The following is a 576,716-nucleotide window of genomic DNA, read 5'->3' as shown; positions in this document are numbered from 1 at the left end:
CACTTAGGTCTGTTTGTTGCAAATATCTTTGACTTGTTTTTATGTCTTGTAATGTTTATGTGTGTATTTATGTCTTGTATTGCTGGTAAGTAACTTTCTTGCACTGAGGTCTGTTTGTTGCAAATATCTTTGACTTGTTTTTATGTCTTGTAATGTTTATGTGTGTATTCATGTCTTGTATTGCTGGTAAGTAACTTTCTTGCACTTAGGTCAGTTTATTGCAAATATCTTTGACTTGTTTTTATGTCTTATAATGTTTATATGTGTATTTATGTCTTGTATTGCTGTTAAATAACTTTCTTGCACTGAGGTCTGTTTATTGCAAATATCTTCGACTTGTTTTTATGTCTTGTAATGTTTATGTGTGTATTTATGTCTTGTATTGCTGGTAAGTAACGTTCTTGCACTGAGGTCTGTTTGTTGCAAATATCTTTCACTTGTTTTTATGTCTTATAATGTTTATACGTGTATTTATGTCTTGTATTGCTGTTAAATAACTTTCTTGCACTGAGGTCTGTTTATTGCAAATATGTTTGACTTGTTTTTATGTGTTGTAATGTTTATGTGTGTATTTATGTCTTGTATTGCTGGTAAGTAACGTTCTTGCACTGAGGTCTGTTTGTTGCAAATATCTTTGACTTGTTTTTATGTCTTATAATGTTTATATGTGTATTTATGTCTTGTATTGCTGTTAAATAACTTTCTTGCACTTAGGTCCGTTTATTGCAAATATCTTTGACTTGTTTTTATGTCTTGTAATGTTTATGTGTGTATTTATGTCTTGTAGTGCTGGTAAGTAACTTTCTTGCACTTAGGTCTGCTTATTGCAAATATCTTTGACTTGTTTTTATGTCTTATAATGTTTATATGTGTATTTATGTCTTGTATTGCTGTCAAATAACTTTCTTGCACTTAGGTCCGTTTATTGCAAATATCTTTGACTTGTTTTTATGTCTTATAATGTTTATGTGTGTATTTATGTCTTGTATTGCTGGTAAGTAACTTTCTTGCACTGAGGTCTGTTTGTTGCAAATATCTTTGACTTGTTTTTATGTCTTGTAATGTTTATATGTGTATTTATGTCTTGTATTGCTGTTAAATAACTTTCTTGCACTTAGGTCTGTTTGTTGCAAATATCTTTGACTTGTTTTTATGTCTTGTAATGTTTATGTGTGTATTTATGTCTTGTATTGCTGTTAAATAACTTTCTTGCACTGAGGTCTGTTTATTGCAAATATCTTCGACTTGTTTTTATGTCTTGTAATGTTTATGTGTGTATTTATGTCTTGTATTGCTGGTAAGTAACGTTCTTGCACTGAGGTCTGTTTGTTGCAAATATCTTTCACTTGTTTTTATGTCTTATAATGTTTATACGTGTATTTATGTCTTGTATTGCTGTTAAATAACTTTCTTGCACTGAGGTCTGTTTATTGCAAATATGTTTGACTTGTTTTTATGTGTTGTAATGTTTATGTGTGTATTTATGTCTTGTATTGCTGGTAAGTAACGTTCTTGCACTGAGGTCTGTTTGTTGCAAATATCTTTGACTTGTTTTTATGTCTTATAATGTTTATATGTGTATTTATGTCTTGTATTGCTGTTAAATAACTTTCTTGCACTTAGGTCCGTTTATTGCAAATATCTTTGACTTGTTTTTATGTCTTGTAATGTTTATGTGTGTATTTATGTCTTGTAGTGCTGGTAAGTAACTTTCTTGCACTTAGGTCTGCTTATTGCAAATATCTTTGACTTGTTTTTATGTCTTATAATGTTTATATGTGTATTTATGTCTTGTATTGCTGTCAAATAACTTTCTTGCACTTAGGTCCGTTTATTGCAAATATCTTTGACTTGTTTTTATGTCTTATAATGTTTATGTGTGTATTTATGTCTTGTATTGCTGGTAAGTAACTTTCTTGCACTGAGGTCTGTTTATTGCAAATATCTTTGACTTGTTTTTATGTGTTGTAATGTTTATGTGTGTATTTATGTCTTATATTGCTGTTAAATAACTTTCTTGCACTTAGGTCTGTTTATTGCAAATATCTTTGACTTGTTTTTATGTCTTGTAATGTTTATGTGTGTATTTATGTCTTGTATTGCTGTTAAATAACTTTCTTGCACTTAGGTCCGTTTATTGCAAATATCTTTGACTTGTTTTTATGTCTTGTAATGTTTATTTGTGTATTTATGTCTTGTAGTGCTGGTAAGTAACTTTCTTGCACTTTATTTTTTTTTTTTGGAAAATTTAACAATAACCTGCAAGACACCCAGTGAGCTTGATTTGAAGTGAGTTTTATAAACACATTGAAATGTGGAGAGAGCATCCCAGTGAAACACCAGGACCGTCTCTGAATTGTGGCCACCGCCCTTACATCTCATATACAGACACACAGACAAAGAACATTCCACAAACTCACATGTTGGCCCCTCTCACAGAGGGGCTATACCTTCTCCCTCACAGAGAGAATTATGACCTTGTTTTCTGCTTGGCCGTCACGTAAGGATTTACATCCCTGATAAGCAGAAAGAGTCCCACTATCTGTTTAACATCTCCCATTACAATGGCCTCACTGTGTTAACATTCCACATGCATGTAAACTAGTGACAGGAGTGCTCTTACTATAGTAAAGTGAGAAAGTGATATTACTATAACTAATGTGATATGATTAAATATGTGATTAATACATGAGAAAAGAAATCTGCCACCACAATTTCAAATATTTGTTCAATCTGTAAAGGTGGTCTCTTGTTTTTACATAAGGTATAGCCTGTGGCTAAGGGATCAGAGGTAAGGTAAAAACACATAACAGATGAAAAGTAAATTGAACAACTCTGTGATCTGTGAATTCATGCTTTTTTCTTTGTCTTTTTGTCTTCAGGTGCTTTACACTTGTCCTCTCCCAGCATTCAGCACTTCAGACACTCAACGTCCAAGACGGAGCTAACGCAGAGAGATACTCCACCCAGAAGACAGCCTTACCCCAACCCGATGAGAAGGATGGATGGATCACACTCACACGGATGAAGACTGCCACTGGAAGATGTCTCCATTGCATCAGCAGGAAGCATTTGTATAATATTACAGTTTGTGATGTTTTATACATGTTTTATTGCTTCACTTCAAACTATGAGATATAAAATAAACCAGTTTTCATAATATTTTCTGTGTATTTAGTTGTTTTCTTAATAAGTTATTTGGAACATCAATGCAACCTGTCAGCTTTTTATTGAGGATTTAGAAAGTTGCTGGTGGCCCGAGTGTGTACAGTGGGGTGTTGTTTTTGTCACATGGTGAATGTGACCTCATGGGGAGCAAAAACAACAACTGAACAATTTGGGGATTCACAGACTTTGGTAATCATTAAAAGATGAAGAAAAATTGTTTTGTGTGATCAGTTTTAAGTACTGTAGAAAGTGAGCAGCAATTTAATCAAATCCTGGGATGAAATGGGACAAAAAGGTAATGTGACAGCCACATTAGTTCCCTTCCCTTGTTTAACAATGTGTAAGCAGACTGCTTTAACCTGCAATTTACTGCATGTTATTAGGCTGCATGGTACAACCACAGTCTGTGGTGGTCTGCAAGTGAATAAAATATTGAAAAAAAAAACAACATCTAGACACTAAATACAGTCACTGTCCACTTCATTAGTTACACCTGCCAGTACTGTTTCACCTTCAGAACTGCCTTAATTCTTTGTGGCACAGATTCAACAAAGACCTGGAAACATTCCTCACATATTTAGTTTCATATTGACATGATAGCATAATCTGCTGGACTGACATCCGTTATAAGATGAGTATACTGTGGTCATAAAACGATGGACATGGGTCATGGGCCTTTGAAATCCTCAACCTCATCAACATGCCTCAAAGCAGAGGCTATAAGGGCTGCGCTTTGTACAATGGCGGCTGCTCTTAAGGCTCAGGAGGAGCAAATTAGGCAAAAAAGGAAACTGAATCAAATTGCTGCCCAAACTGCAAGAGTGACTGTGCTCAAGTACAAACATTTATGTACAGAGTTTATGAGTTCATTCATCATGAAATGCAAAACTCTTCCTAGCTTCAATACCACTGAGTTTGTTCCATAAACCTCAAGGCAACAGTTTAATTGTCCACCTATAAGAGGAAACAACGCTGCTGTTCCAGGGGAAACACATCACAAAGAAATTGGCTTAAAAGAAGTTGGACCAAAAACTCATGATCATTAAGTATTCTTCTGTCACGGCTGCTGAGGCGAGCCGTGTGGTGTTGGAGGGAGGAAGGACCCAAAATGCAAGCAGTGGATGAGAATGCTAGTGAAGTTTATTTACAAAGAGGGGTGGTGGCAAAACAGGCAAAGAGGGAGGACAATAAACTAAAGAAACCTAAACTGGGAAAACTAAATGACAAACCTGGGATGATACCAAAAGAGATGAGCGGCAGAGAGCCGCAGACGAGGACCAGGACACCGTGGAACACAGACGAACCGGCAACAGGCAGGAGAACACACAGGGCTTAAATACACACAGCAGTAATCAGGGGACGAGAGACAGGAGGGCAACACACCTGGGAGAAATCAGAGCTGACGGGACAGGGGAAACGTAACCTGAACACACTCACATGAGACGGGGACCTTCAGAATAAAACAGGAAACTCAGACACAGAGAACCAGACAAGACACTGAACTAAACAGACAGATTCACAAGCAGACAGTGTGACACCATAGACAGACAGAACACAGACGTGGGACCAGGGCGAGCACAGAACAGAAACCTAACAAATGGCAAATCATAACGGAATACATACTCAGAATAAACAAAAGCATAAAGAAACACGAAACACTGAGTTGGCAGACTCAGGACCATGACACTTTTAAGGATTTCAGCAAATCTTTCATACCAAAACCATGAGCAGGAGTCCACTAGGCATTTAATGCAGGATAGTGTGGATTGATTGTATTTCTTGGAGCAATATACCAGAAGAACCTAAGGAACTGATCAACACATGCCATCCGATAGATGAGATCAATGTGCAAAGGTGCTTTTTAATAATACTTTGGAAATGAACAGAAAATAGCCACTACACGTATGGAGAACGCACTTGGGTGGCTGACAGTGAAGTCCGAGGATATTAAAGCCTTGCAGGCTTTTCCTTGTGTTCTGTTGGTTTTCTGTCAGAAATGAATAAGCCATTCAAAATGTGTTCTATAATCTTGAAGTTATCATATAAGATAAGGGAGAAATGGAGAAACAGTGCGTATGATCCACAGGTAAAATATCATTGTCAAGCAGGTATCAATGATATTTTATTTATAAGTCAAGACAAGTGTGTATTCTTTGCAAATATTCACTATCTTTCTGTTTTACTACAAAAGCATAGAAGTGGAAATAAAACTTCTCAGAGTCGTGTTAAGTGAGACGAAAGCAGCTTTGCTACTTAATTGGCTACAGTTAATGTTGCAACTTAATAAAAATAAGTCTGCCTGAGTGCCCCTTGAGTCCTTCATCCTGCCTGCTGCACAGAACTTGCTTTGACACTGAGTAACAGCTTATAGGTGCTGTGCTGGCACTACGAGTTACGCTTAAGCTGCAAAGGTTAACCTTTTGGACGGACAGTACAACTGGATATCCAACACACACACACACACACACACACACACACACACACATATATATATATATATATATATGGTATTTCTTTGGTATTGGTATTTCTCCAGCTTCTCGTGTTCCTTCTTTCTGATGTTGCTGTCATTCGGAACCGCTACATCGATCACTACGGCCGTCTTCTTCTGTTTGTCTACCACCACTATGTCCGGTTGGTTAGCCACCACCATTTTGTCCGTCTGTATCTGGAAGTCCCACAGGATCTTAGCTCGGTCATTCTCCATCACCCTTGGGGGCGTCTCCCATTTTGACCTCGGAACTTCCAGGCCATATTCGGCACAGATGTTTCTGTATACTATGGCGGCCACTTGGTTATGGCGTTCCATGTATGCCCTGCCTGCTAGCATCTTGCACCCTGCTGTTATGTGCTGGATTGTCTCAGGGGCATCTTTACACAGCCTGCACCTGGGGTCTTGCCTGGTGTGATAGACCCCAGACTCAATGGATCTTGTACTCAGAGCTTGTTCTTGTGCTGCCATGATTAGTGCCTCTGTGCTGTCTTTCAGTCCAGCTTTGTCCAGCCACTGGTAGGATTTCTGGATGTCAGCCACCTCCTCTATCTGCCGGTGGTACATACCGTGCAGGGGCCTGTCCTTCCATGATGGTTCCTCGTCTCCCTCCTCTTTCTTGGGTTTCTGCTGCCTGAGGCATTCACTGAGCACTCGGTCAGTTGGGGCCATCTTCCCAATGTGTTCTTGGATGTTCGTTGTCTCATCCTGGACTGTGGTGCTGACACTCACCAGTCCCCGGCCCCCTTCCTTCCGCTTACCGTACAGCCTCAGGGTGCTGGACTTGGGGTGAAACCCTCCATGCATGGTAAGGAGCTTTCTTGTCTTTATGTCAGTGGCTTCTATCTCCTCCTTTGGCCAACTTATTATACCAGCTGGATACCTGATCACGGTCAGGGCGTAGGTGTTGATAGCCCGGATCTTGTTCTTACCGTTCAGCTGACTCCTCAGGACTTGCCTGAGCCTCTGCAGGTACTTGGTGGTTGCAGCTTTCCTAGCGGCCTCTTCATGGTTCCCATTCGCCTGCGGGATCCCCAGGTATTTGTAACTGTCCTCTATGTCTGCAATGTTGCCTTCTGGTAGTTTGATCCCCTCCGTTCTGACTACCTTCCCTCTCTTCGTTACCATTCGACTACACTTCTCCAGCCCGAACAACATTCCGATGTCATTGCTGTATATCCTGGTAGTGTGGATCGGTGAATCGATGTCTTGTTCACTCTTGGCATACAGCTTGATGTCATCCATGTACAGGAGGTGGCTGACAGCTGCTCTGTTCCGTAAAATGGTAAATGGCCTGCATTTGTATAGCGCTTTACTCAGTCCCTAAGGACCCCAAAGCGCTTTACACTACATTCAGTCATTCACCCATTCACACACACATTCACACACTGGCAATGGCAAGCTACATAGTCGTAGTCGGTATCCGTAGCCAGTCTTGTTAATGATATCACTGAGGGGTTCAGGCCTATGCAGAACAGCAGTGGGGACAGAGCATCTCCTTGGTAGATCCCGCACTTGATGGTGACTTGTGCTATGGGCTTGGAGTTGGCCTCTAGTGTTGTACGCCACATCCCCATTGAGTTCCTGATGAAGGCTCTCAGGGTCCTGTTGATCTTATATAGTTCTAGGCATTCCAGTATCCAGCTGTGGGGCATTGAGTCATTGGCCTTCTTGTAATCAATCCAGGCAGTGCACAGGTTGGTCAGCCTGGTCTTGCAGTCTCGGCTGACTGTTCTGTCTACCAGTAGCTGGTGTTTTGCGCCTCTGGTATTCTTGCCAATGCCTTTCTGTGCCCCGCTCATATATATATATATATATATATATATATATATATATATATATATATGTGTGTGTGTGTGTATATATATATACACACACACACACCCACACACACACACACACACACACACATATATCTATATATATATATATATAGATATATGTGTGTGTATATATATATCCAAAGTGAGGCAAAGTGCTTTCACACTTTTGTGGCTAATAGAATTTCTTTTATAAGAGGAGCCACTGCCGTTTCACAGTGGAGGTATATTGATATAAGACCCTGCTGATGAGGCATCACCTGGTGTGGATGTTGAACATCTTCTCTCGTGTAGCAAAAGGATTCATGGGCCAGACTTTCCCTTTTGTTTAAACCAGGAGGAACCCAAGCCTGATTTTCGGCTAAGCAAGGAGTCTCTGGCATTGTTGCTAAATCTCCTGAACCAGGATCAGCGGCATGGTTGGGGTGCCACAATTGAGACCCTGGTGTGTGGTTTGGTAAGTGGAGCATCCTACAGGGTGGTCTCAAGAGTGTTTGGGAAGCCTCGTTCTACAGCCCACTGTACAGACACTCAGTCTACCCTCCTCCAGGGCATTTGATTCTCGCAGATGGATGGTACCCATGCCTCCAGCGTCCACTCCCCAGGGCTTTAACAGCCATCATTCTAGAGCACGCTCCATTATAGCGCGTGCCCTAGAATGTGTCCGATTCCAGCGTCTCATTCCAAAAGAGCCTGATGATGTTGAAGGGCCACAGAACATGTCTGTGACCATGCTGGAGATCAGCACTGGGGTCGAGGCTGAGGAAGTCAATTGAACTGAATTCCGCGGGGCATGTTTCTCCACAGAATCTCTCTTGCAAAACACTGACCGGCTCACTACTTTCCACAGAAATATGCACTGGTGAAGACAAAGTTTTCTCAAAGGAACAGGCAGAGCAATCACACGAGTGAAGGAGCTGGGGCTTCACTAACTGTCAGTTGTTCAACACTCCAGCAAAGACTGAAGATTACTGACAACTGCTCGTAGACCAAGGGCAGGAATCTGGCATGAGTCCTGGCCATGCGCTAAAAAACAAAACAAAACAAAACAAAAACCCCACACACAAACACACAGAGTAAAGATAGAGTGCTTAAGGAAGAGAGAGAAAGAGAAAAAGTGGTAAGCCATCCCAGAGAGGACTCATGGACCATGGCCCTAGCCCTCCCTTAATAAGTGTTTCCTACGACCCACTAACCTTTTTAGGATTCCTCCAGTGGAATTCTGTGATCATTACCTTGTCCACAATGTTGAACCGGAGCAGGAGCATTCATCCAGGCCATAACCTTCTCAGTCTACTAATACTGGAAGATCGTCCCGCAATAGCTGGCATGCATAAGTCGTATTATGGAGTAGGCCGGCTGGTAGTCAGTGACATGGGCAGGTGGAAGTAGCCTAGAAGGTGGGACTTGATGGATTAAACTGGATCGGTTTCAACTGGGAGGCATGGGAAACATTATCAATCCTCATAATTCAACGTTTCACATTTCAAGACAATTTAGGTGAGCAGGGTTGATTGTGGATTTAATTCGAAACGCACTAATGTAGTTGAAAGAAAGTTTCTTTGTCTCTGAATTTAATGGGACATTTTTAGCTAATAACCAGACCTTCTGATACGGATGATATGCGAGTGCTGAAATCTGATAGTGTTTGTAATGTTCCTTTGTTCTCAGGAATGTGGCTTGGGTGGACTTGCATACACACTGAAAATGGTTTCAAGTTTTATTGTCATGTACAGATAAACAGTGTAGCCACATTTACCCATAATGAAATTCTTTGGCTCGTGCTCCTCTGCTTTACGTGAGCATATAGAAAGTGTTAAATTAAGAAGAAATTAACAGGAAATATCAGTAATAATAATGATAAAGAGAAAAAAGAGAGAAAACTAGTATAAAATATTTAGAGAATTTCAGACAAGTTGGTATTTACAGTTTGTGCAGATCTTGTGCAACGAGCATTTAAGTGGCATTAGTTGAAGTGACAGTGTGTAGAGTCCTGTAATTGTAGTGAGTGTGTAATGGTGTGTATAGAATGTCAGCAGTTCAAAAGCCTGATGGCTTGTGGGTAAAAGCTGTCTCTATGTCTGGTAGTGCGGGTCTGAATGCTCCTGAACTTCCTGCCGGACAGCAGGAATGTGAAAAGTCTGTGGCTGGGGTGGCTAGGATCAGAGAGGAGCCGCTGTGTCTTCTTCATGCAGCGCTGTCTGTAGAGATCCTGCATGGCTGGCAGTTCAGTCCTGGTGATGCGCTGTGCTGATCTCACCACCCTCTGCAGAGCTTTGCGGTCCAGAGCATTACAGCTGCCGTACCAGGTGGTGATGCAGCCAGTCAGAATACTCTAAGGTGCTATTGAAGGTGAAGGTGGTATTGTACAGAGGGAAGAAGGAGCTCTCCTGAAAGTGCACAGATTATTGGCAGTAAGAAGGAGTAACTATAAATTACCATAAATTAACTTTGCACTTCATTCGTATAGTTCTATCACATGCACTTAACCAAGGAGCAACCGAGGGTATATAAAGGCTGCAGAATGTTCAATTTGTCTCTTTATACTTGACCTGTTTCTTCTCACTGACTACGAACTTTCTTGAAGATCAAATCCATCCGTTGGTATGAATCATCATCCTGTGCCAGCAGCACTGTAGATTTAAGTTTATTTGTAGTTATCATGTGAATATGTTGGGTTTAAAAGGGCATTTTAACAACATACTACAGCTACCAATAATGGAAATGCTGTTTTTGTGTTAAAATGGCAACTTTCTTGTGTTATTGTTTTGCAGGGCAGCTGAGAGTGGACAGAGCTGCACAGAGGACCAAAGATCCACTCTCAGCACTTGATATCTGACCAGCCCCTGCACCACCCTGCTTCAGCCAACTTCTCATCTTTTTAAGATTAGGCTTAAAACTTTCCTTTTTGCTAAAGCATATAGTTAGGGCTGGACCAGGTGACCCTGAATCCTCCCTTAGTTATGCTGCAATAGACGTAGGCTGCCTGGGGATTCCCATGATGCATTGAGTTTTTCCTTTCCAGTCACCAGTTTCCAGTTTCTCACTCACTATGTGTTAATAGACCTCTCTGCATTGAATCATATCTGTTATTAACCTCTGTCTCTCTTCCACAGCATGTCTTTATCCTGTCTTCCTTCTCTCACCCCAACCGGTCACAGCAGATGGCCGCCCCTCCCTGAGCCTGGTTCTGCTGGAGGTTTCTTCCTGTTCAAAGGGAGTTTTTCCTTCCCACTGTCGCCAAAGTGCTTGCTCATAGGGGGTCATATGATTGTTGAGTCTTTCTCTGTATCTATTATTGTATGATTTACTGTACAATATAAAGCGCATTGAGGCGACTGTTGTTGTGATTTGGCGCTATATAAATAAAATTGAATTGAATTGAATTCTCAATATGTGAAAATTTGGTTTCAAGTAAAGGTCAAGCCATTTTATTAGGGAAGAAAATATAGAGTTTATTGCACAACAACAAGGAAAAAAAAATACAAGAAACATCTGAAATAAATCATTTTAACAAGTACTAACAATCCTTTCACTGTTAAGAAAAACTCACTGCAAGTTTAGACCCTGATGGATCAGTTTTTTTGTAAGCTGAGTGAAAGGAATAAACTCATATTTGGTAAGACAACATATATAATATAAGTAACATAAACAATAACAGTAACAGATGCACAGCGGGTAGACAAACATACATAAGGATGCTCATTTTACAGACTTCATGATACAGGCCTACAGCTTGTGGAATAGTGCACTCCATGTTAAAAAAATGCAAATATTGTCTAATAGCTCTGTGAATGATATATATACACATTTATTTACCTGTACCTGTGAGGTTGTGTTGCATTCTGAGGTTTGGTTTGAAGGCCCTACACAGTGTCTGGTCAGGTGATCATAATCCTCTGCAAAAGTGCCTTTTAAAAAGAAAACAACCCTCTAAGTCAGGGGTGGGGAACTCCAGGCCTCAAGGGCCGGTGTCCTGCAGGTTTTAGATTAGTTCATTAACAGGCCTCTGGAGAACTTCAAGACATGTTGAGGACATAATTTAGCCATTTAAATCAGCTGTGTTGGATCAAGGACACATCTAAAAGCTGCAGGACACCAGCCATTGAAGCCTGGAGTTCCCCCACCCCTGCCAAGTCAAGAAAGGCAGTGGTTACAGTATGGTGTCCATTCAGATGGAAGACATGGTCTTTTTTATGTCACCCCACAGTTTTAAAATCACAGAAAGTATTTTTTTCACTGAATGGCTCTCTTCCACAGTTTTTTCTTTTTGTTCCGTCATCCTCCCCTCACCCCGAACCAACTCAAGGGTTTGCATGATGGATATTTCTTCCTGTTAAAAGGGAGTTTTTCCTTCTCACTGTCACCATTTGATTGTTGGGTTTTCTCTGTATTAACGTGGGGGTGTTAACTTACAGTACAAAGTACCTTGAGCCGAATGTTGTTGTGATTTGGCGCTACATCAATAAAAATGAATGAGATCGGTATGTATGTGATTTGATAGAATCTGAGTTGCTTAGATAAAAGTTATAATCATAGACTTAGAAGCAATCAAAGTGCTGCAATGATAGCAAGTGTCGTTCTGTGCAAATGTTTGAGGCACTTGGATCTTTTGATTGTTTTCCATCGCACAGTACCACAAGGAAAGGCTCATGATTAGTCCCAGTTTTCCTCTGGAGCACATCACTGACCCTAAATATTTGACAAAAGTCATAAAGAGCTGTCTCCAGCAGCAAGATAAACAGCCAGTATGGTTTCCACAGAGTCTTAATGTCAACATAACAGAATAATTCAAGGATGATAAGACAGAACTCAGGCTAAACAAACAAGAAGTGGGACAGCCTGCCCGTTGAGTACCTTAAGAAATTGTACATCCATATTTATCGTGCTACAACTTTTCCCAACAGAATTCTGTAAGCATTTTTTTTTAACATATTAAACTATTCCTTCATTTAATTTAAGATTAATGCAATGCAACATGTATAGACTCTTGCATGAAAAAACATGAAAAACATTATCCAAAGAAAATGACTTGCTAACCTACAAAACAACGTTTAATTTATCTGAAGCTGAGGTCACTTCTGCAGGTTTAATTTAAAAAATGCCCAGAGGTTTTCCATGTCACATTAGTATAACTGATAATGGAAAAAAATAACCTTTGACTCCTATAAATGTACAACCCTATGAAAATAACATCAAACACAAAGGGAGGAGAAACCAATGAATATTTCTCCGTTGCTGATTTAGAATCTGTGAGAAACACTGTCGCACATGTTTCCAGTCAAATGATTTCTACAAACACGCTGAAGTGTATGGTTCTTCTTTTTATACTCCATTGCTCAGTAAATCTGTGAATATGGCTTTTTCCCAGTAAACATCTGTCACAGAGGCAAAAACACAAAAAATGTTCAAAAATATTACAAAATATGAGCATATTTATAATTGTATGTTAACTCATAGTAACTCATCCATGTCTTACTGGAACACAAATACCACCCGATATTACAAGGTCAGCACACTGTAAAAGTTATTTTAACCCCATATTTAAATTAAATTTAAAACAAAGTAAACATTCCTGTTAAAACTAATAATTTTTTGTAATTAAAAGTAAAAAGAAAATGTAAAAAAAAAAATAGTCCTTTTAAATTTGATGCCAGCAACACAAAGTCAAGACTGAGGAATATTTATCATGGTTTTCCAGACCTGTTGCTCTATAATCAAATATTCTCATTTTTTGGGACACATCATATAACCTGTTCAACAGTACTCATGTGGTCTGGCAGTGTCTTACTTAAAGGTAGAGTGTGTAAAATCTCACCACCAGATGTCAGTAAATTGCAGTCAACTGAGCTCTGATTACTTACTCATCTCAATTCAAGTGTAATAATTCCAGCTACGGTGCCTGCTGGTGGACAAACACTTTTCACTTAGCAATAAATCGGGAATTAAACAATGAATATGTGTTTTGCAGTTTTGCAGTACTTTTTTTTGACACACGAATCACCTCTGACCACAGCCGTTCGACGTTTAGCTATCAAAATGCTGTTTACTCTGGTAGATGCTGTAAAATTTTGTGAAAGGACTACGATTCGAGCCGATAAGTCAGTGAAGCTAACCTCTGTGAGCTGCTGATAAGCACCGCTGTTTTACCGTTGTTAGCTGCTGTTAGCTAGCATTGTGTTGGACTTGGACACCTAGCAAGTAAACTCTGATACAATGGGATACTCTGAAACAAAGTGTTTATCACAGGGAAAGTGATAAACACTTTCCTAACATTAGCTGGCCTAATGTTAACTTGTAAATAGCAGTTGTTGTTTAGCTGGCTTGTTGGTAACAATAAATAATTGTGACAATGTCGTAAATTAGCATGATTATGCACATTAGAAGTTCTAATTTAGAACCCTAACTTCAGTTCAGGAGATGAGGTTAAGGTAAGAAGGAACAGGATAAGCTAGAAATGAGTGAGGAGAGGTAAAGAAAGAAAAAGACAAAATGATAAAAATGTACATGTTCAAATGTTAAATAGTCAGATATAGTTTGAAGGAACTGTAAAATACAAAGTTGTAAGGTGTATTATGTATTTGGCCGGTCTATAGTCATGTACATGAAACACAATTAGGTGGAACGGTGATGTCCAACTCAGCTACTGTACTGTAGATAGTGGGCAACACGGTGCCTTCCACAAACCGACGCATGCTCCTATGTATTTTTAATGGATTCACTTAAAGTTTATAAGAATGCATCAATTTGTTGGGTGGCATAATTACTGACTGGTCTATGTATATTTTTGAGTACACTATTTTTCTAATAAATAACATTAAAAACCCACTTACTGTACCTTTAAATAAGCACAGACTTCCCTGAAAATACTGGCTTTGAAAGCATGTGTTGCCCCCAAACTTGCATGTATCAGCAAACAATAATGGTGCTTTCACAGATGTGGAAATCACCCATGATAATGGCTTATTATGGACCATAAATTCTTTCCCATTTCTGAGAAACTGTTTTCTTGTTTAAATATTTGCTCAAACAGTCTTTCACAATGTGATGAACCCCTGGTCTATGGCCTGTTACCAGTTAGCTAATTAGCTGTGGGAACCAAGTGATTTTCAGCACTACACAACTTTTGCAGTCTTTTAAAGCTTGCATAAAATCCAACTTGAGGGTATATTTTCAATTTGCTGAAAGCATCAGTTTATATATATATGTATATGTGTATATTTATTAACCTGTGTGTATCTGGTTTAAATGATGACACATGGGCTTTAATGTAATAAAGTACACTGTAAAAAACATGCATGCTGTTAAAAAAATTCTGCAATTCTGCTGCTCAACCTGGCAGTTATCAAAGAGAATATTACAGTCAAAGAGAATTACACAGAAAAGTGCCATTTCCCCACCATTCACTCATTATATCGATTGGCAGAGCGAACAGCCCTTTCCTCCAGAAGATAAATGACACGTCCTGGAAAAACATGGGGGCATAGTTAGCTTCCCTCATGAGGGCAGATGACAAGAGTTGAGTCCAGATCCAAACGGAAGGCGGGGTATAGCGGCTGAGAGAACGAACAATGGAAAGTGTGCAGGAGCACCATGGAGTCCGAGATGCTGTAAAAGGACAAAGCTCCTTTCTGGCGCTCCAGAAACACGCCGATCCTGGGGGAGGGCGGTGCAGCGACCGTGGTCTTGCGGTTATCGTGCCATGCAGCATATCCAGCATGACTACACCTCAGCCGCCAAGAGTGCTCGTTGCGCCCAAGCAGGCAGGGCTTCCCGCCACCTTTGCGCCCGATCCCACGGTAGGTGACGCCTATGTCAATCCACCCACCTCCTCTCCACTCCACCTCCCAGTAGCTGGCACCGCCAAACTGGCCCTCCCTGCACAGGACTTGCGCCACTGAGTCAAAGCGCTGTGGATGAGGCTGGTAGGGCTGTGGCTCCTCGCCACAATGAGCACCCTGGGGCCCCTCCAGGAGAACCAAGGTAGGATGAGCTGTCTCGGGGTCAAAGGTCAGATGGCACGAAACTAGAGCAAGGAAACAGAAAGAAAAAAACTAACAGTTAAACACCAAAAAGGCTCTGAATGAAACAGTTGGATTGCAAATGTAGCTCACTAATGAAATGTTACAACTCATCAGGTGGCCATAACACTACAGAACACTTTTCTGTAAAGCAGAGGAGTGGGTGTTTGAGGGTAACTGATGCATAAAACTTTAAATTCTGAAACGTGAAGCCAACTTAAACGTTCTACAGAAGTCTGAAAGTAACGGTGTCTCAGGTCTGACCTTTGTAAACAACTTCCTGATGAGCAATTCATTTCAGTTTCATCTTAAAAATTTTGGGTATTCTGTTTATTAGAAAGGGAGATATTTTCATTAGCTAACAACCTGTGATTGACAATGAGAACAGTTTCACAGTAAGATCCATCGCTTGCTGATCAAATCTGTTTTCAAAACTCCAAGATGGTCATGATGCCATACCAACCAGCTGCATTCTAATTCTCCCTACTCTCCATTTGATTTTCCTCCTCTTATAAAGTCAGAATAAAGTTGGCATCAGGAGAAAACTTGCTATTATCTTCCTAATTTAGCAGAGAACTGAACCAGCTGTTGTCTACTCTGTCAGGTTGTAGAGGTTTTCCCACTGACGTTTAAGCCTTGCAGTATTTCAGTTGACTTTTTGGCACAGTGGACACAAACGACACACAGACACTGACCAAATGAATTATTAAACCCTGACAAGGTGCTGGTAATGCTGTCATTGTGTCAGCAGGCTCAGTCGTGTTGGAACATGGTGCTGATCTTAATGATAGACCAGGAAGTCATAAATACAGTATGATGTCCATCCATCATTAATGAGCATCTAGACTGAGGTTTCACATTTCCCAGCAGGATTCTTATTATCTGGTCAAGTAGGAGGACGCAGAACAAGCAAAGACTGAGGGAAAAGAGGTGACAAAGCAGAGAAAGATGGGTAATGACAATTAGGGTGCTTGCTCTCAATGGGTGTACCAGGGACTAAAAAAGGCACTAAAAAAGGAAAAAAAGCATGCTTCTGAGTCATACTTAAGGGAAAAAAGATGATATACTTACACCTGAGGAAAGCTGCCCTCATCCTCTGATCAGGCGCCTGCAGAGACAGAGAGGACAGAGAGGACAGCGGGAACGACACTGGTGCTGCTTGAACGAGACAAAAAAACAGAAAAGTGCCTGCTGAACAAAACTGTATCAATAAAACATTTTTTATCTTCTTTTGCTTAAGCGGTAGAGGGAAGATGAGCAAAATGTTGAATGATTTTTGAATAGCACGTTGGGAACACCACAAAAGTTTTCAAGTTAACAAATGGAAACATTTCTTTGTATTGTAAATAGGAAACATGTTTACATGCAGTTTAGTAACTTAGAGGCAGCGTTTTCATGCTGTTGGCCCTTTATCATGATGGCTGACCGTCGCTGTCCAAGGTTCAGCAGTACCAAGAGTGGGTGGCTTTGTTGGAAGGTAGTTACTGAACACATAACTTAACCTTTACTGGCATTTGTTAAATTTGTAACATGTTAATAATGAACACACCATGATTAGGTTGACTCTGGGACTCGCATTTTTGATTTCTGAACAAACAGAATCAGACTATTACCATGTTGCTGAGCGTTTGTGGAGAAAGACTCGTTTACAGGTTCATCTCTTTCATTTAAAAGACCTTTTAGTTTCCTTTAACGCTTCAATTCGTGATGCAAGGGCTGCTTATTTTTCAAACCTAGTCTCTAGGAGCAGAGGTAACCCTAAGGTTTTATTTGACACTATTAGGGATATTGTTGCTCTGGCTTCTTCTGCTGTCCCAATTTCTTCGAATGAAGACTGTGAAAATTTTCTTTCCTTCTTTGTTGAAAAGGTTAGCAATGTAAGGAGCAACATCTCTCCCTCCATGTACCATTTGCCTGTTCCGATTTTACTTAAGCCTGTCATATTTGAAAGATTTTCACCGGTGTCTTTACCTGAGTTGTTGAAGCTGGTTACTTCAATTAGATATTTTATCTGGGTCTTTGTTTAAAAATGTTTTTGAGTCTATTGGTCCTAGTGTTCTTAAAATTATTAATGCATCTCTACTCTCTGGTCAGGTCCCTGTTTACTGTAAAAGTGCTGTCATTCACCCACTTTTAAAAAAACCTAAACTTGATCCTTCTTTGCTTTCCAGTTACAGACCTATCTCAAAATTGCCTTTTATTGCCAAGATTTTAGAAAAGGTTGTGGCCAAGCAACTCACAGTTGTTCTAGATGAACATAACATTCTTGATAAATTTCAATCTGGCTTTCGTAAGGCTCACGCTACCGAAACTGCACTTCTTAGAGTGTCTAATGATATTTTGATGAATTATGATGCTGGAGAGTGCACTGTTTTGATGTTGCTGGATCTGACCCCTGCTTTTGACACTGTTGATCATCTTATTTTGTTAGATAGATTAAACCACTGGGTGGGTGTATCGGGTACCGCATTGGAATGGTTTAAATCCTATTTGTCAAATCGATCTTTCTCTGTGGCTACCTCTAAGTTCAGATCCTCCGTCAGCTCTTTTGCCTATGGGGTGCCTCAGGGCTCTGTCTTGGGACCGTTATTGTTTTTGTTGTATTTACTTCCTCTTCTGCAACTTCTTAGCTCTTTCTCTGATATTTCATATCATTGTTATGCAGATGATATTCAGCTATATATCTCTTTTAGGCCACCTGATGTTTCTAAGCTCCAAATCCTGGGGCCAGGTGCTGCTAATCAAATCACTTGATTTGCTGATCATCAGCAAATGTGAGCAGATTTTAAAGGCCTTAGTTAGCATGTTAAATGTTAAAGTTTATGACAGCACAATTAGAAAGAATAGTGAACAAGACTTTTTATTTGAAAAAGTTTTTGAGAGAAAACCTCTTTTCTCAGAAAAACATGGCAGCACAGTAAAGCTGCATTTGAACAAACTACAAGACTTGTGGATAGATGAGACCACACGGTTTGGCCAAAATGCACAGCACCACATTTGGAGGAAAACAGCCAGAGCATATGAGTACAAACACCCCACACTAACTGTCAGGCATGGGGGTGGAGGTGTGATGATTTGGGCTCATTTTGCAGCCACTGGACCCGGGCACCTCGCAGTCTCCACTTTATACCAAAGTAAACTGAAGTGAGATGTCAGGTCATGTTCAGCAGCTTCAAAATAAAAGAATCAGGATGTTTTGATGGCCAAGTCGACCTGACTGAAATGCTGTGTAATGAACTGAAGCAACATTGTAAAGAAGAGTGAGCCAAACTTCCTCCAGAAAAATGTGAGAGACTGTTTTTGTACACAAAGTAAGTATTACTACATTACATTATATAACATTATCTTTTTGCCACTTACCCCTGGTTGCATGTTGCGCTGTAGACAGTTGCATTTGCTGAGGTTTGGAGTTCACCGCACTGTGAATTCGACCACCTCCCCAATACAACAGATATGAATGGTATGAATGATATTTGGTTTGAAATAATGTCACAACAAACAACATGCCACTCAGTCAAATTCACAAATTTGGAGAGTTTCCATTAAAAGAAAGAAAGAAAGAAAGAAACATCCCCTCTGAGCACATAAAACCCCCACAAAAACCCAATTTAACCTCCTAGGACCTGGCGTCCACATATGTTGACTACACATTTTGGGTTGTCTAGACCAAAATACCAAATTTTGCTCTACAAGGGCCTGATATCCACTTACGAGGACGTTATACTGCCACTGTTCTATCGAATGTGAATGTCCTCATATGTGGATCTCATTTTTCTCAAAAACAAAAATCAGGTAAAACATTCACAAACATTTACATTCATCAGGTCCCAATCAGCCCAAATAGCAAAGACAAATTAAAAATGCTGCCATGGAAGAGTTTGGATCTTAGGAGGTTAAAAAAGCTCTTAGGAAAAAAATATAAAAAATAAATTAATAACAAATCTGCAGTTATGCCGGCAACTTTTTGAGGCTGCAGTTACAGCAGTGCTTTGAGAAAAATGCTATCAGCAACATGGGAACATGCAGTGTCCACTATCTCAGCGTGCTAACATGCTTATAAAAAAGTAAAAGGATGGGACGATAAAATGTCCGAAGTTTGTCCATAAACAGCTGCAACGTATTTAACACACTGAATTTTAATGTAATGGTTTTGCTGCAAGAAACCTGTTTCACACTTTTTATAGCAATGAAATATTTTCTATAATATGTAGACTACTGCAGAAAGTGCTCACACTGATGGATCCACACTACAATCCCTTAATCACATCATGTCTTAATTAGCTCCACTATCTTTGTGCTAACCCCCTAATATAATGTGGACGGTGCTGCTTCAAATGACACCAAAATGAACAGATTAGAATAGAGAGGAGCTCATCCTGGTCCTCTTCAGCATCAATGATTAACAATTCCACTCGGTGTTAAAGGTCATGGAAAACCTGGTAAAAACGGGTCACCCTGAGCTTTGACTGTGCATGTTTGTGTGTCGTGTTTGTTGTGCTTACTTTTTACATGCTCTCCACCAGATTTGTAGTTATCATTAACTGGAAGAGAAATAATAACAAAAATAATAATAATAATACAGTGCACATACAGCTCATATATGTATTTTGAATCCATAAATAGACTTGTGATATGATCCGAATATAGACCATGAGTAGGGATGGGAATCGAGAACCGGTTCTCTACAAAAACCGGTTCCCAGTAGGCCAGTTCCTTGGAATCTTCCTGCCTATCGATCCCTCTTGCACTCTCACTACGACCAGCTGATTTCAGTTCGTGTGTCGGAGGAGAAAAATAGTGGCGCAGTCTTTGGCGTGGATATGGACATTACATTACAACTTTGGCTCTTAGCAAGCACCTGCAAAGACAGAATGCTAACGCTAAGCTAACCAAGAGCCCAGATTGACATTAAAGCTGAGTAAATGCTGACCAAGCCCAGCACTGTGATAAAATGAGCCATCATTTGCTGTGAAGTCAGCCGCTGCTGAACTTCAACAGGTAACAAACTGATGAGCAGTCAGGCTGCAGCCCCTGTTTCTACCTGTTCATATTTCTAAAGTAGAACTCCTGTGTCGACCGCTTTAAAGTCTCTTTGTGCTGGTTTTCATCTTTGATTTGTGCTGTCAGCTCTGTGTTGACACCAAAATACTAAGAATCACGTGTGTGCTCATCAGGACAGGGATCTGTGTTGGTGTGTGGGCCTGTAGGTTTATATTGTTGACAGTGTTTCAGGTCATTTTACAAAGTAACATGAAAGGAACGTAACGAGTAGTATAACAAATGTCTTTCTCCTGGGTGTAATTAAGTAACGTACGTTGTTACTTTTTAGAAAATTGCTCTGTGTAATATCTGCAATAACTTTTTTTATTTACTTTTTCTGAGTAATGACGCCAACACTGATCACAACAAAGAGGAGAAATACCTCCAACATGCACAAACATTTGACCACTCGGCATGTTATTAATTCCCATCAATGTAACATCTTTGATATTCTCATTGAGAGCCATTGAGAATTGATAAGTCATATTGATAATGAATTGCTAAATTCTTATCAATTCCCATCCCTAACTGTGAGTCGGTGTTAGCATCTTTGAAGCTCATCCTGAGTCCAGGTGGTGCTACCTACCTGCGGGGGTGATCTTGTCGACCTCCTCCCTGCAGACCTCCTCTATGTGGCTACGGAGGTGGCCCAGTGCTCTCCTGGCACCACTGAAGGCCTCCATGGGCAGGCTGAGGGTGCCGGAGTGCCGACCAGTGGCGAAAGGCATGCAGAGCAGCTGGGTGGCCTGAGCCAATGAGAAAAGAGTGGAAACTATACTCCAGGCGCTGCAGATTTGGCCCGCCTTCCCCCCACCCTCCACCCTCAATTCCTCGTACAATTAAATTTGAAAATAACACTTAGGCAGTTGCCGTCTTTTTCCACTTGCCACTGCTGACTCATTCTCTCCTTTCATCCGTTCTTCCTGCTCATAACTCACTAATGACTGGATCTTTCTAAGTACCCACTCAGGTGAGTTCTTATGTCCTCCAGGATGCATTAACAGTAATGGGTGAGTATCCAATACAAGAGCTGCTAACGATTCGATTTTTCTGAGTGAGAACAATCGAGAGTAAAAGTGGCCGATGTGCAGGCGTCCTTTAAAGCACAGCAGCAACCAATTCTGTTTTAATTGATGAGCCAATAACAGATAATCAATCAGCAGCCGTTTGGATAATTGATGATTTTCTGGAAAGAATTGAGAACATCTGATAGCCCCAGTGTCTCAAATGTGAGAATGAAGTCTTTTCTTTCTTTTACTCTGAAGTTAGTTCAATATTTTATCAGTTTGTTCTCACCTGTCATGGAATTACAAAGTTCTACAACTTCACCAATAAACCGAACACTTGCACCTGCACGTTCATGATGCGCATGGGATTGTGTCCAGTGACCTACAACGTCTGTTTCAGTTTGCTGTGAAGGACAGGTGGTAAGCAAGGACTGTATTGGAGTTGCCAAAAACATGCATGCAAACTGTGAGGGCCTAACAAACTACTGAGTACTACTTCGAGTTGCTGCAATTAAATTTTATCAAAATGGACTAACCTACCTCATTATTTGTTCATTTTGATTTTTGATGTGTCTTTTCATTTCCTTTAAATGATGTGGCATCTTCTAATTCCTAACACATTATCGAATCCATATCAGGAAGAATATCCATCGTGAGTTGCTTGCTTCACTGAGATCTGATTTTTTTTTTTTTTAATTTTGGGAGCAGTGTTTCTTATATTAGGCCTTGGTGCAGCTACCCAAATTCGTTTCTGTCTTGTCTGTTTAAGCTCCTTTCCCTGTGTGGCCACCTTCTTTTTAAGCTTTCTTCTTTTTGATTGGTTGAGACTCAGAAACAGAAGGTTTGGTAGGTAATGGGAGGGGCTTCTGTGCTCATAACCAGAGCTGTGTGCCTTAGATCAGCGGTCCCCAACCCCTGGGCCTCGGACCGGTACCGGTCCGTGAGTCGTTTGGTACCGGGCCGCGAGAGTTGAGGCTCAGGTGTGAAATGTATGGTTTTCAGGGTTTTTATCGGTTTTCAGCGTTATTTTGTTATCGTTTTGATCGTTAACTTGGTTTTTCGTGTCTCTTTTTACGTGTGTTATGAATAAATCTTCTTTTTTTCGGTACCGGTACTAGTTTTATTTTGTTGTATTTATCCGCGACACATTAAAGGCCGGTCCGTGGCGCAAAAAAGGTTGGAGACCGCTGCCTTAGATGACTATATTTGATCTCAGTGACATCATAGAGGACCACAAGTAAAGAAAAATATTTCGGGAACTGAACGTTTAGAGCAGTCTGAAATCTTTTTGCCTCACAAAGATCACATGTATGTATGTGTCCCTCATGATTATTAAGTTTAGCCATGTTTAATGTCAGCATATGGCAGAAAATAAGGAAACATATAACAGGTCTCCTTTAAGTAAGTATATAAGTAAGTGATATTAAAGAATGACTTTTAAGCCGACCTAGTGTCTTTCCAAGAACAAACTTATATAATAATGTAACAAACTTCCTTCCCTTTGTAACCAGCAAACTGCATTCATCCTCACCTGTAAGAAATGAGCATTATCCTCAGACTGCAGCAGCTGGCTGATCTCCTCGTCTCGCCTCCTCAGCTCCTCCAGGTCCTTCTCCATCAGCTCTATGTCACTTTCAGCTCTCGCCACGATTGCGCGCTCTTTCGCCTCCAGCCTCGCTCGGGCCTACAGCACACAAGCAGAAGATTTAATTCCCTTACAAAACTGTGAACGTTTCACATTATTCTCCTCAGAGCTGCTACTGTTGCAAATACTGGCAATATTAGAATGCATGCTTCTAGCTCCTGCTACTCACCTCCGCCTTGGTTTTCTCCAGGCATAGTGCCATATCAGCAAACAGAGCCTCACCATCCTCCAGAACAGCAGACGCCGACACCTAAAAGACGCACATTAGAGTAGAACAGAGCATGTATTTAAAGACGGCATAAAGCAGAGAATGCAATCTTCTGGAAAACTCTTTGATGGCATCCTCAACAGCCTTATGATATATTAACAGACATATCTTCATGACATACTTCAAAAAGAAACCCATGTCATTTCGAATGGCCTCACTCTCTACATTAGGAGTGAGAAAAATTCTTATTTCACAGTGTTTAAGACATGCTTATTGTAGTTTCATCCAGGCATACAAACTTTCTTACAATGAACACAATTATATGGGTAATTAACAAGTGGAAAACTTTGGTGATGAAAAATTACGCCACAAAAACATAAATGAGGCTTCCTCCAAGAGTGAACCCACTGAGACTCCCATATTAAAATATCCAACTTTAGCAGTGACACTGACAGGTCTATGGCCTAGTGCACACACTTTATTTAACATCTATATCGATTTCACCTTTACTATAACTGTATGGTAAGTGAATTTTTGTGTTACTCACTTGTTTGGAATTTTTTAGGGCGTAATAAGGCGAGGTAGCTTTGACTGATGGCACGCCCAGAAGGAGCTAGCAGCCATCAGTTAGGCGTCACCTTTGGTAATTTGAAAATAGACCTCGTCTATTTGAGTGTTGGTGTCTCCCTGAGTGCTTGGGCATGGTGAGTAAAATTACAGTGTTTTATTAGTCTGTTATTTGGCATCAATTAGCATTTATTTGTGACTGTGCATGAAATATGCACGATTTACGGATGCAGTTTGCTAGCATTACTTAGTTCACCCATTATAGTAACTTTTATATCTAATGTTGAGGCTTCATAATGTGGAAATCACAAACCAACAGGTTTGTTATGGACATAAAGGTGGCCATCATTGCCCAGCTGTGGTTAGGTCCATCTTTTATACACAGTCTGTAGTATGTAGCCACATATTAGGGCTAAAAACTACAGGTAATGACAACTTGAACACTCGCAGAGCATTGTGGCACTGCACATCAACCCATAAACCACCAACAGTGAAGCCTGGTGGTAGGAACATCATGGTGAGGGGCTGTTTTTCAACATATGACACTGGCAGACTTCATATAACTGAAGGAAGGATAAATGGAGCAATGTACAGAGACAAGAATCTGCTGCCATCAACCAGGATGCTGAAGATGAAATGATGGTGGACGTTTAAGATCAGAAGACAGCTTGTGTGGAAGAATGGACCAAAATCACATCGGAGCAATGCGGTTTTTCTGTACCGGAGGTATCTTGAAGGTGTCATTAGCTATAAAGACTTTTTTAGCAAGTATAAAATACATTTCAGTTAGCATGTTCAATTCTTATTCCCTGTGTCATATCACTTTATTACACAGTACTCAATTTATGGACTCTTTTTTTCTTTATATATGGTGAAAATGTTATCCCAATATATTCACTGCAAAAATGTTGACCAATTCAGCACTTTAAAGAGAATATTACACTTTATATTTGTTCAATTACAAAACTACATTGTGGATATGTGGGAAGTTTAGATTTCAACCTTTTCGGACAGAACGGAAAATTTTCCCATTTAGTTCTTTGTAGGTTTTATGAGTAAAAATACACTAAATATAAACATTTAACATCCTGCACGTTTAAGTAGATCCATTACCATTTTAATTATTATTTTTAAAAATTTAAATTAAAATTTAAAATATTTTTTAATTTGCTAATATAACAGGCAAACTAACCAGAATCACATGATTACAATTTCAACCTCCAGAGCAACAAGCCAAGATGACAGGGTATCTGTCTGAGGTTACTGTGAGCGGATAGAGTGACTTCCCAAGAGTGGATGGAAGGAGACGATGCTCGGGGGAGGGAGGAGAAACAGCTTTCCTGGAAGTCTGAAAGGGTGTCAGAGAAACTAGAATACAAATTGGCACTGTACTTGGAACTAACACGATCCCCGGAGGGCAGGATGTTTGTGTGCAGGGGAAAAATTTGCGTGAGTCTTGCCTACATTGCATAATAACAATAACAACATGCAACTTAACTATGATAACCTGAGAGAAAATCAAAAACAGTTAAAATAACATTTGACTAATTTAAAAGCGAGCGCATGCGTGTATTTTCTTTTACAGCTGTAAATAAGTTAACGTTAAAACAAAAGAGTTGGTCAGTCACAGTGAACTCAAAATATACAACTGATACTTGAATTAGAGGTAATTTTTTTTAAAAACAGGATACATTAAAAATACTGAATGTCAAACAAGTAGCTGGAATTGAAAAAAAGACAAATATTAAATTATTATTAGTAATTTCAAAACCCACATAATTCTCAGTTAAAGCAGACTCAGTGTCATTATAGAGCATATGAATCATTAGTTTACAGGATTTTGTTAAAAACAAACAAAAAAATTGTGGATTTTTATACAAAAGTCTGAACAGAAAGAAGTAAAGGAGAGCACAGAGTTATTTCACAGTGTCTGTTTCAGCATCTTTCCAGTGGTTTCCTGTCTCCCTTTGAATTGATTGACTCTTAATGGCTTTCCAACTTTCTCTCTCTACACTCATTTCAATGTCAGTGTCATGAAATATTACAGTGTTAAAAACACAAAGAGGACTGAGCAGGTTTCCATCTCACACTATGCTCTGCAACACGGTGGTGTGAAAAAATGAGTAGAGCCAATGAAAACTGCAGCATTTTTGGGATGATTCACATCACGGATGTGCAGCCAACAGAGCAGCACCTTTTCAAAACTATGCCATGGAGAACTAGAGCAGTTCTGAAGGTAAAAGTGGGTCCAGCCTGTTACAAGCAAGGTGTCCTTAATAAAGTGTCCAGTGAGTGTAAGTTGCATATTCGACTGGTTGCTCCAGCAAGTTCAGCCCAAGAGCTGATGTGCCAGTGGAAGTCACACCTGCTGTGAAGCATGGTGGTGGAAATGTCATGCTTTGGGGTTCATTGCCATGTCAACGGATGGAGAGCTAGAAAACTATCGGCATCATATCAAACTGCTTGAAGAAAGCTTGAAGGCATGTCTGAAATTTGAAATTGAGACTATAGTGGAACTTTCAACAATGGTAATGGTCCTAGGCATGTTAGATCATCCACAGGTGGGAACAGGAGAGCCGAAGCCCACTAAATGAAGACATTTATCACAGAAGAGTGGTCAAAAGTTTCAGCAAGCCAGTGTTAGAGGCTGATGGATTAGTTTGTTTCTGTTAATTAGTGCGATACACCACAAGTACTAGACATCTATGGACATTAGGTTACATCTGGTCGGCCAGTCATTAACTTTAAAAAGACGTCCTGTTACAATTACATTTACTACTTGAAAAGTCATCTTTTAAGGATATTAATAGCCCAATTACCATGATACATACATTTACCTATACCCAATGAGCAGTTTTCTACTGATCTGTGACACAGGTGTGTCTATGGGTTTGTCCTTTCTATAAGAGAAGCTGAGGTACAAGTGTTGGGTGACAACAGCTAACATTTTCCAGGTAAGTTCCTGGTGTGCCAGTTAATTTCCCAGTACCAAGAACTACCCACAGGCCACAGAATCATCAGGACATACTGGGTGTGTTTGTGTTTTTGTCACCTTGAGAGACTCCAAGTTTTGTTGAAACTCCTGCAGCTCTCTCTCTCCGGTCCGTATCCTCCCCTGGACCATCCTCTGAGACTCCTGGAGCTGGAGCTGACAGACAAACAGAGAAACAGATGGAGAGGTGGACAGACAAACAATTAGAGAATAAGACATCCATGCAGATATTTGACATGAGCATTTTTACTGCATTCGGGGGAATTACTGTCCATGTGGTGAAAGCTCGTAAAATATCTCATATAACACAGCTGTTATACAAGTGCCTTATCTTTTAAAAGACTGATAACTGTTCATAAGCAACATCATTAATAAATGCTAAACTGAGAGGTAATTACTAAGTAATTATTAGTTGGCTTGCAAACCACCACTGAAAATTATCTGGATGGTTACTGTAAATTGCAGCTTTGGAAATTGCTAATAAAATACTCCACAGCACACCCACAAACATCATGTGGATGGCTATGATAAAGCTGAAACTGATATTAATAATGGTTGTTCTCAGTGCGGTTGGGTTGGGTTTAGGAACCGACAAACTATACTGTTAGGATTTTCCTAAACCTAACAAATCTAATTATTTGCAAACATAATGAAAGGACATGTATGCTCATTATGCTCAGGTTTAACTATAAAGTATGGATGCATTGATGCAGCTTATTTAAAAATGTAAAAAAAGAAGAAGAAGATTTTATTGTAGTTGCTATCCACAAAGTTGGAAAGCATTAAGAGAAGCTGTGAGCACCTTCTGCAAGCAAAGGTCTAACTTAATGATTGTAGATTAAATCTGAAGCCAGGACAAATAGTGCAGCTATTATTTCTGATGGTGTTTGGCACAGAACAGAGTGTGTTTTATCTCCTCTGTCCAGGTACTGAGACATAATTTTGCATGATTTAACTTCTGTGGCATCACCTCAGCCAACTGCTGCTGTAAGGCGTCCTTACAGTGTAATAGTTATAAATCTAAATCTATTTAGTTAATCGATTTCACTCTTGTTTGGACTCTTCCTACATACTAAAGTCGTACTTAGCAGCTTATTAGCTGCAGTATTTTGTGGGGATTCTGTAAGTTCAGTTCAACACTACTAAGTTTATTTGTAAGAAAAGAGAAGAAGCAAGTATTTCGTGTTTGTTTGATCGAACAATGTTTTTCTTTTTAGAAGTGAACAGACATTTTATATGTGGATCTTCCCCACTGAGGGTCACCCCCCCGCCCCCCCCACACACTTTTCGGGGTATCCTGACTTAATGTGAGAGTCTTAACTCTGTGCTGTATTATACAATACTCAAGAGTTTCTCTCAGCACTACCTGTCTCCTAGCTCTCTGCGCTTCCACACTGGGCACTTCCTCCTGGTCGGCCTGGCACAGCAGGCAGTACCCGCTCCACTCCACCGCAGCCCCTGCCTCGGAGCCGCTCCCCTCGGGCTCCAGCCCCAGGCGGTGCTGAGCGCACAGCTTCTCCGCCACACATTCTACCGCTGGCACCAACTTGTGGCGTCGCAAAGTACCGACCTCACGGTGCGGCAGGACGTGAAGCTTGCAGAAAGACGCCAGGCACACCAGGCACGACTTGTCCGCCCTCAGTTTACTCTCCGCCGTGCAGAAGTCGCAGGGAACTTCCCCGACTCCCCCCAGGTAGACCTCCGGCGCTGTGTCAATCTCATTCAGCTTGAGTTTGCCGAGAACCTCGGCGAGCACAGTGTTCCTCCGCAGCACCGGCCGAGGGCTGAACGTGTCCCGGCACTGAGGGCAGCTGAACTGACCCGAGTCCACCCGGTCCCAGTAGCTGTTGATGCATGCCATGCAGTAGGTGTGTCCGCAGGGGATAGACACCGGGTCCTTCAAGATGTCCAGGCAGATGGGACACCTGAACTGGCTCTCCGTCACCGAGATATTCGCCTGAGCCATCTCAGCGGTCGGCTCCGTCCACTTCCCCGGATCGGCTCTGAGCTGCCCGATCACTCCGTTCCTGATATTAACACAAGCATTTCCTGACTTCCACGTTATTGTGAAGAGGCGTGGTAAGCAGACAGGAATAGCCTTACGCAATGTCATACCTCCCATTAGTTTAAGCGCCACCCTCGTGCCCTGAATATTGTCTTACAGGCATGCATGCATTAAGGTAGACAGGAAACTCTCCAGCTAACTTACACCATGGAGCCCTACTCTAAAAAACTATCACAGATTTAACACCGTCTGTGAAGCTGTTTTAAGAAATAAGTGTTTAAAGTGTTCAAAGTATATTTAGCGCCATCTTGCTCCAGTACAGAACATGACTTCACTGTGCCGGTTGGTTGGTTGCTGCTGAAAGACTTGGTTTATGTTAACTCAGTGGAAAATACTCAGGATCTACTTTTGCTATTTGTTTCTTTAGCAGTAGGCCTATACTGGCTGCACTGAAATGGGAAAAATGCACCTGTTAGCCGTAATACTTAAGTTTGTCAACATTTTATAAATGAGGACAGTGTGGAGGAGAACCCGTTTGAGTCAGGGGAAGCTATGGTTCAAGAAAGTCCTCTACAAACCCTAACATTAGGGCTAACAGCTGGATTTTCCTATTGCAGTGCAGCTATCCAGCACTTAAAACAACAACAACATAAAACTAAAACAAAATGTACATGCTTAGACTTCCTTTTTGTTTTAGTTTCCTTCTTTTACACCGAGTTATCATTTGTTTCAGTAGTTTGCTAACATAAACTTATACAGCAGCAACCATGATGTTCTGTTCTGTGCTGGCACTGCTGACATGCTCTAAAACCCTTAAACACTTATTTTTGAAACCCAACTTCACAGTTAAATCTATGACAGTTTTTTGGAGTAGGGCTGTATGGTGTAAATTAGTATTAATACATGGAGTTTTTTTATGTCACTCAAAATCACACAGATGCAGAATAGCAAACTTTTACTGGGTAAAGTGCCATTTATCAAAGGATGCCAGAAACCTTTGAAATAAAATCAATGTCTTTACGTCACTTCCACAGTAGCAATAGACATTCGCTTTAAATATGGCCCCTATCAATACTGTTCTTGGGCTGTAATTAACCTAAACTGATGATTGTGATTCAGGATGACCTTCTTTTATGTTAAGGTCCAGTTTTTGTGTTGACCAAAGTACTGGTCATCCTTTCTTTTTTGTTTCTTGTTCTTTCAAATTGTACCAACGTCGGCTTTTCCTGGAAGAACTGGGCAAAAGTCTTGTCACTTCCAAGATCCAGAGGCGAGTCAGACTAGCTCGATCCCCAGTAGCTGCAGCTGTCATTGAAAAAGTCAAGTCTGCACCATCTAACCAATCTGCAATGGATCCAGTGTGGTGGTAAGACTACACACCTTTGGTGCTGGGTTCACAAGTTCAATTCCCACCCGGTCCTGGTTAGACCCCCATGCTTAATACCAACTCCTGGAATGGCAAGGCTATGTCTGCAGCTCGGACGCAAGAGTTTTGCTACATGTTGTACTCTGTATAATTGTGTATGTGACAAATAAAGGATGTTTGTTGTTAGATACAGGTGTGGGCCACTTCTGATTTATGTAAGATTTGCCAGTGGTGTATTAATCAAGCCGTGTAAAGCCAAAATTATCACAGACTAAGCAAAATGTGTTTGCCAACTTGGTCTGGGTTTTTCAGGTTACCTTTGTAAACTCTAAAGATAAATAAATGTTACTCATTTCTAATTTTTCTGAAATATTATATATAAACAGCATAAACCTCTAAAATTTTAACATCTGTTAAAATATTTTTTAACTTGTAAAAAAGGTTATTTATCTGTGAGGCCTTTTAAAAAGAGAAGCTTTAACTAAAATATAGATCAACAGCCATCAGTGAATTTCAGTTGTTCAGTCGGTCAGATTGTGCAGTCGTTGAATGTGGCGGCAGTGACATCTAGTGGCAACACTCTGCACATCCACGAGGCTTATGCAAAGACAGAACAGTTTTATTAACACTACAGCTTGTGGCGGACATGGAGTAGAAATGGACAACCTAACACGTGAGGTTAGGAAGGGGTCTCCATAGACTATCATGTTCACACCGGATACTGCGGTCTACAGTGAAAGCAGGAAGCAGGTGAAAGAAAACCTGGGGATGTGGAGGTATGCTCTGGAGAAAAGAGAAATGAAATTCAATCGAAGCAACAGAGAATAAGTGTGTGAATGAGAGAGAGGGAGGTGTGACAGTGAAGGTATATGAGGTTAAATACCTGGAGACAACCATCCAAAGCAACAGATAGTGCAGAGGAGAGGTGAGGAAGAGACTGCAGGCAGGGTGGAGGTGGTGGAGATGAGTGTCAGGGGTGATTTGTGACAGAAGCATAGCAGCACAAGGGAAGGTTTACAAACTGATAGTTGGGTCTGATGTGATGTATTGTTTGGAGATAGTGGCACTGACTAAAGGACAGGAAGCTGAGCGGGAGATGGGCAGAACTGGAATGACACCACTGGATTGCCTGCTCCTCTTTGACAACCCTCAGTATACAGAAGTGCGCACAGCCCTGAAATGGTTATTAGAAGGTGTAGTAGCGCCCTCTGCTGACATGGTGCTATATCACAGACTCACTGCTTATTTTTCACAGAAATTCAGTAAATCTTCTCTTTTTAAAAATATTTCTTAATACCTAAATATGGTAATGCAAATTACAAATGTTAATAGATGTGTGGCACTGATCTTACACATCTGTCAGGCACCATGTATTGAAGTCAGTGCCAGATAATAAAATGAACATATTTACTATCTGAGAGCATATTTATATCTGAGTGTGCATTTGAATAGAATAGAATAGAATTCAACTTTATTGTCATTGCACATGTCACAAGTAGAAGGCAACGAAATGCAGTTTGCATCCATCCAGAAGTGCTTTAGCCATAATATAGATATATTACAAAATATATATTAGCAATAATATAGATGTATTACAGAAATGGGTCTATTATGGGTATGTTTCGATGTACACGGTAGGTATGTTATGAATATGCTATAACTATAAGTTATAACATAATTATTTGTTTCCATAAGTTACACAATAGATGGATAATACCTGAGTTATAGTGAAAGTGCACATGACTTTTACATGCTTCGTTATTGTAATGTATCATGATTAAATTAACCAGAAACAGTGTGGCTTTATTGTGTCATTATAAAAAAAGAAGACGGTGGGTAGTTAGTTGAATGTTGTCTGCAATGTGACTGTTTTTTAATTTTGAACTGAATGTCAGCAGCAGTTCAGCAGCAGACTGAAGGTTAAGAGAGAGGGCTTTTCAGGTACTTAAGCTGCGCACACACACACACACACACACACACACACACAAAGAGGTCAGGTCATTTTACCTGCCTCTAGTGTTAAGTGGTTCCCTTTTCAGGGTTTTGTTTGTCAGTGGGACCTTAGATTAGCGCTGTAAGCTAGTTAAAAGCACTGATATGTGGGGAACTTCTGGCTATCCACATTAGGATAGAAATAGCTGCCTCAGTAAAGCTTCCTCTTCAGTGATGTGCTGTCATTTTCCAATTTTTATTTATCCTTCATTTGTTTCAGTAGCTGTTAAACAACCATTAAAATCTTCGTATTTAAAAACCTGAATTTCTAATCTGATGTCCAGATTAATTAAAATGTAAAATTAATGCCTGGCCTCTAAAGACTCTTTCTTAGTTCTTTAAACTTTCTCATCTGCATGTTTGTGATTTTTTTTTCTCCAATCTGAATTCTTGAGTTCAGTCCAAGTCAGTGTCTGACTCTGAGCTCAGAGCAGGCAGAGAGACAAAGCCCTGAAAGAGGGTCTGGTCCCTTGACTCCCCTGGCTCTTTGTTCAAAGTGGGGCCGCGATGTACTTACTTAGAAAGAGCACTTTTCAGCTAGGCCGTAAGGCGATCCTGGGTCTTTCCTGGCCAGGGTGTGCCTTGGGCGTCTCTGGTTTACCTGCGGGACCAGGAGGAGTGGGTTGGGGGGGTGGGCTGGTCCTCTCTGCGTCAGGTAGCAGTGGGGGAAAAGGAAAACAGGTGGTCAGTAGAAGAGGGGAGAGAGAGAGAGAGAGAGAGAGAGGCTGAGAGAAGGGAGGGGGGTTGGAGGGATGGATGTAAGGTGAGAACGCTGAGAAAGGACAAATAAACAAAGGTGGCGATGAGGGTCTGAGGTGAATTAATTGTATCAACCTTTCTCTCTTTGGCGACAGTCTCCAGAGAGAGCAGCCCAGGAAACAGCACACTATCAACTTAGACCCAGAGACTGATGGTTCCTCTCCAAAAACAAAAGTGAACATCTTGTTTTGTTTTGTTTCGATTCTGCTTCAGAAAAATATAGGACATGGCCCAAAAAAGATCAGGTGAAGAAGATTCACAACAGATAAAAAATTATTTGAAATAAAGTTTTATCCTCCAAATTTATCAAATGTTTGAATTAGATTAGTTGCAGCAAAAGTTTAGAGATACATGGACAGTAAATGAGATTCTTTGCAAATCTGCTTCTAGTTTCTGAAAATGTGTTCGTTTTTCATACAGCTAAAACACAACCAAGCCCTAACCCTAAATAATAGTTGGAAATGAGGAATGCTAAGAGCTTTTTTTGGTGTAATACTATTCCTGCCTTTTGAATCACACAGTTACGTTAATATACACTCTGATTTTAGACACATCTCAGTGACAACTAAGGCAAACAAAATGGTCAAAAATGGCATCTTCATCCCTTTAAAAGGAAATCTACGACACAGTTAACTCTACAACCGGTGAGGAAAACTGATTACATCATGCGTCAGCTGTATACAGAGTGATATGACAAGTAAACATTTATTGTCAGCAGTGAACTGTCTTCACAGTTGGGATTGCCATAAAAACTGCTTCAGAAGTCCATAACACCCTCAGCATGATCTGGGTTAATTCTTAAACCAGGTAACTTAAATTCATTTTACATTGTGGGGCCACATACAGCCTGTTTGGATGTTTAGTGTGCTGGAGCAGTGAAACTGCTCTGTCTGCCAGTGGGAAAGGAACTTCAACTACACATTTAGTTGAGATGCTTTAATATGAGAAAAAGATGTGATGGTATAACAGTATTTTGTTTTTTCACACACTAAATAAATGTAGTAATTGAAAGAAATGTGTCAACATAAGTCTTTGGGTGTAAACTGTAAAATATAAATGTGGAAAATTACAGAAAACATAGCTCTGTAGCTCATGGTCATAGTGTGCTTAAAGCAGAAAGTTTGAGTTAATTCACAGAAAATGTCCTTTTTTAAAAATAAAATCTTTTTTTTTTTTTTATTTTGTTTTACCATGGACCAATCGTAAAAAACAAAAACATTTTGTGGTGGAGATGGGGGAGATATAGGAGAGGTGGAGGAAGAACTCAGCCTGGGTGTTTATTGTTTTGCGTAGTCTGAAGGATGAGTGGATGACGGGGTGGGTGCAGTTTTCTTTGTGGTGGGGTCGGGTGGGCTGTCCCGGGCTCTGTGGGGCCGGGCGGCGCTGCTGAACTGGGCCCCGGATGGGCCTGGGCCCCCTTTCCCTGGTGGGTTGCAGAGTATGGGGGTGTCTACTGGGGTCAGCGGGGGAGCTGGCACAGCTTCTCTCCACCCCAGGGAAAAGGGTAACACTACCTGGGCCTGGGTGCAGTTTCCCCCTCCAGGAGCAAGGGTACCTAGACCTGGGGCTTAGAGTACACTTGGGGAGTGTGATTGTGTGTACAATGTCTATTTATGTCTGTCTCCACGTTGGGTGACAGCTGAATAATTGCATATGAGTGCATGAGGGTGGGAATGGATGTTTGTATCTGTGTGTGCCTGTTTGTCTGTGTCTATATGTCAGGTCGGGTATCAGACGGCACCTTTCAGGCCCTCCATGGTATGGAGGCCTATCTCCCCCCACCACTCTCCCTGCTAGTGGCAGACACCCTCAGACATGGGTGGTTCTTTGTGTCCGGGAATGGGCATCCAGGTACGCACCGGCTCACTCCTGGTTGCTGCTTGTCAGGGCCTGGAGCCTGGGGCTCGCTCGGGCCACTTCGGGGGTGGGGTACCCTCGGCCTGGGGCTGGGTCACTCAGGCACAGCTGGCTGCTGGCGGAGCTCACGGGCACGTCACTGCAACCCCCCCTGGCTTCTGCTCCGCGGCTGCTGAGTGACCCCTCATCTGGGGCTCCTCAGCTCTTTCTGGGACAGTGGCACAGCTGCCCCTCTGTTGGTCTTCCTTGGTCTCTTTTGCTCTGAGGGCCTCTGGATGTCTGGAGTCTTGATCTCCTCCATACCTGCTTCATGCCCTGGAGGACGGGGCTGTGGCTCCCCACACCCTCTAGCAGATCATTACATGAAGGAACCTTTTAAAAACAAGCGTGCTCATGCTCACAGGTGTACACACGGGTGCTCACACACACAAACTACACCCTTTTTGGCTCCTACCTCAAAGCACACTGTGCACTGTTGATCTTATGTGCTGCACAATAATGTTTAATATTTAGTATTTACTGTTATATTCACATAGATCAGCGTGATGTTGTTTATTATGTTGCTCTATTTTTTCTTTGCTTGTTTTCTCTTTTTTCTTTGTCAACAGGTGATCCAGGTGATTGATATATGTATTTTTTGTCTGTTTGTTTTGTTTGTTGTTTGTTTTTTTTGCCCTTTATCACTTTCCTCTTCCCCACTGTTTTTCTTTCCTTCTTTCTTTCTCCCTTTTCTTTTCCCCAGTCAAGTCTGTCCCGTATTTAGCAAGTGAAAATAAAATAAAATAAACAATAAAAGGTGAATCAAATAGACCAATACGGCAAGGCTGGGATGGTCCATTTGGTAAAGTAAATCCGTTGGGCATCTTTCTTTGCCTTTAGACAATAATTCTGATGACAAAAGAACCAAACGGGACAGGCGAACTCCCCCCCCAAAACCCCCCAGATATTTATAGCCAATTAAAAAGAAGAAAAGGGCACATGTCTGTTATTTGTTTGTTTTCTCTGTTGCTTCATTTCTTTGGTGTACTACGAATGGATGGAAAAGCTGTAAAAATGATTCTTATATACATATATATATATATATATATATATATATGTTTATGTATTTTAATTTTTACTTATTACTTGCAGTTACTGAAATTACAAAAAAAAAAAAACCTGCTTACTATTTACCATTTAAAATAAAAACAAACAAGTATAAAATAGACAACAGAAATATCTGTCAGCATATGCAGGTCCAGTTTAGAACAGAGCATCTTCAAAGCTGCGCTGTTTTAAAGTGGACCTGTGATTTTAATAAAGCAGGATATTGTATACAGTGGATAAGAGATGGTGAAATAACGGCATTGTTAGCAGAAGAAAGAGTCCCATCTCCTCTGTGTTTGTTGTAATCCAGTCTTCTCTGTTTGGTGTTGTGGTTGCTTCTCAAACTATGTTTCCTTCCTTTCAAACTGTTGGTCCTTCCTGCTTTTATGAAAACGTGGCAGTAAATATGATTGAGTTGTGATTCCTCTGAAGGCTCCTTTTGGCCATGTATTGCCAGTTATTGTAGCGCACATCAGAGCTGTTTACTGCACGTTACAAAGCCATACTGATGTTTTGAGTTAGGAGGACTCAGTTAACACAATGTGGACATAGCTCTTTCAAAGTGGGTCTCCTCAATGTCAGGGTAGTAGACCGGAATGGCTTGGTTGACCAGGAGTGGTTGTGGTTCAGGAAGTTAAGCAGGCCATCTGATCAGCAGGTTGCTGGTTTGAGTCCTGGCTGCTTCAGTCTGCATGCTAAAATGATTTGTTGGAGAAGTTCCTTGGACTGGCAACGTTAGTTAGAAAGCACTTAGACGAAACATAACTTTTTCAAATTAGATATATTGTATAAAGTACTTTGAGTCCTCAAGGGGAGTAGAAAAGTGCTCTGTATTTTATTTTGAAAGACTCATCCCTGTTCTTGAAGCACAGCTTCCTGCTGTGTTCTATAATAGATGCAGATCATTGTTCTTTTGTGAATGTCAGTCCTGACAGACAGTCTTGCCTACTGTTTGCTGACAGGAAGCTCATTTTCATACACATATAGAGACTTTCTGAAGAGTCTGAATGTTTGTAAATGACAAAAAGCTATGTTGTCATTTTAAGGAATTAAAAAAAATCTTTAAACTTTCTTTTCCACTTTGCTGTTAGTTGCGTTGCCTCAAAATATAAACTTTTTTTTTTTGCATTTTGAAGTACACCTACAAGAGAAACAGGGGTTCAAAAAGCAAAGTAAATGTCAAGTATATATGTCGTGATATCCTGCTGTGTCTTGTACCCCTGATATGACGCATGTTTAAGCTGCTATGCAGATCCTCACCGGATGTGCTTTATTTTGACAGCGGCGGGAGGAAATATTATTACCTGGTTCCTTGTAGCTTGACAGTGGCGACAGCGCAGAACTGCAAGTGGAAAGTCAAATACATCTTTGCGCTTCTGGCTTTTTGCACAAAATGAGAGGAAATGCGAGTTTTTGCCTATGTGATCACAGCAGACACGAGTTTAGACCCTGATCGTGTGCGTGACTGACACAACTCTGAAACTGAAGCTGCACTTGTGAGAATTATCAGTTAATTGGGCCATTCAGGAACTGTAAAAAAGGAGGAAGACGAAGAAGTGATGGAGGACCCGCTACGAAATTAACACAGAACTTAAAAAAATGACGTTGATTTTAAATAAGGGCGCTAAGAGCACGTTTTAAATGACCTACAACATTTAACTGAGATTTTTTTTTATTTATTTTGCTTTACCATGCGTAACAGATGGATACGCCGGAGGTTGCTTGTCTTAATTTTCACCTTCTTCATCATTCTCTACGTGGATTTTCAGCTTCGAACCAGCAGCCTTCCCAAAGTTATAGTGGTTCACCATCCATCACCCGGTGCGATCCACCACCGGACCATCCAGCAGGCTACCTTCCTGGTCAAGGACGCGCAGAACCCGGCGAAAAGTACCAGGAGCAGCGGCGAAACAGCATTGGCCGATGGAGGTCGCTCGGTGCCCGAGGACGCACATGTCAGCCAGCCCGAACTGAAGGTGGAGGACGTCTACATAGCTGTGAAAACCACCGGGAGGTTCCACAAGACGCGCCTCGCGCTTCTTTTGGAGACCTGGATCTCCAGAACCAAAGCGCACGTGAGTGTGATGTCTGTTTCCTGAAACATCTTACTCACAGCAGCGCCTGATTCAAGCAAACCACCAGATTTTTAAAAAAGATTTAAACTCTCTCCTATATTTAGTAGAACATTCGTTTAAAAATATTTACGCAATCACAGGAAGCTGTTGATTTAACCGAACCCGTGAACAAAACAGATAAAAGAGGAACTCCAATGCATTTATTAATCCTATAATGGTATGACAGAATGAAACTGATATAACACGTAAAGCTCAAGAGTTTAATTTCTTAGAAATATTTCAGGCAAAACAAAGAAGAAAAAAGTAAACATGTGATCTGTCAAACCATGTGCCATGACTCTAAAGATGAAGTGAAAACACTCACTTCCTTTCTGCTCTGGTGCTGCAGGTCTGATGGCTCATTAAAGTTAAATTTAGTTTCTTTTGTTTATCACTTCATGCTAGTGGGACAAGTGTGAAAAACACCCCAAACAAACAGAGAGTAACATAAAAAAATCAGTTCTGTTTTGGTTTTACAGTCTGCACGTCTCTATTCACGACTATGTAAGGGTCTGTTTTTAAATATTGGCATAGAGTGTCAAACCTGTTGGAAAGCCTGATCTGTGAGGTATTGGGTATTCAGCTTAAAAGTCTTTTGCTACAGCTCATCCAACATTTTGAACATACAACAGTGGTGGTACTTGTGGTGCAGAATTTCAAAGGGGTTTGGGACATTTTTTTTCACCCTTTTCCTTCTGGGTAATTTCTGTTACTATACTTAGAAAACTAGTTACTGGCATGTATACAATACAATATATTTATTTTTTCAGGAACATATCTATCTTATACTTCAGTGCCATCAGCCTAAAGATGTTTGAGTTGTCTTAACCTGACCTTTAAAATCAGACTTCCTTTAGGTTCTGGAAACAACCCAAGTTACTCTGAGTCGCTTGTATCGGCTTAGAGGTTTTCATTGACCACTGTGCCTGTTTGTGTGTCAGTGCTGTCAAATATGCAAGTCAGTGAGCAATTTCACTATTTAGAATTCCAGGATTCTTCTATTTAAATACACACATACAGTGTACAGAGTGTACATACAGAGTTCATTTCCTTTTTGACACCAGATGAAAGAGCTGAGGAAGCACATTTCTGTTAGCTTCTTTTCTTTTCACATCTCAGAGCGCTGAAAGACTTTTTTAAAGACGCCTTGGTTTATACTCTTCCTCTTTCTCTTTGCAAACACAAAACAAAATGTTGCTTTAGCGTTTGTCGATGGTAGTGCCTGCACACAGTCACACACACACACACACACACACACACACACACACACACACACACACACACACACACACACACAGGCCCTATATTTATTTATCTATCTCTCTCTATATGTATATCTATAGCTACACAATGGCACAAAGATGCAACTACACACCCAGTGGTAGCTGAAAACATACAGACGCATACACAGGAAGCTGCGCAGGCAGGCTGTCTCAGCCGAGGGGAAGCAGCCGCCGTGTAGTGACTCTGTTAACAATACTAAAACGGAAGCTGGTCATAGAAAAGGAAGTGTAGGGCTGATTGCAGAACAGAATGAACCCCATACCCACATATGCTTACACACACACACACACACACACACACACACACACACACCTGGGGTGAAAAGTGAACCAGCTTGGCAGCAGCTTCCACAAAATATTGAAGCTAATCTGCTTAGACCTGGAAGCAGACAGAAACTGTCTCCGCGACAGCAGCTGACAACAGCTTGTTGGAAGCCCTAAAACAGGAAATACATTGTGATAATCCCTAATATGATCTTGGCCTCAGTCTAGCTTTGGATCTTCAAAAAATTCTATCACATCCTGCAGCACCAACAACAGAAATGATCTCAGAGGTGGAAACAGATATAAGTGGATGGAGAAATGGCTAACATCTTTAATGACCAATTTAGACATTTGGAGTAAAGGAAACAGAGAAACAACAAGCTACAGTGATACTAGTAGCTTTCTGAGGTATGCATTGATGGTAAAGTCCTTTAAGAAGCAGGTAATGCTTCATGGCAGCCATGTTGAAATGCGCCAAGCTTTAATTTTAGTGGTTTCTGGGACATAAAAACTAAACAGCTCATTAATTTGGTGACTTTACTCTCCAGGAAGTTATACTACTGTCACTATCCCTTTAAGTGTGCAATGTCTCTTACATCTCTGGTAGCGCTTTAAGCTAAAGGCTAGCATCATCATGGTAGCATGCTTTCAGTTGCAGTAATAACAAGATATCATTGTTTACAATGCTATAATACTAACATTTGCTGATTAGCACAAAACAGCTAATCAGCAACAGCTGAGGCTGAAGGGAATGTTTTATGCTAAAAGTTAGAATTTTGGCCTCATGGTGGCGCAACAGGACAAGTGAGGAGGATTTCAATCATTAAAATGTTTTGTTCCTGTGTACTCTATGGCTATGTATCCAGTAGAAGCTGAGATATTTCACATTCAGAGTGGAAAGTTTGATCTGGAGTGATGCACAGAGAAGAGTTATCTCATTAAAAATTTAAAGCAAACCGTCAAAAAAGTTTTTGAATAGTTGTTACACTGTAAAATGAGCAATCTAGAAAGGTGGAGTTTTTCAGGAGTATAAATGTTGAAGAAAATATATAATCAAAGCACAAGTGTTATGGTACTAAATTTCCTGCTTTTAAGATATATCTTAGTATATGAAGGATTATGAAACAAGAATGCCCCTAACTACTGAGCAGCATACATTGTAGTATAAACCAAAAACAGGAGAGCATCTCATTTTAAAAGCTACAACAAATCATCATCTCAGGTCCCAAACTTGCAGATTGTCAAAAGAAGAAGTGATGCAACACAGTGGTAAACATGCTCCTGTCTCTTTATTTTATAAATGTTTAAATCACATTTTAAACCATTTTAATCCAACAGAAATGAGGATTTTTAACATTTGATATGTTTTGACTTCTGTTATTTCTATTAAATAAAGAGCTTGTTGTCTAATTGCCACCTGCATTCCAAAAATCCTCTGTCAGTCTTTTTTGGCTGTCGGTATTTTGGAGTTCAGCCTCTGCTGTCTGTACCACTGATGGTCTGATGTGTTTGGCCTCAGAGGAGCAGGCAGTTATTTGTTGAATGTGAAAGGTCATTAGGAGTAGTAATGCATTCATCAATACTTGTCAGTTCGACACTTAAAGCGCGTAAGGCTCCAAGTTGTGAGTCCGTTTAACTGCATTTTATTTGATTAAAAAGCACAAATAAATTGCACAAATTAATTAAAAGTTTATCAGATTTTTTGTTATAATTTGTAATGAATAAACATATGAAACGAGTGAAAATTGTTACAGGGGAAGAAAAAAAAAAACACATTTTAGAACAATGCAGATCAAGCCAAAATGGAAATGTAATATTGGATCACAAACACATTTCCACATTGAGTGCCTTTTTTGTAGCGCATTATTCAGACACACGGTCATAAAAAATAATTAACTATGCTGTAATAGATACAAAGTGCTACACTGTGTGTTGTTCCTTGACATAGTTGCCATCTTATAGACTAGTTTTAGTAAATCATTGGTATTTCACTTTACAACTCTAAATTGCTAATGGAGATTCAATGTTTTATACCTGAAACTAAGTTCACTGATAAAGCTATCAGATCTGTGGTTTCAGATTATATATTGTGCACTTTTTAACTGCAATTTATTCTTGGTTTTGTTATTTCGGTTAGTTAGCATGCGAGAATGTTACCAGTCTCACGTCAAGTGTAAAGCTGCATCCACACAGGAAGTGAGTAGCAACAATGTTACAACCAAAGAAAGGTGTTAAACTTTGTAGTAGTGTAGTAATTTTTGTAGTAACGTCCACTGGTGTCCAACTGTCAACTTCAAAGTTTGGATGGGGCAAAAGGATTGAAGAATTAAGCTAGTAGCCTTGCATAGCATAATTACTAGAATCAGTACACCACTAATAACAGCACCTCGACATACTGTATCTCATATGTTATTACTGGATTCAGAGGAATTTACATTGTTGTTACTTGTTGAATAACAACATATCCATCCACTTGTGGCTAAAGTGGTTTGTGTCCACATTATGTCTCCTGGCTGTGTTTCTGCTATGTTAAATAGTAATTGGATTGATTCTTATTTTGTGCTTTTTTACTGTACCAGAGCACTCAAAACGCTTCACACAACTTGTCTCATTCACCCATTCACCATTGTTAATAAATAGTTATTGCACGTGGCATAAATCTTAATTTAATTTAACAATTTAATTTAGATTTTGAAGGCTAGCTGTGTGACCCTGTGCCTGGTTTCACAATTTCAGATTACTCCCCAAAAACTGCCATTGGTATCAGCGTCAGTTTGGCCATAACAATTATAGAATGATTTTGCCCCCTTCTACTCTCAACAAAGTTCCCATTCAAGCTTCTCAGAGTGCCACAGTCGAACAGACTGAGCATCCAAATGTCAGATTCAGAAGCCAGATTATCCTCATCATACTACAAAGGAATCACTGAAATATTGATCAGAGCCCTTGTTAAGATATATTGCAGTCATTTTGTGTTATGGGGTAGTACAAATCTTACTTAATAGCCCTTTAAGAGTGTGAAAAACAAGTTGAAATTTATGCATTCCCGCCTGACCTCAGTGAAACGTCCCTGCAAACTCTGTTTACGAGCCGCTCCAACTCCACGCTCTGTCGTTTTCGTTCCTCGTCCCAGGCTGACTGATTTCAGTGCAGGTGCTTTAGTTTGAGTTATGGCCAGAGGTGGGGAAACTAATTGTAATGGCAAAATTTTCTCTGGAGGATTTAGTGGCGTAGGTGGTGGTGGTTGTCGTGATGATAGCGGGGGGGAGGATTGATCCTGGTATCTCATTACTCCTCCTTCTCCTGCTTCAGTGATGGAGAGATGACAGGAAGGGATGAAAAAAGGTTAAAAAAGGCCTTTGGGAGAACTAGTGAGGGGGGGATAGAGCTCCAGCTGTATTAAAATGACCAAAGTAATGATTTAGAGGCTGTTTGATGTCACTTCAAGGGAGAACGGGAGAGAGAGCGAGAGGAATAGAGAATATTATAATTTGATTGATGGACTGGGATGCTATAATAAAACAGTGTACTTAAGAATAGATGAAGCTTTTCTCTTTGAATGCAGCAGAGAGGATATTATGGAGACTCACTTTAATGTAAACACAGAGAAAAATACACATAATCACAGCTAGTAAAACTGTCAGACAGTGAGCCTGCCATTTTTAAACACATGAGTTTGCACAGTTACCTCAAATTAACACTAGTAGGGCATTTCCCTGGAAGCTTACACAATTTTATAGACTGAAAGTTAACTTACTTACAATATTATTCCGATTTTGTAACATTTTTGCTAATTAATTACATTATAACAAGCAATTATTATTATTACAATGGTGTATGTTCATATTAACTGCTTCATACTGCTTGGTTTCAGTGTTTTCTGCTATTGGCCATATACTGTGTGTACATGTATTAGTGCAACTGCAATCTACATACTGCTACACCTCCACGAGAGAGCGTGGTAGAGGAATGATGGAAGCAGTAACAGTGTTGAACAAGAGAAGCCTGCACACCCTAAGCAAAAGAATAAATACTGAAGAGTGCAGTGTTTTCAGTGTCTGACGTCTTTCTGTAGGAGTGACAATGGTTAAAAGACAAAAAGGAAACAAAAAGGCAAATGAGGCTCCTGGTGAAATAATGGAGGTGCTGAATATCGTTTCCCCAGAGACACTCACTGTGGCTCAACCAAAAGCAAAGCAAAAGAAAAGTTGCAACATTGCTTATATCTGAGCATTTCTGCATTGTGGTGTTTTGTAAAACTGTAAATAATGAGGAAAAGAAGGAAAAAAAAAAACAGGTTGCATATTGGTGCAGTGGGTGGCACCATCACTTACAATGAGAATGTCAGGCCCTTTCCAGCTGGGGCCTTTCTGGGTGGAGTTTTGCATGTTCTCCCTGTGCCTGTGTGGGTTCTCTGTAAGTACTCCAGCTTCCTCTCACAGTCCAAAGACATGCATGCTAGGCTAATAGCTGATTTTACATTGACTGTTAGTGTAACTGGTCAGTCTGTATGTGACAGCCCTGAGACAGCCGACCTGTGACAATAGAGCTGACATTTTCACACCACTAGATGTCAGTATTGCTCTTCTATCTATCTATCTATCTATCTATCTATCTATCTATCTATCTATCTATCTATCTATCTATCTATCTATCTATCTATCTATCTATCTATCTATCTAGTGATATGGGGGTCTGCCAAAGAACAAACTGACTCAGCCATATCGTGCTGCTCTGACCACTCTGGATGATGATGCTGTGTGTGTATGTGTGTGTACAATGACTCATTGTTTTAGCTCACAGCAGGGAACCTTGTTTTTGTCACGTCGCATTGCTCCATCACATTGATCCCATTGATCCTTGTGAGTATATGATGTGTTTGTGTTCTTGCTCTCTAATGAGAGTAATTTCAGGATGATGTGTTACAGATGTTGAGAAGAAGACAGATAACCAATCGAAGCTCCCGTTTTTAATTCCTTATCTTCTTTTATATTTCCTTTTTTCTTTTGCATAGACGTTCATTTTCACAGACACAGAGGATGTGGACCTAACTTCAGAAGGTAAGCAGCAATCTTGAATCACATTCACACAAAAATTTAGATTTAAATCAGAATATTTATATATGTGGGCGCATGCAAATGTGTCTTCCATTCCTTATATGGGATGTTTCTCAGATAATGCTGGCGCACACAACCTTAAATATGTAAGCTCATTCTCTGTTTCAAGATGACAATGCCACAGTGCACAAATGCAACACCACAGACATCAGGAAGACTTCTAATACTGGCGTGCACACAGGAATGAGATGAAGTGACCCATAACTCTTACCCAAGGCTATAGGATAACTAGGCAGCTGCCTTAGGCATCCCCTGTTGAAATATTTTGTTATTGCTCCTGAGCTGCTCTTTAAAGTCTGCCACTAACACCCGCTGTCAACACCACTGCTCATACTGCAGCAATAAACATGTGACACAAAGGGGAGACTGCAGGCAGGCAGTTAAAGGACTCTCGACCAACAATCTGCAACGAGAATTTACATTAAAATCAGACATTTTGATATTAATCGAGCAGCAATAAATCCAGATGTGCCCAGATGTTGTGAGAGTCACCAAAAATGAATGCAACATAACCTCACAGGAGCTGAAGTTGTGTTTTTGGAAGTCTTTTTTTCCCCTAAGAGTATTAGGAAGGATGAATATGAGCGTGCCCATACATGCATTTACTCATGTGGCACGACAGCAGTAACTTCATCAATTATTTAGTCACAAACACTAAAACCCCCAAACCATAGCCACAGCCCTGGCTTAACCAACTCTGTAAATGCTTGTTGTGACTGCAACAGTGCTTCGATTTCCAGCTGGCCTCTCATTTCTAGTCTGTTTTGCCGAGTAAAAATGACAACTGGGCAGACTGCAAGCCAGACCTCATCACCCTACATCAGTGACTGTTTTTTACAAATGCTCCTGTGGGTAAACTGAAGGGAATCCTTTCAATCTGGGTCCTAAATATCGTGGAGTGTCTTAAATAGATAAGTTAAGTGGAGGCTGTCCTAGCTGTCTACTCATGCTGTTAGCTTGCTAGTTTTTTCCTTCTTCTGTTCACCCCTGTTATATTGTTTCCTCACTCTCTATCACACACATCTCTATCTTTATATTTTTTCTCCATTTCTAATATCACTTGTCAATCACAAACAGGGTTGATCATGGCTGATGGTAAAATAATGTACCATGCAGAATGGTATAATCATCAATACACCCAACCATGTGCAACTGCTTTGAAACAGATGGCATCCAGTAGTATCTCTTTCTCATCTCTCTCTGTCTGTCTCTGTCACCAGGTTATAACATGGTGGTAACAGACTGCCAGTCTGATCACAGTCAGCAGGCTCTGTCCTGCAAGATGTCTGCAGAGTACGACGGTTTCATGGCCTCAAACAAGAGGTGAGCCCGATTACGGTCTGTCTAACACTCTGCCTGCACTGGCTTTAAAGATCAGATTAAGATTGCAAACTTTAATGATCACTGTGGGGAAATCAGACTGTTACAGCAGCACTTAGTGCGGCAAGAAATCAAAGAAGTAAATTATGTTCCAGGGTTACAGAGGCATAAACAGAGGTGAGGATTATTACAGTCACACTTATTACAACGGTAATCTTTGAGGAGTTTTTTTAAAAAAGGAATTTATTGACATTAAGCATAACCTGTGCATTAATAGATCATCTTAAATACCTTTTCTGTGCGGTGCTGTCCAACTTGTAAAGGTATGAAAACAGCCTTTTATGTTTTTATTTTTTATGCATTTGTAATAAAATGAATATAATTAAAAATATTATTAATATTAGGTTAGGGCAGACTTGTTTAGAAATTCTTGGAATTCTTTGAAAGAGGAGGAATTTCTTTGCCATTGATTTTTTTCTGGTTCCTTCATTTCCTCTTCCATCTGCTGTTTTAAATAAATGAGTCTGTCCATCCATTCATCTCTGGCTTTTTCCTCTGCACCAAAATTCTCCTTCAGGGTTCTAATTGATTGTAGGAGCCTGGAAGTTTCTCCTGCGCTCCTGGCTGCTTTCATTTTCCATGTCCTTTTGTGCCTGAAGTACTGATGTGGTCTCTCTGTGCTCAGCCAGGAGACGGCGCTGGTCCTCTCAAATATCATCTTTGGTCCTGTAGCTTTCTGTGAATGTGGGCCAGTACAGCCTTACACCTGCTGTGATAAGTCTGTCTGAGCCTTCCTCCTCTTAGTGTTTTTAACACTAAGATTGTCTTTGAGTTGTTTAATTTATTTGTGACAAATCTGCATCTGTGGGAGTTCTGTGCAAACGATAGTAGTCTCCTGTTTTGCCTCATCATTTTGTGTTGCAAGAAGCTCTTTAAACAGTTCTGTCTCCTTAAATAAGGCAGACTTTTCATTCCCTATGCAGATACTCTTATGTCCTTGATATTATTATATGCTCCTGTTCCACATTCTTCATAAGTCACTGATTCAGTTCAATTCCGCTAATTTTTGTTTACATAGTGTCAAGTCACAACAATCACCCCAGGTGCTTTATATTGTAAGCTAAAGACCCTACAATAATACAGCCCCAACATTCAGACAATCCCATATGGAGCTAGAACTTGGTGACAGTGGGAAGAAAAAAAGTCCCTTTTAACAAGAAGAAACCTCCAGCAGGACCAGGCTCAGGGATGGGCGTGAGTTGAGGAGGACAGGACAAAGGACACGCTTTGGAAATGCAGAGTGACACATAAACACATAGACAGTGAAAGGAGTTAAGTGAAGAAGAAATACACAGTGAGAAGCCCCCAGCAGCCCAGGCCTATTGTAGCATAACTAAGGGAGGGTTCAGGGTCACCTGATCCAACCCTAACTATATGCTTTATCAAAAAGGAAAGTTTAAAGCCTAATCTTAAGAGCACAGAGGGTTTCTGCCTCACAGAAGGTATCAAGCCAGATTCTCTAATCCAGGGGTAGGCAACTCCAGGCCTCGAGTGCCAGTGTCCTGCAGGTTTTAGATCTCACCCTGGGTCAACACACCTGAATCAAATGATTAGTTTGTTACCTCTGGAGAACTTCAAGGCATGTTGGGGAGGTAATTTAACCACATAAATCAGCTGTGTTGGATCAAGGACATATCTAAAACCTGAAGAACACCTGCATTCGAGGCCTGGAGTTGTTTCATCTCCTCTGTTAAATACTCTACCAAGACATCAGGTGACATAGATTAGACAAACATAATAACTTTTTTTCTTCTTCACCATATTGGTGAGAGAGGACAGCCGGTGCACTCTTGTAGTGTGTTATTTCACATTGATTTTCTCACAGTTTTGAAGTAGTTACTTTTAACTAGCACCCTGTTTGCCCAAATGGCATCTAGGTAATTGGGACTAAGTAGGTCTTGACATATCCTGACATACAGCAATTTATGTCTTGTGGTTTGATAATTGGAGGCTCTGGCTTGGGTACTGTAACAGGCAAATTACGCACAGTTGTTTGGCAGTATTCTAGCAACTGCAGTAGGTGGGAAGCCCAAACAGCATGCTGATGTTTGATGACGTGAAGACTCCAGCGACACTTAAAGTATTAGGAAACAGCTTTATTAAGTGACCAATGCGTTTCAGCCTTCAGCCTTCATCAGGGTCATTGCAAAATGTCAAACAGTTTGCGTTTAAATAAAAAACAGGAAACAGAAAAAAATCCAAGTGGACCAATCACACCTTCATAAATAAACAAGCTGACCAGTTAACATTTAACAAGGTGGTATTGGCTAATTTGTTAATTGGTTAAGCCACAGCCCAAATAGGTTCTGGGCTGAACCACTACAGATTAAAACGGGGAGAAAATAAATAAATAAATGAAAACATTCCCATCATGTCTTAATGTAAGACATACTCAAAATTACACAGAAAAATGCAAATAATCTGGTGACAGTTGCAGAGAAGAGGACATTAAAGAAACTGTTGGACATTATGAACAATGCTGGGCATCCTCTGCACACGGCCATAAACAACCAGAGGAGTCTGTTCAGTGACAGGTTGCTTCTCCCAAAGTCAAGGACCAACAGACTTACAAACTCCTTTGTCCCACACGCCATCAGACTGTTTAACTCCTCGCTGAAGGGGAGAGGGAGGGGAAACCGGGGGACAAAGGAGGGGGGAACAACTAAGCTGTAGTGCCCTTTTCACTGTGCAATATTTTTCTATATTCAACAGTGCAATAGACTCACAACAGTTGAAATGTGCAATTCCCTGGTATTCCTATTCCTATTTATCGCTATTATATACTCTGTATTTATATATTTCTCCATATTTATATATGTGTATATGTGTATATATGGTAAATTTCTATTTCTGCTTACATACTTTTGCAACTTCTCTCGGCGCTGTGCTACTGGAAACAGAATTTCCCAGAGGAACCCACCCGAGGGATTAAAGTTTTATCTAATCTATCTAATCTTTAATCTAAATAAGGTAATATAAAAATAAAGTAAGTACAGGAACATTAAAAGAGGGAGAAACAATGCGAAAACTTAAGGTGTTTGAACAGCTGTCCAGGTATTGCTGCAATTTTCAGCGTGTGCCAGTCAGATTCTACGTTTTTCTGACTCGTGTCCTTAGCAGTACACATGGCACAAGTTTGAAGGGGATGTTGAGATCGATGGAAAACCGGCAAACAGATATACAGAAATTGCTTAATTAGTTAGATAAATGTATGAATGCATTCTGTAATAGCTAACATCATTAGATGGATGTGCAGTCAATAGCTGCCAAACTAATTATTCACCCACTATCACTTCTCAGATAAATTAACCGTGCCCTGGTTGCTTCAGTTTGAGGCTTCAGTGTGACAGCGTTGGGCCTCCTCTGTGTACGCTGAGCTTATTTGAACCACACCTTTCAGTCACTGTCAGCTATCCATAACACCTTTCAACTGGGGCAAAACTAAAATAATGCAATCTGCTCTTAATGGGCCCAGAATGAAGATGATGTATCCCTACACTCTTGTCTGCATCTTTTCCAATTTCATGCCTTGTCTCGAACACTGCATTAGCACACAGTGCAGGCTACCCTTGTGTCACTCTTGTATTTATTAGCTCTTTGTGCGTTATGTAATCACAGAAGAAGAAGAAGAAGCAGGAAAAAAACAGGATTAAAATATTTCCAAGAAACTGAAAAGTTTGTTTATTAGGGACTTGAATATGCACGAGACAACGCTGCTTGATGCTGCTGTACAATATAAAGTATTGGCAATCTGTTGATACTGATCTATGGAAAAATGAATGAAACTTAACAGCTTGTGTTTGGGGTGGGAGTGAATGGGGGGGCGTTCATTATTAGAATGGCAGTGAAAATGTTTTCAAATTGGTTCCAAGGCACACTTACAAACCTCCCCAGTTTCACTCAAGTCCCACTCAAGAGGGAAGTGAGGATGTTTGGTTTGGAAGTAAGCCTTTTCTGTTGTTGGGCAGCAATTAGGATGGCAGAGGAAACAAGGCAGCACTTCAGTTTGGTACCAGCAGCTTTGTAATTTGGACTCTGATGTTGCAGTGCAAGCCTGTTTGGTTTGGAATGAGGCTCTGACATCATGTCCAGTCATTAAGATGGCAGAGAAAAAATCAAACAGCTCGATTACTCACAGAGCAATTCAAGCTGTGAGGACAAAAACAAATGTAGATGAAAAAAGCTTCCCATAAAAATGCCTAAATTCAACATTTCTTTGCTAGCTTTTCCAGAGCTCTTGTGACAGTATCACATGGAATGATCTGCCAAGATAACCAAGAGTTATCATTACACATACAACCTTATCTCTTATCATGTGACCTTAACAACTACCATTAACTGAAGAAGTTAACTAGAAGTTGAAGTAAGTTATTACAGATGTACCTCATCATGTTCTTCTTCCACAAAAAGATTAAGTTCCCTCTGAAAGGAACATGATATCTTGCTTCACAGGCGTTCTTGAGCCACAATGACATCCTTCTCAAGAAGAACACTATCTGAATGATTGGGGATAGAGCCATAACTTTAATTCTAATACTAATTAGGACACAAAAATATTTCAAGTAAATCTGATGAAAAACATTCCTTAAATAAGTTTGTGACTCTGCCTAAAAGTAGGGATTGAAAAGCCTCCCCCCCTATAAGTCCTACTTTATTAATGCCTCAGTTAAGACTGCAGACACAATCAGTGTCTCTGGTTTTCTACCAGAGCCCTGAACAAACTCCATGCTAAGCCATGTTATGGATATAATAAGCCAAGAAATGTGATAAGTACCCCTACCTACATCTTTGCTTCATTAAGAATGTGCCTGCGAGTGCATAGCCGTGAATGTCAACGACATGCAGGCATCAGCAAAGCAACGTGATCGGCTCTGAAAGATTGGATGCTGATTTGCTCTTTGGGGTCAATTTCTGTTTTTCCATGTCTGTCTCATATAATGTCTCTGTTTATGTACAGCATTTCAGTCAGGTTAAGGTCTGGACCTTGATTCTTTTCGTTTTCAGCCACTCTGCTGTGTATTTACTAGTGTGCTAGAGATCATTGTCCTGTTCTATGAACCAATTTTGTGTGTCTGTTGGATATAAGAACACATATGGGTCTAGAATACATTGGTGTAGAGAGGAATTCATGGTCGACTCCAAGGTCCTAGGTAATGTGGCTGCAAAACAAGCCTAAATCATCACCCCTCCACCATCGTGCTTGGCAACCCCTTGCAACCCTTCCAAACAAGCCATCGGTTGTTTGTGCTGTCGTGATCTTTAACACTGAACGTGGTACCTGAGGCCTGTGGCATCTGAGCTGTAGTGCTTGTTTTTTTTTTTTGCTATATTTCTGAGAATTGCATTTTTTGACCTTGGGATAAATTTACTGAAACATTGACTCCAGGGAAGACTGGCTGCATGTTTTCTGTTTGTGAATTATTTTTCTCACTGCACAAATGATGGACTTCAAATTGTTTGGATTGTCTGCTCCACACCAGCGAACTGCCAAACCTTCTGCTTCTATAGAGGTGCTCGTACTCGCTGAGGATCAATTAATCAAGTGCACTTGATCAGCAGCACCTGACTGCTGCTTACTGCTTTAATTCCTAAGTACTTACTACTTAGTTTCTCATTGCACAGCACAGAGTCCCATAAAAACTCTTTTTCACATGCTGTACCTTGTAAACTGTGATATGAGTAGTTTACAGACTGCTGTGACTCCAGGTGTCTTTTCTCTCTGTTCTCTCACCTGATCTCATGAATTTAACAGTCACATTTACAAGTTGGTGAGACTGTTAAAAGACTACACGCTGAGTCAAGCTCTGGGTCTGTGTTTGTTGGTTACTCGAGGTAAAGCCTATCAGTGATGTCTATAAACACAAACAGCAGGATACAAGCACATACAAATGCTTTTCTGTCTCTGTTGTAAATCTTGTGGTTAAGTGGCTGTCAGTTCTCTATTTAGATGAAGTATCTGGCACTATGTGCCAACATAACCTTTATAGGGTTCAACCTTTTTCTTTTCAATGTCTGTAATGAAGATAGCCTTGCAAGGGCTTCAGGATATTTATATGCCCAAAGGTCAACTATTTTTCACATGGAGTCCTAAAATATATGTCAACATCAAACTTAAAAGAAAATCTCATATTTTTGCTATGGCATCCAACCACAAGTAAATATATACATATGGGGTAACTAGATAACTTGGGGTTACAGCATTGATCACACTTATTCTTCCACATGGTTTGAGGAATTTCATCCCCCTTCCGTTTCTCCTCTTCCAGTCAGTGTAAGGTATCGTCATTTCAAGTACAGATGCACGATGCATTACTTAGGTAAGCCTTTTTTCATTTCTCTGTTGCAAGAGTGGAAGCAACAAAGAAGAAAATTAGTCTTCAGATTTTTTTTCCGCCTGATTGCAAATGTCAACAGGAGAAATGGAGCGAAGCTGAGAAAACTATTATTATAAACCCAGCACCACGGTTACATTTTAACTGAATATTTTTCCTTTTCTTTCACCGATCGCTCCTCAGGTGGTTTTGTCATGTGGACGATGATAACTATGTCAACCCAGAAGCTCTCCTCTCGCTGCTGTCAGCCTTCCCCCAGGAAGGTGACATCTACGTGGGCAAGCCGAGCCTGGACAAGCCCATCACTGCTCATGAACTGCTGGAGGGCAACGCAACGGTACGATACCACTCATGAGTATTTTAGGTTTCTTGGCAGAGTCAACCTTAGCACTAGGACTTGGCTGAGCTCTGCAAAGTACATGCTGAAGTCGTGATCTAGTGAGGAGCATATAACTGCACCCTGAAGAAAAAAAAAAAATCTCTTAAATATACAAAAAGGGACGAAAACATGAAGGTTTTGGTTACAGTTCCACGTTCAGTACATCTCATTTTAAAGACGGAAACTGACAACCACTCAAAAAATACTCTTTGTAGCACAGCATAATGCAACTCTAAACTCAATTTTATTACTGTGGAATGATCATTGATTAGAGCAGGATGGCTGTCCGCAGATTTCATGTTTCCTGTGAGCCTCCTGAGATTCTTTATCTTTCTCCATCTTGGTTTCCTTCTCTGCTCCTTTGTTTTCACTGTTTTCTTGTTTGCTGTTATGTCACTTGCTTGCTTGTTGTTATTAAATCAACCCTACTGTTTCTCCGGTTTGTGCTCTCTCATTCCATGGATTCTTTTTTTGTTCCTTCTCTCCTTGTTTCACGGTGTCCCTTTTTCACTCTGTTTTGCGGTGATAGTGAACAGCTTCTTTCTGGAAAGGTTAATTGCTTCGACTAATGCCCACAGAGTGCTCGACTCTTTAATGTGTTCTCCACCAGAAATATTTTCACAGTTTTGATCCTTACTGGAAACGGTTACAGGACCAATTTCAAGAAATCACATGTTAACATGTTTAATTGGGTCAGGCTTATTGCTATTTGGATGTAACAAAGGGTTTCTGCTAGTGTGTAAAAGCCCAAACTGAGCCCCCTGCTAGTAATACCAGCAGCTTTCTCTTCATATTTATTTGTTGTACTTAAAAAAATCATTTTAGACACGAGCTATAACCATTAGTATAATTAATGATACCATCCTACTGTTTCCATTAACTGGCTTTACTCATACGAAAGAGTCTCACAAAAACTAAAGGAAAGTTAAAAAAGGGAGTAAAGAACCAGGCAAATGTTTTGACCTTTTAGGGTTTTAGCTGTTCAGCTGGAATCTGTCCACTCATGAACACGAATGAAACAAAACAAAATCATTCATAGCTGTATGTGAACAAGGTCAGCTGTGATTCAGTGCTTTTCTGCTTGTGTTCACGTCTTACATCTGACGCTGTGTGCATATTGTCCACCATGCTGGAAGTTACATATCTGCAAACACTCACAAACTAGTAGTGAGTGTGATGAACCCAGAAATAGAGAATGTTTGTATTCAGAGTAAAAGTGCACAGCACTGAGGCTTTCAGACAAGCCGGCATCTTCCAGGCAATCTACTAGCAATCAAATCAATGACATGGATGTTTTTATTGGGGGTAGCTCAGGAGGAGCTAACCCCAAGTTGCTCTCCGATGCATCCATCGGAGTGTGAATGTACTGAGATAGCACTGAGTATAGATAAAGTGCTTGTAAGAATGGGTGTGATTGGGTGAATGTGGCATGTTGTGTAGAGCGCTTTGAGTACTCCGGGAGAGCAGAAAAGCGCTGTATAAGAATCAGTCCATTTACCATTCATTGCAGCACCTCATACCTCTGAAACCATTTTACCTTGCGGCTGCCAGCAACTGCCAGCGCACTTACTAACCAGTTTGGGAATAGACATTTTTCCCAGTCTCTAAGCCTGTGTTACTGGAGCCTTATGGTGTTTTTGAATTTGAATTTATTTATTTAAAAGGGACAGTGCAGTTTAACATAGTCCAAGTACAAAAATATGAAACTGATGTAACGCACATAAGTTTATAGCTATTGCTAATTTTCAACAATTGTCCCTTGTTGGGCTTACAATTAAAATTGATACATTTTACAATAAAACATACATTTTCATAAAACCAAATTACATCATAAATACAATTACAATTAATAGACAATAAATTAAAAATAAAATTAAAATCATCATCAATCAAATGACTACATCTCGGCTTTCCCTTTAACCAGATTTGAACCTTTAATGTAAAGGATCTGATGTCTGTAATCAATTTGATTTGGGCTGGAAGTGTGTTCCACAGATGGCAAGCCTTTATGGAAAAAGCTGACTGACCAAATGTAGATCTGCAATATGATATCTTGCAGTTGCTTGCCACGTCCCTGGAGCTGGACAGAAGAGACAAGTGTACGACTGTGTCTTCTGTGTGGTGACACCTATTGTTCAGGAGAGTGCTGCCGCGGCTTCCTGCGCCTTAACGGCGGGCTTAGATAGATGCGACTGCCTGCTGATGTTACAGCGGTGCATGAAATGACTGCTGTAACTGGTGCTCCACTCACTTGGCCTTACAGTAATGTCACATTAATTTTCACGTGGTTAGTGAAAACATGAGTGTAAAACCTGAATATATATACACATATATGTTTCTCTTCATGCTGGTGTCTTCGCTCTCTATTCCTCCACATAAGCTGTCCCACTGTTCCCTTAGAGCCAACACACAATTAGCAATTAATGATATAGCAGGTAGTTAGCACTACAGGAACCAAGTACGACATTCAATCCTCAAATTTCAGCTGAATTAATGACTAATTCAGTTCAGTTATTAGGCTCAATGTCAAAAGGTGAGAGAGTTCAGATCACTGTGATGCATCAGCACATTAAACATAAGTTTGTTCTGTGTGCTCAGTGAGGGGAACTTAGAGAAGACATCTAGAAAGGTCATCATGACATATCTCTTACCATGATCATTACCATGGCAACATTTTATTTTTATGGTACATAAAGTAAGTTGTCAGCATTATGCATGTCAGTGGTGTTGATTATAGAATGAGTAACAAATCCTAGAGATGAGATGAAAAAATATTGCTGCTGTAAAGGTAAGAGGATGGGTCACCACAGAGTGAAGATTTCCAATATCAAGAGGGAAAACTAAAAATGAGATGAATGAAAGCAGCCAGGGTTTTCCCTCCTGCTCACACAGCAGAGAGAGCAGCTGATGTCAGAGGACACCGTCCCTGTCAAGAACTGCTGGAGTCTGTAGATCACATGTAATTTACACAAGGAGCTTATGAAAAAAACCCTCTTTTCCAATGGTCATTTTCCTTTTTCCCTCCTTTCCTTCGTTTGTCTATCCATCATGCTTCTCTTCTTTCTCTTCTTTTTGATCTTTGGCTTTGCTGGTCTTCTGCAGGCACCATTAAACAGTAAAACAAAGCTGAAGCTGCTCCTATCGGTTTTATGTCAAATTTCACCCAAGTCAGGTTAACCGCTGCCATTCAAAATCCATACCATCCATTCTGTTTTCTTCATTTTCACTCTCCACTGCTCCCCCTGAGGTCAGCAGCATCTTCTTCTGAATACACATGTCCTCGTGTGTGCATGAGTGTGTGCGGTGCACGTGCGCCTAAATTGGTATGCATGTGTGTTATTGAGTTTACAGAATTAATGCTGCTATTGAGTTAAAGAGCATCCTGACTCCAGCATGCTCTCTGAATAGGGTGTCGTGCTCTGTCTCTCTCTGCTTCCCTCTTGCACTTTACAGTCTCTCTCATTCGTTTCTTGAAATGACTCTCTCCGTCTCCCTCGTGTCACATTCTCTGCTCTGATTGCAGCCATTTGCAGGGAAGAATAGATCTTTATTAATCTTTGCTTTGCTTTTTCTCTCTCTTCCCCTCTTCCTTCCTTCTTTCTGTTCCCTTTAGTGAAAACAAAAAAAAAAAAGCGATGTCAGGCTCCTCTCTGTCTCCTCATCTCATTTTCTTACATCTTGCTGCCTAGTTTTTTTCCGATTTCCTGTCACTATAGTGAAACGGGAAGGATAATGATCAGAGGAAGGAGGAAAAGAAAGGAATGGAGTGGGAAGGAATGGGAAGTAAAAAGGAAGGGGAAGAGATAAAAAAACAGGAATAGTAAAAAGGAAGAGAAGTTTATTTGAAGAGATGTACAGGAAAGAGGAAATTAAAGTAAAGTAAAGGAAGGAAGGAAGGACAAGTACATTTTTCACAGGTTAAATTTTACAAGAAAATTAGTGAACAGGAAGTAAAAAGAGAAGAATGAAGAACAGAAAGGGAAAGAAATCTTGCAAGCTCCCGATTAGTTGTGCAATTACAGCTCGCTCTATGAGTTAAATTCTTTATCTGCCTGCTGTGACAAACAGGAAAACAAGGCAGCACATTTACCCCGGCAAAATATCAACTGAGCAATTTAAGCAACAGGAGAAGGAAAAACACAATAGTTGCTTGAGAAATGGCTCAAAGTTAGAAGATAAAGATGTACTATTCATAACAGACTGGAAACCAGAGCAGTTAATACACGCCTGAAAGAGAAACCGAGAACACTTAGGTTAAGTCATAGAGGCCCTTTTCCTCTTCTGATTTCCTCTGATATAGCAGAGGTATTGTGTGTCTGTGAAATGGTGGCAAATATTTATAACATTCACTGTGAGCTTGTGTTGTATTTTCTGTGTTTTTTCTGCTTCAGGATTTGTTCTGTATTCCCAGATGAGTATATGTGTGTATGTCTGTTGGTGTGAGTTTCTATATGTGTGTAACAAAAGTAAACACAATTTAAAAGAGTTAATACAACCAAAGCTTTTAAAGGCTTTAGCTCTTTATTGGGCCATGAATAATATTTGGTACCTTAAATGGACATCAACCCCCCCCCCCCCATAAATCACTGAGAGGTGGTACAACTACTGTACATGGATTTCTTCCAGCCAATCAGCAAATATCAGGTGTGTGACAGATAGTGGCAACAGTGTGTCTAATCAATCAGTGATGATCTGGAGAATTGTAATTTTCAGTGTTCTTCCAGAATTCATGAAATCAGGTCCTTCGCACTTACCTGCTCCTACAGTTGGGCTCATAATGCCCAAACTGATAAGTCGATAAGAGCGAAGCATTATATAGTTCAAAAGTTCCTTTAGATGTTGAGTTAGATGTTGTTTGTGTTGGATTTCTAGAAAGTATAGATTAGTGAAATTTGTGGCATAATAATGATGGCACCATATTTACTTTTCACAACGTTCACCTAAAAAACGTTCACTACAAACTGATGGTCACTTTGTAGTTTTTAGCACCAGGTGAGCCATATTGTGTTCTAAAACACACCCTATTATAAACATAGGACAGTAGTATTCATAGTAAACTGGATTTTGTCAAAGCTTCATACAGACAGTTATCCAATGATAAAAAATTAACCCACTTTTACACATTTCACCTTTTTTTTCTGGCTAGAAACTGTGAAATATTCGATTTTGTTTGCTTTATGACATCATAGCAGGTTTATAATAAATAAATGGCATATATTGGGGTTTATTGTCAGTCTTACTACTGCTAAAATTAATATAGTAATTCAGTATTGTAATTTATTTAGTTTTGATTGAATTACCTACATGCAATTATAAGGGGCACCCACACCAGGTGCAATGCTATTTTTTATATATTTTTTATTTCTATGTCAATATATGTTTTTTCAGTAGATCTACACTTCACTGTTTTCCTTCAGCAGCTTTACCAAGTACAGTGAAGCAGGTTCCCCTATTTGTGAAAACTGACAATCAAGTAAAACATATTCCTTTGTTCGTATGTGTTTTTTCCCTATAGTCTATGTATACACACTGTTTAGAAAAATGTGAACCCCAAGCAATGAGTGTTGATCTTAAAAAAAATTGAAAAAAGTCACACAAGTAAAAAGTTCTGCAACATGCTCAAATAACACTCGGTAACAACAACTGCCATATAAATATAACAGCATCTACTGTGAGTCTGAAGTGGCTAAAAGGAGTTTTTCCTTGGAAACATTTGAGTGACATTTCACAGCCAGAGTTGCACCCTCTGCAAAGCACTAATATTTCACATAGTACTTTACAATGGTTAATAAGCACATTTTACCACAGCAGGAATAGTGCAGCGCTTCAGTGACTGTTCTGTCTACTGTACTGTCACAACATGTTGCAGCAAAAGTTGAGCTGGAGTTTTTGTTTCCTTTATGGTTTGAAACTGTGGTATATCTCCACTGGAACCGCATTTTTTCTCATACGACACCCAGTCCAGTCATTATTAGTTTGTGATTATTTTTATACGGTATCTCTTAATAATTTCTGTGTGTTGTCTATCAGAGGGAGGTGCAGTTCTGGTTTGCAACAGGTGGAGCAGGCTTCTGCCTGAGTCGAAGACTGGCAGAGAAGATGGCTCCGTGGGCCAGGTATTTACAATTTGTGCGTGTGCGTGTGTGATTTATAGGGACGATGATGATAAGACAGTGAGGAAAAAAAACACAAGCACACAGACAATTACATCTATGTAATGCTAATATGAATTCAAACCAAACATGTTTGGGGCTTTTACTCATTATAGCATTTTTTTCACTGGTTTTAAATATTTGTTTGTAAAAATGGCTTCTTGTTTAATAAGTGTGCAGATTTTCTAGTTTTAGAAGACCTCCTGTTCTTTACATTGTTGTAGGGAACTTGCATTAATGCTCAATGATATAAACTTGTTTTAACATATCTCATCAGTTTTAATGGAAAAAGCACCGAATGTTAAACTAATTAAATCATAAATGCTAACACAAGTAAACCTCTGGTTTGAAAAAGCAAAGCCAATTCTAAAATGCCTTAAATGTGCACTCTTTTTAACGGTCAGCAGGGGGCGACTTCTCTGGTTGCGCGTCCCTTTATAGACAAATATAGAAAAATGACCCCACCTGCCAAGAGACAATCTATTTAGAGCAGGGTCGCACATTAACAGATGATGTTCAGTAACTGACATACTCCGATGTAAGACTGTAAACATCGTGATCTGTAGCATTCTTGCATTAAAATAAACTACATCCCTTCAAGAGACAGAACAACTGGCAATGACAAAGGTTTATTTCTATACTCTCAGACTGGTGGTGTCAACAGGTCAACAGTACCAGCACAATTTTACTCTGATTTGTTTGGAAAAAAAAAAAGGATTTGCAGATCTCATGTGGGAATCTTATATGTATGTATCTGCGATCTATATCTCACATATTGTGATGCACCTGTGGTTATGTTTTAGAGCACAGCTCAGACGAGCTCATGAAAAATAAAATGGATGCGCTGTCCATGGTCCTGAATTTGTAACTGTTTCATTGGAGTATAATGAAAATTTATTGGAGAAAACATTGTTTTTTAATGGAAATGCATTGATCAGAATAAAAGCAATCAGCACCGTGATCAAAAAACAAACAAACATCAAAATACACTTCCTTTGCCTGATGTCCATCTAAGGCCTGATTATTTTTTTAGCATTAGCTCCAAAGCCAACTTCATCGCTCCGTTTGCTCTGTTCTTGTGTCATTTTGCTTTGTACACTACGGGGTCGACTGAAATTCCTACACATGCTCTTAAATCTCTGCATTGCCTCATCAGTTCACTTAATGCTGTCAAATCAAACACAAAGCACAAGAGATACTTTTTCAGTGCTACATCAGCAGAGTTAGAGTAAATTGCACATTGCGAATGTTAATAAATCAGTTTGCGATCTTAATAAATCTCCTCTTACTTTTTACTGCGCCAAATACCAACAGGACTGATTTTCCACCAAAATTATTTATTGCTGTGTTTATGGTCTCAGTGGCTAATTTGATTACAACAACTACAACATGATATTCATTCTGTAAATGATCTTGTAGCAATTTGTTAATCTTTTGACTGACAAAATTGGTGCTGTATCTGTTTTGACTTTTTGGTTTCTCCGTCTGTCTCTGAAACATTGTATTTATACTTCTCTCAAAGAGCTGGAACTAATAGCTGCCCAGGGCTACAGGTAGAGCTAGAGAACCAATCAAAAATAGTTCTTTGGAAAAGGTCAGCAGTAAAATATGCACAGTAAACAGTCAATGGGCCCAACCACATGTTTTCAGATAAAAGTTGGACAGTTTATGGTGCTAAATTTCTCCCACAGTAAATGTGGATGTATTGCACACTCTGTTATGTGAGAATATATTGAGAAAGGCTCTTTTTCCCTGTGTATGCCAGTGGCTCCCAGTTCATGAGAACTTCAGCTAAGATCCGTCTTCCTGATGACTGCACTGTGGGCTTTATTGTGGAAAAGCGACTGGGAATCTCCATGGTCCACTGTCCTTTATTCCACTCGCACCTGGAAAACCTGCTGCTCATCAGCCAGAGAAGCATACCACAGCAGGTAGTAGCAGGCGGTTTTATACACAGGTGTCCAAGCAAATGCACTTCTTCCTACTCTCGTGTGCTTTCTAATCTGCAGGTGACACTGAGCTATGGGATATTCGAGAATAAGATGAACAGCATCGAGGTAAAAGGGAGCTTCTCGAAGGAGGACGATCCCTCCAGGTTTGTTTCTCGCAATATTCATTCGTAAATGAGGGGTACTAAGAAATGTGTCCTTGCTGACATTATTGTGTTTAGTGTTCCACTGGCTCCCTTTGTACATAAATGACATAACATTAAAAAACATATGTCACTTTTAAAGACTAATGGATCAAACTCTAATTATTGTAGGGTTTTTATGCTAATTGCGGCTTGGTTTTAAAGGCTTATTGGATGCCAAAACCACTACACGACAGGTTATAATACTCACATAGTCTAAAATTATCATGAGTGCAACTGCGATACTAGATTATGACCAAAAACTGAGCTTAAAAATCCAGGTCCAGGCACTAGAGATAGAGTGGATCATGTAAGAAGAGCTCTGTATCTCTGTGTGCTTGTGCTTTTTTCTCAGCGTGAATACAGTGTCTCTAGGCATTTTGTTGCTTTTTCAAAGTACCTGAGTTCTCTTCTTTCATTTTTTGGTTGCATTTTCTTCCCCCATATTTAGTAGAAGTAATTTTTAACTACACAAAGCAATTTTGAATATGTGTTTGGCCAATTTAGCAGGGTTGTGTCACAGTAATGTTAAGGTTTGTTTTGCAGGACAATGCCTCACTCCTTGAGCAGAGCATTACATTTTAACCTCTGTCCTATGAATGCCAAGTACGTGTTTTACAAACAGCGCTCCCCTCAGAGTCTGCAAAAGTTACTGCACCCCACAATATGACCCTACTGATGTGTGAAAACAGCATAAAACATGAGCGTTACTAAGACCATTCAACAGATGAATGCTGTATGATTATGCAGTGTAGTGCTGCATAATGACTAGCAGCTTCTCCCCGTGCATTCTTTTTGCTCTTGGACTCACTAAAAGTCCACACCCCGTTGATCTAAGGCAGGGATGTCAAACTGATTTGACATCAGAGACAGCCTACTATGATCTTTCTGTCAGTGTAAAGAAGTTTAACTGCACATTTAATCCCTGAGATATCTTAATACAAGAAGAAGTGAAATTTCAGCAGTATGTCTCAGTGTTTCCTAAACGATAAAGAAATGCAGCTGTAGTAAATGAAAGAAAACGTTTGCCCGCCTTCACATTTTCCAAAGCTGTCCAGTGGGCTGGATTAGAGTCTTTGCAGGGCTGATTCTGTCCTCCCTGGTCTTATGTTTGACACCCCTGATCTAAGGTATCTGAGATATCAGGGTTCTAGTAGTCTTGCATGTCTTGCCACCTCCATTTGAAGATTTATAAATGGGGGTGGGGGGGCAGGGTTCAATATCTTGCCCGAGGAGGCAACCAGGGATCAACGTGCCGGCCTTCTGCTTAGTAAATGACCCGTTCTATGTCCTGAGCCACTGGATGCGTCACTTATTCAGACACATGGGAAAACGACTTTCTCCACCGCAAAAAAACCCTAAACAATTAATAAAATAAGATAAATATATAAAAAATACTGTAAGTGTTTTATAATTATTATAATTTTAGGCTTATGCATTTATTGTGCGTCTTCAGTGATAAAGCTCTTGTTTATTAAAGGCATTTGCTGTAGAAATCTCCAGCTCTCAGTTTTCCGAGTTTTCAGTTTTGTCTCTCATGATCTTACGTTAAGGCATGACAGCCCTCTGGCTCCAGTTGATCTTGTTCTATCTTCACTCCCAGATAAAAGCAATTTGATGTAACACAATGGAACAACAGATGTGTTTGTCTTTTCCGGTTTCCTTCATCCTCAGCTGTAAGAACATATCACCACAAATGCTTCACAGTGGCATTTCCATTTGCTCCCATCCTCTGGTTTAGTGCACGGTTGTGTTTGCCCTCCCTTCGGCCTGAGAGGAGTAGGTCACAGGTTCATCTGTCTGCACAAAGGCTTGAACTGTATATAATCGAAAAATGGTGTTTTTCCTGCCAACTATTAACAGACAAACTAATGGCTCATTCACACAAGTTTGAACTTGTATGTTAGGTAATTTAGATATTATATGTATGTATATAATATCAATATATTCTGGCAATGTTTCCTTGCAACTAAGAAACATTTGTGTTGTTTTGCTTTGGCAACCTTTGGCAATTAGTTGCACTGACCAACCGGTCCATGAGAAGTTGAGGGTGTTCCAACTTCTTGTTGCCCAAAAGGTCCACAACCTCTTAGCCACCCTCATTTTAAACTGCATGGTGATTGCACAGGTTACCTGTCTTCAAACAATCGTGGTCAAACTCTGATCGAGTGCACTCACTCTCAGACAGGTGTGCAATGAACTGCTATCTAATGGATAAACGCAGTCTGCAACGTGGCTCTTTGCAATGGGCCTCAATTCTGCTGGTTACCATCTGGCTTTATTTTGGTTATTGGTTATTTATTTAGCTTATATTCCAATATAAAAGCAGGGTTGCTGACCTCCTAAGTCATTTTGCAGTTAACTCACTTCTCTCTGTGTTGGAATTTCTTTTGTTTCAAATCTTTGAGGTTCAGGCTGCACTCTGAATATAAGCAGCTAATGCAATTTTCTGTTTAATATGAATTTCTTTGTATGCACATGGCAACAGATCTGCAGGTCTTGCTGATTCGTTGCCGTTAATTGCCATATTATCACAAACAGACTGCATGTAATTTCCAGCTTAACAATATTCAGTTGCAGACTGATAAATAAACTGACTCCATCTTACTTCTGTTTTATCGCCGTCCTGACACACCAGAATTGTTCTGCAGACTTGGTCCCTGCTTCAGAGCAACCATTTCAAAGACATGCAGGGTCATTGCAAACAGTCACAATAATTTTGGTCCTGCTGTCCAGCTGTGGTCTCCAAACCCTGTTCTCCCTTGTGCGACTCTAGCTCAAAGGGGCCAGAACATAATCTCTTTTCTGGAAGTAAAAATGTATAAATAATAGGAAAATATGAAATTATTAATGGATAATTGCACGAGATATTCATCAGATGCCCTCTAGTTGACATTCTGCAGTTGCTGTTAGATGAAAGTACAGAGCCACAGATAAGTGTTTACACATGCAAATCAACAGATGACCCAGCGCACCGTGCATACTATAAATACCCAGTTTTCACCTTTATAACATTAATGAGCAGCACTGTAGATTTAACTCTGTCAAGTGGGGCTGACTTTCATGAGGCTGATTTTTCTTAAAAATGTTTATATACATCTTAGCCAGAATACAGTTTTGACTTTCAATAAGGAATTAACTATGTTAGTGTAATATTTATTTATTAATTTTATTTATTAATCTCAGCACTTTAGGACCCACTGCTATATCACACTGTGAATGGGGAGCATAACATTTAAGAAACACAGATGCTCTGCTGTAATCTTTGTTGCTGTAGATATTTGTGCAGGCAATTTTTGGTATTTAATAGATAGATTTCAGAAGTTCCCATTCCCAGAAAAGAATGATAAAAGTAAGGATAATAATTCACACACATTCTTTTCCAGGTGATTTGTTTATTGTCACCAGTGATGAGTTGATACCTATTAAATCATTCAGCTTTGTGCACACACAGGGAAATGTGTGGAAGGAGCCAATAAGATTCAGTGCCTTACTAAAAATAATAATTCCAATTGGTGTCACCCAGTCCTTTAGAGAAAAAGCCTCCCCCCCCCCACCATCATTAACAATAGCTGTTAACCACCTCTGAGTAATTATTCGTGACTTATGTGTTCTGCAGGTTTAAGACCGTCCACTGCATCCTGTATCCCCTCACCAGCTGGTGTCCATGAGTACCCCCTAAAGACGACAACATCCAAACACCTGAGACAAAGCTGGTATCCAGCTGGATGTAGTATTTTACCTTTACCTGCAGAAAAATGGACCGATTCATTTTGGTGGAGCAATTCTGGATGCAATAACGGTGACTCAGACTTATCTGTGTTCCACAACGCCTCACCTACCACTGATCAACACAGACTGTAAAAGAGGGATCTAGACATCTGTTTTTGATTGATTTGATCTTTGGCCATTGTTGTGTTTGTCTTTTAGAGCCACAAGAGAAGAGGGTGAAATTCAGAAATTAGGCACTAATGTAGCAAGCTTAGTTAGCAAGGCTGGTCCACTGAGTCTATAGGAATTTCTTTTACTTATGTATTAATCACATTATTTTATTGTATGATGCCTTGGTGCCACTGGATTTTTAAACATGTTTCAGACTCATACTATAAGACAAATGGTGGGGGTCTAGTAAGGAAGTTGAGGGAAGCAGACAACTCCACAGGAAGAATCTTTTGTAAACATTGGGAGGGAGCAAGGGAGTGTGAACCTTAAGGTGTGAAACAGCTGTGTACTGCCTTTTGTTCCTGAAGAAGGTATTTAACTGAGAGCCATGTTAGGCTCAGGAGACTCTGCTGACCGTCTGCCCCGCGATCATGCAGGCTCGCCACAAGCTTGGGTTTTTATGTTCTTTGAGTTTTTGATTAAAGAATGTTAGCTACCGCTCACCACTCGTCTGCAGGCTTTATTTAATGGAAAACTTCCACAACAGAGTCTATAGCTGAGCTGCATAGACACAGATACTGGTTATCTAGTGTTAAGTAACATACAGATGAAATACTAAATTTTCCCTCAGCAAAAATGTCTTGGATTTATTGAACCACAAAGCATCTTACATGTAAGATAACTGCAATTAAAATACTACAAGAGGCACTATTGCCACAAATACAGGTGAAGGGTCTAGGTCATCGAATCAGCTAGCTGCATAGCTGTCAGTTATTAATGAGTGGATGCTCCTGATAGGACAAATGTTAAGCCTTAAAAATTTTTAAATGATGAGCTAGATAAAAATTCCACTGCAAAGCAGTTGTTATAAATGGGAAAAGAAGCTCTAGGCCTTGTTCAAGGCTGTAAACCTATTTATGTGTGGTATTTTAACACGGGAGTCTGCACGATTTTTTCAGCTTCTTTTTGCACAGCGCAGTGGTTTCATTTTCAGATGTCATCTGGTGACAGCACCAGCTGTTATGCACTCAAAACTTTGGCTTTAGAAAAATGTATGAAATACAAAATTTATTTTTCTACTTTAAATCTGTGTTATGTTCAAATGAAATTATTACATGAAATGAAATTAATTTTATGTGACAAATGAGCACTTAAGATTATTGTGGATTTTGGTTGTTGTGTGTGCTGAGATCTTTTGTCATTTTGCTGGCAAGTGGGAAAAATTAAAATGTTAAAGACTCACTGTGCAAAGTTGAAATTGTGTTTACCTGTTTTTCTAATTTCTTTGTTATCACTGGAGGTTAACGATGATTAAAATGACAAACTTTACCTGGAAGACCTAAACTAACCTCAGGTGCTGCTGATGCTCTGTGCCTTCATGAAGGAGACTCTGTGCCTTCATGAAGGAGACTCTGTCCTTGTTCCTGTGAAGTCTGCACAGAATGAACCATCTTGACCCACATCTTCCTACTCTTACTTCTCCCATTCCCCCCCCCCCTCCATCTGTCCCTTCCCTCTATGTGTTTGCTCAGTCTTCTCCACAGTTGTTTTTCTCCTTGAAAACTGTAAGAAAAATGAGTAAAATAACTTCCTACCCAATCGGTCTGGGTCACTTTTCTCTGCTTCAGATTTACAAAACAACAAGAAACTGCTTAAAGTATGAAGAAGATCACAACTGACACGGCTGCCGAGAAAGAGAAGCTCACATTTGCAAGCAAATCTCTTCAAGCTGGACAGATCAGGGGTTGAATGCAAATGTCACTATGATATACACACAACCAAATGTTGTTGGAATAAAAGCCAGAGGCCATACATGCAGTACCTGCAGAGAGATGACACCGCGCCGCTGGCTGCCCGCGGGTTGCTTGTTTGCTGTGAATGGAGATGTGATGAATACAGATATGCTGTTGAAAGTGTCTGGGACTGACCTTCTGTGAAGTGGATGGAAAAGTGTGACTGTGTGACTTTAACACATCTCCAGGAGAACGCTGAGACCAATCTGTTTCAAGTAAACAACCTGAGCATTTCAATGCAGACTGAAAGTTCTCTCCGAATGTAAAATCAATTTCCCGCAGTGGCTACAGAATGAGGGATTTTTCTTTTTATGCTCTTCAGAGCGGTTGTGGTTTATTAAATGAGAACAAAGACGAGGAATAGTTTTTAGAATATGTGTGACCAGTAACCCTTGACTGAGTTAGTGGTATAGTCATGCGGTGAAGGTGATCTGAATGGTTGGTTGGGGAGACATAGGTCACAACCCGATGAGTCAGCTGGTTCTCTCTGTATTTGAAAAACTTGCAGCATCATGAGAGAGTCCATCCTGCAAAGATTAAAGCAGTGCACTTGTGGCCAAACCACAGTGGCTTCGCTATTAGGTGTGAAAGCTACATTTAACTTAAAATGCTGGTATGAATGTGTTATGACACAATACAAATATACGCTCATTACATATACTGTTTGATTGTTAGCAAAGGTTGCAGCTGTTCCATTCTATAGCTCACTGACCAGAATGACTGAATTTAGTCAGTGATTGATGGTGAGAGGACCAATGCTACAGGAGTACGTCTGCATGTCTGTGGCTTTTATGACACAGCATTGTTATCACTATGGTATAATACATAAAATCATATATAATCATATTTGATTCACAAAGTATTTTTATTGTAATAAAAAATGAATCAGAAAGTTTATTTGAAAATAATGAAGTTTAGAATCGGTCATTTCATATTATACCATAGCATGCATACCATAGCATAGCATACCATAGCATAGCATATCATAGAATAGCATGCTATACCATAGCATAGCATATCATAAAATAGCATACTATACCATAGCATAGCATATCATAGAATAGCATACTGTAGCATAGCATAACATATCATAGAATAGTATACCATTGCATTGCATATCATAGAATAGTATACCATAATATAGCATAGCATAGCATAGAATAGTACGGAGCCCCGGAGGGGACATGGGAGAAAAAAAAAATTAAGACGGACTTTTGCGAGATCTCGCAAAACTTTTGCGAGATCTCGCAAAACAAACTCGGGATCTCGCAAAACTTTTGCGAGCTCTCGCAAAACAAACTCGGGATCTCGCAAAACTTTTGCGAGATCTCGCAAAACAAACTCGGGATCTCGCAAAACTTTTGCGAGATCTCGCAAAAGTTTTAGCCGCATTCTTCCCGTTAGCTCGAAGCTAACGGGAGGTCTCGACCTCCCGTTAGCTTCGAGCTAATGGGAGGTCGAGACCTACTACAGCCAGGAGGAACACCGCTTTCCCGGCACATCGTGCCTCGACCTCCCGAGATCTCGCAAAAGTTTTAGCCGCATTCTTCGGACGCCGGCTCGAAGCCGACCGGGAGGTCGAGGCACGATGTGCCGGGAAAGCGGTGTTCCTCCCGGCTGTAGTAGGTCTCGACCTCCCATTAGCTCGAAGCTAACGGGAGGTCGAGACCTCCCGTTAGCTCGAGATCTCGCAAAAGTTTTAGCCGCATTCTTCCCGTTAGCTCGAAGCTAACGGGAAGAATGCGGCTAAAACTTTTGCGAGATCTCGCAAAAGTTTTGCGAGATCCCGAGTTTGTTTTGCGAGATCCCGAGTTTGTTTTGCGAGAGCTCGCAAAAGTTTTGCGAGATCCCGAGTTTGTTTTGCGAGATCTCGCAAAAGTCCGTCTTAATTTTTTTTTCTCCCATGTCCCCTCCGGGGCTCCGTAGAATACTATACTACAGCATAGCACAGCATATCATTTAAAATATGCTTCTACGGTGAATCCACAGTAATCTCTTATAAGATCAGTACAGTAACTCAGCAAAAATAAAAGCATGAATCACAGTCTGAATTCATTCAGTATAATAGCAACATCAGGGAAACTTTACATTTTTTTTTAAAACATTTTTTTATTAACAGTAAATCAGTAAATAAACTCTGGTTTTTATGAAGTGTAAACATGAGCTACTGCAGTATAGTATATGGACATTACTGCCAATAATTCATGTCTTTCCTAACAAAGGGAACACGATCTCTTCATCATCCTGTTTGTTTCTTAGGATTTGAAGCATGTATTTACATTAAATGTCATCTGAGGCCAGAAGACTCCACAAAGTACAAATCTGAGTGTTACGTCATGAAATGAGCCCTTCAAAAATAACTTTGTGAAAGGATGTCACCTTTCTTTGCATAAACCCTCTTTAGATGAGCTCCCACTTTTAATTGATGTGATTATAATTACATCAATTGATACACTTGAAAGGTAATTACATTTGTTTATGCTTCACAATACGGTTAGCTTAGACTTAACACAGTTACAACCCCCAGTAATGAGTGGTACAGCCATATGTGCACCAATATGTTTTAAGGCTCCACTTTTAATACACTGACTAAACAGCCTGATTCTCTATTCAATACAGAGACTATAGAGTCAAATACACCAGCTGATGCACAAAGGACTAAAAGAATAAAATAGTTAACAATCGAGCAATTTACTGTAGTATTTGTAGCAGTCTTAGATCAGGCCAAGAGTATTATCTTCCTTATTTTAATGTATAGGGACTATCAGAGGTGACAAAGTCAGGAAGTGGGATTTGGAAACCTGAGTTTAGCCTTCATGCTCCTTCTCTTTGACTGTGCTCTGACTCTGTCCACTTGTACCATAGATTTATGGCTTCCACTGTCCATAAACGGGACTAACTGTGGTAGTATGGGGACCAGGTCAATTGGAGGCAGAGTGCTGGAGCTGTCACAAGAACACTGTGTTTCATCCACTCTGTCCATAACATTAAAACAGAGGGGCCTTGTAAAAGACACCGAGGCAGACAGGATTCATGGGAATAATGAAATGATGGAGGCGGCGGAGGGTCAATAAGAGGAGTGACAGGCGGGCAGATTTCAGCTGAAAATACAGGCACTAATATAGAGAATGCAGAAATGATTAATTAAATGAACAAGACTGAATATTTTATTGTTTCACTGCATTAATTGTTTCCAGACAAATATCCCACTTGCGGGCTAATAGAGCTGTGCAGAATTTGTCTGACAGGTTACAACTTAAAAAGTTCATGAAAAGTATGTCCTACAGGACAAATGGTCCAGCTTCTGACTACTAAAAACTAAATCATTCTCCAACAATTATTAAAGGCTGAAGTTCTTGCTGGGGACGTGTGCATGTGTGCACAAAAGGAGATTTTGTGACTACAGAAGTAAATCATATTATATAGGCCAGCGGTCCCCAACCTTTTTTGCGCCACGGACCGGTTTATGCCCGACAATATTTTCACGGACCGGCCTTTAAGGTGTCGCGGATAAATACAACAAAATAAAACTAGTACCGGTACCGAAAAAAAGAAGATTTATTCACAACACACGTGAAAAGACCCAGGAAAACCGAGTTAACGATAAAAACGATAATAAAATAACGCTGAAAACCAATAAAAACCCTGAAAACCATGCATTTCATACCTGAGCCTCAACTCTCGCGGCCCGGTACCAAACGACTCACGGACCGGTACCGGTCCGAGGCCCGGGGGTTGGGGACCGCTGATATAGGCTATATAAACAACAGAGAGAATGAACTGTCTCTTCACTCAGTTCCTTGGATGGGCTCACTCACTGATACTCAGTTCCATTGTCTTTTACTGTAGTTTACAGTGGTAGTCCTTGTTCTGCCCTGCAGCCTGAGTGAATTCACTGTAGTGACACAGGAACCAGCTCACAGGGGAAAAGCTGCAAACCAAGACAGTGAAGTTATGGCTTTGTCCCACCACAGCATGACAACACTGACAGGATCAGACAAAACAGGTTGGCGGTTGAACCTCGGCTTTGGCGGCTGCAAGCTTGTTAAAATAAGGGTGTGAGGACTGTCTGCCAGTAAATCAATCAGGTCCTTGTCTTAGGGCTGCTGGCAATATACCCAGGTAGCCTCCCTAAGCTAATTGTGTGTGGGGGGGAAAACACTGCATACACTGCTCACAATGACAATGACACTTTTAATCATATAGCAGAATTCATTATATGTAAACTCAATGTGCTCAACACAGAAATTAAAAACATAAAAACCTATGTAAGTTTACAGTATATGTGAAATATATGCACAGATGTAACTGATCTCAGGTCAGCAGGCAGCTTGTTCATAAGAACAGGACCAGAGTAAGTGAAAGAATCCTGAGCAATACTCAGATCTGATTCTAGGAACATTTAAAAGATCTCCACCTGATGACCTGAGAGACCAGGAAACAGGAAATATTAGTTATTTAAATTACACGTACAAGAACACGGGTCACAACAGAGCAGAACATTATTTGCATTATTCCACATTTATGCTCATTATTTTTATCTTTGAACGTTTACATTTTATTTATCAGTTTATTTATGCATGTATAACAAATATAACAAATATCAAGCATATAAATTGTACACCATATTGGTGTATGATGATGCTATCATGGTTGTACGTGTGGTGGAAAGCTTTCTGGAAAGATCCAGTCAGATAATTCTGACACTTTTGGGCATCCAATATCAACATCAATATTAACACTTACTATATACACAAACAGTCTAGACTTATCTGTCTGGTAAATTTCCTAAAAATTCTCTGTTGAAAATGATCATGACATATTTTAAAATATAGAAAAACATTGTGGGGCAGCACTGTTGTGGCACAGTGGTTAGCACTGTTGCCGCACAGCAAGAAGGTCCTGAGTTCAATTCCACCATCAGGCCGGGGTCTTTCTGTGTGGAGTTTGCATGTTCTCCCCGTGTTTGCTTGGGTTCTCTCCAGGTACTCCGGCTTCCTCCCACCGTCCAAAGACATGCAGCTTGTGGGGATAGGTTAATTGGATAATCCAAATTGCCACTAGGTGCGAGTGAATGTGAGCGCGAATGGTTGTCTGTCTCTGTGTGTTATCCCTGCGACAGACTGGCGACCTGTCCAGGGTGTACCCTGCCTTTTGCCCCATGACAGCTGGGATAGGCTCCAGCGACCCTGAAAAAGGATAAGCGGAAGCGAATGGATGGAGAAAAACATTGTCTTAACACCTGAATGCAAATGTGTAACGATAAAGATGCTGCCATGTTTAAGAGTTTAGTGGAAAATTAGATGAAGTGAATTTAAATTCTAAGTGAATTCTTGCCTCTTCCAAAAAAAACAACAAAAAAAAAAACAAACTTAAAATAGAGAGTCAGCTCTGCTTTTATTGATGGCAATATCAGATATTGGTAATTTTGCAAATTTGCCGTCTGTCTGTGCGCTGCCTCTGCCTTTCAACTGCCTAAATTTCTTGCTCCGTCTGTCATTTATTTATTCGTGTTTGTCTTGCGTCCCCAGCCTCCCCTCTCTAGTGATTTCTTGACATTACTCTTTTTATTTCTCCATTTTGTCGCTTCAATTTTTGTTTCATCTATTTCCATCTCTGCTTTTCAGCATCAGCTGTTTTGTCACTCACCATTTTGCTGCCTCAATCTTTTCATATTTCTGCTTTAGTGTTTCTCCTATCCTGCATGAGTGGAATTTAATGGAAAGACATCAGGCATAGCGGGTATGACTGCCACCGCTTCTGTTTGTTTTGTGCGACGGAGGACAGACGCACCGAAGTGGACAAAGTTGACGGACTTGACGGACTGACAAGGGCTGTGACAGTTTTCACTATAGTATGGTGCAAAAGTCTAGAGTCACCCCTCATTTGTTTTTGTTGTTGGGAAATACAATATAGAAAGCAAAAACAGAGTTTATAGATCTAACGAGCATCTTTATTCGTCAACACAGCCTGAGCATTTCCTTAAGTAGCTTTAGGAATAGTTCTCAAGGGATGTTGGCTGCTTTTACTTTGTTCCCTGTCAAAATGATCCCACATTACTTCGATAATGTTGAGGCTCTGCGGAGGCCAATCCATGACTGATAGTGTTAAACCTTTCTATCCAGGTATGCTTTGACTGCACTGGCATTTGATCCACGTATTTCATGGTGAATAAAAATCTCAGGGTGCTTTACTGCATTCATAAACTTCTTCGACACCACTGGTTGAAAAATGAAACCTCAAACCACGACAAAGCCTCCACTGGGTTTTACAGATGTTTTTGTACCTCTCTCGTGACCTACATACATAATGGCAATAATTCAAACAAAAAACTCAAATATGGATTCATCACTGCATCAGACCTAAATGGCAAACCTGAGCCTTTTCTCCCCGTTTCCCTTCTTTAGCAAATATTTCTTAACAGGTCGATCGACTGGATGTATCAGATGCATTTCTACTAGTGGTGTCAGCGTTAATCTTGTTAAAATGACTGTTAATGCGGTTATGGCTTTAGGTCATTTTAACGAGATTACCGCTGACAGCACTAATTTCTACATATCCTATGTCAGTTCTTTGTTGGATTTCTTTTGGTTTCTTAGGGCAGGACTTACATTTACTGTTGCAGTAGATGTTTGATTTAGCTAGCTTTTTTTTCGTTCTCCAATTGTCCACTTGTTTTTTAGGGACACCCTGCACACAACGCCAAGAAAAGTTTTTTGGTGATGGGTCTGTGGGAATCAACGTGCTCTAAAATGTTTATTTTCATAGCTACTAAAGTGTGTTATTTTTGGAATGTTTCACAGATTCAACCAAAGAAATGTAAAAAAATGAGAATGTAATATGGCAGCTCAGAAACCCCCCCAAAGCAAAACAAAGTAAGAAATAAAGAATAAATGAGACAAAAGAACCCCCCAATCTAAATTGCTAACGTAAATGCTAATGCTGCACCCTCAAAGAGACATGACTGCATTCTTGTTTTGACAACTTTATTACCCTCACTTCAGTTTTAGAGTTTACATGAAGCACAGCTAACATATGTTCTCTCTTCTTACTCGTGAGTTTCTACTAATCACGTTCTCGCACGTGCTCGCTGATGACATCATGAGCCAGTCTTAACTCTAACTTTTTGGCAATAGTAAAACTAGAGTAAGTCACAGCAAATGCCCCAAATAAAAATACAATTAAATTAGTATAATCCTTGCTAAAACCTTAGATCTTTTCCAGAGATGAATGAAATGAACACTTTTAGATCGCTACACTAACTTGACGTTCACTAAGCTAATCAGTCCAGTGCTGCATACATAATACTAAATACTACCCAGCTCCATAACTTGAACTTGTTTAAGCTGTCCAGCATTCCCATATAAGTGGAATGATTATTGTAATTTAATTTACTGATTCTTCAGAATATGCATTATAGTACCAGATCAACAGCAAATCAAGTTCCCACATGTTCCCACTTTGTTCCCACACATCCACTGTCAAAGTAATTCTTAAACAAATTACATTACTTCCAGTTTTTCAAATTAAATGAGCAGATTTTACCCATGAAAATAATCTTCTATAGTCATTAATGTTGATAATGTGTTTTCTAAATGTGAAATATTGCTATTGCATCAGTAGCTTGTAAGACAGATGTTCAAACTAGATATGGAAAACATCTTGTGTGTGTAATGATGTCATTTGAAATGTTGCATCTGAAACCTCCCCTCATCTCCAACCCTGAGCCATGTTCTTTCAGGGTGTTCTTCCTGTTAAAGGGGGGTTTTCCTTCCCACTGTTGCCAAGTGCCTGCTTGTGTGACTGTTGAGTTTTCTCTGTATTACTGTAGGGTCTTTGCCTTACAAAATAAAGCACCTTGAAGCTACTGCTGCTTTGATTTGGTGCTATATAAATAAAATTGAGTTGAACCGAACTGAAAATACTTGCAAAATGTAATTCTGGTTACACTCTCTCTACATATGCTCAGCACTAAGCCTCAGTACAGCAGCTTTATTGACATGTGCATGCATTAACATAACAGTCTTGTGAAAGAAAAGGGATGTGTGTTCAACTTTGAAGTGCAGCTTCACGTCACTTTCTGATGAGTGAATATCTCCATGGCCTCAGCAAAAAGGAAACAAAGGGTGCAGCATGTGAAATCTTGACTTTATTATGTATGAACCTCCCAATTAATCAATGGTGGCAGATATTCCAGGCCGCTGATCCCTGGTCATGTGACTTCACGGTAAAGATTTGAATTATTTCTTTAGTGTCAGCAACAAACAGTTCACTTTTATTGAGCTACAACGCAGATAAATCTTAAAAGAAGAAAAAGATATGATTCAACTGACCAGTAAACTAGGGAAACAGTTCCACATTACTTTTACACACTTTGAATTACAGGTCTATAATTCTCACAGCACATTTGGTTTTGAAAAATGGTCACGGCAGGAAGCTGAAGGGGCAACTTACAGTAAACCACTTTCCAAAGCAGGGACATTTCAAGCATCTGCAGTACAACAGGCATCAAAATAAAAACTCCATGTTCTTTTTATGTGATCAACACAAAAGGACACTTCTTTGACAGGAACATAAAAGGGATTATGGGAATATGTAGGAGGACACAGTGAGAGATTAAAAGGCAGATAGCTGCTGTGACCCACTTCCAAACCAGACAAACAGGGATAAAGATGAACCCTTTTGCACACTCTCTAGTGTTGTAATCAAGAAAAAGTGACACAAATAGTATCTAAAATTGACATATGGAATTTCTGTACTGGATTGCCAATTTTAGGAAGTTACTAGATTTGTTGGACACAGAACTCCTGATGCTGACAATGGAAAGGAGCTGAGGGAGGGAGTTTCAGACACTGCTGCCTGAAATACTTTTAAGCCATACTGACAAATTTCTGAGGTCAGACTGACCCATTTTGGGGTAGGCCTGCTTTCAGATCCTCTGAGAGGATCTTTGTGGGTCACGTTCTTTGGCAGTTCCTACCTTTGAATTGGGGCACAACTTCTGCACAACTTACTAACGGTGAGTTTAACAGTAATCGTCCTCCATTTGGACAAAACTCTCATGTTAATGTAGCAAAAGTTTTTAACATTGCTGCTTTGCCTTGGCTTACAGATAGAGAAGACTTTGGAGGCCTTTTACAAAGCACTGATTAGAGATAAGAAGGAACACCTGCACGGAAGTTGAAAAGACAGAAGATGAAGGTAAAGGTGGAGGCAGGGACGGTGGTGGGTTGTCTCTGAGACAGATGGTGAGGGGTGCCAGGAGAATTCTTCTCCCATTATGAAAACCCCACGAAGCAACAAAACTCCAGCTGTGAACGGCACCAAGCCTACCTCCAGCAGCCACCAAGAGGCAGCAGCCTGCCAACAAACCTCCTCTAATGAATAAAGAAAAAGAGGGCTTGATTCAGAGGCACAGGGAATGTAAATGGTAGCACACGTGGCCTCTTTCTGGTACCTGAAAGAGGCTCATACGTGCTTGTCAGCATTACCAAATGGTCACGGTGAGTTCCTGTGTGATCGGTGGATTGGATAGATTTAGAGCCTGATTGCCAGTGACAGGTGGGAAATAGAGGGAGTAGATTTCTAGAGATTTCTCAGGCTGCTCTGAATGAAATGAGGGAGGGGAGGGGTGGCGAGGTGGAGAGTGGCAGACAGAGCCATGCAGAAACATGGAAAATGGATACAAAGGCAGCAATCATAAGTCACAGCAATGTAAACAGAAAAGCAGGAAAAAGAGAAACATGATAAAATGAGATTTCAGAGAATAAAGATAAATGTCTACAAAGAAAGACACATCCTGGGTTTTCAAAGTACTTTGGAATCTGACAGTAGAATTACTCTTTACCCCACAAGATGTCACGCTGCCTAGTCCATTTGGTAAAACCTGAACTGTCATGCTGTATTTTTAATTGTGTGTATTTATACTGTATGTGTCCTCTTCCCAACCCATTTGCCACTGAGAGACAGGCAAGTATTCAGCGAGTCAATTTCAGATTTCATTTCAGCTCAAATTAATCCGGGAACAGGAGAGTCGAATACAAAACACTCAGATTCTGCTGGATTTTCAAGGATTAGCCTCTCTGCTTGTGTTTTGCTCCAGCAGGTGCTACCTGAGTGGTGCAGTAAATTGGAACTGAAGTTCTTTTGTACTGCGGGCAGCTCAAAATTAGACTGACAAAAACTTCCTGAAAAATCATTTAGCTTGAGCACTTACAGTCAGTTCTTTCTGTGTTTAAGAATATATGGATGTAGATGTTCCAAAGAGTCTGAAAATACTAAATGTGTTACTGTTTGCTAAGTTTGTAGAATAACAAAGAAAGTAGACACTCTTTATTCTAACCTTTTTTGACATTTGAACTTTTCTGATCTTTTTTTTTTTTTTAAATGTTTATTTTTAAGATTTTAAGTTCAATGTTACATAACATCACACCAGACAAAGGACATAAGATTCAAAAATAATAACATTTAAGCACAGAAAAAAAGAAAACAAAAACCAAAAACCAAACACACAAAAAAAGACCCAAACAGGAAAACAGGAAAGAAAAGAAAAAATACACCAGTTAGCCAGTACAAATCAAAAGTTCAAAAGAAACACCAGTGTCCAAAGAAGATGATCTTTTGTGTGAGGTTAGACAGGGCAACAGAGAGTTCCCCAAGTCCAAATGTGGGGAACAAGACCAGGAAGGAATCAGGGTCCGGCAGAAGTGCAGACACAAACACAAACTGCAGTCAAATGGGTTAAATTTTATGTTGAATCCCCGTTAATATTATTGAGAAAAGGGCCCCAGATTTCGACAAACTTAAAATGAGTGTCAGCCAGACGATAATGAACCTCTTCAATATACAAACATGCAATCATCTCACGTAGCCAAACCCTAAACAACGGAGGAGATGGTGATTTCCAGGCTCTAAGAATAAGTCTTTTAGCTACAATCATGCCAAACATTAAGGCTTTCTGAAGAGGACGTCTGAGTGCCAATGAGGTTAGGGAGCAGCCTAGCACTGCAAGTACACCATCCAGCTTTAATTTTAAGTCATAAATCCGGTTATATATATTAAATATCTCTGCCCGGAAACTCCAGAGTGTGGGGCAAGACCAGAAAAGGTGACCAAGGGTTCCATCCATTGCTTTGCATCTGTCACACAAAGACGAAATAGACGGAAAAATGCTGCCTAGCTTTGTTTTAGAAAAATGCAAATGATGAAGGACCTTGAACTGTATAAGTTGTAGTCTGGCATTAACAGAGCATTCTTTAATCTTCTTCAACCCATTGGCCCACAAAGCATCCGATATGTCTACTTCCAAGTCCTTAACCCAAGCATCCTTGATGTGGTTAGTAGGTGCTGTAAGTGTAAAAAGTGTAGTAAACTGGCTGATTAGGTGTTTGGAAGTGGGATTTTTAATCAAATAATCATAAAAGTCACTATGAGCAGGGGGCTTATCCAGATGGGCAAAAGAGTGTTTAAATAAGGCTCTATTATCTAAATAAATGAGCAGAGGGGAGTATAAATTTTGATTGCAGCTGAGCAAATGAAGCAAAACTATTGTCGATGTAGAGGTCCTTAATAGTGTGAAGACCTAATGCTGACCAAAGCTTAAACACAGGGTCCATCAAGCCAGGTGAAAAAGAAAGGTTTTCAGTTATGGGAGCAAAAATGGATAGGTCTGGAAGGCACAAAGCACCCCTAACTTGCTTTAAGATCCTAAGAGAATGACCTAGGACAAAATCATTACTTAAAAGTTTGGTAGGTATGTTTGGCTTAGAAAACAGAATACCATCAAGTGACGAACCAAAAGTTGATTTAGCATTGTGCGCCTCTATAAAAGGCCAAGAAGGAACACATCCCTTCTGAATAGGGATGGGTATTGTTTAGGTTTTATCCGATACCAGTACCAAACCGGTACTTTTGAAACGGTGCCGGTGCTTAAACGGTGCTCGAACTGGTGCTTAAAGAATGGAGAACACACACTTTGTCCAAAAACCTCTCATGTTCAGCTGTTTTTTTGTAAAAAGATAACAATGTTAGCCTTTTCTGCAGCTATAGGGGATTTATGGTATCACTCTTGGCTGGAAGCAGTGCTTAATCATTGGAAAAAACACCAATTTTGTCCAAAAACCTCTTATGTTTAACTGTTTTCCACTTTTTCTTTGGTCATTTTAGCCTTTTTGGCCAGGGCTAGTTCACCTTACGTGCATTAATGTAATAACGTGGTTAGCCTACTCAACGTAAATTACACACGAACAACATTAAGCTACTCACGCAGAGAAGAACGGCTGCTGCTGCCATCATCATCCGTCATCATTTCTGCTACACTGGCAGGGCTAGGGGCCAGGACTCTCCTCTTTGGGTTTTTGGGGGATGTTGCTAACTCCGGGTCCGATAACAGGCAACCCACCCGCAGTAGATGTGCTCGGTGTGAGGTCTCACAGCAAGCTATCAAATACGGTGCATTTCTCGGCTTTTAACAAAATGCTATACGTTGCTAGGTGTTTCATCAGTTTCGAGGAGTTACCTCCTTTGCACAGTATCACCTTAAAGCACTTGTTGCAGGCTGCTGAGTTTGCATCTTTTGCTGTGAAGTACAGCCAGACTTTGACCGCTTTGCCTTGGGCATTTTTAATCTGTAGCTCTGCTCTAAAAGAACCTACGGACCTGGGCCCGCCTACTATCCTCGGAAAGGTAAAATGATTGGCTAGAATCCAAAGTGTATGACATCTCAGGAAAAAAAAAGCACAGAAATAAAGCACCGAAATGTGCGCTGCTTTTCGGTCTGGTTACTACCGTTTATGTCAGAACCGGTGCCATTATGGCACCGGATACCGGTACCCATCCCTACTTCTGAACAGCAGGAACAGCTGAAACACTGTTCCAAAAAACCCACGTTCTGGCATTGCAAGCCCAATAGCAGTACCTGAAAACTGGGAGGCCTAATCCGCCCTCAGAGGAGGGTTTCTGCAAGTGTGCATTCTATGGGGTTTATTTGCCCAGATGAAAGACAAAATGATAGAGTTGATAGTTTTAAAAAAGGATGAAGTGAGAAAGATGGGTATGTTTTGGAAAAGATGAATAATTTAGGAAGTACTACCATTTTAATTATATTGACACATCCAATTAAAGAAAGTGGGAAAAGAGTCCATTTATCTATCTTAGCTTTAATACTATCAATGAGGACCTGAAAGTTCAATTTAAATAGTAGCTTACGGCTTCTGGGAATGTTAATACCTAGGTATTTAAAGTGACTGCTGGTGGTTTTAAAAGGTAAGCTAGAGATGAAGCTAAAGTCGAGCCCATCTGCCAGTGGCATAAAAATGGACTTGTCCCAATTAATTGTGAAACCAGAGAGTTGTCCAAATTTGTTAATGAGATGAAGGCAAAGAGAGCCTGGCATCAGACAGTGTTAGAGCCACATCATCTGCATATAGAGTTATAGTAGATTTGACAGAACCACAGGATATACCCACAATATCAGAGCTGCTTCTAACTGCAATAGCCAGAGGCTCCATAGCTAAAGCAAAGAGCAGTGGAGATAAACAGCAACCCTGCCTAGTCCCCTGGTGAAGTAGAAATGGATGTGATCTATTAAAATTTGTCAGTACCGATGATCTTGGCCGTGCATAAAGCATACGTACCAAATTTGTAAAATTACTACCAAAGCCAAATTTCTCAAGCGTAGCAAACAGGTATTTCCACTCAATTTGATCAAAAACTTGTTGTGCATCTAATGAAATAACAGCTGAATTTGGAGAGTTTGTTCCATACAGTACATTCAACAGATGACGGGTATTAGAGAAAGCAAATCTGTCTGGGATAAACCCAGTTTGAGCTTGTTGAATTAAAGTGCCCAAAAATTTATTAAGACGTGAAGACAAACTTTTGCAATGATTTTTTTTCAAGCGCTTGGGTGGCAGATTCTGTAAGGGTTGGAATACTCAGAGAATTAAGAAAGCTAAAAAGCTCAGAGTCAGTGGCGTTCGATTTAGAAGAGTACAGTTGGCTGAAAAATTCAACGAATCTGTCATTAATCAGCTTAGGATCAGTAATTAATTCACCGGTAGAGGAGGCAATTTTATGTATGGTGCGATGGGCTTGCACATCTTTTAATTGTCTGGCAAGTCATTTATGGGGTTTATCTCCAAACTCAAAGTGTCTTTGTTTCAATTTAATAATATCGCTTCCGACTTGGGTTCCCAAAATATGATTGTACTCAAGTTTTAGTTTTAGAATAGCATTAGATATGTCCTCTGTGTTAGATTGGCGAAGTGCCTCCTCTAATGTTGATCATTCAGACTCAATTTGGGACAGACGATTTAATCTAGTTTTTTTTCCAAAAATGTTTGAAAGGAGATGATCTTGCCACGCAATACTGCCTTAAATGATTCCCAAAGAGTGGAATCAGAGACATCACTGTTGTCGTTGTGTTTTAAGAAATCTGAAATCTCAATGGAAACATAAGTGGAAAAAGCTTTGTCTGACAGAAGGGTAGAATTGAATTTCCAATTGAAACTTTGAGGCTGTAAATTAAAATCTATTTTCATGGTAAGTGGGGCATGCTCAGAAATCAAGATTTGATGATAAGCAGAGCTGATAATAGTAGGTAATAGTCTAGAATCTGTAACAAAGTAATCTATTCTGGTAAAGCTACAATGTACAGGTGAAAAAAAGGAATATTGCCTATCATTTGGATGCTGAATCCTCCAAACGTCTACCATGTTGTGTGATTTTACCAAGTTGTTCAAAACTGCCATGGATCTAGACTTAGAGACTTAGAGCTTTTTATTGTCATTGTGCAGTTTCTTGCACAGCGAAATTGGGTAGCTGAACCACAAAGGTGCTAAAGTAAGAAGAAGAGAAACCAATATACAACGAAGGTGGAAAATAAATAAATAATTAAATAAATAGAATAAAATAAAAAACAGTGTATATGTATACATATGTTGACACGTCTAGTAGCGGGGGCTATTTTTGTAGATGATCTATCCAAAACAGGATCAAAATGTCAGTTAAAATCGCCACCAATTATTATATTAGACATATTATATTCAGAAGTTAGGTCAAATATTTTGGAAAAGAAGTCAGGACAGTCAAAATTAGTGCCATAGATATTTAGCAAAACCAGTGGAAAAGAGTTAATGGACCAGAGACCAAAACAAATCTCCCACCCGGATCAGTAACGACGGATCCAAATATAGATGGAGTGGTATAAGTATAGCAACACCTCTGGCCTTAGATGTGAAAGTGGACTAGTAGACCTGCGACACCCAATTTGCTCTTAAACGTCTCTGTTTATTGGAGTGAATATGAGTTTCCTGAAGAAAAATTATATCAGAAGATAAATGCTTCAGATGTGACATAACCTTCCCACGTTTCAAAGTGCTGCCTAAGCCCTTGCAATTCCAGGATGTAAAAGTCAAAGGACATGTTCCTAAACCAGCAGCACTGTTACCCCGCATCAAAATGAGAGGTGGTATGACAAATGGACTGGTGAAAAATTATACAAAGGACTGGCATAAAAACAGTTAAAACAAAATTAACAACAAGAACACTGAACCCCACCCCCAAAAAGAAAAAGGCCACAAAAAAGAGCAAGAAGAACAAAAAAAAGAACAAAAAGAACAAAAGAACAAAAAGAACAAGAACCACTGCGGCGGCTTAATAAAGTTGTCTTTCCCCAACACATCCAGCAGCAAAGATGAAACAAAGTCCGCTGGCTTACCGTCCTCAGCACCTTCCTTCACTCCAACAATCCTGATGTTGGCCCGACGCGAGTGCGCCTCCATCTGGCCTAGCTGGTATAACGCAGGTTATCGGTGGCTGCCATTAGTTCCTTGCATGTAGCTTCAAGCATACAAACACGGCCGTCCATTGTAGTAAGCGACTCATCGATAACATCTAGACGCTGTTCGGATGACCGGATATCTGCCTGGAGCTTAGACAGAGTTGACTCAATTGTGTCAAGGCGGCTCTCCATAGAGTTTTTAGGCTAGCGATAGCTGCTCGCAGAGATTTCAGCTACTGCTTTCTGGCAGTGTGTTGCGTCTTTTTTAGGCGGCATGTCGTCCAGTCTTTATCGTAGTCGATGCAGAGCAGTAGTGCTGTTGACCAGTTAAGTAAAGAAGCAGGGTGTCGCGTTAATTGTTGGAAAATAAGTAGAAACGTGTGGAGCTGAGAAGAGTGCGTCCTACTCCATCAGTGTACACGAGCGCCCCCCTAAACTTGAAGTTTTTCCAGTTGCATTGAAGGTGTTTTAGTCTGGCACTTGATAGGCTCCTTTTCCTTAGTTCTGCTGTCATGCTCATCTCAAAGCAGCTACAGTGGGCTTAGGACACAAGATAACAGAAGGTGCAGAACTCTGTCACTCTCGCACTGATTCAAAGAGCCCTCACAGGGCCTGGAGGTTTGTTCTGTCTTGTTGTCAAGAAAATATTTTTCCGACTTCACCATATGCTATGGTGTAGTTACCTTTGTCTCAAACTCCATACATGGCCCACAGCAAAGCTCCCTAACATCACACCCCCATCTTTATGTCTCGCAGATGGAAAACACACATGCAAATAAAATCTGTTCTCTTCTCAGTATTTCACACACATCAAGACATTTAGATAAGAACCAGTAGTGGTTTTTGTTCTGTTACTTCTAACGTGAAAGCTTAATTTGTGGTCTCCTTCAAACAGCTGATGCTGAGATGTGCATTCAGTCTATTTTCATTCAGAGGGTGTCAAATATTGCTGTTGTGTCAAAGCCTCTGGCGTCACATACACACCAGGTGTTCTTTGATGTTGTTGCCATGACTCAGTCGTTGCTGCAATAACGAGACCGGCCAGACTCCCACCTTGTCATATATGGATGGCTATTCTGGACCCAAAGGTAGTCTGCAAAGCACAGAGCTTTCAACAGGAACATGAACAGCAATTTTTTGGTTGACAGGGATGTGGTTTAAGCCACGTCCCCAACTCCTAGGCCATTGTTTTAACCATTTCAAAGATCTGAACATTGGATTGCTAGACAACTTCTCCGGAGTAGTAGAAAGAAATCTTTTTCTTCCTTTTCAGGGATGGGATGGTGTTCATACTTTGAGTTAAAAATACATACATCTTATGACCTATTTCTGTATAAAGACTTCATAGATCTTCTGACCATGTTTGGACATCAGCAACACTGATAAGCTTGCCGCGCACCTGGTCTAACATCATTTAGCAATTTTAGTGGGAAACAGTGTTTCAGCCATATGTTGAACAAAAAATATGGATATAGCTACACCTTCAATTTAATGGGTTTTCTTTATTTTCATAACTATTTACACTGTAGATTCTCACTGAAGGCATCAAAACTATCAATGAACTCATATGGAATTATGTAGTGTGAAATATCTCACAACACGTTTTACACAGATTCTTCAAAATAGCCACCCTTTGCTTTGATTGCTGCTTTGCACACTCTTGGCATTCTCTCAATGAGCTTCACGAGGCAGTAAATGGACTGATTCTTATATAGCACTTTTCTACTCTCCCAGAGTACTCAAAGCGCTGTATACAACATGCATCATTCACACCAACTCATACAAGCACTTTAAACTCGAGAACAAACTAACCAACATTCACACTCCGATGAATGCATCGGAGGGCAACTTGGGTTAGAATCTTTATATATACTATTATGCAGCCAAGGATCGAACCACCAACCTTCCAATCAGTAGCTGATCTGCTCTACCTCCTGCCACAGCCACCCCAGCAGTGGCAGTCACATGAAATGGTTTTCCAACAGTCTTGAAAGAGTTCTTAGAGATGCTGAGCACTTGTTGGCCTTTTTGCCTTCACTCTGCAGTCCATCTCATCCCAAACCATCTCCACTGGGTTTGGTTCAGGAGACTGTGGAGGCCAGGCTATCTGGCGCAGCACTCCATCACTCTCCTTGTTAGTCAAATAGTCCTTACACAGCCTGGAGGTGTGTTTGGGGTCATTGTCCTGTTGAAAAATAAATGATGGTCCAACTAAATGCAAACTGGATGGGATGGATATCGCTGCAGGATGCTGTGGTAGCCATGCTGGTTCAGTGTGCCTTCAATTTTGAATAACTGCCCAACAGTGTCACCAGCAAAGCACCCCCACACCATCACACCTCCTCTGCCATGCTTCACGGTGACAACCATGCATGTAGAGACCATCCATTCACCTTTTCTGCATCGCACAAAGACACAGGTGGAACCAAAGATTTAAAATTTGGACTCATCAGACCAAAGCACAGATTTCCACTGGTCTAATGTCCACTCCTTGTGTTTCTTGGCCCAAACAAATCTCTTCTGCTTGTTGCTTTTCCTTAGATTTCTCAGCAGCTATTTGACCATAAAGGTCTGATTTGCACAGTCTCCTCTGAACAGCTGATGTAGAGATGTGTCTGCTACTGGAACATTTATCTGGGCTCTAATCTGACGTGCTGTTAACTTGCGATTTCAAAAGCTGGTGACTCGGATGACTTTATCCTCAGCAGCAGAGGTGACTCTTGGTCTTCCTTTCCTGGGGCGGTACTCATGTGATCCAGTTTCGTTGTACTGCTTGATGGTTTTTGTGACTGCAGTTGGGGATCCATTTAAAGTTTTAGCAATTTTCCAGACTGACTGACCTTCAATTCTTAAAGTAATGATGGATTGTTGTTTCTGCTACTTGCTGTAGTAGCCTATTAGTAGACAAGAGGCTAAATTATCATTTAATGTTAGTAAGCTTGGTCAGTAAGCTCACATTCACAAACTGTATGGGTGCAAGACACTTCAATGTTCTAAATAGAGCTAAGATTATTTACTGTTACAGCAGCCAAAACATAAAAAACAACTTAGCTTAATAAATCAAATCTAATATCATGTAGTAAACATGCTTAGAAAGGTAATAATTACATTAAAGAAGGAGCTCAGTTAAAAAGAAAATACAAATAAAGTGAAGGGCACAATAGAACTAAATCTAAATATGACACAATGAAGAATGCATGCTTATTGTATCAGTGTACTGTATCCCTGTGGCTGTGGGCCTGAAACAGATGTTAGAGAAAGTGTACAGCTGCATGTCCATTAAGTGGTGCAGAGGGCAGTGAGGATCTGTTATTAATCCACAGCCATTCACCATAGTGACCAGGATGACTGCTGCATCAGCTGATGGAGGAATCCAAACGGATCCAAATAGGAATGATGAATCTTCTTGGAAAGTAATATGGAAACTGTTAGTGCTTCAGTATTCAGCCCTGAGAAATGTTTTTTCACAGTAACATGTCTGGGATTACAACACTCAATCCCTACACCTTTCTTCTTACCACTCAGATTAAGTCTCTGTCAGTCCAAAAAATCCTGAAGTCAGGTAGAGTCAAACTGTAGTTCAGCAAAGTGTGAGTGTGTTAAAGTCCCACTGCAACACTCCATGAAGCACATCAGCCTACACTCACCGTGTTCCCGCTGGTGTTAATGAGCTCACTGAATTCAATTCAATTCAATTCAATTTTATTTATATAGCGCCAAATCACAACAAAAGTCGCCTCAAGGCGCTTCATAGATACAGAGAAAAACCCAACAATCATATGACCCCCTATGAGCAAGCACTTTGGCGACAGTGGGAAGGAAAAACTCCCTTTTAACAGGAAGAAACCTCCGGCAGAACCAGGCTCAGGGAGGGGCGGCCATCTGCTGCGACCGGTTGGGGTGAGAGAAGGAAGACAGGATAAAAGACATGCTGTGGAAGAGAGACAGAGGTTAATAACAGATATGATTCAATGCAGAGAGGTCTATTAATACATAGTGAGTGAGAAAGGTGACTGGAAAGGAAAAACTCAATGCATCATGGGAATCCCCCGGCAGCCTACGTCTATTGCAGCATAACTAAGGGAGGATTCAGGGTCACCTGGTCCAGCCCTAACTATATGCTTTAGCAAAAAGGAAAGTTTTAAGCCTAATCTTAAAAGTAGAGATAGTTTCTGTCTCCCGAATCCAAACTGGAAGCTGGTTCCACAGAAGAGGGGCCTGAAAACTGAAGGCTCTGCCTCCCATTCTACTTTTAAATACTCTAGGAACAACAAGTAGGCCTGCAGAGCGAGAGCGAAGTGCTCTAATAGGGTGATATGGTACTACAAGGTCATTAAGATAAGATGGGGCCTGATTATTTAAGACCTTGTATGTGAGGAGCAGGATTTTGAATTCAATTCTGGATTTAACAGGAAGCCAATGAAGGGAAGCCAAAACAGGAGAAATATGCTCTCTCCTTCTAGTCCCTGTCAGGACTCTTGCTGCAGCATTTTGGATTAGCTGAAGGCTTTTCAGTGAGTATTTTGGACATCCTGATAATAATGAATTACAGTAGTCCAGCCTGGAAGTAATAAATGCATGAACTAGTTTTTCAGCGTCACTCTGAGACAGGATATTTCTAATTTTAGAGATGTTGCGCAAATGGAAGAAAGCAGTCTTACATATTTGTTTAATATGTGCGTTGAAGGACATGTCCTGGTCAAAAATGACTCCAAGGTTCCTCACAGCGTTACTGGAGGCCAAGGTAATGCCATCCAGAGTATGAATCTGGTTAGATACCATATTTCTAAGATTTTCAGGGCCGAGTACAATAACCTCAGTTTTATCTGAATTAAGAAGCAGAAAGTTAGCGGCCATCCAGGTCTTTATGTCTTTAAGACATTCCTGCAGTTTAACTAATTGGTGTGTGTTATCTGGCTTCATGGACAGATAGAGCTGGGTGTCATCTGCATAGCAGTGAAAATGTATGCTATATCTTCTAATGATGCTGCCTAAGGGAAGCATGTATAATGTAAACAGAATTGGTCCTAGCACTGAACCCTGTGGAACTCCATAATTAACCTCAGTGTGTGAAGAGGACTCTCCATTTACATGCACAAATTGGAGTCTATTAGATAGATATGATACAAACCACTGCAGTGCAGTACCTGTAATACCTACAGCATGTTCTAATCGCTCTAATAGGATATTATGGTCGACAGTATCGAACGCTGCACTGAGGTCTAGCAGGACAAGCACAGAGATGAGTCCACTGTCAGAGGCCATAAGAAGATCATTTGTAACCTTCACTAAAGCTGTTTCTGTGCTGTGATGAGCTCTGAAACCTGACTGAAACTCTTCAAATAAACCATTCCTCTGCAGATGATCTGTTAGCTGTTTGACAACTACTCTTTCAAGGATTTTTGATATGAAAGGAAGGTTTCATATCTCATCTACATCACTGTAGAAACACCTCAGATTTCTGTGATGATCGCTGGAACAGCTCCTTTGCTGAAACCCCATCACCTGGCTCTACATAGCAGAGCGGACAGCAGAATCAGCTGGTAAAGATTCTCTGTTACCAACATGTCACGTAAAGTAAAAACACTAGTAGACTCGTAAAACCAAAAGAAGGTATTGCACCTTCAATTAAATTACACTGATCAACAGAAACATATTTTACTGGATGATTAAGTAAGGTCAATACGAGCAAAAAAACACTGGAGTTATTGCAACAGGCTGCCATTGAGCATGACCCGGGGAGGGGAATTACATGTAATTTACATGTAAAAAAGAATACATGTAACTCATGGCTCTAACAGAGGATTTTTTCTATATGACTCAATAGTATCAAAAATAATGCTTACTGTAACGTAACATATATCACATAGTAAACCCTATTATTAGACCCCAGCAGCCTAACCATGGTGGAAAAGTCCAGTTCAAGTTAAAGGAAGTGAGACCCTGTTTATGTGTTGGCAGCTGTTTTGATATCTTTTAATCTTACCAGACTTTAAAAAAACAAGGGGGAAATAGGGTCATTAAAAAAATGTTGCCATTTAATTCAGCTTCGACAATTTTTCATTGACCACTGAGGTTTGAAATCTACGTTATTTTTTTAAGGTCGAAATTTGCTTAGACATTTCCCAGATGTGAAGACCTGAGAGTCGCTGGTTGTCTCAGCAGTAGTAGTAATTTACTGCTGGCTGTTATGTCCATATTTGACATGAGAGAAATCCAATTAAAACACACAATTTGTTTTTGGAGTTATCTGAGAGTTGTGTCTGTGGATCTGTGTGGTCCTATACTGTTATCACTGCACAAAAGAAATCACAAATAAACAGACGCTGTTTTGTCCATATTAAATAGATGTTAAAAAGGTGCATTCACTCTGAATTATGTATTGAATTACATGTATATCTTTGTCTGAGAGTAGATATCATATAGACCGCTGTGCCTATAATACTGAAATACTACCTAAAGAGAACTATTGGGCTGCTTTAGTTCCTCTCACTGGCTTTCATGCAAGGCTTGCAAACTATAAAGACCAGTGTAGTGACATTATTTAATGATTGCTGAGCTCATAGAATATTTATTATCCTGAAATTATAGCATGCTGGGGGAGTGCAGAGTTAGTGCTGGGGAAGTTCATTAACACCTGTAGTGTTAATTTAGAAATGAAACTCAATAGCTTCCTAAATACTGGTCTGATAATACTGTTTTTCTTATCTGTGCCCTTTGTTGTTAATTTGCAGCTGCTATAAAACATAACAGTTATTATTAGTGCACTGGCTTTAAATTTGTAGGACCTGGTAAAGGTTCTGTACTCATTTGTATTAGTTTTCTTTTCTTATGTACAATTACATTGTGGGAATTAAATAAAAAGCAGAAATTGCATTGTTGTTAAGTGAAGGTACCTTTTAAAAAAGGGCGACTTAAAATTAGGATGCTCGCTGTGATACTATTTATTCTAGCTGATCTTCTTGAAATATCCTATTAATGTTTATACACTGGTTATGTAGGTGTTTTTTATTGATAGTGGCACTCTTTTCAATTGATTTTATTTCTTTAGCGCCCAATCACAAGTAGGGATGGGTATCGTTTAGGTTTTATCCGATACCAGTACCAAACCGGTACTTTTGAAATGGTGCCGGTGCTTAAACGGTGCTCAAACCGGTGCTTAAAGAATGGAGAACACAAAATTGGTCCAAAAACCTCTCATGTTCAGCTGTTTTTTTGTAAAAAGATAACAATGTTAGCCTTTTCTGCAGCTATAGGGGATATATGGTATCACTCTTGGCTGGAAGCAGTGCTTAAACAATGGAAAAAAAACACCAACTTTGTCCAAAAACCTCTCATGTTTAACTGTTTTCCACTTTTTCTTTGGTCATTTTAGCCTTTTTGGCCAGGTTGAAGGGAGTATCTGCCATCAAACAAGAAGACAGCCGCATGTAACTACGACGGTGTTTGCTAGTTCACCTTGCATGCATTAATTTAATAATGTGGTTAGCCTGCTTAATGTAAATTACACACGATCAACATTAAGCTACTCACGCAGAGAAGAACAGCTGCTGCTGCCATCATCATCATCCGTCATCATTTCTGCTACACTGGCAGGGCTACGGGCCAGGACTCTCCTCTTTGGGTTTTTGGGGGATGTTGCTAACTCCGGGTCCGATAATGGGCAACCCACCCGCAGTAGATGTGCTCGGTGTGAGGTCTCACAGCAAGCTATCAAATACGGTGCATTTCTCGGCTTTTAACAAAATGCTATACGTTGCTAGGTGTTTCATCAGTTTCGAGGAGTTACCTCCTTTGCACAGTATCACAGTACCACCTTAAAGCACTTGTTGCAGGCTGCTGAGTTTGCATATTTTGCTGTGAAGTACAGCCAGACTTTGACCGCTTCGCCTTGGGCATTTTTAATCTGTAGCTCTGCTCTAAAAGAACCTACGGACCTGGGCCCGCCTACTATCCTCGGAAAGGTAAAATGATTGGCTAGAATCCAAAGTGTATGACATCTCAGGGAAAATAAAGCACAGAAATAAAGCACCGAAATGTGCGCTGCTTTTCGGTCTGGTTACTACCGTTTATGTCAGAACCGATACCGGTACCCATCCCTAATCACAAGAGCAGTCTCAATGCACTCTATATTATAAGATAAAGACTCTATAAAGACAGAGAAAACCTTAACGATTAATCATGAGCAAGCACTCGGCAATAGTGGAATGGAAAAACTCCCTTTTAACAGGAAGAATCCTCCAGCAGAACAAGGCTGAGTGAAGGGCAGCCATGACACAGAATCCAAGCTGCCTTCATAAGTATAGGGGATCATTCACTCTCTACAAAAACAAACAAACAAAAAATACTGGGAGCAGTCAGTGGCACCCCTAGGTGTCTTGGCAGATTCACCTATGGTATGAATTTCACAATGCTAAATTACCTTGTTCTCAAGAAAACTTGACCTCTTAACTCTAACAGTGCGGTCATGGTCACTGAGATTCAATCCTGCCTCTGAGTTTTTGTAGACACACCCATGGTATGAATTTCAAAGTCGGTTACTTCCTTCTCAAGTTATCACATTCACAAAATCTTAAGAAAACTTGGCCTCTGAGATTTAAACTCATCTGAGATTTTCAGTAACTACACCTGTGGTATCAATTTAAAACTCCTTCGTTCTAGTTACTGCACTCACAAACTTAGGTGACAACATTTCCCAGCCACCTGGCAAGATGATGACAATACTGTATCAAGGATTAAAATGAGCATACCAACCCTAATGTTACTTACTGATTTGGGAAGACATGTTTTGAAAACCTAACCTTAGTATTTATGAGCAATGTTGAGTTTTTGGGCCTTGATTTGACAATATTTGGCAAGAGGGTGTCACACAGACTTTGATAGCTGCTAATTAGTTCTAAACAATGGAGTTATAAAATATGGCAGCTTTACTTACTACTACTGTACTACTGACACACAGTATTGTGTGCACTGGATAACTGCAACAAAAATACTTCAGTAGTATAATAGTAAAATAGTAAAACAGTCACTTATCAGCTATAAATCTCTTCTTGCACCATTGTTATGAAGGTGTCAATTTACCACATACCACCATTTGTTTTTATACTACAAGAGGAACTTCAATACACAGCAGTATATTCGCAGTTGAAACCAGATATTTACATACACTTTATGGAAAACACAAGAACATCTTTTTGCTGTACAACATCAATTTAGAGTAAACTTGTTTTGTTTTGGATAAATAAATATTGAAATAGCTTTCGAATTAGTTAAATGTCAGAATAAAGAGAGACAGAGCTGTCTTTTTTTTATCACTTTCATCAAATTTAGGAGTACATATACACTAAGTTTATTGTTTATTAATAAGAAAACTCCAGACGATTCCATTCTGAGCTGAAGAAGCTTCTGATAGGTTGGTAGAGTCCATGTGAGTAAATTGGTGGCACAGCTGTGGATGCATATAAGGCAAAACACGGAGCCTGTTTCTCTGACATGGGAAAATCAAGAGATGTCAACCAAAACACCAGGAAAAGAATTGTGGAGCTCCATAAGTGTGGCTCAGTTTTGAATACAATTTGGTGCCATTTACAATTAAGAAATACAGATAGTTTCTCTCTTTACTCTTAAAGTTAACAAATATGTTTTTTATATTTATCAACCTAAAAAAATAAACATTTAGTCTGATTTGATGTTACAATTAAAAAAGTGTTTTTATCTGAAGAGTTTGTAAATATCTGGTTTCCACTGTATATTTGATGATGTTGGTGTTTGGCTTGATTGTCAGCACAGAGAGAGAGAGAGGAACAGAGAGGGAGCGAGAGGGAGAGAGAGGAACAGAAAGGGAGAGAGAGGAACAGAGAGGGAGAGAGAGGGAGAGAGAGGAACAGAGAGGGAGAGAGAGGGAGAGAGAGAGAGGAATAGAGAGGAACAGAGAGGGAGAGAGAGGAACAGAGAGGGAGAGAGAGGGAGAGAGAGAGGAACAGAGAGGGAGAGAGAGGACCAGAGAGGGGGAGAGAGGAACAGAGAGGGAGAGAGGGGGAGAGAGAGGGAGAGAGAGAGGAACAGAGAGAGGGAGAGAGAGGGAGAGAGAGAGGAACAGAGAGGGAGAGAGGGGGAGAGAGAGGGAGAGAGAGAGGAACAGAGAGAGGGAGAGAGAGGGAGAGAGAGAGGAACAGAGAGGGAGAGAGAGGAACAGAGAGGGAGAGAGAGAGGAACAGAGAGGGAGAGAGAGGAACAGAGAGGGAGAGAGAGGGAGAGAGAGGGGGACAGAGAGGGAGAGAGAGAGGAACAGAGAGGGAGAGAGAGGAACAGAGAGGAACAGAGAGGGAGAGAGAGGAACAGAGAGGGAGAGAGAGGGGGACAGAGAGGGAGAGAGAGAGGAACAGAGAGGAACAGAGAGGGAGAGAGAGGAACAGAGAGGAACAGAGAGGAACAGAGAGTGAGAGAGGGGGAGAGAGAGGGAGAGAGAGAGGAACAGAGAGGGAGAGAGAGGGAGAGGAACAGAGAGAGGGAGAGAGAGGGAGAGAGAGAGGAACAGAGAGGGAGAGAGAGAGGAACAGAGAGGGAGAGAGAGGAACAGAGAGGGAGAGAGAGGGAGAGAGAGGGAGAGAGAGAGGAACAGAGAGGGAGAGAGAGGAACAGAGAGGGAGAGAGAGGGAGAGAGAGGGAGAGAGAGGGAGAGAGAGGGAGAGAGAGAGAAGAACAGAGAGGGAGAGAGAGGGAGAGAGAGGGAGAGAGAGGGAGAAAGAGAGAGGAACAGAGAGGGAGAGAGAGAGAGAGAGGAATAGAGAGGAACAGAGAGGGAGAGAGAGGAACAGAGAGGGAGAGAGAGGGAGAGAGAGAGAGGAACAGAGAGGGAGAGAGAGGGAGAGAGAGGAAAAGAGAGGGAGAGAGAGGGAGAGAGAGGGAGAGAGAGAGAAGAACAGAGACGGAGAGAGAGGGAGAGAGGGAGAGAGAGAGAGGAATAGAGAGGAACAGAGAGGGAGAGAGAGGGAGAGAGGGAGAGAGAGAGAGGAATAGAGAGGAACAGAGAGGGAGAGAGAGGGAGAGAGAGAGGAACAGAGAGGGAGAGAGAGGAACAGAGAGGGGGAGAGAGGAACAGAGAGGGAGAGAGGGGGAGAGAGAGGGAGAGAGAGAGGAACAGAGAGAGGGAGAGAGAGGGAGAGAGAGAGGAACAGAGAGGGAGAGAGGGGGAGAGAGAGGGAGAGAGAGAGGAATGGAGAGAGGGAGAGAGAGGGAGAGAGAGAGGAACAGAGAGGGAGAGAGAGAGGAACAGAGAGGGAGAGAGAGGAACAAAGAGGGAGAGAGAGAGGAACAGAGAGGGAGAGAGAGGAACAGAGAGGGAGAGAGAGGGGGACAGAGAGGGAGAGAGAGAGGAACAGAGAGGGAGAGAGAGGAACAGAGAGGAACAGAGAGGGAGAGAGAGGGAGAGAGAGGAACAGAGAGGGAGAGAGGGGGAGAGAGAGGGAGAGAGAGAGAGGAACAGAGAGGGAGAGAGAGGGAGAGAGAGGAGAGAGAGAGGAACAGAGAGGGAGAGAGAGAGGAACAGAGAGGGAGAGAGAGGAACAGAGAGGGAGAGAGAGGGAGAGAGAGGGAGAGAGAGAGGAACAGAGAGGGAGAGAGAGGAACAGAGAGGGAGAGAGAGGGAGAGAGAGAGAGAGAGAGGGAGAGAGAGAGAGGAACAGAGAGGGAGAGAGAGAGAGAGGAACAGAGAGGGAGAGAGAGGGAGAGAGAGGGAGAGAGAGAGAGGAACAGAGAGGGAGAGAGAGAGAGAGAGGAATAGAGAGGAACAGAGAGGGAGAGAGAGGAACAGAGAGGGAGAGAGAGGGAGAGAGAGAGAGGAACAGAGAGGGAGAGAGAGGGAGAGAGAGGAACAGAGAGGGAGAGAGAGGGAGAGAGAGAGAAGAACAGAGAGGGAGAGAGAGGAACAGAGAGGGAGAGAGGGGGAGAGAGAGGGAGAGAGAGAGAGGAACAGAGAGGGAGAGAGAGGGAGAGAGAGGGAGAGAGAGAGGAACAGAGAGGGAGAGAGAGGGAGAGAGAGAGGAACAGAGAGGGAGAGAGAGGAACAGAGAGTGAGAGAGGGGGAGAGAGAGGGAGAGAAGGAGAGAGAGGGAGAGAGAGGGAGAGAGAGAGGAACAGAGAGGGAGAGAGAGGGAGAGAGAGAGGAACAGAGAGGAACAGAGAGGGAGAGAAGGAGAGAGAGGGAGAGAGAGGGGGAGAGAGAGGGAGAGAGAGAGGAACAGAGAGGGAGAGAGAGGAACAGAGAGGGAGAGAGAGGGAGAGAGAGAGGAACAGAGAGGGAGAGAGAAGGAGAGAGAGAGAGGAACAGAGAGGGAGAGAGAGGAACAGAGAGGGAGAGAGAGGGAGAGAGAGAGAGGAATAGAGAGGGAGAGAGAGGAACAGAGAGGGAGAGAGAGGAACAGAGAGGGAGAGAGAGGGAGAGAGAGAGGAACAGAGAGGGAGAGAGAAGGAGAGAGAGAGAGGAACAGAGAGGGAAGAGAGGAACAGAGAGAGACAAGAGCAGGTGAGACAGACATGTTAGTCAAATGGTTGTTTACCAAAAGTATCACCGTATCATAGGTCCTCATGTTTCTCGTACCTAGTGTTTCTTTTTAGGTTTGTTATTTTTCTAATTCTATATTTATTAAGTTATGCAGACTAGTTTGCACAACAAGGCAAGTGATATAAACCTTTCTCAATCTAAATAGTGGACTTTGGTAGAATTAAAAAATAAGTGTAGTGCAGGTCTATGATGATTTTTAGTGCTACTATCATCTAGTTCTGATTCTGGTTCTGTCTTGGTTAAGTCCTAAGTAGTCCTGATTTTGAACTGTTGTAGTCCTGTTTTAATTCCGGATCAGTTCTGGGTCTGGTTGAATTGGGGTTTAGTCCGCGTGTCTTGATACAGCCCCGACTTTGTTCTGCCTTGCTGCTTAATTAAAAAACTAGTTTAACGTGTCCTGCATATGTGATATATATTTTTCCCTATATGAAGTCATTTTTTTTTAAACAAAACTCAAAACAGAGCCTATTAATCTTTCAGTCATTTTTGACCCCCCCCAACCAATCCCACATGCATACTACGCTTTAGGGCTAAGCCCCGGGTGTATCAAATGTCTGCCTCCGCCTCTGGTGTGCTGACTTGACTGGTAGGCCGCGTGACCAAAGCAGATATTAAATATGGAATCCATGTTATAGAACAATAAGAGCAAAAACAGCAAGGCTCAGCTCAAAGGCCTAATTATCTGGATGAAACAGATTAGCATGGAGATACAATCTGCATACAATAGCAGAGATCAGCGATAAGAGACACGTGAGACAACATTTCATTATATCCTGGCTAGTTAATCAGCACTAACATTAGAACATCATTATATAGCAGACAGAAAGAAATATGCAAGAAAATCCAAACAGCCATTTTTCCTGATGCAAGATGTTCTGTCAGTGAGTCAAGAAGCAAAGAAGGCTTCCCAGATGCTCAGATCAGATCTGAGACCGCTCCAATTATAAAGGACACTTTAGGGTGCAGGCAGCCTGCCTGCTGGATTACTCTTACAGCAGAAGCATACAATTTGATGATGAAGTGTTCTTTTTTTTACTTGCACACTGCTCCTTTTGAACACATATTGTGCTACAGTTTGATTGCATAAATTTAAGAATAAGCATACAGCTTATGCAACACAGTTTCTAAACATCCATCTACCACCGACTTTATTGGCTGCTAATGGTGATCAGATATGCACAGAGAAAGACTGCACCTGTTTTAATAACACGATGTACAGTGTCTGATGACATTCTACTAACTTAAAGCTTTAAAAAAAACTGAATCCTTTCTAAAGTCCATGGATAATATGTCACACACAGTTTTGGGCTTGTTTAACAATCCAAGCAAATTTGCGGTTTCTTTAGTGTTATGTGTGGGACTGTGAACTTCCTGAAGTCTTCTCATCATTGTGAGGTTGCTAGGCAACCAGCAGAATCTCATTGAGCAATGGAAATGCACAACTTTTGTAGAGATTGAATCAATAAGATACATACAGTAGTTAAAACACAGCACCTGTTTCAGTTTTTATCAAATATCTGCAAAGAATTTCCATGCAGGATTTCAAGTTTTTTTTTAACGAGTTCTTTTGTGTAGATGCATATAAGAAAAGGGGAAGGAAGCTGCACTCAAAACCAAAGGATATTTGCACTGAAACACCAGCATTGCAATGGTGAAATGAAATGGTTGGATTTGTAAGTTCAAGAAAGAAGTACAAAAAAATAATACATCTAAACTACGTTATCTGTACCCTTGAGATGCTGGTGGTGTTGGAAAGGTTTGAACCAAATATTGTACCAAATATAAAAAACAGCACAGGCAAAGCTGCAGTTCAGAGAGACATGAAAACATACACACTCCTATTCCCTTACACACTAATGCACACAAAGCTTTCCACATTCAATACTCACCGTATCTCCAACTGCCCTGCCCCCCTAAAACCACCAGCACCACACACAGACACACTAATCTCTCTTGACATTTTTCATTTTCCCATGGGCACACGCTCTGTTGCTGCCCCACAGATGCCAGCCTCATCCTTGGGTATCCCAGCCATCCGGCTGTCATGTTATGCAGTTTGCTCACGTTCCTGTTGCTACGGTGATGATGCATCTGGACCGGCCAGTCGTGTGTCTGTGCAAAATGGTTCAGAGGACCGGCCTGGGATAAATAATGAAGTTTAGGGTCATGCGAGGCCATGGCCACCCTGCCTCCTGCCTGTCCTGCTGGGAGATACTAGTTGCCCTGTTTTCACAGAAGAAACAATCTTATTCCAGAGGTTGCCTGCCAAAAAAAAAAAAAAGGATTATGTTACAAAAACAATATTCTGCTGTCTGTGAGAGGCAATAAGCTTTATTGCCCCATAGTTCGCAATAATATACTTTATCTGAGAGGTATATATGGTTGTTTATCAATACCAATATCACAAAGTGATTAAGCTTACTGTAGCCTCAACTTTATTTTGGACTTCAGTATCAGACTTTTCAGTGACTTCACTAATAGTTTTACATGTCCACTTATTAACAATGACATATATGTCACACTGTAACTTACCATCTGGAAGCAGTGTTATTGTCTTTTACTTATTCTTACCTGAAGAAGTGAAGGAAAGTGTGTATCTTGTCTACATCTTTGACAAATCTTGCCTTTTTCGAAATAATGGATAATCTGACGCATACAGTTGTGCTAAAAAGGTTCATATGAACATCATTGTACTTTTTTGGGCTTTTCATGATTTATCTTCAGTGAGTGGAGTTATTGAAAAGCTTAAATCTTTGATGACTTTAAAAAAAACAATCACAAGGGTTCACAAGTGCAATTAGCACATGGTCGTAAGTATACATACACCCCCACCAATATTTGATTAAATGTCCCTTTGCAAGTTGGACCTCATCCAGATGCTTTTGGTATCCATCAGCAAGCTTCTGGCATAATTCTGGTTGGATAGCTTAACCACTCTCCTTGGCAGAATTGGTGGAGTTCATTTAAATGAGATGGTTTCCTGATATAAATCTAGCTTTTGAGCATAGCCCACAGATTCTCCATAGGTTTGAGGAAGGCATTTCTAGAAGCTTAATGCTTAATGCCGGAGTTATCCAGTCCAAAACCAGCTTAATGGGTAAGATAGATATATGTGTATATCTGTATATGTTAGACTGAAGAGGTGTCTTAAAATCAACACGATCATAAAATATGCTGTTCCTAATAATCTGTGGTGTAATACAATGGTCTGTCCCTGTATAACACAGGAGATCTCACTGTTCTTTAATCATGAGCTCAGCCACACTAGAGTAAAAATGGGGGGGGGGGGGGGGGGGGATGGTGGTATTAGTATTCCTTTGTGCTGCAAGCAGAAATCTCACTTCTTCAATGTTTTTCTTTTTTTTTCTTGTGTTCTGCATCAATTGATTAAGTTGCATGAAATAACCTCTACCCTGATCATTGTTTGAGTCATGAACAAGCTATTAGGCCAACAGATAGATACTGGGTAGGTAAAGTGAAGTAAACATCCATTTATTTTATGCAACAAAAACAGAAACATTTGGACTTTTCTTTAAAGTAGATCCATGAATCTGGAGATATTTTCCCAAAAGATACATGTTGGGAATGCAAGAAATTGAAAACCTGATTTTTAAGCACAGGAGTAATATTAGGAACTGAGATGAAAGGCTTTCCACAGCTGGATGCCCAGTGCCATGGGGCTGGTCTGCAGGCTGCATTTTCTGGATACTGAGAAAGTTTCAACCAAGGGTATAAGATAAAAAAGAAGCAGTACAATCTAAATAGAAGCTAAATTTCTCTTTTAACTGTGTATATGATCATTTAAATGGTCTTCTTCTTATTTAACCATTGATATACTTTCCAGTCACATCATTAGTTATACATTATTGGTACTGGTCTGGACCACTTTTGCCTTCTCAGTCTCATTAATTCTCAGTGGCGTAGATTCAGCAAGGTGAACATTTCTTTTGTTACATAAATACTTTCTATCTAGCATTCACACAGATTCATATTCCAATGGACACATCGGCGAGCAACTTGGGGTATTGCATCTTGCCCAACGACACTGCATGCAGACTGGAGCATCGAGTGATCAAACCACCTCAAACGACCTGCTCTAACTCCTGAGCTACAACAAATCCGTATCAAATGTCATTGTTCTTTGAGATGGGTTGTGGTTAGACGTTAGAGATACTCATGATTTCAAAGTTCAATTAAACTGAACTCCAGATGAAGCAATAATGTGGATAGAAACATACCGCACTTACAGTAAGATGAGAAGAAAGGATAAAGCCAGCCTGCATTAATAATAAGCCAACAATAAATGTCTAGTTTAATTCAGTTTAATCCAGTTCTATTTTTATTTACATGGTGCCAAATCACAACAACAGTTGCTTTAAGGCGCTTTGTATTGTAAGGTAAAGACTCTACAATAATACAGAGGAAACAGAGAAAATTACAGCAATCGATAGAAGTTAACTATACTTCAGAAAACAGGAATCCTTGTTGTTCCTTATTGTTTAACCAGGATAAGGAAAACACCTGTGTATGTTTGCAAGAATTAGCACAACAGCATGATGGCAGGGGCATCGGTGTGTAGCACTGCCTAATTACAATCCAAGAAGGGCTTGTAAAGACAAATCACACTGTAATCATTATAGACTTTTTTTTGGCAGGAAAAGGCAGTATTAAATACAAAGAGGCAGTTTTGTTGGTCCTTGATCCAGGTAACACTCCACAAATAAGTCCAAATAACTGCAAGTGAACCAAACAATTTAGGCGACTTGACAAGAGAAGAGGAAGGAGTAGAAAAAACACTGGTTCTATGTTGAGCAGCTAACTTAAGGATACAGCTGGTTGGGTGGTAGTGCAACATGGATCTGCCTGTTGGGGCTAAGTTACAACATGACTTTACCACATTGAAGAATTTTGTCAGTGACCCTGGAAAACAATAAATAAATGAAGGTAAACATTTATGATGTACAGCAGACACAAAAAGCAGATGCCTTTCAACAATATTATTGTTTCACTTCTTTCCATTGAGTCAGACTAATCCTTACTCTTAAAATTACTTAAATATTTTCTGTGGTATATTTCTTTTGGTTCATTTTCATTTTGCTGCTTTAAATATTTATGGTGTGTGATAAAGTAATTGCCCCACCTCCAAACTGGTTGTACTATACTGTACCTGACTACAGTGGTCCCTCGTTCGCGGTAGTTACGTTCTAAAATTAACCCACGATAGGTGAAATCTGCGAAGTAGCCAACTTTATTTTTTATAATTATTGTAGATGTTTTATGGCTGTAAAACCCCTCACTACAAACTTTATACACTTTTCTCAGACAGGCATGAACATTTTCAGACTTTTCTCTCCAACCAAAGTTACCCGTGGTTGCCTTTGGCGGTGCAAAATGTTTCATCGACATTTTGTGTTTGTTGGAGAAAACTTACAAACATACAGTACAGCACTTCAGAGTCACACTGCAGGCGATTGAAGATTTAGATAAATTTGACAAGATGAACGCATTCTGTACTGTACAGGAGACACGGCACGAGATTGACAATTGACAGTGGTCTACAGCCAATCACAACGCAGAACACAATGCACTGTAAAAAAAACCATGCAAAATTGCACAAAAAAATCCACAAAACAGGCCTCGAAAGGTGAACCGCGTTATAGCGAGGGACCACTGTATTTAAGGAATGGTGGGGCGCTTTGTGTTTGGAAGTTACATTTTATTCCTCCAAAAGTTACACAGATCACAGTTTCACTGTAATAGTAATGAGCTGTATAGACAATTCATTGTTCATAACAATTGCCACTAATTTGATTTCTTCTCTGGGCCTTTAATTTCAGGCATCGCCTGAAATTTTATTGTCAAAAATGAACAAACGCTATTTGAAGTCACAGTTGGCATTTTAAAACTGAATACAGACTTAAATATTTTCAGCAGTTCACTGAGCCAACGTCGTGTTCCATCCTATTTTAAACACGCCGAGGTAACAGAATGTAGATCCGAGCTCTACTAGTAATTATCGGCCTATTTCAAAATTGCTATTTATAAGCAAATTACCAGAAAATCAGTTCAGATCGTTACTATGGAGAGTACAGATTTTGACCCGTTTCAGTCTGGCTTTCAAAAGCAGCACTTCACTGAGACTGCTCTCTTAAGGGACTATAATGATCTATTAATGGCTTCTGATGCTGGGAATTGTTCTGTGATCATTTTGCTTGATCTCACCAATACCTTCGATACCATTTACCACAAAATCCTACTTAACAGGCTGAAGGTTTTGGCGTGTATATCTGGCTCTGCCTTCTTCCTACTTATCAGATAGGACCTTTTCTGTTAGGACAGACAAGTTCTCCTCTAACATTGCCGCTCTAACCTGCGGGGTTCCTCAGGGTTCAGTTTTGGGCCCATTATTATTTTCTTTCTACATGCTTCCTTTAGCAGGCATCGTTCAATCTTTTAGTGACATTTCTTATCATTTCTATGCCGCTGACATTCAGCTGCATATGTCCTTTAAGCCTCATCAGCTGGATAGGTTGTCCACTCTACTCCAGTGCTTAACTCAGGTTTCTGACTGGCTTTCTAGCAATCACCTTGTTTTAAACATGAACAAGACTGAGACCATGATCATAGCTCCTCCTGAATAACATTCTAAAATCAGTCAGGTTCTTGCCTCTTTCTGTCCTTCTGCTAAGCCAAACATTCAAAATCTTGGAGTAATATTTGATTCTTCTCTGGGCCTTGACTCACATGTAAAATCTTTGCCTCATTCCTGTTTTCTTCATTTAAGGAACATTTCTAAACTGGGACATATGGTTTCCTTGCTGAAGTGGAAAAAATTGTTCATGCACTTGCGTCATCGCATTAAGATTATTGCAATGCCCCGTTTACCAGCATGGACAAATCATCTCTTTCTCACCTCCAAGCAACAAAATGCAGCAGCCAGACTACTACCTTGTTCTAGCAAGCGAGCTCACATTACTCCCATTTTATATTCTTTACATTGGCTCCCAATAGATTTTAGAATTTCTTTTAAAATTCTTGTTTTAACATACAGAGCACTAAATGGCCAAGCCCCAGAAAGAAACAAAAAAATACAAGCTAGAACAAAACAAAATCAACAAACAACAGAAAAAATATTTATATAAATATATATAATTTGTTCCAAGACAAATATACTAAAACATACAATTGCATGCTTTATAGTTGCCTCATTTTCTTGACTGAAAGTGCCCGAGTAAAGAAATGTCAGGATTATTAATCTAAACTGGTACTGAAAAATTTAACGAGAGCAAGGCACAGTCATGCAGAATGTCCCTGTCAGCAGGTTACTCCCATATATAATGCATACACATTCATGCACTAGTGTATATGCTGTAGTAATGCATATGTACACACACTGTAAAAAAAAATTGTAATATAAAAGTATATTACTGTGTATTTTACAGTTTTGTACTGTTCTTCTAGAATATCATTAAATTCACATAAATAGACTGTGATTTTACATTTCAAATGTAAATTAACGTAAAATCACTGTAAATGTAATAAAACATAATTTTCTTGTTTTTTAAATGTATCTGTCTGTACATATGCATATTTAGATTGTTAAAATACATTCACAAATGTATCATAATTTCACAAATATTTGTCCGTTATTTGAAAGATTGAACTGTTAAATTCAAATGTAATGCTAATAATTATTATTATTGCTATTTCGGGCGATCGTGGCTCAAGCGTTGGCAGTTCGCCTTGTAATCAGAACGTTGCCGGTTCGAGCCCCGGCTCAGACACTCTCGGTCGTTGTGTCTTTAGGCAAGACACTTCACCTACCACCTACTGGTGATGGCCAGAGGGGAATTATAAAGTGGAATTGTAAAGCGCTTTGAGGGTCTCAAAAAGCGCTATATGAATGCAACCAACTGTATATTTAAGTATTATTATTCATATTGCCGCATTCATTGACCTTGTTTATAGGTAATTTCATTGTTTGATCACATTAAAATGTTCCTAATTTAATGTTTAAAAGCACTTGGAAAAGGCACAATCCCATGTAAAATTAGGGCAACAAACTGTATTGTCATTACTGAAAATAACCGTATTTAGTTATTTTCTGGTATTATTTTGGTGCCCCAGCTGCTGGAATATTACTGTTTTTTTTAGGATTTTTTTTTTACGGTGCAATATGGACAAAAGCACTGGGCCACCAATATATATTGCACCTACAGGAGCTCCTACCATGCTCCATGGCATGAGTTGCACACAAACTCATGCCATGAAGCTCCCAGCATGCAGTTTTTGTGCTGATGTTAGTGCCAGAGGAGGCTTGGAGCTCCGCAGTTCTAGAGTCAACAAAGTGTTTTATGCAGTATACACCTCAGCCCACGTCGATCCTGCTCTGTAACCTTTTCTGGTCCGTAAAAAACTTTAGAACAACCCATCCATTCATCCATCTATAGGGTGCTCAGTTTATTATTCCATTATATTTTTTATTTTTGCCATGATAGAACTGAAAACACTGGAATTCAAAGATTAAACGCTGCAGCCCAGTATATTTCTCCATATGATGTATTAATGCCACAGATGTTTAAAATGTAGCTTTAAAAATACTGTGTTTACTGCTGCACAGTTTAATCTGCAGCTGTTGTGTCCTCTGATGCCAAACTGCAATCTATTGTTTTCTCTCTCCTGCTTTCTCTTCTTCACTCTTGCTCTCTCGTGCGTCTATGGGGGGCGTGGCATTCTGATGGTTCCTGCTCTGTCCTCATCTGGTGCACCTAATAATCATCTCCACTTACCTACAGTATAACGCTCTTGTTCAGGCTTCCCCTCACCGCCAGATCACTCTCTGCACACTGAGGTAGTATTGCTCGAGCACCTCTGGAAACTCATAACATCTGGGTGTTTTTTGTTTAAATTTTAATTTTTTACCCTATTGCTTATTCCTTGACGTCAATTTTTGTCCATCATTTACTGCAGAAATTGCCTCTAATGCATCAGCTGTGTCAGTGCATCAAATTCTGGAAGAACCTCTGTCCTGTGAGCAGAAAAAAAAACTAAATTGAAAAGGCTTGACTAATATGTTTAACTTTATAATAGTTATGAAAGATCGATCTCGTTTGATTAGCAAAACAATTAGCTCACCGTCAACTAAGCTATTTCATAATCTGAAGATACCTGTATGAGCCTGCACATGTTGGATGTGCCTGTTTTATCAAATAGATGATGATTGGCCCCATGATATGAATTGTTAAGGTTCCTTGATAAAGGAGTTATTAAAGCCTACTTCACACTACATCCTTGGCATTGTGCACCTTGATCATGGTGATTTGCAAAAGGCAGCTTATCTGTTAAGGTTATAAATCACAGTCATTTTCATGTTTACTTTCTACTGACGTCTCTTAATGTTCACATAGTTGTGCATGTGTGTTATAAAGCAGCTATCCCCAACCCCTGGGCGTCGTTTGATACCGGGCCACGAGAGTTGAAGCTCGGGTGTGAAACTTATGGTTTTCAGGGTTTTTAGTGTAATTTAAAACAACAACAACATTTTTATCATTAACTTGGTTTCCCTGGGTCTTTTCCACTGTGTTACAAATAAATCTTCTTTTTTTAGGTACCGGTACTGGTTTTATTTTGTTGTATTTATCTATGACACCTTAAAGGCCGGTCCGTGAAAATATAGTCGGACATAAACCGGTCCGTGGCGGAAAAAAGGTTGGGGACTGCTGTTATAATGCACATAATGATAATAATCATAATATCTGAGAGAAAGAGAAGCAAACCCCATTGGCATACACTTTGCACACGTTACACTGGTGTGCAGTTTGCCTCCCTTCCGACTCACATCAAGGATCACTGACAGCTCACATGTGTACAGCCAAAAAACTTCTCAGCTCTCCTCTTGGATACACAGAGCCTTTGTGAATGGGACTTCGACCTATACTAATAGAAATGCACATACAATAACCAGCTGTTGCCGCACGATATCAGTAAATTACAGGATTTTTATTTTTTAGGAACACGATGATGCTCTGGAGGCATGTTTGGAGACAGATTGTGTTCATTCTTGTGTCATTTTAATTGATGTCTCTTTTTGGATTTAACTGGTCAAGCGTTGCTTGCCTGCCGGTTCTGACCACATGCCCGGGCGGGAAAGATAATACAAACCAGTGTCAATGAATCAATTGTTTCATTCATCTCATCCTCCTCCTTCACATGGATTAGTACCAACCCACTAAGCATGACAATACATGGCCTTGCTGGAGAGTTTTACTATTGTAGCAGATTCTGTGCTTGCTGTGTAATTTGTTACTGTGTTGGGAGCATGTTTACGTCACTCACATTCATCATCGCTGAGCTGCTTTCAGCTTACGCTCACGTGCACATCAGGCTGCACGTGACACAGTTCTGTTAGGAACCAAAACATACAAGGTTTTTTATTTATTATTATTGTACTAACCACTTATCCGTTTTGATTCATAAACGATTATGTGCTGGGCTTTACTTATTTTCAGGGCTAGAACAGAGTTACTGGTGCAGGTTATTTTCTGAGTCAAAGCTATAGTGCCCTAACATAAATACTTTATGTGTTTGATTGAACACAAACACACACTCACATACCATTATTTTCCCTCCATCATCCAGCCATCCATCTATGAGACACAATGTCATCTGTCCAGTATCTCCTGGGTCTTGCTTGGGATCTTTGTCCAGTAGGACCTGCGCAAAACACCTCAACTAGGAGGTGGCCAAGAGACTTCCTAGTCAAATCCCATACCCAACCCAGCAGGTTCGTTTTGGTGTTATACTTCAACAAGAAAAGCTACCATTTCTGTGCCCTAGTTACTGCTGTGTTGTTACACACATAAATGTATATGCAGCACGCTTGCTTAAGAGGTGCTGTATTGACGATGAATGTGCACATATAAACTTAGGAGAAAAGGCTCAGGTTGTGGCGTAGGTCATTGGTGAAGTATCTTCCAGCAGTCAACTTCTGTAGTCTTTTCAATATCAGCTGTGTCACTACCTAGCATACACGTGCAATATGTGTAAAGTCAAGATTAATAAGGCAGCAACTCAGTCGGAGACCAAAATTTACAGGCTGAGATTCTACCAGAATGGCCTAACCATAAAAGTGACAAACTACGCCCTCTTCTCACAGTGGCAGACTGAAATTTGGACTGTGCGCCTAATTCGACAGTAAGATTCCTTCTTAATCGCAAGATCCCCAAAACAAAGCCTTTGGATATTTCATCATGTGCAGGAACGAGCAGTTCATTTACATGAATACGACTCCTGTTGTTTACGTAGTACACACACACACACACACACACACATACACACACACACACACACACACACAGACACACACACACACACACACACACACACACACTTAATTAACCACTAATGCTGCTTTGCTAAGCGGGGTAATGATTTGTCACTGGCTGTAGTGGAGCAGCAGTGAGGGTGACGTACATTTCTGGCCTGCTGAGCTTCTGCTTGCCCCAGTGAAAATGTTATTGTGCATAGTCAAAATATAGTTTGCCAAAGCAAAGAACAAGTTTAAAAGTCCAGAGAATGTAGAGGAATGGATAAAACCCCCAAACACTGCTGTAGGTGTCCATGTGTGATGTGGCCAGCGGTCTCTTTGCCATCAATCTAGTTTTCATCAGGAGGAGGAAGAAGAGAGACTCAGACAGAGACCGGATCAGCTGTCCGCTAATCTCTGGGTGAGACACATAAAGAGAGGCTGAGACCAAGAAAGAGCGAATCCGCTTGTCTGCTGTTCGTCTTGCCTCGCTGCTGTTACCATGACGACGGGCTGAACCCAGGAGTGCGGTGCTCGAGATTTCCTCTTGTATTCCTTTCTTCTCTTTCTTCCCTCTCTTCTTCAGCCTGCCTCTCCCCTTGACCCGCCCTCCCTTTACCTCTCTCCATATCCTGCTAAGCTCGGTCTAACCCCCTACTTGATTTTCCCATTTAATCTTAATGGTCCTGTTCTCTCTCCTTCTCACTTTATTTCTTTTTCAATAAATAATGTCACCAGCTCTCTTTCATTTCCTTTCCTTCTTCTCATTTTATTGAAACTCATTTTAACAACCTCCAAAAACACATTTGAAACCTCCCCATTTTTTTAGATTAAATGTTGAATGTTATTTAATTGGTATTAAATGGCAAAGCAGGGTAAACAAGATGTAGTTTATCCTCAAAAATACAGTGGTTATAGCACTAGCTGATTAAATGTTTGTCATGTAAAACTGTGATAATCTCATACTTGCTAACACGTTTGTTCAAATAGAATCAGCCTCAGAGGAAGAAGAGTTGCAAGCTAATTTGAATGTGTGATGAGGTTTAGCTTGAAGCAGTGCTGACCGATACGTTTTCCCACTGAGGCTGAATGTAGCTGCATGCACTTGTTGCTAAAACTCTACATGATATACTGCTTGGCTTGCCTTGCCTCCAGCAGGTCTTGTACAGCAATGCCATCCCTTGTCAGGCTGCAACCCGTATGCCAAAAAATATTGAAGACAGAGCTCATGGAGGTTTTTGGGCTGGCCAGTTTGTGTTTGTGGCGAGGCACCACAGAGAGTGAATTATACCTGCTCCTCTCACATTTGGTGAGACTTTATGTCGCAGTTTGGATAGCAGAACAACTTTAATTTAAATACCTTTAGGTGAGATCTATCCATCCGTGTTCTTAACTGTTTATCCAGCTATGGTTGTGGAGGGGAGCTGGAGCCTATCCAGGGGCCTGGTACAGCCAGGACAGGTTGTTGCTCTATTGCAATCTTTAGCCTCATGTAGCTTGGAGCTTAAAACATTTTAGTGAGGAAATATGCTGCTTTGTTGTCCATCTAAATCATGCACTTGTTACAGCTGAGGTCCTGATCCAGGGCATACTATGGGAAAATAGCAATTCAACATCTAAAAACTCGGGTGTATCCCTTCCCAGACGCCTTAACGCCCACTCACATCCTGGGCCATCTGACCTCAGGAATTCGCATGATAAGGTGGGGCCAGGTTTCACAATGAACACACCCGAAACTCTGGCTGATTGGGACCCACACCCAGTTTCACACCTTGGCTCAGGCGATTAGAAGATCATCAGGGGGTCCTTTTGTCCCTCTGTGGGGGGATACTCCCACTAGGTTTATATCTGGGACTCTCCACCATTTGACCTTAGAACTGAAGAAGCTTCTCGGATGAGAGGTGAAACGTCTTCAAGTAAACTTAAAGAAGTCCAGACGCTTTTCTTTGCAAGCTCCTTTGACTAAAGGTAAATGTTAACACAAAATATCAAAACAACATATTAAAAACACAAATATAGTACAGTGACCCGATATCATGACAAAACATGTAACAGACACGTGTGACTGTGGTCATTGCACACTTTGCATCTGAAAACGTGAAATGTACGGATGCAGAAGCTGCAGTAAGTTGCAATAATCTGCAGTAACAGCAAAGGGAGAGATTTTATTTCAAGCCAACATGAAAATAATGTATACAGACATTATTAACACATTTACAGGCAAACACATATTAGCCGCCTAGCTTAATTCGTCCTGACGACAGGCGACCCTGGAATGTACATTTTATCACTACAGACTTTGTGGCTTTAAAGATATTATCTCCCCTTGCTGGTGGTGTAACTTCTGTGTGCATGCCCATTTTTCGTTTTGGAAAGGCAAAGCGTGAAATGGACAAGGTGGACCAGCGTGTCTGTTACATATTTTTGCTGTGATACTGGGTTGTATAGGGCTTTACTTCAGTTGAGCAATTTAACGTGAATATATGGTGAGAGGTTAAAAGTTTCTTCTTCTCATCCTCCCTTCATATGTTGTCCCTTCATGCAAAACAGAAAAATAACCCATGTGAAGATTTTTGAATGTAACACGTCTTTCCTTGGTTCCCATCTTCCTTCTTCTTCATCCACTTTTCCCTCCTCTTCCTCATTCAGCCTATTTCCCTCTTTGTAGAGGAATATTTGTTTTTAACCCCCCCAAAAAACACAATTGCTATTAACCCTCCCTCCAGCACTCCTCAAATTAAAGCATATTTCATTCGCCAAGGAATCTACAATGACCCAGTAAACTGCTGGATTTTCCCAGTTCTTATTCTTGTTCTTACCCCGAGTGTGCTTATATGTGGCTGTGTGTGAGTGTGGGTGGCTGCGTGTAAAATTATATTACAGCAGCAAGCCTCTAGGTTATACAAGTTATCATTCCAACACGTAATAAGGCAATTTGAAAACAAGAAACATTTTTTCCCCCATCGGTTCCCTACTTTCCTTTCTTTTGTTTGCTCACTTCCTCTCATTTCCCACTCTTTTTCTCTGTTTGCAGTGGGAGGCTCATGCAGCATCTCCCCACAGGGCTCACCCTGACTGCTTCTCTGACACATTCACCTCCTCCCTGTATTTTAATCCGCCTTCCTTTTTGTTGCAGCTTTGTTCATTTTTCTTTGTCCCATATTTTAGCTTAATTAGACAGAATTTTGCTTTTGTCCTCCTTTTTTCTATATTTCCTTGACTTCTGATGTTTCTTTTGCATGAAAACATACATCGCACGTTTGAACACTCCTTAATCTTTGAAGTTCCTTGTAGCCAAAGGCAAGACAAAGGCACTGCAAAACTAAATCTGTGTGGATATAAATGAACCATTGTTAAATCATATTTACAGCTCTAAACTTTGCATTTTTTCCCCTTTAACAAGGAAAAGGAACCGTACATAGATATATAGACCTAGACTCAACAAACAACATGTTATTCTGACATTTTCTGGGATCACAGCAGTAAAACAAATGAAAGCTAAAATGTCCTATGTTCTACCATGTTTACTGTTCACTCACAAAGGTTGCACTTTAAATTCCTGCACTTAAAATTAGCGACATTATGAACATTACCCTGTTTATAGTGTTTTGGTTATTTCTGATTACTAACCTGAAAGAAAAGCTCCCCATCTTTGTGCCAACACAGGCAGCTATAAATCCTAGCAAGCCGATAAGAGACTGAACTGGACAGACTGTGCTTGGGTATCAGCATCTTTTGGAACATTTTATGGCTTTATCTGGCAAATAACATGAATGCTATGTTAGCTATGTGCTAGTTTTAGCAGATTGTCCAAAACCTACGTTTTTTTTATTTTTATTTTAAGTTAGTATTAATCTAGTATCAGGGTGGACTTGGGGCAATTGTAACATGCTCAGTTTCGCAAAACTAGAGTGATTACTTACTCTGCACAGACTCATTAGGCTTCTCTCTCTATCTGTGGAAGAAGTGCTGAGTTACTTCACTAATGCAGAAATTCTCAAGGACAAAACTGATTTTGTTTGGGTGTAGTGTACTTTTCATCTGTCTTTTAAAGGTAAGATTACTGTGAATTTAAACTTACATCAATATTCTCCCCACGTTTTCTGTTAAAAATTTACTTGAACAACCCGTGCTATTATAGGCGCTGCTAGCTGATTTACAAGATGGTAACTTAGGGTGAGTGTAACAGAACTGCAGTCACCTTGTTTGTCTGTACTGATGACATATTTTACTATTAAAAAATGTTTTGCTAGTCAAATGAAAACTATAATAATAAATTGTGTTTTTATATATCATACATTATATCATTGCAAATATTTATATCTTGTATTTTACTTGGTTTTAAATAAATATATAAATACATGTTTTACATTATTTTATTGTGTTATCTTAACATCTATTCACACCTGTTGTCTATTTGGACATAGGTTAGAACCATTCCTGTCTCATCAGATCATCAATGTATTTGAGTATTGCATTAGATTAAATTATAATATATTACTACATACTTATATTTGTACTTTTTCTCTCTGTCACTGCCTGCCTCTCTCTGTGTGGATTCTCTCAAAGTTTCAAAATGACAAACCAATGGTTGACATTAAAAAGAAGAAAAAAAACGTGCCTGTATATTTAGTCCACAAAGGTATTTTTTATGTTTTATTATTAGCTGCTCTTCATGTTTTCTGTGCATATAGTGTTCCTCCATTTGAGGGTTTAGCACAAAGGTGGATGAGTGTTATTAATTTGGGCTGAGTTCAGCCTTGCTTCGCCTATTTTGGGAGCTATGACTTAATTTGTTTTTTTTTTACACTATGTACACTATGAATCTACACGACTGCACTTTGCCTTCACTCAGAATGAATGCATGACTGGAATGATGGATAATATAGTATCACCCAACAGAATCAAACTGTATATACTGATAAGCCAGTTTAAAGACATGCTGTCAAATCTGTGCTCATTTGGTGTGCTGAAAATGCTGCTTGCATAAAGGTTTCAAGTTTGCAATTACTTTTCTCTAAACTGCCTTCTGTGGTACTGGCTTGTAGCTGACTCAGCAATAATATCCACTCGATAAGATTCAGTCACTGTTTGAAAAATGTCATAAAGTTACAAAATGGTAAAAAAAAAAGATCCTGTATATTACACCGGTGCATTGTAAAGGAAACTGAATCATTATTACACACCCTGAAGAGGTCAGTATGAAAAAAATAAGAGCATGGACTAATCCATCCATTTTCTTCTGCTTATCCAATTCACAGTTTCAGGGGATTGAAGGCTATTCTAGCTGTCATGGCGTGAGAGTCAAGGTCCGTCTTGAACAGGTCAGCAACCTGTCACAGTGCTAACACTCACCCACAATTTAGGCGTTACCAGGTAACCAAACTCCACGCATATCTTTGCACTGTGGAAAGAAGGAGAGAATGTATACAGTATCCAAGCAAGCTGGTGGAAGTGAACCTTGCTGTGAGACGACAGTGTTTACCACCACAGCAGCATGAAAATTCAGGCTGGATGATGTCACATGTAATAACAGACACTATTAAAGTATTGGTATAAACGTCTAGCACCTCAAAGACGCTAATTAGGCTTTTTCACTCTATTTTTCTCATCCACGGTCAGATACACACCTATGTGTGCACAGACACGATCCAAACATGTGGAAAGTCATTACCGGAGCCGTCTAGCACCTCTAACATGTCTAATTACATGACTGCCGCGGCATAATAAATACATATCAATAAGCACTCTGCATGTGCCACTGAGCATGAGCGAAGGGCAGGGGAGGCCCTGACCACAGATAAGGTATCATGTTAAATAAAGAAACCTTCAGAGTGGAGTGTAGCAGCTCGGCATCATTCCCTGCTAGGCTGAGAGCCTGTAAGACTCTTGACTTTATAAAGCACCTCTGAGGGCTGCCTGAGTGAATTCCACTGGTACGACACCATGTCAGCATTAATGGGCCCTGAGAGTACTTTGTGCTACAGCTCCAGTGAAAGCTTATAAATTTCACTGCACTTACAGCAGAATGAGAAGGGGTCCAACATCAACGTGCTGTTCGAAAAGATACAGTGGTTTCACTAGATGGACGCTAGAGTTGCTTTTTATTAGACTTTATGAATGCATAGTTTAACTTTTTGACATCAATCTCATGAAAGGTCATTTTTATTTATTGAGGAAAATGATCGATTAAATATCTCTGAGTGGCAAAAGGCAGGTGAATCTTTGCTCTCAGTATGAGATGTGACCAACTTTGTGCAGCAATCACTGCAGGTAAAGAAAGTGTGGATCAGTCCTGCACATCAGCCTGCAGGAAATTTCAGCCAATTTCTCTGTACAGAACAGCTTCAGCTCCGAGATGCTGGTCGGTTTCCTCACATGAAATGCTCACTTCAGGCTTATGAACAACATGGCTGTTTGATTCCGTTCAGGAGTTTCACTTGGACATTTCAAAACTTTATTATCTTCTTGGCAATTATTTGACAGATGATATATGCTGGAGATTGTCATCTTGTGGCAGAACCCACTTTTTCTTGAGGTTAAGCTGATGGATAGATGTAGCAACTGTTTCAGAATTTAAATCTACATTAACAATGGCAAAACATTCTGGCCCAGATGCAGGGAAACAGGATCAAACCGAGACTTTAACAGGTGGCTGTAGCTCAGGAGGTAGAGCAGGTCATCGACACGTACTAATTAAAATAGTTGGTGGTTTGATCCTTGGCTGCTCCAGTCTCCAGTCTGCATGCCTAAGTATTCTTGGGCAAGATACTGAACTCCAAGTTGGCCTCTGATGCGTTCATTGGAGTGGGAACGTAGGATGAAAGCACTTAAGTGTAAAAAAAAGTGTTGGGGGAATGACGTATGAGGTATAAATCTCTTTGAGTGCTCAAGTAGAGTAGAAAAGCTCTATATAAGAACCAGTCCATGTTTCACAAATGGAATAAAGATCGCATCTGGAACGCAGCATTTGAATGAAACATCTGCCATTGTTTTAAGTTTCATATTTCCACAGAAACTGAAATATTTCATGCTTGCTAAAGCTCCAGAGAACACAAAGTTTACTGACTTAAACTTTTTTTATTTTTCTTACTGCTTATTTTCTGTCAGCAAGTGCAGAGCAATATTTGGACAGCCCCCGGCCTGTGCTGATTGGTTGATTCATGGTTTTGTGAGCTGGTAATTGGATGATGACGGTGCGGTAGACCACTAGAGAGTGAAGATTGATCGCTTGTGCTGCTTCAACTTGCTGTAGCTGAGATGCATGCTGCGATTTTGTGTGTGTGTGTGTGTGTGTGTGTGTGTGTGTGTGTGTGTGTGTGTGTGTGTGCGCTTGTGTGTGGTGTGACAATATCTTTGGCCTTGCTGCCCACCAGAAGCTGTTTCTTGGAAAACACTTGAGGTATTGAATGATGCAAGCGTTTCTTCACACCCGACTGTACGTGTGCCTGCATCCATACATGCTCATAGCTCGACTTGAGTGATTGTGTGTCTAAATCTGCAAGAACCCAACATGAAAGGAACTCCCACCTCTGTTTATGCCGCACAAGCTTTGATTTGGCAGGTGATGTCATCTGTACGCCAAGCATTGTCTCAGGTAGAAGGAAGGAAAGTGAGCTGCAAGTGGAAGAAGAAATACTCAAAACTATTTCTAATGAACTGTAAGAAATTTGGTAAAAAGAAGAGGACAAAAATACTGCCCCTCTGCATACTGATATTCACCTTTAATGGACAAAAATGTGAGTGTAATCTTCTCTAAAACACGTGTGTTAAGCATGTTGAGTTTTATCACAAGCTCGGTAAAGCAGCTCACTAACCCATTAATCTTGCTTTGTAGTACAAACCTCTGGGCACACTCAGGACTCACTGACGGCATTAAATATTCCGGCTGGACAGAAATCCTCAGGGATCCTGTTGGAAGAGCAAGAGGAAAATGCTTAAAAGGGTTTTGTGGGCTGCAAAGATGGCCCTGCTTCTGTTACTCTGAGCCTGATAAGTAGTCAGGATATGAATGGATGAAATAATGGGTGGATTGATGTCTACTTTGCAAGTAAACAAACAACTCTGTTACCTTTTTTTTCTTTTTTTAAAAGCCATGCCAGTGAATTGACAGACTGCATTAGAACTATTGGAGACTCGTTGTCCCCAGAGGATTAACGTCACACCATTAGAAAAAGCACTCTGACCTTTATTGATCCATCTCCTGAAAGTTCAAAGTTTTCTGGTATTAAACGTTAAGCCTCAGAAACTTTTATGCATCTCATTCATGGTTCCTCTGTGTTTTTCTACAGTAACCTGGGCTTGCAATTTGTAGTGTTTGATTATGTCATCTTTGACAGAATGCAGTAGAACCTTCAAAGTCCTAATGATGATAAGTTTGCCAAACGTATTTGATTCTTTGATTTCAACCTGACACCATCAGCGAGGTAATCCTGTATTCCTAACCCTCTACTGGTGCAAAAACACTAAGCTGTTGTGTTTGAGTTTGTGTGCATTTGCAGGAAGTGTGTGACCAGCTCGGCAAAGAGCTGAGTGATAAGCAATGCCCAAGGTCATCCATCACACATGACGCCTATAACAGACAAGCAGCCAGAGCAGTAACAGCCACAATGAAGCTGAGGCCAAACAGATGCAAACAGAGGCTGAGGAGAAATGGAAGATCAGTTTCCTCTCTAAAAAGCTGCAGTCACTGGACCGTGTACTCTTAAACCTACAGTTTAAGGGCAACAAATTAATTATTTACATTTTGATCTCGTCTCAGAAACCAACAACATTATTCTAAAACCTTTTAAATAGTTTTCGATTGTCAGCATTTGCAGGCAAAAGCAACAATTTCTGTGAAAAGTCTACAAAGTGGCTTTATTTCATCCTTTTCCGTTGCTGCCCGAAGGAAGAAACACAAAATGACCAGTGGTAACAATACCACCAGGTGGCTCTGAACCAGGCAGTTACAGGGGGGACAAATTAATGAGAAAAGAGACTACACAAAGACTACACATAAGAAGGGTAAAGTTATTACTCACCCCTGCTGAGAGGCCTCGGTCTTCACTTGATTAGCCTTGTTTTCTTTGAGGAGAACTGGGTGTGTTTGCTGGGGGTAAGGCAGTGAGGAATGAAATCCCTAAAGGTGTAGGTGTTTGGAAAAAAAGTGTGTGAGTATCTTAAGTGAACCAGGGGTTATTCCTCAATTCCGTCCGTGGCTTCTTGTCCACATGTCTGTAGGCAATAATCTTAAAACCCCCCAAATTTACAATTTTGCCTCAAAGAGAATATTTTGGAATTAAGCATTCAAATCCATTTGCTACGTTTGCCTTAATAGCAACAAAGTGTTTAGCAGAAGTGAGCATTCACTGATTCTTAGTGAAAAGTATGTCAATAATGTAAACTTTCACAAATCAGTCTGCCTTTGTCACATCAGAATCTCATTCAGACTGGAGAAGTGTAGTCAGAGGGTAGTAAAGAGACAGAAGGTAGCCTAACTGAGGAGATTTCACAATCAGAAGGCAACATTGCAGACACTGAGGACAGCTACAAGTACTTTGGAATCCCCCAGGCAAATACGAACTATGAAGAAGCTACTAGGAACCATCATGGAAGACTAGGCCCCTGCACAGCATGTACCACCATGAATAAGTAGAGATCATTAGAAGAAAGTGAACATGATTTATTGATATACAGAATTCAATTGATGTATTTGGCAGTTAGACTCTGATGGGCGATCACAGCAGAACGGAATCCCAAAGGTGATTGGGATGGCAGGACCCCCCGAGCGTAGACGGCTGCGTTAGAGATGAAGATGGAGGCTAACAAGGGAGAGGCAATGATGAGGAGGAGGTGGGTTGAACAATGGCGTCTGCAAAGGGAGAATGACAGATGATCAGTGAGATTTAAAATACTTGGAGTAAAGGATGACTGACTTGAAGAAAGCTGGCAGAACGTTCATTAGACTAGACCAGTGATGTCACAATGAGTTTGACAGCGTGGGAAAGTGAATGATTTAAAGCTTAGGTTGGTCACGAAACACCTGGGAAGCAGACAGACCACACCAGGCGAGACCTCAGGTGCAGGCTGCACATAACAGCAGGGTGCAAAATGCTAGCAGGCAGGGAATCCATAACTGGACATAGTAGTAGTGAGCAACCAGAGCAAGAAGGCTGTAGTGGCAGAAAATGGATGGATGTTCCATATGTAGCCTTATATGTGTAGCCTAGCATATCCTAGTATCCTAACTTAAAATATAGGCTTTATATATTTAATTGCATTTTCAATAATTTTTTATTTATATATCACTAAACCACAACAATACTTGCCGAAAGGCACTTGAGAATTCTTACTAACCTGAGTAAGTGAGGTATATGCTAGTCTATAACTTGATAAATCACACTTGGAAGGGTTTATGAACTTAGTCACACTAGTTTTCATGAAAGCATTTTTTAATTGCATATTTTTTGCATGTCTTTTGTGGAAACAAGTGCAATTGTATGGCTGGGTTAAAATTGGAACAAGACTGTTTGACATGACACCATCCAAAACACAAGTGACTTAATATCATTTTGTGTGGCTGGACTTATTTGCTACTCAGAATCATGATCTGCAGTTATTATGTCAAAATCGTAATTAGTCTTGCAGTCATTTGTGTTTTCTGAAGTGTTTAATTATGGGGGGAACACAGTGAGTCCTTGAGCTGGAGTGTGAAAGGTTTTAAAGACTAATCGGAAAGGACTAAGATTTCTCTGAATTAAAAAAACAAGAGATACAGGAATGATACGTGTTTTTAGTTTTAATACAGCTCATGAAACTGATGTTTCTGACGTCACCACATCACTTAAGAACTATGTTGGAAATATAGTGACCAGTGCTGGTCAAGTTACTTGAAAATAATAATTAGTTACTAATTACTGATTGTTTCCCCATGAAAGTAATCTTGTTACTTTACTGATTATTTATTTTCAAAAGTAATTAGTTACTTTATTACTTAGTTACTTTTAAAAAACATGATACACAACCAGAACATGTTATAAAGCAATAGACCTTTCAGCCCAGTTCTATTTTTTTCTGCATAATCCATCATATAAAATGTAATCAAATGAAAAACTCTCTTTTAAAAATTGTTTTATAAGTTTTAATCTTTTAATGCAAATTTATGCAAACTGCATTAAGCAGAAATTAAATTATATGCAACTGTCTTTGACTTGAAGAATATTATTTAACATTTAAACCTATGTTCCGCATATTCCAGCATATAAAATAAAATAATGTTTTGTGTTTACTCACTCTTTCAAATAGATGCAAGTAAAACACAGCAGAAAATAAATAAAATCAAAGTTTCAGCAGCACTGTCCTGCCGCTTATTGTGGAAGTTTTCCATTTAAATAAAGCCTGCAGACAAGTGGTGAGCGGTAGCTAACATTCTTTAATCAAAACACAAAGAACACTCTTAAATCTATTTTCACTTGTTTAGCAGGAGTGGGGCTGGTGGAGGTTTGCCCGGTGCCGCAGTGGTCATGTCAGTGGGAGAATCCAGGGGTTTCTCTGTGGGTTTCTTCCCATATATATATATATATGTATGGGATTAGTATACACTGAAAGTCTTTGCAGTAGGTGAAAGCTGAGTCACAAGTTTTCTTGTTAGTAAAAACTCAGCCTGTTAGGATGGCTAATGTTCTTTACTTTCACAAACATAAAAACATATAGAATGATAGCCATGAAATAATTGCATTATCAAAGTGTACGAAATAGGAAAATGGGTCGTTTTGGAAAGGATTTTTTTTCTTCAGTTTTTGAACATCTGTTTCATCGGGTTCTTGTTGATCAGCGTTTCTCTTAATGGTCTCAGAAGACAAATTGAGCCCTCTGGTACACAATATTGAGCCACAATGGTAGCACACCTGTGTGGTTTCAATTTCCCCAGGCTCTCTGCTCCAGTAGCTCAGCGCAGGAAAGGCAGAGACAAATAACATTGGAAAGCTGCCACAGATGTGACACTGGTGAAATGATGGTGCTGACCAGAGCATGATAATTGGGTGCTGTTATCTGTGACTGGGTGGCTATTGACTACATTAGCAGATGGATCACCGATAGGACTGCTGAAGTAATGAGAGTTCGTATGTGCCGGTTTAGAGCACTGCATAAACAAAAGCGAGATCCGTTATGATTCTTAGTATGCACAGTAATACAAACACATATAAAAAATGTGTTTATTTTCAGAACTCTTAAATAGCACCTGTGCATTTTGTTTTACGGATTTAATGAAATGTGTCTATGTGCAGCCCAGTGAAGGGTGTACACTGGGCTGGGAGGAAATCCTAGAAGGGTGCGTGAAACAAGCTTGCAGTAGCTTCCTTGGAAAAATATAAAACTCCAGTGTCTGGAATGTTGTCTGTAGATTAATCAATTTTCCAATGTGGGCTCTATTAGTTGCAATTCCGAAAGTGTAAAACAGGCTTTTCAGCAAATTACTGCATTACAAATTGAATCCATGTAAATTCCTGTGGCAGTGCAATAAAATTTGTGTTGCTGTGACTTCATTCTCTCATCTGAATGTGTTATTAAGGATTACAGACATAAAATGTGTTCCCTCCACTAAGAATCTATAGCACTCCAAAAATGAAACTGGAAAAAATGCTGCCCGGTCTGTAGATTATAAGACAGAAAACTCAAATTTGATCTATGATGAAACATGCATGTGGTCAGTATATGTTACTATGGTAATCTAGCCACATGAAATAAGTCAGACTTCACGAGGTATGTTGAGTTTCAGGCTCAATATTCCTCGGTAAAGCAGCTCACTAACCCATTATCTTGCTTCACAGTACATGTGTTTGGGCACACCCAGGACTCACTGGCAGTATAAAATATTTCTCCTGGACAGAAATCCTCAGGGATCATGTTGGAAGAGCAAGCGGAAAATGCTTGAAAGGGTTTTGTGGGCTATGGAGATGGCCCTGCTTCTGTTACTCTGAGCCTGATAAGTAGTCAGGATATGAATTATTATTTTTTATTATTAGTCCTTTATTTATCCAGGTAAAAAAAAATCTCATTGAGATTAAAAATCTCATTTTCAAGAGAGACCTGGCATCATGGCAACAAAAGTCAAAATACACATACCACATAAGTATATAACATTTAAAACAAATACAATATCCCATACAAACATGTGTAAAAATATACAATAACAGATCAAATTAAGAATACATTAAAAACAATCACACTGAGTAAAAGAGTTATTCTCTCGTTCCTTTAAGACAGACTTAAACGCTCCCAAGGTAACCAATTCTGATAATTTCAGTTCCTTCTGCAGATTATTCCAGGAAGCAGGGGCAGCGTATTTAAAAGCCTTTTTCCCCAATTCTGTTCTGATTTTTGGGACAATCAATTGTATGATATTGTGAGAACGAAGGCTGTATTGGTTGTGGTTTTTACACATATAAACACATAAATAAGATGGAACCAGCCCAAGGAGCGATTTATAGATAAAGATCAACCAATGGGAGAGTCTGCGAATATGCAAAGATGGACATTTAGCAGCAGCATACAAAGAACAATGATGTACACGATTTCCATAGCCAGTAATAAAACGTAAAGCACAATGGTACACAGTATCCAACCTCTTTAGGTAGTGGGCAGGTGCATTCATAAAAAGCAGGTCACCATAATCCAATAAAGGTAAAAAAGTTGCATGAATCAAGTGTTTTCTCACTTGGAGGGAGAAACAGGATTGATTTCTAAAAAAGTAACTTAGTTTTAGTTTTAACTTCAACACAAGCCTTTGAATGTGAGTTTTAAATGACAAATTCTGATCTATAATGATCCCTAGATACTTGTAAGATGTGACCATTTCAATTTCAGTTCCTTGAATTGTTTTAATCTTAGGAGACGTAGCTAACAACTCTTTGCCATTTGAGAATAACATGAACTTGGATTTCTCTGGATTTAACACCAACTTAAGTTGAGTTAAATGAGACTGAACTACATCAAAGGCAGACTGCAGAAATTGCAGGGTTTGTGCTACTGAAGGGGATGAACAATAAATAATTGTATCATCTGCATAAAGATGAAATGCTGCATTTGACAAATTATCACAAAGGTTGTTTATGTAAAGAGAAAATAGCAATGGCCCTAATATGGAGCCCTGCAGAACTCCTTTGGATACTGGGAGAAAAGAGGAAGAAGACCCAGCAGCATGGACACACTGTTTTCTTGCTGACAAGTAATTTGAAAACCAACTTACAGCATTTACAGATAAACCAATATCGTTTAGTCTATTTAATAAAATAGCATGGTCAACTGTATCAAAAGCCTTTGACAAGTCATGAAAAAGAGCAGCACAGTATTTTTTGCAGTCCATTGAATCAACGATGTCATTAACCACTTTAATAGCAGCAGTTATTGTGCTGTGTTGTTTTCAGAATCCTGACTGATGCTGGGAAAGAATTGAATTTTTGTCCAAGAAGTCTTTCAGTTGTTCACTAATGAACTTTTCTAGAACTTTTGCTAGAACACACAATTTAGATATGGGCCTGTAGTTATTAACATCTGAAGGATCACCTCCTTTCAGCAAAGGGAGAACATAGGCAGATTTCCATATTACAGGGATCTCACTGTTCGAGAGGCTAAGATTAAAAATGTAAGTTATCGGTTCTGCTATAAAATCTGCAGCCAACTTAAGAAAATAGGGATCAAGTTGATCTGGTCCTGCAGATTTATTTAGATCCAACAGATTTAAAGCCCCGTGGACCTCAAAAACATTTAGCGGAGAAAAACTGAAGGGTTGGACCACAGATTCAGTTTGAGCGGTTGCAGAGAGAGCCTCTTGTTGATTAAGCTGTTTTAAATCTGGATATAAAGATTCAAATAGAGATCCTGAAGAAACAAAATGCTCATTAAAGCAGATTAGAATGTCACATTTCTCTGTTAGAGTGTAAAAGAGTCTTTTACAACAAAAGTCGGCATCTCATTTGTAGTTATGTCCCCATAAGAAGATTTTATTATTTTCCAGAATTTTTTAGGATCGTTCAAATGTTTAGTAGTTTTTGAAAGATAGAATTCTGATTTGGCCTTTTTAATTAAGGAATTTGAACGGTTTCTGAGCTGTCTAAAAATCAGCCAATCCGCTTCGGATTTAGTTTTTCTGGCCTTAGCCCAGGCAGCATCCCTTTTTTTGAGTAGACTGGAGAGCTGAGGAGAAAACCAAGGGTTGTTTCTGCATTTTACTCTAAATTTGCGCATGGGGGCATGTTTATTTATAATTTTGATAAAAGTGTCATAAAAATAATTCCATGCCAGCTCAAGATCAGTTATCAGGTAGATTCTATTCCAGTTATAGTCCCATAAATCATGAAAGAAAGCTTGCTCACAGAAATGCTTAAAATCTCGTTTAAAAACTATTTGTGGCCTTGATTTTGTGAGCTTCGATTGTCTGACTACAGCTACCACACAGTGGTCACTGATATTATTTGCGAAAACCCCAGTGTGAGAATATTTATACGGCATATTAGTTAAAAATAAATCAATAAGTGACGACTTTTCTGGGCATTTAAATTTGGACGAGATGTGATGTAAATTAGTTGTGTGAGATTATATGAATCACACATGGACAACCAGTCCCAGTTGAAATCTCCGGCCAGCACAATTACATTAAAATCTAAAGTAGATATTTTTTCACTACTAGCTGAGGGGGGTCTATAACAGCCCACGATGGTAATAAAATAGCCCTTGAAAAGTTGGAGCTTGAGTGCAAGAAGTTCAAACTGTTTACAAACAGAAACCGATGAATCGACAGTAACATGGAATTTGCTTTTTACATAAATTGCAACACCGCCACCCTTTCTGGGGCGGTCGCAACGGAAAAGATTATAGCCCGTTATTGCAATGTCTTTGTCAGTAATCGATTTTGTAAGCCAGGTTTCTGATAATATAAGAATATCGGTATCTAACATCCAAATTTTCACAAAATCAAGTTTGGGAAGAAGACTTCTGACATTTAAATGAGTGATACCAAGACCTGTTCGAGTTTTAAAATCACAAGGAGTACTTAAGCATTTGCAATCTGGACCGGGATTAGGTTGCACATTTCCAGATAAAAGAAGCAGAAGAACAATAAAACATTTTCTTTTCACAGATTTTTTTTTGTAGGATTACAGACTGATTTCTCTTAGTGCCCAATCTCTTTGGTTTCCCTTGCTCCACAGACTGTTCCTGCACCTCATGTAGACAAAAATCTGTCAATAAGAGCAATAAAGGAAAAAAGACTACTGAGGATAACATACTGACTGACAGATAGACCTGGTAGACCTGTGGTAGAGCCTGGTTGTGGCCTGTTGGCTGATGGTAGAGCCTGGCTGTGTGGCCTGCTGGCTGGACCTGCAAGCTGATGGTGGAGCCTGGTTGAATGAATTAATGGATGAAATTAGGGGTGATTGATGTCTACTTTGCCAGTAAAAAACAGCTGTGTTCATTTTTTTTAAGCCATGCTAGTTAACTGACAGATAGACTCTGAGAATGTAGAGTCATGGTCCCCAGAGGATTAACTCCACACCATTTTAAAGAGCTGTATTCACTGATCCATCTGATAGAAGTTCAAAGCTTTCTGTAAGAAACATTTATGCCTCTTTTTCATGGTTAGATCAATCATGATTAATCTTTCCTGTAATATCATTATCATTTTTAGTGTTTGATTACAATATATCATCTTGAATGGAATAGCAAAAACTTTCAAGTTTAGACTTAACCTGTTACCATCAAAAAGTTGTTTTTTTATTTGGTAAGATGTATTTTTAATGGTTATTTAATTAAAGGTCAATTCTGCAAACTTAGATGAGCAAATATGGAAAAAAAAATTCTGAAACAGAATCAATTTATTTTTCCCATTAAAGGAATTTTATTCTTCTCCGTAGATTTTATTTAGTTTTAAACACAAACATGGTACATTTCATTGCATGGCTGCCATAGCTTCCTCTACCAGGACACCAGACCAGCTTGTTCTGGCACTGCCTGTGTGCTCTGTGTTCATTTGCCCCTCTTACTGTTTGCTGTGATTTTGACTGTTGAATCAAATGAGACACTCCTTTTAAAAAATTACAAAACGGGTTATACCTGATTAACACATCTCAATAGGGGATGGTCTGTTTGTTCAAAAATAATTATGCTTTTCAAAAAATGTCCTCACATGGATTTATCATGAGGGAAATGACAGCTCCAGGGAGAGTGGCAGCCAAGTGGAAACCACAAAAGCCAATTTTCATCAATCGCCAGGGCTGTTTTTAGCCTTCAGTCAAAGATAAACAGGGTGAACTGCTTGCCAGCATTAGTCTTTATAAATAAGCAAATATCAGTTTAACATGTAAACCTCTCCTATTATATCAGAGTAGGAAAAATGATCTTTTAACCACTTTTTGAAAAAGGTAATAGTACCACAAAATACTTTATGTGAAACTGAAAGGTTTCTGACAAAGTTTTAGGTTTGAAGCTGCTATAAATAAAATATACAGAATGATGATTACATTCAATAACAATGTTCAAAGACACAAACATATCTTATACATAGTCCTCAATGTAAGCTCAACACAAAACCTGGTGCAGTGATTATAAAAATGTCTAAATATTAGCTCTAAGGAAACTAAAGAGGTCAAAATTACAGCAACACTTGTATGTTAAAGTATATAAAACAACATCATTTACAGGCGAATGCCTCTCAAGGATTCGCCTAAATAACAGGTATGATTTGGATTAAAGTGGGAGAAATAATTATTTGATCCTGCTGAATTTTTAAGTTTGCTCCCTTACAAAGAAATGAACAGTGTCTAATTTTACTGCTAGTTTTCTTGTTTATATGAGAGAAACCGAATGCCAACCATAAATCCAGAAAGAACACATTATATTAAAGTTATATATTGATTTGCATGTTATTGAGTGAAATAAGTATTTGATCCACGAGCAAAACATGACTTAGTATTTGGTGGAGAAACTCTTTTTGGCAAGCACGGCAGTGGGATGTTTCTTGTAGTTTGTTACCAGGTTTGCACGCACCTCAGGAGGGATTTTAGCCCGTTCCTCTTTACTCTCTAAATCCTTTAGGTTTTTTGGTTGCTGTTTGGCAACTCAAACCTTTAGCTCCCTCCACAGATTTTCTATAGGACTGATGTCTGGACACTGGCTGGCCAGACATGTGGTTCTTCTTTAGCCACTCATTTGTTAGCGATGCAGGTGGATGCTTCTCTGGTGTCCTGGATTGTTGATTACCTGACAGGAAGACCACAATATGTACGTCTCCCACAGTGTGTGTCTGACAAGGTGATCAGCAACACAGGGGCACCACAGGGGACTGTCCTCTCCCCCTTCCTCTTCACCCTCTACACCACAGACTTCAGCCACTGCACAGAGACCTGCCATCTTCAGAAGTTTTCTGATGACTCTGCGGTGGTTGGATGCATCAGCAGGGATGATGAGACAGAGTACCGGGCTGTGGTCGACTCCTTTGTCACGTGGTGTGAGCAGAATCATCTGCAGCTCAACGTGGCAAAGACCAAGGAACTGATCGTGGACTTCAGGAAGACCAGGAAACACTTGACCCCTGTTTCAATCCAGGGGGTCAGTGTTGACATTGTGGAGGACTATAAATACCTTGGAGTACACATTGACAATAAACTGGACTGGGCTAAAAACACCACAGCACTTTACAGGAAGGGCCAGAGTCGTCTCTATTTTTTGAGGCAACTGAGGTCCTTCAACATCTGCCAGAAAATGCTCAGGATTTTCTATGAGTCTGTTGTGGCCAGTGCGATCCTCTATGCTGTTGCATGCTGGGGGAGCAGGCTGAGGGTCGCAGATGCCAACAGACTTAATAAACTAATCCGTAAGGCCAGTAATGTTGTGGGGATGGAGCTGGACTCCCTCAAGGTGGTGTCGGAGAGGCGGATGCTGTCCAAGATAAAGACAATGTTGGATAACACCTCCCACCCACTCCATGACATGCTGGTCAGTCACAGGAGCACGTTCAGTGAGAGACTGAGATTACCGAAAAGCACCACTGAACGACACAGGAAATCTTTCCTGCCTGTGGCCATCTCCCTGTACAACGCATCCACTTAACACACTGGTTACAGCTACAACTACACATGTTTCTTTTCCAGCTATTTATTTATGAGTGACTTATGTATGTATATATATGTATATATTGTACTATTCTTAGTTAGCGTATTGTCTGTCTTGTCTTAATGTTGGTTTATAATGGAGCACTGTAACAAAAAATAATTTCCCCCAGGGATTAATAAAGTATTCTGATTCTGATTCTGATTCTGATTATTTGGCTGGTATGTTTTGGGTCACTGTCATGCTGGAAGATCCATCCTTCTTTACGATGAAAAGGAGGTTCTCATCCAAGATTTTGTAGTACATGGCTCCATCCATCGGCCCCTCATAGTAGTGAAGTCATCCCGTACCCTTTGTCTGCCAGATTTCTGGCTGGCTTAACGGGGATTAAATACTTATATTACTCAATGACATGCAAATCAATATATAGTGTTTATGTATTTATTTTACGGATTTCTGGTTTATATAATTTGTTTTTCTTCATTAAAATTAAATCACCATTGAAATTAGAGACTGTTGATTTCTTTGTAAGTGAGCCAACTTACAAATTCAGGAAGGAATCAAATAATTATTTCCCTCACTGTATACTATCAGTGCTGCTGGAGACGATATCATCACCTGCTCTTTGGGAAGTAGGTGAAATTGTGCCAAAAACCTCTGCATATCCCAAATAACTTCCAGATCCTCCCACTAAAGTCAAGCCAGTACTGTGTGCTGAAAAATCAAACCTTTCAGTGTATTTCAGTTGTCATTGTAGACCCTGTTTTCCCACTGCTGCAGCTAGTGGATAGTAGCACAACTTTTAGTGCCTAGTTTGTATTTTTCATGATACGGGATATATTGCATGAGAATTTTGTTAATTTTACTGTAAAAATCTAAAACAAAATTGGCATCAACACTCAAAAAAGTGAAAAACTCTGCTTGATTTCATAAAATGCACTTAAAATCAACTCCTAGTTGTGACGTTAACATGGGTCTTGGTAAGTGAAACCACAATATTCACATGCAGATTACCAAAAGCACATTTTGTTCCATCTTATTTGTTTTATTTTTTGTTCATTACTGAGACTGGAAAAATAGTAATAGGTAAAAAGTGAAAAAAATGACTGTCACACCGAGGATGGGTTTTCACCTTGCTGTTCACTCACATTTTCTCCTCCTGCCAAAGAGATGATTGAATTTAACCCTGACTTTATTAGGAGAATATTTTCATCATCATTAACTAATATTATGGATAATCCTGGATATGAAGCTACAGACAAAATGAGAGCATTACTAATACAAATTGAAATATGCTGCAGTTTATAATCTTTATTGAGTTCTTTTCTAAACCCAAGTTCAGACTGTCACATGCTTTCAAAATCATAACATACTTTACTCTAGCTTTGGAACATTTATAGTTTGCATGCAAATGTAAGTTATTATGAGGAGCTCAAATCATTTATGATTATTAGGATGTTTTTGACATATGCCTTGTAAGAATTTAAACCTATGCAGATTGCTTGTTTTCTTTAACAGTCCAGCAGTGCCTTGCTTTAATCTGATGAATAGCATAATTACCTTTTGTAAAGGATGATACAGTATATTCTGAGAAAAAGGAGGCAAGAAAGGAAGCAAGGAAGCAGCATAGCCTAACATTTAAAGAATTCAGCTAGCATGTCTCATAGACAATCATTTCCCTCAGCAATTAGCATATAAGCAATAAATGAACTCCAGGGTTGCTATACAGCCATCTTACACCTAAATGAGCTACTTGGCAATGGAAACCCAGGCCATAAAGCTCCCAGCATACAGTTATTGTGATGATGTTAGTACCAGTGGACAGATGGAGCGCTACATTTACTGAGTCTTATTCACTGAGCTTTGGGCACTCTTACGTACTATGGGCCTCAGGTCTTGGTGATCAAGCTCTGTAGCTGTACAATCCAATATCACAACAAAATGTGTAATAGATACTCCGGTCCACCATGCACTGACTCTCCAAAATGGGAAATGGATACACATGCAGAAGTTGCAGTAACAGCAGAGGGAAATATTTAATTTCAAAACAATTTGAAAATAATCATGAGAAAATGTTTAAACAGACATTTTTAACACATTTACATGTAAATACATATTAGCTGCCTAGTATATGTCGATTAATGACCCTGGAATGCACTTCATATGTTTTTTGCTCACTTGTGAATTCACTTGTGAATTTAATATATTATTTCCCCTGGCTGGTAATGCAACTTCTGCATGCAGTAATGCAACTTCTGCATGCATGTACATTTTTGGATTTTTGCAGATGCAGAGCGTGAAGTGGACACGGTGGACTGGCTTGTCTATTTCATGGTTTGGTCTGGTCGGACACTGTCCACTTTGCAATGTTATCATTTATGGATGATTGTGGAACATCTAGAAGGAAGGGCATTTCATGACTGGCACCAGTGGCGTTCTATTACACTACTACACTTGAATGTAGTGAGTAGTTTACAACAGCCTATTCTTTGACAAATGTTTATAAAGACAGGCTGCATGGCTCGGTGTTTGATTTTATATACCTGTGGGAATGGGACTGAAACACCTAAATTCAGTAACGAAGAGACATAGCTGCTTTTGTCCCTGTAGTACAGGACTAGTACACAATACTCCATCCGATTCTAAATGAATACCCAGTAGAGCACTAGATGACAACTTTGTTAGGGTTCCTCTCTGGAGATCATGAATGTCAGCACTGACAATTATTAGACTGACAAAGTCATTCATGGAGTCCCTGTATGAGCATGTAGTAGAATTTTCTCTTCTCCCAACAACTGTCTGCACATTAGACAATGTGTTTATTTGTTATGGTACCTCAGCACAGTTAATTATGGTGGTTTCTCTTTATCCAGTTCAATTCAATTCAATTCAATTCAATTCAATTCAATTTTATTTATATAGCGCCAAATCACAATAACAGTCACCTCAAGGTGTATTTCTGAACCTCAGCTTGTTCCAGGAGTGGGACTTTCTGTGCTGCTGTTAGTGGATTTAGTAACTGTGGGTCCTGGGTATATTAAAGTAAATTTAAAATGGGTGCTAAATTTATGATACGATGTGATTGTAGTGGTTGGAGAAAAATGACAGCATTAAGTGCATCGTATTCATCACGTGCATCCTGTTCTTGGGTCTTCAACCCCTGGCTTCGGAGTTTGGCATTTTAGTTCTTTGCATTACATTATATTTCATGGTCAAAGGAGCTTGCAAAGAAAAGCGTCTGGACTTCTTTAAGTTGCTTGAAGACGTTTCACCTGTACAGTGCAGCGAGGAATGCCCAGACCTCTACATTGGAGAGACCAAACAGCCACTTCACAAGCGCATGGCACAACATAGAAGAGCCACCTCCACAGGACAAGACTCAGCAGTCCATCTGCATCTTAAGGATAAAGGACACTCTTTCGAGGATGCCAATGTTCACATTTTGGACAGAGAGGACAGATGGTTTGAAAGAGGAGTGAAAGAAGCCATCTATGTCCACTGTGAGCGACCATCTTTGAACAGAGGCGGTGGTTTACGACACCAACTCTCTGCCATCTATAATCCAGTTTTGAGTTCCCTCCCCAGACGCCATAATGCCCACTCACATCCTGGGCCATCTGAACTCAGGAATTCGCATGATAAGGTGGGGCCAGGTTTCACAATGAACTCACCCGAAACTCTGGCTGATTGGGACCCACACCCAGTTTCACACCTTGGCTCAGGCAATTAGAGGATCATCAGGGGGTCCTTTTGTCCCTCTGTGGGGGGATACTCCCACTAGGTTTATATCTGGGACTCTCCACCATTTGACCTTAGAACTGAAGAAGCGTCTCGGATGAGAGGTGAAACGTCTTCAAGTAAACTTAAAGAAGTCCAGACGCTTTTCTTTGCAAGCTCCTTTGACTACAATGACCTGGATGACTGAGAACCTTCACAGACATTATATTTCATGCTTAGTTTGTTTTTTGGTTTTCCACTTGTATTAGCTTAGTAGCTTATATTTTGCGATATGTTTTCCATCTCTTTATTCTCACTTTTAGTGTTTGTTTTGTTTTCTATTGTAATTGTAAATGGTAAATGGCCTGTATTTGTATAGCGCTTTACTTTAATTATAATAATTGTTCATAGTTAAATCCCTGAGTTTCAGTTTTCCGGTCCTCTGCTCTGTTAGGTTTGCATCTTTGTGTTAAAAGTTTCCATGTTTAGTTACTTCCTGTTTTATTTTGTTAGGTTCTCCTGTGCTAGGCGTACTTCCCTGGTCTTCTTTTTCCTGATTAGTTTTCCCTGTTTTTTTTTCTTTCATTTTCCCAGTAACCTTGTGTGTATTCATAGCCTTTATTTTCCTTCAGACCTTTATTGTGTTGTACTTTTTGAAAAATTACTGCTTGGCATTTAGATTTGCAGCTCACAAAACTTGTTTTCACGAGTCTGCAACGGGGTACATATTCTCCCACATTACAACACCAAGCTGCAAAGTTACAAAGTCATGTTAAAAAATAACTACAGACACACTAAAGCGCCAATTTCAACAGCTTTATTGTGCTGTTTGCAAGTGCTTAATGCTAAATTCCCATTAGCAGTGCGTTTTATTTATTTGTTTTTACACAATCTCCTAAACTCATAATCCGTTTGCTTAGTTTTTATTTGTATTTCTGACTAAAACACCTCTATAATAATCCAGTATTGATTCACGTGAAGTAATTCAAATTAGAATAACAGAATCATCTTTACTCACAAGGTAACAACTGCAGATAATAATTTACAAAAAATTAAACTGGCAAAACAGAACATGCTGTAGAAAGTGCAAATGAAACTGAAACATGAAACTTTTAAAAAACTATTTCTCAAGTGAGCTTGAATATTTCAGCTCTGAAGGAAATGTCTGTCAAAAGAAATGGAAACGAGCCAAAAAAAGCCACCAGCTGTCATCTGGGCTCTTTGAAGTGGAGGAGGAGAAACACATCATAGCTTAATGATAACACACGCACACACGAGCAGTTTTCCCTGGAGACACCATGTTTATTTTCTACAGTCTCCGCATGATGTTCATATGACTGATGCCAACTAGCTGAATGCATTTTCACTGGCTGCTCTCTTCATGTTTCCTTTAAGGCTGTGTTATTGTCCATTCACATCTCTTCTCTGCTCCAATAAGGTTGTTCATTAGAAAAGGATAAAGGTTCACTAAAAGTGATTTTAAAATCAGTGCATTCTGTTTCTAATTCCTGTTGAACAGGTAGAAAATTTAAGTCAGTGCATCTAACATTTCATCATTCATGACATAAAAGCTGTGTTAGTTGCTGTCCTGCTAAACAGAATCAAAAAAGACAACTTCTGACAAAGGGACCTGAATTTTGTGGATTCTTTTTGGTAATATAATTTCATCTGATCATCTCTGTGATGTGACTGGGACCGAACTTTTAGAGTAATACACAATGAAGCTTTTATCACTGGAAGTCATATGCAGTGGCTATGTCACTGCATATGACTTTGTAACTGTCAAAGCCTGTGTAATGAAATGAATTGCCTTTACATCTTAAATTAATCATTGAATATGAAGCTAAAAGATATAAGACTATAATTTTGGTTCCTGTATTTTTAAAAATGAAGGAAATATATATGTTTAACTGTAATTTCTGTCAGAGGTCTCCATGTTTGAGCAGTTAGAGGACAGATCCTCGGTTCATCTGGTTATGGTGCTAAGTGCTGCCAAACAATATCTCAATCATCCAGATCTTGTTTCAGTGCTATAGGATATCTACGTATAATGCATTCTGGTAGACTCCAATAGCACTCTGAATAAATAGGCTCGAGCTGATGGAGAGATTAAAGGTATTGATAAAGCATGCAGGAAGCAATCCTTATAAATGCTGTAACACAGCTTCCTTCCTCAGTGAATCCCAAACCAACTCCCCAAAACAAACAGAAAATGGAAATGTGCATATATATATATATATATATATATATATATATATATATATATATATATATATATATATATATATGTTTATATATATATCTATGCACATCTCCATTTAAACTGAAAGCCATGAGTTTATCTGTGACTGTGTGATTTCTCTAATAAATAACGAACTGAATGTCAGACGTGTGTATACCTGTGTTATACACATGCTTAGTATTTTTGGTGGGTGTATGTTTGGTGGAAGTGCAGCGCAAAGTGTTTAGACTCTTCGTTCCCATCCTATGCACCCCCCATCTTGGATTCCAAACGCTTTCAAACGCTTATCTCCAAGGCCGAGGTCAGATGGTGGGTCTGCCCAGCGCATGCTCTAGGACCAGATGCGCTGTCCTCACCGGCTTACTCTCACCCCTTACCCACCCCTGTTGCTTGTCATGTGCTTCTATGGTGTATTAAGATTCATGTGCTTTTGTGCTGAGGTGTTTTTTTTCTGTCCTCAAATCAGGAGCTCAGTCTGGGTGGAGCTTTTTTTCTCCTCCTCTCGCCTCATGTAGTGTATTTTTGTTGTTTTTCTTATCAGCCTACCTCTCTGACCTATCTCCCAAGTGTGATGTTTGTGTAAAGTATGTTTGGTCGGAGGTCGGATGTTTGTGTAAAGTATGTTTGTGAGTGTGCATACGCCAGCGAGCATGCTGCCTGCTGTAACCCATAATTTCCTTCAGGATTAATAAAGTATTTCTGATTCTGATTCTGAAAGACTGTGGACAACATGATGGCATCATTTCTTCTGTTAAAATGTCAACAAAACAATTTTGCAAGTATTCATGAGTGTTCGAGAGCATTATCATAGAAAAAGGTACACTGTTCACAAGGGCTAGATAAAAAAATTGTGCTTTTTTAATTTATATTTTAGCCTATCCTGCAAAGCAAACAATATGCATGCCAAACAATCAATTGATTGAAAACTGAGCAAAACAGAGTCCAACACAGTCAAAAGTATTGCATTTGAAACACATACAATTATATGCAAAGGCAGTAGACTGAACCATCCTTTCCAATGACAATAATCAGAGGTTGGTTATAAGAAACATTATTATTGGAACCATTAGCTCAGTCTGCCGCTAAAATAGGGCTTCTAACAAACAGCAGGAAGTTATTGACCATAGAGATCCATAATTGCCTTTCCATTTCCAGCTGCATAATAACTGTGGTAAAATGCTTTTCATTGAGGGCAAGAATCCCAAGGGAAGGGTACACCCTTGACAGGCTGAGACACGCATTCCCACATTCACACCTATGGCCAATTTCGACTCACCAGTAAACCTAACATGCATGCCTTTGGACTGCAGGAGGAAGTCAGAGTACCAGGAGAGAATCCACGCAGGAACAGGAAGAACATTCAAGCTCCCCACAGAGCACTATCTGACACATCACTTACCGCAAAATTTCTTTTCCATATGAATAAATTGATGTCAGTTTTCTGCACTTATTCAAGAGCCTTTGTGTGAGCCCACATGTTTGTCATCTCCATGGAGGTCATTGACTACCCACCTCCTCACTCACTGTCTCCTTACCTCCCTGCCTGCACCTCTTACTGGGTTTAAGAGTTTAAAAAAAACACACTTCAGTGACTCTCACTTTGCTCCGAAGCAGACAAGGAGATTGTCTGTAGATCTTTGAAGCAAACACAAATCGGGCAGACCGCAGCGAGGCAAAATAAGAGAATTATCTCTTGCTGGTATTTGTGTGAGGTAGATTTCCAGGACGTGAGCAGGGGATTGCAATGTGTGTGATCTGTAGTTCACTGTGTCAGCCAGTTGACTTGTGATGCTATCTTTTTTTTTTTTTTTTTTTTTTTTTGTGTCCCGTTTGGATCTTTAGCCATCAGAATTGTTGTCTTAAGGCCAAGAAAGATGCCAAGCGGATTTATTTTACCAAGTGGATCATCATGGCCTTGCCATATTGGTCCATTTGATTGACCTTTATGATAATTATGAATTTATTTTATTTTCGGTTGCTACAAACGGGACAGACATGACTGGGGGATAGGACAGGGAGAAAGAATGAAAGAAAGAGAGGGAGAGAAAGAAAACCAAAGGAGAGAAGAGATGGTGAGAAGGGGGGGAAGAAAGGAAAAAACAAACAAACAAACAAACAAACAAACAAACAAACAAAACACCTGGATCACCTGTATGGAGAAAAAAAACAGAAGAGAAAGCAAACAACAAAGGGCAACATAATAAAAAACAGCACCATCACAATAAACTAGCTAGCAGTAGATAACAGTAGATACTAAATAATAAACGATATTGTGCAGCACGCAAGATAGACAGCGCACAATGTGCTTTGAGGCAGCAGCCAAGAAAGGTGTAGTCCGCGTCTGTGAACACCCGTGTGTACACCTGTGTGCATACCTGTGTGGATCAGCATGCTTGTGTTGCTATCTTTCCAACTTTACTTCTTCAGAGAATTCCAAGTCAGAGCGCCGAGTCTTTCTTTGAGAAACTTGTGCCTTTCTTCTTGTTCTTCTTCTTTTTTTTTTTTTAACATCCAACAGAAGTAATGTATTTTGGAGTACATGTCTTATATATCTGCTTTTGAGCTATATTTACTAACAGTCTGCTCCAGTGCAAACCCTCTTTTGGCATTAAAACTGTACTATCAGGATTTACCAAAGAGGTGCAGTATCCGTTTTTTTTTTTAAACTGAAAAACATGATAAAAAAAATTGTAGCTTGGCTTAATGCATAGGCATTTGCAGGATTTTTGCTTTCAGAATTTTGGGTGGTATTTAAATGAATAATGCATGACATTTAATAATGTTTGGAACCCGCAATTTATTACAAATTGGTCTGAATTTAAAAAGAGCATGCATTGTTTCGTGTCTGATGTTGTTGTGATTCTTGCCATTAGTAGTGTTCATTTGTTCTGAATTAGAGTCAGTGGATCAGGTGAACTATTCATGGCTGTGAATTTTTTGCCATAATCATGTTTCATTCCAACTTTTTAGTAAGCCGCTAACAAAATAAAAAAATAATCAGAATGATCTACAAAGGTGAGTTCCACAGCTTCTTATTTAAACTTGTTAAACTGCAGTTATGCAGCCATTAGAAATTGTTGCTATGAAGGGCTCTGAAACGAAATGCTATGCTCACAGTTTGTTAGAGTTGCAACTGATGCTGCAGCTGCTGTGATAGGCTCTTTGGAAAGGAACCTCAGAGTCCTGCATGAACGACAAACCCTAACTTGACCCTAACCCGCATTCACTGCATCAGGGTCAATTATAACTTATGGTAAAACATATTAAAGGACTGAGTGAAAGCAGCAGACCAGACTGTTCATCAAACCAGACTGTTTTCTTAAGTTGGATGTGTGGGAATCTACATTTATTTATTATTTTTAAAAATTGACATCTTGGGCAGTTGCATTTTGAGATAATCATCATACTGATGATATATGGAACAGCTGGTCAAATAATGCTAAGTGGAAGGTGGATTTAATTGGGACTTATTAACCCATTTGAATTGTTGTGTTTGCATCATCACTGTCTGAAGAGGCACAGATGATATTAATTTAATGAAAAAATATGTAATATGTGTTCATAGCTTGTTTTTTCTATAAACTTTACACTGGGAAATGTGGATAATGTTATTTTTGGGGGAGTAAAATCTGGTTTTGTTCTTTTCACAAAGTATGCGTTGACTTCAGTGAATCGCATCTCATCCAAAGTCATTTGAGGTTGCTAAATTTCTTATGCGTGTGTTGTAATACAGATTAAAAACTACTGGGTGGTTTCCCATTAAATTAAAATTAAAGAAAAGTCATTCATAGACCCTTCAAGATAATCGTTACAACTTTAAACCCCCCCCCCCCGCGCTTTACTCAACAGTATTTATATATTGCAAAGCTAATAATATTATCATTAACTTTAGTTATGCTTAATACTTGTTCATTATGACCTAGTATGACCACGATCACATACTATAATAAATATCATACCAGACTTATTTGTTTTTAGACCTTAACCCTGGCCGTATAAGGCCAATTTACCAGTAGCTTTTATACATACAATGGGATGTATGAATTAAAAGAAAATATTATGAGACAGAAAATTATAGTAGCTAATGTAATACAACAAATATAAATTCCATCGTCTCTCTGGAGTTATGGACTTGGACTGTATCACTGGAAGCCATAAGGAGGTGTCCCTGTGTAAAATTCTGCTCATGTCGCCTTTTAGGTTACCATTGGCTGTAGGGCAGATATGAGATGAGGCGAAGGGTTTGATCAGCCAGCTCAGGCTGCTTTCAGTTGGTTTAGTGTGTCAGGACTGCGTTAAAAAAGTCACTGCGTTTGTAGGGTGCACCCTTTGATAGAGGTGTGCTTTGACATGGGAGCCAGTTGTTCAAAGCTGTGATCTTCCAATTGCAACTACAGCATTTGCCATGGGGCAGCTGCTCAGAAGGCAGGAATGCACAGTCATTTTTAGTGGTTATTAACCAGCTAGGCTTAAAACAATCAAAACAATCATAATAAGTCCAGGTTTTGTGTCAGATATTGTCAAATCAAGTCAAATCCAGTGTGTATTTGCCTTGGTATATCATTTTGTCATCCTGTGTGTGTATGCATCTTTGTGTGTGTAGTAACCCCAGTTGTGATGTGAACCACTGAGCTCTACTCACTAGTGGCAGTAGTGAGTCCAGTTCATTTCTCCAGCTGTCCATCTGCAGGGCAGTCAATGAGTTGTGCTCTCAACCGTCTCAGTGTCCCAAACTCCTAACCCTGCCATCCATCTATCTGACACATAGCTTGTGTCTTTTAAACTTTTATTTATCTAGTCAGGGCTTGCTGAGCTGGCATTGTGCTTTTCAGCTATGCCCTGTTTTATAGCCACACAGCTCAGGTATTCCCCATCTGAAAACAAGCCCAGACTCCAAATCCTAGAACTGGGTTGGTGCCATATTATAGGTTAGTGCAATTTATGATGATGTGAATATCACAACTATGTCCCGTTTCTTTTATCAGGTGTCCATGCAAAGTATTGATAACAAAAAATAGAAATGGTAAGGTGTTTTGTTGGATTTAAAGTCTGAAGCACAAGCAGAAATAATGATAATGAGACAAGGAATCGCACCTTAGCTAATAATAAGGAAGATACTAAGTTGATGTTTAGTTCTTTGCAAGAGTATAGGCAAATATAATAAATGGGACAGTGAACAATGGATGATAAATACATGAATGTAAAAGGTCTTGCTGGTAGGTTCTCGATTCCTTGTATCCTTGATTATATAAAATGATCAGCTAACATAAAAAAACTCGACAGAGTGTTACATAAATATCATTAAATAAAATGCAAATATTTACTGCATTGGACCATGCGGATTGTGTAGTGTAGCGCTGTCTTGACAGTAGCCTTTGGCTCATTTTGAAAAGAAAGTTTTCAACCTTAATAAAAGCAAAACAAGGAACATTTGATCAAATGATTAATGAACGGGAATCAATTTGGTTGGGAAGAGTCCAAAAATGTCTTTGTTGTAACGTTCAGCGGGGGTCTTATGCTTCCATTGTTCCATTTTTTGATGAGGTTAAACTTTATAAAGTTTGAAGAATTCTTATTCAACATGTGTTTTTTTGTAATATTACATTTTTGTTATTTTTCTTTGTCTCTGGCAGTCAGAAACAAAGGCAGCGCGCTAAATAATTTCTAGCCTGTAATGAGTCGCCTCCCTTGGCAACCAGTATAAACCTAGGAGGTTATGAATACTAAAACAGGAAGATTTGGCTTGTTAACTTTAACATCAGCCTGCATGGACATGTGAGACGGACGAGAGGAAAACCAATAAATTTGCATGAGCTGGTGGATGAGGAGCTAACACTGCATGTAAACTTTACAAAGTGAAGTCAAGGTGAGTGAGCTTCCTTAGAGCGTGCTGGGCTACAGCTGAAGCTGGTTTATCTGTGTTTTCCCCACCTTGATTTTACAGAGAATGAGAATTAAGACACTTGCATACATCATCGTTAACTAAATGTTAGCATGTAGTGATAACGTAACAAATGCTGCAATAAACACTGCCTTAATGAATCCTCTGACCATGTCAGAGAGGTGCTAGTTTATTTAGTAATCACAGAGGCTGCATAATGCAGCATATTGAATCACTTGCCATTTCAATGTCTGATATACTAAAAAAAATGATTCCATCAGAACTACATTTTCCACAGGTCTGCACCTGTGTATACACTGAGGTAATCCTCCCTGATGGAAAAACAGTCACAGTCACAAAGCCCTCTGTCTGCTCGCCGAGCATATGATGAGATAGTGACGAGTTTGCCTGGGACATCTTGAGAATTTGCTTCCACTTTGTCAAAGAAAGGACACAAAGGACTACACAAAGAAATAAAGGTGACAGGTGGCTTGAGCTACAATACGGCACTGCTGACAAACAAATTATTTGGAATAACAACTTTGAATGTCATCACGCGCTACTGCATTGACCACAGGGGATATTTCAGGTGATTTCTCCAACAGAACTTATCTATAGAGGTCAAATGGAGGGACGGTACATTCTGGCTCCAATTTATAAATATTACACGTGGTAACTGAGTAAAACTGAGTTTAAGAGGATTCAGATTTTTGCTTGGCTTTTTTAAAAGAAATTTAAGGCTAACACATTCAGTGTGGTGATTGGACCATGGCTCAGTGAAAGTCAGTTTGGTTCCCAAATGACAAATCCCAGTGACTTTGGTGACTGCCTGGGAAGACCACATTGACATGTACAGTAAATGTAAAGTAAAATCACAGAGCTGACTGCATTTATGGCATTGCCTTAAACATTTGCAAAGGTCTTTGCTGTTTCATCCATCTATCCATTCATACATCCATCTTCTTAACTAATTATCCAGTTTAGGGTTGCAGAGAGGTGGGAACCTATCCCAACTATCTAAGGGCAAAAGGCAGGGTACACCCTAGACAGGTCACCAGTCTTTCACAGACTAACAATATTCCTAAGATCTTAATTCTTCAGATTTCAATAATCCATTAAAGTTTTTGAAGTACATAAAATAGTACATAAAATAACACATCGGATCTCTTTCGCAGCATGTCTTTTATCCTTTCATCTCTCATACCAACCAGTTGTGGCAGATGGCCCCGCCCCTACCTGAGCCTGATTATGCCGGAGGTTTCTTCCTGTTAAAAGGGAGTTTTTCCTTCCCACTGTTCCCAAATTGCTTGCTCATAGGGGGTCATATGATTGTTGGGTTTTTCTCTGTATGTGTTATTGTAGAGTCTACCTTACAATATGAAGCATATTGAGGCGAATGTTGTTGTGATTTGGTGCTTTATAAAATAAAATTGAATTAAATTGACTTGAACAGTGCCCGTCATGCTTTGATTCAGTGCAAGGTGGTCTATAAAGTACATTATACAAACGCAAAATTATCTAAAATCTATCCAACCATTAGTGATGCCTATAGCAGATGCGGACTATCACCTGCCAACCATGTCCACATGTTTTGGTCTTGTTCGAAACTGAGTGCATTTTGGAGCGATATATTCGACACACTTAGCCAAGCATATGGCCAGACTGTCCCTCCTAACCCACTCTCCGCAATTTTTGGTATTCCTCCCGACTTGAACTTATCTGGCCCCCTCAACCTCAAACAGGCCCTAGCCTTTACCACTTTACTAGCTCGGAGGCTTATTCTGTTGAAGCTTCCCCACCCCCCAACTCATGATCATTGGGTGAGAGATGTACTCTTTAACTTTAAGTTGGAAAAACTTAGATTCTCTCTAAAAGGTTCTATTAGGAAATTTAACAAAATCTGGAAATCATTTCTCTTACTGGTGGACACCATCACTTTATTTCCTGAGTCTGAAGTGAACTGAGTGAAGCTACATTATAAAGTTTGGATTTTTTTATTTTATTTTATCTTATTTTTACTTTATTTATTTGTTTTTCCTTTTGTTTTGTTTGGTCCCTTTTCTGTTTTTGTTTTGTTTGTTTTTGTTTTGTTTGTTTTTTGTTGTTGTTGTTGTTGTTGTTTTGGGTTATGCTTGTTATGTGTATGGCTCTTGAGATGTTTTTTTGTGTGTGTGGGCAGAGACTGGCTCTCTGCGGTGTCTTGTCTAGTGTGGACCTGGTAGGGTTAGAATTCGGGTTGGGAGGGTTGCAGGGTACAATGGACATACAACTGTTCTGAAATCAAGACCGACTTTGCTGTTGCTAACTTTGTATGTCATCATTGAAATCAATAAAACAAAGTTGGAAAAAAAAAAAATAAATTGACTTGAACATACAGTCCAGTATCTCAGCTACCCATTGAGCTTGATGTTAATCAATGATTGTGAGCATGGTAACTTAATAAAGCAAAGCATTTAGCTAAAACGACCTCAGTTGCTAACTACAGCCTGATGAACATGCCATATTGACCCTCACTCTCTACTAATCTTTTTCGGGTCTCTCCCAATACAGCATCAGAGCACTGAACTAAAATCACAAGTTATTTACAACAAAAATCCCCATTTTTGTTTAAGCATCACAGTTATAAATATCATAATCAAGGACAAACATAACAGTGAAAAAACAAAGATGAACGATTAATGAGGCCTCTGTTATCTCACAATCATTCAAGGCTCTTAAATGTTCTACACAAAACTTGTATTTATAAAAGGCTAAGCCCAAAATATGAGCAAGCGTACAACAGATAATTAAATAAAGAAACGAGAGGATAAAGAGAAAAAAAATGGAAGTGGCGAACAAAACATGTGAAAGATGGTTATTATTTTGTCCAAAGGGTACGATACACAAGTAAAAAATTGAGTTTTGACATTGCTGACACCATTATTACACTCTTGTGTTGCGGTCCTTTTTAAAACACTCCTCATTAACAGCTAACAACCTTGCGAGGCAATGAGCGTTTTTGCCAGCACTTATACTTCTGCAAGAGAAGAAATAGTACAAACAGTAACAGTTATCAGCAACCATTGCACAATCACTAATTAAATAATTTGCACATTTAATTCCATTCAACTAAATTCCAAAGGGAAGTACATGAGTAGGAGTTACACACCATCTCTCCTGCACTGGAAAGGCCGGTCACCTCTTTCTAACATAGTTTAATAGCTCAGCAACTCACAGTGCACACGAGGCAAAGGTCAGAAGTGGGGGGAATTTGAAGAATTTAAATGCATTAAACACTGTCAGAGAAACATCTGTATCAGCACTGTGAGAGCTGTCTATAAAAGCAAGAGATCCAAACCCGCAGAACAATCCACCCATCAAACCAAGGACAGTTGGGACATGGAGAAGTGCCTTTTTATGTATCACGTTGACTTCTTCTCTTCCAATAAATGAGTGAGTAGGCATTTGACATAGTGTAACAGGGTGTTTTTTTTCTTGGATAATAAAAATTGTAGACATCCACATATGAACCTATAACGAGACAGCAAAAGCAATCAGTGACAAAATAAGAAACAACATCTCATTTGTCTGTTTAACTTGCACTGTTATTTCTCTTCCCACCAAATATTGTTTGTGTGTTGTTGCATCAATTTCATGGCAGAGGGGAACGTAATGAAAACATTTATATTTGCGTGGATACTCTTTCTCCTGCCATCTCTATAAAATTGTGAAACAATTGTTTTAAAGTCATTTCGTGACATTACAAAGAATGAAAGTTGATTAGTAATGAACAGAGATCCACGAGGGTGCAGCAGGGGATAAATGTTTTGGAACGAGACAACACCGTGCAGAAAGTTATTATACTGTGGTGTAGTTTGATGATAAATACTCACAAAAGGAAATAATACTGCTGACAGTTAATAGCTCTTTATCCTCTCAAGGATACTTGAGGGTGCATGCCCAACCAGTCTACATGTGTTTTGCGGACTTGGAGAAGGCATTTGACTGGATCTTGTTGACGAGTGACGGGAGAAGGGAGCGGGAGATCAACAGACTGATTGGTGCTGTGGCTGCAGTGATGCGGATGGTGTACCGGTCTGTTGTGGTGAAGGAAAACTATGAAAATGAATGAATTTGGAGCTGCGACTCCATTAATAACACTCACCAATGGTCACGAGCTGTGGGTAGTGACCAAAAGAACAAGATCATGGATACAAGTGGCAGAAATGAGCTTCCTCTGAAGGGTGGCTGGCCTCTCCCTTAGAGATAGGGTGAGATGTTTGGCTCAGAGTAGAGCCGCTGCTCGTTCACATCGAAAGGAGTCAGTTGAGGCGGTTCGGGCATGTGACAAGGACGCCCCCTGGGAGAGGTGTTCAGGGCATGTCCCACTGGGAGGAGGCCCCGGCGTATACCCAGGACACGCTGGAGAGGTTATTTCTCTCGGCTGGCCTGGGAACGCCTTGGTGTTCCCCTGGACAAGCTGGAGGAGGTGGCTGGGGAGAGAGGGAGGTCTGGGCTGCTGGCCCCGCGACCCGGAAGATGGATGGATGGATAATCGTTTGCTTGTGACATCATTAGCAGAAACCGCACTGTACTGATGTTGACAGAATCTGGACTATCCAATAAAATGGCAGTCAGCAAATATTGCCCTTTCTGGCTTTCTGAGGGGCTTTCTTTTTATTGAAATGCTTTATGTAAATGAAATTTTGAAATATTTAGTCGTGATTTTTGTAATCAACTCATTTCTGCTCATTAAAGGTAATTGAGTTAACTCAGGTTAACCCAGCATTTTCCCCTGTGTGTTGTCACAAAAGGTTTGGCAGTAGCAGCATCTGAATAATCATAAAGGTAGATAAGTGGGCTGCCAGCAGAATGGCTGATTTACAAAGGAGGATAAAAGTTTAATATTGGAAAAATTTGAAGGATTGAAAGTAACAGAGCAGTGGATTGCAGAAAAATTAGCAGTGTGAGCATGTGTGTGGAAAAAAGGCATTGTACAGTATCTGTACAGCAGTATTCAAACCACTGTATGAATCTGTGAGTGCTTTAAACGCTTTGGTCAGTGAGACTGGAAAAGAGCTGCTACATTAATAAAGATTAGCTGATGAAGCCAAGAAGGAAAGCTGGCAAAAATGCCAAGTGTGTAAGTCAACAGCCTTAATGAGTGGAATTGTGATACTTAGAATTTGTTGAATGATAATTAAGTATTCAAATAAATCAATGTTTTAAAAGCAGCTTCACTTTTTTGTTCTTTCAGCTACAGCCTTGGCGGAATTAAATGATCTGAGAGTAAAGAATAAATATAAAAACTGTACTCAAATGTAGGCTTTGTCTATGTGTATATTTGATATCAGGTCAGGAATTATAAAACACGATGGAGGGTGAATTTCACCTAGTGCTGTTCATGTGATACCAACTGGAAAGTCTCTGACTGGGAACAGCTACCTGTTTTAGAGTGACACTGATTCAAAACACACTGCCAATGCAGTAAAAGCATGCATAGATAGCAAAACACACAGCAGAGCATTATCAGTCGTAGATTGGCCTCGCCAGAGCCCAGACCTTAATATTACTGAAGCAGCGTGGGATCATCCAACATCCAAAGAACAGCTTTGAATGTCCTTCACAAAGATTGGAGAACTTTTCCTGAAGATTACTTAAAGACATTACAAGAAAGAATGAAGGTGTTTATATCAAATATTGACTGTCAAGCTCATTAGAGTTGCAAAAACTCATATTCGATATTTTCACGTATGCTTGTGTGTCATAATAAATCCCTGCAATCATTTCCTGTTTTTGCTGAAAACTCTTAAGAAAAGGGGAAAGGTTCAAGACATTTGCACCACACTGTATACAGACTTATAAAACACTGCTTCACACCCCTTACACCAGAATGCTCTGGTAGTTGTCATATTTGTGGTTTCATGCACCTACCGTTTTTACTAACCACAGTAGTGTTACAGATGTATCTTGCTGGCGGTTACTGCAGTTTTAAAGTGTTTTACAATAACTGCATTCCCCCCTCTAACACCTTCTGACACTGAAAACATCTTCCCCTGCCTCCCTACTCTGATGATATGTTTTTTCCTAAAGGGAAATGTGAGGAAAACCATTGCTTAGATGCACCTAGTTTAAAGAAAAACTCTGATTCCAGTGATTAGATTTAGGATTTGAATTGCAGCAGTTGTAAAGCTTTAGCTGGTAAGACTTCACTGCTCCACCAGATACACAGCAAATATGTATTTCTTTCTCAAGCTGGTAAAAATTGCCTTTTTTTTTTTTTTTTTTTTTTACATGTAATTAAATGTGTAGGACAACTTATTAATGGAGTCACAGCTCCAAATTCATTCATTTTCATAGTTTTCCCCTGTTTTTGTTTTTTTCCAGCATTCTCTCATATATATCCTGCCATTCTTAACTGGATGTTGCCATGAAGGGTTAAAATCCCTCCAAGCAAAATGCAGGGAACAGTTTTTGTAATTCATATGACTCATTGAGAAAATACAAAGATATGTGCAGTGGCTGCTTTGATGGTAAAATGGTTCCAGGTAAAATTAAATGTTGCAATTAAGTGCTGTTCTCGACACCCCTTTTGTCCTGCTGTCACTTTAGATTCATTGTGTCAAGTATTGTTTCACCAATACGTCTGATGAGTTACAGGCTGCTGCAGCGGCAGCTTTAAGCCGGTTCTGTACGTAACTATGTGGGAAAGAAATCGCTGCATTACAACACTCTGCTAAGCCTTACACGCACTGACCCTTAATGATGGATTGCATTGCAAGCGTGTGTAGGTGGTTCTCCATCAGCGCAAGTGTTTTCTAATCACAGCAGGGTACTTTATTTGTTTGTGCTGACTTTGCATTGTTTCAGTGCAACTTAACCCCTTCACGCCAAGATATTTGATATGTGAGTTTTTCTGATTTGAAGTGAGTTGAAATTGCACATTACATTTTTAAGGAATAAATTGCAATAAATAAATTAAATTAAATAAAAAAAACAGATGTAGCAAATACTCTTCATAAAAAGATTGAACTTTTGGTCACTTTTTTTTGATAAACATTCAACATTTTTTAACCATATATAACAATGTCTGGCAATTATTTCATGCTTCAGGCTTTAAAGGGTCAAAGAGTGGAGAGGATGTGAAAAATTACAATAAAAATCTGTTATGCTACTTGGGAGATGTGTGAAAATGTAGCTGATTTCATTAAGAGAACCTCCCGTGGCATCGCCCATATATAATCACATTTTGTAAACCAGCTAACAATGTCCATATGAGTCTGAGCTCTCTACTGCCTGTGGCATTCATTTATCAACAGCAGCCAGGAAGTGGAGGGAAATTGCACCCATCACTAGACAAATGTGGAGGCTATGAAGCTCCTCTGTGGTGCTATTGCTCACCTAAAACAAACAAATGTGCAGCAATTACACTATGAATTATTAGACCATACGCCCTGAGAAATGGATCCAAATGAAAGCTGATTCTTAACTGGAACTTGCGGTACATCAGATAAAGCAGAAAAAAGGTGACTAAATGCCACTTTTGCTTTACAAAAATCAAGTGCATTCTATGTGTTCTGCTGCAGAGTTTAGGTCCCACACTGGCGTTTTAGTGTCTTTTCTTATGACCAGTGCATGCTTTAGGAGCCAGCAGTCACAATTTTCCTGTTACCTGCTTCTGAGAGTTCCTCAGCCTCTTTGCTTGGTCATTTTTTAACTTGCAAATGAAACAACATTTCTACAGGTATTAGAAATATGTTATTTTGATAGCTTGTAGGGCTTCTTTCTCTGAGAACATGCATGTATGCTTATATAGAAAATCCTCTTGCAGTCCATGACATCTGTTCCTTAAATGGCATTATGAAATCAAATTCATTGACTGTGTTTTTTCTGATTTCTATGGATGAAAGAGAGTGAAATATAAATTTGCATTCCAGAGAAAATGAGTGCCTTTTTGAAAAACTCAGATAAACTCAAATCACTCATTTATCTGACAGAATTCAGTAACCTTTAATTACGCAAGACTGGGGTTATATAACAAAATAAACCAAGGGCAAACTTACATCTGGACTGATGACTAAACCAGTTAAGAACACATGATGGAATATTAAGGAAACTGCAGCAAAGAGTAAGGAAAGGAAAAGGCAAGTCTCCATAATTACAAAACTGAGAAGGAACTGAAGAATAATGTAGCAGTTACTCTTAATCAAGAGCAAAATAAAATGGGTAAAATGTCCATAATGACATGTGTTTAGTGTCCTCAACACTGCAGAAAATTAGTGTATTGTGCTTGGATTGCACCCACAAATGGGCTGAAGTACTTGAGGCAAAAGTGTCATTTCATACTCATCTCTTACTGACACTTAGGACCCATCGGGCTCACGTTGTAACAAGCTGGTCAGTTCTTTAGTAGCCTGTTTTCGGTGTGCCTGACAGCCTGACAGAGTTCAGCCAGAATCAGTCAGAATCTGAAAACGAGTACAGGTATTTTGTTGGCTTATTTAAAGTGTTTTGGCCTTCCATTCACATGTAAACAGAGTTTTAATCACTAAAAACTAAGCGCCACATGTTGGAGTGATCAACTGTAACATGCTTGTTATATTTGAGAGAAGCTTGAATGGTGAGTGAAACGGTGTATTTTAACCCACGTTACCTTTTGTTCCTCCAAAACCAAACCGTGCAGTTTTAGTTAGACTTAATTTAATTATAATTTAATGCCAACTCTAACAAAGTAGCTTTAATCCTCTTTTCAGCTCGCACATACTGGGCTCTACTTGATTTGACTCTACTCGGTTTTTAGTGTTTTCTGTTAGGTGGGATTACCTGCTACCAGGTATATAATGGAATAATGGGAGTAATGTCATGAGAGTGACTCCTTCACAAGAATCAAACCTGTTTTTTTTATGAGTGAAATGGTTACTCACATTCTTTAGTTCTGAGACTCCACTCACCATTGGTGTGTTGTGTTTGTGTGATATACAATTAATTTCACAGGACTTATAGCCTTGCTATAACTACCCAGCCCACATTGATTGAGCCGAGCAGCTGCCGGTGAAAAAAGCCATCAGTGTTTCAACTTTACTACTAGTTCTCTTCACCCCAGGTGAAAGATAAAGCATAGCATGTCACATTACTGTGGTTTGTAGGCTTTCAAACTTTGGGGACCCTCAGAACTACAGTGTGTTGCATGAAATGAGAACTGAGACAATGCAGTCCCAGGTCCTCCAAGCTGGAGATGGAACTGCCGCAAACAAATCCATTCTGTAACACACGATCATGCGGCAGAAACTGCCTATACCTACTTAATTACTAATGCAATATCAAATTTGCTGCCCACCCTTAACCAAACAGTGAAAGAAAATGTAGAGAGAAAAACTAAACTAAAATAAAGTGCTTAAAAAAGTGGTTCCAGACACAACCAGTAGTCTTCTCTGTCTTCTGGTTGGAGACCACATGTGTAATTGACACTAATGGAGTACCACACTGACAAGAAAGAGTTCCTCCCCAAGCGTCAGTACCAGACGAGCAGAGAGTGAGAATGTGTTGATTTAGTCCACGCTGACCCTCATGCACCGATACTTACTTTGTTACTCCATTAAATCAGATTTGATGCTTCATATGTGGTTAAACTCTATTAGGAATGCGCACCATGCGAGCATACACAGCCCAAAAACATAATCAATTTTGTCCATTAATGATGTTTATATAACAGTTTAGTACCTGACAAACTGCAGATTACTCAAATCCGTTTGCAATACAGGGGACCCTGAATTCCCCGAGGTTCCCAGTGTAGCTGTGCTTGGGCAATGTCTTGCTGGGCTCAAATGACCTCACTCACTCACACAACATAGAAATTCCCCTCACTGTTAATATCGAGCTGGGTGCGATTACACGTGTGATGGCAATCAGTCAAGTATCACTCCTACACGCAGGATGAAAACCCAAAGGATGAAGGGAGCTCCAGAGAAAAGTGTTACCCTGTGGGGTTTTCAGAAATTTGAGATACAGGAAGGCACATAAAAACTCTAAATCTTCTACACACACACACACACACACACACACACACACACACACACATCGAAAGGTACTCACGAGCAAAACAACATGGGAGCAAATCAATACCTCAACAGCTGACTGACAATGACGTCATCGGCACAGTTGGAGCTCCCCCTTTTCTTTCCACGCCTTCCACTTTATATCCGTGCGCGTGTGCGGGAACCTGCCTCCCTGCCCCTTCACAAGGGCGCGCACTTTGAGGCGCGTTGCTACGTGCCCAGATTGGAAAGCAGTTGCGCGTCCCTGCATGGGGAAGTGGTAAGTTGCGCAAGTAACGGCATGAGCGGCATCCCGCTTTACCCCACACGTTGTTCGGGACCAAACATTATGTGATTACTGCCCGTGGAGGTATCAGTGGCCCGTAACCTCCCACCATTCTTAAGATCGACTGATTGGAGTCAGTAATACATGCCGCTGTCACGTGGTTAGACTGAGCCATAAGCAGAACTATGTTATAATATGTTGTCTTTTTTTCAAATGAGTGCTCTCATTGAATCAAAGCTAAGGTGAAACCTGTATGCAGTCTATATAACAAACCTATTTAAAAATGGGGATAAAAATAGCACAATTAACACAAGGGAGGGCAGAAACTAGAGAAAAATCTGAGATGTGTTTCGTCCCGCTGGGAATCTTCCTGATATTGACATCGGGCTTGCTTTGGCATTTTAATTACGCGCAGCCGACATTTCTGAAAGAGAGAAAAAAAGAAAAAGCCTGCAGAAGATTTTTCTTTGAAATTTTCCTCTCAGTGTATCCAGCAGGTATTGCGTCTGATTGGGAGCGGCTGCTGCCACGATTCAACATCATCCCTCTGTCAACCATCCCCTCTCTCTCTTCCGTTAGCGCGCCTCCGTCCCTCATCACTCCTCTTGCTCACCCACCTTACTCTCTCTCTCTGGATCTCCCCCCACCCCCCTTCTCTCTCTCTCCCTCTCTCTGCTGGAACGCACGTCCGGGGATAATACTCTCGCTCTCTCCGTCTTTTGCTGCTGCAGAACGGACCGTAAAGCTTCACGCCTTCATCCTCTTCTTCCCTGCCAGACCGGGAACTCCGATCAAGGTAAGACAAGTGAAAACACGATGTGTTCTGTACGAGCTGGGCTCAGCTGTCAGTGTTAGCGGGGAGAAGTGTTGGGGGGCGAGAGTGGAGAAGTGTTGGGGGGCGAGAGTGGAGGGGGGGGGGGGGTGGACTTCTGCACTTGTGGGATGCGTTGTGTGCGCGCTGGAGAGACACCGTGCTGCCACGTTGAGGTTGTCGGTGCAATGCTGAGCTTTGCTTATTTGGCGAATATAAACACAGAGATGCTCAGAGGGATATCCCGACAACGTTCTTGGGCAGTGTCCACTCCTCAGACACCTGTGAGTCAGATACTGAGCAGACCATAAAATTAAATAATAATAATAATAATAAAAGATTCAAACACAGAGAGGAAAAAAGTGTGGAGAAAATTTGGATGAATTGTTGTGAGCCCGACCTATTGGCTGGCAGTGCCGCCCCGCCTCTGTACCCGTTTTTTTTTTTTTTTTTTTTTTTTACGTGGTGGTGGATAAGACAGCTGTTGAACATACGTGTGTTAGCTCCGGTGCTCAGGTCTGGAGCGGCTTTCTGCGGATCAAGAGATCCCAGGCTGAGCCATTCTGAGCGGGGAGGTAGTGCCGGGGTTGCTCTGTGGCAAAAACACAAAGGGGCAACGGTGGCCCTGGGGTGAGCAGCAGCTGTCTTCGAACGTGTGCGCGTGTGTGGTGAGTGGCATCACCAGTGAGTGAGTCGAAAATGATAAGCAGAGATGGTGCACAATGGCAATCGCCATAAAATGACGCGTGCGTATTTTTACGCGCGAAAACGAGTGCCTTTGACCGAATTTCCACATCAAACGGGCTGTTTCCACGGGGTTTCCATTAGTGGGGGAATGGGGGAAAATAGAAGGGAGACTATTTGGTATCTTTCAGTCCTGCAACACAAACAAACCTCATTCAGCAGCACTGCGCGCGTTTGGAGACGCTGAGAGAATGGCGAAAAGAAAGAGAGGAGAGACACGAGAGGGGGAGAAGGAAGACGATAAAGCGGAGGAGGGGTGGGGGTGAAAGAAAGATAGATAGAGATAGAGAGAGAGAGAGAGAGAGAGAGAGAGATGAGATGGCGCACTACAACAGCGCTTTCTAGCAGTGTTTTGATTTATCGCCTCTCCAATGCGCACTGACGCACAAAGCTCCGGGTTACCCCCTGTTGGTATTCGTTGTCATCTCGACTGATCAGGATTATGTTAGAGTCGCAGTCGCTGACCTATCTGGCCTCCAGGAACACACCCTCATCCACCTCTCCTCTCTTCTTCTCCCGTGATTTTGCCGGATAGCACAAATATCCCAAGCGCACGCGTTTAGACTCGACGGATGATTGTTGCCGTGAAAACAATCATGCGTGATGCGATGTGACAAGCGAACTAGTGGCATGTTTTGACTGAGGCACTGAAATTTCCTCTTTAACGTCCGGTGCCTGCGCAAGTGGGATTTATTCGTTTATGCATCTCATTGTGATGATGATGCGTGCGTGACTCATTTGGCCATGAAGCGATGGGATAGTGGAGGGCAGAGCACAGCCGCAGGATACCGAAAAGAGCGCCCAGCTTAAGCGAACTTGTAGGAAATAAAAACATCTTCATCATTTTCGTAAATGCCCGTTTTTTAGCAACATTCTTTGCATTATCCTGTGCATCAACTCTTCCTCTTGTTTGACAATGTCACCACCATCTTCACTCCTCCGCTTACTTTTTTCTCATTTTTTATTCGTTGTCACTGCCACTAACATTATCAGCAACATCATCCACGTTTTTCATCTCAGCTGTCAAAAGTTTCTTTATTATTTCTCATTGTTTATCAGCTTTTGCCCTCATGTTGATATTACCATCCATGAACACGTTATCTTCATAATTCTACCAGTAACCCCCCTCACCACCACCAACAATATCATCATCATCATCATCATCATCATCATCATCATCATCACCAATTTTTTGGACTGAACTACATTATAAAAAGATTCCACATCCCTCCTCTCCTCTCCTCTCCTCTTGAAACCCGACACACTACCAGCAAGTAGATGTCTATTAATGCCCACAGGCCTGATGTCATTCATAAATCTTCTGTCGGGGCAGAGTATGGCACTACACAGAAACTCAAAGATGCAACAGTATTTTACTAAGTTTGTAGGTTTTATTTTGTGGTTGGCTTGTACTTCAATAGGTCGAACTTTAAAACCGCTTGCCTGGTATTACACCGGAGCTCCTTCTGGTGACAAAACCCCTCTGACCTGTCAGGAAACAGATATGAGATTGTGGGAGTGTCCTTTGGTGTCTGGCAGCAAATCCTTTGTGTGCTGTGGGCTGCAACACCCAAAGGATTTGCCCTCAGTGGATTAGGCTTGTTCTGGTTCATATGGGTGTTCAATCAAACTGACATCAGAATCTGGATCTGTGGACTCTACTATGAAACAAGTTGCTTGCTAGGATCTCTTTTCCTTCTCAGTTGTTACTTGCCCTAAAGTCAGCAATTATGCTAAGCAGTCACATGAAGGTGATTTGATAAGTCAACTCAGGATTTAACAATCTAGTTGTGAGTGTGTTTACATGAAAGGGGTGGTGCTGGCAGGATCTGAGAATTACAAACAGGGACAGGTCTACAGAGGAAGATCAAGTTATGATGTTAGAAAACTATGAAGTGTGAGTGTGTGTAATGAATGTGTGCTTTAAATACATTGGTCGGTAAGACTGGGAAAGAGTTACTATGTTGATAAAATTTAGCCTGTTTGAAGTTTGAAGAAAGGAAGGAAAGCCTGCAACTATGCTGACTGTCTAAGTTAACAGACTTCAGTATGAGCGCTCTGTCATTAAGAAACAAGAGAATCTGACTGGTTACAATAAAGTATTGCATTAATTGAATGTTTATCAATAATTTAACAGAATACTTTGGATTCTTGTAAACCAATTTTTGCTTTATTCTTTCACTTAAACAGGCAGAGAGCAAGCATAAAAACTCTGTATAATTGTACTGTAGACTAAGCTTATTTGCAAATTTTATGTAAGGTCCACATGTAATGTGGACTTGAGATGTATAAGGTTTATAGAACAATAAGAGAATTTTAAAATTGTTTTAGCCAACAGGGAAAACAAATGAAGGATTAAAGTTGTCATCAGGGGAAAACAAAGTTCAGATGCTTTTCAGATACTTTACTGCTAGCCACACACTAAGTGCTGAGGATTCTTACAGCACTAGTAATGCTGTTTTATGGAGATGTGATTGGTTATTAGATGTGGATTCTAAATCTGCTGACCTCTTAATCTGTACATAACCTGCTTCAGTTACTGTGATGATGAACCCTGGTAAGAATACTTTGTAATACTGAAAATCCGGGGTTAAACTTGAAGTAGATGTTTTACACCCAAATCCTGCTTTGTTGTACAGGCCTCTGGTAAAGACCTTGGGCTCACTGTCATGTTCTGAGCTGGTCCTGAGAAGTGTTTGGGGAATAGCAAGAAGCAGTGTCATGCCTGAGGGAGGTGCTGCCATAAGTCTGACAGTTGGCAGAGCTAAGAGCTAAGGGTGGGTGGTCCCTGTGAAGGTAACATTAACACAAATTCCACAACCCAAGGAATCCCCGCAGAACTGTCAACGTTTTTCACGTCGCGCGCTGGTGCTTTTAATGTTTATAATGATTGATGCTTGCAGAGAATTATAAATAAATCACATTTGTCTTTATGTTGTGCAAGTTAAAAACAAAATAAAACAGGAGCTTGAATGAAAAAGCCTGACATCTCTGTTTTAAGAAATAATCCTTGAACCACAAAAATGATACAAAACGATAAACGTGTGCGTGTTATTTTAAGTGTAAGACGTTGACGATGAAAAGAAGAATCTCAGCACGATGTGAGAGGCAAACTCGCACATCGTGTGTGTTGCTTTGCTAAGGTGTGTCTCGACTGAAGCTGTGGTACAATGCTGAAGGGAATATGAGCAGTGGATTGGATTTAGGGTCCCCCAGGGCCACATCCAATTCAAAGACGATGTGAGAAGAGCAGATCAGAGAGACGGGAATTAAAAAAGCAAGCGGTAGATAAGCAGGGTGACAGAGAGGAACAGGGGATGAAAGGAGCGGGGAGGGATGAGAGTGGGAGAAAATGAGGAATAATAAATAAAGTTCAACGCTATCTACAGGTCTCACAAAGCCAAATTCAATTCTAACTAAGGCTTCATTAAATGATGAAAAATTAAACAGGGCTGGTAAAAACCTGCATGCTAATGAATGAAGCTAACGAGAGTTCTGAGGCTGAAAGTCATTTATTGAAGAGAATGTACTCAGAAACACACACAGTGTAATTCCTGTGCTTTGATGAACAAAAAGAAGAAGAAAACCCGGGGTGAAAAAAAATGTGCAGTTCAGTGCTGTAAGGCTGTTAGCCTATAAAAACTGTCCAGCCAATACGAACGTCCATGAATAGGTTTAATTCAATCATTTGCTGTTAGGCTCAGAAATGGCATTACTATCTAATTAAAAGATTCATTTTAATATGAATGAATACAATTTAAAGAAATATCTTTATAGGTACTTCTTTTTGACTCTGTTAGCAGTTCATCCAACAGTTTCTTGGTATCAAACTGCTGAACATTCACACACTTAGCTAAAAAGACAGAAATCAAAGCCCGGCAATGTGAAATGTTTCTAACTCCTATGTAATCTGATGTTTTTTTTCTTTCTTTCTTACATTTCTGTCCTTACAGATAGCACTCTGTTCTTCCCAGTCCACTTTGTCCCGTTATCAGGAAAAGCAATAAGGTCTTCTGCTGTGTTTGGCTACTGCTGATCTAAGCTGAATTCATTCATTCATTATATGACTGGCAGCCAGTAACATAATTAATAAAATCGAATCTAAGCAACCAGAGTTGCCTAAGCTGAATGGAAATTTGATCAAACAGAAAAATTCACCAATCTATTAAAGGGAGCTTCCACCTGCGGTAAACTCAGGACGGCACAAGAACGTTCACCGCTCTGACAAACTGTTCTTCACTTGGTGGACAATGATTAAAAAATAAATACATCAATGATTAAAAGTGCTGTAAAAGAAAAGGCAGACCATGTAAAACACATCGTGATGATTTATACACAGTTTCCTTTCACAGTTTTTAGATTACGTGAAGACAAAGTAATGCGGCTTGCACCCTGTTTAACCTTAAATGGTCTTTAACCTTCTGTGGTCTCGATCGTCATAGGTGACGACCCTAACTCTAACCCTAGGTAATCATTTATTTGTTTGTTTTTGTATTTTAAAAAAATTTAAAGTCAGTTTAGACTTCCTCCAAACTATAGAGTAGTGTTTATGATGACTTGAACTCTGTGCTAGTTTCTAGTTATTGCTCATCGCTGGTGGAGTTTGTGACTGTTAGATGCAGACCTTTTTATTTACCACGGGAATTCACCACTGTTTTCATTATCGGAGTGTACATTCCACCTAGCGCTAATGCTAAGGAAGCGCTATGGGAACTGTATACAAAGATCAGTGAACTGCAAAATACACACCCGGATGGACTGTTTATTGTTGCTGGAGATTTCAACCATGCAAATCTCAAGTCAGTGCTTCCTAGATTCCATCAGTATGTGGACTTTGCAACGAGAGGGGAAAACAGGCTGGATCTTGTTTACACAAACATCCCCGGCGCATATCGGGCAGAGCCCCGCCCCCACCTCGGCTACTCAGACCACATCTCTGTTATGCTAATTCCAGCATACAGACCACTCGTCAGGCGATCAAAACCGGTTCTCAATCAGGTGAAAACCTGGCCAGCAGGAGCCATCTCTGCTCTTCAGGACTGTTTCGAGAGCACTGACTGGAACATGTTTAGGGAGGCTGCAACTTACGGCGACTTCACTGACTTGGAGGAGTACACGTCATCAGTGTCCAGCTACATCAACAAGTGCACCGATGACGTCACTGTCTCCAAGACCATCATCTCACGACCCAACCAAAAACCGTGGATTACTGCGGAAGTGCGTGCACTTCTGAGGACCTGAGACTCTGCCTTCAAAGCGGGAGATAAGGTGGCGCTTAGAAGAGCTAGGGCCAAACTTTCTCGGGCCATCAGAGAGGCGAAGCGCGCCCACGCCCAGAGAATCCACAACCACTTCAAGGACAGCGGCGACACACGGCGCATGTGGCAGGGCTTACAAGCCATCACTAACTACAGGACGACATCACCTGCCTGTGACAGTGACGGCTCCCTCCCAGATGCGCTGAACAACTTCTACGCTCGGTTCGACAGGCAGAACGACGTGGCGGCGAGGAAGACCACCCCTCCTCCGAACGACCAGGTCCTGTGTCTCACTACAGCTGAGGTGAGGAAAACTCTACGCAGAGTCAACCCACGTAAAGCTGCTGGACCAGACAACATCCCAGGCAGAGTGCTCAGAGAATGTGCTGAACAGCTGGCAGATGTTCTCACCGACATCTTCAACATCTCTCTGAGCAGTGCCGTCGTTCCCACGTGCTTCAAGGCCACCACCATCGTCCCCGTGCCCAAGAAGTCTTCTGTGTCCTGTCTCAACGACTACCGTCCTGTTGCACTTACACCCACCATCATGAAGTGCTTCGAGCGGCTCGTCATGAGACACATCAAGACCCGGCTGCCCCCCTCACTGGACCCACTGCAATTTGCGTACCGCCATAACTGCTCAACGGACGACGCCATCTCCACTGCACTCCATCTTGCCCTGACACACTTGGACAAGAAGGACTCACACGTTCGAATGCTGTACATAGACTTCAGCTCAGCATTCAACACGATCATCCCCCAACAACTGATCGGAAAGCTGAGCCTGTTGGGCCTGAACACCTCCCTCTGCAACTGGATCCTGTACTTTCTGACCGGAAGGCCTCAGTCAGTACGGATCGGGAACTGCACCTCCAGCACCACCACACTGAGCACTGGGGCCCCACAAGGCTGTGTGCTCAGTCCTCTGCTGTTCACACTGCTGACTCATGACTGTGTAGCAACACACAGTTCAAATCACATCATTAAGTTCACTGATGACACGACCGTGGTGGGTCTCATTAGCAAGAACGACGAGTCAGCGTACAGAGAGGAAGTGCAGAGACTAACGGACTGGTGTAAAGACAACAACCTGTCTCTGAATGTTGACAAGACAAAAGAGATGGTTGTTGACTTTAGGAAGACACGAGGCGACCACTCACCGCTGAGCATCAACGGCTCCTCTGTGGAGATCGTCGACAGCACCAAATTCCTGGGCGTCCACCTGGAGAAGGACCTCGGCTGGTCCCTCAACACCAGCTCCCTGCACAAGAAAGCCCAACAGCGTCTCTTCTTTCTGAGAAGACTGAGAAAGGCCCGGCTTCCACCACCGATCCTGACCACCTTCTATAGAGGAACTATCGAGAGCATCCTGAGCGGCTGCATCACTGTCTGGTTTGGGAACTGTGCCATATTGGACCGCAAGACCCTACAGCGGATAGTGGGAACAGCAGAGAAGATCATCAGGGTCTCTCTCCCCTCTATTGAGGACATCTACACCACACGATGCATTCGCAAAGCCACCGGCATTGTGGCTGATCGGACACACCCCTCTCACACACTCTTCACACTCCTGCCATCTGGAAAAAGGTACCGAAGCATTCGGGCACACACATCCAGACTGTGCAACAGCTTTTTTCCACAAGCCATCCGTCTCCTCAGCAAAAAGGGACTGACTGATAAACACGCACGCATGCACACACACACACACACACACACACACACACACACACACACACAAACATTATCACTCAGGTTAACTCAACTACCTCAAAACATTGAGACTGGACTGACTAATCAACACAAGCGCAAACACACTGACCTACACCACCAAACCATCGTACACACCAACCTGTAAATGCTCTTTTGCACAATATTAGTACTGGACTTTTTGCACTAACTTCTGCACTTCCTAATTTTTGCTGCTACACTAAGGAATGTTTACTGTTCCTCCACTACCTCAACTCATCATCACAAAACCTTATTATTATGTTACGTTGTGTTTTTCTATCATTCTGTCACTTTGCTGCTCTTGTTTGCACATTTGCACGTGCACTTTGTTGTCTGCTGTCTGATAACAAAAAAAAAAAAAAGTCTTCCTTAGATAGTTAGATAGTTTTTTTGTTAATTTATGTTGTAATTTATGTTAGGTCAGTCTGTCTTGTCCCTGCTAGCCAGCTAACTAGGCCTCTTAGTTAGCTAGTTTAGTGTTTTCTGTTAATTTATGTTGTAAATTTATGTTGCATGTAGCACCTTGGTTCCTGGAGGAACGCTGTTTCGCTTCACTGTGTACTAACTGTATATGGTTGAAGTGACAATAAAGCCAACTTGACTTGACTTGACTTGACTTGTAAAAACAATTAATCAATCGATCACATATCATCAACTCAGCGTATTTAAGCACAAGGTCAAGATGACGTCCGTCAGTTTAAACTGAGCATCAGAATGCACGAGAAAGGTGATTTAAATGACTTTGAATGTGGCATGGTGAGCTGCCAGGGTTTTTGCTCACTGGAAAATATCCATTGAGCTGCAGTGCTCACAGTGCTGTGCCAGAGGTCAGAGGAGAATGACCAGGCTGCTTCCAAATTATAGGAATGTCATAGTAACTCAAATTACATCAATTGCATCTCTGAATGCTCAACACATTGAACTGTAAAGCAGATGGGCTACAGCAGCAGAAGACCACACTGGCTGCCTCACCTGGCAGCTCAGAACAGGAAATAAAGGCTACAATTCACACTCGCTCACCAAAACTAGACAACAGAAGAAAAACACTTAAAGTGCATTCACTACATGAAAGAAAATAATATATCAAATCATACATAAAATGTAAGTTACTTAAAATACAGTCGTTACTGTTTAGCTTATTCTTAAGCCCCAAACCAAAAATTCTGCAGCGAGTGTGTGATGCTCTCGTGTGAATATGGAGCAAAATCTCTGAGGAAGGGTTAAAATAACTTGTTGACTCTGTGCCATGAAGACTTAAAGCATTCTGAATCTGTTAATGCCAATCAGAAGAAAGGCTGAACAAACAAGAAGTGCAAGTTCATCCAATGCCCCCAACCTGCTGTCATCTTTGACCAGCTCAAAAACAGAAGTGGACTCAGGGCAAATCACGTTGCTCACTTTATCACTCTCATTCATATTCAGTCTCACGTAAACACATGTGACATTATTCTAGAGCTACAGGAGACTACAGATGCTCCAAGAAAGGCAAAACCCAGTGGTGTTTGCAACGGAGGGTCTGAGCATCTCTTCCCCTGTGGTACAGTGTGGGAGAAAAGCTTGTTGTGGCTGCAGAATCAAGGCAGCCACAACAAGCCTAAAACCAAAAGCCTGAGTTTTTGCTCACTCTCAGAAAATATCAAGCAGGCCCCCAAATCGAGCTTAGCTGTAATCCCAGCAGATCAGCTGATCACAGTGACAGCTGATGGCTCAGCTGATAACCTTTAAAAATCCAACTGGCAAATCTCTTTTTTAAAGATTTTAAGATGCAAGCTAGTTGCAGGCCACTTTGATACCCACCACAGCCCACTTTTTAATGCTGGTTCTGATTAAATCAGTGTCTGTTCTGTGCTGGGCTTTTGCCACTGCTCTCCTGCTCCTGGCCTTCTATTTATGCACTGACATATGCATCAGTGGAAGTCAGCGAATACAAATTTCAAATTACTGCAAATGGAAATGGCAATCCTCCTTTGACTATAATGGGGGACAGCTAGTTTGCTACTTTAAATTGGTCAAATCTGAACTCATTCTTCTCTCACTATTATCTAGTGAAAAGTAGTAGAAAACAGTTACATCTCGAGCTGAGAGTGACTCCATGAAAGCTGAAAATGCTAAGACGCTTGAGCATTTGCTCGACGTGTGCTTGACTGATGAGGTGTTAAGAAGGATTCTCACCAGTCTGTGTGTGCTTGTTGTGACTGACAATCACCTGTCTCACACTACAAGCTGGAAAATGCATTTAATTCCTCTGCACCGACCCTATGAATGTACGGTTAACAGCAACAAAGGCACAAACTACAACACTGAACACTGTGAGTGAAGAAGCGTTTGCTATCCACTTGCAACATGTCTAAATTGTCTTTCAGCTGGTGCAGAGTGGGAACAGCTCTAGCTATACCCTGACCTTAGGTGTTTAGACAGTTAACAAGCAGGTGGAGATGCGAAAAACGATGAGCGAAAAACACTGATGAATTCCAGGAGAATAGCACTCTGCGTCCCAAACGCACCCCAGCGTTTCCCTTTTGCAGTTTTTGTGGCTTCTCTGCTCCTCTCTCTCTGTGTTTATCAAAGCCAGTCTGTGAATCTGTGAACTGACAGGCTTGCCGCATTCGTCCCTGCCTGTAAATGTGTTAGTCTATGTAATCCTGCTCCCTCCCCTCCTCGTTTTTTATTCCCTTCTCCCATTTCCCTCAACACAAATATGAGCGGGACGAGGAGAAAGAATGAGTGCGGTGGGGGAGACGGATGCATTCAAATGTTAACTCTGCTGTGTGTCTGCAACAATAACCCCGGCAACAGGGAGGACAAATCTTATCGCCACCCAAAATGTTTATTTTCTGCCATTGTGAAAAGCCAGACTGTGGCTGGTGGTGATAAGTTACGGAAGAAAAACACCATTTGGCGGCTTTTTTAGATGAATGCATAAAGGAATAGAGAGTAAGATGGGGGAAGTGAGGAAGAGGGATGGCCTCAGGGCAGGACAAAGGAGTTGCTGCCTTTCAGAATTGTGGTAGCGTGCTTCTGGTATTCAGAACTGCTGCAGCTCTTTCTGGGATATACAATATACAGAATCGTAACAATGACTGATAGCAGCCGCAGAAAAGATAATTCCAGACTGAAAATGATCGAGGTTTAAAGGTCACGCCCGGATATGGTAAAGATATGGGATTTTTGCTTACACTTATGTCCTCAAACTTGAGCGTCCAGAAAGAATTTAGTAATGCAATATATTCCTTCTGTCCTGGAGTGGAGCTGAATAAGGCACATCCCTATTACAGTCATGTTTATTATGACTTTATGACAGGCCACCAAATTTCATCCCAGCAGATCAGCTGATGACTTATTATAGAATTTTGAAACTCAAGTTTGTGCTACACACCATTGGAGATGCTGGACAAATCCGATTGGCTGCCACTGGGATCGACTTAAAGCTCGGTGCCTTGGCCGGAGGCTCTCTGGCAAGCGGAGGGGCCAAGCATCGAACTGCCAACCCCTGAAGTAGCAGACAGCCATTGTCATTCAAAATCTCACAGCACACATTTATTAATATTTGTTTTTGCGTAACACGTGAACAATAAATTTCTACTGCCAGCTGTATCCCCTTCACACCTGTGCCTCTGAGATGATTACAGATTACAGACAACACTAAGTACTTGGCATCATATGAAATAATGGTGTACGCCGAATTAAAAAACAACAACAACATAGGAAATAGAAATAAACGGCACATAAAACACAGTGTTCAAACATGCCATTCAATATGTAGTTATACACAGGCAGAAGTTAATAAAGAGGACTGTCTGGATCTGCAGCGGCTTTTCAGCACCTCTAATTACTGAGTAATGGGCAGTTTGATACATAATAATATCAGGCAAGTTCATTTGTCCATGTGCTGCTATGGAGATACTCAACTAATTGGAAAGCGATATGAGCCCCCCCCAACCATGGTAGCGCCTGAACGCCCTGCACAAATCTTTCCTCCCATCTCATCTCGTTCATGCCTTCATGCTGCAGATATCAGTAGAGATGTGGTCACGATGGTAGGGCTATAAGAGGAGTGCGCAGATATTGTGTTATTTATTTATTATTCTGGGGCGGGTGGTGATTTAATATGCAATGTTTCAAAGAACTCAACAAGCTGAACAAACACACAAGCTAAAGGTCCGGTGTGGATGTGTTTGGAAAATATACACAACACTTTCAGCAAAGGAGATGAGGGGACCACTTGGCAAGTGACACTTGATGAAGTGGAAATTTAAAACGTGTAATGTCCTAGATAATTTTAGATTCCTTTAATCAGATGTGATTTGTACAGGATGTGTTTTTGAAGTGATCTATTTTATGCTGTGAAATGTCCCTGAAAAAAACAGAAAATAAAAACTTCTCCTTCTTCAGATGTTATCGCGAACTACACATGCTGTCATAAAACGAGAGGCGGGGCACACCTTAATTACAATCAGAGAGAGACAGACAACCATTCACTGTCATTTTCACATGCTGCTTATAAAAATGAATGTTTCCTTTACGGCTCCATCATTTTTAGATTTGGGTCAAAAATATTGTGCTGTAGTTGAGACAAATCTTTGCTGATCCCACGCTGGGGAAATGTGCTTGTTTTATCAACTTAAAGCAGGAAAGCAACTTTTGACTGTTCCCCTGTCACAAGGGGAACCACAGCAGGTAGCTCTGCATGGTTTACTAGAGTTCATCGCCACGTGTCCCTCATGACACAACCCCGATAGGGCTGGAATCAAACCGACGACCTTTCACTGTTGCATGCCTCTTTAGTTCAGCGATCTAAGGACTTTGTTCTCTGTCTTTGGCTCTGAGCTTTGCTGATATTTCACTTAGAGATCACCCCCTGATAATGTGTTTAAAATGGTAACTCAAATTAGTTCTTTAAAAATTGGGTTATCTTATGGCAAATCCCCCCCCCCAAAAAAAAAAAAACAAAAGCAAAAAACAACAGTTTATGCCCCAAAGTGATTTGATTTCACATAAACGAGTCTGGTCATTTGTATGCATTGTTGATACCAAGTGAATTTTCTAAACCTTTGATTTGATATATTTAAGTTGTATTTTATTTAAAATTATTGCTTTATGCTTCAAAGAATGTATTTTTTTGAGTGCATGGTCCTCTCTTTACACTTGGTGAAGGAATACTCTGTCTCCCATCTCTGTTGAAGTACTTTTTTTTTGCTCTGTTCTGTGTTTGCAAACTTATTAGCTTGCAGGTTTATATAGTTATATAGTATTTAGAGATGGGAAATAGAAAAGTATAAATACTTTGTTACAGAAATGTAAAATTTTCAGCACACTAGATGTTATTTTTATTCTCTACACGAAGATCTTTAATTTACACTCCTCACATTTTTAAAGCAGACTTGTTACTTTAGGTTTTAATCACTTGAGGGGAGTTAATAATCATTGTGCATCACTGTGCACCTTTTTGGCATAAAACCTAGTTAATCCTGAACGGAGGAGACACTAACACATAAAAAAAATATTCTATTAGTATTAGTGTTTTCATCATTGGTGTCTTTTTGCACACGAAATGAAAAATAATTTACAAAAAAATGGATGCATCTTTTATTGCACAAACCTGGGCTGTTAAAGTGGTTTGGAATGATCAGACATGGTGTTCAAAATGCACTGTCTGGTCACACTTAAGCATATAGCTAGCACTACTGGAGAAAAGCAAGTATGAATGAAGTAACCTAGCAGGTCATTTCAAATGCAATATCCCAAACAGTTTAACAAATATCAGCACTCCAAGTGTTTCTGTTCAGTTTGTCACACAATGTGCTTGCTAGCCAACAGTACAGTTGTTCCCAGGGAGAGAAAAGAAAGGTTAATCTGTGATAAGTTCACACTCAAAGATAGAGAAAGTTGCCAGACAGAAAAGACGGGACTCTAAATATGATTTTATTGTTTTTATTAATATTATTTATTAATATGAGATGAGATTCCGTTAGCTTTGCAAAAAGATAGCTGGTAGAAACATCCTCCAAAGAGCTGCTTTTTACTTGTATACTCTGAGTACATCACTGAACGTGCACCTTTTTACTTTGACTTGTACATTCACTCAAAGCAACGTTGAACGTTCAGCTTTTACCAGTATGTGCTTCTTCTACTTAAGTAACAAATGTGTGTATTTCTTCCGCCTCTGAAATCATCAAATAATCAAATTCAGTCTTGAACAGTTACAACATCTTACATATTTTCAAATCTGCTTGAACTTGTAGTTGAAGTTTAGTAAGCTGATAATGAGTCTGTAAAGTCAGTGAAATAAATTGCATTTGGATACCAAGTACATATAATAGTACAAATTGGTTTAAAAAGTTTATAGTAAACATTTTCAATATGGATTTTTAATGTAAAACATGCAGTTCTGCACAATCCAACTTGCAGAGCAATGGCTGAGAGTCTTTCAGGAGTCTCACGACTCCGTGTTTTGCTCTGTTTAGCCTGAAGAAAGACTGGAAGTTTTTTCCATTGAGGTGCCCTCATAACTTGTCTATGATGAACACAGGTGACTCTACTGGGAGCTGATGGTGTCTTTGAATGAAGTTGTTATTTGGCTTCGGGACTCTTCACTGTCTCTTTTGGACACACATACACACACACACGCCTCTGTTTAGTAGTTTTAAATTGTAGAGATTATCTTGTTACCTGGAACTTTGCAATGTGCTACCGTATTGCCAGAGGTACTCACAAAAAACGAATTTGAAGTGACTGGAAAGTAGATAGAAATGCAAATTCCCACAGCGATAAAATGAAAAGACCGTCATTTACTGCTGAGGGAAAGAAATTTGGCCTAAAGAATCAGCCTCTGATTTAGCCCTTTTGTATAATTTGCAATGTCCTTGCTTTATTCTGAATTTCAGAATATATTCACAATTTTAGAAGGCATATTTTACTAAAATAACCCTACACCTGTCGTATATTTGAGTACAGTATGTGGTATAGTTTTGTTACACAGAGCATTGATTTCTCACACATTTCCTAATAATTTAGTTGGATTCATACTGGAAATTCATGTTGGGGACAAAGTTGAAAGAAAAGCAGAATTTCAACAAAAGCAAAACATTTCAGTTTTCTCAGTCAAATGCCTGCATTCTCCTTGCATGAACTTTACAGTTCAAACACCCTCAAGCTTATTGGAAGTGAAATAAATCATTCTTCACCAAGTGGAGGCCACATCTCTTTCCTGTCTTGATCTCCAAATTTCTACAATGAATGTGAGACAATGGACAATGCATTCATAAACATGCAGTAGTACATGCGATCAATACTCCTGTGATTGGACTGATAGTTCGTTTCTATCACTTAAGTTCAGTTTTCAAAGGTGTGTTTTGTTGTGTTAAAAAGCACAGTGATTTAGTGTTGATTAAGCTGTGTTTAGAATTTGCAAATTGATGTTGATTCCTCTCATAAATCATGACATACTGCTCTCCCCTCCTGAGCTTCCTTTATAAGTTAAAACTGGCAGTTTATCAGCTCGATACCAACATTTGCAATATTGTATGAATTCCAAATCCAAAATTTCATGGAAAAAAAGTTATTGATGTGCTTGATCTGTGTCTCGACATTAGTCAAATCAATTAAAAATCAAAATCAAATAAAAACTTTCCTGATTGTTTCATTATTTGCACTAAATTTAAAGCTGCTATTCATTTTGTTCATGATGGAAGTAGGCTCCTTTTAAATTTGATTAATTTGCACAAACACAGGTAGGACAAAGTAGCCCACATAGTAGGCCTACACATGCAACAGTACACAATTGTTCAGTTTTGTAGGCAATAAAAACAATTGAATAAAAAGTAAAAACGTATTATTAACTTATAATTGCTTTTAGGAGGACAGCACTATTTTTCCCAGAGGGCGATACTGTTTCCTTTGTCCATGATTGCATATTTATGACAGCACACTTCTGGAGACGGGGCCACCAGGCAAGACAGAAATCAGATTTTACTGTGCCGGGATCCCGCCAGAGGTATCATGTCCATCCCTACGAGTCAAAGCTGACTTGGCTGTGCAAGTGAGATCCACGTAACATTAATAAGCTCGCAGATTTGTGAACAGAGTACCTCAACCAGGTATTTCGTTTTTTATGTCTGCAGACTAATAAGAGAGCAAAACTGGATTTTCCTTTAACAGTACCTTTTTAAGTTGGAGCCACAGCACATCAGGAGTTTCACAAAGCAAGCAGTGGAACATAAGACTCAGCGACAATAGTTTCAAAGCACAAAGCAGAGCATTTCTGTAGAGGATTGTTTTTTCGCACAATGAGTCCCCAAATTCTCTGTCAGAACTTCACATGCCAGAAAAACTCCAAAAGCATCACGGCAAAGCTGCATAAATCAGTGCCTACCAAACAAAAATCATGAGATTACATTTTGCTTTTATCTCCATATTCCTTCAACATTACTCCTGGGTTCAGTTAAACTCAGCGTGGCAGCAGTTTGGTTGTTTAAATATGTAGGAGACAACCATCGGTGTGCCTTCAGCTCTACAGCATAGAAGTGTTTTTCCACACCTGAGATGCTCAAAAATTCACGCTGAAGTGGTGCATTAGTGGGTGCCACAGACTAAGGGGCCATGTTTATCAAATGTCTCGGACTCAGAAGTGGCGATGTTGTGTAGGGCAGCTTTTGCTGTCACAGCACAGCAGATGTGATGCGCTAATAGAGCCTCACCACAAATTTAAAGCAAGACTCCAGCTCTGCTCTTTTGCCACGTTTCTCTCACTTCTTACTGTGTCTAATGTCCTGTTTGGGTAAACGCTGTCCTCGCAAGTGCTGCTTGCACTCTCTGTGGCTCAGGAGGTAGAGCAGGCCATCTACTTATTGTGAAGTTGGTGGTTTGATCCCTGACTGCAATGGTCTGCATGCCAAGGTATCCTTGGGGAAGATACTAAACATGTCTCCCTCCCCTCACCCAAACTGGTCACAGCAGATGGCCGCTCTTCCCTGAGCTTGGTTCTGCTCGAGGTTCCTTCACGTTAAGAGGGAGTTTTTACTTAACACGGTCACCAAAGCACTTGCTCATAGAGGGTCATATGATTATTGGGATAATCTTGGTTGTATTACTTGAAGGGTCTAACTTACAATATAAAGAGCCTTGATGTGACATGTTGTATAAAGCCTTTGGAGTGCTTGAGTAGAAAAGCACCACAGAACCAGTCCATTTACCATTTATTGTAGGTCGGTGTAATTTTAGGTCTTTAAACTCTCACATAGACTGGACCATGCTGAACAATCAGTCATCATAGTCATGGAGAAACATTGTCTGCTCTACTTGAAGCAGCAGTAAAGCCACTTGACAGTTGACACATCGTACTGGCTCTCTTTACCTTGAAGCACGTACACAAAATTCTACCCTGAAATTCCTTTGGTCCCATGTTGTTACACGGATAGTGATGAGCTTACAGCCTTAAAAGATTCTTAAGGCTTGACAGACTCTTATGTCAATTTTTTTTATATGTCTTTTAACCATGTTTGAAGAAGACTAATGATTTGCAATCACTTCAAAGCACTGCACACAGAAACTGTCTTAGTAGCAGTGCTGTTAATAAAAACAGAAATGTTGCATCATTTCTCACAAAATCTGGCAGTAAACAACAATTTTCTCAAAGGTCAGAGGAGTAGTACATGGGACACACGTGTCAATTAGAGGCATTCTGGTTGTTCTTCTGGCAGAAGCGCAACAATACTTTGGCATTCAGAATTCAGAGAATGCTTCATGTTTCTGTCTTGTAATAAACATACCCAAAGGAAATATTAAACAATAAACCGGTTGAGGGAACAACCTGAAAAAACAATTGCAATATGCTATGAATGCAGATGTTTCCACACAGATGTGCTGCATAGTACAATTAAGCAATTAACATCAAAACACATGCCATGAATTGTGGAAAAATGCTGAGCAGACCAAAATAGTTCTGGTTCCATAAGGGGAAGCTATCTAAGTGACTCTGAGAGCGGGCTGGGGCACAGATGGCCGGAGCTTCGGTTAAAATTTATTGCAATATGTAAAAAACTGTTATGTCACACAGCACTCTCCACTGTAATCATTAAAATATGAAAAATCATTGCTGGCACTGGCAAGACACTGCTCTAGTGGTACATGATAGCTCAACACCTAACAAAGACACTTAACAGTGGGAATACGCAAGTCTTCTAAAATGCCACGGCTGCCATTGTGAAAAGAAAAACCTTTGTCCAAATGCCTAAAATGACTGGTTTTTGTACAAAAATAAATGTGCAGTTTCTTTAAATAGCACATTTATTTAATGTGTCACAGTTTGATATTTGCTAGTGGAATCCAGGTTATTCTGTGTGACTAAGTGACTGTTCAAAACATGGCTATACAAGAAGTGCTGATTGTGGGTTACTGAAGAAATACAGGACCTCTACCGTTCTTATATGCATTCTATATAAGAACAAACGACTGAAGAAAGTTTTCAGCTGACATTCAGTGTAATTTTTGTGCTATACCTTTGGGATATTTACTGATGTCATGGAATATTTAAACTGATACTATGAAAATGATGCAAGTGCCTCAAATTTTTGGCACTTTTTTCCTGTATATTTGAACTTACACCCACTCCAAGTATCTCAATCTGCAGTCAAGCGGAAGTTTAAACATTCTTTGATCAATAATGGGTTATATTATTCAGTGCTCCTGGACAACCCATATGGAAAAGATATATATAAATCTTATAAAGTTTGTATCTGTCTTGTGTGAAACTTGTACGAAAAGCATACAAGGGTGAAAACAGATATAAGATCCCTTGAAAAATTATATAATGAAACTTGTATGTTTTGGATACTTACTAAAAAAATACATGAAAGTAATGAGAAAGTGGCCACTTTCATGAGTAAATCATATAAGTTTTTACTATTTCTTTTCCATATGGGAATCTAAGGTCAAACTTGGTGTCATCAGATGGACTGAAACATAATGACCCAGAAGTGTTCTGCTGGCCCACAGGTCACCATGAAGATGACCTGAGGGCCGGATGTCCACTAGTGGGTCCTGTGCTCATTGCCTAGCATTGTGAAGCCCGACTGTCATTTGTCATAGTTTGGTAGTGGGCCATCATGGCCTGCAGAAGCATGTCCATGGGGGGGACACAGTGACCTCTACAGGCTAGGAAAACAACACACTGACTACCATTAGGTGTCAGTATGAAAGCTTTGGATACACTGTCAGACCCTACAGTGGTGCACTGGGTCCTGGGTTCCCCCTGCAGTCTGCAATTTTTTGGTCAGAGACATTCACACCAATGACCTGCTGGAGGCCATTTGTAGCTCTGGCAGCTCTCATCCTGTCCCACCTTGCACAAAGGAGCAGATACCATTCCTGCTGATAGGTTAAGTACCTTCTTCGGCCCTGTCCAGCTTTCCTAGAGTAACTGTCTGTCTCCTAGAATCTCTGCTCCATACTCTTGAGACTGTGCTAGGAGACAGCAGATGTTCTGGCAATGGCACGTATTGATGTGCCATCCTGGAAGAATACCTGTGCAACTTTTGTAGAGTCTAGGTATCGTCTCGTGCTTTGGCCCTAGCAACTGACCAAGCTGACTTGATGCTTCACTCTGATTAAAAAGTCTCAGTTAAATTTTTGTTGTTGTTTTTTTTCCCCTTTCAATAGCAGTACTACATCAATGTAATGACTATGACATAGAGCAACAGTAAGAGGTTCAGGTGCTCTACATGTTTTCTGAGCATTCTTTGGAGAACACTTCAGAAAGTGCACTTTGGGTCAATTCCATACATTTTATCATCATGTGGGAAAGGCGGCTGGTCAAAACAAATTATAACATATACAAAATCTCCTTTTTCCTTACACTTTGATACCAGGGTTGTCTTTTTAAATTGGCTGGTTCTTGTATAGCAGTTTTCTACTCTACCTGAGCACATAAAGTGCTCTATACAACATGCTTCATTCAACTGTTGACAGACAGGTCGCCTCCTACCAGGCAGCATGTTCATTCCTTGTGATTAAAACGTCAAACTTTGGATAACTGGTTGGTTGCCTCAAGCACTTGGACCAGCGACCACCGATTTTTCTTAGTCATAAGGTGAGTGTCGTCTTATTTTTACTCTGTAGTGGCTGAGCTACTCAGGGGAAACACTGGTAACAGTAAAGAACACAAAGTCAGTAATTGAGTTTGGATAGACATGGATTTTTTTCAAATTATTAGTAAGAATTACAGTCAACATCTCCTTTAAAGAAGATGTCATATTTTTCTACACTTCCTGGGCTGACAAGGCGCTGAAAGGTGCCCTTGTCAAAGCAGTAATTCTGGTAAATTGTAAAACACTGCAAAAGTATTTTGTCACATGCCTCTGAAACTTAATGAGATATAAATCCACGATCGACGTAACATTTAAGGTTTTTTTTGCACACATATGTCTCACAAGTGATTTGCTTCTCTCTATAGATCGGGAAAATCTAATAAAGTTACTTTTTATTGTCATCGACATTTTTTTTTTTACATGTTTTATTTCGTGCCCAATATTTTATTTCAAATTGCAGTTCTGTCAGTCAATTAAACTTTTAATCTCAATCATCAACTCATTTTGCCAGCTTGATATCTAAATTCAAGACTTGTCCAGCACATGTACCGTGCATGCATTTAAATAAAGTCGGGAAACGTTATGTTTACACATTTAAATCTCTGATAAAAGCTTCTCAGTTTATACACTCTGCTCTTCGCCGTGAACAATTACATTTACATTTGCTGTTCATTCCTCTCATTCAAGCAGATACACGCCTGTAGGCAGACCTGAACAGATACAGCACCGGGTAATTACATTTTGAATAGCTGAAGAACACGAGATGTATTTTATTTATCTGATCTTAGTCTGGCTCAGTGGATGTTTTACAGAGGAAACGATTCCCACTTTCCACACCACAGTTGATGAAGAGTGAAAAATTATCTGGCCTTTGCTTGAACTGTCTGATCTGAGTTTTCTCTGATTGGATGTTTCACACTCAAAAAATACCAATTTCCACTTCCACTCCACAGCTGGTGGATGATGAAGGCAGATTAGTTTCCACCCCATTTCTTTCTGTATTAGCTCTTATCATGTCCTTGCATTTAGACCAATCACTTCACTTGTTGTAACTCGGTGCAAAGGTGCTCTGACGCCAGCTAACAGTCACTTAAGTTAGGCTGAAGTCCTTCTATTTGAAAAAGTAGAGATTTCCCCTGATTTCATTCCCACTTCTGCCACTTTCTGCTCACTTTTACAGCGCTAAACGAAGTACGCAGAAAGGTCTGGCTATGGACGACTGACCTTATCTTGCAAATTGTCTACCGCTGCTCAGCTCTGTGTGAAGATAACTCGGGAACCATTTCCTTCCCTGCTTCTCACTCTAATTCAGACAGATACTGTTAAGCCTGTAGGGGAAGCTGGGACAGAATGTAAGTAAATAACTGTCGAACCTGTCAAAAATCAGAAGGAATGTGTCGTCAGTGTCCTTTCTAGTGAGCAGTGTAAAGCTTTTTACATATGCCCCAGCTAATGAACGGATCATATACTTTAGGCATTTGACATAAGACATGAATCAGTTGTAAAGCCTTGCCAGTAATGACATACAGTACAAGACGTAATATTGCATTTTTCATTGTATAATGCTTTTTCTTCTTTTTCCCCCCTTTTGCTGTGGCCGTGTCCCCATTTTCCAACAGGGATCATTAAACTTTCATTTTATCTAATCTAAGAACCATGTAACCTGGAATTGGACATTTTCCCGCCGACCACTAAAGTTGAAGTGGTGTGTTCTATCCAAATTATTTAAGGTGTTGATGTCATCTCAACGGACTGTGTGTAATTATAGAGAGCGACACACGTGCATCTTAGCTGTGACCTGATGTTTCCATCACAAAGAACAAGGCCTGAATCACATTCAAGACATGTTTTAGAGATTTATTTGCTCAGGAGTCTAGAGTCTTATGATTACTGTGAATTACGCTGAAACAAGCTGCTGCCTGCTTAATCTAGGCCTGTGCAGTGCGATTATTGATAAAGTGATGGGACACAGAAAACTAATCTTTTTTTGTCTCTGTCTGCTAATCACCTTATAAGGTCATAAATCTGCAGATCTGTGGATAGCTCTCGCCCATTTGGAGACAAGTTGGTGGATCAGTGGTTTTTGGTTTAATGTATAAAGAGTACATGAAGCACTACTTGTATTATCCCTAATTTATACTATGGAGCCTTGCTCTAAAAAACTGTCACAGCTTTGTTAGCGTCAGGTTTTACCTACTGAATCTTGGAGCAAAGACATTTTCTCCAAAGTTTATTTTTGGTTTCACTCACTCAGGTTTGGGGACTGGCTGACAACCACTAGTCTCAAGGGAAAATGTGTCCACCTGACCAATAGCCAGTAGTTCAAGATTCAAGAAAGCCTTTATTTGTCACATGCAAGTTGCCCTGCAGCGAAATGGGACCCCCCGACCTTACATACACAACACAGACATCAGATGGGGAGACAGGTCGGAGACTGGTAGTATTATGGAAAAACACTGAAATGTACAATACAATGGGCAAGTCGAGGAGGGGAAAAAAAGAGATGCATGAGAACAGAAAACAAAAAAACTCCTCTGCACAAAGAGCACATAAATGTCCACATCACAACATCATGAAGAACGTGACAAGTGACAGGGGTGGGTAAGGGGTGAGAAGTAAGCCAATGCAGACACAGCCATCCTGCCCTGCAGCTATTTTTTCCAGCGCTGGGCCCAGACCCGCCGTCTGACTCGGCCTTGGAGATAAGCGTACGAGGGCATTTGGAACGAAGAGTCTGAACACAGTTTGTTATCAGGGGAGAAACTGTTTGTTATGTTCAGCTCCAGCCTTGAGACCACAGCTGGTAGCCGCATGAAATAATGGTGTTCTTGCTTTAGTGTGAACCACTGCATGTCAATTTTACAGTCGGTCTAATGTCCATTACTGGTTCCTCACTATTCCCGTTCGAGAGCCGTGAGCCTCTCCACGATGTTATCCATCCATACCGAGATGTTATCCAGTTTGCTCGTAGAGCATGAGTGTTCACGACAGCCGTGAGCCTCTCCAAGATGTTGTCAGATGTTGTCAGAGTCTCAGCACTCACAGCAGCCGCAAGCTTCTCCAAGATGTCATCCGTGCTGCGTCTAATTAGCTCATTCTGAGAAGCCACGGCTCGCTCCATCGTCCCAATCAACATAGCGGGCAGCCTTGTGGGGATTTGAACAGCTGTTTCTGCTTTCTTTATTCTTCGATAAGCCAGGGCCAAGCCAGCGCCGATCAGCAAGAACCCTGTTATCATGGTTCCAAAACGGTAGATGTCTTCAATGGGCTCTCCTGAACCCAGGCTTCTGGTCGAGAAGTAAAGTGAGGGTCAGTAGTAATGCAATTGTGTGATCTGCATTCTGAACTTAGAGGATAGAGACAAAGTCTCAGTCCTATTTTGTGCTGGTATTGATCTGATACCAGTACAGACGTTGGTATCAACAATATTTATATTTGCATCAATCCGCCCGTTTCTGGTTGCTGGGGGTTCCTGTCAGTTGTTAGTGTGACATTGGTCACAAAAGAACATCAAACTGAAAAAACACACTTCTTATTGTCTCCAGGGTCAAGGTCAAATTTACTTCTATAGCACAGAAGACCAAAGTGCTGCACATTAAAAGGCATATAAATAAAACAGAATAAAATAAAAACATAAAGTAAAAACAGACAATAAAAAGCAGCCACACTGGAGCCAAATGCCAAGGAAAATAAAGGTGTTTCAAAAAAGAAAGATTTAAATGCAGCGAGGAGGGTAGTGGCCATCACATTTCTATGTTAATCTAGTTTTAGGCATATATCAGAACAACTGGTCAGACAAGCTCTAACCAGTGTGAATGTGAAGCAGCTCACACAGATACAAAGGTGCCACTTTGTTTAAAACTCTGTTTAAAAGCAAGCAAATCCATCATAAAATTAACACGAAGCCAATGAAGGGACAACAGGAGCATGTGTGTTGGGTTCCCTGTTTTAATACCAGTTAAAAGATGAGTCCCTGCATTCTGGACTAACTGCAGGCAGGACCCCACATAGTAAAATTGGTATTGCCCAGATCTGGCCCACACAATGTGCTTACACATGGCCCACATACCGCAAAGAATGACAGCCCTTTAGTGGCCCGGATCAACTTTGCCAGAGGTAATATACACATGGGCCAGCACAAGGCCAGTTGCAGACACACCGGTGGTCCTGTGGCCCAGAACAGTTTCAGCTCTGGCCCCAGATGTCATCCTAATGTGTACCTTAATCAAGCCATGTAATAACAACATGTGCCGGAACATAATAGTGCAAAAGTAACGCAATGCAACTCTGTTCAGACAGTGAATCTTATATAGTACTTTCCTACCCTCCCAGATTACCATATACTCTATACAACATTCACACACTTTCTCTACACTGAGTGCTTCCTAATTACATTCACACACATTCACACTCTCGACATGCAGACTGGAGCCAGGGATCAAACCACTAACCTTCCAATCAGTAGGCGACCTGCTCTAGCTCCTGAGATACAGCCACACAGTGGTAAATATGAGTAAACCCTCACTAGGTTTTGGATAAAGTGTAAACTCACAAACCTGTCAAACCTGCATCTGAAACGTTGGCTACCATAGCAGTATAGTATTGCAACATAGCATTTGGATCTTCTAACTAAAATAGGAAAATAAGAACATAAATAGTGCCATCATTGCCAGACCTGGCCCACATCTGGTTGACATACACCCTGCCATGACACCAGTCAGTCAGAAGTGCCAGCTTGATGCCGGATCTGGAGAAGACCTGTTTTCTATGAGCCTGGGCCACATACACCAAACCACAATCGGGCCAGATGTGGCATGCCATCACATAAACAGTGCCATCTACGGCAGGCCTGGCCCATATCTGGATGACATACTACTTACCATGCCAGAAGTCAGCCAGCAGTGCCAGCTTGACACCAGATCCGGGCCAGACCTTTCTGCTATGTGGGACACAGATGATTGGTCCATACCAAAGTCTAGACAGGAAGTGATAAAAGTATGAATAACTCTGGTCCTTTGGTGGGAGATAGGGTGGTAGACTGTACCTTGGCAATGACTCTGAGTTGCTAAAAATTACTTTAAAAATAATAATTCTTAAAGAAATTTATCAAAAATCACACCCCAATATTTTTTTTTACATCAGCATGACCTGTTTTAATTTAGTTTCAAACCAACTAAAATGATTCCTCACCTGAGAGACTTTTGCACCTCCGTGTAGCTCAGCCACCGCAGGAACACTTTAAATAGCGATCCCTCACACTCTCACACACAAAGGTGCTATGACAGGCCTCAGTAAAGCAGAAACAGGATTTACAGGAAACCATCTTTAGGAGAAAAATACACTGCCTGGAAAGCAGTTAGCCAATAAGTTGAGGCGACCTTGACAGGTGATGCTTTGTAATTCACATCTCGCCTACTCTCTGTGGTTTAATTCTCAGGGTGACAGCACGCTTTCACTACGCTTTTTTTGTCAGGGAAGAAAGCAGCTGGGGAGTGACAAAGACTGTTTACGTGTATGTGTATGACTGTTTATGTGAACATGTATTTGTGTGAATGAACAAATAAGTCTTTATAAAAGTTTGATCCTCCTTGGTTCCAAAACTCTTTCTTGTGCCTGTTCGTCAAGTCGATGGTAGCGGGGAAGGAGCCTTAAACTCTCCTCAGCAAAACTCAGAAAAAAAAGCAAAATAGATCAGAATCTGCTGTATCTCTTTATCTCGTGTTTACCTTTTTAATCTCTTTCTGTGCAGTTGCGAGCAGTCATGAATGTTTACCAAAGCCATTCATCTCTTTGATCTGTAAGTGGCTTCACCTCATCCTGGCAGATGTCTCAGCTGATCTGAACATGCTTTTCGATACATCTTAGCCGCAAAGAAACTCTCTCCGCCGATATAATTCGGCACACAAAGATCGGCTTAGCGATGAGATTGCCTTTTAGAGGTTGGGTCTCTGACTGTTTATGTTCTCCGCAAAGCCAGATAATCACCGTGGTTGACTAGCTCAGGCGCATTGGCAGTTATCACGAATGTGCTCTCTGAAATCACATCCCCGCCTGATGTCATGCTCAATCTGAAAGTAATAAATAACCTGTGACATTTTCATAGAAATCCATTACAGTGTTACTGCACACTGTTATTGATTAATAGAACACAGCAGGGAGGCAGCATCTACGGATAAACACAAAAGCTTTAACATTTGCTGTTCTTATAGCGAGTAAATGCAAAAAGCATGAATAGAAATGGCATGCTACTGTGTGATGATAACTGAGCAGACAACAGGAAATCTAAGTAGAAATTTTTACCGCCGTTTGAATGCTGATTTCTGAGAAACCCAGAGTGTATGTCTTTACACAACACATACACTTTGATCAAGGTGATCAAAACAAACTAAGCTCTTACACACTTTCCAGCTAGTTTATGACTCTTATTAGTTCATTTTGAGCCACAAAGCGCACCGTATATGTAACAAACTTGAGTATCAAGTTTTCATGCATCTAGACTGTGATAATAAAATGTACAAATATTTATTAGTATTGATTCTAGTGATATGGCTAGTGATGATGAAAGTGACAGGCTTGTCTTTTCATACTGCATTAGTTGGTTAGTAGTAGGCCAAAGCACTCACTTGTCAATGTCAATGTGTTTAGCGATTAGACTGTGATGCATCATGGCTGAACAGAATCCCAGCTGTGATAGGATTTTGGGCAGGACCACCTCTGGAGTCTAGAGAATGACAGAGAGCACAGATTTGAACCATGTAGAGTGGAGGCTGATTGGCTTAAAGAAAGCGGGCAAGAAGATGATTGGACTGGAGTAATAATGTCAGTGTTGAGACTGACACCATGGGAAAGTGGTAGTGATGTGATGAACAAACTGGCAACCAAACACCCAGGAAAGCAGGCAGGTTAATGATTACAGATCTCCTGACTGAACTTAGGCATAAGCTTCTTATCTCGGCGACATACAGCAGGATCACTGTTTTGCAGCCACTACCAAAGATACTGTTGCATTTTTTTGTCCATCGACTTTCGTCTGTTGGCAGAAGTACAGACATCCTGTACTTAAGTATAAGTATAAATACTACTATTAAAAATGCTTGAAGTAATAATTCAACTTCTTTACTCAAGTAAAAGTAAAAAGTACAGGCTTTGAAATGTATTTGGTCTTTGGAGGATGTTTCTAGCTGAACCTTGAATTTGAACAACAGAATTTTGTTGTTGCTTTGGAAGTGAAAAAACAAAACAAAACCCTGAAACCTTTTTGCATTGACTGACGCCTCTATTTTATTTACAGCCTATAGCACATTTAAACAACAGAGGGTGACCCAAAGTCATTAAGAGACAGGAACATTTTCATTCCAAGTGTGTGTGTGTTATTCCATCTGAAGTGGAGAGTTGAAGCTTAAGTGCGAGGTTCAGTAAGAACGTCTCCTGGGAATAGATACTGACTCATGTACATCAGTTTTACATTTGAGAAACTCAAACATTATGTATCTTTGGCTATGATATCAATTAGACAGTGTTTGGAGCATATGCTAGTGTTCAGTTAAATGCTGCCAAAGGCAAAACAAGTGAAACCTTGCCCACTTTGAACATGGTATTATTGCGAGTTAGCATTTGTTGTCTTGGGATTTGGACTTGGGAACGTGCTGCTTATTAAACTTTGTCTCAAATGAGCTGAAACTGCTAAAGAACAAAAAAAAGGTCTGCATTGGGCAACAAAAACAGGGTCACTGGGCAAAGAAGAGATTCTCTATGATTGGATACGCTCAGGTTCCTTTTGCATTCAGTTCAGTTTTCTTTATATCACCCCAGTCGACACAAACTGTTATTCTAAGGCATTTTTTAATGGTAAAAACCCCATAACATTAACAAAAAGACAAAAAACCCAGTTGAACCCAGATTAAAGGGATCAGTTAAGGTGAGGTAAGAGCAAAAGAGATGAAAAAATAACACATCTATGATATGAAAGGATGAGAATCACTTAAGTTGCCCTGTTTGATGCTAAGAGAGTATTTGGAAATTGTGTGGTCTGTGGGGAATTTTAATGAAATATAGAGAATTCTGCAATACTGTGAATACCAGATGACATGACATGGGAGCTAGCATGGACCAAGAACATTACTGCAAGGACCAAAACAAAGGTCTGCACTGGGGAACAAAAACAGGGTCGCTGAGAATGAAAAGAAGCTCTTTGACTGGATGTACTCAGGTTTCTTTTGCATTCAGTTCAGTTTTCTTTATATCACCCCAAGCTGGAAAGTTTCAGCTCCATAACAAGTCTAAACAAGAGAGATAGACAACCGCACACTCTTACATCCGCATGGCTGACCAATTTAGAATCACCAGTTTACCTAACATGCATGTCTTTGGATTGTGGGAGGAAAGTGGAGCACATGGAGGAAACCCACACAGCCGTGGAGAGAGCTCGTGTGCACCACCACCGTGCTGCCCTGGTAAAAATCAGCATTTATGAATTTATAGTCTGTCTCTTCGAGCCAGGCATTCAAGTACTGAGTGAGAGTTGAGCGAAAAGTGACCCCCCAAAAAAAGCAAACAGCAACAAAAAGTTAGCCAGAAAGAGAGGGCTAGGAGAGAAAGCTGGAGATGCTGTATGTACAGTTAGGCTGAGAGTGACAGGAGGAAATGAGGATGAGAGAAATTTAATAAAAGAAGCCGTGATAGCAGATGATTGACATAAATGACAGAATGTGATGGATGACAAGCAGAGAGAGAGCGAGAGTGAGTGTGTGTATATTAGAAATGGAGGACTATCTGTGATGGGAGGGAGTTAAAGGTTTAAGGACAACTTTACTCAGACAGACAGCAGTCGGGGTTGTTGACCTCACAGATGTGTGTGTGTGAATATGCTTGTGCTGAGTAAGGATCAAAGAAAGTCGAGTTAACAGTACTGAGTGTACATGTGTGCATGTGTTTGTATATATAAATATGTGTGATGAACATAGAGAGAGAGAGTTCATTACCAGAAATATTGACAGGGAGCCTGTGAATGTAGCTTGTGTGTACGTATTGTATATGCTGTCTCCGTACGCCTGCGCTATTTTCTGCTTTCATCGCACAGCATTTGTCTCTATTTGATTGTGTTTGTGGCAAACAGCGTAAAGTGATTTTTTTGTTTTGTTTTACTGACTCAGCAGGACCTCTAATGTTTCAAATGATAAATTTCTGCACCAAACATCCAATTAATCTATTTTTTAAACCTGCCTTTTTTATTTCATCTTGTCCGGGTTTGTCTTTACTTTGTTTTGTCTCCGTTTTGAAAGGCATCGCGCCTCGCTTTTATTCCAGCTACTTGTCAAGAGTGACTGCTGAGTGTTTATCAGACCAAAACAGTCTCCTGTCATTTACTTAAAAGCCAAATCCATCATCTAAAAATAAGCTGAAGTCTGTCCTCCACTGAGAACTGACACATGAGTATGAAAACGGCTTTTTATAGTGAAATTATCCAACAGAGCTGTCGATCAACATGGGAGATGATGTGTGAGAGCTTGAGATCAGCTCGGAACGGTCTTTGAATCTTAACCTGATTAAAGCAGGAAAGTAAAGTAGAAATATTTTCTGCTTTAATCAATAAACATATAAGTGTTTGTTGATTGGAAGTCGATGCTAGGTGATGAAAAAAACAGGGTAAACTTTTGCTGATTCAGGATCAGTGTTTCCTGCTTAAATTAGTTTAAGCTTCAAAGACCATTCGGAGCTCATCTATAACACATGACGTTCTATTACACTGTGCAATTATTTATTTAAAAATAACTACAATGCAAGAATGCATTTTCGTTAAATAAATTACAAATAAAAACTAGGATTTTGGAAAAAAAAGTCTACTATGTGTACTTGGAAAACTACAATAAAAGTATAGAGAAATTATCCTTAGTTTTAGCATCTGTAAAAAGTTTGTTACAACTTTCCCAATGATACATTGATTGACGTCTGTATTGAGACTGTGGATGTGAGTCAACTGCTTTCAAAAAGTGCAGTAATGCTATTGTAATAACTGTACAGATTTTCATACTTTTTTCCTCTGACATATTCCCTCCATACCTAAAAGACTAAAACTAACACAGAAACTATTAAAAACGAAACTAAAAGTAACATTTTCAATAATAAAAAGTCAGCCGAAATAAGAAAATCCACTCGAAAAAAATAACTGAAACTAAAACTGAATTAAAAACAAAAAGTCGAATTGAAATACAAATAATAACTAATTGGAAAATGTATAATAACTATAATAACTCTGATTTCAACACAGTTCAGAGGTGGAAAGACATCAGGAAAGATCTTAGAGAAGTAACTGTTGCTACCTTTCAATCTGGGAAAGGTGAATAAAGTTGTTCCTCTTCCCTTTAAGCATTGCTGGAGTTCCAGCATTGTGATTTTTTCATCCTCTCCACGCACCTCCTACCTACTTGGAAGTAGGTGAAGTTATGCCAGAATTTTTTGCTGTAATCTAGGAAAGGTTTTCAGGCCATTTCCAAACAATTTGAAATCCATCATTCCAGTGGAAAACATTCATGACAGTCACCAGTCTTCCCAGGAGTGAATGTCTGAATAAATTCACCCAAAATTCAGATTGCCCAACACTGAGAGAAACTGCAAAAGACAGAAAGAAATAAGGGTGGGCCAAGATTTTTCCACAAAAGTGACACAGTGATACGGAAAAAGATTGTTGCTGCTGGCAGTGTTTCTGTAAACCATCAAATCATGTGATGCACTTAGTTTTTTAGCACTGTGTCTGTACTTTGGCTTAGGTTTTGTTTTAAATTATAAATTTATCTAATTTCAAGAAGTGGAAGCAACTAATCATTCCTGATATATAAAAACATTTGCAGTGACACAAGGCATACTTTATTTTCACTATAAGAGTAAATAGACACTGAAGTGGGCCAGGGGAAGCTCAGATAGCCTTTTACAATCACACAACTTTACACACGAACGCACACACACAAACTTGTTTTCATGTCTTAGTGAGGACTGCTCATCTGTTCGACATTCCCTCATTAGAGCCATAGCTTACTACTTTGTCCTCATCTGTTGTGCCTTACCTGCTGTACCTCTTGAGTTTCTTCCCCCCATTATTGGGTTTCCTTCCTTTGCTGCTAGCGTGTTTGTGGCCTTCTTCCTGTTTTTTTTTTTGAGTTCTGCACTTCACCTACCCATTGTTGCCTTGATCACTGATCGCCTGAGGTTTGTGCCTGCTTGATGCTGATTTACACCTGCCTGCAAAGCTCACCCCTCGCTCATTCTCCCACCTGCTTCTGTCTGCATTACCTTAATAGCCGTGCTTCAGTTGTAGCACAAATGATTGCACGTAGCTTCTCTGGGTGCAGATACAACCTTATTTTGCTATTATTTCAACTATACATTACATTTTCTTTGCCTTAATTGCCGTGATCTTAAGAAGCATAGAAAGCTTGACATGTATTTATTTTTTAGTGGACTAAGGTTAAAATGAAAACATCTTTAGAAGTGATAGCTGACCTCGGGCACTCTCAAAGTCAGTTTCATTTTCCACAGCTGATGTTATTCTTTGATACAGTGTTAATGCGGCGCTGAGAGGTTCATTTTCCTAGCTGTGAGTTGAATTAGCTCAGTACTGAATAAACTGCTTTGATAAACACAAAATGGTGCCTGCTTTCTGCTGCTTTCCTCTGGTTTCTCAGCCAAGCCGACTGATTGAGCAGTTTGGACTGCAGCTGCGGCAGTTAGACTCGACGTGGCGTCCGGGTTTTTCCCTTTTCGCTCACAGTTTTTCTCACCAAAGTTTTCTTCACTATGGCCTGCCACTGTGACACTTTGACACAAAATGGTGCCCTGCCATGCAGGGTGTTCACACATTTACCAAGAGTTAACAGTCACAGTGCTAAACCCCCGCGGGGACTGAGACACAGACATGGCTGAGGTCTGTGCGGGTGTGACACTGAGATCCAAACACAGATCGCATCTCACCCGTGATCCAACATTACTTACATAAATAATTCGTTTATTCCGAGAACACTCATTTAACTTCTATCACACAGAATAAGGAACTCACATTACGCAAATTAACTCCAACTAGTGCTCCGTGATTCTGTCGTGTCTGAAAATAATCACCGCCTCCGTCATCTGTTACCTGTCAATACCGAATGTAATTCTTTTCCCAGAGGTCGACGCCTCACCTCACCTCTTGCCATGAGCTCTGGGTATTGACTGAGAGATAAAGATAGCAGACACAAGTCCCAGAAATGAGCATCACCTATCCCTAAGGGTGAGTTTATGCTCACCCTTAGGGATAGAGTGAGGAGCTCAGTTATGACGCAGCAGCCTCAGTGGAGCTGCTTCTCATCCGCATGGAAAGGAGTTGTGGTTGCTCGGTTATCGGCCTCCTGGATGACTCCTATGTGAGGTGCTTTGGGCTGGAAAGATTGTGTCTCTTACCTGGCTTCAGGATTTGTCAGTGTTTATCTGGAGGAGCTGGAGCATGTGAACGGGGAGAGGGAGGTTCTGGGAGGTCTAGTTAAACCGCTGCCCCCGTAACCTCTGCCAAGGTAATCGCTGGAAAAATGGATGGATAAATGTATGGAGTACAAATTATACTCTGGTTAAACGCTGCCTGTCCATTGACTTCTGTCATAGCTCGAGGAAAAATGCTGTACTGCTAGCATTTCAGGTCAAACAATGCATGAGGAGGAAGCTCTGGTATCGGAAAATGTTTGTCTGAGATGCGGCCTACAGCTACAGGTTTTGGCCTTTACTGATGCCCCTGATTCTGGATGAACACAGCTGCCCGAACACACAGACAGGTGCACATTTAATGGCTGAGGGTCAAGTTTATTCTGAAATTTGGATCACATCTGGCAAACCCAATATGTGCTATTACTCACATCAAGACTATTTCATGACATTCAACCTAAAACAATCCACACGCCATATCGGAGCTCTAAAGACCCAAAGTAGCCCAGATTGTGTGGCTGTAGCTCAGGTGATAGAGCGGGTCACCTACTCACCGGAAGGTTAGTGGTTCAATTCCCGTCTGCTCTAGTCTGCATGCCAAGTATCCTTGGACAAGATACTAACCCCATGTTGCCATCTGATGCATCCATCGGAGCGTGAATGTGAGTGAATGTTAGATAGAAGCACTAGAAACCTTAGATAAAGTGATTGGGTGAATGCACAAGTTCTATAGAGTTCTCAGTGAGAGTAGAAAAGCGCTATATAAGAATCAGTCCATTTACCATTGTGTTTATCTTCTTTGATTACCTTGCTTTTAGCAGGTTTTCTTGATTTACCTATGTTGTATTCGTGTGTGTGCAGATGTGTGCGTGTGTGTGTGTGCGTGTGTGTGTGTGTGTGTGCTACCAAAGGTTGCAAAACTTTGGTAGTTGTCTAACCGATAACGAAAATCTGTATATTTTTAACACCAAACTGTTATTCACAGAGAGGCTTCATTTAAACAAGGACAATTATGCACCCACTCATGAGCACACAGGTACTGCAGTGAACTCCCACAGCTTCGCAGTATCTCACTGATTGCTGTTTGTTGTGGTAACGCCCCAAGTAACGCACCGTTGAGCGTGGTGTGACAGACATGGCAGTAACTCAGTCTGCCCATCTGCTGTTTTGCCCTCATGCTGGCCAGTTTATTGTTGATAATGATAAATACAAAGCGCAAAAGACAAAACTATCTGCTCTCTTTAACCGCATCCCTTTCAGTTCACGTTCTGGTTTCCGTCTAACCAGTTAGCGGAGAAACTTCTCCACCCACCGAGGTTTAAGTCTGAGCTTATCTCTGCTTCCAGACAGGCTCTGCCTAAAATGTTTGTTTTCAGACTCCAGTGTGTGGCACACTTTGTGTGTTCGCATGCACATGCACACATATATGCAGAATCGTTTTCCATATTGCAGTTTATTTCGCCATCTACCACTCTTTGTTTGCTAAAACCCACATTAAGCTGTCTTCTTGAATAGGTTTCAGCACAATGTTTGGCAATCAGAAAACTGGTACCGTTTAGGAAGTCTTGTTCCACCAGGAGCCAATCAGTAATGTAACAGAGCAGTGAGCAGGTAATCATCAGATAACAATAAAGTGACTTTCTAGGTTTCGAGTTCACCTTTTTTTTTACAAACACAAATTTTTAATAAAAATGCTAAAATGACGGGCAATGATCTTCTGATTGCCAAATACTGTTTGGTTTTTTTGTTTTTTGTTGTTTTTTTCTTTATTTTTTGCCTGTCCTGTTTGGAAGTAAGGTGACCCCTCCCTGGGGCCAGCTCCCCCGCTGACCCCAGTAGGCACCCCCACACTCTGCAACCCGCCAGGGAAAGGGGGCCCAGGCCCATCCGGACAGGGGCCCAGTTCAGCCTGGCCCCACCACAGAGAAAACTGCACCCACCCCGTCATCCACTCATCTTCCAGACTACACAGGACAATAGACGCCCAGGCTGAGTTCTTCCTCCACCTCTCCTATATCTCCCCCTCCTGCAGAGTGAATTCCTGAAGAGAGGAGACCTCCTGCAAGATGTAACAGCCTCCCCCACCAGTTGAAGAGCCCCCCAGGTAGCTCGATGCACTGGCGGCACCCTGCGCCAGAGCAACCTTTTATGAAACCAGTTTGGTCAGGATGAATTAAGAGGGGGGTTATTTTCTCTAGTCTCTTTGAGAGAGCTTTGCAGATTATTTTAAGGTCTACATTTATAAGGGATATTGGACGATAGCTTGAGGGATATACAGGGTCTTTGCCTGGTTTTAGCAGGAGATTAATGTTTGCAGAATTCATATTTGATGGAAGTCTGCCCTTTTCTTTGATTTCCAACAATGTTCTGTAAAAAACTGGTGCTAGAATCGTCCAGAATTCTTTGTAGAATTCTGCAGGAAAGCCGTCTGGACCTGGAGCCTTATTATTGGGCATACTTATCAGGGCTTCCTGGAGTTCACCTGGTGTCAGTGGCGAATCCAGTGCCATTGCTTGAGTGTCTAATAATTTTAGAGTAATGTTGTCCAAAAACTGATCAATTTCCTTTTTAGATGGGTTTATTTGTAGTGAATACAACGTTTTATAGAAATCCCTGAAAATGTTGTTTATTTGTTTGGTCATATACTGTGTTCCCAGATGAATCTTGAACAGCACATATAGTTGTTTTTTCTTTAATTAATTTTAGCTGGTTTGCTAGAAATTGACCGGATTTATTACCATGTTCATAATTTTGTAAGCGTAGTCTTTGTACTAAGAATTTTTTTTTTTTTTTTATCAATTATCTCATTTAATTCTAGTTTTGTTTTGCGTATTTTGTTCAATGTTTCCTGATCTTGGTGGGACATGTAGGCTTCTTCTAGTGATTTAATGGTTTTTTTCTAATTCCTGAATATTTTTGTTTTCTTTTTTCTTTTTATGTGATGAGAAATAAATTATTTTACCTCTCATCACAGCTTTCCCTGCTTCCCATAGAACAGAAGCTGATGTTCCGGGAGTGTCATTATAGTCTAAATATGAAGTCCACTCTTTTTTAAAATATTTAATAAAGTCTTCATCTTTAAGCAGCGATGCATTAAATCTCCAGTTTTTACTTGGCATAGTATTATTCTTGTGCATTAATGTTAGAGATACAGGAGCATGATCGCTGACGGCTATAGGGTGAATCTCAAGTGTCTGAAATGTCACACAGCAGTGAGCTGCTGACCAAAAAATATTCCAGACGAGAGTAGGAGTGATGAACATGTGAGAAAAAAGTATATTCCTTACTGGTGGGGTGAAGGGAGCGCCATGCATCGCAAAGACCAAAGTCACTCATATACTGTTTGATTATATTTGTGGATTGCCAATTGCGCTGAGTTCCTGCTGTGTTGAGCCTATCCATTTCTTCATTTAGTCCAAGGTTGAGGTCGCCTCCAAGAACAAGTGTGCCATCTAAGTGTTCAGAGAGTGCACTGAAAAAAACGTGAAAGAATGAGGGATCATCAACATTTGGACCATATACACTTACAATACATAGCTTTTTACCTAGTATAGATAGTTTAATGATTAAGAATCTGCCCTCTGGCTCTATAACTGTAACTTAACTATAATATTTTTATGTATTAGAATTGCTACTCCCCTTTGTCTAGAATTATAACAAGCTGAGAACACATTAGGAAACTCAGGTGTTTTAAGTTCATTCGAACCTCTAAGAGGTCTGTGGGTCTCTTGTAAAAGGACAACATCTGCCTGTAGTTTTTTGAGTTGGTTAAATATTTTTAACCCCTTTTCTCTGGAGCCAGCTCCATTTATATTCCATGTCACAAACCTTAGTGCGCCCATAGATGTCTGTGTATAACTAGGGGTGTACGCTGTGTGTGTCGCTTAGACAGGTGGAGAGAATTAATCACTTGTTCGTAAATAAAGAGAAGGAGAGAGAGAAAAAATGTGTAGCGAGATTTTCCCTGAGTTTGACTATGTGTGTGCATATTTACTAATATGAGTACGCTTGACTTAAGTGTGTGTATCCTGTACGTCTGTGTGCGCTGTCTGACTGATGTACATGTGCTGCCATTGAGCGCATGACTGTGCGTGATCGTGCTGTGCGTGTGTGTCGAAATAAAGGATGTTGTTTGTGGATGAGTGTGGAAGCAGGTGATCAAAGCACTGATAGAAAGTAAAAAAAAGAAAGAAACCAAGGACAAGGGTGAGCAGCATGAAAACAAGAGGGGGAAAAGGAGGGAGAAAAAAAACGAGAAGAAAAAAAACCCGGAAACATTCCAATTAAACCATTGACGGAGAGTGACGGTGTTCATTCTGCTATGATATCACACTAAAGATGCGATTTGATACTGGTAAGTTAAACAGATGTTAATGCAAGTTAGTGTGAGTGGATAGGGAAAGGGTGTAGCGGATTCTTATCTGGTCTGAAGTTAATACAGCCACGGAGTGATGCCGGGGTTGCGGTAAAGCTGTCCATCCACGTAGAGCCGGTCCACAGCGATGACAGCGCAGGAGCCCTTCTGGATGAAGCCGCGTCGGATTGGGAAGAGGACCCTGCGTCGTTCCAGGATCTCTTTTGGGAACTGGTCGTTTACGCTGAAGTCCGTTCCTTTTAATTCCCTGCCGCGACTTTTCACCTGTTCCTTTTGTTTGAAGCGGCCAAATTTGGCCACAATAGGACGTGGTCTCCCAGTCGCAGCCCGCATGGGGCCGATGCGATGCACTCTATCAAAGGCGATGTTCTTCACCGTGTCCTCTGGCAAATACTTTTTTTGTTTTTACTGTAATGAAAAACACACACAGACACACCTCAAAGTAAAGCAGAAAATACCCTCAGAATGATCTATGCCTGAAACAAAGACCTTTATTTATCCCTAAAATCTCAGACTGCTGTTTACAACGCTGCTCTATTTTTTCATTTATTTTTTGTCTGTACCTCATGAACCACGTACTTATAAGTGACTGTCTGTGCAATTTGCATGCACATTTGAGTGAACATTTTCCTTCAAGGAGACGGCACTCAAAGATAGTCTCACATTGATTCTCTTTCTTTGTGATCTCTTAGCAGCACTTGTAGAGAAAATTGGTGCTTCTTAAGCACTGAGAACACTGTATTTTCAATAATAATTTCAATTGTAGCCTTAAGTTAAATAATTATAGTCTGCCAAGATCAGGCCAGGGCAGTGTGCACATGTCACCATAGTGTTTTTTTACTATGGGTCAAATCTTCTGTTATTCTTAGTGTGAATCTACGTAGATAAATAAATCTTCAGTCAGTCTTGTGCTTTTCAAGTTCTCTTCCGCTTATCCCTTTCAGGGTTGCAGGAGCCTATCCCAGCTGTCTTAGGGTGACAGGCGGGATACACCCTTGACAGGTCACCAGTCTGTTGCAGGGCTAACATGTATGAACAGAGAACCATTCACACCTATGGGCAATTTAGAGTTTCCAATTAACCTGTCCCCACTAATTGCATGTCTTTGGACTGTGGGAGGAAGCCAGAGTACCTGGGGAGAACCCACGCAAACATGGGGAGAACATGCAAACTCCACGCAGAAAAACGCCGGCCTGATGGTGGAATTGAACTCAGGACCTTCTTGCTGTGAGGCAACAGTACTATCCACCGTGCAGCAGTCTAAAATAAATAAATAAATAAACCAGTCTCTGTGACCAACACTAAATTACTGTGACTGATTCTCAATACAACATAAAAAAAGCAGGGATGGGTGACATCGTGGCGGAAGTGTCCAGGATTAGTCAAAGGTGGTCAATTAAAGGGCAGGACTTGAATTTAAAAGCAATGAAAGGCAGTTGCTTATACTTTTTAAAAGGTTTATAATTTACTGATTGTAACTGTATACTAGCTTTAAAGAAGAAGTTGGAACAAATGGATTTAAAAAATGCAGTAATCCTATAATTCTTCTGGCAAACAAGTGACAAAATAAGCTAAAGCCACATTTAAACAATAGAATGAAAGAAAACAACCAAAGATCTCTTTATATAAAGGAGAGATGGGCTATTGTTATGATAAAATCTCTAATTTTCTCAGGGGATCGTCGGCTTTTTCAAAACTCAGGACCTTTCAGTGTCGCACAAAGGAAGACCACAGTACAAAGGCTCTTGTGCAAAGGGATCACATGTATTTGTTATGCTGCAGATGGAAGGTTGAATTGTGCAGAAACACCCAGACGCCCAAGAAGTTTTTATTTTTGTTTTTCAAATTTTTTTTATTTATTCATTTATGCGGCACAGTGGGACGGTGGTTAGCACTGTTGCCACACAGCAACAAGGTCCTGAGTTCAATTCCAACATCAGGCTGGGGTCTTTCTGTGCAGAGTTTGTATGCTCTTCCCGTGTTCTGGCTTCCTCCCACTGTCTGAAGACATGTACTTAGGGGGGATAGGTTAATTGATCAATCTAAACTGCCCATAGGTGTGAACGTGAGCACGAATGTTTGTCTGTCTCTGTGTGCTAGCCCTGCGACAGACTGGCGACCTGTCCAGACTGTACCCCACCTCTCGCCCTATGACAGCTGGGATAGACTCTAGCGCCCTCTGCAACCCTGAAAAGGATAAGTGTAGGCTATTGTTTGTTTGTTTTGGGGAGCTATCCACGTTGTTGAAGAGGGATCAAGGTGAATTGAGCCACAGTCAGCCAGTTACTCTCTGCTGTGAGCACTACGCTGCTGGAGAGAGAGTAAAGATAGAAAAAAAAAAGCCCAAGGCTCTTTCACGCGAGCTCGCTGTCTACAGGTGTAAGCCTTTTTGTGGATTTCGATTTGTATCACATCTCAGCAGACTGCCGAACAGTAACAACAATTTCTTTCTGTTTCTATTCTTTCTTTTGTAGTCAGAAAGCAAGTGGCTTTCCCAGATTCACATCTAATTGTCTGATAGTTCCTTAGTGCAAAACAACCCAAACCCCTGAAGGCTGACAAACAGAATGTGCCATATTCAAACCTCTAGCATCAGCAGTCTGCTGTTGTCTTTGCTATTGATGTGTGATGACATCAACAAAAGGCTCTCTAAGCTCTCCAAGGACTTCAAAAACACAGGTTATGGGAAAAGGAGGAAAAGAAGTTTGGAAAAGATGTACAAATGATTTGAAATAAATTGCTCTTTTGTAAAGAAAATCAGTTATAAATGGCATATCGACCAGTTTGGCCTGAGAACAGAGTGTCTGGTGCACAAATCTCCAAGAAATCCTGGATTTCGGGGCACAAGTTTAGCTCACGGGATGAGCAGGTGACCATTTGCCGCATGTCATTTTTGGCAGATGACATACCCGCAAAGATAGTCATTGGCTTGGTCACACATTCAATTTCCAAGCTGTGGAGCTAGCATGTCCTGCTCACTGATGCTGTGGATTCCACCCACAGTCCAACCACACTCTAGCACAGCTGGGCACTAACTGCCCACAGGGATGATTGTGAATGTCGACATGTCTGTGTTAGCACCGTGATGTACTGGTGGCCTGTCCAAAGTGTCTCTGAGTATTTTGCCAAATAGGCTTCAGCTGTTCACGACCCTTGAGACGTAAATAAAAGAAAAAAAAAAAGAAAAGAATAGAATAGAATAGAGACTGAATAAATGAAGGGTGATGTTCTGAAAAGTTTCCCAGCAAACTGGAGCGCTCACAGCTGGGTGTGAGTGTGTCTCTGTCCAAGGTGCTGAAAAATCTTCACGGCTAGATGAGCTCAGCTTTGCAGACATCTGTCCATGGTGCTGAAATCCAGCAATGAGCTCTCAGTCTTGCAGCCACAGATGTGGCCAGTCAGAGCGTGAACAGAGAAGGCATGAAAGCCTGAAAATCTTCTCTAAAAGCTGAAAAGTTCTCATGAAGTATGCTAACAAGTTGTAGCTTTTTTTTTCTTTTTTCTTTTAGTAGCTACGTACAATTGACTCTATAAAATATTGCAGACCACTCTTGTAATGTATACCTGCTCTTTGATTCAAATTTATGATGATTTTTGTTTCATCTGTTAGATGATTTTTGATTTCTAGTGTCTGAACATACCTTTCCCAACTGCACACACAGAGTGAAGCTGTATGTGAAGAGTGTGGTGTAAATTTTCTCCTACAATAGGGACTCTGCTATTTCATTATGTCAAGCTGACCTTACTAAATGAAAGACTTCACATTGTTTACTCATGTAGTTGTTCAGATATACTACATGTCAATGTACAAGCCATCTTCTGCACATGTTCATAATTGGACTAACTGAATATTAGTCCTTGCACTATGTCATGCTGTCTGTAGTGTAAATTGACCCCTTTGCAAGGGTAAATGAAACTCATAAAGACAACCTGGTTGTGTACACCTAAATGTTTTTCAGATTTCACAACATTTCTGTAGATGTTTCAATAATACACACTTTAGATTAGCTTGGACCAATGCTTCTCTCTACATAGTGCTTCAGACTCTAATTTACTAATAACAAACTTAGCTAGCAAGGAAGCTAAGGTTAGCCAGCTACATGTTCATTTCATGTAATGAAGCCATAAGGCACTTTGGCTAACCTAGGGTGTATGCTTTGGTTACTCTTTCTTTTGTATGATGGTAGCTAAAGCTAGCTAGCCAGCAAGCACTGACAATTTTCAAACCATATAAATAATTTTAAGAAATTAACTAATGATCTGTAACTAACTTACAGGCATCTGTTGATAGGTTCGTAGCATAAACCTATTTGCTGGAACGTTCAAGACAATTCAACAACACAGCAAAAAGCATTGAACACCAAGCAGGCAAAGTTCTTTATGTTTCTCGTGCACAGGAGAGAACTGGACAAACAACGTTCCTTCGCTTGACCCCAGTTGCTCTCGTCTGCTCCCTCGTAACACTGCTCCTTTATTGAGGTTACATGCATATGCATAGGTTCATTAACATATGAGTCTTACATAGATATACATTTAACCAGAGAGTACCGTGTGTGTGTGTGTGTGTGTGTGTGTGTGTGTGTGTGTGGGGGGGGGGGGGGGGGGGGGTCAAGATGTGACCCAATAAATGACTTCCCAAAATCTGCTGGCCTGGAAGTCCAGCAGTTCATCTAAACAAAAGGCACTTAGACTAAAACAGATATACTTGTGTTTGCTATACCATAAAACAATAAAAGAAGGTACGACCTCTTCTCGTGACCCCAGGATGTGAGTGTGTATGCCAGAACACACTGGAAGGCACACAGAGTCTTTACAGACTGCTAAGGATCAAACCTCTATCAATATGCAATTGATTATAAAACTCTAAGCATATATGAGTAAAGATTTCTAAGCATAAATGACAATCAACCATATAAACCTAACATCTGTATTTAATATGAGTTCAAACCACCTGACTAACCTTTTATAGCTAGCAGAATCATTTCTGAGAGGAAATGCTAGTTGGCTAGCCTCTCAGAACCATGACTATAGCATATAGATATTGTCAACTGATATTAATTTTAACAACTAGTAAATTATGCAATGTTCCATAGCAAAAATGTATAACTAATGTTAGCTTTCCAAACTAATAACCCAGGGTGGTTACCCAGCTATCTTTAATTTAGCTACAAAAAAGCATTGCTTCATTATGTCCCAGTCAGCTTTGATGCATTATAACTACCAACCTGTGGCATGTTTTCAAATTCTTAATTCTGTATTTAGTGATGAGTGAATCAAAATTTTGTCATTCACACATATTTTGGTGACTGTTAAGTTAAATTTAGATTTTTACATTTTAAATTTTTAAAAAAGCAAATGAAGCTAACATCTTATTTTCAGAGGCATAATAAATATGTAAATCAATGTTCATTCATTAAGTTTCATTAAGATTGGCCCACCCATTAAGAAGGAGATATGGTACATACAGACATATATACACTACAATTATTATAGTCAGATATTTATAAATAAAGAATACACAAAATTATTAAGTAGTGCATCAAAACTGCAGCATACTGGAAAACCACTCATGCAAGTCTCATCCCTGCTTTGGCCAGAGCTAGCTGACCGAATGTATTTTGTCTTTTCAGTATGTCTTCTTTTGACTATGACACTAAAAGTCTGTACCTTACCCTGTATTTAAAATCCAAGTTAGTAGACGCATCAGTCAAATTATTTGGAAATAAATATTCCCTAATATTCCTTTGGGCTGTGAGCCAGAATCATAAGAAGCAATCTCAGCCATTAGAAGACAGCTGAGACTGAACCAAAATGCATTTCCATGGCCACTTTCCATAAACATTCAGTTTGAATGTGGGTTCAATTATTCAGGGCTATGCATGGCAACGATATGTATGTGTTTGTGAGGCTGAAAAACTGAATGTGCCATTCGTAGCATCCCTCCTGTCCCCTATACCACAGCAATGTGCATCTGCATGGCTGCACTCTCCAGTTAGAGCGGCATGTGAAAACTTACTCAGTTGCAGATATAAATAAATCAGTGCTATGGCTGACACCCTGGCTGAGGCAAGCCCTGTGGTAGATGTACAGTAGCAGCTACATGAGTGCAGCTATACCATAGGAAATATAGCTTCATATGTTGATTTTCTGTGTGTGTGTGTGTGTGTGTGTGCGCGCAAGTGAGAGAGAGCAATGGAGGGGGCTTAGATAACTTTAGTTAAATTCAGTCCTCTCCGGAGCCGCACCTCTGCCTAAATGAAGTGAGAGCTGACAAACACACAGATACACACAAAATATATATCCAAGTACTGACATGTTTTCGCAGTGCTGCAAGATGGCAAATCTGTTGCTTGTGAATTCATATTCAGCAGGAGCGTCTGCTCAGCAGTGTGTGGCTTGCTAAATATTCAGTGCTAAACACTTTATTATTGGTCTGCTAACTCATCTGTACCTGCCAAAGACGTTCACATGAAATCATGAGTGGCTTGAAGCTTTAGGCTCTGCTGAGGTTGCATTTGGCATTTGAAAGCAAAGTATCTTCCTTGAAAACATTCACGCTGAAATGGCTCATGTCCATTGCTCTTTTTTTTATTATCAGGTTTTAGATTGTTTTATATTTTATGGCTTTGCAGTCACTGTACTGAAGCTGAGCAACTGCTCATACAGGACTGTGTGCAGTTTTAATATCTTTTTTATTGCTTTAGCAGTAACAGACGCCAATGTCACCCTCTACCTACAGTCAAACTCAGATGTCAGAGGTAAAGGCTGATTCAGTCTGTTTTAATAATGCACCTTACCTTTGTATTTTTTGACTTCTAAATATGAAAAGTATAATATAATATAATATAAAATTAGAAAGTCTTTGGAAAATATACTTTATGGAGAAAATGACAGTTTCTTTACATTTTGTGCAAAGTGTTGTGGAACATAGATATTGGCCTGTAGTGAATTTAAGGGGTTCACATACTCTTAGTTTTTATATCCTGCTGTCAACAAATAACATGTCAGTCTGATGTTAACAAGTCTATGCATTGCGGTTAAAATATTACTCAGTTTGTTAGTTTCAGTGCAATTTCTGTTTAATCCAATCTTATAACTTCCCAAGCGCTTTTTTCTATGTAAGTGCTTTCTATCTAACATCCACACTTCAATGGATGCAATGGAGAACAACTTGGGGGTTAGTATCTTGCCCAAGGATATTTAGCATGCAGACTGGAGGAGATGGAGATTGAACCTCCAAGCCTCTAATTAGTGACCTGCTGTACCTGCTGAGCCACAGCCATCCCAAGCTTTCATCCAGATGGATTTAAGTGAAACGGTTAAGTTACATGTAATGCAGGACCTTTATTGTCTCATTTTTGCAATGAATTCACTTGATGTCACCATATCTGAGCTGTTACTGTGACTTTAACAGGTTGTAGCACATTAAAAAAAAAACTGTTTTAATGCTGTGAAAGTGCCTTTTTCTTTTGGTTATTTTCAGCCACTTATTTCCTGTTTTTAATGTTTACCATTTCTCAAAATTAAACCTTTTTGTTCAAAAGATGGAATAAAATTCTTTTCTTAATACCCGTGTAAATCTAATTCCAACTATTAGACTTTAGTCTTCACCACTTGCTCCTTTATGGTAATGGACATGCATATCTGCTTCAAGTCTACAAGGATGCAAGCATACAAAAGGTGTGGCTTACTTTGGAGGAAGGCCTATTTTCACTCTTTCCATTTCATTCTTATCACCTGGCTGTTTCACCCGACCCCACATTCCTCTTTCTTTCCTTTCTGCCTCCTTTACTTTTCCTTTATGTCCATTTGATTCCACATTTCTTCTCAGAGGGCAATACTAGCTGGTATCTGACATTTGCATTGTTTTGACAGCAATAACACCTAAGCGCACACACTAACACAACAACAGAAGCACCCAACGCACAGAGCTGTCATGGTCTTATCTGAGGTATATAATTGATAGAGACAGATTCAGAGCCATAGACAGACAATGTTAGTGACACTAAAACAAGTGCACACGTAGAATAAAGAGTAGGTTTCACCTCTGCAGCAATGTGTGTGTGTTTGCTTGTGTGTGGGCACTTCCTGACATTCTGCATTAAGCATGAGGCCAAGCCTTGGACACGCAGAGATGTGTGAGTCACACTGATTAGTCAGTCTTGCACCGGTCTGTGAAAGCAGCCCAGCCGTCACCTAGTTTGTATGCTGTGCATGTTTGTGTGTGTGTGTGTGTATGTGTGTGGGCTTGTGTGATGGGCAGGTAGAGTATTAGCCTGCAAGGAGCTAGGTCCTTGTTAGCAGGCATCTGGCAGGCAGGTAGATGTAGAGTGACAGAAAGGTTCACGGCATTCACACACAGATAAACAGACAGGGGACCCACACACACACACACACACACGCTCACACACACACACACACACACACGCATCTTATACTGTCTTGCCTATCTTGCTTCAATGCAGAACTAACAAACCGTCAGGTGAACATACACACACAGATAGCACCAATCATTCACAGGTGCTACTACTTACTAGGATGTTAATCGCATTTTCAGATTTTCTGTGATCACATTTATATATACTGTATATTTATATTTATCCATACCTTACTATTAATCACTACCTTGTTCAGCTTGCTTCATCTGAAATTTAATCAGCTCTCTCCTGATGGTTCTATGCTATTTATTTTTAGAGTTAATAGGGTAGCTCAGCAGCTACATAGCATCTTTTAGTGGATTTAGAGTTCAGAGCCACAGTCTGGAGCGTCTGTTAGAAGCTGAAATGAAATGTAGCTAAATGTTTGTTTTAGCTAAATGTTTTTTTCATAGTCTGTATTGGTGTTTGGTTACCTGAGATCTTTCTAATCAGAGTTTCAGGTGTATCGACACATCATTGTCATCAAAATATGCAAAAAGTATACATTTTTAAAGCACCATAAACACAAATTTATTGAATCATTTTTATTCTCTTTGTGTCAAGGAGTTGTACGATAAAAGATGCTCTTAAACACTACTTAGACACTCTTGGTTTCTTGGTTGGTTCTTATAGATACATTGCTTTGGATTTGGAATGAATTTCATCTGAAATACCAAATGATGCAATGTCCATACACTCTCCCAAGCACTTTGCTATGATATCCTTTTCTCTGTGAAGGTTCTCAGTCATCCAGGTCATCGTAGTCAAAGGAGCTTGCAAAGAAAAGCGTCTGGACTTCTTTAAGTTGCTTGAAGACGTTTCACCTCTCATCCGAGAAGCTTCTTCAGTTCTAAGGTCAAATATTGGGGAGTCCCAGATTTAAACCTAGTGGGAGTATCCCCCCCACAGAGGGACAAAAGGACCCCCTGATGGTCCTCTAATCGCCTGAGCCAAGGTGTGAAACTGGGTGTGGGTCCCAATACCCTTTTCTCCTTTCTTACAGTGTTAACAGTGAGCAGTGCAAAATGGTGAACAGTGGTTTGTAGCCTCAGAGCAAGAAGCATCCCCAGCTACTTCACTGTGGGGCTTGGTTGCTCTCCTTAGTAAATAGAATGCCATGCTGTATGGTTAAATGTAGTCTGAAGTGGCTAGTAAGATTAGAAAAGTGCTATACAAATGCCAGTCCATCTCATTACACTTAGCAATGTGGTCTGCTAAATACTAACGTCAATAAACAACACAAATATCCCCACATGACAAAAAGGGAAGCAAGCTAAGCTTAGCCCACTAGCTGCTAGTGGTAGTGAGTCAACCGGGCTAATATCAGCTAAAGGAAATCTAATTTTGTCTGGTGAATTCTCGTAATCATTTAATTTGTCATTTTATTCATGGAATTCTTGGAAGCAGCCAAAAAAGAGATGCAAGTGCAAGAAAAAAGTTGCAGTGAACAGTTTTCCATTATATTTATCACTTTGTCTCACTCCATTACAAAGAAACTCTTTGTCTACTGTCAAATTTTCTTCTGCAAATTAGCAAATCTAAATATAGTTTTAGTTGAACATGTGAAAATATTTTTTTTGAGATGTTATGTTCTAAGTTGAAGGCATTGTATACATTTTTGTTGTTCAAATTTAGATGATGAGGATGTAAACCTGAGGGGGGTAGGGCTAAATAAGTATATACTTCTGCCTACTCCTTTTCAAACAACTGTATGGAATGATTTTATGAAACGTTGGTGAATGTATATGTTTGAAATAAAAAAGAACTGAACTGAAATATGTCTTGAACAAGAATAGCCCATAATTCTGTTGCTTCATGTCTTTGAAAGTATCATCAGGTAGCATCACCATGCCGAGTTTCACCACAATATTGATGTCAGTGGTGTAAATATCTGTTCTGTCACTCTTTTCACTGTAATGTATTCTCTGGAAGATTGTCTAGACAAGTGTATAAATGTTTAATTTCACTGCCTTCCAGTGTTTTGGGCAATGGGTTTTTGACTTATTTATACTGTGAACAGACTGTTGTGTGACAGTTCAGACTTCTTGTTGAGGAGAAGGGGAGAACATTTAGGTCACAATGTTTCATGTCCATGCAAATTGATCAGTACATGGATTGAGGGCAATGGCAAAGTATGCAGGGTGTAGTTTTTAGAACAGAAGACTTTGATTTCAAGGTCCAGTTATAAAAGCCTGTCCAAAAATAGAGTTTGGTTGTTGTTATGCACAGTATTAGCATTTCTGTTGTCATGCGATGGTGCACAGCAGTGTTGACTTTATGCCTTTGAAGGAATGTAACAGTGGAACCAGACATTCACACATTACTTGGCTCATGACACTGCACCATCTGTCCCCATTAGATGCTGTGACTTTCCTCCCGGAGGCCTCGCAGGAATAGGGGGTGGAGGCAAGGGGGGATGACCCAGCCAAGTTCTGCCCGAATGTGGAGCCTTCCCGAGGGTTTAGTGTGATTGCCAGCCCCCTGTCTGGCTATGGGTCTCCTAGGCCTCTGAAAGAAGAAAGTGTGTGAGGGTTTCAGGGAACTGAAGAGCACTAAAGTGATACAGTTTTTGAAGAATATGAATTTGACTATTATAGCTGAGTGAAAAGAACAAAGAATGCATCCAAATGCTGAGTCACACTGGGATGTCTAACTTCTACAGCTGTGCTGGGGTAAATGTCTATTCGGATGCTTTTTGATGCATTGTATTTGGTTTTGTTTTTTTATATTTTGCTATTCAGCTTTTTGCTTCGATGTAAATATGGAGCAACTGACACTTCCCTCACTCAGCAGCGATTACGATGCTTCACTGCACCTCATTATTACCAACTCATCGACTTTGTCATAAGATTTACTGACTTTTCAGAGACTAACATGTTAGTGTTATTACATAAGTTGGTCCCTTGGTATTTAATAGGAAAAACTTGCATTCTTTGATGATTACTTTATTGAAATTACAGGTAAAATAAGGCAAAATGCTAATCCAGCAACAAAAAAAGTATTATCAGTATTAGTATTCATATGAACTCCTTTGTCACCTGCTGCTGGTGCCTGGCAGGTAGTGTGCAGTGGGTTCATTTTTTTAATCCTGAAGACACTTGCCTGCTGCGACTGGAAATTATGTAATAAACCATAATGGCTGTGAGGCAGAACTAAAACAGCACAGTGGCAGGACACCAAACCAAAACAATGAGCTGTAAAATGTTTAAATATCTTAAAGAGTTGAGGGTAATTTCAGAGTGGGCGATATTTGTCCATGATACTGCTATAATGGCTGTCAGAATGACACAAGACTTTTCAGAAACGATTGGATTTTGCACAACTTCTACATGTTACAGCCATTTCAATCAATGTCAAACAGCTACAATAAAATATAATTAAATGCAACAAAATTATTGAAAGGAGGAATAATTTACGGTAGCAGGTAGTAGTAATCTATACTTAAAAACCAAGAGGGGGACATATCAAACCAATACTACAAACCTGTGCAGTGTGTCCTGTCTATAGTGCTGTGCAAAAGTCTGAGCTAATCCTCAACACTTTTTTCATAGTTCCATCAATTCTGACCAACAAATCAGGCTGAAATAAATAAATTCCCCAGCTATGACAGAGATGTTGTATACCATTCGAACCAACGATTTCTGACTCAGACCTGTTGCCACTTTCAGTCCAGTTCTTGTGTAGTTTGGCATACATCAGCCTTTTCCCTTCCTTAAAAATACCTTCTTAGCAGCCACACTTCCAACGAGATCATATCTGATGAGGCGTCGACACATCTGAAGGGTCAGGTCCTTGCTGGACCTGTTTCCTATTTCCTAAGAAAATAACTTTCAGATACTGTTCATCTGCTTCTGATTACTTTTTTGTTCACTGCTTCATAAATTTCCTTAATTTTTTAAGGACACACAGCACAACATGGTGAGATATGCTATTTTTTGACTAACAGCACTTTTGGGAATCACCTTGCTAATGCAAAAAGTACTATTGTATCCCTGTTAATCTGGGTGATCTTTGGCATTTTTAAAATAGATTAAGTTAGAGAAAGTGGAACAAGTGATATGTTTCTGTGGCAGACTGCTAGTAACAAAGTGCCTAGAGGTACAGTTTAAAATTGGTTCTCTGGTTTTTCTGTAGACACAACACTGGTTCATCTCTCGAGTTAGCTGCCTTTTCAAGCTTGAATGAGTCATAGGAAAGTGTTGGGTGGCTTAACAACAACAACAACAACAACAAGCATTCCTCTGAAAATTGGGAAAAATTGTCAAATCCTGGAGAACTACTGTTCAGGATTACTTTAGGAAAGTACAACTTTAATTTTAACTGAGGGTTGAACAACAGCATTTGATTAATTTTGGAGAAATTGTAGATATTTTATTACACTGTGACTTGTGTAAATGTCGTGGCACAATCAACCACGATCCAGAGCTGAAGTTATGACATTTTTGCACCCTGTATTTGTGACTCATTTGAACTTTTTCCTACAACACTGCTGGGGACTCTCTCTTTCCTTCGTTCGTTCTTTCTTTCTTTCTCTATCACACCGGTATATGTTTTTGTCCCAAGCTCCTTCTAGTTTCATAGCTGCTTATAGAATTTTAATGTGGGTGACTACAGAGGAAAGCTGAACTCCTAACCGAGGCAGCGTTTGAGTCATGCTCTATCCATTAAGCTACAGGGAGAATAAAGACCCTGAATCCTGTGTTCATGCTGCAGCACAGGTCAACAGGTACATCTGGTGCAGCTTTTACAATTGAGTTCTCCTGTGGCACAGATTGGATTGCTTATATGTAGCTGACGTTCTCAGAGGTAATTAATTCAGTGTCAGTCAGCACACAGCTCTCAGGAGGACATGAAGGGGCACCACTGGATGTGATGATAGGTTTAGTTTGGAGTTTTCTCTCCTCTGTAACAGCTGAAAATGACCATGTCATTGATTGTGATTTTCAAGCAACACCTTTGCTTATGCTTACAAGGTGGATTTACCTGGACACATTTGCTTTTAATGAAAATAAAAAAAGCTGAGTTGAAGTAGTATTCTGCGTAGGAGTATGATTTCTAGGCCTCTGGGCAAAGTACTGTAATGACACTCTTAAAAGTAGTCTGCTGTGTTCTCTGCTTCTGATGGATACTTACAGGCAACAAGACAGAACATATAAACAGAAGGTGGGATGAAAGATGGGTCAGCAGGGGCTGACTTTTGTCCAAGCGTTGAAGGTAATTAACATACATTTTGAAAATGGATTAATCACTTTGGGCACTATAAGTTCTATGCAGTTTCTAAAGTATGTGGATTACATAACTGTAAACTGAATATCGTTATGGTTATACCAATTCAATAACACCAAATTTGATTCCAACGGTTTAGAGTCAGCAATCTACTGGAGAGTATATTGCAGCCTCTGGGCACATACTTCTTGTCAGTCTGTGTTTATTTAGATTCAGCTTAGCAACTGGCTTTCTACAACAATTACATAACTGGGTAGCAATATGGATAACAATAGCTTTTTTGAGAGCTAAAGATTCATAGGAATTATCTGGTATGTGTGTAGTTTGAAATGCAAATTATAGTTTTACATTGTTTTCCTACTCTTGGAAATACCTTTGCAGTCAATTTTAGGGTTGCTGCATAAATTGGTAACTACAGAAGCTGCTATTTCACTCTATTTGTGGGTGACGCCATGACACACTCTCAATGGAAAGTAAAAAGAAATGTTATAATTGTGTTCCTCTTTACAAGTTTGGTGTAGTAGCAACTACTTTTTTATGGCTGCCCCTCTATGAATTTCAGTTCTGTTCTTTTGTATGATGACCTTAGGTCTAGAGGCTATCTGGTAACCACTGGACACTAGGGAAAATTTTGTATTCCCTGACTGGTTGGCGAGTACTTGCAGAAAGGTGCTAGCTGGACACAGCCATCCAGTGGTTACCAGAGGGTCTCTAGACCTGAGTGTGCTAAAGACAACCACTCGCCAGTTGGTTGGTTAGGGAATGCACATTTTTTTTCCTAGAAGCCAGAAATTGCCAGGTGGTTGCCAACTCGTCTCTATGCCTTATTCTCTTGCACTACCCATGGACTCTTACAGCTAAGAACCGGATGTTAACCAGTTCTAGTCTAAAGACTGAATACAAGGAACTGTATCTCTGTATAAACAATGCCAATTTGAAAGCATACACTACAGACATGTTACACTGATGACAAAATATACCAATCATAATTCCTTCAAAAAATTAAGAAAAAAATATAAACATCCCAAGGATAATTTGGGGAGAGATTTGAGTAAGTAGAGAAAATGTGCAGTTTGACCCACCAGCAGCTACCACACCAAGTTTGCATTCTCCATTTCATTATTCTGTGGTAGAAAAAAACATGTAGAGATAACAGCAAGCATATTTAATTCATGGCCAAAGTAGCCATAGCCTTGAAGGTATGTTCAGTCACCTTTTCATCTTACACCATGTCACATATTTGATGTTTGAATTTGTATTGCTTTGCAACAATGATTAATTGACATAGTTCATATTGTATAGTTCATATTTCACATTTTCCGTAATCACCTATAGGACATACGATATGTTATGCCAAATAGTTAATGACAGAAGAAAAGTTAAGCACTGTTTTATAGGTTTATTTGTGGAACATGTAGAAGAAGAACTTTCACCATTCACCACACATAAACTCTAAAAAATAAAAAAACATTTTCTTAATGTTCCTAAAATAAAAATCATTTCTATGCTACTTCTATTACTGGCCCATTTTCCCCTTAATTCCCTTAGCACATAATGGCAAAGAAACAAGGTGCAGGGAAGATTCCTCAGCAATTTTGGTCTACATTTACATGACAACATCACAGAATTGCTGCAGATTTGTCAGCTGCAAATCTCCTGTTCCACCAAATCCCAAGGGCGCTCAATAGGACAGACATCTGGTGACCGTGGAGGTAATTTTAGTTCAATAAACTCGTTGTCATGTTCAACAAACCAGTGTGAGATGATTTGAGCTTTGTCACATGGTGTGTTATCCTGCTGGACGTAGCCATCACAAGATGTGGTCATAAAGGGTCATGGTCAGAACAATACTCAGATAGGCTGTGTGTTTAAATAATGGGCTCATTTGGTATTAAGGGGCCCAAAATATGCTCTTCACTATTATACAAACACCACAACCAACAAATTCCAACCCTATCCTTTAAAGGTCACATCAGAAATCAAGACTCATCACACCCAGTAACATTTTTCCACTTTTCTGTTTCCAATTTAGTTGAGATTGTAGTCTCAGTTTCCTGCTCTCAGCTGCCAGAATTGGCACTCAGTGTTTTCTTCTATGTGCTTCAATGTTCTGAGGCTCTTTTGTGTACCTCCATTGTAATAAGTAGTAATATGAGTTACTGTTGCCTTTCTGTCAGCTCAAAGTCTGGCCATCCTCTGACCTATCAGGTAAAGGATAGCTGCTCTTTTTCAGACCATTCTGTGTAAACCTTAGAGTTGGTTTTGTGGTAAAATTCTAGTAGAATAACAGTTTCTGAAACACTCAGAGCAGCCCTTCTAGCACCAACAACCATGTCATGTTCACCTTTGCTGTCCATTCTGAAGCTCACTTTGAACTTCAGCAGGTCATCTTAACTACATCCACATACCTAACGCATTAAGTCGCTGCCATGGGATTGGCTGATTCATGTTCTTCAAAAGAATCAAAGAATTGAAAAAAAAAAAAAGACTTCAGTGTTTATTATTGTGCCTGTGAGGAACTGGCAACCTGTTTAAGGATTGCTCCCAGACATGCTTGGTTGAATAAACCTGGTTGAATAAACTTGGCAAGGCATCTTAATGTTTCAAAACTCTAGACAAATTAATTTTAATATTTATTTAATGAACTGGTAGTGCCAGAGACAGACTTTCCTAGTATTCTCATATTTCTTTTTGTCTATATTGGTTAGGCACACTGAGGCAAAGTACTTCTGATGGTAATGTTCACAGGTTAATCTGTGTGCTTTAGTTTGAGTCCTATGTTCTTGAACCACTCTCCCCCATCTGGTCCTTGTGTAATAGATTACACTAAAATCTACAGTTCTCATAATATTTCAGCCCCCTGTGTGGCTGTATATATGAGAATTTGTGTGTACGCATACATGTAGTAGCAGGTGGTGACATTTCAAACAGTAAACAAACATGAGCTGGTCGGTTGGTTTCTGTCCTTACTGACCTGCAGAAAGAAGACCACTTTGGTATTTCGTGTTTTCTAGCATGAAAACGTTTTTACCGCCTCAGAGCTCATCGACAGCAACACAGGTGTTTTGAATTATGGGCTAAATTTCTTCTCTTGTTCACATTTCCTGAAGCTACACTTGTGCTCAGATCATTAAAGTGCATGTAGTAATAAGAGCAATGGAAGCTGCTTTTATAGGTGTGAAAAAATAGTCTGGAAGGCCAAAGGGATGTCAAGTCACTGATATTTGCCCACACTGTCCCGAGCTAACATAGGTGGAATTACATTAATACCACTAATTCATGAAATATGGTTTTTAGTTACCTTAGGCAATGCAGGAATGAATCTCATAGCCATTAATTGAGCTGGTGGAACTAATACATGCTAACAGTTTGGATTTAGACCTCACTTAGACTTCTGCTGGTGCGTTACATGTTAATTACCATGTGGTTGTGTTCAGCCAATGGAAACAAATAAAATCCTGTGACTTTTATGCCTCCTGGTTCATCGTTCTTTGTTGTGGTTAGCATTTTTAGGTGTAAACATGTTTGTCTTTCTAGTTTTCCTACTTCTTTGTACATTCCCTCACATCCATTCTGATATTTCTACCTGTCTCCCTCCAGGAATTTCCAGACATTTGTGAATCCTTATATTGATGCTATGATCTTTATTCTTCACGCTGAGGTGATGATTGTTTTTTTTTCTCACTGTTAAATTAAAAAACTGTGGCGAAAAAAGTAGCCGGAAATGCGCAGGAGGAATCAACTTTGCTGAGCGAGTCAATCACAATAGACCCAATGTGTAGGTACATTTCTAATGAGGTGATGTAGTAGTTTATGTGGTAGGGTTTAGGGGGTGTTGTGGTTATGTCATAGGTTACAAGGCCTTAAAGATCTGATGGCTAAACCTTAAACAAAACAAGCTAAAGATCATTTAAAGATGATTCACACAAAATTACCTGCAAATTCCATTTCTGCTTTAAGCGTAAACCATGTGAAACTTAATGGGTGAGATTTTTATTTCATTTTTCCTGCTGCTGGGTGCTTCTGCTTTGCACTTTCTTTCACTGCTGTAGCGGAAACCATGTGTGAAAGATGAGACTGCGAGTGTTTGTACATTTCACTGGCGAGGGCGTGTTTTCTTTTCCGTGTCAGAATACAGAATTGCCTGTCACAACTGCTGAGTCACTGTCATCAATCAAAAACCCCATCAAGGTCGGGCAGATTATGGTCATTCGGTGCAATGGGCCAGGATTTTTTTTTTCCTCATTTCCCTTGAAATGAGAATTATCTCAATTTCTCACACATAACAGACGCACACATATGCTGACATCATTAGGATGACTAAGCTCAGGGTTTTTATGGATTGGTTGATCTGCAAAACGGATGTGAGCGCACCCTCAGATGCCTACGTGACCGCACTGCATTCCCTCTGTCTCATAGATGCGCACACCTGTCTCCCCCAGAACATCTGCCACGTTAGAGTGTTTACTCGCTTATCCAATGGAGCTGATAAATGTCTGATTCCATGGTTTGAGCAGCAGCACTGAGCCTCTTTGGAGGACATTGTGTAATTTGAAAAGCCGTGAGCAAAATAGCAGGATGTAACTCTTCATAATCTTCGATTCTATTTCAGCTCTGTTCACTCTGACATGATTTGTTGGAATGAAAGTAATGCATGATTTTGGCGGTATCGCTGTACGAGATGAAAATTTGCACACCACGTCCCCCCATTTCCATTTGTGTTTCTTTGTGCGCTTGTGCACTTGGCTGTGTGTGTGTGTGTCTGCAAGTGTGAGAAATCACTGGCTATGGCTGTATTTAATGGCTATCTCAGTAAGAGTTTAGCGATGAGAATTGGTATACGTGTGACGGTAAGGCCATTTTTGTTTGTAGCTCTGCAAGGATGTGTGTGTTTGTGTGTGTGTGTCTGTGTTTATAACAGCAGGGGCAGAGAGCAGAAATCCCATTAACAGTATGAGTTTGTGGAGGGAAAATGAAATAGTTTTTTAAAGGCCTCTTTATCGAGTCGAGCTGGACAATTACCATCTTCCTCCTGAAACTGCCTCCCAATGGCCAAACACCCTGTTGCTCCCCATCTCATCCCCCGTTCCTACCTCTCTGGGCTGCCATCGTCTTTTTCAATTAAAGGTAAGCATCCCCACCTTCTCATAGCTATATCTCTTCCCTCCATCTTTCCAATACACTTCTTCAATTCTTTCCTTCCCTCCTTAAATTACCCCCAATTCTCCTCCCTCTGATCTTCCTGCTCTCCACTTAAACATTTTTCTATCCCAACTTTGGCCTTAATTTAATTTCCTGCACCATTAACACTAAGCTAAGGCATTATCGGCCTTATTTGTGGCACACTCTGAAAGAAGAATAAGCCAAGTTTTTTTTCGCCCCCACTTCTTTCCTCTGGACATTTCCTTAAATCAAAATGGTGGCCCAGCTACCTGATGGACGCTAAAACTGATGGATGGTGGCAGAGACAGAAAAAAAGGTAAATATAAACTTGGCCCAAAGGAGTAGACGTACGTACTGTATTTGTATGCACACACACACACACACATACAACACACACACTGATCTTGACAAGTAAGGGTTTTAGCTGAAGAGAGTGTTGGGAATTCTTCCATGAACTTCCACAAACTTGCTCTACCTCTACATCCCTGTGGGTCAGGATGTAGCGGCAGAAGTAGAGCAGGTCATCTCTAATTGCAAGGTTGGTGGTTCAATCCCTGTCTGCTCCAGTCTGCATGCCAACGTATCCTTGGGCAAGATACTGAACCCTGACTTTACCCAGATGTCCTGTATAATGTAAGAACCAGGTCATTTACTATGATTTCAACTAAACATAGTCCCAGTACTGCCTCCTTCAAATGGGGTCTATTATGCTTTTCCTTATTTTATGTAATATGTACATATGTTGTTTGAATGCTCATATTAAACACAGTTAAAAACAGATAAAATATCAAAACTGAGGTCAAATTATGTGCAATTAATCCCTAAAACTCAAAACCTTTATACTGTACATCGTACTTCATGCTCGTTTTTAGAAAGTTCTTTCATGCCTTTGATTGATGTGTGATTGATCTGTGAGGGACAACCAATAGGAAGAAAGTTGATTTAAAGGAAAGGTAAGTCCCAATATGAGATTAAAAAGGATTATTATGATTTGTGAATCATGCAGACACTCTCAAGCCTCTAAAATCAGGTATCAAAAGTCCATATATTAAATCACATCGATGGCATTGAGTGCATTTTGCATATAGCAAAAGGTTGCACATGCCTGTCTTGGTCTTAAACCCTTCCAAATGACTCCAGTGTTGATTAATGCCAGCATCTTGCGTTATATGTAAGCTCCAGTTTGTTAACAAACAAGGTCTTGACAAAACCAAAACCATGTTTTTTTATAATGACCTCATCGTACCATATCACCCCATTAGAGCACTTTGCTCTCAGACAGCATTTGTGGTTCCTAAAGTATTAAAAAGTAAAACGGGAGGGAGAGCCTTCAGCTTTCAGGCCCCTCTTCTGCGGAAACAGCTTTCAATTTGGATTCAGGAGACAGACACTATCTCTACTTTTAAGATTAGGCTTAAAACTTTCCTCTTTGCTAAAGCATATAGTTAGGGCTGGATCATGTGACCCTGAATCCTCCCTTAGTTATGCTGCGAGGTTTAGGCTACAGGGGACTTTCCATGATGCCTTGAGTATTTCTTCTTCTGTCACTGTTTTGTGTTTTTACACCTCTCTTCATTTAATTACTTGTTATTATTAATCTCTGGCTCTCTTTCACAATGTGTCTTTGTCCTGTCTTCATTCACTCACCCAGCCAGTCATGGCAGATGGCTGCCCCTTCCTGAGCCTGGTTCTGCTGGAGGTTCCTTCCTGTTAAAAGATTTTTTTTCCCTTCCCACTGTCGCCAAAGTGCTTGCTCATAGGGGGTCATATGATTGCTGGGGTCTCTTGTTTTTTTTGTATTATTATAAGCACCTTGAGCCAATTGTTGTTGTGATTTGGCGCTATATAAATAAAATGCAAACTAATTAAAAGCTTTTTGAGCTATTGTGTCTACAGACAGGATGACAAGCAGGCACATATGTCACCAAAAACAACCTCCGTGGTGGAGTTAATGCAACCTGGGGAACGTGTTCCTTAACTACAGGCAGTTTATTTCCCAAATTGTCACACCTTTAACTTGCACAAACTGAATCATGTGCAGGTAAACAGAGCAGGCGTCACAATAGGATTCAGCTTATAATTTTGCTGAGATATTTTGGTGAATTAATGCGGCCACATTGTCATCACTCGAGTCAGGCTGCTGGCACGACTAAAAAGCAAATGATTCATTTATCTTAATGTTGTTTTCATAAGTGTGACACTTGCTTGTTTAGCTTGCAGTACACTCAGTTCTTATCATTTTTCACCACTGGCTGGCTCATCAGCAGCCTTGCCCACAGCAAACGGTATACAAAACAGGCCACTTTACTTGTCACACCTCGTCTTTCTCATGCAAACAGCATCATTAAGGTAAACAGTGTTTTAACTTCACGAGTTTAACAAAGTGGTGTGCAGCAAAGCGGGATGTGTGGGCTGAGCGGCTTTCCTCAGCCAGACTGGCGCTCTGCAGCAGCTGCTCGGTGCTGCACTGCTAATGTGCTACAAGGGCTGCAGGGGCTGTGGCCCGCAGCAGCAGACTAATCCTTTGGAACGTCGTGTGTTTTGCCTCTGAGGCATTTGAGGCTCTGACAGAGAGATCGAAATTGAGTTTACATTTTAACATCATCAGCAATAAGTGATGAGTCCAGACCCTGAGACACAATTATACATGAGTGTGCGGCAAAGGTTGAATAATGAATGAACTCTGGGGCATGAATGTAACACAGTTAGGGTTTTTCAAACAGCATTACAGTCAACACCCCGTGGGATTTTTTTTTCTTTCTTTAAAAGACTGGGGTGATTTACAACTTAGGGCTTAGCAGGCTACGCTGGAGAACAGGTACTACAGGGATTTGATTCCACGCCAGCGGGCGACATGTGGCTGAGAGACATCAGTCTGAACCTTCAGCTGTCTCGCTCCAGCCCTGAGTAATTTCTTACCTACCAGATGACACAATGCAGTTAAACACTGATCAGGTTAAAAAGTGAAGAATATTTTTGTAATTGGATACAGAACAGATAGCAAACATGCTCGATGCAACGTTTAGAGCGAGCTGTAATTTCTACACTTTGATTTCCCTTGTGTTTGTTATGGCTCCCCTTCTGGTATCCATTAGGGCCTCTGCAATCACCAATCACACACACACACACACACACACAGACTCTGACACACACATGCAGTTTCCTCTGCAGCTTTCTTCCTTCGTGCTTCAGCTTCCATTTACCCACAGCAGTCCTCACACCCTCCCTCCTTCCATCACTCCTAGTGCCCAGAAATAATTGAAATGCTCCAGCTGACCTGCTTATTAAATAAACAGCACATCGCTCAAATCTCGCTGCCTCTGTCAGTTGCGCTGGGTTTGGACACATGTGTTCTGACGCCTTCAAGGTTCTATTAATCAGTCAGATATAATTTGTTCATGTTGCCTAAGTGGACGGCTTGTAAGCATACAGTGATGCGATGTGCTGTCCTTGTGTAATAAGGTTCATTTACAGTGTTTACCTAGGCTTATGTACATGTGTGAAGTTGTGTTATCTTCATATTGTTTCACTGATGGGTTTGACCAGATGTTAAAAATCTGCTCTCTGTGGATTTGCAAAAATATGACATGCAGTCAGCAACAAAAGCTGTTGCAGTTTCTACCTTTCTAGGTTTAAAAAAAGGTTACATTTTTAATAAATACAAATAGGTGCTCAGCTGAGTTTGACAGCAGAACCGTGAGCCAGGTGTTGTTTTTCATCTTGTTCCAATCCAGGGACTAGACATGTATTAGCTGATGTGGGCTGGCATTCATATCAGCTGGTCTGCTGGGATTGTCTCAGAATTGGCCTGCTTTACCTTTGCCAAGATCCACACATGGGACTTCTTCAATTCATATGCAGTTCTGTCGCTTTACCCACAAAACAAATGTACTTGTCTCTATTCTGGGAAATGCCCAGTGTTACCTGTGCATGCATAGAAACCTGGAGATGGGCACTCGAGCACAGAACAAAGCAGGCATCAGACACGGCAGATATGACTGTCGTATGGGAGAAGCTGGAGTGGAGATGTGTAGCAACTATGAGCTCAGCCTTCTTGAAGTTCAAAACAGTTTTAGCTGATGAGGGCTAGCGTTCAGATCAGCAGGTCTGCTAGGATTTCAGCCGATCTTGACTTTTTCTCTTGTCTTGACTTTTTAGGCAGGCAACAAAGTCTGGCAATCCACATAACTACTGGTAAAGAGTGTTAGGGGGATATACAGTATATAACCCGGTATTCCCCCAATCCTAAAAAGTTGGGATGATGTGTAAAGAAGAAATATAAACAGAATGCAATGATTTGCAAATCTCATAAGTATCAGGGTTTTTTTTAATATATCAAATGTTTAAACTGAGATATTGTAATATTTCATGCAAAAAGTTAGTTCATAAAAGTTCGTATAGGGGCAAAAAAGCCTGGAAAATGAAGTTTTACTGAAGGGAAACAGCTGGCGGAACATTTTGCAACTAATTAGCTTTATTAGCAACAGGTCAGTAACATGATTGGGTATAAAGAGAGGCAGAGTTTCTAACAAATAAAGAAAAAAATCTGCATATGCAAATTGTAGAACAATCTGTAATTCATTCCTCAACATAAAATAGTCTACTGGACGTAATATCATCAAAAGATTCCAAGGATGAGGAGAAATCTCTGTGCGCAAGGGACAAGACTGAAAACCAATAATTCATATCTCTGGACCCTCAGTTGGTACGGCATTAAAAGCAGGTATGATTCTGTAATGGAAATTATTCAATGGGCCGAAGAACACTTCCAGAAGTCATTGTCTTTGACCACAGTTCGGTCTCCTGTCCACAGATGCAGGTTAAAAGCACCATCATGCAAAGAAGTAGCCATATGGGAACATGATCCAGAAACACAGCTGTCTTCTCTGGCTCAAAGCTAATGGACTGAGACAATGTGGAAATCTGTTCTGTGGTCAGACGGATCATAATTTGAAATTGTTTTTGGACAACTAAGTGCTCATATTGTTATTAGTTCAAAGGCCTGCATCCCTGATTGTAAGGGGGGGGGGGGGGGGGGGGGGTGTATATGCCTGTAGCATATACCAGTTTAAAAACACATGCTCCTATCCAGATGACATGTTTTTCAGGGAAGGGCTTGCAAACCACAGACTGCAGCTATTACAGGAGCATGACGTTGTGGTAGAAGAGAGGAGCGCTGCTGAAAAAGTCCAGGCTGGTCCCTATCCCAGCTACCACAAGGCAAGGGGCAGGGTATACTGTGGACTAGGGATGTATGCGACTACTCAACTAGACAAGTAATGATTGCTATTGTAACTAGTCTGTACCAGACATAGCAATTGTTTAATATTATCATTTTACATTTGAACTGATGCCCATGTTGGCTTTCCCATTGTGGGGGGACATAGAAAGGAGCCAGCTGAGCTAACCCCCCCTGGGTAAGATGTTCCGGTTAGGCATGTCCTACTGGGAAGACACCTCGGGGTAGACCCAGGATGCGCTGGAGAGATTATATGGGAAGTCCTTCATATTTCCCTGGATATGTCGAGGGGGAGGCAGTGAGAGGGCGGTCTGGGCTTCCACGCTTTGGTGGCTGACCCAGTAACCCAAAATGTTATTAACGGTTTTAAAAGCCTTTGTTTAAATGTTTTTTTTTTTTTTACATTAAATCGTTCTCAAATATAACGTGATATCTGAGTGTTTCTTAAGTTTACAATAGTCAGTTAGTCAATTTTTTTTTCCCTTGACTAAGAAATTTGTCGAGGGAACAGCCTTACCCTGGACAGGTCACCAGTCTGTCACAGGGTTAACACAGAGAGACAGGCAAACATTTGCACTACCAGGTAACCTAGCCCATCTAGCTGCCTCCGACAGTCCAAACACATGCAGTCAAAGTACCCGGAGAGATACCAGGCACTGGGAGGACATGCAAGCTCCACACAGGAAAAGGTCCCAGCCAGATGGTGAAGTCAAACTCAGGACCTTCTCCTACAGTGCTAACCACCATGTCACCGTGCTGCCGAAGACAAGGAAATATTTTGTTTTTAATGGTAAATTTAAACATTGCTGTTTTTTCAGTGTTCTGCCAGGAATGAAATATTGCATTTTAGTTTTATTTACTTTTTACACAGCGTATTTTGGAATTGCAGTTTTATAATGAAAAAAATCCCATTTTTCCTCATCAGAATTTCACTGCATTGTATTATCTTGTCCTACTCAGGACTGGAGTATGACAGCTGAAGGAAAAAATATCTTTTTAAAAATGAGACAGATGTCATAAACAGCTACTTCTATATAAAGTAGTGGGGAAAAACAGGTGTTACTAATCACATTAGTTAAGCTTAAATGAGCCTAAATGAAAGAGAACCTCTGTTAATGTGATTAGTAACACATGCGTTTACCTGCTGTTTAAAGCCAAAATGGCTGCTTTGAAAGAGACCTTGCACTCCCCACAAAAAATGTGTAGACATTAACCTTGTCCTCATCAAGCTCACCACGGCCATATATATATAAACCTGTAACATGTTTAACTTTACCCATTAGGAAGTATCCCTTAAAGTGGAAGTATCACTTTAAGGGTTACACATGGATTTTTCACCAGCTCAGAATGACAGAAGAATGAACAAAATGTTCAAAACTACAACTTTTTAAAATGAAAATGTGTGTGTATTACACAGTCACACATCCCAATCAAGACTTTTAAACAGACCAAGGTTTCTTGTTCTTAAATGGCAGTGATGTGGCAGACTGCTGCTATTTGAGCTAATTAGCTGGATATAACTTACTCTGTGAGTGTGTAAAATTCATAGAGCTGTCAGACGACTGTCTGTGCGTGCGACACCGAGGAGCAATTGAGCAGATGGAAGCACAGACAGAATGATGGAGGGAGGGAGGGACTGAGGTTGCAAACAAAGGGGAGACGAGAGATGGACAAGGGGGAAGGGGAGAAAGGGGGTGGCGATGACAGAGACCGATTAGAAGACAGCGAGAGACAAATAGAGATGGAGGGAAGCGGCAAACTTTCTGTCCTGCTGCCGTGTCTGCAAATGAAGGGACGGCGCTTTGAAGGTGATGGAATGGAGGAAATCAAAGAGTCACATATCAGGAGACGCACACTCACTCACACTTACACATATTTAAGGTGCTCTTGCGCAAATAGTCGTGAAAAACATTTCTGCGCACACCAAACAACCTTTTCAGTTTACAGACAAGCGTGCAAACCCTCATAATAACCACAGGATCTCATGTGCTGTATTAAATATGATTTATAACTAAATTATTCACCATACGCCATCTGGTTCAAATATGTTTCTTGGTTTTCAAAAACATCCATTTAGGTGCGTGTATTTGGCAGCTTAGTCTGCCACAGTCAAATCTTTGAAGCACCTATTTCCATGAAAGAGAACATTTTAACTTCGGAAAGCAGTGTGCCATGTTAAGTTTGTTTATAAAGCTCCTGGATGCTTACATTCACAGTTTTTATACTGCTGGTTGCTTTTGTTTCATTTTGAACTGCTTTGGTAATTTTGGGATGGAGCCGCATTTAAGAGCCTTGGCATGTGTAGCTTTCTGTTTAGTGCATTTCTTGAGGGATTTCTTTTTTCCATTAAGCCTTCAATAACTAGGATCAAATATCAGCATTTTATTAAATGAATGTATCTGTTTAGGCTCCTAATACCAGTGGAGATCTCTTTTTTCAGGCACTTTCTGAATCATTTTCTTCTTTACTTGTTGCATTTTTAACAAGTGCTCCAAAAAATCTCAAGTGGACGTCCTTTATTGTTACCAGCTGGCAGCTAACAGAAGATTTGTGAGTTTGCCTCTAGACCACTTAGGAAAATGTCAGTTCTGGTAAAGCCAATGTGGCAATTACGCCATTAAAATAAGATATTAGTGTGATTAATTAAGGGATGTGGAGAGTGCTCATTGGTTGAGGGGAGAGGAGAGACAGACCAGACCGGAGAGAGGATGAGAGGAGGAGTAGAGGATGGAGAGGGATCGAGATGTGAGATAAATCCTGTTAAGGTGGTATTAATGTTCTTAACCACACTGATAGCTGTGGTGCACGTGTGTCTGTGTGTGTATGTGTGTGTGAGGCAGTGCAGTAGCGCTATAGGCTCATTAGGCTATGGGGAGAATAGCTAAAAGGATTAAACTGACATGGATTATTCACGCATGAAATACTGGAAGCAAGGAGGTAGTGAGAGAGAGCAAAACAGAGAGAGAAACAGAGAGAGAGAATGGCTGAATATCTAAGAGAAGTTGAGAATATAAATATGTATGTCTAGGAAAATATAGAATGTGGCAGAGGGATGAAAAGGGGAACTGATAGCGAGACAGACATCGATGAGAATGAGAGCTCGAGGAGCCGAGGACTAGAGTAAAGGAGAGAGGATGAGGTCTGAGGTTTAAGACGGATCTCGAGATTGAGCAATCTGCCGGGTGTAACGGAATGAGGAAGTCGAGATGGACGGCGGTGGGAAGGGAAAGAAGAGGATGACGGATTGGAATATAAAGTCCAACAGAGAAATGAGGGAGATGCAGAGCAAAGCAGCATGGGCAAAACAACAGGGACGAAAGCGAGAGAGAGAAATCAGATAGAAATGAAAAGGAAAAAATGGTGTGATGAAATGAGGTGAAGACTAAAGAATGAAGAGCGAAACAATTGGACCACAGACTGGAGCTGGTAAATGCAGAAGAATGCAATTTGATGAAGAAGCCTGAAAACAAGCATCATGCATCGTCCTCTTCCAACATACTGCTGTTATCCATATATAAGCTGGTGTTTCCTCGCTCTGCAGTGAAACCTAAAGGAGACTGTGCATTCAAGGTTGTGGCTTGTAAACTACTGAATGGACAAAAATTACATTTGAGATCTGTAGACACTTTTTAAGAGCAGCTCAAGACTGATTTGTACAAGCTTGGCCATTTAAGCATTTGATATGATTTAATAAACTGTTAAGAGGGCCCTTGCACCCTGGTGTGTTGAGACACGTCCAAAACATACACCCAGCAGGCGGTGATGGAGATTACCGTCTGATGTAATGTCACATGGATGCATGTCATGCGTGGAAACACCAGTTAAAGTCTTATCTAGATCAATGAGGATTATAACGTACTATACATTTCGTCTTTCCACTAGTCGGTGCTCTAACCTTTGCTAACGAATGGCATGTCAATGTGTTTGGGGCTTGACTCTCATCGTGCCTGTGAAGTTTATGAGAGATTGGACAATGTGTCCTAGAGTTACATCAATTTCGTACTTCGTCGCGAATGATCAAAACTCGATGTGCCGCCATGACCATGGCATTTCATGAAAAACAAAAACCTTCACGGTTTAACATCACTAAGGTCTTTAGAAGATTCACCGACGATCACGTTGATCCGATAAAATCCCTAGGAGTTCGCACAGGACTCCCTGTTGGGTATCAGTCTATGGACTCAAGACTACCAAATTTCATTCATGTAGCTCAAACTATGTGTTCATGGGACTTCATTTAACAACACACAGGTGGCGCTCTAGAGCCATGTTGCCCGCCCATATGTGAAACTATTAAAATCTGTACATTTTCACCAGACCTGACCAATATGCAAACTTTCATGAGTTTTTGGGCATGTTTAAGCTCAAAAGCTCGCTTTTGTGATCAGGATAGATTTTAACCAAATTTGCTTAATTTGTTGCATTCTCAAAAACTCTAAACCCACCACCACACTAAACTTCTGATCAATGCATTTACTTTGATAGATATTTGAACGTAATTGCTGATGTACATTAACATCAGCATTTTAAAAATATAAGCTAATTGTAAGTAATGACATGAGCTCCTCTAAGGAGTTTATTGGATATACTAAATGCCTTGTAGTGGCAATATATAAACAGATTACAATGGTTGCAATGAACAGACTGTGAATTAAGACTTTGTCTGCCTTTAACAGCTTGTGGATTAATTTATACAAACTGTCTTCTAAAATCCAAATGATGTGACATTCATGCTCACTCCTGAGTGTTTTGCCCCAGTGCCTCTTTGCTATACCAACACCAAAAGTAAGCTATACAAGCTAACTCAGCTTAGAAATCACTAATGTCAACATATGGCTAGTTTGAAGGAAAACACAGACTGCAATGCAAAGCCTGTATTAGGGTAAAAGAAAAAACTGATGTGCAAAAGTCTTATTACACCCATCATTTCTGTTTATTTTGCTTCCAGGGAGCCAGACATTCTTTTCATTTTAAAATTTGTAATGAGCAAGCCTTTCTGAAAGTGTTTTGGTGGACACTGGCTGTTTTTCACTCTAATTCAGTCCATTTCTTGTACCTGACAATTACAGAGGAATGTTTTGGTTTTTTTTAGGTTGAACCACTTAATATTGACCTATGAAAGTCAGTGTACAAAAGTGATGCGCAGGTAAAACAAACAAACAAAAAAAAACAGCTGATGAGCAATGTCTGAAAGTCACAATCACACCATTAAAACCCTTTTCCATCTGTAGCTTTCCCTTGTTCTACCAAAACACCTCTGACCTTGTAAGGGGCATGGAGACAGGACTTTTGGGGGTGTCCGGTAGTAACTGAACTGTTTCCTACCATTTTCTGAGGTGTGATAGTTTGAACTGTCCTGATAAATTGGACTACAGCTAACAGGAAGTGCCCTTGCCATTATTTAGGCTATATATACATGTCAAATTCACACACATATGAATGTCAAGACCAGAGGTTTCCCATCAGAACACTGCAATGTAACAAGATCAAAGCTCTCCATTTCACCTGTCACTATTTAACCTGCTTTTAATATTCTGACTGCAACAGAGTTCAGCACATACAGTAAATATGATTTCTAAATAACCAGTGATCGTCTTGGCCTTTAAAACACTGAACGCAGATAAGTTTTACTCAAGTTTTACACAAATCCTATTATTCCAACTCTTGCAGACAGTAAATTCACAAAATGTCACATGTTTGCTTTTTCTTTGCTCGTACCCCCAGAGCTCAAGGAGATCAGAGCTCTTACTTCTCAAACTGTATATTTGCCACAGTTGTTTTTAGTTCCGAGCGTTACAGCGAACTCCTTATCCCTGAAAATATATCCATATGCATTACTGTATCCAACTAGACTCACAGTTTGGATCTAACGAAGATATTGTGAATTCAGCCTTGGAATGAGGAAATGGGCAGATGCAGCTGATCTTTTAAAAATGAATCCTTTCTCTAACTTAAATTTTTCAATTCTTCCTAATCATAGGTCATCTGCGTGCTTTAAGCATGACCTAACTCCAGCATTAACTAAATCACTGGTGCCATATGTAGCTGTCTAGTGGTACAATTGAATCTCAGGGGTCTTCCCAAAGTTTTAGCCAGCCTGTTAGTTGTTAAGTGAGCTAGAAATGCTGAAATCCTTCTGGTATGGACAAAAATCTGGTCCATTTTTCTTAAAAAAAAAAGACTTCAAACAGCTGTTCTTTAAAAACAGATGCTTTCTTACAGGCACTTGTCCAGCTGCTTTGACTTTGCGTTAAAAAAAGAAAACAAAAAAAGTACATGGTGTTTTTCTCCACATGCATGTTCCCTCAGATTTGATCAGTGAACCTCTGGTCAAATGCTCTGCAGTCACAATGCCTGTCAGTGGTATCGGTTTCTGCCTTGGTCATGTGGAGCCACTGCCACCTGAGTGTACCCAAAGTGGGAGAAAAACTGTGTCACGTCAGCTCTGATTGAAAGAAAAGGAGGAAGAAAAAAGAGATCTCAATGACGAGAGAAGGAAAGGTTGCAAAAAGGAAGAATACAAAGGCAAAAGAAGAACGAAAGAAGCTGAGCATACAAACCAAACAAGGAAAAATAAGGCAACAGATGGAGGGAAGAGGGGAGGGGCTAACATCAAACTATCAAAAGATGAAGGAGAACAGGAGAAGTGAGGTGGCGGTTTCAATAAATAGAGGTGAAGGCATCAGAGGACAAAAGGTTAGGAGGGCAAACTGTGAGACACACACAAACACACCCAGAAAACCAGCAATGACACGGTCAAATATTTGGAAAGAACAGACTGGGTTTGCCTTATGCTGTGTATTTCACCACATGAAGCCTTCTGGCTGAGCGACACTCGTGTATGAGTGCAACGGCGAAGAGCAATTATGTGACTGTGGATGCAATATTACTTAACTGCATGTGTGTAGTGAGGTGTATATGTAGAAAGATCTGTCTGTGCGTGTGTGTAGAGTATGTGGACATAAGAATGTTTGCAGAGAGTGGCAGCTAATCTGTTTATGCAGTCAGAGCTCATCCGGCTCCAAAACCCACAAATAAATATTTAAGGCTGTCTGGCTGCTGCTGCTTTTCACGACTCGTATTAAGAAAAAGAAAAAAGGAACGAAAGAAAACAGAAAAAAAAACCCAAGCAGTACTTTTAAAAATGGCTTTCTTCTCTCAAACGTCACAGCAGATGTAATGTGATGTGCATCATTTTGTGTCTCTATGGCTCTCTGACTTCATCTGCTGTAGTTTCTGTATGTGCATGTAAATACTATTTGAGATTCCGCTGTATGTGTGCATGAGTCTTTGATGTTTTGGCGCATGTTCTTGTACTCCTGACTTTACAAGGACACATTTTTGTAAAGGAAGAAATTTTTTTTGCCCCAAAATATATTTTTTTACTGTTCTTTTCACCATGTTTCTTGAATACACTAATTTAATGTGTAAATTTGGCCAGAAAAGCAAAAAAATTTATGTTTGACTATTTTTTTGTTGTAGCAATGCTTCTTTGCAATATACAGGTATGGCATCATATAACTGACATATTTATTTCCCTTTAAATGGTGCTACATTGGTAAGGAAAAGGCATTTGTGATAAGAACATGTAAATAGTACATGTTGTTACCACAAATGCAATAACCATAAATAGTAAATGTAAATGGACTCGTTCTTATACAGCACTAAAAGTGCTTTAAACAACATGGCTTGTTCACCCACTCACACAAGCACTTTTTTTCTATGCTTAAATGCCTCGGAGCAACTTGGCGTAACTATCTTGTCAAGGAGGGACCAAGGATTAAGCTACCAACCTTCCAATTAGTGGTTGACCTGCTCTACCGCCTCAACTATAGACACCAGTACAGCACTGGAAACTGTACTTGTGGAGGAACATTGTGCAGTTGGATCGTAGGGTTGAAGTGAGGAAAAGATGCAGAGAACACTAAGCTGATTGCTGCAATTTGTCAGAGACTACCTCCAGAATTGGGGAGTGGAGAGGATGGAAAGGCCTGCCTTCAGTTCTGACCTCAACCCTACTGAACACTTATGAGATCAACTTGGGCATGTCATTAAACCGAAATGACCAACACAACCATGTTCACTGACTTGCGATGAATGCTAGTTGAAGAATGGGATGTCATCACATAGCAGCATGTGACCAAGCTGGTGACTGTTTTGTTTCTTCAGACTTCAGTCATCCAATCCAATAAACAACACCAAGCAAGAGTCAATAGCAGAGTAGCTATTTGACATTATCAGAAGACATTTGGCAAGTTTTCTGTGGGATCAACCCACATACTCTGCTGCTCAACTCACAAATACATTTTCCCCCTTTTACACCGAAGGGGAAAAAAAGGCTTTCCAACAGTATAAGATTTATTGCCAAGAAGCAGTGTTACAACAAAGAAACTGCCCAAACATAAATTTTCTTATGTCTTTGAATGCTCTCAGTCATCCAGGTCATCGTAGTCTAAGGAGCTTGGAAAGAAAAGCATCTGGACTTCTTTAGGTTTCCTTGAAGGTTGAAAGAGGAGTGAAAGAAGCCATCTATGTCCACTGTGAACGATCATGTTTGAACAGAGGCGTTGGCTTACGACACCAACTGTCTGCCATCTATAATCCAGTTTTGAGATCCCTTCCCAGACGCCTTAACGTCCACTCACATCCTGGGCCATTTGACATCAGTAAATCACATGATAGGGTGGGGCTAGGCGTCACAATGGGTCACCAGAAACCTTGGCTGATTGTGACACCCCCCCGTTGTCACACCTTGGCTCATGTGATTAGGTAAAGGATCAATAGGGGTTCCATGCCCTCTTAGGGACACTCCCACAGGTCTTAAAATCTGGGACTCTCCACCAGTTGCTCTTAGAACTGAAGAAGCTTCATGGATGAGAGGTGAAACGTCTTCAAGGAAACTTAAAGAAGTCCAGATGCTTTTCTTTCCAAGCTTCTTAAAAGAAATGTTCTTACTTTTTGTGGTAAATTATATGGTGTTAAGAAAGTAACATATTATTTCACTTTTTTTTTAAAGACACAAAAAAGCCATGTTGATTATAACAGCTGATTATCAGGGAATATTCATTACTTTCTGAGCTAGAGAAACTTTGGTAAAGTTGAAGCAAAGTTCAGTTGTTGTTCCTCAGTCCCAAAGCAACACGCTCACATTTGCATTGGGTTATCCATTTGCTTATTTGCATGAACATTTTTGCCTTGATCTCTGTGTGCGTTACTGTGTGTTCACACATACAGTGCCATATACTCCAGTGAGGAGTCTGCCTTACACATTTTCCATTATCACTGCATTTATCATCAGCCTCTCCTCACTTCACCTACTCACAGAGTTCCTGTATCTGTTTTAAGCAAACTGTGTACCTGCTAGTTTCCGAGGGAATGTTGCTCATCATATCAAATCCTCCAGAAAACACTGAAAAACAAAATGATTTTATCACATTAAATCACCATAGACTGAACTAGAACAGCTTATTCTATTGACTGCTTATTGAGTAGTTGCAGAGAACAAAACTACTACATATTCCAAAAATATTAATAACTTAATATTGAAATGTATTTAAATTACAATTTTCTAGTATTTTCTTTTAAAAGTGTTTGTGGATAAACAACCCACAACTAGAGATGCACGAATGCCACAAAACAGAGCTTTATTAATTAAGTAGTAAATGGTCTGCATTTATATATGCCCTCCTTTATACCAAAGCACTGGTGCTGGAGCGTACTCTAGAACCAGTTCTATGTGTTTCCACCTAAAAAGAGAATGGTGCCTTTGCCCAAAATCAAAAGGGGCATTGACAAAAAATCATAGTAATTTTCACATTCACAGGCACACACACATCAGTGGTGAGCTGCCACGGAAGGTGTTAGCATTCAATCGGAAGCAATTTGGGACACTTGACCATGATGAAGTGAACTGCCAGCCCTGTAATTAGTGGACAACCTGCTCTACCACCTGACACAAAGATATGCCACTTACCAAGATTTTAGCAGCATAAACACCTGAAGTGAGACCTTCCTCCAAGCTGCTCTTGACATGATGGCAGCGAAAGGAAAAGTGCCAAAAGGAGATTAGCATTCCAGATGTAGCCTAAACGCTGTCTACCTTATCAGATGTAGACACACTCTGGATCCAAGAGGCACGGTAATGTCAGGGTGAAAGGGGAGCCACAACGAACTAGGAATAAAGACTTCCAGATACTGTTTTAGAAAGTTGTGCATCTTGCTGTAATTTAGAGAATGGTCCCATTTATTTATTTGTTTAGATTTAAACAATTGAGGTAGATTGAGGTGAGTGTTTGAGTGTGTGGAGTACAATCTCTGCCTCTAGCAGTTGGACATTTGTGTCCCCACATCTCTGGATCTCCTGTCATGGTCTTTTGGCTTGAAATTAATCATCACAGTCAAACAGAGAAGTGTCCCCTCACTGATGGGTCCATATTTCAATTCCCTTCCTAATTAGTGAGGGCACAAAGACATGCTCCTGAGTGGTTTCATGGGAATCAAATGCACAAAATCTTTTCTATATGAATGTTTGGATATATTTAAGAGATTTTATCTGTAAAATGTATTTGTAATTATTTTGAATATAAAAGCAAAGATCCATTATGGAAAGAAGTATAATGAATCATTTGCAACTCAAATCAGTTCAAGCAGTTCACCCATTTCCACAAATTCATTAAGTGGCACACATTTAGCATTTATTTGCATTTTAATCCAGTTTCTCTTGAAACTGTTGCTTGTTGGCATAAAATGATTTAGTCAGCCCAAAATGATCTGATCCTATCTATGATAGGAAGCTTATGACAAAAACAAGTATGCGGCGCGCAAATTTCCACAAAATACAAATCATTTGAAAATGTTCACAGTGGGATCTAAAAGCATTAATCTGTCCTGGTTTTGTAAAGCATAAGGGGTTGTTTCAGTCTCTGTGTGCAATCACTGTTCACCTGTTAAAAATGTCTGTACCTCAGCCAGGCAATGTGCTCTAAGTAGCTTTTTTGATATTGTGGAAAAATACATCAGAGGAAAATGCAAGTTTACTAAGGATGGCAGTGCTTTAAGCAGATGTGAACAACACGTCATGTGCATCAGTTGAACAATGGTACACTAACCAAAGATAAGCAGGACTATTTATGGAAAATATGTCTTTCATGAAATTAACAAAGATACACAGTAAAGAAGGTCAGACACCAACGAGGCTGTCATTCCATATGTAGCAGGTTTATAAGAGAGCTTATCAGGAGAATCTTCTCCAAGAAGATTCGAATTGTTAACCCTCTCAAGGCAGGCATTGCAGATTTGCAACAAGTAAAAGCTAACAACCTGATTACCCCACATACATATTTTATGAGTTTTTTTTTACTCAGAAGTACCACTGCAGGTATTCTTTTGTGCATTAGCAACAAAAACTTAATTTGAGCCTGAGAGGGTTAAATATCAACACTTAACCGAGTTCTTTTGATTCTTCATAGGCATCCGATGGAAGACAACACACTGCTCAGCAGACCATTTCACACTTTATTCTCTTACACAATTACTTCTAGAAGGGAGATGCGTCCTGCATGACACAGTGCCGCAGATCTTAAAATAGTGGTGGACCCCCAACAGTTTTATTACAGAAGCTCTCTCACTCTAGTCTAAACAACAGTGTCTCAGTAACTTTCCATTAAAATATGGTCCACTGTTATCTACCTTTTCCCAGGTAAGTGTGAGCAAGAGTCTACAGCATTCTACCCCCCAAGGACACGTAGTCTAATGCCTTTATTTTCAGGGCCGTGTCCACTTAATACTACACTATATGGTTAATATAATAGTTAATATAAAGCATAGAATTGAGGCATTTCAAATAATTTCATCTCAACAAAACCCAGTCATACACTCTGCTTCATTCCAAAACTCCTGAACGCAAACTAAACAACATAATCCATACAGTGCAGTGCAGTGAGAAGTGCTCAGACCTCTATATTGGAGAAAACAGAAAGCCACTCCATAAACGCATGGCACAACATAGAAGAGGCACCTCGACAGGACAAGACTCGGCTGTCCATCTGCATCTAAAGGACAAAGGTCACTCTTCTGAGAATACTAATGTTCACATTTTGGACAGAGAAGATATATGGTTTGAAAGAGGACTGAATGGCCATCTTTGAACAGAGGGAGTGGCCTACGACACCAACTGTCTGGCACTTATAATCCAGTTTTGAGATCCCTACCCAAGCGCCTTAACACCCACTAGGTCACATGATAGAGTGAGGCAACGTCTTACAATGATTCAACCCAAAACCTCTGCTGATAATGACCCACATCCTTTTTCACATTTTGGCTAATGTGATGAGGCATGGGATCAATAGAGGGTCAGCAACCTTCTTAAAGCCTTCTTTTACTCTCAGAACTGAAGAATCTTCTTGGACGAGAGGTGAAACATCTTCAAGAAACTTAAAGAAGTCCAGCTGCTTTTCTTTCTAAGCTCCTTAGAGCTTTATGGAAAAGGTGGCCTATTGAACATTGAAATTGGTGCATATTGTGATTAAACTGAAAGGGATGGATACAAAATGAGATATAATAATCTCTTTAGAGATTGAACTTTTCACTACAACTGTCAGGTGTATATTGACAATATTCAATAAGGAGGGATCATTAAACATGAAGAGTTATGCATGAATTATTGAAATCAATGTATTTGGTAATTAGACAGAGATTATGTTTCGTGGCAGAACAGAATCCCAGCAGTGATGGGATTTAGGACAGGACCCTGAAGTCTAGATGCTGGCGGTGGGAAAGATGAAGACTAAGGTTTGGATGGAGCTCTGAGTGACTTGAGTGAGGTGGAGGTGGGAAGCAGGTGGGTTACACAAATGAGAGTCTGAAAGGGAGAATGACAGCAAGCACAGATCACGCAGGGTGGAGGCTGACTGGCTCAAAGAAGGCAGGCGAGAAAATGATTGGACAACAGTAATGATGACAGAATTGAGCGTGGGAAAGTGGTAGTGATGTAATAAACAGACTAGCAGCTGAATTTTATGCATACGCTTCAGAAGTATCTTCATTAGTGGTCTCAGGCTCTGTAAAAAAAACCCCATCTGATTTTATATCTCACAAACACAAAAACAAGCTTCTGCCAAACCCTGTCACGAATCTGTGATTCATCCCAGTGGTGGATCTTTGTGAAACCTTATGCCATGTGATGAAAATCAGTATGTATTTCAAGGAATTTCAAATTGGCAGAACTTGCAAGTTGTGGCTTCCTCTTGTAGTGAAGAAGACAGAAAGTGATGCCACATTGCATCTGGGCCAACAGTCTGTTCAGGCTGTTTCTTAATGCCTGCAGTGGGTTTTAAACTGTCTGTTCCAAAATCAAAACACCCTCAGCAGCACACAGGATCCCATTTAGTTTGAAATGCCTCTAAATACCCTTCAGACAGGCATCCTCATCAATCTGATGCCATAATCCATCATTATGAATGCAGAGTAGGAGGCTTTAGCTCAGCAAAATGGCTTCTTTTGTTTTCTGTTGAAAAATGACTCGATGGCTTTGACTTTCCTGTAGCACATGAGTGATGGGTTTGATCCAAGAACAAAGCACTAGGAACAGTATTACTCATTTTTAAACTGGAAGACAAAATAATGTACTGCTTGATGGGCGGCTAGCCTCTTCACTTCTTAATGGACTCATTTTGCACATGGTGGTTCAGGGTGGTTCAGTGGGAGAGGCTACATGTCTTAACAACACTTTTCACTCTTTAATGAAACACATGGGATGAAATGTTTAAATTTTGAAAAAGGATTTATGTTGTATTTTCAACAGTATGTCTTCTAGTTCCAGAGAAAGAGTAAAATGCAAAACTATGCATATTATATAGATGACAGGCAACATTTCCTCAAAGAACAACCTGGTAAATTGTTGAATCATGTAGAGAAAAAAGTATTTCTGTGATAGTTTCTAATAACCTTCATTTCTGTATGCTTATTAAAACTTCATATATTAATTAAAGAGATTCATAGCAGTGCCAAATCAAATTTAATTCCCTCCATAAATAAATTGTTACATTTTAATAATCTGCACCCCTCTAATACAAAGCTCAATCTTTTACTTAGACGTGCTTATCTAAGAACCCAGTCTCATTTCCAACGTGTCGTATAAAAACATTAGATGAGGATGCCTGGTGGTTAAATTTTAATTCACGGAGAACTCGTAAACGTAACTTCTCAATGTTTCAACTTTTTGAAAGGGCAGGTTTTTACATAATACACGATCGTTTCTTAAACCTAACCCCAGTTGTTTGGTACTTTAATCTAACCAAACCACATGTTCATGTTAAAATAACTACAGAGTGAAAGGAACATCAAATAATGAGAAAAACCAAAGCTCCAATAACCACATTTTACTGGCTGAATGTGTTTTATGGCCGTGGCATCTTTTTTGATCTCTTCTGGACTTGCCAGGGATCAAAAAATATTTGTACAGTGCAACATGGTAACAATCCAAAAGGATACCTTGTGCAAATCTACTAATCTAATCTAAGTCTTACTGCTAAGCTAAAAAATGAAGAAGATGATGTCCTGTGAAACAGAATAGGTTGGACTTTGCCGGTCCACCATGTCCATTTCACGCTTTGCCTGTCCAAAGTGTGAAATGGACACGCATGCAGAAGGTGCAGTAAGTTGCAGTAAGCTGCAGTAACAGCAGAGGGAGATATTTTATTTAAAACCAACATAAAAAAAATAAAAGAAAAGCATTTAAACAGACATTATTAACACATACATATTACATATTAGCCACCTAGCTTAATCATTTCTGGTGATTAAGGACTAGCATGTACTTTATACATTGTTGCTTGCTACCGACATCTTGGCTTTAAATGTACCCTAAATCCCCCCCTGCTGGTAATGCAATTTCTGCATGTGTGTCTACTTATCGCTTTGGAGAAGCAAAGCGTGAAATGGACACGGTGGACTGGTGTCTATTACATGCTTTGGTGTGATATTGGGTTGGTTGGCATGGCAGACTTTTCTGCAAACAGTAGTGTCAGGAAACTTGAAACTGTGACGCGAACCGGAAACTGAGAACTCTCACCTTAAAAGTAAAAGTTGTGCTGGAACCAACACATTTCAGAAGATGCAAATTTTACTTTAACAGTGAACGGTTAAACCTCGGTAAACTCTTTTCATAATGACCGAAACAACTGCCAGGAGGTTTTCAGGGCAGCTGTATCTCTCTTTACAACAGCAACAAGGAACCACTCGTTAACTGGCCGTGGATAAACAACTTTCCCTTGTGACCCGTAGTTAGAAGGTATTCACTTATTGGTTTGTTGACCTGTGTGAATCGGGCTTCAGCAACTGATTTCAAAGCACCAGCTAGCAACCTCCAACAATCACTCGCAACCAGTCTGGGAGTCCAGTGATACTGGTGGCTTCCAGATGGTCTGGAGCCTGAACTTTCTACAAGCTGTCACTGAAAACATTTAAATTTTGACTTTGTCTTCTTTCTGGATGTTCCTACATTTCATTATCCACACTCAGTAAGAGAATAACCTGAAACTAAAGGTGGCATATGAATCGTACCACCCACATGCTCATGTGTGTGCATGTGCGTCCTTGTGTGCAAAGACCATTCAGTAAAAAAAATTAGACATCCACTTTTGATGACTGCACTGCTCCATAGCACAGCTAGTGATTAAATACTACACAGACTAACTTTAATACCTTTATATAGTCAAAGTCCGCCCACATGTGCGTGTGTATTTTTTTTAACCGTGCTGGCATGCACAGACTGCAATTGACTGACAGCCGAGCTGTCATAGTTTATACCTTTTTTGTTCTTATCAGTGCATTCACTAAGTTCACATCATAGCCTTCACACATACGCCTTCCATCCGAGCACAGGTCTCATCTGCCAAGGTGACTTAAAAACACCTGTGTGAGTGTGCAGTGGTTATGTTCTCTCTTTAAATCAACTTCATTCTTTATGAAAGTGAAATTATAACCTTTCTGCCCTGTGTTGCAGTTACTGGGATAGGCGTACGCCGCAGAATAACAAAAAGTACTAGGAAAGTGAATAAATACAAAGACTAGACTAGACCAACCTGAACAAAAATATCAGACTTCAATAACGAGCCCCTTCTGTCTTCTTTCATCAACGCTGGTTAACTCCGTCTTGAGGTTGTGAAGAACTCAAGGGTGTAAGCACTGTTCAAAGAAAAGAAATATCTGAAATACACTTAAAGACTTGGCCTTGGAAATTAATATCTACAGTATGTTAGTTGTTATTCACTTAAAACTGATATTCCTGACAGTATTTAATGCGCTCATGCTATCTATGTAGGGTAAGTCAAAGAAAAAGGATATATAAAACATACTGGAAACATTGAGTGTGAGACAAACTTAACAACACTGAACAAAACATTTAGAAAGCATGTTAAAAAAATGGGATATTGTAGTGATAGTCACGTATATGCGCACACTCACGTATGCACGTTAAATACCTAGTGGCTTCTTCTCACGAGTGTTAATAGATTCACGTTGAACCATTATAACTCGTATCAGTAATCAATGAGACACATGATTATAATGATCTAATCAAGTGTCCTCTGTCTGGTTAGCATCCTTAACAAACTCTCTCCATTGCTAATGAGCTAATTAAGACATCATTTTAATCAGACCAACTCTGGCTTATTGCAGATGAGACACAAGATCAACATGGTAAACAGAAAAATTGCGGATATAAAAAAAGCAGTTGCAACAGGAAGTTAACAGCCAGTGATGCTGAAGCGGATGAAGAGAAGGGAGGAGAGTCAGTGAAAGTTGCCATTGGAAGTAGTTTTAAATGATTTAAATAGAGAGATTCTGGTTGATGTCACGTGTTAAATTTTATGCCATTGTGGGAGAAAACACATTTATGAGTTTCATAGATTTCATTGAGGTGCTCCAAGAAACAGTGACTTTGTCAGTGACTTTGTCACGGCTTACAGACGGAGGTGAGGAGTAACTAAGTACAAATACATCATTACTGCACAGAATTTTCAAGTATGTGTAGTTTTTTTTTGAGCATTTATTTTTCCAACATATTTTTACATTTTCAAAAGAGGCTAGTTACTTTAGGTTTAAGACATTTTAGGGAAGTGTTTTGCTTATTTTTTTAAATTTCCATCACTGACTGACAAACATAAACTGACTTAAGCCTAAAAAAACCTAAATTAGCAGGTAATTTCAACAGCTCAACAAACATTGTAGAACACAGAAACTGTTTGTTTACAGTCTGTCACACAGTGTGTTGCTAGCTAAAGGTCCAGCTGCTGTATTTCACAGGGAGAGCAAAGAAAGAGAACTAACTTCACTCAGACATGGAGAAAGATGAAAGATAGCTAGGACATGAGAGGAAGAAGAGAGGTCATATTTCTAGGTAAGGACTCCTCCTCCTCCTTAGTAACCTTTGGTGACAACTGGAAATTTAAAGCTTTCATGTAATGTCCTCATTTTTTAAAACCAGATATTAGGTCTGTAATGGGAACTTGTGTTTGTTTTCACACTGTGTTTAAGCTAACTGTGTTATTTAAAGGTTGCAAGACAGCTTAGTGCAGGATAAACAGGTTAGCTAGCAGTGCTGTGATGAATTTACAAGCTCTATGTTGGACTGGTGCACAGTGGCTGTGGTGTTAGTTTTAAGGTAAATCAAGTTAATTTAAATTCTCATGGTGATTAGATTCTCTGAATTCCACCTGTATACTAACTCTGTATTATCTAGTATTGAGGCGGCATTAAGAATATACTGTCAGTATATAACTTTAGAGCAGGAACAGCACACTTCTCCGATCAGAGCCTGTGCACAAAGAAAATGAGCTGGCACTTACAATAGCAACTCTGGTGAGTTGTGATTCTTGTCCCCAAGATTGAGGCTATGCAACCGATTTTAGGGTCCCCCCCACCTGTCAGATCCCACTTTAATCCCAGACTGTACTCGACTTTTTGTTAGGTGTGGGGGCAAAGTGAAAAAACAAAAAACAGATTGTATTCCCTTGTTGTACTATTATTTCATTATTATAATAATATAGCACAAGGTTTAGTTGGCCTTGCAAAAAATATAAAAATAACTGGTTGAAATGTTCTTCAAAGAGTCCCTTTTTGCTGTCTTAGTTTTAGTACTTTTTCATGTTTACTTGTGTAAATAAGTTGAATCAGTACTTCAACTATTTCTACTAGTTAAGTAAAGATTGCTTGTACTTTTTGCCTGCATACAGATCATTTTCACAACAGGAGTTTTAACTTCACATGGCAGGTGTACAGCTGCTTATAAAACTAACGAGTGAAATCCATTTAGGTGAGGTTCCTGGGTTGGCCCTTCAGGCATACTGACTCACTGTCATGGCCTGCTGGGAGACTTGATGGAACTTGGCATCATTGATCAAAATTACTTTCATCTGTGCTTCTCCTGCAATAAAAAGTCAAATTGTTTGCTGTAAAAACTGCATTTTAGTGTGTGATTAGAGCTATTATTAAGGCTTTTGCGTATGTATTTCCTTCCTTCTTATTTGATTTAATTCTTGCACTTTTTATTCATAATCCTTAATTTGAAAACATAATCACAATGTTAGAAGTCCCTCTGTTTATGTGCTGTCTTGTTGCGACATGTATCATTCATCTGTTTGGGAACATATAAACTGAGGTGAACTTGTAGGAATCAGCAATTCCTTCTACCTGCTATTTGAACATAATCTGTATCCTTGTCCAAATACGAGCTCTTGCTTTTTTTCCACACTTAGTATTAATAAATGTGGTTATTGTGATAAAGTCTGAAATGCTGCAGACTTCAGAAACGTAGTACGTACGAGACAAAAGCAGTTAACCTACTGTAGAGGCGATATTTATTTTTCCTGTCTCCCAAAGCATCCATGCAGCTTTTAGATCATCTTACTCGAGACAGCAGCAAGAAGTGGAAGAAGTCAAACAATTTGACCTTTTATGTTGTTGAGTGTTTTGTTTTCTCTTAAGATTGTGGCTAGACTTTACGCCTGGCTGGGTTCTGATCCCAGTGTTAGCCAGATCACCTCTAGATGTCATTAGGATAATCAGAGAGTAATCCGATTTCTTGTTGTTACATATGTTTTTTATATCCACCCTACGCAGCTATATTGCTTGTTGTTACAAGGGACGGTGGTATATATCATTATGTGAGACTGAAACTTATCTGCAATTGACTCCACTTTTTTGTCTTTTTAATGGCTTGGATTGCTGCACCCATGTGACAGCCTTCTCCGGTTTTCTTTTTTTTTCCAAGGTATTTGGCAGGTAAAGATGTGTTTTTTGTGGGGAACTTGGCACATTTCTATTGTGTGTCCAGGCTGCTTGAATTGCTTTTGTCCCTTAAACCCAAACTGATTTGGTGCTGCCATCAGGGTGCTGTGGGTGTTGTTGAATCTATTGCAGGATTAACTAATTAAATCTGTGTTTTTCCTGCCATGAAAAAATACACTCATGTGAAAAACTTCAACTGATTGATAGAAAATAATTTTAACATCCAACATACCTCAAACTGTTGTACACCTCTTTATGTTTGTGACTACATATTTAAATAGCTGTATCTCTTGAGGAATTTAATTGACTTATGTCTGCCTACTCAGCTAATCAACCCTGTGTGAATCTTTGAGTTGTGCTGCTCTATTTAATATGCTTTACATTCTTAGTAACAGAGATAACAAACCTTGCTTCAACACATCTTGCTTCAAAACTCAAGTCTTATCCAGCCAGCGAAACTCAATAGTCAACCCACCTCCTTATGCCTACTGTTATACACCTTTCTCACCAATCATTGTGTCTTCGATCTTCCTCTCTTTGTTTATCCCCTCAGCTTTTCGTGTTCTTCGCTCCGCTCTGCCCTCCTCCCCTTTGTGTCCCGCCACTTCTCACTTATTGCTTTGTTTTACGGCCACCCGTTCTCACACTTTCTCTGGCAAGCTCTATTTTTCTAATATGGCTGCCAGTGCTGGACGTGTCATTGGCCTCTGCAGTGGCTTCACTGTTTCATGCTTTGCCTTGTGATTTTTGGGGAAAGGAACATTAACTCAAACAAATCAGGACCATATGGGACACAGTGAAGGGTTTATATGGGTGAAATTGGCCAGCTGTTTCATACACAATGACTTTTACATATTTTTATTGTAAACTGTTTACTGTCTACTGTTTGATCTAAAAAGCTGTCAAGACATTGGAGTGAAAAGAGCTGGTCCCCTAGAAGTGGTCGCAAGGAAAAAATCTAATCTATGTGACCCAGGTAGTGCCAAGCCTATACCACACATGCTCTAGGGTAGGTTGATCTAAAGCACGAGACCATAGTTTTAGAGAAGGTTATTGTATGCAGTAGACATGCATGAGATTAATTTAGTATATAGTAATTTAGTGGCATATGGGCAAGATGCAGAGTGAGATAATGAATGTTTTGGGGAAATTTTTATGTAATGTTTCAGTCTTTCTTCACCCTGACCATCCCTTCGGTATGCTGCTATATACTCAGACACTCACGCTGAGCGCTTCTCTGCTCACCTCTATTCATGCCTCTACATGTATAGGGGCCACTGCAACATGTTGTCACATTTTTTGTCTTCTCTCTTCCTTAGTCTGGGCTTTCGTTCTTGTCTCTTCTTCCTTTCTCATTCCTCTCATCCTGCTTTGACAAAGAGCTTGCTCATAAGGGGTTGCTTATGAGGCCCTATATAAATAAACCTCAATAGAATAGAGTACAGCTGAATTGAATTGCACTGTGAACATCTCAAATATGGTGGTGGTTAATCCACTGACTGTATGGCCAGAGCCCAGAGAAAGGATGCATAAGGTTTGGCGACATGGGCAATTGATTTGAACCTGGTGTATGCCTCATTAGTGACTATTGTTTTGATTGATTTTGATGAAACAGGACCGAAATATTCATCAAAGCTGCAGATGTGTTGTTAGCAGTTGGGCAGAGCTGTAACAGCAAGAACACCCCCAGTGATGTTTTCCCAAGTTACAACAATGCTGTTGTATTTCTGTCTGTGCCTTCCTCTGTTCTTAGTAGGGACACAAAATGATACGAACTTAGTGATTCAGATTACATTATCGATATGGCATTGAACAAGACGGCAGTCATGCAAACTTCCGCCTGATTGCTCATCTGTCTGTTACCTGTCTGTCTCCTAGGCTGGAGACTGCATTCACTTAGCTTTAACATCACTCTGGATTCTTGGCTAGCTTAGCGTTAGTATGGTGTCTTTGCTGGTGCTCGCAAAGAGCCGAAGTTGCAGCATAAATTACTTGTTTTTGTCCTTGATGTAGTTTGCACTTTACCATTGCTCCATCTACATAGACTTCACCAATATTTTTCTCTTCTGGCACACAAACTGAAATCAGCTAAGTGCAAATGCAACTGGAACCAATAAGCAGAGTCGATAGGGATTGGGGTATTGTAGAGATCCAGTTCTTGATTCCCATCCCTAATTCTCCTGGGTCTTACCCAACGCCTCCTCCCGGTAGGACATGCCTGGAATACCCCACCTAGGAGGCATCCAGGAGGTATCAAAGGAAGATGGCTAAACCACCTCAACTGGCTCCGTTCAACGTGGAGGAGCAGTGGCTCTACTTCGAGGCCCTCTCGAATTACCAAGCTCCTCACCCTGCCTCTAAGGGAGAGCCCGGCAACTCTTCAAAGCAAATTCATTTCTTGCATACACAGCTGCATTCTTTCGATCACTGCCCAAAGCTTGTCACCATATGTAAGGGTAAAGGAATATAGATTGACCAGTAAATTGACAGCTTTGCTTTTATGCTCAGTGGTCTCTTCACCAAAACAGATTGGTGAAGCATCCGGACTCCCCAGTCCGTCTGTTAGTCTCACATTCAACTCTCCCCTCACTCACAGCTTCCTTACAAAGTTGCACAATGTAATGCATTTTGATATATAGTAGTATCTCTTGATATTATTGAACAATACACATAGGCAGCAATTCAGTCCAGTGTGAAAAAATTCAATTTAGTACTTACTTTCTCTTAAGTACCCTCTAAAAGCACTAAATGTTAACCACTGGAAGATAAGAGTGTATCAACATCACTTGGCAAACGGATGTCAAATACCTGGGCTACTGGGACCTCAGAGACCTATAGAAACAAACTATTTGTAGACTACACATTGTAGACAGTATATAGTTTATCAATGCAAAGAAACAGTGACATGTGGTGCATAGAACATAAAACCTCAGACAAGCCAAACTATATGCTTTCTGATCCTTAATTAAAAAAACATATTTGTCTGACAGAGTCATACTTGGTGCTACTAGTTAATTAATTGACAGGTCTTTTGAGTATTTTTTAGCCTGTAAGACTTATATTGTTTGAAAGATTGTGTTGTTTTATGTACATATTGGTTTCTGTGTGCTATTTTTAAGGTATAATTTATTAGATTTATTATCAGAGATCTTTTTTAATGAAAAGGAAAGTTTTACTTTTGGAGGAATTCAAGCGGATAATATCAGGTCAGATGGAGAGACAGATTGTCTTGGTATTTCTAACAGTTTGATATCACATATGTAAATTTGCTGATTTGTTGGGGTTAATAGTCTGTTAGTGAAAGTTGATGTCTAAAAACTCTCATATAAAAGTACAAGTAAAGGAAGCATATCCAGAACGAAAACACACATTCATATTTGACAAGCTTAATAATAAGCTGGTTAATATAGAGACTATAATATTTTAATAAATAATTTAGACTTCACTGATGCTGTAATTGTAATTTAAAAATAAAATGTATTTATATTCATCTTAAGGCATTAAATCCCACCACGACAGCATTAGAAACTACAGTATAGTGCTCTTATGACATAAACCATGACACGTATGACTTTCTGACTGTAACTGGAGTAATGTACCTCCTTTGACCTCTGAGTTGTCTTGAAAAAGTTGCGATCTCTGGTCCATACCATGCAAGCATGGGCCATATTGCCCGTCAGTCTAGCCGGTCACAGTGTTTTGACTCACTGGCTGTAGCCTCCTGCCATGTTTAGCATGCCAGCAGTGAGAGGACAAACAGTCTGTTGTTGGTGGATTGTTGTGCTGCTGGCTGGGTTTTCTCAATTTTACCCGAGAGTCAGTGAACTGTTGGAGGTGTGGAACAGAATGTGGACAAGATTATTCCGAACACTTATATTGAGTGTATGTCTGTGCCTGTATGTGTACTGAGGCTGTGCAACAGGAACATTTAAACAGACATATATCAGACACACTTTTAGGCCTTTCAGCAAACGTTCCATCCTGCAGGAGAGTATTGATGGTCACTGTATAAGAAATAAATCACCCTATGTAGCAATTTCTAAATTTCAACAGTGTAGCAATCTATGATGATACTGTGCAAATTTTAGGCTCAGTTTCCTGTTCTTAGCTCACAGGAGGTGCAAGGGGCACCTTACAAATCTCTTTTTGCCAGTCTAAGCAAATTAAGCAGATGGCATGGATAGATAGATGGCAAGGCTGGAAGAGAAATAAGACAGATAACAGACAAACACACACTTTTAAAATAAGCGTTGTATTAAAGTAGCTGGTGTAAAGCTGTCAAGCTAGCCAGTTTAACTTGACCAGATTGTCAGAGCATCTCAAACTACACTAGGTGGTTAATGTAAGATGGTTTGATCATGTGCTATGGTCTGTGTTATATCACTAATCAACATTTAACCCAATTATTAAAATCGCTTACTATGGGTGTTATACCTTTCAAACAATAAAAGTATTGCCATTACATCAGAGCATTTGTAAAATATGATATCTATTATAAACTTTCTATAAACTCTGTAAACATTGATTCAAATATAGGCCGTAATAGTAAGCTGCGTTGTCTATAGCAGCTGCATTCACAGCATCTCTAGCATAAGCATGAAGCTTAGTCACACACCGTTTAATGCATGTAGGCTACATAATGGCGTCAGCATATGTTATGCTTCTACACCCTTGAACATCCTATACATACACACACACACACACACACACACACACACAAAGACTACTCAGCAGCACATGTGCCACCACTTTTCCCACAGTGCTCTGTGGAAATAACTACAAACACATATTGTACTGTGTATCACATTTACATTTAGCTGATGCTTTCATTTACAATGGCTCACAATGAGTACAGATACACCCACTCTTGTGTAGGCTAACACTAAGCCCCCCTCTGCTTCTCCCCAGGTGGCTCAGGTATAAGTATGTGTGTGTCCTTTTGTGATTCATGGAGAGACAAAAGAATGACGCAGGTTGAGAATCTGTGTCCATAAACAGGAAATGCTGCGTTTGGATGAGATGAACAAGAACAGAAGTCATTTTAAATGTTTTTTTTAATGATACTGTTTATGTGACCATCAGAGACAGTCTCTAAGCCTCTGCATACACTCTCTGATGGCGTCCGTTTTCTTGAGTGTGATGCAGTGCGGCACCAAAGTTTCGAACGCCGAAGAGATTCAGCTGTTATCCGTCCCTTTCTCGGACTAACTTGTGTTTGCTTCAGTGTGACGTGAGAGTCCACACTCAGCAGGTGTCAGCAGTGTTTACCCAGCATGTGGCCAAGGACTGTGGGCTCTGCGGAGTGGGAGGGCAGCAGCATGATGCAACATAATGCAATTGTCTCATAGCACTATTAGGTGCTGCAATGCAACACTACAAACAACAAAAGTGTTACTCTGAAGTCCAACAGTGGTAGTCGAATTAAAGTGGAAACACATGTTATGATTCACAGGTATCTCTCACCTTTCTCCAGTTCTTCTAATTTTTAGGCTTTTCATTTACCTGCACCAGTGATGTCAGGTTGTAGTCTTTGTACAGTGATTGCCCCACCATACCCACTTCAGTATGCATGTACTGTACCACCCATGCCTACACTAGTGCCTTCAGTTTTGCCTTCATCCACTCCTCCTATGGGACTGTCAGCTTCAGCACCACCACCTGTTTACCACCACACTGGTCTGAGGGCCTATCTTGTCCGCACACCCAGCTGCCACACCGCTTTCGTCTGACATACATGCAGCTCGTCGACCTAAGCTCCCACTTCCTTCTTGACCGAGCCCAACCTCTCATCGCTCTTGACTTTGTTGAAATTGGTGGTTGGAATGCTGCCTAATCCTGCTTGGCCAACTGCCATTGATCCCCTCAGAGCACTGCTGGGCTCAGCGGAGACTGGTCCGCTACCTGATGTGCCTTTTGCTTCTCACCCATCCTCACCTTAATGCTAGCCTGAGAGAATTTTACAAGCTTTGCTGTATGTACAGCACCTCCTAACCTTAATAAGGCTGATGAAGGGGGGCTTTAGCCATTTTTCTTACCATAGAGGGCAATGGGGCTATTTTTGGCTATCCCAACCACCTGAGAGATAACTGGTTATACTACTTTTTAACCCCGCTTCACTGGGAATTCATACAGTTTTCTGCTTTAGACAGGATTTGAATTTTATTGGTAGTTTTGTTTTGCAGTCATCTGTCAATCATTCAGTTCTTTTCTTTTTTGGTTTTGCTGTGTTTGAAGTGGGTTCCTGTAGAGTGCTGGCAACGCTTTTTACAAGACTCTTTATTGGTTTCTCTGAAGCCACTGGAACTCAAGTATCTCTAAGACAGAAGTGGAACCAGTTGGTCACCTTTCCTCTCTACGTGACCTTGATTTTTACAACTTTAAAACACATCTCAGCCCAAGTTGTTATCCTTTCTAAAAGATCTGAGAGATCCATCTGCTCCCAGTTGCTGCTCTTACCTTCTGTCTGATTTTTGTTTTTGAAACAGAGCAAAAGCATGTACTTCATGGAGTGTACATAAATACTACTGATATACTAAACATACTTCCATAAGACAGATGAAAGTTTGCCATTATATTAAGTATATCAGTACATATATAGTCTTGAGAGCCAGAACTGGTTATAGAAACAATTTTGTTAATGTAAAAATATCTCTGATTACACTATAGTCATGATTAATGAGCCATCCTTGAGAGATTGTTCTTGAGAACACTTGTCATACTTGATCATCACATCATTGTTGGTTTTAATGTTTGGTACCAAGTTCTGTCCTCTTTACCATGGTACTAAAAACACTGATTGGTAGGGTAACTTTGGAGGAATATAAAAAGCACATACAAGATAAATCTATGTGCATTTCATTTGCTAATGTCTGTAAACGAATTAAATTAATTCAGAAACTATGTAATTAACTCCAAGCAAAATTAAAGAGCATGAGTAACACGACATCTCTCTTTCCAAAGAAGGCAGTTGTCATGTGAGAAGGGAGGAAGCAGTGAGGCAGACATACATACACAGAAAGCTGTGGTTTCTGTAGTGTGCAGAGCTTTCTATCTGCCTGATACCTGGAGGCTTTGCTCTCTGTTCCAAATACATGTCAGCGAATCCACCATGAACTATAATCTGCCGGTTATGTGAGTTGTCCTAAGAGGGCTAGTGGATTAAGGCCCTTATGATAGCATGACTCCAATTTCACCCCCCGCAAAACTTTCCAATCCCCTAAACTCACCCAAATCCAGTTTGACTGACTCTAGTATAAAATTGCAAAAGGTTCTAATATTAAAAACGGTGTCTGTCTTAGTAGAATATATCAATATATATATACATATATATTTTTTTTAAACTTGAGGGGGAAATTGAATTTTTTCCAGACTTGTATCCATAAAGAGGCTGGATAAAATTTATCTATCTGCAACTAGCGCTGTATTAAATCTGCTGTATGATGGAGTTACATCTTTTTTTTTAATGCCCTATTATTTGGAAGCTCTATCCCTGTTCATGCTTCACAAAAATATAATATGAGAAAAATGTTTTTATCCAAGTATAGCAGTCTGGGAGTTAACAATAAGACCAAATGGAGCATCACTTGTTGTGATTATGGGCGAAAACGGTGTAGCAAATGACAACTTTAATGCAACAAAGCCTCCAATAATCACAGCCACCAGCTCCTTCTGGGGAGAAATGGCTTATGTACAATAGGTATCGACACAAGTGTACTACATGGAGCATTTTCTTTAAAGTGCTATGAAAGCACAAAAATAAAAAATCAGGGTCAAACAGGATTGTATCTTGTTAGCTGCCTGGTTACCGCTTGAGTTTCCACAGCAACACATGACACACGTATGTTTCTTCAAGCATCTTTACAATCTAGAAAGTGCTCTTGTTTGAAAAGTGTGTATTCGTTTTCAGATATTACCTGCAGTAAAACTGTAACTGCAGCTCAAACCAACTTATCTGTTGGTTTAAATCTTATGATTTGCCTTGTTATTAACGATCCTTCGTTTTGAGTGATGATGGTTTAAATGAGTAGCACACTCTTCCATATGTTACCCGTTAGTGAGAGTGACTCGCCACCAGTTCACTGATGGATAACGGGTGCAGGCTGTGAGAAGCGAAGCATGTCATTGGCTGGGCCAACCCGAATAAACACAGGTCATCCAGATGAATGATTAAACAAGCGAAAGGATGCTCTGGCCAATCAACAAATAATCAGCCTTTTAAATGACTATTATGCAAATTTTGCATCTGAGTGCATCAACACAGCTATATGAAAAGGATGCCTGAGGTTAATATTGAATTTTGTAAGGATATATTTGCTTTTAGGGTTCATGTAGGTATACACAAACTATGAATCAACAGCAAAAACACATTTAAACTTTTAGTAGTATACGATCATATGAATGTTATAAGAGTAAAAAGCAGTAGTAGTAGTTATAGAAGGGAAAGTAGTGGGCTTAATGTGATTATAATTTCTTGTGCTGCCGCCTAAAACACTTCTTTTAAATCATTCTGGATAAGAATGTAACAATGCAAATGCATCCAGATATGAGAAAGAGAAAAAAAGCTGTCTTTTTGCAGGCCTTCTGGCTCTTGTTTAGTGCTCAGCAAGTGTTTTCTGTCCTGGCATACACAGAACAGCAGCAGAACTTCACTTGGAGGACATAACTACTCACTAAATGTGTAGAAATTTGCATAATATGCACAGATACACAAGTTTGTTTGCACTTATGTAGCTCAGTAGAGAAAAGATGGTTCAATTGGACTTTTCAAACTGTTACGAGTCACCGAAATAACAGTCTTTTCTTGCAGTGGTTTCTAGAACAGTTTTCTGACTGAAATGTGAGTATTAAAAGGGTAAGTCTATGGGTTTTTACCCATAACTGACAACTGACAATAGACTTTTGTACAAATCAATGACATAATGTTTCAAAGTATTTTTTTTCTTTCATAATGAACCTGGTTTTGTATTTATTCACTAAAAATCACCTAAACTGCTTGCTATCTGACAACAAAATCCACTTCTGATCAAACTGTAACTGAGTTGGACCTGTGAGGGTCCGAGATCCTAGTGAGGTTTGCGCTCACAGACCGACAGCGTGCAGCTCAATTGGCATTTGCCAAAGAGCACAAGAACTGGCAGTCCAAAAGTGGCACTCTGTTCTCTTTACAGATAAGAGGTTCACACTGAGCACACGTGACAGACTTGAAAGAGTCTGGAGACACTGCAGTGAACATATGTCGTTTGCTACAACATCATCCAGGTTGTCTGGTTTGGCAGTGAGTCAGTGATGATCTGTGCTAGAAAACAGTACCTATTGTGACCCATTGGTACATCCTGCTGGGGTAGTGGGCACTTGGTTTTGCCTGATGGAGGACAATCCCCAGTCATATGTGGCCAGAGAGCGTAGGTAGTTCTGGATGACGAGGGAGCTTATGTCATTGACTGACCCTCGTGTTCCACGAACCTGAATCTAAAGAAGAACCTCTGGGACATTGTGTAACATTTCATCCAAAGCTAAAGAGCTCTACAGACTGTCCTGGAGCTCACTGATGTCCTGAACAAGGTCTGGGAGGAGATCTCTCCAGGACACCATCTGCCGATCTATGAGGACCGTGCCCAGGCGTTGTCGTGAGTGCATGCATGTGGGGGCCATACACACTACTGAGTCACATGAGAAACGCTGTGATTTTGGTTTCCGTGTATTATTACCTCATTATGTTCTCACAAATTTTACAATATATATGAGTAAAGACTTTCAACTTAAATATTTCTTTCATCAAGGTGTGATTTACATATTCTAACAGTTTTTCAGAGCAATATGTCATTATGTGATATGCTGGGATGAAAACACTTTGGAGCTACTGTAGCTCGTAATAGATGTAGGGGAAGAGGTTCATTACAAACTAATACATCATGTTGTAAAATCACATAATAATTGATCTGACAAAGTCTTTTATCACTGTCTTATTGTTCAAATAACAGGTTCACGGTGAGAAAGGGGTTCATAAACATTGTTTTGATCACCGACCATATCCTGCCTGTCATTTACAGTTTCCATGCCAACTCCCACACAAAGCAGCATGCCTAACTGGACAGCAGCCACGTCATGGTGATTTATACGAGAAAAAAAAAAAATCCAACCAAATAATGATCATTAAAAAAGTGTTATTTATCCAGGTATTTCAGCTTAATTAATGAAGGCACTAAATGCTGGGTACATGTATTAAGTGGCTTAATGGTCATTTGCAGGAATCCATTTTACTTTGTTGTTCCCCTGTTATATTAATGTACCCCATTTAGCTCATTCTTCATTAATTCATGTCTTGTGTCTTCAATCTTTTACATAATTGCATCAGTGTGTGTCACTGAGAGTAAGCCTCACTCCATATAAACACATTTAATTGGCGTATCTCTTTGAAGCGAGCGTTAATTCAAAGCACTTTTTTGCGAATATGCACTAAAATAACCTTGATGGCATCAGCTCTAAACAAAATTCGATCCAGCATCCACTTGCAGACTTTAATTAATTTCATTTATAAGGGTTTGTGAAGCTGTGTCAGTTTGGGGGAAAATTTTAGAGTCTGTTCTCCACTATGTTCAGTCAGTCCCTGGCAGTCAAATACCGAGTACGTACTTTAGATGCCGACTTGGCACATCTCCAGGGTGTGAGTCTGTGTTTATGCATGTCTGATTGTGTATGTAGTGCTTCTGTATGCAGTTTTCTTGAATAGTTTGAAGATTACTGATATAACCTACTTTCCTGCCTTGCTTACTTGTTAATTTTTGTTCTGGCTACTCTGCAGTATTAAATGGAGTAGTTTACCATTTTTGCTTTCCAAGATATCATTGTTCTCGTGACGTCGCGTTGAGTTTAGAGACGTACTTGGATGTGTTTAGTTGTTTAGCTAAGCTTAGCATAAAAGCCCATGGAAAACAGTTGCCTGGCTCCAGTTAGTCTAAAGCATCTTCGAAAGATATCTTCATATTTAATCTGTATTTAATCTCTATTCCTTTAACTTCCCTGCAGCGTTGTCAGTGTGAGCCAAAGTTTCATGCAGCATGTTAAAGTTTAATGTGTGTATCGAGGACGAACTGGGATGTTTGAATTTGTTTGAATCAAACATTATTTTTGCCGTTGTTGCTGTTGTTTAAGAAAATGTTCACGTTAGACTTTTTGTTTCTTTTCTTTCTTTCTTTTTGTTTTAGGAAACTTGCCCTGTAAATATCTTAGAAATCAATGTATATGTATTTAAGGGAAAAAAATTAACTTCTGTGTAGCCTGAAGCCACACAGTGAAGAGCACTGTTTAAAAGATGGAAGGAGTACTTGTACAGGCTTATACAGGGAGTGCAGAATTATTAGGCAAGTTGTATTTTTGAGGAATAATTTTATTATTGAACAACAACCATGTTCTCAATGAACCCACAAAACTCATTAATATCAAAGCTGAATGTTTTTGGAAGTAGCTTTTAGTTTGTTTTTAGTTTTAGCTATTTTAGGGGGATATCTGTGTGTGCAGGTGACTATTACTGTGCATAATTATTACGCAACTTAACAAAAAACAAATATATACCCATTTCAATTATTGATTTTTACCTATGAAACAAATATAACATCTCCACATTCACAAATATACATTTCTGACATTCAAAAACAAAGCAAAAACAAATCAGCGACCAATATAGCCACCTTTCTTTGCAAGGACACTCAAAAGCCTGCCATCCATGGATTCTGTCAGTGTTTTGATCTGTTCACCATCAACATTGCGTGCAGCAGCAACCACAGCCTCCCAGACACTGTTCAGAGAGGTGTACTGTTTTCCCTCCTTGTAAATCTCACATTTGATGATGGACCACAGGTTCTCAATGGGGTTCAGATCAGGTGAACAAGGAGGCCATGTCATTAGTTTTTCTTCTTTTATACCCTTTCTTGCCAGCCACGCTGTGGAGTACTTGGACGCGTGTGATGGAGCATTGTCCTGCATGAAAATCATGTTTTTCTTGAAGGATGCAGACTTCTTCCTGTACCACTGCTTGAAGAAGGTGTCTTCCAGAAACTGGCAGTAGGACTGGGAGTTGAGCTTGACTCCATCCTCAACCCGAAAAGGCCCCACAAGCTCATCTTTGATGATACCAGCCCAAACCAGTACTCCACCTCCACCTTGCTGGCGTCTGAGTCGGACTGGAGCTCTCTGCCCTTTACCAATCCAGCCACGGGCCCATCCATCTGGCCCATCAAGACTCACTCTCATTTCATCAGTCCATAAAACCTTAGAAAAATCAGTCTTGAGATATTTCTTGGCCCAGTCTTGACGTTTCAGCTTGTGTGTCTTGTTCAGTGGTGGTCGTCTTTCAGCCTTTCTTACCTTGGCCATGTCTCTGAGTATTGCACACCTTGTGCTTTTGGGCACTCCAGTGATGTTGCAGCTCTGAAATATGGCCAAACTGGTGGCAAGTGGCATCTTGGCAGCTGCACGCTTGACTTTTCTCAGTTCATGGTCAGTTATTTTGCGCCTTGGTTTTTCCACACGCTCCTTGCGACCCTGTTGACTATTTTGAATGAAACGCTTGATTGTTCGATGATCACGCTTCAGAAGCTTTGCAATTTTGAGACTGCTGCATCCCTCTGCAAGATATCTCACTATTTTTGACTTTTCTGAGCCCGTCAAGTCCTTCTTTTGACCCATTTTGCCAAAGGAAAGGACGTTGCCTAATAATTATGCACACCTGATATACGGTGTTGATGTCATTAGACCACACCCCTTCTCATTACAGAGATGCACATCACCTAATATGCTTAATTGGTAGTAGGCTTTCGAGCCTATACAGCTGGGAGTAAGACAACATGCATGCAGAGGATGGTGTGGACAAAATACTCATTTGCCTAATAATTCTGCACTCCCTGTAAATGAAGGATGGAGGATAGTTAGTGAAGCAGGAAGTGCAAAAGTTTAGTAAGGAGGAAATGAGTTCAACTATGAAGAGGACGAAGAGTGGAAAGGCAGTTTGTCCTGATGACATACCTATGGAGGCATGGAGATGTCTTGGAGATTAAGAGGATTCTGAGGAATGGAGAAGGTGTGTACAGGAACCAGTTTTGAAGAACAAGGCTGATGTGCAGAGCTGTGGTAACTACAGCGACATAAAACTGACGAACCTTCCGCTCTTAAGTGAAGTTGTATCAACCTTGGTTCCTGGTCCAAGATCTTGCTGCTGTTATCTCTTTAACATGTTATAATGCTTTGTATCTTATTTTATTTAACATAAAGAAGCCCCTGAAAATATTCAATGGTTGCTTTCCACTGGCCTCTCTGGCTTTTTATTAGCACTGCTCATGTGCTGCACAATTTTAAAAACCTTACAACATCTCAAGTACATCTCACGGGCTCGTTGTTTGCCAGAAACCTAATATTGGAACGCTTTAGAAAATAATCACTCTGAGGCTAACTAAGATTTCAGTGTGTACACGAAGCTCTAGGATTAGAATTTGTTTATAGTGAGTAATCAAAACCATGAAGCAGCATATTAATGACGACCCTTCAGCCTCTTTAACCTGCTATGAGATTATATTTGTCTCTGCTCATCTGCAACCCTCACCTTAAACATTACTGAGGGGACGTTAACATTCATCTTCCATCTCCGCTGTGTTAATGTGTTTATCCTAACCAGACCTCTTTAGCACACCAGGTACCAGGTAGCCCAACTTGGATAATCCTGCAAATATAACTGCTGCTGTTTAGTTTTTCTGTTTACTAGTGAGTTATATTTTTGCTAACGTGCAATGTCTTTTAAACTAAGTCCTCTTTTCATGGATGCCTGGATACTAAACTTTTATATACCAGCTGGATGAGCAGCCAAACTGATCATTTTATTGAAGATGGAATAATCTGGGCAGTTTTTAACCCTCAGTGATGCTAAAACGAAGAAGAGCTTGGATGGCTAATGACGTCAGACCATGAAGCTATGGGAAAGAGCTGTTGAAGCTAGATTGAGAGATGTTTATGAACCAGTGTTTGAGCTTAAGTAAGAAAAATGTTAAAGTGTAGACAAAAAGAGATTGTTTAACATGGCTGCTTTTCATAAGCAAGGGGCTTTGAGACTTCTTAATTGGCATAAGATTTGTTTTGCAGGGTGAAAGTGTGAGACCGGAGGTGAAAGCGTGCCTCACACGTCAGAAGCGTGAGAGTTGGCAGCCCTGGTTAGACAGAATGTACAGTACACAAAATAGGACATTTTCTGAAGTAAAACTTTGGCTTTGCACTAACAAAGAAAACAAGAGAGAAAGAGAAGAGCATTTAAAGGCTTTAGAGAGAATATAAAAAGAGAAATTATGCCAGTAGTAACGAGCCAAAGTGGAGTGAAAAGATGGCGAATTCAAAGTGAGCATGCTTGTAATTACTTTGATTATGCGCTGCTTTTTTAAACAATAGGCAGAGACAGAGAAATGAGAGAAAATTTTAAAAATAAGTGTGAAAGTGAAATTGATGTGTCAAAGTATGAAGAAAGGCTTGCATCTCGTCATCTGTCCTTTATGTGTTTTCCTACTGTATTTTTACTCCTTGTCTTTTTCATCAGCCCTGTGTCCTTTCTCTATCTCTTGTTCTGATATATAAAGCTTGCACATTACAAAAGGCTCAGAATAAAATCCTTTTCTTCTCCCGTTATGCCTCCCTCCCACTTTACATCTTCTCAACATTAGGTGTGCGTTGGCCGCGTTAAATCCTTCTTTTTGTCCTGTTGAGTGTGGACAAGAGATATTTTATTTTGTATTCTTATGGTGACAATTTATAATCAGAACTATCATTGATCAATCATTCATCATTGTCGAATCTGTTGATAGAATAATCTCTGAATTATATCTATGGTAATCTGAGCAAAATATTAATGTATGCATATTATCGTCACTTTAATTAGTCTATTGTTGTTCTCTATCATTCTTTCTGTCTGCTTAAGCTGTTGCAAATGGTATCCATATCATTGTATTCACACCTCTCGAAGCTGTGGGTCCAGTAGGGCCTTCTACATTCACCTACACACATATTCAGGCCTACACCAACATGCACATAGAGAGTCATGGAAAGTACGCACGTTCACTCCCGCACGTATTAAGAACAGGGAGGTCGTCTCAGGACAATCTCTCGGTTGGACACACAGTCTCACAAAATTGCACAACATATCACACACTTGTTTGTCTCTAAAGTAGTATCGGATGTCTATATAAGGAGAACTTTGGAACTGTTATCATTTCCAGTAAGATCTAGCTGTGATGTCATCAGGGTAATATAAGGATGGGGAGCGGTCTGCTCGAGGAAGATTGTAAGATTGTTGTTGCAAGTTTCTTCCCACACTCTGCGCAAGTGTGTAAATAAAGATCACTATTTTTGGCACCTACCTGGATTCAGTCTGCTTACTTCTCTTACCCAAATCGAACAAGTTTTCAACATGAGTCATCTGTTTTAAACGCTTCAAGTTCACCCAAATATCTGCGTCCGTGCACCTTCCCCATCACCACGTGCCACCATCCACAGCCTGTGTTACTCCTCCGTCTCTTCCTTCTTACTGAGGCCCAAATCTTTTGCTCACTTCCAGTTTTTTTTCTTTTTCTCCCTCCATCACCATCACTCCTAGCTGTCAGTGGCTGATCCCCTGATTATTCAGCACAGCAAAATAGCCAGTGATGATGCGGTGGTTAATAGTGTTGGTATGAGATGGGTTTTTATGGACGGGGTGAAGCAGAGGACATGGGAAAGCCGTGGAACTGTCTATTTTTGGCTCATTTGTGCAACTTTTCAGATGGATATGTGTTGAGCCCATGCAACAGCTATATGAATATTTTGTGGGATTGTACAGTAGCCACTGATATGTTCAAGGTTAATCCACGTGCACTGTGCATGATAATTGTTTCCCCCTTTTTAAGCTTAGCTGCACTGGTTGGTTAGCTCAACATCCAGAAGGAAGAAACCAGCTGCCATTAAAATTATATGCGGCTCGTAATGCACCATTAAAGCTTCAATTTGCAACATCTAAACAGCATAGACTGAGGACAGTTATCACACAGAAATGCTTTGAGTGCTTGATTAATGACTTGTAGAAAATTGATCCTCTGGAATAATTGCTCAGTACTCAAAACAACTGCAATTATGTTTTTTTTTTTCTTCTCCTTTGCCTTGGAAACAAATTAGGTTTTTTCAGAGAAGGACTTGTTCCCTCTCCAAGGAACAATAGGAATTTTCAGGAATAGTCAGCCAGTTCAGACTCAGATGAACAGATCTTTGCTACCTTATAATCGCTCACTCTCCTGTGTACCATTTGTAAGAAATAGCCACAGGCCTTTATTGGGGGTTAAACACTGACTGATGTCCCCATTTTCTCATGTTTTTATGTACAACCAGCTTTTCTAACTAAGGCCTGAGAGTGTGAGGGATGTGTGTATTATCTTAGCTGTTCCTACGACTGCACTCTTGGACAGAGAACTCTGATGTTGTGCCTGGAATCTGCTGGAGCCACTCTTCCAGTTTTGGGTGTACAGCACCTAATGTCCCTATTACCACTGGGACTACTTTGGATTTTACCTTCACATCGGCTCCAGTTGTTCCTTCAGTCTCTGGTACTTCTCTGTTCTCTCACACTCTTTCTTCCTGATGTTGCTGCCCACTGGGATTGCCACATCTATCATAAATGCTGTGTTCTGTTCCTTCTCAACCACCACTATGTACAGTTTGTTGGCTAACTTGCTGCCATAGCTGCTCAATGGTGTAATAGCAACACTGCCATCTTTAGTGTTGGGTGGCTGTAGCCTACTAATCTTTCAATTAGTAGGTGATCTGCTCTACCTCGTGAGCTACAGCCAAGCCCAACTTTTGAAAAAATATTTAAAACAAACAACAACAAAAATTAGAAAAAAAATATTTCTAGGTTTTGCACATTTTTAATGTTCTTGTACTGTTTTCAAATAAATACAGTGTAAGGCTCACAACCTATCTGAATTGTAACTCGCTCTCAACCATGGCAATCAAAAAGAGCATATTAATGCCTTAAAAGTGTTCAGACTTGTGCAGCTGGTGATTGAGAGTCATATTATCCCCTCCATTTCTGCTCTGTTTACACGTGTTTCCTTCTCGTGTAGCTTCACTTGACTGCTGGTGATCTGCACAGACAGACTGACCTCAAACATCTTCTACAAGTGGCTGATTGATTTGTTTGCCCTTTGTGGTCAATCTGGCACCCCATTTTTTTGTGATAGTGTAAGGGCAGCTGGTTGTGCTGACAGCTTGACTGGACATCTCTATAGTGAATATGCTGCATGTGATGCAAATTCAGGCTTGATTTTATGCAGCGAAAGCCTGCTAAGCATTCTCAGCAATTCACAGGTGGCAAGTGAATATTTCCACTGTGTCCACATTGACAAGATTAAGCACCTTTCTCAAAGAACTATCTTAGTCAACTTTTTCCAAACAGACTTCCCCATGTGATGTTTGTGTTAAAATGATAATTTCGTTTTTGTTTGCAGCGCCTAGTTTGTCATTGATTTGTGTGTTAGAAAAAGATGAGGTCAGCACTGGCTTTGTGTGTCTGTTCGTGTCTCTCAGTGGGGGCATAAATTGCACCCACCTCCTGATTAACACAGTCAGCTTGCATGAGGCTGTCAGGTTGGAGGAATTTCAGTGGAGGGTGGAAGGGTTAGAGCGGTGCAGTGCTGGTTGTGACAAACTGTGGGTTTTGGCTGAGTGGCGGTCATCGGAATGTCATCCATACACCCACTCAGAGTGCAGGAGATTGGACGGTAGGAGCGGGGGAAAAGGGGATGTGGGGATTTTTCTTAAAGAAACGACACCAAGACTTGATGAAGAGGGAATGGGAGCAAAAGAAAAAAAAATCGTTACCGTGAGGAAAACAAGTCATGAGGCTGTGGAGAGGAGGAGGAAGAAAAGCTGCTTCTCTCAAGAACAGATGAAAGAGAAGGAGAGATTGTGGGGAGCAGTGGGGAGGAGAAGAAGCATCTCGTGTCCTTATTAAAGAGATATAATTTGGCTTGCAGTGGGAAAAACACAGAGAGAAAAAAGGGTGCGAGTGTATGGTTGCCAGGGACAACAGCCTAATGGAATCATACAGTCATGCGCTCACACCCTCCACCCCACTGCCCTGCCTTTGTGGCTCTGCACCTTTAAAACCACTTCTCATCCTCCTCACAGCATCTCTTGTTATCGCTCACTGCTCTCATTCTGCCTTCTTACATGCATTTACATTCAAGCTCAAACCTTACATGTCTGTTCATTAATACATTTTATTCTTCCTCTGCATTATCTTTTATGGTCCAAGTTAGTGCTGTGCGATACTGCAGATTTTAGTATGGATTTGATACCAAGTGAATACAGGGCCAGTATTGCCAATACCATACCGGTACAGATGCTTTTAACATAAGGCAGCTTCTGTGTGTGTCATGGTGCATGAAATGACTCATCATCAATTAGCCAATTTCTGAACACATTTTAATGAACACTGAATCTCTGTGATTTTTACTTTCAACAATAATTAAACACACCTTTCAGCTTTTCATGAATCTAAATGCGCTTGTCTTTAAAGCACTTTGGGTCAACCTCTGCTTTTTAATGTGATATAGGCTATAAAAAACGGAAAAGTCCACAAAAAAGATTTTCATGGTGCATGTTTGAAGTATATTTCCCCCAACAAATCTAATTTATTTAACACAGTTCAATGAGTTACATAATTAGAGGATACTATTGATCCTATTCCACAAGTATCAATTCAATACTGATACCAGTAGTATTAAAGACATTATTAATATTTGGATTGATCTGCCCACCTTTCATCCAGGTACCTCATTGCCTCAGGTAAATATTGAACTTGCCAGCTTTTTGGGCTATTTGACCTTTATTAACTCAAGCCAAATGTACTGTGCAGCATAATTCTGCCTTACTGCTGTACTTGTAGTTGTAGCTTCAGCTCTTTGACCATATTGATGTACTCAGGGAGTCATTGACAACAATACGATACAATACTATGGCACGAAAGCCTTTTCATTAGACCAACATACTTGGAAAAATGAAGTTGGATGATAAAACTATTACCCTCAGTCTATTCTACACATCAATCTCTGTGTACAGACAGACAATGTAGTTTATCATAATTGCGCTTGCACAAAATGTTCCTGTTCAGTGAAAGATTAATGTTCTCCAAACCTTATTAATATATAGAGCAGAGGATAAAATTAGGAAATACTATTTCCACTAAAATGTCTTATGAGTTCATGTCTGTTGACCATTCATAAAATACTGATCTTTTCACATTTTTTTTTTTCTTCCAAATGAATTGTCGGATAAATTGACTGAAAGAGAAAGAGTGCGTTTCATCAGTTGCACCTTACTGGGGTTGGATTGGGCGCCCTTATTGTTCAGAACTACAGACTACACTCAGTTTCTTGGGTTCTGGGTCGTTTTACCTCAACAACTGCCTTAATATTCACGTAGCACAGATTAAGCTAGGTGTTGGAAACATTTCTCAGAGCTTCTAGTCCATATTTGACATGGCAACGTCACACAGTTGCTGCAGATTTGTGGGCTGCCCATCCTTGATGTGACTCTCTCATCCCACTGTATCCCAAATGTGCTCTGTGGACTGAGTGACTGTGGAGGCCATTTCACTAAAATGAGCTCACTATCCTGATTAAGAAACCAATTTTAGATGACTCAAGACTACCATAACCTGGATAACTGAGAATTTTCACAAAAAAATGACTCTTCAATCTGCTTTTATTTGTGTTATTGTTTAAACTTTCCCGTCGAATAATATTATTTCCTTAAAGTTTGTCAAAAATAAAATGTCAATGCTGAATGACTGTAAAACCTTAGATTCAACCCTGACATTGTTTCTAATGTCTGATGACAAATTGTTTGACATTTCAGCTTCAGTAAATGGTAACACACAACAACTATGGAAGGACAACATTAGGCAAAGTCATGGTTATGGGAAATTAAGTAAGCATAGTTTCTTCGGGGCAGCCTGGCAATGCTGTTGTTGGCACTCTCGCTACAAGGTCCAAGAAAAACTCAAGAAGGTCCTGGGCTCAAAGTGAGGGTCTTTCTGTGTGGAGTTTGCATGTTCTTCCCATGTCTGTGTGGGTTCTCTCCGGGTACTCTGGTTTCCTTCCACAGCCCAAAGACATGGAGTTACTGGAGTTAGGTTACCTGGTGATTCTAAATCGCCCAGATTGATGTGAATGTGAGTGCAAATGGTTGTCTGTCCATGTTAGCGACCCGACTGGCGACCTGTCCAGGTTGTACCCCGCCTCTTGCCCTATAGCAGCACAATGGTAGGGTGATAACCTTGAGTGCAGCTGGGCTGAGGGTTAAGGCGTCTGGCTAAAAATGCACGCTCACGGTTGTGAGGCTCCTCAAACCTTAGCTCAAACAGTACATCAGTTAATTGAATAGAACATCGAGATTCACTTAATTAACATGCTAGCGAAATATAAACCTATGAAGAAGCAAGCCAAGCCAGAATAATATTAATATATAATCACGTACCTAAATCTGAATGCAAACAGATAAACATTTCATATAAAATAATGTGGGTAATTGGGCTGAACGGATTTTTCTCTTGTACGGCCTCGCGCTGTAGTACCACATGAAAAAACATGAGCCTTCCGCTCACATTATGCCAGTTAATGATCAGTTTTCAGAAGTTTAGATGCTACCACTCCGAGCCATGTAATGGCCAATTAGGAAGTCTCTAAATACAGAACCCCTGATTTGCTTTGATTCGATTCGCTGACAGCTAAAGAAATTATATATCAACCAGCAGGAACTTGGTTTTAGATCAAGAGGTACAAAGATATGGAATTCGAGTGTTATTAGCACTTTGATTCCCTGATCGGTGAACTTTTCCAGCATTTGTTGCAGTTATTTTCTCATAATTTAACCTTTTTTTTTGTTGCTCGTATTTGAAGTTACTGATCTTTGTAAATCATTTAATAGTGCATGGATAGGTCTTCATTTCAGGTACTTTAACAGCTTGCCCTCACTTTTGAATTCTCTCAGTCTTCATTCTCTCTGAGACTCCATTTGAGTTTTTTCGCTCTTGTCCTTCACTGTCCATCTTCCCTTTCATCCGTCTGTGTTGCATCTCACCGTTTTTCTTCTTCTCCCTCTGTTCCTTGATGGATTGTGCCCCCCGAGCTGACTGTTGGGCACTGCGGCGGATCAAAACATAATTTTCACCCATTTATTCTAGCCTGAATCCACACTCTTTCTCTCCCATCCTGTGCTGGAGTTCAGAAAAAAAACTGGCCTATTTTTCCCATCATACACACACTATCACCTTTCTCTCCTCCCACTTATTAAACACCTTGTTTTAATTTGCCTTCTATTTTGTTACACTTTCTCTAGAGTTAATAATCTAGGCCCTATGAAGCTATATTTGCTACGCTGTTTCTAATTTCCACACTAAATTAAAGTGCATGAAACCTGTGTTTCTCTTTTCGCATTCGGCCTCGATCACACACAAGATTTATGATTTTCCCCCGTTTTTGTCATCTGTCGTCGGTTTATATTCCTGCTTCTGCCACTCCCACTTTGTCAAGGCCACCATCTTCTTGAGGTTACAGGCAGTAGTCTGCTGTTTCTGACATTTAACTTATTATTCCCTCTATCTGCCAAGCCGATCCTCCCTCTTACCCCTTCCTTTCTTCTCTCTTTTCTCTGTCACACACATGCACCCACCTCCTGACCCTGTCTCTTCTAACCTTTACATAAAGCCAGAGGATTTGCACGCAGCTGGAAAAAAACAGATATTCAGCTTCGTTCCCTCCTGAAAACAGTTAATATCTCCGATGCTGCTGTGGTCCCACCCCTTTAACACCAGATGAGTTGGCACCGACCTGCATCAGTGTGCTCTGACATTTATGTGGGCCAAGTACCTTTTTTTTTTTCATTCCCCAGCAGATGCATTTTTGTGTGTGGTGTGTTTGTACGGCACAGGATGGTGGTTAATCCTTTTCTTTTTTTGTGTCACTCCATGCAAGGTTGGATTTGTGACACAATCGCCCAAAGTACGACATAAGACATAAGCATTACATACTGAAGATCGGGAAGAATATAAGTAATATTTATTGTAAAAGTAGACGTGTCTAGGCCATTTCCTTTTCAGTAAGTGCCTGAAAAGGAAAAAGCTCCTTGAACTTGTAGGAATTCCTGAGCCATCACTGGTCAACAGAACAGTGGGCTTCCTTTCGCTTAACAAGTCAATCATTTAACCCAAATGGGATGGTAAAACAGCGTCATCCTGGCAACTGTAACTCATATGATTTGTAACACCTTTACAGGGCACCACCAAATGACGATGGATGGCAAAAACAGATATCAAATCAGAAATTAGCTTTGAATTTGGAGAGCAGTCATAATATTATTTGCATAATTTGTTGTAATGTTCCACATTTGTATATGTTGCTTTAAAAGGCTTCATTGTTTTAACTCCTAGCATAAGCACTGGTTGCTAATAATAATTCCTTGATTTATGAAAATGCTTTATTATTTAGGTTTACACTGGACTGTGTTTGAAGACAACATTGTAATCTGTAGTGAAAGTAGGGGGCAGGTGGAAGTGAGCCTTAAAAGGTGGAGGCATGCCCTGGAGAGAAGAGGAATGAAAATCACTGGAGGCGAGACAGAATCCATGTCTGTGAATGAGATGGAGATGGGGGAAGATGCCGAAGTTTCAGTGAGTAGAGGCAGTGAAGATACGTAGAGATGGAATACCTGGGTAAACTATCCGAAGTAACAGACAATGTGTAAAGAAAAAAGTGCAGGCAGGGTGGAGTGGGTGGGGACGAGTATCAAGGGTGATTTATCACAGATGACAGCAGCACCAAGGGGTGGTTTACAAGATGATAGAGAGACCTGCTATGATGAATGGTAGACTAGCAAAGAGATATCAGGCAGAGCTGATGATGTGAAGATTTCCACAGGGACTGACCAGGTGGTGCTGGAAACAAGTTTATCACAGGCAGAGCTCTGGCCACGCAGTTTGTAGACAAAGTTAGAGAGGCGAGGTTGTTCAGAGCAGGGACTGTGGATGTATCGGAAAAAGGATGTTGAGGATAGAAAGTGAGTCGGTTTGCTTATGCAAATATATGTTCATTCATTCATTGTCTTTGTTCCAGCAGAAATACACAAAGAAAGTGGCTTTTGACGTATGGTCAGTTACACTGGTGCAGTTTTGGGGCATTGCAATCAACAGTGTCACTTAAATTAGATGTCTGCTGTTGGGTCTGTGCTTCCACAGGCACCGTTGGTTTAGAAACTTATTCCTCATGAAGAAAGCAAGACAATCAGCGATTGATCTATTTTACTTGAGCAAGGGAGGCCCCGGTCGGTGTCTCAGAAAAGCACTCTGGATCCAACCACAGACGACCTCGACTCTGGCCTCCACTTGCTGCCTTTTATTGAAAACAGTTACAATACACACAAGCACCTCCCATTGTAAAACCCCCCTATGGTTACAAAAGATAAGGCGTGTGTGTGTGTGTGAGTATGTTTGTGTTTGTGGTACATTTGTGTGCCCTCCTGCCCACAAAAGGATCATAAAAGCAGGAAGTTTACTAAGCAACAAACAGAACCTTCAGATAGGATGTGCCTATAATAAAACACTTCAGCCTCCCCCACCAACAAACTGGCTGGAGAGGTGGTCAGAGACAAAGGAATGTCTTTGATCTGCTGCTTGAACTAAGACTTACAAATTTAAGTAACACAATGACAATATTTAACAATTTGACTCCAATATCTGCTTTCTTCTTTTGACAGTTTTTTCTGTTATTTCAACACCCCCAGGGATTCAATCTACATGAACGCCCTCGGGGAAATAATTATTTGATCCCCTCCTGAATTTGTATGTTTGCTTACAAAGGAACGAGCAGTCTCTGATTTTTTTTTATGGTAGTTTTGTTTTTAATGGATCATAATTATTTCCCCCACTGTACCTATGTGTACCTTCATAGAAAAGTTATGTATATGTTCCTGTGCAGCAAAATGTACATATTTGTGTTGTAGAATTAAGTAGGACATATCAGGAGACAAATAAAGAATGAAAATTAGTTAAAACTGAATTCTATATGCTACTCACCTCATATCATAGACATACATTTGAACCTTGCTAAGGTCTTTAAAGTTGGCTATATGTGTGAAAGATGAAAGTTTGAATACTCAAAAAGTAAAAGTAAATGATGCCAGTCAATGTCCAGGTGAATTAGTCAAATTAATACTTAGTAAGAAAAGATAATAAAGACTCAGACTGCTGGCTTACTTGTGGTTCCTGTGGTATTTCAAATTAGAATGGGAAGCAGAGGGCTCAGCTTTCAGGCCCTTCTTCTCTGGAACTAAGTCCCAGTTTGGATTCAGGACTATCTCTCTACTTTAGATTAGGCTGAAAAGTATTACTGTAGGCTCTCCACCTTATAATATAAACCACCTTGTGGTTACTGCTGTTGTAATTTTGTGCTACATAAATAAAATCGAATTGAACTGAATGCGGATTTATCTGAAAAAGTAAGGCTGTCTTCAAAGATGCTGTACATTCCACACTTATAATTAGACTTGATTTAGTTATAATCTGGTATGGAACTTACTAATAAACATCAGAAAGTGTTTGACCAAACAAAAATGTTCAATCAGGAAAAAAGGGCTCTTGGTATGTGCACCTAATCAAGTCATTCTGGTTAATTAAAGGTTTGCATTGATTTGATCTCTATCTATGGCTGCTTCTGTCCCTTGATGTTCGTCTGACTTGAAAGTAATTTTCACTTTTATTAACACAGCTTTGCTCCTCTTTTCTCGTTCTCATTTAACAGTCAAAGCTCTACTTCTGAGATCTCTTGCCCCGGCTAGCGGAGAAAGAACCATTTGCTGGAACAACACCTGTTTCCCTGTCTGTGTGGACACGGGAATCCAGCTGGGCCACAGAGAGTTTTCCACAAACAAGTGAACAAGCTGAAATCCATCCATCAGTAGAAAGGACAGTTTTTGAGGAGCTCATTGGCATTTAGACCTGAGGAGGGACACTCCACGCAACCGACAGTGTCCTCAAGTGGGAAGGACTTCTCTACCCACTGCTCTTTGGAGCTACTACAGTAGAGGTGAGTGAGTCAGTTCAAATTGTCCTCCCTTATATGAAAACCCCTTACACTGTAGTGTAGAACAACTGTCATTTTAACTCCTATTCAGTTCTAGTGAGGCATGGAGTTTCTAATAAGTCCAGTGCTTTGGGCTGGGTTTGACGGGGCAGCCAGGCTTAGCTGAAGGCTCACCCACTCAAGCACTTTCCAGCAAGAGCACTTGACAGTACCCAGTGGTGTTTGACTGTGAAAAGCAACCATATGTGAAGGATTTTTTATTTTATTTTTTTTTAGATAAAAAATGGTAAGACATTTCTAGCCAAACTAGCCTGGCCGGTGAAGCAGGATGTCTGTTGCCATAGCAGCAGGTGCTAATCCATATGCATGGCTGGAATGAGCTTTTTGGGAAGGTGTGCTGAGGGAGACAGCTGTGCAAGACTTCTCTTGCTTAATATGTTTCCTGAATCTGTCATTTGGGTGGAAGTGGATGTGTGGCTTTTACTCAGACTCGAGTTGAAGTTTTGTGCTGTCATACTGCACGATGATGAAATCTGCTGCCATTTACGAGACAAATACCGAAATGCTGTGTATACAGTTGAATTCTTGTGGTTTTGGCTGAGCATCCTCTGTGCTGGCTATGATGTCCCACTTCTGGTAGCGTGCTGAAGGTTCCAGAGCTGGAAGCGTTCTTCTTTTAGAGACATTACTGGGTTAAAATCCGTCAGTGCAGACATCGGCTCTGTACTAGTTCTGCAGGGGGGAAAGTGGAAAACTGCTTTTTCTTATTAGTTCATAAGTAAGTTTGTCATTAGATAGCAGTGTCTTTAATTATTGCCACTGAATAGTTTGGATACACATACTGAAATAATATATTAAAACAGGCTTGAATAATAACACTAATAACACAAAATTCTACCACGTTACATCAATTCTGAGAATTTCAACTTGTGCACTCCAAAGTTTGCAAATCTTAACATCCACTTTGATAAAACACAGACTGTTTGGTTTTTTTTTAAACTCTGTTTATCTGTATAGTAGTTTCTGCTGGTATTCATGATATCGTGAGCAGCCAGGCAGTCATTTTCTTTGCCCTTTCAAACAGCTCAGGCTTGGGAAAGAAGTTGATTTGAAAAATGTGCATATCTAACTTTACTTAGCATAAAAAAGACCATCCTGGCATGCTATGTATGTAAAGTGTGAATTTGCATTTTGAATTGCTCACTTTTAATTAAAATGATGAATGAATGAAGAGATTGGCAGCGGTGGAGTTCAGTCAGTGAATCCACACATAGTTATTCCAAGCGAACGCCTCCAGGGCTGAAAAATGAAGCCAGTGCACAAATGCCAAAACTGCAGCTCCTCGTGTGCACACTTAAGTGAAGCGAGTGAGTAAGGCAAGTTCATTAGTGGGACTGTTACAAAGTAACCCAGAATATGTTCTTGTTGGCGGCCATTTTATTTATTAGTCGGATTGTTGCAATAACCAGTCTCACACACTTAAGACACTGTTCATTTGAAAACGGTGGCTCGTTCTTGAGCTGCTTTCAGATTTGTACAATTTTGTGCAGTTTCTGAGATGTGCATTTAGCTTTGAATGGGGACCTGGGCTGCTGCTTTGGTAGTGTAGTTGTAAAGCCACTGCTCGTTTTGTCCTCCTTTGTAGGCTGAAGGTTATGAGTTCAAGTGCAGCAAGGGATGCTTTTCAGACTCAAGCAGCATAGAGCTATCTGCTGCATGAAATGACATTACAGTAATGTTACTGACAGTGTGTCACTACAGGGTGCAGCACTTCTCTCAAAGGGAGAAAAGAGGGGGTTTTCTCATGTCACGCCTCCCTAACGTTAGTATCATATGTAGGTTGGATCGTCACCATAGTCAGGCTGTCACGGTTTGTGGCACAATTACCACTGGCTCATGTGGGACATGCAAGCCTGGACTGTTGTGTGTTTTTGGTTGGCTTAGTGGGTTAGTTCCTGCTCTAAAGCCTGTCAGAAGCTAAAGGTTCACAGTTTGCAACAATTTTTTTCACCATGCTCTCTTTCTCGTTATGAACTTACAGTATGATTAATAGAAACACATCAATTTGGGAAATGTTTGCCACTTTATTAGGCACAAATGTTTTCACCCTACACAAACGAGCTATTTATCTAGAACTTTTTACTCCCATTGACAGCGTGCCACAATCCAAATCCGCAAGTAGCTAATCCCACTGCAATTTCTCCCAGAATTGCAAATTCTAGTTAATAGCGCGAATCCCAGTATATGTTATTCACCTCTGCCATTTTGTTTATTATTATTATTAGTGGGATTGTTGCAAAGCAGCGATGCCAGTATATATTATTTGTTTCACCACAGTCTGGCTGTTGCCATCAGTGGTATACTTACCACTGCCTCATGTCTGTTTTGTCAGCGGGATGGTGCATGTCACCCCAATAGCATAGCGGGTGCATCCCTCATCCTGCACGATCTCTGGCACTTTATTAGGCATACCTGTTTTTGGTCTAAACAAACATGCTATTTATCTACAACTTTTTGCTCCCATTCACAGCGTGCCAAAGTTCAAGTCCACAAATAGCTATATATTGCCACCACAGTTTCTTGCAGTTTATTAAGCCCTTTTCACAGACATGCAGTCACAACGTGCTAAACACAGAAAGATTTTTTAAAAATAAGAACATTAAGTGCCATAATAACAATTAAAGTCTACAATAAGGCACAATAAACAGGTAGTTTTAAAATATATAATTATTATTTAATAAAAAAAATCTCAACAAAAAGCCTGTTTAAACCAAACCCCACTCCCAAGTTTTTAGTTGTGTACCCAGTGCAACTAACAAATTCTGAGTCTGTGATTGAAGCCAGTGAGCAGACGTGTATTTTCGTAGTTAGGGGCCAATAAAATGATGTTTTTTCTTTCTTTTTGCTATTGCTGACAAATACTTTGTGAAATTGTAATATTCTATTAGTCACTAAGTTAGTTACCTAGTTACGAGTTCTCACTCTGTACAAGTCACTGACCCTGGATCCAGCAAAACAGCCCCAGACCATCACACTTCCTCCTTCATGTCTGGCAGTTGATGCCACACACTATGAAATTATCCTTTTGCCTACTCGATGGCGATCCAGTGGCGGTGTTTCAGGGCCCAGGAAAGCCTCTTTGTCTTATTCCGACGTCTTAGCAACAGGGATGGGTATCGTTCAGGTTTTATCCGATAATGGTGCCGGTGCTTAAACTGTGCTCGAACCGGTGCTTAAAGAATGGAGAACACAAATGTTGTCCAAAACCTCTCATGTTTAGCTGTTTTTTGTAAAAAGATAACAATGTTAGCCTTTTCTGCAGCTATGGGGCATATATGGCATCACTCTTGGCTGGAAGCAGTGCTTAAACAATGGAAAAAACACCAACTTTGTCCAAAAACCTCTCATGTTTAACTGTTTTCCACTTTTTCTTTGGTCATTTTAGCCTTTTTGGCCAGGGTGAAGGGAGTATCTGCCATCAAACAAGAAGACAGCTGCATGTAACTACGACGGTGTTTGCTAGTTCACCTTACATGCATTAATTTAATAACGTGGTTAGCCTACTCAACGTAAATTACACACGAACAACGGCTGCTGCTGCTGCCATCATCATCCGTCATCATTTCTGCTACACTGGCAGGGCTAGGGGCCAGGACTCTACTCTTCGGGTTTTTGGGGGATGTTGCTAACTCCGGGTCGATAACAGGCACCACACCCACAGTAGATGTGCTCGGTGTGAGGTCTTGCAGCAAGGTGTTAAATACGGTGCATTTCTCAGCTTTTAAAAAAACGCTATGTGTCGCTAAGTGTTTCCATCAGATTCGAGGAGTTACCTACTTTGCACAGTATCACCTTAAAGCACTTGTTGCAGGCTGCTGAGTTTGCATCTTTTACAGCCAGACTTTTGACCGCTTTGCCTTGGGCATTTTTAATCTGTAGCTCTGCTCTAAAAGAATGTACGTACCTGGGCCTGCCTACTATCCTCGGAAAGGTAAAATGATTGGCTAGAATCCAAAGTGTATGATGTCTCAGGGAAAAAAAAAAAAAAGCACCGAAATAAAGCACCGAAATGTGTGCTGCTTTTCGGTCTGGTTACTACCGTTTATGTCAGAACCGATACCGGTACCCATCCCTACTTAGCAATGGCTATCTTGCTGCAACTTATCCTGTCAAAACTGCAGCTCGAAGTCTTCTTGTCACAGTCTGGCGAGGGCAGACTGTATGAATTGAAAAAAGGACCCAAAAATGCAGACTCCAAGGAACAGGGAACAAAACTTGAATGTTAACAAAAAGCGAACCGTTTAATATGGCTGGTAAAAAAGGTACAAACAAAGGGCAAGGCAAACTGAAGCAAAATTAACACAAACCTAAACTGGGAAATCTAAACAAACAATAAGAAAAACCTAGACAAGGAACTTGGAAGCATAGGAAGCATGGCGTGGACAACAGACGACCTGACAATCACACACTGAAAACAGAGGACTTAAATACACAGGAGGTGATTAGGGGAAGTGGGAACACATGGAGGAACAGCTGACTGACATGAGCCTAATGAGGGGACAAGGGAAGTGAACCTAAATACAATGAACAAAGAACACACAACTCCTTCAAAATAAAACAGGAAACATGAGACAGACATGATAATACAAACTTGATAACATAAGACACGCAGCATGAAACACGAAGGGTGAGGGGAAACTTAAATACAGGGGAAGAAAACACAAGGAGTCTAATAACCAAATGAACTTAGATAACCTAATGAACAAAATAAACTCAAACTTAAAACGCTGGGTCAAAAGACCCAGGATCATGACACTTCTCTTCACAGCTGAAACTGGGACTTACTACGACTGCTGTCGTCCTGTGAGCCACCTATCACGCTGTTAACTCTCAGAAACTTGGCCTCTGATTCAGTTGTGGCTTTGGGTCTACCAGAACTCTTCCTCTCAGAGTTTGCCCCAGTTTCTCAGTACCTTTTGATGGTGAAGAGAATTGTACTCACTGACACCTTGACTTTCTTTTCAGTTTCTCTGTAGGAAACCCCTACATTTTCAAGTGTTATGATTCTCTGTCTCTCTTAAATTGTTAATTGCCTTTTTCTCTCCAGTTTTGTAGCAACACACTACTTTCTGCAGTACAATACTGTCCAACTGATGGTCACCAGGGTTTGGTACCACAGTGTGTTCCAACACTGCTTTTATGCAGACAGAGGAGGTTATAAGTAATCCAGAAAAGTTGGAACACCTGTAGAAATTAGTAGCACCAGCTTTCAAGGCTTGATCAACCTCCACTGCTCCAGAACAGATTTAAATTGTTAACCCATTTCGAGTTCCGTGCAAAAGGCCTTTTTGTATAATTCTGAAATGTACATTATTTTTTAGTTTTGGGTAATCTTACCTTTTTTTTTAACCTCTGGCAGTTCACCACTTACCTTTCTACCATTTCAGGGTATTCATCGGACTTAAACGACTTGAATTGCAATAAATAACTTTTCAGAAACTGCTGATCTACTGGGATTTTCCCAAGCTACCATCTCAGAGAGCTGGCTGCAGAGTCCAAAAAAAGAAAAAATATCCAGGATGTGAGTTGCAGATCTCTGGGCAACTGTACCTGAACGGACAACATGTTGACTTTGACGCAGACGGGTTACAGCAGCAGAAGACCACATGGGGTGCCGCGCCTGTCTGCTAAGAACACAAAACTGAGGCAACACCAAAATTTTACAATGCAAAATCTAAGGACATAAGCATATGTAAATATTTAATACCTAGAAAAACTCAATGTTTCTTGACTGACATCATCTCTCATTTTATCTAATAATAGCCTTTGATTGTGCTTGAAATTCTCTCCTTCACAGCTATTTAATGAAAGACTCCAAAATCCAAGGCAAAAACTCACTGAGATTTAAAAAAAAAAAAACACCTTAAATTACAACCTTGGCAACACCACCTCTGGTGTTACATATTTCACATTAGAGTGACACTAATACCCAGTAATCCTTCCTGGCCGTGTTCAACAACAGATCCGTTTTATATCTATGAACATCAAGTCTCATCAAAGCTGAAATATGTCAGCATCAGTGTAATAACAGCTTAATTCTGATCAGATATGCCTCTGAGCTCATCTGACTCAGGCTAATTATTTGTAATTTCAGATGTTCTTCCACACCAAACAGAAAATTATACCTATATTTATGTGAGCATTCTCTGGTCCTTTGATGCTGTTTTCCCAAAACGCACAATTTTGGCTCTGTGTTCACATAGTAAGATGGCTGACTTCTAATAAGTCTGTCCTCAGTTATGTTGTTCTTTACAGAGCTTTATTCATCATTTAATTCTCATGAAATGCTAAACTTAACCAACCCTAGTGCAAACTTGAGCATTAAGATTACTTAATGCAGTCTCTAAACAGCTGCATTTATTTTGGAGAAAGGCAAAACTGACTTTTTTTTGGAAAAATATGAAGTTTTCGACATTTGAGAATGATTAGATTCATTGTTAGATGATTACAAAGACTTAATAGAACTATGTAATAAAAACTAAACTTTTGACTGTGTAGGGTTAGAGTTCAGGTTGAGGTCATCGCTCATGGGGAATGATACTTTAATGGGTCAATTTTTTGACAGCATTGCTGATATTGAAATTAGCTATTAACTACTAGCTTTCTTAGTGTATCACTGAGACGCCATCAATGATTTTTTATTAATTCTTAGAATTCTGGCCCTTTGACCCAATTCGTGTGAGTTTTAATACAGTCAAGAGGATAATTCAGCCTGAGCTGCTTAAAAACTCAGACACGTAGGTGTCACTAAATTCTTTCCTGCTTCCTTTTATTTTTACCAAAGGTTCGAATATGTTGGCTGAACCTTTCACACAGTTTTAGCATCAAGAAACAACCGGGTGTTTTCCTTTTCTTTAACATTCAGAGCCTTTTTCCCATTATTGGTTTCTCTGTTGTGCTCTGCGCAACTGAAATCATAGCACATTTTTCAGCTAACAACTGTAATGAAGCTGGTGGTGGGGCCTGTCACTTAGAAGCATGAATCTTTTTTATGTTTTTGAACTGCTGCATAATTTGGTTCTTGCAACCTACATAAAATTTCCGTTGCATTTTCATGAGACTATTATTGCGCTTTTTTGTCATTTTCTGCAAAATAAAAAATGTATACATGGCTTAAAGCCAATATTCAGTAAGCAATTAACATGGATGCGAGGAATTTATGTCAAATGCACCTCGTGTAAGCAATAAATTAATTTCGACTGCAGGGATTTTAAAAAAATAAAAACAACCAAATGGTTCCTCTTAGAAAAAAGTTAACTCATGTTTGTGTGAACTGCAGTGCAGACAATTGTGATCTGCCTGATCTTTTTAGCATTCACCATGTTGTGTGATCCTGATGTGACTTGATTGAATAGTTTATCCTCCAAGAGCCAGAGGTTAGTTTACTCAGTGTTCACCTTGAGCAGTATACAGCACGTCACCAATTATCTAACTGGGCATGTTTGTGCGCACCTGTGTGTCTGTGTTTGTGTGTGTGCGAGTGCATATTGACTGTGGGCTAACTGATAGATATTTCTGTCAGGGGGAGTGCATGGGTGGCTGCATGTGGCACGTGTGTGCGTGCAGGAGTCGGAATATGTGTGTGTTCTTGGAGAAGGCTTGCTCATGAATTCTCACAGTATGTGTGCACGCATATGGAAATGTGCGTTACTATGTGGCGTGGGCAGAAGTACTGTGTTGTCTCTGTGTGATCGATCAGCATGAGATTGTGTGCGCAGTACTATGATTATGGTGCAGCTCTGTAAAAGAAACATGTGTAACTGCATATATTTCTGTGTGTTTGCGTGAAGTCAAGATCACCTCTCAAAGCCTTGCTGTTCACTTCACATCTTCCTGATCACCATGGTGATAGCTCACTCTGTCAGCACAACTGTATTTGGGGAGAAATAACTGGAGTTTGCTGATAAGGATGTCTGTGTGTGTGTGTATGTATGTGTGTGTTGTGTGCATTATTAAAATCCTTGACAAGCCTTTTCCACCTTCTCGCTGTTTTAATCCGCTGCTTTGTGTCTGATTTTGTCTTTTTTTCATTTCTCTTTGTCTGCATCTTTACTTTTGCTTCTTTTTAAGAAATCCCAGCACATTCTCATCCCAGTGTGACAGATACTGCTTTTTTCGTCAAATACCGCTGACATCATAGTTATAAGTACACGGCGCCCCTGGTGCCGTTACCTTGATGCACTAGAAAGATAGCTGTTATGTTTTAAAGGGGCATGAAGTCTGCATTAGCAGGTTTGGAGTCGTGGTGTTTCTTGAGGTCGCAGGTTTCTCAGTCAGGAGATGCCGTTTGTATGGAATATTACTTGCTTTCTCTTCACCTGCTGATTAGCTGAGTTTTTATTTTATCTTATTACTTGCCCTTCTCCTCACCAGTTAGCTTTAGCAAGCAAAAGTACTTGGAATTGAAATGTAATGTTTCACAACATTATAATCGCTTTCACAGTGAAATGTACACTGAAATATTACAGTCAATTTAAGTCAATTTCAAGGTACAAGTTACTTTATATTGCATTCAAATGACCCCTGTGAGCAAGTGCTTTGGCTACAGTGGGAAGAAACAGGAAAACAGGAGTACAGTGAAGTCATCATCATGTTCAGGGAAAAGGGACAGGGATAGTTTAATAGGTAGAGTGGGGGCCCCATGATTGGAAGGTTGAGGGTTCGAATCCACTGAATGGCCACCCTGAGGTACCCCTACTGTCCATACACACTGCTCCCCAATGGCTGCCCACTGCTTCACTGAGTGAATGGGTTAAATGCAGAGAGGAATTTCCCCATGGGGATCAATAAATTATACATTATCATTACATTTATTAAAAAGGTTTGGGATGATTTGTGCTTCGTGACATGAATTGTTAGCCTGCTGGAGGCCATCAGAAGATGGGTATACTGTTGTCATAAGGGATGGACGTGGTCAGCAACATTTCACAGGTACGCTTTACCGATTAAATAATGCTTGATTAATACTAAGGTATGTCAAGAAAATATACCCCCAGACCATCCCCCCATACACCAGCATAACCAGTGGGAACCATTGATAAAAGGCAGACTCCTGCTACAGCTGCTGCTGCCCATCAGCTTTGAGGTGTGGTGTGTTCTGCATTCAGACATGCTCTTCTGTACACCTTGCTTGTAACGAGCTATATCAGCTCCGAGCAGTCTGGCCATTCTCCTCTGATGTCTGGCATCAGCAAGTCATTTTCTTCTAGAGAACTGCCGCTCACTGGATATGTTCTCATTTTTGGACCGTTCTCTGTAAACCCTGGGGAGGCTGTGTGGGAAGATCCGAATCGATCAACAGTGAAATATTCAGACTAGCCTGTCTCGCACCAACAATCACATTCATAATCCTTTAAATCACATTTCTTCTCCATTCTGATGCTTGGTTTGAATTTCAACAGGTCATTTTGACCGTGTTTTTTTTTTTTTTTTTTTTTTTTTTCCTACATGTCTCAATTGCATTGGGTTTCCGACAAGTGAAAGTTTAATAAGATGTTTGCAAATATTTGGCTGCATGTATCCAGCACTGGATATTTTCTCATACACACCTGCCATCATCATGCAGTTCTCTATGACGGCCAAAACACGTAGAAAACAGCAGACGGGATGAAGACTTGTCTTTGGTACCTGCGGTACTTTCCCACTAACCACTATTAAACAATCAGAAAATTGTTATTCTGGTTCACAGATTTGTTGTTATTAATGCTGCTGCTTCTCTTTATTCAGTGTGAGAGACAGCTTGCTAGCATTCTCTCATCATCTCCATCTCTGACACGAGATCTCTCTGGACCTCATCAGTGATGCAGTACCCACAATACCCACCCATAGCCACAAAAAACAAAAACAAAAGTCCTGCACTGGCTAATCGATCTATTTATGACTTCAATTTGTGATCTTCTTCCTGTTTGTTCTTTTATTCCTCCCCCCCCCTCGTTTCTTTTAAATAATTAGTGCATGTTATTGTTTTCCTCTCGAGCTACATCAAGGAGTTTTTCATGTACCTACTCCAGATAAGGTCCTTTATTGTCCCCTGAAAACAACCCTAGAAGAGGCCGCACAGTGAAGTCATCCACACAGATGAAGGTGGCTCTCAACACTGTATGGGAAGAGCTAGTGGCTTTAAGAAAACATCAGAATTTGGCACTCCAGGAATGAAAATGGGCTCAAAATACAACTGAAAGTCACGTTCATATGAACAAGTCTTTAAATGCGACTGTTTGTCTTAACTTGAACAATGGCTTTAAGGTCCTTTGGGCGATATAACATCAGTGAAGGATGGCTGCGAGCTGATAACTAATATATCTTTAAGTTGAATGAAACTCTTGAAGAACTTTGGGAAATGCATCTTCAGTTCACTGATAGATTAACAACTCAGCTAATTTGACTGAGAAATCAATCAAACCAGTGAAGGATTGCATCCAACTAATTGGAATGCACTCAAAACAACTTAAGGACCTGGGACGTAAGCTTGAAATAATTGCTATACTTGTGCTTCCCCCTTTTCGATCTCTTTGTAATCTTTTTCTTTACACGTGTATCTGCGTGTCTCTTGGTTAGACTGCTGCATTCATCATCGACTGCTCCTAATGTTGATGATATATCACTTTATGCGTATCTCCCTTTGCAGTTCTTGAAGTCATGCTTAATGAGAGGAGGTGCTAAATGTTTAAAATATTTTCATGCGTGCGCTTGCTTTAAAAGTCAGGATTGATTAAATGTGGTCCAGGCTTTGACTAGGCAGGCTCAACAATAAGCCCTCAGGAGGTTGTGCTAATCTGATTCATCGCCTCTTCATTCCTCAGCCCATCCAGTTTCTCCCCACTCTTCTCTTCCATGCTGCCAGTCTGAAAAGTGCCAGGTTCAACCATTGCTTTTCAAACATGGGGTGAAGCTGTGGAAGGTTTCCAAACCCTCCCCACACCCCTTTCCCACACACACACACACTTGTCACGGGCCAAATTTCATCAGGAGGCTCTTCTCGCTTGGCTAACTCACTCTCACTGCTGCCCTGCTTCACCTGGGATGTTTCCTTTTCCCTCCGGCCCCTTGCGGTGAGGCCCAGGTGGAGCTGGGGGGGCTTTCCTAGATCAGCCACCCTATAGTCAACCCACACATCCTGGGTACCTTCCTGCCATGTGGCGCGCCTGTTGAAAGAGAGGTAAGGCAGTACAGAGGAAGGGGGAGCCGTGTGCATTAGCCATGCTAATCTCGTTAGTGCGGCCATGATTGAATCCTGTAGGAATCTGCCACTGCTGCCAAGAGACACGCAGGAGCTTGTTTATTATTAAAGGGTTTGCTCTGTTGTAGGGAATGGAGAGGCTGGGGAAGGAAAGACAACAGATAAAAAGAGGAAGAAGGAGAAAGACAGAGAGACTAACAAAATAATGTAAGATGCACAATGATGTGTTGGAAGAGAATCAGATTTAACCCCTTAACACCAAGTGTATCATATTGGAGTTTTTGAGTCTTCTACATCATTATGTGATTCTCAACACTCTTTATATTGTAAGGCAGAGAGCCTACAATAATACAGTAAAAAACTGACCACCTATGAGCAAGCACTTGGCAAGAGTGGGAAGGAGAAACTCCCTTTTAAAAGGAATGAACCTCCAGCAGACCCAGGCTCAGGGAGCAGCAGCCATTTAATGTGACCAGTTGGGGTGAATGGGGGGAGGCAGGAGAAAATACACACTGTGAAATAAAGCCAGAGATGAATAATAACTAATATTTAAATGCAGAGATGTCTATAAACACACAGAGAGTAAAAACAGGAGGGTTTCGGTTTCCTAAATTTAAACTGGGAGCTGGTTCCACAGAAGAGGGGCCTGAAGCTGAACCTTCTGTCTCCTATTTTGCTTTAAAGTAAACCCCCAGTAAGCCCACAGTCTGAGAGCTCTGTTTGGGTGACAAAGAAAAAAAACACTAAGGGTGTTTTCACATATATATTTCATTTATTCTGGTCCGAATCAGTTGATGAGTTCACAATCTTTTCTCTGTGGTTTGGTTTCTTTTCACACAGAGAAAAATCAAAGTGAACTCCAAGTGAACCAAAAATAAGTCGCTACAAACCACGTGAGAATGTTCAGCCAGACGTGTCTGCGGTGTGACACAGGAACAAAGTGCTGAGTTCTGGACTATAGGACACATGGAGAATTTACATTCATTTCACAGCTAGTTGGTAGCCAGTATCAGAGATGGGCAGTAACGCGTTACGCGTTACTGTAATCAGATTACTTTTTTCAAGTAACGAGTAAAGTAAGGGATTACTATTGCAAAAACGGTAATTAGATTACCGTTACTTTCCCGTAGGAACGCTGCGTTACTGCGTTACTAAAACCGTGATTTTTTTTGCGAGAATGTCTCATGACAATGACGTTAGCAAGTGCGACGTTTGTGACAACAGCTGTGTGCAGATCAACAATGGATCATATATCGAGTGCAGGAGAGAGTATGAGCCTGCAGCGTTTAAAGCGTGGAAGTACTGACCTTACTTTAAGTTTGATTCCATAAAAAGTGACAAAAACATTAGCGTCCATTAGCATTGTGCGTGGGAAGAAAACTTCTTTTTACAGCAAAAAAAACCCCGTAAACTTCCAAGCAAGCACCGAGTGCGCTATGACGTAATGGGAAATTCACACAGAAACTCGCGGATTCTTCCACTGACCGCTGCGGCACACCTGCACCAGGATAAACCTCCGCCTACCCTGCTCCTGCTTTACAGGTGAAAATAGAGCAAAAGGACCGCTAGTCTGTGACTTTATTTTTTTGTCTGCTGTGTTTTACTTGCATCTATTTGAAAGACTGAGTGTAAACACAAAAAAATATATTTTATGTGCTGGAATGTGCAGAAAATAGGTTTAAATATTAAACAAATTTCTTCCAGTCAGAGAATGTTGCATATAATTAAATTTTTGCTTGATGCATAAAGTTAAAAGATTAAAACTAATAAAACAAGTTTTAAAAAGAGACTTTTCCATTTGATTACATTTTGTATGATGGATTATGTAGAAAAAGTAGAATTGGGCTGAAAGATCTATCGCTTTATCACCTATTCAGGTTGTAAATCGTGTTTTTAAAAAGTAACTAAGTAACTAAGTAATTAATTACTTTTGAAAATAAGTAATCAGTAAAGTAACGGGATTACTTTTTTGGGGAAGTAATCAGTAATTAGTTACTGATTACTTTTTTCAAGTAACTTGACCAACACTGGCCAGTATAGACCTTTGCACATCTTGCTGCATCCCAGAATGCAAAGCACATGTTGCTACAGGAAGTTTTCTAACTCAAACTTGCAACTTTCACTGGGTAGTTGGTTTGAATCGAGGTCAGACCATGTTCACACAATGAATGACCAGCACTGGAGTTCATATGGAACCACACCAAGACCACCTCCTCTAAATGCGCTCAGTGTGGTTGTTTTGGTTCACACCTGAGTGCAATTACTGTGTTCACACCTGTGCAAGCAAAACTCACCAACAGGGAAAACACCTGAGTTCCAGTTTAAGCTGAATAAACACCTCAGTTGTGAAAACACCCTTAAAGAGAGCAATGGAAAGAAATGCTCACTGAAACAATATAAAACAGCCTTATCAGGACAGAAGGGAAGCGTGGCTGAATATGCTACGAGCTAGCCACAAGCACCGAAACCATGGCAGGAGAATATGAGACGGGGGAAAAAGCAATCTTCTGCTGCACTACACGGATGCAATGAAAATGCAATGCAAGCACACGCAGCATGTTGATGCTTACACTCGACAAGCACAAAGCTAAATATGAAAGACGGAAATAATCACTTGGCTTTAGGTTACAAAGAAAAAATTGAAATCGACTGATGAGAGGAGAGGCCAAATGTGAGATAAAGTTGATTAAAAATGGATTTATTTTACTTTTGGCATTTTATCTTGCTCCCTGATCTTTTTATTCTTTTTTCCTGTCACATAATGACTGCTCTACCGTATTAGTGTCCCTTGAGGAACCGCACAAGGTCTTTTTTTAAGCCTCGATAGGCACCTTCCATGTAAACATATACCTGTCAAACAAAGGCTTAACCTCCCACTTGTTCACATCCAGCCCATCCTCCCTTAGATGTTGTAGTCCTTAAAAACATCCTTCTCTTTTCCCTCCCTTTTGCCAGTGAACATTGTCTTTTCTTTCTCTTTCTTCTTCTTCTTCTTTTTTTGCAGCTGTCCATGACTATTTTTCTCTCAGTGCTGTCATGTCTTTTCTTCACCCTCTTTCTCTATCTCCCAGTCCCCCCCCGTCTCCACTGCCTCTCCCAGAGGAGTAACATTTTGTTTTTGCCGCTGCTCCAGTGACTTCCACCCCTTGAGTTTTGGAATCATTGTCTAAACAGACTGTTGTTTTATTGTCTATGGTTCGTTGGTGTCTGGGACCCCGACAGCTTTACTTACTGTTGCAGTGTTGTCTGAAAAATTTGTTTGCATATGTGTGTGTGTGTGTGTGTCAGAGAAAGTCAGTGAGTTGGCACTGTACTTATACTGTTTTCCTCTGTTTGTTATGATATTGCTCATTAAAGACCGAAAGTCAGAATCTGATGACAAGACCATTTAATGACTCTCTGGCAGCCTAAATTCTGCTTCCTCTTTTGTCCTGATTGTTTTCTGAGGTGATTTAAAGAGTTTTTAATGGTTTGTTTATACCAATATGGGGTGTGTACCCTATAGACCAGTGTGGCATGTATACCACAGCTACTATGTCACTCTACCAACAGTGGAAAAAAAGGATCCTTGCAACAAAAGGATCTTTTCTTTTTAATACACTGACACATGGATAGAATGCTGCTGTCGCTGTTGGAAGCAAGGCGCTGCCTTCGACAGACACACTGGACTCACTCAGAATTTCTCTTCTCTTCTGTGTAAAAGTTGTCAGGTCCGTGCTGTTTAATGTACGTAAAGGCATTATCTAGTTGTAACACACATAGCTGGTATTTTATAGGAATTATAGTAGACACTATGTTACCACCATTGACATGTTAGCAGAAGTAAACAGTCTATATACACCATTGCTCAGTTTTAATGCAAATATTTAGTAAAGGAATGAGGTGCATGGGGATCTGAAAGCATATGAAATCTTGATATTTTGCTGGGGGAATAGGAAACATTTTTTTAAAGTTTATACAACAAGCTTGAATGCATAATATTTGGTATGATAACCTTTATTTTTCAACATAGCCTGCCTCTCTTTAAGTAGTCTTCAGGAAAACTTCTCCAGGATTGTTGAAGGACATTCAGAGCTCTTCTTTGGATGCTGGCTAGCCTTTATTCCAGTCTTTATCAACATGATCCAACACTGCGTCAATAATGTTGTGGACCAGGCTCTGGGGAGGCCAATCCATAATTGATAATGTTCCACGGTGGGGAGTTTTTCTTGCTTTCTTTCTTATTTGACGTCCTTCTGTGTTTTCCCCACAGATGTCTTACCCATGCTACCCCCCTCTTTCTTAAGCCTCTAGTACTTACTTGCTCTCCGCCCTGGGCATGCCTGGCACTCAGTTTATTTGCTTAGCCATGTTGTCTTGTCACAATCACCATCCAAATCGCTTTAATGCCAAAGACATGTGACACAAGCCAGGAATTTGCCCCGCTGGACTGGTGCAACACTGTTCAACAGACATCGCTTAGATTTTTCTGATTCCTCCTTCGTCACACTGCTCTTTTTCTTTTTCTTTCATTTCCATGGTCCTCGATCTCCTGACTTCTTAGCCTTACCACTTTACCTTGTCTCTTCTGATTTACTTCACTTTGTCACACAAATGACCTTTTGTTGTATCTCTGACTCTCTGTCTCATCCTTTTGGCATTGCTGTTTCATTTCCTCTCTATGGTTGTCTCCTGTGTCTCAAGAGTATTGTTGAATATCTTTTATTCTTTATCTAAAATTAGAACAAGTTTATCTATCTTATCTGGGCCACAGCCTTGCGATTATGTAACTGAAGGGGTTCCAACCTCCAGTCTTGTGAAGACTTCCCAGGTATTAATTTCTTAAAAAAAATGAAATATAAGATAAGAAGTGTGTTTCACCTTGTTTTCATTTTTTTTCAGATTTATGAAGCTGGTTTTCATGTGGAGTTTGCTGTAGTCAGGTATATCCATAAATATATTAAAGAAATCTGGCATTGAAAAGTTCAACCTGACAGTTACTTTGGCGAGAATTGCACCAGTGGGTGTTCACCGCCAAAAAAGAGGAAATGAAAGGAGGAAATGTCAAAACAATCAATTATAGCATCTTTAAATAGTCTCACAAAATTATCAGAAAAAAGCTTCATGCACGTTTTCGAGCTGGGATGTGATTGTGCAGCCTTCAGGTCTTATGGATCGGCAGAGGGAGGCTTCCATAGATTAGGGCTGAGTCTGGCGTATCCCACAGATGCTTGATTGGGGTAGACGTTGCGGCGTTTAAAGGCTGGGTCAATGAATCCGGCTCTTTGAAATGCTTTTTGTTTTTTTTAAGCAACTAAATGATTCATTCAAATATAAAAAAGGCACCTAACGCAAGGGAACAACCAAGGGGTGCTGTATTTACACACAACAGAAAGACTTATTTTAAATTCTAGCTTTAGTCACTTTCTTACCAGCAGCTTGTCAAATTATTTGGTTCCACTACTAAGAGCAAAAACAGGATGTGAGAGATTCATCTGGCCTCAGGAACGCTGGTTTTGATTCAACATGCAAATACCATCTGGAATGTGTTTGATCGGCAATTACTTCATTTTTTAGATTGACACTGATCCCAAACACACTGCCAATTCAGTAGAAGCATACCTGGACAGAAGCCTGTTGGACATGGATTGGCCTCCCCAGAACCAGGACCTCATCATCATTGAAGCAGTGCTGGATCATGTTCACGCAGAACAGAACAAAAAAGCAGCCAACATCTAAAGAAGAGCTTTGAATGTCATTGAAAAACCCGGAGGAACTATTAGTGAAACCTACTTAAAGAAATTACAAGCTTCTGTAAAAGAGTTGAGGCTGTGGTAATCTTACCAAATATTAACTTTCAAGCTCATTAGAATTTTACAAACTCTGTTTTTCCTTTTTATATTCCAGGTATGTTTGCACAAGTTTGAGTTAAGTCTATCACAGTAATTTCTTTTCACATCAGTGTGTAGCAAACATCTCGGTGTGCAGACATTTCAGGGATTCTTTTGAATTTTAACTACATTCTTTTATTGTTTTGACCTTATTTTATTTATGGCTTCAGTCTCTCTCTCTCTCTGTTTTCACAATGTCTATTCTTGTCTCTCATGTACTCCATCTTCCTCACCTTTCTCCTCCCACCCAATTCCTCATTTCATCTTTCTTCCTGCTGTCTCTCATTTCTACGCTGCCATAATTTTTCCTCACCCCCTCCTACCCTTTTCACCCTTCTCATTTTCTCCACACCCTTATTTTTCTCTCATCTTTTAACTCTCTGACTGGTTGGTAATTCATTCATCCAGCCAGGCGTTAATTCACATCAGCATAATAATTCACCAAGTGCTCTTCCTCGCTCTCTTTTTTCCCATCTTTTTCCGTCCCTATCTCATTTCATACGATGCATTAGCTCCTATCTATGGTGCTAATCACTAAACCCGTACTGCCCTTTTCTCAGTATCATTTTTGTGATATTTTATGGTAAATATTAAGTTGGTCAACTATAGCATGAATTCCAGGCACATGCATACTTCAGTAAAGTTCATTAATGAGATTGTAAACATGTTACCAACTGCTCAACATGATAAATTGAGCTGATGCTTAACATCAAAGGTGTTTTATTCAGTAGTTGCATGGTTAAGTACTGTTTTGCAATTGTTCTCTTATAAACATGAGACCCGATGGATCTTTTCTCTACAAAATCACAAAATCCATCTACAATATAATCCGTCAATATCGCGCTATGCACGATGTCACGTAGAAGCATTACAAAAGCCACAGCAACCGTAATTTCAACCCAGGGCGATGCATCTTTTCTTCTCCACACAGACAACAGACTATGATTACCAGCACAATGCTGAGTGCTGCCCATCATGGCTCCAAATTATATTGCAACAATACATGTGCTTTAATAAACATGCTGTGCACCAAAGACATTTCAAACATTATTAAACATACAAAGAGCCGTTGACTTTATTTCACTATTGATTAAATTATCGGATAAATCACAAAATACCCTGCAAAAAATTTAAGAAAAATCCGATAGCATAAGAAAATGACAATGAAGCTAATTTGAATGAATTAATAAGAATAAAATTATTCCACCAACCGTAGTAAGAACACTGGGACCAGACACAGTTTTCATTTCTTGCATTTTCTTTTATGTCTGTGTTGCATAGTTTGTGAAGCTCAAATCTTAAGTCCTATTTTCAATGCTTAACATAACCTATAAATGATTTTTGAAAGCTGGAAATATGATCCTGCCACATCAGTTAGACATTTAGCAATCTTTGGTGCACAGTTTCTATAGTGTGTACTAGACTGGCTAATATCTAACTCAGCTATGGTGCATCGCAACAGTGCATTAACTTTATGTCTGAAAGACATGCAGGGATAATTACACTAATTGTGTATTGTGTTGTGTTTTTAAAAAGACACTGTAAAAAAAGAAAAGCCACACAGATTGTGTTCTATGAGTAAGAACGACTAAAATAACAAACCAGGAATCAATAATTAGTAATGTAATTAGCCGACACAGGAAACGATGGTTTTCAGACTGCTCTGAAAGGAAAGTCTCTTATTGTCTTCAAGCACCGTCAACCCTTCAAATTGTACATTATTATCAAACTGGGCAGATTTTTATTTTTTCCCAGAAAGAAGGTTCAATGAAATCAAAAGCAGGAGATGACAGTGTAGTAAATGGAACACATTATAAATATTTTGTTGATGGCAGAGGTGCTGGAGCGGGTTGGGGTGAGGCAGAAAAACACGAAAGAATAAAAACAAACAAAACAGGAGAGCTTTGTACTGCTAGTAAAATGGCTGATCTCATACTTTGCTGAGCATTCGTCTTAGTGTTGGTAATTTAATGCAACCTTTTGAAATACCACTAAATGACACATAAGTATTTAATTAACTGTTTTGGAATTAGAGCCGTTTTTATGAATAGTCCTAAAAGTAAAAATCGAATGGGAAATCAAATTTTTCATGGCCATGTGAGAGCTGTTTCCTCTCTTTTTTTCTCCATGATAAATTAAACATAGAAAACATCCAGAGTTGAATCCAAGTGTCGAACGTCCATTTAAATATAAGTCTCGGTATGTTGTCAAAAGAGATGTTGAGTCTGGACTGAAAAATCAAAATAAACCAACCAGAGAGAGAGAGGGGGAGAGAGAGAGCAAGAAAAATGGCTGTCCAAATCAACAACCTGCTGCATTTTTAAAAATAAAGACCAGAGAAGATAACTAAAGTAGATTTTCACCACAGAATCCTTTCTATTGTTAAGAAAAACTATTTTTCAATGAGTCAAGACTCTCAGGGGGTACTTGAGAGTATCTTAAGGGGATCATAGTCTACTTTCTAAAAAGAGTTTACAACCAGAATCAAACCAGTGGTTACACTTAAGAACACAAAGGCCAGAAAACACCTAAAAGCGTAGTTATGAAAATATCTTGAAACCAAGAAAAATCCAAGGTTAACTTCAACCAGAATGATGGGAAGAAAACAATGAAAAAGGAGAGAAACGGGTCTTGAACATACCACACCACCTGTGGTACTGGTGTTTACTGATGATATGACTACTGTGGGAAGCAGTGGGACGAACTCTGTAAGATTATAGGGCTATACTTTCTGCTCGGGTATTTTGTCCAATTACTTTTGAACCTTATTATAGACCTAACTGTGCTTGGTACAGTGCTTAGAGCAGCTAGATGTATACAGTCTTTCTAGGGAGATAAACCCACTTTATACACTTTATCCACAATCTGTAGAGTTTTATGTAGAGTACATGCTATGATGCTCATTTTAAAAGGTCAGAGGAAAATGTTAGATCGAGATCTTCGATCTCATCTTCGTGGGTGGTGGGAGAAACAATTCCCTCAGTATCACCACTCCATCCAGGTGTAAAAACAAGAGCTTGCTGATCTCATCACTTTTGAAACTTTCAAGTTTCATATTCCAAAATGACAAAATCCAGAATATGGTAGAATTAACTGTCACCTCACACACTGTTGAAACAAATGATCGATACATAAGGCACAGTTTTTCATGATAATGAAAAGTCCTGGAAGCGTCTTCAGATTTAATTTCACATAATATCCTGTATTTGTTTTTGCCATATGGCAACTGGCACATAGATCACCTGTGAGGCCACTTTGGATAAGTGGCTAAGAACAGATGGATGGATCATAGCATCCAACAAAATCTTTACTCTTTTTTAGCACAATATAAAGAATGCACAGTCAGTTAGTGGTGAGCTGCTCAAGCACAGAAAGAGGTGATCTGAACTGATGAAAAGCTCCTTGAAGGTAACAAATTTAGAAATGAGTGTGCTATTTCCTTACATTTCTGACTGTCTCGGCTTCTCGTCTCATTTTATCTTATACGGGGCCAGATCTTTTTGATCCTGTCTGTTATGTGTGTTGCTTTCCTCTTCTGTTTCGTCTCTTGCTGGTTGTTGGAGTGTCTCACTCTTTTGTTCCATAAATTTGCTTCTCCTCCTTCAGGGTCGCTGCCATCTATCTAACAGGCAGCAGACTTTACTTGTCATGGATGCCCCTCACAGAGAGAGAGAGAAAGTGGTTGTACATGGGCAGACAAGACACCCGGCCAGACTGCCCCATGGCATGATGGCGCCCAGGGATGATGGATAAGCGTGTTATATGATTGTTTGGGTAGCGTGTTTGAGAACTTATGTAGACATTCTTGCAGACCTTTGGGCGAGAATGTTGGATCTGAAAATGACAAATAACACTTATTACCTTAGCAGAATCATTAAAAACAGCTGGAAGCTTTGGCGTGTGTGAGACAGAGACACAGGGTGGATAACAGAGATGCCACTTACATGTGTTTATAGATCCACTAGGAGACACACATATTTACATATTTAAATGTCTCAACCAGAGGCCAGTTTTAAAGAACGAATTACCCCTAACAATTCATGACACTGAGCATGCAGGGATGCATTTTATCTTATCAGGGTTCCGTATCTGCAGCTTTCACTTTCAGAACACCAATTTAACATCTGGTGAGCAGATTTTGTAACTATTCAATCTGTTGAGTGAGGTTTAAGGGGGAAATATGAACAAACCAGGTGGCGGATAAAGAAAAAAAAGCTGCAAGTGTAAATGAAATATTCTGGGATGTGCTTCAGTTTGATAAATTGTTCTGCATATGGTTGTCTTGTTCAGTGAGTGCAGGGCAGATACTGCCAGAGGCCTGACAAACTGTCACAGTGAACATGTGCTTGAGTTATCTGGCTTTTCGAAAGTCAACAGCGATGATCCACAACTGATATTGTGCGTGTGGTACTTAAGTAGTTTTGCCATTACTGGGTTTAAAAAATGTCAGTGGTTCACATGTAATCACTACAAATTGTATTCCAGGAGCTTCCTGGCGTGGGTTTCCATGGCCAGGCTGTATTTTAGGTGGAGGTACTCCAGTGCTTTAGTCTATGTAGTGTATTTCATTGGTGAAAACTCTGCCTAGCAGCTGGGCTTTAATCGGTGAGCCAACTTGCTGATGAAGCTTTGTGTGGGATTGTGCAATCGAGAAATTCACCATCCTTCAAAGTTAGGATGGTTTAGAAATATCCTCATTTTTAAAGGAAAACATGTTTGTTTGACATGCTGGTAATTGGATGGATTTAAAAAAAAAAAAAATAAATGTCAGTCAAAATCATTTTCAGCAACCATCTCTTCTGTGTTGACTGGCACTTTACTTAATGTGCTGTGTGACCCCAAGGTTATCCTGTTCACAGGCTAGTTGACCCTTCAAAATTGTTCTAATCATGTTAGTCTAGCTTAATAATACAGCTGATTTGCCCGGTTGACTGTCAGTCTTTACATTCACATTCATATTGTAGTTCTAAATGATCTGTATTTTAGTCTGAACTCAGAGCAATAATGTGTTTTAGTCGATAATCCCTCATTTGTGCTCAGGCATTGTTAATGATTTTGGAGTGATGCATGCGACGGAAAAGATTAAATGAACAATGTTTTGTGTTCGTTTGTATCTCTGACACTGCATTCATTGGGACCTGATTTCCCTTTACTACCAGCTCTTTCACTATTCTTAACACTGTGTGCACAGTCTATTCTGACAAGGTAGAAAATATCTTTGCTACAGAAGTTAAACTCTCATTATCAGATCAGTCAGTGCTTCTTATTCATATCTGCATTCTGATATAATGAAGATCAGACTGTATTTCTGCATAAAACAAACCTCTTCAGGTATTTTGCATTATTTCAAGTAACTGTACATTGTATATACGTGACAGAACTACTCTAACTTTTTTGTCTGCTTTTGCACATGACTTGGTTTGACTCAGTTTGTCTGTTAAGCTTCAGGTGATTTTTGAAAGTTCCACATGATAAAACCTTTGATAACCAATAGCTGCAAAACTGTAAATCTACACAAATAACTTTCATCTCAGCGGATGGAGAAATCTTAATTAATGTAAAGTTCCCTTTTTTATTCACAAAGCCAAAGTTAGATAAATTGATATCTGCATGAAAATATGCTGACTCTACAGTCCAGGGAACTTTCTACTTCTGTTTGTAGACTGACTTGTAGTGGCCAATCAAACCTGAGTGGAATTTGGCTGCATGCAAGTAAACAGTCTGTGTTCAGAGCATAAGAGGAACCCCACTGGTCGAAATGCAGACTTGAAACCATCTGCTATAGTCTGATGAGCTTTTCATCTACACTTACAGTCAGACTGTAGGCTGTTCACTAAATAATCAGCCCACAAATAGCCTAACGGGTCAGATGCTGTACATTGAAATCTAGTAGAAGTTAACCCATCACTATTAAATAAAGATGTTGATACTGTGCATATGGACTTGTGCAGACTTAACAAATGTGCAAATATAGGGAAAGAATGATTCACATTTTATGACTTTTAGAATGTTCATTTAACCTGTTTTTGATCCAAGAAATGTCAACTCCCAAAAAGGATGTGTGAGATTCTATTAACCAGTACTGGGACAGTCAGTGAGTTCACCACTTCTTATTTCTTTTTAAAGTTATTGGTAGTCTTTGGCATTGTTTAAGCTTGACTGGAGTAAATATGGGATAAGGAGTTATCATAAACTAACATAGCAGAACAACCAGAAATAATGACTGTCAAACTCAATAATCAACATTTACAAAAAAAATTGGTACCCCACTAGTAGTGACACATATTTGGTGCTTGGTTGGTCCATCAGTAGAAAACAACATTATAGAGCCGACTGCATTCAGCAAGCTGTCAGTAGGTTTTACTTTTTATTTTGTTGCAGGGATCTTAAAGCCTGCTGTTTTGTCAGTAACTGGGGTTGGACTGGATTTTACATTCAAACACACAGACATAAGCTCAGCAATCTTAATTTCAAATACTGAATACTTTACTTTGTAACGAGAAAAAATGGTGATTGGTTCGTCATTTGCTTGGTTTTGCCAAACATTTGGCATTAACCTAAATTGCTAGTTTCATCAAACATAACTCTGACTCCCAACTAAGTTGTCAAAGTCGAACTGCAACAAATTCTCAACTGTAACTTAATTTACCCACAGCACGGAAGCACTAAAATGCTGCATTTTAGTTAGTACAAGGCAGTCTTTCATGATTTTGCCTTGCTGTGTGACAATTAAAAATGGCAGCCTGGTTTTGGAACAGATACTTCTACAGCAAAATAAGTTATTTAAACTGGAAAGAGAGTGACAAAGTCAGTCTGGTTGTGAAGCCAGTGAAGTGAATAAAGGGTGCTAGAAATACAAGCGTCACAGGACTATCCTTTCAATAACACTACCCTCACACTGGTATGCCCTGTTCAGCATTTATTAATTTTGCTCTCTGTGTTAAAATGATTTGAAAATAATATATGATGTGACATTGAGCCTGCCTGTCTCTGAGACATCATAGCAAGAAGTGGTCAAGGAGACACCCATTCTGAGTCTCTCTGCTTTTTTAATCTTTCTCATCTACAACAAATTGCATTTTTATGCGGGAGAAGATTCTCTGTTTTGCTTTGTAAAAGACAATATAAGCACTTCAGAGAGTCTCATTAAGAACAGACAGTTTTACAGCTGTTAAGATAATCTATCAAAGCAAAAACATGCTCTCATATTCACAAACATACCCCATTTATCAACTTTTATGATTGATCAACAACAAAATAAAACCAAACAAAAAGCATGCAATTTATCAAATATAGTCTTGTAGATTTGGGCAATAATTAACCGAACAATCTATCTATCTATCTCATCAGTCATCATCACTTTATGTACCTGGCGACAGTGTTCTCTCATAAATGTAATCACCTGCCGTCAAATTGGCTTGAAACAAATTAAGCATACTCTAAGAGTCCATGTGATTCCTCTCAACATGAACAAAGCATTGTCTCAGTCTCAGGAGGGTGGGACTGTCCACTACTTACTGTCTGCTTGCAAGGAAAGGATGAGAGGCTGAATGAATGCTGCAGGGAAAATATATGGAAACAGGGATGACGTTTTATACAGAGTCAGAGACAGAGGCTAGGAAAAGAAGGATGACAGAGAGAAAAGAGGAGAGATGTCCAGTAAATTGGTGAAGAAGATCAGCCATCCGAATCTAATACGCACTGTGAGTCTCTAGACTGACCAGGCGCAGCCTATCAGCTACAACATGACAAACACTGGATTACTGGCATGTGTGTGTGTGGACATGGGTGTGTGTGTGTGTGTGTGATTATCTCTTGATGCTGGACAAGATCCCTGTCCGCCAGACTAACTTTCTGGCTCACAGACTGTACAGCAGATGGAGAGTTGGAGAAACTTTGACAGTTCATGTTATGTGTTTCTTAACCCATTAAAAGCAAATGCAACATATGCTGATGTATCTTTCCAAGGGTGGGTGCGACATTTGTGTTGTCTCCCTTTAGAGCCAGATGTAAAGCAGCAGAAAAAGTAATTAAAACTCCATAAAATCCTGCTTCTCCTGACTTTTTCAAACTTTTACCAAGAAAAAATGAGCTGGTTCTGTACATGGAAATATAGCAGGCAACTCACAGCTGACATTTAAATACAGACCAGCGTGTTGTACATATTGAATTGTGCCTTAAGAAACGAAGAGAAATATAGGAAAAACCATAAAGATTAGGTCACATGACATGACTTTTTGAAAGTACATTAAACCTGGTATTCATTGAGAATATGTGACCTTCCAAACAGCCAATGGCACTTTGTATTAAGCTATAAGAAAATTGGGGACAATAGGCTAACGCAAAAAAGGAGTCAACTCATTTTTGTAAGAATAATCATTTTTAAAAATGTGTATACAAAGAAATCTGTGGCATTGGCAACAACAGCACTTATTTAGAGAACTCTGACAAAATGACGTAAGTAGTCTGGGCGGGAACTACAGTAAAAGAATCAGAATCAGCTTTATTGACCAAGTATGTGTACACAAGAAATGAATTGGGCACCTGTTATTTCTTTATTCTGCCCAGAGGTGTGAATGGTTGTCTGCCTCTCTGTTTTAGCCCTGCATCAGATTGGTGACTTGTCCAGGGGCTGGAGCCTATCCCAGATGTCATACGGCAAGTGAAAGGGTAGATAAGATAACCTTTATTAGTCCCACGTGTGGGAAATTTGTTAAAATTTGTACTGTACACCCTGAACAGGTTACAGGTTGACTTAGATTACCTTGCTAGTTGACAGAAATGAAACAAAAGAAGCTGAAGAAAAATATTTCAATGATGATTTAACAACAACAACTGTAGAATATTTGGGAACACGATACAAGTAGTGTTAATGTTAGAAGTCGTATTCAGTAAAAAGGTCTCACAGTCCTTTGTAGTCATTTGTGCAGAAAGACTCGTTAGCTTTGCTACCATTTTATTGCTGGTTAGAGTTGGACATGAACTATAAGACAGAGAGGCGAAAAAGAGAGTGTGTGGAAGCATCAAGAAAACAAGCAAGATGGGGATATACACAAAGAAACCGTCTCCTTCCAGAGAACATAGAAATGTACATCAGAAAGGGCAAAAGAAAACATCCAAACATGCCTTTTTAATGATCCATCACCAACACTTAATGGTCTGCCTACAATTCTTTCCGTCTTCTTTCTTTCTGCCTCCTACTTTCTACTTTCTGTCAGATTTCATCAGCTGGCCCTTCCTGCGGCTTGTGTCTTGCTTTCAGATTACAATACTCACCAAAGGCGAGGGCCTCCTCTATCATCTTCCTCTGTGTATCACCCCACTCTCGTCTGTCTTGTGCCCTCATGGGGACCAAAGTCTTCTCTCTGTCTTGTCATCTCAGGCCTGCATTTCCTCTTCTTTTTCTCCTTCCTTCCTCCAAAGACCAGACCCATGCCCCTCCCCCCACTCCTACCCTCCCACAAAAAATAGTGAAAGTCAAACTTTTCTTTACTAAACTAGGTCACTTCAGCAGCAATAAAGTGTAAGATAAAGGGTAAGACAGAGATATAATTTAACTAGACATGAACAAGGAAACGCTTCATCTGACCAAAATATACGGGTGTCCTTTTTTAGTTGTTCTTGATTTTATTTGCTACATTTCAATATAACTTAAAGTCTTTTATGCTTTTATTGTTAACTTTTAAGTTAAGTGTAAAGGCCACATTATCTTTATTCATAAAACAATAATTCTTTACCCTTAAAAATGTGATATTTATTTCAGCCATGATACAATGTTGTATGAAATCCTGAATCCACTCAATCATTCAGATCTCTAACGGATAAATAATGGATGGATAAGTCCGCCCACCTTTATGTGTATCAGTTCAGAGAGGTTCTGTGTCTGGCCTATGAGGCCTGGTTGCAACTGGAGCTGGAGCTTTGCTAATCATACTTTTCTGACTTCAGTTGAAAATAGCATGAGGTCAGGAAAGATGTAAAAATGAAATCAAAAGAATTTGGACACTTCACTCTATGTGTTTTTAGTTTGTTTTCAATTAAATGTTGTTTATATAGATAAAAACCCTACAATAATACAAAGAAAACCCCATCAAACATCCCCCTGATGAGCAAGCATGTGGTGATAGTGGGAAGGAAAACCACCCTTTTAATAGGAAGAAACCTCCTGCAGCACTAGGCTCATGAGAACAAGTTTTCTGGTTGATCTATGTCCCTACCCTAAACCATGGTCATGAGCTGCAGTACTAAGTCTGCTCAGTACTGAGAGAGTTGGAGAAGCTTTTTCGTTGCCACACAGAAACTTTGGGTCACTTCACTCAGTTAGAAAAGACCAGCCTCCATATTTCCACGTAGATTTTGCATTTTGAACCTTTATTTTTGCCATTTGTTGTCTTGTCTCTATGAATAAGATACAACATATTATCTACATTGATTTATTATATTTATTTGTTATTGAAAGTGAATATCAGGGGCAAAAATTTACAGGTTGGATTCCTGAGAGATTCCTGAAACAAAATACTCCAAAAACTGTAATTGGCCAATCAAAGGGACACCATTAGAATCAGGTGCTAAACAGAATTGCTGTCCTTCTGTCACAGTCCATAATATCAGAGCTCTTTGCCTCCATGCATACATTGAGACTAAATGTTTGATGCAGTTTAATTCTTCACATGTGTTTATATCTTTTTAACTTCAATTCTCTATTTAGATGGGCTGTTCCTATCGGTTTTGGTGTCAGTCTTTTTCTCACTTTCTGCCTTTGCATCCATCATCCATCCATCCATCCGTCCATCCATCCCTCAGTATTGTCTCATGCTCCATCCTTTTTATCCCCCCTGACTCTCACAGTTATCCCTCCCCTTGTCTCCTCTCATAGTTACCCCCATTTTCTTCCCTTGTTTCCTACTCTTTCTGCTGCAGTCTTTTCATCAGTTCTTTCTTTTCATCTTTCTATCCAAATTCCATTTTGAATTAGTAAAATAAAAGCTCAAGAGGTGGAAAAAGTGCAGTGGGAGAGACAAAGATAAATGGACACGAGAGGGGATGAGAGGGAGAGATACATTACAGCAGGAAAAAAGCAAGTGAGAGTTTCCATTTGGTGTATCATTTAGCTCAGTGGTGTGTTCTTGCTGGCTCAGCCCTAAGGGCCCTTTAATGACCAGTATTAATGAACCTTCCTATCTTCATTACACACTAAAGAACACACAGAGACGCACAGACTGTATGTTCCTGTTTTATAGTTTATCTTAAAACACACTCTCATACTGTTATTGCAGCAGAGGCTTCTAGTATTACTGAACAACCTTCAAGGCTGAAAGCTATTAGGGGTTAGTACAAAGTAATAGTGCACATTTTTATGATTTTATGTATATATAAATGTATGAGTAACCACACTGGTTGGAAAAATATGGGACATAAAATTAATCTAACACTAAATCAATTCCTCAATTAAACCCTGAGCAAATGAGACGCCTCCAATTTGCTGCAGTACAAGTCGAGGTTTGTAATATAAAATAATTCTCTACAAGACCAAACACAAACAAGCCTCTAAACTAATGTCAATCAAATTAACTATTAAGGTGTAAAACAGGACATTCAGTAACTCCAGACATAATTAATAATTAATAAAACAAACCTTCAAAATAACCAAGGATAAAGGTTGGCGGAGGGTGGAGGGAAGGCAGCTATCTGCCCTGTTTGGCTTTATGTACGTGCTGGTGAGTCTCTGCAGCTAATAAGCAATAACGAAAAGGGGAAGGAGGACAGGCTGATAATGGATGAACAAAATAAGGTATAATTGGAGGGAGAATGTGTCAATGCACAGGAGCACATGCAACAACAAGAGAAAACAAAAACAGTAACACACACTGTCTACATGCTCTTAAGATGTGAAACAAAAATATCTGCTGCTGGATTTAAACAGTAGTGACAGAAGTTTACCTGTTCTGTACAGTGATTCATATGTCATGTGCATCACTTTTAAATCTCAATCATCATACTGTATCTACATATATGTGTGTGTGTCGTTCCATGTGTTCTTCAGAAGTTAGTGCCTGCAAAGTGTTCGTGCATGTGTGTCTGTGTGCATGGAAGCCTTTGTTCTTGGTCCCAAGCTTTACCAGCACATGATCACTGCTGTCCCAAGGAAGAGAAACGTCTTCTGCTCTCTTCCGTAATAGGGACCACAGGGAGTGGACAAGCAAACAAAAACAGAAGGGAACATAGGAGCTGTAGGAATCCTGGGACCATGAATTAAGACTGAGGGAGATTACAATAGAGGAAGACAGAGTGGGGAAGGATGATGGATGGAAGAATGAGACAGACTGCGAGAAAAAGGGAAATAGAAGAAAAAGCTGCAAAGAGGGAAAATTCTCAATTCAGTCCTGTCACGCAGACCACAGGACAAGACACCAGCATGCATTTTGTCCAGTGACAGACTTCTGTCTTACCACTTATTTAAAAAGGGACTCATCTCTGTAAAGGTTTAAGATGCATTGTTTCTACCAGAATTATGCACTGATCAGCAACAACATTATGAAAGTGTAGAGAACAATGCGGCATGCGAATGACAGACACGACCACATAGTTTGCACTTTCAACACTTTTTTATTCGAATGCTTGTTCGTTCGTATAATGCTCGGTTGTAGCTTTTGAGCTTTTCAACTGCAATCCCACACACAACAACAGCCACAGGTCACGGCACACTCTTTCATGCAGGGGAGGCGTGATGAGCTGATGGACCTCCGGTGTGTCTCAGCCTCCCTTGCAGCCGCGCCCAAGCCACACCCTGCCACAAACAATATTCATTATCTCATTGGAAATGGCTTTTCCAATCAGCAATGCACACAGGAAAGTACAGTCTGTGCCCCTTAGCCTAGCCCAGTGTTTAGGAATGGCCTAAGGAATGCAGCAGATCCCAAGACATTGACAAGGCCTCCAAACTCCCCAAAATCAGTCGAGCAGGTTCCTGTAAGCCTTCCTGTAGGATCAGCACGCCCATGTTGGACACCACATGGCACCAGAACATGTGTTCTGTCTGCAGTGATCTGTAAAAAGATGGGTAAAAGACTTCTTTAGGACCTATACAGTACTTGGCAGGGGCTTTTAATTTTATTACTGATTGGTGTGTTTTTCTTCACACATTTTATTGAATGTGTGAATGTATTATGGAGATATGCACAGTTCGTCACACTGTGGCACAGCTGGGTTACGCTGCTGTTATAGACTTGATTGATTCTTTTATCACTGAGGCAATCAAATGTTTCTGTGCTTCTGACTAATGGCTTCAAAGGCATCAAACAATACTTACTGCTTTCTTTTTTTTTAACTGACATTTTAATTGTTTTTGTCCTCCACAACCAGCCTTATTCCTAAAAGCATGATTACCCATGCATCCTTTGGCATTAAGCTTACTTTGAACACAGAAACTGCTAAGGCGTTGTCCATTTTCCTTCATTGTAACAAGGCTTTTCAGACACACACTGTTCAAGTAGGTAACACTTTGACTCCTTTAGAGGCATAATAGGCTAAACCAACTTGCAGAAAATGGTAAAGGGTTCTTGATCACAGAGAGAGGTAGAGAAGAAAGTGGTGAGAAATTTGGGGGTATAAGCAAAGATAGTAATAGGCGAGGAGCAGTAACACAGAGGCAGTAGGCAAACAGAAAAAAAAGACATTAGTAATGAGGGAATATAGCCAGAAGCAGGAAACAGAAGGGAAGAATGGTTGATAGAGGAAACGGAAAGGTTTAGACACACTGAGACCTGGATAATTAGCCTGGGAGGCGCATGAGTCTTCTCTTAAATCACCATTCTATGCCTTATTAGCTCAATACAGCTCCCTTTAGATCCCTGCAGCACAGACACACATCTTATGTCCTACTGCTCACATACAAAATACAGCTTTCAAGTGCAATTTACAGCTTTTGCTTCCTCTCTGGAGTTGGTGGACCAATAATAATGAGGTTTCAGTGCAAACCCCGAGTTCCAGACCTCTGAATCATCACACACGAGTAAAAATCTGTCAGGCCAATCGACATAGCTCTTATTGACATATTTGTGGGTAGGAACAAATAAATGCAAGGACGTCAAGTTCAGCCGTTTTATTGCTATTTTAAATTAACGTGATTTGCAAAACATACTCCTATCAAATTCTGACATGATCTCCTTATTTTTAGGCAGTTTCAAGCTTCGCTATCCCAGCTCTAAACACTTTGACCACGTATTTATTCATTTTCACTGGTTTTATTCAGGATGGCATGTGATTGTGTCATATCCCAGTATGAATCTCATTTAACAAGAGAATAACTCTTTTGGATGGTGCAGATGCTGTAGGTCCGAAGACACTGTGTACGTGTGAAATTTATTCCAGCAGAGACACCCAGAGAGATGTTTTATTTACAAGATCAGTTGCGTAAAATGAGTAACCTTTCTGATTAATATTTTACTGACCTTTTATGTGTAACACACAGGATTTAAGAGGCTCACAGCCGTGTCATAGTGTGACACCGAGGAAAAGCCATTCTGTCTCTGTTGCATCTGGGAACACATAAATTAATGGAATTAGTTTTGTTACTTAAAGCTGTAAAAAAAAAGAAAAATTCCTCCTGGTAATGTGGCCAATACGTGTTCAAAGAAATGCAATAACCTACATCTGAAAACTGCAAACTCCAAATAGCTTAACTGATGGACATGTAGGAATAAAGGCCTTCACCCACCAAATACATTGCAACATTAAATTCAGATTTTTTTCTGATGCAAATTTGACATGTAACATATATACAGACCATTTTCATTTGGTGAAAATGTTGTCCTCAAAAAACGCATTGTGAAAAACTTGGAGCTGACATCAAATGACGATGAGCTGGTCCTGATGTTTCTGAACAACAAAAGGAAGAAACACAGATTCTGGGTTCATCTGATTCCCAAGAGAAGGCAGCAGCCTGGAGACGTTCATAGTCTGATCCAGGAGTCGAAGCTGTATCACGATCGCTTTCGTACATATTTCAGAATGTCGACGGCGTATGTTGAGCTTTTGTTGGCAGAGTGGGGGACACGTCTAAGGAGGCAGAGAGTCATTTCAGAGAGCCGACTGACCTGGAGCAGCATCTTGTTGTCTGTATGCAGCAAAATATTATTATTTAACTATTTTTTGTTTTTGTTTGAGCTATGAGTACTTGTTACCCAATGCAGTGGTCTCACTGGTCAGTTCTGTTTATTTGCATTCAGAAAATTGAGCTCTGTCCGAAAAAAATAAATGCCAGAAATTCAACCTGGAAAATTATGCAGTCTGTTTGATCGATGGCAAAAAGGACAAAGAAGTCCAAAAAAGAGAGAATTACATTTTTACATATCCAGTGTATAAAGGCCTTAAGTTGCAAGCCACTCATAAACACACGAGACAAGTTAGACACAGTTGCCTCATTTAGTGCCGCTGCCTCAATGGCCTGCATTCACATTGTGCTTAACTCTCCAAGCACAAGTACACTGAAGTTTGTCTCATTTCTTCTCTGTTCTATTTTTATTATTATAATGACTTTTATTATTTGTTTGTTTTTATGCACGCTAGTAAAGTAAACTGGACTTTGTGGGTCAAACTTGCTCAGACACATTATGGATTGCTTTATGTGAGTATGGCCTTTACTCATTAAAGGCCATGTCCTGCCAGCTGTTGGAAGAATGAGGTCCAGAGACCAGTAACTGTGTATAATATATGAATCCATATAAAATGCAGGCAGGTGTTCTGAATTGAGGAATAATATATTTGCAAAAATAAGAATAGCTAGCTAACAAATATAGCAAATGGTGCAAGTATGAATCCGCTATAAATAAATTAGTAAACATAAATGGCTCAAGTTATTCAAATGATAAGAAATGTGCTTATTTTGCTTCTTTATAATAAGAAGCAGAGAAAGTGATGACCTGTGGTGGCAGTATTTATGGTACTGGTATTTTTGTATTGACTGATGTTTCCACACCAGTAAGGAAAATAGCACTTTGCTGATAAATCATAATTATAAAGCTTCTGATGAAACCTTTTGAATAAACTACTCTTCTTTATTCTTTCATTTTTATTCAGTTTTTGGAGCATACAAAATTCAATTATGTTTAACAAACAGGCAGTTCTCCCTAATGGGTATGCTTTCAAATTACATCTATGGCTGTGCCTAGAATAACCTTCTTTAGAGAATCCATTTAATGGGAGAAAGCTCGTGCACGGGGGTTGCCACAAAGGAAGGCTTCCATTTCAAATCCCAAACAAGATGGGAGCCAATTATAAAATGAAAGCTAATGAGACATATTCTCCCCTCCTTCAGCCACTAATTGTCCCAGAAGAGCCACGCAGAGTCCAAAAGGCTAGACTTTTGCTTTAAGGTTCCCAACTGGGAATAAAGGTAATGCTTTGAATTTCAAGTGTGGTATGAGCCTCCTCTAAACAAACAGGGTAAATAAAAAGTTGTTTTGTTTTTTTTTTAAATCTGAAATACTAAATTTTGTTGTTCATTCTTTACTACATTGAAATTTAGCTTATCACTCCTGCATTTACTTCTAAAGCCAATTTAGAGTTTCCAATTAACCTATCCCCACTAACTGCATGTCTTTGGACTGTGGGAGGAAGCCAATGTACCCAGAGAGAACCCATGCAAACACAGGGAGAACATGCAAACTCCACACAGAAAGACCCCAGCCTGCTTGTGGATTAAACTCAGGACCTTCTTGCTGCATGGCAACAGTGCTGCCCACTGTGCCACCGTACTGCCCAGGATGCAAGCAGTGAGAGCGAATAAAAAAATAACTATTTTCTGTTGCCTACATTTGAAGACGAGTGACTTTGCCTCCACAGCTAAACAGTAAAACGAGTTCAATGAGGGTTTAAAGTCAGATTCAGCAGTTGTAGGAACTCTAAGATCTGTGTAGAGGCTCAGTCTGGAGAAAAGAATCACAACTCACAATCATTTCTAATATGAGCTCCAGCACAGGGTGTGATCAGCCTACCTGCTGTTCTTTGTGGATTATCACAAAATTCAACAAGATGTGAGCACATGTTTCTTGAGCTACCTTGGTCCATCCCCTGCACTGACAGTATATCTTTATACATATATCAGTACATCTTTATACTAGACAGTATAAAGTTGGAAAACAGACTGAATTCAGTGAATAAATCTAAGCATTGTCAGCTTAAACAGAAAATAATCTGTTACACTACACACTGTCCCGTTTGGTTCTTTTGCCATCAGAATTATTGTCTAAAGGCAAAGAAAGATGCCCAATGGATTTACTTTATCAAATGGACCATCCCAGCCTTGCTGTAAAAACCAAAAACCAACAAAACAAACAGAAAAAATACATATATCAATCACCTGGATCTCTGAGAAAGAAAAAAGAGAAAACAAGCAAAAAAAAAAAGAGTAGTGTAGTTTGTGTGTGTGAGCACCCGTGTGTACACCTGTGAACATGAGCACGCTTGTAATCTGTTACACTTGATGTAGCCAACACTGACCGTGTACAGCGTCAATCCAACACAGCACTGTAATGTAAATTCATCACAGTACTGCAAACTAACCTGTTTGTCCTGCACAAAACTGTCCAGTATTTTCATACAACTTTAAATTTACATTTCCTAAAATAGCACTGAGCATTCCTTACCTTTAAACCCAGCTTCTCTTGTCCTGTCTTTCTTTCATCTTCCTCCATCCTTGATTGACGTTATCTCGCACTCTTTTCTCTCCCTGTGAAAAACAGCAGCTGGACCTTCAGCTAGCAACACAGTGTGCGACAAACTGCACACAAACAGTTTGCTGATGTTTGTTGAGCTGATAGAAACGTTGCATTTGAAATGACCTGACACTTAAAAAAGAGCATAAAGGGAGTAAACATGACTCCCTTTATGCTCACTTCTCTACAGTAGCACTAGCTACATGCTAATGTACTGTGACCACAAGTTAGGGACACTTACTCAGGCTCGCTTTAACCCCTGACTATAAATACTATTGATGATACTGCCGAATCTGAAGTAACAAGCCTGTTTTAAAAGTGTAAGAAGTGGAAAGTACAGATATGAGCAAAAAAATAAATACTCAAGTAAAATATAGACACTTGAAAATTCTACTTAAGTACAGTGACTATTTGTACTTTTTTACATCCCACCTCTGGGAGGAAGTAAACATCAACATTGTCAGTAAACACAAATATTTCTTCACATACTACCCCGAAATTCAAAAGAGGCTTAGAAACAGTGACTGTAAAACACGTCAACGAGGGCAACACCTGCTACTTCACATAGGACACAAGGGAGTATTAAAAATTCTGATACAGGCAATACTGTCTCTGCCATGCATGTTCGATTTGGAACTTCAATAAATGCCACAGCTTTAATGGCAATCGATCACTGTGATACTGTGATTATTAGTACAAAAGACGAAACCTGGCTTCATCATCATGTCAGAGTTTCTACATGAGGTCCAGTGTTTACTGCTTTTCTGTTTGGCTACTCTGTCTTTGGGTTGTTAAATTTTAAAGCTCTTCAGTAATTTAGAACAGCTCCTTCCACAAAAAGACCAGAGGCCCAAATCCTGACTTTTATTCTCTGTCCTACCACATGGAGGGAATACACAACACTTACATATTAAAAATGGTAACACACCTCTGTTGCCACCTATACAGTTGACACAGCATCGTGGATCTTGCCTTTGATTCTTGTGTATTGATATGGGCAGATAATTGCTCAGCATCATTAGAATTATCACTGATTTTAAGTAATATTTAGCATTACATCAAAAGAAAAAAAATGTTGAAAATCTGAGCTTATTGCCAAATTAATGAAGCCTGTTGTCTTGCTGTGGAGAAAACTCCTTCTATCCTATAAAACGTTGCTGTTGGGAAATGTGTTCTACACTCAACACAATACCATTATATCCAAGTGTTGGGAGGTGTTGCTCCAGTGGTATGAAAGATGGTACTAAGGACTGACATAGATGCATCTAATTAGTAGAGCCTATATGAAAGTGTACCTGCATTTGTTTTTAATGACCATTGTGGGGAAATTCCTATGGTTTCAAAACCCTTCGGTTCCTTTAGAAGTCAATGGGAAAAACACTTTCCTGATGGGTTTAAGAACTCAGACTTAAAATGACCCAAAATGAATGACTTAGGATCAGAAAGGAGGATTAGCCAGGGAATCCAGTGTTAATGGTTTCACAGTCAGATCCACTCCTCACACATCAAATCCAGTTTCATATTGGCGACAATGAAAATGCTCCGCCTGAGAACTATACTAACCAACAGGCTGCGTTGGCTATGTTCTTATGTTCAAGCCAAACCAAACACAAAGAGAGAGAAATTATCACAGAAAACTGTATTTTAGTTGAACATATAGCTTTCTTAGTGACAAACACTTCTTCTAAGTTTTGAATTTAAACATTAAATAAAGAAAAATTTAAGTCCAAATGAATACATTTGTGAGGTTGTGAATAATTTCAAACTAGTTCTTACTTTAGGCTCCGATGAGTGGAACTACATCCTTATCTTTTCATAGTGAAGAATAAAAGGAGATTGTGTCAGTTTGTAGCCCTGAATGACAGTGCTTCTCTTCCTTCTATCAGTCTTATTGTATTTCATCATGTAGCAGAACAATGTGTGTGTGTCTGTGTGTGTGCATGCAAGTTTATTTTGTATGTGAGCCTATTATTATTCCCCTTGTGTTGCACCTGCCATACGGCTGATTACCTTCCAATCTCCTTTGTATGTAAGCCTGACACACACTTCATTCCTCTTCATTCAGTGTACGACTTCCTTCTTTTTGACACCCCAATCCGCTCTCCCTCTTTCTTTTTTACTCCATTGCACATTATCTTTTCAAATTCTGTGAATCCTTTTTTCTGTCCTGCCTACAACTTCTGTCTGACCTACCTCACACTTTCTTTTTCTTGATTTTTTTGCCTTTCTCTCATCCTCTATCACTAAAAATGTGTTTTTGAGGCCTGGAAAGACAACCTGGATGTATGCATATAATAAGAAAGTTTAAGTCCCACACAGAGGATTGCATTTGTATAACAATAATCTGGATCACTGTGCAAGTGATTGTGTTTACAGCTATACTGTATGCATGTTTTTCAGTGTCCTGCATATTACACATTTTTGTGTATATTATCTTTCATTGTTATAAAGTTTCTTGTCTGCCATCCAGCTGCTTTATTCAAAATTTATCTGCATGGACTTAATGCTTGTTAGAGGACAAAGGAGGTTTATGGAATTAAGAACAAAAGTTGAATTGAAGAATAATTGGATCATTTCATATGCACTTTGTTATTTATCAGCTTTATTTACAAGTTCCTGGGCCTGAAAATTGAAACCTGTGTTATTTTTAATGGCTGCCTGGGATCATACTTTGTTCTAGAAAAACTTCTGATATTATAGAAATAAATAGGAAAAAAGCCCACGGTCCTAACCTCTCTAAGCACTTTCCCCAGTGAGTTCATGGGGCACTTATTTCAAATTATAAGGAATAAAACAGACGATTTTGTAAACGGAAGTGATTTTAAGTGTCAGAAAGGTAAGATAGTCCAGGATTTGCTCATTGGTTAATGACTTTTTTGACTGACAAGTTGTTGACCAATGAGCATGCAGTTTTACAGTCAGAGCTTGTCATTTTCATTTTCAAAACACCAGGATGGTGATGGAGAGAGGTGCTCAGTTAAAGGGTTTTAAAATGTTTTAAAAACGTTTTTTTAATCGCCTTAAGGGTGACCCTAACCACCCCCGAGAAAATACACTTGACCATTCATCGCACCAAAGGCTGTAGAAATGTTTGGCTGGGTAACAGAACTCACTCATGCTCAGGCCTGGTCACACCACAGTACCAGTCCATCTGTTGATTTTCTGTCCTGAGATATATAAATTGTGACAGCAGCAAACTCTCGATTCTAAATGAGGCAGAAAATAAAACAAAATAAAACAAAGAAACCAAAAACAAATATTGAAAAGATTTCTAATATTTACAAGCCATTTAAAAAAAAAAAAAAAAAAAAATCTGGAAATTGTAGTTATTAACAGTAAGTTTGTTGTTTTTTTAATAAGAGTATTCAATTTTAAATTAATTTCCTTCCATCTTCACTAACAGTTTCTGGTGTGTATTAAATTTTGTTGTCTCAACACATCTCCATCATGGTAAGCATTTGTGTTTTCTTTCACCGTACATGCATGGATATTTTAGGGGAATAGTTGTGGCTATTTGATCTCTTGCTGAGATGCTGTGTTTTTGACTCCTGTACTTCTTACTAATGACTCCTCGTAATGCTGATAGTGAAAGACTTTAAACAGATTTTGTAGTTACCCTAATTGAAAACTGCTCTGCATTTCCAGCTTCTGGTTAATGACTAAAATGTAAATGTAATCTAATTAAGGGGCTGGTGCTTACATTGAATTTAAAGAGACACTTTACTCATGACATTATAATTCCTGTTATAGCCCCCCAGTGGTTACCAGTGCTCCCTTCATTTCACAACCGCTTTAAATTTATTTTGTAATTCAGCCTTATAGGAAACAAGAGTCAGAGTAACAGGAAGCATGATGTAATTTGTTTAATAATGGTCAGATAATTGACAGGAAGTAAATCTTAATCAGGCGAAATGTATTTCTGATATCATGGTGCACATGATGTGCACAAAATGGGCAAACGTCAAACATTCAATCAAACCAACTCTAAATGACACCTTTCAAAAGAATAAAACAGCATATGAAGAATATGCATGATATATTCAGATTAAAATCATGCAAAATAAATATACTATCAGCTACTGTCATTTCACAATGATGACAGAAGTCATTTTCCTAAGCTAGTGGGAATCAAAGATTTAACGCTTTAAATTAACTGTTTCCCTGAAATTAAATGTGCCACTAATTTGTTTTGTCATCCACATTTTCAGGGAAATCATGAGAAGTAAAACAACAGTAACAGTTGTGGGTGGTGGCTGAGGTGGATGGCGCTTGTGATGGTGCTTTGAAACGATAAATGATAAATGCCACATGCTTGCTTTCACATGAGGACTCAGATCAAAGCACTTTTAAGATTATTTGATCATAAACATATCCTTGGCCTGCTAAAACTACCAAGCTAACATGTTATGAATTCCAATTTACGTTCATGTAAACACTTTTTTTTTTTCTACAAATCTCCCTCACTCAACAAAGTTAGTCTTGGAACTCCACAGGGTTCTGTGCTGGGACCACTTTTTACATTATACATACCACCTTTTGGGTAATATTATTAGAAAACTCTGTCTACTTTTTAATTACTATGTAGATGATACCTGGCTATTTTTATCTATAAAATCTGATAATGGAAACCAATTAGTTAAACCACATGCATGTCTTAAAGACATAAAGGCCTGGATGACCTATAAGTTTTCTTTTCATAGTGTCAACATGGTGTCCAACTTACTCTGGATGGCATCTACATTATTCTGGCCTCCGGTAACTTTGTAAGGAGTCTTGGAGTGATTTTTGACCAGCACATATTCCTCAATTTGCACATTAAACAAATATGGACTGCTTTCTTTCAGCTTTGCAATTGTGCTAAAATTTGAAATATCCCACCTTAGGGTGGTTCTGAAAAGCTAGACTGTGCACTTTCAATTCAATTCAATTTTATTTATATAGCGGCAAATCACAACAAAAGTCGCCTCAAGGCGCTTCATAGCTACAGAAAAAACCCAACAATCATATGACCCCCTATGAGCAAGCACTTTGGCGACAGTGGGAAGGAAAAACTCCCTTTTAACAGGAAGAAACCTCCAGCAGAACCAGGCTCAGGGAGGGGCGGGGCCATCTGCTGCGACCAGTTGGGGTGAGAGAAGGAAGACAGGATAAAGACATGCTGTGGAAGAGAGACAGAGGTTAATAACAGATATGATTCAATGCAGAGAGGTCTATTAACACATAGTGAGTGAGAAAGGTGACTGGAAAGGAAAAACTCAATGCATCATGGGAATCCCCGGCAGCCTACGTCTATTGCAGCATAACTAAGGGAGGATCCAGGGTGACTGTATTGTTCTTTCTTTGTGATTGTTTATGTTTAAGTTGTTTATTGCTAGTTTTTAGTTTGTTTTTTGTCTTTTTGGGAGCTGACACAGTCTCTATGGAGATGGGTTTTTGGGGGGGTAGCTGGAGGAGAGAAGCTGCAGAGAGGCGTGTAAGACTGCAACTCTGCTTCCTGGTCCAAACTCTGGATAGTCATATTTAATTAAGTTGGATGGATGCCGTCTCTCCTAACAAGACCAGGTTTCCTCCAGAAGGTTTGCCAATTATCTATGAAGCCCACATCGTTTCTGGGACACCACTCAGACAGCCAGCAATTTAAGGAGAACATGCGGCTAAACATGTCACTCCTGGTCTGATTGGGGAGGGGACCAGAGAAAACTACAGAGTCCGACATTGTTTTGGCAAAGTTGCACACCGATTCAATATTGATTTTAGTGACCTCTGATTGGCGTAACCGGGTGTCATTACTGCCGACGTGAATTATGATTTTACTGAATTTACGTTTACCCTTAGCCAGCAGTTTTAAATTTCCTTCAATGTCGCCTGCTCTGGCCCCTGGAAGACAATTGACTATGGTTGCCGGTGTCTCTAGCTTCACATGTCTGAGAACAGAATCACCAATTACCAGAGTTTGACCCCCGGCGGGTGTGTCACCGAGTGGGGGAAAAACAGTTAGACACATGAACAGGTTGGTGGTGTACCTGGGGCTTCTGTTTAGGACTATGCTTCCTCCTCACCGTCACCCAGCCGCCCTCTTTCCCCAGCTGCTTGGGGTCTGCCGGGGAACAGCTAGCGGGGCCTAGGAAGTGATACTCTACCACAGAACAGTGTTGCCAACTCCTCAGTAATGAAATTCGCTATTGGCTGTCCTATAAGTCGCTATATGACATCACCTAATTTGCATACTTGGTCATGCTAATGTAATTGTAACCTACCTACGTTGTTGGAGACAGAAATAACATCATGGAAGAGACATAAAGTGAGTAAAAAACGTCCTAAATGCAGTTAGAATTATTTAACTACAAATTACATTTCTTTTAGCAATTATTGTTTTTTAATGTCACAATTCCAACCCTGCTCCACACCAGCAACAGTGACCCGAAATTGGCACTCTGGGGGAGTTACTTTGTGTGTGTTTATTAGTTGTTTTAAACCTTGTGATCCACAAAACAGCATCACAGTAAAAGAAGAACTGACGGCGTTACAGTCAGTGCGGGAGCAGCAGCTTCGCTCATGCGCGATTCATTTGCAGTTTGGACGCATAGGTGTGAACATCTCCTGCATCTGGGGGAGGACTATCCTCCGCCCGTGAGCGCTTTGGCACGGGCGAGGTGCCCATGGCAGCACCGCTGCTTGTTGAGAGTAAGAGCGATACACGTTTTCACCTCAAAAAGTCGTCATAAATAAGTCTCCAATAACAACAGAAAGGGTCGCCAGATTTGTCGCTAGTCGCTTTTTAGAAAAAAAGTCGCTAAGGGAGTCTGAAAACTCGCTAAATATAGCGACAAAGTCGCTAAGTTGGCAACACTGCCACAGAGCGAGTGAACACCAAGTGACAGCGCCACTTGTTATGTCTAGGCTTGATATTTACAAGTTCTTATTATCAGACTGTTCTAAACACTCTGAAAAGACTCAGTTGATCCAAAATGCCTACAAGAACACTAGCAGAAATGGGAAGGAGAGATTATATTTCTCTCATACTGATATCTTTTAAAAGACAGACAAAAATCATATTTAAACAAGATCTTGAATAATCAGGCCCCAATATATCTCAAAGATATTTCTAAAAGTAAAACAGGATACAGAGCCTTTATGACTGGGGGAAACACCCATGGTGATACCAGAGGCAGGTTGCCATTTTTCTTCCTTTGGTATGACAGTTGCAACTCAGGCTGACAGCCCAGGCCAAAAAAGGAAATGCCACCAAGCAGAAAAGGCAGATCCAACTTTCTATTTGTTTGCTAATAAAAAGTTACCCATTAAAGTTTATCTGCATTGCTAAAAACCACATGACACTAGGTTCAGACTCTTTATCACAGAGTGCATGTGGTGTTGCTGCTCCAGTGACAGTCCACCATTCTTTTTGGCTTCCCTACAGTATTTAAATCCAGATACCTTGCAGCTGAGGGAAAATGACAGACTCTCATTTCACATCTTAGGTGGACGTCTTTTTAAAAAAACAGAACAGTTGAAAAATGTTTTGTCTCATATGTAAAGTGCACATGTGAAGAGAAGAGATAAACAGGCCAAAAAAGAAAAAAGAAATCTACTTCACCAGCCACTGCAAAATATTCTTTTTTCTCCCCAGTCTGTGTTTCAGTCACATTAATGAGTTTTTAAAATAAACTTTTGAACACCCGCTCAAGATTACTTTCATATTTGCGCCTGTCTTTTACGTTCTACTCATTTGCTGCTGTCTTATTTCCACATATTTTTTTCCTTTTATCTCTTTACCCTCCTGTTTTCTCTCCTCCTCTTGTCTTTGCCATCTCCGTATCTTCACATCACTTTGTTCCAAGAAATGATTTTAGCAAAAAGTAAGTTTTGTTACCAGGCAACAAGGCCACTGCGTGCGGTTGCACTGCATGCTAGAGTTCTCAGCGAGCCCACATGTTTATGCATGTGTCTCTGAGAGTCATGGGTCATGAATTTTTGTTTGTTAAACTTTGAATATGTGCATAAACACTTGTCATGTATGAAGTCTGATTGTTTCTGAATCAAATTGTTTCCGCACCAGCGGCAGCCAATGATTTAGAGATGAAAGTTCTGTGTGTCTATGAGGGGAACACTGATAAGGTTTGTGCAACTTTAAACTGTACATCTAGTATCCTGGCCCATGTTCTCTGTCATATGTGTACTGATGGATGCTTATAAATCAAAGTTCAAAGTTTCAAATAAAGAAGTCAGCAAATGCAGACAGCTTTTGCTATGAACACAGAAACCCCCCCCCCCCCCCCCCCACCTGTTGTGCGGGGTGAGGGAGAGGGGCAGCCAATTAGAAGATAGAAGGATGAAAGGCAAGTGGGAACTGCCAAACCAAGTTCTTTAAGGCAGTGGATGAATTGAGGGACTGCACTAAGACCAGCTATAAGATGAATTGGGGTTATTTTGAACTGTGAATCATGCAGAGCTCCTCAAATATAGTCCAAAAATTTAAATTTGAAGCTGAAATGAGCATTATAGGTCTCTCTGAACTGATGCAGAAAAAAAGCAACATTTCTAATTTAAGGGGAAGCTTTATATATATCTGGAGGCATCTTTTTTTTCCTGCGTTCTACTATCAAGCAACGTTTGTGTAATTGAATGTGAGTTCATTCTGCTGTTCAGGATCTGCTGGATTATAGTTTCATCTTATGTAATTAGTAATATATCCAACTTGTTTCTTGACACCTGAAAATAAATTGTACCTTGAATTGACAACATGTTCCACCATTCCCCATTTGCTCTTCCTCCTGAAATGTTTACTGGAAAGATTTCGATTTGAATCAACTGGTCTCATTGAAAAAGAAAGTTGATTTATCGTCCCCTTTTTCTCAGTCTTCATTTCTTTGTCTACCCTTTGTAGAGTCTTTTTTCCCACTTCATCATCCTCTGCTCTTGTCCTTTCCATATTTTGGCTGTTTTGTTCTGAGCTGCTTTCTCTCACCTCTCTACTATTACTCTTCCATCTCTCTATTCCTTGTAGCATATGGCCTGAGGTCTCCTGGCTGGCTCCCTCTGGACAGAGTCGTGCCAGTCGTATTCTGGACTCAAAGTAAAGGAGTGGAATGAAAATGAAGGGGGGTGGCGGGGGGAGCTGTGGGGAAGGGGTTCAGTCACGACTGGTGAGGGGATGGGGTAAGATGAGGGTGCGTGGGGCTGGAGGCAGGCAAGATTTGAGGTGAAAACCTCTTGAAGAAGGGAAACATAAGCAGAGGATAAAAGGAGGAGAGGATTTGGACAGATTGAAGGTGAGATTTTGAAAATGTAAAGAGTGGAAGTCATTAGAAAAAAAGGCATAAAGTGTGAGAGAAGAAGAGAAAAAAGAAATGAGAAAAGAGATGGAGAAGAAAGAGATTGAATGCATGACACATAGAACAGAGTAGGCCTGGCAGGTGAAAGACTTACAAATCGCTATACATTGTCTCTCAGTGGTTATTGATCTGCCTATCAGTCATGGTTTCATTGGGTCACTGGTTCCCATTCCATTAAACAGATCTCATCAACATCTGTAAATAGAGGTGCTTGATTCTTTCTTGAGTACTCTGCCCTCACCCTCACTCAATCACATGCTCAGTTTATAATTTAAAGACACATTACTGATCAATAGTCTACACACAGGTATTCTCAAACTGCGGTGAGCTTTAATGCAATGCCATTTAACACACAAACTGGTATAAACATCCAGCAGTCTTGGTGACAGTTTAAAACATCCTCAGACTAAACAGTCTCATTGGTTGTGAGAAACGTGCAAATGCTTCTTCAGTAGTTTTCTTTACTGTTTGGTTCAGTTAAGTTCAGAAAATGCATCACTCTTTGAGTATTTGGTTACAGTGTTAAACACATTAGAAAGCTCAATTTTCTGGGCTTCCATGTTGTTTCCACAGTGACAAAATCAATATACATACACAGACATACATACATGTGAGGACTTACTTAAGTAAGTAAGTAAGTAACATTTATTTATATAGCACATTTCACAGATAAAAATCACAAAGTGCTTAACAATAAGATCAGACATACAAGTTAAAATTAATTAAAAGCCCGTTTGTATAAAAATGTCTTCAGCTGCTTTTTAAAGGAGTCAGTAGAGTCTAGACAGTGTAAAGACAACGGCAGAGAGTTCCACAGCCTAGGTGCCAGTGCCTGAAAAGCCCGATCCCCACGTGTTTTAAACCTAGTACGTGGGACCACCAGTAGCCTCTGACCTGAAGACCTAAGTGCTCGGGATGAAGCATGAGGTTTCAACAGGTCAGAGATATACTGGGGAGCTTCACCGTGCAGAGCTCTAAAAGTTACAACTAAAATTTTAAAATGAACCCTAAATTTTACAGGCAACCAATGAAGAGAAGCCAAAACTGGAGTAATGTATGACCTCTTGTTTGTACCAGTTAAAAGTCTTGCCGCTGCATTCTGTACAGACTGAAGGCGATCCAGAGCTGATTTGTTGAGACACGTAAAAAGACCGTTACAATAATCCAAACGAGAAGAGATAAAAGCATGAATAATGCTTTTATCTTACCTTCAGCATCTAATGTGTCAGTCACTGATACAGTAACAGGATGTGGGTACTGAGGGTTTTGGCACATGCCACCCTACACCATGAGTTGTTGAAGATTGTTTTTTTTTTTTTTGTCCTTTCACAGAAAGACCAAAGAGTCTTTCAAGAATTTTCCCAGAGAGCATGGATAGGACAGGAAAAGGAAACTTTATAAAATATAAATTCTCTACTATTTTCCTTCCATGACAGACAAATTCATCTAGCTGGGGCTTACTTGAAACCAACTACCATGGTTTAATAAACTGCTCTGTGATTTTCTGTACTTTTATCATCTAAAACGTCTTTTTCTTTCTTTTTTTTTTTTTTTTTAACTTTTTGCCCTAAAGGATTCTGCTGTTTATTAGAAGTTATATCTTTTGCATAATACATACATCTAATTTTGCCATGAGATGTTATCTATTCTGCTTTTTTTCCACAAAGATGCCAAACAGTAAAATCTGTTTCAAATTTAGTCACCAGCAGTATCAGAGCAGTTAGTACAGTAAGGCAAAAGTTTAGCTCTCATTAGAACAGCACTCTGCTGTGACAGAAATAAAGATGCAGTGTTTAAACATGAGTAGTCTGCAGGAAAATAGTCCATACTCTGAGTGGAAAGGATCTGAGAGCCACTGTGATATTAGATGAGAAGGTATTATAGCTGCAGTAACGGCTGGATGCAACAGAGCATGATGATGGAAAATGACTTATTCGTGTCTACGCAGTTCAACCTGTACTTAGCTTTCTGCCCTCTTGTGAATTCACTGGGTCGCTGTCAAAGGCCATTTTTTGCCCATCACTGAATCTTAGGTCCCGTTAATTACAGTGAGCAAAGCAGAGTGTTTACGAGGTCAAGGTGTAGGTTGTTCTGCTGATCTAGGCAGTGACAGATGGTGGTAGGTTAAAGAGTCAGTTTGCATCTCACAGCAGCCAGCTTGGTTTCTTTATAGACTTTTCATGTGAAAATCACTGCCATTACACTATGTGTCATGGACCAATTCACCCAGAGCACCTAGGACATCTGTTCCTACAGAGAAATACATATTTTTTATCCTGAAACAAACACCTACCTGTAAGGTTTTGGGTCAGTTTAGTTTAGTTCTATTCAATTCATTAAAATTTCGTTCACCTTAGTTCAGTTCAATTTATATAGCGCTATATCATAACAGCATTTGCCTCAAGGTGTTTTATAGTGTAAGGTCTCTACAATAATAGAGAGAAAACCTGACCAATCAAGTAACCCCCTGTGAGCAAGCACTTTGCGACAATGGGGAGGAAAAAAGCCCTTTAAACAGGAAGAAACAAAACACATATGTTTTGCCATTTTGCTTTTGTACAGCACCACAATGGATTTTAATTTAAACAGTCAAGATGTAATTGAAGTGCAGTCATTAACCTGGCAGATCCCCATGAACTAAATAGAAATGAAGAAGTTAAAGAATAGAGAATGAGGAGGGAGGGTGGGGCACGTAAACGAGAATGAACAGTTTGCAGAACTGGGGGAACCTATATAGATGACAACCGGAAGGAGCGTGTTTGGAGGCGTGGTCCTGCTCCTGAAATTCTGATACATAATCTCCAAAAGAATCCGTTTCCTCACCTTTCAGTAACAAAACACTGGTAACAACTAGTAGGAGGAGGGGGTGCAGGTGGAATAACAAATTTAAAATAAATATAAACTAAAAATTAAATAAAACAAGTAAATAGAAAAGTGCATTAAAAGCCAGGATATTCTGCCATTCTACACCTGAAATCAAGTTAGAAAAAACAGGTTTTTAAATGTTTTAAAATGAGAGACTGGGTGGCTAAAATATGAAAAGGTAAGTTGTTCCAAAGATTAGGAGTCACCACTGAAAAGGCTCTATTGCCTCTGGTTTTAAACCTTGATCTCAGAATCTCTAGGAGGCCTCATCAGAGCCAACATATAAAGAGTTACAGTAATCAAGATAAGAGGTAATAAAAGCGTGAATTACTCTCTCAAAGTCATGTAGCGTGAACTAGGCTTTCACCTTACTGAGGAGCTTTAGTTGAAAGAAACTTGTCACTGTCAAAAGTCACACCAAGGTTCCTTGTAACTGGATGACAATAATAGACCAAAGGAACACTGATATACCTTTCTAACAGACTGAGTTGCCAAAATAAAATAATTTCTTTTTTTCTCTGATACAGTTCACTAGTGCCTGGATAGAAACGCGGCTCTTGGTTTGTACAGGCAAATATATCTGGAGGTCATCTTCAAATCCATAAGTGGACCCCAAGAGAAGCAAATATAAAGAGAAGAGAAAAGTCTCCAGCAGAGAATTCTGAGGTACTCCACGACTAAGTGGGGGCACAGATGTTGAATACTGCCCTAAATGGACAGAGAAACTCCTATCTCACAGATATGAAAGGTCATCAGTCTGTCACAGGGCTAACACATAGAGACAGACAACAATTCACACTCAAATGCACACCTATGGGCAATTTAGAATCATCAATTAACATAACCCCACTAACTTTGGACTGCGCAATGAAGCCGGCGTACCTGGAGAGAACCCACACAAACTCCACACAGAAATGCCCCGGCCAGGTGGTGGAACTGAACTCAGGACGTTCTTGCTGTGAGGCAACAGTGCTAATCACCGCACCACCATAGCTCTAAAACCTCTGATAAAAAAAGAGAGCTTAGAAATGGGCCCTATTAGAAAGTCCAATTTACACTTTTTGATGAGTGCCTGTATGACCACATGTTTTAAAGCAGCTGGGGAACCAACCAGATGTTAGGGATGAATGATTAGGTCAATACATGGCTCAAGAATATTAAAAACCTCCTTGAAGAGGTGTGGTGGAATACTGTCTAGGGGTCAATAAGACGGGTGCATATGCTGAACAATGTCAGATAAAAAGGGGAGAGATGCTTGGTCAAAGTTCTCAAAGACAACTGGGCAAAAAAGAGAAACAGCAGGATCTGGGACACGATTAGAGAGAAAAGTCCTGAGAGCAGAAATCTTTTTAAATGTGAGAAACCTTAAATAAAGTGCAGATGAGGGCACAATACAAGTAGCACTACATGGATTTATAAGAGAGTTAAGAGTGAGGTTTGTGGCTATTATTTGACATAAGATTTGATCAAAAATGGGGGTTTTGCAGCTTTAACAGCTCTCTGATACTCCAGTAGGCTGCTTTTTAAAATAGCCAATGAAACTTGAAGGTAATCCTTCTTCCATCTTCTCTCTCTGCATGGGCAATTGCGCCTTAGAGAGCGAGTGGTATCATTCAGTCATGGCTCGGTCACTGGTTTAGACCGTTAAATTCTGAAAGGAGCAACCATGTCCTGTAGGCTGCTACAAGATTAATTAAAAAGAACTATAAATTGAGCAGGGTTAAGATTTAACAAGTACAGAGTCATGAAAAGCTAATGCAAACATAGATGAGCATCTGTGTTTGCACTCGTTGAGCTGGGACGTATGGTTTAGCAGTAAACAGTAACAGTAAACAGTAAATAAAATAGCATAATAATCTGAAATATGAGTCTCACAGAACTCGGTCAGGCATAAGTTTAAATGAAATGATAACAGTAGGTCCAGTGTGTGTCCTTTTTCATGTGTTGGACCAGACACAGACTGAGTGAGATTAAATGTTTCAATAAGATCAAGAAATTCCTTGACCAAGAGTCCTGATATAGTCAAATATTAAAATCACCGGCAATCAGGAACTCATCATAATTCACAGTTATTCATCTCAGGAGGGCAGTAGACCAGAGCCCACTTGACTGCAATTCAAAGGTGGAGAAGGAGTTAGATGTTGACTATCGACATTGGAAACTGGATTTGAATACAGTAGCGAGCCCCCCACCTCTGCCTGCAGTCTGAGAGGAACTGAAAAACAAACAGTCAGGAGGGAGAAGTTCTAACAATGGGGTGAACTCACCAGTACAAAGCCAAGTCTCTGTCAGAAATATAAAATCCAGCTCAGGAGAGGTAAAGAATTCATTTAACAGAAAAGTTAGACATCTATTGTTAATAAGAGCCAAACAAACAATCCCGTTCTTACGGCTTGTTGTAGGGGTGCAACTCAGTGCCCGAAGGTTCCTATAATGCACACTGTGATGCCTGGCCCATCATAGCCTGGTAAGATACGTTTCCGTGCTTAAACAATGGAAAAAACACAAACTTTGTCCAAAAACGTCTCATGTTTAGCTGTTTCCCCCTTTTTCTTTGGTCATTTTAACCTTTTTGGCCAGGATGAAGTTAGTATCTGCCATCAAACAAGAAGACAGCCGGATGTAACTACGACGGTGTTTGCTAGTTCACCTTACATGCATTAATGTAATAACGTGGTTAGCCTACTCAACGTAAATTACACACGAACAACATTAAGCTACTCACGCAGAGAAGAACAGCTGCTGCTGCCATCATCATCCGTCATCATTTCTGCTACATTGGCAGGGCTAGGGGCCAGGACTCTCCTCTTCGGGTTTTTGGGGGATGTTGCTAACTCCGGGTCCGATAACTGGCAACCCACCCGCAGTAGATGTGCTCGGTGTGAGGTCTCGCAGCAAGCTATCAAATACGGTGCATTTCTCGGCTTTTAACAAAATGCTATACGTCGCCAGGTGTTTCATCAGATTCGAGGAGTTACCTCCTTTGCACAGTATCACCTTAAAGCACTTGTTGCAGGCTGCTGAGTTTGCATCTTTTGCTGTGAAGTACAGCCAGACTTTGACCGCTTCGCCTTGGGCATTTTTAATCTGTAGCTCTGCTCTAAAAGAACGTACGTACCTGGGCCTGTCTACTATCCATGGGAAGGTAAAATGATTGGCTAGAATCCAAAGTGTATCACATATCAGGAAAAAAAAGCACCGAAATAAAGCACCAAAATGTGCGCTGCTTTTCGGTCTGGTTACTACCGTTTATGTCAGAACCGGTGCGGATACCGGTACCCATCCCTAGCTATAAGAGCTGTTGTCTTGGCAACAAACACAAAATAAAACAATAGCAAACAAAAATCCGATCAGGCCTGATAGGCGGCTAGCTGCACACACTGGCGCCATCTTCCTGCCAACATAAAATGAAGATTATGAGTCATCAAAATGAGTCACCGGAGCTAGTTTCTCCTCTTTAAGCTAATCTTCTTTCATCTAAGAAAAAGTGTAAAAAATTAGACTGTGACAAAGAAGGAGGAGAGAGATCAGGAGAAGGGAGATTTAGGCTCAGATCGAGAGAGTGGCAACACAGCAGTGTTTATTTATACGCTTGGTACAGCATGTTTTGCTCCATTTATGCTTCAGATACAAATGATCCTAATGCTCCTCAGTCAAAATGAGATCAAAGAGCCATGGAGCTATAAAAGAAGGTGGGTGGGGGGACAGTAATATTTAAGAGGGTAGATGGGAAAATCGATCCCCAAGACAAGAAATATTTCCATATTTATATTTGTTTAATTTCTCTATCAGTCTTTCCAAATTTAAAAACATTCTCTTCTCTCATGAGTCTATAACATGGATTCTTCCCCTGCTATGTCTATATAGCACAGCTGAATTAAGACAAATCCCCTTATAGAAAAATGCACTGAGTCACAGATGTTAAAGGATTTACTGTTAAAGGATGCACACAGAAACTACAAAAGAGCCAGTTCATTATTTCCTTATTTTAATCGATTGTGTGCTTCAGGAGAAACCTTTCATCAAACATTAGATTCAGTAAAGCAACCTGAATTGAGTCAAATTGAATTGACGCAAAGTGGTAGAGAAAGAGAGTCACAGAGCGAGGCAAGGGAGGGACACAGGGGCGGTAAGAGCGCGGGGGGGGAAACCCCCAAAACATCCAAGATGGTGGATATGAGAGAGAGAGGTGGAGGGAGTAAATTGGTGAGAGAGAGAAATGTGAGGAGAAAGGTGATAAAAGCTCAGCGGGAAAAGATGCTTAATGAGAGAACGATGAGTGAGAGACATTGAGAAGCGCGTGGCATAGAGAGCTGACGGCAGAGGTATAGGTGGAGAGAGAAAGAGACGCTTTGTCAGATATGATCAAAAGAATCTTTATGTGCAACATTTGAAAGCAGCCTCATGCGGCAAGACACAAAATCCCTCACAGTAAGGGCAGTAAACGAAATGGAGGGAATGTGGAGAATTTTAAGACACTGCTCCTTGCTTAGTCTGTCTCTGCGATTGTTGCCTTCTAATCTCTGTCACTCATCTCAATCGCCTTCTGTTTTCCTCTGTCTCCTCTTTGGTCTCTCTGGTTTTCTTTTTATGTCACCATCTTCCCCCATCTCTGTCTCAGTAGATCGGTGTTTTTCCTCCATTTGTAGCCAGTCACCCTGCACTGCTTCACTCTCTGCTTCGCGCCGCGGGAGGGTAGAAATTAATTCCAACTCCCATTAGAAAAACAAGCGTTTTGGATGGCAATCAAGATAGCAACCTGGAGCTGAAGCAAGCTATCAAGACAAAATCTTGATTGTTCACTGAGCACTTAGGAAGCAGGAGAGTGTTTGAAAATAGAGACGAGGCGCACCCAAACTTCTTATCTTGTTTTCGTGTGAAAAGTGGAAGGAAGCATCCACATGTGACGTGAGTTCGGAATTACAGGGACAGAATTGGAATGGGACAAATTACACAGACAGGTGATAAGGCGGCATGCTGATACTGAAGTGATTCAAGCCATGTCGGACTCATGAAAAAGGAGCCCAAAGGTATCAGAAAGTTTATCTTGGTCCAAAAAAAAGACTTCACTGCTTGATCCTCTACCTGAACAGAGTTTACAGCGTCACTCGTTTGTGGCACTGTGGTTGCAAAGAAGTCCTCATATTGTAACAATCACATATTGTTTGTTTGTCCCTAAAGAGCCTCTGACCCTTTTACAGTGCTTTAGTGTAGATAAAAAAAGATAAGAGTTAAGGTTATAGAATGATCATGGTTAAAAAAGAAAACTATATAAGGACTTAACAGGTATAAACAGGATCAACATAGCTGCCATGAGCTCACCCACTATCTGAGATGACCACCTTCATTCTTCAATATAGCCTGAACTCTCTTAGGCAAGCTTTGTTGTACCTTCTTTAAGTAGTCTTTAGAAATAGTTCTCGAGGCTTCCTGACAGACATTGAAGCGCGTCTTTGCATGTTGGATGTGTCTTCATGCATTCCCTGTCAAGATGTTTTTCAATATTCTTCTATGCTGAGTTCAGGGCTCTGTGAAGCCCATTGTGTGGTTCTGTGCAAGGATGTTTTACTGCACTGGCAATGTGTTTGGGATCCAGCGGAAAATGAGGGCACTGGCAATCAGATAGTGGTTTAAAAACTGACTGTATTTACTCTTTCTCTTTATCTATTTATTTATTTTTTGCATCTCTGAGGTCCTGTGACGCATCTTTGCTGATGTTTTCTTATTTCTTAAGGACATGACTTTCAGATACTGCTCAGCTGCAGTCCAAAACTTTTTACGCCTGCCTCTTATTTTCTCCTCTATTTGTCAAGTTTTTATGTTTTGTTTTTTAAGCTACACTGCGGTCTGTGGTTGTCAAACTGTGATCTTTGGCATTTTCATAGCTTCAACTAAAGAAATGGGAACCAAACATGTGTTTTTGTGGCAGCTTGCTGATAATGAATTATCCATAGATACAATTTAAAACTGGTTCTTTGATATATTGTCTTTAATGACTAAACACAACACTGGTCCATCCCTTAAGTTAGGCGCCTTTTTTATGCTTGAATGATTCATAGGTCCACGTTAAGTGGTTTAACAAACAAAAATATCCCTCTGAAAATGATCAAACAAAAGTACTGGACTGAAAACGAATAAAAAAAGCAGCCAATGTTCAAAGAAAACCGTTGAAAGAGATTTATTGCTCCTGGCAAATTAAAATAATTATATAAGAAAGCCTGACTTCTTGGAATAAAATCTAAAGAAAAGAGGTGGACTTTCTGCATAGCACTGTAAAGCAATGATTACTGATCCATGTTTCTCTTTATCAGAATTCTTAAGCAATTTTTAAAAAACAATTTCAGCAGAGGTCAAGGATTAGTGTGCTCATTATTCATTTATTTATTTATATACTTCTCTGTGACTTATTATGACCTTGGCCAGGTCAGCAGCTTCAATGGCCTGATAAACTGGGCAAAATTTGTCTGAATTTCAGGAGCAGACGCAAACCTCACACGCCACACGGGTTTGTTTTGTTTTGTTTCGTAGACTGAAAAGTATCAGCACTGTGTCAAGGTGTTTTTGTCAATGGCAACCATTAAAGCAAGGCCTGTGAACAAAGGTCACATGGATTTAAGTCACTCATTTACTGAGCTGGGGTTTGTTAACCTGTCATTCTGCCTGCTTTGACCTTTTCAGAGTGAGAGGGAATCAAACTCAATCTGATTCCACATCTTGTAACCCACGCTAAGCATGATTGACTTACAAGCACACGTTTCAGGATGTAGGAACCAGCTAAGGAGGAGGAAACAGATGGAAATCAGCAACAGTTCAGATTTTAGTTTACCCTGAGCCATACTTACTGTTTGGGGACTTGCAAGCATGAAGATTTTTTTTGCAATCTGATATCATGCTTCATTTCTTTTTAATCAAAAATGTCTTATATTTGTTACCTTGTTGCATTTTCTAAGAAACCTAGAACCGAATTTGAAGTACTGTTTCCAGACATTGTCCTCATCGGCCTAGATGTGTAATGAAGGGAAAAGGAATGGAAGAATTTGTCAAAATCTCAATCACTATATAGTGATTAGTATGATATTGACTACATAGGGTTAAATATTTCTTATGAAAAATGGAGGAGGCTTGTATCTGCAGTTCAATGGAGGAAAGGAAAACAGTTTGTCATTCTTTTTCACATAATGCCCCGAGGTTTGCCAGCTGATATTCAACCAGTGGCCAGTTGGGCAGTGGTCCAAAGTACAGTAATAAAGGTGCTCAGTTCAACAACTTCTACTCTCCTGTCCAAATCTTACTCCTTTCCGAACTAATTGTTGGTGGAACTTAAATTAAAAATAGATAAATTAGATTTTGTCCAGACTTTTCCTCAGAAGGAGAAACAAAATCTGTGTATCATAATTGAGTTATATATCACTCATAAAATGCGAAATTGATTTGCTTTTATGCAGATCTTTCAGTGTTAATTGGGCTGTGGTGTAAAGAGAAAGTTGGAGTGTGACTAATGCGAGTTTTAGAACTTGTAGTCTTAAAGTCATTTCTCTCGCCAGCCTTTTCAGTTGCCTCCTCAGATAACCCCGACAGAAGATTGCCCGACAGTCAACCATCCATCTTTGTTCTGTACATCTGCACTCTTCCCTTCCTCTCCCCTCCCATCAATAAAGAAGGCAGAAAACGTACATCACTCCTGACTGTGTGAACATAAAACCTAAACCAAAGTAAAGCCAAACTTATAAGTTCTTAGTGTTTTTTGTATGTGCTCAGTCCCTCGGTATTTATGGCCAAATCAAAGAAGCAGTTACTCAGCTCTGCTTGGAATGTATTTAATCTCCCACTTCACCATTTATTACTGTCTCTGCAGGTGCTTCTTTCTTGGGTTACTGGCTGAGGTGTTATACCCAGGTGCACGTGTGCAGGTAAGCACTTCTCCATGCATGAGACACATCCCTTGCTTGCATGCTTTGTCATGCAGATCATGCAGATCAGGATCATCCACTAATTGGAAGGTTGGTGGTTCAGTCCCTGTCAAAGTATCCTTGGATAAGATGCTGAACCCCAGTTTGTTCTGTGATGCATCCACTGGAGTATGAATGTTAAATAGAAAGCACTTAAGTATAGAAAAAAAGTGCTTGTGTGAATGAGGCATGTTGTATGAATCACTTTGAATGTTTAAATAGAAAAGCATTATATAAGAACCAGTTCATTTACCTCTCTTTTTGTTACTGAATTTTTTGATGAAGTGGTGATGAAACTTCTGTCAAACAAAAAGCTAAAAAAATTATAACTATTTTTATTATTAAAATGTTAGCAACCTTCACCTGCTGCCAATCATTACACCAATGATTGTGAGAAATGCTCTTGAATTAAGTTTAGCAGAAGATGATACAATTATTCAAGAAGCTTTAGCACAGCTTTAACATCTTTGGCAGCCAGACCAACAGCAGCTCCTTTCACCAGTGGTTAGTTTGAAATATAGCGATGCTTCATTGATATTGAGTATTATGTCACACAGCAAACAAATAATCCAGTGAGCTAACCAGGGCAGTATGCAGATGTGTATATCTGAAAACCACAACAAGTATCAATATGCCAGATTAAAACAATATATTTCTATGATGTGTTCAACAATTTCCTGCTTTGATGTATAGTTTGGAGACATAAGGTGGAGATGGAGGTGGAGTTAAAATGCTAATATTTTTTTTTAGACGGTACAGGTTGTGTTGGTGTGACAGAAGAGGATGCTAGGTTTAGGGGGAGATGGAGACAGATGATCTGCTGTGGCAAACCCTAAAGGAAACCACTGAAAGAAGTTCAGCAGTGAAAAATCATCTATAGAACACAAACAAGAAGCATCAAGGGAGTTGATTTTATCAAACCAGACCACAGCAGTGAACAACAATGAAAATCAAGCAATTCGCCAGCTAGCTTGGAAATGACTTATTCCTGAATTAACCAACTGTATCAGACCTGAACTGATATACAGTTAAGGGCTATGTGCCTGATGCTGTGGGGAATTAGAAGCTGCTAATATCTAGCCTTTAAATTGGGACTCAGGCAGCGATGTGTGTAATTATTTAAAGTAAATCTGGTGAAACTATTAAGCATCATTAACCTTTTGTTTGTATCGAGAAACGCCACTCTACACATGCCACATTTCCACTGCCTGTTCAGCTGTGCGGTATTCATTTTTGATTAAATAAAATTGTAGCACAGAAGATGAATCATTTTGATGACATCATAGAAAAATGATTCTCATTCAATTATTACCGCACACAAGGACTACATACAGACTTTGATTTAAAAAAAATCTGCTGGCCGAATTCATATGAATGAATACGCTGGCTTCCTGATTGTTAATGTTTAGGCATGTTAGATATGAAAGTGTGAAGAAAAATCAGCTGAATTTATATTTCTGCCATGTCTACATAGAAGTTTTGCTAAAATAGCAGCAGCTTCATGCTTCTATCACTATGTTTATTACATCACCAATGGCTTTAGTAAATGGGTGCATTTAGACTCAACCTCAAAATAATCTTAAGGTCATGACTTAAAATTAGTTTGGTCCATCGAGTCTGTCGGTTACAGCATTGTCACCTTTTTTCAGTATCTAGTGAAGGTTTGGCCTCTAAAAGATCCCCAAATCATTTTACAAGCCTCACTCTACTTTCCTTTGTTCTGTTTTCTTTCTCCACTCTCTTGCTTGCTTCCTCTATTTTGTCATGAATGACATATGGCAGGAAATTGAGCAAGGCCAATTTAAGTGTTATATATTTTTGTCCACATGTGTGGTTCAAAATAATCTTGCACAAATCTCATTTTTGAAGTTCAGTTATATATCTCTCTTCTAAACGGATTATTATTATTTTTATGGTTATTTTAGAACCTAGTTGTTTCTCACTGACCCACTGCTTTAAGTAATTTTATTCACTTTGCCTTTATTCAAGTTGCCGTGGGAACGCTAATGAAAAAAGGATATTTTTAGTCTTGGAAAAAAAACATTTTAGACAGTTTTTAGAAACATTAGAAAAGTAGGGTGGTCAAATAGATTGTGTATATGATTGGTGTTATCGTCAAGTTGCAGAAAGACTTTAGGTCCAAAAACTTGCCCGTCTGATGACATTGTGTCAAAGATAATCTAAACATCTAAAAGACATCTAAAACATCTGTACAGTCCTGTACGTGTAAAGTAAGTGCTGTTACTGCCTGAAGCGCATATCAAATGTCAAGCTCAGTTTATGCCAGGGCCAGTGGTGGATCAGGGCTGGACAATTTCCACACAGAGGATGTGACATGACTCGCTCAGAGTATTTGATGTGTAGCACGGGAATTAAAGCAAACAACAGGTGGAAGTCAGGAGATGTGATGGAGACTGATGGTTTTTAAATGTGTAGGGAAATGAAAAGGGCATTGATAGAGATGGAAAAGACTGATGAGAAGGTGAAGATGGGGAAGATATGAGCTATCAAAAAGCCAACAGACCTTGGCTCATATGAAACCAACCGCTATCAGGGAAAAAAAAAAATAAAACTGCCAAAGAGCGAAATGAGAAAGTAGCAGGCCGAGGTCAAACTTTCAAATGAAGATATATGAGAATATTATTTAAAAGGAAATTCCAATTTAAGTTTAACTCTAATCATCTAGGGTTTTTATTTTAATCTTCCATATTATTACACGGTCCTGGGTTCATGCAAAAAAATAATGTATGAATAGAATTTGCAATGTAGAGTAGAGCAGAAAATCTCAAGATGAGTGCAAACTAATGGAGAAGGTGAACTGTAGGCAAATAAGCAGTGAAGATTTATAGCTGGTACATTTTTACAATGCAGCTCAAACTGCCTTGTATTAATTATATACTGAGTAATAAAGAGCCAATTTGTACAAATTGACTGTTCCAAACAAAATGCCTTTAGCCAGTTTTAACACTGAAGCATTAAGTGCTTTGCCTCCAATTAGTGAATTTTCTCTTGAAGAGCTTAAAAGCTAAAATAGAACCCTTCTCAGTTAAGAACATGGTAGCTTTAGATTTGTAGCTGGGTTAGCTTCAAGTCCTGCATATAGTAGAAAAATCCATCATTATCCATGTCCTCTAAAACAGAAAAGTCCACTAAAGAAAAAAAAAACTAAAAAAAATAATGGTTTTATATAACTATTTTATGCATAATATAACTACATTACTAATCACTTTTACCAGCTGCTATAATCTCATGGAGTAAAAAATACTACGGTGTAACTGTCTGTCCTTTACCCCTTCACCAAGTTGGAGAGAATTTATACACAATATAGAGTTTAATGTTTCAACCAAGTGTAGGGGAAAAGGAAGCAAAGACTGACATTAAAGAAAGCGGACTAGGAAGAAGATGCAGCTAAATGAGGACACAAGACGAGATAAGTCAAGGAAGAGGAGAGCTGTGAAAGATTTGTGGCCACAATGAGGTGTGAAGCTAGACTACAGGAGGAAGAAGGGTGAGGCGGAGAGAGGCTGGGGATGACTTAAAGGAGCTAGATGTGGAGAAAAAATGCAAGGGACCTAGAGAGCGAGGCACAGAGGATAAATGCATGAAGAAGGAGAGCAAGAACTGAGGAGGACAGAATAGATTGAAGGCAAAATCTGCTAAAAATAAGTCTTTTTCTGTCCTAGCGGAGAAGTTGTACAAAATAAAATAACTTAGGCATATTAACAGTGTATTTACACCTACAGCTGGAGGGAAGATAAAATGTTTTAAAGGCTCATGTTGTGCGGGGACACTGATTAGATTCTTCAGCCTACTTCAAATTGACTTAATGAGACTAACTTTCCCCAAACTGATTTTTCCTCACACACTCTCAGATATTTTGTGGTCTTATTGTAATTATCTGCTTATATCCTGTCATCAGTGGCATCCATCATAGCTTTGGTTTAATGAATTTCAAAGCTTTCAGTCATATTTTTAAATAAGATTACTGAGCCCAAGAAACATAAGCCAAACACAGATATTTTCATAATAATAGTGTTGATGTCTGTATCCAGAATGTTAGATTAGATTAGATGTTGTTTATATGCTACTACTAAATATTCCACAGTCAGCTGTTAGTGGTATTATAACAAAGTGGAAGTGTTTGGGAATGACAGCAACTCAGCCAGGAATTGGTAGGCCATGGAAAATCATAGAGCAGCGGATCAGCGGATGTTGAGGGCCATAGTACGCAGAAGTCGCCAACTTTCTGCAAAGTTTATCACCACAGACCTCCGAGCTTCATGTGGCCTTCAGATTACCTCAACAGCTGTGTGTAGAGAGCTTCATGTAATGTGTTTCTATAGATGAGCAGCTGCATCCAAGCTTTACATCACCAAGTGCAATGTAGTTCTGTAGAGCGACTGGACCACTAGAGCAGTGACATGTTCTCCATTTGGCAATCTGACAGATGTGTCTGAGTTTGGCAGTTGCCTTAGAATGATATTTGTCTGAATTTAAAGTTTGGTGGATGGGGGGGGATTATGGTCAGGCTTGGTGCCGTAGTTCCAGTGAAAGGAACTCTTAATGCTTCAGGATACCAGGACATTTCGGACAAATCCTGCTACCAACATGGTGGGAACAGTTTGGGCTCCTTCATGTTCCAACATGACTGCACACCAGTGCACAAAGCAAGGTCCATGAATAAGTGAGTTTGGTGTGGAAGAACCTGACTGGCCTGTGCAGAGTCCGGACCTCAACCCGATAGAACACCTTTGGGATGAATTAGAGCTTAGACTCATCCAACATTAGTGTCTGACCTCACAAATGTACTTCAGGAAGAATGGTCAAAAAATCTGATAAATACTCCTAAACCTCAAGGAAAGCCTTTGCAGAAGAGAGGAAATTGCTATAGCTGCAAAAGGTTGGCCAACATCACATTAAACCCTATTTTATACTAATTTTCTTAACAATTGTTAGTGCTATTTACACACAGTGCTGCAGATGCACATAATGACCTGTGAACTGATGCACTTTATAGGCTCTTGCTTGAGGTCCAACCATTTCTTTCTCTTTTTTTGTGTCTTTTTTATCCGTTTTGTTCTGAACTTGTAAAGTTTATGGCTTCTGTTAATTTTAACCTGAATTAGTTATTGCCTGGATTCATTTCTTAGGACCAGAACTAAAAAAATCACCAAATTAAAACTAAAGAAATACCTTCCTTTTCTTGAATTCTTTGGAAAATAGAGAAAATGACAAATCTTACCTCTTCTCTGTTGCTGCCATGTGTAATAACTTGAGGTGCAAAGAGTTATTTTTATATGCAAATTGGGAACTTTTTCAGTTTCTACATCCAATTATGGTGATATGATAGGAGTGGAACTGAGTCTCATATATGCATATTGGTCTCACATATAAGAATTTCCCAATGACTTATAAAAGTCATTGGGAAATGAAAAAGGACCACTTATATACATGACTTTATAAATGTGGTTAAAGACATTCGTGCATGTCTTAGCAACTTTTAAACAGTTGACATGGTTTGTAAAATGTAAACATATATTTTATTCACAATATAACAGAAAAGACATCAAATGTTTAAAACCAAGAAAATGTAGGGAAAAGCTCAATTTGAATATGAAGACAGCAATATGTTAAACAGGGAGAGTTTCTCAGAGGTAAAGATGGGTGAATGAGATTTGAGTCATGAGATTTGCAAATCATGGCACATACAGCGTCCCAACATTTTGCAATTCGGTTTTGAATTTGAATGAAATGGGTTTGATATGTGGATAGTACTTGCTTTGACCTCCTATTATCTTTGCAATGCTAAAGAGAGATTTTATCTGTTATAGTGAGATTAAGTTCTCTCTGCTACAGTCCCTATTATTTAAATGTATAAATTATTTATTCTAAAAGTCCTCCTGCATCATTATTTGTATTAGGATTCATATTTGAAGTACATTGTACACAGCTTACTTTAATGACCCAAGGGTCTACCCCCACAGAGGTTTGTACTTTTTTGACTTCCTACTGTGTGGGTGTGCACAGACTCTCATCTTCCCCTCGTATCCTTTGGCATAAGGTTTAAAGGGGACATGAAATGCTACACATATAAAGGCTGATTTACACCATGGGGCCCTATTCTCAGAAACGGACATAACTTTGTCTGTGAAGCTGGATTTAAGAAATAAATGCTTAAAGTTTTAAAAGCATGTTTAATGCCATTGACGTCATGTGGTTGGTTGGTTGCGGCTAATAGACTTGCATTATTTTATTTTAGCTAATTAATGACAGAATCGATAATTCAGAGGAAGATAACCAATTTAAACCAATTTCCTTTGACTACGATGACCTGGATGACTGAGAACCTTCACAGACATAACCAATTTAAGGGGATTACTTTTGTGCTGTCTCCGACTGCAACCATTAGTTTTATGTTAAGAAACTGAAGTTTGCTGTCCACTATCACTGTTTGTTTCCGTAGCAGTAAGTGGCTGTTCGCTGTTTGTAAAGCTGGACTCAAACAGGAAAATCCAGCTGTTAGCTGTAGTGTTCCTTTTTTAAAGCACTTTATAAATGAGGACTGAATGAAAGAGATACTGACAGGTACTGAGCTGCGCAATCAGTTGGGTATCACAACAAAAACCTACATTTCTTACCGAAGATGAATGGGAATCCTACCACGACCAGCATGTCCTTCCAAAAAATTGACTTTCCTTCCCTGCAAACGTGCTGATAGGATTACCAATCATACTTCGGTAAGAAGCTTAGTTGTCTTTGTGGTGTGATGTGAGTGGGCTGTTTTGTTGTAAACTGTCTGGATTTGCTTGGAAAGGCAAAGATTATTTTATTGCATAAAATAGCACTGATAGCATCAGCTGATTTCCCCAGTTTCTGTAGGTCTGGCGAATAATCTGTCACCTGACTCAAACAGTGCTTAAAAAACCCGAACATTATGGCTAACAGCTGGAATTTCCAGTTTGAGTGCTGCTAACCAAACAGCAAACAGGCAATTACTGCTAAAGAGCCAGAGATTAAAAGTGTACAGCATATTCTTCATTTCTTAAAATAAAACTGGGGAAACGCAAATCTTCCTATTAGTCCCCACCACCACTAGTTAGCTAACATAAACTAATGTAAGTCTATTAGCTGCAACCAACCAACCACATGATGACACGTTCCGTACTGATAGTGTGTGACACTAAACATTTTTCTTTAAGCACTTATTTCATTGTTGCAGTGTTACATCCAGGGGCGATTCTAGGATCAGAGCTTTGGGGGTGCTGAGCACCCAGAGAGCTGCCCAGCCAGCCAAGATACACTTTACTTGTCACAATGAGACTAGGGGTGGGTTTTGATGATCGATTTATCGATTAAATTTATCGATTCCGATGTTTCGCGCTTTGTGTTCACGCCCTTTTTGCGCTGATTCTAAAGCGGTTAGTTTGATCTCTCTCCAAACAATACTGACCGAACCAGCAGCAAAAGAAGATCCCATCTACACTTCACAAAAACATCGTCATGAATTCCCTCTGACTTTTGCTGTTTTGCTTCCACCACACTTCATGCACAGCTTTTCTTTCGTTTTTGATGTACTGCAGAATATTTTTATAAAATCCCAGGCCAGGAAAATCACCTTCATGTTTTTCTGTGTTTTATCTTCAGCTACTTTGACACAAAGGCATCTGCTGTGATGTTTACACCTTTGATAAAGTCTTGCGAGTGTCAGCTTTCTTTTTATAGATACAAAAATATGTAAATGTACTGATCTGAATTATAATATTCCTGACTGTCTGAGGCAAAATTTCCCAGATTTAAATCGAATTGAATCGAATCGAATCGAATCGAATCGTGGATCAAATCGATTCGGGACCTTGTGAATCGGAATCGAATCGATTCTAGAAAACAATGACGATACCCAGCCCTAAATGAGACTTCTTCCCTGTCTCTGTCAGTCCCTGCATCAGTTATGCATCCAATACAGACGCATAAAAAAAACACTCCCAAAACAGAATAAATTATTACAAATAAATTATTACAAAAGATATAGAAAAAAAAATAAAAATAGAGGCAACTTTGCCTGTGGTAGAACGTATACAATGCATGAAAAAATCTTTACTGCAGATACTAATTTGACTAATTTAATAATACTAATTTTGTGTTGTAAGATTTATGAGTTTCATGCTTTCATAGTGGTACTTAGGAGAGCTTGACATTTTTTAATCATGTGGTACACACTGTAAAAAGTTTGAGAAACACTGATAAGGTAAGTGTATGTGCTTTTGGAAAACATTTAAAGCTGCTGTACAGAATCTTTGAAACAAGCTTAAAACATTTTTAGAATATAAACATAGCATCTGCTTCTCTTTACGTATGGACTGCGACCGTACGTACTGTATGGTCCAAAAGTTGGCCTACCTATTGTGGGCTGAGGTTTTAGTAGAGTTGTGGCTGAACTACATAAAAATATATAATAAATTTTAATCTCTCTAATCAATTATAATGTTATGGTGGAATGTTGTTAAAGAGGGTCAAAAATGTTTCAACGCAGTTTGTTTTGCAGATTCTGTATAGCAGCTTTAATATAGGGAGAACACAACTTCCAGATTGTGTGAGTAAAATTTGTTTTTTTCTCTATGTCAGTTTAACACTTTAACACTGTTTTGCCTGTCACTGTTCCCTGTCTGTTTTCTTACCTGGTTCTTCCTCTCCCTTCTTTCCTCTCTCCCTCTTCAGAATGACAATCATACACAAACAGATTGTATTCAATTAGATGAAAAATTACACTAATATGAAAAAAATACTGTTAAGATAACTAACAAAAAGTCCTCTCTCAGTGTACTTTCAACCAAAAGGCAAATAACCAAACCACATGAACATCTAATAAAAGATATAAATATTTAAACACTGATCCAACATTATTCTTGATTCACAGGTCATTTGATTTTACACTTTTACCTGAATGTGGCTCCTTTTTTTTGAAAAAAACTTCCTTATATCCATTATGAACCTGGCTGTCGCTCTGTACACAAACACACACAGGCACAACAGGAGTTATAAGGTTAATGGGCATCCAGTCAGTTAGCTAGTTAGTATCTGTAACATTTGTCCTGTAAAGCATCCACGGGACACAGGTGTGAGGACAGCAATACTTTTATTAATACTGTGGTTTTCAGTTCACTGGGACACAGTCACTCCCGCTCTCTGCTGTCACGTCCGCTCTTCCGCCTCCGACTATCACTGCGAACATATAAAGAGTGACAATCACCTTCACTTCTCAGCACACCTGTTCACCCCTGCGCTGCCCCGGGAGCTCACTGCGTCACCCCTCCTCTGCAGCCGGCCAGAGACCACATCCACGTCACAGTATCCATTTCAAACAGGACAGTGGTAACAACAGCAGGCTACGGACAATTTTAAGTTTTAGATGTTAAATAGGTTATATAAATTTCAATGGGAGCAACAGGACGGTCAAATGTCGCTGATTTTACTACAGAGCAGGACGGATTGTAGGGTAGCAAACATCGTCGGAAAACACGTTTTCAACACTGCAGGTTACCTGGTGTAATGTTTTTCAGCCAAAAAGAAACATGGTCTGACTCCTACCTAACTATATAAAGAGTAACTGAAGGTTAAATGCAGCTAATATGTCCTGTTTTAAGCCAGGCACTTACACCTCCGCTCCGCTGCGTCTCAGCCACCATCGCTCTAGCAGCAACGGCGCTAGAGCCAGAGCAGGGGAGAGCTGGAACAAACCACTTTGGGAGGGGGGGGTATCTATACTTTTGTTGTTGAAATGTTACGTTTCAACCAAGTACTGTAATCTTTTTATATTTTTAGTATATACACAAACAGCAAATATTGTGGAAAAAAAAGTAAGAAATCTTTGGGGGTGATTTTAGCCCAAAAATGGGCTAAAATCGCCCCTGGTTACATCTGTGTCAGCTTTTGAGAGCAGGGCTCAATGGTGTAAATTAGCCTTTATATGTGGAGCGTGTCATGTCCCCTTTAAGTTCTCATTTATAACACCATTCTTTAGAAATCAAGCTTGGAGTATTTAAAAACAGCTGACTTAGAAAAATACTTTTGCCTTTTCTTCAGCTGAAGTGTTGCTTAGGCGTCACGACGAGGCGTTGGTACTTTCAGCATAAACACAATGTGAGTACACAGTAACAATGCTAATCAGAGTCTGAGATCCAATAAAGCCAATTTACAAACACTGAGTGAGTTGAATACGTTATGTGATGTTTATCTAGTTAAGGACATTCGAATAAACTGATGCTAATGTTTGGATGTTTGTCTGATTATGAAAGCAGGCAAAGACTGTGTTTCTCAAATGGCCTGCTTCTACTTCAACATAACGAACTCATAGTATTCAAGCTGTGTGTGTGTGTGTGTGTGTGTGTATGTGTGTGTGTGTGTGTGTTGATGCATTCGAGAGAGCAAAAGAGAGAGCATACATGTGTGGTGTGTGGGCTGTTGTTTATGCGATGAGCCAACATGTGACTGCAGCTGTAAGTAAGCCACTGCTGTGAAATTTGTCTGTGGCAGGCTCTTCATCACCTCTTCTTCCCTGCTAAAATCCTCTGTTTTCCTCTGTCATAGTAGGTCTACCGTATATCTGATATCAGTGCTTAATATTCATTGCATGCAGTATGCTGCTGTTATTCATGAATTGGTTGACACACATAGAGCTTTTATTATTCCTGCTGTGTCTTCTAAATGAGCTGTTCATCTGCTGCAGACTAGTGTCCTGAAATTCCCACCATCTCTGGGGTGAAAAAGTAATAAAATGTCATGAATAGAAGGCTGTTGTGACCATGCAAGGAATTCATCAAGTCCATTTACTGCATGTATGCAAGTTATGCATATAGCAGAGGAGATGGCAAACTGATTGAGTACAGCAGTACTGGCTTTAGGGTTGAAGTCTATGCTTTGATGGTAATGGTGTGATATTCTTAAGAGCTAGTTTTAGTAAATTGGGCAAAAATAGAAGGTCTCCAGGTGATCTAGGAACTATATGCTAACTTATAAACAAAGCCAAGCAGTGACCAACATTGTACAAGGTGCAACCCAAGTTAATGGAATAAAAATGAGTAGACCTGATAATGGGGTAAAGGGAATGAGTAATCTGATAACAAATAACATATAGTATAAGCACTTTTTTGTACATTTTTGATGACAAAATCTTCTGTTGAAAAATGCTGGGGACTGTGCAGGGTACGGTAGACTGAAACAGGTATTCTCTGTAAGCCCATAACTCAGACATGGCTGTGGACACTTACTGTTGTGTCTCTCTCCCAACCGCCTCCACGCATATTAATGAAAAATCTCAAATTTGTGTTCATGACTCCATAAGACCTGTTTTTCAGTGCAGTTGTTGTGTAATTTGTGGCATACCTCAGCCTTTTCAATTTGTTCATGTTCCTTAAGAACTTCTTGACCATTTCTGATAAAGCTCCCTTGAAGTCAGACTGACTGGTCTGATATATGACTCGGGCCCCGTGTCAGGTCTTTCCAGGATTTGTTTCCTAAGAACACAAGCTTCAAATATTGACCATTTACTGTATATAGTTTTTTAGATCTGCCTTTTCTTCTTTCGACCTCTATTTGTCCAGTTTCCTCAAATCTTTTAAGGATACACTGCACATCATGTTCAGATATGCCAAATTGCTGGCTAGTAGCTTTTTGGGAATCTCCTTGTTGGTGCAGAAATACTATTTTTATGTCAATCTGTGTTATCTTTGGCAATTTTCATAGATTCAACTGAAGAAGTTGGACTAATTTATTTGTGCGACATGCTTCTAGTAACAACTAAACTGAGTTTGGTTACTTTTTTATACTTGAATTATTTCAGTATTAAGTTGCTTAACCAACTAGCAAACAAAATCTTCTGAAAATAGTGAGGTACTATTATTGTTTGCTCAAAACCATTTAAAATGATTTCTGGCTCCTTGGAATTATTACATTAACAAATGAGGGGTGGTTCAAGACTTTTGCACGGTATTGTGAGTGAGCTGATGCTAGTTAAGTATTATTTGTCACTTACTGTGTGCGCACTACTGAGAAAACACATGCAGAGTGTTTTCTAAATCTGAAACACTGCAAAAATAAAAATGAACTTGGCTGTTTGTATAAACCATTATAAGACACATCCTTGTGTCTTGAGATTCTTCCCTCCTTCCAGACACTCTTGTGTTCTGTTACATCAAAAAAACAGACTGAATATCTGACGAGGAGTAATATGCTGGGCCGGGCTCTTAAGTTTCAGAGAAAAGACTCAGTAAAGAGTTACATGACAGAACCAAAATTTTGGCAACGCGCTGCTGTTCTAGTCGCATGCTGATTCTGACATCTCCCTCTCACACTCTGACCATTCTGTCCCAACCACACGGGGCTCAACAAAGGATATGATTTTGTCTGTGCTCAGCAACAATTTACAGTAAACTGTTGTTGCCGTGAATCATTTGGTTGAATAATTTAAACAGTCTCCTCCCAAGATTTTGCACCCTGTAAAGGAAACTCCTTCAGCTGTTTATGTAATAAACTGTTAGTAAATCTGGCCTTTAGTTTGCATGTGCAACATATGCGCCCATCACACTTTTACTTCGTCACTACACAACCCTGCTGTTCTGCATTAGTGAAGTATATATATTTTCTTGGATGATATGTGAGCTTTAATTGTACTTTGGTTGTAATCATGTGCATACGTAAAAAACAACAAAAATTAATTCTGAGTCAGAAAAAAGGACCAACATAGCCCCAGTGCCTTTTCAGGAATATCTGTGCAATGCTTGGCTGTTTATTTAACTGCACGAGCACTTTATTTCATCCATTCATCATTTATAATGTTTCCTGTGCCTTTGTGTTTAGAAATGTTCCATTTTAGTTGAAATGTTTTAGTTAGCCCCAAGGAGTTTTTATATTTTATATCCTACCTTTGTTTTATCAGTTTCATAAAGGTAAATGTACTTAAGTCTAAACTCTGCAGAGATGGAGACGTCAGCAGCAGGGGCATTGCAGAAAAGATACGACAGTAAAGTAGTCAGCAAAATGAGAAATAGCTTAATAAAAATAGAGTAAGCAGGAGGTGGAGCAAAAGAGAGAAACTTGGCAGGTGGTGCACCGTATGCATCAGTAACCAGAGGAGATTGCAGTGTTATTGATTAGCCTATTACAATATCAGTCAAGCACACTGCTAATTTACTAATGACACCTTTACTATGGGATAACAGTTTGAGAGGAAGGCCCTGCACTGCACTGCTTTCTTAACAGTCAAAGACACCTTTTGGACCATGCCTCCTGCGTCTTTGTAGTTATTCCTTAGTGATCCAGGACCTTATCAGTGCTGACAGTTGATTGAGAAAACAGGAGACTGCTCAGGGACAGCTCTTTGATGAAAAGAAAAAAAAATAGTAGTAAATAAGTGATTCGCTAAAATAGTTCCACGGTCACTGTTAAATTTTTAAGAGCAAGGTCTTGTACACAAAGGCAACAATGGCAATACAGCACATACAACAATAATACAGACTTACATTTTTAATAGACTGAAAAACTGGACACTGGGTCAGAGGCTTTGATGATTATTTGTCTTTCATGCTCTGGCTTGTTACAAGCCAGTAAATACCCTGGTTATAGTAAATTACAGACACTGCCTTAAGCTAATTCATTTACATGGAGCTCTCATATCTTTGCACCTGTCTCTCATCAGTGATGACACCGCTTACACTGCACCACGTAAAAGGGTAACAGACTGGTGCATTTATAAGGAAATATCAATTTACAGCAGCACTGCTTGTGTCAACATGGGAAATGATGCTATAAAATCTGATTAGAGAAGACAATAGAATGACAATTGCTTGTAATCCCAGGATGGGGGAGTTTTCTACCAATGCATCCAGTTATGTCTAATTGCTTTTAACACTATAACCTAACAGATTGTTGTATACCCTAAACATTCAACAGATACACTTTACCTGTAATTAGAGTTAACTTTTTCCTTTAAATACAAGATTTTATGACAAATGCTGCTTGGAGTCCATTTATGCTACGTAGATCATCATTTCAGAAAGTGATGATCTATGGGGATTTTCCCACAACTCTTTATAGGGTTTCCAGGGAATGATCTGAAATAGATAAAATAACAAGTGAGTAGCAGTTCTCTCGGAGAAAATGCCAGAGACTGCTTTAAGTGGATTGGAAGACTATAGCAATTCAAATAACCTACAAGCAAGGTATGCAGAAGAGCATCTCTTAATGCACATCATGTTGAACCTCAAAGCAGCAGAAGACCACAATATAATTTGCACAGGCTCACCAAAATTGGGGAATTTTGAGACTGAGATTTTTTGTGCACACTTTCGGACTCTTAGTGCCAACTGAGCATTGTTTACATGCCTCAGCCTACCTTCAGTTGTAATATGTTCATCATTCATCTGTAAGTTCAACACAAAAAGCCTCAAGTAGAACAAATACACATGATGGTTTAACAAAATGAAAACAGATGCAGCAAGCATCTGAGGGTTTCCTTCCACAAGGCTTCCTTTTCTTTTTGAGGGGCTCAACTTTGTTTTTTCTGATAATATGACCTACCAATTTATTTTTTGTAATAAATACCACAAATATTCAGCAGATATGTAATGACTCCCCCTGAGCGATAGCTTAGAATTCAATTACAAATAGTAGAGACGCCGAACCCCCAGTGGCTTTAGACACTGTGGGAAGGCTACGTTCAATACCACCCCTAATCCCGTAAATGGTAAAGTGGCTAATCCCTGTCATAGTGAGGCCTTTATGTGTCCATTTTAAAGTTGTTGTTCACGCAGAAAGAAACCTCAGCTGTGACATGCCTAACTGGATTAGACCGCACAGCTTGTGCAGAATGGCATAACACTGTTGCAAGGTAATAGAGACGTTCAGATCTCCCATAGGCACCAATACACATATGTACTGTGGGCGTGGGATTGTGTGTGAAGGAGTGATAGAGTGATAGAGATGTTAAATAGAAAGCTCCCAGTTGCATCAGTGAGAATAGTGCATGTGTGCATGTGTACGACAGTAAGTATTCACAGCATGGTTTCTGCTGTTGAGAGATGTGTGTGTCGCTGCTTTCGTGCGTGCCCCTGTTTTCAACTGTTCAACTGGATTCCTACCATACTGATAACTGCTATGAAATACGCTTGTCTGACTGTATGCCTGACTAATCCAGAAACTGTCTGTGTGTGTGTGTGTATGTGTGTGTGAGAGTGTACTGGCTTTTATATGTGACTGGATAATGCTGTGAAACACTGTAGGGAGCGAACGTATCGGTCTGTATGACTGCGTGCTTGTGTTTGCAGTCCCAGCATGGGCCCTAGTGCCTGAATGTTTAGAAATACCATACAGCATGTCCTTCTGTGTGTGTCTGTGTATGTGTATCCAAGATGGGCTAAATGGAGTCCTTCCATCTTAATGGAGCTTGAACCACGAGGTTAATGGGCGAGCTGTGCTCAGACGATGCTACAACACTGTAACCACATTCATCACAGCGTAAACCAGCGATGCAGCAGCAGATGTAATGCAGATGTCCTGAGGTACTTGTAAGGAGGAATTTCAGTTTCAGATTATACGAATAAGGACGTCTCTGGAGAGACTGCTCTCAATGGAAAATGAAGTCACTGATTGAAATCTAAAGCATGGGCATCCCTCAGCTTGAATGGTTAACTGCAACTTGCAAAAAAACCCCTAAAATAAGCATTTTTGTCACCACACATCTTCCTGTGACCATGTGTATGATGACAGCATCAACTAAAATTAATGGCGGATGTCAGTGCTACCCTTCAACCCTAGTAGATGCACCTATATGTTTGCTTTTTTTCACCTCATCCTCACGTTTTTGCAACCGCAACATTTTCATAAAACTTGACCTATGACCCTAACCTTGAGGTCAAGGTCACCAGGATTCAAAGTCATCTGCGATTTTCAGAACATGCACCTATGGTATTAATGCGATTTCCTCGTTCTGGATTTTTCGCATTCACATACCTGGGTGTCCATGATGCCAGCCAGCCTTCCCAATGGGGTGATGACAATACCCCATCAGCCTTTTAGAGCTGAGGGCTAAAAAACAATAACACCAAGAAGCTGCGTCATGTTCTTACGGTGCTGCAAAATTTTATAGGTTGGCAGTGAAAGATAAACAAATAACTTATTATCTTGGCTCGAACATGAAGACGTCCTACTTTTATTATAATGATGTAAAATTTAAAAGACAGTGGTTTCCTTTTGGAGCTTTGTTTTTTAAAGGGCTTCTTAAGAAAAGATCATAAATAGAAGGTGGAGTGGGAGCTTTGTGTCACCTCAGGAATACAGGAGCACAAAGATTCCAGTCTTTGTGTTTGTTTACAGGAATATTTAGTGGCCGACGATATTCAAGGAATTACTTGGGCGAGCTCAAGAGCTACGGGGAGCTTTCACTGTCGAATGCATGCTTGTCTGTAGGTGTCCTACTGCACACGTGTCACTGTTAGTGTAAGTTGAGGTCTCCTTTTATGTGTTAACATGCATCTGAAGCCTGCAGAAAAGATAACCCCAAATCTTTTCTTTCACTCTTCCTTTTGTCTTTGGTTCTCTCTCCCTGCCTCTCTGTCTTTTGAGTGACTGCAAAGGAGCTCTTACCCTATGAGAAAAAAAAGCTTTGAATTTTTAGGCACCACACCACACCGTCCCTGTCCAAATTTATCACCTCTAATTACAGATCATTCCCTTTCAAGCTGGGCTCTCAAGACAGAAAGAAGAAGGGTGAGAGAAGGATTATGTATAAGGAGTATGTGTGTGTTTTCTCTAAAAGAAAACGAGGGCTGATTTTAAAAAAAAAAAACAAAAAAAAAAAAAAAAAAAAAAAAACAAAATGAAATGAAATGGAAAAAAAAGAAGACTATTCCTATAAGCCAAGCTGGTGTAATAGGCTCCACAATGGAGCCGGGTTGACTTGCCCACTTTTAATGACTCTGCTGCATTAAACATTGAAGCTGCAAAAAAGTCTTTTCATCTCCTTTCTTTCCCTCACACTCTTCCCACTCCTGTCATTCCTCACTGCACTCCTCATTTTCCTCCTATCTCGCTCCTGCATCAGCATCCTGGATGAAAAACAGCATCAGAGTGTAGAAAAAAAAAAAGAAAAAGAAAAATGAGGTAGAAAGGAAAGGGAAAGAGAGAGTCGCAGGGCTTCATCTCTTTCACCCCATGGTGTTTTTAATAATTAATTCACACATGGAATTTCTTGTGTCATTCAGTTGCTAAATATGACTCGTAGAGATCAGCTCTCGACTCATCTGTATTTCATGATTTTGCCACTACGTCTCAGTCAATATTTGTCTCCTTCACCACCACCTTATTCCTTCTCAGCACATTCTTGTCCTTTTGTTGTTCTACACTTTCTTTGCATTACATTAGAGACTTTCTATGTATCTTTTATTTAACGCTACACATTTCAAATGTGCACATAAAAACATTTGTAAAAGTTTCTACGCTTGGATGAGGTGGAAAAGTTGGCACATTGTAGAGGAGAAAATGCAATAAAAAGACTGAGTGAAACATCAGTTGGTTAAATAAACGTTGACATTGCAATACTTTTTTGTTTTACTTTAGATATATTCTTCATGTTTTACTGCCACTTACCACTGAACGCCTCCAAGTTAATAAACACTGAATACAAGATGAATAGGACAAAATAAAAAGGATTGTAAATGCCAACAGTGTGATTTCATCTCAACACACTGAATTTGTCGCTAGCTTGAATATGCCAACAGCTAAAGCAGAAAAAGTGTTACTAATTCGCTGAAACATAGCTCTCTCGCTCTTTTCACAGCCACATGTATTGAACACGGCCTTTTTCATTATGGTGGTGTGCTTAAGCTGTCACCTCGCACTTTTACTGCATGTCAGCTTCCACATCAGTCGCCTGAAAACAATGCTGTCACTTGCCCCTGCTGCTATTCATATTGCATCAACCACCCCAGCATCAACCTGTACACTCTGAGCCTTTGTTCCCCTCCACAGTGGAGTTATTATTGCCACTCCTCTCTCTCCACGGCACAGGGTAGACACATTAGCACCACCGCAATGGAATTTTATCCACCAATTCTATGAGACACTGCACATGCTTAATGTGCAGCTGGTCAGGACACCTTAGTGTCAAATTTGAACGTAACTTTTTAGGAATTTTTTTCAATGAGCTTTGCAGTTCAACTGCTCACCGTGTACATAAGTAAAGATCTAATACAAGCATAAAGGTATAGTCGAGCTATAAACTCATTTGTGGTGTGTATTATATTTGATACATGAGTTTCTGTGTAGTTTATTGTAATTGACAAGCTTGCTTATCTGCTTGTTTCAGACATTGAAGCCCTATTATACTGACATTTATTGGAATGCCATGTACGTTGATATATAATTCTAAAGAGACAACAACGGGCTGATGACCAAGTATTTTCTATATGTGATGAGTTGGGAGTGAGATGGGAGCGTCTGAGTGGTGACACTGTAGCAGCCCGTTTTCACTATTCAGAATTAGCATTACAGATGATTGAATAATTATAATGATATTTCGTCTTGTCAGGGTTTCCAGCCATTTTCTCCCACTTATCCAGTTCAGAGTTGCAGTTTGGCTGCAGTCTCTCAGTTCAGCTGTCATAGCTCAGTTTTTAATTCAGGATATCGTTCTCACTAGTCAAAACAACAGTGACATATGTAATTCAGTTTTGATTAGTTAAATTAATAGTTGTCAGATATGAAGTTGACTAGAATGAGGCTCCCAATTAGATATTGGCATTTTAATAGTTTTACCTCTAGCAGATGCAGTGGTGGTTGCTTGGAGTTGTAAATCAGATATAAGTTAGAATATACCAGAAAAGAAAGAGAGGAATATATGGCCAACAAGAACTGGTGTAGAAGTTTACCTTTTGATGTGTCTCCAGACAAAAGGACTTACATAACGAACACTGTCTCAGAACACTTATCACCCTTTCTGGAGTAATAATAGATAAAATTTATATTAGTGAAAAAAGTTAAATGTTAAAATGCTGTGCTTCAAGTTGTTCCACTTCAGCTGAAGGTGTCAGCGACGTCACTGTGCCCGGTCAAACTGTAAATCAACATATTTGTAGTCACACTTTGCCTATTGTAAAATGTATTATACTTCCACGGCAACACATCAAGACAACTTTGCAACAGGCACTTAAAAGAACTTCTGCAACTCACTTATTCACATTATTGGATGAAACATTTACCAGAGATCTTCACGAGTGGACCTTATAATTTAGTCTTAGCTTTTCCAATCAGCACACTTTGGATAATGTATCAACAGGCTGTGCTTACCTCTTATTTAATGGGCCCAGTCCAACTCGGTCGATCTGCCGGATGCTGTCCGTCCACTTGACCACCACTTGAGTCTGGATTCCTCCATCAAACCTCCTCAACCACACCACATCCGGAGTCACGGCACCAAAAACTGTTCCGATTCTTTGATGTGGGGTTGAGAACAAAACCACCAATACACCAGCCAAGTAGAGTCAAAAAATGATTTATTAAACACACGTGTGGGAGAGGTACACAACGTCACCGTCTGCATAGATCTCAACTAAAAAAACACATCAGACTGTTTTTGTAGATCAGGTTCAGCCTCTTCATGCGTAAGCAAATAACATATCATATCATACATCTATTACAGTTAGTGACCTTTAGACACTTCCTCTATCTGTATGTCTTAAAGAATTATTTCAGTCGTCTTAGACTGCAAATGTTTCCTGTCCTTAGCTGTAGCTGAGCAAGCACGTCTGCAAGTTACAAGCAGAATGTTTCTCCTAAGGCCCTGAGTTATGCTCGTTCAATAGCTTCTAGATTAACATGTTACCAATAAAAACCCTAATGTCTAATAATGTATTTTCCACACTTGGCAAAATCAAATCTAAATGTGTACAAGCTAGTGTAGTCCTAGTGCTGATCTCAAGCCTGGAATGTGAGGTTGTATCACGAAGGGCACCTAGTGTAAAAACTGTACCAAATCAAACATGCGGATCCATCTGTGTGGGGACCCCATGGAAATAAGGGAGCAGCTCAAAGTTCTTAACAACATCATTTCGAAAAGTCACAAATCGAGTGCAAGATATCCTTAGTTAGACAATATTATGTCAAGGTGCATGTTGCAATTGGAACTATGGATATTAAGACTAATAAGACTGTGCACAAATAAACTGTAAATATCAGACACAGAAAATGAAAAAAGAACAAATTTTACCATAAATGTGTGTCGTCTTTAAATGGACTTACAGTATACAGAGCTTCTCTTTTAGATTCTAGTAGAGCACTCAAAGAACGTTAGACTGCAAGCCTCTTTAACACACATACACACATGCACACACACAACATTTTCATTCTTTTAAGCCAAGGTTGTCCAACGTTGACACACTCATGTGCTGATGGATGCATCGGGATAATTTGAGGTTCAGTAATTTACTCAAAGTTGCAATTGTATTGCATATCTTCATTATGAGCATGTGAGGTAGGAAAACTTGTTTACTTATTGTTGTTTGTTTAATGTGCTGAAATTGTAGAATTTTGCTTATTATAGAGTTATAAAAACACAACATTTGCCTCTGACACACTGTGTCCTACTATCCGGCTATGCATGTTTCTTCTTTGTCAGTATTGCTGGCCAGAATGCACTTTCTCTCTCGGCTAGGAGAACGTTGTTTCGCCTTATTTTCCCCTTCACTGCACACTGCCTCTGTAAGCTATAATAACCAGCTCTATTTTAATTTAGTTGCTATCCAACCCACTGAAGACCCCTACCATGATTTCGTAGTGTTTCTCTTTCCCATCAATCCTGCTGTTCACTATCTGTATGTCATTGTTTGCTCAGTCTACTTTTGCATTTATCATTTCTTTTTTTTTTTCAGTCATATATAAACATATACACATTTTTTTCTGTTACTGCCTGCTTACCTAAAGTTTACTTACATTTTATCAAATAAAACTTTCACTATTTCAAACGGTCACTACTTTTGAAACCCCTGCTGATTTCACAGAAATACAGTTTTATTGTGAGGGTCTTCAAAATCAATCAAGACTTGTTTTCATTCTAGTCTCCATGAGAGTCTAATGAAATTTTAAAATGATGGGTAATCAAGATGGAACACAATGAAGCCATAAGCGAATCAATTTTATAAAAACATAATTAAAGGTCACTCTAAACTGCAGATTAAAAGAGAACAAATTAGTCAAGTGATTAATTGACAAGATGATAAAGAGCAGAATTGTCCAAATGCCCCCTAAATGCCAGTGGCTGAATGCCAAAAGTATGACATTCTTTGAATTATGAACTTCTTGCCTTAGTTGTCAATTACAGAAAAGTGTAAACTTGCCAGATTGTGAACGGTGTTTCATTGTGTTTCATTTCACAGCAGTTAAGGGTCAGCAACCTGCTATTAAAATAACTTTTTTAAGCAATTCTTGACATAAAAATGCATAGATTCAGAAAACATATTAAAACCATATAATGCCTGCTTATAATTTTTACAGTAAGGTCCATAAGTTTTCCTTTGACAGTAAGACAGGAGTTTTGCCTTTGTTGACCATCCCAATGGATTTTAAATCAAATAATCAAGATGAGACAAAGTACAGACTTTCCACTTTAATGTAATTCAAGGGGTTTAACAAAAGTATTCCATATCTGTTAGAAATAAGCCATTTTATGCATAGTGCCAGAGGCTCAGAGCTTGAAAACGTTGGACAAACTAACATTATTTTAGGTGGAAATCAGGAAACTGACTTGGCCTGTGAAGAGTATTCCATTTCTTTGACTTGTGAAACTCTTGTTTTCCCAGTATGCTTTGCACTGTAAAGTACTGTCCCATCAGTTTTGCATCATTTGGCTGAATGTGAGCAGTGAATACAACCCAGCACACTTCAGAATTCATCCTGCCACCAATAACAAGTAGTGACCAGGTTCTAACGGCATGCTGTGCCATATCATTGATTTAATCATGTTTGATAGATGATGTTATATACTCTGGATCATGATCTGTTCCTTTCCTTCTCTGTACTTTTCTTTTTCTTTCATTCTTATGCAGGTTAATCTTAGATTCATGTGTTTTCTAGAACTAGTCAGGCTCTTTTAGATGTTTTGGCTAAAGTATAGTCTGGCCTTCTTGTTATTAAGTGTAACCAGAGGTTTGCACCTTGTTGCAAACCCTTTGCATAAAGGCATCTCTTGTGGTACACCAGTGCATCCTTTCTTTTCAAGAATGTACCTGACTGTTAATTTGGTCACTCCCTACGTTTTTGATATATTTCTGATAGGTTAACCCTATAATGCCCTTTGTATCATATTTGATACAAAAAATATATAATAAAAATATATCATACACAACACGATATAGCAAAAAGTGGCGCTGTCACTTGGTGTTCGCTCGCTCTGCGGTAGAGTATCACTTCCTGTTCCTGCTCAAACACAGTGGTGTTTCTGAGTAGCTTATTTGCTTAGCAATTTAATTAACAACTTTTAAATACATTCTTCTTTCATAGTATAATCTTCACGTGCTTCATCCGAAGCACACTTTCTGTGTACTCACTACCTAATTTATAGCCAAAGTATTCACTCACTGTCTCTGTACTGTTTCGCTAGCTTAGCTTAGCTCGTAGCCGACTCGTTAGCACCATGGCTACTTCACCTGTCCCTCCTGCACTTTCTTGCTCATTGTGTCAGATGTTTAGTTACTCCTCGGCCTCCTTTAGCAGTAATGATATCTGTAACAAATGTAGCATATTTGCAGCTCTGGAGGCCAGGATTACTGAATTGGAGACTCGGCTTCGCACCCTTCATTCACCCGTAGCTAGCCAGGCCCCTGTAGCTGGTGCAGCCGAAGATAGCGTAGGCCCCGCTAGCTGTTCCCCGGCAGACCCCAAGCAGCTGGGGAAAGAGGGCGGCTGGGTGACGGTGAGGAGGAAGCATAGTCCTAAACAGAAGCCCCAGGTACACCACCAACCCGTTCACGTGTCTAACCGTTTTTCCCCACTCGGTGACACACCCGCCGGGGGTCAAACTCTGGTAATTGGTGATTCTGTTCTCAGACATGTGAAGCTAGAGACACCGGCAACCATAGTCAATTGTCTTCCAGGGGCCAGAGCAGGCGACATTGAAGGAAATTTAAAACTGCTGGCTAAGGGTAAACGTAAATTCAGTAAAATCATAATTCACGTCGGCAGTAATGACACCCGGTTACGCCAATCGGAGGTCACTAAAATCAATATTGAATCGATGTGCAACTTTGCTAAAACAATGTCGGAGTCTGTAGTTTTCTCTGGTCCCCTCCCCAATCAGACCAGGAGTGACATGTTTAGCCGCATGTTCTCCTTAAATTGCTGGCTGTCTGAGTGGTGTCCCAGAAACGATGTGGGCTTCATAGATAATTGGCAAACCTTCTGGAGGAAACCTGGTCTTGTTAGGAGAGACGGCATCCATCCCACTTTGGATGGAGCAGCTCTCATTTCTAGAAATATGGACAAATTTATTAAACCCCCCAAAATATGACTATCCAGAGTTGGGACCAGGAAGCAGAGTTGCAGTCTTACACGCCTCTCTGCAGCTTCTCTCCTCCTGCTACCCCCCCAAAAACCCATCTCCATAGAAACTGTGTCAGCTTCCAAAAAGACAAAAAACAAACTAAAAACCAGCAACAAACAACTTAAACATAAACAATTACAAAGAAAGAACAATACAGTATCCACATCTGAACCAAAGAGTAAAACAGTGAAATGTGGATTATTAAATATTAGGTCTCTCTCCTCCAAGTCTCTGTTAGTACATGACTTAATAATTGATCAACAAATTGATTTACTCTGCCTTACAGAAACCTGGTTGCAGCAGGATGATTATGTTAGTTTAAATGAATCAATACCCCCGAGTCATTCTAACTACCAGAAACCTCGAAGCACAGGCCGAGGGGGCGGTGTGGCAGCAATTTTTCACACCAGCCTATTAATTAATGAAAGACCAAGACAGACTTTTAATTCATTTGAAAGCCTGATGCTTAACATTGTCCACCCCAGCTGTGAAACTCAGAAACCAGTCTTACTTGTTATCATCTATCGTCCACCTGGGCCTTACACAGAGTTTCTGTCTGATTTCTCAGACTTTATATCTAATTTAGTTCTGAGCTCAAATAAAATAATTATTGTGGGTGATTTTAACATCCATGTAGATGCTAAAAATGACAGCCTCAACATGGCATTTAGTCTGTTATTAGACTCAATCGGCTTCTCTCAAAATGTAAAAGAACCCACCCACCACTTTAATCACACTCTAGATCTTGTGTTAACATATGGCATAGAAACTGAACATTTAACAGTGTTTCCTGAAAACTCTCTCCTGTCTGATCATTTCCTGATAACATTTACATTTACAATAATTGATTACACAGCGGTGGAGAGTAGATTTTATCAAAGTAGATGTCTTTCTGAAAGCGCTGTAACTAAGTTTAAGAATATAATCCACCCACTGTTATCATCTTCAATGCCCTGTACCAACACAGAGCAGAGCAGCTATCTGAACGCTACCCCAACAGAGGTCGATTATCTTGTTAATAATTTCACCTCGTCACTACGTACGACTCTGGATACTGTAGCTCCAGTGAAAACTAAGGTCTCTAATCAGAAGTACCTGACTCCGTGGTATAATTCTCAAACACGTACCCTAAAGCAGATGACTCGTAATCTGGAGAGGAAATGGCGTGTCACAAATTTAGAGGATCATCATTTAGCCTGGAGAAATAGTTTGCTGCTTTATAAGAAAGCCCTCCGCAAAGCCAGAACATCTTACTATTCATCACTGATTGAAGAAAATAAGAACAACCCCAGGTTTCTCTTCAGCACTGTAGCCAGGCTGACAAACAGTCAGAGCTCTGTTGAGCCAACCATCCCTTTAACGTTAACTAGTAATGACTTCATGAACTTCTTCACAAATAAAATTTTTATCATTAGAGAAAAAATTACCAGTAATCATCCCACAGATGTAATATTATCTACAGCTACTCTTAGTACCATTGATGTTAAGTTAGACTCTTTTTCTCCAATTGATCTTTCTGAGTTAACTTCAATAATTACTTCCTCCAAACCATCAACGTGTCTTTTAGACCCCATTCCTACAAAACTGCTCAAAGAAGTCCTGCCATTAATTAATTCTTCGATCTTAAATATGATCAACCTATCTCTAATAATCGGCTATGTACCACAGGCCTTCAAGCTGGCTGTAGTTAAACCTTTACTCAAAAAGCCATCTCTAGACCCAGCAGTCTTAGCTAATTATAGGCCAATCTCCAACCTTCCTTTCATATCAAAAATCCTTGAAAGAGTAGTTGTCAAACAGCTAACAGATCATCTGCAGAGGAATGGTTTATTTGAAGAGTTTCAGTCAGGTTTCAGAGCTCATCACAGCACAGAAACAGCTTTAGTGAAGGTTACAAATGATCTTCTTATGGCCTCTGACAGTGGACTCATCTCTGTGCTTGTCCTGCTAGACCTCAGTGCAGCGTTCGATACTGTTGACCATAATATCCTATTAGAGCGATTAGAACATGCTGTAGGTATTACAGGTACTGCACTGCAGTGGTTTGTATCATATCTATCTAATAGACTCCAATTTGTGCATGTAAATGGAGAGTCCTCTTCACACACTGAGGTTAATTATGGAGTTCCACAGGGTTCAGTGCTAGGACCGATTCTGTTTACATTATACATGCTTCCCTTAGGCAGCATCATTAGAAGACATAGCATACATTTTCACTGCTATGCCGATGACACCCAGCTCTATCTGTCCATGAAGCCAGATAACACACACCAATTAGTTAAACTGCAGGAATGTCTTAAAGACATAAAGACCTGGATGGCCGCTAACTTTCTGCTTCTTAATTCAGATAAAACTGAGGTTATTGTACTCGGCCCTGAAAATCTTAGAAATATGGTATCTAACCAGATTCATACTCTGGATGGCATTACCTTGGCCTCCAGTAACGCTGTGAGGAACCTTGGAGTCATTTTTGACCAGGACATGTCCTTCAACGCACATATTAAACAAATATGTAAGACTGCTTTCTTCCATTTGCGCAACATCTCTAAAATTAGAAATATCCTGTCTCAGAGTGACGCTGAAAAACTAGTTCATGCATTTATTACTTCCAGGCTGGACTACTGTAATTCATTATTATCCGGATGTCCAAAAAACTCACTGAAAAGCCTTCAGCTAATCCAAAATGCTGCAGCAAGAGTACTGACAGGGACTAGAAAGAGAGAGCATATTTCTCCTGTTTTGGCTTCCCTTCATTGGCTTCCTGTTAAGTCCAGAATTGAATTCAAAATCCTGCTCCTCACATACAAGGTTTTAAATAATCAGGCCCCATCTTATCTTAATGACCTTGTAGTACCATATCACCCTATTAGAGCACTTCGCTCTCGCTCTGCAGGCCTACTTGTTGTTCCTAGAGTATTTAAAAGTAGAATGGGAGGCAGAGCCTTCAGTTTTCAGGCCCCAGTTCTGTGGAACCAGCTTCCAGTTTGGATTCGGGAGACAGACACTATCTCTACTTTTAAGATTAGGCTTAAAACTTTCCTTTTTGCTAAAGCATATAGTTAGGGCTGGACCAGGTGACCCTGAATCCTCCCTTAGTTATGCAGCAATAGACGTAGGCTGCCGGGGGATTCCCATGATGCATTGAGTTTTTCCTTTCCAGTCACCTTTCTCACTCACTATGTATTAATAGACCTCTCTGCATTGAATCATATCTGTTATTAACCTCTGTCTCTCTTCCACAGCATGTCTTTTATCCTGTCTTCCTTCTATCACCCCAACCGGTCGCAGCAGATGGCCGCCCCTCCCTGAGCCTGGTTCTGCCGGAGGTTTCTTCCTGTTAAAAGGGAGTTTTTCCTTCCCACTGTCGCCAAAGTGCTTGCTCATAGGGGGTCATATGATTGTTGGGTTTTTCTCTGTATCTATGAAGCGCCTTGAGGCGACTTTTGTTGTGATTTGGCGCTATATAAATAAAATTGAATTGAATTGAAAAAAAAAAGTGGATTTTGTTATAAGGGTTAATAAACATCTCAGTTCCAAAAAAATCAGAATTTTCTGGCTATTTTCTGATGGGTTGGGTCTTACAGGGTTAAGTTTGGTTTTCCAGTCTAATAGATTCTTTCACTTGCATCTTTTTCAACCTCATATTAAGGGTTCCAGTAAGCAGATGCCAAATTCATGCTTAACTACTAAACTTGGTATTCCCTGATATTATTGCTGGATTTTTCTTATATAGAGAGGCCCTGATGTTGGTAACCTTATTCAGTAGTTTCTAACATGGTTATTGTTGTTAAAGAAATTATTTGTATTTTAACTAAATTCATGATATATTCTGGTCTGTACTATGTAGGTTTAGTGCTGAAACCTAACCAAGCAGGAAAAAGTCTTAAATGTTGTGCTTCAGAAATCTCTCTAACATTTAATTTGCTTGTTTCTTTTATACATTTAAACATGTCAGGATTCTGCAGAGCAAGTGGAAGTTTCTTTTTCATGATTGCAAGCGTTTTCAGTATTTACTGAAGACAACTATTTACCCCTAAACTCAGTTGAAACTTTAAGAGAAATGCATAAAAAGTCTAGCCTCAGAACAGTCTTATGGCGTCCACTGTTAGCTGTTGAAACAGAAATAACCCTGCTATTAATGAATAAAGATAGCTAAGGTTAGTATAGGTTCATCCATTGATGATTACAGGAAAAATACCTGTGATTTTGCTGGTTTTATATGAATGCTTTCATATCCTAGTTTCAATATTCTGTTTTTCTTTCAAGCAGCACAGTCATTTTCTGGAAAGCCCCATAGCACAGCAGCAAGCATTCAGATGATCTCATATTGATTACACAGCTTTATTGCGTTACTGGTACTAAGCATTATGCACAGTGGAATGCTTGCAATTTCCCGTTTTGCAATTTGCACCTACCTTTGTGTATTTTTATGAATGCGTGTACGCTCCCATTAATCTGGGATGATACCAACAGAGAAGTTGCTGGGAGATGCAGAACACATCCATAAAGCAAACCCAAGTCTCATTAGGGTGACAGCACAGAGACAACATTACTCACGCCTTGCTCAACCTCTGTCTATCTTTCTTCCACCGTCTTCAGTCTCATTTCCTTCTTTATCCTCAGTTTCAATCGGCTTTTCTTTACGTGTCCTTCCTGTCAGATGCCATCCTGAGTCTTTTCCTCTTATCTCACCTGCTCACTTCCTGTCTGTCACTGTGTTTGACTCTCCTCATCTTCTTTTAATCACATTTTCCCTTCATGTAACATGTAATTTCTATCCCCCCCACACACACACTCTCTTTTCTTTTCCTCTACATTTCTTGAGCACATTTCTTTCCAATGTTTTTTCTACACCTACTTATCATAGTTATTTACATCACTTGTCTAATTTTAGCTGGCTTTGTCTTACACTCTAGCTCTCTGTCCTCATCCTCTGTTCATCACTGCTGTAGCCAGAACTTTGTGGATGACGTAATCTTTCTCACGACTACTCCTGTTAATCTATCCATCCTTCGCTTTTTCTTGTGTGTCTCCCTCCCTGTTCCCTCCACCCTTCTTGTGTTTCCTCTGCTTACTGTGACCGCTTTTCTCATTTCCTCTTGTCTTTTTCTTCCCCCTCGCTTTGATTCAGCTCCATCTTGTTCTCCAGCTGGATCTCCTTCACTGTTCCCTTTTGTCTTTCATATGATACTGTACTCACACTTTCCGCTTCCTCTTTACCTCTTTCTTCATGTTGCTTTATTTTCTCCTTCTCTATGTAAGTAATCCGTAAATGTGAAGTCAGTAATTTTCTGAGGTTATTTAATTTAGAAAAAATATTGTGTAATCATAAATATACATAGATTAGTGTCTAATTATGTCAAAAAATGCATTCTCATAAACTTTTAATTAATCCATGAAAAATAAACATGTGGTTTGCATCTTGTGGACATCTCACCTCTGACTAATTGCATTTTATGTATGAGGCTTGAAACTGAGCACATATGTAGCATGCCAAAGGCAGAGGAGAAAAGAAGTCATAAGGAAGGAGGTGAAAGAGTGCTCTTCACCAAAGGAGCTGAAATGTGAAGGAAAGAGTCAATGCCATCGAGATCTTAATAAAATGACATATTCTTCCTCCTCATCTGAAGCCTCGTCGCCTGAACTGAAGTCAGGCCTCTAAGACATGAAAACAAGCATAAATAGTCTTATTTATTCCAGATATTGTCACAAATGCTTATTGTCAGCAAATTATCTATTTGCTCATCTATCTCAGATACATCACATATGTACAATTCATGCTTCCATTTTTCCTCTCCTCGTCCTTGTTTTTGTGACCTTCATCTATACATCTTCATTTATTCCTTCTGTCTGAAACTCCAGGTTTGTAACGGCTCCTTTGCTATCGAAATCTGACGTCATTTGGCATGTTCTTATACCCCAACACAAGAGAGGTTACTCACAGTGTAATACGATGATGTGCTGACTGCAGTAATCCAGCAGAGGAAAAGATATGTTAATATGGTTATGGTGAGCTGTCAACTTCAATCCAGACCCATGGACAATGAGCCCATCATTGTTTGGTGAATGCTGTCGTTGCAGTTTGTTCAGGCTACTGCAGCCCTGGGCTTTTAATGCTCACAAGTACACACTGGGCTTGATAGATAAGATTATGTGGGATTGTCCTTATTGTTTTTCACTGTCATTTTGCCATAGATCCACTGACAGACAACAGGTTTTGTTTTTATGGGTAGATGGAAGCATTTCCATCTACCCATAAAAACCTAAATGTTTTTTTTATACTTCAATATTGATGAATGAGAAGACACTTGGCAGAGGTAGGGAGGAAGAAGACCTCAAGGAAAGTACTCTGACAGAGTCAGGCTCAGGAATGGCCGCCAACTTCCTCAACCAGTTGTACTTGAGACACAAACTCTGTGAGAGAGCAGATACAATCTAATGATATAAAATAACTAAACAGAAATGCATGGGGAGTGCAGCCATGCTCACTGCATACCTGTACTGCGCCTGCTACTCCTGTAGCAGACTCAGCCTATAGCAGCAGACCTAAGGGTTGCTTGAGGTCGACTGAAACATGATACAGTGCTTTGATGTCTTCTTCACTCTCCCATTTCCCTCTCCACGTGCTTATACACCACTTTGCACTTAATCATTAGCTATTTTTAATCTGTAGCTCAACTTGTCTTTTCCATCCTCTTAGTCTAAACAGTCATGGCAGATGTCTTTCCCTCCCCAGGCCTGCTTCTGCTTAAGGTTTCTTCCTGTCAAATGGACTTTTACTGTCCCACTGTTACCAAGTGCTTGCATAGGTGGGTCATCTGGTTGTTGGGGTTTTCTCTTGTTGTATGATCTTTACTTTATAATATATAGCACCTTGAGGTGGCTTGAGCTGTGATTTGGTGCTACATAAATACAATTAGAAGTAAAGCAAAGTGCTCCATTGAGCTAATATGGTGGTATGAGGTCTCTAAGGTGGGAGGGGACTAGTTTATCAGCATCATTCAGAGACAGGAAAGCAGTGATGACAAGTTGGCAGGGTTAACACACTTTATTTTAGCTTCACGTGGCCCTCCTAGTTTGTGAAGTTTTTTGGTTTACCAGTGCAGCAGTCATGGAACACAGTAAGGCAGTATCAGAACAGGCCTGAAACTTCTACCTTTTGGCCTAAACTTGGCCCAAATGTCTAACAACTCAAACCCTCACCAGAATTAGTCAAGCTCCTATTCAGTCTAAATTACAGTCATGTAATCCAAGTTGTTTATGGCCAATCCACATTAGAATTTCAGGCCAAACAATTTGCAGAGACAATGTTCCATAAAAAGTTTTTACCCATCAATAGTTTCCCGTCCCCTGAAGAAAGCGGCATTCTGTGATCCAATGCATGTGTCAGCAAAATCTTTTATCTCAAAGGAATCTGAGGTAGGTCACTTGGCAGACATCCTACCATGAAGTGATTGATGTCTCTTGAAAGAGAACGATCTGTATGCTTCTGTCTCAAAGGGAATCACCTTTCACGTTTCGAGTATATCAACAAAGAAGCCTTTTAGGCTTATCATGCAACTCTATGTCAGGTGATTGTGCGTTAGGACAGTGCTGCTGACTCAACTGATGAATAAATCAACATGGAAGGAATCTTCAAACTTAAAACTGCTGTGTCAGCTGGTTATTTTTGCTTTTTCGAAGTCACACTCTGCATGTCAGTAGTGTAGTGATGTAGAACCTGTGATTAAGGTCTAAATTAAAGAGAAAAAGGTATCAGTGCAGTATTAGGTATATATGGAAAGTTATAGTCAGATAAATAGTTGACTGTGTATCGCCCACCAAAATAAAAGCATGTAACTGAATATCAGTGATGCCATGCGTTAGAGTTCCTGATTAGCTGAACTTGAAATGACAGCAGAGTTTCCCCCTAAAGGTTAAAATGCTTTTCAGTAATGTTTTATTTTACTACAGAGGAAGGACATGTTACTAGTTGTTCCAGATATTCTTGGCAGCACCTTAAGTACACAACTATCTCTATGTACGTGTGGGCCTCTGTGTAGAACGTATGGTCTGATCTACTACGTGAGATCTAAAGTTTCAACAGGTATATGGTCTACAGGCGGACCATGTAAATTTCCAAATGATTCATCCATGTATAGAAAGTACCAGCACTAGATTAATATCCCAGTAGATGTACATCAAACATTCTTTTATAGCAATGCTGTACTGGTCCAATGTTGTCAGTAATAGGAATCCTTTAGCCTGAGGTTCATTCTGCGCCTCTTAGTATAGGGCCTTAAGACTTTGTCCATATAACTTATGACAGTCATTTGCTGTAGTGCAGGAGTTGGCTGTTTCTGGGGTGCTAAAATATGGCTCTTGGTTCTGCACTGCTTGGTGTAGATTTCATGCAGGTTGGGTAATGTGCCTTTGGTGATGTATGTGGCTCTAAATAACGCAAATGTAAAAAGTCCTTTGGAAGGGGGTCATAATCCTGAAAAGCCCAAGGTAAAGTAAAGAAGTTGTATTTCATTTGGGGTTTTTTGGGGGGTTTTTTTCGAGTGAAATATGTAATTTCACTTGCTATTGTTAACAGTGTTGTTAGCCTTACTTGCTATCACACTGGAAGCTGGTAATGCAAAAGCCACCAGGCATCACCCCAATTATGATGTCTAATTTTCTACTTACACCATTGTGATTAAAATGGTTTAATACAATTACATTTCTACAGATACCACTAATAATTATAGAAATGGACGAATGTGCTGTACTTCAGCCTAACGATCCTCTAATCAGTCAGGCTTGGGAAAATATTTAAAACTTTAATATTTTTGAAACCCTGCCATTACATACTTAGTAGCACTAGGACTTGCAGGTGAATGGTTACAGCAGGTATGTTATGAAGTGTGTGACTAAAAGCTACTCAATTATCAAAAAAGTCCTCCGTTTACTTTCCTAAACCCTCTTCTTGTATCTAATTAGGCCTGCTTTAATCCACACCTCAATCTGCTTGTTAGAGTCACTCAATCTGGATCCAGAAACTCATCCGCACAATCGTTCTCTTCTTCCTTAACTCTAGGTTATCTCGCTTCACTGATTCAACTTTGATCACGGTGGTGAATAAATTGCACCTCTCTGTGCTGTGTGCCTAAAGCAATGTTTAATGGCCCTGAAATGCTGCTGCTGGCACAGAAAACTTTGCAGTGCCTCCTATTGCTTTTGCTAACAATGCATGGCTGCATTGAAACACTTCTGCAGGCGAAGACTAGACAGAGATCACAGGGGATCGTTTAATATGCCTTAACAAATAACAGTGTGAGTCTCACAGATTTCCTTCGCCCCGGTGCAGATACAATCCTGAAAAAAGCCTTTACACTGATGACTTTGCGTGTAGAAGAGTCCGCTCTCTCCACTTTCCAACTTGATGCTGTGTTTTTTTTGTATTTTTTTCAGGACATTTTTCAGGTCCCTAACTCATAGTGTGGCGACCTGTCTGTCTTTTGAGGAAAAAACTAAAATCCCCATTGTGTATACTGGTAAATTTTGGTATAGAGATATGGTTTAAAATTAGGTGAATAAGTGTCTTTTTGTACAGCCTGATTCGGTGGGGAGGTGTGGGAAGATCGGGCGCCCACCTTCCGGCTCTCCTCTCTGCTTTCTCCTATCATGTCCCTTTTGTCTTACTTCTCTCTATCACCTTTTCTATCCCTTTGAAGAAGAGATGCTCTATAAATGTTAAAGAGGTAAGTATTATTTCTTAGTTGCAGTGAATAGATAAAAGAAAATAAACTGTAGAAAACTAAACAGAAGAAAGAAGAAGAGAAATAACAGTTTAACATATACCAGTGACACACTCCGGGGCCTGATCAACCCTGGCAAGGCCTCCTTGGATGAGGGTGTCTAGTGATAATGGCCGAAACACCCGATGAATCCAAGGTCCACTACTGACAATGTGTCCCAAACTGGTAAAGTTTCTGGGCTGCCTTTCCTCATAACAGCCATCCCTCAAGATTTTCTCCATTTAAAGCAATGCATTATCAGGGATTGCAACATCTAATCCTTTTACTGAATAAGTAATTAATTGTTTGCATTGATCTGTATTCTGAAGGGATGGAAACACAACTGTGCATGTTTGCTGTTTGATTGTGAGATAAATGGCCAATTAAATCATTCCCGGGGGCGAAATTTGAAAATGAGACACTCCAATAGAGGTTTAGATCTTTGGCTTGAATGAATCTGTTTTAATCTTAGCAACATTGATATTAATGGATGACTGGTCAATTACTGTTAACACCCTGATAGAATGTATTTAGTGGTTACAATTGAATAATTTTGGCAAATTGAGATGATAAGAATGACAGCATAATGTAGTTAAATTTAAATCTACAAGAAGTAGATATTTATTTATTGCATTTTTCAAGTATCATTACATTCAAAAAAGGTCTGCTTTTTACTTTTTTACCCAGGTCACCATGTGTTTGTGTGCCACATCAAAACTCAAGTCATGATTATCACCCATCTCCATCTGTTGCTCCAGATATTTGTTTTAAGAATATGGTTGAAATGATCTTGAAAGTGAAAATTTGACTAATTTGTTGACTCTTGACTAAAATGACTTGATAAAACTTTCCAGTAGAGACTCTTCTACACAGACAATATTTTAACAAGTGTTCCTGTTGTAGAGAGCTGTGTAGTTACATGTGTTTGACTAAAAGGAGAAAAATGACAGGGCCTTTTTTTGAATTTCAAGTGTTTTGAGTGGTCAGCATGGTGGCATGGTGGTTAGCATTGTTGTCTCACAGTAAGAAAGTCTTGAGTTCAATTCATTAAGAAGTAAAAAGTGTGTTGTACAGTTCGCCAACACCCTTTGATATGATATATTACTCTACATGGGTTCTTAAAATTGTTTTTTAAGGTTTTCTTTGACTTGGGGTATAAACAATGATGGTCAAGGCTAAATGCTTAGCCAACCTAGGTACTCATGTCCCACAATGCCTAGTGTATTGTTGTGAGGTTTGAAGACAATCCATAAAGATTATGCATAATATAACTTTTTACTTATTTTCACACTTGGTGTGACATTGACCTGCATTGGTATCTGTGATGATCTGTTTCTTTAAGCAGTCTTCAGGAATAGTTCTCCATGATTCTTGAAGAACATTCAAACCTCTTTTGAATGTTTGCTACAGTTTGCTCTGTTCTCTGTCAAGATGATCCCATGCTGCTTTAATAATGCTTAGGTCCTGAGAGCATGCTTTTCAGTCCAGATCTGCTTTTACTGCAATGGCACTGTGTCTGGGATCATCGTCTTGCTGAAAAAGGAAGCATCTTACATGGGGGATCAATTTTGATCCCCAACACCACTGGCTACAAGTCCTTTGACCTCCTTGAATGTAATGTAAAGTGCAGTTCTTGTGTAATCTAGCATACAGCAGTAATTCCTACCTTCTTTTGCTTAATAATGCCTTCTTGACATCTATTTTTTTCCACAGAAACAATTTCTAATGACAGTAGATGGATTACCTGAAGGGCTAGGTGCATCTCTCAGCAGGTAACAGGTTTCTTTTTGCCTGTCCTGTTTGGCTCTTTTGCCAAGGCGAAGAAAGATGCCCAAGGGATTTACTTTACCAAATGGACCATCCCAGCCTTGCCGTAATGGTCTATTTGATTCACCTTTTATTGTTTATTTTATTTTATTTTCACTTGCTAAATACGGGACAGACATGACTGGGGAAAAGAAAGGGGAGAAAGAAAGAGGGAAAGAAAAACAGCGGGTAAGAGGAACGGTGATAAAGGGCAAAAGCCAAAAACCAACAAAACAAACAGACAAAAAATACATATATCAGTCACCTGGATCACCTGTTGAGAAAGAAAAAAGAGAAAACAAGCAGAAGAAAAAAAAGAGCAATATAATAAACAACATCACGATGCTCTATGGGAATATAACAGTAAATACTAAATATTAAACATTATTGTGCAGCACATAATATCGACAGCGCACAGTGTGCTTTGAGGTAGGAGCCAAAAAGGGTGTAGTTTGTGTGTGTGAGCACCCGTGTGTACACCTGTGAGCATGGACGCGCTTGTTTTTAAAAGGTTCCTACATGTAATGATCCACCAGGCCATGAAGCATGAAGCCAAGGGTACCCCACCCCCGAAGTGGCCCGAGCGAGCCCCAGGCTCCAGGCCCCGACAAGCAGCCACCAGGAGTGAGCCGGTGTGTACCTGGACACCCATCCCCGGACACAAAGAACCACCAACGCACCGATCTCTGAGGGCGTCTGCCACTGGCAGGGGGAGTGGTGGGGGGAGATAGGCCTCCATACCTTGGAGGGCCTGAGATGTCCCTATAGAGGTGGCGTCTGATACCCAACCTGACATATAGACACAAAGAAACAGGCACACACAGTTACAAACATCCATTCCCACCCTGGGGTGGAGAGAAGCAGACTGCCCCGACTCGGCAGCAGCAGGGAGGCCCCACATTCCAGACCCCAATCGGACGGCCAACTCCTCCTCCCAGCCCCCCCGCTCCAACAGGCAGCAGAGAATGGGGGTGTGTGAAGACTCCAAACCTCCCTCCGCCCGCTCGGTAACAGGTTTTCTTAAGGGCATGACTTTCAGTTACTCTTCATTTGCCCTTTTTCTATGACCCGCTGTATACCATACCAAGGTACGCCAGGATTCTGGCGAACAGCTCTTTGAAAATCAACTTGTTGGTGCAAAAATACTTTTTGGGGGCATTTCTTGGAACTAGAAATGGGAAAAGGGATGTGTTTTTGTTACTAGTTGCTACTACCAGCTACTAGTACCTATTACTTGCATTAGGAATCATGTGTCAGTGTTAAGCCACTCATAAAAACATGGTCAGTTACATACACAGTATAATATAGTGTGCATTTATTTCTTTAAATTCAGAAGTTACTGTGAAGCATCGATTAATTGGACAGAAATATTCGGTGTTTGTTAAATACACACTCAACTCAATTGTGTGCTCTTTTTTGCTTCAAGCACTATTATCACAAACATTTTTGGGCCTTGGGCATTTACTGCTGTCATATTTCACCGGCTATTAGCTCCAGGTCAACTATAAAGCTTTTACTCTGCACAGTCAGACAAACAGATGTTTTATGTAGGTTAAAACAATATTAACTTACATACTGACAGAAAGGAAGTGCCAGTTTGGATGTACGATATACATATCACACATTATATTGGACTAATACATGTACCATGCATTTAACCGTACAATCTTATTTTGAAGCTTGCTTATTTATACAGGAAAATATTTATCAGTTAAAAGATGTCAGCTGTATTTTTGGATAGTGTATATGTATAAATGTTTGTGAATGACTCGGACCCACACTGTGTTTAGTAACTGTTTGGTAGCTTTTTTAAAAATGTAAAGTTTATGGCACACACAATGCTTCCAGCTCGGCGCCTCTGCGTTTTCTGTGGCGAGCTTTCCAGCTGGCTCCACACTCCACTCGCCCGCTGTCGGTCCCCGGTGTCGCTAAAGAAGGAACAGAGTTCATCAGTCTAATTCCCTCCACCTGGCCCTAAGCCTCCTTGGCACTGCCCCCCGAGCCCGCTCCACCACCCCTCCTCTGCAGCGGAGCCAGGACCACACCTCCCGGCCACAATGTTCATTCTCTTAAATTACTAATATATGTCAAGTATTCTGTGATTTATGAAAGAAAATCTAATGACAATGCTCTCAGTCTGTCACAATCATATATATACCACATATGAGTTTTTTTGCATAGCTTCTTTAAAAGCTGAATTTAAAGTGCAGTGACAGACGAGCAAAATCAGGACTCAGTCGTGGACTCATGCCACCCTCATTATTGTCTTGATTTAGTTCATCATTGCCTTATTTCATCTCCCCCTGATGTGTGTAGTTAGTTCTTCTTTGTCAGATCGTTGCCTTTTCACCTTTCTGTTCCTGCGCCTCTCTGTTTTCAGTTTGTTTCTGTAGCTCTTGGATTTTGTTTATTAGCTGGCTTTTCCTGACACATAGTGCAGCACTTCGTGTTTATTTCAAGTGAGTTTTAAAAGCAATAAAAAAGTTTTTTAGCTACTAGAAACTTCTGTCTCCCTTGATACCAGCTACTGGGTTTGTGGAAAACACAGATTTCTAACTGGAATAGATACTCACTATAGGGTAAATACCAATTCAAAGTAATAAAAGATGGAAAGAGGACTACAAGAAAGTTCATAAAAATTGTCTTGAAAAGTAATTTTGAGTAACACTCACACACAGACACACACACGCTGATTCTTTTCTCCTTGCGCAGCGTGTCCCCTGCGGCCCTGGATGGGAAGAGCACCGGCACGTTTTTGATTTTTTCTTGGTTGCTTGAAATACTTGATACTCCATATACCATTTTTAATACCATGGTTAAATAAAAATAAGGGAATTTAGAGAAACACTTTTTAAACTTAAATAATTGTGTTTCCCTATTAAATTTACTCTATGAATGTTACACTTGATAACATTTGGTGCTGAACTCCCACGTTAACATTGTTTTATTATTAGCCACAGCTGTTTGACTAGCTGTTTAACTATCTTAATGATAACAGATTGCTAAGGTGGCTATCAGATAAATGCCAATAGTTAAAGAGCTAATATTAGTATGCGTGCTGGCTTGGTTAGCTATGCTAATTGTTTATGTTGACTCACATCTCAATAGCTTTGTTGAAACTCTATATTTACTGACCTCAAAAAATTCCATATAAAGAAGGAAGGTACTTCACAGAGTTTGTGCTGCTGTACATCTGTTCGGCTGTTAGTGATGGAAACTGTGTACTTGTCTTTTGCAGCAGTGCTGTGTGTGAAGTTGTGCGTCAGCTAGAGGATGGAAAGCTGGTACCATTTGTGTCAGTGCTGTTGAAGACGAGTAGTAATTTTTTAGTATCAGAGTACAAATTTTTCAACAACCCTACTTGGTACATGCTGAGCACAGTATCTACGATATTTTATTTTTTAAAGAAAAAAAAAAAGCATTTTCAGAACTTACCACAAGTGTCGGTTCTGTTGGCAACACTATTTAAAAAAAAAAAACAACCTTTAGCATATTGTTAAAATCAAATCTAAAATATACATGGAGCCACTGGATAGATAGCAAAACTGGGGTGATGTTGTCTGCTAAAGCCTGTAGAAACTAGTAGAGGCGGTGTCGTGACTTTTTCATTTGTGCCAGAAAGCAGGAGGTTACAGAGAGTCAAGCCTAGAGAAAATAAGCTTGTGAATGACTTTTCCCAGGTCACCGTGTGAGAGCATTCCTCTTAAATTGCTATCAGCTATTACTACACAATGGTGAAGCATCTCATATAAGCAATAAATTTAACCTTAAGCTCAACCTTGTCATTTGGCAATAAATGCCAAATCAAAATGGCTGTAAACATCTGCCCTGGTTAAGCTTTCTTCAAACCAACAAAACTATGTACAAGATCACAAGTTATACTAGGTCATCATATCCCTCCAGAAAACAATCCTTTTAGATTTCAAAAAGTTTACATTTTGAATATTTTTTTAAAATACTTCCATAATTACTAACTATTAGCTAAATACAACAAGACTAACCGGATGATGCATATTACAGCAGTAGAGAAAAGACAGCAACAACCTGGAAGAGATATTTTTATCCAAATATCAATGTGGCTTAAAATCAAACGATTGCTTTGCCACCAGTGCCTCAATTCTTCATGGCATGGATTCAACAAGGTGCCAAAATCACTGCGGGGTGGCTGTAGCTCACGAGGTAGAGCAGGTCATCCCCTAATCACATGGTTGGTGATTCAGTTCCTGGCAGCTCTGGTCTATATGCCAAACTATCCTTGGGCAAGATACTGACCACAAATTGCTCTCTGATGCATTCATCACTGTGTGAATGTTAAGATCAAAAACACATGAATGGGTGAATGCGGCCTTTTGCATAAAGTGCTTTCAGTGCTCACGTAGAGCAGAAACACACAACAAGAACCGGTCCAATTATCATTCCTCACAGGTTTTGATCAATATTGATAATACTATTTCTCAGCTTCACACCCATGATGTTATTCTCTCCTGGTGACTGTGGAGGAAATTTGAGTATAGTGAACTCATCATCAAATCATCTGTGGTTTCTTAACTCATCATGCTTAAGAACCAAAGATGGTTTTGATTTTGGCATGGCGTGCTATCCTGCAGGAAGTAGATATTAGAAGTTGGGTATACTGTGGTCATGAAGTTAAGGACATGGTCAACAACAATACTCTGGTAGGCTGTAACATTTAAATGCTACTCAGTTGGTCCTAAGAGGTCCAAAGTATTCCAAGAAAATTTCCCCTACAGCATTAAACCAAGACAACCCGAGCTGTTGATAGTGGGCAGGATAGATACATATATCCACATATATATATATATAGATAAGATCCTGTGGGACTTCCAGATACAGATACAGACGGACAAAATGGTGGTGGCTAACCAACCGGACATAGTGGTGGTAGACAAACAGAAGAAGACGGCCGTAGTGATCGATGTAGCGGTTCCGAATGACAGCAATATCAGGAAGAAGGAACACGAGAAGCTGGAGAAATACCAAGGGCTCAGAGAAGAGCTCGAGAGGATGTGGAGGGTGAAGGTAACGGTGGTCCCCGTGGTAATCGGAGCACTAGGTGCGGTGACTCCCAAGCTAGGCGAGTGGCTCCAGCAGATCCCGGGAATAACATCGGAGATCTCTGTCCAGAAGAGCACAGTCCTGGGAACAGCTAAGATACTGCACAGGACCCTCAAGCTCCCAGGCCTCTGGTAGAGGACCCGAGCTTGAAGGATAAACCACCCGCAGGGACGTGCTGGGTTTTTTTTTTTTTTTATATATATATATATATATGGGTAAATCTCGAGCCAGCATGATTCCACTTAAACAGCCAAGAAACATGAAAGCATCCAATGACACTATATATATGTATATATATATATATATATATATATATATATATGTGTATGTATGTATGTATGTATGTATGTATGTGTATATATATATATATATATATACACGAGTTCCTTTCCCATGGAATAAAGATTTAAAAGATTATAGAGCTGAGGACAGTGTGTACACGTATATATAGTATGTCATTACTTGTCTGACACTGTTGCCTATTATGCTCACATAGGATAAGTACTCTTTGCAGCGGAAAGGTGGGTGGCTTGTATCAGACTGTTTGATGGACAACAAAATGAATAGAGTGGTGGATGTGATAAAGAGAGTGCGAAGGAGAAGTGAGTGGTTATTCAGTAAGGAGCCCACATACACACATTCACGCAAGGGAAAGAGAAAGTGAAGTTTTTGTAGGAAGAAAAATCAATAAGCGGGGCTATGAAAAATGAAGCTGCTTCCAAGAAAATCCTATTTCTCGTTTTTATTCCTCTTTTGAGCATGATGAAATTGCATTTTGAGCCTTTTGAAACAAAACTGGAGTATCTTTTGCACTAGAAAACGTTCATTTTTATAATAGGGAGAGAATATCTGATTAACAAAGTATAAGCTCTAGAAACACATATGTGTCACAGATCACAGTCACAGATCTAAATTACTGATGAAGGCTCCATCAAAATCCTATTTTCTGCTATATACTTTGTCATATCTGTTAAAGTAAGTAAAAGCCTGTCGTGTAAAAGCAACGCTTAAGAGAACAGTCGAGTTGTATTTTACCCTGAAAACAGAAAACAAACTTAACTGGGGGATTTCTAAAGCTCCCGTCAATCTCAGTGTAATACACTAAAATGCTTACAGAAGTTATTTGTCTGGGTCCATTGACTAAATCCAAATTAGAACAGACTGAAGTAGTCATTTAAAGGACTTTGACACGAGCCAGATTTGTGGAACTAATTAAGGACCATGGTTTGTGTTTGAGAAAAATTATATTTTGATACTGTGCATTTCACCCCTAAAAAGCAAGCATTGGATGTTAATTATTCATCAGTGATGTTTAAGTTTTGATGTCCAACAAATGAGAGTAGTGGTAAGATTAGAGGATTTGAGATCCAAGTAAAAGGTGAGACATCGACCCCAAATCAAGTCACCAGCCAAAACTGGTAAACATAATTTTAAATTTAGGTTCTACATTTTGAATTACTTCAAATCCAAGATGTTGATTACCTAAAATTAAGTCTTTATTCAAATTTTCATTTAAATAAAGCTAATAAGGAAACATTTCTTTTAGGTTTCTTTGTGACTGCGCTCTCCAAAATATTACTGCACACATACAATCTGATGTACTCCTTACAGCTGACTATCAGACCTGAAGGTAACTGTGTACCTTTTTTGTTTTTTATTTTACTTAGATCATTTATATCTCCAGAGGCTGTAAAAGGTACACATGCTGGGTGCAATTTGCTGATGGGGGGATCCCCCAACCCTCTGTTAATGTATCCCAGCCTCTGCTAAATAGTTTTTATCCTCTATGGTGTCATAATTGTATCTGATTCCTCTCTATTAAATCAGAAAGTACCACTGTTTCAGTGTTTAAAATACTCTTTATTAAGTAAAGGAGAATCAGCGTGAAAAAAATCCTATAACTACTCCAGCAACATGTCAATAACTTGCCTGATCAACATCGAAATTTTTGGAAGAGGTGAGCTTCGCAGCTTCTTTCTCTTAAGTTGTTATATTGCAGCTATGTGCCAGAACTGCTGTCTGTGACATCCTGCAGGTATGTATGACATTTGTGAAGAAATACACACATAGTTTGTTGGTGTTGCAAGTGAAAGTGCAACTGCTGCGATGGGTCGATACAGAGGAGCAGTCACACCCCTAACTGAAAAGATCAACCCTAACCAGACAGACCTTTATTCACTGTATCATTAAAAGCTAGAACTTGTGGTCCACGATGCTTTAAAAAGCATTAAATTTCACATGAGTTATATTTGCACGTTTATTTACTTCAAAGCCTGCTGGTGATATCAGTAAATGTAACAGAGTTGCCTCCTTCTCTGTCCACAGACTTTTAGATGAACATTTAGATGTACTTCTGCAGGAAAGCAGAAAAAGTCAGTCATCAAAGCAGACTGTTTTCTGAGTAAAATGATAGAAACACATATATCCCTACTGTAAAAGGGATCTTTTACATGTAAATTGAGTGTGTAAATCACTATACAGACAATTTAGAGCTTGTTCAAGTTCATAATTTATTCTGTGAATGTCACATTGACTCTAGTACAGTAATAAATACTGTAACAGGCTTCACAGTATATAGCTCCACTGTAACAATGCTTAGGTAGGTGGTGCGTGTCAAAGTAACATCCACAAAGATAGCAGGATCCAAGGTTTCCCAGCAGAACATTGCCCGAAGCATCACACCACCTCTGCTAGCTTGCCCTTTTCCCATATTGAATCCTGGTGCCAGGTGTTCCCCGAGCAATGCACACATACCCAGTCGTGTAAAGGAAAATGTAATTCATCAGACCACTGCCTTCCATTTCTCTGTGATCCAGTTCCGATGTTCATGTGCCCATTGCTGGCCCTGTCGCCAGTGGGCAGGCATCAGCATGGCCACCCTGACTGGTTTACAGCCTAATATGCAACAAACAGCAATGCACTGTGTATTCTGAAACCTTTCTATCAGAGGCAGTGTTGCATTTTTCTGCAGTTTGAGCTATAGTAGCTCATCTGTTGGATCAGCCCACACAGGCCAGCCTTTGCTTCCCATGGGCATAAGTGAGCATAAGTTGCTGGTTCATTATAGTTCCTACCTTGGAGTTTTGACATATACTCACCACTGCAGACCAGAAACACCCCGACAAGAGCTGCAGTGTTGGAGATGCTCTGACCCAGTCAAGCCATCACAGTTTGGCCCTTTAAAACTGGCTCAAATCCTTACACTTGACCTTTTTTTCCCACCACTAACAGTTGTCATGATGAAGAGAAAGTCAGTATTTTTAACTTCACCTACCTGATCAGTCTATTAAATAGACTCTGTTTAATGTGAGTTAATAGGTAACACTTCATCTACTTTTCAACCCTATTTCAAAAAGTCAGGTTTGTAATTTCCTCCTTTGTTTGAATTCATCTTTGTTAAAATTAAGCTTTTATTTTTCAATTTTCCCTGCCTCATGAGTCTGCATCCTCCTTCCATGCAAACTATGACAAAATAAGTTAAAATAAGTAAAGTGCACTCACTCCCAGCAGTTTGCCATTTGCCATGTTTCCACTGGGCTACAGAGAAGCCAAACTGTGAGAGGGGGAAAATATTTATAGCACAACCTTCCACATGATCTGTTTGTGCTGTCCCTGCAAGCTTTGTATATTCTTTAAAGTGCAACAATTCAGGTACTTGCTGAGAAATCTGCCATGGTTTTGACACTTTTTTTTTTAAGTCGACAACATAGTAGAGTGTGGTAGTTTTTAAGCTGACTGTCTAGCTGTCTCCAGCAGTCTGAGTTCTCAGCTCAGGCGCTTCCTCCTTACGTCATGTTTTATGTCAACGTCACAGCAGGAAAGAATGGAGATGAGCCGGTGATATATACACAGTCATAAAGTTTTCCCCACAGTTAATTTCACATGTATGCACACATGCACGCACAGGTCAGGATTTAACGTGCTCTGACAATACTGCCAACATAAATCAGAAATGCAGAGGGCTATTAGCTGGCCAGTAGTGGTCTGACCTCATGTCAAGAGAGCTGTGGTAATGTGTGAGGGAACAGACAAAAATGAGTCTGAACAGAGCATAATTTAATAATGTGATTCAATACCAAAACAAATAGTTTTTGTCAGTTCGTTATTCACAAGGTTAAGGACGCTAGTCCTCAAAATTTTATTAGTGACGCTCGATGAATGTTAATAATACACATTTGGAGAGAGGCTGCTCAGGAAGCGGACAGCTGTGGTCGTAATGACTTTTCCAGGGTCCTCGCCTAAAGAAGTCAGTTGTCAGAGTGTGGTGAGAGATGGATGATAGAAAATTACTGCATTATTGCTGAAGTACATCTTGTGAAATGTGACACTTGGTGTAAAACTCGGCGAAAAGAGCGCACTTGAAAATACTGAGAGAAAATTTCTCGGATGCAAAGCCAAAGAACTACTTCTTTCCTTTTCTCTTTGTCTTAGCACTGATTAGGGTAAGTCCTGGACTTCACTCTCTAGACTATTGTTCTGTTGTTATGTTAATTTTGAGCAGGCCAGTTTTCCTTAGTGCACTAAGAATACTCGGATGTAAGTTGTAGAATCATTTGCTTGCTGTTGGTATCAAGGACATCTTTTGTTATTGCCAACTCAGTCCTGGGGCTGTCCTTGCACCAGGAGCAGTTTTCTACTTCAAACAAATATTTTATTCATTAATTCATTCAGCTATTTGCCTACAGCTCACCTTTCTGGTGTTCAGGGGGCTGCAGATATAAGTAATCATAATATAGGAAGATGCCAGTGATTTTGAGGCCACCAATAGCATAGTATATAATATTAATGTACCAACAAAGAATCCCTCTGCTTGACTCTTTGGGACATTTCCAACAGAAAATAAAAGGGGCCTTATCTAAAAACTCCTGCCAGGTTCCAGCCTCTCTTAATGGTGGCGATCAAGAAGTGAAACTTACTGTGACCTGAAGGGGCAGGCTGTGGATAGGACCGAACACCTAAATGCTTTAGCGAGGTTTACCAATGAAAAGACAGTTTCATTTGCAACTTATTGCAACCTCACGTGAATGCAAACATCTTACTGTCATTAACCCATTCACCAGTGTGTTTTTTATGCCACAAACACACCAACTGGATGGAGACTGGAGAGCCCTGCGGTGCCAAAGTTCAGACAGATCCATGACAATGCCGGTCGATTTACTTTGCAAATGTGAAAGCTATTTTTTGCCATCTGCTGAAAATACAAATCCCACAGAACCTGACCTAAGCTTGTCATGACTGGCGGGCCATGATAACATAATTAATTCTGGAATCATCTAAAAACTGACAGCTGATTGTGCTGAATTCGCTATTTAGAGCCCGTCCCTATAGATCCTCACCATCTCTCGGTGTCAGTTAAATGTCTACCACGCAAATGTTGCCACAGACTCTATCCTCTCACTCTCTAATTAGGCTGTAATTATGAAATGCAGCGGCTGTAATTGAAAGTGTCAACTAATTTTTCTAATATGAATACAGTTCCTATTCTAAACCTCAGTGAGTGACACTCTTTTTGAGCCTTTCCCGGATGCGACGACTGGAACTACTCCAGCTGTGTGCTGATGGCAACGCTAAAAGCACACAGCTTTTGAGAAGCCTGACCTTTGTGAGTTGGTTGTGTGCAACAATGAATAAACACAAACAGCATCATAGTATGTGAGTACACTCATACATCTAGACTGCCAGAAGATGATTTATGGCCAGAGGCTGCGTGCAGTAAAATATGTAACAAATTTCACTGAAAGCTCTGTGTTGGCCCAGCACCCAATCCCAGTTCTGTGCGGAGGGGAGGGCGGTGTAATGAGGACTGAAAGCTGATAAAGACGTGCAAAATTGAGGATTTGTTTTCTTCTTTGGGGGGATAATCAAAGAAAGATGATGATAATTATGAGAAATCACTTTAAAACAAAGGTTTTGTGCTGTTTAACTGGTCTGCAAGCCTCTTCTCTTTTTCAGTGGTGCGCACAGTGTAATTGAGTGGAAACACTTTGTTCACTGTTCTGTAACAGGTTTCGTTTTTTTGTTTGTTGTTTTTCTAAATTTAGGATGTTACAACCGTTAAAAAGCAACCACTCCCATGTTTAAAAGAAACCAACATTTATCAATAGGAGAAGCCATACATCAATCTGAAGTCAGTCACTACAAAAAAGATCAAATCCAGGAGATTTTGTGCCAGGAAATTTAATCTGTAGACAAATGCACGTATTGGATCAAAGTTGTGGGAAACAAATGGTGATGCATCTTTTAAGTTATGATGACAACTAATCTACAAATACATTTGAATTGAAATGGAATGCCTCCATGACTGCATTCATTCCAGCATACTGAACATTTTACATGCTGTTCATGGACACAAACGAAGCACCCAGTCTGCACAGCAGTCACTGTGGGAAAGTTACTCTTACCTATAATAAAAACTAAAGCAGGATTAGTTAGGGTTAGACAAGTCAAAGGACTTAGATGTCAAATTAGTGAAACAAAGTAAAACAGTGAATGAACATATAAATACTGAGTCTTTAAGTCAGTATTTATGTGATTTTTCATATCTTATATGTTTCATATTAGGTTTATTATTCAATCATAACATGCTTTCACTGACAACCCACTTAAATGTTTTATATGCATGATGTAAATAAATAAATAAAAAATATGTCGCTTTTAGCAGAAAATCAGACTGGCTTGCGAAAAAAAGGACACAAAATTTAGAATTTTTCAGATCTGAACGTGTCGCAGAATGTATATACACACCAAGCAAGTTGCGTTTTTGCTGAAAGGTTGTCCTCAACAAACGCACAGTGAAAAAAAATGTTGATATCAAGCAATGCTGAGACTGTCCTGGTGTTTCAAAACAAAAAAAGGAAAGAAATGAGATTCTCTTGGGAATTTCATTCTCATGAGAAGGCAGCAGCTGGGAGAATGTCATGGTTTGATCCAGGAGTTGAAGCTGCATCACAACCACATTTGTAAATATTTCAGGATCTCAGTGGGGCAGCTTGAGCTCTCGTTGGCAGAGCTGGGGCCACATTTGAGGAGGCAGAGAAATAATTTCAGAGAGCCGGTTGACCGGGAGCAGCATCTAGCTGTGAGGTAAAATAGTATTATTTTACTCTTTGTGCACTATTTCAATATCACTGCACTTGTTACCAAATGCAGTGGTCTGATTGTCAGAACTTCTTCAAAGTTCACAGTTCTGACATTTACAGAATAGTGAAGGTCTACATCAGAATTGGTTACTTTTTTAAATACACTTGAGAAATTATCAATTTTCTGGAGTCACATAACTGTTTGAAAATCTAGCATATGGTACATGACAGTTTGTACCTGCTGCCGTTGTATGGGTTGATGTTTAATGGGTAAGGAGAGAATACAAGACAAGGTGAAAAACTGAGGAAGAAGGGTAACAGAGGTGAAAAACACAGAAGAACAAGAGCAGAGTGAAGTTTAATAGTCTCTAACTTGCAAAGGTGAGACACCATCTGGTACAAGAGAGTGGGAGCAGAGGACGGTCGAGAAAAGGTGTGGAGAAAAACCGAGCAGTGACACAGACAGAGGATGAAGATCCTGATAGACTATTAGGACCGGGGTTCAGAGAAGATGTGAAAGTGACAGAATTTATGGTCAATTTGTGGCTGAGATAGAGTGAGCAGGTTCCATTTACTTGTCAAAGAACAGACAAGTGTGTTTTTTTGTGTGGATACTGAGGCTCACAGAATCAGAGAAAGTCACGCTCAAAAGTCTCCCCAAACCACTCCAAAGGTCAGATGGATAAAACTTTGTGGAGAGTAATAAATGAAAGAGTGTGCACACACAGAGGCCAAGATGTGTGTATGTATTCTAAGCACACAAACTTAATTTCCATTCCCATCTTTACCAGTTGATAGGTATAGAAACTTAGCTAAATATTTATTTCAAATCATCATTTATTCACAAGTTATTGGGCACAGAAAGAAACACAAGAAATAGAAAGTCAGCTGTGGTGATTTGTTCATCTAACATTAAAACTTCAGTGAATATGAAGGCAAGAGGGTTCCTGGTTAAAATCTTTGACTGGTCAGGAACCTTCTCTGCCCTGTGTCAGTCTCTCTGGCTGCCCAGGCATCATTCCACTATCCAAACACGTTTGCGAGTTTGATGAAATTGACAATATGTGTTAATGGGAGCATGAATGATTGTCTCCCTCTTTGTTAACCTCTGTTAGGCTTGTTACCTGTCCCCAGTCTTTTGCCCTTACATGCTCGAGCCCCCATAAAATCCTGAATAGAATGAGGGGCACTGACGATGGATAAATACATAACATAAATTTTTTTAAAAAACAGCTTTTTACATTCTGTATATTAATTTTACATCGTGTACCTTAACTTGGATGTGTATATGAAGACAAAAGAAAGCAAACTATGGTAAATTGATTGTTTATTTTATTTTTTTTGTGTTACATGCACGTATAATTGCAGGGATAGCTCAGTAGGTATAGTGATGGCCCCATGATCAGAAGGTCGGGGATTCGATTCCCCTGAACGGCTACCCTGAGGTACCCCTGAGCAAGGTACCGTCCCTACACACTGCTCCCCGGGCACCCAGTGGCTGAATGGTGAATGAGTGAATGGGTTAAATGCAGAGAGGAATTTCCCCACGCAGATAAATAAAGTATACATTATTATTATTAACACGGATAAACTAAGTACCCACAGTCATCCTTATGAATACAATTTCATATGGGAAAATATATACACTCGGTTTTTGTGTTTGTATGCTTCATACATGGAAGTATAGGACTATAGCAGCCTAAGATGACTGTGTTGGAGTGGTTTTGCAATACTACTACTACTAATATTAAAAACAAGAAGAAGAAAGTGTGCAATTTTAGGGCCAGTTTCACAAAGTTCATTATATGTTTCTCTACAGTATATTGTAATTACTGGCTTCATGTGTAAGTGTATGTCAGACTTTTTATCTAAGATGCCAACCACAAACACATCTTGTTTTTCCTACAAGAAAATCAATTGTAATTTGTAGCAACATTTAAAGGCTCTAAAGGGTCAGGCTTGCTGATCTGCAGGTTTTTGATTTGCATGCAAAATATTTTTCAGACATCATTCGGATGTTGGGTAACTGTTGCAGACTTCTTCAACGCACAAATCAATAATGATGAATATGCAACATATTGTTATGTAGTAGTAAGTTCATTGGGCTGTGAGGGGTGGGGTCATGCAATTGCAATGCAATGCAAAATATTGATCACTGTTGTCGGTGTAAGTTTGGTAGAATAATTGTAAAATTCAACTAAGTTTAATAATAATAATAATAATTATATTTTCCTTTCCAGATAAAGGTAATACAATAAAAAAAATCTACTAAATCCCTCTTCTACATAGGCCTGTTGTGTTAACTTCAATATTGAATACGAAATAATCTCAAAATGCAACAGCACAAAGCACTGTTGATTTAAAAATTTAATATTATGCTACAACATTTTACTCATCAGGTTATACAGATTCCTGCGCCGTGACATCTGCTGTGTGTCACCCCATTTTAGCCTCATCTGCACATCTTGAGTTAACTTTTCCTGTACTGAGATCAGCTGCAAACTTTCAAGTTTAGGCACAGTAAGTATTTGAAAATGACTGAGCTGTCTAATGTGTTCTGTAGCATTGTGTGTCAGAGGTTGTTACCTGTGAATGAAGCAGGGAATGAAGGGCAGGTTATAATGTTCTGTAGGAACATTAGGCATGTAGGAGTGTAGCTGCTCCTCCGTATCAGCCAAGAAATCATGCATATTACATATTTTTCACAGACACCCTTCATAGCAAGGCCTTCTTATTGTCTTCAGTGTTAAAATAAGAATCTGCAAATCTACCCTTTGTAGGAAATTCTACTCTCCTTCCTAGTCTGTACTGTCACAGGACCACAAGTGCTGAAAGTGAAATTCAGTTTCTGATAGTTGTTTGTGCTGTTTTTTGGTTCAAGACACAAGGAATGCAGTATGTAAGGCAAAACCAGAGTTTGTACAAGTCTAATGAGCTTAAAAGGCAATATTTGGTGTGATCACCTTTGTTCTTCAGCACAGCCTGAACTCTGCTTTGGATTTTGGCTGCCATTTCTTCTGTTCTGTGTCAGGATAATACCACAGTGCTTCAATAATGTTGATATCTGGGCTCTAGGGAGACCAATCCTAGTGTTCCATTGTGTGTTTTCTATCCAGGTATGCTTCTACTGCACTGACATTGTGTTTGGGATCGTTGTTGTGCTGAAAAATGAAGCCACTGCCAATCAAGACGCAGTGCACAAAAATGGCACAACCGAATTTTTAGCTAATTGCCCTTTGCTCTGTTTTATCTTTGGGATTTGTCATAAATTCAACTAAAAACTGTTATTTTGTGGCAGGCTTGTAGTAACAAAGTGCCCAAAGATTTGAAATTGGTTCTTTGGTAAGTTGTTGTTTTGTATAGATCCAACACTGGTTCATCCCTCGAGTTCAGTGCATTTTTTATGTTTGAGTGATTCATAAGTTGGTGTTAAGTGGCATAAAAACCTGTCTTGGCTTGAAAACTGTTAAAAAAGATACAAGAAAGTCTGGTTCCTTTGAAGCAAATACCAAATTTCTCTAAATTTATACCTCAATCATCTATTTGGTTAACAGATCAGCTACAGCTTTAAAGCTGTTAAGCTATGTTAAATGATAATACATATGCTAAAATGATACATTTCAAGGTCTTTCTAAAACAATGCAATAAAAATGTAGTATAAACCTGTATTATCTCAGCAGATCATAATATCGTGTGATGTATTTCTCACTGTAGTGGGAACATTTCCAATTCACAGTACTTTTGCAGAGCATGGTGATATAAAGACACACAGCCATCCAAACAAACCCTCAGACAGTCGGCTTTTGTGTCTCAGGGTGAGAAACTACATTTACCCAGTGAGGGTGCTGAGCTGAAACAGTAGAAGAACTGCTACCCTGAGGGAAATACACCACTGGATCCCCTTCTAGACTGCAGCAGTGATTAATGTTTGTGTGCTGAGCTCGTGTGTGAGCCTGTGATCATCACAGTGGTGAATGAGAGCGTGTGTGCGCGCGCATTGTTGGAGGTGGTGAATTACATGCGAAACAGACAGCTAAACTCTTGAGAAAAAAAGTCACTTGCATCCATCACTCTGCCTGGTAGCTCCCTGGATCTGCAGCTTCAATCCTTCCTTTTCACTCTTGTCATATCTCTGCGTTTAAAGCCACTCCATTCTCGTTCCTCTCCCCCCGTTTCTTTCTTTCATTGACCCTTGAATTGCTTCAGTCTCCTCATTCTCCTGTGGTCTCCCCCTCTTGCCTGCTCTCATTGATTCAAGCTTTAAACTTTCATTCTCACTCACTTACCCAGGAGGTGAAGTTGAATTACAGTCATTACCTTGCTGTTTCTCTGCACCCTTACTCCCTCTGTACCTGTCTCAGCTTTTCTGCTTTCTGCTTGCTCTTTGGGAGGGCTCCAGGACTCCATGCTGTTCCAGTCTACCACTCACATTTATTCTATATTGGGAGGTGGTGGAGTGGATGGTGAGGTCAGGCCTTCTTGTTAGCACAACCACCACCCAAGTGGCCAACTCATCACAAACCTCTCACTCTCTGGCTCCACAAGGTGAATCCGTTTTTAGCCTACACAAACGCGGCGAGGGCGAGTTGTTTGTGAGCTGCTGTTGCTACGTGACAAAAACATTTTGTCTTAACTTGAGTATTTTCCAGTTGTCTAGTTTTGACAATGTTCCTCCTTTAATGGACTAAAGCGAAGACCTCTAAGTACAAATCTCATTAATGTGAGCCGCTGTTTATCACGTCTATTATATCCAAAGATGTTCTGTGCTTTCCAGTTATTTACTTTCTTTTAAGCTGGAGTGCAGAACTTCTGTTATGTTTGAGGCGCTGCCAAATGCAAAGTGGGTTACATTACTGTGTGAAGTTTTGAGCAGACTTGTACAGAACAGAACATAATGTGGAAGATTTAGGTAAACAAATAGGCTCCTTTTCGCAGACCTTGTTTTGTTTTGTTCTGTTTTTTAATCTACAAGAAAAAAAAGTATTCCCATACACTATCTGCCTTCAAAAAAGGGGAAAACTTCACTACTCTATATGATGCCAGGTTTAGGCCTCCTTTTTAAGCAAAGACATTTAGGAAAGTCTTCAAATCATCAAGTTAAAAAGCCATTTCTGAACTGGATAGTTGTTAATGGTATTTCTTGGGTTCAGGTTGTGAGATGAATGTCAGTGGAAGGTTTGTGAAAGTAAATGAATGCAAATCGTGTGCATTTACGTGTGTGTTGGTGCCTTGGTGAAGGGTGAAACAAACCCCTAGCTCAGTGCGGGTTTGGCAGTTTATGAATCTGGCACAGCAGGAGTTGGCGGCGTTTCTGTCTGATGTTTGGCTCTGTGGGAGGTATTATATAGTTGACTCAAAACTTCTTTCACTTATTTAAAATGTATTCTAAGGGCTCAGTTTTACCAAACATGCTGTAAACTGAATGATTTGAGAATGCTGATAGAGGATCTATAACTTTTTATAAAATGTATGTTCATTCTGATTAGTTTTGAGTACAAGCTTACCTGATTTAAATGTGGCTAGTGTCATTCAGTAAACAGCAGCACCAAGTTTCTAGAGGTGCTACTCGTCTTAGATCGCTCCATGGAAATCTAATTCCAAGAGCATGTACTGTGCTCTGTGCAGGTTCTCCATGAACCTCAAATGCAGACAGCATACGTGTACTTTTGTTTCAGACTCACTGATCTCATCGTTGATAAGAGCTGGATTACATCCACATCCTAGAGATTTTAAGGAGTTTGCAGTTGAAACTTTTCAACTTTACCAAGTCTGAACGCATCACATCAGGTGAGACTGGGAGTGTGTTTATCACTTTTTATACATTCTTCCCTGTGAGTACCTTGAATTTCTCCACAACGCAGAGTTTACATCCTGAGGTGAGGGAAAACATTCAGAGGAGGCAGCCGGACATTTGGTGCATGTCTGTTTGCTATCTTGTGCCAGTTTGGCCAGTTTTTTTGGCAATACCAACATAATCTTTGCTCACCACCTGGATCATTTATCAGATTTGGCTGTCTGCAACTTTTCCTACATTCCAAAAATAAAAATCAAGGTGAAGTATTGACAGATTGGAGCACATCTACTGCCAATCGTAGCAGCACAAGTGCAACCGTACAAAACTGGAGTTCTAGTGAGAAATCAAAAATAGCTGAAGTTGACGTCGGCCAACTTTAAGTCAGGCCTGGCTTTTGATTTCTATAAACCTTTTCTCAGCACGCTTTGATCACACTTCATATAACGAAATATGTTACTTTAAAATGTCTGACCAGTATAGTTAACCATACTTAAGCCACCCTGGTCTTTTTTTAATTCACCGTCCTCCAACCAATGTTATGTTTGTGCTGCTGCAACAAGCATTATCAGTTTTTCTGAAGCATCAACATTGGTTTTGCTTGCAGTAATGTTTTTTTGTGCGCTCCCTGGAAAATTCACTCTTTGTATATATTTACATTTTTTCTCTTTTGTTTCAGCTGAGGAAGTACTCCACAGTAGATACCATTTTTTTTTAGTTCACATTACTTTGCAATATGCTTTCAGTATTTACATTTTCGTTGTCCTGTAACAGTGGCATTATTTTCCTGTTTGTAGTGATGATGGATATTAGTCTCCAAGCTAAACTTACCCACACAGATGGCAGATTAAAAATCATGAAATGCATTCCCTGGCACATGTGTGAAAGAAAACGGCAAGGACAGATATTGCTGTTTAACTATGAGGACCTCTTTGTGATTTGAAATGAGCTGTATGTAGCTTCATTTAGTAAATCAATGATATTGCAGTCACAGCCATTTCTTTTGCCATATTTTAAAAGTAAATTTTAAAAAACTTCAATAAGCCAATCTATAAATATCTATTTAAACAGCATTCATAATCCATTTATGAATATATTTGCTAAACTGTTAATTAGCAAATGTTTCACTCAATGAGTTAAAGACTTAGATCATAGGTCTGCATCAACATCTGTTGATAGCACAAACAAATGTGGGCGCGGTGTCCATTCAAGGTCCAGATATCACCACCCACTAATAAACTGGAAACAGCAGAGTTAAAATAAGATGGAATTTAAATGTAAAATTACTTTTAAAGGCCAGTTTGCTTTGGAAAGGCATTTGATAGAAGTGCCTTCTGTGTAAATATCTTATGTAAACCTGTAAAATATAATGCGACACAACGTGACAGCTCCCCGATGCATATGTATATAGAGTTAAAGAAAAAAAACACTTTTACCTCCCTAAACTTTATTCAACTATTCTTTATTATCATACTGCAACTTATTTCCCAGGTGTTGCTTTTTGAACTTTATTACAGTTCATTATTAGTTATTATTAATATCAGGCTCTCTTCCACAGCATGTCTTTGTCCTGTCTTCCTCCCCTCACCCTAGGTTTTCCTTCCCACTTGTCTCATATGATTGTCGGGGTTTTCTGTGTTTTTGCTGTAATACTGTAGGGTCGTGACCTCACAAACAAAGTGCCTTGTGGCAACTGTTGTTGTGATTTGGCGCTGTATAAATAAAATACAATTGAACTGAACTGGATTAAATTGAATTGAAGGGTGTACTATAAAACACAAAAGCGGGTCTCATTTTACCTGGCTAACTCTCAGAGGTACCTTCTGCTGAACACATAACCTGGTTTAGGAGCAGCTTATGTTCTGGCTTTGAGTTTCAAATTGGGTTGAAACTCCACATTTTCCCTAATTCTTGTATTTACAGCATGTCCTAAGGGTAATGGTGGGTTAATACATTTGATCTACATTTGACCAACATTTGGCAAACATGCAACAAGCCTCAAATGATTGGCAGTTCATACTGTCCATTGTGTTGTCCTAGTATACATATTAATTGCGTGATGGAGAAAATGTATAAATACTGATATAAAGTCATTCTTTTCTGCTGCTAAGTCTCTTCTACAATGTTGGAAGTGCATCTCCAGATTATAAAACCGATCAGTTTATTTACCGCTAAGAATGCAGACTGAATCAATAAAATTAATTTCACTTTGAGCTTGAACTAAAGTGACTTTCATGTCTCGTTTATTATGCAGGACAGTAACGTTAATGTGTCAAATTCAAAGTTTCAGAGCTCTAATATCATGTTAGAAATAAACAGCAGCATTAGAATAATTAACTCAGTTTAAAATATTTATTGTATCGCTCTGTATTCTAAATCAACAGATTCATGATTTTCTGCTGCATTAATTTCCTGCGCACGCTCATTTTTTATATGGGCGTGCACAGAACCTGAAGCGGAAAGCTGGGCTTAATGAAGAAAGTTGGTAACTGCTATTATCATAGCTGTTTTCTCTGACTGGTTTTAGGATTTCTCAAGCCAGCTAAAAAAAGAACGCGTGGCTTTGTCAAACGTCCTTCGTAATATATCCCTCAGATGTTTCTCTCTTTTCTGCAGTTCAGCTTGGACTGTTTGTGTTGACTGAAAAACCATTTTACATTCTCCTCACTGTTTTCTTTTTTATCTCCTTATTTCAGAAAACAAACTCAGCAAAGATCCCGCAGTTGTCCTTTTGGATAACAGCAACAGCAAAAACCCAGAAGTCTCCTAGCTAACTCCACTAGAAACCATTTAGAGAGTTGGAGGTGTGTGTTTTGTCTGCTGTCTCAGATGGTATGATTGCTCTTGAAAACACTCGATTGCTGAAATACCTTGAGAGGTGGTGTGTGTGAAAGAAGTAACAGGGTGTCTGTTGGACTGTGGATAACAGGATATGATCTAAAGCATTGCCTAGGATGAGCCACTCAACCAGTCTGACTACTTCACTTGTTTTCCCTCCTGCTGAGAAAATTATCTTTGTGTCTCCTTTCAGCAGAAAGCTACTTGGGAATAGTAGTGCAACATTTTGTTGTGTACATCTCTCCAACACAGAGGTTAGCTACAACAGACTGCAAGTGTGTGAATGTTTCAAGGGGGCTCTGTGTGGTGTTATATTGCTCCCATGAGAAACTGCTGGCAGTTCTTTAGGTGAATTCATTGTGGAACAACTTCTGCTTTATGGCAGTTTTTTCTCTTCAGATTCATCTCGAGAAAAAAACACTTATAGATATACTTTTTTGTGTGTAACATGCCAACCTACGAGGTTAGAGAACGACCTCCTGCAACAACATAGACTGCAAACATGCACCAGCAGACACACACATGCACACACACATGGTTTATATTTACTATGACTGTACACAGTAAAGGAAATACTTGATCCTCTGCTGAATTTGTACAAAGAAACCAATGGTCTCTAATTTTTAGGGTAGCTTCATTATAATTGAGAAATCAAGCAAAAATCCAGAAAAAATACATTATATCCAGGGTATATCACTCAAATACATGCAAATCAGTTTAGAAGCATTTATTTAGCACACTGTTAAAGGACATCAGTGTTGAGACAGTAGACTTCCACAATGGGCTACAAGACCATCAACAAGAAGCTTAGTCAGAAGGTGACAATGCAAGACCTTGTCTCAAGGGGTGACAATGATCATGAGAAAGGTGCTGGATTAGCTCAAAACTACACAAAAGGAGTTTGTTAATGATCTGAAGACAGTTACCAAGAACACCATGGTAACACACGATGTTGTTGTAGACTGACATATTGCAGTGCAAAGGCCCCCTGTTCAATAAGGCACATGTGCAGGCCTGTCTTAAGTTTGCCAGTAAAAATCTAAAAGATTCAGGGAAGGTTTGGGAGAAATTGCTGTGGTTGGATGAAACCACTATCCTGTCTTTTAGCTTCCACCCTGGCATCAATGACTGCCGTGTTTGGAGGAAGAGAAATGTTGAAAATGACCTGAAGAAAAACCCCCAAAGTCAAGCACAGCGGTTTCTTTATGCTGTTTTTTTTTTTTTTTTTTTTTGCTCTGGGGTACCTCATTACATTTAGGAGTCAATGTACCACAAAATCTGAGGACCAGAGCCTCCGTCCCTCAGCCAGAAGAATGAAGATGGATCATGAATGGGTCTTCCAGCCTGACAATGACCTAAAACATAACGCCAAGGCAACAAAGAAATGCCTGAAGAAGAAGCACATGAAGGTCATGGAGTAGCTTAGCAAATGTCCACCCCAAATCCTGTAGAAAATCTGTGAAGGGAGCTGAAGCATTGAGTTGCCAAATGGCAGCCAAGAAACCTAAAGGATTTAGAGAGTCTCTGTAAAGAGGCGAGGACTAAACTCCTATTGTCTATTTGCAGCATGTCCACTCCTTAAACAACATTCACATCACATCAAAGTACTCATTTTGAGGGGTTTTCAGGTCTGGAATCTGTGATGTCTCCCTCAAATAACTGCATCCTTTAGGCTGGAGAAACACTTTATTTAACTAGCACATGAGACCAGGCTCAGGATACTAATCTGTGTACCGCTGATGTTGAACACTTCTTTCATAGAGTCGGAGGGTAGAAAATAAACAAAATAAACAAAACAAACATCAGTAACATTGGTATTTTTCATGTAATCTTCAATACTGATGACCAGTGATGGGAATAACGGCGTTACTAACGGCGTTACTTTTTTCAGTAACGAGTAATCTAACTAATTACTATTCCTATCGTTACAACGCCGTTACAGTTACTAACAAGAAAATGCGGTTTGTAAATATTTTTCAACAAACAGACGGTTGAAGCTGTGTTCAGTTTAAAGCATCTTATATCAGTTGCATGGAAGTAGCTGTAAGTAATCTGGACGCTGCAGCTTTAAGCAGCTGCGCGTGCTCCCGTGGACAGTAATCACGATCACTGTCTAGCACAACACCTGGAGCTAAGGAGGCGAAACAATCACATGAGTGCTGCTGTTTGACTGAGGAAGAATAAAGTAGTGATATATACCAGTTTATAAATTGTGTTGATAGGCCACGTAAAACCAGAGTCATGATAAACAATATATATGCGGTGTTTTTTCCTCAATGGTTTCGTCACGTTTACTGTCTAAGGACAGCACAGCGAGCACTCTGCTTATGAGCAAAAAAACCCAAACTAAACAAAAAAAAAAAAACAGGGGAAGTTTTAGGAGTGACAGCGAGAGAGAGCAGAAAAAGAGAGAGAGTTTTGAGATGTGAGAGATTTGTGACATTTAGCGTGTTTGGAGTGTGTAGTTAATGTGTTGTCTTGTGTAGTTAGTGTGTAGTGTTGTGGATAGTTTTGTGTTGTGTGTCAGAACAATGAAGCAACTGCTGTCTCCAGGTAGAATCAGGAGTGATACACCTGCTGCTGTCAGACCTGCAGGTATCAGGCTGTGATGTTCTCCTTTATAGTGGACAGAAATTATTTTTTTGGAGTGGCACAAATAATTTGTGTGGCATCTTATTGAAGAACAGCTGATTGTTCTGTAAATAGTTTGCAATGGTTATTTAAAAAAACAAGGTAAAAGGTAAATGGATGCAAATAACTTTGTTGTTTGCAAAACTTGTGCATAGGATTTTAAAATTAACAATTTATATTTGCATTTAAAGTTATGAAATATGATTCATTAAACATGTTTGTGGTTGTTACAGTAAAAAATATAACTTTTTTCTACTCTGATTTTATGTTTATTGTCTGATTATAGATCAATTGTGTTAATACAGTACGTCAAAATGAAAACATAACTGTAAATTCAGACACGTGAGGCTGTGCTGAAAACGATGATCCCAAACAAGGCAAATAAACTGTTTTTAAAGGTGAAATGTGGAGGAAACATCCAAAGTAGTTAAAAATGGCCAATTATACCCTGGACCCCAGAGGGTTAAACTTTTTTTTTTTAAGTAATGCAATAGTTACTTTTCAAGTAGTTAATTACTTTTAGAATATTGTAACTCAGTTACTAACTCAGTTACTTTTTTGAAGAAGTAACTAGTACTATAATCAATTACTTTTTCAAAGTAACTTGCCCAACACTGCTGATGACATTCACGCAGTTGCTAAGCTTAACCAAATTTTATTCATGTGTCTATCAAATTTCTCAACCAATTCATGGTCACAGTGGATCTGGAGCACATCCCATCTGGTTTTGGGAAAAGATCGGGTACACCGATCTTGCCTCTGTCAGTGCGCCCCAAGGTGGCTGTGGCTACAATGTAGCTTGCACACATCACACATCACATCACATCACATCACCAGTGTGTGAATGTGTGGATGACAGGTTGTGTAAAGCACTTTGGGGTCCTTAGGGACTAGAAAAGCGCTATACAAATACAGGCCATTTACCATTTACCATTTACACCACAGATAGATCACCAGTTCATCAGGGCGAACTCATCTGTGATCAATGCACCAGTGTATCAATGTAACATCATCTTTTTCTCTAAAATCAAGTCACACATCTCAAACAGCAATTTAAAGATGTCGTCACAACTCTTTTCACTCTCAAAGTCTAAATAGACTTACTTTTGCCCCTCTAGAGATAAAAGTACCCAGTACACATGCACAGCCAGACACACACACGTCTCACATTCCTCACTGACCAACGTTGTGACACAAATATCTTTATCAAGGTCGAAATGCGATGACAGTAATTGTTACAGATTACCTGCCAATATAGGCACCACTACAGCAGGTATTACAGTTGTTAGGTCTGGATAATAAGATGGTGTGTGTGTGTGTGTGTGTGTGTGTGTGTGTGTGTGTGTGTGTGTGTGTGTGTGTGTGTGTGTGTGGCTCCATTCACCTTCATTCATCTCATGCCTCTTCAAATTGATGCCATGTTGACTTCACCTACAAGTCCAGTGAAGACAAATTAACTCAGCATTGACTTCCCCTCTGTTTAGTTGATGGATAACCTGACAGATGTCTGATTGATGGCTGATCAGTGATTCCAGTATGGACTCATCCACTCGCAGCATCCCTCACTGATAAGCGCTGCCCTGAAACAGAACACTATGTCCACATTTGGAACAAAAGCAAATAAACACAGGAAACGAAAATATATTTATCTGATATTCAGGTCAAATATTTGATATACAGTAACTCTGGTTGGAAGTTAGTGGATGTTTTGTTCTGGGTATATTCTTTTGTACGATCAGCACCTTTAGTATGTATAGCTTTGGCTATGGGATATTTTTCCCATAAACCTTTTGCATTTTTCATTCAGCTTGAGTATATGTAAGAGTAGTTTAACCATGAATTATTTTAACCAAAGAACTGATAAAGAAGGAAGAAAAAAACTGCACAGGCTTGTATAGAATTAAAACACTGTGATTTGAGAGGTTGGGGTGCTTTCAAATTGAGTGCACTGATTTGGATATCACGTAATTTACACAAAGATAAGCCTTATTTCACAGAGAATAGCTTAAAGACGTTATTAGAAATATTGTAATCCATGCAACATGTTTTAGATAAGTTGGAGCAGAGGCATAAAAACAATAAAAACACTTGTTTTTTCTCTGGGCCCCAAGTTCATTTAAGACAGCGTCAGGAAAAGTGTAAGACTATTCAGCGGTTTGATCTCATCTAAAGAGGACAGTGACCATCAGGCTTTTTAACATGGGCAGTTCATAAACTACAGTATGTAAGCCTTGCTTCTAACTGTGAACTCTGAACCCTCCCCCAACCTAAAAGTCAGTGCGAATGGATCCTTGGGTCTGTTTGTAGACAGTGTAAAACGTGGAAGTAGCCACCTTGATGTCCAAATCAATCTTCAACAACTGTTTGGGTCGTTGTAGCAGGCTCTAAACATGCTTTCTAATCATGCAAATTTTGCCATTTTAACACTGGAGTTTATGTGGATTGGACTTCCATCTGGAACCAGACTTAGGTGGCACCTAGAGATAATGCAGTATTTGCCACTTTCAGGTTGGCTCAATTTTCTTAACTCTTTCTCTTTTTCTGCCCTCGAGTTGCTTACATTTTTATCTGATAGTTTTGGACTGATAACACTGTATAAACAGAAGAAAAGATCAGATTCTAGGAGGGAAAAAAAAGAAGGAAATAGATTTTTTTTTAAAAAAGATGGTCCTGAAAACACTAAACTAAAACTATTTCATATTAGGTCCCTTGTCTTTGAATCAGCAGTCTGGGCAGCCAACCTGATGTCACAGCATTGGGTCCATTTTACACTTTCCAACCAACATCTCAAAGAGCAAATTCTGCATTATTCTTAAAGAACTGTCTTCTACTTGCCTCACCCGTCTCCCTTATCCCAAATCATGTACAGTTTTTTCCCCTCGTGCACCGTGTCACGCTGTTCCCATTACATTGATTCTCACCAGGGAGCTGCTCATTGCTGCAGCAGCCTCAAACTGAGCAGTCAGATGGTGCTTGTTTAGGAAAGTAACAAGTCAAAATTACAGACATCCTTCTTCTCACAGCTTCCCAGACTGACCACTATTCTTCATGGAACATTGCCATTTTGTAACCACTTTTCCACACGAGCCCTCTCAAGTTTTGAAGCATATACAGACATGCACCCGATGATAAACATTGTGGTGTTTTGCAAAGTGACACAGACCATGATTAAGCTGCCAATTCACATGTGAGCTGAATCTGATGAGGTTATTTGCTCGTCACCATTTTTTTTTCATGCAATATCTCCATTATTGTGTCTGTTTTGTTCCTCCATGTAAAGCCTGCCCAGCTGCTTCATTTGGTACTTAGCTCTCTTTGATGTAGACAAATGCACCAATCAGTAACCCGCTCTTCTAATTATCCCAGTCTCTGTTGTGTGGCAGGCAGGGACCTGCCCCTTCTCATGCGGATGACACTGATGGTTGATTCAGCTTCTGTTTTTTTGTCCTTTCTGTTTATTGCAGGCTTTCATTGCTGACAACTGGCACATGATCTGAGAACATCAAATTTGAGGTAATTATTCCCATTGTCTTGTGCTCTGCAACATAGACTGTGCATGAAGGTGACACACACACCTACACACACTCAAGGACTTGTCCAGCTTAAGAGATACATTGCATGGCTTCGGGGGTGACATTGTGCTTCTGTGGTGCACATTAACTGGTACAGAGAGAAGTTTATTCATATGGGTAAAGTGACCATTCTGCTTGCTTGCAGGTCAGGTCACTACGTAGCCAGAGTGTTTATCTCTGTCAGCATGCCCTTCACCAAAACCACAGGGCTGCTGCTTGCTCTGAGGGTGGTCATTCTGTCTGTCTGATGATATTATTAATGTGCTTACAGGCAGCGCAGGTTTCCAACATTTTTCATGTTTGAACATGTTTCCTTGTTCATGTAAATGCTGTTTCTGTTGGATAGTTTTGTTTACGCACACATTTAAGGCAGAGGTATAAACTCATCACACCTGCAACGACTTCAGAAGTGAAAAGGACCACTTTAATTACTGACTTTGTTTTTATCAGTTATTTTTAATCAAAAATATTTAAATGTTCATATTTTATTGTATTTAATTTGAAGGGGGAAAAACACGAATCCTCTTTAGAAAAAGGACATTTTCTAAGAAAATAGTTTTTGAATATATATCCAACTAAAACTGTGAAAACATGGCAACTTAAAAATAAAGAACTAATCACCCTCAGTTCCCTTCTACAGTGTCCCATTGCTATGACATTGCTAAGCCTTGGATTTTATGTGTAGAACCTAACATTATACATTTACTGTGGGTGTGGCCAGTTGATTCTCCCTTTAGCTCTTAGTGGTATTCTCTTGTCTACAATGTAAACTCTAATATTAATGTCAACTGGCAGCACATGTTTTACTTTATTTTATTTTAAAGCTCTGACTTGCCCTAAACTAAATCCCTAAATAACTGTCTATGTTGTGCAAATGTCACAGATTCTGCACGCTTCACTGATGCCAGACCTCAGTCAGTGCTGAAAACAAACACAAGTCTTTTCTTCAGCTTCTAGGTTGGAGTGTGATAAGTGAGTCTCCTCACTTATAACAAGATCAATCTGGAACGTTAGGACGTTGCATTCTCTAATTACAAGACTAGCATTCAGAAATCTTGCACTGCTTGAGCTTCCTGCAATATAAACAGTATTTATGCCCTTTCAGTACGCTTGTGGGACACATTTAAACAATTATGAAATATTTATTCCAATTGTAGGATATCTACAAAACATACACTTCACTGTTAGCATGCATGTATAAAGGAGGGGGTGCACATGATGGGCAGAGGTTTATCAGTTTGCAAAAAACTGATGAACCTCTTTCTGAACAAAGTGCATAAACATAAGAATTAGGAAGACTTTTATATAATTTCATCATCTTCAGTACAAAATATCATCAAAAGATTCTGAGAATCTGGAGAAATCTCTGTGCGCAAGGGACAGAAATCAATATCGGATGCTTCTAGTCTTTGAGTCCCTGAGCAACGCTGCGTTAAAACAGGATTCTGCTATGGAAATCAGAAAGTCACATGTGAACGGAAATGCCTCCATCTTCTCTGGACCAAAGTTCATTTGAAATGGACTGAAGCAAAGTCCAAAACATATCTCATACCACCTCCCATCGAGTGTAAAGCAAATAGGGAGGCAGGAAAAGTAATTTTTCAACCCGAAGCCATCATGCCTGCTTGGTCAGAAACCATAGACACCACACTTAAACATCCTGTGTACTGTGGAACACTATGGTAACCCAAGACGCTTAACCTGGGAAACCAAGCAAACTGGCCTGAAGGGGGTGTTATGCTATTTTATGACAACTGGGCATCCTTTGCCATAAAATATGAAGAAAATGAGTGCCTGCTTGGTAACTGATGAATCTGGTATGAATATGTATTAGAACGCATACAATATTATGATGGATAATTGACTGGGTCAGAACATGTTCAAAATCGCAGGTCTTGTTTGGTGTTATGTGATATTTAATACCTAGTGAACTTGGTCCTCAGACATTATCCACTAATGGATATTAAATATTTAGATATTGAGTTCATGGTACAATATCAGAGCAAATACCGAGTGGTTTCTTTCAGATTTGGTACAGTACAAAGCAGTGAAAGCAGTGGACTGAATGACACCTATAATCATAGACAAAGAAAAAGGGTTCATGGATATGACAGCCGCTAAAGCAGAGAAAAGTTCTTGCAGAAAAAAGTGAGTTAAAAAGACAAGGCATGAAAGGACAAAATATTTGACTGACAAGTGATCCTTGGGGAGTTAGGCACAATGCTGCCAAACTGAAAGAAGCAGAAATCACACAGATTTCCACTTTAAATGTCAAAAGCTGCTATGCAAATCAGGTGTAATGACCCTCTGCCCTGCCAGTAATAGATGTGTAGCATTTTGGAATGAGCTGCTTTATATGTTGATCTCTTGATTTCTTTATACGTTGATTTCTTTCCATTTGAAGCAATGACAGCATTTGTCATGAGGGGTGGCACGTCTCCTGTTGTGTCACATTTCCCACTGACAGATACGTGGAGATTTCCCCAGTTTGTCACTTCCAGTAGGAGGAAAGTACCATTGATCCACGGTGATTGGTGTACAATGCACTAATTAGGGCAGGCTTGAAACAACAGTCACACTGAAAAGGACCGCAAAGGTAGGGAGGCTTTCCACCATGAACCAGTAGTGACCAATCGGATGTTATAAAATTAAAACAGATGATTAAGATCTAACGTTAGCTGAGAGCAGTGGTTCCCAAATGGTATGAAGAAGCATGCTGGTGTAGATTTTGTTTCAACCCTGCATTATAATTCACTAAAAAGTTATGAATACATTTTATATATTTGTCCACATTCCCCAATACAGAGGTGAGTTCTATGCCTTTAAAACAACCTTAAAAAATCTGTCTTCAGTCTGTTTGCTCAACTGCCACATGGAGTAAATTGCACATCCATCCATCTTCTTCTGCTTATCCGGGGCTGGGGCACGGGGGCAGCAGCCTAAGCAGAGAAGCCCAGACCTCCCTCTCCCCGGCCACCTCATCCAGCTTGTCTTGGGGAACACCAAGGCGTTCCCAGGCCAGCGGAGAGATATAATCTCTCCAGTGTGTCCTGGGTCTGCAAATCAAGTCCCCATGCCATGGAGTAAATTATTAGAGCATAATTCAGGCCACTAAAAACTGCGAGACACTCTCACAAAACCTACCTGTTTTGCTGACTTCTGCTGGCCCTTATCCACACGCATCATCTGTCAGAAGAAGTTGGCTAATGCCATCCTAGTACCAAACAAGCTGAAGAGGCACTTGGAAACCAAACATCCCTTCTGAGAGACACTTCAAAAGAGCCTGGATCTGAACCAGAAGCAACAAGCCTGCTTGTCAGATGGCGTGAAGATGTCTGATAAGGTGATGAGGCAAATTATATGCTGGTAAAGTTTATTGCAAAGCAGAGGGAAACTCAAAATAGTGGCTCTTTTAAAAAATTGCAGTTGCAGTGCTAGGTTATCTGACAATACAATCAACATATGCAATCCGAAAGCACGACACGTTACACACAGACACAGAGGTTAGTTTGTACAAATATGAAAAGAGATGTGCCTTGAAGTTTTGACCTACCTTTCAGCGTGCCTCGGGTACTTAAAGTTTCAAAACCATTGTTCGTGAACAAAAGGGTCAGGAAATACAGTTGTTTTGATACTACCATTCATATTATATCTTTGCATTTATACTATTAAATGATTATAAAATGATTCATTGCCATTTGGCTTATGCTCACAGTTTGATCTGGTTTTAATATACATATTATTTCAAAGGAGCTGTCTGAGTTGGCAACAAACATGGTATATACCAGGGCAGGCAGGACTTTTGTTTCTACCAAGTCTTGCTCATTCTTGCTAATAGCAGTTAGGCTTTCAAAAAGTTTTCATGCCTCAGCTGTAAAAGGATGAAGGGGTATTGGCTTTCCGGCAATACCAGGTGGTGGGTGCACCCACCACCTGGTATTGACCATTCGACCATTCGACTGCCCATGGGCAGTCGAATGGGCAGCATGGAAACCGAAGTTTGTGAATGAATTACTCGGTAACTTGAAAATGGAGCGATGTAGGATGTAGGAATTGATACAACAGGTTTATCTACCAAAAAAGACAAGTTCGGATCTTAGTGACCTCGACCTGAAAGGTCAGGGGTCAAGTTTTCTGAAAGTCTTCTTAAAGTCTTGTGAACTCAAGAAGGAGTTGATGTAGGTTTAATTTAGGCGCATCTAGTAAAAATCTCAGACGGGTGAATCTTAATGACCTCGAACTCATAGGTGAACTCACCTACAAACTCACTCAAAGGTGAGTTTGGGGTACTGTTAGGCTGAGAGGTAGCTCGGTAGTCGTTCACTAATGTTGATCTACCAGTCATTTTAAGTGTGTGTGTGTGTGTACGTGCTTGTGTGTGATTGATATCTTTAAAAAAGTGGTTAAAAGTAAACATATAAAAAGGACTGCAAGATATTCGTGTGTGTGTGTGTGGATACATCTAACACATGTTTTGAAACTTCTAAAGACAAAAAAAACACTAAATCTTTTAAGTCAGTAATCAGGTGAGGTAATGAAAAACACATGCACATTTATGCACTTTTAATTTAGAGGTATGAGAAGTCCGCTGTGTTTTGGTTAATTACAGAAATAGAGAGAGTGAGAGGATGAAGAACAAATAAAATTAAAAATATGGGAATGTGAATTTTAAAGGACAGCGAAAGAGAGACAGAAAGACCGATAGAGGAAGGACTATTTGCTAGTCGTGCTGCCATCATCCTGCCAAGGCAACTCGGAAAATTGCTTTGTCTATATTTAGCAACAAAAGACAGCAAGGGTCTGATGCACACACATGTACACACACGCTCCTTGGCGGGGCCGTGATTTGCAGTTGACCGATGATCAAAACAGCATGGTCAGCTGTATCTTTTCACATGCGCGCACACACCCACACACACACCGTGGCTGGTAGTTGATAGTGTGGTCTGAAGTGGATCGTGCTCATTAGGTGGGGTTTCAGATTGGGTTCTATTTATAGCCGGGAGCAGGCAGCAGGCTCAGCAGTAGCAGCGGCAGGATGGAGGTGTTTGAAGTAGCACAAGCCTCCAGTGGGCCATCCTAACGAGATGCATCCGGAGCCGATCGCTCTCAGAGCTGCAGGAGTTCGACTCTGAAAGTTAGCCTGGTGTGGCTCAGTATGATCCAGGTCAGTTAAATATAGCACTTTTATTTGACGGGATTTACTTAGTATTGTATGATGAAAGAAGCTATTTCTAACAGCTGGCTCTGGCACAATGTATGTAAAATGCCCTGTTGCTATGAGACACAGGTCACTCTATCTTTTCCTAAAAAATCAACAACAAAAAATCTGACTTTTTTTCCAATTGTTGCCGTTTGAGTATGTGTTCAAGTGTAGTTGTGCCAGAAAGCCACAATTTCTACTTTTTGAAACTGTTTCTAATGTTTTTTCCACACTTGCACAGATGGTGTTATGTCTGTGGTGTTGTGGTGTTATGTCTCGTTGATGACTGTTTTTAATTATAGGTTCATGATTAAGAACAGAACAAACAGATCAGGGTAAGATGATGGGCAACTAGAACAACTTCGCCATCCTTCTGAGTGCAATTCTAGTCAACCATATAAGAATCAGGTTTTTATATTGCTCTCTTAACTCTACCTGCTTTATACAACATGTGTCATTCACACTAGCACCTTTTTTTCTTAAGTGCTTGCTATCTAATAATAATAATAATAATAATAACCAGGAAATAAACCACTAACCTTCCTATTAGTAGATATCTCCTGAATTCTAGCTCCTGAGCTAAAGCTACTCCATAATGTTGGCTGTGCTTTTGTGATATGTGATTCAGCTGGACTGATAATTTAATGCAAACTGTCCAGCTCACCGTCTCTATTGTAATCATAGATCCAGATTTGCTAAACAGAGTAACAGTTCAGGGTTTCACACAAAGACAGTGGTCACCAAGAAAAACAAAATTAACTTTCAGTGTGTTTAAATTAAAATTCATTATTGACAATTAATTGATTATCTGACCAGGAAGCAGATGCAAGCTTTTTTCAAAAAAATAGCTGTGAGCAGCATCGGGTTGGCTATGCAGTTCAGCACAGTTGCCATGGCAATGTTTTTCGGGGTTTGAGGTCCGAAGACCATCTCTGTCAGTTTTTCCAGAGGTTAGATAGTACAGTAGTAGTTACTTAAGCCTTTAAATAGAATCGTACATGGTGGTCATTTCTATTAGGTTGGTATTTGTCTGACATTATTATGAAGATACAAAAGACAAAGCGTCAGTGCTAAATAGGCAAAGTTCTTCTTTACTGCTGTCAAAGCATTCAGTGCACTTCTGTAAATAACAGTTCTTTTAATGGTCATTTGAAAATGTAAAAGTCAGGTTGGTGTTTTGTAAAATGAACAATGTCTAGCTCAGAATGATATTTATGTGTTGATAAAACACTGAAACTTTGATGATATTTGTCATATTCTTTGCTTTTTCTGCATACTGGCTGACAGGAATGTTACTGGTTTTGGTTATAAGTAAAAGTACTAAAAAGATTGATTTTCAATCTATTAAATCATTGCTGTGTAAAATATATAAATTTTACACTTCTTGTCAGTCGACCCAGTAACAGGTTATATTTCACTAAATGCCATCCTCATTTTGTCCCAGAGGAAAAGTCAAAGGATCACAAGAGTCAGCAGGTCTCCTATTCATCCATGTTTTTCTATATTTCAGTCTGAACCGATCAGCGGACGCTGCCATCTCCCACAGCCGCGCCACCTTTGTCTATCCTAACAACTCTTTCAGGTAGTGCAGCTGGATCCAATTATAGCGATCACTAACAAGCACCTTCAGCAGCTCCCAGTTACATTTAGGGTCTTGCTTGGTGGGTCTAATGTGGCCTTAACCAAAGGTAACAACTTCAGTAAAAACCAATGTGATCGTTAAAATTGTTTACATCTATGAATCAGAGTGCATTATTAATTTAAAAAAGTCCTTCTGGAAATGTTTAAGCTTTAGTAGTTTCTCAGACAGTAAGAATAGAGTTTTGACTGATCTTGATTTTTCATGTTTTGTTTTGTTAAAAAGTCATATTTTATGAATTATAAACTCATTGACAGGGTGATTTTATTTTTTTTTTTAAGCACAACAACTGGAAATGACAGTTTGTCATTGCCATGAATCACTTACGCCAAGCATTTGCAAAGTACTTCAGCTTGAGTGTTCCTTTTTTTTTTTTGGCCTATCAGGTCTATCAGTGCTTGGTAAGAATCCATTGTACATTCAATGATTTCTGTTAGTCTGCGTAATGCCCCGAAAGGAAAAAAGAAAAGAAAAGAAAAGGCTTTTGTCTCAGTTGTGTTATTTGGAGACTGGAGGTATCGTGACATCAGTTAGAGCACAGACAGTTGAGGTCTTATTTCTAATTACCCCACTGTTTTTTGTTTTTGTTTCTACATTTGTATTACAGTTATCGTTCAAACACTTTGTCGTCTTTTGTTCCCCACATACAAATGTGGGACTCATGTATCACCACGCTCTTAATTCTCTCTTGACCTTGTCGGAATAAACACAATGCATCTACAGTACAGTACAAACACTGGATCTGATACAAAGGTAGGAACCAGATAAGACTGCACATTTTACAAGGTATTAACATTTTCTGCCATCTCCGTCTACCAACCTTCTCCTCTACAGGAGCAGTTAATCCGAGTTCTCCCTCTAGGGCTGATAAGAAATAGGAGAAGGCTATAAAGCCATATAATACATCTTGCACTGCGATCATATAGAACAAGTGGATGAGATTAAGCAGCCTACATGAAATCCTCAGATGTAAAGAAACAAAAAAGCCTTTAAAAGTTTTAAAGATGCATCTTATAGACGTGAAATATTCTACACTTGGCAGGTAATTAATAAATCAGACTAAAGCAACTGTGTCGTGTATATCAGCTTATCCTTATATCCAACCTGCTGTTTCATAGCTTCGGTGGATTAAAAAAGAGCAACAAATCCAGTTAAAGCTGTTATTTTAAATACATTCTGGTGTTTTAATTTGTTTTGTAAGTTTATGTTGGCTCAGCTGTGCATTACAAGGAAGAGACGACTGCAACAGGCAGTTGAAAATCCTTGAACAGGCAAGTTCAAGCTTGAATTCAGAAGAAACTTGTGTTTTACCCATCTGATCCCAGCTGAAATGCATTGAAGCTCTTAATGAGTTATTTGCTGTAAGTATTTTTATGAACTAACTGCTTTAACTCTGAGTGATATGACAATGTAGTGTTCTTCCAATTTCCTGGATTTTTTAAAAATAGGATCGAAGTAGCTCTTAAATCTTGAAGCAGATCCGAAAGTAATACTGAGGAGGAAAGAGAAGTATACATCAGAACTCTACCTTTGCATCTGAAAAGACACTGACGCGGGAGTGTCATTTCAAATGCCTATGTAGATGTCATTTAACAGAATGAACATCTACAGGGGCATTTCCAGTTGACTGAATGAAATTACACTACCTCATCAATGTTACCTTGTTAATCTTTGTAAAAGAAAAGGTGTGCATGGAACAAGGAGCTGCTGAAATCAGAAAGATACAAAATCAAGTATGTGATCCTTATTCGGTTTTTTTCCGTAGTCCTTCCTTCTGTCCCGGGTATTCTATCATTATTTCTGCAATGCTGCCTGCAGACACACAACGCCCTACTTTGGTACAAATCGTATTCCTGTTCTAGAAACAGTCGCCATGAGCGACATGGGCTAGAGGAGAGGAAGCATTGCTTGGCAGTTGCCTTAAAGAACCGTGTTTTGACACGGTCAGGTGGGAGATGTATTCTGTGTCACTAGTGTTGCTGGGAGGATCTGGGGTGTTTTACTGTGTGAACATGCCTCAGTTTTCCCACTAATGCTTTGGAAATTTGAGCCCTGCAGTTTGTTGGTTTTTTATATGAGTTTATGTTATTAAAAAAAATGTAAATTCGAACATCTGATTGGATTATAACGTGATATAATACAGGATCACCACATTTTATCATATTGATGACAGATCTTGAATTACATCTGTATAACTTCACCATGTTTCAGATTCTGAGAACATAAACAGCTATAAAAGCAAATTATTTGATATATCAAAATATTAATTGATGACCACATTCAATTCAGACACACTAAAAGTACACATTGCTGTTCTGAACCCAAGTTTGCGTTCAGAACTGCCTTTAGTGGCAGTAGTTTAGGAGGTAGTACTGCTTAGATAGTAATTGAAAGGTTAGTGGTTGAATCCCTGGCTGCTCCAGTCTGCATGCCTCAGTATCACTGAGAAGGACAGTGAACCTCATGTTGCTCCCCAATGTGTACACTGCAGTGTGACTGGTAGGAAAAAAAGTGCCTGAGTGAATGAGGCATACTCAAGTAGAAAAGCACTGGATACCAGCAGTTCGGATCCACTCCATTGACCTTTAATTACTTGTTGTATAGATTCAAATGCTGGAAACATTCCTTAGAAAACTTGGTCCATTTTGACATGATAGGTACGACAAATCCCAAAGGTCCTATTAGATGGACATGTGATGGCTGTGAAGGCCATGACATGGCACTGTGAGTACACTGGACCAACATCTCTGAAGAGTGTTTCACCTTTGTGAATTTATAATTGAGGTATTTCTCAGGGCAAAGACAGAAACAAACAGGGCACTACTAATGTCATCACATGTTGCCCATATACCTGATGAATATCACGTGGACCAACATGTTGTAACTGAATAAATATTGCGACAGAGTGTGGGAGTTCAATATGACTGCCTTTATAAAGCTCTGTCCTCTGACATACCTGTCACTTATTTGGTAATAGTATCACGTGTTCTAATCAAAATTAGAAATATTTTATGAATCGATGCATATTTTTTGTAGTTGTTGTTGCTCAAAATTATGCAAGTGTGTTCAAAACAATAGAGAATGTAAAGGTAATTTATGCTGATTGTAGAAGTGTTGCTAATAATTCCCATTCTGCTTTGGACCTTTGAAGTGAGAAGTAACTTTTACGTGTTCAAAGAGTTCTGAACATGTAAAAGTTAAAGCTTTTCTTTGGTGAGAGAAGTTCAACAGGAGCGTGGACATAATGGAAGAAAGCAGCTTCTGAGATTGACTGAAAAAAGGAGCTTTAAAAAAGAAAAAAAGGCCAAGAGGGAGAAGAAGGCATCAGCCAGAAATGTCAGTTGCCATTGTGTAAAATACCAAGAGGGGAAAAAAAGAGGGATGGGTAAAGGGAAGGGGAGAGGGCTGAAAGAAAAGAGAAAGAGAGGCTGTTAGGCAAGCAATTAAAGTGAAAGGAGTGTTCGATGGGGTGAAAAGAAACTGACAATGATAGGATGATGAAAAAGTACAGAGAGAAGAGGATGGATAGGAAAGGAGTAGAAAGAGCAAGGCGAGAGCCGGAAAAGATGTGAAGGCAGATGGGTAGCATAAAGAAAGAAAGGAGGCGTAGCAAAAAGTTGGGGAGAGACAGATTAAAATGTCAGAAAGTAGAGGGCACTTCTCGTAAACCCAGAAATCCAAACCTCAGTGCAAATATGAGAAAGAAAAGGTTCAGATGAGCAGAATGAAGAAGCAAGCATGAAGGGAAAAACACAAAAGTGCAGTTCTGTTTACAGTTACCATTTATGGAGCATGGAGCTTTGGGACTATTATGGACATATTATGGAAAAAGATGCTCGTAATTTGGCAAAATTGGATAATTTGAGAGCAACTTTTCTTCTTCAATCTGTTCATTGTTTCCAAATTCCAAAGTCTTAAGAGCGAATAAAGTTTAGAACAGATTTGACAGGATTTCAAAACAGCTTTAGTAAACCATGTAAAGACTATGAATAACTGAAAAAACAGCATTGTGGTTCATCCACCCTGCAAGAAATACAAATACTGCGATATTACATCTGAAAGATGTTAAATAAAATGTGAAAAAGAACATATGCAAATGTACCGTGATCTGCTTCTCACCCCCTCTTTATTAAAACAGTGTTTCCTCTTTTCCACATGGATGGTTGAAATTTAAAGTCCAAAATTTATATCATTTTTTATTTTTTTTTGTAAATTGGATATCATCACATTCACAAATATAAAATTACATATATTTTGATGTTTATGTTGTCATGACTCCTGCATCCCTCCATCTGTGTACATTTACCCGTGTTAGTATTTCATTTCCTGGCTCAAAATTTCAGTTCTACAGGGAGTGCAGAATTATTAGGCAAATGAGTATTTTGTCCACATCATCCTCTTCATGCATGTTGTCTTACTCCAAGCTGTATAGGCTAGAAAGCCTACTACCAATTAAGCATATTAGGTGATGTGCATCTCTGTAATGAGAAGGGGTGTGGTCTAATGACATCAACACCCTATATCAGGTGTGCATAATTATTAGGCAACGTCCTTTCCTTTGGCAAAATGGGTCAAAAGAAGGACTTGACAGGCTCAGAAAAGTCAAAAATAGTGAGATATCTTGCAGAGGGATGCAGCAGTCTCAAAATTGCAAAGCTTCTGAAGCGTGATCATCGAACAATCAAGCGTTTCATTCAAAATAGTCAACAGGGTCGCAAGAAGCGTGTGGAAAAACCAAGGTGCAAAATAACTGCCCATGAACTGAGAAAAGTCAAGCGTGCAGCTGCCAAGATGCCACTTGCCACCAGTTTGGCCATATTTCAGAGCTGCAACATCACTGGAGTGCCCAAAAGCACAAGGTGTGCAATACTCAGAGACATGGCCAAGGTAAGAAAGGCTGAAAGACGACCACCACTGAACAAGACACACAAGCTGAAACGTCAAGACTGGGCCAAGAAATATCTCAAGACTGATTTTTCTAAGGTTTTATGGACTGATGACATGAGAGAGAGTCTTGATGGGCCAGATGGATGGGCCCGTGGCTGGATTGGTAAAGGGCAGAGAGCTCCAGTCCGACTCAGACGCCAGCAAGGTGGAGGTGGAGTACTGGTTTGGGCTGGTATCATCAAAGATGAGCTTGTGGGGCCTTTTCGGGTTGAGGATGGAGTCAAGCTCAACTCCCAGTCCTACTGCCAGTTTCTGGAAGACACCTTCTTCAAGCAGTGGTACAGGAAGAAGTCTGCATCCTTCAAGAAAAACATGATTTTCATGCAGGACAATGCTCCATCACACGCGTCCAAGTACTCCACAGCGTGGCTGGCAAGAAAGGGTATAAAAGAAGAAAAACTAATGACATGGCCTCCTTGTTCATCTGATCTGGACCCCATTGAGAACCTGTGGTCCATCATCAAATGTGAGATTTACAAGGAGGGAAAACAGTACACCTCTCTGAACAGTGTCTGGGAGGCTGTGGTTGCTGCTGCACGCAATGTTGATGGTGAACAGATCAAAACACTGACAGAATCCATGGATGGCAGGCTTTTGAGTGTCCTTGCAAAGAAAGGTGGCTATATTGGTCGCTGATTTGTTTTTGTTTTCTTTTTGAATGTCAGAAATGTATATTTGTGAATGTGGAGATGTTATATTGGTTTCACTGGTAAAAATAAATAATTGAAATGGGTATATATTTGTTTTTTGTTAAGTTGCCTAATAATTATGCACAGTAATAGTCACCTGCACACACAGATATCCCCCTAAAATAGCTGAAACTAAAAACAAACTAAAAACTACTTCCAAAAACATTCAGCTTTAATATTAATGAGTTTTTTGGGTTAATTGAGAACATGGTTGTTGTTCAATAATAAAATTATTCCTCAAAAATACAACTTGCCTAATAATTCTGCACTCCCTGTAAAAGTGACAGCTTGTAAAACAAAGCCATCGTTAAAAGCAAAGTCCAGATGTTATATACAGGGCTGCTTTAAAAGCTGACACATCATCAGGTTTTCTGCTGACACAGCAGTTGGTGACAGACTACAACAACAACAGCCTACCACTGACTTTTTCTCAATTATGAACTATACTGCTTTACACACTCCATAATATTTCACAGATCTAAAATACTTCTTCCTTTATGGTGACTTTAACCTCCCAAATATTAGTTTTAAAAAGTACTACAGACTGCTAGTGTGATTGCATGAGGCAATGGACTAGATTTCCTGCCTCATGATTTTACCAAAGACCGTCTTTGTACTCCAGTGTTCAAAGATGCTCTACTAAATACTGGATGTAAACATGGCTGTACCGCTTGGATCTAATTTATCCTAAGAATAAATTTGAAACTTGAGTGAATTAATTATTGGGACAGAAAAGTCTGTTATAAAATCTAATGCCAGAGAATAACTCCATCAAATGTCTGGAGGTATTCTCCAGGCAAACATTAGGCTGTTGATGCCAGATCTGCTGGTTCTTGTGTTCTCCAATCAAGCTGCATGCTGCACAGAGCTCATCTGTGAGCAAAAAACGAACACCTGGGAAGCTGGACAGACGAGTCAATATAAATCTATCTTACTGAACTTACACATAAGCTTCTCTAGTAAATAACTGTTAAATTCTCCTGACTTATGTCTTGTTATAGGTTTCTTTGTTTCCCCGCTCCATCTGTCTTTTCGTCCTCTCCCTCCCACTAACTTTCCTCAAGGGCTGCCAACAAACCCAGGTAGACACGTGTAGTTTAAGCTGCTACAGGTTTTGGCTGCCATGTTGTCTGTGCAGGGGTATCCCCAGATGGTGCACACTCAAATTTAAGGAAAAACATGTTACACTGCAAAGCTTTTCACACTTCTACCACTTTGGTGAAGGTGAGACAGAGAAGTTGAAAAGTGATTGAGGTGGGAAATAACTGCTACAAAGCTGCGTCGTGGGCAGTCGCAGACAAGTGTAACAACATAACTGAACTCAGGAGTGTCCATTTTCACATGTTGTTGTTACTGGGTGAAACCCTTGTTTCTCCAAAATGTCATATGTTCAGAAAATATCCCCTGAGACCAAAATGACTGTTGAAAACAACAATTCTTAGGGGATTTGAAAGGTTGTTTCATAAGTTATCATAGTTTTTTACCACACAGGAGAGCTAAAGTGTGTTCTCTTTGTCATATCCAACACAAGAAAGTAAGTATAAATAAGATATATACAATATACTTTGCTTATACAAGATTCAAAAATTGTTTTATCATCAATTCGCTACGCTTACAGGACATATTAGAAAGGATTAAGGAACTCAAGGCCTCAGGTTTTAGATATCAACCTGGGTCAACACAACTGAATCAAACAATTAGTTCATTATTAGTCTCTGGAGAAGTTCAAGACATGTTGAGGGTGTAATTTATCCAAATAAATCAGCTGTGTTGGATCAAGGACACATCTAAAGCCTGCAGGACACCGGCCCCTGAGGCCTGGAGTTCCCCACCCCTGGTATATACAATAGTTTCAATGATCAACAGCAGCAGGTTTGACCGTTGTGCAGCATTAAAAGATTTATCCCAGCTGCGACAAATTCTCAAACTAAGTTTCAGTAAGAGGTTGCAAAATGTAAGTCTTAAAACCGATAGCCTTTTAGTTGTAGCACTGCTGACATTGCGACATGAACAGAAAAATGTCCTCATGTGATGACTTACACAATTATTTTAATATTTTTACATTAACTTCCATTGAAATGAAACACAAAGGTTTTCTTGTCAGTTCCAGCAGGAACAGGGAACGTGAACCCGTGTTGCTGATCATCTGGTGGAGTGAAAAGCTGTCCAACCTGTAAATCCAATTCAACCCCAACAGCATATTTATATTTCGAAATATTTATGTGCAGCATTTTGCAAACTATCTTAAAAAAAAGAAACAAGTCTTAACCTGACCTGAAATTTCAGGACACCTTAAAAATCTGCAAGTTGCAAAGATACTTGTAGTAGTAGAATATTAACTGAGAAATGTTTCCATACTACAGCTTCCGTGTTTGTGTGGTTGTAGCTCAGGAGCTCGAGTAGCTCATCTGCAAAAAGGTGGTTAGTGGTTCATTTGCTAGCTGGATAGCAGAGCAAGACACTGAACCCCAAGTCGCTCTCTGTTGGAGTGTCAATGTTAGTTCTATTCATCATAACTGCCCATATTGTGTTGGTTTTGTGACCATGTTCACTCCCAACAGTGTCAAGCACTTGACTTTATGGTCAAAAATGAAAGCATGTGTTCATTTCTCTGAATGTTAATGAGCTGTATCTGGTTGCTTGGGTAAAAAGAAAAGCCCTGCAACACAGTAGCTGTTGAGGACTGCCAGGGAGCAGCATATAATGCCCCACGAGGATTTGAAGACAACCGCAACATTGTAAAAAGTCATCTGTCGTAAGAAGTCCACAGCTCCCTTTTGCTCAACTTCCCTCCTAAATACATATTTGATCAGAGAGCTGCACTAGATTTACCCACTTGTTTCTCCCATCAGTTTGTTAGAGAGCTTGTTAATGACTGAGGCACTCATTAGCAGACACTTGTGCTCTGTATACAGGACAAGAGTGCTGCGCTTTCAAAGAGCCAAATCATTTATTTTACCCTCATTAAACCAAAACCCGTTATCTCAAATCTGATTATCCACCCGTCCCTGCTGACTATTAGGAAATAAGGTAATCAGGTCTGGTAATAAAATTAAACTAAAGATTTCGGAATTAGTTTTGTTACATAAATTTTTTTTGTAGTATTCCTTTACCGTTAAGCTGTCAACAGAAATGAGACGCCTTCTGAGCTGTATGATGTTGCCTGAAGTGTAGTTGTAAAAAGTAAGGGTTTCAAAAAAGAAAAAGCCTGACACATTAATAACTCCACGGAGAATTATTCAAAACACACTTGTCTCAGTACTCAGAATGGTTTTGATTTGTAGGAGGAGGTTTTCAATGGCCAAAACTTACTCATTGCAACCTCTGACACACATCAGCTGACAAGGTTATTCAAGTTTTCAACGGCTCACTGCAGGTGAGAGATTGGAAACCTCAAACTGGAGCACTCGCAGAGGAAAGCAATATCCTGAATAAGATCTCCTCCACCTTTCTCTCACTCTTCTAGACAAGTTTTTTATGAAACCCGTGCGAGCTTTCTTTGGCATCTGTTGGCTGACTTCTGAGCATTGCATTGTAATTCCTCACACTGCTCTTCAATTTTCAGTCCTCAGCAACTTACTGTAGGTGGTTTATTTTTTCTATTTGTTGCAATTTTTGACTATATATACAGTAAATTGAATGTACGCAGGCAGTTCTCAAGTTTTAAATATATGAGGGTCTGACTCCACCATGTCTGACATCTCAAAAATAGGTGTGTCAGTTATTTGGATGGGGCTATGCAGGTTGGGTCAGGCAATATTTAATTCCAGCTAGCTAGAAGACAATTAAATCCAGTTCATGATCTCATTCTCTCCAGGTACAAAACTGGAAGTACAACTCAAGGAACAACAAGAATAGATACAGAAGTCGAAGTAAAGCACCAACATGTGTGAATGCCTTAAATATGCATGCCTCTGGGTTTTTGAATATATTGGAACTATCTCAGCAGGACATTTTGTTTTCATTATTATCACTCATAATAATTTAACTGCTTACATTGTAAGCAGTTAAATTATTGCTGTGAAAGGAAACAGTTTATTGGTCTAAATGTTTTTTTGCTAAAGCAAATTCATGTTTTAGCTCCTGCTTCTCATTGTTTCTGCCATTCTTTCTTAAGCCCACCTCCTTAACTCGGTCATTGGTTTTTACACGCGATCATTCAAAGGGTGCCGCTGAGAAAATGGCTTTGTGCATTTGGTGCGCTTGATTTGAACCAACACATAGGGGATATGTGTGTGAGTATGTAGGCAATTTATTGTGTGCAAATTAAAGTCCTCTTGCAGGCAAGTGCTTGAAGGGTGGCCGAACAGATGAATGTGTGGGTGACTGATGAATTGTAAATATGATAAATGACAGAGATGAATGGGAATTTAATAGGGCATTGAGATGGATGAATAAACAGATGTTCAGCTCACTGCAGGGACAAAAGATAAATGGCTAAAGAGGTGGGCACATAGATGGATGCATGACGGTGCCGAGACAGATGCATATGGTGTTGTTTGAAAGTTTGTTTGGGAAAATTTCTGTGAGATCAGAATTGTGTGTGAGTGTGTCTGTCAAAAAACTTATGATGCAAAAAGGTGAGTGCTGAGAAACACATGGAGGAGAGATCAAAGTGTGGAGAAAGATAAAAAGGAAGTTCAGAATGAGATGGATAAGGAGACTTTTTAAGAGCAAAAATTGTATCTGCTGCTCATTTATATCTGCTCGGTTTTAACTTCTCTGCCAGTTGTTGCTAGACTAATAAAAACAACTTGAAAAAAAAAAGTAAAACCCATGAAAGGATATTCAAGAAAGAAGAAAATCCATAAATAAATAACTGAAAACGGCAACAAAAAGATTGACCTTATGACTAACATCTTAGTTAAGCTCAGAGTATACGGTGGTAAAGTGAATTAATGACAATGGAATGAAAAAGCTCCACATATTATCTATCAGAACCATTAAATGCAACAACATTTCTACAGCATGATGGTACATTAGAACTTTTTACACTCCACAGTATGTTTGTAAAGAATGATGTCTTCCTGTCTTAGTGCAGTCTCAAAAACAATAAACACAAAGCAAAAAATTTGAGTAAAATGCAAATGAAACACATAAAACTCAATGTATTCAAATAATGAATACATTTTTCCTAACTGGTAAAGTTTTCTAAATAAGTCATTTAGGAAAGTCTGCTTGGTATAAACTAAGCATAAATATATACCAGTCATGCTAATTTGAGTTGACCAGATTCCATTAAATGTAACATTTAAGATTATCGAACAAAATCACACAGGGATATGTACACGTAGTTAAAAAAAATTACACATTTACACCAAACAGATCAATCCACCACAGAGTGCTGCTCATGCTGAATGTAAACACAGAACTCCAGATTGATTTTACTAACTGAAATTCCAATAAATCTTATGAAAACAATGCAGTACAACTATATCTGCAACAGCACTGAAGGAAAGCAAGAGAGCAGAAAGAAAGTCATTATAATATGAATGCAAATCAAGAAGCAAGCAGCGTTCACAATGTCTAGGAGGATTCAAATATTGTAGTTTCCATTCTGCACAAAACTTTTTACTTTACTTTTATCATCACACTGTTCAGTACATAAAGCAGTTTCATGAAAAATGCCACCCGGGTATGTTTTTACAAAGCTAAAGCTACAAGTAGCAGTGATATGAGAATACACAACAAAATAACTGACTATTTCTAAGCCTAAGTCAAGTAAGATCGATGTAATCAGATGTTGTGACCATTATTAAACGGAGCAACAACAAAACTAATGTGGCAAAACTTTGGTTTGGTTTTGAAGTATGATGTGTGCTGTGGATTACAAGGTGCAAAGATAAGAAAACTGAGAGAAAACATCCATCTCAATCTGCTGCTCTTGAATCATATTCTTGTTAAATCAGTGATGTTCAGTTTGAAAACAGATTGACAGCAGGGGAGGAAGTGACAATGCAGCTTCCTCGATTTTTACCAAACTTGAGTTAGCTGCTCTCTAAAACACTCTGTAAACATTTCACTTCATTGGGATCTTTTGTATTGTAGATTGCTGATTGTCAATACAGGGTATCTCTGTTGGACATAATGTGATTTTATGCAGTCACGGACACCCAGTGTAGTTTCATTTAACAAAAGAAAAAAGTTCAGTGTGTATGCACCAGCATATAAAAATATATTTAAACTTGTTTTCTAAATTTTAAGTTGCTGATTTGTTTTATCAACACTTTTTCATTTTTCAGTGGATCAGTATTTCTCATTAAAAAACAAGTTTAGAGTTGGGAAAATATTGTGGTTAAAAATCTATAGCATCATGAGCGGTCGGTACATTTACAGATACAGCCACAGGGTTCTCCTATTCCTGGATGTAGATTTACTTTCCCCAGTGAACATACTGTTACTTTTAATTTCAGTCTTACCATGATGTGGTGATTATATCACAAAATTGTTTAATTATATGGTTTGAATGTGTTTAGACAGTATTTTATATTAAAATATATTCACCTATTGGAATTTGGTCATTAAACGTTGGTGAGCAAGATCTAAAAATGCAAAAAGATGAATAAATATTTGCAGTCAGTTTGACCTTTCACGTTTTCCGCTGCATATCACCAGCCTGAATAAACAGTCATTAATTCTGATTCAACCTATAAAAAAAATGTACATTTAAAAAAAAAAGTCATTTTGCACAAACTTCCAACAACAGTACTGCCACCTTACTCCTCTCTTAAACCTGGTGGACTCAGAGTCAGGTATACTCTTAATTATTTTAGTGTTAGAGCATTTAAATATATGGAAATCATTTCTGTATCATTTTATGATGCATTTGTCTATAAATTTGCCACACCTACAGATTACAGAGTTGGAGTTTGATTTTGTCTTGAGTTGGAAAAAATAGATGATAATACCAGTTTTATTAATAATCTATGTATTTGACCATTAAAAATTGGACATTTTCAGCTTCTCAGAGTCTAAAAATTTGACACATACTTTATGAAGAAAAATGAGAAATATACACATATCCTTAATTTTAATAGAAATCATTCAGACATTTGTAAAATTACTGGAACAAAATGCTAAAAAACAGAATATAACAGTTACATTCACAAATAAAATCGGTGAAAATTCCAGTTAGAAAAAATAACATTTTAGGTGGTCAGAGATGGGAGTTTGTATCTTGTCTGTTATTCACACTGAATACCGTAACCTCCTGACATAGTATCTGAAACTTGTCTTTTAGAGCTGACAGCTTTAACGGGAATGTAAGTGATGCATGACAGCTGAAGTGAATAGGTAAAGAATAAAGTAAAGTAGTTCTCTATCTTTGATTTCCTTGTAATGGACCATGCACTGTGTTTTGAAAGCACACCCTGGACATAAAAAGTAATGTGTGCGCTGGGGTTTGGAAACTGTGGTCCTCCTTCAACTCTTTTGGGAAAGCTTTCCTCGGGTTTTAGGAGTGTGTTTATAGGAATTGTTGACCGTTTGTCCTGAAGAACATTTGTGAGGTCAGATACTGATGTTGGACGAGAGAGGTTCTCCTGGTACCTGCAAAACTGAGACTCATTCATCGGATTGCCAGATTGGAGAAGCATGGTTCGTCACTCAAGAGAACATGTCTCCACTGCTCTGTGTTTCACAGCACTGTATCCGATGCTTTCTGTTGCACTTTGCAAGGTAAGGCTTGGATGCAGCTGCTCGGCCATAGAAACCATTCCATGATCCTCTCTTTGCGCTCTTTTAGACCTAATCTGAAGTCAGTGATGTAGATGGGGGAGTGAGTACTTTTGGCAATATAGTGTAGGACTGCCCGCACAACAACTACAACAAACTAAACATAACTGCTGTAATGGTAATGATTTGATTGGGCTTTACTATCAGTCATCATGCACAGGACAGTTAATGATAAACCACTTAACTGTGACTTTTAGCATATTTCACCAAGTTCAAGACCAGGAGAATAAACAAACCCTGCCTCAGGTTACATGCTAATGTACTCCTACCCCCACTGCTAGTCCCAATCCTGGACAAATGGAAAGGTTGTATCAGGAAGGGCATCTATGCAGATCCATCCATTTTGGCAACCACTTAGGGAATAGAGCAGCTAAAAGCACCCACCCAGGGCAGAACTTAAAGTGAAGCATCGGTGGGAAGTGAAGGATAGTTGTCTTCTGTTTACTGTGTGCTGTATGTTTATTTCAGCCTTCTATTAGGGCTGCAACCAAAGATTATTTTGGTCGACTAATCTCCCAATTTTTCTTTGATTAGTCAATTAGTCAAGGATCATTTCAATAACTCTTATCTCAGCTTCCTGTGAGCAAACCTCCTGTTCTAGGCTCAAATATCTCACCTGCTCAAGTCTGCCCACCTGTGAATATCATGAATGTCACCCTGTTGCCTTGTCCCACAGCAAAATAATGACCCAGGAAATATCCGTTTGAAAATAATCAAATGTATTTTTAACATTAAGTCAATAGGACTGTCGGAATAAATAAAAATATTAGGTAATACAAATTAAAGTACTAGTACTATTTAAACCAAAAATGCAAATAGGAAAATAAAAAGGGCAGATACAAAAAGATTTTTTCCCACTCCAGAATAAGTTACCAACATTTATAGATAATTCTGTTCATAAATTCATGACTGCGGTGGATATGCTCTGGAGTGAGGCGTTCCCTTATCTTTGAGATGATGTTCCCAGCTGCTGATAGCTGATAAAGATGCTCTCTGTCATGACTTCAGCCATTTGAGAGGCACATGAGCCTTTTTACAAACTCATCTATATGCCTGTGCTTCATAATACTAACACAGGAATAGACTATTACTAATCACAAATCTGGTTATATATTATATTTTGTCAGATAGTGTTGTGTTCAATGCCAATTAAACTGTTTCATTATATATAAATATACAATGTATATCTATATGTGTATATATATATATATATATATATATATATATATATATATATATATATATATATATATATATGTGATAATTTTCAGTTGATTTTCAGAGGAATACTCTTTCTCCTTTGAGCTTCCACAGGGGGATCTGCATAGGGGGACCTCTTGATCTGCAGTCAAATGCTGTACCACTGAGCTATACCCCTTACATATTTCTGTCACCACCATTGTCACGGGTTGCTTAGAGGATCCACTCGCAGGACTCCTGTGTAGCGTTCAAACAGAGATTGTTTATTACAGATCTTCACCAAGTGTATGTACAGACAGTGCGAGGTTAGTGCTATATACAAGACGTGAGGGGCAGGGGTCCAGGGCTCCAGGGAAAACGGGGAAATCACACACGCGCTCAGAACAGCCTCTCTCCACTCCGCTAGCGACCTGTCACTCCTTCCACACTCCACACGGGGAAACACGGGGACGGGTCCGGGGAATCTAGGAACAAAGGAACACGTTAAGTCTCTGAGACAGAGGCACGGGAAACTTGAGCTAGGTGTGTACTGACAAGAGCCTTCACAACAATCCAGCGTTGAACAGCTGATCTCCTCCTTCTAATATACCAGCTGGTCTGATGAGGCCCAGGTGTGCACGATCCGGGAAGGCGTGGACCGAGGGCATGAACCCGCCATGAGTTCCGCCCCGGCAAAAACAGGGGAGAGGGAGAGATGCTGATCAGCGCCTTGCCGATCCCGCAGGTCGTGACAACCATATTTAATAGTTGTGTACTTGTTGACTGCTAAAAGAGGTTATTAAGGCCCTGCTACCCTACAAATTGAGGAGTACTTTCTTTTTACAGTCAGATTCGTGCTTCTAAAAGTAACGCCTGACATCAGCAATAAGCTAAGCTATGCATGTGGACCAAGATCTGCAGCGTGCGGCCACCGCAGGGAGTAGAAGCCACTGAGAGAGAACAACACTTAAGGGATACTAGGGGAGATTAAAGGCAATAGAGAGCCAACAACAAAAATGATTTGCACTGTTCGTAGCGTCACAAACATGCTGTGGGCATGGAAATAATAATAATAAATCAATAAACATACAAATAAATTTATGCCCACAAACACTCTTCTTCGAGTTGGTAATTGACCAACATTGACCATGTTGATGAGCACTTGTGTTGGAGGAGGTATCGTCCTAAATTGGCTTGATAGCCCAATCAAAATAGCACTTTAATACTTAATTGTTTGTGCAGGAAGACACAAAAGCAAAAGGAAACAAAAGAGAGAAAGGGAAGGGAATCTTGCTGTGGTTAATGTGTTTAGCATCTACTAGATAAATGACGGCTGCATTGTTTCCACTAAAAAGACAGAGATGTTTTATACAGTGATTTTTTTGTATTTCATGCTGATTGTCTGTAAAGATTACGTCTATAAAGAAGCTAAATCATGAACAGCAGCTTCATGAAATGTTTTAGAGTCAAAAAGAGAGAAAAACAGCTTATGTGTGAAATACTGCGAAGGGCCGTTTATTGTTATTGTGATCAGAATATCTGTTTTTATATATCAGTACTGAGTGTTACCATGTAGTTCCCTTGTGTATCAGACAATATCAAGTCTTTTCTTTCCTCTACTGTCCTACATTAAAAACAACAAAACAAACAAATAAAAAATAAGCGTTGCAACTGTCAAAATGTAAGACGGCTCTAACTGTGAGTTACTGTATTTGTGACACATTTAAAAATAACAGTTGCCTTTTATAACGCACAACTGTCCTACACATCACTGAATAATATGTTGGGCCATTTTCATTTATTGCTAGATTCTGATGAAAAAGATTAGCTCTACCTGGTAAGCCAGAGGCTTGGACAGATGGAGGGAGAAAATAAAGACCGGAGGTGTGTGTGTTTAGGTGGGGTGATGAATCTCATTCTTTATTAGTAGCAGCCATCCATTGTTTTGAGAGCCTATAAAAGTTTTCCATGTCTGCTCTCCATCCCCTTACTTCTTTACAGTATCCATCCATTAGAGGTGACATGGAACCTCAAATTCTTATCTCGCTGTCACCCAACCTTGTTCGTCTTGCCCAGTAATGAGGCAGGGGAGCACTGTCATAAAACCAGAGCCTGAGACCTTGGCTGGGGATAACATTGTCTGCTGGTTCCACTTTTTTGTAGTCTTCATTACAACAGAACCCATCATTCTTCCTCCCAGATGGCTAACTTGTTGATCTTAATCAGACTGACTGTCCAGAAAAAGAAGCTGCAGTCTGCAAAATCATCACTTATTAATTTGAAAATAAGCAGTAATATAAAATATGTTATTCTGTTTTCTTTCTGACTTTCATTGCCCTTCTTTTTGAAGGTAACCTTGTCTTTTTTACCATCCACCTTTATGGTGTATGTTGTTGCTTCTTCTGGAACCCAAAGCTGTTTAATGGCTTATTCCTTTCTATTACTTGCCATCAACCTCCTATAGAGCATTACTGTCATTTCCCACTCCCTTTTATTCTCATTATCGCTCTTTGAGACTCTAATGTCTTTTCACAGTCATTTTCTCCATAGTCTCTCTTTGTGCTTCTGTCTTTCTCTACCAAATCGATTGCATGAAAAGCTCACTTTCTCATAGTCATCCCTCCCTTTTTTTCTTTAAGCTTTTCTGTTTATTTGGTGTGACAGAGACGGCCTGGGCTACTCCAGTGTTTTGAAATGAGTCTCGTTCGGCTAAAGGGAAACCCCACCCTTGAGGGTTTGAAGGAAGTTGACAGGGTTCAGTTTAGATGTCAGCTGGGCACAGAAGAGATGACAGATACTTGGCATTTAAAATTAAGTGCAGTATCCATCAGTATGCCCTGATATAATTAAACATTTCTATGACAGAGTAAAACAACTGAACTGTGTCACAGTCCAGATATAAAGTCCTGGTCTCTGAGAAGACTATTTAAAAAAATATCCTTGTAGTATTAAACGTATTGTGCTTGCAGTAGATTGCTAATCAGAATTAGAATACTTTTACTGCTATTATTAAAAGCAGTATTAAAACTATTAGTCCCTGAGGAAATGATAGGGTTTCGATTAAACTAAACCATTTAATACAATAGCTCTAATACATACAAATAGCTCTAATTATAAATCTAATTATAAATATCCCAGTATATTACACAATTTAAATATATATATGGTTGATATTGAGGTGCCCTTCTTATCATACTGTAAGAAATCAGTGTCACTATTACATTATTACATATATTACCCTATATGTGTATATATAAAATTCAGTATTGTAGCAGTTTGTCAAAGTCTGTATAGGTTAAGGTTTAAGGTCATGTTTATCTAGTAACACTATTACATTTTGAAATTGCTGAAATGTATATATAAAAACATTTTTATTGGTTTCTGAAATTAAATTTTCTCAATCTGTTGTTTGCTTCTGATCATCTTTGCCCGGACTTTTGGTTTTATTCATTGATGTGTCTTTGTTATGATTTTGAGGCCTGCTAATGAGCACCATTTGAGTTGGTGTCTACTTATTGCTCTGAGAGTATTCATTAAAGCGGCATGAATATTGAAGACCATCCCCTGTCCTTGAGCACTTTGATTATTGATAGGCTGCTCATGGGGATCTCTCTTTCAAGTGTGACAGCTTTATAACACCCTTACCTGAGCAGACTGATAGGTGGAGTAAAAAAAACAACACTTCTTCACTTTGCTGAAGGTTAATGTGTAGAGTAGGAAGTTCGGTCCATGGATTTTCATGTAACCAAGAGGTGGCAGGTTCTGCTCCCTTGAAAGCCAGCGCATTTCCCTCCACAACCATGTGCCCTACTCATGGCTGAGTTTTCAGACATGTTAAATGCTGCCTCAGTAAAGCAACTCACCCTGATGTACAACTGGTTAAAATTCCATGCCTACTCTTGGTTGTGTAAGTGAACCCTCCAAAGGAGGCGTTTTAGCTGCAGTACTTGGTGCAGATAAATTATGAATCAGTTGAGTGAAATGCCCTTTACACAGTCTAATCAAGCCTTTATGAATACAAGAATTACTCTCATTCACTGCAGGTATGAATGAATTTGGAGTATTGTCCACCTATTGCCTCAGGCGGTATCTTTACCTGGACCACTTACACATTCCTTCAGTAGAAGGTTGACTTTGAAGATTTCATGCTAGCTGGATTACATTTTAAAGCTATGACTTTTCCATCTGTGATTCACTTTCTGATCTCTAAGGCATATGAGTGGAAGGTGTGTGTATGTGTGTGTGTATCTATGTGTCTATGTGTACGTATGTATTTCTGTTGACGTGAATGCAGAAATCATCTGTTATGCGGCTAACATCTCATTCTGCAGTGCACACAAGCAGTGAGTCACGGCCGTATTCATGATGTTGGGTACTGTGATAGTTTGGCTCTTGTATAAGCACATTCACTGAAGGAGAAACTAAGATCATGTATTGACTCAGTGGATACTGCAATAGCTTCTCAGCTACACGCATTGGTGAGAAGCTATGGCACATTGTTATTTGTCCACAACACTGGGCACCAACATAACTTCATAAAAACTGATTTTACAGACACACATACTGTGTGACTACATCTGAGAGAATGTAATATGTTCAGATCATGTATTGTAGGGAGGGGTAGATATAAACAGGGATGCTTGCGCTAATGTTCCATCACGGGGTTTATACTCTTGGATCATTCCAGTTTCAAAGTGAATGAGCAAATTAGTCCTTTTAAGACACGTGTAATTCTACCCTCCTATACACCAGAGGACTTCTCGGTCCATTTCTCTGACTGAACTAAGTGTTCTCAAACACATACAGTCAACTGTGGTCTGAGTTGACACATATCACGTTTCACTCATTCAGTAAATGAGCAACTTTCACATTTTACATTTGTAATGAAGCAACAGCTGTTTTTTCAAATGATCACCTAAAATCACTTTAGCACTCTGTATACATGCAGAGACACTACTCTTGTGTGTCTTATTAAATCAAGACTCTAAAAAGCAGAATATGTAAGTTTAGATATCAGTAGTGTTTTCTTCTATATTCGATATAGAATGTGCGTAAACTCTAAGAAAATATCCGCATGGTCCTCTGCTTGTCTGGCGCAGTGTGCTGCCTACTCAACCCTCAGCAGTGATATTTTCAGTAATCAGATGTGTGGTAAAAAAAAACTCCCCCCGGTGCTCTGACATTTGAATGGCTGGTATATACAGAGAGAACTCAACGCAGGCAAGCCAGCCCTTCAGCTGCTCTGTCCTCAAATACAAACTCACACGTATGAATACATATTTTTTCTCTTGATGCAAAATGACACAAAAGCATGACAAGGGGACAAAGGTCCAGTGGACCCCGACTGAATACTGAAAAAAAGCTTACTGCTTTTTTTTCTTGGTGTGAAACACAGTCTGTATAAAAATAAAATTATTGGTGCACTTGAATGTTTAGGCACAGCGCCCTCCATAATGTCTGGGACAAAACACATTATTTGTACTTTTGCCTCTCTACACCACCAAGTGAGTTGAATCACAGCAGAGCAGCTATAGCTACCTGTGAATGTATCCACCCGTCAGTCAAAACTTTAGCTCTGCCAATAATGTTAACTTTAAATGTTTAAAACCAGCTGTCGGTTTCCTCTCATACAGCAACATTTTTATCCAAGGTTGCCAGTATGTCTGTTTCTGCTGGAAAGTTTACATTTTTAACATGGGAGTATGTAGAAATGTAATTGAATGGGAATCAGTCATTTGCAAAACCAACTTTCATTAGACCTGCAATTTACTGATGAGGTGCCAACAATTTACACTTAAAAAGAAATTAAATATGACATTGCTATTGTTTTATTTAATTTAATTTTCAGCTTTTATTTTTATAAAAGTTGCCAAAATTGCAAGCCATTTCTTTGCAGCTCTTGTCAGCATTTCTTTTTCTATACTCTTCTTTTGCAATGCTGCAAATTTCTAAGAGCCTTGTAATTTTTCACAGTTTGTAAGAATTAGTTATTTTTGCACATAACTGATGGGTACAAGCATGTGTATAAAAAAAGTAACAAGACTGTAACAGATTCACTGACTTTGTCTGTAAAGCCAGAAATAAAAACAAGTAAGTAAGGCACATTAACACTTAAATTAGTTACACTAAAGTGAAATAGGACAGCACCCTCCTCATAATGAATTCGGGGCTTTTACACTCCTGATTAGCGATGTCCTGATTAATATTTTTGTCAGTCTCTTCCAGATCTTTTAATGTTTTAAAGTACCCTCTGGCAGAGGCTAATTTAAATAAAAAATAAACATAAAAATATATACATATAGCCCATTCACAATACTAAACTTGAATTAATGTTTCAATCAAAAATACTTGAGAGGTAATAAAGCATATTGGTGATTCCCACTTTAGCACTTAATGTGATCATCATTTCATATTGCCGCTGTGTTCTTTTTTTATTCATATTGCTGCATGCTAGTTAAATGACACAGTGTTTTCAGTTTTATCTCATAAGCAACATATGAAAAACTGTTAAAAACAATACAGAGGAACAACAGCAAAAGAATAAATAAACTATGCAAGAAAAAAAAAACTATGGAAATTAAGAGGCCTTATTTGTATGAATACAGACAGTGGTTGGGTGATCCTAACAGTATTCTCCTGAAAACAGGCATCTGTTACACGCAGTCTTTTAAGTCACGCTGTAGTTTACAAATCGGATAGCTTGGATAACTATTATGAATCACACTGGCAGTTGTGACTCAAAATAGTTTTACAGTATGTGGACTTGCTATAGTTTTTGTAATATCAGCAGGCCAAGTAGCTCAGGTTATTTAAAGAGCCAATTTTTGGTGATCTTTGGTATTAATATGTTACATATTGAGTATGTTGTAAAACAGCTACCTGATCACAGAGAGTTTCAGTCAGAATTCAGAACTCATCACAGCCTCTGACAGTGGACTCGTCTCTGTGCTTGTCCTGTTGGACCTCAGCGCAGCGTTCGATACTGTTGAATGTATTCTTTTATTACAGCGATTAGAGCATGCTGTAGGTATTAAAGGTATGTACTGGAGTGGTTTGAATCATATCTACCGAGTCTTCTTCACAAATTATGGTTATTTATGGAGTTCCACAGGGTTCTGTGTTAGGACCAATCCTGTGTACATTCTGATGACAGACACACACAGGCTGGTTAAACTGCAGGAATGTCTTAAAGACAAAAAGAGCTGGATGACCTATAGTTTCCTACTTCTTAATTCAGATGAAGCTGAGGTTGTACTCGTCCCTAAAAATGTTGTAAACATGATGTCTAACCAGAAACTTACTCTGGATGACATTACCTTGGCCTCCAGTAACACTGTGAGAAATCTCCAGGATGCATATTAAACAAGTATGTAGGACTGATTACTTCTCTATCTCAAAAAACAGAAAAATCTTGTATCAGAATGATGCTTAAAAACTGGTTCATGCATTTGCTACATGTAGACTGAACTATTATAATTCATTATTCATTATTATGAGGCTTTCAAAACTCCCTGAAAACCATTCAGTTTATCCAAAATGCTCCAGCATTTTTCTAGAATGGGAGGCTGAGCTTTCATCTTTAAGGACCTTCTTCTGTGGAACCAGCTCCCAGTTTGGATTCTCTCCCTACTTTTAAAATCAAGCTAAAAACCTTTCTGGTTTTTTAGTAAAGCATGTATTTACAGCTGAAGTAGATGACCCTGAATCCTCTTGTAGTCATGCTGCAATAGGTCTAGGCTACACCACTCAGTATTTATTTTCATTAGTTATTATTAGTCTTTGGCTCTCTTTCACCTTATGTCATTTGTCCAGTCTCACTCTCCTAACCACCAACCAGTCATGGCAGATGGCTGCCCCTCTCTGAGCTTGATTCTGTTGGAGTTTTCTTCCTGCAAAACAGAGCTTTTCCTTTCCACTGTTGCCAAAGTGCTTGATCATATGGGGTTGTTATATTGTTGGAGTTTCCTCTGTTTTCTCTGTATTATTGTAGGGTCTCTACCTTACAGTATAAAACGCCCCGAGGCAACTGTTGTTGTGATTTGGCACTATATATAGATAAAAAAAAAAACTGGATAACAACATTGAGTATCAGTATTGTTCCCCACCTTGAGGTGCTGTCATGGTCCTAGTCTTTGATCAAGCATTTTGAGTCTGTAGACTTTCAAGTTTTGTTTGTTGAATATTTTTTGTTTGATTCTTAGTTTGCTTTGCGTTTACTTTTTTATCTTCATGTATTTCCTTAGTGTATTTAGTCTGGAGTTCTTAGCTCCCATTTGTGTTAGAGTTTAGTTTTTCCTTCGGTGTTTCTTGTCTCATCCTGTTTTGTTTAGTTCACTCTTTGTCAGGACCTAATGGTACATGACAACCGATGCTAACACTCAGTCATGTGTATGCTAATATAAAATATATCTCGCATATAGAAAGGCAGACACAGAAATGACCAAACTTGAAGTGCACTGTCTTTTACTGCTTTGCTTTTTGATTGGTGTGCTTTATTTAACTGAACTAAAGTATAAAAGAGTTTATATTTTGGAGGAGAAAATAATTATGCACTGAATGTGAACCAACCCAAAAAGGTAGTGACGACAGATGTCAGGGCAAGTAGTCTTCGGGACCACTTCACAGCTTTTCAGCTCCACTTGTTTGCTGTCATTTGCTTCTGTCACTCAGTTCGTGTCTCAGTCATTTCCTTCTCACGCATGCTGTCTCCTGCCTCTGCTTCCTTTCCCTTTTCCAGACAGCTTTTCTTGGTTATACTCGACACATCTCAGACCACATGTGTATTTCAGAGTGAAGAAATAAAAGAATGAGAGAAACATAAATTATAAAATTGTTTTATTAAATTATTTACACTTACAGGGCCTTCACATGGATAACAGTCACCATGCAAATATACTCTCCACATCTTCTCCTCACTGATAAGACTCTCAGACACTCAGGAGAAGACTTCCATGAAAAGCCTGCACGTTATCATTCAGTTTCTAATGAGTGCTCTACTCTGAGCTGAGCAGCTAGCAGCACCTTTTGTTAATGCCAACATCTTTCCAGCCATGAATTCTGCACCTTTGAAATATTTTTTTAAATCTCTCCATGCAGGGCAAACAACTAATTAATCTTGAAAAGTCCAAGCATTGTCTCGTGAACTTTAGAGGTAAAATATAACATGGTATCTACTTACGTCAACAGCAACAATGGAGCCTCATTTATGTCTTCTAACCAGGGATAAGAGGGGACTAAGAGCAGGTAGAAGCAATAATGCATGAGCAATAATTCAATGATTTTTGTTAATGGTGAACAGTTCAGAAAACCACTAATGAGCAAAGCACTGTTTTTAGGTTTTAACTTCAGAACATTTTTGTCTTCTAATTCGCCTACCAGACAGCTCAAAACTGACACTTTATCTTGGTGGTGCTATAGTATATACTACTACAACTATACTACATACTACTACATAGGATACACACAAATGCAGGAGTGATGTCATAAAGCAATGGAAAAACGTGTTCCTGGACATCCAGAGCATAACTCTTTGGAGTGAGGCCAGGGAGAAAGTGTACCCTGTCACATCCCTCAGCATGCTAAATAGCAGCCAGCCTCTAGGCTTCAGAGGTCTAAAAAATTCCCTTAAACAATAAACTTGGGAGATTCATTCTTTTTCACATGCATTTTTTAGCCTTGAATTTCAAATTGTACTGGAAAACCATAGAACTGATAGGATTCAGCAACATTTATATGCCTTTGACTGTTACAGTTATTTATTTTACTACAGTTAACCCTTTAATGATAAGTGTATCATATCTAATACACAGGTTTTTGAGACTGTTTTAAAAAAACAAAAAATGTTGCATGGTTTAGGCTTTTTAGGGTTAAACATAAGATATACTGATTAGTATCGCACAGCTTCATCTTCAACTCTTCGTATTTTCTGGACATTTACTGAACAAGTTAAAGGAGCTAAGTGTAACCGTTCCAAAAAAGCTCTTTAGGTAATGCATGAGCAGTTGTGTTTAAAAAAACAACACAATTGTGGTGCATGTGCTACAAGAAAACTAGCTTGGTGACTGATGACCAGAACTCCTCTCCCTATGACAACTTGAGCAGTCCTTTACTGCTATAAAACTGCATTTCTTCTAATTCTGTTGCTAAATTTCCTCGTTATTTCCCCAATCTCAGACAGCAGGCTGGGAAATACAACCTCTGCTGCCCTACATACCCTTTGTCTTGCTCCAGTTTTACTTGGATGGTAAGGTTTTTCACACACACTCAGACTATCAATTAAACCCCAGTGGGAGAGAGAAGTTGAAGAAGAGTAGAAGAGAGGAAAATGTGGAAGGAAGGTGAATCAACATAGCCCGTCTCTGTGAGTGTGTGTGTAAGAGTCATGTCCAGACAGAAAGAATGATTAGGGGTTTTTGTGGATGGCTTTTACATGAGCCGTCCGAGAGAGTGAAGAACAGAAGAATGCAAAATATCCCACAATGGAAAGTCAAAGGCTTGCTGTTTGACAGAATAACAGTTAATATATTTATGGCCAAATGGGAGTGGAGATAAAAAGAGAAGAAAAAGAGAATCTGTATCTTGACACCAAGGCAAAGGGGGGGGGGGGATTTAGAAAAGGAAGGTGGAACATAAGAACAAGGAGATGACGCGAATCTTGGGGTAGAGGAGGTGAAGGAGAAGGCTTTCATGAAAGCTGTGGAAGGATAAGAGAAAAGCAGAGAAGGTGTAATGAATCATGAGGTCAAGATGTGAGGAGAGAAGGATACACTAGACGAGTAAAGAAAGTAAGGAAGTGAAGTGACTGAATGGCCGAGAGAGGGTTTGAAAACTTTGACAGAGTTGAATAAGACAAGAGAGGAGGGGAAATGAGTCACAAAGTGAAACTACAGTCAGGGATGTGTTTTGTATTTTCTTTAAGCATATAAGATCTGCAGAAGTTTTCAGCTGAAGTTGAAGGACACTGCAGCAGTTTAGGAAAAAAGTATGGGAGCAGTGAATCTTGAGGCCAGCAGCTCAGGTGACATAGCTTAAAAAACATCAAGGTTTTTAAAAAAAAATATGGTTGGCATGATTCACAACATTATATATGTTTTCATTATTATTTTTTTTTAATTTAATAAATATTACAGTTTATGTACTTTTTTATGGCTGCTGGGGGCAACTATGTAGACTTATAACAGAGCTATAAATGAGATTTATGAAAATGAATGGTGTTACAGTTTTCACAAACTTCCAAAAGGAGCTGCTGTTTGCAGCATACTTCTGCCAAGTATATAAAATGGGAAGCCCACAGGATCATAGAACAACAAGCTCCTCATGAGCATCCCTAAAGAAACTGTATCCATGGTATCCAAGCAGCAAGCATCCATGGATGTGACACGACAGCTATTACTCAGAATGTATAACTGTTCACAAATCAGAGACAGGATTGGTCGGGACCTAACAGTAAATGACACACAGTCAGTTGGAGCTGTCCTCTGGTTAGGTTTTAAGCACCATTACACCCTTCGAGGTCTTTTTATTTAACTAAAATTTTGTGATTACTAGTATGTAAAACACGTTTCTCTGTTAGATTATTTCGATTGCATTCCAAGTCAACATTTTTGGTAGTGATGACTAAAGTATTATCACATGTCAAAACTCTAAAGCTCCTGTCAGTCACTTTGGTTCAGTTTGTTGCACATTTTAGCATTTGAGGGGTGTCACAGATCCTGTTCAGCTCTGCCAGCAGGATCTGGGGATTGCAGAGTCGGATCAGTCCACAGCTTTGACAGTGAATCTGTTAGTTGAGGTTTTTCATACTGCACAGGTTACAGACAGTGACACTGTTCAGCCTACAGATATTCATTACGTGTTCACAGAGTGCAACTTTAGCTTTTTACCTAATGCTAAAAATACTTCATTAGAGATTTCCCATTTCACTGTGCACAGGCGGATATGTATTTGTTTTGTTTGTTTTAACAATTATCCATGAAAGGTTTAAGCAGTGGAGTAATATATGACAGATGCAATCTGCTTCATTAAAAAGTTTGCCATACATTCCCATAACATTCAGTTCTTTTTCTTTCATCTTGTGCTGCCCATCTGTTGTTTCATGACTTTCATCACCAGTGCTCAGTTATAAGTAGTGTTTTGCCAGCAGCTTTTATTATTTTTGGCTTATGAACTGTTCTTAAAGTCAGTTTGAAAAGCTTAAAATTTGGCTTTTTGAAATATGCAGATGCTCCGTATGACTGTCTCTCTTTTTCTACAGTCTCAGTTAATTTCACTTCTGCTTTAACACAGTTTTTTATTCCGTCTATGTTCATGACATTGTTGTTCATGGAGAGAATGGTGGTGCAGTTGTTAGCATTTTTGGTCCTCAGTTCGAATCTACAATCTGGACAAGGCCTTTCTGTGTGGAGTTTGGATGCTGAGTTCTCTCTGGGTACTCTAACATCTCCCCAAAGACATGCACTTAGTCTTTAGACTGGGATAAGCAGAAGATAATAGGTGAATGGGTTATCACGGTTTCATGAAATGGTCATAAGACCAGACTAAATGTGACCTGTCTCATGCCACTCTGGTGAATTCTTGAGTCAGAAAGCTGGATTACATGCTACAGAACTGCCTGTATCCGTCACATCCAAACCAGTAAAACAAAATATTCAACTCTACTAGAACCCGTTATTTTATCGGTCAGTAACTCAATCTGTAAAACATGGCCACCATACACAGTGAAGAACCCTCTTCTTCTAGGATAAGATTCGAAATACTGGCCCAGCTTGTTTTAAGTACAAATGAAGCATTTTTTTTATTTGACATTAAAAATGTAGTTAAAGCTTTGGCAGGGAAAAAGCCTGAGTAATCTTTCAGATGTTGCTGATGGAAATTCTTCTATCCACTACGCCTGGATATGTCTTAAATAAATACATTTCAAAAGTTTAAAAAAAGAAAGAAAGAAAAACAAACACACAGCATTTAATGGCAGTGAATCAGCAGGAAAACTTTTAGTGAAGACCATGACCTGATTTTCACATTTCACAACACACCAAACTTTTCGTTTTTTCTGAAAGCTAAAATGCAGCTTTTTAATATGCACTTTGTTTTAAAGCTGTCTACATGAATAGAAAAGTAAAACAAAAAGGGGGGACTTGAGAAAGTGTTTGGGTGCCTGTAGACGGTCACCTCCAAACACCTGATCCGTGTTTGACACCGAAGATATGACCCATATGCAAATATTATCATTCAAAACTGCTGGATTGTCAAGAGTGCCAGTCAGAATTTCACTATCTGTGAAACAGACAGTCCAGCATTCATAATTCTGTCTGTGCTGTCGCAGACGGGAATCTGACAGAAGGCTGCATCTCAGCGAGGGCTGTCAGTGCCCTCAGTGTACCAAACACACTCCTAGAAACACCAGGGCTCAAAGCACAGCTTTCATCTGATGCACTCTGTGTGTCTTGGTGGATTTTTATTTTTATCTCTTTTTTTTAGGTCACATTGGGTTTCTCGTTCCAGTCTTCGGTAGGCGTTGTGACTCCTCTCTATTTGTCTCTCTTAATCTCTGTCTGTTTATCTGCTTATCTCTCTCTCACATGGATGCACATGTATACATGAACCATTTCATCAAGCTGCTAAATCATTTGAAATCAAGTCATGGGCTGCAGCTTGCTGCATTATGTGTATGCTGATTTATGTTCACTCTTTCCAGTAAATACCACTGAAATCTGACTCTTTTTCAGCAAAACATTCCATCTGGTTACAGTAATTCAAAAGTGTTACCCTATCTTCCAGCACAGCTGGTGCCTTGCTCAAGGTCAGCTTGAATGGACTTGTTAGGGGAAGAAAAAGGGGCTGCCTTAACAACAACAACAACAAAGCACTGTCATGTAATGCAGGTCAAAACAGGGCTCCCTGGTGTTACCTGTGCTCAACTGTTTAAAAGCTGGGCTGATTCTTTTATTTTTCTTCAGAACTAACTTTCCCCTTTAGCATCTTTATTTCTTTACTCACCTAACCTTTCGTGCTCAAACTCAGGCTGCATTTAGAACTGCTAAAGTATTGGAGGTAAGACTGTTAAAAGCAACACTATCATCAAATGGGAAGGTGATCAATATATATTCAACAAAATATTTAGTTTTTCTTCTTGGCTAGTTTACTAGCATGAAATGAGGGAAGAAAAAAAAGCCAAATGCTCAGTCAGAGACTCAAAAGAAAATAACGCATTTTACAACCAGATGAAAGTGAAGGGCAAACAGAGAGCCTTTAAAAGTCCATTCATGTTACAAAGCTCTTTTATGAGCATTCCCTGTGTGTACAGCAGGTCAAATTAAAGATATTTTCTGCACTGTGTAACAAAATTGATTAGCGTTTAGTAGGAGCCAATACATTGCAAATAAAGGCTCACCTGCTGGCACCGGTTAAGGCTTTATTCTAACATGCCAAGAAAATGAGGCTAAGTACCATAATGCGTCACAAAAACAACTACAAAATCAAAGGTAAGGACAGGTTGAAGCAGGGCAGTGTGGTTGTGCAGTGATTAGCACTGTTGCCTCACTGCAAGAAGGTCCAGAGTTCAATTCTATCATCTGTTCAGCGTCCAGGTTAATTGATGATTCTAAATTGCCCATAGATGTGAATCGTTGTCTGTCTCTATGTGAACGACTGGTGACCTGTGCGGGGTGTACCCTGCCTCTTGCCCTAATACAGCTGGGATAGGCTCCAGCAGCCCTGAATGGATGGATGCATCAAAGCATTTGTACTAGCTTTGCCAACAATGGCTACATTTATTAGTAGCCATTGTTGCTACAATAGCTTTTGATTTATTAGTGAAAATTCCAAACTTGAAATAATGACAGCTAAAGGAAGAATAAACTTAATACAACTACTTTTCTTTTGCTGAAATGTTTTTAGTCATCCACTTCTTACAAAAAAGAACTCAAGAACAGGTGTTGGCCATCTTCAAAGGAAAGGTCTTCCATCAAAGCACCATGTATACCAAGTGCTAAAAAATAGATCAAAAAAAGGTTAGAAGTCATACAACACCTCAACTTCCTTCCTGTGTTTCCCACGCACCGTCTCCTTTCCTGCCATTTTAATGTATCTCCGACGAATGTAGTTGTGAAGAATGATGTGTTTATATTTGTCAGTGTCGTACATTTAGCGAGACACCTCAGTCTGTTTAAATGCAATTACAGTGACTGATGGTTATCTCCATGCACCCCTCTGTGTCTAAGTGCCTCCCATTATATCTCCATGTGCCTTCTGTGCACCATGTGCTTTGCGTGTATGAAGGAGTGGAACTGTATATCTAGCTTTGCATGCACCTTTGATTATATGTGTGCACAACTCAATGACTTTGACTGTTATCTGTGGTTGTGGGGTATTACTTCGATTCCTCGGCAGCTTGATTTATGACACTCGATAGATGTTGAGTTCGCAGGGCAAGCACTTTGTTTAAATTGGTGTTTTTGTTGGCATGTTGACAGGTGCCAGCTACAATTGACAGAACAGGTTACTTACTAACAGGTAGTCATGTTACAATGGAGCAGACCTTGGAGACATGGTGGAATATTTTGTCTTGTTGTTCTGCATCATTAGACCAGCTATTCATCCATCCATTTTTGCATGGCTATTTCAGGGTTGGGGGTGCTGAAGCATATCCCAGCTGTCACTGGGAAGAAGTTCATGTAGGTTGAGATATCTCAAGGCTTTTATCACTTGATCTTTTATTGCATATGATTTGGGCATTACCTATTTGTAATGTGCACCAGTTGAGCTGTCGTGTTCGTGCTGACCACTTCAGTCTTTAAAAAGACATGTTTATCTCATTGAAACAAGACAAATACAGGATAATAGAAATAATCAAGTCAGTACATGAAGTATAATTTGTGTTCTCATGTTGAAGTTGCCATGTTGTAATAAGAAATCGCAGTTCAATGGAGAACTTTCCACATTTATTATCCTGGGGAGTGTGACCAGTCTACCAGAAAACAACTGTCTCCACATTGAGGTTTTCAGCAATCAAGGCGTTTGTCATAATTTGAAGAATTTATTAAGCTTGTCTAATTAAAATTATATGAAATGCACTGGTTCTAGTTCCTTTGCATATATTTTTCATCGCCTCAAAAAGGGGGAAAAAATTTGACTTTTGTGGCAGATGATCCAGCGTCCAGGTGCTGTGTGACACCATAATCGACACTGTTTCCATTGTTTTTATCTGATTGTCAAGTGTCATATTTTCTACAGCTGAAATGACTGAGGCTGTTTGTTTTTCTTTTTGAAAGGTTATTCCTGGACGTTTTTGTATCCAAATAAGACAAAGTTCACTGGTCAGCATTTTATACTGTTTTATGTATTTAAATGAAATAATGACTAAGAATTTTTCCACTGTCTGCTACCAGAAAGTTGTCAGATGTAATCTGTTTTTGTTTTTTTCAAATTTGGAAATGTGTGCCTTCAAAATTGGCAGCGACCAAAAATAACAATTTTCATTTTTCACAATATCTGAACACCGAGCTGTGCAACATTTCAATTTACTCAGAAAATTACTCCTCACAGCACTGGGCACTGAGCTATTTGCCAACAAAGAAAAAAAGATTACTAATGCTCTCATGCTGGATAGCTTCTATGTGTGAATGTGTGCATATGTGCAACCATTTGTCCTTCTGGTACGACTGATGTACCAGTTTAAAGCAGCCTCACCAGAAAAATGACAATACTTGCGTTTTGCATAAAGTCGGCAACCTCTTGTGATGATGTAAGAGCATGAAAAATGTCTCACCTTTGCATAAAATCACCATGGCAACCAAAAAAGTGTATTTTAACCCACATCATTATATTTTTCTAACCCTTTCCATTACTTTTCACTGAGTGACTTTGGTGACTTAACTTAACACAGTAAACATAACTTAAAAAAGTTCCAGGAGTCACTGACAATCACCTGTTACTGTAATTTTACAGACACTCATTCTTGCTTCCTTGGACTGACCAGGAAATAATCTGTTGATTATCATCACTTGTCCCAGTAAATGTTAAAAACTACTCTGCTTATCTTCACTATATCACACTGTCCCCATTCTCATCCTCATCTCTCTTTTTCATGTAACGTTCAAAAGGCATCCAAACCACAGTAGGCTTAACCTGTTGGAATGACTTAAATGACTTTAAGACTTAAAACTGAGGACATAATTTATTCCTCAAACCCTCATCTATCCTTTCTTCTCATGTAAAATCCTTTTTTTTCTAACACTTGCTCTTTATTTCCTTCTATCTCAATCCCCTTTTCCCCTCGCTGTCCCCCTGCAAGTGTAGGAAATGCCGCTCCCATAGAGGACTATTACTTCAACATACCTGCTGAGTAGAGCTGAAGGTCACCTCTGCCTGTGCTCCTAAATAATTAAGACACAAAGTATAGCAGACATTCACATACACAAGGTTGTGTACTGTACAACCAAGTACAGACCCACAAAAATGGGCATTACTGGTAACTACTGATTATTGTCGACACCAGCGGTCCCCTCCGATACCGGTCTGTGAGGCGTTTGGTACGGGCCGGGACAGCTGAGGCTCGGGTGTGAAATTTATGGTTTTCAGCGTTTTTATTGGTTTTCATTTTTATTTTATTTTTTATCGTTTTTATTGTTAACTTGGTTTCCCTGGGTTTTTTCCAGTGTGTTATGAATAAATATTCCTTTTTTTGGTACCGGTACCGGTTTTATTTTGTTGTATTTATCCGCGACACCTTAAAGGTCGGTCCATGAGAATATTGTCAGACCGAAACCGGTCCGTGGCGCAAAAAAGGTTGGGGACCGCTTGTCTACTCTGTCGCACTGAAGAATGTTATTAGCTTATATTAGCTGAAGAAACCAGAATCTCAGTGCAACCACCTACATGTTTCTCTACAAATAGCATTTAGACAAGTCGCCCTAGTAACTCGTCAGTGAGAAGAACAAAACAAAGGTCGGCCTGTATTCAATCCCAAGTTGTCGAACGTTGATACTGGGTTGGACGTTTTGACTCACTGGAAAACTCAAAAACCAAAGTAAATCGGAAAATGTTTACCATTTGTCTTCTAGTTGAAGGTCAAATGATTGCACGTGTATTGTCTGCCACACCACCTGCCATAAGAAATTAACTTTAAGAGGTATTCCTGTGCAAAGCTTGAAACTGAGTATTTAGAAAAGTTTCTTATTACTAAGTCCAAAGTTTTGGTATTTTACCAACTGAAGATTTATTCAAGAGGAATGAAATCATTCAATCAGCCAAATTTATAACCATTCTGACACTAGTCACATCACCAAACTGGGCTAGCTGACAGAATTAGAGGTTTGGTGGTTTGCAGCGTGTGATGGAATCAAGCTGAAAGCCTGGGAACCACAGAAACCAGGACCATGAAAAAAAAGCTGTTATATTGTTAACTATAATCCAGGTGTAAGTGCCACAAACAAATCCACAGCTGCTGCAAAAACAAACAAAAAAAAGAGTCACGCTGGTATTTTTTATTTTTTATTATTATTAGTTTTGAATTTGGAGATAATTACCATGTCAGATTAGATGATCGTAGTGATTAAGTGTTATTGTGACTTGGCCAACAGCCACAGCAGCCTACTGCTGACAAATCATAGCTTGTGGTCGGTTCTAAGTTTTGTGACAGAAAGTTATTGGAAGTAAGATGGTAATGAAATCAATTAGGACTGGATAAGATACAGTATGCCTTCCAAAGTGTATCCTCAGCTTTAAGTTCTTAAGCTCATTATGTCCTCACAAAGGCACAGGTAAAAGAACACACACACTGTAAAATTAGAATGATGTAGGCCCATCCTGCAGAGAGCTCTCTCACTCCTGCAATCACTCAACTTATTGAGGCGAATAGCCTCAGGCATGCTCATGGGTTAAGTTAATGAGAGCATCATTAAGCGTGGCTGAGTTTCATCGTACATCAGTCTGGAACAGACTGTCACTAGGGCCATGCTAATCAACAACTAAACAACATCCATATGTCAGATTAAGAGTGAAGTCAGCTTTAGAAACTGCAGCCTGGCACTGATGGTCTAAAGAGCTCAGACCCATCTGAGCGCAAAGATAAAATCACCCAAAACGAAACATTCGTTGCTGGTGTTTGGTGATGGATCAACGTTGTTCTATGAAATCCAGGGAGTCACTGAGTAGAGCTTGTGTAAATCTGTCACATTTTGAGTGGATATGCCAATTAGCTGGACAGGAAACTGCTGATGTTTAATAGTCTGTTCAGTGACTTTAAAAATGAATTCTATGCTGTTCTCGCCCTGAGTCTCTTAGTTTCACCAGCTAGACAGCGAGATAACGATGCTCCAATAACCAGACTTATTTTCCTTTTTGCGCTGATTTATTGAAGAATGGCCTCTAACCATTGCCTTCTCTTTGACCATCGTAAAACTGAAAGTACAAAATACTGTATTAGCCTACTAACATTGTAAACTAGCTTGTTACACTCTTACTGCAAGCTAACAAGATAAAACTTTCAAATGTACAAATTATGGTACCATTTTTACACAAAACAAAAGATAATAATTATTTTATCGACACTCATACTTACAGACATATCTTGTCCAAGGCAACAACATTTTAAGGTCCGTATCAGCTTAGAACAATAACATTACGGTATCACTTTCCGCCATCTTTTATTTCTTCTTCACGTTCTCATTTTTTCCTTTCCCAAAGTAACCGAACCCATATTACAAAGCAGCCACTAGAGGGAGCTCTAGGGCAGTTTACAACAATAATATCCGATTTAAGTTATAAAAGGCAGAACACTCCCCGCCTGGTACAATATAATTGTGCCACTACAACAAACTTTTCTAATAAACATTTTGAACAGTTTAGGGCTATTTCAAACACTTATTCATCACTTGATAAAAGCAAAACCATATCAGCGATGGGTCTCAAAAACACTTTTTAATTTCCATTTTTCACAGTCTTTACTTCTGCTTTTCGAACCTTATTGTCCTTGCTCTCAAATGTTCTTACAACTTTTCCCATGGACCAGTCATTTCTGTGTGCGAGAGCATCTTTCAATAACACAACATCACCAACTTTTATGTTTGTTTTATCATCAGTCCATTTTCTCCTTTGCTGTAGTGTTGAAAGATATTCACTTTTCCACTGTTTCCAAAAAGAGTCTGCCAAACACTGTACTTGCTTCCATTGCTTTGAGTAGAGGTCTGGCGGTCCAAAGCTTCCTGTTGGTGCAGATAATGCATTGACTTTTTGTGTAAGGAGCATTGCTGGAGTGAGAAGGTTTGGTTTGTCTGGATCTGTTGAGACTGGTACAAGTGGTCTTGCATTCATTATTGCCATTACTTCTGCCATGAATGTACTTAACACTTCATGCGTTAGTTGGACATGTACGGCTTTCAACAGAATACCATCTAGGATGTGCCTTGCTACTCCAATAAGTCTCTCCCACGATCCACCCATGTGTGACGAGTGTGGGGGATTAAACAGCCATGTGCATCCTTTCTCTTGCAGGTATGAGTTTAGTTCTGTGTCCTTGTGATCAATTTGCAACTCATTGCATGCTCCAACAAAATTTGTACCTCTATTAGATCTGAGTATTTGAGCAGGTCCACGGATGCAGAAAAATCTCCTCAGCGCATTGATGAAGCTGGATGTTGACATTGTTTCAATGAGCTCAATGTGCACAGCTCTCGTGGACATGCAGGTGAAAAGCACAGCCCAGCGTTTACTGTCTGCACTCCCTCCTCTGGTGCGACGTGTGGTGACCGTCCAGGGTCCAAAGACATCCAGTCCTACACTAGTGAACGGTGGCATTGGTGTCAGCCTGTCCACGGGTAAATCTGCCATCTTTTGGGTCTGAAGTCGTCCTCGAAGCTTTCGACAGAGAACACACTTGTAAATAACAGAAGAGACGAGCCGTTTACTGCCAATAATCCAAAATCCAGCACCTCTGAGCGCTCCTTCTGTTAGGTGACGCCCCTGATGCGCTACCTTCTCATGATAGTATCTAATAAGAAGGATGGCTATATGATGAGCATTTGGGATAATGAGTGGGTGTTTCTCATCTTTTGTAAGGTTAGCAGGTGCCAATCGACCTCCTAGTCTGAGGAGCCCATCTTCATCAATAACTGGATTTAACCTTTGAAGACAGATTTGTTTTGGAAGTGGCTGATTTTCTTTTATGCATCTGTACTCTTCTTTGAACCTTTCACTTTGTACTGTGTGAATGATGAACTTTGCTGCTTTAGACACTTCATCTGCGGTGTTAGTTTCACTGAAACACTTCCAGCCTTTACCTTCTGTGTTTGTTTTCTTGAATGATGCTGCCACACGCTTTAGTGATGCAATAGTGCGACACAATCTCATCCAATGAGAGAATCTTTCAAAACGGCATGGCTCTAGCTGTGTTACTGAGCCTTTGGTAACAAAACTTGTTATATCAGGTCTGATCTCTGCATCTGTGTCAGGATCGATCAGTGTGAAACTATCACAGTGAGACTTCTCTATGTCGTGTTGTGTCAAAAAGGAAGGACCACTAAACCAGTTTATAGAAGCCAATGCAGAAGCTGCAATTGGTCTAGTGGCTGTGTCTGCTGGATTGTCACTAGTGGCTATGTAAAACCACTGTGCTGGATGTGTAGTCTTTCTGATTCTAATCACTCGGTTAGCCACGTAAGTGTAGAACCTCTTTGTGTTGTTGTGTATGTAACCAAGAACGATTTTACTGTCTGTGAAAAATCTGACAGTGTCTACTTCAATGTCAATCTCATCTCTAATGAGTTCGTACATCTCTACAGCTAACACTGCTGCACATAACTCCAATCTAGGAACAGTGTGGGCGGGTCTTGGGGCTACTTTGGACTTGCCCATGATGAAACCTGTGTGCCACTGACCTTCACCATCAAGAGCTCTCAGATATGCCACTGCTCCTATAGCCATGGTGGAGGCATCTGAAAATATGCACAGTTCTTTTTTCACAGCAATGGCCTGGGAGAACGGGAAGTAGCACCTTGGTATCTGTAGCTGCTCAAGATCCTTCAATGAGCTCCTCCATTTGCTCCATTCATCTTCGCTTTCTGCAGGAAGTGATTCATCCCAGTCCTTTTGCTCTGAGGTCAATTCACGGAGAAGAGCTTTTCCCTGCATTGTGATGGGTGACACAAAACCCAGCGGGTCATACAGACTGTTAACAGTGGCCAAGACACCTCTCCTGGTGAACGGCTTTTGTTCAGTGGTGACGTGAAAGGTAAAACAGTCCTTTTTAAGATTCCACAGTACCCCCAAGCTCCTTTGCAGGGGTATGTCGTCCAACTCTAAGTCCAAGTCTTTTAGATCCTTGGCTCTCTCGGCAGCAGGAAACGCTTCCACTACTTTGTGGTCATTAGAGGCTATTTTATGTAGCCTTAAGTTTGACTGTGCCAGCATCTTTTGAGCGCTTGTGAGTGTCTCAACAGCTTCTTCCACTGTTGCTGTGGATGCAAGACCATCATCAACGTAAAAATGTCTCATTACAAACTGCTTTGCATCATGTCCATGCTCTTCTTCTCCCTCGACTGCAGCACGCCTCATACAATAAATAGCCACAGCTGGGGAAGGGCTATTCCCAAAAACATGAACCCTCATTCTATAGTCACAAATACCTTGGTCGGGATCATTATCTTTATACCAAAGGAATCTCAGATAATCCCTATGATCCTCTCTCACTTCAAAACAATAAAACATTTGTTGCACATCAGCTGAAAATGCTACAGGCTCTTTCCTAAAACGCATAAGGACACCCAGTAGTGTGTTATTTAGGTCGGGTCCACTCAATAAGACTTTGTTAAGGGACTGTCCTTCAAATTCTGCACTTGAGTCAAAGACTACTCTCAGCTGATTAGGTTTTTGTGGGTGGTACACACCGAAGGATGGCAAGTACCAGTGTTCTTTGTTTGAGTCCAAAGGTGAAGCGACTTCTGCATGGTCATTGTCCAGCATGTTTCGAATGAATTCGATATATTGTCTTTTCATTTCAGGATTCCGGTCCAATGTCTTTCTGAGAGATTGGAGGCGCTTGAATGCTTGCTCTCTGTTACTCGGAAGCTCTGGTCTTGGAGAGCGGAATGGCAAAGGCGCCACCCAGCTGTTACATTCATTTTGATACACCTCCTTCTCCATGATGTCAATGAAGTCTTTGTCCTCTACTGAGAGTGCTGGTTTGTCATCAACTTTTGTCCTGTCAAAAACAGTTTTTCCAAGTTGATTGGTGTTTGTGTTTCCCCTGTCCTTTTTGGGGTTAGGTGTGGTGTTTAACTGGTCTTTGATTTGAAACGTGTTAGGACATGGGCAGAGGTAAGAAGCACGGCCATTCTGAAGAATATGTGTTTTGAGAACACTCACACTAGGGGGCTTATGCGTCTTCCCCATGCAGGCTTCTCCAACTATAACCCAGCCTAAATCCAAACGCTGCGCATAAGGTGTATTGTGTGGCCCATTGATTCTCTCTCTGACTTTGTGTACCTGTATAATGTCTCTTCCCAAAAGCAACAGAATAGGTACTTGTTCTTCTACAGGAGGTACTTTTTCAGCTATCTTCTGTAAGTGTGGGAACTTAATGGCCACTTGTGGAGAGGGAATCTCTCTCCTGTCGTCTGGAATCATGTCACATTCAATCAGGTTTGGGAGTGGGAGCTTTACTTTACCATCCATGGACTCAATCATGAAGTTTACTGCTGTTCTGCCGACATTATCTGACAGTCCTGAGCATGTTCTGAGCTTGTAAGTCTCTGAGCGTGTCTTAATACAGGGAGTGCAGAATTATTAGGCAAATGAGTATTTTGTCCACATCATCCTCTTCATGCATGTTGTCTTACTCCAAGCTGTATAGGCTCGAAAGCCTACTACCAATTAAGCATATTAGGTGATGTGCATCTCTGAAATGAGAAGGGGTGTGGTCTAATGACATCAATACCCTATATCAAGTGTGCATAATTATTAGGCAACGTCCTTTCCTTTGGCAAAATGGGTCAAAAGAAGGACTTGACAGGCTCAGAAAAGTCAAAAATAGTGAGATATCTTGCAGAGGGATGCAGCAGTCTCAAAATTGCAAAGCTTCTGAAGCGTGATCATCGAACAATCAAGCGTTTCATTCAAAATAGTCAACAGCGTCGCAAGAAGTGTGTGGAAAAACCAAGGCGCAAAATAACTGTCCATGAACTGAGAAAAGTCAAGCGTGCAGCTGCCAAGATGCCACTTGCCACCAGTTTGGCCATATTTCAGAGCTGCAACATCACTGGAGTGCCCAAAAGCACAAGGTGTGCAATACTCAGAGACATGGCCAAGGTAAGAAAGGCTGAAAGACGACCACCACTGAACAAGACACACAAGCTGAAACGTCAAGACTGGGCCAAGAAATATCTCAAGACTGATTTTTCTAAGGTTTTATGGACTGATGAAATGAGAGTGAGTCTTGATGGGCCAGATGGATGGGCCCGTGGCTGGTTTGGTAAAGGGCAGAGAGCTCCAGTCCGACTCAGACGCCAGCAAGGTGGAGGTGGAGTACTGGTTTGGGCTGGTATCATCAAAGATGAGCTTGTGGGGCCTTTTCGGGTTGAGGATGGAGTCAAGCTCAACTCCCAGTCCTACTGCCAGTTTCTGGAAGACACCTTCTTCAAGCAGTGGTACAGGAAGAAGTCTGCATCCTTCATGCAGGACAATGCTCCATCACACGCGTCCAAGTACTCCACAGCGTGGCTGGCAAGAAAGGGTATAAAAGAAGAAAAACTAATGACATGGCCTCCTTATTCACCTGATCTGAACCCCATTGAGAACCTGTGGTCCATCATCAAATGTGAGATTTACAAGGAGGGAAAACAGTACACCTCTCTGAACAGTGTCTGGCAGGCTGTGGTTGCTGCTGCACGCAATGTTGATGGTGAACAGATCAAAACACTGACAGAATCCATGGATGGCAGGCTTTTGAGTGTCCTTGCAAAGAAAGGTGGCTATATTGGTCGCTGATTTGTTTTTGTTTTCTTTTTGAATGTCAGAAATGTATATTTGTGAATGTGGAGATGTTATATTGGTTTCACTGGTAAAAATAAATAATTGAAATGGGTATATATTTGTTTTTTGTTAAGTTGCCTAATAATTATGCACAGTAATAGTCACCTGCACACACAGATATCCCTCTAAAATAGCTAAAACTAAAAACAAACTAAAAACTACTTCCAAAAACATTCAGCTTTGATATTAATGAGTTTTTTGGGTTCATTGAGAACATGGTTGTTGTTCAATAATAAAATTATTCCTCAAAAATACAACTTGCCTAATAATTCTGCACTCCCTATATTAAAGAGCTCAAAAAACTGAGACTTAGCTAGTGACTTGTTACTTTGTTCATCAAGCACTGCATACATCTTTCTAGCCTGTTCTTTTTCGCCTTCTGGATAGACTAACACAGGACTTATTTTTGAGCATGAATGTGGGCTATCTGCATCACCACAGACTTCTGTGCATTTGGAAACAACTGAGGCATTTGCACTATCCTGTGTCTCCCCGCCATCATCTTTATCAGCTCCAGAGCTCTCAGCTGGAGCAGGGGGTGGACCTGGATGTAGCACTGCTAAATGCCTGTCGCTACCACAGTCCATGCATTTTATTTGAGCCCTGCAGTCCCTTGCTAAATGTTGAGTAGAGCCACAGCATTTAAAACAGATTCTGTTCTCTTTTAAAAATGACTTGCGCTCATCTATGGGCTTTGCTCTAAAACTCTTGCACCTTTTAAGAGGGTGAGGCTTCTTATGTATTGGGCATACCTTGTCAGGGCTTTCTATAGGCTTGCTGTAACTATTTTGAGGTGAACTAGTGTCTGTAGGAATGTCCGTTTTGTGTACACTAATCACTTGCCTGTTACTGCCTCTGAAGCTTTTCTCCTTCTTGAAGCTTGTGTCGGCAGGAGGTGTGATGACAAAGGTCGTTTCTTATTTTGGCTTGTTGTCTTACAAACTTTGAAAAGACACTGAAAGGGGGGAAAACAACTTTATGTTCTTCTTTGTACTTTGCTCCTGTTGCAATCCATTTTTCCTGCAGTCCATATGGTAACTTTTCCACAATGGGGTTGACTCCGCGAGCTGTGTCCAAATATGAGAGGCCTGGTAGGTATCCTCCATCTTTTGCACATTCTATTTCCTGCAGAACGTCACCCAGCTCTCTTAACTTTGTGTTGTCTCTGTTGTTTAGTTTGGGAAACTGTTCAATCTTTTTTAACAGTGCATTTTCTACCACTTCTGGAGATCCATAACATTCCTCGAGTCTTTGCCACACAAGGTTGAGAGCTGCAGCTGGATTAAAGACATGGACTGATCGGATTCTTTTGGCCTGGTGACCAGACTCAACTCCAAGCCATTTGACCATTAAATCTAGCTCCTCTTGAGCTGTAACATGCAAGTCTTTAATAGCACTTTGAAATGACGCCTTCCACGCCCAGTAGTTTTCTGGGCGGTCATCAAACTGCAAAAGTCCAGTACTTAACATTTCCCTCCGTGTCAGGTACCTTGTAATATCCTGGACACCCTGTGTCTCTGTTGATGTTTGAAGAGTGTTGTACGGATAAGGTTTGGGGGAATCCAGTCTCTCTCTCTGTTGTGTTTGGAGTTCCACTTTAACATTAGCCTTTTGAGCACTGTGTGAGCCGTCATTGTCTATATCTGCATTCATAGCCATTTCGCATTGTTCACGTGCAGCTTTGTGACAGGCAAGTGGATCTACTTTTAATTTGAATCCTTCAAGGCAAATATCTGAGTGTTTTTGTACATACTCTGCTGTGCGTTGTTTTGGACTGGCGGGTGGTCCCACCAATGGATAACGCAGTTCACTTTTTGAGAGTCCCTCCTCCTCTTCTTCATAAACTGCAACCTCTGCTTCTGCAACTGCAACAGCCTTTTGACAGCTCAAAACATGTAAATTAGCCTCAAGTTCAGTTTTTTGTTTCATTATAGCTGCTTCTCTTTCTGAATACGCCAGCTGTGCACGTGCAGCCTCTGCTTTTGCTCGTGCTTTAAGTGCTGCAGAACTTGTGGATGAACGCTTGGATGTATGCGAGCGTCTAGACTCCGCCTGTGTGTCTGCGTTGCTTGCATTATCCTTGTTCTCCATATCCTCTGCGTTGTGCACTTGTTTTGTTTCTCTTTGGTCTGGTGTTTCTTCCTCTTCTGGAAGATCCAGTTGATATTGCTTTCCTGACCGTAGACTCATAACTGATGTGCTGAAAATAGCTCCTCGTGGTTGTGCCCGCTGCGCTAATGTCTTTTTACTATGCTGTCCTCGCCCTGAGTCTCTTAGTTTCACCAGCTAGACAGCGAGATAACGATGCTCCAATAACCAGACTTATTTTCCTTTTTGCGCTGATTTATTGAAGAATGGCCTCTAACCATTGCCTTCTCTTTGACCATCGTAAAACTGAAAGTACAAAATACTGTATTAGCCTACTAACATTGTAAACTAGCTTGTTACACTCTTACTGCAAGCTAACAAGATAAAACTTTCAAATGTACAAATTATGGTACCATTTTTACACAAAACAAAAGATAATAATTATTTTATCGACACTCATACTTACAGACATATCTTGTCCAAGGCAACAACATTTTAAGGTCCGTATCAGCTTAGAACAATAACATTACGGTATCACTTTCCGCCATCTTTTATTTCTTCTTCACGTTCTAATTTTTTCCTTTCCCAAAGTAACCGAACCCATATTACAAAGCAGCCACTAGAGGGAGCTCTAGGGCAGTTTACAACAATAATATCCGATTTAAGTTATAAAAGGCAGAACAAATTCACTGGGACTACATTTTAAATGCAACTTGGCATTTGCGATTACTGGCAGCGAGTGTTTCACAGGTGAAGGAATTTTGGGCCATTATTGTTTAGACGGTTGTTTTAATTCAGATACAGTGTAGCAGTTTTAATGTTTTCAAGCATGAACAGCCTGTTGAAGGTCATGACAAAGGATCTCTACGTGATTCAAGTCTGGACCTTGACTACTCTAAAATCTTAATTTTGTTTTTGTCTTTTTTAATCATTCAGATGTGGACTTGTTGCTATGTTTCAGACTATTGTCCTGCTGCATGACCTGAGTCTGCTTGAGCTTCAGGGCATGAACTGATGGCCGGACAGTCTCTTTTATGATTTTCTGGTAGAGAGCAAAGTTCATATTTCCATCAGTTACAGCAAGTCATCCAGATCCTGAAGCAACAACGCTGCTGCAGGCCATCACACTACCACCACCATTTTTGCAAGTGTCACTGCTGAGAAGGTTCATCTCTGTTCCAAGTTTTCCCCTTTAGTGGATAATGGCTCTCACTTTGGTTCGCTGGAGTCCCGGAGTCTTAGAAACAAAGTAATTGGCAACTATCAGCCATTTCTGAGCTGTTTTTTTAGATTGTGTAATGATGTGTTGCTTTATCAGGTCTTTTAACCTACTTCACTTTGTCACACAGGTTCTATTTAAGTGACTTCTTGATTCAGTAAGCAAGAAAATTGAACTTAGCTGGGGTTTTGCAAAAAACTGCAATAGGAATTATTGCATTTTCTCACGTAATTAGATCAAGAATCATAAAAAATAACAAATGAAAGTCAAGATCCTTTATAAAAATGTGTTTTTTTAATATGAGGGAACAGAGTGAAGAAGAGGGGGAGTCATTTTTAAACAAGACAAAGAATTTTAAGCTGAATCCTGTGCATTGTTGTTGCTAACATCACACTGATCAGTGACATAAATCATCACTGATGTCCTGTGCAGCTCTGCTTTTATAACTTTTAAACTGGCAAAATCCTCCCAGCTTTAACAGAACATAGCAAGAGGCTGAAAGCACTAAGCAGATAAAACTTCCACTCTGGTCTACTCTTCCTGTGGGACTGTGTCTATGGTAAACGCGTTTGTGGTAATTTTGCGTCTGTACACCACCAATATGTGTTTAAAGAGCACACTTCTAGTTTTAATTAGATTGCAACAATTGCATTTATTGTTTAGGAATTACGGCCATTTTCAGGGGCTCAAAGGTAATTGGAGAATTTACTGATGCAATTTGAACTCTTGAAATCAACTTCAGGTCTTTTATCTGCTTAATTTGTCATTAAATAATAATGAAGCAACAGGACTCACCTGGCCACGCAACTTTCTATCAGTCAATTGTCCAATTACTTTTGAACATGACCATGCTGCAGGAAATGAGAAAGCTATTAGAACAAAGGAAAAGCTAGAAAGCAACAGAAGAAAACCAATTTTGAAATAAAATGAAGTTCAGAAAAACATGAATAACAGTGCAGCGGCTTCAAGAATGTTGAAAGGAAAGATGAGAAAGAAGTGAGGAACACAGCTGCAGCTTTTGAATGTAAAACAGGTTAGGATTCACAGATGGAGTCAATAGGCCTAATTCTCTGCTCTGCCTCTATGGTGTTTCCCATTCTTAGTACCTGGCTGGGAAGACTTGACTACTCGACCAGCTGGCTGGCAGGTTTGTGCATTGATCTGCTGTTGGACTGACTTGCTGGGTTACTGGATCAGTGCTGGACCTTCAGGATGGTTGTCACCCTAAGAAGCTAACTAGCTGATCTTTGGACTGTTTGACTTGTGGATTACAGATTTTCTGAATTAATGGCGATGCTTAGTTTGATTTGTGAAACACTGAAAAAAATCAATATTTGCATTCAGCAGTGTTTCCTTCTATCTGTGCTGTCACTTGTCTCCTGTAACTCTGCCTTTCTTTCTTTCTCACTCAGTGGGATGACCTCATATGCAGGGTAGCTGTGCAGGGTACATGTCTTTCTTATTATTGTTCTCTCCTCAACTGTGGCTGCTTGGTTGGTGATTGATTTTCTGAACCTGTTTTTCTTTGTCCTCTCCTAAAGTCATGCAAAACACGCAGACCAGAAAAAGAATTCAGTGAAAAATTCACCAACACACAGACCAAACTGTGAAAACATTGCATCAACTTAGAATTTAAGATGTCAATATGTGATGCAGTGCTTATCCAACCTTTAATCTAATCCAAAATCTAGTCCATCCACGGTCTCAAACCAGCTAATTTATCTCTATTCCTCCTCTTAAACAAACTTCCCTCTGATTGGTTGCTCCTTGCTAAAAGTGTCTAAATAGCAGATTTATAGGGCAGCTGTGTGTTAGTCTAACATAATTATATTTAGCATATTTCTATCCCAGTGAGATCACAAAGAGCTATAGAATTTTTATGCCTTTGTTTTTCCTGCTCATAAAGATTACTTGTTCAGTGTGTGTATTTTGACTGTGCATGCTGCCTGCTCTTTAGTCTGGTTTTGCACTCTGTAGTACCAGGTTTGTCCTGAATTATTTATATTCTCTTTACATGCATTGTACAATAATCCATTATATTCTATAACATTACATATTTGGAGTGTTGCTATCCTGTGAAGGCCAAATATCTAAAAAAAAAAACACCCCAAAAAAAGTAAATAAATTAAAAAATAACTTAAGTTCTTGATTAACGCTTTGGGGTCTAAGTTATTTTGAATTAATTAATTATTTTATTTTTATTTTTTGCTAAATATAATGAAAAATATCACTGCTGATTTTAAAGGCTTGAGGACCGTCGAACTTGGGTAACTGGCGCTGTCTGTCTATTAAGTGGATTCAAGATACTTTTGAAAAAATGAAGGTTAACCTTGAGACAGTCTGCCCACCAAACAATGCTTGGTGCAGTCTTGACCTGTTGAACTGGTTGGTAAGTTAGGACTTGACTATGTCCTAACTTGAGGGCATCAATATATTTTGTACTTGTAAATCAGTTTTGTAACCTCGCAAACCAAAATATCTGAAAATGTTATGTTTGTGCATCCATAAATGAGAATTTGTGTGCGTGTAAAAATGATTTGTGTTTCTAAAAAATATTTTTTTTGGTTAAGGTCTTTTTATAAAGCAAAAAACCTACGTGTAAAACTCTTCTTTCCCTCACTTGCGTGTGAGTTTCAACTTGCAAGTATCAATTTTGACCAGATACTTCTTCCTTTCAGCTGATTGGCCAGCAAAGTAATAATGGTATTTCTGACCATTGGTATATCAAATCTTCATAATTTGAACAGCTACCGAAAGTTAAGGGACAAAGCTTATAAGATATATATATGTGTGTGTGTGTGTGTGTGTGTGATATTCGTATATGTATAATAACACACAAGTTTTTTCTGATCTTAGAGCAGTTAAAGCTAAGACAAGCTAGTGGCGCGCTAGACAGAATGTAGTAGCAAGTTACTCAAAAAATTAATAAATAAATATATATATATATAAATGACATTAATTTTAAACAGCTGGTTAGCTCTTGGAGTCTGCCTAGTTCTAGCCTTTGTTACAGGGTGTTCATATTCACAGAGTCAGAAACGTCAGACAGCACAGCTTCTACCACTGAAAAACGTGGTCTTACTTTATGTGATTTCCATTTTCATGGTGACCTGACATCATTAATTCTGTTTGTCAGATACAAAACTCTAATTAAAGCTCAGCTGTCATGGACAGTAATTAAAAACAATGAGAGCCGTGTTTGAAGAAGAAAAGAAGGTGGGAAACAAGGCTGTTGCTCCCTTTGTTTTCTTGTTAAAATAAAACTGATGGCATGAATATCATGCAAGCAGTGAGGAGGGGAGGCGATAGCGCACAAAAGGTGTCAGGTTATGTTTTGGTGATGAAGTATATTCATTTGTATTTCTAGCTGAAAGGCAGCAGAGATAAGCAGGCTTAAAAACAAAGCAGACAGGAGAAAAAGCTGGGCAGAAAAGATACAGGAAGTCAGATAACAGCAAATTTGGTTATAGGCAGAGATGGAGGGAGAGACACGAGACTAAACCGGACGATAAGACAGAATGGACTAGTGTGGTCATGATCATTACAGCATTATAAATTAAAAATACTGTGGAAGTTGTTGTTACGGGGCTCTGCAGTAAACAACTAGCTTTCAAGTGGGTCCTGACTGACTAGACTTTCATGTTTTTCAGCACAGTAAATATCACGTCAGGCTACCAGTCATGTTGTATCAGATATGATGTGAATATGAGTTCCCAACGGGGGAAAAACAGCCTTACGGTAATCACAAGCATGACACACCCAGTTTTTTTTTAATTATTAAAAATTATTTTTCTAGCTTCTGAAATCTTCTTAAACTGCAGAGTTGAGCCAGAGGCTTTGTCGGTCCATTCCATTAAAACCTAAGAGGAAAAAAAAGATCAGAATTGTGTCACTACATCGTATTACCAGCCTTGGAGATGTTTTCAAAGAGCGAAGAGGGAAGCAGTTCAGGAACGGGATGAAAGAAGAAGGATGAGAATCTGTGTCAGTGTCAGCATGGCATGATGATCAATGTCCAAATCGTTGTTTGATGAATGATTCACTTTAGTTGCATCTTTTCATCAGGAAATGCAATGAAGTAAGGCTCGCATACACACAAGTACAATCACTTCAAAGTCCAATCCATAACAGATGATTAATGAATGACTTTCATAATTACACTGTTGATGGGGATAACTAGCTGTTGTTTCGCAGCGGTTAAGTTGTACATTTCTTTTTTTTTTGTTTCCTTTTGTGTGTTTCATGCACTCATGAGGATGACAGCAAGTCTGGGTCAAACACAGGTTAAAGGCCTCTGGTGGAGAAATTGAAATGCCAATATCAATTTCACAGAATAATGTGAAGGGAAGCCTTTTCCCTGTGAGGCTAACTAAGATGTGCAAAGAGACAGATGATGAGAAAGAAAAGGAGGGAAGAACAGATTATCACAAACGGGTCACTTGAACAGAAGCACCCAAATCTCTCTTCTGTTTCTCCTGGTTTGCACCGTGTCAGTGCTTCACTTCCTTGAGACACATCAGATTCCCTTCATCTACTTGAGACAACCTAAAAACATAAATAAATATAAGTTTTTTAAAAAAGGACAAAGGGAAGTGTATTTGGAATTGAGCAAGTCTATTTCACAGTTGTTGTCACTATCAATTAGCTGTCATTCATGTTTTGGCTAGATAACTTTCCCCTGGGAGGAAATCAAAACTTTGAAAAATAATTAAAAGAGTTGCTGCTGTTTTGATGAGATACATAATATTTTACGCTGGATTAGAGCCTAAACCATGGTTAATCCCCAGAGAAAGGTAACTGGCTAAATGTCAGCTAGCATCCTGTTAAAACATGCAAATTACATCATCCCTTCTCTGTTTTCCACTTAGCCCATCTTTCTGTTTTTACCCCTGTAAAACCTCAGCTATTAAATTGTTATTGTTTCATCATATACCTTAGAGTTAAACTAATAGAACTGCAGCTGCGAGCTGGTGAGCCTTGTAGACAATGACAAAAACACATTAGACAACTGGCGTCGCTTTTGTATTCTTGGCGATTTACATTTTTATTAGTCCATCATGATGTCTAAATGGAAGAACTTGCAGCTTCTTGTACTGTAGCGCTGTTCGTGATTATGAGTAATTACAGAGCGTAAAAAGACTGGTTTCATTTGAAAAGTAATACTATATTTCTCTGGGCTTTATTAAGACTTAATGGAGTAATTATGGCAGTTAATGGATTTATTACTGTGGTGCATTACCTTGAAAAGATTGGGTAACATGGGTATTAGAGTCATACTTTAAAAAAAATGTATTCCTATGCTTTAATAAGACCTGCACTCAGTTAATTCCAAACCATCTGGGGATATATGAACTGCATTAGAATTTTCTGCCTACTCTTAATCATTCTGTCATAAACACTGTTAATTTTCCCTCTCCCTTCTTGTCTCTTCCTGTCTATGTTGTACAGGCATTCTACCTTTCGTCTGAGATCGAGCACGTCCTCGTTGGTGCTATCGAGTCATACGGTTTTACGGGGCCATGAGTAGCTGCTGGGTTGACAGTCTCCAAAACCCTTTGACATGGAACACCTAAAATGGGGACAGGACTTGCTGCCATGCTGCAACCTCAGCTCTAATTGTTGAGAAGGAAGCCTTTACATTAACTGCTCTGTCTATTTAAACTTGCCTCCCGATTTGCATCGGTTCCAGCGTTGAACTTGAACTGCTGCTCTATCCATCCTTTCCCCGACCCCCCCACCCTTCTACTGAGGTGGCACTCAGACATCCAAACCATGGCCAGCAGACTGTCCCCTCTCTCTCCAACCCTGTGTCTCTCGCTCCTGCTCCCTGCACTGTTGCTCCTCCACCTGTCTGGCACAGTGAAAGGGGATTGCTGGCTGATAGAGGGGGAAAAAGGTTACGTTTGGCTTGCTATCTGCAGTCAGAACCAGCCTCCATATGAGACCATCCCCCAGCACATCAACAGCACGGTCAGTATGACTATCTGCAGGCCAGTTGTGCTCTATCACTATAGCAACCTCTGCTGAACCTGTGCCTCCATGATGATGTTAACTAGAAAACAGTGATTCTAATGTTCTTACACTCAGTGTAATGGTCATTGTAAACTATGTGAATGTGAAGGCTGTTTTATGTCTGTTCCCTAACTATAGTTGGTATTGTAATGTACTCAAATGTATGATGTCGCTGACATCTTATAATGAAAGCAACATATATTTTAGTTGGCGTAACACTGCACAATTGCCAGTGTAAGTGATTAAAACGAGACAACGTAATATGAAGATATTTTACCTAACTGAGATAGCATAAACACCTACATAATCTAGATGTTTCAGAAGCAGTATACAAGAGCTTACAAATGCGCTGTGATTACTGGGGAATGCGATGTGTAACTGGGGAAATTTCTCATTAAGCAAAAGCGTAGGTTCCAATATGCTTCTGTCTTTTTAGGTCTTCCCCTTATAACAGAAAAAGTAAAGTGAACTGTTGTCTTGTCTCTCTTAGGTGCATGACCTGAGGCTGAATGAGAATAAACTTAAGGCCGTGCTCTTTACCTCCATGTACCGCTTTACAAACCTTACTGACCTCAATCTAACCAAGAATGAAATCAGCTACATTGAAGATGGCGCCTTTGCTGGACAGGCCAACCTACAGGTCTGAAGCCAAAAGTGAAACTGCTTTTACCTTTGTCTCTCTTTTTTTAAACTTTATTTCTTCACCTGTACATAAGGAAATAATAGATGTTTCTTAAGACTTCCAGAAAGTTCTCTTATATTCCTGCAAAAGTGGATGAAAAATGAGTAAAGTCTTTAACCTCCTAGGACCTGGCGTCCACATATGTGGACATCACATTTTGGGTTATTTAGACCAAAATACTAAATTTTGCTCTACAAGGGCCTGATATCCACTTACGAGGACATTATACTGCAACTGCTCTATCGGAATTTTAAATGAATATCCTCATATGTGGCTCTCATTTTTCTTAAAAACAAAAATTAGGTAAAAAACATTCATCAGGTCCCAATATCCCCAAATATCAAAGAGAAATTGCCATGGAAGAGTTCGGGTCTTAGGAGGTTAAATATGAATCCCATTTAGACCATGCTAAATGTAAGTGTTAACAGCAAATGAATGTGTGAATTTCTTGTGTATATCATTTCAGAAGTTTGTCCGGTTTTAACACTTGGCTAGATAATGCAGCAAAATGTTCCCAAATTGTTTCAGCTTAAACTGTGTTCTGACATCCTCTACAGAAAAGCAACAACCAATTAATGAAAATGTGGTGAACAACTTAACATATATTTTAACAGCCGATTGTCTCCTTGCCCCAGGTTCTTCAACTGGGCTACAACAAACTAACCAACCTGACTGAGGGCATGTTGAGAGGTCTGGGTCGAATGCAGTGCCTCTTCTTGCAACACAACCTCATTGAGGTCATTGCCACCAATGCCTTCTGGGAGTGTCCCAACCTCAACAGCCTAGACTTATCTTCCAACAAGTTGGCCCGTCTTGACCCATCTACTTTAACGGTTCTCAGCAGACTGACAGTATGTGAACTAGGTGGAAACCCGTTCCACTGTGGCTGCGAGCTTTACAGTTTTCTCACTTGGCTGGATGAGTTTAACAATGTCACCCGCACCTATGACCGTCTCCAGTGTGAAACACCTCCAGAAATGACTGGTTATCCACTCTTGAGCCCCGGCTATGGAAATGGAAGAAATGCTCGGAACATACTATTATCAATGTGTCGTGATGGTGTGATAATTCCAGGGATGACCTCTCAGATGCCAGATCAAGATGGCTCAGGCATGGGTTTGGACCAAGACCAAGGTGTGTACCATCAGCCAACCACCTCATCCACTGCTGACCCTATCTATAACCCTCAAATTTCTATGAAGCTTCAAACAGTCGCTCCGTACACAGCTTCACTAATAGTCAAGATCCCACATCCCTACAGTAAGATGTATGTTCTCTCCCGGTATAACAACACTTCTCTTGAAGAGGACATATCCCTCAAGTCAAGCAAAGCCACGATAACTTTGAAGGGGCTGAAACCACAGACCAATTACACCTGTTGTGTGGCTTCTGTAAGGAAGTCTCAAAAGTACAACCACACCTGTATGTCTTTTACCACACGAGCTACTGGGCCACTGGACCACCGAACGAATCCTTCCACAACAACCCACTACATCATGACCATCCTGGGATGTCTGTTTGGCATGGTCATTGTTCTTGGATTTGTCTATTACTGTCTGAGGCGCCGACGCATCCAGGAAGAGAAGGAAAAAGCAATTAGTGTGAAGAAAACAATTTTGGAAATGAGGTATGACACAGTGCATGTTTGTTAATCAAAGTTTTGGGGATTACAATAGAATCTTCTGTCATGCATCTTTGGATGTTGTAGCCACAAACTGACATGACTATGTCCTGTGGGTGTAATTGACTTCTTTGGAACTATTTATTATTTCATTATCTCTTCATTAGTTGTTTTACTGCAGTGCATTTCTTTTTGAATTTATGAAAGAACTCATTTATTCTAACTGCAAGCAATGGCTTAAAAAAATCAGTCATACTCTTTATTGAGTCTTTAGGTCATTTTTATAATTCTTTAAGCTTTAATTAAAAAAGCGAGGATTTTGTCATCTTAGGCCATCACTGAAGGGAAACCAGTTTTTAGAAAAGGTATGCAATATGGAAACAGAGTATTGTTTGTTTAAAAGTAAATCTGACCCTTTTTTTTAGGTATGGCCCAGAAGCAGCTGCAGCTGTAGTCAATGACCCAAATGCCATGCAGCGTCTTCAGGAGCAGGCTCACCACCAGCATCACCATTCAGGCGGTGCAGGAGCCAAGCTGCCCCAATCTGCCTCCTCTAGCACAGGCATGCTTCACGGTTCAGCCAACACCAGTTCTTCCCGCCTCTCCACCTTGCCACAGGTGGAAAAAATGGCCACTGCCTTCTCTGAGGCTATGGGTGGCAAGGGTAACTACATGGATATAAGGACAACGGGAATGGCAGGGGAAGGCAGGGAGGCAGTGATGGCAGCTGGAGGAGCAGGGCCAGGAGGGGAAGTAGTTGTGGATATGCGAGGTGGGGCTGAGAATGGGACGGAGGCTGGGGAGGATTCAGATGATGACGGTCGTGGCTCAGCATCAGAGATCTCCACCATTGCCAAGGAGGTCGATAAGGTGAACCAGATTATCAACAACTGCATTGATGCCCTGAAGCTGGATGCCTCAGCTAATGCTGTGACCACAGCTGACAATACCAGTTCTGTGTCCTCCCAGCCTCCTTGCATAGCATCGCTCCCGCGCAACCTTCTCCCCCTCTCTCCAGGTCACCCTGGAGATCAGATCATGGCTTCCTCTCCAAAGGTGCACCCTAAGCCTCACCTTCAACCTCATCCACAACCTCATCCTCAGCCAATTCCTCAACCACATCCTCAGTCCCATTCTCAGCCCCATTCTCAGCCTCATCCACAGCTCCATCAGCAGCCTCACCCGCCTTCAATGGCCCCAGTGCCCCTGGTCATGCCCTTATCTGAGCGGCCTGGTATCAGCGGGGGTGGATTTCTCTCCCCTCCTTACCGTGATCCACCCCCAGCCAATGCAGTGCGGCCCCTTCAGAGGCAACTGAGCGCAGACACTGCTGTGGTTAAGAACCGCTGTGGTCCCCCTTCTGCAGGCTCTGCCAAGAACACAAGAGTGTATAGTGTGGACATCCCTGAGCAGCGCAGTGATCCTCCCAAGTACCCAGGAGAAAAGGGTAGCCCCGTGGGTTGTGTTGGAGCGGGAGGAAGTGGAGGAGGTGGTGGAATAGGAGGCTGTAACGGAAATGGAATGGGAAATATTAATGGCGGAGGCCTGAGCTTAAATGGGGGAGGAATGGGATGTAATAGTGGGAATGGAGGTGGCGCTGTAAGCTCTGGACAGCAGCAACAGCAGCATTTGGAAGTTCAGCCAGACTATCATAGCTCTGAGCACCGCCACTCCTTTCCTGCACTCTACTATGAGGGTGGCAACGAATCGCCTTCACCATCCCAAAAGGCTTCATTTCTCAAGCCACTTGGGCGCACCAAGAGGGATGCCACATCCACCTACTCCCAGCTCTCACCTTCTCGTCACCACAACTACAACTCTGGCTACTCTTCCAGTCCAGAGTACTCATCTGAGAGCACACTGCGAATCTGGGAGCGATTCCGACCTTACAAGAAAAGCCCTAGAGAGGAAGCATCCTATATAGCAGCAGGGCATGCTCTGCGCAAGAAGGTGCAGTTTGCCAAGGACGAGGACCTTCATGATATTTTGGACTACTGGAAAGGTGTTTCCGCCCAGCAGAAGCTGTGAGCTGAGGAGCAAAGCTTATGTCCTAAGGGAGATTGTGGAATGAATGCCAACAGCAGACTACTGAAGAGGAACATATTAATGTAGCAAGACAGATAATGTTTCCTCAGAGGTGTCTAGCGACATTCAGGCGCCTGTTCAAGAATTAAAGAGGTATTCTCCTGGTGATTTTTAAAAATTGATTTTGTGAAAATTCATTGACATTTTCAGAGGCTATTTCAAAGGTTCTCCTCTGTCTTCACCTCAACACGAATGATTTTTAACGAGAATCCTGCCTCACCCTGGGCACTTTGGTCCTTTCAGGCTTCACAGACCTGTTGACTAATCACTAATGATCAAAGGCGAGGTGATGACAAGCAAACGTCTTCTACCTCACTGCTGGCAAACTGGAGCTCAGCTATCTCCCCAGAAACAGCACCCACCATGACTTAAGCGCCATCCGTTTTTTCTCTAATCCCATCAAGCCGTTATTCACAAAACAATCATTCCATGGCACGGCAGTACCTGCTGTCCTATAGAAGCATCATTTAGGATGGTAATGAGGAAGCAGGGTGAAGAATTAGGTGTGTTTTGTTTTAGAAAAGCCTGAATCTCCCTCTTTAGGGAAGACATTAAATGATACTTATCAGGTTAATTGTTCTTCCTGGCGATTAGCCAGTGTGAGAATAGTTCAGGAACGCTTTGTGTTGCGCACACTCATTGATTTGATGCACCTACAAACAGATGTTCAGTAGTGTACGGACATGCACGTACAGTTTCTGCATGCTTGAGTGATTACTTGTGTGTGAAAGAGTAAAGTTCTGGTTGTCGGTGAGTCGTTTATTATTCTCAGGCTCACCCAAGGTAGCAAAACCTGTACAGCTAATATATGGATAACAACAAAGTCAGGAAGTTATGAGTGAATGTGAGTGGGTACATAACTGTGTATTGTCTGTTGAGATAGCATGAAGACCCACAGGCATTTTTGTCCCATAGCCCATTTCTTATTTACAGTTGTAGCATATTTCTTTTCATAAGGGAAGTTATGAGATGAAAAATTTACATTTCAATAGTCCAAGTCTTGCAGAAATTACTTTAGGTTGAGTTATGCAGGTTTACAGGACAGGCATTAGCTCCTATATTAAAGAAAATGGTAATCATGTTTAGGAATAGAGGCAGACTAAGAATAAGTAAGGGTTTACTGTAGCAGCATCTCATTTTTAACAATTTCCCTGTTATGCAGACAGACTTCAGTGTATTGTCAGTTGCCTTTGAATCAACTGAATGCAAGGATGCACAGAACCCTAAAAACAAAAAAGTGAAATGCTTTCACTACTACACGTTAAGATGAAATGAATAATACGCAGGGTGAAGACCCCAGGGATGCACTCTGACGCTACACTATATATGACCACCTTGTGCTCTGGGTGGAAGCTGGTAGCTCGCCAGACCTGGACCAAAGTGCCCTTGGGAGGTATGACTTTACAGGTTTCCATTATAATCTTTTCCATTGTGGTCAGCAAAGTATAAAGAAAACAAAGGAAAGTTACAGCCTTGGTTTATTTAGGATTAGGGTTTAAAACTATGGTTATTACAATGAAAATGGGTTAGAGGAGCAAGGCTTGGGACTGTTGTGGACTAAACAAGAGACCTTAATGATGCAAAAGCTTGTTTCCCTTACACTGAGCATTCTGATGAAACACAAAGAAACAAATACTTATCTCAGTCCTATAAATGTGAAAAAAAAACCCCGAGTAGTTCTAAAGTAATTTTACCCCTATCAAAGCTTTCAAAATATTACTTTGAAACTTTACTTTGAAACAGCATTTTTATTTAATTTTCTGCCCAAATTTCTATTAGAAGCTATAAATTCTTAAAATGCAAATATAACTCATTTCCCTCTGTTTTTCTGCCAACTCTGTCCAACTTAATGGGATAAATTAATGACTAATTTGTGAAGGCTGATGTTGTACCATCATCTGAGGTCAGAAGGCTCTGCTGATATTATTAACTCTGCAGGATTCAGAGCTTGACTGAAATTAATAACAGATAGCCTTGTTTTGCTGTCTGTCTATCCATTTTTATGTAATGTCTCATCATTTTGCATTTCCCTCCATTTTTTGCAGGCAGGAATGATAGTCAGACACTGGCCTGAAGAACAAAAAGTCATTCACCTTCACTTGTGCAGGTGAAATTAGGCTATAACCTTCTGGGCTATGTTCTTTCTGCTTTGAGTATGATTGGTCTGGATTGGCCTGTTTGCAAGGCATGCAAGTAATGCATTCTTATTTGATTTTCCACAGGATTTACTCTGATGTTATTGTTTTGATAGGCCTTGAATCAAGCCGCCATTGAAAGTGTGAGTTTGATGGGGCATTTATTTACTCTTTGACCTATAAAATGTATGTCTAAAGAATAGGCAGAGTCACAAAGGTCAGCGCAAATGACCCAAATCTGCTGTGAGAAATAGAAATGATCATGTTTAAAAGCAGTTGGGACATGTCATTTTATTAGATTTTTTTTTAACACTGCACTTTGTTCTGCATAAATTGTCCCATCCAAATATGTTATGATTTGCCACCATTTGTCACTAAAACAAATGTCTGATTGTAATATATTTAATTTGTCTGAATGAAAATCACCTTCACTTCCACTGCAGCAGTGTGATGGCACAATCTCTCAAAACCTGGACCAAAAAAACCAAAACAAAGACAAGTCAGAGAATGTTTTTGCTTTTGATATTCTATTATTTTGAGTAATAACTGGCATTTCTATGTCATCTGTGGCAGTCAGTGCAATAGACCCACTGGTGTTTGCAATGGGATGTCAGCAGAATGTCATTACTTTATCATTAGATCAATAGAACCTAATTTGGGCGAGTGGTAGCGCATAAAAAATCCACAGTGTGAATTCCCTTGGGCAGTCAGTTGGACCGTGTCCATTTTTTATAAAGTGCCTAGTGTTCTATTTTTGCCTTTTGTTCAAGTTTTATTGGCAGCTCCCCTATTTGTAACGTACAAAAGGAATCACCAATCAATTAGTTTTAAATTAGTACCACAGGCTATGCAGGGGTAGAAGCTTTTTAAAAAAATAATGGCTTCACTTGGAAGAAGAAGGGGAATCGAGCTGAGGTTACCCTCACGTACCCCGAAGGCATTTCTTTAGATGTAAGGAATAACATTAGCTTAGTTATTCATGAAATTATTCATAGTTTCCAATTTGCCATACGTCACACCATTACCAAGACTATTACTCACTTTTGTCCACCAGTCCAGTGTTTATTTAAATCTATAAAATTACTCTTTAACCAAGCTGTTCTCCAAGCAGACTTTTTCCTCTGCCCCGGAGAGGAGTTCATACATGGTGACCAAGCTTTGCTCCTCTTTACTTCCACTGGTTGATACTGACAAATGTACAGATTCTATAACCTGGGATTTGATAGAGTGCATCTTCTTTCCAGTCTGTGTAATTAACCATGGTCATGTATGAAATCGTAGGCCTTCAGAAGTTAAAGGTAACAGGGAACAATTGAGAAAGCACAGCTTGTGGCAGTCTCACAAGTCAAACTACCTTTACCCAGAGGAGAGGAATTCAAGAGTACAATTAAACTGGTAATCTGGCATTGTGTATGCTCTGAACAAGAATAATTCACTAGGCTTCTTTTTTTTAGTGCCACAAAACTGGCATTAACATCACGATTCTAGTCCTGGTACTTTGGGAGGAATGGGTCTGGCCTAAAAGCTTTTTATTAACTTATAAACTAGAAGGATAGTTTCTATATGCCTCAAACAAATTCACGGTGGTTTCTAGACAATATCACTGGCTGCCTTGGGGAGTCATTGCTACGCAAGTTTGGCTTCTTATTTCAGTTTCGTAAGTTTCTGAAGTTCAGGCTTATTGAAAAACACAAATCAATAGTCATGGAAAATCACAGAACAACCCTGCTCATTTCCTCCCTCTGGAGTTGTAGTTGTTCTAAATGTGAACCTCAGGCACAGAAACCAATGGGTTGCAATGGTTCCCAGGGAATGGCAGCGAGGTCTCTTTGCTCCTTTTTAATTAAACTTATGAATCCATAGGATGGAGTCTGCAGTGGAAACACTGGCTTTGTATTAATGCTGTAAACATTAAAACACTATACAGACAGCGCCTGGCTGAAGTAAACTCAGAAGAATTCCTCCCTCTATCCCTTTTTGCCTATTTTTCCTTTACCATTAACAAGGTAATGGACCACAGAAGCCTATGCTGCAAATATAACTTTTTGCCCGTTCTCCTCGAGTTTAATATCACTGTAGAAAATGGGAGTCTTGGGAGAGAAGTATGTGCTACAGGAAGTGTAACGTCCTTACAATTTAATCTCTAAACCTATCTTGGCACATTTATCTGCATTCTGCTAAACAAAGTAATCAATTTCTGTTGTAAACATGTAAAATATGATACATTTTTAGATCAGATTACATTTCAGAAGCCACAGTTTGGTGCAATTTGAAGACGTGCATTTTTTGTGTTAAAGCGTGACACGATGGGACAGTCTTGCTTTCCCGGGCCAGGTTTAATTTACTGTTCATTCTGAGCTCTCCCTCCCTCCCTGCTGCTCTTAGAGATATTTTTTTCAGCTATGCTTTAATTTCTGTATTTGTTTATTTTACTTCAGAGTTTTCAACATACTGATCTAAGGACCTGTATTACAGGACCTGTAATAATGGAAAAGCAGTTATCAGCAGGTCAGTGCTATTCTCATTTTATCCACACTACGTGTTACGTTTGGGTTAAACCAAGTACAGACAGAGCTGTTGCACTTGGAGTTTGAGTTTTCATGGACTGTGATGAATACTAATTGATAGGCAGAGCCAAAGGTCCTCCAGTCTCACCACAGACTATTTAGAAGCTGAAGTGAACAAACCACAATCTGGTAAATCAAGTGATCTGTTGCGGAAGCTTAAGATTCGCATACGATTAAGATAAGAAGTTTCTGAAGGCAATTTTCTTAGACTTGGAGAAACTCCAACTTTCAAGAAGCACAGACTTTCAGTTAAAGTGTTTGGTGCAGTTCACCATTGGTTTTGCTAGGTTATCAGCCAAGCTAGCAGTTACCTGAGAGCTAATGAGGAACTCACTGTGGTTTCCAGTCTATCTGATTGCATCCAGAAACATTTTATCCTGCTCCTGCTGGAAATCAAAAGTGAACCAAGAAGTTTCAGACTATTTGACATTCCTAAGTTTGTCTGGTGATGCCAGGCTAGTTTTCTACCCTGGATGGTCATATTTACATTAACTATCATTTCTGATCTCTGCCAAATAACAGTCACTTCTGCTCCCCCCATTTGAAAAACACCATTTCACACCCCTTTCAGAGGTGTCAGACTAATTAACTACTTTCAACACTTTAAATTTTAAGCACTGTGAAACTATATTGCTTATTGGCACTGAGAAAGAAGCTCTGTGACTTGTCTGTATCAAACTAGAGGCTTGATAACAAGTCCAAACCCCGAAGAACCCCGAATTGACTTTTGTCTTTGGCTATTTGACTGGCTCCACAGAGGAAGCAGGACTGTGATTTTAAAAATGTCTGTCTGCTGTTGAAGTTGAGTCGTCAGCTTGTTGATTTATTTGTGGGTTGACGGTAGATCCGCTGACCTTTCGGCTCACTGTCAACCGAACAAGAGAGACTGACGGAGGGAGTTGCCTCGTGAAACCAACACGCAACAAAAACAGAAGAGTTTTTTTACCGGTGGCCAACTGTGACAAACACACACTCTTACACAACTCCACAAAACACACAAACGCTAATGTAGAGAATCAATGAATATACTGTACGTGTTTGAATAGTTTAGAGTAACACTTTATGGACATAAAATGTAAGAACACACACTACATACACCTTCCCACACATGAGCATATATACCTACACACATATGTACACAAAAACACCTTGGCACACACACACACACAGACCATATTCACACTTGCCTACACAAAACATGGACTGAATATATTTCTTTCCACGTTTACAGACACATATGGTCTTAAAAGTGCCAAAACGGCGAGTTTTATATGCAGATGGAGTGGAACCAAACATCTGTAGAAATGAACTCAGTGTCTTTACAGGCCTAAGAGCCCGAGTGTCTGTTTTTGTTTCTGTATTTACCTCCCTGTATAATTGGTGTTTCTTTTCTGCACTGTTCCTGTTTTCGCTGTTGTAATTCTCATACTCTGTTCCAATCTGTACTTCCTGTAGAATGAAATCACTTACTGTGAAAGTTATGTTGAGTTCTCATGGGTCCTTCTGATCTGTCCCACTTTAGAATGAATAGTTGTAGCAGTGACGTATGTTTAATCACAGATTTTCTCACACCTGCAGAAGCCCTCCTGCTCTGCAGACACAGATCAAATGAGAGCACAAAATATAACCACAGTTATTGTACGTGTGAAAAAGTAGGGTTTGATTCACCTTTGGACAATCAAAGTCTCTCTCTCTCTCTCTCTCACTCTCACACACACACACACACACACACACACACAGAGCCGTGTAGAAGAGCTGATAATATGCCTGTCACGCTGAAGCTTTCATCACCGCTGGGCTTTTCAAGGACCTTGTTTCTCAGTTTTTAAATCGAGGCAGTCAACTTCAGGAAGACAGCACTGCTCTGCTACTGGAATGAACATTGCCACAAAATTTGTAGGCACTAAAGATAAATTAGAGATGCTTAAAAAAATGTAATATAATCCAAAGTGTTGTACAAGGCAGGGGGTTCAAGTCAATATTTAGTGTGATCACCTTTGTTCTTTAAACTGGCACAGATGTTTGTTACACTTCTTCAGTGTACTCGGCTGGTAGGTCCCCCAAAGCATCTTTGAGAACTTGCCACAGTTCTTCTGTGGATTTATGCTGTCTCACTGTCTTCTGTCTTTTTGTGTGACTTGATGATGTTTCCTGGGGACCATACAGCACCATCTGTTGCAGGACTCCTTGTTCTTTTTTGCCAGTAAAGATAGTTTTGTTTTTCGAATTTCTCAGCAGTAGGTTTGGGATGTTGTCACGCTTGCAAAGGGAACCAATCAGATGTATTACCAGTTCTAATTAACGCAAGTGTCTAAAGCGTCTGCACAGCACTGTACTGCACGTGTGTGTTTTGTGTCATGGCGACAGTGTGCATGTGTATGTATGTATTTTTTGTCTCAATCAAACAACCTGTTGTGTCTGACAGTACAGCTCTGCATGAGCTGTGTGTTCTTATCAGTGGACTGGGTAGCATTTATATCGCTCTGTGTGTGTGTCTGTGTATGACTTAGTGCGTGTTTGAGGGATTTGTTATGAAGGTCCGTTCTGTTGAGGGAGTAACAGCTGAGGCTGGGTATCTGAAGCATTTTTAATTAATCTGCCTTTCATTCTGCAGGGCTCTCCAATACGGCTGCACTCATTCACCCGCGTGCTGCCACTCATGCACACACACAGACACACGTATGAACATGCACACGGGCATACACACAAGCATAGATTGTAATTTTGTGCAGCCATGTCATGTGATTTTCATTCACATGTATGCAATTACAATGCACACAGTCAGCCAGACGCATGTCTCACATATACAATGACTGCTCTGTTGTATTATAATTACTATAATTACATACATGTTCATGCACCTCATAGCCAGGTGAATAGCCGCCGCCATATGTCACGTCCTCTCTTCCTTCCTCTCACATCAAGGCTGGTGTGCTAGTTTCCCCCACTACTGCTCTGCAGCAGGGGGTAAGGGGGGAAATAAATGTAGCCAGACAGCACACAGAGCCAGGTTAAGTAAAGGCAAGGCTCTGAATTTTAGCGTTTAAACTCTAGTGTATTGTAACTGCATCGCAGCTGTTTCCTGATTTGAGTTCGAGTGAGCAATGAGAAAAGGATGGGCAAACAAACAGCGATGAACAAGAAACAAATGCGACAAAAAGGACTGCGAAGGGAAGTCCATCTAACATCTCAAGTCTCCAACACAAGTCCACAAAGTAAACTGTGGCACCTCAGCATCTGTGCTATTAATCTCCCACTGGTAAATCCCTTTGTGTGAATGACCTTGACACACAGCGCTGCAAACAAGAGGCAGGATTACACACAGAGTCTGCAGTTTAACTGTCCAGGTTTGGAGTGACTGTCACAAATATCCTTGTGTAAGTCACTGAAGCTGAAAACATCTGTGATGCACCTGCACATTGGTTAGGTTGAGGCTGTGCTCTGCAGCTCATGTCTACATATAGAGAATAAGGCTTGAAAATGTTATACATTTTCTTAATCAGCAAATTCCACAAAAAGATCAAAATCTAACTGTGTTTTTCCTTGTTTGAAGCAAAAGGAACTTCTTAGACGATCAAATATTACACAAAAAATGGGAAATTGGATAGAAAGTGCTTGCATCAATACTGCACAGCAGCCCACAGCACTGAGTATAACATAACTGAAATATCTTTCAAATACAGTATGTATCAAAAAGAATCATTTGATATCAAAAAGATGTATTTTTAATACAGCGAACAAAGAAGCTAAATATAAAGTTGTTGGGTATTTCTGGGTTCAAACAAGCACTTTAGCATCACTGAGACTTTAAAACTGCCCAGATTTTGTCATCTTCAGTAAAATGATGAGTGTGGCTGCTCACCCAGGTCTCATGATAAAGCTAAACATCCTAGAATCCATGAAAAAGAGGATTTTTAGAAGTTAGCAGGAAGTTAGCTGGCTAATTTCCATCTAATGACAATGACCATGTCCTAACAGAGGGATTTCTTAAAACCTAAAACATACAGTTCTGCTGTCACTTTGGACATAAATGAAGACAGAAAACCGCTGAAACAGCAGCGGTAATGTTTGCAGAGTTATTGATGGCTAGCTACAGAGCTATGGTTAGGATAATATCCACACAGGAGCAGTGCAAAGATAGAGGATGAATGTTAACTTTTTTCCCCTCAACAAAAGTAAAGGTCCCTGATGGGCAGAGACAAATGATATCATACGGCACAGAAAAGATGATGACCCATCCACAACATGAGGTTAGTCATTAATATGCTTTGTTTGGTTTTGATTAGAGATGGCACGATACCACTTTTTTATGTCCAATACCGATATCATAAATTTGGATATCTGCCGATACCGATATGAATCCGATATAGTGTGTTTTTTAATCAATAAAACTTTTTTTTAATATCTGGCTGCATTTTGTATAAGTTCATACTCAAGTTTAAATAAACAACACTAAAGCTATTCTGTTATACCTGTGTGTAAAAAATACACTGCACCCAAAATATTTCATAGTTCAGCAACACTGATCAATCTAATAAACTTAAACCTACTCGATCCTCCCTATTCTGGTATTTTACAGAGTACTTAGCAGAAATATTAAGCAACCTAACTAATAGGGTTGCAAACTCCCAGCAAAAAAACAATAAGGAACCACCCCCCACCCTCCACCTTATGATGCTTAATCGACATAATCAACTTTAATTTGATGCAGTGTGAAAAAAAAATGCACAGAAATAAATTATTTTTCAAGAATAATTAAATAGATTCAACATCTTTCTTCAACAGAATTGCAGACTGCACAGATGGTACCTTCCCAATGGAAAAAGTAGTATAGCTTACTAGGGTATATTAGACTTAACAGTTACTATATACAGTAATGGACTTCTATACATTTTACATCAGATTAAAACTTTGGGTGTAAGATTCGGATAATTATTTATTAAAAGCTAGACATTTTAAATGAGAATAAGAAAGAAAAGTATGTCTTTCCCTGTTCATGCCCTATCGGCCCCCCTGGCTAAACTTTGCTAGTTCCGCCCCTGCACAGTTACCAGCTGTCAGCTACATAGAAAAAGATCCTGGTGTAGAAAGTAATATTAAATAAATTCTAACAACAGATTATCAAGCTGTCGCGACAGAAAAGCCGATCAGCTGATCATTGATCAGTTTCATGATTGAAGTAGCAACAGGAGAGGGAGGGGGAGAGAGAGAGGCAGTCGCTCCATATATCGGTTGTTAAGCTTAACGTGGGAATCCTTTACAAACATTCAGAGATTAACTTACACACTTGCTTTACTTCTCTCTGGGATAACTTCATCGGAGATGAAATGCCGGTTTGGTAGCGAGGCTACAAATACACACAGTCGCTCTATCACATGACGCATACTGCTCCGACATACTACGGTTATGAGCCGAGTTACGCCGTGTCGCAAGTTTTGTGAGGTGCTTTTCCGATATTTAATGGATCGATTACATTTTTTATTTCTCTCCGATATCCGATCCAGTAATTTACGTCAGTATCGGACCGATACCGACATGTAATATTGGATTGGTCCATCTCTAGTTTTGATGACTCACTATCAACAGTTCTTAATCCTAAGTTTCATGAACCTATTCTTAGTCAGCCTGAGTGCGATTCTTTCCTGAAACATTCCAATATTTGGTGGAAAATTGAGAGCCCACGGGCTGTTGTTACATTGTGAATTTAGAAAAACTGAGCTTAATGACACGTTGCACTTGAATACTGCTAATAAAAAGCCAGAGAGCCTGACAATGACCACTAATTATTTTTAGGGGCTTGTTTGTGTAAAACACTGCAACGCATTAAAAAGACAAAAGCCTTAATGAACGCAGCAGGAGCTTGGACCCAGAAGTAGTGTTGTTACATCATCATTTAACAAGCGGATGCTTTAGCAAGCATGTCTGGAGTCCCTGTACCCACAGCTGCCATTACGTTACCTAGCAGCAATCATGTGAAACTGATGTTTTCATTCTTACCTGTTGCCTTTGAAATCGAATAATTCTTTTTGATTCACCCGTATTTTGAGATTCTGGTCCTCCTGTTCTTACAAAGGAGAGAGTTCCCTTTGCTTGTGGTGCTGCATCGAAACACTTCTAAACTATGTGTAATCTAAACTGCAGTTCTGTCAGGACCACTGCAGTCAACGAAGATTGATCTATCCATCTGCAGTAATTCATATTTGATCACATGGCTCAGTTCTGTGAACCCCTTTGTGCTCATATGTGGAAGGGGGCAGGCATGGAAAGCTGAAGGCAAGAGAACAGCAGCAAGACTTCAACAGAGAACAGAGCAGGCATGACTGACAAAAGAAATGATGCTGATAAAGTCAGATATTGATGGGAGGAGCTGGGGTGGGTTCATGTGAGCAGCAAATGTATGCATGCTAAAGGAGATGGATTATGGGCGCTGTATTAGACAATTAGTGTGACACCTTTCTTCTCATCTAATAGACTACATTCATTTTGATTTAGTTTAGTCATAGTCTCTTGATTGAAAGACCATTTAGTTTCACAATTCTTTTAGTTTTAGTTGACTAATAAATATCATAGATTATATTAGATTAAATCTAAAATTAATTCAAACTAAAAAAAAAAGGAAAAGTTTATCTTGTTTTCACTGAGAGGCTGAGAGTTGTTCCACATGGTCTACAAAGCTTCTATTCTGTCACATAAAATGTTAAATGTGTGCCTATGGCGACTCTTCTCTTCCTCCCAACCGTTGACATTTTTTCTTGTTGTCATCCCCCACAAAAAAGAACAAGTTGTATAATTCCTGTTTATCCTTATACTTCCACAACTTAAGTAATTCTGATTGGATCCTTCCTGCAAAATATTGCCATCTCTTTTTTTATTTGTTGACGAAAGTGTCATTACATTTCAGCACATCACAGTTTTTTTTTTCAGCTATCAATCATCTTGTTGTCAGTAAAAGAAAGGTCGTTGATGAAAATTATTAGTGGCAAAGAACACAAATATATATCCAGATTTTCAAAGGCAAAAAAAGTCCAGATCATAGACACCTACTAAAATTTGCAAACCACAGTGCAAGTTATAACATTCTGAATTCACATCCATATCTGACCCTAGGTGTTATTTTTCTTTTAACATCGATGTGTTCTGCAAAAATAACAGCAACATGAAAAGTAACACTTCACTGCCAGCTGCCTTTTAGCCAGAGAGATATCCATGTAGCGGAGGTATCCCCCGCTTGAGACGCTAATAAAACATGGAGTTATGTAATTGTTTGACATTATAGTCGAAATTCAGTCCCAGCAGAATGAAATATTAAGAATAGTGGGGGCGAATGAAAACACAGATTCACCCCCCCCCCCTTCTTTGTTCCTTTTACATCACTTAAATATGAATTGCTTTGGCAATTACTAACTCCAGAACATGATCTGAGGGAAATGCATTCAAGCTTTTGGTTACTCCCTGGGGCAAACAAATGCTGTAAATTTAATAACGGGCGTTCGAATACACAGAGCAGTGGAAGGCAGCTCTTAGAAAGCGTGCTGCTGTTCAGCAGAGGAAAGCCACGACTATCCTGCTTATACTGGATTTTGTGCATGTAGGGGTCAACTATACTGATTTGCCTCAGACAATCTTGAATCAGCGGTATCCACTACCAAATGGTAGAAGATACCATTTGGTCTCTTCAGTAAGCAATTTTCTGCATTTGAAAGGATATATTTTATACCCCTCACAGAAATTGTCTGCACTTGTCTGGCACTCACAATATATATAAATGTGGAAACAGCGGTAACGTTGCTGGCAGCCAGACTTTCAAGGTGAAAAAAGGGGGAGCTCTCTTTATTCATGAATGTGTTATTCTCTCTTCTTTTGGATTTTTTTTCACATTATTGATGACCTTAAGAAAAGATGTACATTAGCAGAGTTTTTTGGGTATGTACAGTGTACAGATCAATTCTGATGAGCTAAGACTTGCCAAACCTGAGACGTGTTGTCTCAAGCTCAATTCAGTTAATTTATGATTTTTACATGGCAGCCATCAATTATATGGCTTTTCTGTGTGTTGCAATGTATTTTTTTTACAAGGTAAATTCTCAATTCCTCATGTCCTGAAGCATAACTTTTTTGCGTACTTTTTGATCGTAGTTCTTAAAAGAGGCTGTGAATTAAAGTTATTGGGATTGAACCCTACAAACGTTTTCTTTGCTACCAAACTTTACTGGGTCTGAAATTCCAACTGAAATCATAACATCCTATTTGTCTGTTATGCAGGACATGTTTTATGTCTGCATCGCTCACAGTGCTGCAGGTCAGTGGGCCATTGTGATGTCGAGCCCAGTAATCAATTACAGGCAGCGGCGGCGGTTGCCGGGGGCGATGGGCGGAACAGTCAAGGTTGCTAGGTAGCAGATAAGAACACTGGCTCTCATTAATTGCCTTTTGCCGCCGTGGTGGGGATGGTACAGGGCAGCTGATACTGCTGAGGTATGCAAGCAGAAACACTTGTACACATCCAAATACACATCCAGTGTGTGTACACCTACAGGCACATCACTACTAAAAATTTAATGACCTTTTCACACCAGCATTTATCAACTGAGTGCATGGGAGGAAGGATCGAATTAGAGAAAAAGAGAGCAATAGAGGGGGACCAAAAACAAACAAACAAATCCATAAGCAGCAGGAGTGTGATGCGTCACCCCCTGGTCAAGATTTGTAGAGCATCACATTAACTATTATTACATATGAGGTAAGACTATACCCTGCCTGTGTGTGGATCAGTCTGGACACTTGTGAAAATGTTGCATCAGAATCTCAAATAGGCAAGCATCAAACAGTGCTCCAGGCAATCCCATCTTTTTCATTTCATTGACATGGCACATTATTACCTTCACATCTGAAGACTAATTTGGATCACTTTTCTAGAAAATTGCTGCCTCGAGGCTGTAATACCAAACCCATCAGGTGCCGTCAGAGACGTAATCTCCGAAATCCTCTGACATTCAGCTTGGAGTAGTTTGATTTGACAGGACAGTCTTCATGTTTGTGTCCTGAGCTGCACTGTGGAAAACAGCACCTAGGGGTTTTTTTTTTTATTGGCTCTAATTTACAAAGCTGGTTCATTAAAGTTGGCAACGGTTTACATCTGTCTCTCTTATGTGAAAAGGAGCCTGATTAAACAAGCAACCGTCTCAGTTTTTTTTATAACCCTCTAATGTATAAACCTGCCAGATTAAATTAAAAGCATACCTCTCCTGTGTAAAACGCTGAAAGTAGAACACCGTACAGCTGTCTTTTTAACCAGCTATCAGTGTGTGTTGCATTTTCATGAAGGAAAGACAAAATGGCCACTTTCTGAGCTTGATTACAGCAGGAATCTCACCACACCTTACCCTGACAACTTAGCCTCTCTCTACTTCTGACTTGTGGAAATGAATCATCGGTTCACGACCCTCACGTTGCTTATTAAAGACACGGTTGTCTTTCACAGCTCAGTGTTGCTTTGTGGCCGGATAAAAGCTCAATAAAACCTTTTAGCTTAAGCACAGTGGGAGGAAGTTAAGCTCCCAAGACTTGTGTTCTTGGCTTACAGAGAGGGATAGAGGAGTGAGAGCAGAGTGTGTAAAGGACGTTGTGTACCAGTGTTTGCCTGAGTGGTGCTGTTAAATACTGTTAGGCTTGTTGTCTTTCTGTCTGTCTCAGTCTCTCAGTTTCACCTGTTACTGTTTCAGAGGCAGTGATGCTGGTGGTGTAACACTTAAAGAGAGGTGTCTGTGGATTAGACGAATACATCGAATGGGCAGAAACCAGAGGTACTGCGGGACATTTGGATTAAATTCACAATGGACAAAGATGGAAAGGATAGAGTTGGTTATAGAGAATAAAACTTAAGCTGATGGAAGGTTGAGTTGATGTGGGAAAGGTAGGAAAGCTAGATAGGGGGAAAATGGAGTAAAAGTGAGGTAGAAGGGTTTTCTTGAAACTTGCTACTTGCGTTGTCCAAACACATCTACAGAACAAAATGGATAGACCTGTCCATCCATTCATCCATTTGTTTCCGCTTATCCTTTTTCAGGGTCACAGGGGTGCTGGAGCCTATCCCAGCTGTCTTAAAGCAAAAGGCAGGCTACACAGGTTAGTGGATATACCTGTTCAGAGTAAATTCTCTCAAAGGTAGAACAGAGGGATGGAAATGGGAAGTGCAAGTCCGAATGAGAATAATAGGACAGATGTTTAGAAAGCCTCTCCCCATAGGTGTTTATGTTGTTGAGGCAAAAAATGACATGGATTTGGGAGGATAACTGATCTGCAGTGAGTCCCCAAATCTTTATTCAGATTACAGCAGATCAAAAACAAGACTTTAATGTAGCAAACTCATATATAAGTAGTTTATATCAAAGAACCAAGGTAGATCAAGAAAAGTTGAGAGAAGATGGACATGGAAAAAGATGGCAATGTGGAAACAGTGAGGTAGCAGCAAATAATTGGATGTCAGAGAGACGCTAAGAGGAATAAGAGAGGGGAACCATGTTGAAGCGGCTGATTGGAAAAGAAGATACTAAGAGCAGCATTAGAGTCAAGGCTCCAAGCTTGGAAATTGCTGTTGTAAGATAAGGGAGGAGAAAAAAGAGGAGAAGGAGGGGCGAAGAAAATCAGAAAGAAAACCAACTGGAGAGTACCGTGGAGGGAAAAAACTTAACTCACATCCTGTGGGATATCGGTTCAGAGATGAGCACAGAAACAGACAGGAAGTAGTTAAAGAGGGGACTGCTGAAATCTGCATCTGACAATGCTGTTCTCATTAGTTTTGAAGAAAAGGGAAGAAATCTGTGATGTATGAATGAAAGTAAAAGAGCAAAAGCAGTGCGGAGGGTGATGGATGGCTGAAAGGTTGAGGCAGTATCTTGTGAGGCTGAGGTACCATCTCTGCCTTTCCCCATTGGATGCCATCCATAACTAAAGAAACGTTCAAGTAGCTGTGACATTTTCATATAAATCAATGAATGTTTGCTGTTCTCTATCTACACGTACGTGATAAAAGCTGGAGTTTGCTCTGGATAAATCTGGCAAACAGAATGTTGAGCTTGGCTTTTCTGACAGATGGAGATAAAGAAGAGAAAAAAACACTAAAAGGGGCAGAAAATTGAACTTTATTAAGAGAAAATTCAGAGAAGAGCTACAACTAACTGCTTGGTGGTTTTAGATGTAACTCGCTGCATTAGGTAATGTCATGTTATTTGATCAGAATCTTTTGATACACTATGTCTATGTGATCTGTGATAAAATTGCAGTTTTCTTTACAAGTGTAACTTCATGGCAAGCCACCTCTTCTGGTTGTTATAGAGTCCTATGAAAAGGAAAAACAGAAAAAAAAGCAGAACCACATTTGGATGGAAAGCTTAAACTAGTCATCCGCTACAGTTTATTGAGGCTTACAGGCATGTCTTTAGATCCAGTTTGAACACCTCAGGATTTTTTAAAATCGATTCTGGCTTGGATAACGTAAAATCGATTCATTAAAATCCTGAATCGATTTTTTAATATAAATTTATTTTGCCCAAAATGCCAGAATCTCTGGTGAAATCTCACAAAATTTCAACAACCACCAAACAGCTAAGACAGTAAATGAGAGCAGGAACACGGATTCTGCACAAAGACTTAAACACACAGCGCGACCTGCGGACCAGAATCAGTTAGATGTCGCCTTTCTCACGGTCGGGGCTGAAAGCCGACAGCTCGCTGATTCTGATCTGTCGGCGGGTCCGCGCTTTGTGTTCATGCCCTTTATGCGCCGATTCTAAAGCTGTTAGTTTGATGTCTCTCCAAACAATATTGACCGAACCAGCAGCAAAAGAAGATCCAAACTACGCTTCACATAAACATCATCATGTATTCACTCTGACTTTTACTGTTTTGCTTCGACCAGAATGCACAGCTCTCTCTCTCTTTCTCTCTCTCTCTGTACTTCAAGAACAGTTTCCCGTCTAAAAAGCTGTTTTCTTCATTATTCGCTTGCTTGTTACACACAAGTCTACCGTTGTTTACAGCGCTGTCGGCCGACGTTTTTTTTTTTCGTTCTATATACTTCCGAAAAGAAAACCTAATTTCTGCCGTTCAATACTGAACAAATTTAAACTTTTTAAAATTATGCAAAATGCAAAACACTTAGCCGTGTCTCTAATAAAAACCGCTGTAACTTCAGAGGTAATGTTCATGTGTTGATTAATGGTTTTCTTTCGTTTTTGATGTACTGCAGAATATTTTTATAAAATCCCAGGCCAGGAAAATCACCTTCATGTTTTTCTGTGTTTTATCCTCAGCTACTTTGACACAAAGGCATCTGCTGTGACGCTCACACCTTTGATAAAGTCTTGCGTGTGTCAGCTTCCTTTTTATAGATACAAAAAATATGTAAATGTACTGATCTGAATTATAATATTTCTGACTGTCAAAATTTCCCAGATTCAAATCGAATTGAATCGAATCGAATCGTGGATCGAATCGATTCGGAACCTTGTGAATCGGAATTGAATCGATTCTAGAAATCAGTGACGATACCCAGCCCTAGTGCCCAGGTCACGTGGCTGCCAATAACCCAAATGATCACCCCTTCGCCACCGTACTGACAGTTGGTATGAGGTGTTGGTGCTGATATGGTGTGTCTGGTTTGGACAAACATGGTGCTGTGTATTAAGGTTGGTCTATATGCTTTTCAAAAAGGAAAGTTTTTGCTAAAAAGCTAATGTGACTGTATGATTATTCAGCTAACAACTACTGTGACACTAATTTTTCAAGACATAGGACAAAAATGAACAATATTTTTTGGATCTTCTAATAAAAAAAGAAAACAACAACAACAAAGAAAATGTCATGGAATTAATTGTTGACAGAACATGACATTGGGAATTTATGATAGTTATCTGTTTTTATTCTATGACATTTGGAGCAAACAAATAATCATTTACTCCAGGAGGTATTTCTAGAGTATATATATTCCATATTTTAATAATTTATCAAATGTCAGTAAGTGTCATGTAGAACAATGGAAATATTACTTGTTGGGTAAAGAAAATGGAGCCTGTGTTCCCAGTCATGTACGAGTAGGGACTCATACTTATTTGCATGTACTGTAATGAATGATTTGTTTCTCTTACTGTAATGAAAAATATGAGTCTTTCTTAAATAAGTCCTTTAAAATGTATTCCCCCTGCACAATATGGGGCGGGACATATTGTCAGTGATATACACAGGAAGGAAATCACGTATTTAAGAATTCCAAAAAGGAAAGGCAAGTAGTGTATTATGAAATATGATAAAGGCAGCTTGTCAGGCTTCGGGCAGAATAATACACTTAGCATGCAGAAGGATGGTGGATGAAGGCAGAGAGGCAGAGAGAGAGAGGATAGGAGTGCTACTTGGAGATAGATGGAATGAGATTTTCCTGAAATGATTCTGAACTCTGCTCGGACGAGCAATAACCTTTCCACTTTTTTTTTACCGTCCCCTCTTTTTCTAAAATCCCTTCCTTTTCCATCACTCTTCCTCTTTCCATGTCTCTCTCACTCCCTCCTTCTCCCCAATCCTCTCACTAACTCCCATTACACCCAAACTCCCTCGTTTGCCACCCTCCTCTCTGGCTTTGCAGCACAAATTACACCTCGTTTCTGGAGCTTTGTGAAAATACGGCCGTCATCTGTGAAGGGATGAAAAAGCATTTGTAAAACTGGATGTGCATGCCCGGAAACAAAAGCAGGACAGGAGCTGTATGTGCATGCAGTTTGTTTTTATGACCTAATAAGCAGACTCATTTCCATGTACTAATTTATGAGCGCATACAGAATGTATAGTGCAGCGTGCTCTTCCCTGCCTGTGCATAAATACCATTTTGGTGAATAGATTAGCGCCATAATCTGTTTAACCAGCAGAATGCAGCGTGGACGTTTGTGGCCATGCGGATTCCAAGTTTCTCCTTTTTTATGAGTGGGTAGTTGATCAATGATTGTCCCCGTTCATTCTGGCAGGGTTTCTTTTCAGAGCCACTTACTTAGATTAGACTAAGTGAACAGACAGAAAGTGTGGAGAAGAGAGAGAGAGAGAGATAGAGAGAGAGAGGAGATGGGACAGAACAAGGCAGAGGGGCGCAAGGGAGTAAAGGCTGATAAAAAGCAGGGCAACATGCTGTGGACTGTGGGCTGATCCATCAATGGAGGTTGCTCAGAGGCCGGAGAGATAGGAGAGGCATACCTTCAGTACATACTCAGCCCACACACACACACACACACACACACACACACACACACACAAATAAAAATAAAATAACTGGTTTATAACATGGAAGTCCATGCAATACAGTACAGGAATCGTCCAATGGGACGAGTTAATTGTTCAATTAATTAACATTGTACCGCTTCATTAGATTTTGACAGCTTTAACTGCTCAGTGTTTTGCCTTTGATGCTGATGTGCTGATGACTATAATGATGATGATGATGATGATGATGACGGCATAGTGGCAGACAGGGGACAAGAAGACATTGAGAAGTGCAGCATGCACTAATAAAACATAGCTACATGACCAGTAGTCTAAGTACGTGGGCCCAGCTCTCTTAGTCATCATTAACAGTGTTAGCCACAGCTACAGCTGTCACTTGTTAGGATGTGATCTCTCAGCTTTCCGCTGGGATCACACCACAAGTGATATGGTCCTGTTGCCACTGCCACTGACAACGTGTGACATTAGATTTTAATGACATGACAGTTAGCATAACAGAAATCCACGCGTGTCTTCGGGGATGATAGACTGTCTGAAATGTGTTCAGAAACATGTGGGTTTCTATCCTCGAGCTCTCGGTAACAACCACGGAATTATGACGAGGTATAAAATTGTGAATGTAGCAGAGACGGGACAGCGTGGATATTCCACTACAGAAAAATAAAACAGCCCCATGCATCTCCAGTGTATCCTCACATTATGACCTCCCGTTCTTTATTTATGTGAAACCGCTAAGTCTCAGAGAAAGCAAAAATTACAGGTCCTATTTCAATTCTGTGCTCGGTGCTCCCACTGCCACCTTGCATTATGAACATCTTTATAACCAGGCACTATTTTACTCAACCTGCCCACCTCGTTAAATGATCTCCGTCTCCACAGTTGTCGTTCCCTCTACAGAAATACCTCTCATAATACAATCACATAATTTTGTTTCAAGAGCTGTTGCATGACCTTAATCTTATTAGCCAAATCAGTCCCTTTAGCTGATATCTCCAGCTGTTGCCATGGCAATGGCCCCAGGTGGCATGCTTGTGGATTCCAAATCCAGACTATTTTCTCACGCTACTCAGCTCCCCCGCCCCAAAATCTCAATTAGTGGCCGACAATAGGCTCTCTGCAATGATCATTTGCCAAACTCACCAGTCAATACATTGCCCGCCTTTCATCTTACAGGAGAATTTTGTCTCCTTTGCCAGCTATTCAAAGCTAATTTTGCCTTTTGAGTGACTAATACACACATTGGCTTCCCCCCCAAATCTTCTAGCAGTGTTTCCAGTCTAGCAGTGTCGCACTCCAGTTGTCCTCTCACTTCCCCGTGCTTTTTGGCTTTGTGCCTTGATCTTCAACTGCATATCACTGCCAGCATATAGGACTGCCATTTTTAAGAGGATAAATGCACTGTTTTAGTATTCAGCATGGGCATGTTAAACTGTTTTTTAAAATCATGCATGGAACCATTATTTACCATTTCAACCAGTTACATCAGAGATGTAGTGGGGGCGTCATAGCTGGTACCTGAGCTCTGTCACAGCAAAAATTCAACCATGTAAAAGCATCCATGCATCACAGAACACTTGAGCCCAATGGGCTGTGTTGTTCATTATAAAGAAACTCAATACTTATTGACCTAACATGAAGCCTTAAGCCCACTGAACATATTTATTTATATCCTTTTCTAGTCTATAGTATGTCACACATATGTGCAAACCAGTTCCCCTGAACAGCTCAGTGTCGATTATATTATTATAGCATTTAATATATTTATAATAATTATGAACAACAGTTTCACCTAGAGCATAAAATCTACTTCAGATGAGTGGCCCTTTTTCTCTCTGGTCAGTATAGCAGAAAGGTACAATTAAATAAGTTATGAGTAATCCTTAAATCATTTTGCATGGATAATGAAACCCTAGTCCCGTCTTGTATCCTCGCTCTAACCATTAACATTGTAGCACTATAACATGCTGCGTGGAAAGTGGACAGTGCAGGGATATGACATGTGAAAGGTGCAGGATGCAGTGTGCTGTTTAAATAATATCATGTAGGAGAACTTGGCAGTCATTTGTGAAGTTTTAAAGGTTCATATTTTTTTTGAAAAGGTTTGTGGGCTGGTCTCCGTGACAAAGCAACACCTACACAATGATAAAAAAATAATTGTTAGTTGTGTTCTGTTTTACTCAGGACTACTTAAACACCATGTTATGTGTATGGATTAATCCTCTGTTCATCTTTTTAAATTTTACTATGTCAACATTCCTTCATGATTCATCCTTCAGTGCTGATATACTTTTTCTTTGTTTTATTTGATTCTTTTGCAAACCGTGTTGATAAAGTGGGGTTCATGGTTTACACTTATAGAAAGAGAGGATTCCCAACATAACATAGAGAGAGAACAGAGTAAGAGCATTTTTAATCATCACCTGAATGATGATGGTAATTTGTGTGTGTGCGCGTGGATGATGGAGGTTATTACAGGCACCTTATTAGCAGTGCATGCATGTGTGTTTGGTTTAATTGCTCTAATCATAATAACCGTATGTAACTTAATGTGAGAGCCATTTAGCGTACGAGTCTGTGTCTATGCCTGTGGCATTTCCTCACTTCGCTGTGACTTTATTGTGACCTCATATCAGCTTTTCCACTGAGAAATAACAAATGCATGCAGACACACAACCACACCTGCTGAGAGAATCACAAAACACAGTGCAGTGGCCATGTAATGGGAAACAGATTGTCTAATTGCTAATTACTATCATACAACAGGACACACACATTGCACAGGTAGAGCATACCTGTAACCTGTAGGGTGTTGGTTATCATCAACATCAGGCTTATAGCTTCCAGCTGTTTGTTCACCCATCATGTGTGAAAATTTACTAACTTACCACTTTGTGCATAATTATTCTTCCCTTGATCAAAAAATATATTTAAACACAGCAGGATTCACGAAATGTGTGCAAAGTGTACAACGGCAAATTTGCATAATCAGAATCATTCAGCCACCTTGTTTTCTGTTCCTGCAGTTTTCATACATCCTTAGCTGTATTTCAGTTTATAAAGCTGCATGTTTGCCTCGAGGAAAAGTGGAGAAAGTGATGAGGATGTTGCTTGAGCCACTAGGGCAGGGGTGGGCAACTCCAGGCCTCGAGGGCCGGTATCCCTGCAGGTTTTAGATGTGTCCTTGAACCAACACAGCTGATTTAAATGGCTAAATTAGCTCCTGCAGTTCTCCAGAGGCCTGGTAACAAACTAATCATGTGATTCAGGTGTGTTGACCCAAGGTGAGATCTAAAACCTGCAGGACACCGGCCCTCGAGGCCTGGAATTGCCCACCCCTGCACTAGGGGGGAAAAGTGGGAGAAAGTGAGACTGAAGAAAGTAAAACAAGAGTATCTGAGGAGAGAGCGAGAAAAGGCACACCTTTCCAAAGTGTTTCCTGGGGCGTGATGATAATAGTTCAAAAAAAAGAAAAGAAAAAAACAAGACTCAGCATCGCTGATAGAAACTATGCTGAATATCAAGACACTCACTGCCACTTAAGCAGAAACAGAAAAGTTTTGACTTCAACATCAACGTTTCAGATTCTTCAGCATCACTGGGACAGTCAACAAAGTTAGACTGTAAGTGATGAAATCCTGTTTAATAAATGATAAAACAATAGTTTAATAATTAGAATAGGTTAAAACAAAAACTTTCAAGTTAGCATTTTGTGCTCGTCACATCTAATGTCATATTTCGGAGTTACAGGGTTTGCTTAATCCTAATTATAACCAATTTTTATTTATGGTGTATGCTGTAACTGTAAATAATGACCAAAAGCATATAATAATTAACATCATTTTTTAACAATATTATTATTATTGTTTTTATAGAGTATAGACAAACAGAGTATGAACAATTTCAGGTAGGAAAATATTGCTGAGTCACAGATTTTGTAACCACAGCTTGTGTATAGATTGCGTGCGTCTGGTGTTTGTGAATGAGGCTCAGTGTCTCAGTGGGCAGTGTTCATGCAGTTTGTATCTTGAATGTAACACAACAAAGGAGAGATAAATAAGTAATATGTACCAAACACATATTTTTATTTATTTAAGAGTGTATTTTTACAAATCAATATAGATACAAATATGTTGACATTGTCCTTTCCAGTAAGTCCTGTTTCTTCTTTGGTGCAGCTTTAATGACAAGTTAAGTTTAGAGATGCCAAAAAGGAACAAACACAAAAGCCTCTGCTCCACAGAGGATGCCCTTAAGAATTCAGACAATCTTAAAATCCTGCAGCGCAGCCCCCCATGCAAAAGTGGGAAAACACTTCGCTTTATCCATTAGATAAGTCACCGTGGGATATACAGAGTGTCAAAAACAGAAATTTAACTAATAAATTAAAAAAGAAAAAAAATCAGCATACAGTCACTATCTCGGGGGACAGTGATTAATGATGAATGATTTGTGTTACTGCTCAGCCTTTCCACCCTTAAGGCCCAGCTTTCAAGTTTACTGGAAAAACTGGAAAAAATGTTTTAATGCGATACATTCTTGCCTCAAATGACCAGCAGTGGAACACAGTCTGGTTTATATTATTGACACCAATAATCGCTTCACCATATCAAAATGTTCTGAAGCAATTTTGTTAAAGTGTTGCCTTATTTGATTCTTTCCTTTCATATCTTTCATAAACGCAGATCGTAATAAATGCTTTAAGCACATTTATTGTGTCAGCAGATGAGAATGATTCAATAAGTGGTTTGTTTACAAAGTGAAGATGTCTGATTCTGAGCTTTTTGTGTAACATCATTATTTTTTAGCACCATCTTACATCAGTCACACATTGTCAGATTTGTGTTCTTTGATCTGAATTTACTTTTTTCTTTGTAGAGAAACTGAACCGAGAAACTTGACGGGCATGTTTCTGTAACAAAGACCCCCAGGAGAAATAATATAGCCTATAGCATTTAGTAGCACTTGTCTGGGCTTGTTCCAGATTCTGGATTCAGTCCTGCAGTGACTGTGGAGATTATACTTCATGTCTGGACCTCTAAAATATTAGCAATTCAGGAAGTACTTCCAAAAGTTAGGGTGTACAAATTCTAACCTCTAGATAGGCTGTTTGTTTTCCCCCATTACTTAGGAAAGTTCCTTCCCCTAACATTTGCTGTGTCTCTCATTCATAATGAGCTGTCACAAATCCAAGTTGAATAAGTCTATTCAAATTTATTCATATACTGGCTACTTTGATAACTGGCTGACAATATGCACGGTGAAAGTCTAAATAGTGTTGAAAGCCCAGTTTTAGGCAAGCATTCGTCCTGGAGACACAAAACCAGGAGCAAAACATGTTAAGTTCACTTGTTCAGTATCCGGGCGGGCCGTATGTTGTCGTTTCTTTGTGTCTGATATAATTAGTGTAGATAAAGAGGACATATATTATGCTCTTCTGATCATCTTATTTCTTCTGTACATTTCTCTTACTGCTCTTCACATAAACCCAGTATTCCCCGTCAGCTCATTATCACCGATATATATCGGCAAAACAACAGAGTCAGAGTCTACACTAAGGACGCCTTTTATCCACGTGGCGGTTGCTGTTAGCTTACTGATATGTGTAGGCGACAGATCAGAGGGGGGACCATGACACTGGTTGACATGCATGGCGACAGATGAAATTCACACAATGAGCTGAAATGTGAATATCATCTGTCTTCGCCGCGCTGCGCCCGCTCACATACTGCTGATATTCGAATCCACAGGCCCACATCGGCAGCAGTTGCTATTTCAAGCTGCCCCGTGTTCATTTTTGTTCCTGTTTGCTGTGTTTGCTTTATTTTGCCTACTTTGATCTATTTCTAGTGTGATTTTTACAGCAGTTTGGTTGCCTGTTCGAGAGACGATGTGTAAACTAAACAAAGATGGCAAACAAACAAGATCTGTGAATTTTGTACAAACTGTAGGAACAAATGACTGTTTTTCTACTGAGCCTGTTATCTCTATATGTTTCTTTGGTGGTGTTGGGGGGAGTGAGGCTCTATATGGAGCTCGGGTGGACAGGGTGGGACCGGGATATTTCTGTAAACGGTCGGGGACTGTGCAATGGCTACTTGTAATTATTCAGAGAATCCAGAGTATAAAGGTGGAAAAAATGTCCGTTATGACAAATGAAATAAAGTGTTATATTTGCATGATTTCCTGTATTTTCATCAAGCTAATATTTATGGTTGTGTATACTGAATGGATGTATTATTAACTTAATAATTGTTTAATTATGAAAATGAAAAAAACAAAACAAAAACAAAACCTGTCACTTTCTTCTGTGAATTGAAATATATGGTTTCTTAGCTCTTTTATGACTAACTTAGCTGTTGCTGATGTTTCTTGTCGTTTGCACTATTCTTTACTGTCACTGATTTGCAATCTGTTTCCATCAACAAGCGCAACATCTTTGATAATCTAAAATCGTGCAGCACTCTCGCACAGTTTATTATTTTTTCCTCAGAGGCACTGCAAAAAAAAACCCCGGATCCTCTGAGCTTTCAAATTCCACCCTAACAAATCCCACTTTGAAACCTTTTCCCGTGAGAGACAGATTTACATTTGTGAATCAAAGCTTCAAAAGCCACCTCCTCACAGAAACACTCAGAACACATTACACCAGACCTTTCCTCTAAAGAAAAAAAAATGGTTGCCACGGGGGAGGAGTCAACAACATTCAGATACTGCATTCTAAGTTTGACGGAGTTATACAAATTAGTCTGACAGGCTGACAATTTTTGTTGTGTTTAAAGTCTTAAAATGCAAACATGCCAGGGGAAGGTGAAAGAAAAGTCAGAACAAGTGAATTTTCATATAAAGGAAGAAGGTCCCCCGAGGCTTGGCTTTAGTGTCTGTAAACATGCTTTTTCCCCCCAGTGCCTTTTCTGGACTTCACCTGCTTAGATTTCACACTAACAACAGCATCATTGGTGCTGCAGTAGTAGCATCTTTGAGCCATAAATATTATAAACCAAATTATACCATATTATAACCAAAGAGGTTTTAAGGGGTAAAATATTGCAGTATTATATGTCCAAACATAAATAATTAATAATAAATAACGCGTGGACACAGTTACCACCATACAAGGATAATGTGCTCATAGACAGTGAATTACATTACCACACTGCTGTTAACATCGGTTTAATGGAAAAATGCAAAGCAGGAGACAAACGGAAGAGACATTTTCCCCTGGTTTAGAAGTGGATCAGTGAATTCACTGCACACTAGTAAAGTGGACACATTTCCATTTGCTTCGTGGTTTTTCAAATGAGGTCATGCTTTAAAATTACAACCTCAAAAAAAGTCGGAATGATGTGTAAAATTTAAATGAAAACTGTGCTGAAGTATTTTCAAACACACGAAATGCATGGCTTCAGAAAAATATTACTCTTTTTGCAATTGATGACGGCATCAGGAGGCTGGAAAAGAAGGTGCAGCAAATAGAAACAGCTGGAGATTGTGGAACAATTTCAGAACCATCAACATAAAACTATAAAGATTTTGAATGTGTCATCATCTACAGAATGCAATCCAAACATTCCAATAATCTGGGGTAATCTCTGTGTGCAAGGGGTATAAAAGAAAACACTGTGAGATGTGCTGGTGCCATCAAATTTAAAACGAGGTAAGTTCTTGTAGTTTTTAAAGTTGTGCATTTTCTCACTTGAAAAATTCAAAATGTTTTCTTTTTTCTATTCTGAAGATAAGTTGGGACACAGCACCCCAACTTTTTCAGAATTGGTGTTGAACTATATGGACAAATGTACTGAGTCGCCCACACATTACACCAATAGGAGCAACCTGGACATAGAAAGTAATGCCATGAATCTCCCAGCCCACAGTTTTTGAGATCCAACCCCAAACGCCAACAGTGGGTATAATGACACAAGGACATGACAAAGCAACGTTTGGTCTGATTTCAGTGTATCACATTTCTGAGCTGAAAATGCTGTAGTTCTGTCTTTGCTGTTTTACAGAGCTTTCATCTCTATTTTTTAAGTAATGTGTCTTGTTTCTGATATCATTGATTTATTTATCTGTTTTTCGCCATTCAGATAAACTGATTGCACATTTCAAAATCAACAAAATCAACAGAACACCAGACAACCTGAGGCAAAAGAACGTTTTCATTTTCAGTACAGTAGAAAAGTTAGGATTGACAGATGTTCTTGTATTAACCAAGTTCTCTGAAACAACCAGGTTTACAGGGTAATGCTAACAGGGGAGGCCAGTAATGAAGCTGATGAGGCCCAGCGTTGGCCATCATTTCTCATCAGCAGTATTTCAGCTGGCTGGCAGTTGTTGGGTAGCACTCAGAATCAGCACCCTTCATGGCAGGTGTGAAAAATGTAAACTAGAAAACATAATTCAAATGCAATTGAAACATAATGTGCACATAAAGCAGCATTTGATGATGCCACTTCAGCAACAATTAAACTCTAAGCACTGACACTGGCCACACTGTTGGACAGCTCTACCATCATCATACAAAAGCTGAACCTGTTGAATATGTGCCTCATGTACTCCAGCAATCTGAACTGCACTTTAAGCAGCACTGGGGCTTTGAGAGTTTTGTTATGCTGGTGTAATGCTGCCTGTGCTGGAAACAAAACTGGTGGCCTGCAGCATCAAGCAGAGATGAGCTGGTAGATGTGAGCACTTGACTCTGCCCTCCTCCTTGATGGGAACTCATTGTGTTCTGACCTTTAAGTTCCCCTCGATATCACCCTCCATGTCTCTCTCGCTGTTTCCCTCCCTCTTGCTATCTTGCTGCAAGGGAAGGGAACTTGACAACTGATTTGAAGCACTGCAGTGGCACCAGCATTGTGTTAAACTGCCCCCCACCCCACCCACTCCCCATTGCTGTGTCCCTTTTTTTAGCAGTTTATTCTAATATATTCTGTTTTTCGCCTCTCTCCATTTTACTGCTGCCCATCTTTCTGCCTCTTTCCACTGTTTTACTGCGAATGACTGAGAGAATGTTAGAGTTGTATATCAGTATGCACAGCATCCACCCCCTCTCTCGGCAGAAACACGGTATCTGGGCCACAGAAACAATGGCTGCTTAGGGCGATGGGACTAAGGATTTGAGACATAGTTCACTGACATTTCATGAGTTCCTTGCAAAATGGCAGAAACAGCTAGATAAAGGGGGAAAAAGAGAGCACAGCATAGTAAAAAATATAATCTAAATATAAATTTTCACCACAGCATGATCAATATCACTTGTAAGATCAAGTCAATCGAGTTTACTTCAATAAATGCATTATTAAACTGTTCTCTTTTTCAAGAAATGTATTTGATTTGGTAAAAGTCAGTGTTTGATTGTGACTTAGGATGATTTTGCACGGTTTCAGCTGTTTGTTTGTTTTTTGTTTGGTTTTTTTGGGGGGGAGGGGGGGGGTGTTACTATTTTTTGTCCGTCTGTTTCATACTTGTGGGTCCATTTCCATTCTGCCTAAAGCAGCAGGGAATAAGCAGGACTATGAAAAAGTAATAGCCACATTCATCACTATACAGTATGAGAAAAATAGAAAAAACATACTGCTTTTGCACGACCCAAAGGTTTGTTCAATGTCATGAGACTAAACCACATATAAACCAAGTGACATTGCTGTTAGCAATACCTGTGTACCAAACTAGTGCCTACAAAACGTCTGTCTACATTAGAGTCAGCAAAAAGAAACAAGCCCATCCATCCACCCATCCATCCTCTTAACCATTTATGCAATTTAAGTTTGTAGGTGGATGGAGGCTATCCCATCTGTAATGGGACCAAACATGGGATACTCCCAGAACATGTCACCCATCTATTACAGCGCGAACAGAGACAGAAAATCATTGAGGAGCATCATTTAAATCTATGAACTATCTGTTTACAAATGTAGGGAGGTTGAGAAGATTTGAAGGAACTGACATCCTCTTAAATGCACTGCTGGTATCTTCGTTAACAGCACACACGAGTTTTAATGTAAAGTAAAATTTCATTGCTGAGTTGCTGAGGAAGAGCTGTAAAACAGTTGATGCAAAACAGAAGCAAATGAACATGCAGTAAGATATTATAGCTTAAATGCTAAAAAAAAAAGTTTGATGATTGATAGAAATTCTAAGTGGGAGATTAGATTCAAAATTATACTCCAATATATTCAGAGTAGATTATGCTGAATGATTGCATAACTCGTTCAAACTATTCACAAACTTTATGTAGTTAATGTAATAAAATTCGATGAAATTCTTCTTGAGGCTGTCAGAACGAGCCAGGTCTTACTTTCAGAGATATAGTTAAATATGGAAAATTAGGTAGTACTAATCTAAAGAGTTTAGTGACCAAAATCGATGGGTCTGTCTAGCACAGGCCCACCGCTGGAACGAGACAATTTAACTACACAGCAAAAGCATTGAACACCAAGTAGGCAAAGTTCTTTGTGTTACTCATGCATAGGGATGGGTTTAGGTTTTATCTGATACCAGTACCAAACTGGTACTTTTGAAACGGTGCCGGTGCTTAAACAGTGCTCGAACCGGTGCTTAAAGAATGGAGAACACAAAATTGGTCCAAAAACCTCTCATGTTCAGCTGTTTTTTTGTAAAAAGATAACAATGTTAGCCTTTTCTGCAGCTATAGGGGATTTATGGCATCACTCTTGGCTGGAAGCAGTGCTTAAACAATGGAAAAAAAACACAAACTTTATCCAAAAACCTCTCATGTTTAACTGTTTCCCACTTTTTCTTTGGTCATTTTAGCCTTTTTGGCCAGGGTGAAGGGAGTATCTGCCATCAAACAAGAAGACAGCCGCATGTAACTACGACGGTGTTTGCTAGTTCACCTTACATGCATTAATGTAATAACGTGGTTAACCTACTCAACGTAAATTACACACGGACAACATTAAGCTACTCACGCAGAGAAGAACGGCTGCTGCTGCCATCATCATCCCTCATCATTTCTGCTACACTGGCAGGACTAGGGGCCAGGACTCTCCTCTTTGGGTTCTTGGGGGATGTTACTAACTCCGGGTCCGATAACAGGCACCACAGTAGATGTGCTCGGTGTGAGGTCTCGCAGCAAGCCATCAAATACGGCGCATTTCTTGGCTTTTAACAAAATGCTATACGGCGCCAGGTGTTTCATCAGATTTGAGGTGTTACCTCCTTTGCACAGTACCACCTTAAAGCACTTGTTGCAGGCTGCTGAGTTCGCATCTTTTGCTGTGAAGTACAGCCAGAGTTTGACCGCTTCGCCTTGGGCATTTTTAATCTGTAGCTCTGCTCTAAAAGAACCTACGTACCTGGGCCCACCTACTACGCTTGCAAAGGTAAAATGATTGGCTAGAATCCAAAGTGTACAACATTTCAGGGAAAAAAAGCACCGAAATGAAGCACCGAAATGTGCGCTTCTTTTCGGTCTGGTTACTACTGTATTATGTCAGAACCGGTGCCATTATGGCACCGGTTCTGACATAAATACCCGGTTACATAAATACCGGGTCATAGATACCGGTAACCTTCCCTACTCACGCATGAGGGAGACCGGACCGGAGCCAGGTGTCGTTCCGCCCACTTGACCTCCGTCGGACTCTCAGTCAGGTTCCCTGTAGCACTCCTTTTATTGTGGTTACATGACTATGCATAGGTTCATTAACATATGACGTTTCACATAGGCATACATGCGGACAAAGAATACCTTTTCTGTGTGTCATGTAGGTATGTGTGTGGTCAAGATGTGAACCTGTGAAGACTCCCCAAAGCTGGTGCCAGGAGTCTAGCGGTCCATCTAAACAAAAGGCTCTTATACTTAACCAGATACAGAGTAGGTGTCCTCCTATACCATAAATCAGTAAGAGCAGATATAACCTCTCTCCTGACCTTAAGTTGTGTGTGCATGGCAGAGTGCTCTGGGAGGCACACAGAGTCTCCACAGACTACTATGGATCAAACCTCTATCAATCTACAACTAATTATAAAACTCGAAGCATATATGAGTAAATATTTCTAAGCATAAATGACAATCCATTATATAAACCTGACATTTCCGCCCTGTTTGACATTTATGCCAGAAAAGTTCCCAGTTATGAACACCTCATGTCTGACAGTGTCAATGCAAACATTTTTATACTCAGCATATGTCAATCACCCTAAATTAGTGTAAAAGTACACAGTTTGACAAATGTATTAGCAGTCCTCTTATTCCTCATTTATCTCATTCAATGGCAAACTGCATCCTACGAGCAAACAAATGAATTGTTAACCGTCAAAATAAGAAAGTAACATTTTCAAAAACACTCCAGCTTTGTGGTGCTCCTCCTCTAGACATGTAAATCACACGTCTCTGCAGAGTGGTTTAAGTTCTGCAGGGCGTCATAAATGTCTCTTCCAGTTGTTTCCATCACTGTCCATAGGACCAGAGTCCAAATGTATGTAGAATAAGCATTTAAACATACCAGGTGGTTTTGTTGTTTGTCAATGAGGCTTTCAGCTATCTCCAAAGCTGCAGGCCTAGTCAGCACTTCTGTTTTATGGCCTCTACCAACCCCCATCACCTCACTTCAGGCATTCATCCTGTGGGGGATACTTATGACTCTTCTACTGTCCATTCATCTCTGCAGAAAAACCCCTCTGTGGAAAGGGTGTTGGATCCAGTTATCTCACTGCTGTTATGATCCCAGTCTTCAGAGTGTCATCGTATGCATAGTACAGTGACACAGCATTAGTGATGTTCATAGGAAATTGGTGACAGCAGCAATTTCCTTCATCATAGCTTCTGGTTCCTGTGCTTTTCACAGAATCACGATGCCATCCTTAGACTCCCTCTGCGCTGTCGATGGAGCTTGGCATGCTCCCCTAATCCTTCAGGTGCCCATCTGTTGTCCACAATCTCCTCTGTTGGCCTCTGAAAAGCCCCCTTGGCACAGCTCTCATTCCAACGCAGCTTCATGGTCCTTGCTGTGGCTCCGGAATCTTCTCATAATTAGTGTGAATGCTTGTAAAAGCATTCACAGTATTGTTGTTGTAATCTTTATTCTTCTATTTTATTATCTATTCCGTACGTTTTTTGTACTCTATCTCCTTCAAAACCGTTCAACTTAGAAAAACCATTCAAACACCGTTAGATTCCTCTTCTTTTGGACATCACTGCTTCTATTTTTCTCATTTTTAACATTTATATTTTTAATTTTATTCAACTTTTTTCAACAAAAATTTCCCATGTATTTCAATGGAGAGACCCTTCAAATCCTCATTCAACTTACTCATTTTTAAACTCCTACTACTTCCACATACGTTGACATAGAGCCACCATTCAAACTTTAAAACGAAGACAAGACATTCAACTATTCAACTTGTATTTATCTTTTCAATATCTATTATACTTTTTCTTCAGTTCCAGTTTAAGTTTCATGATGTTTTTTCACCCGTTTCAGAGTTTATAATGGGTGTGTATGGGACGGAATGTTGGGGCTAGAGTGAGACAACTCAACTGCTAGAGTGAGAGGAGCAAAAAAATTAAATAAATAAAATCTTTTTTAAAACTGCTGCTGTGTCCGCAGCGTTTGCTCTACAGGTATGATTTTACCCTCAAAACGTAGCCATCGCTGTCCTCTTTCATCCAATGTGTTTATTATTGTACTAGGTGTTATGGTTCTTTCATAAATGTCACCAATGCACAGCCTCCTCCCTCCAACTCTTCCATAGACTCTAATGTTAAAATGGCTCAGAAGGTTCGTTTGAAAATCAGAAGAGCATGGTGTCTTTACACTGCCACCACGTCCATATAATAAACTCCACAGGCTTGAAAACTGAGAATTCAGTAGACTAGACATTGCTGGCGCTCACGGTGAAAGAATTTCGTCAATACGACTTGTACTTTTCATTTGGGAACGATTTGTTTCGGCTTGACTTTTCTGTTCATTTTAAGCAGCAAAAGTGAGGTGCATGTCTGTGTCCGTGTGTATGGAGCCATTGGGTGCAGTCACTATAGCAACCAGGCTCACACCTGCCTGCTTAACGAGCTCTGCCTGCCACTGTGCCAAGATTCATCTTAAACACTTCTCTTTCAACTGCTGCTGTGTCCACAGTGTTTGCTCTACAGCCATCATTTTACCCTCAAAACGTCGCCATCGTTGTTCTCTTTCCAACACTGTGTCTTTCAAAGCTCAGAAATGTCAACTTTTTAAACTGTGTGGATCCAAGTGGAGGGATCACATTTGAGTCATTCAGTGATTCAAAGAATATGAGCTTTTAATATTCATTCAGATGTTTTCTGACTCTAAATTTTCTTTTCTCATTTCTTAGGTTTTTCTAATTTACATTTAAAACATTTTCAGCTATTTTCCAACTTCTTCTTCGGTGTAAACATCAGCTTTTAGCACTTCAGCACTTTTGTTTTCAGGTTAAAAATTCTGTTTTTTTCATCTCATTCAACATTTTTAACTTAGAATTCAGCAATTAATTCATATCAGTGCATACATTCAGATTCAAGCATTCACACTGCAGTTTCTTCAGAAAATGCACTTTCTAGTGACCAGTAGAGACTCAAACGACCTTTGACCTCAACCACTGCCTGGGCTGTCAGCTATGCCTGGAATGGTTCTTGTTTTTCACTGGGCCTCTGAAGATTTCTCAGGAGATTTCTTTCAGCAATACTCTGACTGCTGCACCTGTATTTCCTAGCTAGGAGGAAAAACTTCTATTTGGAAAGCATGTCAACCATCATCAAACCACACTCTTTAGTTCAGTGAACTTCACTTATAGGCCGTCTAAGCCTCATCTGAACATGGATGCACCACTTGCATAGGTTTAATACCCGTAAATGAACTGTTAATCCCACAAATCACTGCAAAAATCATATAACACATAGAAAACATAGTTTCGTGTTAATTCTGGACCCCTCCTCTTGACGCATGGACACTCCCACGAGTCAACTCAAAAACTAGAAAGAAAAAGAAAAAGGTTAGCTAGATCATTTCCCAGGCAACATCAGGGTGTCTCCTCCTCTGAAGCAGCACCACTCCGGACCTATAACCCTGCAATAAAAGATGTTAGTGTGTTTTGCATATTAAGCTTGCTTAAAACCTGGCTCTGCCAGGAGCCTGCATACACACCATCATGGCCTGGAAAACAAGATCTGGAAGTTAAATAAAACTTCACACTTATAAACAATTGTATCATAAGAGTAATAAAGTATTCAGCATCAAAGACAAGTATCATGTGCGGGTTTTCTCAAATCAGTAAACTACAATTATTACCATAATTCGCCCCAGACATCGATCATCCCATGTACTCAGTCAACATTAATGTAATCTGTGACTTCCCTTAAGCAAAGTCACTCCACTCATTTTTCACTAGGAGCTCAGTAGTGGCCAGCTAATGAGCCCCATATTAAACTATTCCATAAACACTGCATCTCTCATTTGTTTTCTCATGTCACTTGTCTTTCTCTGCTGAATCCTCTATATGCACTCTTAGAAAAAACAAACATTAGCAACACACATGGACAATCCTGGTGGACGGACGCAAGTTGACAGGTTCCAGAGGTGCTATAAAAAGACCATGAAGTTAACCATCCATAGCTGTGGAAAGAAGTGACACTGGTTTCAATACAGGAAATGTCTCACATGTTATTCACATTGTCAAAGTAACCTTCAACATTTCCCCAACAACACAGTGTAACAGCATCACCAACTCATAACCTGTAAACACAGTTTTCTTCACACATAAACTCAGAAATCCCGTGGTAGAAAAAACATCCTGTTATAAATCACATGATCAAACACATGATTAGCCCTCTGCTGTAGAAAAGACAATGTAAATGTTAGCGCTGCGCAGGTGTATGCACACTTTCTCACAGTGACCTCTGTGAGCAACACAAGGTAGTGAATAACACCCTTGGTAAATTCAAAACACCCAGAAAAGTTACAGAGGAGACAGTTTTCTGGTCTCCTCCTGCTCCTGTAACAAGAGACACACATAGATATACATCCACACCTTTGTCAGGTGGGGGTTAACTTCGCACAGTGGTGTTACATCAGTCAAGTCTTGTGAGCTTTTTTCAGCTTTTACCAGTCAGTCAGTTCCCCATTTTTATTTTCACTCATTATTTATTCATTCCTTCTTTGCTGATAGTGGAATCGATTGTCGCATTTCGTTTCCACCCTCAGCAAAATGACGTCATTTTAAAAAGGAAAAGAAGAACTTTAAATCGGATTACCTCGCTGAATCCTTTTTGGGCAGGGACTCATTTTCCAATTGTCCCAAATAAGTGACTTTCTCCTGAGCCCATTTTAATTTGGAGAAACTCACTTGCAACAATTTTCTCGACGACGTGTCGTATAGCGCTTTTGTTCTAATCGTGCAGATCTGCTCAAACAACAGAGAGTATCAAACAAAACTTTCAGCGCACTGTGAAAGTATCAAAATAAAAAGGCCTTGTTAAGTCATGACACATGCTCCTCATCTCAGGAGGGTAAATCATACCAAACCTAAGTGGTAGGCTCAACTTTGCAACAAAAGAAAAAATCACCAGCTGAATTAATTTCAAAACACCCATCCATCAGCCGCACAACACACAACATAACCCTGATGTCTTATTAGATGTGAGTTTAACCCCCAGGTCTGTGCTCTTCACTCATTTAGGCCACAGACCCATTTTATTCAGTTTTCCTTTTTTTTTCCCTTCCCGTCATCACAAAACATGTGACATGTTGTCATGCACTTCACAAAACAAGTTTGTTCTTATGTATTCAGAGTTGTGTATCTGGGTGCAGGATTCACTTGCACATCAAAACAGGAAACTCAGTGTTTTAGAGTCTCCACTCCAACAGACTCCCACACATCCTATTCACTTGTATTAGAATTCAGTCACCTTCATTGATCTAAGAACGATCAACTAATTTGCATATCAGCTATTAACCCACCAAGTTGACAGGACAACAGAAATGCATGTTCAAAATATTATCATAAAGGAGAATTTCCTTCATACAGTAAATTACTTGTGCTGCATCAATCAAGCAGAAAGCATCTCCCAATTTACTATATTAACAACTAAATTTATTGTCTGATCACTGGTTGGTCAAACCAGAATCTTTTTTTCCCCACAAAAGTTAAACTGTTGTCCTGTAACCTAGAGAGTTATTTGTCAGCATTGGATAAATTCAGCATTTGATAACAAGCGTCTGTGAAATTCACACTATTTTAACACTGATGAGAGATAACAAGCTGATTTTCATTGCATGTGTGTGTTATTAAGCAGGTTTAATTGATGTCTGAGGTGCTGCATCTCCAGCAGGGCATGTTCTTAAAGCTGCCTTTCCTACACACTTCTCTGCTATTATTTGATCATTTCTCACTGCTCTTTGTATCACTTTTCATCACACTAAGTGACTTGGACAAGATGATAAACAGAATCTCATACTCAAGATGCTGTCTAATCTTCATGAGCTCTCTTGTATTTGTAAGTGTTAGTAGAGTTAATACATTTTCTGTTTGTGTGTGTGATTTTGTATATATTTCTCTTTGCAGTGTTTCAGACTCCTTCACAATTTTCCCATTTAAGCGGTCAGTTTTGTTTTTCCCAGGTTTGCTAACCCAAATTTTGATTTCCCACATTAAACAACAGCATTCCTCTGTGTTCTCACCTACCCTCACTCTGTTGTCTCTCCCACTTCAACAGTACAAAAGCAGGCAGTTCTCTTTCAGCTTTGTCCTGTGTTCCACTGTCTCTTCTTGCCATTTTACTCCAAAAGTGGCAAATGTCAAATTCCAACAGTCTCCTCAAAAGTTTTCTTCACAAGCACAGTGAAGTTGCAACTTGCAATGAATGAACAAAAGAACATCTAAAGCATTAAACTTCATTTATATATATATATATATATGTGTGTGTGTGTGTGTGTGTGTGTGTATAGAGAGAGACATTTATATGCTTGTAATAAGAAAGTGCCTCTTTAGTAAGAAAGTATTCTGAATGCTCAAATGGAGTAAAAAAAAACCCCACTATATACTGTAAGTACCAGTCCATTTACTATTAGTCCATTTATTAACTAACATACAAGAGCCAAGCAACTCCTATTTACAACATGGACTACAACAGATAGGTATTATTTCAATATTGGAATGAAACTTGTGTCAAGGATAAAAAGATCACACAAAGCACGATAAATCTGTGTAAAAGAGTACAGCGGTTTACTAGTAGAGTGCTTATGTGCAGTGGTGTTGACAGATGCAGCACTGAGTCTGGAGGTGAGGCTTATTGGTAACCACCTGTTGTAGTAGTTTGAAAGAGCAAATGGACAGAGTTACATGTTTTTGGTCAAAAAACTAACTCAAAATGGTTTTTATGTGAGGAGTTTTTGAAAGGTTTCTGTTGTTGGCCATACTGCAGAGAAGATCAGGAAAGACAGATGTCGTCGAACTCCAACTTTTTTACCTATTTGTAACCGTTTTTAACAGTTTTCAGAAATATGGAATGTGACATGGCATTTTCCCCATCTTCATGTGTAAATCTAGTGAAAGAATCAAAATGAGATTTAACACTATCTAATACACAATTCTAGTTGACTACTGTCATGGTTCGATTTTTTGAGGAAGAGACATACGACTGGAAGTCCATAGTGGGTCAACACAAATTATTTTATTAAAACACACAGTACAGTGTGGGAAGAAACTTGCAACAGCAACCCTACAATCTTCCAATCTTTCTCGAGCAGACCGCTCTCCATCCTTATATTACCCTGATGACATCACAGCCAGATCTTACTGGAAATGATAACAGTTCCAAAGTTCTCCTTATATAGACATCCGATACTACTTTCGAAACAAACAAGTTTGTGATATGTTGTGCAATTTTGTGAGACTGTGTGTCCAACCGAGAGATTGTCCTGAGACGACCTCCCTGTTCTTAGTACGTGCAGGAGTGAACGTGCGTACTTTCCATGACTCTCTATGTGCATGTTGGTGTAGGCCTGAATATGTGTGTAAGTGAATGTAGAAGGCCCTACTGGACCCACAGCTTCGAGAGGTGTGAATACACTGATATGGATACCATTTGCAACAGCTTAAGCAGATAGAAAGAATGATAGAGAACAACAATAGACTAATTAAAGTGATGATAATATACATACATTAATATTTTGCTCAGATTACCATAGATATAATTCAGAGATTATTCTGTCAACTGGTTCGACAATGATGAATGATTGATCAATGATAGTTCTGATTATAAATTGTCACCATAAGAATACAAAATAAAATATCTCTTGTCCACACTCCTCCTCTTTGGCCATCGGCCAACCTTTACCAGAATTTGTTTCACTCCTCCGTCCAGGCGGCTTCTCGCAACGGCATCATATACCCCAGACCAGCTGAACCAGCTGAACCAGAGTCTAGGGCCCTGCTTACCAGTTTTACCAACACTCGCCTTACCAGAGGAATGAGACAACCTCCGATCATCAATATACCTAGAAAAACTATAAGAGAAAACATGGCAGACATAAACACACCCTTCCATTGCCCAAAAACAGACGTGATCCAGTCTCCCAGCCCCGTGTTCACGCCTGATTGCTCATGCATGGTTCTAAATAACGTTTTCAGATTCTCAAGCGCCCGAGTGACCATTCCGTCCGGAGCAGTATTGTTGGGAATAAAAGTGCAGCACATGTCACCAAACATTACACATACTCCACCCCTCTCAGCCAACAACATGTCCAGAGCCATTCGATTTTGGACTCCCATTAAAGACGTCGGACCTAATTGTTCCCACCTGAGCCAACCTCGCGCTTGAATTTCCTCGACGACTCGATCGGTTTGGACTCTGGAGCGGATAGACCTCTGCGTCTGGGCAATTCACCTGTCTGCCAATAAACAAACAAACACATTATAACACTTATTAACCCCAACATCCCCATTATTTTCCAATTTTCCCACAATTTCATGATCACTGTTCCCAGGCTCTTTTTACTTTCACTTCATGATAAGAGTATAACGTTATGAGTATAAAAGTAAAAACCGTACAAAACTATTACGATTCCTTTAAACTATCAAATACTTTAGACTAGAGCCCTAGCCTATTAGGAGCCTGGAATGAATTCATGCTTGGCATGTCACGCTCCTCTTCTTTCTTCGTGTCCCCAGGTAGACTGCTGGGGAGAACCGCGGCACAGGGGGAGAGGATTATTCTGCCTCTATGTTCCCCCCCGTGTTACTTAGGGTGGAGCTTATCTCGAGTAAGCTCTCTTCCGGGGCCACCTCCTCTTGGGCCTTCCTGGCCTCCTCCCACATGTTGACTCCCTACTGAGGCCTGTACACGAACGTTACACATTTTCTCTAAAACAATCTCCTGCCAACCTGTAAGCTTGTGTAAAAACATCAGTCAGCAGTTACAGGTTAAGCTCATTTAACTCCCAGCTCCACCTGGAACCTGTATCCTGGAAAACAAATCTGCTAAATCAAACATCTTATTTATAACCAACTATAGATCACGAAAGTGATAAAGTATTCAGCACAACAGACAAGTATCACGTTCAGGATTTCCCAAATCATTACATCACTATTATTGCTGCAATTTATTTTATCCCCAATTTAATCAGTGACTTCCCTTAAGCAATGTCACTCCACTTGCTTTATCCCTACGAACCCCATATTAAACTGTTCCATAGAAACTGCATCCCTTATTTGTTTTCTCATGTCACTTGTCTGTTTTCTACTGAATCCTCCACATGCCAAAACAAACATTAGCAAACCACATTTGACCATCTCGGGTTAGGCGTCCGCCATCCACATTCCAGAGGTCCTGTAAAACATTTCCTGTAAAAAGAATCACCCTGCTTCAAAAGAAGAAAATGCAAATGTTAACGCTGCGCCGGTGTGTACACACTTTCTCACAGTTATCTCTGTGAGCACAACACAAACCCCTGAACAACCACCCTGGTAGGTTCACGAACACCGAAAGTAGTATTTAACAGTTGAATCGTCATGCAACCTCAGATGTCGCTATCATCTATCTGCTCCTGTAAAAAGAAACACACCTAAATTCATCCACCCTTTTTCCTATCTAGGTGGAGGTTAACCTTGAGTCGTGGTCAAGTCCTGTCAGCTTTTACCAGTCAGTCAGTCAGTTTGTTTTATTTCCAGTCATTCATTCATTCATTCATTCATTGCTGATAGTGGAAACCATCGCCGCATTTAGATTTCCGCCCTCAGCAAAATGACGTCATTTCAAAAAGAAAAAGAAGAACTTTAGATCGGATTACCTCGCTGAATCCTTTTTAGGCAGGGACCCTTATTTTCTAATTGTCCCAATAAGTGGCTTTCTCCAGAGCCCATTTTAATGTGGAGAAACTCACTTGCAACAATTTTCTCGCCGACGTGTAATGCTTGTAATTTCCGATGTGCAGATCTGCTTAAAGAAAAGACTCTCAAACAAAAATCAGTGCACTGTTCAAAATATAAAACAAAAATCAACAGTAAAACTTTAAAAGAACCCCTACTAAGAGCTTAGTAAAAGAATGCAACTTAGTCTTTCTGAAAGACACACACTGTATAAATCTCCGAATGCAATATCTGTGCTGTAAATTATATTATTAATGCAATGGTGATGATGATTATTATTTAGCAATAGCAGTAAAATAATTTCCCTGCTCCACACTCCCTCTCTCGCCCTCTGGAACACCAGAGGTCGCAATACATTGTGTCCTCGCTCTGACCCTCTCTCATGGTCCAGAGATCTTCTGCAAAGGAAACAAAACCCCATTTCCCCTCTAATCAATCGAGTTTAAGCATATAAGCAATTACTCCTGCATAAATTTGATCATAGCTAAATGCTGCCTAGACACAACTCCTGTGTGTTGACACTAACTTCCCTTTAACCTCACATTTCCTATGTTATAACCTGTTTTGATATAACTCTTTTTATTTCATTTTGCTCCTTCTAATGTAAAAATACCTTCTAATTCTAATTTATCAGACGTAACCAAAATATATGCTTTCCTTCCTCTTTGGTCCGTCTTTAAGTTCAGTTAAAAGCTAAACGAATTTCAGGCCTTTTGCCTGGAATCAATACTCTCATGTGTGTTTCTGGACTCTGTGTCTGTAAGCGTGTGCAATCCCTCAATAACTCATATCCTCCTCACAGTAGATTGGCCAATCATAGCGCTAGCCAAAAGCTCGTGACCCTCAAGAGACGAATTGAGCCACAACTCCTTTAAAGGCACAGAATGCAATATGTATAAAAAATCATTTCTACTTATAAGCTCTCCCCTTTATCCTAAAAATAAATCTATGTAATATCTGTATGTGTAAGCCTACATTATAACCACTACTTCCTTTGTCAACGTGTCCCACAATTTCCCTCTAAAATTTGTACACAGCTTTAAAACAGTGGCATTGTATCTTCTAAACAGGATTCAGTTCACTTTAATCCTTTAACCTTAACATAAAAATAACAGTTTCTGTTTACCATATCCAAATGACCAAAAAACCCAAAAGTCATAAAATGATCCTAAATTATTTAACAATTAAATTATTAAACCCTAAATTCCCCCTTTATTTTGACACACATTCACTGACCTGTAATCACACCATATTTTGCTAATAGTGGAGCCTCCCGCGTCAGATTCTCCACCCTCAGCAAAATTAGTTCATTCATTTTTTATTTTCGATAGGAAACTAATTCCTTATGTTTTGGACTGGATTGAATCGCTACAATCCTTTTCGACAGGGACTTACGACCTGATCAGATCCCCACAGGTAGCTTTCCCCTTGGCCAGTTGTAATCTGGAAAGCCCACCTTATATTTGCTCTTCCCGAGAATTTATCAGCGCTGTTATTCACTGTTGCAGGCCTGCTTAGAACAAAGATGAGAAATAAAAAGAGAGCTGATTATTAGCTCATGAAAACACAAAACAAAATCACCTGACAGGTTTTCTCTAAGTGCACTGTTACAAAAATAATGGGCCCCTCTCAGACATGTCCATGTTTCCTAAAACTCCCTCTATTAAAAACAAAAACAACAACAACCCGAACCTCACTGACAGAATCAACCCATCACCACAACCTCAACAACCTTACACACACAAATATTGACCCCGCAGTCCTGACACTCCCGGGTCAACTCACATAATTACACCTCCTCAATACACCGAAAAGTCTTGTTAAAACCACACAATTTGCACACAACAATCACCCCCTTACGACAACATATAATCACTAAACTATAAGTTTCCTATGCAAATCTGCACTCCTCTTCTGTCTGCTATGCTTAAAACTACTTTAATCACTTTTTCTTTGTTCATAACTCACTCCCTTTGTCATATAGCTTCTTTGAATTTCCTCTACTTCAAACTCAAATGTATTCTATTAAACATTCACACCATTCTATCACTCATACAAACAGCAAGCTGTTCTTCATTGCGTATGTTTGTGTTCGTAGCCAGGTTTAATCAATGTCTATGCATTAATCATTATGAGCTTGTCCTTGTAAGGCTAATGCATTTTCTGCTTGTGTATGTGAATTTGCATATGTTGCTTTTGCAGTGTTTCAGACTCCTGCACATTTCTCCACTTAAGCCGTCAGTTTTCCTACCCAAATTTGCTAACCCAAATTTTAAGTTCCCACCTTATTAACAGCATTCCTGGTCCTCAGCCAGAAGTTAGGGCCCACTTGTCAGGTCTATGGAGACATGGCGCTGTGGACGTTGGGCACCAAGTGAAAGAAATAGATAAAATATAGGTAATACATAAATTAATAGAAACTAACACAACAAAAGGTTATTGTAAAAACAACTGTTAGCAATGATACTTATCAGATGGGTCAACACAGAAAGGTCATGTTCAAGAATGGTCCATGACGCTATTTTCCATCATTTATATATTTTTATTTTTAGTAATGACAGTATCCAGCTGGTGGGCCACAAACCAGTGTACTCCTACTGGCACTCCAAGGCCCACATAAATGGGGAAGGCTGGGCGAGGAAGGGCATTCATCATATATAATGTTTACCAAATCAAACATGCAGATCGTTAAGAATGAGATTTCTATATTGGATTGATTGGGGCAGACATTAACAATGAGTGCCTCCAGTGCTATAGGCCAACAGGGTGCTGGGTGAAAGTGTGCTGCTATTGGGCGTAAACAAAGGAAAAGGAGAGGGGTAAGGCATGTTAGGAGGCAGTGGGAGAGAAGGATAGGCAGAAATGTGAAGGTTTAAATGTAGAGAGATGGAGAGAGATGACTGATATGATGACGAGAAGAGGGGTAGAAATATCATGTGTCCATGAGCCCAGGTGTAAGGGTAGGAAGGCCTTAGACCTTAGAGCCTTAGCCTTAGAGGTAGATTCAAGCAATTCTACCGTGATGTAGAAAGGAATGGAAATGGATAAGGGGTAATCTTCAAGGAAGAGCAAATAAGGAGTGTTGTGGAGGTGAAGAGGCTGTCATGAGTTTGAAGCTGGAAATCAAAGGGGTGGTACTGAACATGCATATGGCCCACAAGTTGGATCTCAGTTAGAAGACAAAGAGGAATTCTGGAGCAACTTGGATGAAGTGGGTAGAAAGTGCCCCCAGCTTTAGTTACTGTAGTTACTGAAGCTATGCACATGATCCTTTGATGTGTTTGTGCTCACATGCGAACTCCATTTAAATCATTGTAGATTAGATTTGCCTCTTTGGGCACAATGGTTGCAGTGTTTTAATGTGTTTAGTGTCAGGACAAAGCAGTTACTATGTAACAGAAACAATAGTTTATGAGAGATAAGTAACTGCATGTTATTTATAGTAAGTCTAACACATCCTCTGTCTTTAGCACGCATAGAAGTGCAGGGGTTGTCTCAGTAAACATCAATAAAAAGAACAAAGAAAACAAAATCAATAAATAGAATATTCCTTAAAAGTAAATACTGCCCAGAAGACAATCTGCATTCTTGTTTACTGTGTCTTTGGCTTCTTTGTGGGCTACCACAGACTGGTCCTTTAATGGTCGCCTATAGAGAGCCAATGGGGCTTACACACAGAAAGACAGTTACAGTGATGCAGCATAGAAAGTCGATGACATTCTGAAGCTTCAAATGACACATTTTCTACAGCACAACTATAATTTGAGACCCAACAGTAAGTGACCGGGTCGCAAAATATGCTTCTCTTAACTTTGAGTAAGACTAAGTAAGACACTGAAGTGAGCACCAATGAGATTGCAGGATACTGTTGCGTTCTCGTGCAGACACCCTGCGACAGCACACCTAAGAGTTGAAAGCAACACGATCAACACCACATGTGTAAAAAATAAACCCAAACACTTGGTTTGCACAGTAAGACACCAGATAAAACATGCCTGTCACAGAAGTATACCTTTCATTTATTTGGACGGAGGGAGATGTATCTTCATCAGCTTTCTGACGAGATAACAATAACGCTTCTTAAATTGTTTTAACCTTCAGAATCCACCGTGTCGGCTGATTATAGGTTCAAGCTCTGTCTCAAACATTCCACTATGTTCTGTTTCTTTTTTATTGCTATAAAGTGCAAGAGGTGAACGTCACATAATGAAACACTAACCAGTAATTTTGTTTTACTTGGCTTGAAGGTAAATAAAATGTGATAAACAGACTTCATCTGTAAACACTAACAGACCCAAATGCTCACTGCAGCAGACATTTGTTTGATTTGTTTTACCCTCATCCTTCATTTTCTGCTGCTTTTCCTCAGCGGTAATCATTTCAAAACAACCTTATCTTTTATCACTGTAATTGTTTTGTGCATTGGCATGTAATCGCTCCCCCTACAATTTCCACACAAAAAGATCTATACAATTTATTCTGTATTTGAAATGGATTCAGGAAAAAAAGACCATTTTCAAATGACTATCATCATTATGCTCACTTAAAATCTTATGAAGAGCTGTAAACATGCTGCAAATGTGACCACGAGACTGTGAAAGATAAAGGATGGTCCTATTACATTTTGATTATTTTTCTATTAAAGGCCAAGGGCTGGTTCATTTGTTCATATATACAGACACTGCACTGACCCGGCTCTGTTAAAGGGACCCGTGTCCGTCTCATTTTATACCTGGTTATTCACAGTGCTGAGTCAGCAGCTATAAAGCCAGACACTGAGACATTTAATGTTTAATGCGGCCATCTGACTGCAATGACCACACACACACACACACACATATGTACACACTAACACACACAGACCAGACTGCACTCTGAAAATTGCTTCCTCTATGAAAATAGGCAAATATGAAAGCTGTCATTTCAAAATCCATCTGAGGAAATAAGCGGCACTTTTCTTTCACTTGGTCAGTTACTGGTATGAAAATAACTAGTTTCTGCATAATAACATAGATATTGTTCGATTTCCTTTTTAAGCCTTTAGTCTCAAAAGTGCTCACCTTGACACATCATCTCCTGTAGACTCAGTTCTGGTTTCTTTTCATTCACCAAGCATTACATTAAATATTAAAGTTGGGTTTAGAAAGTTTCTTGAATAATATGTTTAAAAATTGTAATAATTGAGCTCTTTTGCAATTATAAGATAAGGCAGCAGCAGCAACACGACATTAAAAAAAGAGTCCAACAAAGACTTAAACTCGGGACTGTGAGAGCCAGCTTCTAAAATAACTTGTTCCTTCAGGATTTTGGTTTCCCAACTGCAGTGATTGATTGCAGTGTGTTATGGCTAGATTGTTTGACTCTTCATTCTTTCCACACCCAAGTGAACTTACACACTACAAATCAAAGTTAAGAGTTCCAGGTTTATTAACTTCAACTATGAGCAATGACAAAAAAAAACAACCAACAAAAGTTCCCTCATCACAAAGAACAAGTCATTAACTTAAGCTTGTCAACCAAAACGAGACTACAGAAGTGTTCAACAAAAAGGTTCTTCGGGCCTAGCAAATTGCTACCAAGTGCACTATATATCTGGGGACTACGTTCTCAATTAGATTTGACATTTTTTGTAAAAAAAAACAAAAAAATGGCCTCAGTGATGGCGACTGGTGAGGCCAGGCAGATCCCCATTAATAATGAGAAGTGTTAGAAAGGATAAAGGTGGAGGCAGGGCGAGACATGAGAATTAGAACATGACCACGAAGCATGTGGTGCAGAAAGCCGTGTGTAGTCAAAGAACTGTGTGAACTGTCTCGTCACAGTACACACAACTAAAGGCTGGCTCACTGAGAGATGTGGAGTATGCAGCTGGGTTTTTAAAAGGCTATTGTCATCCACTGGTCCAACCCAGAGGCAGCAGTCGCTTTGAATGGCCCCACTTGCTTCACCATCACACTACACCCACACACTCTGGAGGTAGCAGAGAGATCTGAAAAAATATGAACAAATATTTCCCAGGGACATAATGATTTTAGTGAGCTGCACTGTGGTTAATAAATTTAATGTTTTTTTTTTTTTTATATCTGTAATTGACAATAACATAGAATAGAATAGAACTGAGTAGAATAGAATAGCCCTTTATTGTCAATGAACACGTACAACAAAATTGTGGGTGCTCCACACCAACTGTACCGGAATAAAATATAAATAATAAGAGAGCAGGAATAAATAATAAACAGGAGAAAAATATACAAAAACAATAGAAAGGCACACATTAGAGAACAAGTTGCAAAGCGATTGGAAGTAGTGCAAAGAAAAGGGGGGGGGGGGGGGGGGGGTATTTCTCTAAATCTGTTGATTGGAATATTTCTGAAACTGCTGATCTACGGAGATTTTCCAACAACCATCTTCTCTTACAAAGATTCAAAAAAGATCAAATCACCGGTGATGGCAGAAATCGTGGCAGTTTTCTAAATGAAAAATGCTTCGTTGATGCCAGAGGTCAGAGGACAAAGGCCAGACTGCTTTCAGCTGATAGGAAAGCAGTAAATAGCAGGAAAATAAACAATCACTTGTTACAACAAAGGTATGCAGAACTGCATCACTGTGCCTTTGTGCCTTTAATGCAGTCGATGTGAGTATTCTTACTGACTAATGTCCTTTCCTTTGTGACCACAGCATAAAAACATGCCATTTTCTTCTTCTCCTTCTTCTTCCTCTTCTTCTTCTTTCAGCTGACTCTTAAGGGGTCACCACAGGGAAAACCACAGGGAAAACCACAGGGATCACACACTATGGCCTCTATCTCTCCATGTCTGTAGGATCCTCTTCTGTCACACCAAACCAATGCATTTTCTTCTTACTACATCATTGAAATTTCTCTATAGGATTTCAAATTTCTTTGTTCAATATGTCCACTATCCCTGCTTGCACATGTTTAAATCATCTCTGCCTCGCCTCTCTAAATTTGTCTCTAAATTGGTCAATCGGTTTGCCATTACATCGCCAGAAAAAGAAAACATCTCCTTTCACTCTTGCTGCTATCCTTCTGTAACAAAGAAACCCTGAAACTCTTCCATAGTTCACACCTTGTCTACACTCTCTTCTTCATGCCTCATGTGAAGTGTCCATTGCATCGGATAGTTTACTATTTTAATCTCAGTCTCCTTCACTATCTCTATTATTTGCATCTTCACAGTTATACCTATTTTTTGTATGCAAATGTATCATTGGCTCATTAGCTTTCCCCCCTTTTTTTATCTTTTGTGCAAACAAACCGCAAAACACACAAAACTCAACTCAAACTGGTTTCTTGAACACGACAATGCCGTCACCGTAGTCAAATGGCCTCACGGACTGGGAAAGTGCTGTGTGGTGCTGTCATATCACTATGAAGCAGAAATTCTGAAGAATGTTTGAAGCACTTTGTTGAATCTGTACCACAATTAATTCTGGCACTTCTCAAGGCCAACAGAAGGTCAACCTGGTACTAGCGAAGTGTAACTAATGAAGTTTATAACTGAAAGTTTTCCTCCTAGCTGAAGAGGTATATCTTTCACAGGGAAAAGTATCATGACAATGGTGCTATATTCTCCCCCTAAAAGTTCTTATTGTCTGTGCATCAATCACAACTGGATTCTCCTGCAAGAATGCTCCAGCAATGAGTGATTTAATGTTGTTTACTGTGAATAAAGCTGCTCCTGAGTAGGTTGGCCTAATGGATGTTTTTGTGAAAAACTAACAATCTAAAACCTAGAAGGCAAGCACAACACCCAGACCTGCGAAGTTAAAATTCTTCATTGGCTTGTCACTGCATAGCAATATACCATAAACTTCATATTACTTTCTGATTTATTAGTTTCAGTGTGCAATAGTGAAACTGTAGTAATTCTGCTTTTACTTGACTAGACGGTGTAAATAAATCTTACAGCAGTAGCTTAAAATGATATTTTCTCTTCAGAATAAGACTTGAAAACTTGTTGAACATCCTGCTGGTTGGCCTGGCAAAAACACACTAGCAAGCGTGATTGTAGCAGAAGAGTTGTTAACCCATCCTTTCTGGTAGGGTTTTTTTTAGGTCCTGACAGTCATTCTGTCTCCCTTAGAAAGGTTTTCAGAACAGGTGGTTGTCTGGCTGTGCAGGGTCAGTTGCAACCCTTTCTGCCCTGTTTCATCACCCTGACCATGATTCAGTGCTTTCATTGACAGCAGCTGACAGGTAATAACTGCCCAGCAATGCGGACAAAAGCCAGAGCTTGTCCTTGAAATGACAGGAGTCAGAACAGGTGCTGCAAAAACTGGTTTCAACCCCAAATGCTCACAAAGGCTTTCACAAGCAAATGTCACATCTATAACATACAAAACTGACTGGACTGAACTGTATTTATTTTTTCTTCAGTTGTTGTTTCACTAACATCAGTTCACCATCACACGTTGTATCACATAATCAGCACTTCAGCCAAAACTTTAATAACTATGATTGTATTGGAGGTGTAGGCTACTGCTTCAATGCTACAGCAATGCTGTCTTTTGACTTTACACATCTGACATCCATTGGATGAATCAGCCTCTACTGGATTCCATTAATACTCCTGTGGCTAAATGAGAACAAATCACAGCAATCAGTCTCCAAAATTGGTAGAATTCAGGGTATCATATCAGCGAATGAATGTGCGTGGCTTTTTAAACCTTCAGCAAGGTTGTGCATCAAAATAAGAATGAAATAGTAATTTGATATACAGATATACACTTTAATATCGCATTCACTCACACCTAAAAAAAAATGTTTGTTTGCAGATTTGGAGTTGTTTACTCAAGAAAAGCAATGTATTACACATTACTCGTTCCTTATTTTGAAAGTAATGCTGTATGTTACTTAGTTACTCACAGAAGAAAGTAATTTGTTACACTACTTATTAGAATATTTCTTCATTGCTCTGTAAAATGACTTGAAACACAAAAAAGCGACATGAAATTCCACATTTTGGGGATCTGAACTTGTCATGGAACATATAAACGAGCTGAGTTTTTGCAAGGAGCTGAATTACACAGAGCACCATCTATCTGTGGAAAAATAGCATTTATTTACAGGGGTCTGATTGGTCAGATCTGTTTTTGTCACCTGTTCAGGCTCTGGCTGCTTTGGCTGGCTGGGGTCAGCATCTATTCAGTCTTGAAATCACCCTGAGGTCTTGGCTAGCTTGTGATTACGTTGTTATCTGTGCAGATGCTTGCAAAGAGCCCAAGTTCTGTTAGCAGTATAATGAGGTTGTGTTTGTCCTAAATGCAGTTTTCGCATGACCATCGTGTAGCTTTGTAACACGTTGCACCCAACACTTTCTGTTGGTGCTACAAATTTTCTGTCTGTGCTATCGCTTCTCTACCCAAATGCCAGGCATACTTAAACAAGAGGAGTATACCAGCATACACACAAACACCTACAGACACATCACAGTCACAGAGCAGGGATTAATCACACCTTTGACCCAAACATTAATGGCAGACCCAGCAGTATTTCCTGCTGATTTGTTATCTCTTTATTGTGCAAAGTCTGTTCTTTTTTTCTTCTTTTTAAACAAGACTCCCCATGCTGAGAGAATGATTGTGAGGGCAATACCAATCAGGGGAAATCAGTTTGGAGTACATCCTCCATCTTTCACTCCTGTCCCCTTTACTCGTCTCCTCTTATCTCTTCTTTTGTTATCCTCACCTTGTACTCCAAAACTCTTCCTCATTCTGACTCCTGTTCACCTGCAATTTCCTCTTCCCTCTCTCTTATTCTTCCCATCTCTGCCATTGTCTTGCCTCTTAACAGTGTTGGTACTCACAGGGTCAAGTGTATTCATGGAACCTGTGGTTGACTGCCTCAGTATACTTAGGATAAGAAAACTTAGCATCCTCAGGCTCAAATGTTGCTGACCATCAGTTTGGTTCATATTTTTAAAATGGTTCTCTGACATGTAATGTAACGGAATACAAATATTAATTGTTTCTTACAGAAACTTACAGAAAAGACAAGTCGATGACTGATTAGTGTGCCACCTAATGACACCATAGATGGATGACCGGGCTCCAAAAAGTAACTAGTATAAAATAAAATTAAAATAAAATAAATGAAATAAATGGGATTTGGGTAAATGCTCTGTAATCTGTATTTCAGCAATATTTCACTGTAGTAGCGTCTGCAAACTCAGATATGACCTAGACCTATGCTGCAGCAGACACCAGACACTTTGTCTTCACTTTTGATAGCTGTCAGGTTATCTAAGTCTGTAATACTTTAATGCTGTTTTTTTAAGTGGCCCTAATTCGTGTTATAGAAATCCAGCTGTGAAAATGCTGTGACACTGTGCAAAATGTAAATTAAAACAGAATGCAATCATTTTCAAATCTCATTAATTGATATTTTATTTTAAATGGAAGGGTGCAGCAGTGTTTCTGGATAATCTTTATTGGATGATTGAGTTTTAATCTGAATTTGTGGATAGCATAGCAAACTATGTTCACAGAAAGTGATTTCTGGAAGTGTCAGTGCATGCAGTAATTTCCATGACAGAATTATGTCTGTTTTTATTGCAGTTTCGCCTGAAGGTCATGGGCTTCCAGTATTGATTTCTGACCTTGTTCCTTGTCCCGTTCTCCAGATTCTTTAAATCTGTTGATGGCATCATATTTTTTAGATGATGAGATATTACAAGCCTTGACAACTTTATGTTAGGAAACATTATAATGAAATAGTTTTCTATAAATTCCTCTATGTAGTAGTGTGATGACCTTTACAGTAAAGCAAACACAAACAATGACAATACCACCCCACCCAAATGTGGTGTCACCACTTTAGTAAAAGTAACAATACCACACTGTGAAAACAATACCTAATAAGACGTATCATTAGCACATTTTAAAGTCTTAAAAGTTCTTATTCTGTAGAATAATTAAAAGCTTAAGAAAGGCCTACAATATACAGTAATTTAGAAAAAAGCAGACAACATTAAAAATTGATCTAAAATTGATCTAAAAAAGCACTGTGTAACACGGTTACCTGTCAATATAAATCAAAGCAAGGAGCTTGAAAAGCAGGCGATTGAATTTGTTTAATGTTTCATCTCTCATTGAAGAGGCTTCTTCAGTTCTGAGCCAGTGCTTTCTCCTCGGCCTGTAAACACGTGGTGATACATTTTAGACAGTATTTTTTATAGATAAATTTCCAGTAGTGTCACGCTGAGTTTTAGGGTGGCACAGGAGGTAGAGGAGGTCATCTGCTAATCTGGAGGTTGGTGGTTTGATCCCTGGCAGCTCTGGTCTGCATGCTAATTATCCTTTGCACAATATTAACCCCAAGTTGCTATTCAATGCATTCATCAAAGTATGAATGTGTGTGAATATTAGATAGAAAAGGCACAGAAAAAAGTGCTTGTCTGAATAGGTGAATGAAGCAACTTGTATAAAGCCCTTTGAGTGCTTGGATAGAGTAGAAAAGCATTATATAAGAACAAGTCCATTTACCATCCATAAGGCTATAGGAATCCTCACCTTTTGAATTTTCCTTTGATCATTAAATCAGACATGACATCAAGGCTCTCCTTGCTAACCTTAGCTCCTCTACGTTACACCTTTTGGCCAAACTGATTAACCAGAGAAGAAGTAACGTGCTTAATTACTTGCTAATGTTTCCTCTATATCCACACGTGTCTGTATATAATAGCATACAGATTCAAATTGATTTCACATGTTTGAAAGCAGAAGTAGCTGGTTTTGCATGATGGTCTCCAGTCAATCTCCTGACAAAAGCTTGTCAGGCTGATCACAGTCAGCCTGACAAGCTCAAGCTGACTGTGATCACAGGTTCGAAGTAATTTACATAATGGATGGAAACATGTAGTTTTTTGAGATTTATTCACTTCAGTAGGTTTGAATGAATTTCTCTACTTAGATTTCACTTGGGCAAGTACTGCCTTGCTTACCCTGTATAGTGTCATTGATGGTGTAAATATGCTACATCAGGTATTGCACCAGATTTTGGACACATGAGGAAAGGCACTTATTTGTTGCTCTAGCAAAAGAAATGTCCATGTCCCAGCTGCAGTCCTTGTGCTCCTGGCTGGATCCAAGAGTTTTAACACCAGAGATAAAACCCCAAAGAAGGACTTTTAAGAGCTTTGCTATTTCTTGCCATCCAAAGTTTCATCCAGAATTGGTTTTTGTGAACTTTGCTTTCCACTTTGTATGTGCAGTAGCTCTTTCTTATTGTTTCTAATATAAATTCAAGAAGAGTGAGAGCAGTCTGGCTAGTGGCTGTGCTTGCTGTTTTCCATTTTGGCAGTGTTTTAATTGTAGCCCCTTGGCTTTTCTAAGGACGCTCTGCAGGGCAAATATGCACTTCACTTTTATACCTTTTTCATTTCATTGTTGCTTTAGGATTTGTTTTTATTCAAGATTGTACTTTTTATTATGGAGTAGTTTAGTTGGCACTGGGATTATATTTCTAATTAGTGACTTTTGGTGTACTTTGGCTTTTGCACTTACTGTTTTTTTTTTTTTTTTGGGGGGGGGGTCAGGCTTTTTGAACTGTCAATAATTTTTCTTTTTAAATGTCTAACAACTTCAACCCTGACTCTCTTCCTTCTTCTTTTATGCTACTTTTTTGCCTCTAGTCCATCTTGTGTTCAAAATGAAGTCAACCTCAACCTATGAAAGTTGTGTCTTTATATTCAGTGTGTTTTGTTTTGAAGGCATTTTCACGTTAAAACAGTCTTTCTCCAACTGTTGCCTAAAGTATAAAGCAGCTCTACATAATGAAGCATACAAAGTATAGACATAGATACATTTAAATACACTGTACTTAACTCTTAAGTACAGTGCCAATGTACAAGTTTTTATATTCACTCACTACATTATAAATACCTATAATCTTTCTACTGCTTACATTTTCAAAATAGGTTTGTTACTTTATCTATAAAACATTTAAGTGAATTATTATTTTCTCTCGGAGACATCAAACTGATTTGAACTTAAATGAAAAGAACAATAACACATAAAGATCACTCCTATTTTATATTATATTTTGTATCATTTATTGTACTATACCGCGACTCTTGTTGCGGCACTTAACCATCAAGCTCTTTAGAAGAGGATAAAGGATAGAGGGAGTAATGTGTGCTAAGTGGCAGGTAATTTTAAATGCAGTGTTTCTAACAGTTCATATCAACAGATATGACCAAACTCATAAACTGTTTCTGTTCTTGCAGCTTAAAGTACAACTGCTGTATTTTCCAATGAAAGAAAAAAAAAAGGACATTAATGTGTGACACTATCAGGGTTGAAGAATTGTGTCCTGCAAAACTAATTTAGGTATACTACTTTGTGTTACTCAAAGGTTGCCGACCAGCTGCTCCTGGAAGTACCACGATCCAGGAGGAAGCTCAGAGGCGACAGGGCCTTTTCTATTGTGGCTCCTAAATTATGGAATAACTTGCCCTTGCACATTAGAGAGGCCCCTTCACTGCTCACGTTTAAAGCACGTCTTAAAACCCATTTTTATTCTTTGGCTATTGATGTTAGTGAGACTTAGTTTCTCTTTTAATTAAATTATTTATTAACTAAAGAATTTATTATTATTATTGTTGTTATTTATGTTTTGGCTTTTATTTATATCTTATTTGATTGTATTATTTTGCTCTAACGTACAGCACTTTGTGTCAGCTGTGGTTGGTTTTAAAGTGCTTTACAAATAGAGATGATGATGATGGTGAAAATACAGTTTAGCGCATGCTATACTGGATAGTTTATAGTACTGTAAAGTTTAATGTGATGTGCTATCTTAGTCTAGTACAGTGTTCATTGTAAGTGTGGGGTTATGTCAAGGGTAGCAGACATTAAATCAAATTTAAGGTCATGATACTGATTAGATTCACTCGCTGAATTCTAGTTTAATACTGTCTAGGGGTTGGAAATCAGCCACGATAGCTCATGGAACATCTGCTTATCTTGTTGAATTCTCTTGGCTAAATCCACAAAGAGCAGCACCGCAGCTCAGCTGATAACAGTCAGAATATGAAATTTAGTTGCACTCACAACTGAAGTTATTCTGACTTACTTCCCATGCTACCATCACAGGATTTCCACAACTGCCAAATCCCACTTTATCCGTTTATCCCAGTAATTTTTCTGTTTAACTTTTGAGGCAAAGTCACTCATGTACAGTGTAAGCAACAGCAAACAGAGCTAGTGATTTTTCTTTGTTTTTGTTTGTTTTTCTCTTCTTGGGTTCTAAACAGATGACCATACTGAGCACATTTATTAGAATTACAATTTAAGTTAAAATAAAGTCTGCATTACTGTAGTAATATAATTTCACTATTAAAGTAGTATGATATGGGGTTTCCTGATTTTTCATAAAATTACTTGGTAGAAATGTCACAGCAAGAGGGCTTTGGGTTTGAATCCACTGGTTGAAGCCCCTCCATGTGGAGTTGGGTCCAAAGATATACATGTTAGGTCAACACCTATTTCTCAGTTGGGGTGAGCGTGTGATGTTCTGTGTTAGCCCTGTCATAGATTGGTGACCTGATCTGGCATAATCGTCTTATTGTCCAGTGACAATTAGAATAACCTCTAGCCCAACTACAGCCTGAAATGGATAAAGAAAGGTTAATGGATGGGTGGATATTGTAAGAAAGAAAGAAACATGTACAAGATTCCAGATTCCAAGATTCCAAATAAAGACATTGCAGCATGTCTACCTGGGTTACCTGAAAAGTTGCTCTTTTTTCCTTTCAGCTTCTCGGTACTTACAGTTCTGCTCTCTCCTATAAGGCACATGTATATTATATACCACAGCAACAGATCTTGCTTAAGTTTAAGATAAAGTTAGTACTGCCCGGATAGTTTGTGCATGCTGAGATATGTGTGAAAGGAAAGGCTGAATTTATGCTACTGCAGTTTTTAGGGTGCAAATTTATTTTCCTTTCCACTGGCATTGTCAATGCCCCAGTTCAGAATATAAAACAGCTTTGGGATAAAAGCCAAAAGAGATAGAAAAATAGCACATATTGAGTCTTTTTAAGTATTTGTGCTGACAAAGAAAAATCAAAATGCATGTTTCCACACATGGAGAATGTGGAAGTTTTCAAGTCTTACTGCTAGAAGTGGAAGGGTTTCCTCAAGTGTTTTTGTTGGGATATTTTGAATCCAGTACTAAACTACATTAAAGAGTTGAAGAGTTGATTTAAACCTTCTCATAGAACCAAATGAAGTAAAGACAATGCACTACAGTATGTTAACGATAACTTAGGGGCATGAGTTCCTTCTGTGAGTGTCTGGCATATTCTTCCTGTACTTTGAATTTTTAGATATTGAGATATTTTCTTAAATTAGTGGCACATAAATTAGCTAAAACTAAGTATTTTTAATTTTTAAATAAATCCAAACATAAAATACATGGCTCCATGGATACCAGTTACTTAAGGTGTAATGTCACAACACTTTTTTCAATTAAAATGACTGCACTCTGATCCAGAAATGCACTTCACTATCACTTTACATATGTCAAATTTTCTATTTTATTATTCTGAATTCTAATCAACTGTGGGACGTTCCCGTTGACATCTATTTCTATTTTCTTTCTTCTTTTAAAAATACAATTTATTCGTAGTGCCCCCCCCCCCCCCCCCCCCCCTTGAATATGCATGAATGTAGGTTTCTTTTTCCTCTCCCAAAAGTGGCAGCTTATGAGCTGCAAATTTTCAAGTTCATTTTTTAAAATCCAAACTTAAAGAATTGTTGGCCGTGCTAAAACCTGCTGCTCTCTGGCAGCAGCACCACGCTCTCCCGTGTTTTAAATGCACCTTAGAACAACACGCAGCAACACTACACATGAGCGAGAAGAGGGAGGTTTGGGGTCTTCACACGCCCCTGTTCTCTGCTGGCCATCGGGGCAGGGAGGCTGGGAGGAGGTGTTGGCCGTCCGATTGGGATCTGGGATGCGGGGCCTCCCTGCTGCTGCGGAGCCTGGGGCGGTCTGCTTGCCTCCACCCCGGGGGAAAGGGTAACATCTCCTGGGTCTAGGTGCCGTTTCCCCCTCCAGGGCGAGGGTACCTGGACCCGGGGTATAGAGTTCGTTTGGGGAGTGTGATTGTGTGTACATGTCCATGTATGTCTATCCTTACGTTGGGTGAGTGCCTGTTTGTCTGTGTTTATATGTCAGGTCGGGTCTTACACTCCACCTCTCTGGGAACTCCCAGGCTCTCCAAAGGCCTATCTCCCCTCACCACACTCCCTGCCAGTAACTGATGCCCTCAGGGGTCGGTGCGTTGGTGGTTCTGGGTGTCCGGGTCTGGGCGCTCAGATATGTACCAGCTCACTCCCGGTGACTACTTGGCGGGGCCTGGTGCCTGTTGCTCGGTCAGGCCTCTTCTGGGGCAAAGGGGGCCCTCGGGCCTCCGACCTCTGGGCCTGCGGCTCGGTTCACTCTGGCACAGCTGGCTGCCGGCAGAGCCGGCGGGCACGCCACTGCAGCCCCCTTGGGCTTCTGCTCCATGGCTACTGGGTGACCCCTCATCTGGGGCTCTCCTCAGCTCTTCCCAGGAGGGTGGCACGGATGCCCCTCCGGTGGTCCTCCTTGGGCTCTCGCACTCTGGGGCCTGGATCTCCTCCATGCCTGCTTCATGCTCTGGGGGACAGGGCTATGGCTCTCTACATCCTCTAGCAGACCATTACATGGGGAAACCTTTTGAATACAAGCACGCTGATCCACACAGGTGTGCACACAGGTGTTCACTGTTCATAGACATAAACTACACCTTTATTGGCTGCTATTTCCAAGCACATTGTGCGCTGTCGGTCCTACGTGCTGCACAACAACATTCAATAATTAGTATTTACTGCTGTTTACACTTAGCTAGATTAACGTGATGGTGTTGTGTTTAGTATGTTGCTCTGTTTTTTTTGCTTGTTTTCTCTTCTTTTTCTCTCAACAGGTGATCCAGGAGATTTTTTTTCTCTTCTTTCTCTTTTTAAGTTTCCTTTCTCACTGTCCCTCTTCCCTTCTGTTTTTCTTTTCCTTCATCTTTCTTTCTCCCTTTCCTATCCCTCAGTCATGTCTGTCCCATCTGTAACAACTGAAAATAAAATAAAATAAATAATAACAACAAAGGTTGATCAATTGGACCAATACGGCAAGGCCGTGATGATCCATTTGGCAAAGTAAATCCATTGGGTATCCTTGTTGGTCTTCAGACAACAATTCTGACGGCTAAAGAACCAAATGGGCCAGGCAAAAAAAAAGAAAAAAAGAATTGAGAGCAACAAAAAAACTTCACAACTTGTTTTTAAAATTCAAACCAAAACATGGAAAAATCAACTTTTCTGACCATTAGTACCCTCAGAGTTCACATTTAGTAAAGTTTTATGGTAATGTTACTGAACTGAAAACAGAAATAATATGATATGTATTTAAAATATGCTGATCTGACATACCGTTATGAACACCAGCCTAATTTTGTGTTGGTCCCCTGTTTGCTGCCACAACAGCCCTGACCCACTGAGGCATGGACTCCACTTGACCCCTGAAGGTGTGCTGTGGTGTCTGGCGCCAAGATATTACCAACAGTACATCCCAAAATTTTAATCAGCTGTAAAACAGCCTGTTTCAGTTTATGTGTTCTTTTCAATAAATTTCATGCTCAAAGTCTCTCCCATTTCTTCTTGTTGCATGCTGAAGCTCTACTATGCAAAATATGATTTTTTTTTTTTTTTTGCCATTTTTCAAGTAGTGTTAAACTTTTGATCCGGACTGTATATCTGACTACGAACAGGTGCCATGATGAAGAGATAATCAGTATTATTCACTTCACCTGGCAGTGGTCATAATATTATCCCTGATCAGTTTATGTTATGCGTGTTGTACAGGAACTTTATGTGGATCTGTTAATGCCTTGGAAAATCAGTTTGTGGACTCTGCAGTATTTAAAGACTTCTAAGGTAATGGGTGAACTGGAAATACTGTAAAATTCAGAAAAACTATTTGTTTTATATATTATGTGTTCTTCTTCTTCTTCCTCACAAAAACTAATTTGTGATTTTGGAGAATTGTTACACCTCCTAAAAGAGCATGAGATTAAATTACAAAGTACTGCAGCCTTGTGCATGGACAAGATGCAGGGGGGTGAGATTGCAGAACTTACATAATATTTTTAAACGGGTTTGAATGCTGACTGTCATCATCACTCACATCCTACTCCACAATAATGATGATGGAAGAAGTCTGACTTTTCATACTTCTCCAAAAAATTACAGTTGAGTAACAGGGTGGAAATAAAGATTTAACCTAACATTTGTGTTAATTAAAACACAGAGCAAAACTAGTTTTACCTTCTTTGGTCGCCACACCAGCGTGCTCTTTCTCTTTGTCTCTGGGTCAGACAAAGACTAATTGGTGTTTGGCTGTATCAGAGACTCGCAGCAGACCGCTTGACCTGCTCTGAACCAACTTGCCAATTAACTTCTTATTAACCTGACAAAGAGATGCTTTCCTTTAGATATGTGCAAGTATGCACATAAACAAAAGGTCCAAAGAGTAGGAGAGACACTGAGATCAAATGTATGTGTTTGCATGAATGCACACATATAAGCGTTCAGTTGTGATACTGTACGTGCACAAGGATTTCTACTTCTCCAGTGATGCGTGTAAGTGTGAAGCGTGTTTCAGTTGATTTGATGGACCACTGGGATGTTGGTCCATAATAGAAACACTGACAGCTGTAAGTGCATTAGGTACATACCAAATGAAACAGAGCAGACTCCCTGAATGTTGAAAAAGCATAATTCCAGTTTGAGAAAGAAAAAGCAAAGATCTGTGTGCACAGATTTTGATTTTCTATGACAAACAGATGTTTCTATCATATTTTCTTGCTCTCTGTGGTTTAATGCATGAATTTAAAGTGCATGTGGTTGTGCTCTAATGAATGGAATTTGTATCATGGTCCTCTCTGGTTTTCTGTCAGTGCTTGTTTTCTCTCTCTCTCTCTCTCTCCTCACTCTCCTGCTGGTACTCCATTGTGGGTTCCTGCCTTTGGCCAATTCACCTGCTGGCAATTAACTCACCTGCTGCTCATCATCCTCTCCCTAGTGTAGACCTTCCTGGATCCCTCCCTGTTTTCCTTGAACCATGATGACAAGTGTGTATGTGAGTGAGCATCAGTGTGGAATGCGAGTTCGGACATGTGAGTGACTGGTTTTGTGAAGTGAAGAGTAGGAATTATTTTCCTCCCCTGGATTCCCTGAAGCCCCATTCTTCACCATTGTATATAGCACCTGTCCACTTCTGTAAATAAACTGTCCTTTATTGTGAACATTCAGAGTCCTACATTTGAGTCGTGTCAGCCGCCTTGACAGAATGATCCAGCCAACTATGGACTCAGCAGACGCTGACTTTGTGCGTCGTACTCTCACCACCCAAGAAGCCTTACTGGAATGACATGAGCAAATGCTCAGGCATCAATAGCGAACTCACCACCGTCACACAAGCTTTGGGTCAGCCACCCCTCTGGTAAGCCCTGCACCATAACCAACTAATCCACCTCTCTCTCTGGATTTTTAGGCACCACCCACTTGTTCCTCGCCTGTGATCTCTCCACTGGAGCCACCTGACAGATTGTTTCCAAACCACCAACCCTTCACCGGTGAGTTGGAGAATTGTGCTGGTTTTCTGATCAAGTTTACTTTGCTTTTCTGGCAACAAAAGAAAACATATGAAAGTCACTGAGCTAAGATTGCCTTTTTTGTGCAGCTACTCTGTGATCGGGCTCTGAAATGAGCTCAGGATGTACTAAAGGCTCACTCAGAAATTTCCTATCCTGTTTTTATCTAAATTTAGGAGAGTGGTTAATAAAGGCTCTAGCTCAGAGGCAACTGCCCATTGTTTACTGAACCTGAAACAAGGTAACCAAAGCATGGCTAACTATTCAATTCATTTCCTGATTCTGGCATAAGAAATGGGCTGGGGAGAGGATGTCCTCAAGGGGACAGTGGTAAATAATTTGTGTGATGAGCTAAAAGACGAACTGAGGGAATTATCATCCCTCAACTCTTTAATAACTTTGTGTAGAAGAGTAGAAGATCACTTGCAGGCGCAATGTGGGATGCAGAACTCCAGCTCCCAGGATGCCTTGGTTTGGTTGACCAGAGTCCTGGTGGGCGAAATCTCTGGCTCTTGTTCTCCTCTGCGTCTCACGATTTCTGCTAAAATCACTATTCAGGCCATCACTCCAAGTGCTTGTTGACTTGGGGTGGAGCAAAGTTTCACTCACACCTCCCTAGCATATAAATTACACATCGCAAAGCAAGCTCTGTCCTGCACTATTCAAGTAACGGCTCTAAATGACTAACAACTGCCAGATATAACTGAACCTGTCACTCTAATACTGTCTAGCTATCATACTGAACCGCTCGGTTTTTGTTTTTTTTGTTTTTTGTATGAGCAGAGGTGTTTAGGAAGGATGTGGCTTTGTTTCTTCCTCCACATGGGCCCTATGATTGTGCAATCGGTCTTGCCCACCTCTGCCCACCAGTTGGCTCTATAGCAAGGCCAACACACCCTGGGTCAACACACCTGAATTAAATGATTAGTTGATTACCAGTCCTCTGGAGAACTTCATGGCATGTTGAGTAGGTAATTTAGCCATTTAAATCAGCTGTGTTGGATCAAGGACACACAAACCTGCAGGACATGGGCCCTTGAGGCCTGGAGTTGGCCACCCCTGCTCTATAGCCTGTCAAAACCTGAAAGTGAGGCGATGGAGAAATATATCACTGATTCGCTCGCTGCTGGAATAATTTGGCCATCCTCTTGCATGTTTCTCCTTTGTTGAGAGGAAAGACAAGACTCCCAGACCCTGTATGGATTATTGTGGTCCTAATAAGATTACTGTCGAGATTAAGTATCCTCTACCCTTGCTAACATCTGCTTTTGAGTTACTCCAGGTGGTCACCATCTTCAAAAAGCTGGACCTCCACAATGCGTATCATCTGGTTAGAACATACGCAATACCCATCAGGGCCACTTCGACCTGTGCAGGTGTCAAGGTCAGTTTATCCTCTGGTTTTCACCCACTGACCAACGGCCAGGCTGAGCAGATAAATCAGGAGCTAGAAACCGCGCTCTGCTGTATTGCTTCCACCAATGAAACTACCTGGAGCACCCAACTCGCCTGAATCGAGTACGCCCACAACAGCCTCACCTCTTCGGCAACTGGTCTATCCACCTTCGAGGCATCCCTGGGAAGCCAACCACCACTCTTCCCTGCGACTGAGGATGAGCATACAGTTCCTTCCTTTCAACATCATCTCCTCAGGTATCGCCACTTATGGAAGACCACCCAAGCTGCTCTCCTCTGAAACAAGCAACAGAACAAGCGGTTGGCAAATGGACATCAGAACCCTGCACTTGCCTAAGAATCCAAGCAAAAGGTATGGCTCTTGAAGAGGTATGTTCTGATCTGGACTGAGTTAAGATAACTGGCTCCAAATATTATTGGTCCATTTGAGATCTGAGATCTGAATCTGTTTCTGACTGTATGCACATCCATAATGTCTTCCACGTGTCCCAACTCAAACCATACCTCTACAGTCTGTTTCCTGTCAGTGCTCGTTTTTGTTTCTCTCTCACTCTGCTGATGTCCTCTCCGCCTGAATGGTACTCCATTGCGGGTTCCCACCTTTGTATAACTCTCATCATCCTTATCAGATCACCCACTACTTAAGGTGGCGGTTGAGGTGTGGTCTACCCTACTGTACCCTGCTTATCCTAGTTAGTGTAGCCGCGGCTGTCATATTATTTCGAGCTTCCTTTGTCATATTTCTGAATCTCTAACGTGTTTATGAAGACAAAATGCAGGTGTAAGGTACCTCACATTTCAGACCTGTAAGCTACATCCATCTGTTAAAACAGTATGGGAAGCAGTGCTTTAAGCTAAATGAAAGACATACAATTCAGTAAAAATATTCATGTCAGGGGAATCTACCAGATCAAAACACACAGAGACTGAATTCATATTCACTGTTGTCATCATCCACAAACCTATTTAGGGGCTCAGAAGGTAGAGCGAGTCATTTTGTAATCAGAAGGTTGCTTGATGGATCCATGGCCCCTCAAATCTGCATGTCAAAGTGTCCTTTGGGTAAGACACTGGAACAAAAAGCACTTGTTTTAATGTGTGTAACTGGGTGAATGAGGCTTGCAGAAAAAGAAAAAAAAGCTAATTGAATGCACAGTTTCCAGTTCAAAAACTCTACAAAAGTTCAAAAGTACCAGGCCCTTTACCTTCTAAAAGAAAGAAATGAGACAAACCAGGGGACAGATTCAGATTCACAAAAGAAACTAAATTTGAATAGTTACTTAAATATCAAATGCATGTCTGAAAGACTTCAAAGAAAAAAGGTTTCACCCCTAGAGAAGTAAACAGGGTGATTATGTCTGCCAGTGTGTTGGTGAATGAGATCATCTAAGACAGAGTTTCCATGTTTAAATGGATGATAGATGAGATACACGCGAAGGTGTTTATGTTGTATCTCTGTGTCTGTCTGCATATCTGTGTATAGGCGGTTCACAAAAAGGTCACATCCTTTCCATCCATGTCCCCTCCTTTATTCCTCTGAATGAAGTGCTGCTGTTTTCTTGCGGAGGAATCAGCACACTCAACACACTGAAGATAGTAAGCTGTATACTAACAATGGTGGCATTTTGGGGGCATTTTACAGAATTTGCAGCATGTTATTTTATTTTATATTATTTTATCTATTTACTTTACTTACTATGTGTTATGTAAGCTATACTTTTTGTGACTATTATGGAATTTTCTTTTTTCTTTTTTTTTCTTTTTTTTATTGTTATAATTATGTATTTACTTTATTTTATTTTCGGTTGCTACAGACGGGACAGACATGACTGGGGGATAGGACAGGGAGAAAGAATGAAAGAAAGAGAGGGAGAGAAAGAAAAACAGAGGGGAGAAGAGACGGTGAGAAAGGGGGGAGGAAAGAAAGAAAAACAAACAAAACACCTGGATCACCTGTATGGAGAAAAAAAAAATTAAATTAAAAATTATGGAATTTTCTAAGGAAGCTCCTAACAAACGTGTCCACACTCCACACTGAATTTAGACACTCAAATATTAGGCAGAAGGCTGCATAAACAATTTTCTATTTACATAATTATCACAGTCTATGATCAGGGATGGGCCAAACTGCAGACAGATTTACTGTTGTGGACCAATGTGCAATAGTCTGACTCGAGCATCAAGGAAGCCAAATGTCTGCTGAGCAGACCCAGAGATGAGCAATTTATTTACAGTGACCTCCATCATATGTGAACCTTAACAAAACTCCCCCAAATTAACTTAATTAACAAAACTCAAAGAGCACATGGATCGGTAACACAGCTCACCTCTCCTCCCTCATCTGAATCAAGCGGAGACTGACTACATATAAGGCTATCAATTTACCTTCAGTTAGTCTAGTCACTACCACTTGCTTGAGCTGAGAAATCTAAAACTCAACACAAATGACTCAGAATTACATAGAACACCTCACACTCACATTTACACAACTAAATGTCTCTATAGAAGAAAAAACATTCAACAAATACTTTGCATCCTGAAACAAACAAAAGGAAGCATTCCTATTGGAACACCCCCCTCCTACTGGTTTAACCTGGCGATGACATCAACAGTACTTTAAAAATTATGAAATGCTGGGCGGGCCTTTCCCACACCTGACCTACTTGAAGAGTGAGAACAAAAAAAACAATGTAAGTATGCACAAATTGGTAAATTCTGCAACGTAATAAAATATAAAGCAACATGTGATTGAGTATTTGCTTTAATCTGCTGAATGCTTGATTTTGATGACATAATTCTTACACAAACAAACCCGGGTTAGTAAGTGCAGCAATGTTGCTCTGACAGTAGCAAATCATAGCAAATAAATATATGTAGAGAATAATGTGCTTAATGTGCAAAAAGCCAACAATTCTGAGATAAGTGGAGAATATTCCACCTTCATTTTGTCACAACCAAAGAGAAATAGTTATTTCTCTCTCTCTCTCTCTCTCTATTTTATTTTACCATCAAACACCACTTTGTTTTCTTCCTTCCTTTTTAATTCTGCACTGGACTTTCCCCCCTTTGCCCTCCATTTGATATTGTCTTCTTTGATTTTTGCCTTGCTCTATTTCTTCCCCCCCACCTCCATGTCTCTCTTTCCTCTCAGATGTCTCTCTTCCCATCTCTGACCTCTGCATGTCCATCTCCATTAGTTTCCTTTCAGGCGTGCCTTCTTCATCTGCTAAACTTGCCTCCTCGTTTTGCTCCCTTCAAAGCCAACTTGACAGCGTGGTTCTTCAGTACCTCTATGTAACGGGCCATTCGCCATCCATCCATCTGACTATGCGTAACACTTTGCATGGTCAGTGGTATAAAGATCCTTCATCAGAAAGTATTCTGTTTCATATCAGCTCATCTTCGGAGAGATTTCAACAAAAAAAGAAAAAAAATGACACTGATGAGTTTTCTGTCAAAAATCAGAAGAGGATCGGAAAAACAACAAAATGAATAAAGGTGTTCTTTGACTGTACTGACTGGAGGCCAGAAACCTCTTCTTTTCACAGATTAATTGAAGAGCCTTTACTGAATGACATGTCTCTGTGAACATACCTTTTTGCTCTTTATTATTGTGCAAATCAGTGTTTGAAATGGGATGCTAGCCAGGTGGCATCACTTCAGATTTTCTTAATTGAATTTCAGTTCAACAACATTCTCAAATGTAGTATAAAACTGAATCATTGTGATTCTCTCACACAGACTAATACTACTAGAATACTAATTTAAACCACTGGTTCCTTTACATTTTAATTTCTTTACGCTCTTCCCAAATCTACTGACAACTGAATTTGGAGGTAGGTCCTGAATGTGGTAGAAGTGAAAAATAAGTTGTCATAGATGTCAAATGAAAATATGTAATCTTTTTTCCCCGTCAAAACAACACATCAAACCACAGCAAAGCAAATAAGCACTAAATAGAAAGTGGCTGTCCCATCCAGCAGAAAAAGAGAAACAACTTTGTCTCTTTTTTCTTCTTGTCAGTTACCTTTGTTCTCACAGGTGCCAAACAAACTCTCAGCTTTTGCTTTAAAAAATCATCAAAAGCACGCAGATTCTGACACTTTCTTTTTAATGCTAAATGATTGAAGGTATTTCAAGATGATTAATAGCTCACCACTGTAGAAAAGCATTTTATTTACTCTTGAAGAAACTTTGAATCATTAAATCATCATATGAGACTCTTGAAGATCACATTTGAACAATAACAGCCACACTGTGGTGAGTTGATGAGGATGTGCTGAACTACTGGGAAGTGCTGCTGTTTTTGCCGCTGTTAACCTCTGTTAGCTGCTGTTAATAAACTCTCATACAATGTGAGAATGTAATCAAACTGTTTATCACAGGGAAAGTGTGATTTTTACGATAGTTAGGCTAACATTAGCTGGCAAAATGTCTATCCGGATATGGGAGGGTTACATGTATAATCTTCTGATAATAAGTAATTGCAACAAGATCAGGATTAAATAAACATGTTTATGCACATTTTCATTTCTTAGAGCTGTGACTTCACTTCAGGAGGTTAGGCCTAAGGTGAGGATGACATTTTATTAATGTGCTGGTTGCGTTTTTCTTCATTTATTCCATTTCTTTGCTTTAGGAGATCACTGCTATGACGATTAAACATAGGCATGATCTTTTATATTTTGAGTCTGAAGGTGCAGGCACCAGTTTAAATGTCCCTCCTTCGCAAGGGAATGGCTATGACTTCTCACCTCATATGAAACAACATATACTTTTGCATCTTGCATTAGCTGTTTCGCAGCAGTCTGCATTAATATTAGATGTCTTAAAACATATGGCCTGGTTGCTGCTTTTTTTTTCTCTCCTTATAGCATAAATAAATATACCAGTTTCTTTGGGTCAAGTCAAAATAATCGTCTTTTTCTAACTCTTCTTCCTCCTGAGTGCAACCGTCAGATTAAAATATTAGAAGAGCAGGATGTGATGCTCAGCAGTGATAACCTTATAATAAAAGGAACAATCCTCACAGCTGTGAGTACAATGAGCCTGCTGCACTTTTTCAAAAGCTAAAGGCCAGTCAAGCTCTAACCTCATTTAATAAAGTCATATATCAGTATTGACCACAGAGGCAGGTTTGTGACTCTGCAGCTGAAGGGCTTTTGTAATTCAAAGTCAAGGCAGGTTTTCCTGTGGGGGAAATAGTGTACCTCTGCAGTTAATTAAAAATTCCCAACAAGAATATGATATAAGAAACTATATCACCAAAATATTTAAATGTTAGCTGTGTTGCACAGCATTATTAGTATCTGCAGAATACTAATATTCTGCATAGTATATGCAGAATATTAGTATTCTGCATAGTATATGCAGAAACATAAACTAGCCACAACATACTGTAGCAGTCCTGTGTTTAATATTGTTTAGGTAACATGGGATCATGGGACAGGGGGCTCACTTGATCTGACTGACCTGTCTGATGGCAAAATGTAGTCCCACATGTAGTCTCAAACAAAATAATAATCATTTTCTTCTTCTGAGAAGCTGTCTTCAGCCTACACATCTACTGTTACTGAACAATTCTATGTTAGATTCTTCTGTCCAGAGGAAACTATAAAAAAAAACCTCGCAAATTGTAATATTTCTCTAATGCACTTTTAAAATAAATTCTGGGCACACCTCTAATGCAATTCAAATTTGAGTATAAAGTTACAAACCAACATGAACAGTTGCTGCAGGTAACAAGAGTTAGGTAAATTTAAGAGTTGTATTTACAGATTATAACCTCAGAAACCCATCTTTTTTCTCAACAGAACATAGACGATTTATCAAATGTTTAAAATGATGCATTTTACTAATTCATGTAATCTCATTACTAGGTAGGTTAATTTGCAACAGGTATAAAAAGACCATTTTAGGAACACTGACTTTCTCAGAATAAAGATGGGCAAAGATTCACCATAAAAATACTGGATCTCCAAGTTGTGGAAAAAGTTCAGAATGATATCCCTCAACATGAAAAAAACATCTACAGTATATATTGCTATTGTTGTTGTTATTATTATTATTATTATTACTATATGGTTCGCAGAATTTGGAGTAATCTGCACAAGGGTCAAGGCCAAAAATTTATATTAGCTGATCTTCAGAGCCCTCGGGTGGAACTGCATTAAAAACAGATATGATTTTGTCATAGAAGTCAGTGCACGGGCTCAGGAACACTTCAGGACACGACTGCACTGATGTACATTAGTGCCTGTGCCTGTGACAACACCAATGAAAATGTATACGCAGTTTTTAGATATGCTCCAATCCACATGACGCCTTTTACGTTAAAGGCCTTGAATATTTCAGAAAGAAAAGACTTATTAAATAGGATCTGTTAAAGGGCATGGATTCATAGTAGAAGACCTGTCCTGCCTGTGCTCACGACCTTTGACCAATTGAAAACATTTGGTAATGAAACAAGAATACAGCAAAAACAACAAAGGACAGCTGGAATCCTATATCTGACAGGAATGAGACAACATTCCTCTCCAAATAGTCCAGCAGCTGCTCTCCTCAGTTTCTAAACATTACAGACTGTTGTTTAAAAAAAGGCAATGCTACACAGTGGTGAACATGGCGCTGTCCCAACTTTTTCGAGAAGTTTTGCTGGCATTGATATCAATATGAAATTTTCAGAGATTAAACTTTGGATCTGCTTTCATGAGATTTGCACATCACAGCATTGTCTTATTATTTACACCCTATACAGGGTCTCAACATGTTTTGAATGCGGGTTGTAAATTCTTTGAATTAGTCTTAGCGAGGAGTTAGAGGACTGTATTATTATCTCTGATGCTATAGTGAGCGGGGAAAAAGCACCTGATTGTTATTTAGTGAAGCGTCCTACTCTGAGAGAGTAGGTGGCATTGCATGTGAGGGTAGTATATCTGCTGATTGTTGATTGTTGTCTGTGCTACCAATGGGAGGGGTAACTGCTGAGTATCCACAATAGCAGAATAGTGATGAATGAATAGGTAATAAAATCTTGCATCATTTATTAACGGGCTTCTTGTTATAAATCACCTGTGCTTACCTGTTTGTGTGTTAATGGAGGATCTTCCTCATGAATAATGAACACTCAGCTCTTACCTTGACTGGTAATTTAGCACTTTTCAAACTTTTGGGAGGTCTTTGTATATTTATGAGTGAGTATGACGGATGACGGATTAAAAACAATGGGATTTCAGTGTTGATGTCGTTTCTGTGTGTGCATGTAGCAGAGAAGGAATAAGGTGTGGGGAAAAAATATATAAAACTGCAGTGAGTCCTGGGCAGAGTTATCATTTATGTGTGTGTGCAGTACAATGCGTCATGCTGAAATGTTATTGCATTATTCAGGCGTGGGTAAGAGGCAGGCTGAGCCTATAACTTGGTCTCACGATTATGTTTGGATTTGCATCAGAATGATGCATTTCCAAACGAAGACACATCCTCGCTTTATTTCTACTTGTTTCTGTTGCTTGTGGAGCCGTATGTACAGAGTACCTGCAACACGAGGATCCCATTATCGAATCAACCACTGCTGTTGGGAGCATCCCAGGGGACTCAAGCGCACACTCATCATTGATGTAGAAGAAATATTGCTTTCATTCTGTCTTCGCACTTCACACTTACCTGTTTGTTTTCACATTCTTGGAGAAATCCATCTCTGTAATATAGTGCTGCATATTTCCAACATTATTAAGATTGTTTGCATGAGCTTGTTCTGAGTAGTATTAAGTATTACTTGACAGACAAATGTTTTGATAACAGTTTGTTTCTTACATGTTAGATTTACAATTGCTAAAAAAAAAGCTACATATTTCCTGCTTCAACTTTTAAAACCTAAAGGATGTTTTTCCTCTATTATCCACTTTACTGTTAAAGCCTCTAAATAATCTTTCCAAGAATAATTTAATCAAATTACTCAAATTGACGTCTTGACAATAGTGCGCTTCATGGAACGTCTGGTAAGTTGTCCATGGCTCAGCTTCTCTTATGACCAAAGTAAAGCCAGGGTCATTGTAATGCACCTCGGGCAGAAAGTTGGTGTCGTACATTTTTGTTTGGTTGGTTGTTTTTTTACACTGGAGAAAGCATAATTTCTAGCTCATTTAGATCCGTTAGATGGCTGATGGTCTCTGTGGGGAAAATGTAAGATTCATGCAATACCAAACAATGTGATTTTTCTTTGGGAAGAAAAGATCCCAAAAGGAAAAGGAACACAAAAACAAGCTTGTGGAAGTATATAGAGGGAAAATGAGGAAAACTGGGAAAGAACATTACAGAGACCCTTAAAAAATGTATGTAGTGAATCTGTATTCTGTACTCGGAAAATGTGTCATGGTCCGAGTGAGTGGCTGTTGTTTTTCTTCTACCTTTTGGGCTTTTCTGGGATCCACCCTAAGGCGGAGCCCTGGCCACTTCCACTTACCTGACTTTCACCGGTAGTAATCAAAAGGTTGGATTTAAACCCGGCATGGTCATCTCTCCTTCACCAGTCCATCAGCTGATGATGGTGGTAACCAGGCCTCACACTCCTTGTGATTTTCTCATTTTTTAACTCATCTCATCTCCTCCAGCTTTTTTTTCATCGTTCACTCACCAGCAGTTTGCAGATTTTTCACCATCGTCTCTTCGCCTTGCTGCCTCAACCCAGAAATTTGGATCTCCATTGTCTCGCATGCCTGTCCTTCTTCCCACCACCTGTTCTACCTCTACAACCTTAGGTTGGAAAAACACTCACCATAACTCACCAGTTGGCCGCTCACTTGGCCAGCTTCCCTGAGCCTGAAACTACCTCTCCTGCACGCAAGCGCTCACTTCTCACTGTGTTCAGCCTGTATGTAAATAAACCTGTGAATATGATCGCTGTCCCTGTTTGGCATCTACATTTGGGTCCATCTCTCGTGCCGGCCTCTTGGCCTTGTGACAAAATGTCTCTGGATTTCTATTGCCCAAAGGCAAACTGTTTAAGAAACTCTGAGGAATGTCTTTTGTGTAGCTTCCAGTGCTGCCTTACATCATAATACGAACAGATGAAACTGCTCATGGCGTGGCTGTGAAAACCCACATGCCAAATGCTATTATTTTCTAGGTCATCTCCTTGTGCACCTCTGCTCGCCTGCTTGAGTTGATATTTGCTCTCTCTGCAAGCTTGAGGTCCATTGTGAAATAGAAAGTGTTTCCTTGTAGGTAACATGAACATGCGACTGGTTGTCTGTCTCTCTCTTAGCCCTGCTTCAGATTGGATGCCTGTCTAGGGTGTACCGCAGCTCTTTCCCTATGGTAGCTAAGATAGCCCCAACTCCCCCCATGATCCTCAAAAAGGTAAGCGGAAGTGAAAGAATGGATGGAAAGATTTTCTTTTATGGGCAAAGTTGTGAAACCATCTTGTTTTGAATAACACTAACTTCTTATATGTACATTATTTGCCCCACGTGTTGGGAAACCAGTGTTTAAATTAGATAAATTGCTTGTATAGTGCAATTTTGTGGAATCCTAACCACCCTAACCAACAACCTTTCACATACTATAACCAGTAATCACTGTAGGCTAACATAATGTAATTTGCTGGTATTAACCATTAACAAGCACATTAGCCACTAACTCCATGCTAAAGGAAACAGCTAAAGCAATAAAGCCTGCAGCATTTAAAAGCTAAGTGGAATTAAAGCAACAGATAAACTCTTTGGGGAGAAGGGACTAATTCTGTAGATGGTTAGCGTTTGTACTGTACATCTGAATCTGCCCGGTTGAATATTAAACAGCACATTAATTTATTGATGGATGTGAGTGTGTGCCTGCTGAACACAGCAAGGCATCCCCAGACCCCACCATGGCAGAAAGGAAGCACAGTTTGTTTGTATTTTTCAGAAAGATTTTACAAGGTTGCATCAGTCTTCCATTTACGTCTTTAAAGAAAATTCAGTGTTTCCTCAGAAAAAGCTCACCGTGTGATGGCTCTTCTATTCAGCATGGAAAAATACAGTTGGCAGTTTAATTCATGAAGTTAAATCATTAAGTATTAAGTATTAAACATTAAATCAATAAATACAGCACGATTACTGTAATTTGTTACATAAGGTAAACTAATATATGTGGGTGTAAGCAAACTCTCGGGGCAGTGAGCGAGCTCAGTGTACAACACGGAGGAACCTGTGCTAAGAAAATTGTCCTTGATGACTTTAATTGTGGTACAACAGTCTTAATGAGCTTTCTAATCACAGAGAAGAACAAACCACCCAGAAATATAGGAAACACTAAGAAAGACGTGTCTCTGATGTTCAATGTGCACACTTCTAACAAATCATAGCGGCTTTATAAACTGTTAACATTTCATAACATTTATTAAAATGTTATGAGGCTGCTGGGTTTTTACACATTCAGTAAATCTGCTGTTGCTGCAGGGGGTGGCTTTAGCTCAGCAGGTAAAGCTGTTCATCTACTAATTGGAAGGTTTGTGGTTCAGTGGTGGACTATGGCTATCTCTGGCACAGATAAATTTAATAGTTTGTATAATCACTCTCATTGAAAAAATATCAATTGCAATGCAATGAGGATTTTGCAAAGCCATCCACATTAAACCCTAGATGATTCCAGGCTGTGGCTCATATGTCTGACATCTGCAGAATGACCATAAAGTATACATTAGGAGGTTGGAAAGACTGTTTTGGTATAAGACACAGGGCAGAGGTCAGCAACCTGCGGCTCATGAGCCATGGGTTAGAATTAGGGTTAATCTTAATCCTATTAATACATATACTATATGTTCTGATTTATCCTGCATGTTGTCTTTGTCTTCTGTTGTTTGGTAGGAAGAGCTCAAATGGATCTTTTGATGTTGAAGGTTGCCGACGCCTGTTGCCTGGGGATTGGAGTTCATGTTATGTACGCTCCCATTCATTTTTTTATGTTACTTGTAGACTTTGGTTACTCTTCAGTCACTGCTTAGCCTCATTCTCACTTGTACTTTGGTAAATTTTAGAGATTTTGATATTTAAGATTATAGTTCAACTTCACAACATTAACTAGCTGATGTTACACATTTTTGTTCAGATTCTCTGGTTGTATCTACATTTGGATACTAATGCAGTGAACTCACGTTTCTTTTAGCGCTTCGACTACAAGACATTTAATCATACAGTCATATTGGTCTTTATTCTAAACACTCTCAGGTGCTTCAGTCGAACCTAAACACACATTTAATCTAAACACTTTACCTATCTCACATCCAGTGCCATTTTAGAGTCCCCAGTTAATCTAACACAGATTATTTGGACTGTGGGAGGAAGCCAGGGGGCTGAGAGGAGGTATGTAGGCACAGAGAAAACATGCAGGCTCCACACAGAGGAGGCCCAGACAGCCTTCAAACCAGGAACCTTGCTGTGAGCACACACTGCTAGCCACTCCACCACTGTGCTGCCCAACCACATGCAGTTGTTGAACTACAAATTGAATGGCACTCACCAGAAATGATAGCTGCAATGTTTGACTATAATTATCACAGCTTTTATGAACATTTAGAATTTATCCAGCCTGAGGACACATACAGTCCAGCACTGAAGTGATTTACAAGAATTCCTGAATGAATCATCCTTGAACACAGCTTGATACATCCTTCTGACAAACAGAGTTCTGGGTTTTCATGAGGTGATGATCAACACATGAAGAAGACTGCATGAGACCCTAACAACAAACTTCAGCTTCACGTTCATGGTGGCTGAAACTAAGAAAGTAGAGGAGGGCATCATCTACCTTCCAACATTGCTGACATGTGCCAAACAAACAGTATTTAACCACATTTTGGGGAATCTAGGTTTTCCAGTCCTTTAAGGAATATTGTTTATATCAAAGTATTCCAGGAATGTATGTTGTCTTGTTTTAAGTTTAAAACCACATAATTAATCTTAAAAAAAAAAAAAAAGACAATCTAATATAGTTAATTGTTTCTTTATGTGCATTTTGCTGATTTAATATACCTGAATGTAGGATTCAGGCTTTCTTGAATTCAGTTGGTGAATATTGTTAAAACCAGCCCACAGATCCACAGTAACCTGTCCGAGACCTTGTCTCTTATGAGTTGTCTGGTGTCTTCAAGAGCAAGGCCTCTCTATGAAGAGTTTATCGATCCCTTTGCAAAGAAAGGGATTCGTGTGGAAGAAAGCAGTTAAAGTGCTGCTCAGTTCACTCTGCAGATCAATGTTGCACGCAAAGTAGAAAGAGATGCAAATATTTCATTGAAACTAATCAGGGTTCAAGTAAGCATTACATGGGCAGTGTGTGTATATTAGTCTGGCTGTGTCTAAATTACAGCTCCTGGCTGCTGCAGTAGCTTGAAGATATAATCTATAATGAAGAAAAAAAAGAATTGGTCATGTTAAAAAAATGAATTTTCTGTCCTGCTATTGCACAATTATGGTTATTGCAATGTATACCTTTAGTTAATCTAGTCTCCTTTAGATGAGTTTATTCCCCCTTGTTCCATTTAGCTTCGACGGGACGGAACTGCAATTAACCAGTGAAATTCCTGACGTGTGTGTATCGTATGAAAATTGTAGTTTGAAATTCATCATGTGCAAATGATTTTTTTGTTTTGTGGCTGTAAATAAAACCAGTGTTTCTATCACTGGCTATAGCTGGCACAAACACGGGGTTGTTGTAACCAATTATTCACAACATGCATGACTTTATTTACACTTTAGACACCAGTTGAGTCTGTTTTGGAAGACAGTACCAGCGGTTTATTGCCCTGACTTCTTTAAAGGCGATCTTGGTTGCGCTTGAAATGTATGAACAAGTCACATTGTTAAACTGATAGGTGCACAAATCTAACGATTGGGATAGTTTAACTGTGGAAACAAATATGTCTCTGTTATCATAGCAAGTGTGAGGCTTAATATAGTGATCATTTTTACTGGCTTGTAGTGTACTATATATGGAGGCAAGAAGATGGCATTAGTTTCATGCTTTCATTGGACGAGCCAGCCACGCTGATCATGTTAATGCTCTGAAATGAGCTGTTAATTAGGCCATAATGTTGTGAAACTGTGCACATGTGTTAGAAGTACTTGCTTTAATTATGTAGTAAGTAAAGCTTTTTAAACCTTATTTTGTAAAGTAAAAAACCTTTTTCTTTTTAATCTAATTTGACTTTTTGTACACAGATTAGAGGCTTGCACTAAAATGAACTAAAATAACCTCTGAGAAGTATTGCTGCCAAACAGAAGAATTTACTTAAATAAGAATTTTGTCTTGACTTAAATTACACCCTTAAACTTTGATATATTCACATTCCTGATATTGTTGCATTTTCAGTTTAGCTTTTGGGATTTATCTGTAAACCCTGCTGGACTGTAATGAGCAATGTACACCAAGCAAACTTATTTTATTTCGGTTCCTGCACGAGCTCTCTCCCTTTGTGTTTTTCACGCCTTTTTTTATGACTCAGATCAATGCCAAGACCAAAGCCAAAGGGCAAACAGTGCAAGTCCAAACAAACAAGACAATCCAACACTGACAGGCAGCCAGACAGATTAACAGCACTGGCATAATTAGCTCCTAGAGCTATGTGCGCTGTTTTATTATGCCTGCCAGTGGTCAGGAATACACAGAGAGCTGCTTGGGGAAAGGTATTCCAGTAAAATGGCTCAGCTTTGCACTCTCATCTGCCTTCTCTGGATATTATGGTTATTGCTGTCTAAGTGGCTGATGAGAATTACTGTGTCTTTTAGTTTCAGGGAAGACTCGTGCACTTTTACTGTGTGGTTTTACAGCTGAAGTTACACAGCGCATATTTCAAAATTGAAAATTTAGAAGTAAAAATGTTAAACTCCAAAAAATCCCTTGTAATGTTTTCATACTGTGTTTAAGATATTTTGTATTTGAAAATAGTCTTACATTTCAGAAAGTACTGACATTTCTCAATGGCTCTGTGTGAATGTGTGTGTATGTGTGTATGTGTGCATCAGTCTGTGTTGGTGTCAGCTCTGCATATGTATGACAAAAACAACTGCACACTGTGTAGATACCAGTGTCATAGATACCCAGTATCTATAACTCTGAGTAGGGAGCACTTTGATATCACAAAGGTGGGGTGTGATACTGATGAATTCTAAAATGTTGTTTTTAATGAACAAAACTATTTGTGCCATTGTGATTAATGTCATTTTTTAATCAATGAAATATAAATTATAATGCAACACACTGCTGTGCTTCTCGTCATGATTTTAGTTTCCTCTGTCAGTGTTGTTATTAGAGGCTCGCTGCACACTTTCTCAACACAGTAATCTTTGAAGACGGGGCAAACTATCCCAAATATTCCAGATGAGCAGTCTCAGTATGTTTAAAGCAAATTATGAGTATGCTTCAGTTTCTCATTCTTCACTTTGTGCTACTTCAAAGTAGCAGCTGCTGTTTCCAATCATGTTTGTCTTGTGCATCGCTGTCCTTTATCCAAGGTTTTGTGGTACTGTATTATAAATGAGAGCTTAGTTTTAAGATATAATGATGGCAAAGAGTTCATTTCATGGGAAAAGGCAGTGAATATGTTTCGTCATATCACATAAATAGGCTGTGCTGCTGGACTTGGCCCAAGTGATTGTGAATGGATTGTTTGAGATGTAGTTAGAATCTATTTCTAGTGTAAGGAATTAGCATAAAGAGGCAGGCAGCATGCATACTGATGAAACTCTCTGGAGATCTGTGCATTATTCAACGATCCCACCCATATACTCAATCACAGTTTGAAATCAAAAGTACAACTCTGAAACAGATGATTTATTTGACTGTCAGGTCTCATGTGGGCTTACAGAAATTTGAAATGCATAAGCTGACATATTTAATGGGTTGTATATACAGTGCCATGAAATAGTTTTTGCCCGCTTCTTGCTTTCCTAGTTTTTCTGCATAGTTGTTTCAGTTAAATGTTTCAGATCAAATAAATTTAAATATTAAAAGACAACCGGTCAAAATACAAATGCAGTTTTTAAATGATGATAAAAAAAACAGTCATCATACCCTACCTGGTCCTGTGTAAAGAATCACTTAAATATAACCAGTCTGACAACGTAAAGTAGGCAAAAATAGCCCATAAAGTAACACCTTATTCCTGAGCTGAGAAACAAAGTCACTGACATCTATTAAGGTTACAAAGTCATTTCTAAGGCAGTGAGAGCCAATATCCACAATGGAGACAACTTGGAACAATGGTGAACCTTCTCAGGAGAGGCCAACCTAGCAAAATACTCCAAGAGCGCATCAATGACTCATCAAGGAGGTCACAAAAGAACCAAAAACAACACCTAAAGAACTGAGGCTTCACTTGTCTCTTCTTGGCAATTCCTTGAAAGAGTGGATCAAGCTTCCTCCACAATGAAGACTCATTGTCAGATATTGTGAAACAACCAGTTCTTAGGTCTAGGGGCCAATGACTTTTTCACACAGGTCAGGTAGGTTTGGGAAGATTTTTTTTTTCCCTAAAGAAATGAAATCACCCTTTATCCAGTGTTAAAATTTGTTCTGCAACATTATGTGACAAATATAAAAACAAAATAAAAAAAAATGTAAAAAAAAATCAGGAGGTGTGCAAATAATTTTTACAGATCTGTATAAATACATAAATTATTTATGCATAAATTATCAGATGTAGTCAAGTTCCATGTGCATGTCTCCCCTTCCTAGTATACTCTAATTTTGTTTTTGAGTGTAGTCTTTATACATAACAAATCTTTTACAGCTAAGACAACCAAATCTACCGATCAACAATCAGTTTCAGTGCATCTGCCCAAAAGCAGGCTCTTATAATTAGATGGCTTCTTTAATTAAATTACTGCAGCAGTGATCAACAAATGTAAATTTTTAGTTTTACACTTCCATCATGTTGCTTTCACCTCAACCCAGAAAACTGGAGAGGTTTTTTAATTAGAAGTTTTATGTGTGGGTTTTTAAAAAATATATATTAGGGTTTGTTCTTGTCATTTTTCATTAATTATATGTATTCTTAAGATTATAATAGATGACAGTTAATATTTTGCTGGCCATCAACTCACATAATGCTCTGAAACCTTAAATGGGGTCTTTAACATGATGGACCTCCTTATCCAAAATTTATCTCAACAGAGGATTTTCAGAGTTTTGAAAAGTAGAACGGGAGGTAAAGCCTTCATCAGGTGTACATCCCCACTTTGAAACCAGTTCCTAATTTGGGTTTGGGAGATCCACCTTCTCTCCCTTAAAATATTCCTTTTGGATAAGGCTAATTCAAGCTTATTGCTTATTATTAGTTAGAGCTGGCGCTATTGCGTGTAATTACAATCTCTCTTTTTTTGTATTCTTGGTTGTTTATTGTCTCTCTATGTTCTTATTTTCCATTTTCTTTTTCCTCTTTTATCACCACAGCTGGTCACTGCAGATGGCTGTCCTCAACTGCTTCCTTTTGGAAGTTGGGCTTAGTGCTTCCTTTTGGAAGCAGTTGAGTTGAGTCACAGGTCATCATTAAATTGTTGGCTTTTCTTTCTTTAATCTCATTGTTGCTTTATCCTACAATATCATGTGCCTTGAGATGACTGTGGTTGTTGTGTCTTTATTTTGTTAGAAATGTGTAAAATAACAGTTAGCATCACAGTACACTGAATGTGTCAAAACTGTGTGTTGAGCAGGCAGGATTGGACCCAAAAGCAGACTCACCAGGCAGGATTTAACACAAGAGTTCAGCTTTATTGCTGGACTGTCAAAGAAATGCAAAACTAACCTAAACTGAATCTTCAAACCTAAACAAACACACAGGAACACACAACAAAGAATGAGGGAGAATGCGACTCTGACCCTGACAGAACATCTATGTTAGAACCTTTTCTAATGTCAAATGCTATCAGGCTTAACCAAATTAATCCTGGTGGCACTCATGTCGCTGCTAATCTCTCTATCTGGTTTGTGCACAGATATGAGACTTGTGTCATTAGTGAACCCTTGAGTAAAAAATTCCTATCATGCCAATTTCCTGTTGGCCTCTCAATTGTTGATTATCATTTCTTCTTGAATCAGAGTTAAGCTTATGGCATGTCGTTGGGCTTAGTGCACAAGGACAGAGAGACACACACTTGAATCTCAGCAGAGAAAAGCAGGATTTTTACAAGCCATTGTCATTCACCATCTCACTGCTTTAACACGTCCTTATAATCCTGTGGTATAACAGGGATTTATGAAGGCTGCAATACACTGAAGCGTTGGATTCCAAGCACTGGTCATATTGACATGCATGCACAGGCAATATGCATCCCCCCTCGACAGCAAGAAACAGAAGATCTGAGATTTGATAATACAAATTTTAGACATAATTACGTGGCTAAAAATGAAAATGTTCCTTGTTTTGCTGTTTTAATTGCGACACTATGGAATAAATAATATCCTCTAGAAATACTGACTTCTATGACTAGTGTATATGGACTTTTTAAATGTTTTTAAATATCTCTTGTTTCAATAAAATGATTCCAAAGCCAACTAACACAGTTTTTAAAAGCATGTATATGCTTTATGTTTTAAAATTCTTACGAGTAATGTTAAACAGAGCCAAGCAGTTGAGGTAAAGAAACTTTATTCCTGATTCTTGTCTGTGGAAAGATTTTGCTTAAAAATGCTCTTTGGTTGTGGTTAAAGAACTGCTGGTTCTGATTAAATTTAATTAATCAGGGTGATGAATTACTGTGGAATTGCTGAGCAGGTCCAGTTGATTCTGATTTAATACCATGTTGACAGCAAGGGGAGAAATGATGAAGGGTTTATTGTTGGGGCACAGATATGAGGAGCTTCAGTCACAGAAAATGGCTTACTTGGTGCATTTCCTTTCCTATGGGAATCGTTTTGCTGGCATAATTTCCTCTTTAGATGAAGCTAAAAGTTCTGAGCTCCTTAAAAAAGTGGCATTTATATTTGGAATTGTGACCAAAGATTTTGGTGAAACAGGCCAGTGATGTAGGAAATTGCCAATAATAACATGGATGATTGTGCATGCATCATGACATGCCATAATAACAGTTGGTACATTCTGAGGAAAAATACATAGGCATGAACAAAGCTGAAGGACAGCAGTGATGAAGAAAATACTGCATATAAGAAAAACCCTTGTAGTATACCTAACCATTGACTACTTAGCCAAATGCAAATGTGCACAATAGTGCTGAAACTTCACCTACAAGAGGTGTTCAGCCATGGAAGGTCACTCCAGGAACCTCCCATCCCACAGATTTTGTGCTGATGTTAATACCAGAGGAGGTCTGGAACTGTGCAGTCACTGAGTCAGCGGAACATCTGAGACTTTTGTATCTCCACACAAGTGCTTCACATGGGCTGTTGCCACTTTGTTTCCACTTATACACAATAATACTACTTTCAGTTGATTGCGGGGTATCTAAGAGGGGAGAAATTTCACAAACTGACGGCAGCAGTTCTTTAAAATGGCCCATTCTCTCACAGCGTAAAGGCAGAAGGCAAGGCTAGGGGCTGGAGTTTATGCGTGTCACAATGGGGCTAAATTCAAAGGTATGGCCAACTACATGGCCTGTGTAAATATGTGTGTGTGTGTGTGTGTGTGTGTATTTGTGTGTGTGTGTGTATGTTTGTGTGTGTGTGTGTGTGTGAGAGAGAGAGAGAAGTGGCCTAAAAATGCATTGTGTAATGACAAAAGTGTGTAAAATGTTAAACTACTATCTTCTCATAAAAGACTCACAGTGTGAGGATGATGTGAGCATTTCTTCCTTCAGCAGAGTGAGGTGCTGTCATGCTTTAATGATTCCTGGTGGTGAAAGATGACCTTCACTGAGGTTGTGGATTAGCTACAAAGCTACAAAACATGAATATATCACAGCATTTTGACAAGAGCCTTAGAAAGCATGGTAGGAAGAGGAGAGGGAGGAGAAAAAGGCAATGAGGGGAAGAAGGAGGTTAGAAAATGGAGGTAGGCAACAAAGACCATTTGTATTCTTCTGCAAGTGTGTCCACAGCGCTGTGTGTCTTTTACAGGTGAGTATTCTCAGAAGAAAGCAGAACTCTGGGGGATGAATGTGGTGGGATGAGAGAGAAGGAGAGAGAGTATGCAAGGGAAAGACAGCTGGTAAAAGCTGACAACAAGTGTATGCATCTATTCAAGAGTGTGTGTCAAGACTGTGTGTCATGCATGCTAGGGAAGTAGTTTATTCTCAGTGGAGATGAAAACAAGTGAAGGAAGACTGAGAATTAGAGGTGAGAAAGAAATGCAAGTGATTTAAAAGTCAAAGGAGCTTGCAAAGAAATTTTAAAAATGATAGCATGGGAGACATATAGGAGAAAGAATTGCCTGAAAGATTTTTTTAAAAAGCCAAACAGGGAAGAGGTAGACAGAAACAAATTCAATAAATTCAATACTTTGTGAATATTTTCATGGATGCTACAGAAGCAGCTTGGCAGTAGATTAATCATATATGAAACACTTCCACAATTATACAGTGCCTCGGTGTAATTCTAATTATTCATTTGAGGACAGCGACGACTCACCAGTTCGCCGCAGGGCTGAAATCAAAGACGACACCGCAAGAGAGACGAGAGAAAGTAATGAGGGAGCGAAGGGAGAGAAAAAAAGTCAGGCGAGGGGAAAAAAAGAAGGCGAAGGAGAAATCTCACTAAGAAAACAATGTGTTAGTTAAATGTTAATTAACCGGAGACAAAAAAAGCAGCACACAGGGCAGTGTATTATGAAAGTGAGGATGAAACAATGTGGACATATTCAGAAACGGGAGGAAAATGACTGAGTGCGTTCACAGCAAATACATGAAGGTGTAGAGGATGTGATGGCACTGGGGAGGCTTAAGGATTAACCTATTAACGAAGCAGGTTTGTCATGCTGTAAGCCTCTTAGGAGGACCTTTCCAAGCCGAGAGGCGGTGAGAATGTCAATTTAGGCCCTTTCTCTGCTAGTAATTATGCTCTATCTCTCAGCTAACGATTTATTTTGCATGTGGACAGACAGGGAAAAGATATTAAAAAGAAGAGATATATTCGGGGCGAGGACACAGTAGAGAAAAAGGATTCTTGCAGGCAGCCGCTGTCTAATTAATTGACAATGTTGTAAATGGGTAGAAAATTACTGGGTAAATTACTGTCAGTTTTTCTGTATTATTCACGAGAACTAGTAGTACTAGTTCTTTTGGCAGCCCTTGAACTGTTTTTTTCTTTACTTTTTTAAAATAATATCTCATCTTGAAAACGTTTGAAGCACAAAATCTGCTGTATTGCATTAAATCAAAGCAAAGGCAAATCATCAAGGATTTCTTTATATTATGTTTTTGCTAACGCTGGTGTGCCGTGTAGACAGATGTAAACGCTGTGATATTTTTAGATTTTTGCACATTCTCTGAAGCCTTGGTTCATTTAAAAAAAAAAAAAAAAAAAAACGTATGAATGTCTGCTGTAAATGTTTCTGAATGTGGGAAGTACAGAAAGACCCACATCCTGGTGTCAAGTACCTTGAAAGAGCCTGATGACAATATTTTATTGGCTTGAGGTCAGAATGAGTCAACATAAATTACACGCCTACATCAAAGAGAATTTCATGCAAGACGCTCTTTAAAATTCACTGGTTTGGTGACGCAAAAGTAAAGTACTGCCAGACCAATTTTCTGTTTCACAAATTCATATATTTCAATATTATTATGCCAGAAAATGTTATTATACAAATTCTGATGCTTTAGGTTAAAGACTTCCGATGTCCGTGTTTGGCATTCGTCTGTATTTGACATGGAATATTGACTAAACGAATACTATATGACAATTTATGCTCTTATTTTTCCTTGCCTGTAGCAATAAAGATTTGAGTTTTACATTTACAATAATGCAGTTCAATAGCATCAGCATGGTAAATGTATTCTCCTCAGCCCAGATTTTAATGCATGCATTCTGTTCATTTTTTAATCTTTCTGTCACATTCACTGAGTCACTGTTATATTTCTAACCCACCTACACTGCACTAACTCCAATGTTCCACATATACATATATTATAGGGCACATATATCTGTGACTTATATGTCTTTTTTGGGCATTTTTCATCTACACATCTCTGTTTGATCACTTGGGTAATATCACAACAGAAATCAAATTGGGAAGACAGTTAATCAGAGTGTTTGAAGTAGAAGCTGATAGTTGGACCCAGTTACATCCTACACTTGTAGTCACTGCAAAGACCAGTCACAAGCATAAGGATACATCTGATTTCACAGACAAAATGAAGGTGTTTCTGGCTATATTTGGTTTACAATAAAACTGTAAAACAAAGTATAATTTCATTATTCCCACAACAAAAGTAGAATGTTTAAAGCAAACTCTTTAGAAATCGGTTGGGAAAAATAATTTAAGTCCTGATGATGCATGGTATCACGCTTTTCTCCATGTACATGTCCATTTGTACATGATGACGATTAATTTCTATCGAGAAAGAAAAGGAAATGATCACTTATGCTTTGTTATTTTGATCACAAAATTTTGAATTAAAAATTACACATTCATTACCTTATATTATTTTCAACTGCCCAAAGAGTAAAATATCTTAATACCTTAAATACTTTAAATAATGCAAAAACTGTTACTGCATTATATATGTCCATTCCTGTTTTTAACCTTTTTAGAAGACAAACATTCTTGTGGCATGCTTCAACACTGGCAGCAGTGCATTCCCAAAGGCCCGTGGCAAACCTCCAGCTTTTGGCAATGACATGTCATAAACAGAGATGGGCAGTAACGCGTTACTGTAATCCGATTACTTTTTTCAGGTAACGAGTAAAGTAAGGGATTACTATTGCAAAAACGATAATTAGATTACCGTTACTTTCCCGTAGGAACGCTGCATTACTGCGTTACTAAAACCGTGATTTTTTTGCGAGAATGTCTCATGACAGTGACGTAAGCGAGTGCGACGTTCGTGACAACAGCTGTGTGCAGATCAACAATGGATAATATGTCGAGTGCGGGAGAGAGTATGAGCATGCAGCATTTAAAGCGTGGAAGTACTGACCTTATTTTGAGTTTGATTCCATAAAAAGTGACAAAAACATTAGTGTCCGTTGTGCGTGGGAAGAAAACTTTTTACAGTGAAAAAACCCTTAAACTTCCAAGCAAGCACCGAGTGCGCTACGACGTAATGTGAAATTCACAGAGAAACTCGCGGATTCTTCCACTGACCGCTGCGGCACACCTGCACCAGGGCAAACCTCCGCCTCCCCCACTCCTGCTTTACAGGTGAAAATAGAGCAACAGGACTGCAAGTCTTTGATTTTATTTATTTTCTGCTGTGTTTTACTTGCATCTATTTGAAAGACTGAGTGTAAACACAAAATAATATTTTATTTTATGTGCTGGAATGTGCAGAAAATAGGTTTAAATGTTAAACAAATTTCTTCCAGTCAGAGAATGTTGCATATAATTAAAATTTTGCTTGATGCATAAAGTTAAAAGGTTAAAACTAATAAAACAAGTTTTAAAAAGAGACTTTTCCATTTGATTACATTTTGTATGATGGATTATGCAGAAAAAGTAGAATTGGGCTGAAAGATCTATCGCTTTATCACCTATTCAGGTTGTAAATCATGTTTTTAAAGTAACTAAGTAATTAATTACTTTTGAAAATAAGTAATCAGTAAAGTAACGGGATTACTTTTGGGGGGGAAGTAATCAGTAATTAGTTACTGATTACTTTTTTCAAGAAACTTGACCAACACTGGTCATAAATATGCAAGATATTGTGAACAAACGTTTCCTGGTTTATTTGGGGCAAAATTGTCCTAAGAGATGTCCTAAAGGATTAGCAGTGCATTTAAAGGTAAAATTACAGTCACAATGACTGTCCGGTTTTGATTTGTTTAGGATCATAATGATCTTTAAAACCTTAGTCAGAAAGATTATGTACAAATTGGAGGAATTCTATACCGCTGCCTTCCCAGGAGCATCCATCAGGTATCATCCCAAAAGCAAAGCTTGTAATAGTATGGGAAGTCGAGGAAAGTTAGGATTACTTCTAATGAAGACACAATATGTTACCACAAAGCTTATCAGCATGACAAACGGCCATTCACAAAGAGGTTTTCTGCTTTTGTTTCTGAGTGAACATGAAACACTGAGAGAGCAAAAGAAAATAATTTGGCTATACTAGAGGTCACCATTAAACAGAGCGCAGTGAGAGGTAGTTCACCTTAAATAAAGCTTGTAATATCAAGAGGTGGCTCATTAACCACCTGATCCACCTTTGCTCATTTTAAGCCGCACACCACAAAGAACACTAACTATATTGTGGTGCTAAATCTAAACACATATTATTTTATAATACATACTGTTTTTTATCAATAATTTAATATTTGCATAACTTATCATCTATAATACAGCATTTGCATTCTTCATTAGTTGATTCTATTTTGTGCTTATTTTTGCACTATTATGCAGCTTGCACGAGTTTACACTGAGGAGTCATGTAAGACAGAATCTCATTCTTCTTGTGCTCCATAAATGTAACATTTACTGATTATTTTCTTTCATTATCAGACAGTCCAAAGCATGCTGATGTTAGTTTCAGTACTTTGCTATGTCCTCTAAGGAAAGACAGATGCAGAAGTACAGTAGTTTGTGATTAGTACCTTAGACAATAAGAAAAACCCAGGATATGACCAAAAATTGCCTTAGATTAGGGCAGATAGCCATGTTTTGTTTTTTTTAAATAAACAAAATTTACTACCCCAATTTGAAAAAAAACTTGGAACACTGTGTAAAACATACAAAACTGAATGCAATGGTTTGCTTATCTCTTAGCTCATTTGTTATTGACAATTGAAAATGGAAAACATATCAGTCATTTGAATTGCACCAAAAAATTGGATTATTTGGAATTTGATGGCAACAACACATCTGGAAAGGTTGGGACGTGCTCAGCAAAAGAAAAAGTAAGTGTTACTAAAATTAACTAGATAAAGCATCATTAGTAACTCAAAAGGGTTAATTGGTCAGAAACATTATTGGGTATAAAAAGAACATCTTACAGAGGCAGAGTTATTCAGAGGTAAAGAAGTCAGAGTTTCAGTCCACAAAAAAGTGCATCTGCAAGTTTTGGAACAAAGTTGGAATAATATTTTGCTCTCCAGGTCCAGGATGGCTGAGCAGGCATTCCACAGTTTCCAGGTCTTCAGCCAGACCACCTGCATATCAACTTCATCAGCCACAGTACAAAAGGACTAGCTTCTGCAGTAAAGCTCTTTGTGTCAAGGGTGGTGCAGACCCAAATGGGTTTAACAAAGAAACGGTCCCGTTTATTGAGGATGAAAACAAACAATAATCAAGACTGGTAAAAAAAACTAAACTAAACTAAACACAACTTGGAGGTGGAAAACTTGACACATGACAAACAAATGGCCTGACGATGAACAAAGGGAAACTTTTGCAATATACAAGACACAGGACAAGAGACTGTCAAAATAAAACAGGAAACACACTGGTAGGCAGACTAAAACACACAGGCTTGACCGGGTGGAGAACAGACATGGGGACAAACAGACTGAGGAGATGGAGAGGGCGAGAGACCAAGGGATGAGCGAGACAAGAGACATGGAGGGAGAGAGAGACAAGGGGAGACAAGGAATGAAACAAAAGGTGAGAGACGAAACACAGAGATCTGACTAAGACACACAGAGGGCGAGGAAGCAACAAGCACAGATACGTAAACACAGATGACAAGACAGATTCTCACAGGGGACACGAAGACAAAGGTACAAAAGCGACCTAGCCGACAGACTAAACTGGGAACTCAAGAAAACTCAGAAGCATAGAAAGAATAAACTCAAGACTAACTAGTGAAACTTAAATCATCACGATAATACAAAAACACAATAAACACAAAAGGCTGGGTCCAAGACAGAACCACGACACTTTGTTATTGTGCTAATTTCCTTTCTTGATCTTAGTGCTTCCCTGTTGGCTGAAGAGCGATCATTTCTCTCAATATCCAACGTGTCTCTGTGAGCTGGTCCATCCCCCTGGAACCTTCCCTGGATCCTCACCTGCCTACTCTCTCTGATGGTCATCATTCCCCAGGAAATAAACCTGCGTACGTTTTCCTGTATCAGCTTTCATTTCTTTCTGGATTTTTCTGTGGAATTTCTGGAATTTGTATCATCTGGATTAACTCTGTCTCCTCCTCATCAAATTCCCCCCAGGCCTAGGAAGAGATCCTACATCGTCCTTGTGTAAAATAAAGACTGTTAAACCTTTTATTAGTTTTCCATATTGGTTCTGGATTTGTTTCAAGCAATCGCTATTGTCTGAGTCAACTCTGATAGCATCTACCAGTTTATGGAACAATTTTGCAAAACTGTTCCTCAAATTAAAAATGTGAAGACGTTGAATTACAGTGGTCCCTTGCTATAACACGGTTCACCTTTAGCGGCCTCACTGTTTCGCAGATTTTTTTTGTGCAATGTTGTTTTTTCACAGCGCATGTTCTGTGACGTGTTCTGCATCCTGATTGGCTGTAGACCATTCAATCAATCTCCTCCGTGCCGTGTCTCCTGTACAGTACAGAATGCGTTCAGCTTGTCAAATTTACATAAATCTTCGATCGGTAGCAGCGTGACTCTGAAGTGCTGTACTGTATGTTTGTAAGTTTTCTCCCCAACAAACACAACGGTGTCGATGAAACGTTTTGCACCTTCAGAGGCACCTGCAGTAGCACCCAAAAGGCAGAGGAAGATGCTAACCATCGCACAAAAAGTTGGACTTCTGGACATGCTAAAGGAAGGTGGAAGTTACCGTATTTTTCGGACCATAAGGCACACCGGATTATAAGGCACATTAAGCGAAACAAAACAGTCAGATAAGTCAAACTTAACTCAACTCATTCTTCTTGCTTCCTCCACTTCCCTACCATTGATTCATTAATGTTGAATTCTGTCGCAGCTGCTCTATTCCCACGTTTTGGACCTGAAAACAGGGTTTGGTCTTATTTTTCTATGACGGTGTGAACTTTGAGAGTGTTTAAAGAAGAAAGAAAAGTGTGAAAATGTTCATGCCTGTCTGATAAAAGTGTATAAAGTGTGTAGTGAGGGGTTTTACAGCCTTAAAAAATCTATAATAATTGCAAAAAATAAAGTTGGCTACTTCGCGGATTTCACCTATCGTGGGTTATTTTTAGAATGTAACTCTGGCGATAAACGAGGGGCCACTGTATCTCAACATCTAGAGTTCAAAATATCAGCAACAGATTCTATACAAGGGACAAGGTCAAATATTATATTGTTATACAATACTGGATACCTGCATTAAAAATGGGCATGATTCTGTCATGGAAAACATTGCATGGACTCAGAAATCATTATCATAGATCACCGTGCCATTCACAAATACAGATTTAAACTGGGCTGCTGTCTTCTCTGTACCAAAGCTTATGTGGCAAAGTGGAAAACTTTTCTGTGGTCAGATGAATCAAAATTTGAAATTCTTTTTGAAAAACATGTTTTGCACACTACAGTTGCATTTTGGTTAAACTAATTAGCGGACTCTAAAGCAAGACCCAACAGACAAAAGCATACAGTTCAAGCAATTCTCTAGCAGTGATTGTGGAGTAACTAAAGAAACTTGCAACTAGGGATGGGTACCGGTATCCGGTGCCATAATGGCAGTAACCAGACCGAAAAGCAGCGCACATTTCGGTGCTTTATTTTCCTGAGATGTAACACACTTTGGATTCTAGCCAATCATTTTACCTTTTCCAAGGATAGTAGGCGGGTTCTTTTAGAGCAGAGCTACAGATTAAAAATGCCCAAGGCAAAGCGGTCAAAGTCTGGCTGTACTTCACAGCAAAAGATGCAAACTCAGCAGCCTGCAACAAGTGCTTCAAGGTGATACTGTGCAAAGGAGGTAACACCTCGAATCTGATGAAACACCTGGTGATGCATAGTGTTTTTTTAAAAGCCAAGAAATGCACCGTATTTGATAGCTTGCTGCGAGACCTCACACCGAGCACATCTACTGCGGGTGTTTGTGCCTGTTATCGGTCCCGGAGTTAGCAACATCCCCCAAAAACCCGAAGAGGAGAGTCCTGGCCCCTAGCCCTGCCAGTGTAGCAGAAATGATGACGGATGATGATGGCAGCAGCAGCCGTTCTTCTCTGCGTGAGTAGCTTAATGTTGTTCGTGTGTAATTTACACTGAGTAGGCTAACCACATTATTAAATTAATGCATGCAAGGTGAACTAGCAAACACCGTCGTAGTTACATGAGGCTGTCTTCTTGTTTGATGGCAGATACTCCCTTCACCCTGGCCAAAAAAGGCTAAAATGACCAAAGAAAAAGTGGGAAACAGCTAAACATGAGAGGTTTTTGGACAAAGTTGGTGTTTTTTTCCCCCATTGATTAAGCGCTTTTTTGTGTTCTTCATTCTTTAAGCACCGGTTCGAGCACCGTTTAAGCACCGGCACCGTTTCAAAAGTACCGGTTTGGTACTGGTATCGGATAAAACCTAAACAATACCCATCCCTACTTGCAACAAGGATGTTTTTGGGGTTAGCAGCTGAAGTGGGCAACTCTGAGAAAGAGGAAAAGAAGCTTAGTCCATGCAGAGTTTAGAGCTGGCAAACGAATATTTGGACTGGAGTAAGTTTTAACTTGAGGAATCTGGGTTAAGCACCGCAGGGGGAGTAACTGATGATGCAGAGTAGGTTGATGGGAACATATAAGTGAACCTTCTAAGTAGTGAGCTCTTCAGCAGTCCAGGAGTAACTACAAAATAGGAGAAGGAAGACAGAACAGAGAGAACTCATGAAATTACAAGAGCCTGATTTTGAGTCTACTACTGATGACTCTGGCAGAGAGTGATCCTTAAGGTAAGGCAGGTGTTGGCTTTGTTGAGGAACAGGTGTGATGATTGAGGAGACTCCACCTGCAGGTGGCGCTCAGGCAAGTCCACCCTATCCTTAACTTGAAGAGTAATAAACATATTGGAAACACCCCTGACCAGTATAGGACAATGAGGAGAGGATTTGTTACCAGCGCAGAGTCCATAAATCTGCATTTCCAATGGGGTGCATTAGTTACTACGTGACTGGCATCTGGAAAGGCACCATCAGTTAGGAAGGGTGCATACAGTTTTATATGTTTTTCAGGGGATGCCAGTATTCTACAGAGTGATAAACATGGCCTGGGCCAGACAGTAGATGAGATCATATTTTTTCTTAAACCACTAAATTTTCTCAGATTAACCGTTTAACATTTTGTCCATATTCTATTGTGAATAAAAAAGTGGTTTATGAGATCTGCAAGCCTTTAATGACTGGGCACTAATTATAAACCAGCCTGTTTTCCTCTTTCAAATGATCAGCAGAAGCAGGTCAGCCGTGTCTCAACAAAGTGCTATTTACTGGGGTCATCACGACCTCACCCAAGAAGAGGTCATATCTCATCCATCATCTAATTTCTTAAGTGCTTCAGGTTTGCATACAAAGGGATCCAGATAGAGGCAGAGTTTCATTTGTAAATCAACTTTAACCTCCTAGGACCTGGCGTCCACATATGTGGACATCACATTTTGGGTTATTTAGACCAAAATACTCAATTTTGCTCTACAAGGGCCTGATATCCACTTACGAGGACATTATACAGCTACTGTTCTATCAAAATTTTAAATGAATATCTTCATATGTGGCTCTTATTTTTCCTAAAAACAAAAATAAGGTAAAAAACAAAATCTGGTAATTCTTTGTTTTTACATTCATCGGGTCCCAGTATGCCCAAATATCAAAGAGAGATTAAAAATGCATGCTGTGGTCAATGTCAATGACTCTAGAAAATATTACAGTTAAAGTTAAAAACCTCACCATGTCATAAGATTCTTTATGTTTTATTTATTTTAGGGTCCTTAACATCAACGTCCAGTGGTTATGATCACAAATGACTTCATATTTACACTATAATCTAAGGTGCCTTTAATCCAAAATAATAGAAACTGAATACCTCCTTATTCTCCACAGTGTGATTACATTCATTGTGACTTACTTTGCTCACGCCTTTGTAATTACCATGACAAATGGCAGTCATTTGATAAGTCTATTAAATGATCATGTTTGCCGTCTCTGCTGAAACACTGGTTGCAGTGGTGAGAAACACATTAGAATGAAAACGATGTCTCCCACGACTGCGGTGCCCTTACTGCTTCTGTGTAAATAATTAGTGTGGGCCACTTGTGTTCTGTGAGCAATACTGACAAATAGCTTGCAGTAATGGACAACAGCAACACAGAAAAAATAAGTTCATAATTAGAGGTTTACAGAGTGTCAGGTACTTTGGTGTCCAACAGTGTAGCTAAAGATGTTATTTGGCCTCACACTGCCTGCAAGTAGACTGATGAAGATGAGCAGCTGACAGACCTGAAGATCAACAATTTCGGGTAATGTAATACATGTAATGTAATGGACCAATTTCTTTGAGCATTTTGAGTTCTCTGTAAGAGATGAAAAAGAACTTTCTAGGCATCATTTACCATTTTGTTGGGTCACACTGCAAAGCTGACTGTGAACCATTTTCACCGTCTCCAAAACAACGTTGCACCTTTCTGGTATTTTTCAGTGAATGGCTAAATCACTGGACTTCATCTTTTCTATCTTTTTCTGGTCTTGCACTAATTTTAAAGCACAACTTAATTATCAACTTGAAAGTAATGACAAACACATTCTGCTAATTTTCAACATAATATGTATGGATGGAACAACTTCCCACACAAGATTCCTGTAACAGATAGCTAAACGCTGATAGAAAAATATGACACGCCAATATTTACCCCATGTGGATAGAAAGAAAACGAAGCTGTTCTTACAAACAACTTTTCTAAGAAAAACTTGTGTTCAGTCTGTCAGAAGCCTTTTGTGTGCATCAGATTTATAGAAAAACGTGCATCCTGTGACATCAATAGCACTTTTGTTGTTATGAGGATTGTATTATGTCAGATATTTAAATCAGACCATTGCATATGATGGAACTGCCCAGATGGTGGGGTTAACATATTAAATGTACATGAGTGAATGTTAACCACTTTTCCTGCAAAGTGATACTGTATTGAAGGAGCCCCAGAGGATGTAGAGCCTTACAGAAAATACATTTGGCTCCATCCTCTTCTATGCATCATTACAGGGAGTGCAGAATTATTAGGCAAGTTGTATTTTTGAGGAATAATTTTATTATTGAACAACAACCATGTTCTCAATGAACCCAAAAAACTCATTAATATCAAAGCTGAATGTTTTTGGAAGTAGTTTTTAGTTTGTTTTTAGTTTCAGCTATTTTAGGGGGATATCTGTGTGTGCAGGTGACTATTACTGTGCATAATTATTAGGCAACTTAACAAAAAACAAATATATACCCATTTCAATTATTTATTTTTACCAGTGAAACCAATATAACATCTCCACATTCATAAATATACATTTCTGACATTCAAAAACAAAACAAAAACAAATCAGCGACCAATATAGCCACCTTTCTTTGCAAGGACACTCAAAAGCCTGCCATCCATGGATTCTGTCAGTGTTTTGATCTGTTCACCATCAACATTGCGTGCAGCAGCAACCACAGCCTCCCAGACACTGTTCAGAGAGGTGTACTGTTTTCCCTCCTTGTAAATCTCACATTTGATGATGGACCACAGGTTCTCAATGGGGTTCAGATCAGGTGAACAAGGTGGCCATGTCATTAGTTTTACTTCTTTTATACCCTTTCTTGCCAGCCACGCTGTGGAGTACTTGGACGCGTGTGATGGAGCATTGTCCTGCATGAAAATCATGTTTTTCTTGAAGGATGCAGACTTCTTCCTGTACCACTGCTTGAAGAAGGTGTCTTCCAGAAACTGGCAGTAGGACTGGGAGTTGAGCTTGACTCCATCCTCAACCCGAAAAGGCCCCACAAGCTCATCTTTGATGATACCAGCCCAAACCAGTACTCCACCTCCACCTTGCTGGCGTCTGAGTCGGACTGGAGCTCTCTGCCCTTTACCAATCCAGCCACGGGCCCATCCATCTGGCCCATCAAGACTCACTCTCATGTCATCAGTCCATAAAACCTCAGAAAAAACAGTCTTGAAATATTTCTTGGCCCAGTCTTGACGTTTCAGCTTGTGTGTCTTGTTCAGTGGTGGTCGTCTTTCAGCCTTTCTTACCTTGGCCATGTCTCTGAGTATTGCACACCTTGTGCTTTTGGGCACTCCAGTGATGTTGCAGCTCTGAAATATGGCCAAACTGGTGGCAAGTGGCATCTTGGCAGCTGCACGCTTGACTTTTCTCAGTTCATGGGCAGTTATTTTGCGCCTTGGTTTTTCCACACGCTTCTTGCAACCCTGTTGACTATTTTGAATGAAACGCTTGATTGTTCGATGATCACGCTTCAGAAGCTTTGCAATTTTGAGACTGCTGCATCCCTCTGCAAGATATCTCACTATTTTTGACTTTTCTGAGCCTGTCAAGTCCTTCTTTTGACCCATTTTGCCAAAGGAAAGGAAGTTGCCTAATAATTATGCACACCTGATATAGGGTGTTGATGTCATTAGACCACACCCCTTCTCATTACAGAGATGCACATCACCTAATATGCTTAATTGGTAGTAGGCTTTCCAGCCTATACAGCTTGGAGTAAGACAACATGCATGCAGAGGATGGTGTGGACAAAATACTCATTTGCCTAATAATTCTGCACTCCCTGTATTCGAACCCTATTCATCATTTAAATATCATTCTATAACAGTCTTACCTATGTAATCCTGAAGTAAATCTAAAATATATTTCTCGTTTTCTTTTCCTGTGCTAACCTTTCCACCTAAATTATATTTATTTTTTACCTTTTGTTCTTTCATTTCTTTCAAGCCACAGTAATGTTGGCAGTTATCTTTCAGTGCATCACTTGGTGAGCTAACCATCTGGTGCACATCTGGCTCAAGCTCATTAAGTCGATACATGCCGAGGATCGGTGTCATGGCACTTTTGCCTGCTGCCTCCATATCAGCTATCCAACTATAACGGACAACTTTCAGCACATAGCAGGCAACCATAACAAGAGGTTAAGTAGAAAACTATTCAATCCAAAAGTGTCATGGGAGAAATGTGAAAGGTAAAGGTCACTATGACCTAACAAAACTAAATTTTGGCTTTAACTCAAGAATATGCTAATCATGGCCATTTTTTTCACACATATCTAACAGGGTAAAATGATATAGTTTATGTTCCAGAGGTCAGAAGCACGAGAAGAACGAGCAGAAGAGAAGATTGTGGCCAGATAGTGAATTAATGATGTATTGCTTGTTCCTACCTTCAAAACTGACAGTGTGTCAGAAAATGTATTGCTTTCACAAGTTACTGAATTACTTACATTTAACAGTAAAGATAGTTTATGCAGTTAAAGCATGATGCCATTTGAGTAGACTGACAGCAGAACAAGGAAAGAGCATAGATGAGACATTGTTTCAGTCTTTGGATGCCTTTGAGACAGCATTTTTCCCTTTCCTTATTGTTGCTGCTGGTTTTTGTTTTTTGGTGTGTTGATGATAATGGAGCCAGCTCTGTATTTTACTAAATCTGACACGGATTGCTTTGTTTCTTCAGAAAGGTCTTCAACTTCTGACGTTTAATTATTAAAAATAACAAATCTGCAAATAATACACTTTGAAATTTTTAAATAACTTATTCCAGTTCTTTTGCAGCTGCAGAGAATATGATCATTGAGGACGAGATACAAATACTGGAGGAAGAGGTAGAAAGACAAAAGGACATCCCTTAAAGACACAGGATCTCGAGAAGCTGATAGTGTTCCTACACCTGCTGCCCTGCTGCTAACACAGGAGGAAAACACTGCTGCAAAACTTGGACTGGGACTTGTTTATGCCAAACAAGGAAAAACTGAAGTGATATATGTATGAGAAGATGGATTTGGATGTGTATACTGGCACTGAATCCCTGTTCAGTTGTAAATGAGTGCTGCCTAGTTCTGTCAGCTGAATATTTCACCTTATTCGTATCATGCCATATGTCTGAGATGCTTGTTTGAACTTCTTTTGTGTTTGTAATAAGTATTGATTTATATTGCACTGATCTTTGATTGTTTTTCTCTGTAAACACTAGAATTATTTCTATGTGGTATTAGGGTTTCTCTCAAACACACCCTGATTCAACACATAATCAAGCAGCATATAAGCCAATGCTGGCATATAAGGACTTATTGCAATCAAAAGCCATTTAAGCAGGTTTTTATCACACTCGTGAAGCAACATCCAGAGATCATTGGGCCTGTTTACAGGACCTGTAAATGACTGAAAAATTGAATGGGCCATATTCACAAACAGTTCAAATCTGTGCTTAACCCTCTTTACCCCAGAGTCTACCGGCTATCAGCAGCAGGAAAGTGGCTGCTACTGTCTGTGTCTGTGTATGAAAATGCTTTTTAGTCACTAAAATCTGTAAAATCTGACAATTAAATATTTTTTTAATATTTCATGTCATTTCCTGAGTCGCCTTAAACACTGGTATGATGCATCCTAGTCAGTTTACTCGCGATGATGCTGAAAAACTTTATGAAAGCAGTCCAAAACAGGTCGACAAGTGAATGAAGCATCATTTCTGATGACAGAGTTATTGAGATTGGCTGTTATTAATGTTGAAGACACACTGAATATTTCTGCCAGTTTTGCTGAAGGGCTCTCTGATGTGCAGCTGGTGTCCTCAGACCTGTGCAGTTAGCCAAAAAATCCTCATACAACGTGTGAATTGACACAAAGTGTTTATTACTATTTTTAGGGTATAAATTGTGGGAATGGCACAACATTAGCTTAGAATCAGCTGCTGTTTAAACTCTGCTTCATTTGTTTTTCAGACAGTCTCCAGGAATGATGCAACATTCTCTCAGCTTCATTGTGTTGCTAATAATTACTCTTAAAATATGGAAATAGAAACAAGGCAACTGTTTTTGCACTAACTGCTTTAAAAAAGTAGTGAAATAGTTCACAATAACCAGAAATCTATAAGTACTGGTGATTGGTTCCCGAAATGTAACTCAATAGATATCTGAGTATATTCTAACTCTTATATTCTCAGGTTTATTATAAACTGCTTTTGCTTCACTTACATTTGCCTTGTACTGTGGTATCTGTCTGTGTTGTTACATATTTCAGTTAATCGCTGTTCCCATTTCTTAATGAAATATAAAGACTCAAGACTTTTGCACAGTAACATATATTTCATATATGTTCTTCTCCTTTTTACAGCACTGCACAAATGACTTATTAAAAGAGCCTGGTAAAAAGCTGGATATAACACTGCAGGTCATTAGATTTGCTCTTGCTTGCTTTTCATTGTTCTTGGCCAGTTTTCGGTTTCAAGCTTTCTTCTCAAGCCACAGTGCTCCAGCCATTCTTTTCAGATATCGTGAAATGACATAATCAGAATAACAGGAGGTCAAAGCAAGGATAACATGAGAGCCTAGCCTGCAGTGTCGAGGCTGGTGGGGTTGGTGAGAGCATTTATTCTACTGCTGTACCAGCACTGTGTAAGAGTGAATGTGGAGCCCAGGCTGCTCTCTGACAGTGATGCTATTTAACACAATCATCAGCCCTCAGGGCCAAAGGTCTGTCTGCATTATGGTGAAGTGGTGAGCACAGGCCAAGAGCAGTGTGGGTGTATGCGTACATATTTATACTAACTCTGCATTCAGCATGTCTTTGTGTTTGGATGGAAAAGTGTCCATTATGTATGAAACCATACATTTATGCCTGCAATTCTCTGTGTTTTTAACACAGTGGGACTCATAATGTGTACATACAAAATTACTCCTGTAAGGTCTGTGAAAAGACACCAGTGCACCGAACAGCAGAACACACAAAGAACTAGAAGTGATTACTGTTAATGAAGAAATGTGGTTGATGAGAAAGGAGAACTATCAAAGGGCAAAGGTGGAGATTAAGACACAAGAATACAAATGATATCAACAAAGACCAATGAGGGAAAAAAATGAATATGAAGAAGGATCAAAAGGAATGAATGAAGTTTGAATAAGGAATTCCACAACCTACTCACTAGACACTATATCCTTCACTCCTCTAAAATATATATTTGACATTGTTGTCCAGGCATCCTCTCCATGGTCGATACTCTTCCATCTTTCTTCAAGCATGCTGTTTTCCAACCCCCGATGAAGAAGAACACCCCCCAGCCTATCCCCAAACTACAGACCTAACTTTCTGTTAAACGTTTTGTTTTTGTTTGTTTTTTTTTTGGGGGGGGGGAGTCATTCAACATTTTGAACAAGTTTCAGGGTCAATCACAGCATTCAGCAGCCACCCTGCTAAAAGTATATAAAGATAAGCTCCAGACAGTTGGCTGCGGGCTGTGCCATCCTTTTCCTCCATGATCTCAGATCAAAACATCCTCCCACAACTACAACTTCCATCTTAGGTCCTGTCCTGTTCCCTCTTTACAAGCTTCCTTCAGGTCATAAGTAAACATACACCATATTTAAAAAGTATTCTCTCATCAAAATAATAGAATTCAGGTGTTCGACTTCCATGACTTCAGGTGTCTAAATTCAAGCAACTAGGCATGCAGCCTGGATTGGATTAGATGCCACCTTTGCAACAAGTCCAGTTATGAAATGTTCTTGCTACTAAATATCCCACAGTCAGCTGTTAGTATTATTATGACAAAGTGGAAGCGATTGGGAACAACAGCAACAAAGACATGAAGTGGTAGAATCACAGAGCAGGGTCAGTGGATGCAGTGGCGCGTAGTGCAAATGAGGCGCCAACTTTCTGCATAGTCCACAGATCTCCACACTTCATGGAATAGGTTTCCATAGCCGAGCATCTGCATCCAAGCCTTACATCACCAAGCGCAATGCATAGTGTTGGATGCAGTGGTGTAAAGCATGCCACCATTGGACTCTAGAGCAGTGGAGTTACAAATCACACCTTGGTGGCTGCCAGCAGAACAGTACTTGTCTGACTGTATTGTGCAAACTTTAGTGGGGGGAGGATTATGCTGTGGGGTTGTTTTTTAGGAGTGGGTCTCAGCCCCTTAGTTCCAGTGAAAGGAACTCTTAATGCTTCAGCATACCAAGACATTTTGGACAAATTAATGCCCCCAAAATTGTGGGAACAGTTTGCACGTGGCCACTTCCTGTTCCAACGTGACTGCGCACTAGTGCACAAATCAAGATCCATAACGGTTGAGCAGGGTTTAGTGTGGAAGAACTTGATGGACCACAGCTCAACCCGACAGAATACTTTTAGGATGAATTAGAGCAAAGACTGTGAGCCAGGGTTTCTCGTCCAAAGTCAGTGTCTGACCTCACAAATGCTCCTCTAAAGGAATGGTTTAAAAACAATTCCCATAAACACTCCTAAGCCACCCTGCAAAGGGTGGGTCAACATCATATTAGACCCTATGAATTAAGAATGGGATGTTACTTAAGTTCACATTTGTGTGAAGGTAGATGACCAAATGCTTTTGGCAATATAGTGCATTTCCTTTCACTCCTATGCTGACGATATTCAACTATACTGAATCTCAACTTCAATCCAAACAACTCCAGGCTACATAGCATCATGATATAACTTGAGGACATTAAGAACTGGATGGATGGATGATGAAAATTGTCATTTTTGGCTCCCCCAATCCCATCAGAGGGTTTTCTGATCAGCTTTACAATCTTTCCACTTATGTTAAACCCTATGCGAAAAGTCTTGGAGTGATATTTGAGTCTGGCTTTATGTTCAACAAGCAAATGAAATGAAATGAAGTGGTTAATTTGCTTGTTCTGATCTTCCGGTTTGTCTACACAACCCTGATTGGCTTTGCTTCTTCCTACATCTCTGGCTTTTTAAACCTCTCTTCAGCTTCCAGATCCCTCCGTACAGTCTGATGCTTCTGACTGGGAGTTTAAATCCATTCTAGACTTAAACTGTCAGGTTTGAGGGAATAACAGGACCCAAATGCAGGACTTCCTAAGAAGCGACAGTGAGTTTATTTAAAGTGAAAAAAAAAACAATCTTCAATGTGGAAAACAGTTCCAATAACCATGATTTCCTAACACCCATGCAGTGAATTCCTCCCTTGATCCGTGGTGCTCCACACTCTCCCGTTTGATTTCCTGGCAAAACAAGACAGAATAGTTTGAGCTTCTCTTAACAATCAAGGCCAAGGATTCACTCAACTCTGCAAGCCAGTGTTTCACTGACAAGATCACACAACGATCCAGCATTGACTGAAGCTCAGCCACTCTCTTAAATAGCGTGTTTGAGTCGAGGCTCATTAGCAGCTGGTGAGTATGACTGTCGGCAGGTGTGGCTGGCTTCAGGAAAGCTCTCCAGGCCCGGTGCTGAACAAAGAGAGGAGTACTGGAAAACACACACACACAGAGAGAAGAGGGACAGGGAGCGGACAACCGGATCAGAAAAAACACAAAATCAGAGATCAGCCAATGAGGGTGAGAGGACCGTGACACTGACAGGAGACTGGGCGTTCTCTCTGTTTGGCCCCAAACTGTGGAACAGACAAATGTGCTACCTCCACTGAGTCTTTTGAAACTGGATTTAAAATGCACTTTTCCTCCCTGGAAATTGAGTCTGACTGATTTGCTCATGGTGTCTTTCGGCAACTGTATATGTTCAGCTCCCACTAACACGTATTTTACTTATTTATTGCTTTTTTCTTTTTCTTTTTTATCCCTTCTGCCTTTTGTACAGCACCAACACAAGTTAAGGCAAAAATTAATTAATTTCACATTTATGATTTTCACTCACAAATCATTCATACAACAAAAAGTCATATTGTTATGATGCTAGGTCATTTCTCACTTGACTAAGATCAAACAGCAAACACCTCTTGATGTCTGCTAAGCGATTAAGAAGACTGTTTAAATTAGAAACGTAGTGGAAATCCCTTTGCCCTCCTGTACAATGAAATGGGTCAGTGGTAGTAATTATGTTTAGTTAACACCTAAAGATTTGTCTCAAATTTTAATTAGGTATAGTGTTTTCCAGTGTGTGCGTGCATGTGTGTGTTTGTGCACATGTTCCTGAACACAGAGAGAATTTTTTTTTATCCAACAAAAGACAAGGTAACAGAAAACCTCAGTCATCAAGTTCTTCATAGAAAAGTCACATTTCATTAGTTAAGTCTAACCTTTAATGGATCTAAATTAAAATTTCACTGCTGTCAATAGTTGTACAAGTTCATCAACTCCATGATATGAATGCAATTGGATCTGACATGAGTAATCAAACATAATCTGTCTCTCTTTTGACCTCTGGTCTTTTTCCATCACTCTTAATCAGTTCACACTCTCTTCAATCTCACACTGTCATGAGTAAAGCAGCAGTCATCAGTGTCCTACAGTAGAGGGCAACTGTGAGAGTTAACTACAAAATGTGACTGTGTAAACCTTTAACACCAGAGGTGACTTCTTTAAAGATATCAGTGGCAGAGCAAGTTATTTGACCAATCTGCTCTCATAAAGACATTTTGTAATCATATTGTTTAAAGTTACAATCAATCTGTCATCAACAGTTATTCAAAGCTACACAAATCATTTTAAGTCCATCAATACAATTTCACACTCAAGTTTTTTTTTCAGCGTTGCCCTGAAACAAGCACCAAATACAGGCACAAAAAAGATTAAGCTTCACTGTACTTTACTGTGACATTCTTAAAATATTGCAAGCACAATTTGTTTTGAGACAGGAAGATAAAACCTCAAAAAATGCAAATGATGATGAAGAATAAATACATGCAGCTAAATAATTCCAATCTAAAGGGGATCTGGACATGAAAGCTTCTGTTTAATATTTTCCAGACACAATTAATATGAGCTAATCAAAGTCAAAGTGATTAAAGTACGCGGTTTGTCGGTTCTGTTTTGTGATGTTGGAGCTGCCAAAAGACTGGAGTTCAGATTTGGGGTTTCAATGATTCCCTATAGTGACTCAATTCAGGTGATGTTATTGTTAAAATTTGTGAAAAATCTTCTGAAATCAACTAAATCTACCAGTAGAAAATCACCAAACAGTCAGTAAGACTAAATTTATGTCCAAAACAAATATTGTGCTGAAGAGATATCACCATAGCCGAACTGAGGCTGGGCGGGACAAATTTGTACCGCAAGAGTCAGTGTAATCGCTACATCATTAAGAAAAAGTTCTTTTACAAAGGTACAAACGTTTCATTGGGAAATGTGGGTAGGGCTAAAATAACACATTTTAAAACATCAGAAAATTGGCTGCACACACCTAAAAACATTTCAACACCCATTGGTTAAATGCTGCCCTCTGGTGCTTAAAGTGTTGCAGAGGGTAATTAATAATTACAAGAGTCACTCTTTAAAGGGTACACACAGGACACTCGCTCTATACCTTGTAAAATGTTATTTATTACAGCGGCTGTGGATGAAAACCCTGTGAATAAAATCACGCTTGACGTGTCCTGACGTGTTTCAGACTAAACTAAAGTCTCTGCATCTGACTCTGTGTGAATTTCTAATCTGTTTCTCAATGAACTTGATGATGTCATAGTAAATTAAAACAGAACTGGGCTAATGTCATTTTATGGTAATGCAAATGATAAAATGCAGATTTTTTTTTTGTTTGTTAATTTTTTAAATAACTGCCTGGTATATATTTCTCTGCCTTTTTATTTTTTGGTCCGTTGCATTTTTTTTTTTCGTGGTCTAATCCTTATTTAAACCGCTTCATTTCATGTCGCTTCCAAGGGGGAAAGCAGCCTTTCCAGTAACACATAACCAAAAAGGATTTTGTGTGTGTGTGTGTGTGTGTGTGTGCAAAACTATTCCTCAAACCCATCCACATACATACTCCCTAATGCAGCCTAATCAAAATGCCTGTAGGAAAACCTCATTTCCTAGCTCTTCTAATGGATTTGCCCAAAGCCTATTCTCTATACTCAGTGTAAGTGTGATGCACGTAGTGTGAAAACCACCCTATATGTAGAGTGCAGTAGCTATAGTAGATAAAGAAAAAAATGCAGTCACAGTGTTGTGAGGATTGTGTGTTAAAAGGCGCTTTTAATATCCAAATGCCAGCTTCTTTACAGTAATTTGTCTGGACTTCTAACTCAATGTTAATTGCTTTGCTGTAGGCTTCAAAAGAGAGTGACGGGATGGACATGAAAATAGAAATAAGAAGGAACATAATCCACAGAAGAGGATGAAGGAGGGAGAAAGCTATGTGATGATCAGGAGCACAAAGGCTACACTCTGTTGTTTGAAGGACCAGACTGCTGAGTGCCAAATAAAAATACAGTCTGAAGTTATTATCTTTAACTCATAAAATGTGAAAGCTCAGTATCTTGTCCAAGGCAAGACACTGCACAAGGCTTTGGCATCCTGACTGGACGAGCCGGGCGGAGGAGAAAAGCACCAACCTTCTGCAGAGTAAATGAAGAATGTGAAGACAGTTATATAAAACTCAGGTGAAGCGAAAACAATCCTCTGCAAAAAATCCACAATATCTAGTATTAATCACAAATATGGTAAAATGACAAAATACTGTCTAAAACACTGCTCTTGTCTTTCTCTGTTTGACAGATGACTCTAACATTTAAATAAAGTCAAAGTGAAACATAACCTGGAATGAGCTTGCTGATGAGATTCTGGAATCTCAGTTTCTTTTATTTATTTTTTACTTTACCAGGAAAGAAATAAGACTCTTGAGATTTGTTAAATCTTGTCATGGCCAAGGAAGAGAGCAGTGCAGTCACCAGTTGCATAAATCCGAGCGCATGCACACATCCAGATCTATGCACCACAACATGCTGACAATTAATGGATGTTTACTCACACTGGTACACCTTGCAAGTACCAGGTTGGACACTATTTTCCCTCCAGAACTGCCTTAATTCTTCATGACACAGATTTATCAAGATGCTGGAAACATTCCTCAGAAGCTTTGGTCAATATTGACACGACAGCATCACAGTTACTGCAGATTTGCTGACCACACGACATGTGTGATGATGCAAATGACCCATTACACCACATCCCAAAGGTGCTCTGTTGAATGAGCTGCTAGCTGTGGAGGCTATTTGAGTACAATGAATTCACTGTCAAATTGAGGAAATTGTTCATTATCCTACTAGAAGCAGGAATCAAAAGATGGGTGCACTTTGAAAGGGCAATCACCACAAAATTACACCACTACCAGCAACCTGATCTGCTGATACAATGTCACGTATAAGCATAATGTTTTTATGCCAAATTCTGACCCTTCATCTAAATATCGCAGCAGAAATCGAGACTCATCAAGTCAAGCAACGTTTTTCCAGTTTTGGTGAGTCTGTGTGAATATTAGCCACAGTTTTCTTTTCTTAGCAGCCAGGAATGGTGCCCAGTATGGTCCTGCTGAAATGCTCTTCTGCATATCTTGCTTATATTGAGTATTTTTTGAGTTACTGTTACCTCCCCGTCAACTTGAAGCATCTAGAGTCTAGATGTCCTTTGTCCTAAGTCCTTTGTGCACAACTAATGTTGTGCCGCTTCTTAATGACGGTATCTTAGCTAACAACCCCAACTACCAGATTCAATTTGTAATTGGCTAAAAATAACTTAGCCTACTGGTGAGAGGGACGTTGTTAGCTTTCCACATTCTGACACTTCAAAAGCTTCAGGAGCTTTCCGCTCAGCACAGCATCAGCACCATGGAGATACACGGATACATCCGTAGACTCGAGACAATTCACAATGCATTTTTGGAACTTTCAGGTGTATGGACCAATGTTTTCTTCTCTGATCAAACCAGAAATCTTTAATGAGCAGCTGGATTTGTCTCGGATTAACTGGCTAGTTAATGCAACATCGAAGCAGCTGGAATCCACAGCTGTGCGTGTTCATGGAGCTGCATTTTCATCAGCTGGACATCACTACCTGACAAGTTTAACTGTCTTCAGAACATTGCAGAGGCCTTATTGACAGTATTTGGCTCTACATATCTGTGTGAGCAGATTTTCTCTCACATGAGTGTCCTCAGGTAGCCGTCTGAATGCTGGACACTCGGAGACCTGTGTCTCTGAGTGGGAGACCATAGGTCACATTAACATGTGTGTCTCTGTATTACCAAACATGCCATATTGGCATGTATATAGACCATCCCCTCTAACCCTCTAACCTGATAGCTCTTTCTTTTTTTTGTCTTGGTAAACCATAAAGATGTCTTTGTGATTTTATAAATCACCTTTCTTCTTCATCTAATGCTCAGTTTGAGCTTTACCAGGTCACGTTGACCATGTCTACATGCCCCTAAATTGCTGCAAGAGTTAGATGGTTAGTTGGTTAGATATTTGCATTTACGAGCAGTGGAACAGGTGTATCTGTGAAGTGGCCAGTAAAAGCCTGCTTTGAGCTACGAGCACACATTTTGCAAAATGCAGTGGTCCAGTGGGTGAGATCTGTTTATTGAGATCCAAATAATTAAGCTTCATTTAAAGAAAAGAAAAGAAATTTGACCAGAAATTTGACCAGCGAATATCTGACAGATATTTTTAACACACAAAACATTAGCACAGATTTAACAAAACTGGTGTCTAAAGGTTTTAAGTGTGCATGCTTTAGTCCACTCTTTTTTCTTCTTTAGTAAAACAAGTTTGTCCGCTTCTCTCGTCTTGTTGCTGAACTCCGCTGCAGCTGAACAGCAGAACACTGTTGACAGCCAAACATTTACTCAAAGTGCGGCCTTAATGTTAGCTGCATCACAATCCAAGAGCAATTTCCTCGAAATGTTCGAGCACAACATAGATAATCAGCCCTTGATTGCGAGCAATACTGCCTGCCACTTACCAACAGTTACAGAAAAAAACAAAAACAAAAAAAACAAAAAGCAAAACAAGCAATGGCATAAGCAATTATCCACAAGTATCCAACGATGAACGTGTGCTCTGAAAGCAGGTGGTTTATTGTTTTGGCAGACAAAAGGCTCAGCTTCCCTCATAACAGCCCAGGAAGTGTGGAGCAGATGCAGGGCGTCCTCTGCCATGATTTCAGGCCCATGCTTTTGTGATCGCGTTTGAGAGACAGAGAGCAGGAGAATGGGCGAGCTGAAGACATTCATTCCCTTCGACGTTTATTTCAGTTACTTTGCCAGACTCAGCAGGCAACCCTGCAAGACATTTGTCAAGGTAATCAATTTACGACGTGATAATCACGCCGCTTGTTGTCGACGCTGACGTGTATTTTGCAAAATGCAGTTGTGATTCCAGAGGGCTCAGGAAGGCCAACATGGCACCAGTTGCTGAGACGTGTGGTAAATAGAGGTGGAATGTTTCCTGATGAATGGCCCGGAGAGCACGTGAGAGGAAGGCAGCAGGTGTGATTTCTGGAAGAAACTAATTTAGGGATTCCTCAAGAAAAGAAAAAGGGGGATGATTTCACAACAACTAGTGAGGGTACAGGTATGTAAATACCTAACAGAGTCCTTTGCTTGTGAATCTAAAATGCAGTCTTTGTATGGTTTTTTAATATAATTCAGTGTTGCTACTTGATGCCACGTGAGACATGTAGAGACAGTCATTTTAATTGTGTTACATTAAACGTGAGGGTGTTTTAAAAACAATCATTTACAATGTGGCCAAGTCAGACTATTTCATTCAGTTTTATTTATGTAGCACCACATAACAACAACAGTTGTTTAAAGCCGATTTATAATATAAGGTAAAGACCTTACAATGATACAGAAAAAACACCAATAAGCATATGACTACCAGGACTTGGCAACAGTGGGAAGGGAAAACTCCCTTTTAACAGAAAGAAACCTCCGGCAGAACCAGGCTCAGAGAGGGGCGGGGCCATTTGCCGTGACTGGTTGGGAATCAAGGGAGGCAGACTGGACTAAAGACACACTGGAAGAGAGACAAAAATAAATGGGACATGACCTTACTATACTAAGCAGTAGCTACTTCAGTTAGCTGCAGTTTAAATTATAGATACAGCCTCCAAAGTGTAAAATTGTTAAGTACAAACGCCAATAAAGTGAAATAAATCTGGAATAACATCTGAACTAGAAGAAAAAGAAGGTGCTAACAGCAGATTTTTCACTCAAAAACAGGATTTCAATAAAATATTCTCCAATCACAGAAAACAGGAAGTAATGGCAGGTTGCCCCTCACAATTATCTGAAGGATAAAAAAGGGAAAACACGGGTCTCTTGTTACCATTAATACCATATTTAACTTTAATATACCACAGCATCATTTAATGAGCATTGCCGAGCAACATAGGATGAGAGTAAACGTTATTGGTTAGCTTGAGCCTTGCTCTTTATTTATGATCTGAACTCATGATTCTGCAAAAACAATATTATCACGACATTTGCAAAGAAGGTAAAACTAATAGCAAAAGACTAGAAATGAAGGGATTTGCCTTATTAAACTTTTATCCTGTTAGAAAATAAATCAGGAAACAACTTTAACCAAAACAACAAAATTCCAAAAGCCATGACAGATATGTGCATTTGGTGTTTTTACATTGAAAAACGCACACAGTCATAAATTCTGACAAATAGTTGAAGGATCCACATTTTGCCTGATCTTAAACATGATGTGACATCTGAAAATTGTGTCTAAATACTTTTAAAATAGTAAAATCAGAGCTAAAAAAAATTAAAATATAAAAAAATAATTAAACTAAAATCCTCACAACGATGCTCTAAAAGCACATGTGCAAAATTAATTTACACACACACACACACACACACACATACTGTCATGAACTAGCTGTGTGGAGGCAGATGAGGACCCAAACGCAAAACTCACGGAGACAGGAACTGAACTCAAAATCACTGCTTTATTGCAGGCATTACAACGAAACAGCACTAAACCGGGAATGCTAACTGAGGACCGAGGGAACACAGAAAAGCACACAGGTTCGGTGAGGAGACATTGACGACATGACACTGAACTGAGGGAGACATGCACATAAATACACAGAGGGTTAACGAGGGAAGTGGGAGCACACGGGGAACACAGCTGACACAGATAATCATAACGAGACAGGGCAGGAGTGAACACAACATGACGCATACTGATGAGAGACTGTCAAAGTAAAACAGGAAGTGCACAGAGGTTCAGACAGGAGGAGAGAGAGCACAGACATAACGGGCTGGGGAAAACATTAAATGAAACACGAGGGGAAACGAGGGCTCACAGATACACAGAGGGGCACACAGGGGGTAATCAAATAAGGAACATCTTTAACAGAACCTAGGAACCACGGCATAAGGAACAAAATACAAAAATACAAGAAAACTAAGAATGCTGGGCCAACATGGCCCACGACCATGACACATACACACTTCCTTCCTCTGGCATCTTCTGAGGACATTCCATCCCAAGCCTTTTTTAAATTTTCACCAAAGCCAAACAAACATTGACAAAGCATGTCGGGAACTTGTAAAAAGGACTGTGTGCCAAAAGAGACTTTTGGTGTCATTCACATCCCTGGAGCTGTAAGCTGAAGACTCAGAAATAAATACTGTGCTAAATTGTCAGCACTCAGTTGGAATCTTTCACCACCAGCAGCCTCATTGCTGCAGTCAGATAGCCAACTTAAACTTAGTGACTGTATAGTGCCGATAGCAGTGCAGAGATAGAAACAGAGATAGAAACTGCATAAGCAGTTGAAAGGTGGTGGCCGGGGGTCGCTTAACCTTTATACTGTAGTAGTATAAAGTACTATAATGAGCCTATCTCAGCTGGGTGAGAGGCAAAGTAGACCCTGGGCAGATCACCAATCTGTCATAGGGCCAACACATAGAGGCAGACAACCATCCCTGATTACATTTACACCTACGGTCAACAGTTGCAGCAGAGGCGGAGGCAGACACCCGGGGCTTAGCCCTAAAGGGTAGTATGCATGTGGGATTGGGGGTGGGGGGGTTAGAAATGACTGAAAGATTAACAGGCTCTGTTTTGAGTTTTGTTCAAAAAAGAATGACTTCATATAGGGAAAAATATATATCACATATGCAGGACACCTTAAACTAGTTTTTTAATTAAGCAGCAAGGCAGAACAAAGCCGGGGCTGTATCAAGACACGCGGACTAAACCCCAATTCAACCAGACCCAGAACTGATCCGGAATTAAAACAGGACTACAACAGTTCAAAATCAGGACTACTTAGGACTTAACCAAGACAGAACCAGAATCAGAACTAGATGATAGTAGCACTAAAAATCATCATAGACCTGCACTACACTTATTTTTTAATTCTACCAAAGTCCACTATTTAGATTGAGAAAGGTTTATATAATTATTTAGCCTTGTTGTGCAAACTAGTCTGCATAACTTAATAAATATAGAATTAGAAAAATAACAAACCTAAAAAGAAACACTAGGTACGAGAAACATGAGGACCTATGATACGGTGATACTTTTGGTAAACAACCATTTGACTAACGTGTGTCTCACCTGCTCTCATTCTATCTCTGTTCTGTCCTCGTTCTCTCTCCCTCTCTCTCTGCTCCTCTCTCTCCCTCTCTCTTCCTCTCTCTCCCTCTCTCTTCCTCTCTCTCCCTCTCTCTTCCTCTCTCTCCCTCTCTCTGCTCCTCTCTCTCTCTCTCTGCTCCTCTCTATCCCTCTCTCTCCCTCTCTCTGCTCCTCTCTCTCTCTCTCTGCTCCTCTCTCTCTCTCTCTGCTCCTCTCTATCCCTCTCTCTCCCTCTCTCTGCTCCTCTCTCTCTCTCTCTGCTCCTCTCTCTCTCTCTCTGCTCCTCTCTATCCCTCTCTCTCCCTCTCTCTGCTCCTCTCTCTCTCTCTCTGCTCCTCTCTATCCCTCTCTCTCCCTCTCTCTTCCTCTCTATCCCTCTCTCTCCCTCTCTCTTCCTCTCTCTCCCTCTCTCTCTGCTCCTCTCTCTCTCTCTCTGCTCCTCTCTCTCTCTCTCTGCTCCTCTCTATCCCTCTCTCTCCCTCTCTCTGCTCCTCTCTCTCTCTCTCTGCTCCTCTCTCTCTCTCTCTGCTCCTCTCTCTCTCTCTCTGCTCCTCTCTCTCCCTCTCTCTTCCTCTCTATCCCTCTCTCTCCCTCTCTCTTCCTCTCTCTCCCTCTCTCTCTCCCTCTCTCTTTCTTCCTCTCTCTCCCCCGCTCTCTCTCTGCTCCTCTCTATCCCTCTCTCTCCCTCTCTCTCCCTCTCTCTTTCTTCCTCTCTCTCCCTCTCTCTTTCTTCCTCTCTCTCCCTCTCTCTCCCTCTCTCTTTCTTCCTCTCTCTTCCTCTCTCTCTTCCTCTCTCTCCCTCTCTCTCCCTCTCTGTTCCCCTCTCTCTCCCTCTCTCTCCCTCTCTCTATCCCTCTCTCTCCCTCTCTCTCCCTCTCTCTCTTCCTCTCTCTCCCTCTCTCTTCCTCTCTATCCCTCTCTCTCTCCCTCTCTCTCACTCTCTGTTCCTCTCTCTCCCTTTCTGTTCCTCTCTCTCCCTCTCTCTCCCTCTCTGTTCCTCTCTCTCCCTCTCTGTTCCTCTCTCTCCCTCTCTCTCTCCCTCTCTCTTTCTTCCTCTCTCTCCCCCGCTCTCTCTCTGCTCCTCTCTATCCCTCTCTCTCCCTCTCTCTCCCTCTCTCTTTCTTCCTCTCTCTCCCTCTCTCTTTCTTCCTCTCTCTTCCTCTCTCTCTTCCTCTCTCTCCCTCTCTCTCCCTCTCTGTTCCCCTCTCTCTCCCTCTCTCTCCCTCTCTCTATCCCTCTCTCTCCCTCTCTCTCCCTCTCTCTCTTCCTCTCTCTCCCTCTCTCTTCCTCTCTATCCCTCTCTCTCTCCCTCTCTCTCACTCTCTGTTCCTCTCTCTCCCTTTCTGTTCCTCTCTCTCCCTCTCTCTCACTCTCTGTTCCTCTCTGTTCCTCTCTCTCCCTCTCTGTTCCTCTCTCTCCCTCTCTGTTCCTCTCTCTCCCTCTCTCTCTCCCTCTCTGTTCCTCTCTCTCTCTCCCTCTCTCTCCCTCTCTCTCCCTCTCTGTTCCTCTCTCTCCCTCTCTCTCTCCCTCTCTCTCCCTCTCTGTTCCTCTCTCTCTCCCTCTCTCTCCCTCTCTCTCCCTCTCTGTTCCTCTCTCTCCCTCTCTCTCTCCCTCTCTCTCCCTCTCTCTTCCTCTCTATCCCTCTCTCTCCCTCTCTCTCCCTCTCTCTCTCCCTCTCTCTCACTCTCTGTTCCTCTCTCTCTCTCTGTGCTGACAATCAAGCCAAACACCAACATCATCAAATATACAGTGGAAACCAGATATTTACAAACTCTTCAGATAAAAACACTTTTTTAATTGTAACATCAAATCAGACTAAATGTTTATTTTTTTAGGTTGATAAATATAAAAAACATATTTGTTAACTTTAAGAGTAAAGAGAGAAACTATCTGTATTTCTTAATTGTAAATGGCACCAAATTGTATTCAAAACTGAGCCACACTTATGGAGCTCCACAATTCTTTTCCTGGTGTTTTGGTTGACATCTCTTGATTTTCCCATGTCAGAGAAACAGGCTCCGTGTTTTGCCTTATATGCATCCACAGCTGTGCCACCAATTTACTCACATGGACTCTACCAACCTATCAGAAGCTTCTTCAGCTCAGAATGGAATCGTCTGGAGTTTCTTATTAATTAACAATAAACTGAAAGTGATAAAAAATAGACAGCTCTGTCTCTCTTTATTCTGACATGAACTAATTCAAAAGATATTTCAATATTTATTTATCCAAAACAAGTTTGCTCTAAATTGATGTTGTACAGTAAAAAAATGTTCTTGTGTTTTCCATAAAGTGTATGTAAATATCTGGTTTCAACTGTGAATTTACTGCTGTGTATTGAAGTTCCTCTTGTTTTGCACAGAAATATACTGAACAACATACAAAGCATAATATATAAAATAACATCTACTTGAGTTTTTTCTTTGAAAGAAGCCCCTTATGTCCATTCTTGTAAATCAGTACATTACTGAAACCGATTTATTTAGCCGTGGAGGGAAACAACTGAAAATATGAAATAAACACACATGTAAGCTGAGGCTCTCTAAAGAAACAGCATTGTTGTTGTTCGGCTTTTCATTTCACCATTTGTTGATTCACTCGAAGAGCAAGTAAGGTAATATGGGTCGAGTGATCAGTTTGACATCAATCTTTCGTGATGCACCGTCATATTTACATTATTTGTACAGTACGAATGATTTGCTTTGGTACCTGGTCAAACTTCAGTTCTCTTCTGTCTGCCTGGCTGCGTTTCTCCAACAGCGCACTCGCAGGCAGCAGCTCCCCCGCCCTCTCGCTCAGTCGCTTAGTGTCTGAGCTCGGATCATACCAATATTAGGGGGGATTTACGCACAGTCGTAATTCCCACAGTGTGCGCTATGTGCTTCGAATATTGTGTGTAGTTTTTGTTTTATACAGTTGTCAGCCAGGCATCTAACTATGAAAAAATTACACTCCAAAAGACCCCGGGCTTCTGAAAAAACAACCCAGGCTTAAACCCAGTAAGCCACCCCCCCCCTCTCCACCACTGAGTTGCAGTTAAACTAACTCCATTATGCTGCCCTCAGCGTGCATTTCCAGTAGAGCACTTTGGTATTCCAATAAAGCCGCAATCCTTTGACTACTTTGAAAAGTTGAATGAAAAATATCAATAGTGTGTTATAGTACTGAAATATAAACATGCATTACTGTATACTAATAGCTAAATTAATGATTTATTAATAATTAATTATTAATAATAATACCTCATGATACATTAAATTATATAACAGCTTACTGAAAACGTAGAATGCTCAGTATTAACAGGCTAGCTTAACTAGAATAGCACCTTCCCCAACTCTGTGCATGGTACTCATGGCCATTAATCGATGATCAATGGGCTTGATCAGTGGTTGTTGACCAATGGTCATGACAATTTGCATATTAATAAAGAAACTGGCCTCACAGCCCATTGTTCATTAGAGCTGCTAGTTTCAGTCATTGTGCAAATGTCCTGTTTATAAGGTTGGGGAAACCTGCAGTCAGCTGAGACCGAAGAAGTCACTTGGATGAGTGACGAAACGTTTCTCTCGCTGAAAACGTCACGTCCAGATGAACAGAATCAACCTTTTGGGATAGAATAGCACCTGCAAATTAGCTAAAATAAAAGCATCAGAAAACTAACAAACAGGAGGAAATTCAGCAATAATGAATTAACTGCCTACAGACAAATGTGTTCAAGGCACAAGGGTGAGAAAGATTGTATTTTATATCTGCTTAGCACCTTTGCTGTGACCTTCAAAAGGAAGCAATTACAAAAAACAAGGTCCACTAGGTGGAGGCATGCACAAATTTGGACATTAAAGTCCAGACTTTAAATTACAACATTTTTATGGAAGACATCACACTCCATGCATCAGATGGAGAGAGGATGCTGGACTACCTGGAGAGAACCTATGCAGACATGGAGAACATGCAGACTCCACACAGAAAGACCTCAGACTGGGTTCAAAGCCAAGGTGCTCTTACTGTGAGGCAACAGTGCTGCCCTTTATCATCAATACAGTTCAAATTTGAGCAAAAGTAAAATGGTTAATGGTGTACAAACTACTAAACAGATTTGGAACCATCACGTCAGAGAACTTATCAAAACTTTTGAGCCTTTTTTTTTTTTTACATATTTACATATTTAAGCTGTTGGGCGTCTCACTACACAACCATATGTTAACTCCAAATGCAATTTTCTTTTCTGTGCTCTTACTTCAGTTTAATTTTCAGTGTGTTTCATTATGTAGTTGGATAAACACACCCATTACAGAGTAAGCGACATTTTCAATTCACTTCTCTCCGCAGGGACATAAAAGGCGCTTTTGTTAAACAATAACACAAATGTGATAAAATGTCAGATTTGGCGATGCCAGGGTGCAGCAATGTTGCCCGTTTATGTTGGCATTGACACATGATGCAGCTCAGTGATTTCCATTTAAATTTCCCTTTGGTCCTCTCACCACGTCTCCTTTAACTGCCGCTGTCCCTGGTGGCTCTCAGCGGCAGCACTTAATGCATTTGGGAGGTCAGTGCTGTTTTAATAACCTCTCCACACTCTCACAGAGTCCGCCCAGGGGCCTGGTGCTGATGTAGTGTTAACCACACTGGGCAGCAGGGTGCTGGTGTTGAAATGGCAGTGCCCTCCAATCAGAACTGTACTTCCTTAAAGTCATACGACAGAATTTGACTTTGAATTGGTTTTGTGCTTTAGTTTGTATTTCATCAAAAGAAACTGCATCCGTATTTTTTTCCAGAATGACATTTTGCCCTTGTAAAAAACAAACGAACAAATGAAAAATGATGTTTTTTATTTATGCACAGCAAAATAAAGGCCAACATTTAAGATCAAACAGCAGTTTGTATAAAATTTCTGAGGATCACGTGCTGCCTTATGCGCAATTTATCCATGTATGTTTACATGTTTTTATAGCAAGTTTTCCCCCATTCTCTGAGCAAAATATACAGGAATGAAAAGTAGTGTAAGACTTTTTCACAGTACTGTTAACAGTAATGAGATGCCATTTACGTACCACACTATTTTTGAACTGCCAGCAGCAGCTGAAGTTGTGTGACCTTAAGATGATTCATCAAGGAAAAGTTGCTGTGAGTGGACATGGCCAAAGGCTGAACCAGAAGTGGAGTTCACATTAGCCAATTAATTCACTGCGTATGTTCGTATTCAAGTCATTAAAATCCAAAACAACATTTCTTTTATTGACCCTTTAAATGTTGCAAGCTCGTTCTGCCATAGTGTTGTTTTTGTTCAATTAAAAGTCAAATTTAAATGTGTTGCTTTCGGTTTGCAGTGCTGTTTCAAACAGTGTTAAAGACGAGTTCTTAATTTTGCATCCGAGTGCTTGTACTTGCTCTTACGATTAATGCATCCTTTCAGTTGTCTGACAGAGAAGCAAATTGGGAATGTGTGAACACAAAAAAGTTTGTCAGTGTGGAGCTATTATGTCCCATTAAATCAATTTGAAAGTACTGCCTATTGAGTCTGCTGTGTGCTTCTGATTTACTTGTCTTGCTTAGCTTTTAATTCTTTGAGATACAGCGGGGAAGCGGCTCGGCTTTGTTCTGCTTCATGCAGGTGCACTTGCTTTTAATTTGCCTTAAAATATTAGAGCGGGTTCAAGGCAGATTTACAATATCTGTTAAAATATAAAACACACTCTTTCACATGACTTGATGTGGATGTGCTGTGATGTTTGTGAACACACAAAGAGCTTCATGTTTCAGTAGTAACCTTTTTTCAATGTAACAGCAAAATGTAAACTTCCCCTGATTGAAATTCCTCTTTTACATCCATATATTTTCTGCAGAATGTAAACTGAGAAATGCAGCAGACTCAGTGTAGAGCTGTCCACTATGATTAAAATGGATGTAACACTGTTGTGCTTCAATTCAGGGGTGGTTGAGGTAGCAGAGCAGTTTGTTTACCAATCAGAAGGTTAGGGTTCAATCCTCTACTCCTCCTGTCCATGTGTCAAAGTATCATTGAGTAAGATACTCAACCCCCTGATGCATCCATCACAGTGTGAGTGTGAGAATTGTATAAAAAAACACTATATGAGAGTGTGTTATCTGGCGAATGAGTGCTGAGTGCTCAAATTGAGTAGAAAGCTGCAATCGAAGCACCAAACACTTCAGTTTAAAATTTGATGCCATGATAATTATTAGAGCAGGTTCATCTATATAATTGTTACCAGAGTCATTATTAGAAGCCTTTTATTCCCAGATTTTAGATTATTAAGAATTAAAGAGACAAAGCTCAAGACACCTCGAACCTTGACCAATTCAGGAGGTGTGGGGCCTTTTTTAGCCATCATAGTGTGAGAGGTGGGGCACACCCATGATAGGTTGTTCGTCTGTCGAAGGACAAATGCAGAGTTTGACACACCACGGACCCACACAGCGTGCGATTATATTGCAACAGTTTTATTTACACAGTGTGTTAAATGCTAGATGCTTTCCTCCAGGCAGCTCAGCCACAGAGTTTCCTGGTTGGCACCTTAATGACTTTGGACAGCTTTCCAGCTGTCCCTGCACACACACTGGTCGTTCGGTTCACTATAAAAGAGGAGCATTCATTAATGAAATCCCTTCCACCTGGCCCTCAGCCTCCCTGGCACTGCCCCTCAAGCCCACTGCACCACCCCTCCACTTCAGCAGAGTCAGAGACCACACCTCTGCCACACAGCGCAACAGACAACCATTAATGCAGCCAACTTACAGTCACACATTAACTACACAAGCGTGTCTTTGAACTCTGAAAGCAAGCTGGAGTACACAGGGAGAACATTAATACTCCACGCAAACCTGGCCAGTGGATTCAAACACAGGACCTTCATGCTGCGAGGTGGTGGTAACTACTGTTCTATGGTTAGACTGATCATGATTTAAGTTAGTTACAGAAATAAAGTGTCAGTAATTGAAAAGTTGAGGACCTGAACGTAGACTCAGGCTTGCTCGTCTAGAACAGAAAGGCACCCATATTTGTACAGGAATAGGTTTATACCTGGAGAAATGTCCAAAACACAAAGTCCCTCGGGTGAATGTAATAAACAAAGGTCCAACAAAAGAAAGGCAACGTGACTCTTGAAGCACACAAGGATTTAAAAAACAAATAAAAACAAACCAAAAAACTCCAATGTGACAAGGAACAATGTAAACACAGAATTATAAATACCCTCATAAACACTGAGGGCCAATAAGAGGAATAGGACACAGGAGGACGACAAAACACAGGTGAGCAGAATCCAGGAAAATAACAGACAGGAAGTAAAACTAGAAACAAGAGACACAGGAGAAAATACAAAATAAAACAGGAAATGGTTAACTGAGTCACTGAATATGGGGAGCTTGGGATGAGCATGGACCCCAAGAACTAATAACTAAATGGAAGAAAACTGCAACTAAAACCTAATAGAAACTGAGAGGACAGAATACCAGTGACTAAAATAAATAAGTAAAACAGAATGAAGCACTAAGATTTGTAAACCTGAATACCTAAGAGTAGGAAATGTAAACTTCAACACTCCAAAGCCAACAGAGAAGCACAACAAAACCCACGGACCACAACACAAAGTATGTAACTTTTCAAATGTTTTTGAAATGAGTTTCATATTAATGGCCAGATTTAAGCTAGGCTTTTGTAATTTGTTACAACATAGAACAGAAGAACATGAACAACCAACCAGATAAAACACAAACTTCATATTTTGTGATATGCAACTGACATGAATAAAACATCCTGACTAACTAAATTAAAGAAAGTTTTGAGCTGATTTCAAGTTCCACAGAAAAAGAGCATGAAGACTGCGGGTTTTACCTCACATTGTACTTCTGGAAACAAACCATAAGTAAGCCTGCAGTCTGAGAGCTGAAGTGCCTGTAGGCATAATACGATACTGTGAGGTCTTTAAGATACAAATGGGCCTGATCATTTAGGACGTTAAGGAATATAAGAATATGAGATATGTGTGAAAATTTTCCCTTTAACTGCAGCAGGATTTCTTATTTTCAACATCTGACTTTAAAAAATCGAATAATTTACACCCAACCTTTGCATTTTGTGTTAATGGCGCTTCAGTTAGCACAGCCCATTATGTGAGGTGATAAAAAGTTATGCCCATATGTGAAGTTCCAGCTGTTGCTGGGTCACAGGTAAATGCAGAGAGCTGTTTACTTAAACTGAACCCACATCTGTTCCATCCTCCTTAAACGCTTCTCTTCCAAACGCCCACCCTCTTGTCCACAACGGTAGGAAGTTGGGTTGTCTGCATGGTTTAAACAATCTCTCATTTTACTTTTTTATTTTTTACCTATTGAGCATCTTCTGATCTTCTTCCTTCAAACTGCAGCATTCCTCAGATTCACTGACAGGAACATGTTGTACATTTAATCAGCTCAATTATTATTCGCTCACACGCTGCACTCTGCTTGTTCTGTGTTATTTGTCCCTCTCTGACTTTCAGCCCTTCCTTTGCTGCATCTTTTCTCCTCTTCCCCTCCCCCTCAGGACCTCGTGGCTGTGCTCTGTTCATGTTTGTCAGTTCTATTGCAAAGAACGAGCTGCAGAGGATATAGGGGTGGATGGGGTGGGGTGGGACCACTGCAGCGTTTGACCCGCTTTGCCCTCCCTGTCACCGGGTAGCCTTGGCGGAGCCCTCTGGGAGGTTCTGGATGTCTGACTGGGTCTTCGTGGCATAAGCTTGGCTAGACAGTAATTGCCTGGCTCTGAGCTCCAAGATGGAGCTCTTTCCTGACAGCTGGTGGGTGGATGCTGCACACCAATTAGAAAAACAGAGTGAAGGTGAGAGACAGAGAAAGAAACGGGTTGGGGTACACCAGGTTTCTGTGATTATATGAGAAAATGAGAGCTGTTGAAACACTGAGGAGAAAAGAGATCACAGTTTGTACTTTTACCCTTCAGAATCCTTGCTGCCATGATTGCCATGAGTGAGGAAGCGTCAACAAAATGCACACACACACATGCACACACACACACACACACACATACACACACACACACACACACGTTCCTCTTTCTCTCCAGGGCTGTAACTGCAGCATTTTTTCTTACTAAGAACCTCGTCTTCAAAGCACACAAGCAGCTGAATTTTCTGCTGCTCACACAGTGAAAGTTAAAATGCTTATTCTAGACAAGCAAGAATGCACAAATGCACAGCTTGTGCACAATAAAAAGAAACAGCTTGGACAAAGAAAGCACACATTCCCATAAGTTACACTAATTTGATTTAGATTGTGAAAATCAGTCATGAAAATCTGTATGAATCTTTCTGCAAGAAATACTGCATTTTAAATCATTCATAAGCAAAACAACTGTGTTAATGTTTATCAGTTATAATCAAAAGGTTTTCAGGATTTATGTGTCGGGACATGGCCAGGAGCTATATAATTTTCAGAAGTATTCCTAAATGTTAAATGGACTGGTACTCTGGTGCCTACAACAAGCTACATAAACACAGCACTTTATTATATGCATTTCAGCAATTCCTAACTGAAATAAAAAATAAAAAAATCCAGATGGATCACCATTAAAAATATAAATTAAAGCATAATGCAGTGATTTACAGATCTCTTGAACTCAGATTTTATTAACAATAGAACAAAGAAAACACATCAAATTTGTAAACTCAGGAAGTAGACCATTTTAAGAAAATTATTAGCTCACTTTGAATTTGATGGCAGCAACACGTCGCTGTGTAGCATCCCTCTTTCTTTTAACAACTGTGTGTAAACTTCTGTGAACTGAGGAGACCAGCTGCTGGACTTTGAGGAGAGGAACGTTGTCTAATGTCTTAACGATCCTGTATCATCTTCATCATGTATTTCATTTCTGCCAAAGGTTTTTGATTAGTGAAAGGTCTGGACTGTAGAGAGGACAGTTCAACACCTGGATTCTTCTACTGCAAAAACATGCTGTTGTAATAGTAAGCTGCCTAGCATTGTCCTGCTGAAATATGCAAGACTCACCCCAAAAAAACATTGTTTAGAGCATATGTTACTCTAAAATCTGTGTATACAGTGGTCGCTCGCGGGAGTTACGTTCTAAAAAATAACCCACAATAGGTGAAATCTGCGAAGTAGCCAACTTTATTTTTTTTGCAATTATTATAGATGTTTTAAGGCTGTAAAACCCCTCACTACTCACTTTATACCGTTTTCTCAGACAGGCATGAACATTTTAACACTTTTCTCTCTTGTTCAAACACTCTCAAAGTTCAAACCTTCGTAGAACAATAAGTCCAGTATTATAGAATGAAACCAAAGATCAAACCCTGTTTTCAGGTCCAGAACATGGGAATAGAGCAGCTGTGAGAGAATTCAACATTAATGAATCAATGGTACAGAAGTGCAATATTGAATCAATGTGCAACTTTGCTAAAACAATGTCGGACTCTGTAGTTTTCTCTGGTCCCCTCCCCAATCAGACCAGGAGTGACATGTTTAGCCGCATGTTCTCCTTAAATTGCTGGCTGTCTGAGTGGTGTCCCAGAAACGATGTGGGCTTCATAGATAATTGGCAAACCTTCTGGAGGAAACCTGGTCTTGTTAGGAGAGACGGCATCCATCCCACTTTGGATGGAGCAGCTCTCATTTCTAGAAATATGGACAAATTTATTAAACCCCCCAAAATATGACTATCCAGAGTTGGGACCAGGAAGCAGAGTTGCAGTCTTACACGCCTCTCTGCAGCTTCTCTCCTCCTGCTACCCCCCCAAAAACCCATCTCCATAGAGACTGTGTTAGCTTCCAAAAAGACAAAAAACAAACTAAAAACCAGCAACAAACAACTTAAACATAAACAATCAAAAAGAAAGAACAGTACAGTATCCACATCTGAACCAAAGAGTAAAACAGTGAAATGTGGATTATTAAATATTAGGTCTCTCTCCTCCAAGTCTCTGTTAGTACATGACTTAATAATTGATCAACAAATTGATTTACTCTGCCTTACAGAAACCTGGTTGCAGCAGGATGATTATGTTAGTTTAAATGTATCAACACCCCCAAGTCATTCTAACTACCAGAAACCTCGAAGCACAGGCCGAGGGGGCGGTGTGGCAGCAATTTTTCACACCAGCCTATTAATTAATGAAAGACCAAGACAGACTTTTAATTCATTTGAAAGCCTGATGCTTAACATTGTCCACCCCAGCTGTGAAACTCAGAAACCAGTCTTACTTGTTATCATCTATCGTCCACCTGGGCCTTACACAGAGTTTCTGTCTGATTTCTCAGACTTTATATCTAATTTAGTTCTGAGCTCAAATAAAATAATTATTGTGGGTGATTTTAACATCCATGTAGATGCTAAAAATGACAGCCTCAACATGGCATTTAGTCTGTTATTAGACTCAATTGGCTTCTCTCAAAATGTAAAAGAACCCACCCACCACTTTAATCACACTCTAGATCTTGTTTTAACATATGGCATAGAAACTGAACATTTAACAGTGTTTCCTGAAAACCCTCTCCTGTCTGATCATTTCCTGATAACATTTACATTTACAATAATTGATTACACAGCGGTGGAGAGTAGATTTTATCAAAGTAGATGTCTTTCTGAAAGCGCTGTAACTAAGTTTAAGAATATAATCCACCCACTGTTATCATCTTCAATGCCCTGTACCAACACAGAGCAGAGCAGCTATCTGAACGCTACCCCAACAGAGGTCGATTATCTTGTTAATAATTTCACCTCCTCACTACGTACAACTCTGGATACTGTAGCTCCAGTGAAAACTAAGGTCTCTAATCAGAAGTACCTGACTCCGTGGTATAATTCTCAAACACGTACCCTAAAGCAGATGACTCGTAATCTGGAGAGGAAATGGCGTGTCACAAATTTAGAGGATCATCATTTAGCCTGGAGAAATAGTTTGCTGCTTTATAAGAAAGCCCTCCGCAAAGCCAGAACATCTTACTATTCATCACTGATTGAAGAAAATAAGAACAACCCCAGGTTTCTCTTCAGCACTGTAGCCAGGCTGACAAACAGTCAGAGCTCTGTTGAGCCAACCATCCCTTTAACGTTAACTAGTAATGACTTCATGAACTTCTTCACAAATAAAATTTTTATCATTAGAGAAAAAATTACCAGTAATCATCCCACAGATGTAATATTATCTACAGCTACTCTTAGTACCATTGATGTTAAGTTAGACTCTTTTTCTCCAATTGATCTTTCTGAGTTAACTTCAATAATTACTTCCTCCAAACCATCAACGTGTCTTTTAGACCCCATTCCTACAAAACTGCTCAAAGAAGTCCTGCCATTGATTAATTCTTCGATCTTAAATATGATCAACCTATCTCTAATGGTCGGCTATGTACCACAGGCCTTCAAGCTGGCTGTGGTTAAACCTTTACTCAAAAAGTCATCTCTAGACCCAGCAGTCTTAGCTAATTATAGGCCAATCTCCAACCTTCCTTTCATATCAAAAATCCTTGAAAGAGTAGTTGTCAAACAGCTAACAGATCATCTGCAGAGGAATGGTTTATTTGAAGAGTTTCAGTCAGGTTTCAGAGCTCATCACAGCACAGAAACAGCTTTAGTGAAGGTTACAAATGATCTTCTTATGGCCTCTGACAGTGGACTCATCTCTGTGCTTGTCCTGCTAGACCTCAGTGCAGCGTTCGATACTGTCGACCATAATATCCTATTAGAGCGATTAGAACATGCTGTAGGTATTACAGGTACTGCACTGCAGTGGTTTGTATCATATCTATCTAATAGACTCCAATTTGTGCATGTAAATGGAGAGTCCTCTTCACACACTGAGGTTAATTATGGAGTTCCACAGGGTTCAGTGCTAGGACCAATTCTGTTTACATTATACATGCTTCCCTTAGGCAGCATCGTTAGAAGACATAGCATACATTTTCACTGCTATGCAGATGACACCCAGCTCTATCTGTCCATGAAGCCAGATAACACACACCAATTAGTTAAACTGCAGGAATGTCTTAAAGACATAAAGACCTGGATGGCCGCTAACTTTCTGCTTCTTAATTCAGATAAAACTGAGGTTATTGTACTCGGCCCTGAAAATCTTAGAAATATGGTATCTAACCAGATTCATACTCTGGATGGCATTACCTTGGCCTCCAGTAACGCTGTGAGGAACCTTGGAGTCATTTTTGACCAGGACATGTCCTTCAACGCACATATTAAACAAATATGTAAGACTGCTTTCTTCCATTTGCGCAACATCTCTAAAATTAGAAATATCCTGTCTCAGAGTGACGCTGAAAAACTAGTTCATGCATTTATTACTTCCAGGCTGGACTACTGTAATTCATTATTATTAGGATGTCCAAAAAACTCACTGAAAAGCCTTCAGCTAATCCAAAATGCTGCAGCAAGAGTACTGACAGGGACTAGAAGGAGAGAGCATATTTCTCCTGTTTTGGCTTCCCTTCATTGGCTTCCTGTTAAATCCAGAATTGAATTCAAAATCCTGCTCCTCACATACAAGGTCTTAAATAATCAGGCCCCATCTTATCTTAATGACCTTGTAGTACCATATCACCCTATTAGAGCACTTCGCTCTCGCTCTGCAGGCCTACTTGTTGTTCCTAGAGTATTTAAAAGTAGAATGGGAGGCAGAGCCTTCAGTTTTCAGGCCCCTCTTCTGTGGAACCAGCTTCCAGTTTGGATTCGGGAGACAGAAACTATCTCTACTTTTAAGATTAGGCTTAAAACTTTCCTTTTTGCTAAAGCATATAGTTAGGGCTGGACCAGGTGACCCTGAATCCTCCCTTAGTTATGCTGCAATAGACGTAGGCTGCCGGGGGATTCCCATGATGCATTGAGTTTTTCCTTTCCAGTCACCTTTCTCACTCACTATGTATTAATAGACCTCTCTGCATTGAATCATATCTGTTATTAACCTCTGTCTCTCTTCCACAGCATGTCTTTTATCCTGTCTTCCTTCTCTCACCCCAACCGGTCGCAGCAGATGGCCGCCCCTCCCTGAGCCTGGTTCTGCCGGAGGTTTCTTCCTGTTAAAAGGGAGTTTTTCCTTCCCACTGTCGCCAAAGTGCTTGCTCATAGGGGGTCATATGATTGTTGGGTTTTTCTCTGTATCTATGAAGCGCCTTGAGGCGACTTTTGTTGTGATTTGGCGCTATATAAATAAAATTGAATTGAATTGAATTGAATTGAATTGAAGTGGAGGAAGCAAGAAGAATGAGTTGAGCAAAGTTTTGACTTATCTGAATGTTTTATTTCGCTTAATGCACCTTATAATCCGGTGTGCCTTATGGTCCGAAAAATACGGTAACTCCCACTTTCCTTTAACATGTCCAGAAGTCCAACTTTTTTCATGATGGTTAGCATCGTCCTCTGCCTTTTGGGTGCTTCTGCAGGTGCCTGTGACGGTGCAAAATGTTTCGTGGACATTGTTGTGTTTGTTGGGGAGAAAACTTACAAGCATACAGTACAGCACTTCAAGTTACACTGCTAGAGATCGAAGATTTATGTAAATGTGACAAGCTGAACACATTCTGTACTGTACAGGAGACACGGCACGGAGGAGATTGATTGAATGGTCTACAGCCAATCAGGATGCAGTACACAATGTGCTGTACAAAAAAAAAAGCGTGCAAAATTGCACAAAAAAACCCCGCGAAACAACGAGGCCACGAAAGGTGAACCGCGTTATAGCGAGGGACCACTGTACCTTTTGAATTACTGATGCCTTTCCAGATGTTCAAGCCACCAATTCTGTAGTCACTAATGCACCTCCATACCATCCAAGTTTCATGCTTTTGAACTGAGGACTGATAACAAGGCAGACAGAACATCTGTATTCTCCAAAAACCTTTTTAGTAAACATGATTTGTTCTGTTTCTCACTGAAAAAAGAGGCGTAGATACTGATGCTGTGGCTGCTCTCCTTCTCCGATAGCCTATCACCTGGTATTTCTACCGCACCCTTGAGACTCTGACACAGCAAATCCCCCTGCAACTTCACCTATGGACCTACCTTTATTATTTAACTGGACTACTTGCGCAACCCTCAGCTGACTGCTTGTACCTTCTTATGGACACTGCCAATATTCAAATTTGAAGAAATGAGTCACACTAGATTATTTGAGAGCAGCCGTCTTTGGGCACGTTTCCTTGAGGTAAAGTACTTCAGTGTTTCACCATGAAGGGAACACTATAAAAATATAAGCACAAGAAATTATAATTTAATGGACGGACCAGCCTTGAAAATTAAATATATATATATTTATAAGTATTGACAGACTCCAGACACGCCTTTCCAGCTTTTTGTCTTGCACACAGAGACATTCCAGCAGAGAGACATAATCTCTTCCGCATGTCCTGGATTTACTCCCTCCCAGCTGGACCTGACTGAACCACCTCGACTGCTTTGTTTTAAAGTTGAGGAGCAGCAGCAGGTCTACACTGAGCCACTCCTGAATGACCAAGCTTCTCGGTCTAGGGCACATGGTGGGGATGGGAATGTTGCTGGAGCAGCAAATCGACAGCTTCACTTTCACAGTAAACTCTGTCTTCACCACAACAGATCAGTACAGCATCCACTGTTGACACTGTGCTAATCAGTCTGTCAATCTCAAGTTCCTTCTGTCCCTCTAAGGGTCTTATTCAGTGAACAAGATACCTAAACTCCTCCACTGGGATCAGCATCTCATTCCCAATCCGGATTAACTACTGTGTGCTTTTTTAAAAAAAAATTCAGTCTGTATGCTGTAATAATTTTAAAGTCTTCTAGCGCTTGCACTTTTGAGCCTTAAGGCTGTTTTTGAAGCTGAGTTCAGAGATGACAGTTGTTGAAAAATCTTGATACAAACTGAACCACGGGTGTCTACCTCTACACCTCTATAAGTCTGAAACATTAAATTTACTTCTATTTATAACTCTCTGAGGAGCTGAGCTGAATAACCTCTCGGTTTTAAACCAGAGAAAAGGAACGTGAGTGGCCAGTTTCATGCCCTGCTATGAGTAACTATCCTCTGAAAACTGATTCGATGGAATTCAATCCAGCACGTAGGTATGTCAAGAGTGATATGCAATAAGGAATGTATATCAAAGTCTAAGAAGAAATCCCATCAAACACAGTTATATATTATCATTTTTATATGTGGGAGAATCAGGATGAATGAATGGTCAACAATCTGAGTTTATTCCCCAGATAACATGATAATTTGTCATGACCACAGTATGTGGTACTGGTAAACAGTGTTGTATGACTGAAACTTTGATATGAGTCTGGATGGTTAACTAAATTTAAAAAAAAGATAATCTTTTTAAAGACACATTCTTCAGAGTGATGGGTTAGTCACTATTTGTTGAATGAAAACTATTGTGCGATTGTATCAATAAACTATGATATGAGGAGTTGCTTAGTTGTTAAAATAGCAAAAGAGTTGTCATGGAAGAGTTCATCAATGTCCATTTTATAAACTCACATGACTGATTTCTTTTTTGTAGAAACTGTTTCCTGGTTATTCCTGCCAAAGTCAGTTTCCTTCAGTTCATTTATAAGATATATCATCTTATGAAATCTAATTAAGATTATTCATCTCTGGCTCTCCACAGTGTGTCTTTGGTCCTCTATCTCTCCTCTCACCCCAAGCTGTCACAGCAGATGCTCCTGATGGAGATTTCTTTCTATCAAAACTGAGTTTTTCCTTCCTACTGTCGCTAAGAGCTTGCTTATAGGGGGTCATCTGATTAACGGGGTTTCTCTCTATTATTGTGGGGTCTTTACTTTATATTATGAAGTGCCTTAAAGGTGATTGCTTGAAGGCATTTAAGGATTTGGGGCTATTTAAATTGAACTAATTAAATTGAACTAATCTCCACTAACACTTATTTTAAAACTTCAGATTCATGGAAAAGAAGGTCTGAGCAAAAGATTAACACTTCTCAGGCCGAGATTATATTCAGTTACAAAATATTATCAGTGAAATATAATACATTATAATATACATGGAAAGCTGGAGAACTGACGGACGAGTAGTAATTCCTGTTATACATCCTTGAAGTCTGCTTGGACGAGTCTGCAGACTGCCGCACCCACTGTCTGATGATCAGGTTTGCGTCACAGGGTCACAAGCAGACCTGAGCGTACTTGTGGATGTAAAAGTATAAAGTGACATTTGCAACGGTGTGTTGTATATAAATCATCTGGATTAAAAAATTAAAACATACTAACTGAACGTGACTATTTTATGTTTCTTTTAAGAAGTACAATCTTGATAGGCATATTTCACTTCTGACATAAAATCACACACGCACGCACACTCGTTTTCATATCTTAGTGAGGACATCTCATTGACATAATGCTTTACCTAGCTGCTTACCCTAGCCCTAGCCATCAAAAAGGAATGCCTAATCCTAACCCTTAGACTAAACCTAACCATAACCCAATTGTAACCCTGACACTAAAACCACATTTTGAGTATCAAAAATCCCTTCAAACTCTTAGGGACGGGCATTTTGTCCCTATAAGTGACTGCTAGTCACCACAAGTATAGTAACATGACAATTTTTCTGTCCACTAAGATGTCTAAACATGTACACACACACACACACACACACACGCACACACACAGGTAAGGTTCTTTAGAACAGAGTGTGTCACTGAGGACCTGGTCACACTTTAAAGTGGAACAACACTTTTCCTGGTACAGAAACTCTCACGTTCTTCCCTGCAGACTCACAGTTTTCTGTCACAGAGGACCTGAACTGTATTCCAAAGCAGAGAAACACTTTATTTTTGTGTGCACTAGATTCACAGTTCAGATCACACACTTTCATGCAGCAGCTATAACTGAATACGCAGTCCCTCTGCTCACTTTTTTGTCCTCTCTAATGTGTACAAAGTGCAGGAGCAGAAGCTCCTCCCAAATCAATAAGCTATTGATCCTATCGCTTAGGAGAGCGTCTGCCCACAACTTGTGGCCATATGAGCTGTGGACAGCTCGTATGGGTAAAGGTAGAAACATCAGCATAAACCGACCTACTGCAGATCTCTCCTTCTTTCATTACTCATGAACAACATTCTGAGATACTTAAGTTCCTTCTCTTGAGACAGCAACTCTTTCACCACCCAGATTTGGCACTCCACTCTTTTTTGGCTGAGAACCATGGCCTCCGACAGGTGCAGGTGTTATCACTGCCACCACATATCTGTCTGCACACTGCTCCAGTGCAAGCTGGAGGTCATTGCTAAGTGATGCCAGCAGACAGCATTACTTAAGTGCATGATTCTGAAACCACTGAACATAACAACCCCCATCTGCTGACAAATATGCATGGATCGATGGATCGTGTCAGCGGTGAACTGTTTCTCTGCAAGGTTTATTTTTCCACTGTAGAGAGGTTTGCAAGTGTACAACTACTAAATTTGGTCTATATTTAACTGATTATATTAATATATTAATAAAGAAAATTAGAAAATATAGTCCATGTCCAAATTTATGTTCAGAGTTGTTTGGAAGTGTTGGAATCATCGGTGATTGACAAGATCCATAATTAAACTTTCACACAAGCAGGAGAGCAGGTGTCACAATCTTAAGATGTTTGGAGTACAAAAACCTGGCAGAGGAATAACTGACATGTACTTTTGGCAGGGACACATATTATAAATAAACAAGGGAAGCATTTTTGTTTTTCAAATATGTCTTCTTTAGTGATATTAGAGTAAGTGTTCATTTTAAAATTATTTATTTTGGGGAGATTTCAGATTGAGTCACAATAAACTCATTGAAGCCTATTAGTGACTGAAGGCAGGACTTTAACCTTAACTTAAAAATGTGACTTTGAATTATTTCTTATCATTCCTACGTCTAACTCTTTGTACTCTTCAACACTTTAACCTCTACAAATGTGAAAAGGTTACTGACAAAGTAAATGTTAGACAAATGCTCAACATAAACAGTTATTTTTTTAATGTGATAAAAAAAAAAAAAAAGCTGTATGGATTTGTGACAGCAGCAATATGTCTTAGGGTTATTTTACCAGCAAGTTTAAAAAACAACCCCAAAAAACACCAACTTAGTCTGGGTTAAAATCATGCATGAAGCACTCAAGGTGATAATGACGGCATAAAAGGAATTTTCATATCCAGCACGATAAAAAGGTCAGAGGGAAAAGCATTCAAACATGGCTGTCTTTTTTCAGACCTGTACCTAGTTTGAGTTAAATCAAAACCAGTTGCCTCATACTTTTTAATCTTTTCTGACACATGTCATAAACGTATCATTGGAAATGTTTGTATGCTGCTCTGATGTATGTGTGAAACCATACAGACACAGAAACCATTTAGCACATCTTTATGTCCTCACATATGGGTTCCAGTAACAGCCTTCACCTCAATCTTTAGCTTAACCCCAGAAGTCAGCTCCACAATGGATAGGTAACACGTGAGGTAACACGTGAGGTAACACGTGAGGTAACACAGCTGTTGAATGTGTTGAATGTGTTGTGATATTTAACAGTTAAGACATAAGGATTATTCATATTTTCTGGAATTACCTTGACTTGAGCGTTTTTCCCTCACATAAAGATATATTACATCTCAAGGTACTGCAATGCCATAATGCTTGCACTATTGTGAAATCAAAATGCTTTTTTGACCGCTGCCACATGCTGAATTTTGTCATTTTATGTTTGTCCATGTTTTTAAATCCAGGTCTACTGTACTTCAGTCTGGACTTACGCAATAATCACTACACTATGAATCTAAAGAAACAAAAAGTCATGCACATATTTTTTTTCATGCATGACATTTCACGGATGTAATCAAACTGATGCGCACGCTCATGAATTTGCTCCATTTCCATATGTTAGTATCTCATTAAATCCTCGCTAACAAATTCTTAACACGTCAGGATTTATTTTTTACTACTCGTGCCTGAGTCAAGTACCAGCCATTGACTTAAATCAAGTTGACAGAGCATATTTCTGTTTTCACGAGTCATGATGACTCGATGACTTTGAACTTAGAAGCAGAAGAAGAGGAGAGTGCAGAGGTGGTTGACAACAGCAGTCACACACTGTTAAGCTGCTTGAGATGAAAATGCAAGCAGTAAGGTCAGCTTCTCCAGTAGTTTAATTGCAGGGCTTCTTTAAACCTCAGTGAGAAGCTCAAAGTAAACAGTTATTTGTACATTGTAAACTGTAAAAGCAGGTTTAACTAAAACCAAGGAGGCGATGCGTAACAGTTAATTTCCTACTATCAACAAGTTGTAGATGCACGTGAGCTTTATCTGAAACCCATACTGGCCTTAACAATATGCCATAAAAGCTGTTTTCAGTATACAGACAACATCATTTGTCTACTGTGTCTCTTCCCCCAGGGATTAATGGTATTCCATCGTTATATCAAATTATGGATCAGCAGGAACACTGGGGCCAACTCTTCAACGTGGCTTTACATTACATGAGCTCCGGGTTTGCTTTCTTCTACACTTGTTCTTCCCTCCCCTCGTCTTTTTTTCCCTCTGGCTTTACTAACCAATCACTCTCCCAAATTGCATTCTATGGTCCTATTATAAACGATGACAAGCCATCAAGAAGACCTGGCCCCAAGAACAGCTTCAATCATTGCTAATGCACAGAAGAATGCAGTACAACTCCTGACTTTTCATATAGGCTCTGAGCTGAAATTAGGTTAGCCACCAATTAAAGTCCCAGTTCAGCACAGCATGCTGGCATGCAGCCAGGAAATATACTTGTAGGTCACTGTGACTGTGGCCATGCGTGTTTATGCTCTGGAGCTCTGTCGATTCATTTGTCTGCCACACTATCCCTATCAGGCTGTAGTTTTCTTCTTTAATTTGACTTTTCGTCTAACCACAGCACAGTTTTCTTTGCTGTATAACACATGTCATGTAAGCTTTTTACCTTATAAGAGATATGCGCATTAATCTCATATGAAATAATCTCTGCACCTCATCCACTGGGGGCTGCATGGACGATAAGAGCAGGAGTGTTAGAGGTGCGGCTGAGCAGAACACTTCTGCTCCGTCTACCCCCTGATGGAGATAGGAATGCTTTTCCATGTCGCTCTGACCCTCCCCGTATCCAAGAGACATACCACATACTGGTAAGGTGACAATGGGGAATGCGCCAGGCTATGGTGGACTTGGACTGCACGCAGACCCTGGTCCACCAAACCCTGGTTCACCCTGTGGTTCTGCTGGAGGCTGAGTGGGAGGAGGTTAGGTGTGCGTGGAGACATCCAGCTCCACTTTTGGTAGTACAGCTAAAACTGTAAGGGCTTTTAATAAAGCATGTTTACAAAAAATGTGACTCAGACCCAGCCCCACTCTGTATAAATGTGGAGTCAGTAGAGCGTTGGGGGTCCTTTAAATTCTTTTGGCCTCCTATCAGAGGACCTCTCTTGGTTAGCCAACACTACTGCCACAGTGAAAAGGGCTCCACTCCACTTTCTGATGAGTGAAGACATCTTCAGGTACTGCTCTCACCCCGGTCACAATTTGTTTGAACTGTTACCCTCTGGAGGACAACAATGGCTAAATTACCTCCTCAACATGTCTTGAAGTTCTCCAGAGGCTGGTAATGAAGTAATTATTTGATTCAGGTGTGTTGATCCAGGGTGAGATCTAAAACCTGCAGGACACCGGCTCTCGAGGGCTAACGTTCCCTACCCCTGCAATAAAGCTATTCAGTTTAGTTTATATATTTCACTGGTGTTCTGTACCTTCTGTTCATATATGTACTGGTTGTGGTGTCTGTTTGTAGTTATGGAATTTATTTGCTCTGTCTGTGTGATTCTTCATCTCAATGTTTCCCTTTTTCAGTTATTTTTATTCACTTCCTGTTTTATTTTCTCCTGTGCCTTGCAGTTTAGCGATTTTGTATTTTTGTCATCTCTGTTTCCCAATGTGACTCTTATTTTAAATGAAAGATTAGGTTTTTGTCTAAGCTAGCTGTGGAGTCCACTGTGATTAAAAATGTTAGATGACAGGAAAAAAAAAAACCTTTCCCTTTTTGTGTGGCTTTCATTTCTTACTAAATCCTTAGACTAAGAATTCAATTCAATTCAATTTGTTGTAATTTTATTTTATTGCAAAAAAAAGTTGTCTTGATGTGCTTTATATTATAAGGTAACGGTGCTAAAATAATACAGAAAAAAAACAACAATCAAATGACTGCCTATGACCAAGTTGACAACAGTAACATTAAAAATAAATTATTAAAAATAAAATTGTGGATATACACTGAGAGAGATTCACTCCATAAATGTTAGCTGAATAGTAAAAGTGAAATAAGTTTTTTAAAAAGTGCATACCAAACAAATGATCAAGTATTAAAGAAAACAGTGCCAAACTACACCTTAATAACTGTTTTGAATGAATGAATGAATGAATGAATAGCCTTTATTGTCATTGTACAAGGTACAACGAAATTGGAGTGCCACTCCCTTGGTGCAAAATGCAATAATAAATATAAATATAAAATATAGAAAGTACAATAAAACAACCGAAGTACTCAAACAATAATAAGTACAATATATACCGAATAGCAGCATTCATATAATGATAGTATGAATAGCAGCATAATATAGTGACAGTGGCAAGTATGGTATAGTTAAGCAGGTTCAATTGTTTTGTGCTTATTTACTACGGTGATAGCTCTGGGAAAGAAGCTATCCCTGAATCTGTTTGTCCTGGTTTTATGTGACCTGTACCGTCGGCCTGACGGTAATAGTTCAAACAGTTGATTACTGGGGTGAGAGTAGTCCTTGATGATATTGCCAGCTCTGCTGAGGTACCAAGAGTTTGCAGTGACCTCCAGGCTGGGCAGAGAGCAGCCAGTGATCTTCTGGGCTGTGTTGATGACCCTCTGCAGTACTTTCCTGTCTGCAACTGAGCACCCTGCATACCATGTTGTTATGCCGTACGTTAGGATGCTCTCTATGGTGGCTCTATAGAATGTCACCAGCAGCCTCTCCTCCAGGTTGTTCCTCCTGAGCACTCTTAAAAAATGGAGACGCTGCTGGGCCTTTTTTACCACCGCCGTGGTATTTGCAGTGAAGGAGAGATCATCAGAGATCTGCACGCCCAGAAACCTCATGGAGTGTACCCTCTCCACACGGTTCCCTTGGATGTAGAGTGGGGCCGGGTCTGCTCTGCCCTTCCTGAAGTCCAAAATAAGTTCTTTAGTTTTCGTGGTGTTAAGTTGGAGGTTGTTAACTGAACACCACTCAGACAATCTGTTTACCTCATTTTCCTAGTAGATTTCATAATTACCTAAATTACCTTTCATTTTAATTTTCAGCATCAGGAAAAAAAACTGCATCTGTATAGCTCCAAAACAAGCCCATCTCCAATCAGCATGGGGAGAATTATTGATGCCAGAATGTAATATAATATTTTTGTGCCCAAGAAATGAGACACCCCACAAGGCTGCCAATATGCTGCAGATCCAGCACACATGGTGATTACTCGTGGATTACATGAGCTCTGATTTTTTAACTTTTCATGTCTGCTGCCACCTAGAAATTCATCCATATCAGGAAATGTGGCCTGATCTAAATTCCATCCTTCCATCCAGTAGCAACAGCAGACGGAAAAAAGCTCATCAGTGCTGATTCTGAGGTTTACTGGTGTTTGTGAATTCTGTCTTTTCCTATAACATATATACGCAGATGTTACATCAGCCCCTGGACAGTATAAATCTAGTACAAACGATAGTGTTAATAAAAACCATCATCAGATGCATTCAAACTAAATCCTCCTCTAAATAAATCCCATCACTTAGCAGCTGTACTAACATGCTTGATACTTACTTGGGCCTCTTTTCTGGAGCATTATCCAAATTAACTCTTATTTTCATCGTCAGCGCCACAGAAAAATTGCATGTACAGAAAATATAGTCAAATCTAAAAATCTGTAACAATTTAATGAAATGTTATGTTCAGTGATGTCATCAGGACCTTCTTTCTGTTGACTGGAAATAGTTGCAAAGTGTTTTTGGGGTTTTTTTTAGTTTATATTTTGCAAAATAAAGTTTCCTATGTCACTTCTTAATGGTGTTTTGATTAGCAACACAATAATGTGCAGAGTTTGGCTAAATAAAGAAATGTGTACTTCTCTGACAGAAGTACATCAGGTTTGTTACCTAAACCTGCTTCCCAAAGTAGGGCCACAGCTCTCATTTTTCCCTTAGGAAACAAACCTACAATACTGCTGGATACCACTGATTAAGATGAGCTCATCAGCATGAAGCGATATTAAAAATAATAACCTACAAAAAAAAAGAAAGAAAATAAAGAAATTATGTTGCCTTTAATGATGCATCAGGACATTCTAAAGTTTTAATAAAAGAGCTGCTCTATTCCAGTCCCCAGTTTCTGTCAAATAGCAATAGATGCATATTAAAGTGTTTTTTAATCTGTGTTATAAATAAAAGTAATTGAACCACTGCACCGAAGAAATATTTCAAATGTAAAACAATTCCCACCTGACCTTCTCAGAAACCGTCGATTATTTAGAAAAAGCTTTCAGAATCAAAAAAACGGGGAGAAGAGTGGCACTAAATTAAGGCAAACACTTAAGATTTGATTTTGTGATTGCATTTAAACATCAAGTGCACTTTTTATTATATTGTGTGCATTTACAGGCAGTAACTTTAACAATCTGCTGTATTCATTGTCTTTTATTCTTCCCAATTTCCTCTTTTTTCCTTCTTCCTTGTCTGTAAATACTATGTTTAAATTCATAAAATACTTGCTCATGTGAAAGATCACATTGGTACGGAGCCCCGCAGGGGACATGGGGGAAAAAAAAAATTAAGACGGACTTTTGCAAGATCTCGCAAAACAAACTCAGGATCTCGCAAAAGTTTTAGCCGCATTCTTTGGAGGCTGCCAGCTCGAAGCCGACCGGGAGGTCGAGGCACGATGTGCCGGGAAAGCGGTGTTCCTCCCGGCTGTAGTAGGTCTCGACCTCCCGTTAGCTTCGAGATGGTGGGTGTCAGATCTCCGAAAACGTCGGAGCACTTTTGCAAATATGTGATGTCTTGTAAACCGAGCAGATATCTGACGTTTACACAACTACATTCACGCCTCGAAATATCTTAAAAGTTTATTTTGTGACCCAGAAAGAGTAATATTACAACTAAGTAGCTGCCGCCATTGTTGGAATTCAACTTTTGCGAGATCTCGCAAAAGTCCGTCTTAATTTGGGAATCAGTGAGGTAGATAAAATAAAATAAAACAAAATAAAACATTGAAGTTTAAATCTCTAAAAAAAAGACTGAAGGCGTGTTTTGCTTTTTTACTTGGCAACAAGCACATACTATTAGAAGAGTAAGCTGCTTTCAAGTGCTAGTGGAAACTTGGACATCTGTTCTTTCTAATAAAACAGATCTTTTTGTTTTTTTCTTATAAAAGGACAGTCATTCAGTGAGGGAATCTAATCAGCATTATCGCCTTAAATGTACATTGATGTCTCCTGCTAATCTTGCAACAGTACCTAGATGTGTAGTCCAACACGATGCATTGCTGTAAATGTTATGCCAGTACTCCAAACTAACCCGTAGCCTGCAAGTCATCAGTTGCCCACAGAAAACCCTCATGGGCCCCAATAGGACAAAACTGCTGCATGACCTGTATGGGCAAACCCACTCCCGGCCTAAGTGTGGGTTTGCCCGCTCCATACAGCTCCACAGTTCACGCACACAAACCTACTATGAGCCCACACATGTATGTATGCTGGGTACCTGCAAACATGAACCATCTGAAACACTGGAAACAGCCACAAAAATGTTTGCAACTAAACACTGTCTTTATCGTATCTCACACTGTGATTGGCTCCAGAATGCACAAAACTGTTTAAAACAGGTACGTCATTTCATAACAACAAGAGATGTGTTTTCTTCTGTTACATAAATTTCATTTAATGCAAATTTGGTGCAGTCCTATCTGCTGATATACGCGGCAAAGTCCAAGGGAACTATTTTCAGGTTATAGATAAAAATCTGTTTCCTTGAGTAAGATAGCAGAGAGGAAAAAAGGAAAAGTTTCATGCATCAGTGTAGAAGAGTTTGGTGCCAAAAGATTATATAAATCATGTATATTCAAAAACACAGAGAGCTCGATCTCGCCCAATTACTTTGTTAGTAAGATGGATCCTGATTTAAAATTGATAGAAACTTCACGTTATGAGATCACTCCGCTAGCAAGGTGGCTTTTGTTTATCTCTTTTGGTTTGCTGTGGATTTTCAAATTAAATATATAGGTTTTTTTCTTCATCTGTCACAAACACCACCTTGATGGATACTGATTAGGGACCAGCTTTCGTTCAAAGCCTGTCTCAACAAACAGCAGCTTTCCAATTAAAGTTAAAGCTTGGTATTTTCAGGCTCATTACTCTTACAAAGTTAGTGTCATAAGAGAGAGATGGAGCACTGAGAAAAGAGGGAGGAATCGCTTTGAAACTGCAAATCATCTCTTCCTCCTTCCCGGTCCCCACTTTCACGCTTCTGTCCCATCTCTAAACTATTGTTGTTGTTTTCCACCAACGTGATGTTCACAGCATTTTCAGAGACACTGTTGGAATTGAAAGCTGTTACAGAAGCAGCAGGTATATTTTATGTGTTAAAAATCAGTTGGAGTTGAGTCTCTTTTTTTTTTTCATTTCTTTTAACAAAGTAGTTCAATGATCATTAAATGTAATCATTTATCAAGAATATTCTAATCTGTACCGGTCTAAAAATTCATTGGACTTAAATAATAGAGGGCTTTGGTTTACTGGGAAGTAAAATTCTTTGTTTTATATCTAGATGCCAAAAGATCTGAAAAACATCCCGCTCATTTCTCACTGATTGACTGAATGGTAGTTTTGAGTTGTCATCAGCTGTCAGCTTTGTGGGAAACAACTTGATTTAACTCAGAAAAGCTTATTTGTTTGGGATTAGTCTGAACTGATGCACAGTATTGGAGTGGCTACTCAAAAAAGAAGTGCATTGCACAAGACCTGAAGTCAACAGATGGATTCATTGATTTTTCTTTCTCTCCACCTATGTGAAGATATAAAACTAATTGTAACAATAACTTCATTAGTGAACCTATCCCAGCTACCACTGGAGGAGAGGCAGGGTACACCTTGGACAAGTTGCCAATCAGACGTTATATTGATAACTTACACAAAAATGTAATGCAATTGTCACGGCTGCGCAGCCGGAGCGCTGACATGAGGACCCAAGCGCAGACAGGGAAGGAGACGGAACTGAGTCTTAAGCAAAAAAACGAGACATTTACTTGAACATGAGTACAAAAACAAGGCAAATCATACAGGTGGAGTAAACAAAAATTAGAACTGGGAAAAACTTAGACCGTGACGACTATGACTAAAGGTGATATGAACACAATTCTGAGCAGGTGCATGCGAGGAACTATGAACATGCCCCTGAACAGAATCATGAAGAAAAAAGAAGAAAAAAAACCTTGAGCTTGGCATGACGTGGAGGGAGGTAAACAGATGACCTGACAAAGACTGAAGGAAAACACACAGACTAAATACATACAGGAGGTGATCAGGGGAAGTGAAAACACATGGGGAAACAGCTGACTCAAATAATCATGATGCCAAAGGGAAAAGTAAAATTAAGCACAGTGAACATAGAAGTTTTTCAAAATAAAACAGGAAACATTGAGAGACATGAACTGGGACATGCAAGCGTGACACAAGAGACAGGGAGAGCGAGAGAGGGAGAGAGAGAGGGAGAGGATGGAGAGGGAGGGACACAAGACACAAGGGGAACCTACACAGACGAGGAAGCATAGGGAAAAATATACACCAGACCAAACCAGAAAAATACTAGAAGTTAACGTTATCTCATAAGTAATACAAAATACAAAATAACTCAACTCTACCCTTAACTTAAGAATATCACATGATTTTTACATAATATTAACATAAGAAATCAACAATATAAAGTAAGACAAAACGCTGGGTCATAGATCCACCCCTGACAGCGACTTTAGTTACACCCAGCTGGGCTTTCGCGTCTGTTGTGAAACGTGTACATTATTGTCACTCAAAATTCTTCATGCATCATCAGTCACCTCTGTCAACACTTTCTCGAGTTCCGTCTCAAATGTAAAGTAGAAAATCATTTGGCTCGTGGCAGCCTCTTTCCACATGTCAGTATATTGGCATGACAAGTCTAAATACTTCCATAAACTCTTTCCCTGAAACTCTAATCAACATTCATGTTTGATTTAGCAAGTCAAAATTATTCTAATTGGTTACATTGATTACATTTGCCTGTAGATGAGCTAATCTGCCAAAGGACTCCCAGGAAATATTCCTGTTAAGTTAATCAAAAATTCATCCCATCAATACTGCTGCCGAATTCAAAGCAAGCACTTTGTAAACGAGAAGAGTCAAGCTTTTTTGGGGGTCCCTTTAGGTTGGCGCAGTAAGCAGTCATTTTCATTTGAATTAGTAAATTGGTAGTTTTCTGACTGGATCTGTAGCGATAGACCTACAGTACACTACACAGACTTATTATCAGGAGTACAAATGTGCCTAATGTAATGTTTCTGAAACTGAATCTTCTGTTGAAACTGCAGCAAGCAGGGATTGAACCACCTATCTTCTACTTGCTTTACCGCTTGAGTTACAGCCACATATGCCCCATAATGTAAATGAAAGGTTATTTCCACTGGAGCCCTTTCAGGCACGGAGGCCGTTTGGCATCATTTGTTTTGCTTCTACGAAAGGCCTCATGGACAACCTGCAACAGCTGCTCTTTAAAAGTGCACAAGTTCAATGTGAGCACTTGTCTGGAGGATAATATAAAGAGGGCTCTCTGCGGAAGGGAAACTTTACAACTGAATGAGCATGGTTGCTGCAACATGTGTGTGCAGCTCTTGTCCTTGAAACCTTACACTCATCTATGTAAGTACATTGAATACTATGTGTGCTATTTTTGCACAAGGATAAACCTGATCTCATTATAACTGCTATACTTCATAATGGCACACCTATATAGCTCATTAAAGCCAGAGAGAAACTTGATGCTAAGTTAACTCCAAAGCGGACTCACTGTAAGATTAAAATCTAACTGTACACTTCTAATCATCAGACTGCCTTGACTTCCTGCTAAAACACAGACATCTGACAATCTTTGAGGCCATTTTTTAATTTGCAGAGTAGCGTTCTCATTAAAAGCAAAGTATGGTATTTTCAGCCTCATTAGGCCTTTGAAATTTGCACCGGAAGACTGTTTAAGATGAGAGAACAAAGTGTTTGCATGTGTGTGTATGTAAAGAAAAATGTGATGAAATGCACACGTCTACATCTTGTCACATCATTTCCCCTCAAATTTCTAAGCTCCATTTTCGTTGTTGTTGTTTATTTCTGGCTGTGGGGATGCATGCAGCTTTTATTTATTTATTTCTTTTCAGAGGAGGATTATAATTGAAAGTGCTTGTGCTCTCTGATAACAGCAGGCATGTCTTATTTTATCTAATTAATCATTTCTTGTTTTTAGAGCGAATTGTGAAACGTATGCAGACGCTTAAGTTTTGCGTTGAAAGCATTTGTTTCAAACAGAGTGAAGCCTGCTCAGGCTCTTAATGTGTGTTAAGGTCTTTATTGCCATGTTATGTAAACAATGGCAATGGCACAATGTAAACTTATCAGAAGCTCACAACTATGGCTCTCCACCTCCTCCTGTAGGCTCGTATTTTCTCAGCCAGTGATGAGGTCAGAGACTAATTCAGCTAAGAGTGTTGTATATACATACTGTGCACCACATATCACACAACGTATGACATGAATACCTACCTACTATCCGCTAACTAAACTGTAATTTTCACTGACAGGGGATTGGATAATACTTGAATCTTGATCGCTTTTGATTCAGATTTTTTAAATAATATTTAAAATCAGTAAATGAATGAAACTGTTTTCTCAAGTGTTTCCTAACAGTACCATAAGCATGCTATACTGTGCACAGGGTTATATATGAGTAGATGGTGTGATGCAGTTAATAAACTAAAGTTTTCTGTTCAAGCCACTGTTGGCTTGGACGTTAGGATTTTGTTTTCGCTGGTGTCCAAATCAATTCTGGTTTAACTTTCAGATTTAAGTTTGTCATGAGGGCTACTGCATGTTTTCAAGCGGAAACAGTTTTTATCTAAAGGTAGGTATGCTTTAAAATGTAGCAATAATAGTTCTGGACATTTTATTGGTAAAATAATTTTTTTTAATCTAGTTAAAAACTCACTAAAAGGGCAATCGTGGCTCAAGAGTTAGCAGTTCGTCTTGTAATTGGAAGGTTGCCGGTTCGAGCCCCGGGTCGGACAGTCTCGGTCGTTGTGTCCTTGGGCAAGACACTTCACCTACTGCCTACTGGTGATGGCAGCCTCGCTTCTGTCAGTCTGCCCCAGGGCAGCTGTGGCTACAACTGTGGTTTGCTTCCACCAGTGTGTGAATGTGAGAGTAAATGAATAGTGGAATTGTAAAATACTTTGAGGTTCTCGAAAAGCGCTATATAAATGCAATCTATTATTAAAAGAACAGCTTTTGATTTTATAGTTTTGCCTTTCTTCTTGTAAATAACACATACTGTTTTCCCTGTTTCCCCCCATAATAACAATTAGATGACAAATATTTAAAAGTTTACTTAGTGTCAGAACTTTGCATAGATACTTTCGCCTGCAGTGACCTGGTAGATTAGTTTTTTATTATCGCTCAATTAAACAGTTTTATGCAGCATCAGCATCACCACCTGTTGGGTTTTTTTTTTTAAAGATAATTCATTTTAGGTTATCTTCAGATGAAATTAAATCAGAAAGAATGGCATGTCACACCACACATGCTGCAGAAAAAAGAAAATAAGAGAGTGATTGCCCCCAAAATCCCAAATAGAGCTCATTGGTAGGACAGCTACAGCAGTGCCCTCAAAGAGCTGAAAAAGCAGGTGAACCAGATAACACACAAGTCAGCAGTATTTTTGCACTGATGCATGTGCACAGTTGAGGTCCATGAAAGTTTAAGCTGTGCAGTGACAGACACATCTGGTTGGTGTTGTAGGAAAGACATGGATCAGTTTTTGGTTTTCTTTGCGTACTCTATGATAGAGGTGAATCTGCACAGCTTTCACTCTGAGTTTTGATTGGATGAGCCACAGATGTTGTATTAAGCCATTAGTAAAGTCCTAATGTGTGACAAGCTGAAGGGACAAAAACAACTTTTTAAATCTTGTTGGGGAAAGTCACCAAACCTTTGATGATCTGTAGCTTTTACATCCTGGTGATCAGTGTAATCAAAGATACTATGCATGGTTTCCTTGCACAGTGCCCGAGGCTTGACTGTCCAGCCTCTCCCGAGCATTACTGTTACTGAGAATGCACACTTTTTTCTCAGGATCTCACACGTGTGCTTTGAAGCACAACAAGGTAAATGATTTTATGCATTTAGTGTCTTACTGCAGGACACACAGTCCACTCACATGTGTCTTAGATTTGTTATTTACTTTACAACAATATGATTTTCACAGAGGCAGTTCAATGCTCAGGCAGAGTTAGCAAGTCTTTAAGTGATGACATGATGAATCCTGCTTCCGGGCCCAAACTAACCTGCGTTTAATAAGGCTTTTGTGTTTTTAACATGTTTTAATGATTTGTATCTGGTTCTATTTATTCTCAAAAAGCCCCTAAAAACAGTCAGTGATCACTGTCGCCCTCTCTCGGTTTTTATTACCGCTATTCATTTTAAAGCTTAGTTTTTAAAACCTTATGATGCAACTACAGCCCAGCCCATGCAGCAGTATATTAATGACTAACCTCGTATTATGGACGGATTATCTCGGTGGTTCTCCTGACTGACGTTTGGTCTGTTTACAGCATCCTGCCATGCAATTACTTGTCCCTGACCATCGAGAACCCTCACGGCAACTTTTATCGAGTGGAAAAAAGTTAGCGTTCATCCTCCAGCTTCACTGTTTATATTATGCTAACATAGCTGTGTCGCTAGCGATCACGTAGCACATCATTATATATCAGCTAGTCCAGGGGTCGGCAACCTGCAGCTCTTTAGTCCTTATAGTGCGGCTCCTCGTAGTTTGGGAAAATAAATTAGAAGTATTTAGCTGAAGTGTATTTTATTTATGTTAGTTCTTTTTTAACTTATAGTTCTAAATTGGAAGCTTATTGTGATATTGAAATATAAAAATACAATTATATTCTATTATTTTTTCATCACTCAAAATAAGCCTCACACTCGCAGAAGCCGGTATACCCGACTAAATGCCATGCATTTATCGAGACTTTCAACCCCAGGTAGGCCAGTTATGGATCTTCGGATCCACATTGTGTCATCAGCTATTCTCCACCGTGAACTATGTTAAAAACAAACACTGCTCACGCCTCACAGATGACAGCTTACAGTCCTGCATAAAGATGAAAGCCCCGATTTGCAGATGCTGTGCACAGAGGTTCAGGAGCAGAAGTCCCATGGTAAACATACCACGGCAGACCCAACGATGTTTCCATGAACACGCTTTTCAGCATCTCTTTATTGACCACTTTTCACACGCGGTTGCTGTACGCATACTGCGATATTTGGCACTAATGGCTTGCCATATCCGCCTCCCCTGCAACGGCGCTGCAGACCACGCCCGTCACACACATTAACCAGGTAAAATACATATTTAGGCAGAATTCTGCAAATATCTATTTTTCATTTTTTAGCAGCATAGTGCTTTTTTTCCAATTATTTTTTAAAAGTCAGGTCAAGGCTCCAAAAGCCCAAAGGCGATATAAGGGTGGCGGCTCACAGCAGTTTTTGTTTGCTACATGGATCTTTTTAGTTCAGCTGGGTGTCTTTCCTTTTGTTATATTTCTTTAAGAGTTCAAAATGTGTACATAAATAAAATGTAATTTTCTCTGTAGCACTTCATGGATTTCATAAGAAACACACCTTAGTTGTTCACACAAAGCATAAAGGTAAAAAACAATATATACAGTGTTATCTTCATTTTAGATGTCAAAAAGTATTTGCGGCTCCCAGTGTTTTCTTTTGCGTGGAAACCGGGTCCAAATGGCTCTTTGGGTGTTAAAGGTTGCAGACCCCTGAGCTAGCCAAACTAAAGTAACCCTACAAACGCCACTGCTGTTTACTTTCCTGTCTTCATTTATGTCTGAAGTGATAGCAGAGCGGTACATCTTAATTTGTTTCAGAAATCTCTCAGTCAGGACAGGCTATATTATATTTAGGTGGAAACTAGCAAGCTAACTCCTTGCTAACTTCTAACTCCATTAAGTTTAATAAATTCCTTAATTGTTACACCTGGTAGAGCAGCAATGCTGATCATTTTATTACAGATGAAAGAATTTAGACAGTTTTTAACTCTCAGTCCTGCTGCAGTGATTGTTTGGCTTATGGACCTGCAGCGGAGTTTGGGCCCAGACACAGCTAATGACGTCAGACTTAAAGACCGGATTACTTGAGTGCAAAGGTTAAAGTAAACCACACCCATATCTAACTCTTTAAGCCAATCAGAGAACGGCTCACTTAACAGTGGCACACAGTGGTCACACTGGTTGAATGAACTGGACTCTGGGGGGCAGGCACTCTTCAGCACAGTATGAATAACATAGTCCAAGTACAACCTAAAGTACTGGCTCTTACCCTCCATCAGTATCAAAAAAACTGGCTGACTGACTCAAAGTTAGCCATGTTGTAAAACTGTCTTCCAGAAGGACTTGTATCATGTTTACACACCACATCAAATCAGAGGGACATCTGCCAAACTTCTTTAAACCTCACTTGTTGTAGTTCCCACAATAGGAGATGTCATAAGCAGTGTTGGTCAAGTTACTTGAAAAAAGTAATCAGTAACTAATTACTGATTACTTCCCCAAAAAAGTAATCCCGTTACTTTACTGATTACTTATTTTCAAAAGTAATTAATTAGTTAGTTACTTAGTTACTTTTAAAAACACGATTTACAACCTGAATAGGTGATAAAGCGATAGATCTTTCAGCCCAATTCTACTTTTTCTGCATAATCCATCATACAAAATGTAATCAAATGGAAAAGTCTCTTTTTTTAAACTTGTTTTATCAGTTTTAATCTTTTAACTTTATGCATCAAGCAAAAATTAAATTATATGCACCATTCTCTGACTTGAAGAAATTAGTTTAACATTTAAACCTATTTTCTGCACATTCCAGCACATAAAATAAAATATTTTTTTTGTGTTTACACTCAGTCTTTCAAATAGATGCAAGTAAAACACAGCATAAAATAAATAAAATCAAAGACTCAGCGGTCCTGTTGCTCTATTTTCACCTGTAAAGCAGGAGTACGGTAGACGGAGGTATGCTCTGGTGCAGGTGTGCCGCAGCGGTCAGTGGAAGGATACGGCAGCTTCTCTGTGAATTTCCCATTACGTCGTTGCGCACTCGGTGCTTGTTTAGGGGGTTTTTTTCGCTGTAAAAAGAAGTTTTCTTCCCACACACAACGGACGTTAATGTTTTTGTCACTTTTTATGGAATCAAACTCAAAATAAGGTCAGTACTTCCACGCTTTAAACGCTGCACGCACACACCCTCTCTCCCGCACTCGATATATTATCCATTGTTGATCTGCACACAGCTGTTGTCACAAACGTCGCACTCGCTTACCTCACTGTCATGAGACATTCTCGCAAAAAAATCACGGTTTTAGTAACGCAGTAACGCAGCGTTCCTACAGGAAAGTAACGGTAATCTAATTACCGTTTTTGCAATAGTAATCCCTTACTTTACTCGTTACTTGAAAAAAGTAATCAGATTACAGTAACGCGTTACAAGTAACGCGTTACTGCCCATCTCTGGTCATAAGTGCCATATTTTGTCCCGATGACACACAAAAACACACTTATAAACACACACACACACACAAGCTGAAAAGAATACACTGTCACAGCTGGTAAATAAAACCTCGCTACACCTGATCCACTGCAGAGCTATGTGGCAGCAGGTGTGACATGCTGAGAAAATCTGGGTGGCTCAATAATACACATACTCTTCTCTGTCTGCAGCCACAGATGAAATGCCTTTGAGCAAAGCGCTTAGGAATGATACCCACCCGTTTCTGACTCAAAAAGGTTTGTGTTCTCGCCTCAACAACAACAAGAAAACATGATTTAAAAGGAAAACAACTTCCATGGACAAGAACAGCAAGTTCTTATTAATTGTTAATATCACCAGGTTTTGTCTCTGACTAGAGAGTTCGGTCTTATAGCACAAAAGCAGCAGTAGACTGTAATTACTGTTCAGCGCGGCCTCAATCTAAGGAGCTGGAATTACAGTGAAAAGCAGTGATACTGAAAAGGCACTCAGATGCTCACCAAATCACTACAACAAGGGAAGCAAACTAATGAACAAACAAAAAAACTCCTGTTCAGATGGGTAGAGATAAAAACAAGTCAGCAAAATATTCAGAAACAGTACAGTCTACTCGTGGGGATGGATGATGAACTACAGTGTTTACAGTGTTTCATCACATGATCAACCATAGGCAATAATGGGAAATGGCAAATGATGATAGTTAAAAGCCCAATGGCTTAATATTTTTATTTGATGTAATTGTACCGTCTGATGCTCAAAAAATGTTTTGTTTTTTTCTTTGTAAACAAACCAACAAAAACACCAGACTGGAAGTGTTTGTGTGCGAGCTTCAAATCATTCTTCAGAAAGAGCCTTACATAATGTGGCTCGGATAAGTAGCTGACTTGCAGTTATACTTACTGTGTGTTTTAACTTGAACTCCAGCTACTGAATAACATCAGAGGGGGGTGTGGCTCCATATTTCAAACTTACTTTTCCAAGAGCTTAAAATCAGACACTTAACTGCTCTGACAGTTTAAACCTCTCTTTCTCCATCAGTTTGGAGTCAGTGTGCTTAGAGCAGAGTTGACTCAGAGGGACATTATTTGAAGAATTCTCTGTATGCTAAAGTGTTTTTCATGTCGGTGCCCCTTATCTCAGCTATCAAGCATCTAAAAACACCCAGCTCTACCTGTTCCACCATGGTTGATTGTGGCCTCCACTACCTGAGGCCAGTCAATTTTGCCCTTATCACAAATTACTAAAAGTCTTGCTGTTAGTAATTTGCTTTCTTATCCTGAATTTGTTCAGCGCTGCCTCTTGCAGCTGTAGCTGCAGCTCCTGCTCTGCACTCCTCACGCCCCGTGCAGAGGAATTCTGCAATACTCACCAGACCCGTTCTTCCAGCTTTCCAGCCGGAATCTTCACCCAACCAATCACCACCATCCCCATGTCCGCAACCTGTCTTCCCTGGTTTGTGCCTCCTTTTGGATTTCTTTTTAATAAAAAGCTCATTTTCCCTGGCTTTTGTGCAGTAGTTTAGTTAGCTGATCATATCAAGAAGCCCCACTGAGAGACTTAAAAGAACAATGCACAGAGTGAGTACATTGCAGAGAGTGAAATGAGTGGTGAAAGCTAATGAAAACCCTTTTCTAGAAGGGAAACATTTTGAAGTGAGGCTGAAATTAATACTTCAATCTAACCACAGATGATTCGTTCATTAAATATCATGTTCATACTCAATTCAAAACATATTTTCGTCACATTAGGTCTTATGTGGAACTAGAAGGACATTAATGCTGCGCATCACTGAACCTTATCACTGAACCCACTGATTTTATGTGTGAAAAAAATCTGTGTGTGTGTGTGTGTGGCTTTGTCTTAAAACCCTTTTATAATTTTTTAAACCCATTTTTTAAACCTTATTTATATTTTGCATTTTTATTCTTTGCGTTTTATAAAAAAAGACATGACGTCTCTGTCTTGCTTCCAGGTATTACACAACTAGGTTATTGAAAATGAGAGTGACGTCACGTGACATGGTTCTTAGGAAGATAAAATCACACAGGTACAACTAGCAATACAGCATGAAACACCGTATATTTTTGGATACAGACTGGTCAGTGCAGTTTTACAGTTGTACTAATGTTTACCTTGATTGTCACAATCTTAGACCATTAACTTGCGTTGCTGCTTCTCCAACTTTCTAAATAGGAAATCCAAGGGATGTTCTAGATTCACTGGGAACTTGGAAATTCCAATTTTCTACTTATTCGTTATTTATTGCTCCCCACGAACATTGCCAACCGCTGACCCTGTCACTGGTTCACCACTGTTCCGATAGATATGTCCACTCCACACTGGGAACACCCCACAAGAGCTGCATGGACAAAGATTAATTACATGTCTTTGGACTATTGGAGGAAGACAGAAAACCGAGAGTGAACCCACACTGACACAGGAAGAACTCCACACAGAAAGGTCTGGCCAGATGGAGTCTTACTCAGGACCTTCTTGCTGTGAGCTAACCACCATGCTGCCCTAAACGGCACACATATATGCTAATTAGGGCTAAGTAACAGACAGATAAAATCCAGAAACTTCACCAAAACTGAAACATAGACTTCTTGGATGGGCTGTACCACACATCAAGTAATAGATATTTCACAAATAATTCTAGAAAATGTTCCAAAATGTTCTTTATAACATGGTAAACATGCTTTTAAATCCTGTAAAACTGAACATTTTAATATAGGACTCGATGTGGACTGGTGCCAGCATCAGTTGGACACTAACTGTAGTTGTTATTGTCTCTGGAGATTAGCACTTTCACTTCACACTTTCTACAAAATCCAGGTTCATCAAAGTGTTGCCCAGACGAGTGACAGCCCTTAGTAACATTTCGTGTTGTCCACAAGTGCAAAAATGAAAGAATAAGCTTCTGTATTTTCAGACACAATTTATTTCATACTACAATAAAGAGCACAGACCA

The 576,716-nt window shown here is 39.8% G+C and overlaps 3 protein-coding genes across 4 annotated transcripts; 2 read left to right on the top strand and 1 right to left on the bottom strand.

Moving 5' to 3' along the window:
- Positions 1–11,926: 11,926 nt before the first annotated feature.
- LOC146386093 (E3 ubiquitin/ISG15 ligase TRIM25-like) lies at positions 11,927–29,090 on the bottom strand. Of its 2 annotated transcripts, none has more exons than XM_084932121.1 (9): positions 28,326–29,090; positions 27,020–27,115; positions 23,362–23,442; positions 23,079–23,231; positions 21,127–21,286; positions 20,003–20,041; positions 18,861–18,935; positions 16,572–16,658; positions 11,927–15,505 (listed from the first exon to the last, which is right to left on the bottom strand). In XM_084932121.1, exons 1-9 carry the CDS (start codon positions 29,079–29,081, stop codon positions 14,967–14,969), a joined length of 1,986 nt encoding a protein of 661 aa, XP_084788247.1. In that variant the 5' UTR covers positions 29,082–29,090; the 3' UTR covers positions 11,927–14,966. The 2 variants fall into 2 exon arrangements, with proteins under 2 accessions (XP_084788247.1, XP_084788248.1); XM_084932122.1 differs by having other exon boundaries at positions 16,572–16,655; positions 28,326–29,089.
- Positions 29,091–37,335: 8,245 nt separating this feature from the next.
- Positions 37,336–64,959, top strand: mfng (MFNG O-fucosylpeptide 3-beta-N-acetylglucosaminyltransferase). Its single transcript, XM_084932120.1, has 8 exons — positions 37,336–38,099; positions 44,700–44,745; positions 46,023–46,125; positions 52,698–52,851; positions 58,924–59,009; positions 60,811–60,976; positions 61,055–61,140; positions 64,796–64,959. The coding sequence occupies exons 1-8, from the start codon at positions 37,716–37,718 to the stop codon at positions 64,845–64,847; spliced, it is 1,077 nt and encodes a 358-aa protein (XP_084788246.1). The 5' UTR covers positions 37,336–37,715; the 3' UTR covers positions 64,848–64,959.
- An 83,311-nt stretch (positions 64,960–148,270) lies between these two features.
- Positions 148,271–456,015, top strand: LOC146386091 (protein phosphatase 1 regulatory subunit 29-like). The gene is made up of 8 exons (XM_084932118.1): positions 148,271–148,523; positions 253,363–253,647; positions 308,523–308,577; positions 370,644–370,692; positions 425,921–426,442; positions 426,975–427,124; positions 427,802–428,793; positions 429,213–456,015. Exons 5-8 carry the CDS (start codon positions 426,245–426,247, stop codon positions 430,813–430,815), a joined length of 2,943 nt encoding a protein of 980 aa, XP_084788244.1. The 5' UTR covers positions 148,271–148,523; positions 253,363–253,647; positions 308,523–308,577; positions 370,644–370,692; positions 425,921–426,244; the 3' UTR covers positions 430,816–456,015.
- Positions 456,016–576,716: the final 120,701 nt, after the last annotated feature.

This window comes from Perissodus microlepis, chromosome 6 (assembly GCF_051167445.1).
Source record: "Perissodus microlepis isolate ML-2025 ecotype Zambia chromosome 6, ASM5116744v1, whole genome shotgun sequence".
NCBI lineage: Eukaryota > Metazoa > Chordata > Actinopteri > Cichliformes > Cichlidae > Perissodus > Perissodus microlepis.
This window is presented reverse-complemented; position numbering and strand designations above follow the sequence as displayed.

What these genes read in the sequence shown, in the direction of transcription:
- LOC146386093 (XM_084932121.1), bottom strand. Translation starts at nt 29,081, where the DNA reads ATGGGAGGTATGACATTGCGTAAGGCTATTCCTGTCTGCTTACCACGC. An exon ending in CGCAGAGAGCTAGGAGACAG is followed by an intron (nt 27,116 to 28,325) that starts GTAGTGCTGAGA and finishes TTTGTCTGTCAG; the next exon opens with CTCCAGCTCCAGGAGTCTCA. An exon ending in ATAATGCTCATTTCTTACAG is followed by an intron (nt 21,287 to 23,078) that starts GTGAGGATGAAT and finishes TCATTGGCTCAG; the next exon opens with GCCACCCAGCTGCTCTGCAT.
- mfng (XM_084932120.1), top strand. Translation starts at nt 37,716, where the DNA reads ATGCGTAACAGATGGATACGCCGGAGGTTGCTTGTCTTAATTTTCACC. An exon ending in TCTCCAGAACCAAAGCGCAC is followed by an intron (nt 38,100 to 44,699) that starts GTGAGTGTGATG and finishes TCTTTTGCATAG; the next exon opens with ACGTTCATTTTCACAGACAC. An exon ending in AAGGAGGACGATCCCTCCAG is followed by an intron (nt 61,141 to 64,795) that starts GTTTGTTTCTCG and finishes TGTGTTCTGCAG; the next exon opens with GTTTAAGACCGTCCACTGCA.
- LOC146386091 (XM_084932118.1), top strand. Translation starts at nt 426,245, where the DNA reads ATGGCCAGCAGACTGTCCCCTCTCTCTCCAACCCTGTGTCTCTCGCTC. An exon ending in CCCAGCACATCAACAGCACG is followed by an intron (nt 426,443 to 426,974) that starts GTCAGTATGACT and finishes TGTCTCTCTTAG; the next exon opens with GTGCATGACCTGAGGCTGAA. An exon ending in AAAACAATTTTGGAAATGAG is followed by an intron (nt 428,794 to 429,212) that starts GTATGACACAGT and finishes CCTTTTTTTTAG; the next exon opens with GTATGGCCCAGAAGCAGCTG.